The sequence below is a fragment of the Saccostrea echinata genome, unplaced genomic scaffold (genome assembly GCF_033153115.1).
Source record: "Saccostrea echinata isolate AGI-Se365-2 ecotype Australia unplaced genomic scaffold, CSIRO_AGI_Sech_v1 ptg000014l, whole genome shotgun sequence".
Classification (NCBI taxonomy): Eukaryota; Metazoa; Mollusca; class Bivalvia; order Ostreida; family Ostreidae; genus Saccostrea; species Saccostrea echinata.
The window spans coordinates 12,304,057-12,851,450 of NW_026889763.1; the positions used below are offsets into that span (position 1 = coordinate 12,304,057).

At 33.2% G+C, this 547,394-nt stretch overlaps 14 protein-coding genes, 5 long non-coding RNA genes and 3 pseudogenes across 22 annotated transcripts; 6 read left to right on the forward strand and 16 right to left on the reverse strand.

Annotated features, from left to right (window-relative positions):
* Positions 1-2,939: 2,939 nt before the first annotated feature.
* LOC133186500 (uncharacterized) lies at positions 2,940-3,907 on the forward strand (annotated as a pseudogene).
* Positions 3,908-5,386: 1,479 nt separating this feature from the next.
* LOC133186501 (uncharacterized) lies at positions 5,387-6,640 on the forward strand (annotated as a pseudogene).
* A 13,151-nt stretch (positions 6,641-19,791) lies between these two features.
* Positions 19,792-21,534, reverse strand: LOC133187227 (uncharacterized). The gene is made up of 2 exons (XM_061322584.1): positions 21,412-21,534; positions 19,792-21,312 (listed from the first exon to the last, which is right to left on the reverse strand). Exons 1-2 carry the CDS (start codon positions 21,497-21,499, stop codon positions 20,219-20,221), a joined length of 1,182 nt encoding a protein of 393 aa, XP_061178568.1. The 5' UTR covers positions 21,500-21,534; the 3' UTR covers positions 19,792-20,218.
* Positions 21,535-21,666: 132 nt separating this feature from the next.
* LOC133186757 (uncharacterized) lies at positions 21,667-37,586 on the reverse strand. Its single transcript, XM_061322054.1, has 4 exons — positions 37,417-37,586; positions 31,236-31,343; positions 30,595-30,616; positions 21,667-21,962 (listed from the first exon to the last, which is right to left on the reverse strand). The coding sequence occupies exons 1-4, from the start codon at positions 37,580-37,582 to the stop codon at positions 21,809-21,811; spliced, it is 450 nt and encodes a 149-aa protein (XP_061178038.1). The 5' UTR covers positions 37,583-37,586; the 3' UTR covers positions 21,667-21,808.
* An 11,896-nt stretch (positions 37,587-49,482) lies between these two features.
* On the reverse strand, positions 49,483-267,164 carry LOC133186759 (uncharacterized). 2 transcript variants are annotated; one of them, XM_061322057.1, is made up of 4 exons: positions 266,964-267,164; positions 261,539-261,646; positions 260,819-260,852; positions 49,483-49,565 (listed from the first exon to the last, which is right to left on the reverse strand). In XM_061322057.1, exons 1-4 carry the CDS (start codon positions 267,127-267,129, stop codon positions 49,562-49,564), a joined length of 312 nt encoding a protein of 103 aa, XP_061178041.1. In that variant the 5' UTR covers positions 267,130-267,164; the 3' UTR covers positions 49,483-49,561. The 2 variants fall into 2 exon arrangements, with proteins under 2 accessions (XP_061178041.1, XP_061178042.1); XM_061322058.1 differs by lacking the exon at positions 49,483-49,565 and adding an exon at positions 84,556-84,610.
* Positions 50,906-52,393, reverse strand: LOC133186937 (uncharacterized). Its single transcript, XM_061322322.1, has 3 exons — positions 52,306-52,393; positions 51,811-52,209; positions 50,906-51,780 (listed from the first exon to the last, which is right to left on the reverse strand). Exons 1-3 carry the CDS (start codon positions 52,391-52,393, stop codon positions 51,092-51,094), a joined length of 1,176 nt encoding a protein of 391 aa, XP_061178306.1. The 3' UTR covers positions 50,906-51,091.
* Positions 112,544-175,557, reverse strand: LOC133186761 (uncharacterized). The gene is made up of 3 exons (XR_009721089.1): positions 175,440-175,557; positions 175,006-175,053; positions 112,544-112,777 (listed from the first exon to the last, which is right to left on the reverse strand). It is a non-coding gene; the product is annotated as an uncharacterized LOC133186761 (long non-coding RNA).
* On the reverse strand, positions 124,029-126,770 carry LOC133187228 (uncharacterized; annotated as a pseudogene).
* LOC133186758 (proline-rich transmembrane protein 1-like) lies at positions 177,700-482,012 on the reverse strand. 2 transcript variants are annotated; one of them, XR_009721088.1, is made up of 5 exons: positions 481,945-482,012; positions 481,114-481,247; positions 477,493-477,615; positions 476,442-476,661; positions 177,700-177,712 (listed from the first exon to the last, which is right to left on the reverse strand). XR_009721088.1 is itself a non-coding variant. In XM_061322055.1 (4 exons), the coding sequence occupies exons 1-4, from the start codon at positions 481,961-481,963 to the stop codon at positions 476,497-476,499; spliced, it is 441 nt and encodes a 146-aa protein (XP_061178039.1). In that variant the 5' UTR covers positions 481,964-482,012; the 3' UTR covers positions 474,968-476,496. The 2 variants fall into 2 exon arrangements, 1 of the variants encoding a protein (XP_061178039.1); XM_061322055.1 differs by lacking the exon at positions 177,700-177,712 and having other exon boundaries at positions 474,968-476,661.
* Positions 272,286-280,041, reverse strand: LOC133187229 (uncharacterized). The gene is made up of 3 exons (XR_009721152.1): positions 279,986-280,041; positions 275,093-275,158; positions 272,286-273,020 (listed from the first exon to the last, which is right to left on the reverse strand). It is a non-coding gene; the product is annotated as an uncharacterized LOC133187229 (long non-coding RNA).
* On the reverse strand, positions 285,743-288,369 carry LOC133186502 (uncharacterized). Its single transcript, XM_061321736.1, has 4 exons — positions 288,219-288,369; positions 286,984-287,088; positions 286,645-286,687; positions 285,743-285,923 (listed from the first exon to the last, which is right to left on the reverse strand). The coding sequence occupies exons 1-4, from the start codon at positions 288,367-288,369 to the stop codon at positions 285,743-285,745; spliced, it is 480 nt and encodes a 159-aa protein (XP_061177720.1).
* Positions 290,768-293,068, reverse strand: LOC133187230 (uncharacterized). Its single transcript, XM_061322586.1, has 8 exons — positions 292,950-293,068; positions 292,492-292,642; positions 292,184-292,294; positions 292,006-292,084; positions 291,702-291,865; positions 291,459-291,536; positions 291,295-291,363; positions 290,768-291,200 (listed from the first exon to the last, which is right to left on the reverse strand). The coding sequence occupies exons 1-8, from the start codon at positions 292,962-292,964 to the stop codon at positions 290,824-290,826; spliced, it is 1,044 nt and encodes a 347-aa protein (XP_061178570.1). The 5' UTR covers positions 292,965-293,068; the 3' UTR covers positions 290,768-290,823.
* LOC133187231 (uncharacterized) lies at positions 321,192-326,893 on the reverse strand. The gene is made up of 3 exons (XR_009721153.1): positions 326,860-326,893; positions 322,330-322,419; positions 321,192-321,249 (listed from the first exon to the last, which is right to left on the reverse strand). It is a non-coding gene; the product is annotated as an uncharacterized LOC133187231 (long non-coding RNA).
* Positions 353,667-355,405, reverse strand: LOC133187232 (uncharacterized). The gene is made up of 3 exons (XM_061322587.1): positions 355,192-355,405; positions 354,741-354,851; positions 353,667-353,732 (listed from the first exon to the last, which is right to left on the reverse strand). The coding sequence occupies exons 1-3, from the start codon at positions 355,385-355,387 to the stop codon at positions 353,674-353,676; spliced, it is 366 nt and encodes a 121-aa protein (XP_061178571.1). The 5' UTR covers positions 355,388-355,405; the 3' UTR covers positions 353,667-353,673.
* Positions 402,396-409,830, reverse strand: LOC133186754 (uncharacterized). 2 transcript variants are annotated; one of them, XM_061322051.1, is made up of 11 exons: positions 409,736-409,830; positions 409,406-409,623; positions 408,874-408,978; positions 407,405-407,453; positions 407,097-407,308; positions 404,864-404,911; positions 404,319-404,369; positions 404,180-404,230; positions 404,048-404,095; positions 403,823-403,870; positions 402,396-403,406 (listed from the first exon to the last, which is right to left on the reverse strand). In XM_061322051.1, exons 2-11 carry the CDS (start codon positions 409,611-409,613, stop codon positions 402,997-402,999), a joined length of 1,230 nt encoding a protein of 409 aa, XP_061178035.1. In that variant the 5' UTR covers positions 409,614-409,623; positions 409,736-409,830; the 3' UTR covers positions 402,396-402,996. The 2 variants fall into 2 exon arrangements, with proteins under 2 accessions (XP_061178035.1, XP_061178036.1); XM_061322052.1 differs by lacking the exon at positions 404,180-404,230.
* On the forward strand, positions 443,131-449,228 carry LOC133186503 (uncharacterized). The gene is made up of 4 exons (XM_061321737.1): positions 443,131-443,182; positions 444,570-444,635; positions 448,197-448,262; positions 448,482-449,228. The coding sequence occupies exons 1-4, from the start codon at positions 443,131-443,133 to the stop codon at positions 448,862-448,864; spliced, it is 567 nt and encodes a 188-aa protein (XP_061177721.1). The 3' UTR covers positions 448,865-449,228.
* LOC133187233 (uncharacterized) lies at positions 450,472-451,906 on the forward strand. Its single transcript, XR_009721154.1, has 3 exons — positions 450,472-450,520; positions 450,631-450,678; positions 451,857-451,906. It is a non-coding gene; the product is annotated as an uncharacterized LOC133187233 (long non-coding RNA).
* A 13,580-nt stretch (positions 482,013-495,592) lies between the features above and the next one.
* LOC133187234 (uncharacterized) lies at positions 495,593-496,966 on the reverse strand. The gene is made up of 3 exons (XR_009721155.1): positions 496,883-496,966; positions 496,375-496,562; positions 495,593-495,727 (listed from the first exon to the last, which is right to left on the reverse strand). It is a non-coding gene; the product is annotated as an uncharacterized LOC133187234 (long non-coding RNA).
* Positions 496,967-497,024: 58 nt separating this feature from the next.
* LOC133186504 (A disintegrin and metalloproteinase with thrombospondin motifs 19-like) lies at positions 497,025-502,660 on the reverse strand. Its single transcript, XM_061321738.1, has 15 exons — positions 502,564-502,660; positions 502,342-502,432; positions 502,171-502,264; positions 501,408-501,479; positions 500,204-500,343; positions 500,071-500,108; positions 499,817-499,922; positions 499,520-499,681; positions 498,664-498,784; positions 498,468-498,584; positions 498,287-498,338; positions 497,975-498,121; positions 497,540-497,743; positions 497,139-497,387; positions 497,025-497,053 (listed from the first exon to the last, which is right to left on the reverse strand). Exons 1-15 carry the CDS (start codon positions 502,658-502,660, stop codon positions 497,025-497,027), a joined length of 1,719 nt encoding a protein of 572 aa, XP_061177722.1.
* A 10,307-nt stretch (positions 502,661-512,967) lies between these two features.
* Positions 512,968-519,182, reverse strand: LOC133186756 (uncharacterized). The gene is made up of 5 exons (XM_061322053.1): positions 519,051-519,182; positions 517,234-517,527; positions 516,870-517,001; positions 516,303-516,443; positions 512,968-515,313 (listed from the first exon to the last, which is right to left on the reverse strand). The coding sequence occupies exons 1-5, from the start codon at positions 519,106-519,108 to the stop codon at positions 514,229-514,231; spliced, it is 1,710 nt and encodes a 569-aa protein (XP_061178037.1). The 5' UTR covers positions 519,109-519,182; the 3' UTR covers positions 512,968-514,228.
* A 3,828-nt stretch (positions 519,183-523,010) lies between these two features.
* Positions 523,011-527,960, forward strand: LOC133186760 (uncharacterized). The gene is made up of 7 exons (XM_061322059.1): positions 523,011-523,244; positions 525,399-525,502; positions 525,938-526,011; positions 526,207-526,347; positions 526,462-526,576; positions 526,670-526,748; positions 527,134-527,960. The coding sequence occupies exons 2-7, from the start codon at positions 525,416-525,418 to the stop codon at positions 527,241-527,243; spliced, it is 606 nt and encodes a 201-aa protein (XP_061178043.1). The 5' UTR covers positions 523,011-523,244; positions 525,399-525,415; the 3' UTR covers positions 527,244-527,960.
* Positions 527,961-538,034: 10,074 nt separating this feature from the next.
* LOC133186762 (bifunctional arginine demethylase and lysyl-hydroxylase JMJD6-like) lies at positions 538,035-545,587 on the forward strand. Its single transcript, XM_061322060.1, has 9 exons — positions 538,035-538,177; positions 539,551-539,762; positions 540,004-540,156; positions 540,648-540,748; positions 541,061-541,156; positions 541,440-541,587; positions 543,088-543,276; positions 543,754-543,923; positions 544,375-545,587. The coding sequence occupies exons 1-9, from the start codon at positions 538,123-538,125 to the stop codon at positions 544,580-544,582; spliced, it is 1,332 nt and encodes a 443-aa protein (XP_061178044.1). The 5' UTR covers positions 538,035-538,122; the 3' UTR covers positions 544,583-545,587.
* The last annotated feature ends 1,807 nt before the right edge of the window (positions 545,588-547,394 follow it).

Consider the following 547,394-nt stretch of genomic DNA (forward strand, 5'->3'; position numbering starts at 1 on the left):
ATTTATTAGTATAAAATGTATAAGTAGCATAATTTTGTCTGTCTTACATGTACCTCAGGTGCCACGTTAATATTACGAAAACAACAGAACTATAAGCAAAAGCAAATGTCATTTCCTGTCGTTTCCGTCATAAACATTGAAGACTATGTTTTCAATATGGATTACTACCAACATCTGTATCATTAAAAAAAGAGAAATCTTCCGTTGTCCTCTGTCTTCAGTTCACTTTGCAAAAAGATCTATTACCAGAATTGAATTGGTATATGATATCCCATGTAAAAAAAATCTTCCAAGATTTATGGTTGGAAATGATTTTAATCGAACTTGTGTATTTTCTATCCTATCGCCAGGGCGCGGGGACAAAAACACACGGAACTCGTTGGATAAAAATCATTTCAAGCACAACACATAGCTATCACGTGTTACATATCGACCAGATGAATAAAGAAAGAAACATGCGATATATTAATAAATTAATTTTAATTGTATCGCAAATATTTGTTCAAAATTTGTGAAATTTCTTATTCTTGTTTTAGTTACACGTCGACATGCTACTGCAATATACTGTGAACCCCGGTCATTCAACTGGAATCATAATTTTATAAATATCATGAATTCTGTGGAAGATTACGCCAGGCGATGGGCCTGACATGAAAAAGAAGACATTGACACTTTTTCATAATGGATTAAATGTATCAGATGTATGTTAAGATGTCGCAGTAAGCGATTGAAATGCAATATGAAAACCATCTACCCTTTTGTGTTCAATAATTCAGAAGGGGAAAAAAAGAATTAGATAGACTACTGGTCCCACCTAACAAAGCAGATAACATTATTGTCTTTATTTATACGGCTCATTATCTTAATTGTATTTTAGAAAAATTGGGATTTCATTCTACAAGTGGCAATCCAACTTACACCCATAGCTCCCTTTCTAAGGAGGAAATTCTTTAAAATCATATGTCAGTTTTCAATTCTGTTTAATATTCCCAAACACCAAAATGATTTTGAATTACCATATTTATATTGGATTCCGAAACTTCATAGATACATAGCGGGTTCCAGTAAATGTTCTACCAAGCCTCTTTCTTTACTCATCACTAAAATATTAACAGCAGTGAAGGAGGAACTTTAGGAAAATTTGAAATCACAAAATTTTACCAAAATAAATAACATAAAAACTTACGACTTTTCAACTCTATATACAACCATTCCCCACGATAAATTAAAGTCCAGGCTTTTTGACATCATTGACAGCTGCTTTTTCAATAAAAATAGAACTCGTAAATTCACTTACCTTGTCATTAGTCATTTGCAAAATTATTTTGTTAAAAACATTCTGATTGTACACACAAGTACTCTGAAGTTGATATTAAAAAGATGCTTGAGTTTCTGATTGACAATATTTAAGTGCTTTTGGAGATCAGGTCTTCCAACAGTCTGTTGGAATTTCCAAGCGTACGAATTGCGCCCGTTGTTAGCAGACCTATTTTTCATTCATATGATACAGAATTTATTCAAAATCATATACATGAGACAAAGAAATCTACTGCTGTGGCCTTCAACTCGACATTTAGATATATCGACGACGTATTATCAATTAATAATAGCTATTTCCATTCATATGTCGACAGGATATATCCCAGTTAGCTTGAAATAAAAAATACCACAAAGTCTAACACATCTGTTTCATATTTGGATATTTTACTAGAAAAAGCAATAATGGTAATCTAACAACAAATCTTTATGATAAACGTAATGACTTCAACTTTTCAATCGTCAACTTCCCTTACTTATGCAGTAATAAACCCTTATCACCTGCATATGGAGTATATATCTCTCAGATGATTCGATACGCAAGAGCATGCTCTACCATGCTCTACGTATGAACAATTTCTAAAACGAGGCAAGTTATTCACAAACAAGTTAATGAAACGAGAATATCAAATGACGACTTTAAACGAGACTGTGGGAAGTTTTATGGTCGATACAATGACCTTGTCAGCAAATACAATTTATCATTAAGTCATATGCCGACGTTTCCATACTAATTGTTAGGCCATTATTTACACACTGAATTGTCGACAGATTGTCCCGTTATTTACCGATCATGACAAGGAGCACACAGCGGGTGTGACCTGTTGGCAGGGGATGCTCACTCCTCCATGGCACCTAATCGCACCTCTGTTTTTGGAGGTCCGTGTTTGCTCTGCTCCCGATTTGTATTGTTTTCATCGACTTTGAGGTTGAATACTGTTCGTTATCTCCATGTTTCATAAAGAGATACTTCTTCTTTAGTCTATTCTGATTTCGTGTTTTTTTTCCATGCAGCGACGTAATATTATATTATATTATATTATATTATATTATATTATATTATATTATATTATATATATATATATATATATTATATATATATATATATATATATATATATATATATATATATATATATATATATATATATATATATATATATTGAAATATTATTTTTAAATAATATGTTTTATGGCATCATTGTATCCTTCCATCTATTTTAATCACATAATCTATTTTTAGTATTCGGTTTTTATAGTTATTTTTAACCTGAGGGTTCATCTATATCTATTTTTAAAAATATTTGTTCTTGTACCTCATCAATAACCAATGAAATTGCAGGATTATGATCACGTGGAAGTCCCTTTTGTTTTTACCCTGGTGAAGGACGCTATTTTGTAAACAGCAAGATTGATTGTGTGAAAATTAAACTTTTGGCCTTGAACTTCAAACAAAGTAAGAAGTGATGTACGGGGAGGATTTGTCACAGTTTAAAGAGGTGTTATTGAAAGTAAGTGTTTATTATTCCCACTCATTCTGAGTTTGTATGTGGATTACTTTACCATCGGCGCCCGAGGTACGGACTTCAGAGAAACTGGTTTGACCCGGTTTAATTAGTGAACATGATGGATCCGACAGTGGTGGGCATTATTGGACATTCTTATGTAAAGCGCTTAGAACGATTTTTATTGCAAAACCCAGTGTATAAGAACTTGTCTTTGATTGATTGATTGATTGTATATTGTTTTACGTCCCATTCGAGAATTTTTCACTCATATAGAGACGTCACCATATACCGGTGAAGGGCTTCAAATTTTGACCTTTACTCGGCACTCAGGGCCATTGAGCAGTGAGGGATCTTTATCGTGCCAACGCCTGTCGTGACACGGGGCCTCGGTTTTTAAGGTCTCATCCGAAGGACCCGCAACTTTCACTTCTGAGTGCCGAGCGCATGGCGAAGGAACAGTTACTACCTATTTTTTATCGACTTAGGTCTGTCGCGGCCGAGATTCGAACTCACTACCTCCCGATCACGGAGCGAGCGCTCTACCGACTGAGCTACCGTGAACGGTAACTTGTCTTTGAATGAAGATCTGTACAAAGTTTATTTTCGAGGTCAGGGAGGTTTGACAGTCCGTGGTCTGTCCAACTCGCCGAAACTGTGCACCTTTACCTCAGTTCCTACTGTGTGTTTTTTGGATATCGGGGGAAATGATGCGACAACTCGTACAGCGCATGTTATTGCTCAGGACATTGTTTCATACGCAAACTATCTTGTGCATGGACTTAGTGTGGTAAACGTTTAATAGGTCAGCTTCTACGCCGCGACCCACGGAAATCCCCGGCGGGTTAGAACGTCGAAGCTTTAAAAATAAACACACACTTAGAACAGTTAACCTCTGGACTTCAGCATGTTCATTTTTGGAAACATAGAGGATTTTGGGCAGACTTGTCATACCTGGGGCACGATGGGGTCCACTTGCAGGTTGGAAGTGATGCAAATTCTCCGGCACCAATGGTTTAATACATGAGGAGCATCAGATATGCCCTGCATAATAGTATGCAGAAAATAAAGGCCAGTAGTTGTTGAATTGTTAAAATTTCTGTTGAAATTAAGTCAGGCTAACCTTACGTGCCTTTTTTTTTATATCTGATTGCAAACTTAAGTCTGTTTTAAGAACTTTCTAAGTTTAATCAATATTTACTTATAAAAATATCAAAGTTTACATGATTATCTGTGTACAATCCTGAGTAAGTTATAGACACAGAATTTCTAATTGCATGTATTCTGAGGCCTGTCTGTTTTCTGAGTAATTTTATTCAGACATGTGCAGAATTTCCAAGTGTATTCTGAGGCCTGTCTGTTTTCTAAGTAATTTTATTCAGACATGTGCAGAATTTCTAAGTATATTCTAATGCCTGTCTGTTTTCTGAGTAATTTTATTCAGACATGTGCAGAATTTCCAAGTGTATTCTGAGGCCTGTCTGTTTTCTAAGTAATTTTATTCAGACATGCGCAGAATTTCTAAGTATATTCTAATGCCTGTCTGTTTTCTAAGTAATTTTATTCAGACATGTGCAGAATACTAAGTGTATTCTGAGGCATGTCTGTTTTCTAAGTAATTTTATTCAGATATGTGCAGAATTTCTAAGTATATTCTAATGCCTGTCTGTTTTCTGAGTAATTTTATTCAGACATGTGCAGAATTTCCAAGTGTATTCTGAGGTCTGTCTGTTTTCTAAGTAATTTTATTCAGACATGTGCAAAATTTCTAAGTTTATTCTAATGCCTGTCTGTTTTCTGAGTAATTTTATTCAGACATGTGCAGAATACTAAGTGTATTCTGAGGCCTGTCTGTTTTCTAAGTAATTTTATTCAGACATGTGCAGAATTTCTAAGTATATTCTAATGCCTGTATGTTTTCTAAGTAATTTTATTCAGACATGTGCAGAATTTCTAAGTATATTCTGATGATTGTCTGTTTTCTAAGTAATTTTATTCAGACTTGCAGAATTTCTAAGATTTCTAAGTGTTTATTCTGTGCAAGCCTGTCTCTAAGGAATGTTGATCAGGCATGTACCGAGTTGGAAGTAAAAGTTGTTTCATAGTTAATAAAAATTCTGTTACAGTCTGCTTCTAAGAAATCTTGTCATGTTCAGAATTACTATGTACATGTACTCTAAATAAAATCCCATACATAAAGTAGACTTATGTTCAGGGCCATAACAGGTCATTTTCTAAGTGATTTGAATCTATCAAATTGTTGAGGGACAACATCAATCATGACAAATTAACTGTTGGCTCATGAATTCTAAGTAACTTTGATCTGTATAAGACCATGTACATTACTTCTAACTTATAGTATTGGAACCAAGAAGTTATATAAAGTACTATATTTTGTTGCAATTCTTTCACTAGGTTATGTATGTATTCAATGGAAAACCTCTAAAAGTGGGTTCAAATTAATATTAAATTACCCATGTGTAATTCATTTCAGAATAAATCATGCCTTAGTGACGGACAGACTCCACACCAAAAACAGCAACAAAAAGGAAGAAGTCATCTTTGATGGACAGTCCTAATCCTTATGCGGCAGCAGCAATCGACTATGACCTCTTAGCGACAGCTATCTTAAGGCAGTCTCAAAACTCTAGCAACACTGACAGTGCTTTGAACGTATGTGACAACAATAGTGCAAATGTCAATCATGATATTTCCAACTGGGATATATGTGAAAGTACTACTACAAGTGACATCGTGAACAGTACCGTAGTCAATTCTGAGGTTCCCATTCAAAACCCATCATCATGCAATGTGATTCCAAAGCCTGCAACCGCTACATCCTCATCAGAAATTCAACAAGTCAATACAGACTCATCTACAAACATCGCAAATTTAGTGAATGCTCTACTTCACCAAACCTCAGGTGAGCCAGCAACATCAAAAATTAAAAATGTTATTTCCATTTCTGATGGTATTCCTCTTGGTGCTGCAACACAACAACGAGTGAAAACCAAAATCTAGGCAGACCAGTTTATAGATTTAAGCATTTTGTTGCAGCAGCGAGAGGAACCAATATCCTTAAAGATTTCAATAGGGTCTGTAACAGTGCAACAGGGATCCTCAAACCCCAAATACCCACTGTCTATACAGCAGTGGACTAATGCCTTCTTAATATTTATGGCTATTTACATTGAGAAGTACCCAGAACAAGCTCCCCATCTTTTAAAATTCTGCTTTTTTATCAGGGAAATGAATAAGATGTTAGGGGATAAGGCATGGAGGGTATACGATGAGAACTTTCATATGTTTCGTATCGTCAGATTTACCATGGCAAAAACCTGTTGAAGAGTTAAGGGTCAAAGCTGCCTCATGCAATTTTCAATCCCAGCAGCCCTTTCGTACAAATACAGGCAGCAGACCTATCAAGTTCTGTTATGCCTTCAACAATGGTGAACCCTGTTCTTATAACCCCTGTCATTACATCCACAAGTGTCAATTATGTTCCATGTCACATTAGGGAGTCAATTGCAGAGTGCGGAAACAAAAACAAGGTACAAATACAACAACCAAATCCCCAGCTAACACCCACAGCCAACCAGCTACTATCTCCAGTCAACCCAAAAAGTTTAAGTAGATTTTAATCAATTATGACAGTGTGCTATCCTCATACCTGATTAATGGCTTCACCTATGGTTTTAAATTAGGCTGTACATCTGCTCCTCCACCATGTACCCCTCAAAACCATAAATCTACATTAGAACATCCGGAGATCATTAATAACTACATACAAACAGGTTTAAACAAGGGGCGTATTGCAGGTCCATTTTCATATAAACCATTTGATGACTGTTGTTTCTCCATTTGGTCTAGTCCCAAAAGGCAATACTGGAAAATGCAGGGTGTTTCATGACCTTTCTTTTCCGAAAAATCATTCAGTTAATTCAAACATACCTAAAGAAAATTCAGCAGTCCAGTATGATTCTATAGATGAGGTAGTTGCTCTGGTTAAAACATTTGGACGAGGTTGCTTAATGGCAAAGACAGACATTGAGGATGCTTTTCGCATTATCCCAATTCACCCATCTGATTATCATTTGCTAGGGTTTACTTGGGAAGGTCAGTTTTATTATGATAAGTGTCTGCCAATGGGTGCCAGCAGTAGTTGTCAAATTTTTGAGTCATTTATTAAAGCTTTGCAATGGGTCATGGTGAATGTGTTTCATGCTTCAGGTATGTCACACATTTTAGATGATTTTTTCTTTGTAGGACCCCCCAATTCAATTACTTGTTCAAATGATCTGGCTAGCTTTTTATTCCTTTGCAAGTCAATTGGGGTACCAATTAAAATGGAGAAAACCCAAGCACCTACAACCAATATTGTCATATATGGAATTCAGGTAGATTCAGAGAAAATGGAATGTCGTCTTCCAGTGGATAAAATCCAAAAAATCCACTTATTTAAGAGGTGCAAAAAGGTCACATTAAAAGACATGCAATCCATTATAGGTCTTTTAAATTTCGCATGCTCTGTGGTGGTGCCAGGCCGAACATTCCTTCGTCGAGTGATAAACTTGACACGTGGCTTAACTAATCCTAAATTTTACATTAGATTGATTTAGAAACATGGGCAATGTTCATTGACCATTATAATGGTAAATCAGTATTTTTGGACAATGCTTGGCTATCTTCAGACCATCTCAGTCTATACACAGATGCATCAGGTTCCCTAGGATTTGCAGCTGTTTTAGGGTCACAGTGGTTTGTCAGTAAATGGCCTTTAGGATTAGATGATTATCAAATTTGCATTAAGAAATTGTTTCCAATTGTTCTTGCGCTGGAAGTGTGGTCAGCTCATTTCCAAAACAAAAAAGGTGTTGTTCCTATCAGACAATATGGCTGTAGTAGAGGTTATCAACAAAAAGTCCTGTAGGGAGAAATCCTTGATGAAATTGTTACGCAGGCTTGTTTTAGTGTCACTACAGTGCAATATTCATTTCCGTGCAAAGCACATTCCGGGGAAGTTGAATGTTACAGCTGACAAATTATCCCGTTTTCAATTTCAGGAAGCTTTCCGGCAAGCACCATATTTAATACAATATCCAACAAAAACTCCAGAGGGCCTTCTTTACATTTAACATCTTCAGCAGAAAGACTACTGCAAGCTTCATTAGCCCCGGCAACAAGAAAAGCATATCAACATTCATGGAAGCTTTTCATTTCCTGGGCTGATTCCATATCCTTACCTGTAAAATCCATTACACTCTGCAATTTCATGGGTCATTTGGTTGATATCGGTTATTCACCAAGCTCAATAACATCACATATTTCAGCTTTGACTTACATTCATAACATTCTTAATATGCCAGATCCATCTCAGTGTTTTTTAGTGCAAAAGATGTTGAAAGGGTGTCACAAATTAGGTCCAACTGTAGATTCACGTTTGCCAATAACCGGAGAAATTCTGATCAAGATGGTTAATGCTTTGAGACACACACTCCCTGATCATGCCCAAATGCTATTGCTTAAGGCCTTGTTTTTAATCGCATTCCATGGATTTTTCAGGTTAGGTGAATTGGTCATAACATCAAAATCACGGGCAGAATATGTAATTCAAAGGTAAGATGTGCATTTTGAGGTAGTGAATAACAAATTAAAACATGTCCAATTGGTCCTACGTCATTTCAAAACCATTAGTTTAGGACAACCAAGGTTTATTACTTTAGAAACATCAAACAACATCCATTCTTGTCCAGTACACGCATTGTTTCAGTATCTTAAACATTACCGCCATTTGAGTGGACCTCTATTCCAATTTTTAGATGGTGGTCCTGTGTCATATTCTTTTGTTTCAAAAAAATTAAGTGAAGTTATCAAATTTATTGGTTTGGATCCAAAACAATGCAAGGGTCACAGCTTCAGAATTGGAGCTGCTACACATGCAGCAAAAGCGGGTTTTTCAGAAAATGCTATTTAGATGGAAGTCAGATGCTGTCAAGCGTTACATTCGTATAGGTTCATTTTCTGTTAAAAATGATTGACCTGATAGTTTCATCATGCTATCTTAACCTAGAATACTAGGTAGTTCAGATATCTGCTATAATACCTTTTTCACATGTAGTTGACTTAGTTTCAGTATATGCCTGCTTCCACCCTCAATCGAAAATAGGTCAGATTATGTCTGCTACCACCTTTAACCCACAGTATGCTACCACCCTTAACCCACAGTAGGTCAGATGATGTCTGCTACCACCCTCCAACCATGGTAGGTCAGATGATGTCTGCTACCACCCCCTTTTCATTTTTTTTGTAGTTCAGATTATGTCTGCTACCCCCTCCCCCCTTTTTTTGTATTTCAATTTTTATGTTTTTATCCACCAAAGTCCCTTGTAGTCAATGACCTTTATCCTTTGTTGATACTTACGCGATGTATGTTACCATTTATTTTGTATCTCTTTGTGTTGCTGGCCACCTGACAATTATGTTAATTGAAAAATAAATGCTGTATTTAAAATGTTCATGTATTGGCATATATATATATATATATATATATATATATATATATATATATATATATATATATATATATATATATATATATATATATATTTACATATATGATTTCTTGTAATACTTCGTTATGTTTTAACTGTCACCAGTTCCCTTCTCTGTCCCTTGGGTGGCGGAATCCAATTGTCATTGGATTTGTGGCGAAATTTTTGTATATTCCACATTAATTTTTACATTGTTTTGGTTTTTCATATCACAGGGAGATCCCCCTGCCATTGTTGTGGACTAGTTTGCATATATATGTTACCTGGTGATCTCCCATCTTATAAATGTACATTCATCAATGATAATATTGTCTTACTTAGTCATTAGGGAGAGCCTGTGTGATATTAGGTGCTCAATAAGTCTTTTTACGTTTATCTGGGATCTCCCTAGTAGTTAAGGTAGTTTATTTGTAATTAGTTCTTTATCTTCGTCATTAATAAATGACAATATTCATCAAAGCATGTCTTGTGGTGTAAAAAATTAACAAAGCTGCGGGACCAAGATGGAACTGGTTTCCACTTATTCTTTACTGTACAGGCATTTGTTTAGCATAAGATAAATGGAGGGCATATATATATATATATATATATATATATATATATATATATATATATATATATATATATATATATATATATATATATATATATATATATATATATATATATATATATATATTTGCGTTTTTAGGCCGTTATTTACACACTGAATTGTCGACGGATTTTTCCGTTATTTCCCGATCATGACAAGGAGCACATGGTGGGTGTGACCTGTCGGCAGGGGATGGTCACTCCTCCATGCATGGCACCTGATCCCACCTCTGATGTTTTGGAGGTCCATGTTTGCTCTGCTCCTATTTTGTATTGTTTAATGGACTTTTTAGCTTGAATACTGTTCGTTATCTCCATACTAGTATATTTCATACATGTAACTTGTTTTTGGATATGTAATTTAATTTACCTATTACTCTCTATTTTACATTACAAGAGAAACAAGCAGCATCCTGTTCACGACATATGTGTTTGTTGACTATTGAGCACTTATTAATATGTATGCAGGCGAACGAAGTGAGAGAGAATATAAATATATTTATGTGCGACCGTAATTAATGTGTGTTCTATATTAGGGTCACGTGTTTGTTTGTTTTTTTTTTTTTTTTGAAAAATAAAAAGCAAATCACGCGGCTGTGGTTCTTTGAGTAAATTAAGAGTAAAATTGTGAGGGGGAAAAACACGGCCGAAAATGATGGCACTCATATGGAGACTTCAATGGATGACTTGGGATTAGAATGAAAATATTTCAAATCAATTTTGCATTTAATAATATTTGCTTGATATAAATTACATGTACAAAAATGTTTATATATATAGAAAATAAAGAACTATCGAGCAGTATTCTGTTTACGACATAAGTAATTGTTGATTATTGAGCACTGAATTAATTTATATTCGGACGAATAAAGTGAGGGAAAATATAAAAAATATTTAAAACTGACAAATGATTTTGAAGAGTTTACCCTGTAAACGGGGAACCATGAGTATAAGTGATAACCATTTACCATCTCTAATAGAAACTGTACATTCATCCAAGTTTCGTACGAATTGATTGATTGATTGATTGTATGTTGTTTTACATCCCATTCGAGAATTTTTCACTCATATAGAGACGTCACCATATACGCTTCAAAATTTGACCTTTACTCGGAACTCAGGGCCATTGAGCAGTGAGAGATCCTTATCGTGCCAACGCATGCCGTGACACGGGGCTTCGGTTTTTAAGGTCTCATCCGAAAGACCCGAAACTTTCACTTCAAAGTGCCGATCACATGGCGAAGGAACAGTTGCTACCCATTATTTATCGACTTAGGTCAGTCGCGGCCGAGATTCGAACTCACGACCTCCCGATCACGGAGCGAGCGCTCTACCGACTGAGCTACCGTGAACGGTTTGTACGAATTGATAGTTTTATACCAAAACTGAAACTGAAGACTGCACACACACACACACACATATATATATATGGCTGCCGTGACGAGAAAAGGGCCCTTATATTTTGACGTCACAATGCGCAGAAAACGATGTCGAAGTGTCAAAGTTGTGATATTGTAAACACGGAAGTGAGATTTTTTCCGACTACGTTTTGTGTACACATGTAGAGAGAAAGAAAGAAAACTTTCAGGTGTTACAAAATATCAAATCAAATTAAATTTGAAGGAGATAATTTTAATAAATAACTTTTTTTTACTATTTAGAACATTTATTTATTCATCATCATGTTTCTGTGTAATTAATCCCAACGATACATTGAACACATTGTCAGGTATAGAGCGATTAATAGCGATATCTATATAGTATGCAAAACAACAGATTCATTTGTTTTCTGAGCAAGTTCTTATATATTTTCTTAAATATTCTTATATTTGACTTATACATTACTGTATTAATTAGCCTTAGTACTAAACGGTAGTTTGCATATAACATTTTTATTGAGAGAGAGAGAGAGAGAGAGAGAACACTCAATGTACTTAGACGCGTTGCTTAAAAGCGCTTTTTATTTTAGAAAAAAGTACCTTGTAAAAATGTAGTGACATACATGTATTTTGATTTTATTCCATAGTTCATCATATCGATAAGCACAGTTAGACATTAAGTGTGGCGTCGTTTTCCAAAAAAGGAGGGGTTATAAATGACAAGCAAAAGGTCTCCAAATTAAAAGGACATCCGTTCAAAGTTCAAGAGAATCAAAAAATAAAAAGAAAAGTCCGCTTTGTTTGAAGATATAGGTATTGTAATATGGGGGATTTTAACCTATTTCAACAATTGAAAATGTGTGTGTCGGTAGGGGGAGGGACTTTGAATAAATAATTCCGTACTTAAAATTAACAGGAAGAGAATATTTTCATAGAAAAAAATTAGGGGGGGGGGGCATTTTTCCTCTCTGCTTTAATTAAATTGGTTAATGGTTAAAGAAATATGTTGTTTGTTTGTCACTAGTAAAAATGTAGGTTTCGAAATCGCACAAATAAATATTACATGTGTATATAGCATAAAAACTAAAACTAAGATATTTTAAAAAGGTTTTTTCTATCTTGATCTACAGTATTGTCGTGTTCATTGCGTTACTTGTAAGAAAGCTAAAATCGAAAAATAGTGAACAGTGAAATGTCATGATCCCGGAAAGCAATAAACCAATTGCACAAAAGTTCTAATGAATTTTAAAAAAAGAAAAAAATGAAATGATAATGAAGATGTATAAAATATAGATTTGAAATAAAGGAGATGGGTGAACATGACGAGTGATAAGCCTATAGTGTTTCAATTATATCAAAATTTTCCCTGATATTTCGTCTAACATTAAAATATACTTTATCTAAAATCTCTACAATTTGCAAAAATCCCTCAAAGATTGAAATTATTTGCCTGTGAAATATTAGACACACACTAATGCGGGCAAAAAGAGTCATTTTCTCATACTATAACACTATTTTGCGATATGAGTGGGTCTTCGCTCCACCTTTTTGAAAGTTAATCCTCAAAGTTTGCATAAAAATATACATTTTTTGGTTACCAAAAATATGGAGCAAAGACCCACTATACCTTAAAAATATACTTTTATGACATAACATTCGCATCTTTACATGTACGAGAAATACTTGAAGTCCATTAAGTCAAGGGTCACATCACAAACATGATTTAAATGCCACTGTTCGTCAGAACTTGTGTAGTCTAGTGGTTAGCGTGCTAGTCTCGAAAGAAAATGATACTCAGGATTTTTATTGCTAGGGTTCGAACCCACAAATACCACATTAATTTTTTTTAATAAAAGAATAAATTTTGCTGAGAAAATTTTCCTCAGAAAAGTTTTGTTTATCACAATTTCATAAATTTCAATAATGAGAACTTTACTCTAAATATTAAATTCACAAACTGAACATGATATTTATATTTCTGAAGCTATAGGCTTTCTGCACGCTATGTTCGCCCATCTCCTTTGCATTTTGCTTAGGAGTTATATACAGTTGATGTGGATGTGGACCCCACCCCCACAGCATAACTATATGTTGAAGGAAGTAATAATGGCATTGATAGTAATGTTTCTCTTTTAAAATATGTACGAAACAAATGAAAAATTTGATTAGGTTGTCAAGAAATTATTTACTTCCGATAAATGACGATATGTCGAAATCTTTTGATAGAAAAAAGTATTGGTAACAAGTGGTCATGGGTGTCATTCAAAATGATATGAAAATTTTCAAACCATCAACCAAATTGATATCAATCGCGTGCTCAAAAAAGACAATCAAGAAATCTGCATTATGAGAAAGATGAAAAATAAGAGCACCAGTGATAATTTCAGCGGGAAAAAGAGATAGGTATTCATAAACATTTACAACTTTGTAGCTGCAAATGTGTTGCTCTCTGTTCTGCAAGAAGAAATTGAGTGGACGACCGGAGAGTTATGTACAGTGCCACCAATGGAAAAATAGAGTTTATTAATTATGCACAAAAAAGTGTACTGTTTCTTGATTTATGTCTCTGTATATTTAAAATGCCAGCTCAAAATATCACAAACTATGTATTGACTGACTTCCTTACATGCATTATAATTTTATTGCATGATCTTCTGAGAAATATTAGGATTTATTCAGCCAAGAAAAATCATATCCTCGAGGTCTTCGCCCGAGGGGAATACGAATTTTACTGCATTGCTGATATAATGTTCTCATTTCCCTCATGATCATGCATGCCTAGATCTAGAGGGGGGGGGGGGTCGGGGGAGGGGGCAGATCCCCCCTTGAATTTGCAGAGTTATTAAAATGTATATACTGAAAGAAATAAAATATGACTTTGATCCCCCCCCTTTAGAAAAAAGTGGATCCCACCATCGCCATCACGAAATAAGTGTTTTTCATGCTGGGAAATGGAATTTATACGTTTTTTTTGGGGGGGGGGGGGTTTGTTTGTTTATTTGTATTTTGCTTGTCAACAAATTTTCTGGGTTTTAATAGTTTAGGAAGGGAATTTAGTGTTTTGTTTTTGTTTTTTTTGTTTGTTTGTTTGTTTGTTTGTTTTTTTTTTTTTTTTTTTTTGCTTGTCAAGAGATTTTTGGGTTGGAAATTTTTTTTGAACTGGGTTGGACACCCCCCACCCTGGAAAAAAATTCCTGGATCCGCTTCTGCCATGCAATGAATTCTTAATTACACCAAAAAACCAAGGTTTTAAAAATAAACTCAAACTTTCAAATTCGGCACACAACTGTCAAATTCACTTATTTTTAATAAAAGCAATTCAATGTCTTCCATATTGTTCCCCCACCTTTTTTAAGTATCCATATTGGAAAGAAAATCGCTATTTTCGTCATTGTTTGGTAGATGTATCCATTGTTGCAACAACCACTATTGAAATAATGTTCACTATTGAAATAATTATTTCAATAGTGGTCGAGAGTGCATTTCAAAACCCAACACAGGTTGCAACCACTATTGAAATAACGTTCACTATTGAAATAATTATTTCAATAGTGGTTGAGAGTGCATTTCAAAATCAAACACAGGTTACAATGAAATAACGTTCACTATTGAAAAAATGACTTAAATAGAGGTTTTGAATGCATTTTAAAACCTAAACCAGGTTGCAACCACTATTAAAATAATGTTCACTATTGAAATAAAGATTTCAATAGTGATTGAAATCATTTTTTAATAGTTGCTGGCAATGATTTCAGTATAAAAACCAAATTGTAAGCCTATTTGAAATAACCCCAATATTGGGGAAAAATATAAGGATTAATTCTTCATTATGTTTTCCAACATAATAAATTAATTTATTGAGTTTAAAATATGATATGTAATTTTATGTTTTAATTTCTGTCTAGAAATACTATCAATACATGGATATCTGTGATTTAACTGATCTAGTAATTTTAAGTAATTTTGTTATATAAGGTTCATATTTGTTATTAATTGGGGAAAGTAAAAGATTATAAATACAGATAGTTGTACAAATTAGAATATCCACATTATAAAGAAGAAAAAAGACATATATTTGATATCAAATATGCGTACAAACTTTCTGATGAAAAAATGGTTATTTCTTATCAAAAGGATATAGAATAGAAGTAAATTCGCGCTTATATTCATGCGCTTGCCTACACTACTAATATGGATAGTAAATTAAACGTTTCTACTCGTCAATACATTAAAAGCAACTATTTGGGAAAGTAAGTATAAGTGTTATAACATCAGAGTTTGTTATTTCAATACTGATTACACGTATAAAACCGCTATAGAATTAATTATTTCAGTAGTGATCGTTATTTCAATAGTGATTGCAACTTGGTTTAGGTTTGGAAAAGCACTCTAAACCACTATTGAAATAATTATATCAGTAATGAAGGTTTTTTCATTAATGGTTGCAACCTGTGTTTGGTTTTGAAATGCTCTTTCAACCACTATTGAAATAATTATTTCAATAGTGAACGTTATTTCAATAGTGGTTACAAGCTGTATTTGGTTTTGAAATGCACTCTCAACCACTATTGAAATAATTATTTCAATAGTGGTCGTTATTTCAATAGTGGTTGCAACCCATTCTTTTATTGTCAATTTTGCTGCTCTTGGAATTCTTCGTTTCACAAACGTTTGAACGTAATGTTGAAAAAAATGCACGAGATTTTCAAAGTGGATGAATATGACGAACATAACGACGAAAGGGAGACTCTGTCACGTAACTGTCTGGACCAATCAGATAACGCGTTATATGGAACAGTTTAAATGAGGCATTATAAATTCGTTTTCTACATCTTCAACTAAAATATGTACGGATTTTTTTTTTTAAATGACGAGTAAAAAACACATACGAATCTTTCGGATTTTATTAGCTCAAACATGGCTCATGACTGGTGCTATAGTTCCTTGTCCGGCAGGTGAGAATTGTTCTCTAGCAATATGTTTGCACATTGCTAAATCATTTCGACATAAAGAACCATTTATTACAGACACAATCTCCGTAACTTTTTCTTTTTGAAATTACATTAGCGGCTCTTTTAAGCAAGGCCATTTTGTGTTTACGTTTGTAAATAGTGTCGAGAAGGGGGAAATGTTTAAAATTAAATTTAAACAATTAAAGATAGCAAAGGAGAGGGAAATCGAAAAAAAGATTAAAGAAAAAAATTGAAGTACAGAATCATTTATAATTGCTTTTGATAAATTGTGATTTACTTGTACAAAGAAATAAGTTGACAAAAAGTGTCAATTTTCATTTAGGGATAAACTTTAATTTTATAAGACAACCCTAATCCTTAGACTTGATTATGTGCCTCTTTTACCTTTTTCTTCTCAATAACCCAGGCAGGCGTAGAAACTTTTTTTAGCGTAATTAACCAGAGAATGCTCTTGGAAATGGAAAACATTTTTTTTTCAATATATGATTTTCTACGTACTACGGATTAAACTTAATTGAAACAATTTTACACAAGGTAACGTGTGTGAATATATATTTGTTCAAATCAAAATTCGTTGATGATACAGATAATACATGCATTAGGTTTTATTTGGGTTGGTTATCCCCTTTCCCCGGGATATCAGTGTAGTTTTCATTTTTCCCCTTAATGTACAAGTGCTTTATATATTCTTTTAAATGAGCTAGAATATCATATAAAAAATACCTTAAGTAAAATAATTGTACCGCACATGTATATATGTTCGAATGAGTATGATCCCTTTCTAGATCCTGTCTAGACCCCCCCCCCCCCCCCCTTACATTTTTCGGTATTACTGGATCTGCTTCTAGAATTCTACACACGTAAGAACAGACTTAAGTCAATTTCAGGTTATCAGGTTAAATATTGACAATATAAATGTAGCTGCTTGGAAGAAGAAATCATAATCATATTGTCTAGAGTTTATACGTGTTATTAAAGTTTATATTTGAATAACGCACGCGACGTCATTGCTGCATAAGGTCAATGCTGATTTGAAGCGCCGTACTAAAATGAGCATAAAACAGTGAAAAAATTAGATATTTTTAAAAGTAATGTATATTTGAATTCAGGAAGAGTTCGGCTATCAAAATTTACAAAAAAGTCATTTTGTGAAATTTTGACCTTAAGAGCATTTTTCTCATGACGACAGTCAAATATATATATATATATATATATATATATATATATATATATATATATATATATATATATATATATATATATATATATATATATATATATATATATATATATATATATATATATTATACTTCTGTTAAGGTAGTATGGGATACCTCCACGTTATGACGTATTTCCGTTTGAAGTATTGTTTTGATTTGCATGAGTGCTTATTATCGGGTCAAAATTTGTACTCACACCGTTGAAAAGAACACTCTGAAGCCTATTTCAATGCAAGTTCTCACAAGTCGGCATTTTAAGTAAAAACAGACAAAAAATCGCAAGTATATAAATTTACTTATAATTGTACAACGGACATTTAAAAAAGCAAACCCCTGTAAAAGGTAGTTTCAACATTGCTGCTTTTGAACACTTTTAAGCAAAAGCTGTATTTCAATTGTTTGAGTAACTGTACAGCACCTTGTGTGCGGTGAGGCATGGATAAGTGCGATTACTTCACATTGTGCTGAATTATCACCAATCAATTATCACGTTAACCACAGCTGGACTTTTTCGTTATTTAATTCAAGAAGTAACTGTTTGGTCACAAATCAGCTAGCTGTTGTATATAGTCCCAAAACGTTCAGATGAATGCAATTGCTCTGAACAAGACACGTCCTGGAAAGCGATTGTCCATGCATTTTTTTCAAAACCGCTCAAAGTTGAAAACTACAAAGTGCGATTTTTTTATGGTTGGGAAAAAATGCTCATCATTTCTAAAATAGCACCCAGGTTTTTTCAACCCTAGGAAAATAAAGAAGGATAACTCTTCCGCTCGGATCTTTTAATTCAAAAAATTTTAAATGCATTTTATATTTTCCATTTATACATATATTTTCAATTTGTTTATTTCACTTTGCTAACATATTAAGATACATTCTTATTGTAGACTTTCATGAAATGTTATCCGTCTGTTTTCAAGAAATAAAGTTTTCCCAGTTTTTTACGCTTATTTTTTGTTGAAAATTAAAAAAATACTAAGACATATTTCTTGTCATTTTTGTTTTTATATACACTTTATATTAGCAAACGCCTGCCTATAATATTAAGCTTATGAAAAAAGAATTATGCAAAAAAAAAAAAAATCATTTTTGTATTTTTCATTAAAATAATAAAAATATTATTAAAATTACACTTTAATATACTGAAAGGTGGGGGTATTTCAAATCCTTCTAATTTGGGTACATAAATATGTAGGAGAAGTTTCGTTTGGTATCCCATACCATAGTCTGAAAATTTCCACGCATAGCAACGGTATACCCCGGGGTATAGTTTTTGCTACCCGCCCCTCTGAAAATTTTCATGTAATTTTTGCCACCAATTTTGATTTCCTGTAATCAGTCTATAGACTAATTATGATGTCATCCTGACTTCAGTAGCATTGTGGCGTCAGAATTTCAGCTCATTCTAGCAGTGTTATCTTATTCCAGATACTTGTTCAAAACTTTTATAATTATTTTTTTTCATTTTTTCCCCCAATGGAACTGAAGTATCTGGTAAATCCAACCCTCATAAATTATGATACACATCAGTATAATAAAACACTTATCCACTGGCTGTGAGTGGGATAGCTCTTTCATCAAACCCTTGACAGGAACTATTCCCCTCGGGCTTGTCGCGGGTTTGATAAAAAAGCTATCCCACTCGCCAGTGGATAAGTGTATAATATATTTGATAGCCGAGGGTACTATCCGAAGAACAGTAATTGAACTCTTTGGGTCTTGTCCCTTAGTTATTAACTCAAAGGCGTGACGTACTTTTATAATGGGCGACGTGTCTGCCAGTGCCAATACCACACTATATTTTAAAAGAGTAAAAACATGATTAAGTACAAACAAAGTAGAAAAACCATGTCCTGAAAACGGTGAACACTTAGAAGTGTTCTAATACTTAGGGCATTAATTTTCTTGAATATGGGTCAATGAATATAAAACTCGAACTTGATCTGTAGGTCATTTATATACTTAGCGCACTATGTAAAAGCACAGCAAAATAAGTCCAAAAAGAGTGAAAAATTAGCAGCCTTCTTACCGGTAGTCTAAGGGCAATAACTTCTTGAAAATGGGTCAATCGAAATAAAACGTGATCTGTAAGTCAACAATATAAATACACATATAATGAGCTCAGCTCATTATCTACAACCACAGCAAATAATTGTATAATTAATGATATTACATAATAACAATAACATAATTAATGTAACTTTAAATACCTGATAGAATGTATGTTAAATTACAAGCATGACGTATTGGAAAACATCATAATAATCTACTTTCATAAAAAAATTGATTGGAATTTCATTAACACTGCAATATGTTTTTCCACATCGAAACGAAAAAAGCCGAAACCCATATGAATAAATACAAAAACAATAAGGATTGTCATAATAACACAGAAAGCCAAAGTCTATAGAAACTAGAGAGTATATTAATTTAAATATATTTAATTGCTATATAGGAATATGCCAATAGGTCAATAGACACGGAATAAAACTTGAAAGCGTAATAGTCTCTTTTTTACAGGAATTTTCATTCAATATTATACCTAAACAATAGATAACCTTGATTTACACTTGGATAGTGTTTACCAGCAAATAAAAAATCAATCCACACTCCAACTAGTATTCAAGACGTCCGACAGTATCATTCTTGCTATTTTGTTTTAACCCTTTTTTTCACCTTTTTGTTAAAGTGTATTTCCCATTTTTTTCTGATATTCAATCCATTGCTCGTCGCCAATTTCAAGAAATGGTTCCATTTCCGAGCCTTGTTTGGTACCGACCTCCAATAATTCTGTTACTATGAATGTTCTCTTCTTGTGTTTTATCCAGCCGTCCAGATCTTTCTGCGATGACAACCGAAGTAAAACTGAGAAATAAAGCTTTCCAAATGTTATGAGTGTTATTCTTTTAATAACTTCGTGTTGTAACACATAGACTGACGGCTCTTCTTTTACGACTAATTCCCAGGGTATGATTGACTTTAGACGTACACTGTCAGTGTTTAGACCACATAATCTGAATATTTCCCAAAGCTTGTCATTCGATTTGTCCATATCTATTTTCATATTATTTAAACTCATATATACTAGTACGAGAAATTTTTGTTTTTCTCTTGAAGTTTGACACATTTTTTCCAGGTATAAACTTAAATAACGCAGTGGTCTATTGAAGAATAAAACACCGCTTTTTGATTTCTGAAATTCGCTACATTTAGAAAACAAGGCGCAGGTTTCCGGGAATCCAAAACTATTAATTTTAAATCTTGTTACATTTTCTTCTACAATAGAGAATGGTTTATCTGGATTGTGAAACTGGAAAATGGTGTGAAAGATTTGAATCCTATCGCATTTTGATAAATTCTTCCAATTAAGATCAATACAGCGATATTCATTTTCATCAAAGTCACAATTCTCAACTTCATCTGCAATTGCTTCCCAAGCTTCTTCAGTTGAAGTAATAATCATAAATGTTTGATTTGTTTTCAGGATATTTTTGCATAAATAAATAATTTTTTCTACACGGTTATTTTTTTCTTCGTCAGAAATATCCTCTCTTGGTAATGGTTCCTCTACGATGATAGAATCCTGACAAGAACTCACATCAAACTTCAGTATGTCCTCTATTACAATTGGTCGCCTTCCAGTGAGGGACTTGTATACTTTTTTAGCCGTTGTCGATTTCCCGGAACCCCATTTTCCTATCAAACATAGAATTTTCCCACCATCTTTGAGAAAACTAATTGCCTCGTGGAAAGTAGAAGTTTTGAAGAACGGTGTCTCTAGACAAATATGTTATTATTATTATTATTATAAATGTTATTAAAGTACTTGGAAATTGTTTTGGCTTCATTGAATTGCAATTTAACTCAAAATTATACCTTTAATTAATAAAGGAATCTGTTCATCTTTTTCATTTGGGCTTTTCTCTAAAATGGAAATTCTTTTAGATAATTTCAAATTAAACATACTTAGACTGAATATAATTCTGTTATGCTCTTTGTTTTATGAATTACTTTAATAAAAGTTCTCTTCTATAAAAAACAAAATCGTCATACACGTATGATTGTAAAAAAAGAAATTTTCACTAATGAGGAAAACATTGCTCAAAGTCGGAAATATATCAATGAGCACGATTTACCACCAAAACAATTACATATCTATGGATATAACGTAAGAAGATTTTTTTAATTATCTTTTTTATGCATGCCTTCATATATTGAGACACTATATAACTTTTTATGATACTTTGCTTTCCTTTATCCATTTCAAATATTGTTATAAATTTATGATCAAACTTGTTCTACGTCTTCTCTTTCTGTAACAGATAAGAGCTACCACACTGAAAACAACAAGGAGGGCAATTACTCCAACAGCCACGCCTATAATATGCCACGGTAGAGATGAGGTTCCGCCATCATGAGCAGAAGAACTGCAAGGAGAGAAAAAACACAAACAACTGAACAACTTATTTATGTAAAATAAAGAATAAGGATACTCTAAGGAATAAGAATAAGGATACTCTAATTACTGGAAATTATTAAAAATCGAAAGACGTGAAATCTATTCCTTTTGATGAATTGAAATGTATTTTCCCTTCGTTTATTTTAAAAAAAGCTATGAATTACCCAACTTTTCAATTCAATATATCCACGTCGTTTTATTAATTAACAATACTTATTTCAATCGTATGTAAACTCGATATTTACAAGTGATGTCGAAGTATAAGAAACCACAGAGTCTGCAACATCTGCGTCATACTTGAATATTTTACTGATTACAGACATAAATGACTACTAAGAAACTAATCTATATGACAAACGGTATGACATCTGCTTTTCCATCCTCAACTTTCCCCCTTATATAGAAATATTCCAGAATTCAAATACAGTACCGACCGGACAAAAGCTAACACCAGAGCGAACCCAAAGCGCACCCCGGGTTCGCTTCCTGGGTTCGCTGCGGGTCCGCTTTCAGAAAATTTGGGACCGCTCTGGGTGCGCTTCGGGTTCGCTCTGCGTTCGCTCGGGGTCAGCTCTGGGTCCGCTAGAGCGAACCCGGCGTTCGCTTCCCGGGTTCGCTTTACGCACTCATGCGTGAAGCGGACCCCGCTCTAATCTTGCCGCCAGTAAGCCCCGCCCCTTGTATATTCCAAATACGGTAGTGAAATCGATCATTACTGTTCATATTGCGATCGAAACATAAACATGTAAGTGACAATATGGAGAATGTTGATAAATTTTCAAGCTAAGTATATCTCGAAAGAAAAAAGAAGAAAAGGTGTTAAATTTATTTTTAAATTTATTTGAGAGTATCTTAATAAAAAAAGCTTTCAAATTCATTTGTTTACTTTATTCATGCGTTTTAAAATAAGATTGAACTTCCATTTGTAATTGCAATTGTTAAATCGTAATTTAAATGTTTGAAAGACAAACAACTGAATTATGATCTTATCTATGAAATAGCTGAGACATACTGTACACGTAAAATGTTAAGATTTCATATTTAGCAGTTTATATTTAAGCTAGGTTGTGGTCCGTTACTTGTATATGTAGGTCGTGATAATCATTAAAAATTCTCATACAGTGTAACTTGAGTTTCGTTTTACAGATCATTTATAATTTACTCCCATGCATTAAATCATTGTTTTTTAAGGCGAGTTGAACGGAAGACTTATAAAAAAAAAACAACAACAACAACAATGATCAAAAAACCAAAACAAACAAAAACTAATAACTGGTCCACTGATAAGAATATATTAATTTTTTTAAGTTGTTTTCAAAAACATGTAAATGATCACTTGAATAGTTTGTGTTACTGGTTCATGATCCCCCCCCCCCCCCCACTACATACATGTACATACTGGAGCGGCATGTTAACAAACAAAATTCTTAATGTTTAAAAATAAATAAAAACAAGAAAGAAAACAAACAAAACAAGAATTCAATAACTGTAAACTCGCATGATGAAGTAGATGAAATTAAGATAATAACGCCCGATGTTTTTTTTTTTTTTTTTTTTTTTTTTTTTTTTTTATTTCGATGAGCCCCCACCCCTCTCCGTATTCGAATTGTTTTCTATGGGCCGGTTGTAGCGATTTTAATTTCAAATAATATACAGTGCTCTCTCTCTCTCACTCTCGTAAAACTATTTTACTGATTTTCAGCATTCAGGTGGCAGCAAATTATATGAACATGTACTCTTCATACAACGTACAAAAGAACAATGACGTTTCCAAATTCAAAAATCAAAAAAATATAAGAATAATAATTGAATTTCTCATTGATAACGTGCCCAGTCGAGGTACATGTAACTTAAGGGGCATCGAATGTAGGGGGAGTATATACTCAGGTATACCGTTACCATGGAGACAGTATACATCCAGCTAGCAAGTGTCAATTAAAAAACCCCACCGCAATTGCTCTTAGTACCCGCAATATCTTCGAAACAGGTGGATGATTACCGACACGTGATTACCTTGGCTTCACTTAAACTATAATTATTAAAGTGTTAAAATTAAAGGTACCTATGCAATGAAAAAATATCTGTACGTTTTCATATTAAAGTATCTTTGCAAATTCAATTTACTAATGTTGGAATTACGTGTACTTTTCATGCACAAGTACAAAACGTACCCATTTAGTATTTTTTTTTTATATCCATATAAAGTATTTCGAAATTTACATGTAGTACATGTAAGAGGTTCGTGAACATGTAAACCTGTACAATTATATATATCGAGGCGAAGGAAAGTGATAAGCATTTTTTTTTTGACTGACTTGCAAGTAGTTACAAAAATTCAAAAACATACAATGTAAGGTCTACATGTAGGATAATTAACAAAATATTCTTTCCCTATATACATGTATTTAAATGTATTTAAATTTTGGTAAAAGATTAATTAAAAAAGAATATCATAGTAGTTAAAAAAAATGAGATTTTTTTCTCCAATTTACGTATTGACAAATTTCACATTTATACTGTACAACGTACATTTATTTTTTTTTTCATGATCAATTATTAAGATCGATAATTTCGGTGTTGATCTGGATAAATTAAAACGTGCATGTAAATTGAAATAATAAATAAAAAATAATTAAATTAAAGCACGTACATGTTCTTTTACTGTATCTTGAGATAATAAAATTCTATAATTTATCGAAGACCTTTTTTTTTCTTTTTTTTTTTTTTAGTAACAACTGTTATAACCATTATTATCTTTTTTTTTCTATTATGAATAAAAGTACTTATTGTCTGATAAATTTACGCAATGTCTATTTATATATTAATGGATTTTAAAAATATAAAGAAAATAAATATGTAATTATACATGTAACATGCTACCTGGATGATAAAAATATATAATGTATTAATAGATTTTGAAAATAAAAAATAATGAAAATAAATGTGTAAATATTGCATGTTGTCTGGAGAATTAAAATATATCGATGTAAAATCATGTTTAAAAATCATATTAATAATATTTTTACACTGTACATTCACACGCTTTGCTTGTACAATGTTTAGATTACAAACTGGCATGTTGACTGGTCGATGCGCTGATGAATTAATCGCTAATCCTGATTGACATCTCTGTTACGCAACACCGAACGCGCGTTCGCTTTCTGGGACCGCTACTGAATTTGGGGTTCGCTTTCAGTGTTCGCTCTGGGTTCGCTGGGGGTTCGCTACGAGTGCGCTCCGGGTTCGCTCGGGGTCAGCACTAGCGGACCCCAAGCGAACCCAGAGAGCGAACCCGGGGTGCGCTCTGGGTTCGCTTTCTGTTAGGTTGTGTCTGGTCGGTACTGTACGATCAATTTTTAAACCGAGGCAGAATATTGACAAATATTGACATGGTGTTGTTGTGTTTTAAACTACTTCGTTTAAAGTCAGAATTGAATTACATAGCACTGTTATGACCTATCATCATGTCCTCAATTTCGACTGGTTTCCGTCCTGAAAGGGAACTATACATTTTTTTTAGTTATTGTCGAATTTCTCGAACCCCACTGTACCATCAAACATAAATTTTCCCACCATCCTTGAAAAAACTATATGCATTGTGGTAGGTAGACGTTTTATAGAACGGTGCCTCAAGACAAATATGTTATTGATAATATGTTATTGAAGTCTTCAGAAATTGTATGTTTGGATTTGTTGATCTGTACATATACTTTAAACTCAAAATTATACTTCCACACACAAGTAGGCCCTTTGCATTCATAAATGGAGTACTCAGTAGACAATTCAGTATGAAAATAATGGGCCAAAAATTTGTATTAAAATCACCAGTCAACAATTTACTTAGCGACAAGGTGTAGTTCCAGACAAGGTCGTTATTGTAATGTATGTTCTAAATTTAGTAAGAGTTATGGTTCTTGAAAATGAGCTCTCCTGAAAAAGAAGGTCAAAAGGTGTTGTTAACCCACAATGGAGTTATGAATACACTACATGGTGTCAGAAGCAGTTGATATCTCCCTTTTTCCATCGCCATCTGCAGAAATAAGTGTTGCAGTTGTACAGAGGAGGATTCAAGGATTGTGATGAATGCAATGAATCCAGCTGTCAAGCCGAAATTTAACTGGGAGCCACGTACAGGATCTCGTTGAGGAATGGCGCACGTTGAGCAAAAATAAGGAAGAGGAACATTGTAATTATCTGATGATTTGGATAGGAGACAAGGGGAGAGATATGTACTCAACGTGGAACCTATCAGAGGAAGATAGTAAGAAATTCTCAGTGATAAGGGAGAAATTTGAAAATCACGTGAAACCGAAGTTAAATCGTGTCAAGCTCCCCAGTAGGACACAGAAATAAGGAGAAAGGTTTGAAAAATTTCTGTCAGATCTCAGCCTATTAGGATCAGGAAGATATGATTCGAGACGCTATCGTGTTCGGTACCCAGGATCACAAGATACGTGAAAAAAGAGCGTTGTTGAAGGTTTAGACTTGACCGTGGAGAAAGCTATTAACTTAGCGCGTACATGTGAAATTTCTAAGCAGCAAATACAGTCTTTGGAAGACAAATCGGCACATTGAATCTCGAAAGGTAGAACACCCTCAAGCCGGAAGTCAGCACCGACTTAAAGCGAAAGTGAAATTAAAAAATCGATAGTGAAAGACTGTAAATATTGTGGCCAAACTCATGAGTTTAAACGATGTCCTGCATATGGTGAAACAAGTAGAAAATGTGGAAATCCAAACCACTTTGCAGTTAAGTGTCACACACAGGAAGAAAGCATGCTGGCGCTAGTTCAAAGGAAAAAAAACAATAGATCGAACAAAGACTATATATGCTGTAGAGACATCAGATGAAGAATTCTTTATTGGTTCAGTGAATATTAATGGTGAAAATCATGATGCAGAATGGTATGAAACAGTGAAGGTGAAGGACACTAATATTCACTTCCAACTTGACATCGGAGCAAAGTGTAATGTTTAGTCATCAGAAGATCTCAAGAAAACAGACAAAAAACCTGAAAGTTGCTCCAACCTTTTCATCACTGAAGTCATTCTATGGTCACTATATTTGTTGTGCTGGTACTGTTATACAACCCTGTGTATAGAATTATTGTATTTCTCTAGACTATTAAGTACTATTAAGTAAGATTCGCACTTTATTACTTAGCAAACCGTCGACTATATATCAACACAAATGAGACTTACAGAATATGCGTCTGATACAGAGTGTGGGTACACGTCACAACAGGTGCGCCATGTGCCACGTGATCGGAGGTAGCAAGGCAATCCGTGCCCGGTACCTCCAGGACCACTACAGAAGGATGCAATGCTGCAATATGTGAAATTCTACATTATTGTTTCCCATAGAGTATCGCTGTGCACTCTGTGCTGACATTTCTTTGAACTACAAATATCGGACGTCATAATGAAAAATGACGTCAAGCCACTGCGAACTTGATTTGTTATGACAGGGAGAGTGTCGTAAACTTTGCGCATTATTTTGAACTGCATGTAATATTTTAGAACCCTATTGTAAAAATTCACGTGTCTTAATTGTGTTTTAAATATTGTATAGCCGAATATTTCAAAGTTCTTTGCTCAGTTATCCTTGATTGAAATTCGGCTAGTTGAACATGCTTTTAAAAATATACTTTTGAAATGTACTGTTTTACACCCGTGGTTTTAGGTAAAATTTACAGTGTGAGGATAAAAGAGCCTGACGCAGGTGATTAATGAGGATTAATTTGAGATTTTTTGCGGAAATTTGTTAAAGGAGTTTGTTTTCTATCTGAATCTTGATTGGGAAAAATTTGTGATGGCTTTATTTTAATACAAATTACGATAGTGAGTTGAAAATACCCTCGAATGTGTCGGTAAGTTTAAACTTCTCATGAAATATTATGTACTCAAGTAATGCTTTCACTTTTCCCAAGCAAGTTTCGGGATCAGAAGGATAAGACAAATTTATTTATATAACAAAATGTTTATAATTATTGTGTTAATCGGCTGTGCCGAAGCGATTTATTTGAAAAACTTCAAAAAATTATAAATGACTGTCACATGATCAACAAAGTCATGTGATATCTTACCAACCACGTTTATATATATCCGAGAGAACCCTTAATTTAAATTGGCTGCTCTTAGGTGCATATCTTACAAATAAAAATCAGAACTAACCTCGAAATACTACATTTATGTTTTGAATGCATTTTAAAGCTAAGAGAAGCCTTAACATTGCTGTGGTGAATCCTGTTCTGGGAGCTGACACATGTTCCAAGCCAGGACTCATTCAGCGAATACACAGCATTGAGAGGAAAAACAGTACGGTACCACATGGCATTCCCCAGGATTATTAGGACTTATTCAGTGGACTTGGATGTTTACCAAGCACCACTAAGTCACGGTGGATGAAAACATTCAGCCAGTGATACATCCTCCACGCATGATTCCAATAGCCTTGAGTGATAAGATCAAGGAAGAGCTCGACAGAATGAAGCGTGAAGGAGTGATTGTGTAGCAACACGAGTCGACGAGATGGGTCAACTCAATGGTAACTGTTACGAAGCCGAATGAAAAAATCAGGATTTGCATTGATCCTCGTGACCTAAATCGAATTTTGGCAGACCAAACTAGATGATGAGAGTTCGAAACTCTGCACATTTAGTTCTCCGTTTAGACGTTATCGATTCATTGGAATGCCCTTTGGAATAATGTCCGCACCTGAAGTGTTTCAACGTGCGATATCCGAAATGATTCAGGATCTCGATGGAACAGAAGCAATTATTAATAATATCATTGTATGGGGAACCACAGAAGCTGAACATGGCAGTGAAGCTCAGCGTGGACAAGTGTGAGATCAGACCGCATGATTTCCTAATACGGAATTTCAGATATCATTATTAGTGATAATGGACCATAGTTCGGCAGTTATGAGTTCAAGGAGTTTGTGAAATCGTATTACATCACACATACCACGACCAATCCGCACCATGCTCAGAGTAATGGACAGACAGGGCGAATGGTTCAGACCATGAAACGTCTTTTCATTAAATCTCAAGATTCATACTTAGCTCTTTTGGAGTATTGGAACACCACCATTGATGGTATTAATATGTGTCCAGCCCAGCTATTTCTAGGACGCAGACTTAATTCTATCTTACCTACTGCAGTCCCTCTATTGAAATCGTGTGTAGATGACACATTGGTCAAGATGAAATTTCCACAGGAAAAACAGGAGGAGAACTTTTTAACAGATATGTAAAGAAGGAACTACTAAAAGCTCTCAAAGCAGGAGACCAAGTAATGATGCAGAGCCAATCAGGACAATGGACAAGCGGATTCGTTAAAGACTTGCACTTGTTCGTATGTCATCCAGAACAAAGGAAGATGCTACAGATGGAACCACAAGTTCCTGAGACCTGCCCGTGTCCGAAGTAACTCAGTCTCCAGAGATGATGTCCCTGCATATACCGATGCGACATTGCGTTGAAAGAACACTCAGAGAACCAATGATATATCAACAGCTTCAGATGTGCAGCCAAATACCGTCACAGAGACAGCTACATCTGATGTCGAACCACCAGCCGAAGACCCTGCGCATGTTACCCGTAGTGGCCGCTGTGTTAAACTTCCTGTGCGATGCCGAGAATGAACTTTACTGTTAATTGTATTGAAAACTGAACTGAACTTATATTTCATCAAAATTATTTGTGTTACAGTTGATAATGAATTTTATCTAAAACCTAATGTAAATGGAAAGTATCAAATTTTGTAAGGGGAAGGATGTAATGTATGTTCTAAATTTAGCAAGTGTTATTGTTCTTGAAAATGAGCTCTCCTGAAAAAAGGTCAAAATAAGTTGTTAACCCACAATGGAGTTATCAATACACAACAGCTGTGTCGGTCATCGAAATGTTGAAAATCGAGGTGTTGATACCACTATATAATAAAAATACTCTTATTTGTTCAATCTAATTAAAATTATATGTTGCGAATACACTAATTCTTCTCAAACATCAAACAACATCCCATTCGGGGTCACATCAAAGTGTCCTTTCGATAAGCCAATGAAATCGCCGTCGCCGAAATCTTGACTTGTATTTCGGATACATTTCTGTTTCTGCCAAACCTAAACGTCCAAGGAGTTTCGTACTAAACAAAACTATGCATGGCAAAGGCCGTGCTTTGTACTTTGTACGAATGTGACATGTTGGATATATTGTATAGTTTGTGCATTTTTGTTTGCTTGTTCTGGTACGTAAGAATGGCGGATGGGCGGAGTATACATTCAATTTATACCAAAATTAAATTAAATCAATATAAGAAGGATTTCTTAGCATCAGAGAGGTTAAGATGTACTCGTGGAACTATTTTTAGAATTGTATACAGAAGCTTGAATGGGCCAAAATGTTCATGTTTATTATATTTGAAAGACCATTAATGTCTTAAGTAAAACGTCTATTCATGAAAGATGTGTCAGCATCAGTCGTGGTTTTTTATTTTGAGGTCAAAGGGATGCATCGAATCAACGTATGAATGAAAATGAATATTATTAATTCTACACTAGTAAGTTTCCCCCACTGCATTTTTTCTGTCATACATACCTTCCCTGTAGACAAACTGGATCTGAAAATCAATCAAAAATGTTTTTAGTTATAGAGTGACAAAGAAAGGTTAGTTAAGGACAGATGCTACAAACAAAAGTAATTCAAATATCAATAAAATTGCATAGATTTATAAAGTGTATGGCGATAAGAAAGAAATTGAAACATCGTAGAAAGTCTGCAATCTCTTGATATTTTAGAGATTTAGTATATGCATCATTTACAACCAAAAGCGTCTAAAATATATATCAATTCATAATCTAATGTTTTGTTCCTAGCCTGTTTCCTTAAATCCTTCTTTCGTCTGCCATGAATAATATATGTTTGTCTAAAACAGTAGCTATGTACGTCTAAATAAGTTTATTTGATTTTAAGCTAATTAACAGTGTTTGTTCTATTTACTTATGAAATTGCTTGAGACAAGACCTCTTTGTCTGTACATATGAAATCTGTATCACAACCAAAAGATCTGGGAATAATCAAGGAATTTTCAAAAACAAAAGAATTCAATCAACCGTACATTGTACATCAGATTCTTTTCTGTGTAGAGATTTATGGTAACTAGTCCTTTTGTAGAGAGAAAGCAAAAATGTACATTCAAAAGTATGGACATGTAGATCAATATATGTGTCGATACTTACATTTATAAACCTCATTGGTTTTAAATGCTTCATCTGGACAGTCAGTTGAAATATGACAAGGAACTGTGTTCACATCATTGGTGTCTCTATTGTACTCGGGACAGAAATCTTGCAACGAAAAAAATCTCGAAGTTGTAGTGCATTATCTTTTCAGTGACTTTTTGCATTGATATAGTAAGAAGCTTTATCTTAAAGTCTAACTGCATAGAAATTTAAAAGAATAAAATATTTTTCCAGTAATCAAAATATGAATTATTTATTCATTGCGTCAGTATGGAGAGTGAGTGCAGTTTTCCGTCAAATCATATCAGGCAAACATTAACAGCAATGTGTTATGATAACCATGGTAACGTGCCCGAACGTTTGAGCACATTTATAGTTTGCAGCAATGAAGAAACGTGAAAGATACTGTTTCGAAAAAGGCAAGGAGGATTTTATTCACATGATAAAGATATTTGGGAAAAAAAATTGTTACATACCAAACCATGGGAAAAAAAGCATTTAAAAGCAACAATTTCTTCATTCATTTGTATTAGAAACACGTTTATTAAAAAAAAATAAAAGCAATTATGAGTTAAAATGTGAAAGAGTGATAAAAAAAAAAAAGATCCGTTTAACACATTTCGAGGATGGAATTTGAATTTTTTTGATTATCAAGGCAATAATACCGAAAAGTGATGATTAATGAGTATCTGTATATTTGTTTTGTATCTATCTTTTTCCAGAGCACATTTTCTATATAACAGGAAAAACGTTTTTATAGGCGATGGTTTGGGTAAACTTTTTGATAAAAAAAATGTTCAAAAATTATTCTAAATATCGTGTTGCTATGAAAATTTTATTTGAAAAAATATGTATAATTTTTTGTAAATCTAGTTTCCCTGGAAACATACCTTTGTCTATAAATTCCATTAATTTCTTTTTGAATTCTTGAAACTCTTTAAACTGATATCAATGAACAAATATTCTGACTTAGTTCTGGCCTCCATTTTATCTCTTACTGGATAGAAATAGCTATCATATATTGAGGTCCAATATTCTTCATCAAACTCGATTAACAAATATTATTCAAAACTACTTGCTTTTGGAATAAAAAGTATCATAATTTATAAAGAAGCAAGAAAGAACTACTATAAACCGCTGTTCTATTGTATCACTTAGTCACATTTTGGGTCTTTTGAGATTTCTCTACCAAAAAATTCCACTAAAAATGTAAATTCAAGCTACTTTACAAGAATCAGAAAGACCAACAGCTACATCATTTTATTTGGGTACATTAATTTTACAAAAACAATGTTTTTATGCTACAAATCACAATCGAAGTAACCATACATTTGTATTTTGGTTGTGGCTTTTGGGTCATCTAATCAGTATTAATAGGTGGCAGGGCTATCGATAAGCGTCATGTGCGCATTTTCTCTCTCTTTTTTAAAATAATTACTGTTATTTTATACAAACAAAATTTCCACACATTTTACAAATTAAATCATTCTAGTGATTCAAATGTAGTTTATATGTATTTTTATTGAAAACAAAATATACAAGTATTCGAATATGTGTCTGATATAAGTTTACAATACTATGCTTTGAGTACGACCAGTTTTTTAACCGAGGCAGGCTACTCACACATAAGTCGATATTTCAGGGATTTCAACAACTTCGTTTAAAATCGGCATTCCGTAAATTCTATGGTCGTTTATAATAACCTTATAAGCAAATATAACCTATCACTGGGTCTTTTTTTTTTTTGGTTGACTTGTTTCCTACCAATTGTTTGACCCTTGTTTTAATACTAAATCTGACTTAGGAATGTTCTATCTACTTGATCAATGCATAGGATTTACTGCGGGTGTGACCAGCCAACAGGGGATGCTTAATCCTCCTAGGCACCTGATCCCACATCTGGAATTTATGCCCTGATTACAGATTTATGTTATATAAAGTTTTTATAAGATCGATCACTGTACGTTATCTTCACCCTTTTTCATTATAGGGATACCAATACAAAATTTAAAGATTTCTCTAATAATTATTATGAAGATAAATTAATTACAGATTGATTAAAACTGATTTTTTGCTAAATTCTGCAGACTTACCAAACACTCTCTTAAATGTGAATGAGATCGAGTTCACTTGCTTGAATACATAAAAACTGCATGTACTTGAGGAAAACAGCGCAGCCTCGACTGATAATGGTTTTCTTGGTGTGAAAGTTTTCATTGTTATTCTCAACTACATCCAGTATTTCTCATATTATACTGAATGTTTTATACAAATATAATTGAAGGTAAACCGCGCGCGCATTGACTCAATATTCTTTTGGGATATCACCAGTGGTTGAAGGGGCATAGATACAAATTTGAAGTTAATATTATCTCAAATTTTTTTTATGATATCACGACTTATATGTTGCTTTATCATTTCACACGGTATTATAAAAAAAAACTGATTTTATCTGGAAATTATTGAAACTACGAATTTCGGGACACAATTGATTGGACGTGTTCAATTTGTTAAACACATCACTGAGCACGGACTGATAATTCTGGTGAGTTGGTTTTACTTTCTCACATTTCTACTCTGAACTTTCTTGATTTTATCTTTAATTTTTTCATTAATAAATTGTGTGTATCTTTGCTTTGTTACCATGAAAACCTCTATATTTATTTATTTTATGAATAATATTGTTATAATTACTGACGTAAAGTCAACTAATTTTATTGTTTGTCTACCGTTGGTCGTTTGGTAAATTATCTCCTATAGCTGGCGAATACTGCGCGTTTTTCATCTTATTGAATATATGCCAAATGTAGCCATGTATACCATTATTTTAGAGATATATTCCAATAATTTCCTTGCATCTAAATTGGAAGGAAGGTAAACTGTTTTTGTATGAGTTCAATTTTGTTTTCTTAGCCTTCAACTCAACATGTAGATATATCGACGAAGGATAATTAATTAAAAATAGATACTTGTACTTCCATTCATATGTCGATATCCCAGTGGACTTGAAACAAAAGACACAACAGAGTCTGCCAAATCTGTTTAATTTCAAATTAAAATAGTATTACGTCCCTTATGACCAAAATTTATACATTCTCTGTTTTTACTGTGGATATATCGCGGTAATTAACCAATTATTGACTCAAATGAAATCCCCTGAATTGAAAATCTAAGTTAATTAGATAGCGATCACGTGACTCTGTGACGTCAAAGGCGACAATGGCTGATCGGCTCTTCATTAATCTTACTAAAATATACGCGATACAACCTGAATTTTCTTCGTTGTGGACGACCAAATCACTTATTTTATCGATCTAAAATTGAATATTCAACGTTATATGTTAGAATTGTCAGCGAGAAAAAAAATGTTAAAAATCTGTTAACATTGTAAAAGTAGCAGCGACGATAGCGATGGAGACGCAGCGAAGACGAAGAAACTCGCCATAACAATGCAATTTGATTTGTCATCTTATCACATGTATTAACTTATTTGATTCACAAATTAAACATTATATAACTTTGTTATTCTTCGTTTTGTATATAATATCAATTTATGCAAGTCTTCATAGGTTTTTAAAGGAAAATAATTTCCCAATCACGAAACATTGCCGTAATTAGAGCTACAGGTTCTAAATGTTTTGAATAAAAAATTAAAATATTTTAAAACCCTTATACCTTTGAACTAATTAATGTTTCTATAGTAATTGAAAAGCATATGAGGAATTATTTTTTTTCAGCATTTTTCGTAATTTAGCTGCATTTGTTATTGATAACTCCATTAATAGTGTGCATATTACCGAATTGTCGCCTATGACGTCAGAGCAGTATTTTGCCGAAATCCGACTGAAATATGCATAATGCCGTATTTGGATTTTAACTCTCAATATCTCTTAAATATGCTTTCAACAACGTTTATTGTATTCATTATTTTAATAAATAAGTTTTAAGGTTTTATTGGGCCTCTTGAATAAAAAGAAAATTAATAAAACATATTTCGAACCCTTGTTTCTCTTTGACGACAGCTTTCTCTTTTATTCCACATTTTTTACGGCTATAAGAAAGTACATCCATGTTTCGGTTTCCATCACTCAAGGTTATCAAATCTTTTTTGTAAACATGTTTATTTTTAAATAGACCATTGGCACATTTAACGTGTGTTTTCACTTAGGCATTTGTAAAAAAAAAAAAAAAAAAAAAAAAAAAAAAAAAAAAAAAAAAAAAAAAAAAAAAAAAAAAACAAGGCACCCATCTGATAGAATTATAGTTAGATTTATTTTATTTGTCAGAACTCTATAAACTGTTTTGAAATGTTTCGTGTTTTAGCAAAATCTATCTACGGAAATTTGGCATTTTCAGATATCATGTTCCTCACGGCATCGATATTTTTGGTGCCCCTACAGATTTCGATCGACCAGTTTGACTGTCAATATTTTAATTGTACTTTTTTCTTTTAAATTTCCAACTCCGTCTGAAAACTATACAGCGTGAATGACTAGTCTTTCTACATATCAAAATCATATCTTCAGCTATTTATGTAATGAAGCACAGTTTTCATATACGCCCTCATTTTCATCTTCTTGGCAGAGATCATTAAACAGTTTTCAGCTCAGTGTAGTGACCATGCTTACTTTAAAAGTTTTAAATTCCTTTGCAACAACAATAGGAAAAAACATGGGGTTTTCTGTGATTAGAAGTTCTTAAATAGAACTTTTCAACTGTTAAAAAATAAAATTAAATGCTTCTACATTTATTATGATAAACTGTATGTTGCATTACTTATGGAATGACCCTCGTAACAACAAAACTTTATGACAAACGTGTTGACTTCAATTTTTCAATCGTCAACTTCCCTTACTTATGTGGCAATATACCCTCATCACCTGCATATGGGGTTTTGTCTCCCAGTTGATTCGATACACAAGAGGATGCTCTACGTATGAACAAATTGTAAAACGAGGCAAACAATTGACAAACAGTTGATGAAACATGGATACCAACAGTCTCGTTTAAAGTCAACATTTTATAGTCGATACAATTACAATCTATCATTAAGTCAAATGCTGAATGACATTTTTCATACTAATTGTTAGGCCAATATTTACACACTGAAATGTCTACGGATTTTTCCGGTTTTTTCCGATTATGACAAGGAGCACACGGCGGTTGGGACCAGTCGGCAGAGGATGCTCACTCTTTCATAGCACCTGATCCTACCTCTGATGTTTCTGAAGGTCCGTGTTTGCTCTGCTCCCGATTTGTATTGTTTTAATGGACTTTAAGCTTGAATACTGTTCGTTATCTCCATATTTCTTAAACACTTCTATCTAGTGTTTCTCCTATATGAGCTCTGCGAAGTCATTTTTGATGTAAATTCATTTCAAATCATATCTGAAAGGTAAGATCATTAAACAGCCAAAACTATACCAGAAAATTTATGAGGATGACTACATTAGCAAAACCTTTTCTTAATCAAATAATTATTCTTAATGGGTCAGAGATTAAAATTGAAAGGTGTGGATAAATCTAAATAATTATTTAGTATACATTTCTTTGGTTATGAAATATTCACTCTCAAAATTGATAAATGCAATGTTTAGAATCAAGTGCCCTTCTTTTAAAAAAACATTATATTATTGTTTTCAGGGTTCAGATTACAACATATACATTTCAGTGGGTCAAGATTAATAATGAATTTAAAAAGGATGCAATTTAAATAGCATATCCTTTCTCCATTTATCTTTTGAGACAATTTTTTGCTTGATAACAAGATTTTTTCCCCTACCTTTAAGGTGTGATCAAAGGTGACGTATTTTTAAGAATTATAATAGAACGAATGAGATAATTTAATGTTTAAGCTCTTTTGTTACTCATTCATAGAAAAAAATGCTTATGTTTTTTTGTGAGATTAATGAAAAAATAGAACGTAGATATAAACACTGCTTTTACGGAGGAGTTCTTAATGTATAGACCTCAACAGTTACATGTATCTCCCTCGTTATTATTCATATTTGTACATGAATTACTAGGTGTGTTTATTATCGGCTAATTTCTAAGACCCCTCATCTATTTAGGATAGTTAAAATCACTAATGCAACATTACTCACTCTCAAAATGGAAATAAAATTAGAAAGCAATGATACATGAAATGGTAAATGCACTTTCGCTTTTTACAATTTACCTTTTTCAACCCAGCCTGCAGGTCCTTTGGTACATGTTTCTCCCAACCTTCCGTTTTCGTCAGGTAAGCAATGATATACTTCATTTGGATTAGAACAATTAAAGTTCTTCCCACGAGTTTTCCATCCCCTAACATCCCTTGGACATGATTTAGTTACCAAAAACATGGTATCGGTTGTCTCAATTACTACTCAACCATTTGATATTCATCATTCACGGAAATTATCGTGTAGTCAATGAATGTCAATTTTACCTGAGTTAGATTATTTATAGCATACAGTGTTATCGATTATGCATGTTCAACATATAGTGTTTCTTAAGAAAAGACATTTTGGGTTATCATCGGCACCTGAATTTTTATCAACAAGTACCAAACAAATCAATCCCTATAATTAAAAATCCTATCCCTTCTAAATATAAAAACATAAGTTGTGCAACCACAGGACAACAAACCATCTTTAAGTATTCGCTGAAAGAGACGGCTTAAAGGCTGATTGAAAGAAACTTAAAGAAATTATTTTCTTCTTTAAGCCACCATTTAGTCATCTTTAAATGGACATAGACACAGGTTAGAAGTCAATATTTTCTAAAATTTTCTGTATAATATCATGATATATCTTGCTAAAGCATTTCACACGGAAATATAATAAAAAACTAATTTTATCTGGATGTTATTGAAACCACAAATTTCGGGACGCGTTTAATTTATTGAAACATCCTTGCACTTTCACAAAGTAAACTTTATCCTTAATACTTAAGAAAAGTAGAAATTTTGTTGTGTAATAATGAAAAAAAATTTAAAGATATAATCCAGAAAATTCAGAGTAGAAATGTGAGAAAGGAAAACCAACTCACCAGTATTGTTAGTCCATGCTCAGTGATGTATGCAGAGTTTAACAAATTGATCACACCCGGTGGAAGGTAAACTGTTTTGTTGATAGGGCACGAGCTCTGTTATTTGTAATGCATATTATTATTTCATTTAATAATTATTAATCTATTTAATAAAATTGTAACGGCAATAGGTAATAAAGGGAAGGGGACAGGGCGTTCAGAGAGGACCCTGAGTTCGTAAAACCCCGAGTTCCCAGGTATGCCGAACGGACTGATCACGTGACATATCCAGGGTATATATAAGGCCTCCGAGATTCAATTGAGTTAGTTACTGATACAGTTACTGACAGAGTTAGTCACGAATAGGGTCGCAGATAAGCAGCAGAAGGAGACGGCCAGCGTAAAGATATCGGTAAGTATGTTCGTAAGTCAAAATTGCCATGCGATTTGCTGAACAGTATTTTACCTGTGCAACTGTCTACGTGAGCGTTGCATGCAATCTTTATCTATTAACTAGAAGTAACCGGTCGCTTCTGATAGAAGTGACGTACCGGCGCTTTGGTTGCTTCTGTGTTCGCTTCAGGAAGTCGCTCCAGAGTTAGAAGCCCCATTGATTAGGAGGCATTCTGAATGTTTCGGGGCATACTCGTATAGGTATTGTAAACTTAGTATTGAATAAAACGCCAAGATATTGAACGCTAAAATTATCTACACTCTAAGTAGTTTTTAAAAAAAAAAAAAAAATTATAGACTTACTATTTATTAGCTATTTAAAAAAAAAAATCTTATTCAATGACCTTTTAATTACACTGTTTACAATGATAATCATAGACGAATAGCAAAGGGAATAATTTCTCTCGGAAGAAAACAAATTAATTGAGCCCTGTCTAGCACTAGAAGACTTGTTCAAGTGTTCCAGAATTTCAAAAATCCGGTTAAATTACCCTTCTTTATTACAACTTTGTATTCTTATGCCTCCTAGATATCAAGGAGAAAAAGATTTTCAAAGAAATAATTCATTTTTATACTGATTTTACACTTGACTTAACACTGCACCGCACTAACACCAGAACCCGTGACTCAGGGGCCATGAAATTCGCAATTTTAGATAAGGCGCCCTTGCTTATCATAACCATGCTTTTTTGTATGCTTGCTAAATACCCAGGAATAGAGGAGAAGATTTTCAAAGAATTGGATTACTTTTACTATTTTTAAAATCAATAGAACCCCGCCCTAACAACAGAACCCCTGACCCAGGGGCCATGAATTTCATAATTTTGGAAGACGCACCCTTGCTCATCACTACTTTGTACTTAGTATGATTGTAATTAGCACTGAGCTCTCTACCATAATTGTGAGATTCATGGCTCCAGGATCAGGGATTCTCGAGTTAGGACGGGGATCTAATGATCATATATTAGTGTATGTATGTATGTATGTATGTATGTATGTATGTATGTATGTATGTATGTATGTATGTATGTATGATATCTTTAAAAATCTTCTCTATCCTGCATTCAGATATTTGTAGATTTTGTTTAAATTCAAGCTTAATATCTTAATTAAGCACCTCTTTTGATTATATTTACTACTGTTGTGAAATTCAATAAAATTTAAAATATATAAAAGTATCGTATCTTTCATTTCCTCATCTAGTAAGGAATATTTCTGTTTGCCTTCTGTACAGCACGGTTCACTGCAGTCTATAATGATCCTTCTGTTCTTCAGATAGCTGAATGTGTTCATTGCATGGCTCAAGCAAATGTGTTTTCTCCCGTCTGACAAACTTTCGCTTTTTGAAAGCAGATTTTTGTCACCCGCTTTCATTGAAAGTGGGGGATATTAATTTTAGATCTGTCTGTCCGTCCGTCCGTCTGTCCATTCGACCGTCCGTTCATCTGTATTTCTGGTTGTCTGTAACACTTTCGTTTCCGGGCGATATCTCGAGAACCCTTTGAGCTTTCGCATTTTTGCATAGCAACTCCCTATGGCCTAAAGAAGAACCCTATTGATTTTGAGGTAAAAACGTCAAAGTTCAAGGTCGTAAATTCATACATTCTGTCTGTGTGTAACACTTTCGTTTCCGGGCGATATCTCAAGAAGCTTTTGAGGTTTTGAAATTTTACTCCATAACTCCCTATGGCCTCTCTCGCCCCTCTCAAAGTGTCCCGTCCCGTTTTTTTATTGTATTAAAAGTCGCTTGGCACTATTTTTAGCACAGGGGCACGTGGAGAGTTATTACATATAATGTAGTTGTCGGCAGACTTTATACATCTATTAGAACTGTTTAGTAAAGGCTAACTTAGACCCTATGTATTGTGTAAAAATTTGACAATATCGAACGTGAATATAAACATTATATGTGACCTAATGTTTGCATTTAATTTAAGGAATAATCAAGTTCCTCTTTGGTCTAGGGGTATGATTCTTGCTTAGCAAATGAGAGGCCCCGGGTTCAAATCTTTAAATTTTTTGTTTGGGGGAGAGGGGTTTACTAAATGATAGTATTCAACATATAAAATGAAAAAAGTTATTACATCTTTATTACAGTGTGATAAATATTCTCTATAAAAAGAATCTTCTATAACACATATTAAATAATTAGCAATCAAATCTTTTTATCCATATTGGCATTTTTTTATTTGCTTTTATGTACATGTATACATTAAATAATTATGCAAATCGAGGGGGGGTTCCGACCCTGCCCCCCCCCCCCAGCACTGCACATGCTCTTTTTTCCCTAAGCGCGGGGACACAAATTCTCTAAATTAGCTTGTTAAACTCTGACATAGATTTATGATGTTTTTGAAAATACTATGTGGGGACAAAGGTCATTCCACATTCTTAGAAAGGAACATAAACTTGTATCTTTCTGATTCAGTTCGCCTCCAACGTAAGCATAATTTTGAAGATGTCTTCTTTCGTTTGTCTGAAGGTAAAAGAAGAACTCTGGATATTCTGTGGTTTGTTTAACCAGGAAGAGCTACAATATTGTCTCTAGCATATAGACACAAAACGTTTTATGGCATTCTCTTTCTTTGTATGTCAAACTATGCGATGGAGGTTTACAAACTCTAGCATGAACACATAGAATCAAACCATTAACATCTAAATATTTGCTATCGCATACGTTTTCTTCTTCTCAATACCATGTAAAATGCAAAATGTTTTCCTATATTCACGCTTTGAAAAAGAATTCTTGTCTTTTTTCATCTTCTGTTTCTTTGCCTCTGTGTGTGAGTCTGGTCTTCTATAAGCAAATATGTTGAGACTTGAACACGATATCTAGTTCTTCTATCTAGACAATTGTCTGCACGATTCTCGATATGCTACACGATTTGCCATAAAATTCAGTACAGCCACATGTATCGTTTCAAAATTTAGCCAATTTAATATACTCAGAGTTATCTTCATTTGATGGGTCAACAATAGCTGCAATAATGTAGCCCTCTCATGTTTTTTTTTTTTTGGGGGGGGGGGGGGGGGCTACAATTCCTTATGATCTCCGTAATGGTGCAAGTGCGGGAGTGATTCACTGCCGCACATATTTCAGCTCAAATTATTAGTACGTGGGTATTTTATTAACATATCTTACCTGAACTCATAAAATGTAGTAATGCAAGACATAAATTGATCCAAAAATATACAGAACAATCCGTATATCGGTTATTTTTCGTGTATGTCAACATCACAATTTGAATTTATCCGCCATTTTTACTAACCTTGTTCGATTTTATTTTGGGACAACCAATGAGAAATCGGGATCTAGGGGAGCAGTTTAAATTTATCCCTCACATAGTTTTGGAGCTATTATAAAAATAAATTTTTGGACATCTTGACCTTTGGCAAAACCTTAATGTTTGTTATTCTTACATTTTGCATTTGAAATAATAATATCTTTTCCATCTCAAAGGAAAAATGAGTTTCTCTTTTAGCTAATGAATGTTTCTTTTATGCCAAGATGTACATGAATTTTAGTATACCAAGTTGGTTTTCAAAAATGTAGACTATTCAACTTTATTCTATTACCGCGTAAGTTTGTTTTTTTAAACAAATTGCATAGTGGTAAGCCAAACTCACTAAATCTTGTTTCAGCCTCACAAGTTTATTATTGTAAAGTATGATGTTTTTGACTATACTACTCAACATTATGCAATGTATTTAGAACTTATTGATTACATATTGTGTATGTATATATATATATATATATATATATATATATATATATATATATATATATATATATATATATATATATATATATATATATATATATATATATATATATATATATATATATATATATATATATATATATATATATATATATATATATATATCACCACATATACGAGCTTTTGTCTCGGATATGTGAGTTTATGGAAGTGACCCTATTATTTTGACCATTCCGGATAAATTAAGTCCATTTAGGTTCATTAATGTCATTCTGTCCGGATAATTGTAGTCCGTTGGGGTAAAGTCTAATATTAAGTATTTCAACTTCCTTTCTAGAAGATTCGAGAAATTGGTAAAGTCACGAAATTTGCAGGAGAAAATTTGCTTTTAATTTTATAATCAAAGGGCATCTACATATTACAAGTGCTTTGATTACAACTACAAAGGCAAGTGCACCAGGCTTCAATGCACATATACACATCGCTGTCTTAAGTGCAATGATATGCACCCTGCATTGCTCTGATTAAGTTCCCAAGCAGCATCTGCTCAGACTTCCCTTAACTTAAATCGTGCCTTTCGTGCAAATGGACCAGCTGGTCAGCAACCGCATTTCCAATCCCCATACCAGTTCTACGCCAAAAGGCAACCTGGGCTACAAGCAAGACCTTGGGGACCTGGGCGTTTCCCCTATAAGAACTAATGCAGTGATGGAATACTTGGATAAATACCCTGACGAGTCCGCGGCCATGTTTTTAAGGGAGGGTCTAATTAATGTGTTTAAGTTAGAATATTCAGGCCCACGTCTTCCTGTGTTTAGCAAGAACTTAGTATCTGCAGTGCAACATGCAGATGTTTTACAGGAAAAAATAGATAATGAAGTTAAGGAGGGGCGGGTAGCAGGCCCTTATCAAAGACAACCAATACACAATTTGCACGTATCCCCAGTAGGAGTTGTCCCTAAAGCTGATGGCGGTTGGCGAATGATAATGCATCTTTCATACCCACTGTCAATCAGTATAAATCATAATATTGATCCAGCTTACACTGCTGTTAAGTATACATCCTTCGACACAGTTATACAAACAATAAATAAACTGGGAAAGGGGACAGTCATTGCAAAATGTGATATTAAAAGTGCATTTCGGGTACTTAGGGTTTATCCAGGTGATTTCGAGTTACTGGGAATGTACGTAAATGGAAACTACTTTTTCGACAAATGATTACCCTTTGGATGTGCCATTTCATGTAAAATATTTGAAACATTTTCAACATTTTTAGAATGGGTGGTTAGAGATAAAACTGGCATGGACACAATTCACCATTATTTGGATGATTTTATTTTTATTGGTGGGGCACACAATAAAGATTGCAAAATCCTTATGCAAACTTTTCAGAAGGTTTGTGTTGAAATTGGAGTTCCCCTTAATCTAGAAAAAACAGTAGAACCTACATGTACTACTTCTTTAGTCTTCCTGGGCCCGCTTATTGACACAATCAAAATGCAAATTAGAATTCCCCAGAATAAAGTTAACGAACTTACTCAACTGCTGCAATTTTGGGTGGGCAAAGAAAAAATTAAATTGTCGGAACTACAAACTTTAGTGGGCAAGTTGAATTTTTTTAGTAAAGCAATACCTGGAAGTAGAGCATTTAATAGACGTTTCTCCAATGCGATGAGAGAACTAGACAAACCATATTTACACATTAGAATAACTAGTCCAATGCGTGAGGACTTGAGAACATGGCTTGAATTTGTAAAAAAATTTTAATGGGGTGGTGTATTTTCCAGATAGTCAATGGAGTACTTCAGATACACTTGAACTTTTCACAGATAGTGCAGGGTCAGCAGAGTTAGGCTGTGGGTGCTATTTTAAGGATGAATGGATCTATTTTCAATGGCCTGCAGATTGGGCTAATACAGCAATTTTAAGGGATATTACTTTTTTGGAGTTGATACCTATTGTGTTATCTGTGTGGGTATGGGGGAAAAGATTGCAAAATAAAAAAATCATTTTCTTCATAGGCAATATAGCCTTGGTTCACATTTTAAATAAACAATCATCGCAGTCTGAAAGAATTATGTCATTAGTTAGGCCACTAATGCTAGCATTGTTAAGATATAATATACAATTTAAAGCCAATCACATACCAGGTAAAAGTAATTGTATTGCTGATTCTATATCCCGCAAAAAGTGGGAGGTTTTCAGGCGCCTTGCACCAGCAGCGGACCCAGAGCCCGCAGACCATCCCGGAGCCATTCCAGATATTACTCTCTTAGTTGAAGTAGAGCGCTTGTTCAACGCATCTATGTCCTTAAATATTGCACTAGCATACACAGTTGGGATTCAAAACTTTGACCATTTTCGCGAGACACAAGGATGGTCGCTCACTTGGCCGCCACCAGATACGCACATTAATATGTTCATTGCCCAACTATCATTAAGGGGGTTACAAACATTCGACAGCCAAGTCATATATTACTGCAATTATCTTTTATTGTAAAAGTAAAGGCATTAATGACCCAACAAAGACCTTTGTGGTGAAAAAACTTTTACAGGGCATGAAAAGATCAAATCCGGGTGGGGATAGTCGTTTACCAATTACATTGGATATCTTGTTTGTCATAATACCTAAACTTCAGGTAATCTGTAGCAGCTCCTACGAAGCCGCTTTATATAAGGCAGCTTTCTTGCTTGCGTTTCATGCATGCATTCCTAAGAAAAGGTGAAATTGCCTTATCGAAGGGCAATACAGTTAAAACCATATTACAAGTGGAAGATGTTTCATTATTTGCCAGTAAATTGACAATTAATTAGTATCAAACATTCGAAAATAGATCAGATGGGTAAAGGGGTGACATTAAGCGTTCAGGCATCGCAAGGGGAAATGTGTCCAGTTAGAGCTATGCAAGGATACTTACTCGGGCGTCCAACTGTTACGGGCCCACTTTTCTGTCATTTTTCAGGAAAACCCATGAGTCGTTATCAATTTAGTTCAGTGTTAAGTAAAGCTTTAAATATTTCCATCATTGATAGTAGAAATTATAAATCACATTCGTTCCGCATTGGAGCGGCAACAACGCTTGCTCAACAAGGGGCATCAAGAGAAGTTATTCAAAATTCAGGGAGATGGCGATCTAATGCATATTGTTCATACGTTCGCTAATCATGTCAAATACTAACATGCATCTAGTTTTTAATTTAGGCTATTATAAAGTTTGGATCGTGGGATCATCCATTGTCAAGAGAGCTTTTTTAGCATCAAGATCAAGAACAGGGGGTCACAATCTTAATGTACCAAATACATGCATATGGTGGCAGGCCTATGGGGGTTTGATCTTGAGTCAGCTGATCCCTAAACTGAAGCTTCTGCAGAGATTAGAAGATGAACCCAATCTTGTTATTATTCACTGTGGGGCAAACAATCTTGGCCTATTAAAGTTGAAAGACTTGTTGCAACAGCTGAAAGAAACGCTATTAAAGGTATCAAAACTATTCCCAAATGCAAAAATAGTCTGGTCAGGTATGCTCCCCAGGTTTATATGGCGTTATTCTAACAATGTAAAAGCCATGGAAAATGCAAGGAAAATGCAAGAACTAGAATGAACAGGGAAGCTATTAGGGTGGTTACAGCACAGGGTGGGGCATACATTAAGCATGTACAGTTTGAGAGTAAGCATAGGAGTTTGTTTCATGACGATGGGGTTCATTTATCACAATTGGGGAACGACTTATTGTTGAACAATTATCAGGGAGCAATTGAGCATATTAGGTCTGGTCAGGGTAATGCATTCCCGGCTAAATGAGCGGGCCCTGGTCGTGGTGACCAATTGCGTTGGGGTACTGCCGCCGCCACTATGGTTCTTGGCACCCCATTTGTGGCGGTTGCAGTGCCATAACCTTTTGTGATAGGCTTAGGCCAGCACACAAATGGTTATGGCCCTTGCAAGTGGCGTATTCCGTCGCACCTCAACGCAATTGTAGGAGTGCAACACATTAAGCTCATTACATTTGATTATTTTGATATTGAAGTTTGAATTGTTGAGTTTGTACATTGAATTGAAATTGATTATTCAATATTGATTGCTAATTGACTATTGGGCATTTAATTATAATTTGACTTGGGCATTTAAGGGTAATTGACTATGAATTATTATTGTATTGGTGACGTCCATGCACTTGTGACCTACCCAGTGCAGGATCCGCCCAATTTGGGGCCGTCACATATTTTGTATTGATTGTTTATTGTTATTGAGGGGTAGCCCTGTGGTAACCCCTGAAATGAATCACCGCGGCCAGAAGCGCCACAATAAACAAGTATAATTATATATCTTGTTGTTTATAGGGAATCTGATATATATATATATATATATATATATATATATATATATATATATATATATATATATATATATATATATATATATATATATATATATAGAAAGCACAAGGAAATTCACTTTTATAAGGATACCCACTTCTGCCCCAACCCGGGGTTGAACTCTCGACCTACGGAATCTGTCTCCTAGCAGTACAAGAACAGTACGCTAGACCGCTCGGCCATCTAGGCAAGTTAAAAAACTTGCTTTCGATGCCGATGGAATTCTCGCGGCGCTGTCCTACACTACACGGTCAGAGTTGTTGTAAAATGTGCTGTATAAATAAAATTAATTCATTACAATGTGTATCGGTAACGATCCTCTAATAAAACTAATGTCCAAATAACTGTATCTCACTTCCATTCTCAATGACCGTGTAGTGTAGGATAGCGCCGCGAGAATTCCATCGGCATCGAAAGCAAGTTTTTTAACTTGCCTAAATGGCCGAGCGGTCTAGCGTGCTGTTCCTTTACTGCTAGGAGACAGATTCCGTAGGTAGAGAGTTCAACCCCGGGTTGGGGCGGAAGTGGGTATCCTTATAAAAGTGAATTTCCTTGTGCTTTCTATATTAATATTTCTTCACTTAGGGCAGTTATGTTAGTTTCAGAGTTGTTGTAAAATGTGCTGTATATATATATATATATATATATATATATATATATATATATATATATATATATATATATATATATATATATATATATATATATATATATATATATATATATATATATATATATATATATATATATATATGTATGTATATATATATATATATATATATATATATATATATATATATATATATATATATATATATATATATATATATATATATATATATATATATATATATATATATATATATATATATATATATATATATATATATATATATATATATATATATATATATATATATGTATATATATATATATATATATATATATATATATATATATATATATATATATATATATGTATGTATATATATATATATATATATATATATATATATATATATATATATATATATATATATATATATATATATATATATATATATATATATATATATATATATATATATATATATATATGTATGTATGTATATATATATATATATATATATATATATATATATATATATATATATATATATATATATATATATATATATATATATATATATATATATATATATATATATATATATATAAATTTTTTTTTTTTCAGTCTTAAACAGGTCAATTTGGACCAAAATATACAATAAGTTTTGTATCTAATCACACATAATTTGGCTAATTATAAAAGTTTGTGATTTGATATAATCAAATTCCCAATTTGTCCCCAAATGACACAAATTGCAGCAGCTTGAATCTATGTGACGTTAAGAAAGTCCAGTGATGCAGAGTAGGGGAAATATCATTGTGGTTTCATACGAAATTAATCAGTACAAAATTTAATCAAACTACATAATCAATGATGTTCAAGTAAAAAGTTTATACAAGTATTTTACCTATTAATAATTAAGATAGGCAGAGTCTTACCGTCTGATTACACTACTGCCTAGTAATTAAAAACAGATCTTGCATTCTACACATGACGCCCCTAGCCTGGTACAAGTGAGGAAGAGGAGTTGATGCATTGGTTTGATAATTAAACAAATATATAATTAAATATGAAATCATGCTCATTTGTGAAGTCTCATAAATACACTGAATAAAATTGTTAAGAACAAATGGGTATCTCAATTATTTGTTCAGAGTTTATAAAGGTGCACAGCAACAGAGACATAAAGAATATTACATATTCCGGATAAAACTCGAAAGCGCAAAGGCATACATGAAGATTATATGAAAACAAAAACGAAATAGTAATTGCTTATATCATGTATATTTTTAAATGTGTTGGGACCTGATTCTAAAGAGTGATTTTTTTTTATTTATTACAGTTTTGGACCAAGGTGGAAATTTCTCTTTTGCAATTATTGTCCTCAAAATTAGAACATCTTTTAAAATTGAACACAATAGTTCCTAGCATTTCAGGTTGAAGATGTAAATTTTTTTTAACATTTACCAATTTTTACGTCCAGAAACGTCTGGATGCATTTGTACAATTGTCATTTCTTTTACACCAAGCCTGACGATCATATCAGTCACATACCAGATAGTATTTAGTACTTCTGTTTTGATTTTTTCTATGTTTACGGTTACTTTTGTTACAGTGAATATTAGTTATATATATTAAGAAATTATTAAGATTACATTTTCTATGGGCTTCCATAACGTCACAAAGTTATAAATGATTCCTCAAATGGGAGGAAAAAATTGATTATCGGTTTTGATTTTTAATCTGTCACAGAATTGTATCCGTGTTGAATCCTGCATTGGAATATATCATACTGTGGTTTGACATAATCTAGATGTAAATTCATAATTTATGAGAAAATGTCACTTGACAATGTTAGAATAAGATACAAATCCATTTCTTTTTCAACAATCCTGAAAGGGTCAATAAAAATAATATTACAAACACGTGCTCATGCCTGTTGTTCATCATTGTAAAAATATTTTCACATTCATTAAATGGCATGTTTCTAAGTTCATAAAGCAGTGGCTAACAATAGTACTAAATATGTGCAAGTCCAAGGAGAATAAAAAAGTGTGGAAATAAAACAAAAGTGCATGATATTGCTGCGTTTTTCTTGTATCCGTTGTCAATACCACACTATACCGTAGATGCGTAGAACTGGTGATCAACTACAAAAAGTCCGGAAAATAGTGAATATAAGATTTAGAACATTAGCTTTCCTGGAAATAAGATTAAAATTGAATTATAAGTGATCAGTTTACAAAGAGAAAAAAAAACTCAAGTGTAAGTGGATGTATGAATGGGTGTGTTTGTAAAAAAAACCCATTGTATACAGTTTTGTAGACATTTATATGCACATGTATGTATGTATATCTGCAATGAACAATGTAAATAAGTATTTTTTTTTTTGTTTACAAGCACAGCAAAATAATTTCAAAGAAAAAGTTAATAAATACATGTAGTAATTTCTTTGACTGATGTTAATAACTCTCATGAAAATGCGTCAATCAAAATGACACGAACTCGACAAAAAGTCTTCAATGTAATACACATACTTAACTTCAGCTCATTTCTACAAGCAAAGCAAAAATCGATCCGGAAAACAGTAAATAAATAGAAATTATCTTAGTATAGGAGAAATAACTTTCTTAAAAAATGGCTCAATGAACATGAAAGCTAAACTTAATCTTTAAAATCGTCAATATAAATACTCGTGCTTCAAATCAGCTAATTATCTACAAGCACAGAAAAAAGTTCGAAAAGCAAAGATTGAGTGACAAAGTGACAAACGGAAAGGGGTCATACCATATGCCCCTGCCATTTAAAGCGAAGCAAACAAAATCTACGTTGTTGATGATGTTAGCATACTAATTTAGCAAAATTCCTTGACACCTCCCCCCCCCCCCCCCCCAATCTTATACGTTTCTTCGACGAAAGGCACTTATATGTTAATGATTTTTCATAAAATGAAACAGAAGGGTCTTCTTTTAAGCTACCATTTGTCTATCTTCTCTTTTCAATATGATTTTTAATTCATGTAGAAATTTTTACTTTGTAACCTAGATAATGAAAATGTACTTAATATCAGCAAAATGTGGGAAATCATTAGCTTGATGTCTACTTTTGTCTGTCTTTTTCCAATCATAAAAACCAATAATGTAAAATGATAATATAGAATGGCATAATATTATAATGCAATAATGAATAATAAAGCTTTGCATAATGTATTTATAAAAATTGTAATAAACTACTTTCATATTTTTAATGACAATGATTATGACAATTTAAAATTGCTTGGGATTTTACTAATACTGCAATATCTTTTTCCATTTTGAAATGAAACTGCAGAATCCAATCTGAATAAAAACAACTAACATATAGATTATCATACCAAAACACAAGCCAAAATCTATAGAAACTATAGATTACTTCTTCAATACATTTAATTGTAATATATAGAATGTGACAATAAGTAAATACATAGGGAAATAAACACATTAAAGCATAACATTATCTTTCTTACAAGGATATTTTATTCACTGCCTTACCTAAATTATGGATTGGTGTTTTCTGCGGATTAAATCTTGATAACCTTGTTTTACACTTGGATACTGATAACCAGCATATGAAGAATATATCCACACTCCAGCAATAATTAATGTTTAAGACGTCAGTATTATTTTTGCTATTTTATTTATTCACTGTTCTCACATTTTTCTTGAATTGTCTTCCCCATTTTTTCTTGATATTCAGTCCATTGCTCATCATTAATTTCAAGAAATGGTTCTATATCCGAGGCTTGTTTCCTACCGTCCTCCAGTAATTCTGTTACTATGAATGTTCTCTTCTTGTGTTTTATCCAGCCTTCCAGATCTTTCCGCGATGAAAACCGAAGTAAAACTGAGAAATAAAGCTTCCCAAATGTTATGAGTGTTATTCTTTTAATAACTTCGTGTTGTAACACGTAGACTGACGGCTCTTCTTTTACGACTAATTCCGAGGGTATAATTGACTTTAGACGTACACTGTCAGTGTTTAGACCACATAATCTGAATATTTCCCAAAGCTTGTCGTTCGATTTGTCCATATCTATTTTCATATTATTTAAACTCATATATACTAGTACGAGAAATTTTTGTTTTTCTCTTGAAGTGTGACACATTTTTTCCAGGTATAAACTTAAATAACGCAGTGGTCTATTAAAGAATAAAACACCACCTTTTGATTTCTGAAATTCGCTACATTTAGAAAACAATGCACATGTTTCCGGGAATCCCAAACTATTAATTTGAAATCTTGTTACATTTTCTTCTACTATAGAGAATGGTTTATCTGGATTATAAAACTGGAAAATGGTGTGAAAGATTTGACTCCTATCTCCATCTGATTAATTCCACCAATTAAGATTAATACAGCAATATTCATTATCATCAACGTCACATTTCTTGACTTCATCTGTAATTGTTTCCCAAGCTTCTTCAGTTGAAGTAATAATCATAAATGTATGATTTGTTTTCAGGATATGTTTGCATAAATAAATAATTTTTTCTACACGGTTATTTTCTTCCTCGTCAGAAATATCCTCTCTTGGTAATGGTTCCTCTACGATGATAGAATCCTGACAAGAACTCACATCAAACTTCAGTATGTCCTCTATTACAATTGGTTGCCTTCCAGTGAGGGACTTGTATACATTTTTAGCTGTTGTCGATTTCCCGGAACCCCATTTTCCTATCAAACATAGAATTTTCCCACCATCTTTGAGAAAACTATTTGCCTCGTGGAAAGTAGAAGTTTTGAAGAACGGTGTCTCTAGACAAATATGTTATTATTATTATTAAAAATGTTATTAAAGTACTTGGAAATTGTTTTGGCTTCATTGAATTGCAATTTAACTCAAAATTATACCTTTAATTAATAAAGGAATCTGTTCATCTTTTCCCTTTGGGCTTTTCTCTAAAATGGAAATTCTTTTAGATAATTTCAAATTAAACATACTTAGACTGAATATAATTCTGTTATGCTCTTTGTTTTTTTGAATTACTTTTATAAAAGTTCTCTTCTATAAGAAACAAAATCGTCATACACGTATGATTGTAAAAGAAAGAAATGAGGAAAGCATTGTTCAAAGTCGGAAATATATCAATTTGCACGATTTACCACCAAAACAATTACATATCTATGTATATAACTTAAGAAGATTTTTTTAAATTATCTTTTTTTTGGCATGCCTTCATATATTGAGACACTACGTGTATGTAATTGTTTATGATACCTTGCTTTCCTTTATCCATTTCAAATATTGTTATAAAGGACAAGGTATGGTAACGACCGAATCTCGCCCCCTAATTTGATGTAAAAATCAGAACAGAGTTAATACTGTGATAGTTTGTAGTTAAGAACTTAAAATGATGCTTGTTTTAAACCCAGCACTAATTTTGATTCAGAGTTTACATGGAGGTCACAAGAGGGTGTAGTAGTAAAACATTTTCCCGAGGTCACAAGAGGGTGTGGAAGTAGGACATTTTCCCAAATTTCCTCAATTCTGGTGGAATTTCGTATTTGAGATACTTTTCTCTTTGGAAAACATAGAGCACAAGCTTGCCTATCTGAGATTTTTATACATAAAATGCATTTGATACTAGTGTATGATATATATAATTTTGGTAGATAGGCAAGCTTGTACTCTATGTTTTCTGACACAAAATGTGTTGTAAAATCGATGAAAATTTGCATAAAAAAAAAGAAATTTCGGAAATTGACATACTTTCTGAGCTCTCTGTGACCTCTGTGTATCCCATAACTTAGAACCAATGCTCAATTTTTTTGGCAGGGGTGACAACAAGTTTTAATTTATAAACTGTTGCATCATTCTAAAAGACACCCCAAATCAGGGGCCAAAAAGGGGTCTTAACCTATCTTGTCCTTTATGATCAAACTTGTTCTTACGTCTTCTCTTTCTGTAACAGATAAGAGCTACCACACTGAAAACAACAAGGAGGGCAATTACTCCAATTGCCACGCCTGTAATATGTCACGGTAGAGATGAGGTACCGCCATCATCAGCAGAAGAACTTCAAGGAGAGAAAAAACACAAACAACTGAACAAATTCTTTACGTAAAATAAATTGAGGGGCAAAAATAAGGATATTCAAATTACTGGAAATTATTAAAAATCGAAAGACGTGAAATTCATTCTTTTTGAGGAATTGATATGTATTTTCCCTTCGTTTATTTAAAAAAAGCTATGAATTACCAATTTCATTTTGATACATAATTATATGTTTGTCACTTAAACCCATTCAACTTTTCAATTCAATGTATCCACGTCGTTTTATTAATTAACAATACTTATTTCAATCGTATGTAAACTCGATATTTACAAGTGAAGTCGAAGTATAAAAAACCACAGAGTCTGCAACATCAGCGTCATACTTGAATATTTTACTGATTACAGACATAAATGACTACTAAGAAACTAATCTGTATGACAAACGGTATGACATCTGCTTTTCCATCCTCAACTTTCCCCCTTATATAGAAATATTCCAGAATTACCTGCATATGGCTTTTATGTCTCCCAATTGATTCGATACTCAAAAGCATGTTTCAAATACGATCAATTTTTAAACAGAGGCAGGATATTGACAAATATTGACAAATAAGATGGTGTTTTTGTGTTTTAAACTACTCATTTAAAGTCAGAATTAAATAGCACTGTTATGACCTATCATCATGTCCTCAATTTCGATTGGTTTCCGTCCAGTAAGGGAAGTATACACTGTTTTAGCTATTGTCGAATTTCTCGAACCCCACTGTCCCATCAAACATAGAATTTTCCCACCATCCTTGAAAAAACTATATGCATTGTGGTAGGTAGAAGTTTTGTAGAACGGTGCCTCAAGACAAATATGTTATTGATAATATGTTATTGAAGTCTTTAGAAATTGTATGTTTGGATTTGTTGATCTGTACATATACTTTAAACTCAAAATTATACTTCCACACACAAGTAGGCCCTCTGCATTCATAAATGGAGTACTCCGTAGACAATTCAGTATGAAAATAATGGGCTAAAATTTGTATTAAAATCGGCAGTCAACAATATATTTAACAAGGTGTAGTTCCAGACAGGGTCGTTGTAATTTATGTTCTAAATTTAGTAAGAGTTATGGTTTTTGAAAATGAGCTCTCCTGAAAAAGAAAGTCAAAATTAGTTGTTAACCCACAATGGAGTTAAGAATACAATACATGGTGTCAGAAAGAGTTGAAATCTCCCTTTTTTCCATCGCCATCTGCAGAAATAAGTGTTGCAATTGTACAGAAGATGATTCAAGGATTGTGATGGATACAATGAATCCAGCTGTCACGCCGAAATTTAACTGGGAGGCCCATGATCTCGTTGAGGAATGGCGCATGTTTATACAACTCGTGGAATTCTGGAGAAAGGGCCCATTAAGCAAAAATAGGAAGAGGAACATTATAATTACCTGATGATATGGATGGGAGACAAGGGGGGAGATATGTACTCAACGTGGAACCTATCAGAGGAAGATAGTAAGAAATTCTCAGTGATAAGGGAGAAATTTGAAAACTACGTGAAACCGAAGTCAGATCGTGTTCATTCGAGATACAAGTTCCCCAGTAGGACACAGAAGGAAGGAGAAAGTTTGAAAAATTTCTGTCAGATCTCAGCCTATTAGGATCAGGAAGATTCGGGACGCTATCGTTTTCGGTACCCAGGATCACAAGATAGGTGAAAAAAGAGCATTGTTGAAGATTTAGACTTGACCTTGGAGAAAGCTATTAACTTTGCGCGTACATGAGACATTTCTAAGCAGCAAATACAATCTATGGAAGACAAATCGGTACATTGAATCTGGAGAGGTAGGACACCCCAAGCCGGAGGTCAGCACCGACTTAAAGCGAAAGTGAAATTAAGAAATCGATAGTGAAAGACTGTAAATATTGTGGCCAAACTCATGAGTTTAAACGACGTCCTGCATATGGTGAAACATGTAGAAAGTGTGGAAATCCAAACCACTTTGAAGTTAAATGTCACACACCGAAAAAAAAGCGTGCTTGTGCTAGTTCAAAGAAAAAAAACCCAATAGATTAAACACTATACATGCTGTAGAAACATCAGAAGAAGAATTCTTTATTGGTTTAGTGAATTTTAATGGTGAAAATCATGATGCAGAATGGTATGAAACAGTGAAGGTGAAGGACACTAATATTCAGTTCCAACTTGACACCGGAGCAAAGTGTAATGTTTTGTCATCAGCTGATCTCAAGAAAATAGGAAAAAAAAAACCCTGAAAGTTGCTCCAACCTTTTCACCACTGAAGTCATTCTATGGACACTATATTTGTTGTGCTGGTACTGTTATACTACCCTGTGTATAGAAATATTGTATTTCTCTAGACTTTACATATGCTACTGTGATGGCGGAAAACAGGGAAAATACTATAAAGTAAAATTAGCACTTTATTACTTAGCAAACCGTCGACTATATATCAACACAAATGAGACCTACAGAATATGCGTCTGATACAGAGTGTGGGTACACATCACAACAGGTGCGCGACGTACCACGTGATCGGAGGTAGCAAGGCAATCCATGCCCGGTACCTCCAAGACCACTACAGAAGGATGCAATGCTGCCATATGTGAAATTCTACATTATTGTTTCCTACAGAGTCTCGCTGTACACTCTGTGCTGTCACTTCTCTGAACTACAAATATAGGACGTCATAATGGAAAATGACGTCAAGCCACTGCGAACTTGATTTGTTATGACTCGGAGAGTGTCATAAACTTTGCACATTATTTTAAATTGCATGTAATATTTTAGAACCTTATTGTGAAATTCACGTGTCTTAATTGTATTTTAAATATTGTATATCCGAACATTTCAGTTCTTTACTCAGTTATCCTTGATTGAAATTCAGCTAGTTGAAAACGCTTTTAAAAATATACTTTTGAAATGTACTCTGTTTTGCACCCATAGTTCTAGCTGAAATTTACGATGTGTGGATAAAAGAGCCTAGCGCAGGTGATTAATGAAGATTAATTTGAGATCTTCTGCGGAAATTTGTTAAAGGAGTTTGTTCTCTATCTGAATCTTGCTTGGGAAAAATTTGGGATGGCTTTATTTTAATACAAATTACGATAGTGAGTGGAAAATACCCTCGAATGTGTCGGTAAGTTAAATTTCTCATGAAATATCCTGAACTCAAGTAATGCTTTCACTTTTCCCAAGCACGTTTCGGGAACACAAGGATATGACATGTTTATTTATATGACAAAATGTTTATAAAAATTGTGTTAATCGGCTGTGCCGAAGCGATTTATTTGAAAAACTTCAAAAAAATATAAATGACTGTCATGTGATCAACAAAGTCATGTGATATCTTACCAACCATGTTTATATATATCCGAGAAAACCCTCAATCTAATTTGGCTGTTCTTAGGTACATATCTTACAAATAAAAGTCAGAACTAACCTCGAAATGCTACATTTATGTTTTGAATGCATTTTAAAGCTTAGAGAAGCCTTAACATTGCTGCGATGAATCCTGTTCTGGGAGATGACACATGTTCCAAGCTAGGACTCATTCAGCGAATACACAGCATTGAGAGGAAAAACAGAGCGGTACCACATGGCATTCCCCAGGATTATCAGGACATATCCAGTGGACTTGGATGTTTACCAGGCACCTACGAAATCACGGTGGATGAAAACATTTAGCCAGTGATACATCCCCCAAGAATGATTCCAATAGCCTTGAGGGATAAGATCAAGGAAGAGCTCGACAGAATGGAGCGTGAAGGAGTGATTGTGAAGCAACACGAGTCGACGAGATGGGTCAACTCCATGGTAACTGTTACGGAGCCAAATGGAAAGATCAGGATTTGCATTGATCCTCGTGACCTAAATGGAAACTCTGCACATTTAGTTCTCCGTTTAGACGTTATCGATTCACTGGAATGCCCTTTGGAATCATGTACACACCTGAAGTGTTTCAACGTGCCATATCCGAAATGATTCAGGATCTCGATGGAACAAAAGCATTTATTGATGTGATCATTGTATGGGGAACCACAGAAGCTGAACATGACAGACATTTGAAAGCCTTACTGGATCGAGCAATACAGCATAACTTGAAGCTCAGCGTGGACAAGTGTGAGATCAGACGGCATGATTTCCAAATGGGGAATTCCAGATATCATTATTAGTGATAATGGACCATTGTTCGGCAGTTATGAGTTCAAGGAGTTTGTGAAAGCGTATTACATCACACATACCACGACCAGTCCGTACCATACTTAGAGTGATGGACAGACAGGGCGAATGGTTCAGACCATGAAAAGTCTTATCATTAAATCTCAAGATTCATGCTCTTTTGGAGTATTGGAACACCACGATTGATGGTATTGATATGTCTCCAGCCCAGCTATTTCTAGGACGCAGACTGAAGTCTTTCTTACCTACTGCAGTCTGTCTTTTGAAATCGTGTGTAGATGACACATTGGTCAAGATGAAATGTCGAAAGGAAAAGCAGGATTAGAACTTTTTAAGACATGTTAAGAAGGAACCACTTAAAGCTCTCAAAGCAGGAGACCAAGTAATGATGCAGAGCCAATCAGGACAATGGACAAGCTGATTCGTTAAAGACTTGCACTCTACGAAACGTTCGTATGTCACCCAGAGCAAAGGAAGATACTACAGATGTAACCACAATTTTAAGTTCCTGAGACCTACTTGTGTCCGAAGTAACTCAGTCTTCAGAGATGATGCCCCTGCATATACCGATGCGACATTGCGTTCAAAGACCACTCAGAGCACCAATGACATATCCACAGCTTCAGATGTGCAGCCAAATACCGTCATCGAGACAGCTACATCTGATGTCGAACCACCAGCCGAAAACCCTGCACATGTTACCAGTAGTGGCCGCTGTGTTAAACTTCCTGTGCGATGCCGAGAATGAAGTTTACTGTTAATCGTATTGAAAACTGAATTGAACTTATATTTCATCAAAATTATTTGTCTTACAGTTGATAATGAACTTTATCTAAAACCTAATGTAAATGGAAAGTATCAAATTTTGTAAGGGGAAAGACGTAATGTATGTTCTAAATTTAGTAAGAGTTATGGTTCTTGAAAATGAGCTCTCCTGAAAAAAAGGTCAAAATTAGTTGTTAACCCACAATGTAGTTATGAATACACTACAGCTGTGTCGGTCATAGAAATCCTGACAATCGAGGTATTGATACTATTGTATAATAAAAATACTCTTATTTGTCCAATCTAATTAAAATTATGTAAAGGAGAAAGGCCGAAAACTGTCCATTCTGTGAGAGAAAGAACTAATCGAGGGCCGTAGGCCTGAGATTAGTTCCTTCTCTCACAGAATGGACAGTTTGTGGCCTTTCTCCTACTTAAAACATGATTTCCTTTGTTCTAAAAATTAAATAAAAAATGTACAAAATGACACATACAATGACAAGTTCATTGTTTATGGAATGGACAGTCACAGGTAAGCTAGGGATGCAGAGCAATTTGTTGAATAGCCATTGTGTTTCCAGATGCAAATAACAAAAGAATTTTATCTTAAGAATGGACAGTTACAGGTGGATTTTGTGGGATACTAGTATTTATACAAGTATGCGATGCTTCAAAATCAGTTTACAGTTTGCGTTGTAAAGGCATACATGTTTTCCTGTGATGGAGAGAGTATATCTTTTAAACCAAAATATGCTCAACATTAGTGATATTTGGATCTGGAAACAGAAAAGTAAGAGTAAAAGAAATATTAGCCAAATTTTGAGCCAAAAATGAACTTCGACGACAGATACAGATGATCAAATTCAAATCAAACCTGGAAATGTTTTATTTTAATTCTATTTTTGAGGATATATTAACTGCCTCAGTGTAATGGTGAGATGCAAATTGTGTTCTGAGTGTTGGATTAGCCATGAGCCAATCTTCGACCTGAAATGTTTTTCAAATCAAATCTGAAAATGTTTCATTTTTATTCATTTTCTACCGAAATATTAACTGCAGCAGTGTAGTGTTCATGGTGCGAACTGTTTTCTGGGTGGAGAATTTAATATTAGACGCACTTCTATCTGAAAATGAATTCTCCTCGAGGGAATGATTTTTCCGAAATTTAAATCAAATGTGAAATTGTGTCATTTGAATTCAAGTTTTGTGAAAATTAAGTTTTGGGTATTGAAATAATGTGCATCATTCATGGATTTAAAAGAGTAAAATCGAGTGGATGCTGTGCAGACATTGTGTTCTGGATTAACTTTGATCCCCGCGTTCTTTTTGTTATTTACATGTAAATTAAAAAGTATTTAATGTATTTGTTTTTGTTTCCCTCTTGAACACATTCCAAATTTTACCTGTAACTCTCCATTCTGTTTGTTTTAACTGTCCATTCTTTTTGGGAAAAACTGTCCATTCTTCGAAGAATGGACAGTTTTCCAAAATGAATGGACACTTACAGTACAGGTAACTTAATGGATTGTTTGAGGAGTTAGCTCAACATTAAGCTATAGAATGGACAACACAAACAAATGGTTTACGTCACAATCATGTTTTAATTGTGTAAATGTTGCGAATACACTAATTCTTCTCAAACATCAAACAACATCCCATTCGGGGTCACATCAAAGCGTCCTTTCGATAAGCCAATGAAATCGCGTCGCCGAAATCTTGACTTGTATTTCGGATACATTTCTGTTTCTACCAGACCTAGACGTCCGAGGAGTTTCGTACTAAACAAAACTATGCATGGCAAAGGCCGTGCCTTGTACATTGTATGAATGTGACATGTTGGATATATTGTATAGTATGTGCTTTTTTGTTTGCTTGTTTAGGTAAGAATGGCGGATGGGCGGAGTATACATTCAATTTATACCAAAATTAACTTAAATCAATAAAAGACAGATTTCTTAACATCAGAGAGGTTAAGATGTGGTCGTGGAAATATTTTTAGAGTTCTATACAGAAGCTTGAATTGGCCAAAATGTTCATGTTTATTCATATTTGAAAGACCATTAATGTCTTTAGTAAAACATCCATTTATGAAAGATGAGTCAGCATCAGCCGTGGCTTTTATTTTTAAGTCAAAGGGATGTATCGAATCAACATATAGATGAAAATGAATATTAAATCTAAACTAGTATGTTTCCACCACTGCATTTTTTCTGTCATACATACCTTCCCTGTAGACAAACTGGATCTAAAAATCAATCAAAAAAGTTGTTAGTTATAGCATGACAAAGGAAGGTTAGTTAAGGACAGATGCTACAAACAAAAGTTTTCAAATATCAATAAAATTGCATAGATTTATAAAGGGTATGGCGATAAGATTATTATTATTATTATTATTATTATTATTAGAAATTGAAACATAGTATAGAAAATGTGCAATCTCTTGATATTTTAGAGATTTAATATATGCATCATTTACAACCAAAATCGTCTAAAATATGTATCAATTCATAATTTAATGTTTTGTTCCTAGCCCTTCTTTCGTCTGCCATGTATAATATATGTTTGTCTAAAACAGTAGTTAGGTACGTCTAAATAAGTTTATTTGATTTTAAGCTAATTAACAGGTTGGTTCTATTTAGTTATGAAATTGCTTGAGACAAGACCTCTTAGTCTGTACATATGAAATCTATCTGAATCACAACGAAAAGATCTGGAAATAATCAGGGAATTTTCAAAAACAAAAGAATTCAATCAATCGGAATTGTACAACCGTTTCTTTTCTGTGTAGAGATTATGGTAACTAGTCCTTTTGTAGACATCAAGCAAAAATGTACATTCAAAACTATGGACAGGTAGATCGATATAATATGTGTCGATACTTACATTTATAAACCTCATTAGTTTTGAATGCTTCATCTGGACAGTCAGTCGACATGTTACAGGGTACTGTGTTCACATTTTTGGTGTCTCTATTGTACTCAGGACAAAAATCTTGCAACGAAAAAAATCTCGAAGTTGTAGTGCATTATCTTTTCGGTTACCTTTTGCATTGATATAATAAGAAGATTTATCTTAAAGTCTGACTGCATAAAAATTTGCTAAAATTTGCTAAAACACTAAAATATTTCTCGAGTAATCAAAATATGATTTATTTATTCATTGCGTCAGTATGGAGAGTGACTGAAGTTTTCCGTCAAATCATGTCAGGCAAACATTGACAGCAATGTGTCATGGTAACCATGGTAACGTTCCCGAACGTTTGAACACGTTTATAGTTTGCAGCAATGCAGAAACGTGAAAGATACTGTTTCGAAAAAGGCAAGGAGGATTTTTATTCACATGATAAAGATTGGGAAAAAAATGTTACATATCAAACCGTGGGAAAAAAAGCATTTAAAAGCAACAATTTCTTCATTCATTTGTATTAAAAAAACGTTTTAAAAAATAAAAGCAATCATGAGTTAAAACGTGCCCGAGTGATAGAAAAAAGATCCTTGTAACATATTTCGAGGACGAAATTTGAATATTTTGATTATCAAGGCAATAATACCGAAAAGTGATGATTAATGAGTATCTGTATATTTCTTTTGTATCTAACTTTTTCCAGAGCACATTTCTATATAACAGAAAAAACGTTTTTATGGGCGATGGTGTGGCTAAAATTTTTAATAAAAAAATGTTCAAAAATCATTCTAAATGTAGTGTTGCTATGAAAATTTTATTTGAAAAAATATGTATAATTTTTTTAAAATCTAGTTTCCCTGGATACACACCCTTGTCTATAAATTCCATTAATTTCATTTTGAATTCTTGAAACTCTTTAAACTGATATCAATGAACAAATATTCTGACTTAGTTCTGGCCTCCATTTTATCTCTTACTGGATAGAAATAGCTATCATATATTGAGGTCCAATATTCTTCATCAAACTCGATTAACAAATATTTATTCAAAACTACATGCTTTTGGAATAAAAAGTATCATAGTTTATAAAGAAGCAAGAAAGAACTACTATAAACCGCTGTTCTATTGTATCACTTAGTCACATTTTGGGTCTTTTGAGATTCCTCTACCAAGAAATTCCTCTAAAAATGTAAATTCAAGCTACTTTACAAGAATCAGAAAGACCAACAGCTACATGATTATATAGGGTAGATTAATTTTACAAAAACAATGTTTTGATGCTACAAATCACAATCGAAGTAACCATACATTTGTATTTTGGATATGGCTTTTGGGCCTAATCAATATTTATAGGTGGCAGGGTTATCGATAAGCCTCATGTGCGCATTTTTTCTCTCTTTTTTAAAATAATTATTGTTATTTTATACAAACACAATTTCCACACATTTCTAGTGATTCAAATGTAGTTTATATGTATTTTTATTGAAAACAAAATATACAAATATTCGAATGTGTGTCTGATATTAGTTTACAATAATATGCGCTGAGTACGACCAGTTTTTTAACCGAGGCAGGCTACTCATACATAAGTTGATGTTTCAGGGATTTCAACAACCTCGTTTAAAGTCGACATTCCGTAAATTCTATGGTCGTTATAATAACCTTATAAGCAAATATAATCTATCACTGGGTCGTTTTTTTTTTTTTTTTTTGGTTGACTTGTTTCCTACCAATTGTTTGACCTTTGTTTTAATACTAAATTTGACTACGGAATGTCTATCTACTTGATCAATACATAGGATTTCCTGCGGTTGTGACCGGTCAACAGGGGATGCTTACTCCTCCTAGCACCTGATCCCAGCTCTGAAATTTCCAATGTTTATGCCCTGATCACAGATTTGTGTTATATAAAGTTTTTATAAGATCGATCACTGTACGTTATCTTCACCCTTTTTCATTATTATAGCAATTCCAATAAAAAATTTAAAGATTTCTCTAATAATTATTATGAAGATAAAATAATTACAGATTGATTACAACTGATTTTTTGCTAAATTCTGCAGACTTACCAAACACTCTCTTAAGTGTGAATAAGATCAAGTTCACTTGCTTGAATACATAAAAACTGCATGTACTTGAGGACAACAGCGCAGCCTCGACTGATAATGGTTTTCTTGGTGTGAAAGTTTTCATTGTTACCCTCAACTACATGCAGTATTTCTCATATTATACTGAATGTTTTATACAAATATAATTGAAGGTAAACCGCGCGCGCATTGACTCAATATTCTTTTGGGATATCAACGGTGGTTGAAGGGGCATAGACACAGATTTGAAGTTAATATTATCTCAAATTTTCTTTATGATATCATGACTTATATGTTGCTATATCATTTCACACGGAAATATAAAAAAAAAAACAACTTATTTTATCTGGAAATTATTGAAACTACGAATTTCGGGACGCAATTGATTGGACGTGTTCAATTTGTTAAACTCTGCACACATCACTGAACACAGGCTGATAATTCTGGTGAGTTGGTTTTACTTTCTCACATTTCTACAATGAATTTTCTTGATTTTATCTTTAATTTTTTAATTAATAAATTGTGTGTATCTTTGCTATGTTACCATGAAAACCTTTATATTTATTTTATGAATAATATTGTTATAATTACTGACGTAAAGTCAACTAATTTTATTGTTTGTCTACCGTTGGTCGTTTGGTAATTTATCTCCTGTAGCTGGCGAATACTGCGCGTTTTTCGTCTTCTTGAATATATGCCAAATGTAGCCATGTATACCATCATTTTAGAGATATATTCCTATAATTTCCTCGCATCTAAATTGGCAGGAAGGTAAACTGTTTTTGTATGAGTTCAATTTTGTTTTCTTAGCCTTCAACTCAGCATGTAGATATATTGACGAAGTATAATTAATTAAAAATAGATACTTGTACTTCCATTCAAATGTCGATATCCCAGTGGACTTGAAACAAAAGACTCAACAGAGTCTGCCAAATCTGTTTCATATTTGGATGTTTTACTGACTATAGACGATGAGGGCCTACTACATGTAACAACTAAATTGTCTGACAAACGTGATGACTTCAAGTTTTCCGTTGTCAACTTTCATTATCCCGTTATTACCTGCATACGGTGTTCACATCTCCAAGCTTATTCGATATTCAAGAACATGCTCCGATACGATCAATTTTTTGACCGAGGCAGGCTACTGACATATAAGTTGATGTCACAGAAATTTCAATTACCTTGTTTAAAGTCAGTGTTTCGTAAATTCTATGGTTGTTATAATGAACTTTTACCAATTATATTATATATCATTGGGTCGCATTTTGGTTGACGTGTTTCATACCTGGTACCGGTAGACCTTTATTTATAGTTTTTTTAAGATTGATAACTGTTCGTTATCTTCACATTTTTCATTATTGTTAAAGGACTTATAGCATGTTTCTAAATTATTTGAAATTAAAATAGCATTACGTCCCTTATGACCAAAATTTATATATTCTGTGTTTTTACTGTGGATATATCGCGGTAATTAACCAATTATTGACTCAAATGAAATCCCCTGAATTAAAAATCTAAGTTAATTAGATAGCGATCACGTCACCCTGTGACGTCAAAGGCGACCATGGCTGATCGGCTCTTCATTAATCTTACTAAAAATATACGCGATACAACCTGAATTTTCTGCGTTGTGGACGACCAAATCACTTATTTTATCGATCTAAAATTGAATATTCAACGTTATATGTTAGAATTGTCAGCGAGAAAAAAAATGTTAAAAATCTGTTAACATTGTAAAAGTAGCAGCGACGATAGCGAGGGAGACGCAGCGAAGACGAAGAAACTCGCCATAACAATGCAATTTGATTTGTCATCTTATCACATGTATTAACTTATTTGATTCACAAATTAAACATTATATAACTTTGTTATTCTTCGTTTTGTATATATTATCAATTTATGCAAGTCTTCATATGTTTTTAAAGGAAAATAATTTCCCAATCACGAAACATTGCCGTAATTAGAGCGACAGGTTCTAAATGTTTTGAATAAAAAATTAAAATATCTTAAAAGCCTTATACCTTTGAACTAATTAATGTTTCTATAGTAATTGAAAAGCATATGAGGAATTATTTTTTTCAGCATTTTTCGTAATTTAGCTGCATTTGTTATTGATAACTCCGTTAATAGTGTGCATATTACCGAATTGTCGCCTACATGTATGACGTCAGAGCAGTATTTCGCCTAAATCCGACTGAAATATGCATAATGCCGTATTTGGATTTTAACTCTCAATATCTCTTTAATATGCTTTCAACAACGTTTATTGTATTCATTATTTTAATAAATAAGGTTATACATAAAAAATTTCATAAAATTACGATTTTTGAAAGATCATGCGATAAGTCCTTTAAGACTTAATATAGATTTTAAAGGGGAAGTGACTACCAAGAGTTTGGAACTTGTGTCCAACTACTTAGACATTTTTTCAATAAAATTCCGCCAAAACAAAACAAGGATTCTAGCCAGATAGCATGACTACGTTTGCCAAACGTTGGCTAATGGTTGGTCCGTTGGCTGTTGGTGGTGCTGGGTATACAACGTTGGCCCAACACTGGGTCAATGTCAACATAACACTGTCTGGAGACGAGGTTAGTTGGGACTATAACGTTGGACCAATGTCACAAAGAAGTCGTTGAGAATACAACGCCGATTGTTGGCCTAACATCGGTATCAAAAATATCTATATTTTGATTCAGTTTGTTGAGTATACAACATTGGCCAAACATTGGTATGATATCAGAATTTCGTGTGAAAAGTCAGTTAATTTGGCCAAAGAAAAAGACAATGTTATATAAAATGATCAAAAGATGAACATACGGTTTTTTGGTGTACGTGTATATTTTAGAAATGGTTATGTTGTAGATGTATCAGTCTATTTTATTTGAAATATGTCTACTAATTATACATATACTTAATTAAATCTTTATGAGAACACATCTATATAATTAATTAATGTTCAATTATGCATAAATGAAAATTAAACTTGCGAATCAAAAGGATGAACTCATACACGCACACTAAAGACTTTATGTTGGATTTATGAGGCGTATCCTAAAATAAAAGGGAACTTTTTTGTGACAATGCAATTTTCACAGCGTGAGCTAGGCTAGCTAGTTTCTATGGTAATCGTGTCATTTTTACACTTTTAGCATTCTTATTTCCTAAGTTTGATATAGAAGATTCAAATGGTTCTGAGAAAAGGAAACATAAATTTTTATATATGTGTTTTAATGTGGATCTGTACAGAGAAATGTAAATAGAAATTAACTGTTTAAGCTAAATAAAGTCTTATCTTTTTCTAATAGTTTGCCTTAGTGTTACGTAACAAATAGATCAGTGAGCCTGAAATAAAACATACCACAGATTCTGACACATCTGTTTCATATTTGGATATTTTACTAGAAAAAGACATTAATGGTAACCTACGAAGGTCGTTCCATAAATAATGCAAAATGTCATCTAAAAATAGGTAAAGCATGTAAAGCAGATTCTTAATACTTTCCATCCCTAAAAGCATTCCCTGTTAATATTTTCACATGTCTAAAGTCTTTGTACACATGACCAGATAACCTCAGCATACTCATCTTTAGGGATGCCCTAAAGACACTGATGAATAGCAATTTCCATGATATACCTGAAATTGCAAAATATTCCTTTGATTACTTTCATATGTTTTTGGAAGAAAAAGATTTCACAATTGCTGATATCTAGCTAATATGGGGGATGCCCAAACTCTGTAAACTTTCCTTTCTTCAAAATTTGTTTTATTTCTCTATGCTTATTTGCAGCAGCGTTTTCAGGTGCAGAAAAATACTCCGGGGACCAGAATTTGGGCTTGCTTTGCAGGAAATCTGCTTAACTTTCCTGAGTGAAATTTTTACATAAAATTTACCACTGATAATCCTTCCTTTGGCGGTATTACATGTTTTATCGGACCTTTTGAATAAAAAGAAAAATAATAAAACATATTTCGAACCCTTGCTTCTCTTTGCAATAATAGGACGACAGCTTTCTCCTTTATTCCACATTTTATTCTTAATCCTCCTTTACGGCTATAAAAAAGTACATCCATGTTTCGTTATCCATCACTCAAGGTTATCAAATCTTCTTTTTTGTAAACATGTTTATTTTTAAATAGACCATTGGCACATTTAACGTTTGTTTTCTCTTAGGCATTTGTAAAGAAATAAGGCACCCATCTGATAGAATTATTGGTAGATTTATTTTATTTGTCAGAACTCTATAAACTGTTTTGACGCTGAAATGTTTCTTGTTTTAGTAATCTACGGAAAATTGGCATTTTCAGATATCATGTTGCTCACGGCATCGATATTTTTTGGTGCCCCTACAGATTTCGATCGACCAGTTTGACTGCAATCTTTAAATTGTACTTTTTTCTTTTAAATTTCCAAATCCTTCTGAAAACTATACAGCGTGAAAGACTAGTCTTTCTACATATCAAAATCATATCTTTAAAATGGTTTATTCAGCTATTTATGTAATGAAGCACAGTTTTCATATACGCCCTCATTTTCATCTTCTTGCTAGAGATCATTATTTAACAGTTTTCAGCTCAGTGTAGTGACCATGCTTACTTTAAAAGTTTTAAATTCCTTTGCAACAACAATAGGAAAAATCATGGGGTTTTCTGTGATTAGAAATTCTTAAATAGAACTTTTCAACTGTTAAAAAATAAAATTAAATACTTCTACATTTATTATGATAAACTGTATGTTGCATTACTTATGGAATGACCCTCGTAACAACAAAACTTTATGACAAACGTGATGACTTCAATTTTTCAATCGTCAACTTCCCTTACTTACTAGTATATGGCAATATACCTTCATCACCTGCATATGGGGTTTTTGTCTCCCAGTTGATTCGATACACAAAAGGATGTTCTACGTAAGAACAAATTGTAAAACGAGGCAAACAATTGACAAACAGTTGATGAAACGTGGATACCAACAGTCTCGTTTAAAGTTATCATTTTATAGTCGATACAAATACAATCTATCATTAAGTCAAATGCTGAATGACATTTTTCATACTAATTGTTAGGCCAATATTTACACACTGAAATGTCTACGGATTTTTCCGGGTTTTTTCCGGTTATGACAAGGAGTACACGGCGGTTTGGACCGGTCGGCAGAGGATGCTCACTCTTTCATAGCACCTGATCCTACCTCTGATGTTTCTGAAGGTCCGTTTTTGCTCTGCTCCCTATTTGTACTGTTTTAATGGACTTTAAGCTTGAATACTGTTCGTTATCTCCATATTTCTTAAACACTTCTATCTAGTGTTTCTCCTATATGAGCTCTGCGAAGTCATTTTTGATGTAAATTCATTTCAAATCATATCTGAAAGGTAAGATCATTAAACAGCCAAAACTATACCAGAAAATTTATGAGGATGACTACATTAGCAAAACCTTTTCTTAATCAAATAATTATTCTTAATGGGTCAGAGATTAAAATTGAAAGGTGTGGATAAATCTAAATAATTATTTAGTATGCATTTCTTTGGTTATGAAATGTTCACTCTCAAAATTGATAAATGCAATGTTTAGAATCAAGTGCCCTTCTTGTAAAAAAACATTATATTATTGTTTTCAGGGTTCAGATTACAACATATACATTTCAGTGGGTCAAGATTAATAATGAATTTAAAAAGGATGCAATTTAAATAGCATATCCTTTCTCCATTTATCTTTTGAGACAATTTTTTGCTTGATAACAAGATTTTTTCCCCTACCTTTAAGGTGTGATCAAAGGTGACGTATTTGTAAGAATTATATTAGAACGAATGAGATAATTTAATGTTTAAGCTCTTTTGTTACTCATTCATAGAAAAAAATGCTTATGTTTTTTTGTGAGATTAATGAAAAAATAGAACGTAGATATAAACACTGCTTTTACGGAGGAGTTCTTAATGTATAGACCTCAACAGTTACATGTATCTCCCTCGTTATTATTCATCTTTGTACATGAATTACTACGTGTGTTTATTATCGGCTAATTTCTAAGATCCCGCATCTATTTAGGATAGTTAAAATCACTAATGCTACCATTACTCACTCTCAAAATGGAAATAAAATTAGAAAGCAGTGAAACATGAACGGGTAAATGTACTTTCGCTTTTTACAATTTACCTTTTTCAACCCAGCCTGAAGGTCCTTTGGTACATATTTCTCCCAACCTTCCGTTTTCGTCAGGTAAGCAATGATATACTTCATTTGGATTAGAACAATTAAAGTTCTTCTCACGAGTTTTCCATCCCCTAACATCCCTTGGACATGATTTAGTTACCAAAAACATGGTATCGGTTGTCTCAATTACTACTCAGCCATTAGATATTCATCATTCACGGAAATTATCGTGTAGTTAATGAATATCAATTTTACCTGAGTTAGATTATTTATAGCATAAAGTGTTATCGATTGTGCATGTTCAACATATAGTGTTTCTTAAGAAAAGACATTTTAGGTTATCATCGGCACCTGAATTTTTATCAACAAGTACCAAACAAATCTATCCCTATAATAAAAAATCCTATTCCTTCTACATGTAAATATAAAAACATACCTGGTAAGGTGTGCAACCACAGGACAACAAACCATCTTTAAGTATTCGCTTAAAGACGGCTTAAAGGCGGGTTAAAAGAAACTTAAAGAAATTATTTTCTTTAAGCTGCAGCTTAAGGTGCTTTATATCTAAACTTCTTTAAGCCACCATTTAGTCATCTTTAAATGGACATAGACACAGATTAGAAGTCAATATTTTCTAAAATTTTCTGTATTATATCATAATATATCTTGCTAAAGCATTTCACAAGGAAATATAATAAAAAACTAATTTTATCTGGATGTTATTGAAACCACAAATTTCGGGAGGCGTTTAATTGATTGACACATCCTTGCACTTTCACAGAGTAAACTTTATCCTTAATACTTAAGAAAAGTAGAAATTTTGTTGTGTAATAATGAAAAAAATATTAAAGATATAATCCAGAAAATTCAGAGTAGAAATGTGAGAAAGCAAAACCAACTCACCAGTATTGTTAGTCCATGGAGAGTGATGTATGCAGAGTTTAACAAATTGAACACACCCGGTGGAACGTAAATTGTTTTGTTGATAGGGCACGAGCTCTGTTATTTGTAATGCATATTATTATTTCATTTAATAATTATTAATCTATTTAATAAAATTGTAACGGCAATAGGTAATAAAGGGAAGGGGACAGGGCGTTCCGAGAGGACCCGAGAGGAGTTCGTAAGACCCCATGTTCCCAGGTATGCCGAATGGGCTGATCACGTGACATATCCAGGATATATATAAGGCCTCCGAGATTCAATTGAGTTAGTTACTGATACAGTTACTGACAGAGTTAGTCACGAATAGGGTCGCAGATAAGCAGCAGAAGGAGACGGCCAGCGTAAAGATATCGGTAAGTCTGTTCGTAAGTCAAAATTGCTATGCGATTTGCTGAACAGTATTTTACCTGTGCAACTGTCTACGTGAGCGTTGCATGCAATCTTTATCTATTAACTAGAAGTAACCGGTCGCTTCTAATAGAAGTGACGTACCGGCGCTTTGGTTGCTTCTGTGGGCGCTTCGGGAAGTCGCTCCAGAGTTAGAAGCCCCATTGATTAGGAGGCAGTTGATTAAATTATTTTGTTTATTTGCGTGCTAGGGAAGCACCCGATATATGTAAATATTGTAAATAAGTTCCTATCAAACAATGAAATACCTCAGCAAGTTATCTGAGGGGGCCCTAGACCCAGAGGAAAATCATATACGTGTTAGGCAAACACGTTACAAGATGTATATTATATTTTATTTAATAAAGACATGTACTGTATTCTGAACTTATGTAGTTCCTCAAATGTATTCATACGTCTTGATCAGGTTTGACGTGTGTTGTGAAAATATGAGTATCTCAGATGTCCAATGCAATTGAAAGAGAAAATATACAATAAATGTAAATATTTTGTATTAAATTAAATTTGAAACAACGATACCTTATTTATAAATTAATTTTCAGAAGAACAGCCGATCAGATTAAAGTTCACATACGACAGATTTACACACAGTAAGAAGCAGGGTAAATAAACAGTAGCAGACTGGTTCGCTAATAGCCCTTTTTTAAATTAGCTATGTACCCTCGAGTCCCTGGTCAACTAACAATACTATACAAACAAGACGAGTGATATATTTCGGTGAACAATTATTTTTACAAAGGAAGTAGATAACAAATGAAAGAATACGATTAAAAGCAATGAGACAATTATTTTAATACCCATCATGATATAAAAAGAATTAAAGCTAAAGACGATGTGTTTAAAAAATATTTTATAAAACTGAAGTGTTACGAAAAAATTGTTATATAGCACACAAGAACCTTAAATATCCGCGGCATATTTATGAAACTATTATAATCTTAAAGATGGCTTAAAAGCAGGTTAAAGGAGTGTATACATTAAGCACCTATAAGTCAGGCTTAATGGTAGCTTAATATTGACGTGACTTAAAGACTGTCTAGAACTTTACTTTAAGCACCTTTAATCCACATTTAAGCCACCTCTAAGCTACCTTAAAGATTCCATTAAGGGGTTTGAGATGCCTTAATGGTAGCTTAATCTTTGTGTATAAATGACTTGAAGATAGTTTAAGGGTATTTAAAGGTGACTTAATCATTCATAAAGCACCTATATGTCAAGCTTAAAGGAGGTGTTTCATCTTATGAACATCATTTGACCCCCTCAATTAACCATATAAATCGGATATGCCTATCAGTTTGCATGTAGCTATTGGTTTAAATCAGCTGAGGTCACGATTATGGAAGTCGTACAGATATTACTTGGATATACAATCTTAAATGGTTAAAATTATAAATGAAAATAAATCAAATAAATTTAAAACATGCAAAATTCATTTTTGTTAGATTTTTTTTTTTTTTTTTTTTTTTTTTTTTTACGGTGATGTGGTATCTTTATTAGCATATAGGTTCGACAAGCAAGTAATAAGCCACATCTGTTGTAGGACTACTTCTTTATTACCCATGAATTTGCGTGACGTCAGCTGATGGATGTTGAGTCTTGGTGGAAGGATTAAAGTTGATAGGATAATAAATGCAGAAGAATTAAAAGGTTTGAAGGACGGTTAGTTAGAATTATCATATTTAAACCCACCGGTAGGCATATCCGATTCTATGCTTAATTGAAGCCCGAATCCAGGAAGGGGTCAATTGTGTATTTATAGAGAGGCGGTATGATTTTTTGATTCTAGGGCTTTATTCTTTACTTGTTCATGAAAAGAGACCTAAGGGCCTTAATGGTCACCTGAGTATTATACAACAATGATAAAGTGATAGATTGGGATCAACAAAATAATTACTTTATTAATCAGGTACAAATCTGAAAGTATATTTACTTACCTGTAGTTGCCCCTATTTGTCAATATCACCATACAGACTAAACAAAACAATAGTGCTTGAGCACTATTAGTTTTGTTTGTTTGTTGTTTGACGTCCCTCTCGAGAATTTTTCACTCATATGGAGACGCCTGCACCCCTTGCCGGTGGAGGGCTGCAAATTTAGACCTTTACTCGGCACTTAGGGCCATTGAGCAGTGAGGGATCATTTTCATGCCAGGCCCTACTGCGACACGGGACCTCGATTGATACGGTCTCATGCGTGGATTCGAACCCGCGACGTAAGGATCAGTTCCTTTCTCCGCGACTCCATAGCACTGCTCTTCGCGGGCGACGAGCACTATTAGTAAATTAACCCAACTCATTCCCTCTTAAATTGGCCTCTCTTGATTTATCTTTTATATAAAGTCTATCTGACCATTAAAGGCAATGGAAGTACTTTGTATTTCCTTTTTTAAAATCTTGTATTATAGGGTTATCAAACTTTTTAAATATTGGTGAATATTGGCACGAGTTGGCTGTTAAAATGGACGAGCTTGCGATTTTAAATTAAATAACTCAAAATTGATGAGAATTTTCACCTACAAATGACTTGCTCTTTTAAATTTTTATTGAGGCTAATAGGTACTAGATTATTAATAAAAAAAATTCAATTTTTTGTGAAAATGGACAATATTACCTAGATGTCACTACCCATCATATATATTGCTGTTGAGCGTTGGACCAAACATTTTTGATTTACAACGGTGCGTTCGAAATTGATGCTCGCATTCTGAATGTTTCGGGACATACTCGTGTATGCTCAGTGTTGAATAAAACGTCAAGATATTGAACGCTAAAAATATCTAGACTCTAAGTAGTTTTTTTTTTAAATTATAGACTATTTATAAGCTATTTAAAAAGATTTTCTTATTCAATTGACCTTTTAATTACACTGTTTACAATGATAAATCATCATAGATGAATAGCAAAGGGGAATAATTTCTCTCGGTAGAAAACAAATTAATTGAGCCCTGTATAGCACTAGAAGACTTGACCAAGTGTTTCAGAATTTCAAAAATCCGGTTAAATTACCCTCCTTTATTACAACTTTGTACTCTTATGCCTCCTAGATATCAGGGAGAAAAAGATTTTCAAAGAAATAATTCATTTTTACACTGATTTTACACTTAACACTGCACCGCACTAACACCAGAACCCGTGACTCAGGGGCCATGAAATTCACAATTTTAGATAAGACGCTCTTGCTTATCATAACCATGCTTTTTTGTATGCTTGCTAAATACCCAGGAATAACAGAGGAGAAGATTTTCAGAGAATTGGTTTACTTTTACTATTTTTGAAATCAATAGAACCCCGCCCTAACAACAAAACCCCTGACCCAGGGGCCATGAATTTCATAATTTTGGAAGACGCACCCTTGCTGATCACTTTTTTGTACTTAGGATGATTGTAATTAGCACTGAGCTCTCTACCATAATTGTGAGATTCATGGCTCCAGGGTCAGGGATTCTCGAGTTAGGACGGGGATCTAATGATCATATATTAGTGTAAGTATTTATGTATGTTTGTATGAATGTATGTGTGTATGTATGTATGTATGTATGTATGATATCTTTAAAAATCTTCTCTATCCTGCATTCAGATATTTGTAGATTTTGTTTAAATTCAAGCTTAATATCTTAATCAAGCATCTCTTTTGATTATATTTACTACTGTTGTTAAATTCAATAAAATTTAAAATATATAAAAGTACCGTATCTTTCATTTCCTCTTCTAGAAAGGAATATTTCCGTTTGCCTTCTGTACAGCACGGTACACTGCAGTCTATAATGATCCTTCAGAATCTGTTCTTCAGATAGATGTGTTGCAACCACTATTGAAATAACGCCCACTATTAAAATAATAATTTCAATAGTGGTTGACAGTGCATTTCAAAACCAAACAAGGTTGTAACCACTATTGAAATAACGACCACTATTGAAATAATTATTTCAATAGTGGTTGACAGTGCATTTCAAAACCAAACACAGGTTGAAACCACTATTGAAATAACGTTCACTATTGAAATAATTATTTCAATAATGGTTCAAAGTGCATTTCAAAACCAAACACAGGTTGCAATCACTAATGCAATAACATACACTATTGAAACAATAATTTCAGTAGAGGTTTTGAATGCAAAAATCATGCAAAAAATTGAAAAATCATTTCATTAGTGACCGTTTTTTCAATAGTAGTTGCATTGATACTACCGCTATCGAAATAATATCTACTATTGAAATGGTTTTTCAATAGTGGTTGCAACAATGCACCTACTATTGAATTAACGATCACTACTGAAATAATTATTTAAATAGTGGATATTATTTCAAAAGTGGTTTTATGCGTGTAACCACTATTGAAATAACAACCTCTAATGTTATAACACTTATACTTAGTTTTCCCAAATAGCTGATTTTATGTATTGAAGAGTAGAAACGTTGGATTTACTACCCATATTAGAAATGTATGCAAGCCCATGAATATACGCGAGAATTTACATCTATTCTATATCCTTTTGATTGAAAATAACCATTTTTTATCAGAAAGTTTGTACACATATGAGATATCACATAGATGTCTTCTTTCTTCTTTTTAATGTAGATATTCTAATTTTCAAAACTATCTGTATCTATCACCTTTAACTCTCCCTGATTAATAACAAAGATGAACCTCATGTAACAAAATTGCTTAAAATTAATAGATCAGTTAAACTGCAGATGTCCATGTATTAATAGTATTTCTAAACAGAAATTAAAACATAAAATTACAGATCATTTTTTAAACTCAATAAATCAATTTATTATGTTGGAAAACATATTGAAGAATTTATCCTTATATTTTCTTCCAATAGATTGGTTATTTCAATGAGTCTTGCAATGTGGTTTTCATATTGAAATCATTGTAAGCAACTATTGAAATAATTATTTTAATCACTATTGAAATCATTATTTCAATCACTATTGAAATCTTTATTTCAATAGTGAACATTATTTCAATAGTAGTTGCAACTTGGTTTAGGTTTTGAAATGCATTCGAAACCTATATTGAAATCATTGTTTCAATAGTGAATGTTATTTCATTAGTGGTTGCAACCTGTGTTTGGTTTTGAAATGTACTTTCAACCATTATTGAAATAATTATTTCAATAGTGAACGTTATTTCAATAGTGGTTACAACCTTGTTTGGTTTTGAAATGCACTGTCAACCACTATTGAAATAATTATTTCAATAGTGAACGTTATTTCAATAGTGGTTACAACCTTGTTTGGTTTTGAAATGCACTGTCAACCACTATTGAAATAATTATTTCAATAGTGGTCGTTATTTCAATAGTGGTTACAACCTTGTTTGGTTTTGAAATGCACTGTCAACCACTATTGAAATAATTATTTCAATAGTGGGCGTTATTTCAATAGTAGTTGCAACATAGCTGAATGTGTTCATTGCATGGCTCAAGCAAATGTGTTTTCTCCCGTCTGACAAACTTTCGCTTTTTGAAAGCAGATTTTTGTCACCCGCTTTCATTGAAAGTGGGGGATATAAATTTGGATCTGTCTGTCCGTCCGTCCGTCTGTCCATTCGACAGTCCGTTCATCTGTATTTCTGGTTGTCTGTAACACTTTCGTTTCCGGGCGATATCTCGAGAACCCTTTGAGCTTTCGCAATTTTGTATAGCAACTCCCTATGGCCTAAAGAAGAACCCTATTGATTCTGAGGTAAAAACGTCAAAGTTCAAGGTCGTAAATTCATACATTCTGTCTGTGTGTAACACTTTCGTTTCCGGGCGATATCTCAAGAAGCTTTTGAGGTTTTGCAATGAATTTTTACTCCATAACTCCCTATGGCCTCTCTCGCCCCTCTCAAAGTTCCCGCCCCGGTTTTTTTTTTATTGTATTAAAAGTCGCTTGGCACTACTTTTAGCATAGGGGCACATGGAGAGTTATTACATATAATATAGTTGTTGGCAGACTTTATGTACATCTATTAGAACTGTTAAGTAAAGGCTTAATTAGATACTATGTATTGTGTAAAATTTTGATAATATCGAACGTGAATATAAACATTATATGTGACCTAATGTTTGCATTTAATTTAAGGAATAATCAAGTTCCTCTTTGGTCTAGGGGTATGATTCTTGCTTAGCAAATGAGAGGTACCGGGTTCAAATCTTTAAATTTTTTGTTTAGGGGAGGGGGGTTTACTAAATGATAGTATTCAACATATTAAATGAAAAAGTTATGACGTCTGGCGTGTTCAAGCTTCTCATAAAATCTTTATTACAGTGTGATAAATATTCTATATAAAAAGAATCTTCTATAACACATATTAAAGAATAAGCACTCAAATCTTTTTATCCATATTGGCATTTTGTTATTTGCTTCAATATACATGTATACATTAAATAATTATGCAAATCCAGGGGGGTCCGACCCCCCCCCCCCCCACCCCAAGCACTGCACATGCTCTTTTTTACCTAAGCGCGGGGACACAAATTCTCTAAATTAGCTTGTTAAACTCTTACATAGATCTATGATGGTTTTGAAATTACTATGTGGGGACAAAGGTCATTCCATATTCTTAGAAAGGAACATAAACTTGTATCTTTCTGATTCAGTTCGCCTCCAATGTAAGCATAATTTTGAAGATGTCTTCTTTCGTTTGTCTGAAGGTAAAAGAAGAACTCTGGATTCTCTGTGGTTTGTTTAACTTCCAGGAAGAGCTACAACATTGTCTCTAGCATAGAGACACAAAACGTTTTATGGCATTCTCTTTCTTTGTATGTCAAACTATGCGATGGAGGTTTACAAACTCTAGCATGAACACATAGAATCAAAACATTAACATCTAAATATTTGCTATCGCTTACGTTTTCTTCTTCTCAATACCATGTAAAATGCAAAATGTTTTCCTATATTCACGCCTTGAAAAAGAATTCATTGTCTTTTTCATCTTGTGTTTCTTTGCCTCTGTGTGTGAGTCTGGTCTTCTATAAGCAAATATGTTGAGACTTGAACACGATATGCAGTTCTTCTATCTAGACAATTCTCTGCACGACTCTCGATATGCTACACGATTTGCCATAAAATTCAGTACAGCCACATGTATCGTTTCAAAATTTAGGCAATTTAATATACTCAGAGTTATCTTCATTTGATGGGTCAACAATAGCTGCAATAATGTAGCCCTCTCCTTTTTTTTTTTTTTTTTTTTTTTTTTTGGAGAGGGCTACAACTCCTTAGGGTCTCCGTAATGGTACAAGTGCGGGAGTGATTCACTACCACACAGATTTCGGCTCAAATTATCACTACGTGGGTATTTTATTAACATATCTTACCTGAACTCATAAAATGTAGTAATGCAAGACATGAATTGATCCAAAAATATACAGAACAATCCGTATATCGGTTATTTTTCGTGTATGTTAACATCACAACTTGAATTTATCCGCCATGTTTACTTGATCGATTTTATTTTGGGACAACCAATGAGAAATCGGGATCTAGGGGAGCGGTTTAAATTTATACCTCACATAGTTTTGGAGCTATTATAAAAATAAATTTTTGGACATCTTGACCTTTGGCAAAACCTTAATGTTTGTTATTCTTACATTTTGCATTTGAAATAATAATATCTTTTCCATCTCAAAGGAAAAATGAGTTTCTTTTTTAGCTAATGAATGTTTCTTTTATGCCAAGATGTACATGTATTTTAGTATACCAGATTGGTTTACAACTTTATTCTATTACCTCATAAGTTTCTTTTTTAATCAAATTGCATAGTGGTAAGCCAAACTCACTAAATCTTGTTTCAGCCTCACAAGTTTATTATTTTGTAAAGTAGGATGTTTTTTTACTATACTACTCAACATTATGCAATGTATTTAGAACTAATTGATTACACACATATATATATATATATATATATATATATATATATATATATATATATATATATATATATATATATATATATATATATATATATATATATATATATATATATATATATATATATAAAGCACTAAAAATGACCAACCACACGAACAATAATAATTGTCAAATTTTCGGGACAACCTGTCCCTTCCTCAGGACAAAGAAAAAAGTTAAGAAGTCATAAAAACAAAGGAAATAGAGAAGCAAAAACAACTAGCACTACTACTAAACTACCAAACACTAAATATTTACAATGTTACATGTTTAATTTGGAGTTTATAAACAGTTGTGAACAAAGAAATCCGGAGCGCTATGAATTGCGTCCGGTCTATCGGGTGTACTCTGGTGAAGTGTGATTTACATAATTGAACGAATTAATTATCGCTTTCGGTGCCAGACAAGGCTCCCGACAATTTGAGTAAGGAAGAGAGATCCGCCTTACAATCATTAAAGAATCGGGATGACATTGTAATCAAGAAAGCAGACAAAGGCTCTACAGTAGTAGTGCTTGATAAAGAGACATACATGGCGGAGGCCCATAGACAACTCTCAGACGAACGTTTCTATAAGAAACTGGACTCTGACCCCACTAAAGAATTCTCCACCGCCATCACCAAAACTCTTGACGAAATGTTTGAGAAAAACGAGATTGGTATCAACGTCTATGAGACACTCAATCCTATTGACTGTAGACCAGGACAATTTTATCTGCTTCCTAAGATACACAAAGAAGGTATGCCAGGTCGCCCTATAGTTAGCGCTATTGGACACCCCACGGAGAAAATTTCTGAATACATCGATTTACATCTCCGTCCACACGTAGAGAATTTGCCATCCTATCTCAAGGACACCACGGACTACATTAACAAGACGCCCTCTACTGGCCTTCCAGATCATACCCTTCTCGTGACTATGGACGTCACATCTTTGTACACAAATATTCCGCACGATGAGAGTATCGAAGCATGTAGAGAAGTCTGGGATAGTAGATCCATACAAATTCCTTCTACCGAGTCCCTTGCCAAGCTCCTTGAACATGTTCTCAAGTATAACAACTTCATGTTTAATGCAGAACATTGCCTGCAGGTTAATGGCACTGCTATGGGTACGAAAATGGCACCATCTTATGCCAATATTTTCATGGGCAGACTGGAACGCAACTTGCTACTTCAAGCACCATTTAGGCCCCTTAGCTGGTTGCGTTTCATTGAAGATATAGAGATGAAGTGGGTGGAATGTCGCGAGAGCCTCGAGGCATTCATTTCGTTTGCCAACACCTTTCATCAGTCTATCAAATTTACAGTAGACGTATCTAATTCGAAAAACATATTCCTAGATACGACATCTACCCTGACTGATTGTGAAATCGAGTTCAGTCTCCACACGAAACCCACAAATTCCCATCTGTATCTTATGCCAACTAGCTGTCATCCCCCACACACATTTAAGGGTGTGCCTAAGGGTCTAGCCACCAGAATTCGGCGCATCTGTTCATCCCCTGCCTTATATCAAGAACAAAGCGGTCTCCTTAAGTCCCACTTATGCAAGAGAGGCTACAATGCCCGCACCGTACAAACTGCTATTGATGAGATGGCGGGACATGACAGGCAAAACCTATTACGCTACAAGGAAAAAGACAATAGCGGCAGGGTCCCTCTGGTAACCACATACCATCCCGTCCTTAAGAACCTCAGCGGTATCCTTCAAAAGAATCTGCCAATTCTCCACTCAAATAAACGAATGGCAGAGGTCTTTAAGGAGCCCCCATTGGCTGCATACAGGCACCCGAAGAACCTGAAGGACATGGTAGTAAGAACCAGATTGGACAATCCATTACCTAATGGGGGCTTTAAAACTTGCTCTGACAGAAGATGTCTTCTCTGTAAGTACAGCTCTGACACAGACAGTTTTAACAGCCCCGTTACAGGCCGCAGCTACAAAATACTAGGGAATTTGTCCTGTCAAACAGACAACTGCATTTATTCATCAGCTGCAAAGTTTGCTCCAAACAGTATGTTGGTGAAACAGGAGATCTCCGCAGGAGAGTCAATAATCACCGTTCTACCATTAGGACCAAAAAACTCAATGAACCCGTTGGGGAACATTTCAACCTTGAAGGTCACAAATGGGAGGACATGACAGTAGTGGTTATTGACCATAATCCAAGATGGACAGACGCGCAGAGAAAAGGCAAGGAAAAGTTCTGGATGCACAGGCTGAAGTCATTCCGCCCTAATGGAATTAACAAACTTAATGACTTCACCAGTATGAACGTGAACTAGACCCAATCCCGAATTGTAACAAACAAGTTCATTCTCTCTATATAGTGTAAACTTTACCGTTAATTCGTATTAGTAATCCTGGAACAACCTACCCAAATATTTACAGCTCACATTTTTGTTTATTTCTTTTTTCCGATTTCCTGATTTACAATATATACAAATTCATATTTCAAAATTGTCCTTCCATATTATCTTTCTTTAATTTCTTTTTATCATGTAGAGTTACGCTATTTTGAGAGAATAAGACAATGTACGATTTACTGTTGGCCGTAATTAATTAGCGATAATTAATTCGTTCAATTATGTAAATCACACTTCACCAGAGTACACCCGATAGACCGGACGCAATTCATAGCGCTCCGGATTTCTTTGTTCACAACTGTTTATAAACTCCAAATTAAACATGTAACATTGTAAATATTTAGTGTTTGGTAGTTTAGTAGTAGTGCTAGTTGTTTTTGCTTCTCTATTTCCTTTGTTTTTATGACTTCTTAACTTTTTTCTTTGTCCTGAGGAAGGGACAGGTTGTCCCGAAAATTTGACAATTATTATTGTTCGTGTGGTTGGTCATTTTTAGTGCTTTATATAAATTTCCCTCCGTGACCTTGTATCTACTTAGTAGATCCGACTCTTAGGATATACAGTGTTGTTGGTTTTTAGTGCTTTATATATATATATATATATTTATATATATAAAATAAAAACACTTTAAACACTTTTTAAAATATTTCAACCGTGTTACCGGCCTTCGTCAGTCGTGTTTATTTAAATGCATAGCAACTAACGTTAAACAACGTATTATCGCGTTAGCGCTTCATGATAAATATGCTGGCGTGAAGCGTTGTAATTCATGTACCTCATGAATTTTCAAAAATTAAATTCATTTCTTATATTTACATTATTTTTCTGATTAGTTGCCACAATTCAACTGTCATTTTTAAAGCAAAACAGTTTGCACTATAGTTTTGACGTCAAGTATGGTATTATGACGTAACAATGGAGATATTCATGCTCATCCATGGTAGTTCATGAGAAAATGAACAATACTCTAACTTGCAAAGAATCTTAAGGAAACATATTTGGAAATATATATATATATATATATATATATATATATATATATATATATATATATATATATATATATATATATATATATATATATATATATATATATATTAAGAAATGAATTTAATTTTTGAAGATTCATGAGGACATGAACTACGACGCTTCACGCCGGCATACTTCCTGAAGCGCGTTAGCGCTTCATGATAAATATGCAGGCGTGAAGCGTTGTAGTTCATGTACCTCATGAATTTTCAAAAATTAAATTCATTTTTTATATTTACATTATCTATCTGATGAATTACCACAAATTACGCCATTTAACTGTCATTTTTTAAAGCAAAACAGTTTGCACTATAGTTTTGACGTCAAGTACGGTATTGTGACGTTACAATGAAGATATTCAGGCTCATCCATGGTAGTTCATGAGAAAATGAACAGTCTTCTAATTTGCAAAGAATCTCAAGGAACTTAAGGAAAAATATTTGGAAATGTAAATAATTATATATATATATATATATATATATATATATATATATATATATATATATATATATATATATATATATATATATATATATATATATATATATATATATATATGTATGTATATATGTATATATGTATATATATATATATATATTCAGTCTTAAACAGGTCAATTTGGACCAAAATATACAATAAGTTTTGTATTTAATCACACATAATTTGGCTAATTTTAAAAGTTTGTGATTTGATATAATCAATTTCCCAATTCATGTCCCCAAATGACACAAATTGCAGCAGCTTGAATCTATGTGACGTTAAGAAAGTCCGGTGATGCGGAGTAGGGGAAATATCATTGTGGTTTCATACGAAATTAATTAGTACAAAATTTAATTGAACTACATAATCAATGTTGCACAAGTAAAAAGTTTATACAAGTATTTTACCTATTTATAATTAAGATATGCAGATTCTTACCGTTTGATTACACTACTGCCTAGTAATTAAAAACAGATCTTGCATTCTACACATGACGTCCCTAGCCTGGTACAAGTGAGGAAGAGGAGTGGATGCATTGGTTTGATAATTAAACAAATATATACTTAGATATGAAATCATGCTCATTTGTGAAGTCTCATAAATACCCTGAATAAAATTGTTAAGAACAAATGGGTATCTCAATTAGTTTGTTCAGAGTTTATAAAGGTGCACAGAGACAGAGACATAAAGAATATTACATAAACTCAAAAGCGCAAAGGCATACATGAAGATTATATGAAAACAAATACAAAATAGTAATTGCTTATATCATGTATACTTTTAAATGTGTTGGGACCTGATTCTAAAGTGTGATTTTTTTTTATTTATTACAGTTTTGGACCAAGGTGGAAATTTCTCTTTTTTGCATTTTTTTTCTATTACAGTAATTCTTTTTTAGTTGAAAGATAAAAGATAAAAGACATTTTACGTCAGGAAAAATCTAAAATATACAAATACTGCATTTGATACTATTAAGATGTCTCGGTCGGGTTTTAAAGCACTGCATGCAAATTTGTGTAAGCATTAAATCATACCGTTAATATTTTCGCTGTGTCGACCTGAAGTGATGGTGTGACGGTACCTATTGTCGTTACTGTCTGTCTCCCTCCGTGCATGTGTGTATGTTTGTTTGTCCGCAAAATTAGAACATCTTTTAAAATTGAACACAATGGTTCCTAGCATTTCAGGTTGAAGATGTAAAATTCTTTTAACATTTACCAATTTTTACGTCCAGAAACGTCTGGATGCATTTGTACAATTGTCATTTCTTTTTACACCAAACCTGACGATCATATCAGTCACATACCAGATAGTATTTAGTACGACATAATTTTGTTTTGATTTTCTTGTATGTTTACGGTTAGTTTTGTTACAATGAATATTAGTGAATATTAGTTATATATATTAAGAAATTATTAAGATTACATTTTCTATGGGCTTCCATAACGTCACAAAGTTATAAATGTTTCCTCAAATGGGAGGAAAAAATTGATTATCGGTTTTGATTTTTAATCTGTCACAGAATTGTATCCGTGTTGAATCCTGCATTGGAATGTATCATACTGTGGTTTGACATAATCTAGATGTAAATTCATAATTTATGAGAAAATGTCACTTGACAATGTTAGAATAAGATACAAATCCATTTCTTTTTCAACAATCCTGAAAGGGTCAATAAAAATAATATTACAAACACGTGCTCATGCCTGTTGTTCATCATTGTAAAAATATTTTCACATTCATTAAATGGCATGTTTCTAAGTTCATAAAGCAGTGGCTAACAATAGTACTAAATATGTGCAAGTCCAAGGAGAATAAAAAAGTGTGGAAATAAAACAAAAGTGCATGATATTGCTGCGTTTTTCTTGTATCCGTTGTCAATACCACTCTATACTCTAGATGCGTAGAACTGGTGATCAACTACAAAAAGTCCGGAAAATAGTGAATATAAGATTTAGGACATTAGCTTTCCTGGAATAAAATTAAAATTGAATTATAAGTGATCAGTATACAAGGAGGAAACAAAAAAAACCTCAAGTGTGAGTGGATGTATGAATGGGTGTGTTTGTAAAAAAAATCATTGTATACAGTTTTGCAGACATTTATATGCACATGTATGTATGTATATCTGCAATGGACAATGTAAATAAATATTTTTTTTTGTTTACAAGCACAGCAAAATAATTTCAAAGAAAAAGTTAATGATTACATGTAGTAATTTCTTTGACAAATGTTAATAACTCTCATGAAAATGCGTCAATCAAAATGACACGAACTCGACAGAAAGTCTTCAATGTAATACACATACTTAACCTCAGCTCATTTCTACAAGCAAAGCAAAAATCGATCCGGAAAACAGTATATAATGGAAATTATCTTAGTATAGGAGAAATAACTTTCTTTAAAAATGGCCCAATGAACATAAAAGCCAAACTTAATCTTTAAAATCGTCAATATAAATACTCGTGCTTCAAATCAGCTAATTATCTACAAGCACAGAAAAAAGTTTGAAAAACAAAGATTGAGTAACAAAGTGACAAACGGAAAGGGGTCATACCATATGCCCCTGCCATTTAAAGCGAAGCAAACAAAATCTACGTTGTTGATGATGTTAGCGTACTAATTTAGCAAAATTCCTTGACACCTCCCCCCCCCCCCCCATATCTTATAAGTTACTTCGACGAAAGGCACTTATATGTTAATGATTTTTCATGAAATGAAACAGCAGGGTCTTCTTTACAGCTACCATTTGTCTATCTTCTCTTTTCAATATGATTTTAAATTCATGTAGAAATTTTTACTTTGTAACCTAGATAATGAAAATGTACTTACTATCAGCAAAATGTGGGAAATCATTAGCTTGATGTAGTATACTTTTGTCTTTTATGATCTTTTTCCAATCATAAAAACCAATAATGTAAAATGATAATATAGATTGGCATAATATTATAATGCAATAATGAATAATGAAGCTTTGCATAATGTATTTATAAAAATTGTCATAATCTACTTTCATATTTTTAATGACAATGATTATGACAATTTAAAATTGCTTGGGATTTTACTAATACTGCAATATCTTTTTCCATTTTGAAATGAAACTGCAGAATCCAATCTGAATAAAAACAATTAATATATAGATTATAATACCAAAACACAAGCCAAAATCTATAGAAACTATAGATTACTTCTTCAATACATTTAATTGTAATATATAGAATATGACGATAAGTAAATGCATAGGGAAATAAACACATTAAAGCATAACATTATCTTTCTTACAAGGCTTTTTTACTGACCGCCTTACTTAAATTATGGATTGTTGTTTTCTGCGGATTAAATCTTGATAACCTTGTTTTACACTTGGATACTGATAACCAGCAAATGAAGAATATATCCACACTCCAACAATAATTAATGTTTAAGACGCCAGTATGATTTTTGCTATTTTATTTATTCACTGTTCTCACATTTTTCTTGAATTGTCTTCCCCATTTTTTCTTGATATTCAGTCCATTGCTCATCATTAATTTCAAGAAATGGTTCTATATCTGAAGCTTGTTTCCTACCGTCCTCCAGTAATTCTGTTACTATGAATGTTCTCTTCTTGTGTTTTATCCAGCCTTCCAGATCTTTCCGCGATGAAAACCGAAGTAAAACTGAGAAATAAAGCTTTCCAAATGTTATGAGTGTTATTCTTTTAATAACTTCGTGTTGTAACACGTAGACTGACGGCTCTTCTTTTACGACTAATTCCCAGGGTATAATTGACTTTAGACGTACACTGTCAGTGTTTAGACCACATAATCTGAATATTTCCCAAAGCTTGTCGTTCGATTTGTCCATATCTATTTTCATATTATTTAAACTCATATATACTAGTACAAGAAATTTTTGTTTTTCTCTTGAAGTTTGCAACATTTTGTCCAGGTATAAACTTAAATAACGCAGTGGTCTATTAAAGAATAAAACACCGCTTTTTGATTTCTGAAATTCGCTACATTTAGAAAACAATGCACATGTTTCCGGGAATCCCAAACTATTAATTTGAAATCTTGTTACTTTTTCTTCTACAATAGAGAATGGTTTATCTGGATTGTAAAACTGGAAAATGGTGTGAAAGATTTGAATCCTATCTCCATGTGATAAATTCCTCCAATTAAGATCAATACAGCGATATTCATTATCATCAACGTCACAATTCTTGACTTCATCTGCAATCGTTCCCCAAGCTTCTTCAGTTGAAGTAATAATCATAAATGTTTGATTTGTTTTCAGGATATGTTTGCATAAATAAATAATTTTTTCTACACGGTTATTTTTTTCTTCGTCAGAAATATCCTCTCTTGGTAATGGTTCCTCTACGATGATAGAATCCTGACAAGAACTCACATCAAACTTCAGTATGTCCTCTATTACAATTGGTTGCCTTCCAGTGAGGGACTTGTATACTTTTTTAGCTGTTGACGATTTCCCGGAACCCCATTTTCCTATCAAACATAGAATTTTCCCACCATCTTTGAGAAAACTATTTGCCTCGTGAAAAGTAGAAGTTTTGAAGAACGGTGTCTCTAGACAAATATGTAATTATTATTATTAAAAATGTTATTAAAGTACTTGGAAATTGTTTTGGCTTCATTGAATTGCAATTTAACTCAAAATTATACCTTTAATTAATAAAGGAATCTGTTCATCTTTTCCATTTGGGCTTTTCTCTAAAATGGAAATTCTTTTAGATAATTTCAAATTAAATATACTTAGACTGAATATAATTCTGTTATGCTCTTTGTTTTATGAATTACTTTTATAAAAGTTCTCTTCCATAAGAAACAAATTCGTCATACACGTATGATTGTAAAAGAAAGAAATTTTTACTAATGAGGAAAGCATTGTTCAAAATCGGAAATATATCAAGTTGCACGTTTTACCACCAAAACAATTGCACATCTATGTATATAACGTAAGAAGATTTTTTTAAATTATCTTTTTTTTGGCATGCCTTCATATATTGAGACACTACGTGTATATAATTGTTTATGATACTTTGCTTTCCTTTATCCATTTCAAATATTGTTATAAAGGACAAGGTATGGTAACGACCGAATCTCGCCCCTTATTTGATGTAAAAATCAGAACAGAGTTAATACTGTGATAGTTTGTAGTTAAGAACTTAAAATGATGCTTGTTTTAAACCCAGCACTAATTTTGATTCAGAGTTTACATGGAGGTCACAAGAGGGTGTAGAAGTAAAACATTTTCCCGAGGTCACAAGAGGGTGTAGAAGTAGGACATTTTCTCAAATTCCCTCAATTCTGGTGGAATTTCGTATTTGAGATACTTTTCTCTTTGGAAAACATAGAGCACAAGCTTGCCTATCTGAGATTTTTATACATAAAATTCATCTGATACTAGTGTATGATATATATAATTTTGGTAGATAGGCAAGCTTGTGCTCTATGTTTTCTGACACAAAATGTGTTGTAAAATCGATGAAAATTTGCATAAAAATGAGAAAATTCGGAAATTGACATACTTTCTGAGCTCTCTGTGACCTTTGTGTATCCCATAACTTAGAACCAATGCTCATTTTTTGGCAGGGGTGACAACAAGTTTTAATTTATAAACTGTTGCATCATTCTAAAAGACACCCCAAATCAGGGGCCAAAAGGGGTTTTAACCTATCTTGTCCTTTATGATCAAACTTGTTCTTACGTCTTCTCTTTCTGTAACAGATAAGAGCTACCACACTGAAAACAACAAGGAGGGCAATTACTCCAATTACCACGCCTGTAATATGCCACGGTAGAGATGAGGTGCCGCCATCATGAGCAGAACTTCAAGAGAAAAAACACAAACAACTGAACATATTCTTTACGTAAAATAAATTGAGGGGCAAGAATAAGGATATTCAAATTACTGGAAATTATTAAAAATCGAAAGACGTGAAATTTATTCTTTTTGAGGAATTGATATGTATTTTCCCTTCGTTTATTTAAAAAAAAAGCTATGAATTACCAACTTCATTTTGATACATTATGCATGTTTGTCACTCAAACCCATTCAACTTTTCAATTCAATGTATCCACGTCGTTTTATTAATTAACAATATTTATTTCAATCATATGTAAACTCGATATTTGCAAGTGAAGTCGAAGTATAAGAAACCACAGAGTCTGCAACATCTGCATCATACTTGAATATTTTACTGATTACAGACATAAATGACTACTAAGAAACTAATCTATATGACAAACGGTATGACATCTGCTTTTCCATTCTCAACTTTCCCCCTTATATAGAAATATTCCAGAATTACCTGCATATGGTTTTTATGTCTCCCAACTGATTCGATACTCAAAAGCATGTTTCAAATACGATCAATTTTTAAACAGAGGGAGGATATTGACAAATATTGACAAATAAGATGGTGTTTTTGTGTTTTAAACTACTCATTTAAAGTCAGAATGAAATAGCACTGTTATGACCTATCATCATGTCCTCAATTTCGATTGGTTTCCGTCCAGTAAGGGAAGTATACACTGTTTTAGCTATTGTCGAATTTCTCGAACCCCACTGTCCCATCAAACATAGAATTTTCCCAACATCCTTGAAAAAACTATATGCATTGTGGTAGGTAGACGTTTTATAGAACGGTGCCTCAAGACAAATATGTTATTGATAATATGTTATTGAAGTCTTCAGAAATTGTATGTTTGGATTTGTTGATCTGTACATATACTTTAAACTCAAAATTATACTTCCACACACAAGTAGGCCCTTTGCATTCATAAATGGAGTACTCAGTAGACAATTCAGTATGAAAATAATGGGCCAAAAATTTGTATTAAAATCACCAGTCAACAATTTACTTAGCGACAAGGTGTAGTTCCAGACAAGGTCGTTATTGTAATGTATGTTCTAAATTTAGTAAGAGTTATGGTTCCTGAAAATGAGCTCTCCTGAAAAAGAAGGTCAAAATTAGTTGTTAACCCACAATGGAGTTATGAATACACTACATGGTGTCAGAAAGAGTTGATATCTCCCTTTTTTCCATCGCCATCTGCAGAAATAAGTGTTGCAGTTGCACAGAAGAGGATTCAAGGATTGTGTGGATACAATGAATCCAGCTGTCACGCCGAAATTTAACTGGGAGCCACGCACAGGATCTCGTTGAGGAATGGCGCACGTTTATACAACACGTGGAATTCTGGAGGAAGGGCCCATTGAGCAAAAATAAGGAAGAGGAACATTGTAATTACCTGATGATATGGATAGGAGACAAGGGGAGAGATATGTACTCAACGTGGAACCTATCAGAGGAAGATAGTAAGAAATTTTCAGTGATAAGGGAGAAATTTGAAAACCACGTGAAACCGAAGTCAGATCGTGTTCATTCGAGATACAAGCTCCCAAGTAGGACACAGAAGGAAGGAGAAAGGTTTGAAAAATTTCTGTTAGATCTCAGCCTATTAGGATCAGGAAGATATGATTCGAGACGCTATCGTGTTCGGTACCCAGGATCACAAGATACGTGAAAAAAGAGCGTTGTTGAAGGTTTAGACTTGACCGTGGAGAAAGCCATTAACTTAGCGCGTACATGTGAAATTTCTAAACAGCAAATACAGTCTATGGAAGACAAATCGGTACATTGAATCTCGAAAGGTAGGACACCCTCAAGCCAGAAGTCAGCACCGACTTAAAGCGAAAGTGAAATTAAAAAATCGATAGTGAAAGACTGTAAATATTGTGGCCAAACTCATGAGTTTAAACGATGTCCTGCATATGGTGAAACAAGTAAAAAATGTGGAAATCCAAACCACTTTGCAGTTAAGTGTCACACACAGGAAGAAAGTATGCTGGCGCTAGTTCAAAGAAAAAAAGAAACAATAGATCGAAAAAAGACTCTACATGCTGTAGAGACATCAGATGAAGAATTCTTTATTGGTTCAGTGAATTTTAATGGGGAAAATCATGATGCAGAATGGTATGAAACAGTGAAGGTGAAGGATACTAATATTCACTTCCAACTTGACACCGGAGCAAAGTGTAATGTTTTGTCATCAGCTGATCTCAAGAAAACAGACAAATACCATGAAAGTTGCTCCAACCTTTTCACAACTGAAGTCATTCTGTGGACACTATATTTGTTGTACTGGTACTGTTATACAACCCTGTGTATAGAAGTATTGTATTTCTCTAGACTATTAAGTACTATTAAGTAAGATTCGCACTTTATTACTTAGCAAACCGTCGACTATATATAAACACAAATGAGACTTACAGAATATGCGTCTGATACAGAGTGTGGGTACACGTCACAACAGGTGCGCCATGTACCACGTGATCTGATGTAGCAAGACAATCCATGCCCGGTACCTCCAGGACCACTACAGAAGGATGCAATGCTGCCATATGTGAAATTCTACGTTATTGTTTCCCATAGAGAATCGCTATGTGCTGACATTTCTCTGAACTACAAATATCGGGCGTCATAATGGAAAATGACGTCAAGCCACTGCGAACTTGATTTGTTTTGACAGGGAGAGTGTCGTAAACTTTGCGCATTATTTTAAACTGCATGTAATATTTTAGAACCCTATTGTAAAAATTCACGTGTCTTAATTGTATTTCAAATATTGTATATCCGAATATTTTAAAGTTCTTTGCTCAGTTATTCTTGATTGAAATTCGGCTAGTTGAAAATGCTTTTAAAAATATACTTTTGAAATGTACTCTGTTTTACACCCGTGGTTTTAGGTAAAATTTACGGTGTGAGGATAAAAGAGCCTGGCGCAGATGATTAATGAGGATTAATTTGAGATTTTTTGCGGAAATTTGTTAAAGGAGTTTGTTTTTTATCTGAATCTTGCTTGGGAAAAATTTGTGATGGCTTTGTTTTAATACAAATTACGATAGTGAGTTGAAAATACCCTCGAATGTGTCGGTAAGTTTAAACTTCTCATGAAATATTTTGTACTCAAGTAATGCTTTCACTTTTCCCAAGCACGATTCGGGATCAGAAGGATATGACAAATTTATTTATATAACAAAATGTTTACAATGTATAATAATTGTGTTAATCGGCTGTGCCGAAGCGATTTATTTGAAAAACTTCAAAAAATTATAAATGACTGTCACGTGATCAACATGTCATGTGATATCTTATCAACCACGTTTATATATATCTGAGAGAACCCTCAATCTAAATTGGCTGTTCTTAGGTACATATCTTACAAATAAAAATCAGAACTAACCTCGAAATGCTACATTTATGTTTTGAGTGCATTTTAAAGCTAAGAGAAACCTTAACATTGCTGCGGTGAATCCTGTTCTGGGAGATGACACATGTTCCAAGCTAGGACTCATTCAGCGAATACACAGCATTGAGAGGAAAAACAGAGCGGTACCACATGGCATTCCCCAGGATTATCAGGGCTTATTCAGTGGACTTGGATGTTTACCAAGCACCTACTAAATCACTGTGGATGAAAACATTCAGCCAGTGATACATCCTCCACGCATGATTCCAATAGCCTTGAGGAATAAGATCAAGGAAGAGCTCGACAGAATGGAGCGTGAAGGACTGATTGTGTAGCAACACGAGTCGACGAGATGGGTCAACTCCATGGTAACTGTTACGAAGCTGAACGAAAAAATCAGGACTTGCATTGATCCTCGTGACCTATATCGAATTTTGGCAGACCAAACTAGATGATGAGAGTTCGAAACTCTGCACATTTAGTTCTCCGTTTAGACGTTAGCGATTCACTGGAATGCCCTTTGGAATCAAGTCCGCACCTCAAGTGTGTTAACGTGCCATATCCGAAATGATTCAGGATCTCGATGGAACAGAAGCAATTATTGATAATATAATTGTATGGGGAACCACGGAAGCTGAACATGACAGTAGTTTGAAAGCCTTACTGGATCGAGCAAGACAGCATAACTTGAAGCTCAGCGTGGACAAGTGTGAGATCAGACGGCATGATTTCCTAATACGAAATTCCAGATATCATTATTAGTGATAATGGACCATAGTTCGGCAGTTATGAGTTCAAGGAGTTTGTGAAATCGTATTACATCACACATATCACGACCAATCCGTACCATGCTCAGAGTAATGGACAGACAGGGCGAATGGTTCAGACCACGAAACGTCTTATAATTAAATCTCAAGATTCATACTTAGCTCTTTTGGAGTATTGGAATACCACAATTGATAGTATTAATATGTGTCCAGCCCAGCTATTTCTAGGACGCAGACTTAAGTCTATCTTACCTACTGCAGTCTGTCTATTGAAATCGTGTGTAGATGACACATTGGTCAAAATGAAATGTCGACAGGAAAAACGGGAGGAGAACTTTTTATCAGATATGTTAAGAAGGAACTACTTAAAGCTCTCAAAGCAGGAGACCAAGTAATGATGCAGAGCCAATCAGGACAATGGACAAGCGGATTCGTTAAGGACTTGCACTTGTTCGTATGTCATCCAGAGCAAAGGAAGATGCTACAGATGGAACCACAAGTTCCTGAGACCTGCTCGTGTCCGAAGTAACTCAGTCTCCAGAGATGATGTCCCTGCATATACCGATGCGACATTGCGTTGAAAGACCACTCAGAGAACCAATGATATTTCAACAGCTTCAGATGTGCAGGAAAATGCCGTCACAGAGACAGCTACATCTGATGTCGAACCACCAACCGAAGACCCTGCACATGTTTCCCGTAGTGGCCGCTGTGTTAAACTTCCCGTATGATACCGAGAATGAACTTTACTGTTAATAGTATTGAAAACTGAACTGAACTTATATTTCATCAGAATTATTTGTGATACAGTTAATAATGAACTTTATCTAAAATCTAATGTAAATGGAAAGTATCAAATTTTGTAAGGGGAAGGATGTAATGTATGTTCTAAATTTAGTAAGAGTTATGGTTCTTGAAAATGAGCTCTCCTGAAAAAGGGTCAAAATTAGTTGTAAACCCACAATGGAGTTATGAATACACAACAGCTGTGTCGGTCATAGAAATGCTGAAAATCGACGTGTTGATACCACTGTATAATAAAAATACTCTTATTTGTTCAATCTAATTAAAATTATATGTTGCGAATACACTACTTCTTCTCAAATATCAAACAACATCCCATTCGGGGTCACATCAAAGTGTCCTTTCGATAAGCCAATGAAATCGCCGTCGCCGAAATCTTGACTTGTATTTCGGATACATTTCTGTTTCTGCCAAACCTAAACGTCCAAGGAGTTTCGTACTAACAAAACTATGCATGGCAAAGGCCGTGCTTTGTACTTTGTACGAATGTGACATGTTGGATATATTGTATAGTTTGTGCATTTTTGTTTGCTTGTTCGGGTAAGAATGGCGGAAGGGCGGAGTATACATTCAATTTATACCAAAATTAACTTAAATCAATATAAGACAGATTTCTAAGCATCAGAGAGGTTATGATGTAGTCGTGGAACTATTTTTAGAATTGTATACAGAAGCTTGAATGGGCCAAAATGTTCATGTTTATTATATTTGAAAGACCATGAATGTCTTTAGTAAAACATCCATTCATGAAAGATGTGTCAGCATCAGCCGTGGCTTTTATTTTGAGGTCAAAGGGGTGCATCGAATCAACGTATGAATGAAAATGAATATTATTAATTCTAAACTAGTATTTTTCCCCCACTGCATTTTTTCTGTCATACATACCTTCCCTGTAGACAAACTGGATCTGAAAATCAATCAAAAATGTTTTTAGTTATAGAATGACAAAGAAAGGTTAGTTAAGGACAGATGCTACAAACAAAAGTTTTCAAAAATCAATGAAATTGCATAGATTTTTACAGTGTATGGCGATAAGAAAGAAATTGAAACATCGTAGAAAGTCTGCAATCTCTTGATATTTTAGAGATTTAGTATATGCATCATTTACAACCAAAAACGTCTAAAATATATACCCATTCATAATCTAATGTTTGTTTCTAGCCTGTTTCCTTAAATCCTTCTTTCGTCTGCCATGAATAATATATGTTTGTCTAAAACAGTAGCTAGGTACGTCTAAATAAGTTTATTTGATTTTAAGCTAATTAACAGTGTTGGTTCTATTTACTTATGAAATTGTTTGAGACAAGACCTCTTTGTCTGTACATATGAAATCTGTATCACAACCAAAAGATCTTGGAATAATCAAGGAATTTTCAAAAACAAAAGAATTCAATCAACCGGAATTGTACAACAGATTCTTTTCTGTGTAGAGATTTATGGTATCTAGTCCTTTTGTAGACAGAAACAAAAATGTACATTCAAAAGTATGGACATGTAGATCAATATATGGGTCGATACTTACATTTATAAACCTCACTGGTTTTAAATGCTTCATCTGGAGAGTCGGTTGAAATATGACAAGGAACTGTGTTCACATCATTAGTGTCTCTATTGTACTCGGGACAGAAATCTTGCAACGAAAAAAATCTCGAAGTTGTAGTGCATTATCTTTTCAGTGACTTTTTGCATTGACATAAGAAGCTTTAACTCAAAGTCTAACTGCATAAAAATTTAAAACACTAAAATATTTCTCCAGTAATCAAAATATGAATTATTTATTCATTGCGTCAGTATGGAGAGTGAGTGAAGTTTTCCGTCAAATCATATCAGGCAAACATTAACAGCAACATGTCATGCTAACCATGGTAACGTGCCCGAACGTTTAAGCACGTTTTTTTAGTTTGCAGCAATGCAGAAACGTGAAAGATACTGTTTCGAAAAAGGCAAGGAGGATTTTTACTCACATGATAAAGATATTTGGGAAAAAAATTGTTACACTTTTAGCATTCTTATTTCCTAAGTTTAATGTAGAAGATTAAAATGGTTCTGGAAAAAAAGGAAACATAAATTTTGATATATGTGTTTTAATGTGGATCTGTACAGAGAAATATAAGTAGAAATTACCTGTTAAAGCTAAATAAAGTCTTATTTTTTTCTAATAGTTTGCCTTAGTGTTACGTGACATATAAATCAGTGAGCCTGAAATAAAACATACCACAGATTCTGACACATCTGTTTCATTTTTGGATATTTTACTAGAAAAAGACATTAATGGTAACCTACGAAGGTCGTTCAATAAATAATGCAAAATGTCATCTAAAAATAGGTAAAGCATGTAAAGCAGATTCTTAATACTTTCAATCCCTAAAAGCATTCCCTGTTAATATTATCACATGTCTAAAGTCTTTGTACACATGACCAGATAACCTCAGCATACTCATCTTTAGGGATGTCCTAAAGACACTGATGAATAGCAATTTCCATGATATACCTGAAATTGTAAAATATTCCTTTGATTACTTTCATATGTTTTTGGAAGAAAAAGATCTCACAATGGCTAATATCTAGCTAATATGGGGGATACCCAAGCTCTGTAAACTTTCCTTTCTTCAAAATTTATTTTATTTCTCTATGCTTATTTGCAACAGCGTTTTCAGGTGCAATAAAATACTCCGGGGACCAGAATTTGGGCTTGCTTTGCAGGAAATCTGCTTAACTTTCTTGAGTGAAATTTTTACATAAAAGTTACCATTGATAATCCTTCCTTTGGCGGTATTACATGTTTTATTAGACCTCTTGAATAAAAAGAAAATTAATAAAACATATTTCGAACCCTTGCTTCTCTTTGCAATAATAGGACGACAGCTTTCTCTTTTATTCCACATTTTATTCTTAATCCTCCTTTACGGCTATAAAAAAAGTACATCCATGTTTCGTTATCCATCACTCAAGGTTATCAAATCTTTTTTGTAAACATGTTTATTTTTAAATAGACCATCGGTACATTTAACGTGTGTTTTCTCTTAGGCATTTGTAAAGAAATAAGGCACCCATCTGATAGAATTATTGGTAGATTTATTTTATTTGTCAGAAATCTATAAACTGTTTTGACGATGAAATGTTTCGTGTTTTAGCAAAATCTATCTACGGAAATTTGGCATTTTCAGATATCACGGCATCGATATTTTTTGTGCCCCTACAGATTTCGATCGACCAGTTTGACTGCAGTCTTTAAATTGTACTTTTTTCTTTTAAATTTCCAAATCCTTCTGAAAACTATACAGTATGAAAGACTAATCTTTCTACATATCAAAATCATATCTTTAAAATGGTTTATTCAGCTATTTATGTAATGAAGCACAGTTTTCATATACGCCCTCATTTTAATCTTCTTGGTAGAGATCATTATTTAACAGTTTTCAGCTCAGTGTAGTGACCATGCTTACTTTAAAAGTTTTAAATTCCTTTGCAGCAACAATAGGAAAAAGCGTGGGGTTTTCTGTGATTAGAAGTTCTTAAATAAAACATTTCAACTGTTAAAAAATAAAATTAAATACTTCTACATTTGTTATGATAAACTGTATGTTGCATTACTTATGGAATGACCCTCGTAACAACAAAACTTTATGACAAACGTGATGACTTCAATTTTTCAATCGTCAACTTCGCTTACTTATGTGGCAATATACCCTTATCACCTGCATATGGGGTTTTTGTCCCCCAGTTGATTCGATACACAAGAGGATGCTCTACGTATGAACAAACTGTAAAACGAGGCAAACAATTGACAAACAGTTGATGAAACATGGATACCAACAGTCTCGTTTAATGTCATCATTTTATAGTCGATACAAATGCAATCTATCATTAAGTCAATGCTGAATGAATTTTTCATACTAATTGTTAGGCCAGTATTTACACACTGAATTGTCTACGGATTTTTCCGTTTTTTTCCGATTATGACAAGGAGCACACGGCGGTTGTGACCGGTCGGCAGAGGATGCTCACTCTTTCATAGCACCTGATCCTACCTCTGATGTTTCTGAAGGACCGTGTTTGCTCTGCTCTCGATTTGTATTATTCTAATGGACTTTAAGCTTGAATACTGTTCGTTATCTCCATATTTCTTAAACACTTCTATCTAGTGTTTCTCCTATATGAGCTCTGCGAAGTCATTTTTGATGTAAATTCATTTCAAATCATATATTAAAGGTTAGATCATTAAACACCCAAAACTATACCAGAAAATCTATGAAGATGACTACATTAGCAAAACATTTCCTTAATTAAATAATTATTCTTAATGGGTCAGAGATTAAAATTGAAAGTTGTGGATAAAGCTAAATAATTATTTAGTATGCATTCTTTGGTTATGAAATATTCACTCTCAAAATTGATAAATGCAATGTTTAGAATCAAGTGCCCTTCTTTTAAAAAAAACATTATATTATTGTTTCCAGGGTTCAGATTACAAATACATTTCAGTGGATCAAGATTAATAATGAATTTAAAAAGGATGCAATTTAATAGCCATTCTCTGTAACCACTTAAACTTTTGTGGCACGCATAGTCACAGATTTTTTTCAAATTTGGCTAGAATTTACCACCTCATAAACTACTCCAAAAAATATTGTTAGATCACATGAATGTTGAGTAGTTACCATAGAAACGGTGTCTAAAGTTGATTTTTTCTGAAAAAATGCAATTTTTGGGAATGTCAATCAATGAAATGCGGCTACTTCAATTCATGTTACTCACAGAAATAAAAAGTATGACATCTGAATTTAAAAGGCATTTAAAAACATTGTTGGTATTCAGTCTATAAATATAAGAAATCTATGATTAAAATAGCAGACATTCATTTAAAAATTGAATTATCTCCCTTTGATAATTGTGAGCTCTTTGGTGCGAGAGATAAAAAAATCATTGGACAAAACTGACTGGAAGTTGTTTACATTATCAACATGTATCCTGGATTTCAAGTAAAATCAAGTGGTTTTTTCTGTTCAATTAATGTGCATACAAATTTTAACTTCTTTGTTTATTTCATGCAAAAGAATAATTTTGATGAGTGAACAGTGGCGAAATGTAAAAGACCACATGGTACAGGAAATCAGCTCTGTGCACATTCATGATATTGAAGCCTAAGCCTCAAGGTCTTAGGAGTTTTAAAATGGAGATAAAAGATAAACTTGAGATATCAGAATTATATTGAATTGGTTGTAAGAAGAGGTACAATGTCTCAGTCAGAGTGGTATATTATAATGAATACAGCCTTGGAAAGTCAGTGCCTTTTTAAAACAAATGTGGGGGAAAAACCTGAATTATGATGTGAGAGAACTAGGCTATTGATTTTACCTAAATAATTAAAGTCAAGCTACATTTACATGTTTGTACAGAACTGGAAGTTGAAGTTTATATTGAATGATGTTCTGTCATTAAAGGAATGACCATTTGATGCGGGGGGGGGGGGTTACAGATTTTAGAAACTAAAGTCCGTTCTTGAAAATGTTGAAAATAAATAATCTGTCTTCAACTGGCAGGGAAATGAATAACCCATCTTTGATAAGTGTTACAACCTCCAACCCAAAGGCACTTGTTTCGGTAATAATTTTTTAACCCATATTATAAGTATTATTATTATACTATGGGTTAAAAAAATTATTCCGGAAACAAATTTTGGACATTTTCCCTTGGGGCGGGATGGATTGTTTATTTTATTTTCAGTGAAGCAAAAAAAAAACATAATCTGTCCTGGATCATATTGGAAATAAATAATCTGCCCTTCAATTCCATGAAAATAAATAATCTGACTCGGAAAAAATTTGCCCTCCCCCCTTCTGAATCAAATGGTCGTCCCTTAACCAATAGTCAACGCAGTCATATTATGCAGTTTTAAACAGAATTTATGTAATTCATAATTTACAATTTTTACACCCTCATTCTAAAATTAAAGAACGTAAAAGTATATTTTATCTCTATTCAAAGGCTACATGTAGAAAACAATCCACACCTAAAAACCCTGTATTAGTGAGGGATGTAACAGAAAACTCAATCTTTTTAATACTACTGTTTGCCTTTATCTGCATCTGATTCAGAAAAAAAGAGAGAAAAGTTATCTGTGTATATTTCAGATTAGAACTTTTTATTCAATGACTTTGAAAATATTTAGTACAAAGAAATTGATAATGTTCCTTATCCAAGTATTTTCTTTAAGGGAACGGTCTTTATCCCCCCCCCCCCACAAAAAAATTGTTAAGGTCAGTAATGAGAATGTTTTGTTTTGTAATTGATTCCTTTCGACCAGTGAAAATTATACTTTTGATTTTTTTTTTGGGGGGGGGGGGGGGGTGGGGGTGGGTGGGGGGTTGCATAGAAATACAAATTGTCTGAATCATATTTAAAGTTATCATTTTTATCAAGTTTATCATTTCTCTAGACTAAGAAAAATGTAGATTGAACCTTGTAGCAGTAAAATTAATAGTAAATCTGTGTAGCTGTATTTTACTGATAATGAAAACATAAATAAATTTCTGACAAGCCCCCCACCCCCACCCCACCCCTTTCTACCAAAAGAAAAAAATCATAAAATTAAACACAAAAAATCTATACTCGCGAATGGGGGCGGGTTGGGGTTAATCACTTATGATTGAACCGCTTTCTTTCATATTTATATATAACGCTTCTTAATGTTTCACAAGGGATCCGTGGTTTTCTTACAAATGACTCTTATCAATTTATGTGGGGTAAGTGCTTTTACATGGTTCCTGGAAGGGATAGAGTAAGTCCTGGTCATTGGTTACTTTATCATGTTCATTTTAAAAAATGAAAACCGTAGGAAGAAGGCAGGGACAGATTATTTTCAATATTTTCAAGGACTCAAGTTAAATGCTATACTAACAAGCTAATTCAGAGAAGCTGCGTCCCCTGATTAAGGAAAAAAGAGCATGTACGGATCTTGAGGGGTGGAGTCATAAGATGGTGCGGTTGGGGGGACGAGATACTTTAAGAGTTGCAGGCGGGACCAAAGGGAGTTATGATATAAAATTTCATTTGCAAAAGCTTAAAAGCATCTTGAGATATTGCACAGAAATGAAAATTTTACACACAAACAGAATGTATAAATTTTTGACCTTGACCTTTGACCTTTTGAACTCGAAATCAATAGTGGTCTTCTTTAGGCCATAGGGAGTTTCAGTGTAAAATTTCATTGCAAAAGCTCGAAGTTTTTGAGATATTGCGCGGAAATAAAGTGTTAAAACAGACAGAATTTATGAATTCATGACCTTTACCTTTGACCTTAAAATCAATGGGGGTCTTCCTTAGGCCACAGGGAGTTGTTATATAAACTTTCATTGCAAAGGCTCAAAGGCTTCACGAGACATTGTGCAGAAACGAAAGTGTTGCAGAAAGACAGACTGACAGAGGGATAGACGTCAGACAGACCTAAATAAATATCCCCCACTTTAAGTGAAAGCAGGGGACAAAATGGCCAATTTTATATACCATTGTGTCCTTGAACTTTGACCTTCTTTCTGTATTTACCAATTCATGTGATGCTAGTTACATGTATTGTCCACCAGAACTGTAATTTTGTTTATTCATAATTATGTTGTTTAAAACACAAGTATTAGTTATGGCATTGAAAAAATGTGCTTAGTTCCCTTACTTTTCCACCTAAATTGAGCCATTTTGACCTTGACCTTTGACCTTTTGTTATGAAAATCGATTTTTTTTCTTTGTTTTTGCTATTGTGTACTACATGTACAAATTTGGTTTTAATCCATTTTAAAATACTCAGGTATTTATATGGAAACTGATAGTAGATACCTATTGCCCTTGTCTGGAATTCGTAAAAAAGCATTAGTTTGTAACCATGGTAACATGAAAACAAGATATGAATACCAAGTGGTTCTTTGCAGTTTATATTACAACTATGTATGGACTTTCAAACCAATCTATTTATTTTTTCCAATATGTCCGCAAAAATTTATACCAGGCTTTTCAAAAGAGCCTAAAATCTACAATTTTTCCTTAGAAAAATCATACTTAAAAAGGGGGGATATTTTTTCTATGAGGTTAAGTTACTCAAATACTAGAAATTATCTAAAGAACTATAAAAATGGTGTATTTTGACAAAAAGATAAAGTCATGTAAATATCTTGTTGTATTAAAGACTTTTAATTAGTCAAAAATGGTCATTTTTCATCAAAATTTAGCATTTTTTAGGCCATGAAAAATGTATGTTGGTTGCCATGGTAACCATTGACCATAGCAACCATTTTATTATGAATTTTAGTTTCATACATCATTATAGGAATGTGTGCCAAGTTTCATAAAAATCTAAGACCTAGCGTGCCACACTCCCTATATAAGAGTTTAAATGCTTACAGAGAATGGCTATTAAATAGCATATCCTTTATTTATCTTTTGAGACAATTTTTTGCTTGATAACAAGATTTTTTCCCCTACCTTTAAGGTGTGATCAAAGGTGACGTATTTGTAAGAATTATATTAGAACGAATGAGATAATTTAATGTTTAAGCTCTTTTGTTACTCATTCATAGAAAAACTGCTTATGTTTTTCTGTGAGATTAATGAAAAAATAGAACATAGATATAAACACTGCTTTTACAGAGGGGTTCCTAATGTATAGATATCGACAGTTATCTCCCTCGTTATTATTCATATCTGTACATGAATTACTACGTGTGTTTATTATCGGCTAATTTTTAAGATCCCGCATCTATTTAGGATAATTAAATTAACTAATGCTACCATTACTGGCTCTCAAAATGGAAATAAAATTAGAAAGCAATGATACATGAAATGGTAAATGTACTTTCGCTTTTTACAATTTACCTTTTTCAACCCAGCCTGAAGGTCCTTTGGTACATATTTCTCCCAACCTTCCGTTTTCGTCAGGTAGGCAATGATATACTTCATTTGGATTGGAACAATTAAAGTTCTTCTCACGAGTTTTCCATCCCCTAACATCCCTTGGACATGATTTAGTTACCAAAAACATGGTATCAGTTGTCTCAATTACTACTCAGCCATTTTACCTGAGTTAGATTATTTATAGCATACAGTGTTATCGATTTTGCATGTTCAACATATAGTGGTTCTAAAGAAAAGACATTGGGTTATCCTCGGCACCTGAATTTTTATCAGCAAGTACCAAACAAATCTATCCCTATAATAAAAAATCCTATTCCTTCTAAATATAAAAACATAAGGTGTGCAACCACCGGACAACAAACCATCTTTAAGTATTCGCTTAAAGACGGCTTAAAGGCGGATTGAAAGAAACTTAAAGAAATAATTTTCTTTCAGCTGCAGCTTAAGGTGCTTCATATCTAAACTTCTTTAAGCCACCATTTAGTCATCTTTAAATGGACATAGACACAGATTAGAAGTCAATATTTTCTAAAATTTTCTGTATTATATCATAATATATCTTGCTAAAGCATTTCACACGGAAATATAATAAAAAACTAATTTTATCTGGATGTTATTGAAACCACAAATTTCGGGACGCGTTTAATTGATTGACACATCCTTGCACTTTCACAAAGTAAACTTTATCCTTAATACTTAAGAAAAGTAGAAATTTTGTTGTGTAATAATGAAAAAAAAATTAAAGATATAATCCAGAAAATTCAGCGTAGAAATGTGAGAAAGCAAAACCAACTCACCAGTATTGTTCGTCCATGCTCAGTGATGTATGCAGAGTTTAACAAATTGAACACACCCGGTGGAACGTAAACTGTTTTGTTGATAGGGCACGAGCTCTGTTATTTGTAATGCATATTATTATTTCATTTAATAATTATTAATTTATTTAATAAAATTGTAACGGCAATAGGTAATAAAGGGAAGGGGACAGGGCGTTCAGAGAGGACCCGAGAGGAGTTCGTAAGACCCCGAGTTCCAAGGTATGCCGAATAGGCTGATCACGTGACATATCCAGGGTATATATAAGGCCTCCGAGATTCAATTGAGTTAGTTACTGATACAGTTACTGACAGAGTTAGTCACGAATAGGGTCGCAGATAAGCAGCAGAAGGAGACGGCCAGCGTAAAGATATCGGTAAGTCTGTTCGTAAGTCAAAATTGCTATGCGATTTGTTGAACAGTATTTTACCTGTGCATCTGTCTACGTGAGCGTTGCATACAATCTTTATCTATTAACTAGAAGTAACCGGTCGCTTCTGATAGAAGTGACATACCGGCGCTTTGGTTGCTTCTGTGGGCGCTTCGGGAAGTCGCTCAAGAGTTAGAAGCCCCATTGATTAGGAGGCAGTTGATTAAATTATGTTGTTTATTTGCGTGCTAGGGAAGCACCCGATATATGTATATATTGTAAATAAGTTCCTATCAAACAATCAAATACCTCACCAATGCAGTTGAAAGGGAAAATATACAATAAATGTAAATATTTTGTATTAAATAAAATTTGAAACAACGATACGTTATTTATGAATTAATTTGTAGAAGAACAGCCGATCAGATTAAAGTTCACATACGACCAGATTTATACACAGTGGGAATCAGCCTGAGGGTAAAATAAACAATGTACAGTAGCAGACTGGTTCGCTAATAGCCCTTTTTTAAATAAGCTATGTACCCCCGAGTCCCTGGTCAACTAACAATACTATATATACAAGACGAGTGATATATTTCGGTGAACAATTATTTTTTACAAAGGAAGTAGATAACAAATGAAAGAATAAGATTGAAAGCAATGAGGCAATTATTTTAATACCCATCATGATATAAAAAGAATTAAAGCTAAAGACGATGTGTTTAAAACATATTTAATAAAACTGAAGTGTTAGGAAAAAATTGTTATATAGCACACAAGAACCTTAAATATCCGCGGCATAATTATGAAACTATTATAATCTTAAAGATGGCTTAAAAGCATGTTAAAGGAGTGTGTGCATTAAGCGCCTATAACTAAGTCAGGCTTAATGGTAGCTTAATAGTGACGTTACTTAAAGACTGTCTAGAATTTTACTTTAAGCACCTTTAATCCACCTTTAAGCCACCTCCAAGCTACCTTTAAGATTCCATTAAGGAGTTTGAGATGGCTTAATGGTAGCTTAATCTTTGTGTATAAATGACTTAAAGATAGTTTAAGGGTACTTAAAGGTGACTTAATCATTCATAAAGCACCTATATGTCAAGCTTAAAGGAGGTGTTTCATCTTATGAACATCATTTGACCCCCTCAATTAACCATATAAATCGGATATGCCTATCAGTTTGCATGTAGCTTTTGGTTTAAATCAGCTGAGGTAACGATTATGGAAGTCGTACAGATATTACTTGGATATACAATTTTAAATGGTTAAAATTATGAATGAAAATAAATCAATTAAATCTAAAACATGCAAAATTCATTTTTGTTAGACAGGGTTTTTTTTTTACGGTGATGTGGTATCTTTATTAGCATATAGGTTCGACAAGCAAGTAATAAGCCACATCTGTTGTAGGACTACTTCTTTATTACCCATGAATTTGCGTGACGTCAGCTGATGGATGTTGAGTCTTGGTGGAAGGATTAAAGTTGATAGCATAATAAATGCAGAAGAATTAAAAGGTTTGAAGGACGGTTTGTTAGAATTATCATATTTAAACCCACCGGTAGGCATATCCGATTTCTATGCTGAATTGAAGCCCGAATCCAGGAAGGGGTCAATTGTGTATTAATATAGAGGCGGTATGATTTTTTGATTCTAGGGCTTTATTTTTTACTTGTTCATGAAAAGAGACCTAAGGGCCTTAACGGTCACCTGAGTATTATACAACACTGATAAAGTGATAGATTGGGATCAACAAAATAATTACTCTGTTACTCAGGTTCAAATCTGAAAGTATATCTATTTACTTACCTGTAGTTGCCCCTATTTGTCAATATCACCATGCAGACTAAACAAAACAATAGTACTTGAGCACTATTAGTTTTGTTTGTTTGTTGTTTAAAGTCGCTCTCGAGAATTTTTCACTCATATGGAGTCGCCTGCACCCCTTGCCGGTGGAGGGCTGCAAATTTAGACCTTTACTCGGCACTTAGGGCCATTGAGCAGTGAGGGATCATTTTCATGCCAGGCCCTACTGCGACACGGGACCTCAATTTATACGGTCTCATCCGTGGATTCGAACCCGCGACGTAAAGATCAGTTCCTTTCTCCGCGACTCCATAGCACTGCTCTTCGCCGGCGACGAACACTATTAGTAAATTAACCCAACTCTTTCCCTCTTAAATTGGCCTCTCTTAATTTATCTTTTATTTAAAGTCTAGTCTATCTGACCATTAAAGGCAATGGAAGTACTTTGTATTTCCTTTTTTTTAATCTTGTATTATAGGGTTATTAAACTTTTTAAATATTGGTGAATATTGGTATGAGTTAAAATGGACGAGCTTGCGATTTTAAATTAAATAACTCAAAATTGATGAGAATTTTCACCTACAAATGACTTGCTCTTTTAGATTTTTATTGAGGCTAATAGGTACTAGATTATTAATTAAAAAAAAATTCCAATTTTTTGTGAAAATGGACAATATTACCTAGATGCCACTACCCATCATATATATTGCTGTTAAGCGTTGGACCAAACATTTTTGATTTACAACGGTGCGTTCGAAATTGATGCTCGCATTCTGAATGTTTCGGGGCATACTCGTATAGGTATTGTAAACTTAGTGTTGAATAAAACGCCAAGATATTCAACGCTAAAATTATCTACACTCTAAGTAGTTTTTTTTAAATTATAGACTATTTATTAGCTATTTAAAAAAAATTTCTTATTCAATTGACTTTTAATTACACTGTTTACAATGATAAATTATCATAAATGAATAGCAAAGGGGAATAATTTCTCTCGGTAGAAAACAAATTAATTGAGCCCTGTCTAGCACTAGAAGACTTGTTCAAGTGTTCCAGAATTTCAAAAATTCGGTTAAATTACCCTTGTTTATTACAACTTTGTATTCTTATGCCTCCTAGATACCAAGGAGAAAAAGATTTTCAAAGAAATAATTCATTTTTACACTGATTTTACACTTGACTTAACACTGCACCGCACTAACACCAGAACCCGTGACTCAGGGGCCATGGAATTCACAATTTTAGATAAGGCGCCATTGCTTATCATAACCGTGCTTTTTGTATGCTTGCTAAATACCCAGGAACAGAGGAGAAGATTTTCAAAGAATTGGTTTACTTTTACTATTTTTAAAATCAATAGAACCCCGCCCTAACAACAGAACCCCTGACCCAGGGGCCATAAATTTTTTAATTTTGGAAGACGCACCCTTGCTCATCACTACTTTGTACTTAGTATGATTGTAATTAGCACTGAGCTCTCTTCCATAATTGTGAGATTCATGGCTCCAGGGTCAGGGATTCTCGAGTTAGGACGGGGATCTAATGATCATATATTAGTGTATGTATGTATGTATGTATGTATGTATGTATGTATGTATGTATGTATGTATGTATGTATGTATGTATGTATGATATCTTTAAAAAAAATCTTCTCTATCCTGCATTCAGATATTTGTAGATCTTGTTTAAATTCAAGCTTAATATCTTAATTATACATCTCTTTTGATTATATTTACTACTGTTGTGAAATTCAATAAAATTTAAAATATATAAAAGTACCGTATCTTTCATTTCCTCATCTAGTAAGGAATATTTCCGTTTGCCTTCTGTACAGCACGGTGCACTGCAGTCTATAATGATCCTTCTGTTTTTCAGATAGTTGAATGTGTTCATTGCATGGCTCAAGCAAATGTGTTTTCTCCCGTCTGAAAAACTTTCGCTTTTTGAAAACAGATTTTTGTCACCCGCTTTCATTAAAAGTGGGGGATATTAATTTGGATCTGTCTGTCCGTCCGTCCGTCTGTCCATTCGACAGTCCGTTCGTCTGTATTTCTGGTTGTCTGTAACACTTCCGTTTCCGGGCCTAATGTTAGCATTTAATTTAAGGAATAATCAAGTTCCTCTTTGGCCCACCCCACTTTTTGGGAGAATAGTCTTGCTATAGTTTAAATATAAAAAATCATTTACTGATTGCTTGGTCCCTTAACATTTTGTTGCAATATGATTAAACTCGGGCAAGTCATTGCATTTAAAAAAAGTTTTACCTAAAAATTAGACAAAGTTTCCCCTCAAGTTTAGGCAGTTTATTTTTTTTCGGGGGGGGGGGGTGTTTCTTGTTTTTTTGTTTGCTTGTCAATTTTATGGAACCCCCCCCCCCCCTTTAAAAGCACGGGCCTGTCAAAGACATAATAATGGCCCTTCAAAAGGCATAATAAGGCATAATAACGCCTTTTTGAAAGGCGTATTAATGCCTTTTAGAAAGGCGTAATAACGCCTTTTGAAAAGGCGTAATAACGCCTTTTAAAAAGGCGTAATAACGCCTTTTGAAAAGGCGTAATAACGCCTTTTGAAAAGGCGTAATAACTTCTTTTTTCGCGTTATAACGCCTTTGAAAAGGCGTAATTACGCCTTTATTTGCGTTATTACGCCTTTTTCCGCGTTATAACGCCTTTTCAAAAGGCGTTATTACGCCTTTTTTCGCGTTATAACGCCTTTTCAAAAGGCGTTATAACGCCTTTTAATTTTTTTTTTTAACCGTATTTTGATCCTAATAGGCTTTCGTAGCATTTTTTCATTTTCTTCAATATACAGGTATACATTAAATAATTATGCAAATCCAGGGGGGTCCGACCCCCCCCCCCCCAGCACTGCACACGCTCTTTTTTCCCTAAGCGGGGGGACACAAATTCTCTAAATTAGCTTGTTAAACTCTGACATAGATCTATGATGGTTTTGAAATTACTATGTGGGGACAAAAGTCATTCAATATTCTTAGAAAGGAACATAAACTTGTATCTTTCTAATTCAGTTCGCCTCCAATGTAAGCATAATTTTGATGATGTCTTCTTTCGTTTGTTTGAAGGAAAAAGAAGAATTCTGGATTCTCTGTGGTTTGTTTAACTTCCAGGAAGAGCTTTTGTGTTTTTCATCTTGTGTTTCTTTGCCTCTGTGTGTGAGTCTGGTCTTCTATAAGCAAATATGTTGAGACTTGAACACTATATGTGGTTCTTCTATTTAGACAATTCTCTGCACGATTCTCGATATGCTACACGATTTGCCATAAAATTTCAGTACAGCCACATGTATCGTTTCAAAATTTAGGCAATTTAATATACTCAGAGATACCTTCATTTGATGGGTCAACAATAGCTGCAATAATGTAGCCCCCTCCTTTTTTTTTGGGGGGGGGGGGGGCTACAACTCCTTTGGATCTCCGTGATGGTGCAAGTGCGGGAGTTAAACTACATAATCAATGTTGCACAAGTAAAAAGTTTATATAAGTATTTTACCCATTAATAATTAAGATATACATGCAGAGTCTTACCGTTTGATTACACTACTGCCTAGTATTTAAAAACAGATCTTGCATTCTACACATGACGCCCCTAGTCTGGTACAAGTGAGGAAGAGGAGTGGATGCATTGGTTTGATAATTAAACAAATATATAATTAGATATGAAATCATGTTCATTTGTGAAGTGTCATAAATACACTAAACAAAATTAAGAACAAATGGATAGCTCAATATTAGTAAAAGTGCACAGCAACAGAGACGTAAAGAAAATTGCATAGTCCCGATAAAACTCAAAAGTACAAAGGCATACACGAAGACAATATGAAAACAAATACGAAATAGTAATTGCTTATATCATGTATATTTTCAAAATGTGTTGGGACCTGATTCTAAAATGTGACTTTTTTTATTTATTACGGTATTGGACCAAGGTAGAAATTTCTCAATTTTGCACGTATTGTCCGCAAAATTAGAACATCATTTAAAATTGAACACAATAGTTCCCTGTAGGTTGCGGGTTTCAGGTTCAAGATGTAAAATCCTTTTAACGTTTACCAATTTTTACGTCCAGAAACGTCTGGAAGCATTTGTCCAAGCCTGACGATCATATCAGTCACATACCATAGTATTTAGTACGACATAAATCTGTTTTGATTTTCTTGAATGTACATGTATACAGTTACTTTTGTAACAGTGAATATTAGTTATATATATTAAGAATTATTAAGATCACGTTTTCTATGGGTTTCCATAACGTCATAGAGTTATAAATGTTTCCTCAAATGGGAGGAAAACATTGATTATCGGCTTTAATTTTGATCTGTCACAAAATTGTATTCGGGTTAAATTCTTGAATCCTTCATTGGAATGGATCATACTATGGTTTGTCATGATCTAGATGTAAAGTCATAATTCAGGGAAAATGTCACTTAACAATGTTGGAATAAGATACAAATCCATTTCTTTTTAAATAATTCTGAAAGGGTCAATAAAAATAAAATTACAAACACGTGCACAAGCCTGTTGTTCATCATTGTAAAAATATTTTTACATTCATAAAATGGCTTGTTTCTAGGTTCATAAAGCAGGGACTAACAATAGTACTTAATATGTGAAAGTCCAAGGAGAATGAAAAAGGGTGGTAATGAAACAAAAGTACATGATATTGCGTTTGTTTTCTTGTATCCGTTGTCAATACCACACTATACTTAGATGTAGAATTAGCGATCAACTACAAAAAGTGTGGAAAACAGTGAATATTAGATTTAGGACATTAGCTTTCCTGAAAATAAAACTTAAAATTGATCTGTAAGTGATCAGTATACAAAGAGAAACCAAAATTAAGCTCAAGTGTGAGTGTATGTATGAAAACCAATGGGTGTGAACACTAGGTCACAGGTTCGTTAAAAAAACATTGTGCACAGTTTTGCAGACATTTATATGCACATGTATGTATACCTGCAATGGACATTGTAAATAAATAATTTGTTTTACAAGCACAGCAAAATACTTCCAAAAAAGTTAATAATTACACGTAGTAATTTTCTTCGACTAATGTGAATAACTTTCATGGAAATGCGTCAATCAAAATGACACTTGAACTCGACAGAAAGTCTTCAATGTAATACACATATCCAACATCAGCTCGTTTCTACAAGCAAAGCAAAAATCAATCCGAAAAACAGTAAATAATTAGAAATCATCTTGGTATAGGAGAAATAACTTTCCTAAAAATGTGTAAATGAACGGGAAAGCCAAACTTAATCTTTAAATCATCAATATAAATACTAATGCCAAAAATCAGCTAATTATCTACAAGTATCGAAAAAAAGACCGAACTAAGATGGAGTGACAAAGTGACAAACGGAAACATGCCCCAGTCATTTAAACTGGAAGCAAAGAAAATCTACATGCTGTTGATGATGTTAGCACTCTAATTTAGCACGATTTCTTGACAACAACAACCCCCCCCCCCCATCTTAAAAGTTTTTTCGACGAAAGGCGCTGATATATTAATGATTTTTCATGAAATGAAACAATAGGGTCTTCTTTTACACTATCATTTGTATATCATCTCTTTTTAATATGACTTTAAATTCATGAGAAATATGTACTTTGTAACCCAAATAATGAAATGTACTTAACATCAGCAAAATGTGGGAAATTATTAGCATGATGTAGTATACTTCTGTCTATCTTTCCCAATCATAAAAGCCAATCATGTATAATGATAATATAGAATGGCACAATGTTATAATGCAATAATGAAAAATGAAGCTTTGAATAATGTATTTAAAAAATTGTCATAATCGACTTTCATATATATTTGCTTGGGATTTTACTAATGCTGCAATATGTTTTTCCACTTTGAAATGAAAGAGCAGGATCCAACCTGAATAAAAACAACTAGCATATGGTTTTCATAGCAAAACACAAGCCAAAATCTATAGAAACTATAAATTATTTCTTAAATACATTTAATTGTAATATATAGAATATGAAAATAAGTAAATACATAGGGAATAAACACTTAAAAGCATAACATTTTCTTTGTTACAAGGATTTTTTATTTACTGCCTTACCTAAATTATGGATTGTTGTTTTCTGCGGATTAAATCTCGATAACTTTGTTTTACACTTGGATACTGTTTATCAGCAAATGAATAAAGAAAAAAATCTACACTCAAGCTATTATTAATGTTTAAGACGCCAGTATTATTTTTGCTATTTTATTGTATCACTTTTCTCACTTTTTTTTCAAATTGTCGTTCCCATTTTTTCCTGGTATTCCATCCATTGCTCATCATTAATTTCAAGAAATGGCTCTATATTCGAGGTTTGTTTGTTACAGTCCTCGAATTTTTCTTTGAATGTTCTCTTCTTGTGTTTTATCCAGCCTTCCAGATCTTTCTGCGATGAACACTTAAGTAAATCTGAGAAATAAAGCTTTCCAAATGTTATGAGTGTTATTCTTTTATTACCTTCGTGTTGTAACACATAGACTGACGGTTCTTCTTCCACGACGAATTCCCAGGGTACGATTGACTTAAGACGTACACTGTCAGTATTCAGACTATATGATCTGAATATTTCCCAAAGCTTGTCGTTCGATTTGTCCACATCAATTTTCATATCATTTAAACTCATATATACTAGTACGAGAAATTTTTGTTTTTCATTTGCAGTTTGACACATTTTTTTCCAGGTATGAACTTAAATGACGCAGTGGTCTATTAAAGAATAAAACACTGCTTTTTGTTTTCTAAAATTCGCTACATTTAGAAAACAATACATAGGTTTCCGGGATTCCAACATTATTAATTTGAAATCTTGTTACATTTTCTTCTACTATAGAGAATGGTTTATCTGGATTATAAAACTGGAAAATGGTGTGAAAGATTTGACTCCTATCTCCATCTGATAAATTCTTCCAATTAAGATCAATACAGCGATATACATTTTCATCAAAGTCACAGTTCTTTATTTCATTTGCAATTGTTTTCCAAGCTTCTTCAGTTGAAGTAATAATCATAAATGTTTGATTTGTTTTCAGTATATGTTTGCTTAACGAAATGATTTTTTCTACACGGTTATTTTTTTCTACGTCAGAAGTTTCCTCTCTTGGTAAAGGTTTTTCTACGATGACAGATTCCTGGCAAGTACTCACATCAAACTCCAATATGTCCTCTATTACAATGGGTTTCCTTCCAGTAAGGGACATATAAACTTTTGTTGCTGTTGTCGATTTCCCAGAACCCCATTGTCCTATCAAACACAGAATTTTCCCACCATCTTTGAGAAAACTATTTGCCTCGTGGAAGGTAGAAGTTTTGTAGAATGGTATATCTGGACAAATATGTTAGTGATAAAATGTTATTAAAGTATTTGGAAATTGTATGATTTGGCTTTATTGAATTGCATAATTATGAACTTTAAAATCAATAATCTACCTCTAGATAATAAAGGCATCTGTTCATATTTTCCATTTGTGGCTTTCTCTAAAATGGAAATCCCTTTTAATAATTTTAATCAAACATACTGAGATTAAATAAATTTATATTCTGCTCTTCGTTTTCTGGTTTACTCTTGAAACAAAAGCTTTCTTGTATGAGAAACATAATCATGTGATTATAAAAGAAAGAAATATATGCTTTTGAAGAAAACATTGCTCAAAGTCAGAAAAAATTAGTTTCCACGATTTACAAAAAATAAAATAAGAAAAAAAAAATGAAATAAAATTAGAAATTTATGGATATAGCGATACAAAACTGTTACAAAACTGATTGATAAGTTTTAGTGCATTCATATATTGAGAAGTTATATATTATTTATGATAGTTTGCTTTCCTTTATCCACTTCAACTGTCGTTTTAAGAAATTATATAACCAATCTTGTGCTCACGTGTTTGTCTCTTTCTGTAACACAGAAAAACTACCACTATAAGAGCAAGAAGGAGGAAAACTGTTCCCACTGCGACGCCTATAATATACCACAGTGGGGATGAGGAATCGCCTTCATGCACAGAACTTAAGGGGAAAAAAAAGAAAAACTGAGACCTTAATGACGTAAAATAATTAACTTCACGTTTATATATGCTGAGCGGCATATCTATCTATCTATCTATCTATGTATCTATCTATCTATCTATCTATCTATCTATCTATCTATCTATCTATCTATCTATATCTATCTATCTATCTATCTATCTATCTATCTATCTAATCTAATCTAATCTAATCTAATCTAATCTACCGTTCACGGTAGCTCAGTCGGTAGAGCGCTCGCTCCGTGATCGGGAGGTCGTGAGTTCGAATCTCGGCCGCGACTGAACTAAGTCGATAAAAATGGGTAGCAACTGTCTATCTATCTATCTATCATGATTTTTTCCGCAGTAAACTCAGTATCAATAATGCTCTATAATATTTCATATTACATCCAAACGAATTCGATGGCTCGATAATCAACGAAAGTTCACAAATAAGGAATTAACTAATCATGATTCAATGGATATTGTAGGAAGGTGGTAGATTAAACTTTCCTTGTTAAACAATCAAACATTTAAGACTTTGTTACTGAAATACGCAACTAACATGCGACTTCATGTGACGTCACACTTTAGATCTTCCAAATGTCTCGTGGGGTTGGAATAGGAGGATCTAGGTTAGCAGTGAATAGGTATGCTATCATATAATATACACAATTGCGCTCACCATAATGGTTGCAACGTCAACATATATAAAGAACCTTAGGACACAAAATTTCTTTCTTTTTGTGTGTGAATTAGTAGTAGTAGAAGTGGTAGTAAATTTTATTTATAGTCGGATAATATACATTTAACAAAAAAATGAGCTTGAAACCGACTGGTAGCATAGAAACATATTTAGCACATATAAAATGTACAAATACATGTAAGACAAAGCATACATGTACTTAAACTTACACGTACATATACTTAAAAACGGACGCACATATAAAACACAAGAATGAAACATAAGACACAAATAAACACAAATAAAAATAACAAATGAAAGACACAACAAAAGAAATCAGTAACACACACACACACACACACACACACACACACACACACACACACACAGATATATATATATATATATATATATATATATATATATATATATATATATATATATATATATATATATATATATATATATATATATATATATATATATATATATATATATATATATATATATATACAACGAATGTCATGCACACATGAAATAAAAGAGGGGGTTAAGCCAGCACTAATATAGTAAACTAGATGCTGTCATGAGACAGTAATACCCGCACTAAGGTGTTTGCCTCTAAATGCACACTCCTTCATATTGGGCTTACCAAGGAAAAAGTCAAAATAATTCTATAATTTACACAGTACATGTATGAATTCATCAATTCGAGCATAAAAATTAATGCTCAGATGACCATGTGACCTATGAGCATCTTATAGGTATTTCCTTTACTTAATTCATTACCAGTCTGAAATAACATATTAATTTAATTAACAATGTAAATTAGGTTTTGATAAAAGGGGGATATAAATTTTTGGCCCATAAATGGAACTTTATAAATTTGTTTTCTCAACAACAAATAATATTATTTTAGTACAAAGCGTTTTTGATGAATTTCTCAAAATGTGCAAACTTTTTTTTTAGTATTTGATTGGGCAAAAACCTCCTTGAAAAGCCATACCCAATCAATTTTGTCCCCCCCCCCCAACACACACACACACACACACACACACACAAATAACCTGCTTTTAGAAATAGGCCTAGATGTCAAAGTTATGTTACACATCGTTTGTTATGATAATTTAAAATTTGTTCTTGTACTGTACATGTATGTGAACACCTTTTTGAACTACATCACATTGGGCTTGCCTCACCCTACTAGTACTATTTTTTTCATTATCATTTTTATACATTACACATGGTGCAGTGCATGTGGTGTACACGTGATTACATGTATATCAGTAGAAATTAATTCATTTTGTGTTTTAATTGGATTATATTTCATGAGGTTGACAGGACCTATGACAGTCGGTAAGTACAAGTTTAAGTATAGATTGGGTTAAAATAACCGAAATGCAAATGGTTAGGTTAAAGCTTAAAAAGGATCAAAGATCATTGGATGCCACAATAGACGAATTTCACATTCTGAAGCGTTATCTCCCGTTGTCGACATTACATTCAATTACAGGCACAGATCCAGGAATTTTTTTCCAGGGGTAAAAAAACAAACAAACAAACAAAATAAAAACAATGATGGTGGGGTCCATGTTTTTAAAGGGGTAGGGCGTCCAAAGTCATTTTTTATTTGCTTCTGTAAATCAGTATATAGTCCTATATATAGTCCGGGGGGGGGGGGGGGGGTTCCAATCTCCCTAGCCACTCCCTGCATGTGTCCCTGAAATGACAAACGATCATGCAACTCCAAAATAGTAGAAAACTTTTCCATTTGAGTATACATAATTTTGTTTCTTGTATTATTATGTTATGTACATCTAATGGTTTAAGGTTGTTAACCCCTGGAGGTCATCCCCACTCTCTTAATGAACTGGAAATGTTCACAATATGACGACATCAAATTAAATAAAAGTGCATCAATGATAAGATTGCTTGACATTTCATTCATGAATTTGGGTCAACCCATGAACCCTCCTAGAATTAGGAATGAAAATCATTCAAAGAGATGGACCATTAAACTATTTGTATATATTCACATTTTTTTTATGTCAAAATAAAGTATTAGTTACATGAACAAACAGGGATCTGGGAAGGGGAAGGGGCGAGGGAAAGGGGTTATCTCTTTACGTCTTTATTGTTGAAAACTCCTAAAATAAATGTTAACCTCAAATCCGACTTGTACGTCTTCATTATTTTTAAGTGGTGACAGGTGTCTCCATATGAGTGAAAAATTCCCGAGAGGGACATTTAACAACAAACAAACATTAATGACTTAAAAAACACAATATACATGTACATGTTTATTTATTTAGTCAATGGATATACTTCTGGTCATATCTCTAGTTCTCCCTTGAATCAGAAATGAATGATATAAATATTTTAAGAATGATTAAGATTGATTGATTGATTATTGTTGTTTTACGCCGAGTCGGCAATATTTCAGCCATATTTCGGCGGTATTAATTAAATACTGTATGAACGGTTTTGAGAGTTTTTGGGGTTTCTCTGGCGGCCCCCAATGAGCCTATTCTTTTTCGAAAACCAGAGAAACGATCTTTAGCGTGAGAATGATTAAGAGTTGAATAGGTTGTGCATCTTAAAATTGACTAAGCTCTGTGGTTGAATTAGCTATACCAGTTTGACCCCCAGGGTGAAAATGAAAATTCCGAGACATTACTGCACATCTACATTACACCACCAACCATCTCCCAAAAGATGATTAGACTACTGTGTAAAATGTAAGAGGAGTTCAGGGAACCAGGGGCTTTTTGCATAAAAAACGTCATTTTTCGACCCCCATTTGACCCCCAGGGTGAAAATGAAAATTCCGAAACGTTACTGCACATCTACATGACACCACCAACCATTTCCCAAAAGATGATTAGGCTACTATGTAAAATGTAAGAGGAGTTTGAGAAAGAAGAGTGTGACAGACAGACGGACGGACGGACGTACAGACATGAGTAACAACAACATACCCGAACTTTCTTTAGAAAGTGCGGGTATAATAAAGTAAAATCATAAACTTAAAACCAGCAAACAGGAAGCAGCTAAATGTGAGACGTTTGGTATGAGACATAAAAGTCTGGAGTTTGCAAGAAGAGCATTTACAATTTAGTTCGCCACACCAAGTTGAAATGTGGTTTGAACATTGATTGTAAGAGGAAAATTTCATTACTTCATTTGGCAGAGAGTTCCAGAGCTTTGCTGCCTCATAGCTGAAGGACTTTATTCCATACCTTGTTGTTCTTGGTCTTGAGACCTCTGGAGTATTTGTATATCTAAAATTGTATGAATTATTTTTTTTAAAACAAATAGGTCTTGCAAAAATGACTGGACTTAAACCTTGGATAATTTTAAAAATTTCTAGAGGAATGACAAGCATTCTTCTAGTTTTCAGAGATGGTAGTTCAGATTTATGTAATAAACTTTCATATGAACTTTAATAATCATAATGTTCTTTCCTGAATTTTGTCAATTTTCCAAGTATTCTGCTCAGTACAGAAATGCCATATTAAATGACAATAACTGTAGTTCAACATTTTGAATGAGTGAGATATTGTAAGTTTTCCTAACTTATTTAAATGCTTTCCTAATCTTTAAGGAACATTCAATCGTGATGCCCGCGTGGCGTAGTGGTAAGAGCGGTCTAGAGTCGTGGAGTAAGGCGTTGACCCTTACACAAATCCCACTATGCTAGCATGAAAAAGATCCCTTACTGCTTAATAGCCCTGAGCGCTGAATATAGGTCAAAAATTGCAATTCTCCATCGGCAAGTGGTGGTGTCTCCATATGTGTGAAAAATTCTCGAGACGGACGTTGAACAACAAACAAACAACAATTAATTGCCTTGCTGCCTTTTCATACATGTTTGTAATAATTGTATCAAAAGATAAGCCGGAGTCAATAGTAATGCCTAGTATCTTAACCTCTTCATCACTGTGAATTTTGATTCCATCTAAATGTTTTTACTTTGTATTTTGTTTCCATTAGAAATTGTCTGAACTTTTTCAGGGTTAGTCTGCATGTTGTTTGAAGAAAACCATCTGATGAGAGATTTACTGTCATCTTTCAGAGTTGTTCTAAAGATATATCAGACTTTGTTAATGTGTTATCTTCTACTTGTAAAGTTTACATTTATCTTCAAAGAAAAACAAGTCGTTTAAAAGTATTTAAATATTAGGGGTATAAGAATAGATCCTTTTGGGACTCCTTTAATGATGTTTAGCATGTCACTAACATGATGCCCTAATTTAACACATTGTTCTCTTTGTGAGAGGTAGCTGTTTAGCATATCTTGTCCTGATGTACATAGGCCATACGCTTTTAGCTTCAAAAGAAGTAGTTCATGGGGAACGCAGCCAAAGACCTTGGGGAAGATCCATTAGAAGGGTTGCAGTGTACTAATTGTTATCCAAAGCATTTTCCAGTGTTCAATTAGGCTACTCTTAATAGAGTTGTCTGATATCCAAAACCTGACAGAGTCTGCTGAAAAATTATTCAAGATATTATTTAAAAAAGTTTGTTAACCGTGTTTCTATTGCTCTTTCAAAAATTTTTGACATTGTTATGTAATAACCCTTCTCTAAGCTATTATTCGTCTTGTGTACTGGAATCACTTGAACAATTTCTAGTTTATCAGAGAAGGTTGATGTTGCCAGGGACAGATTAATTATTTTGGTTAAAGTTTACTGATAACTGGATTAGCAATATGCAGAAGTTTTGGAGAAATTCCATCTATACCTGTAAATTTTTTCACATTAATTTTATTGATACTATTATCTACGAAATCTTTCTAAATGGGCGAGAAGAAAGTGCTCTGTTGTGTTATACCGAAGGTATTTACTTTAATTGCTTTAATGCTTGGGTGGTCCTCATCAACCTGCTCTTCTGGGTTCTAATATTTTTAGCTACATTTATTTTAAAAAATCATTAAAATCTGACTTTTTTCTCTCCGCTTATTTACAAGTTTATTATTTTCTGAAAGAGTTACATCATTCTGTATGAGACGTCCTATATTTGTTAAAAAAAGGCTCTACAGTTGGCCAGAAATCTTTTGATTTTGGTCCTCTAAGACATCTTTCAATGAAATACTCATTGCGCAGCACAGTTGAGGCTACAAAAAAGGAGGCGGACACTAATTCATACGGGAAATATCTACTATGACATCACAAAAAATATCGATTCTTCAGATTACCACAAAATGAGATGGTTTGCATTTTTGAACTGTCGGAGAGCTTTAAACTACATCAATACTTACTATTGTATGCAATCTTGTCGTTTTTTAAACCCAACACATCAAGACATGAACCATTCACCGATCGCAATGCACTTGTAACGTCACATCCTAAAATTTGACGCAGTTTGTATTCAGTGAGAAGCGGATCACAGTATATTTTATACAATGAAAAAATAATTTTGTAATGAAATAAAATATTTTTTGCAGAAATGTAAGCTGCCATTAACTTGCATGCTATGTCTATTTTATGATTTTATTCACATACTTTCCATAAATTCAATAGTCAAGTGATACTGTCGTGTATTTGTATGCAGGGTCTTAATAAATCAATCTATTGCAAGGGCATATCATCAATGGATCATATAAAGCTTTTACACATAAATTTTAGAAGTACTTGGTTACTTGAAAAATGTTGCGAACCCGATTAAATCTTGAAAATGAAATAATTATTTATGTATGTAATGCAGTTGACAAGGGAAATATCCATTAAAACGACCGCAGAATTTACGAAATACTGCTTTGAAATCCCCCTTAACATCAAACTTTACTCTGCTTCAATTTAAAAAAAAAATGTACTCTGCGCATGCTGTAGTATCGATTTAGTAGAGAGACATAAAAACCATTTACAGGTGACTACAGAATATTACTGCATAAATAAAAGAAGGTGATGAGCTGAAGTGTTGACTCGTTTTTCATACAATTTAGTTGTTATTTGGCCCTAATTGTCCATAGACATTAGAATATCCAATTATGAAACAGATGTAGCAGACTCTGTGACATCTTTTTATTTCGAGTTCACGGGGATATATCGAGTCTACGTGGGGATATATCGAGTCGACGTATAACTGGGAGCAACTATTGTTAATCGATATATTTAAATGTTGAGCCTGATCCTCTGAAGTTTTTCTTTTACAACAGTTACTGTAAATTCCTTATTTTACGCGAGTACTTTATATGGCCCTTAGAAGTCAAAAACAATAATTCGCGAGTAGATGTTTGATCTAGAGATTTAACATGCATTTCAGCACAATAAAATAAAGCCAATAATTTTATTTCGCGAGTTGAAATTACTCGACAATTAATTCCTCGCGTATATTTAGGAATCTACAGTAATACTTTTGTAAGGAGTAAAGATAGGGTCTTGGAAGAGCATTTTCTGGACCTGGTAATGTATATTGTAAGTATTTTTATGAAGTTAAGTAATCTAGTATAGGTAAGGTAAATCGAACTCACCCAAGTTCACTGGAATGTTAAAAGTATCGAAGACTTAAATGTGATTCTGAAGAATTACATCCTTAGAAAGTGAATTGTGAGTGTAAGTTGGATTCCAGATGTATAAATAAAACTAAGTTTACAAAAACGAGCCCTACAAGCAAAGACAATATTGTTACAAGCCTTGTCTGCTGGAACCATAACATACTGCTCATATAGTCTTTCTTATTCTTTTATCACATGTATTCTAAGATGTAACATACTCATGTACATATACTCTCTGATGTACTTTTTTCCCAAGTTCTAACAGTAAAAAAAAATTGAAACACTATATATTTCGCTAGTATTCACGATATGAATTATTAATTCATTGTCGTCATTATTGAGAGTGACTTACGTTAAAAGTATATGATATTGTAAACTCTTATCATTCATATGTCAACTCGATATATCCCCGTGAACTTAAAAAAGGCATCACAGAGTCTGCCGTATCTTTTTTTCATTTCTGGGTGATGTTTTATTGACTTTTGACGATAAGGGCCAACTAATAAGTAAATTGAACATGTATGACAAACGAGAGGACTTCAGCCTTTCCATCGTCAACTTTCTTTATTTATATAGGAATATTCCGCTATCACCTGCATATTGTGATTACATCTCCCAACTTATTCGATGCTCAAGAACATGCTCTGAATATGATCAATGGTTTAACCGATGCAGGCTTCTTACAGATAAATTGATGTTACATGGATTTCAACAACCTCGTTAAAAATCAGCATTTCGTTTATTCTATGGTTATTATAATGACCTTGTTAGCAAATATAACCTATCTTTGGGTCGTATTTTCGCTGACGTGTTTCATACCAATGCTAAGCCTTTGTTTTATGCCTAATTTTATTACGGAATGTTCCGTCTGCCGATCAATACATAGGGCAAGTGAGTCTGATCAAAAGGAGATGCTTTCTCTTCCTAGGCAAACCCCTCTGAGCCTTCCTCTTTTCTCATGTCGATAAAAATGGAAAATTCAATTCTAACCACTACATTGCATACTTCAGAAATTTATTATTTATTCAAATCTAGGGAATGCTTAATAAACTTAGAATGTTCTGCTAGATGGTATGCTGAACATTGGTTGGTGAAAATTTTTCGGTTCTTTGGTTGACTGCAAAAATCGGGTAGGTGAAATATGTGGAGATAACGAACAGTATTCGAGCTCAAAAGTCCATTAAACACTACAAAATAGGAGCAGAGCAATTAAACACGGACCTCTAAGATATTAGAGGTGGGAATATATGGAATATATTTGATATGAATATCTAGAATTGTTTTGTATGTGCTGGGTGAATGGCATGTTAACTGCATGTGATACTCCAAAGTTAAATATTTTTACTTTGTGATAGAACGTCGAATGTATATTTTTAGTAAATAACTGTCTAGTTTTTTTTTTTTTTTTTTTTTTTTTTTTTTTTTTTTTTTTTTTTTATGATGTGATCAAACAATTGGCTTGCGTGATAGTTTGCATAAACGCAGTAGCCTTAAATTTACATGATTCCGTAGTTCACGTGCATGATCCACGCCTCCTCCACTTCTCTCTAGCTCTCTATGTCTCCCACTCTAAACTGTTAAATTTTTCCAAAAAAGTATTTTCTGGGGAAAAAATGCTTTCACTTTTCTTTTAATATTTAGCTGCCAAAGTATTTCAATAAAATGAGCTCTGTGAGTTATATTCCAGGTCCAAATGCGGAATCATTTATTGAAATGCTTAATTTTTCTAGAAATCCTCTTCGCCTACAGATATGTCTTTTTAACAGACAATAGTTTCAGGATTACAATAAGAAATCATACCTTTAACACGGGTCTTTTTCTCACGTTCAAAACTCTCACTTTTTTTGTTTTGTTTTTTTTTACGTGGGCTTCAGTCCAAGAATGACAAGTGAAATGAGGTCCGAAAAAGGAACAAAAGAAATGTGAGAGGATGTCACTGTCATTTTCGGAAGATAATTTTGGTGGCACAATAACGTATATGAGTGAGGGCTAGACCATACTAGTATTTTTATTCAAAATTAGCAGGCAAAAAAGTAACCCCTCATTCTACGTGTTTGCAAGGCATGCAGAATTTAGGCTTCAAGGGAACCGATTTGGTAATTTATTGAATGAATTTCATTATTTCTTTAAACACTTGGTTTTACCTTTAAAACCATCTAGAGTTTGCCCTACATGAGCTCTACCAAATCATTTCTGATGTAAATGCATTTCTACTAATGTATACAAAATATCATTAACATCGCAATTTTTAGAAACAATTTATGTAAATGACTACATTAGCAAAATCTGTCTTTCTTATAAAATTAATATTTTTAATGGATCAAAGATTATATTTCTAAGTTTTAGATAAAGCTTCTATTTATTTTATGTGTATTTCTTTGGTTTGGAAATATTCACCCTCGAAATCGATAAGTAAAATTATTAGAATAGAGCGCCCTTCTTTTAAAATCATGTTATTATTGTTTTCAGGGTTCAGATTTCATTTCAGTGGGCCAGGATTAGTAAGGTAACGAATTAAGAATGATGCAATTTAAATGGCATACCCTTTCCCAATTTATCTTTTGCAGACAATCCTTTTGCTTGATTCAAGGAACTTTCCTTCTAAACCTTATAATGTGACCTTAAGTGACCTAATTGTAGGAATTATTTAACAATGAGTGAGATAAGGTCTATGTTCTTTATGGACTCCTCAATGGTAAAAGTGCCTATGTTTCTCTTTAAGATAAATAAAAGGAGAACGTAAACATACACACTGTTTTTATGGAAGAAATCCTAATGTACGGAGACCGTGACAGTTTTCTCCCTTGTTATTGTTCATATTTTTAATGAATCACTGAATGTGTGTGCATTTTTTTATGTCTTTCTAAAGTCCTGTACTAGGATATGATATTTAAAATCACCAAGACTATCATTATTCACTCTCAAAATTCCGATAGAAGTAAAACGCAATGACACATAAAATGTTAAATGTACTTTGCTTTTTACTGTTTACCTTTCTGAACCCAGCTTGCAAGTCCTTTGGTACATGTTTCCCCCAATCTTCCGTATTCGTCAGGTGGACAATGATAGACTTCATTTGGAAGAGAACAATTTAAGTCCCTCTCACGATTTTTCCATCCACTAATATCCTTTGGACATGGTTTAGTTTCCAAAAACATGGTATAGCTAATTCACCTAAAATTAGAAAATAAGAAATAAGTTTTAAAAATAACACCAAAAGGTATTGACCTACAAGACATGGTTAAAAATAAAACACATTTCATTGGCTCCTTTCTTGTGAATATATAACTTGCTATGAATACTAATAGCAGGAGCAGGACTAAAGCACCAAAGGGCAATAACTGTAACTTACTCCAAATCAAAAAAAGAAATGTAATGAAGGATAACTCTTACTGTCTGTATTTATAGTCTTTTTCAAAATGTTGAGTAACAGTGATCCAGTTTGGTGGTGTCTAAAATAAAATAGAATAAATATATCACCTTCTACATTCAAAAAAGGAAAAAAATATCCTGGAATGAAGAAATATGGTAAATGAAAGGCGTTAAATGAGATGTAAATGCTATAAAAAATTACCTTTTATAAATAGGTTTCCTTCTTGTATGTCAATATTAATCTCCCTCCCTGTTAACTCAAACTCACTGCCATTCTTCCTTTCTTTATCATCCCAGTACACAACCTAAAATATCATTTGAACAGTTATAATCCCATTCTTATCAGCTCTTTTGTTTATTAAACAAGTACACAATCTAAAATATCATTTATAAAACTATATTCCTGTTCTTATTAGCCATAAATAAGTGATGAAATATTTGAAATTAATTTGTATGGCCTATACAATTATAAATTTTATAACTGAAATACATGTATATATAAACATAAATTTCAATTGAACATTTAGGCAATACACCTTACACCAAAAACATTAATATAAACAATTAACATTTAAAAACATGCACAAGACATACATATACTACCATTAATAATTAGTGATTAATGCATCATGATGAAGAACAAAAAAATGACTGATACCTACTCAAATTGATGAATCAAATGATTAAATTATATATTTACTGAGGATGATTTTTTCTTAACAAAAAGTGTGTTACATTAAATAACACATTGGTCTGGATATGTGTTAAATCATTATTATACCTCATTATTAAATGTATAACATGCGATTGTTTTACCCAATAAAGTGATAAGCTAATATAAAGTATCTCACGCAATATCCACCAAAAACTCAAAATTCGCAAGGTACGTACAACATTGCATTTTTCTTGTTAATACATCGCTTTGACTTTTTGCACATAATTTGAAGAAAATGAAATCTTGTCACCTTTAACAACTTCCAGTAACTTCCGTTATATCCATTTTCACACTCCAAATAAATTATTCTAGATACAACCTTTTCTATCCTTGAAACTTTTTAAATTACTTCCATGATTCTTAAGCATGTTATTAATTATAATACCAAAACTATACTTTAATAAATGATGTCATATGCCACTATTGTCAGGTACCGCTAATAGATTTTTTCTTAAATTCTGAATTTTCTTTAAAATAACACTTTTCATTCTTAAGTCACCTAAATCACTCTGTATTTCTATCTGTTTTCGTCCGTTGTCTTGCATCTCGTCTGTGAACATTTGAATATCTTCAACTTCTTCTCTAGAACAGCAGAACCAATATCGACCAATTTTGGCATATAGCGTGTATGGGTAAGGGGGAACAAAATTGTGAATTTCATGGTCCCTGTCCCCCAGAAGCCTGGGACCAAAACCATCAAAATTAATGCAATTTTTAAAAAAATCTTCTTCTTTACGTTTGGACAATAAGCAGTCAAACTTTTGGCACGACTGTAATAATTACTGAGCCTTTTATCAAAAGTCATGGCCCCAGGGTCAGGGATTTTGTAGTAAGGGTGGAGCTGTAGGTACTCATCATATAATGAAAATGCATTATTTCTTTGAAAATCTTCTTCTCTGCCCTGAGTTGTATTTTACTCTTTCTTCTATGGATCCTTTACATTGTTGTATTGTTCTCAGGTGACCATTAAGGCCCTTGGGCCTCTTGTAAATTTATTTAGAGGATGTTTTACAAAATTTGTTATGATATTAAGTGCCATGCACAATTAATGCATTCTGTGAAACAGTGTAAAAATCCCATATTCAATTACTTTGTAAACTCCATTTTCAAAACTCCTTATTTGGCCCTCCCAATCTTGGTTTTCGCCACTCTCTATAGTCCAGGTATGCACAATTTCTTTACCTACTAAGTCATCAGTCATTCTTGCGCATTTCTTCTCAATTCTATTAATTTCAAAAGATTATCCAGTAATTTGTTATGATCAAAGACCTTTCCTTTTGAAGAAAACTGCTTCTGTTTTTTTTTTTTTAATTTTAAAAACTATTTTGTAAATGTTGATTTGCTTCTTTAATGTCTCTACTTTTTCCTTTTTTGTCTTCAGCTTCTCTATTTCTTCTCTAATCTTCCCTTCACTCTTCCAAAGCCCAACTTTCCTCATGTCCTCTATTGCTCTATCTAATTCACTTGATTTTTTTCTCCTTCTTTCATTCTAGCTTCTTTTTCTTCTAAAATCTTTGTTTGTTTTCTAAAAAGTTCTTCGTTTTTCTCTCTGTCTTTTAGCATAAAAGTTCTATTTTCTGAACGAGCGTGATCTATTATCTCTTGTTGTTCACTTATATCCTTCTTCTTCAACCACTCTTCTGTTCTGTTATTACAATTTAAAATGCTACTTTCGATGGTATTTAATGATGATGTGGAGGCTGCTTTTCATTTAAAATCTAACTCTCCCATGAGTCTTTCAAGGCAAATGTTATTCGTATCACATGATTTACACTCTTTTAATTCATTCCCACTGATGTTAAAATATTTCCCTCCACTTAAAAATTCACTAAATATTTTACTAGCTTTCCTTTTTAAGACATTACAAAGACGCTTTATAAAAACACATGTAAGATTGTCATTCAGTGAAGTTTTCAATAAAAATTCAAAAACCTCGTCATAAAAATATGAACCATAAAAAAGTGAAACTTCATTGTTCAAAGCTAAAATTGGATTTTCAATAAACAAATCTAAAACAAATAAAAGTCTCTGAAATACAGAACCCATATCTAAAATGTTTCCAACTTCTGTTGCTTTTAAAAAATAAGGTCCTGTGATAATTTTGCATAAAATGCCAAGTGATCTTAAAAGAGTTAAAAATTTTTGTTCTGCAAACATAATAAAATAAAACTCTGATTAAAAGTGTAAGAAGTTTTCAAAGAATAAAAATACTGTAATACAAGTTTGTGCATAAAAAAAGTACCTGCAGCATTATAAAACATAACATTGAAACGATTGCATCTAAAGTTTACAAAGGGAATATCTGAAACACTATGATTTTTCATATAAACTTGTATATCATTGGGATCACCTGTCCCATCTTTGAAAAATAATTTTGAAACAGATTTTAAAAGACACAAAGTAAAAGGCTCTTTCAATGAATGGGTATACCCAGGAAATCTTAAAGACAACTCTTGTTCAATATTAAAAATTTCTTCTATACATACATCTGAAAACTGCAGGAGGAGGTGAATAGAACATTTAAAAGAATGTACATTATGATCTATATCTTTACTTAAAATATCATTTACTTTTTGTTTGGTAGCACTTCTGTCGGTCAAAAACAAGAGACATTGTTTAAAATAGTATCACTGTCACCCTTTTTCTGTGATATATTTATTAAAACATCTTTTGTAATATCTACATAATTATGTCTCCCCCTTTCCATCACAGACCTCTCTTAAACCTGCAGACAAAACTTTGTCACCAGTACTAAACTGAATTCCATAATAATGCTTCCCTTTCTTCGTAGTTGCGTCTCCATGCATTGTGATATTTGCACTGTTCTTAAGTTCTTCATTTAAATGATTTCTAGAAACTACGCCCATTTCACTGGTTAAAATACCTGCCATACTCTTTGATGGTAGATTTTCTACATTAATATTATAAACATCTAAAACAGATTTAATAATTGGGGCAATATGTACTAAAGCTATATTCCTACTTCTAAAATTATAATATAAGTTTCTCAATTTGAAATTGTACGGTTTCCCTTTTGAATCAATATTTTTTTTATATGTACAACATCATCATCATCACAATTATTTTCTTTTTCTGACATTAAAAAAATCCATTTCTTTCTTCCAGTCTGCAATAACTGTTTTCATAGTATTGCGCTGTACACTTTTATCTTTTTTTTCAACACTTTCTTTTGTCGTCATTTTTTTCTAATTTTTTTTTCATTTTTTCTTGTTTTTTTTTTTAATTTTCTGTTTGTATTTCTAACGTTAAAAGCTCTTATTTTGTCTTTAAGAGCTGTATTCTCTCTCCGTAGGTGTTCAATCACAATATTCTGCTCCGATATAATTTTGAGTTTTTCCTTCAAAAGTTCATCTTCCTTCATTTCTCTCCGTTCCTTTGATGAATCCTCTTTTCGAATTTCCTTACTCTCCTCTTCCTCTCCACTTCCATTACTTATCAATGAGTTTTTGGTTTGTTGTAATTCAAAGATATTGCTTAAGTATGCATTTGTTTTGTCTTTGTTGCTGTATTTCTTGAGTTTATCTATTTCCTTTCTTATACGATTGACTTTGTATAAGAGACTTACTCTGTTCAATTTTGTATATTCAACTTTCAATTTGTCACACACTTCATGGTGTAAGCATTTCATAAAGTTTGGACGGTTTTTATGCTTTAAGTATATTTAATAAACACCTAAGTACGTGAGAACCATGATTACGTGCAAAAAAGTGAGTGTTAACTGAATTTTTACCATGAATGCTGTGCAAAAATGAAATTTAAAAAAATGAAGACACGCACAAAACAAAGACAATAAACTAAATATACAAGATGAGGACAATAAACTAAAAATAAAAGACAAAGACAGTGAACCAAAAAATATAAAAACAAAAAAATGAAATAAAAATATCACACATACATAAAAGCAGTTTATGCTTTTAAAAAAATAAGATATATTTACCTTTTATGGAAAAATTCAGTCACTGTGTCACTCGTAATTTCTCAAGTCCTAGAATACGACAAAAAAAATTATAATAACTTTTTAAAGAGAAAATCATTTTATCACTTGTAATACTGCTTTATACAGTGGACATTGCTCATACGATATCATTTTCATATCCACAGTTGTGACATCACAATGGTTTTAGCATGAATTTGATCAAGTCAAATATTAAGGATTTACATATATATAATATTATAATATAAAATATAACGCATAAAATAGCTATGTGTGAAACATGTGATAAAAACAAACTCCCATGTTTTTGGTTACATATGATTTTTTTTATCAAACTCATTGTGTGTTTTATCCCCGAGCCTTAAAAAATCATACCCAACCACAAGTCATGAGATATCCTATATGTCCAATTTGCCTTTTTACGTCTTTATATTAATATATGTTTTCCGAAGTCTATAAAGAAATGGACTATATAAAGGGCAGGTAATTTGATTCCCAGAAAATGGCTGTGTTGACCAATCTACCAACTTTCAAAATAATCGTGCAAAAATGTGCAATGTTACAGAAAACATTTTACATTTCAATAAAAATCAATAGTCTTTAAAAAATCATTATAAATGTCTAAATTCATGCTACTTCCTATGGATGCCAAGGAATCATAGAAAATACAAATGCAACGACCTTTCTTCTGCATATATTTTGTTGTTCTCAATTATTTAAAAACAATTAACAGGTTTTAAGAGCTTTCTAGCAAACCACAAACTATACGCCAACATAAAAACACCTTACGCACCACTGTCATCAACATCAAAGTCCGTCAAGTAATAATTACCTCGATTAATTTCTAGGATCCAATATCCATCGACAAACGCATGCAGATATGGCTACCAGGTGTCTTCCGGTTGTTACTATTTTAAGATTAAAATGGTGTTAACTGGAGAGCTACATGGTATCAGTTTGTTTCAATTTTACCAGTCGGTCATGTGATATTCATGGTTCACTGTGTAGTTACACCTGACAAAGATTATTTATAGTACACAATGCTATCGGTTGTGCATGTTGAAGAAATAGTGCCTAAGTTAAGACTGTTTGGATTATAATCGGCCCCTCAGTTTTTATCAATATGTAGCAAATACAAACAAACAAAAACAAACAAACAGACCCAAATAAACGTAGATAAAAATCCTATCCCCTCTTAACATAAATACATAAGAAGTGCAAGGTCCTTTTGAGCTTCAATTAACCATATAAATCGAATATGTCTGTCAGTTTGCATGTAACTATTGGTTGAAATCAGCTGAGGTCAAGACACTAGGGAAGTCGTACGGATATAACTTGAATATACAGTCCTAAACAGTTCAAGTTATGAATGAAAATAAATAAACCCTCTTTGGAACAACAACCCCTCCCCTTAGAAAACGTGGACCCCACCACCACGAAAAATGTTTTTTTTTTTTTTTTTTTTTACGTTTGGGAATGGACTTTTTTCCTGCATTGGATTTTTTTTATTTTGACTGGGGGTGCCCCCCCCCCTTGGAAAAAAAACCGTCCTGCATCCGCGCCCGCATTTCTATTAATTGATTTATTACGTTTTACAAATGATACTATGGATGTCTAATGCAAATATTAAACATTTTCATGTTACACAATGAAATATTTAAAACCTTTTCGTAACATTTCAAGAAAGATAGATTTTAACAAAACTATGCTAAATCATTTTGAAAAAAAAATATTTTAAAACGTTTTACTAAATATACAAAATCAGAAGATTGATACATTTTCAAAATGTTTTCGAAACTTTTTGATAATACTTATTGTTTTTCTTATTCTCATTTTTTAATGATATCTGGGATATTACTATTATGAATAGTATTTGAATTATTCATTTACCATTGAACAAATAACAATGAGCTATAAATTTTCTCCATATTTTTTCATCATTAGTTATTAAAAATAATTGCAATGAGAAATCATAAGACACACAGTCTATTCAATTTTCATTACTGATGGCTCTGGTTCTTCATACATGTTAACCTCCCTATGCACAGTATCAGTCGGGATATGTGTGCCTGATCCTAATTGTTGTAATAACTACAATGGACGGCAGCTGGAGATCACTTGAATTAAAATTATTATTACCGTTTATAATAAGATGAACTAAATTAAATTTCATCAACGTGAGAAATCTTTTCTATTATGACCAAGTTTCGGTAAAAAAAAAAAAATAAATAAAGAGGGTGTTGTAGTTCTTTTGTTATTTTACCTAAAGTTGTAGCTGTTTATAAGAAAATTTTAAGTAACAGAAAACGGTTTTCATTTTTTTTTTCAGATACAACGGTATATACAGCACAATGTAGGACAATATTTAAAAACTGCATATTGACTTCCAATTTGCCATTAAAGGAAGTGTTAATTAGTAACAGAGCAAAATAAGTAAGGTTTTTGTTTTTCAAATAGGGAATCCCCATTGATCTGAAAAATTGCCTCCTTGAAACAGAATGAATTTGATTTTCAAAAAGAGATTTTTTTGGAACATCACAAAAAATCGAATAAGAATTATTATCCATCTGAAATGCAAAATGTGCACATAAATAGCACATGATACTTCACTGTCGGAGCAGGTCTAGAGGTAAAGCATGTGGACAAATATTCTTTTACCTGAGAATGGTTTCGAATCCTGGAATTTCTGGTATATATATATATACATATTTTTTCTTATATAATGGAAGTACAATGTAACATCTCTCTTGAGAGAGAAGAGAGATCGAGTGAGAGAATGTCAAAGTGTTAATGGGTAATATTTTAAATGCATGCAGAATTAAATTGTATTTCTTGATACTGTGATCTAAAACTAATAAGACATATATTTAATGTTATTATGTAGTGGCGATGTCTTAAAAAATGAAGTACTATTATTTTTAAATAATTTAAATCTTTCATAGGCATTTCGTTTCATTAAGGTCTTCCGCTCCAACGGGAGACCTTTTACTGATTCTGATGGTTAAGATTATTCTTATTATTCTTTTTTTTTTTCCTAGACGCCAACTTTGAGACCTCATATCTTGCTCATTTCTCAACGGATTTTGCTCAAATTTGCAGGGTTTAAAGACGTTACAAAACTCTATCAGAATGCTGTCAAACATTTTAAAAACCCACTTCCGCTTTTGGGTTATCTCCCTTTAAATGAAAATTTAGGAGGCTTCATTTCCAGACAAAGGCTCAGAGACTACTGAAGCTAGAGTAGAAATTCTACCGAATTTAAATAATAGAAGCACTGAAGTTGTGCACATCGGTTTTTGTTTTTCAATTTCTGTATTCAAAATGGCCCTAGAGAGGGGTCAAAAATTAGAACGCCAAAAAGAGCGAAAATTTACACATATTTTCCTTTTTATCTTCTAAACTAAAAATATTTTGATAAAACATGTAGAATAAAAGTTGTGCACAATTTTAAGGCCTTTTATTTGAGACCACTAAAAAGGGTCTGGCCCCTAAAATTAGGGATCTGGGGCCCTTTAAAGTTTTTGCTTTATAACTCAAAAACGGTAAATATTTCGAAATAGCTGCCGTAATTAAAGTTGTTATTTAACATCTTATTGATCTCAAGAAAATGTTATTTTGTTTGAGTCTTGTGTTCTAAATGAGCTAGAAGCATAACACATGTACAGGTAAGTGTTTTCATTCAGCAAGTAAACAAGAGCTCTTCATGCGTGTAATTAAAATAAACTTACTATAAATAATAAACCTTGCTATATTAGATGCTAATATTCTTTAGAATCAGGTTTTTGAAGTATTTTGTGCTTTATTTCCAAATTATTTACTGACAACTTTCCCTTTTATTTCGTTTGTTTTCAAATTTGGATAAACCAGTCTACTAAACAGGGAAAAAGATAACCTTTTCTTCTTATCATATAAAAACAAACAATAAAGTTAGAAAATAAAACAAAACTTTAAACATAGACTATTCACAGTCATTAAGTACACGCCTTTTACATTCACCTCGTGTGTTTACAATTATGTAACCCCTCCCTCGATAGCGCGTGGCAAAGGAGGTCACCGAGGATCAATCGGCGTGTGAACCAGCGACCTAAGGTCATACACAAAACAAACCATAGAATGGCCATTCCAAATACATTTTAACTAAGTGATGAGTGGATAAATATGATGAATCTTTCAGATTATTTCATATCTTTGATTAAGTCGCTAGTATACATTTCAATTTATATTTTATTCGCTCAATTACAAGAAAGTTGCATATTTATTCTTATAAACATTGCATTGTTGAGATAATTGCGCTTTGTGGAAAATTACTTTAAAATCATTTCGAATCTTTCATATGATTCCGTCTTACTGTTTAATTATCACTCGCTCGTTTTAATCAGCTAGTCTTAACTGCCTTTCACTTATTCACGTCAAATTCAATGCATTTTGAATGCCGAAAAGACCACTTTGTTTGCGTATTAAAGAAACAGTTTATTTATCTCTCTTATGTTATTATTTAACGAGTTGCTATTTCTTTCATGAACATTAAACAGGATGTATATAATTAAAAACGATAATTGTATGTAGAGGTCACATTTTTAATTGTCAGGAAAATCGAAAATAAAATTAAGTACTTTTGAGTTTGTATTATTTTCTTCCTAACTTACAATATTAATGCATACAAAATACTAGGTCGGACGCATGTAACTTAATCGCCTCAATATTTCACTTGTATTTGAAAATTCTATCGAGCGTCGAATGAATTTTACCCGTTAAAAATTGTCCCCCCCCCCAAAAAAAAAAAACCCTTCCTATGCAGTTTTCTTTGGGAATCAGTTGGCTTAGATAGTCTACTCAGACATGTGTTGACAAAACTCACGCAATGAGAAGCCATACATTTCAAACTTGTGACCTCTTGGTCAGTGCATGTGAAGATTATGCATGGCAATTAGTGTCTGGAAAACGAAGTATGTTTTATAAGTGATTTGACAGGTTAAGATTTGTTCTCATTCCAAATTAAATACAAACACAAACCCTTTATTTTCTTTGTTATTTTATACCGTCAGTTATATCAGATAGATTGTTTTAAAAACGTGTTGTTTAGGAAGATTAATCTTATGCATTTGTTTTATTTCATCTAATAAATTGAATTTACCCATGACACAAATTATTGGTACATGCATGTAAGTACGCGTAAATGCGATTTAATTTGTTTATGCGGAAGAGCGCCCAAAATAAATACACTTCGAACTCTGGAATTTCCCTATTTTACTGTTTAAATCATAGGTCCACTCAGCTGACGAGTTGTTTTAATAACGGTAATAAATTATATTCAAGTCCTGACCAGCGATCGTTACGGTTGGTGACATTGCAATTAAACAGGTCGATACTAAGGTACTAAGATACTAATGGGTGTATATATTTTCACTTAATATGTTTTCATTGAGTGTTTTCGTAAGAAGGAAATTGCTGGAGGAAATCATGTTCTCCCTGATCACATCGATAGCGTGTAGAAACAGCGGTATATGAACACACGCTTTTGTGTACAAAGCAAACGTGTAAACCAAAAGGATGGGAAAAAAACGACGAAATAAAAACATTTCTCTATTAACTGAAATTATTGTCTTTAGACAGATAAAAATAAATGATTATCCGCCTGAGAACATGTGAAAATTATACCCAAATACAATGTAACGAAGGATTTTGGGTTTAATCCCGAGTACACAATTATGGCAATGATGTTTACATGTACATGCAGAATACCTCTTTTTTTATCCTTCGTCCATGTGTTCCTCCTTAACGGAAATATTATCACTAAATTATATTATACCGAACGAGGTTGAAAAATGCCGAACTTTATTTCTCAAGATTAACAGCAATTATCCGACTTTTCTCATATCGCTGTAAAAATGCCGTAAAAACTTAAACCGTCTGGTTTGACTTTGTCAACGCGTTTTAGATCGGGTTTGAGATTTTTATTAAATGTCTGGAGTATTTCGCTTATTCTGCAAGTCCGTATAATGAAAGAAAACACTGACAGATTTAGAGGAGGTTCAGGGGGCCTGCCCCCACTGGCGGATTTAAGTGGGGCTTGGGGGCGCACGCCCCCCCCCCCCCCACCCTAAAATTTTCAAAATATGACATGACTAATATTAATAATGCCATACTTTGGTTTTATAATTAATGGTCAATTAAAAAATGGTAATTTTATTTTATGACCAAGTATCGGTTTTCTTAAAAATCAAGTCTGAAAACCTCGCATTCCCTGGGCTATGAATATTATCTCATAATTATTCGAAGCGGAAAACGTCTCCCGATTTCGTTTGAAGGGTAGACAGCACTTGTCAATTTCCTATGATGATGCAAAGAAAAATACTGCAATATTTAAAAGCTGGTCGAAGGTAAATAACATTCGGCAAACCTCGGCTGATTCCGTCACCTTCATCCAGATGAGGTACGAATCGGCCGAGGTGTGCCGAGTGAGGTAAAATCAGAAGGTCTACGTTACAAACCTATCCACTGATTGATGTATTTATTTATCAAATGGTGTAACTATGCAATAATTTACTTACATAGATACAAGACTTTTTTTAACGTCAGGATATAGGTTAGGATGGTCACAGACGAGTGTAACTTCGACCACCTGGTTAATTTCGACTGTTCATAAATACCTTAAAATAATTTGTTTATAACCCATTATAGTGTACACACATCTATTTTATGCAGAAAGAAAATGCATTTTTCATATACAAATCAATGTTGATAATAATAGGCGAAATTTATTTCTTTACTGGAAAATTACATCCAAGAAGAAACTTTATCGCCCGAAAAATTACGGACGAGTATTTTTAAACCATTGCGGGGAATTATCAGTTTATCACCTCTAAAAATATCTTGTATATACAGAAAGACACAGTGGATATTCCTGGCGTGAAATTTATCAACTATGTTTAAATTTGCAAATTAAATTCATACCTTTTAAATTTATAGTATTTAGTTTTTACAAATAAAATGCAAATCAGCTGAACAGAAATCGGCCGAAGTTACCCTTTGCATGAATACGGCGTCAGCAGGTAACTCAGTTCGACCAATGAAAATGACGCAATGCTATTTGTTACCAGAAAAAAATCATGACCACCATCCGTATAAAAAAAGGATTAGGATAAGTATTATGTACAAGAATACTCCGTAGAAACTAGTTCTATAACCGTGAAAAAATCATCTGTTTTGTTTACATGCGGTTTAGATGCCTGCGCATATATACATGTATATTTGTAGCATGCCTTGACAAATCGGTAAATTAGTCTCTAGGCACCTGGTGCACTTAATGTCTTCAAATTAGGTACATTTTGAAAATTGCTTTTTTTTTTCTTTTTGTCAGCATTTTTTCACAATCTTTTATGTTTTACAACAGAATAATTTAAATTAATATATATGTATTTTTTTAAATTAGAGATGACTCGAATAATTTCATTTATATTTGCACATCGATCGAAAATACCCCGTGTGCAGTTGAAGTTACCCAACACACATATCTTGTAAATCGAACACATTTATTTTATATCATGACGAATAATACATATAACACAATGTAATCTGAACAATAAAAGGTATTCCGAAGGAAAAATAATCCAGTAAATGTTGAGCGTAATACATGTAATAGGCAGTGACATACTTGAACAAATCTAAATATAAAAAAATAATCGGTCGAAATTACACCACCCTACCCTACAGTGTATCTGTCATATATGTTTAATACTTATAAAAACAAACGTTGCAATATTTAATTTTTCAATATTCAGATATTCTTTGTGTATCATTGTGCTTCGTTTATTTCATACTGCTATAAAGGGAACTGCGCGTTACAGCGTGTTTGTTTATATTGTTTCGTTGGCTGCGGTGGAGATACATGTGTAGGTCAGTGAATGGAATAAAAAAAAAAAAACACTTTTTGGAATAACATTAGAGTTACATACAAATATCAGGTTGACCAGCATCCTTGCTGAAATAATAATGATTCAGAACGACTTCTAAGATACACGAAGTTCGGAGATTCACGAAGTTCGGAGATACACACAGTTTCTGCTTTCTCAAGAGTAAATCTGAAATAAAAAATTATCAAATGATTAATAAATTTATACATTATTCTTAAGCAGACGTGAAATTCCTACAAAGACTTTAGAGTATTGTAAGTTACAAACTTAATTCATATCTTATAGGCTTTTGTGTAAAGGAAGTAATCAATACAACTATTTTTGTGTCTGGTTTTACTGACTCTTAAAATTCACGAAAACCCAGGAGCTTCCGGGGGCTTCGCGCCCTGGGCCACCACCTGGACCCACTGGGGGCCTTAAGGCGGCCCCAAGACCCCCTGCCTGAACGAAGTTATCCACGCCCCCCCCCCATCACAAATCCTATATCCGCCCATGGCCCCCTTTTGTATCCAAAATATACACAAGATTTAATAAATCAATTTATAATGTGGCTTTGGGCCCCTACCCCGACACAAAACTGGTCGGGCCCCCTTTTCAAGATTCCTGTTTCCGCCACTGAAAAAGAATGTGTTGTTCTCTTGGATGTCGATATCTGAATTATGTTTTATTTAAACACCTAGTCTAATATATCATGGGCGCCAATAATAGGACGATTATTTGTTTTTTAAAATAAAGTGGTTCCTACAGATGTTAAAAAAAAACTTATAAACGGCTATATAATTATTTAATTCATCTACAACAAATGTTAGTTTAGTTCTTTGCTTTCATAATCTAACTTTTTAAAAATTAACACGAAATTCGTGCGATCGTATACAAATACTCAGAAGCAATCTTTCATATTTAATGAACGTATAGGTGAATAAATTTCCTCTCATCACTATACGTAAACCCCCATCCTCGAAATAAATAGAATGTTTTCCTTCGCAGTCGGTTGGTTTTACCAGGTACATGTCAGTACAAGTGAGGATGGAGCTTTATAGAAGCAGGTAATGAATTCCGAGAGAAAGGCACTGCCTATTTTATATACATGTACATTCTTAGGGACCTGGTTTTCTGAACCGATCTCACTGTTATTCAAAGACCTAGCTAGAAATTCTCTCTCTCTCTCTCTCTCTCTCTCTCTCTCTCTCTCTCTTTGAAATGCAGGCCCGTCGATTGTAAAAAAAAAATGACAAAATAATTTCAATTTTTAATAAGTATCTCATCTCCCAAGCCAAAGACCCAAGTAAGCTTTTGCTGTTCATAATTCTTCATCTTTGTTTGCTATCTTGGTGTATATAAGCATTATCGTCGTTGTTGTTCTAAAGCTACTCGTAAATTTTTCTCATTTTTATCTTATCAAGAACCACTGGACCATAACAAAGAAAATTAACACAGAATAATTTTGGTAAAGTTTTGTTCAAATGAAGGGTCACATCCTCTTTTAACGGATACATGTAGAAAAAATTAGATGGGGTCCAGGCGCAGATCAAGGAATTTTTTCCATGGGGGGGATCCCAATAAAAAAAGATATTTCAACCCAGAAATTTCTTGACGAGCCAAAAAAAAGAAACTCTTTTCCCAAACGTGAAAAACCTATTTCGTGTGTGTGTGTTTGTGTGTGTGTGTATGGGGGAGGGGGGGGGGGTCGTTGACTTTTAAAGCTTCATACCTAAGACTTTTCATACCATTTTAACACAGATCCGCGTTTTCGAGGAAGGGTCCGTGTTTTCTAAAGGGGGGGGGAGGGCATGGTCACTTTCACTTGTTAGCTCACCTGAGCTGAAAGCTCAAGTGAGCTTTTCTGATCACCCGTTGTCCGTCGTCCGTCCGTCCGTCTGTAAACTTTTCACATTTTCAACTTCTTCTCAAGAACCACTGGGCCAATTTTAACCAAACTTGGTCCGAAGTATCCTTGGGGGAAGGGGAGTTTAAATTTTTAAAATAAAGGACCAAGTCTCCTTAGAGGGGGAGATAATCAAGAAAAGACAAAAATAGGGTGGGGTCATTAAAAAATCTTCTTCTCAAGAACCACTGGGCCAGAAAAGCTGAAACTTACGTGGAAGCATCCTGGGATAGTGAAAATTCTAAATTGTTAAAGTCATGACCCCCGGGGGTAGGGCGGGGCCACAATAGGGAATCCAAGTTTAACATTGAAATATATAGGAAAAATCTTTAAAAATCTTCTTTTCAAGAACCACTGAGCCAGAAAAGCTGAACCTTATGTGGAAGCATCCTGGGGTAGTGTAGATTCTAAATTGTTCAAATCATGACCCCCGGGGGTAGGGCGAGGCCACAATAGGGAATCCAAGTTTAACATTGAAATATATAGGAAAAATCTTTAAAAATCTTCTTCTCAAGAACCACTGAGCCAGAAAAGCTGAAACTTACGTGGAAGCATCCTGGGGTAGTGTAGATTCTAAATTGTTCAAATCATGACCCCCGGGGGTAGGGCGAGGCCACAATAGGGAATACAAGTTTTACATTGAAATATATAGGAAAAATCTTTAAAAATCTTCTTTTCAAGAACCACTGAGCCAGAAAAGCTGAAACTTATGTGGAAGCATCCTGGGGTAGTGTAGATTCTAAATTGTTCAAATCATGACCCCCGGGAGTAGGGCGAGGCCACAATAGGGAATACAAGTTTTACATTGAAATATATAGGAAAATTTTTAAAAATCTTCTTCTCAAGAACCACTGAGCCAGAAAAGCTGAAACTGATGTGGAAGCATTCTGGGGTAGTGTAAATTCTAAATTGTTCAAATCATGACCCCCGGGGATAGGGCGAGGCCACAATAGTGATAGTTTGCCAAGGATATTATAACTTTGTTATGAAGAAACTGGAAGGTCATACTTGGTACAAAGATTACTAATGATCCGAAGGTGTGTCATGGTTTTGATCCAACATCATTCCAGCAAGTTCAAGGTCATTGGAAAAAAATAGCAAGTATCATACTTGATACAGAAATTGCTTATGACAAAATTAAAGGGTTTGACACGACTTTCATCCAAGGTCATTCCTGTAAGTTAAAGGTCACTGACAGAAAACTGTAAGATTACTGTATGTGTTATAAGTTTTGAAGCTCATACTTGGAACAAAGATTGCTTATGATCCACCGGTTTGAGATAACATAGTACTAGACTGGCAGAAGAAGTGGCAAAATTCGTGCCTGGATTATAAATTTATAAGGGGTGGGAGGAACACAGGAAACTTTTTCTCAGATTGCTTGAGATGGGTTTTCCTGACCTTGAACAAAGGTTTTTTCGGCAAGTTCAAGACGACTGGCAGATAAATATTTTTTTTTTCCACATGCTATAACTTTGTTATATAAAATCACTGGAAGCTTTTACTTGATACAGAGATTGCTTATGATCCAAGAATGTGTTTTGACCTTGTTCCAAGGTCTTTCTGGCAAGTTCAAGGTCACTGACAGAAAAGTGCAATATTCTTTTTCAGGTATATCTTTGTCATTGGGTATCACTGGAAGCTCATAATTTGTTCAAAGGTTGTTTTTGACCTTAACATAGGTCATTTAAGCAAGTTCAAGGTCACTGATATAATAAGTGTAAAATTCAAAAAGGTCTAGTCGCCCAAGTGGCGCAATGGTAAGAGTGTCTGCTCTAGAGTCGTGGATTAAGGAGTTGACCCTTACGTCGCAGGTTCGAATCCCACTGTGGGACGCACAGACTGATCCTTCGGATGAGACCGTACAAACTGAGGTCCCGTCTGACAGTAGGTGCTGGCACGAAAAAGATCCCTCACTGCTAAACGGCCATGTGTGCCGAGTATAGGTCAAAATTTGCAGATCTCCATCGGCAAATGGTGGCGTCTCCATATGATTGAAAAATTCTCGAAAGGGACGTTAAACAACATACAAACAAATAAACAAAAAGGTCTATACTTTTGTAATAGAACAAATTGCATGCATTTGCATTTCACTGAAAAGATGATAAATATATCATCCAGAGTGTGTAATGGCCTTGACTTAAATTCGAGGTCACTTAGAATATGATGTTTTGGATGAATAGTCTGAAAGAATACGTGACTGTAAATTTTTTTTATATCGGTGACATGAAGATGGTGTTTGCTCTTAACAAGCTGCAGAATGTGTCATGGCTTGACGCAAAGTTATTTGGACAAGTTCAAGTTCACTGACAGGGGAATTTTACTTTCCTTTACTGTCTTTCTACTGTTGAAACATTGAAAGTTGATGCCCCTTACAGGATTGTTTATAACCTTAAAATGTTGCATGACCTTGACTCAAGGTCGCTCTGTCCTGTCCGGAGCTCCGACGGAAGACCTATTCGTTGCATTGCAACGAGCTCGGCTCTAGTTATTGTTCTGTTAATTAGAGGCTCAGATTTGACTTGAAACAACTAAATTGAAATGACGCAATGGAACTTCTTGGATATTGCATCAACAGCGTGATTATTGGACACATTTTTACATATTGAAAAATATTAACGCACGCTGTCTACCGTACATCTTTCAAATTGATGTGCGAGGTGCACTTGCCATTAATTGTGCTTTTTATCGTTCTAACTTTTCTCTTGCAATATGACGACAGTGACCATAGATGTGAAAAAAAGTTGTTTGTTTGTATGTTGTTTAACGTCCCCCTCGAGAATTTTTCACTCACATGGAGACGCCACCACTTGCCCGTGGAGAGCTGCAAATTTTGACCTATACTCGGCACTCATGGCCATTGAGCAGTGAGGAATATTTTTCATGCCAGCACCTACTGCGACACGGGACCTCGGTTTATACGGTCTCATCCGAAGAACCGGTCTCCACGTTCTGCAGTGGGATTCGAACCCTCGACGTAAGGATCAACTCCTTACTCTGCGACTCTAGAGCAAACGCTCTAACCACTGCGCCACACGGGCGACTGAAAAAAAAGTTTACTTACAGGTCGCCAGTCTATGTTAGGAAAAAAAACTATGCATGAAATAAACGTAAAATGTGAAATGTTTTGTTATAACAAGCTGGACTTACCCGTCGTATAAATAAAGCCATCTACGTAGCATTATCTATATTTAGAGATAACTCCTCGTCCTTCTCGATTTAGGGAATAATCTCGAGTCTCTGCAACACCCTTTTTAGAAATACAGTTTTACTCATCTTCATCTGTTGTGAATAAAACATTTTTATGACAACTTAATAATCCTATAAATAAATTATAATGAGGATAAATAATAGGTGCAGTGTGTACTTAGAAAAAACATACTATATCGCCAAAATTATAATAAACTAATATAAGTTGAAAAATTGAACCGAAGTCTCGAACTGTCTTTACCCAAGTCACCAACCGTCTTGTCGCTAGTCCCGAAACGTCATATTAGTCAAGTTCCGAAAAGTCGGGGTCCCGAAACGTCGTGCACCCCTACTTCTTTTTAGTGACAGCTGATGGAGGTTGAGTTATGGTGAAAAAGGATTAAATTTGCACGGATTTAAGTTGATTGCATTATAAAAGCGGAAGAATTAAAAAAGTTGAAGGACATTTAGTGAGAATTATCATATTTAAACCCATAGCAACACACAAATCGGTACGTATATCCCATTTCTATGATTATTTGAAACCCGAATCGAGGAGATGGTGCAAAAAGTGCACTTTGTTCAGCCAACGAGAGTCAATATTCACCAATATAAATTCAGTAACTCCTTTATCATATAGCTAAAACATTTCCTATTGATATATATATATATATATATATATATATATATATATATATATATATATATATATATATATATATATATATAATTTAAAGCAAATAAGACAAAATTGATAATAATTAAGGTCTTCCGTCACAACGGAAGACCCTCTACTGATTCTGATGGTTAAGATTATTATTAGGGTCTTCCGAAGCTTCCTTTCGGAAGACCCTAGTGTTATTCTACTGTTTCTTATTATTTTTTTTTTTCCCCGCCGATTTTTGACAGGCGATTTCCCAGAGACCTTTCGTCGGATTCTTATGAAACATTCAGGATAGATACATTGCATTAAAGCCTAAAAATGATTTTTTCAATTTTTTGATATTTGCCTCTGTTTATGAGTTATTGCCCTTTAATTGATATTTGGGATGTCTTGTGTCCAGCAGAAATTTCAGAAACGACATACAATATTTACATGAAAGTGGGAGAATTTGTAGCTAACACATTGTAGATGCGCAGAACGTTAAAATTATTGGCTAATTTTTTAAGGTTCGGAAGCTGTGACGCCAAATTTTAAGATTTTTTTTTCCATGAAATTTTGCTGCTTTTTGTATAATAACTTTTAAACTGAGAATAATTTGGTAAGACATGTAGAACAAAAGCTGTGTGTAATTACAAGAGCTTTTAGATACGATCAAGAAAAAAGGGCTTGCCCCTATATTTAGGGGTCAGTACGTCATAAATGTCTTTTTTCAAATAGCTAAAAATGTTGACATTTCCTACAAAATTTTTAGTTTATACTATCTAGCATACTAAATCTTTTTATTTGCCATAAAAAGAAAAGACAATCATGCTTTCGCGGGTATGTTAAGGCTGCACTCAGATATCCTACTTGCCTATACAGTATGACGTCATAGTAAGCTGTATGACGTGAACTTTAGAAATAATGATTTCTTAATATCTGTATCTTAAGTTTAATTTCAGGTCCAAAAAGTAAATGGAATAATTCAAAAACATAATATAAACTAAATCTTATCGTTTTTGGGTGGTATAAAAAGCTTAGTATTTATCACGGGGGTAAAATACCAAACCCATGACGTCATAACTATTGATCAAAATATATGAAATGGGAGTTTTAAAGCACATACCGTGAATGTTCTGTGTGATTCATAAGGAATTAAAGATTAAGAATCAAGTACGCTGATTTATACTTATCATGTTTTCTTATTATGAACACAGGCAGTGTTTTAAAATCCCGATCAACCTTTCCTCTGTCGTTCCATAACAACAAAGATGCAAAAGTTCAACACTATGCCACAAACTTTGAAACATAAATTTTGTTTGTATCGAAAGCTTGTATTCTATAGTACTTGGAAAGTGCTGCTAGAATCGTGTGGTTAACATGAATTGATGACAATTCCTTGATCGTATGTTCAAATTGTGAAAATTTTGGTAAGGGTTCACGCGAAACTTTGGAATATTTTTTTCTGTGCCGGGAGAGTAGGATTCTAGCAGCACTTTTCATGACCTGGTGATGTTTTTACATAATTATTTTCAAAAAGAAGTAAATTATCTCCGGGGTAGTGTTGAACTTTTCACTTTTTCGTTAAGGCAATTTTTCTATTTATAGACGTCACGTGATGACGTCGTAGTGGAGTGCTTCTTTCAGCCTAAGACTCAATGACGTCTATACAATGGATAATAATAGTAAATGTTTTATCTATGGCTTTTCCAATTTATCGATATTACATTTTACGAAAAAAGTCTAAATTTGCTGAAAAATGATCTGGGTACTGCCTTAATGTACCTGCGTTATTTAAAGCTATTTTACGAAATGAATTTCATGTAATAAATTATAAGAACAAGCTGTCTACAAGCTAAAAATAGATCAACGCGTACATGCCTTGTCAGACCTAAATGTATACAATTATTACTATATGACGGCTTTCTATTATGCTGGTACTGAAATATGTAGCCTATATATTTGTCACTTTAAGCACCTATCTAGATTCTAATTCATATGTTAGTGTTACAATATCGCAAAATGTTTTGGTTCGATCTCACTGGATGTAAACATTCAACGGCATTATGGGTAGGGGACCAGTTACTATAGGCTTGGAGATGAAAATAATTAATTTTCCCATCAGTTATGCTTTTATGAAAAATGTAAGCATTATTTTTTATGAAAAACGACATGAAAAAAACATATTAAGGGGAATTTCGGTGATTTTAATAGGCATTTCTGTGTTTCTTAGGGGCATTTTGGTGATGACAGGGCATTTCGGTGATTCGTGTTACCCCCAGCATGGCGGCATGTGTCAACGAACCAAATATTCGCACTCTATGTTTGACATTGATTGCGTATGTAGACGTGCATTATTCAATCCGCTGCTAGGCTTATGTGCATATTAACATTTCTGATTACGTATATGGAGCATTAGTGTAAAGAAGGATTTATTCTGAGTTTTAATCTAAAGATCTTGTGTGCGATTGCGAGGAAATTCTGAAGGCGGAGTGTTTGTGTAACGAGTAAGAAGAGAGTTATCAGTGATCTGGTAGTGTCTATGTCATTCCTGTGAAGTACGAACGTTTCAAAAGAATTTAGGTAAGATTTTTTTTTACATAATTAAATTATTTGGAATTTACACAGATTGATAAATGCCAGTACGCACATGATATATACACTGATCAGCTGATGTTATCTATTTTATAGTACAGACTCAAACTGTAAACACTTTGATGACATTATCAAACTTTTACTACAATAGCTTGTCATGCTTATAAATACTTTATTAGATTTTATTTCTCAAAGAATTTGAAATAATTCATTTTAAGTTGTAAAAAGCAGATGGTACAGTTCAGCTGCAGTGATAAGATTAAGAATAAAATAGTGTATGTTAAATAGTATATCAAACTTTGTTTTCTTTGTGGAGTGTGGTTATGAAATTTATTTTGAGCACAATGCAACAGTATGTTGGCAGGCCCGTAGGAAGCAATTTCCTTTGAGGGGCACAACCATACATTTTTAGTTGAGGGGGCATGCACTATCAACTACCAAAATCCCTTGACAAGCAAAAAAAAAAAAAAGTCATCAGACGTTATTATTGAGGGGGCATAAGCATTTAGCAGCTATGTTTTCTATAGTATTCTATATATCGGCAAAATTATTGGGGGGGGGGCACGCCCCCCCCCGTGCCCCCTCCCCAGTTTCTATGGCCATGGTTGGGTAGTACATGGCAGACCCAAATGAAAAAAACAACAACAAAAAACTTGTATGTTTGTTAATGGATAGTTTTCATGGGCTGTGTAAATTTCACAGTCATGGCAGTGAATACTCTAAATATAGCTATAATCGATGATGTTGTAACTATTTGGCAGAGATTTAATAGTTTGAAATTCTGTGTGAAGTCAGTTATACCAGCTAGTAAACAGCGAATGACATAATCATGAATCAAGAATTTTTCACTCATATGGAGACTACCGATTGCTGGTGGAGAGCTGCAGGTTTTGTTCTATGCTTGGCACTTAGGGCCATTGAGCAGTGAAGAATCGTTTTCGTGCCAGCACCTACTGCAACACGGGACGTCGGTTTATACGGTCTCATCCAAAGGACATATGTCTCCACGTCCCACAGTGGCATTCAAACCCGTGACGCAAGGATCAACTCCTTACTCCGCGACTCAAGAGCAGACGCTCTTACCACTGTGCCAAGCAGTAATTAGTTGTCCAGATTTATTTTTAGTTGTTTGTTTTATTTAAATCTTCTGAGAAATTTTCAGTCGCGGTTTCACTCTTCCTAGCACCTATGCCAGCGCATACTGAAACACGAGACCTCGTTTCATATGGTTTTATTCATAGGATCTGTATCTTTGTCACTCAGTGGATTTGAACCCATATGAACTGAAAGTACAAAGGGTTATGTCCATTCGGACTAATTATAGCCACAGATTTTATTAGTCAGAATGAAAATGTATTAGCCTGAAACTAACGGACTAATGTAAGTGTCAAACCTTGCACATTAAGGATCAGCTCCTTATTTCACAACTCTAGAACAAAATGAGAAAATACTCTAACAACTTTGCCATGTTATTCTTGAAAACAGAAAGGCATAGATTCAACAATACAATAGCCAAAATACTTTAAATATTGCTGTATGTCAGAATTTGATATTCTGTAACACATGTAAAAAGTCATGCAGCTTAATCAAATTTCTCAGGTATTTTTCTTGATCAGTGTATATAAACAGTATAAAATTGGAAATGTTTTATTTGAAAGTTTGAAATAATTTTTTTTTAGTGATGGCAGTTGGATTAATTTTTGAAACTCAGGTTAGTCCGAAATTTTTCTCACCAAGTAACAGGTTAATCAGACAGGACTTGTTAGAAATTTTGTTATAATTTTTTTTTTTTCAGTTCATTTTCTTACATGTATAAAACAATTTGTAAACAATGATAATACTCAGAATTCTTTACTTTCACTAATAAATTAAGACTTTTTTATTATTAGTTATTTCCTATGTAGCTTGTAACAAGAGCTTTGATTGGTTACAAAGTCGGGTGTAAATTTCCGTACACCCGACTTAAGCCAGGGGTAAAAAATTTGACGTTACAATGCATAGTTTTTCTATGATAAAAAGCAAATAACATGACGTCACGATGCATTGTAGGACGTAGTATATCTTATCGATAGCTTGAAACACAGTTGATTGGACTTGTTTACAAAGAATCTATTTGGGTACATAGGAAATAAATTCTCTATCCAGGTCCAATCAAGGGTGTATGGGGATTTACCTAGGGTTTTATTCTAGACACCCTGAGGCAGAAGTATCCAGGTCCAATCAGGGGTGTACGGGGATTTACCCCAGGTTGTATTACATACACTCCTGCCTCGGCCTCAGGGTGTCTGGAATAAAACCCTTGATTGAACCTGGATAACTAATATTATCACCATTCAATCAAGGGTGTACGTGGATTTCCTCCTAGGTTTTATACCATACACCCGAAGGCCGTACACCCTGTACAACCTTGATTGGACCTGAATAAGAAATTATTTCATATGTAACGAATAAATTCTTTGTAAACCCAAGTCTTATCAATGGTGTTTCAAATTATCTATAAAATTTACTTCGGATTATGCTGCATTGTCATGATTGTGACTTCATGTTATTTGCTTTCTGTGCTAGAGAAACAATATGTTATGATGTCACAATATTTACCCGAGCTGGAGCCAGGTGTACAGAAATTTACATTTGGCTTGCTAACCAATCAGATAGGAATAATGAAAGAAATTGATTGTTTGCTGTTTTAAATCCCATCGAGAATTTTTCACTGATGTAGAGACATCACCACATACCATGAAGGGCTTCACAGGGCTTGACATTAATGCTTGTCCGCATGTCCGGTACCAGTGAAAAAAAATTACGGACAAGTGAATATTGCTGGGCACTTGTCCGATTGGACAAGTGCATTTTAATGTAAAGAAGTCTCTAAATAATAAAAAAGAACGACTGTTGAAAGTTAATCGGTAGTTTCAAGACGGAAGCCCTACATAAAAACGGACTTCGATTCACATTTGAACGGGATTGAAGTTCACTAATTGCATACTACTGAAAAGGCATGGAACTTACGAACTTAACAAAGTTTGGATTCTGTTTGATGTTGACAGGTTAACTATTTGTTGTTAGATAAAATTTTGTTTTATGTGTTTGTTGTATTTATCAATAACATCACGAATAAATCAAGCACATGTCATGTGTAATGGACTTTATTTTAGTTTTCAACAGTGTTTGAAATAACTGTGCGCCCGATCGCCCGAGACGCACACATTTTGCAGTGGGCGAACAAATTTGCATGTACTGACGCCCGGATGGACATGTTAAAATTTTCGACAATTAAAATTCATATATTTGATAAATCTTTTTCATATCAAGTAATAGTATCGGTAGCAAAGTTTAACAAGCCAATAGGAAGAATTCATCAGTCTATAGATTCTGGTTTGAAGTTATGGTGACCTGGTTCCAGTCACATTATCGTTAAAAAACAAATTTATAAAAGACAATTTTTTTTCTCGGGCAAGGAGATCTTTGGCAGGGCTGACAACTTTTACTAGCAGTCAATCCTGCATGCCTGTCTAATTTTACAGTGAGTTTCAAACACTGGTTTTCAAGTTGACAGTATTAAATCTTTATTGAAAAATTTTCGGACAATTAAAGTTGAAGTTAGGACAAGTAAATGTCTTGGTCACTTGTCCGAATAAACAAGTAGGGAAAAAAGTTAATGTCGAGCCCTGCTTCACATTTAGACCTGACTTGGCACTCAGGCCATTGAGCAGTGAGGGTTCTTTATCGTGCCAACATTTACTGTGATATGGCCCGGCCTCACTTCTCCTCATCTGAAAAACCTGTAACTTTTACTTCTAATACTGGACGTTTGATGAAGGAACATGCAGTCACTATCTATGTTTATTTCTTAGGTTTGATGCAGTGAACGAAAATCAAACCCGGTACTTCCCGATCACGAATTGAACGCCCAACCACTAATTAAGCTACCATGACAGGCAATGAAATAGATTAAATACCATGTAAACCATTGCTTAGTAGAAAATATTAGTTGTTGTCTTAAACTCATCAATTGAAACAGAAAATGTAGGTCAAATTCTTCATGATGGGGGTTAATTTGTAAACTTTTGATTAATAATTGGATTATAATAACTAAATAAATGGGACTTGTTTTGATAGTCGTATTTGAAAAATATATATGAAAATCATAACAAGTTACCATCTTTCTAACCAATTAGTCTATTAACCATTGCCATCATTAATAAATTTTACACATGTACTGCAAGATACATTATATGTGCATTTCTTTATGTGAAGTTACATTATATGTGCATTTCTTTATGTGAAATCATGAAAAAAAAATGTACATTCATCCTTTTATTTTATTTTTATTACATCCTCAAATGACTGCATGTAAAAACCAGTACTTTACAAATAATGCACAGAAAATGTGACAATATCATATTCAAAATGATGGTTTATTATTTATATGTTGCACAATATCGATTTCTTTTATTTTAACTTAAATAAGAAATTTCAAATTCATTTCAGATAAGTGTAACTGTCATCTGAAAACTGAATGTGAAATTTGATACCAAGCATGGCCATGATTTGCCAGAAGAACATCTGTTGGGAGAGGAAACAGAACATGCAGAATAAGCAGCATAGTAAAATTTAAACAGTCACACAAGGATAAAAGTCCATCTATCATTACCTATCATTAAGAACTTGTAATATGTGTAATTGTACAGTTTAATTTAGGGAGAGCTATTTTGGCATATACAGCTACAGTCAAACCTCATTATCATGAATTAAATGAGAACGAGAAAAACTTTGAGATATCCGAGGATTTGAGATATCCAGGGTAAAATTATTATAGAAGAAGGAGTTGGGCCCCCAAAATCACTTCGATATATCCATCGTATTCGAGATATTGGTGTTCAAGATACTGAAGTTCAACAGCTGTACTACAAGTGGAAACTTGCTTACATGTTTCAAATTATTCTAGGACACAGGGCATGTATATGTATAATGTGCAGCTTTCAAGTATAAGATTGAAGAGATGTTCAATCACATTTCAAAGACAACAAAGCACTAAATTTTACAAAACTATTAGAGCTGTTGTATACTGTTTTGCTCACCTGAGCTAAGTGCTCACTTGAACTTTTCTGATCGAAGGGTGCCCAGTACTGCCTTATGTCTTTGTAAACTTTTCAATTTTAGCTAACCTGAGCCAATAACTGAACAAAATTTACCCATTGTTGTCATCGTCGTAAACTTTAAAAATCACAATTTCACAATGAAATATATGGAGATAACGAACAGTATTCAAGCTCAAAAGTCCATTTATCAATACAAAATAGGAGCAGAGCAAACTCGGACCTCCAAACATCAAAGGTGGGATCAGGTGCCATGGAGGAGTGAGCATCCCCTGCCGACCGGTCACACCCGCCGTGTGCTCCTTGTCATGATCGGGAAATAACGGAAAAATCCGTCGACAATTCAGTGTGTAAATAAATTCAGTGTGTAAATAAAATTTCATTTTCTTCTCAGAACCACTGGGCCAATTTAAATGAAACTTGGCACAGTGCATTGTTGAGTGAAGGGGATTCAGATTTGTTCTAATGGAGGGCAACTCTTTCAAGGGGAGATAATTAAGAATTATTGAAAACCTAAAGGCATCCTTTAAAAATGTTCTTAAGAACCACTGGCCAGAAATGATACAACTTATACATGTGAAAGCTTTATTACATAGTGTAGATTCAAGTTTGTTTAAATCATTACCCCCAGAGTTAGGGTTGGGCCACGATGGCGGATCAAGTTTTTCATGGCAATATATAGGAAAAATCTTTAAATATCTTTTTCTCACAAATAGCAAATCCATGAATAAAAGCATACTCAGTCAGTGTAGATTCATGACCTCATGGGGTAGAACAGGGCCACAATAGAACATAAAAGTTTTACTGTAAGAAAGGCTTGTAGCGAACATGCTTATAATGAATTGACGCTTACAGTGAAGTGATTTTCATTCCCTGTGACTTTGAAATATACAATGTATTGTAAACCTACCAGATATAATATGCTTATATCGAAGCTAAATCGTCTATCCCTGACACTTCATTATAAGCAATGTCATGTTTTACTGTTTATGGATTTAACGAGCAGTATTCAGGCTCAAAAGTCCATTCAATACCTGGTATGTAGGAATTATCTTAAGAATTCTTCATCTAAGAAATAAGTGAGTCATTATTATAGTTATTTTGATATGAAAGCATCCTCAGGAAGTTTAGATTCAAGTTTGCTCAGATCATAGTCTTTGGGAATAGGTTGAGGCTACAATAGGGGATCAAAGTTTTATGAGATTATAGAAGAAGAAATCTTTTAAATTTTTTAGCTCACCTGAGCCGAAGGTTCAATTGAGCTTTTCTGATCACATTTTGTCTGGCGTCAGTCTGTCTGTAAACTTTTCACATTTTCGTCTACTTCTCAAGAACCACTGGACCAATTTCAACCAAACCTTCCACATAGTATCTTTGGTAAAGGGGATTCAAGTCTCTACAAATGAAGGGTCATGCCTTCTTTCAAGGGGAAATACTTACAAATTAGTAAATAATTAATAACATCTTTTAAAATCAAAAACCTTTGGGACAGGAAAGATGAAACTTTTGTGAAAACATACCCAGAGAGTGTGGATTTAAATTTCTTTAAATTAGGACCTATGGGGTAGCGTGGGACCACAATGGACTATGAAATTTTTACATAGGAATACATATTAAAAATCTGCTTCTCAAGAACAGCAAAGTCTTAATTGGTCATATCTATATTAAAGCATCCCCTTTACAACTTACTGAACTGTGACTCCAGATACACTTAATGTTCACGTCATAGAAATATGACGTTACCTTTTCCCCGCAAGCACTTTATAACGAGGTACAAGTTTCTCTAAAGTTCAAATCATGACCCCGGGGATAGGGTGGGGCCACAATGGACTTTCAAAGTTTTATATAGGAATCCATAGGAAAAATCATTAAAAAAATTCTTCTTAAGAACAGGAAAGCAATGATTGGTCATATCTATATGGAAGCATCTTCAGATAGTGTAGATTCAAATTTGTTTAAATCAGACCCAATGGGGTAGGTTGAGGCCATAATTGACAATCAAAGTTTTACATAGGAATACATATGAAAAATCTTACTAAATCTGTTTCAAACTTATAGCAAAATAATCTTTAGAAATCTTCGAAAACCATGATTAGTCACAGAAGTATGGACGCATCCTCAGTGTACATTCAAGTTTGTTTCAATCATGCCCAACCCCTCCTTAGGGGTAGGATGGAACCACTTTTGTATTTAAACTTTTCAATACGTATACTGATTGATCTCTGCTTTTTTCCTAGCCACAGTGCTCAGGTGGGTGATATGGTCCATGGGCATCTTGTTTATTCGATGAGTCCTGGGGTGTAGGTTGGGCCAAAATCAGAGATCGAAATTTTACATGGTGCAGAAAGGAAAAAAAATTCTACAGAACAACAGGGCCATGTTGATCATATTGATATTGGAGCATCTCAATGTCATATGCATTCAACTTTGATAGAATCATAGCTCTATTGGGGTAATATATATTGGTCCACAATGTGGTGTCAATTTTTTTTTATGAAATTAAAGAGGGTTTTAAAAAAGCTGATGAAGAATAGCAGGGGCAAAGGGACCCAGATGACATTGCTGATAGGCCTCTGGTTGAACTTCTTTTCAAGAACCACTGTGCCAAATTCAATCAAACTTGCCACAAAGCATCCATAGGTAAAAGGCCTTTAAGTGTGTTCAATTTAAGGACCAAGTCCTTTTTTCAAGAGGAGATAATAAAGAAATAATGTAAAATTAATGTGGTCATTTCATAATCTTGTTAAAAACTTCTGGCTCAGAAAAGAAGAAACTTGTGTGAAAGTTTCCTGACAAATTTTAAAATCAATGTTTGTTAAAATCATAGCCTCTAGGGGTAGGGTGGGGCCCCAAAAGGGGATCAAAGTTTCAGGTGAAGGTATTAGAAAGATGTTTAAAAATCTTCTTCTTAGGAACAGCAGGGCTTTGTTAATGGTATTGATATCAAGATAAACTGTATGTCTATGCTTTTTTAATCCAATGACCTTGAAGATTGACCTACCTTTCAAATAAATTTTAATACTGGTGGTAACTATATGGAATGAGAGAAGCTAGGGTGTTCTCATAAACTACATGTGAAAACTTTTTCACAAGGAACTATCATTTTTTGACTTCATGATGTTGAACAACAGTTTTTACCTACTTAAGAAACATTTTAATTTTGGCTATAATTTTTTCTCCAGAAGAGTAAGGGCTTTTATTTTTTTTTTTCACATGTGCATTATTTATTACCTTTTGGATTCTATTATGAAATTTGACTTCATGACCTTGATCTTGAAGTTTGATGCAGCAGAAACTTCAGTCTTGGTGAGAACTTTATTTAGCTCACCTGAGCTGAATGCTCAAGTGAGCTTTTCTGATCACCCATTGTCCGTCGTCCGTCCGTCTGTAAACTTTTCACAATTTCAACTTATTCTCAAGAACCAATGGGCCAATTGGTACAAAGCATTCTTGGGTGAAGGGGAGTTAAAATTGTTAAAATGAAGGGCCAAGCCCCCTTCAAAGGGAAGATAATCAAGAAGAGTCAAAAATTGGGTGGGGTCTTTAAAAAATCTTCAAATCTGGGGTAGTTTAGATTCTAAATTGTTCAAATCATGACCCCCAGGGGTAGAGCGGGGCCACAATAGGGAATCCAAGTTTTACAGTGAAATACTTAGTAACAATCTTTAAAAATCTTCTTAAGAACCACTGGGCCAGAAAAGCTGAAACTTATGTGGAAGCATCCTGGGGTAGTGTAGATTCTAAATTGTTCAAATCATGATCCCATGGGGTAGAGCGGAGCAACAATAGGGAATCCAAGTTTTACAAGTAACAATCTTTAAAAATCTTCTTCTCAAGAACCACTGAGCCAGAAAAGCTGAAACCTATGTGGAAGCATTCTGGGGTAGTGTAGATTCTAAATTGTTCAAATCATGACCCCCGGGGGTAGGGAGGGGCCACAATAGAGCATCCAAGTTTTACATTGAAATATGTAGAAAATATCTTAAAAAATCTTCTTCTCAAGAACCACTGGGCCAGAATAGCTGAAACTTATGTGGAAGCATCGTGGGGTAGTTCCTAGATTCCAGATTGATCAAATCGTGACCCCCGGGGACAGGGCGAGGCCAGAATAGGGAATCCAAGTTTTACATTGAAATATATAGGAAAAATCTTCTTCTCAAGAACCACTTGGCCAGAATAGCTGAAACTTATGTGGAAGCATCCTGGGGTAGTGTAGATTCTAAATTGATCAAATTGTGACCCCCGGGGTAGGGAGGGGCCACAATAGGGAATCCAAGTTTTACATTGAAATATATAGGAAAAATACTTCTCAAGAACCACTGGGCAAGAATAGCTGAAACTTATGTGGAAGCATCCTGGGGTAGTGAAGATTCTAAATTGATCAAATCATGACCCCGGGGGGTAGGGCGTGGCCAGAATAGGTATTACAGTGTAGGAAATCAAGTGAAGAACAGCAGGGCCAAAGTTACTCATGTTAGCGTTGTGGCCCATGGGCCTCTTGTTTTGTACAATAGAAAGACAAGACAGAACACATGGACAAGACAGGTAAAATATGCCATAGATAGTCTGAGGTTCACTTGTTCCTTCATGTTATACCGCACTGTATCTACTGCAAAAAACAAAAAAAAATGGATTCAGATATTTTAAATGAATTTTGATAACAAATTTACTTGAATATGTTTGTATTATGCATGTAAAAATTATTTAAACATGTTGCAAAATTTAAATATGTGTGTGTTTTTCTTTCCTTGTAAAACATTTTAATAAATGAACCCAAGATGTACAGTCAAACCTCGTTATCTCGACTTCAACAGAACTAAGATTAATTGAAGATATATGTTGATTCAAGATAAACAGGAAGGGCAAAAAGGACATGATAAGTGATTGGGACAACCAACTCAGTTTCACATATCCCTGGAACTGAGATATCAGTATTTGAAATAATGAAGTTCAACTGTATTTAAAATGCGAAGAAAGAGGTTATGTTAAAATATCCACAAGTAACAGTGTCTTGCTGATATTTTGGTTTTGCGAATTCACCTTTTTAATCTTTACTGATATTGATTTCCCCCCTTTGCTTAAACTAGAAATCATCTTTATAGGAGTATTCTACACTTGCTGATTGTCAAACATTGGAAATCATTCATCAGTAACACATTTGGATTACTTACAATCTAGTAAATATTTTTAAAAGCAATTTTTATGACACTGATTTAGCAAAGCACTGATGATGCCATAGTATGTCATTCATCATTTTACTAACATAATTGCTTCAAAGATGCTAGATTAATTTAGAAAGAAGTCTAGGAATTAAAAATCGGAATCCAAAGATTGAGATATGAGGAATTATTAGTGTTGTGTGTGCAATTTACAGAGAACTGTTGCAGAGACTACTGTTGGACTATGTAGGCTCAGGATCACTTCAGATTCAGAGTTCCAGAAAGGAGGTCGATATTTGGGTCAAAGTTCAAAGGAGAAAAGAATGTTAGAAAAGTTGACAATGTAAACAGAAACATTTGACCTTTAGAGGGAAATTAAATTAAAATTAAATCCTTTGTTTCATCAATTTACAAGCTAATCGCTAAGAAGGAAGACCCACTCGTTGCTTTGCAACGAGCTTTGCTCTAGTTCTTTTTTTTCTTCTCCTTTCTAGACGCCAACTTTGAGGCCTCATATCTCGCTCATTTCTCAACGGATTTTGCTCAAATTTGCAGGGTTTATAGACGTTACAAAACTCTATCAGAATGCTGTCAAACATGTCAAAAATCCACTTCCGCGTTTGGGTTATCTCCCTTTAAATGAAAATTTAGTAAGCTTCATTTCCAGACAAAGGCTCCAAGACTACAAAAGCTGGAGTAGAAATTCTACCGAATTTAAATAATAGAAGCATTGAAGTTGTGCACATCTGTTTTTGTTTTTTGATTTCTGTGTTCAAAATGGCGCTAGATAGGGGTCAAAAAATTAGAACGCCTAAAAGCTCGAAAATTTACACATATTTTCCTATGTATCTTTTAAACTAAAAATATTTTGTTAAAGGGTTTTTATCACGTATCTAAATTTCTTAAAAATGAAACGCTATTATATTCTTGAAACATATAATTATCGTTTAATTATGAAATAATGTTGAAAAAAGCCGTAATTAGACGATAAAACGCCCGTAATATAGGGTCCTCGGAGTAAAAATCTCCACTAATTAGATAGGGGTCACGTGGTACTGAAACGTCATAGGTGTCAATGGTCAATAGAACTGGTAAAGCTTATCGTAAGAAAAAATATATTGAATAGATTTTTTACGCTAAATAAATAGAAAACCCAATATGCCCGGTTGAAATTTTGACATCGACTATATTCCTTTGATTATGGACGGTCAATCTTTTATGTATGAACGTCTAGCAGAGAGAAATAATCAGAAAATATGCCGACAATTGGAGAGGTCACCGAAGACGAAGCCGTTGACAACTTGGGACTTCGACTAAATAGAACAAATTACTAGAGTTTAACTTCGTAAACATTTATAAATATGGGAATTTTAAATTCTCTTTTATTATTATTTTAATTAATTATATATAAATAAGTCCTGTATATCTTCTATCTGTTCTAGCAGTGAATATCATGTACTAGAAATGACACTTCTTCAACAATGGCGCCGTACGCCATTATTACGAAGTTCACAACATTCCTACTAGATTCTGTGCGACTTTTAAAAAATGCATGTTTGTCATTTATTATTTTTTTTAAGGTATCTTTCCTTAAAATATTTTATAGGACAGAAAAAATAATTCCTGATCGATCGGCATAAGCGACTTGCAGAAAAAGACCCCCCTTTCACAGTGTTTCATCTCTCGAACAGTCCAGGAAATGTGGGGAAAAAATTCTTCCTAAAACCTTTCTTGTGCAAATTTGTGCATCCTAACGCCATAAATTATACCTTACTAGCTGTCAATTATCCAATTATCACTTAATTATTTTCTAACAGGTTTAATAGACACAACAAATGAGCCCTTTTGTATACACAATAAGTACTTCGCTTGACCAGGATTGACACCTATGACGTCAGAGCAATGGCGCGAACATCGGCGATCAAAATATGCATAATGAGAAATTCAAACTTTGAATCGCTGAAACATCAAAAATATTAATTTTCTAGCAAAGATTTTTAAATATATGATTTTAATAGCTTGTAAAGTTTGTCATATCAAAAAATTTTGAAACGTGATAAAAACCCTTTAAGACATGTTGAATAAAAGCTGTGCACAATTTTAAGGTCTTTCATTTGGCACCACCAAAAAGGGGCTGGTCCCTTAAATTAGGGATCTAGGGTCCTTGAAAGTTATCGTTTTATAACTCAAAAACGGTAAATATTTCGATATAGCTGTCGCTAAAAAGTTGTTCTTTAACATATTATTGATCTCATGAACTTGTTATTTTGTTCGAGTCTTTTTTAATAAATGAGCTAGAAGCTTGACCCTTATACAGGTAACTAGTGAAGGTGAAATCTTTATGCGCATAACTGAAATAAACTTGCTATAAAAGATAAACCTATCCAAAATAAATACTAATATTACTTTAAAATAAGTTTTTACGTCTTCTGTGGTTTCATTCCAAATTATTGTGTCACACATTTTCAATACGTCTCGGGGTTTGTTTTTGTTTATAATTACGTAACCGGCCATCCCCCGATCACGCGTGACCTAGATCCAGTGATCAGTGGCCATACACTAAACTGGCATTGTCGTTCTAAATCTATTTTGCAAACTCAACTATGTACGGATAATTGTTTTTTTTTTAATCATATCGGATCTTTCAAATTATTTCATTTTATCTATGTTGGTCATGTTGGTGATATACTTATTAAATTATTGTGGCCGAAATTACAAGAGATCCACTGCGTGTGAACCAGCGACCTGCGTTCGTAAACAAAACTTACATCTTTTCGTCGTTTAATGTTGAAACATACACTATATTAAATTTTAAAAAAAAAGTTAGCAAAAAATAAATCAGTCTTTAACTGCATTTAACTGTGTTTCACATATACCCGGGTTTTGTGTTTGTTTACAATTATGTAACCTAATTATGTAGCCGAGGAAGCAGCTATTAGTGCTCATACACAAAACATTGTCGTTCTATATTCATCTTGCTGACACAATGATTTACGGAAAATTATTTTTTAAATCATACCGGATCATTCAATTAAATCATTTATTCTTATTTTAATTTGATTTAATTTAAATCCAAAACATTTTATTAAGGACGTTTAAAGATCCCCGATTTCATGAATCCTAATCTTTAAACTGCAGACATGTATTTAATAAACGATTTATTTCTCAATTATGCGTTATTATGTGTTTAATTTCGGAGATTCATTGCGTGTGGTTAATTCTGCAGATAATTCTAACTTGACACACAAGGTTTGTAGACAAAGAATTCAAAAGAGAAATATTTTGAAAACAGTAAGACGCATTGATTAACACTTTTACATTATTTTCTTTTTAAAATGGCTATCTTTATGATTACACCAACTCTGAATATGCTATGTGAAAAACTCTGTCGACTATAGTTTTGTAACTCCAGCATATGATAAGTACATGTGCTTTTATTAAACACCCAATTTTCCATTAACGCCCACAAAATCTACCTAGCTTAAGATCGATAATATACCGCCCGACAGTCATACAAAATAAAACAATAGTTGCTGATTTGATTGATAGGCCAGCAACCTGTGCTACCTGATACTGTAGTCTGAGTTTGCATGCTTTGAAAGCAATTACACGTATCTAGTCACGCTTTCATGTACCGCTTGAAAAGTCGCTTTGTATACACTCTGGTAAAAACTTATATATTTGTTGGTAATTATATTTCACAAAATAATTGAGAGAAGAGAATTAAACTTTGAGTTCATTATTTTTATTTTCACTGCTGTTTTGTACACTGTACTCGTACGCGATATGTCGTCCAAGATAACTGTACAGCTTTCCAAAGAAAAAAAAACTGCACTGTAAAAAATAAGTGTTTTAAAAATAAACACCAAATTGCCACAGATAATAAACACTTCAACACGTTTAAAATTTAAACACCTCGCGAAGTGTTTAAGAAATAAACACGTTAGAATGTTTAAATTCTAAACACATGAAGTTTAATATTTAAATACTTCCTTCTCATTCTGTTTAAATACTAAACACTTCAAAAACACAAAATGTTTAAAGATTAAACACTGAATAAACACAAAGAGTTTACTAAATAAACACCGTACGTGTTTAAAATTTAAACATTTCATGTTTTATTAATAAACACATTCAACCTAAACACTTAAACACTTAAACATGTTTATTCGATGCAACAGATAATAATCACTTAAACATGTTTATAAGTCAATTTCTAAACATTTCAACGTGTTTAATATACCAAATAAATGAACACTTCAACGTGTTTATTAGTTTTCAAATTTTTACTTGAAACAAACATAAAACAGTACAAAACACACAGTTCTTGATGATGAACATGTAAATAAAGGTTAATTAATAAATGATTTAATGTTGAATAGGGATTCAAACTTTATAAACAATTATAACATTAATCAACACATTTGCTAACACATAGATACATAATTCAATTCAAGTTGAAAAATAGAATTATCAAAACAGACTAGCATGAACATGTAAAACCTGCTAAAATCCAATAAAATTGGTGGCGGGAAGGAGGGAGTCTTTGAAATAGGAAAAAAAACCCATACATTATCGCTTAATAAAATGAAATATTTTTTAGGAGTAAAATTTTGAAACATTATTTAAGAAAGGGCCAGGTCGTCCTTTACATCTTTTTTTTTTAATAAAACAAACAAATTCATAAATACATATAATGCAAAAAGACTGAAAATGTTATTTGTTGTCTTGGTACGGGATATATATGTATTACACTAATAAATCCAGTTGTAAATGTTACAAGTTTACTTTCATTAATATTCAGAGTTTTAACCAAATGAAGTTTCCAGTTTTGACCTGTAAAGGACTAATTCATTAAATATTCTTGCAACTAGACAGGAGCTGCCGGGGTATCACTCACTAATTTTCATATAATATTCTAATATAACCAAGTTAAACAGTCTAACTCTTCTGGTTGTGTGCAAAATGCAGGTTCTTCTGCAACGGATGATGATCTCCAGTTTTCCATTCTACAAAATTGTATTCACCCTAAGTAGTTTTAGTTCCTTATTCTCATCAGAAATATCCTGAAAAATAGAAAGATGAAAAAATATTCACTATGCAAATTCAGAAAATTATCTGTAAAAGAATACATTGAGATCGAAAAAAAATTGTCATTCTTCACGCCAATTTTAATTATATAATACATCCTGAGAAACAAGTTTGGAATAAAAACCTGCAATACAAATCAATCATATAAGCGTACAAACTGTGTATACACTAAAAAATTTAAATGTTCATGTACCTGCAGGAGCAGCCCAACAGCAACAATTAAGGGGGGGGGGGGCTACCCAAGGCGTTTTCTATCATGTAAACAAGGCGCACCCCAAAAATGTAAAGTTTCCTTAAAGAATACATGTACTTGTGCGGGCTGGAGGTGAAAATTATTGTTGGTACATGCGCGATTATAGTATCATTGCATGTTGTTAACGTTTATGTGTTGTGTATGGTCAGCAAATAATCGTAACAATGCGTGATAGGGAACATAAAGTTTAGCAAGGGCGGGTAATTCGATTACATTTACTTACCAGGAATCAATGGTGTTTGTGTATGGGGGGGGGGGGGGGTTGACCCCTTTTCTAAAACTCACCTCTCAAAGTTAAGTATGATCTTCGTTTAAAATCCCTTTCCTTTATCAGGTAATGTATGCTTCTTAGGATTCGCAATAACAGATGAACGTCCCTGCAAATTAATTAGATATCACAAAGTTTTAAAAAGACTACAGTATTTTATCGTCTATACAGCATGGCCGCATTGCAGTCAGACTATAACTAACGATAGGAATCCTGCATTTCATAAATGAAAAGCATTATAGATCTCTAATGTATTTAACATTCTTTTTTATCAGATTTTATATAAAGAAATTTATAAATACCTCCTGTTTCCTTGTTAGATATGGTGTTTCTTGTCAGTATATATGCGTGATTCTGCATCTTCTGCGTTCAAATGGCATGTTATGACATAATCAACTGCGTCATTTTCTATCATAACGTTTTAAACACTGGTGTCTAATTTGCAAATTCTATATAAATACCATGCGTTTAATTTATAAATATATATGGTTAAGAAATGAACACTCATATTAAACACCGGTGATTAAAATATTGATACAATTATAAAAATCATCATAATATTTGTTTCTCTTTCCCCTTTAACAGTTTATAAAAATTTTGAATTTTTGGCACAAAATTACTATAAATTAATGTTAATTGTAATTGCTTTAAGTATGAGCTAAAGTCAACATATTGCCTGGCTATTCGTATTTTTTCTGTGTCGAAAAATATCTCCTATTATGTGCGGAATTACTTCATAAATTAAGACATTGTAGAAATGACAAATGCACATAGCAAATACTGAGAAGCAACACCTAATTTATTTTTTTGATTTGATGCATATGAACATTACGTGTTTAAGATGGATGATTAAACACCCTGCTTATTGAACACCAGTTTAAATAGTCGTGTTTATATGTTAAACGCTAATGTTTTGTGTTTAAACACACTATGTTTAATTGTAAAACACGACTGTTTAAAAATTAAACACAAGTTAAACATCATTTTTTACAGTGTGGCGGCTATTCGAGCCCCTTTTCGCCTTCAATGTCTACCTGTTTACAGAGAAGAGATCATAATATTCAGTAAAATATTTCATATTATATGTAATTTCATGGCCGTAGGAACCGGGGGGCACGGGGGGGCCGTGCCCCCCCAATAATTTTGCCGATATATAGATTACTATAGTAAACATAGATACTATAAGCATGTGCCCCCTCAATAAAGCCGCCTTTTTTTTTTTTTTTTTTTTTTTTTTTTTGCTTGTCAAGGAATATTTGGTAGTTGACGACCTTTTTTTTTTTGTTTTTTTTTTTTTTGCTTGTCAGAAAATTTTTGGTAGTGCCCCCTCAACTGTCAACTGAAAAATGTTTGGCTGTGCCCCCCCCAAACTGAAATTGCTTCCTACGGGCCTGAATTTGATTTGTATGTATAAGTATCTGAAAGGCTATATTGTGCTGAATTTTTCACAATACATGTTTTATGTAATACATATTTTTAGCATACGATAAAATATCGCCAACACTATAAGCTTAATTATTTCTAATGTCCAGAACTGTGTAACATAAAATCAATGCATTTAAGAAGTATGTTAACTTTTTATAATTTAATTCCACTTGCACGCGCGGTTCAAAAGAAAAAAAATGTACAAGGAGTACATATACATGGACTTGAATATAACGAACTTATTAGCACACATCTAATGATGAAAATGAAAATAATTGATAATACACTTTTACAACTTCATTTCAATGATAAGTTATTCTAAAACTTTACTTCAAATGTCAGAAAGGCCAGCACAGCCAAACCACTCTTAATTGTCTCTGTTTTAATTACATTGTCAATCACAATAACTCTTTTCTTTAGATCCCTTCATTTCTTATTTGTACATAGTTACATGAAATCCATGCACGGCGTTACACCTGTCAATCAAACTTGTAAACTTCTGGTGCCACGGAAGCATTTCCCCTGTGGGTAAAATATTCTTTAGGTCAATTCTAATTTTACGCTTTTATAGATACAGTGTAATATTTAGAAACAACGTTTTAATTAATGCTGAAGATGCATGCTGTGAATTTATCAAACCTGCAGTCCTAATTGACGTTCCGTTCTTACATGTATATTATAATTAATCAGAGAGTCCAGTATTTGTGACAATTTTGATTGAGATTTCACTTTCCCTCTAGGATAAAATGATTGATTAAATAGATTATGCATATGAGATGGATACCTGTACTACATATAAATGTATACTTTTTCACTTTGTAACAAGAATCTGTTATTGACAATTAAAAGTGAAGAGTTTAGGTAAAAGACTTTGACAAATGACAAGTTATTCCTTCTTAGTCACTATATAGCTTAAAGCTATATGGTCGTGCCCCCCCCCCCCCTGCAATTATGTTTTTATTTTTTATTTATTTTTTTTTGCTTAGATATAAAAAAAAAATTATTGTTTGTGCCCCGTCCCAGAAAAAAATGAAATTGCTTTCTACAGGCTTAAGTCAGAACATGATTTTCATAATGATAGTACCTTTTTCAAAATGTTTCTACCCCTAGGATTCGTAGTCGTGGTTTCGAATACCACCACGTCGCCCGCGTAGCGCAGTGGTTTGAGCGTTTGCTCTAGAGTCGCGGAGTAAGGAGTTAATCTTTACGTCGCGGGTTCGAGTCCCTCTGCGGGACATGGAGACCGGTCCTTTGCATGAGACCGTATAAACCGAGATCCCGTGTAGCAGTAGATGCTGGCACGAAAGAGATCCTCACTGCTCAATGGCCTTGAGTGTCGAGTATAGGTCTGAATTTGCAGCCCTCCAGCGGCAAGTGGTGGCGTTTCCATATGAGTGGAAAATCTCGACGGGGACGTTAACACACAAACAAATAATTTCACTACAGAACGTGGAGTATGGTCCTTCGGATGAGGCCGTATAAACCGAGGTCCCGTGTAGCAGTAGGTGCCGGCATGAAAAAAATCCCCCACTGCTCAATGAGTAGTGTCGAGCCTTGAGTGTCGAGTATAGGTCTGAATTTGCAGCCCTCCACTGGCAAAAGCTGGCAGCTCAAAGGACGTTAAACAACAAACAGACAATCAAACAAACATTTTTGTGTCGCCAGCAGAGTAGAGCAGCACTTATTTACCTGGCGTCTGTCTTGCTGTCCGTCCGTCTGTCACACCTTATATCTCGAGAAATGTAAGAGGTATTGATTTGATAATTTGCACATGTAGTTTGACACTATGGCTTTTGTATTTTTCCATGGCTTCCGACCTAGATATCCTTGAACTTGACCTTTGACCTACTTTTCAAAATAACCAATAATGCCGATATACAGCTTCTTTTTTATATTTATGACAAAGATAATTAAGCAGAGATTTTTGATGAATAAAATGGTTTTTAAACCTTTTTATAACGCTGACTATATATACATGTATGGTCTGCGTTATAAAACATGATGTGATAGGGTAACGTAATGCACCTTGTACACGTACTCAAAGACGCCGACGTTTTTCAATATCGAAATTGGACATAAAACATATTTACAATAAAATATGAAGCCAGCGAGTTAAAAGTAATAAATTACAACTATATGGAAACAAAATGAAAAAAAAAAATATGTGTAAACTTGTGAAGTTGGAAACACTCAGAATGGATATTGTTGGTATCACACAGACTGTGTCATGGTCTTGACTCAAGTTCAAGGTCATTAAGAACAAGATGCTTTTACTGGATGTGTGGTCTGAAAGAACATTTGTTAACTTGTCAAGTCGGTAACACAGATAGGTTTGCGTCATAACCAGAGTGTGTCATGGCTTGACGCAAGGTCATCTGGACAAGTTCAAGGTCACGAAATAGAAAGTGTACATTATTTTATTGTCTTTCTACTGGCGAAGCATTGCAAGTTGATAGTCCCTTAAAAGATTATTTATCATCTTAGAATATGGCATGACCTTGACTCAAAGTCACTGCTCCAACGGAAGACCTATTCGTTGCTCTGCAACGAGCTCGGCTCTAGTTTTTAGTACTGGTTATTAAATTAAAACTGTGCAATATCAGCGTTTATTATATAGTCTATAAATAGTCCCTATAGAATCTACAACAAACGCAAACAGTTCATAATACTACCAATTCACTGGATCTGATTCCATATCCACCGGATGGTCAGTGCGCATGCAGCGGCATTGTGACGTCACAATCAATATTTCATGATCAAACAACGTTACAATGGTTGCAACAGGCGGAGCCAACTGTATATCTGAGCAGGAAAATTGTTAGGCTAGTCTATTGCACGATAATTTTCCAAACATTTCGATGTCTTACACACAGCGAAAGGAAAACGCGGAAGTTATAAGTTGTAATTTGGACATTTTTGAAATTCTTTACGACAGAAGGTCGTTAATGAAAATGGAATCGTCATGCAGCCTTCAATGTCTTATTCATTCAAATCCTGACTATATGATAAAAAAAATGATAGACTCTTTTGGTGGAGAATATGGCTCGTTATTCACAGAAAAATATCAATATTGATATTTTCTTGTAAATAATAAACCACATTCACCACCGAAAGGGTCCATAATTGTATACTCTCCTGAATGTGTTTCATTATTACATATCAAAGGCGTCGGAAGCAAATTCAAAGTGAGCGGGGGGGGGGGGCAAAAAAAAACTTGGGGAGAGGGCTGAGGCCCAATTTTCAATGATTGTATTCTGATTATCTTTGCCCAAAAAAGTGGGGGGCGGGGGTGGGGTGGGGGCTAAGCCCCCTAGCCCCCCTCCCGGTTCCGACGCATATGCATATTCCAATAACCCTACATTAATTTATAATTTCAATTTTGTGTGAAAATAGACACATCTTAATTAGCTGATACCATCCACCATAAATATTGCTGTTGTTCATTTGACATTTCGACATTTTTTGTTAACGGGGCATTCGATATTGAATGATCTCTTACCACTTTGAACTCTGTTTGCATCCAAGATACCTAACAGAGAGGAAGATTTTCAAAGAAATAATGTATTTTCACCATAGATTCAACAAATCCTCGGACTAACTCTAGATCTACTGACTCAGGGACCATGAAATTCACAATGTTAGAAGAGACGCCCTTGCTAATCATGCACTACATGTATATGCTTGCTACGTTTCCAGGAACAGATAGAAAAAATTTCAAAGAATTAATATACTGTCACAATATAGTTAATAGAGCCCCACTCTGACAACAGAACCCCTAACCCAAGGGCCATCAAATTCACACTTTTGGTAGAGAAATACCTGCTCATCATATCTATGGACTTAGTTTGCTTGCTTAATACCGAAGAGAAGAAAAGAGAAGTGAAGATTTTGAAACAAACACACACATGTGCATCTTCACTGTATAATCAATAGAGCGAGCCCCCTAGCACCCGAACACCTGATCCTCGGGTTTCACAATTTTGAAGAGGTACCCTTGCTCATCATAACTATGTACTCGGTATGATTGTATTAAGCACTGAACCCTCTACCGAAATTGTGAAATTCATGGCCCAAGGGTCAGGGATTCTTATGTTAGGGCGGGGCTCTAATGATTGATTGATTGTATATTGTTTTACGTCCCATTCGAGAATTTTTCACTTATATAGAGAAGTCACCATATACCGGTGAAGGGCTTCAAATTTTGACCTTTACTTTGCACTCAGGGCCGTTGAGCAGTGAGGGATCTTTATCGTGCCAACGCCTGCCGTGACACTGGGCCTCGGTTTTTAAGGTCTCATCCGAAGGACACGCAATTTTCACTTCAGCGCATGGCGAAGGAACAGTTGCTACCCATTTTTTATCGACTTTAGGTCAGTCGCGGCCGAGATTCGATCTCACGACCTGGCGATCACGAAGGTGAACGGTCTGGGGCTCTTATGATCACATAATGACAATGAATGTTATCTTTAAAAATCTTCTATACTCCTGTATATTTAGCAGATATATTAAGTACTCCAAAGTAAGTAGTTGTAGAATTTTGTTTTTAAATTCATGCTTGATATCTAAATTGACCATTTCTTTTAATTATATTTGCTACTGGTGTGAAATTCAATAAAATAGGCATTATTTAAAATATATAAAAGTACCTTGTCTTTTCATTTCCGCATCTTGTAAGGAATATTTCCATTTGCTTTCTCTACAGCATGGTATATGGTCCCTCTATTTTTCAGCTAGCTGAACGTGTTCATTGTAATATTCAAGCAATCAGGTTTTCTCTTCCTCTGACAAACTTTCACTTTTTTAAGTCAGATATGCAAACTCTGACGCAGGTTTGTGATGATTTTGATACTATTACGTGGGGACAAAGGTCATTCCATATTCTTAGGAAGGAACATAAACTTAAAGCTTTGTAACCCAGTTCCTCTCCAACTTTAGCATTAATTTGGATGATGTCTTTCTTTGATTGTTTGAAGGCAAGAGAAGAATTATCGAGTGTCTTTGGTTTTAAACTTCCAGGAAGAGAATGGGCATTATAATTGATTCGATATGCAAGAGCATTCTCTGGGTACGATCATTTTTAAAGGCAGAGGGTAGGTTGACGTAAATGGATTTCAGCATCCCCGTTTAAAGTCAGATTTCTACCAGCGGTATATGACCTTGTCTATAAATGCAACCTAACGTTGAGTAGTATTTTGTCTGACATGTTTCATTTCATTTGTTAGGTTGTTGCTTTTATTCGCAATTCGACTCCGAAGTACCCATCCTAAGTGATCAATACCTGATCAAGGTTCACGGCGGGGGTGACCGAGCGACAAGAAATGCTTACTCCTCCTAGGCATTTGATCCTACATTTGGTGTTTCCAGTGGTCCATGTCTTGCCCTGTTAACGATTCGTTTTGTCTACTGTGTTTTTGAAATTCATTACTGTTCGTTATCCTCACCTTCTGCATTTGACAGAAATTTTTATCTGTAATTCTTGATACTATCGTATGCATCACAAAGGAAAAATCAGTTCCTTTCTAAGCTAATGAATGTATCCTTTATGTCATAGCGTTTTTTTTTTTTTGTTTTTTTTTTTTTTTTTTTTTTTTTTTTTGTTTTTTTTTTAATTTTATTTTATTTTATGCCATGTTCATTTATGTATTTATCATGTATATATTTAACACGTATTCGAGTTTAATTCGAATAAAACGTAAGTTACTCCGAATTGAATTTGAATCCTGTTCACACGGAGAATTTAATGCGAATAAGTTTAATTTGAATTTATTTACTGCGCATCAAATTACTTCGCATTAGCGCATAATTTGATATTTTACTAGAAAAAGCGAATCAAATACTCGTATTTAATGCGAATCAGTGTGAACAGGGCATTAGTATACCAAGCTGGTTTTCAAAAATGTGACGTATTTAACTTAATTCTTTCACTTCATAGTGTGTTCTTTTAACAAATAACATAGTGGTAAGTCAAACTAAATAAATTACAAGTTCATTATTGTAAATCATGATGTTTTGGCTAAGTTACTCAATATCATGAACTGTAGTTAGAACTTATTGATTTCATGTAATCTTTTTTATCGTCTTAAATAGGTCAATTTGAACAAAAATACTCATCAGCTTTTGTATATAATCACGCATAATTTGGCCAATTTTAAAAGTTTTTGATTTGAAATAATTTCTCTTGTCCCCAAATAACACAAATTGCACCAGCTTGAATCTATATATATATATACCTCTAACTTTCAGAAAAGGCTTTGATGCAGCCCTGACAGAAATGTACTATAATAGTTAACCATAGTTTACCGTAGTTAACTATGGTAAACTATAGTACGTATTTTGATACTTTGATCCATGGATCTTTACTTTATAACTTATTTCTTATGGACTTCAAAGCCTTAAAACTCTTATATTCAATAACAATAATGTAAAATATGGAAACAATACATGAATATAGAAGTAATATTTCCAATTAATATAAAAACAAATGTGCATGTAGGAATTGGAAAACTCAAAATATAGCAATCTGAAATCCATCTTGTAAAAATACTATGATTTACTATAGTTAAAACTTTGATTTACTATAGTGAAAACTTTTATCTTTTATAAACTATATTTAACCACAGTATTTTTTGTCAGGGAGAGTACGTGAAATCTCATTGTGGTTTCATAAAAATTAATCAGTACAAAATTCAATTAAACCATATACTGATGCACAAGTACAAAATTTCATACATGTATTTACCCATTTTAAAAAGTATACAGAGTTTTACCGTTTGATAACACAACTGCCTAGTATTTAAAAACAGATCTTGCATTCTATATATGACGCCCCTAACCTGGTACAATTGAAAAGGTGTTGATTCATAGGTTTCATATCAAACAAATGCTTAATTGGATATGAAATCATCGTCATTTATGAAATCTATTCGATAAACTTAACAAAAGATGTTAAGAAAATCGGATACAACAATTATTTGTTAAGACGTTATAAAGGTGCACCGGACAGAGATGTAAAGGAAATTGCTTATACGATAAGCAAATATCCGATAAACCTAAAAAGACTATGAATTTACGGAATATTAATTGCTTATATCACCAAACCTACCGATCATAACAGTCACACACCATTTAGATAGCATTTAGTACGGCACAAATCTATCTATTTTGATTTTTTTGTATATATTCAGTTACTTTTGTAACTGATGAATATTAGTTATATATATTAAGACATCATTAAAATCACATATCCGATGAGCTTACATTACGTTACCAACTCAAATGGTAGGAACAATATTGATTCTCGGCTTTGTTTTTAATATGTTAAGGAATAGATTGCCTCGTAATAAAAATTGTTCGTACATAACATGCTCTTGCGCATCGAATCAAATGTGAAACATAAACTCCATATGCAGGTGATTAGGATATTTTGCTACATAATGACGATAGAAAAGTTTAAGTCATTTCGAGTATCTTTGTCTACTTCCTTTTTGTTGTAAGATTACCATTAACGTGTTTTTCTAGTAAAATATGCAAATATGAAACAGATGTGTCATACAATGTTGAATCTTTCATTTCAAGCTCTCTGGGATATATTGAGTCGACATATAAATGGAAGTAACTATTATTAATTAAAAATACGTCGTCGATATATCTGTAAGTCAAATTGAAGGCCACAGCTACTGTCAAATGAGTTCCGTACGACTTTTCCGGATTTGGGGTATCCATAGACATTTAAAAATCTCCAATTGTTTGAAATCCATGCTAATTTAGGTGATATTTCATGTGATTTTAAATTAGAAATATCCACCAGTGTTTATCTAAAAAGGATTTGGTTATATATTCTGTATTAAAACGGCACTGAAAAAGGGCCAATTGTCAATTGCTAAGGTGCACTTGTCCTTGACGAGGTTTATTTTTTATTGAAAAAGCAGCTGCTTATGATGTCATAAAGGCTGGATTTTTATTTAACCTGGGGAATGGTTGTATAAAGTGTTGAAAAGTCGTACGTTTCGATGTTATTGATTTTGGTAAAATTTTGTGATTTCAAATATTTCACGTGACAATGTTGGATTTTTTTCCTTCAATTTCTATTAAATTGTTTTCGTATTTTTGAAAGGGTGAATAAAATATATTATTACAAACACATATCTGTTGTAAAACCGTCACGGTAGTTCAGTATGTAGAGCGCTCGCTCCGTGATCGGAAGGTCGTGAGTTCGAATCTCAGCTGTAATTGACCTAAGTCGATTAAAAATAGATAGCAAAATAGATCGCCAAGCGCTCGGCACTTTGAAGTGAAAACTCCGGGTTCTCGAATGAGACCTTGAAAGCGAGGCCCCGTGTCACGGCAGGCCTTGACAAGATTATCAATAGCCCTGAGTGCCGAGTAAAGGTCTAAATTTGAAGCCCTTCACCGGTATTTTGTGACGTCACTCTATGAGTGAAAAATTCTTGAATAAAGCAAAATACACTCATTCAACATACCTGTTGTTTAGCATTGGAAAATTATTTTTATATTCAATTAACAGCATGTTTTAAGTTTATAAAACGAGGTCCAACAATAGCACTAAATATGTGAAAGTCCAAGGAGATTGACAAAGGGTGGAAATAAAGCAAAAATACATGATAATTCTGCGTTTGTTTTCTTGTATAAGTTGTCAATACCGCACTTAACAGTAGATGAGTAGAATTGGTGATCAACTACAAACAAAGTAGAAAAACGATGTACAGAAAACGTTGAATATAAGATTTAGGGTATTAGCTTTCGTGGACATAAAATTCGGACTTGATCTGTAAGTGATCAATATACAGAGAGGAACCCAAAAAAGCTCACTGTTTACAAGCACGGCAAAAAAATCTTAATTTTAAGGACAAATTGCTAAATTTGCGTTTCCCTAAAATTCCATTTATACGGTAATATATTCTGTATTAAAACTACACTGAAAATGGGCCAATCCATTGTCTGTTGCTTAGGCGCACTTGTCCTTGAGGAATTTATTTTTATTGAGAAGCAGCTGCTTATGATATCAAAAAGTCTGGATTTTCATTTAACCGGGGGATAGTTGTATAAAGTTTTGAAAAGTCGTACGTTTCGATGGTATTGACTTTGGTTAAATTTTGTGATTTCGAATATTTCACCTGACAATATTGAATTTTTTTTTTCAATTTCCGTTCAGTTTTTTTCAATAATTTTGATAGAGTGAATAAAATATTTTAGTACAAACACATTTCTGTTGTAATACCGTCACGGTAGCTCAGTAGGTAGAGCGTTCGCTCCGTGATTGGAAGGTCGTGAGTTCGAATCTCGGCTGAGATTGGCCTATGTCGATTAAAAATAGCTAGCAAAATAGATCGCCAAGCGCTCGGCACGTTGAAGTGAAAGTTGCGAGTCCTCAAATGAAACTTTGAAAACCGAGGCCCCGTGTTACGGCAGGCCTTGGCACGATAAAGATCCCTCACCTCACTGCACAATGGCCCTGAGTGCCGAGTAAGGTTCTAAATTTGAAGCCCTTCACCGGTATATGGTAACGTCACCATATGAGTGAAAAATTCTCGAATGGAACGTAAAACAACATACCATCAATCAACATACCTGTTGTTTATCATTGTAAAATTATTTCTATATTCCATTAATGGCATGTTTTAAAGTTTATAAAGCAGGGACTAACAATAGTGCTAAATATGTGAAAGTCAAAGGAGAATGAAAAAAGGTGGAAATAAAACATGATACATGATATTGCTGTGTTTGTTTTCTTGTATAAGTTGTCAATACTACACAAAACTGTAGATGCGTAGAATTGGCCCTGAGGGCCGAGTAAAGGTCTCCTTTTCTGGTGGTAATAGTTAAAAACTGGTGGATATTTCTAATTTTAAATCACATTATTTACAAACACAGTAGAAAAAAGATGTTCGGAAAATGTTGAGAAAATGTTGGGAAAATGTATAAGAATAAGGGTATTACCTTTCGAGGATATAAAATTCGGGCTTAATCGGTTTTGATCTGTAAGTGATCAATATTCAGAGAGAAACCCAAAAAAGCTCACTGTTTACAAGCACGGCAAAAACAAAATATTAAACACAATAAAAAATTAGCAATTTTCTTAGTCTAATAGGAATATCTTTTATTAAAATGGCTCAATCGAAATGAAATTTGAACATAAAATGTAAGTTATCAATGTACTAGTAAATACAAATACATAAAATCAACTCATTTTCTACAGCAAGAATCAGTCGGGAAAACAGTCAATAATTAGAAATTGTCTATATCTAGGCGAAGTAACTTTTTCTATATATTGGACAATAGACATGAAAGTCAAACTTGATCTGTAAGTCTTCAATATAAACACTCATGCTAAAAATCAGCTCATTACCTTTAATCAGAGCAAAAAAAACCTGTAAACTATGACGGAATGACAAAATGACATACGGAAATGAGTAACATAATTTACCCCAACCATTTCAAGCGATAGCATAAAAATATGTAGCTTAAGATTCTAGCATACTAATTTAGCAAGGTTTCTTGACACCTAAAACATCTTAAAAGTTAATTCGACAGAAATAAGCCAATAAGCGTCGCTGCTCACCGCTGCGTCAATGTGATCATTGTTTATTATTTTACTAGGAGATTTTCAGTGCAAATTGTCATTACCCTCCATCAAAACTCATAACTACCTCCTCAACTTTCAATTGTTTTCACCTGCCTGATTTTCCTGTAAATTTATGTTATGTTTGTTAGGGGTCAGATTGCATAATTTTTTTATGACAATCCACCTTTTTTGTGGACAGGTAGGTTGTGTTTTGTAGTAAAATGAGAAGTTGATTTCCCTGTAATTTTATGTTAGGTTTGTTGGGGGTCAGATTGCATAATACATAATTGCATAATACTTTTTGAAGATATTCTTTGTTTGTCAAAGTTTTCTAGTTCTTTCTGACCCCCATTATTTATACAAGTTTTATATTCGTCATTCCTCATTTTTTGATTAAATGACATTTTTCAATTCAACACAGTGTTACTGGTTCTGCCTGTGGTAAATCAAAACAATGATGTATTTTAAAAAAAAAAAAATCAATATAATCTACATTCATATATAATTGCTTTGGATCTACTAACACTGCAATATGTTTTCCACTTCGAAATGAAACTGCGAGATCATATCTGAATAAAAACAACTACCATATGGATTATCATAGCAAACCACAAGCCAACATCGATAGGAACTAGAGAATATTGCGTAAATACATTTAATTGTAATATATAGAAAATGACAATAAATAAATGCGTAGGGAATAAACACTTCAAGGCATATCGTTTTCTTTGCGTCAAGGATTATTTATTCACTGTTTTACCTAAATTATAAATTGTTGTTTTCTGTGGATTAAATCCCCGTAACCTTGTTTTACACTTGGATATTGTTTACCAACAAGTGAAAAATCATTCTGCACTCCAACTATTATTAATATTTAAGATGTCAGTATAATTTTTGCTATATTATTTATTCACTTTTCTCACATTTTTCTTGAATTGTCTTTCCCATTCTACACTCCAACTATTATTAATATTTTAGACGTCAGTATTACTTTATTCTATTTTATTTATTCACTTTTCTCACATTTTTCTTGAACTGTCGTTCCCACTTTTTCCTGGTATTCAATCCATTGCTCATCATTTATTTCAAGAAAAGGTTCTATTTCGAATGCTTGTTTAGTACCCTCTTCCCATAATTCTTTGACTATGAATGTTCTCGTCTTGTGTTTTATCCAGCCTTCCAGATCTTTCCGTGATGAAAACCGAAGTAAATCAGAGAAATAAAACTTTCCAAATGTTATGAGTGTTATTCTTTGAATAATTTCGTGTTGTAGCACATAGACCGAGGGTTCGTCTTTCACGATGAATTCCCATGGTATAATTGACTTTAGATGTACACTGCCAGTATTTAGACCACATGATCTGAATATTTCCCAAAGCTTGTCGTTCGATTTGTCCATATCTATTTTCATTTCATTTAAACTCATATATACTAGTACGAGAAATTTCTCTTTTTCATTTGAAGTTTGACACATTTTTTCCAGACGTAAACTTAACTTCCGCAGTGGTCTATTAAAGAATACAACACCGCTATCTGCTTTTTGAAATTCACTACATTTAGAAAACAGTGTGCAGATTTCCGGGAATCCCAAATTATAAATGTTAACTCTGGAAACAATGCTTTCTACTTTAGAGAATGGTTTATCTGGATTGTAAAACTGGAAAATGGTGTGAAAGATTTGAATCCTATCTCCTTTTGATAAATTCTTCCAATTAAGATCAATACAGCGATATACATTTTCATCAACGTCACAATTCTTGACTTCATCTGCAATTGTTTCCCAAGCTTCCTCAGTTGAAGTGATAATCATAAATGTTTGATTTGCTTTCAGTATATGTTTGCATAATGAAATGATTTTTTCTACACGGATATTTCTTTCTACGTCAGAAATGTCCTCTATTGGTAATGGTTCCTCTACGATGACAGATTCCTGACAAGTACTCACATCAAACTTCAATATGTCTTCTATTACAATGGGTTTCCTTCCACTAAGGGACATATAAACTTTTGTAGCAGTTGTCGATTTCCCTGAACCCCATTGTCCTATCAAACATAGAATTTTTCCACCATCTTTGAGAAAACTATTGGCCTCGTGGAAGGTAGAAGTTTTGTAGAATGGAATATCTAGACAAATATGTTATTGATAAAATGTTATTGAAATATTTGGAAATTGTATGATTTGGCTTCATTGAATTGCATATGTACTTTAAAATCAATAATTTACCTCTAGATAATAAAGGAATCTGTTCATGGTTTCCATTTGTGGTTTTCTCTACAATGAAAATCCTTTTAATAATTTAAATCAAACATACTGAGATGAAATATATTTATGTTTTGCTCTTCGTTTTCTATTTATCTGTTGAAGCAAAAGCTTTCTTGTATGAAAAACATAATCATGTGATTGTAAAAAAAAGAAATATATACTTATGAGGAAAACATTGTTTAAAGTCAGAAAAAAATTAGGTTCCACGATTAACAAAAATTAAAAAAAAAGAAAAAAAATTAAAATTGAAAACTTATGAATATAACGTTACAAAACTGTTATATAAGTTTGTATGCATTCATATATTGAGAAATTAAATAATTATTCTGAAGTTTGCTTTCCTCTCTCAACTTCAACTGTCCTTTAAGAAATTATATAATCAATCTTGTGCTCACGTGTTCGTCTCTTTCTGTAACACAGAAGAGCTACCACTATGAGGGCAAGGAGGAAAACTGTTCCCAACGCAACGCCTATAATATGCCACGGTAGAGAAGAGGAATCGCCTTCATGCACAGAACTAAAGAAAAAAAAGAAAAATTGAGACCTTAATGATGTAAAATCATGCTTATATATATATATATATATATATATATATATATATATATATATATATATATATATATATATATGACTGCCGTCATGAGAAAAGGGCCCTTATCTTTTGACGTCACAATGCACACAAAGTCGCGGTAGTGTAAACACGGAAGTAGTTTCTGTCGACTACGTTTTGTGAACAAGAAATAAAAATGGATTTCCAGGTGTTACAAGAAAAACATTAAATCATATGAAATATGATGCGGAAAGTTTTAATAAATAATATAATTACACACTATTACATGCAGATTTTAATTATTCTGTTTAAGCATTTAACTTGATATCACATAATTAAGCTAAACGCAACATTGAACGCATTGTTAATTTCGACGATTTATGGCGATGTGTATATATGATGCGTGGCTAAAGATACGGTATATATGTTTTCTGAGCAATTTGCAAAAGTTTAAATTTGACTCATATTCAGTAGACTAAGTCTTAATATTAAATGGTATTCTACATACACGTATATTTTTTCAGAGAGAGAGAGAGAGAGAGATCAATGCACATATACATGAAAAAAAAATACCTTCGTGTAAAATGTACGAGGGCTGTTCGGAAATTATTGAGACGTTTACTTTTACTCCATAAAGGATAGAGATAAATTCATGAAAATTCGTCAACATTTTATAAAGAACAAATAAAATAAATGTGCAAAATTTCTAATTTATAGGATAATTAGACAAGTTCCGGTGAAATTATAAACATGCATATGTCTATCGACCTGGATCAGCATCGCTACGTCATTTTAACGTCGAGTCAGCCGGAGATGTTTTCGCATTTGTGAAACAATCGGGAAGCGTTTATATTTCTTTCTCTGTTATCACATATAAATTTCTAAAAATCAAATGTCTCTTTTCTTAAACGATTCTTTAAAAAAAAATAATAAAATGTGTACTCTTGCTACTCCAGTGTAAAATAAATAACATGACGTGTCATATACGGGTTGACTAGTGCATCGTGCAGTACCGATTTCTGCAACGTGGATCAACGTTATTTAGTCCGTAACAATTGATGGTCATCCGGAGCTTTTGTTTTTACTCTGGTTGAATTATTTGTAAGAAAAAAATATAAACCAATGAAAAAATCAAACCTTTAGACATGTTTTTTTTCTCATTGTTATTGTTTTAGCAGGTCGTTTAGTCTGGAAAAGAGTTAACGCTACACAAAATTTTATGCATGCTCGCTGCGCCGCCTTAACGTCAAAATCCATTTTGTTGTCGTTCTCAGATTTCTATGTCGCGCTTAAATTGATTTATGATCTCCGTATATCTGATCGAAATTCTAATGAACTTGCACAAAATGAAGTCAAAATAAAATTGGAAAATTATATACATAAATTGAATTATTTTCGCTCTTACTGTAGGTCCACCGGGAGTTTGAACGTTGGTGTTACATATTTTCAATAACTCATTTCGTGACTGCGCCGGGTACCCCTACCATTGATACATTAATATACCATTGAAAAGAAGAAATAAAATATTTGTAAAATATTTTCTGGTTTTATAAATTCTTAGTGTTTGTTAAACGTATATGCAAATATTCACTTAAAGACGTTCATTACAAAGAAGAGTATATACAATGTCTCAATAATTTCCAAACAGCCCTCGTATTTAGTCATTTTAATTTTGATTCCTAGTTAATCATATCAGATCAGACCACCTCAGGGAGAAGCGTCGATATATATCCAAATGTGTGTTTGAGGGAGAAGGGGGGGGGGGGTCAGAGATCATTGAAAAACAAAGAAAAAAAACTCCGAATGAAAAAGCATGAATCGGTAAAAGTTCAATCTAGAAAAGAGAACCTATCTCTTTTTTTCCTACTAAAACAACGAATGAGAGAGGGGGTGAAACGACCCTTATATATATATATATATAATTCTTTGCTAAATTAACAGCAAGAGAATACGTTAAAGGGAAAAACGGAAGAGGAGGATGCCACGGAAATTTTGCAAAAAATAAATTGTGATTAAAAAAAAAACATTTTGAAATGATCATATAAATACATTTTAAAAAAAGTAGTGTCTGATAAAAAATACTATCGTATGAATTTTCTTAAATTGTTCCGATAAAAGCTGACTTGAAATTAATTGCAAAATGTTTAAGAAATAAATGCAGCTAATGTGGATTTTTCCCGAAGTATAATGATCAATGTTGAAGAAAATAACAATTACATCGACGGTGATATTAGGATTAATAATATTTATGAAACTTAAGGAACAACAGATTAAACAATAGATTAGGCTGTCAAGAAATTACAAACTTCTGATAAATGTTGATGAGGCGACATCTTCTGAGAATAAATCACTGATAGAGGAATAAGTACTACTTAACAAGTGGTTATGGGTGTCTTATTAAAATGTTAAGAAAATGTTCAAAAATATCAACCACAAGTCGTAAGACAACAAAAACAATCAAGAAATCTTCATTTTGAGAAAGGTGAAAAGAAATTAACACTAGTGATGTTTCGAGCGGAAAAAAACCCCGGAGATTCAGGCAAAACTTTGATAACCACAAAATATGTTCACAAAAGCATTTTTTTTTTGGCTGACTGCTGAATTCATGTACATTTGTATGTAATAAATTAGTCACATTTCGTGTGGAAATCTAGGAGTCTCAGCTCTGATATCTCGATACCCAGGATATCTCAACAATTTTTTGAAAGTTCCGTTGATGTGGGGATACTGAAGGAAGAGGATTAAACAAGCACATACATCTTTCTGATTTTAAAGGAAAAAATTATTTGCTATTTCAGTGGTGTGGTTACAGGCAAAAATAAGAGCCATGTTCTTTAATTTCGAGATTTTTACAAATTGTTATTTTTTTTAAACAATAACTAGTGAGAAATGGTTTGTATAATTTATCTTTAGATTTCAAGACAAAATCAGATACTAAATCGCCTATGAAGGTCAAGTTAGAGTGGTAGAGTTACAAACATTCAATGGGATATTGCTAAACCGAATCGCCTCATATACAAAAAAGTATGAACATGTGTGTTGGACGTAATATTTAATTCTTGTTTAAGAATATAATTTTATGTACATTTCATCCGCACCGAAATATATGAAAGCTTAGGTGTCAGGTTAGCTGATACCACAGAGGAAGATGAACAGAGGACCTAAATTATGTTAAATACATATATTCAAGCATGACCGTAGCTACAGTTTCAAAAGTTTTTTTTTTTGGGGGGGGGGGGCTTCCTCCAAAAATCTGACAAGCAAAAAAAATACCTATACTGACTCAAGAGTGTGGTGGTTGGGGGGGACTTCTTAAAATAATCTGACAAGCAGAAAAAAGGAAAACCTTATCTATTGCTATACTCAGATAAAGTGGGGGCAGGCCCCCTCTGCCCCCCCCCCCCTTCATTCTACGGGCCTGTTAAGTCTCGCAAGATATTCGGTTTCAATTTTCAATAGATTTCATAAAAAATGTAATGCAACCGTATTTCATCTCGCTCAGAAAAGTCTGTATAGTATGAATATATATATATGAGCAGTACAAGCATCTCTTTGATCAAATTATACAATATATACGTAAATGATAATGTAAATGATAATAATTAACGGCCCTTTTAAGAAATGATGAACGATAATTTATGTGTTCAATTGATAAAGCAGTAGCGTCGAGGGCACAGCTGCCTCAAAATAAAACAAAAGTATAGAAACATTTATAACCGCTTTTGATTAAGTGTGATTTACTTAAAAAAGTAAGAAGTTGACAAAAAATTTAAACTTTAATGTACTGAATAAACGTTCCTAAAACAATCCTTGACATCATTATGTGCCTCTGTGAAAATATTTTTTTTTATATCGGGATCGATGTGCTCTTTTGTGAGGGGATGCCCAGCTTTAATTGCACGAGGTGCCCCTCTGGGAAATATATATAGATTTTTTTTTTATATTTTAATATTACAAGTGCTTTACATCTTTTATTACATCTTTTATAAAATGAGCAAGAGTATCAATTATAAAATGAATACACTGTGAGGAATTCAACAAGAATAAATTTTTCGACCATATAAAAAACCGTTCCTCGATCCTGTCTAGACCCCACCCCTCCCTTTACAAGACTACTAAATCTGCTCTAATATAGTATGAAAATAGTATGCGACTTCCCTCATGAATAATCACATACTACTTGCTTGGAAGAAAAAAAATTCTCAAGTTTATATGTGTCAAAACTATTAAGTTTATTTAAAAAATGTAGTTTTTAAAGAATGTTTGACGCATGCGACGTCATTATACGTTTTCAGTAAATAACGTCAAAGTTGTTTTGAAACGGCCTCACTAAAAGGCTCATAAAATACTGAAAACGTGAGATATTTGAAAAATTGATATATATTTGCATTCAGAAAGAGTCAGGCTATCAAAATTTACCAAAAGGTCAATTTGTGAAATTTTGACCCTAAGGGCCCTTTTCTGATGACGGCAGTCATATATATATATATACTACATTTTTTAAATAAACTTAATAGTTTTGACACATATAATGTACATTTATATATATATATATATATATATATATATATATATATATATATATATATATATATATATATATATATATATATACCGATTTTTATTTTTCCATAGTAAACTCAGTAATCATAATTCATATGACACCCAAAACGAATTCGCGCGATAATCAACGAAGAGGAAGAACTAGGTTAACAGTGAATAGGTAGGCTTTCTAATAATATACAAAATTGCGCTCGCCACAATGGTCGCACCGTCAACATATAAAGAACCTAAGGACACAAAATTTCTTTCTATTTTGTGTGGAATATATGAAGATAATGAACAGTATTAAAGGTCAAAAGTAGTAGTAGTAGTATTAGTAGTAGTAGTAAATTTTATTTCTAGTCGGATAATATACATTTAACAAAAAACCTGAGCTTGAAAGGCCTTTCACCAACTGGTAGCATAGAAACATATTTAGCACACATAAAATGTACATATACTCGTACATATAAGACAAAACGTACATGTACTTAAACTTCCACGTACATATACTTATAAACAGAAGCACATAGAAAACACAAGAAACATAAGATACTTATAAACACAAAAAGAACACAAATAAAAGACACAACATCAGAAAAAATAACACCCACCCACACCCATATATATATATATATATATATATATATATATATATATATATATATATATATATATATATATATATATATATATATATATATATATATATATATATATATATATATATATATATATATATATATAACGAAAGACATGCACGCATGAAATAAAAGAGGGGGGTTAAGACAGCACTAATATTGTAAATAAAGTAAAATCATAAACTTAAAAACAGCAAAAAGGAAGCAGCAAAAGTTAAGGCGTTTGGCATGAGACATAAAAGTCTGCAAGAACTGCATTTACAATTTTACAATTCAGTTCGCCATACCATTATAAATGAAATGTAGTTTGAACATCGATTGTAAGAGAAGAATTTCCTGACTTCATTTGGCGCAGAGTTCCAGAGCTTTGCTGCCTCTTACCTGAACGATTTTATTCCATGCCTTGTTGTTCTTGGTCTCGGGACCGCTGGAGTACTTGTATATCTAAAAGTGTATGAAGTATTTTTTTAAAGCAAATAGGTCTTGTTAAAAGACTGGACTTAAACCTTGGATAATTTTAAATGTTTCTAGAGCAATGAAACGCATTCTTCTAGTTTTAAGAGATGGTAGTTTAGATTTATGTATTAAACTTTGAGATTAACTTTTATAATCTTCATCGATAAATCTTAATGCTCTTTCCTGATATTTTGCAATTTTCCGAGTATTCTGCTCAGTACAGAAGTGTCATGTTAAAGGACAATAACTGACGTTTAATACATGTATTATGATTGAGTGAGATATTGTAAGTTTTCCTTACTTATTTAAATGCTTTGCTATTCGTTAAAGAACATTTAATTGCGTTGCCCGCGTGGTGCAGTGGTAAGAGCGTTTGCTCTAGAGTCGCGGAGTAAGGAGTTGATACTTACGTCGCAAGTTCGAATCCCACTGTGGGACGTGAATGAGACCGCATAAACCGAGGTCCCGTGTCGCATTGCGTGCTGGCACGAAAAGATCCCTCACTGCTCAATGGCCCTGAGTGATGAGTATAGGTAAAAATTTGCAGCTTACCACGAGCAAGTGGTGGCGTCTGAGTATGAGTGAACAATACTTGAGATGGACGTCAAACAACAAACAAACAAGAACAATTCATTTCCTTGCTACCTTTTTATACATATTGTAATATGTATATCAAAAGATAATCCAAAGTCACTAGTAATGCCTAGTAGCTTAATCTCATCATCACTGGGAATTTTGATTCCATCTAAATCAAACACTATGTTTCTACTTTGTGTTTTGTTTCCATTAGAAATTGCCTGAAATTTTTCAGGGTTAGTCCGCATGTTGTTTGAAGAAAACCATCTAATGAGAGATTTACTGTCATCTTCCAGAGCTGCTAAAACCTGTTCTAAAGATTTTTCAGACTTCAATAATGTGTTATCATCCGTATAATTGTAAAGTTTACATTCATCTCCAAAGAAGAACAAGTCGATTATAGATATTTAAATAGTAGGGGACTAAGAATAGATCCTTGCGGGACATCTTGAATGATGTTTAACATGTCACTAACATGATGCCCTAATTTAACACATTGTTTTCTTTGTGAGAGATAGCTGTTTAGCATATCATGTCCTGATTTAGATAGGCCATATGCTTTAAGCTTCAATGAAGTAGTTCATGGGGTGGGCAACCAAAGACCTTGGGAAGATCCATTAAAAGGACTGCAGTATCCTCATTGTTATTCAAAGCATTTTCCAGTCTTCAATTAATCTTAATAAAGTTGACTGACATCCAAACCCTGACTGAAAGTCTTCTAAAAATTTATTAAAGATATTATTTAAAAAAAATTAGTTAACTGTGTTTCTATTGCCCTTTCATATATAATAACCCTTCTTTAAGCTATTATTCGTCTTGTGTAATGGAGTCACCTGAGCAATTTCTAGTTTATCAGCGAAGGTTGATGTTGCAGGGATAGATTAATAATTTTCGTCTAAAGTTTAATGACAACTGGATTGGCAATATACAGAAGTTTTGCAGAAATTCCATCTATACCCGTAGCTTTTTTCACATTAATTTTCTACGAAATCTTTCTTTATGAGCAAGAAAGAAAGTGTGCTCTGTTGTGTTATATCGAAGGTATTTACTCTAATTGCTTTAATGCTTGGGTGGTCCTCATAAACCCTATCTTCTGGGTTTCCAATGTCTTTAACTACATTTAATTAAAAAATTCATTAAAAAATCTGACTTTTTTCTTTCTTATAATATACAAGTTTATTATTCTCTGAAAGAGTTACATCTTTCTGTATGAGACTTCCTATATTTGCTAAAATGCTTTGAAGTTGGCCAGAAATCTTTTGATTTAGGTCCTCCTGCACATCTTTCAATGAAATACTAATTGATAGACTAGTTCTTTATTTTAGGTACAAGGTTTTTTTTATGCCTATAATTCTCCCAGTTCTGGTTTGAACGTCTTGACTGATATTTATTTAATTTTTTTTCTTGTATAGCCTTACGAGGTTCTTTGTTCATATATGGTACTTGTTTTGTTAGGACTTTTCTTTCTTTACGGGATGCATGTTTGTTGGCTACATCTTAAACCAGTTTATTTACGAAAATTTTCATATGCTTTGATCACATCAGTACTTTCAGATAGTAAATATAAATTGTCTTGTAGTTCCATAGTGAAATGTTCAACATTGAATTATTTTTAAAACTTCTTTTCCTTGTTTTCCTTCTCGAATTTCAATATTTACTGAACAGAAATAAAATTGTGAGAGTCACTAATTCCAGTTCCAAAATTACACACTTTGCCACATTTATCATTTTCATTAGTTATTATCACATCTAACAGAGATGATTTCCCAATCTTAGTAAAACATGCTATTTTTTTTTTATTTTTATTTTTATTTTTTTTTTTTTTTGCATCATGAGTACATGTATAACATGTATCACAAAGTTGATATCATCTTCAACCATTTTAAATTATCTATGTTTTGCAAATCTAATTTTAATACGGCATACTAGGATATATTTGTTACTCCAAACCCTTCTTAAATTTCCAATAAGAGGTCCAATATTTGTTTTTACTGATTTTGCTCGGTTTTTAAGGTCTCATCTGAAGATCCCACAACTTTCACTTCAAAGTGCCGAGAGCATGGCGAAGGAACAGTTGCTACCCATTTTTTATCGACCTAGGTCAGTCGCGACCGAGATTCGAATTCACGACCTCCCGATCACGGAGCGAGCTCTCTACCGACTGAGATACCGTGAACGGTGAGTTTGACTATAATATGCATAACATAAACATAAATCTAAAAGATCTTTTAACCGACTCTTTTCTCCAAACACATCTAAACATACATAAGCACACATAAAACATACATATGCACCAAAAAAAATTAAATTAAACACTCACATGTATTTACTAAAAAGAATCGAATATTGGTGAAAAAAGACAGCACTATTTTAGGAAAAAGGAACTCAACATCTAAAAGATTCAACAAAAGAGGATTGTACATACATGTAGTTAAAAATGAGGCAAGAAAGTCTGTAGTCAGCAGAAGATGTATATACAATTTAATTTTCCACACAAGTTTGAAACAAAATTTGTAAATTGACTGTAAGAAGACAATTATCATATTTAATTTGTTTCAGAGAGTTTCAGAGCTTTACTGTATCATATCTGAACAATTTTATTTCAACTTTGTTGTTCCCCGGGCTCTGCAGAATTTGTGTATGAAAAAGTTCAAAATAACGAACAGTGATCGATCTAAAAAAAAAAATCTACAAACAACATAAATATGGAAATGGGGCATAAAACACGAACCCGGCCGGAAACTCTAGAAGTGAAATCAGATGCCTGCCTATGAGCAGTAAGCACCCATTGTCGACTGGTAACACCCCTTGAATCTTTTTTATTGAGTTCTAACAATTGGTATGAAACACATCAACCAAAATACAACCCAATGATTAGATTATATTTGCTAACAAGGTCATTATAATGACCATAGAATCCCTGTAGCATCAACTTTAAGTCTGCCTCAGTTTAAAAAAAAATTTATTGTACTCTGTGCATGCTGTGAGAGACGTAAACACCATTTACAGGTGACAACGGGAAGCTGACGAGCTGAAGAGTTGAAAGCTGAAGTAATCTCGTTTGTCATGCAATTTAGTTGTTAGTTGGCCCTATCGTCCAAAGTCTTTAAAGCATCCAATTATGAAACAGATGAAGCAGACTTTGTGGTATTTTTTATTTCGAGTTAACGGGGATATTTCGAGTCAACGTATAAATGGGAGTAACTATTGTTAATTGACATATTTAAGTGTTGAGCCTGATCCTCTGAAGTTTTTCTTTTACAGCAGTTACTGTAGATTCCTTATTTTACGCGAGTACTCTTTATCGCAAAATGGCCCTTAGACGTCAAATTGCGAGAACAATAATTCGCTAGTAGGTGTTTGATCTCGAGATTTTACATGCATTTCAACACAATAAAATAAACGAGTAATTTTATTTCGCGAGTGGTCCCTCTCTCGAAATTACTTGATAATTCCTCGCGTATATTTTGAAATCTACCGATCGAACTGACCCAAGTTCACTGGAATGTTAAAAGTATCGAAGACTTAAATGTGATTCTGAAGAATTACATCCTTAAATAGTGAATTGTGAGTATAAGTTGGATTTCCAGGCATAGAAATAAAAACAAAGTTTATAAAAACGAGCCCTACAAGCAAAAACAATATTGTTACAAGCCTTGTCTGCTGGAACCATAACATACTGTTCATGTAGTCCTTCTTATTCTTTTATCACATGTATTTTAAAATGTAACATACTGATGTACATATACTCTCCGATGTATTTTTTCCTGATAATTTTCCAGGAAATTCTTCATTTAAAGTCAGATGTTCTTAGACAAAAAATCATCATACTTTACCAGGAGTTTTCATCAGATTCCAAATAATGAAAATCCTTGTGTATTTTTTAGACGAAAATTAACAAAAATAAAGTTTTAGCTGGTATTTTCTTTATATAGTTGATTCAGAGGAGGTGTGCATCATTACCAGACATCAAAAAATTTTACAAAGGTCCATCAATTATTGGAACTCTTAAATTATGCACGGAATAAGGCATTGTGTATCTCCTTAAATCATTAAGGTCTTGCAGATTGCATTTGATTTTGTTGCTGATTAATTCAAGATTTTTTAGAGCAATTGTGTTGATTTTTTTCTTGTTTTTATTTTGGCTTGTTGAATAATCTTTCATTTGGGCATTCATAATTTTCATAGATAAATCTTAAATTGTGTTGATTTTTTCTTGTTTTTATTTTGGCTTGTTAAATAATGACCATTCCCCACGATAAATTAAAATCCAAGCTTTTTCAATAGAAATGGAACTCGTAAATTTACTTACCTTGTCATTGGTCATTTGCAAAATTCTTTTGTTAAAAAATATTCTGATTGTACACACAAGTACTCTGAAGTTGACATTAAAAAGATGCTTGAGTTTCTGATTGACAATATCTATGCCGTTTTTGGAGACCAGGTCTTCCAACAATCTATTGGAATTCCCATGGATACCAATTGCTCTCCGTTATTAGCACACCTTTTTTTGTATTCATATGAAGCAGAATTTGTCGAAAATCTTATACGTGAAAAGAAGAAAAACACTTGCTGTGGCCTTCAATTCGACATTTAGATAAATCGACGACGTATTTTCAATTAACAAAAGTTATTTCCATTCTTATGTCGCTACGGTATATCCCGGTGAGCTTGAGATAAAAGATATCACAGAGTCTGACACATTTGTTTTGTATTTGGATATTTTACTTGAAAAAGACGTTAATGGTAATCTAACAACCAAGCTTTATGATAAACGTGATGACATTAACTTTTCAATCGTCAACATCCCTTATTTATACAGCAATATAACTTCATCACCTGCATACGAGGTTTATATCTCTCAGTTGATTCGATACGCAATTTAGGAGCATGTTCTACGTATGTACAATTTTTAGAACGAGGTAAGTTATTGACAAATAAGTTTATGAAAAAAGAATATCAGCAGTCTCGTTTAAAGTCATCATTTCGTAAGTTCTACGGTCGATACAATGACCTTGTCAGCAAATACAATTTATCATTGAGTCAAATGCTGGCTGACGTTTTTCATACTTATTTTTAGGCAATTATTTACATACTGAATTAGCACACGGCGGGTGTGACCGGTCAGCAGGAGATGCTCACTCCTCCATGGCACCCGATTCCACCTCTGATGTTTTGGAGGTCCGTGTTTGCTCTGCAACTATTTTGAAATGTTTAATGGACTTTTGAGCTTGAATACTGTTTGTTATCTCCATATATTTCATTCATTTGGGCATTCATAATTTTCATAGATAAATCTCAAAGTTCATTTTTGAATTTTATAAATTTTGCGAGTATTTTGTTTGCCGGCGGACAATAGCCTTTGCTGCCTTTTTTTAAAGATGGTTTTGACAAAACATAAAACAAAGAATACTTTAGAAAATACATGTCTTTTAGTGATATATAAAGATAATGAGCAGTAACCACGCTTAAATGTCCAATAAACAATACAAATTCAGTGCAGAATAAACATGGTCTCCGAATCAGCAGAGGTGGGATCAGATGCCCTGTCGACCAGGCACACCCACTGTGGGCCCTTTGCCGTCAACAAGGAGTAATATGTAGACAATTCGGTATGAAAATAATAGCACATCAATTTGAATTAAACACGTCACTCATCATTCGACTTAACGGAGAGGCGAATTTCAAACAAGGTCCGAGGTATCCTGTCAAGGAAAGCGTTGGCACGATAAAGAACCCTCAATGCATGATGGCACCGAGTGCCGGGTAAATTTGAAGCTCTTCACTGACAGGTCTCTATATTAGTATAAAATTTTCCAATGCGACGTCAAACAACATACAATCAATCAATCTAATCAATCTAAACTAGTATGTTTTCCTCAATTACCATTTTCTGTCATACATACCTGCCCTGTAGACAAACTGGATCTGAAAAGTTACTAATCATAGAATGACAAAGAAAGTAAGCGAAGGACAGATGCTACAAAAGTTTTCAAAAAACCATTAAAATTGCATACAATTATAGGGGGATGAAAATAAGGAATACATTTAAACATCATAGAAAGTCCTCAATTTCTTAATATTTTAGATATTTGATATATTCGTCATTTTCTACTTAAAAGTCTAAAAATATATATCATAATTTATCGTTTTGCTTCTAGTCTGTTTCAATAGATTCTATTTTCATGTTTCTTTAAAACAATAACACTCTGAATAAGTTTATTTCATTTAGACCTAGTTTAGAGTGTTGTTTCTATTTACTTATTATCTGGAGACTGGACCTCGTAGTCTGTAAATATAAAAGCTTTATCACAACCGAAAGATCTGCCAATAGTCAGAGAATTTTCAAAGGTATATCTATTTACACAATCGGAATTGTACAACTGATATTTTTCTATGTAGAGATTCATGAGTAATAACTGGTCCAGAAAACAAAAAATGTACATTCAAAACTATGGAGATGTAGATCGATATAATATGTGTCGATACTTACATTTATAAACCTCATTCGATTTGAATGCTTCATCTGGACAGTCAGTCGACATATTACAGGGCACTGTGTTCACATTATTGGTGTCTCTATTGTACACTGGACAGAAATCTTGCAACGAAAAAAAAACTCGAAGTTAAAGTGCATTGTCTTTTCAGTTATTTTGTACATAGATATGATAAGAAGCTTTCTCCTTATGTCTAACAGTTTGCAAGTTTGAAAAACTATATATTTACCCAGTATTCACAATATGAATTGTTTATTCATTGTCGTCATTATAGAGAGTGACTAATAACGTTAAATGTTTTTGATACTGTTGACTCTTTTCATTTATATGTTGACTCGATATATTCCCGTGAACTCGAAAAAAAGGCATCACAGAATCTACCATATCTGTTTCATATCTGGATGTTTTATTGATTATTGACGATAAGGACCAACTAATAAGTAAATTGTACATGTATGGCAAACGAGAAACCTTCAGCTTTTCCATCGTCAACTTTCCTTATTTATGTAGTATTATTCCGCTATCACCCGTATATTGTGTTTACATCTCCCAACTTACTCAATACTCAAGAGCATGCTCTGATTATGATCAATGGTTTAACCGAGGCAGGCTTCTAACAGATGAATTGATGTTGCATGGATTTCAACAACCTCGTTTATAATCAGTTATTCGTTAGTTAAATGGCCATTAAAATGACCTTCTTAGCAAATTTAAGCTAACATTGGGTCTTATTTTGGCTGCCATGTTTCATTCCAATGTTAGGCCTTTGCTTTAATGCTTAATTTTACTACGGAATGTTCTGTCTACCTGATCAATACATTGGGCGAGTGAAAGTGGTCAACAGGAGATGCTTTCTCTTCCTAGGCAAACCCCTCTGAGCCTCCCTCTTTTCTCTTGTCGATAAAAATGGAAAATTCATGTCTACCAGAAATTAGTTAAACAATATTCAAATCTTGGGATTGCTTAGTATACTTGAATGTTTTGCTAGATCCTGTGCTGTGTAATGTACTTCTATCTATGTTTGTTGTACGACTTATCTAGTAATGGTACGACCTATCTAGTAACGGATATAGGGTTATCTTCCCCTGCCATCTCTGTATTTTACCCGCCATGTCTGAATGTCACAATCTGGAATAAACTCAGTTTAATACACCAACGGTGTCTGTTCATACCTTATATTACCAGAATAGTACATGGTGTCAGAAGAAACTCAAAATGACAACGCTTCCGTTCCATCAGCCTAGATTCGACTGGCAAGCAGGGGATCTGTACCAGGAATTTTGTCGGTTCAAGCAACACGTGGGTTTCATCTTCAAAGGGCCACTCGCGAAATCCGATGCCAAACATGAGGCAGGATGGATCGGCATGTGGATTGGACAAGAAGGTAGGGAAGTGTACAAAACTTTTGTGTTTGAAAATGATGATGAAGATGATCCAAAGAAAATTCTGGAGAAATTAGAAAACTACGTTCGCCCCAAGAAAAACAAGCGAATGGTAAGGTTCAGAGGCCGAAACTTTTGATAACTTTGTTAAGGATCTCAAAATCTTAGCTATGGACTGTGATTACGCGGATAATGATGATGTTTTGGTTGACTTGATCATTAGTGGCGTCAGACATAAGAAAGTGCAAGTGAGGTTGTTAGAACAAGGCCAGGATATCACACTTAAGAAAGTCATAGAAATTGGACAACAGTTTGAACTGTCACAAGCACAAGTCAAATTAATGAGAGGATTGGAAATGTTGAAAATAGACTCTCATTCACAAAAGAAACACCCCACCAAGACCAATGTGTCACGCAACAAAACTGTTAAAACTGGAAAACCAAAAGCCTCTAAACCAAGTGACAATCCAAATTGTTCAAGTTGCGGCCTGGAACACGAACGTGGAAAGTGCCCAGCAATAAGAACCATTTGCAGTTACTGTAAACAGCGAAACCACTGGAAGAAAGTGTGTCGTCGTCGGCTGAAACAGATCAAAGGCAGCACAGTACAGGGAGATACAGAGTCAGAGGAAGAAGAACTACTTACCATTAGTATGTGTACTTCCGTCAAGTCTGCTCAGGATGACAGATGGGATGTTCATCTCGGTGTCAAAGATCAGGAAGTTCGCTGCAGGATAGACACTGGAGCACGGACTAACATACTCACATCTGCTCAAATTAGAAACTTGGGAGCAGCAATTAAGCCCAGGGCAATTAATAAGCTGTGGAGATGAAAACTTATGGATACATCACGAAAGTGGACAGGCCAACCGAGTGGATCAGCTCAATGCAGAGACATATAATAGAGGGACCGCTGACTCATTTTCGCGCCAAATTATCTTCCTGTTTTCGCAGCGCCCCCACCGGGAGGCATAGAAAGACTTCCTGTCATAAGAGCTGCTGTGTTGTCTTCACAGCCTTTGGGGTAAATATTGCGAATTTATTCTATATTTTATTATATATAGCCTGTACATCAATTACTATTTACATAAGGTGATATCTTAGATGTATTTTTCCAGCTCTAACGATAATTTAAAAAAAAACGTAGAACTTTTAGATCATCAGATGTTTACATGCAAGTAATGGTCACATCGATACAATAATTTGAGTTAAAATTTTGTTCCTTTATATCATCATGATAATTGTAGACTCAGGCTCGTAAGAACCGGGGAGCAAGGGAAAAATAATTTTGCCAGTATACAGGCACGTAGTTAAATATCATTTTTTTAAGGGGGGGGGTGTATATCTGAAAATCTTGGACAAACAAAAAAAAAGTAAAATTGTCAGAACTCGAAAATCCTATTTCATGGAGAAGGGGGGCAGCTTTCAGTGGATATTTTCAACAGTAAAAGTTTGTTTAAAAGGGTATGTTTCGAAAAGGAGAAAGCCCCCCCTCCCCCCGATACTACATGTTACATGTAAGAATGTATACAAAGCCTAAACATTAGAAACTACAGTTACTTTAATGTGTCTCCTAAAAAGATATTAAATTAAAGTCAGACAAACTTTTTTTTTGGCTCAACCAAAATTTCTAAAATAGGTTGTGTCCCAAAAACTGAAATTCCTTCCCACTTATGGGTCCTGAGAGTTTTTCAACATAAGACCTGATGATAGTCATGGGATGTATTATTTTATCATAAATGTAGAATGGTTTTATGTTACTAGTCTGTCATGTGATTGAATGTTCGTATAGCCAAGAATGAATAATCAGCATGTTAATTTTTTACATCATGTAAACATGTACTCATTATTCAATTTTATGAAAATTGGTTCTTCATGTAATCTCCAGGTATGAATCACTTTCCTCAGCAAAAGATACAGCTTGCCAGCAGTGGAAATGCAGAATGCTTATTTTAATGTGGGACTTTATTCCCACCACCATAAATCTATTAAGTAAGAGGCAATTTTCTTTCTATTATGTCACAATGATTTAAAAAAAAATCAATCTAAAAAAATATATCACCCTGCTACATGTAACTGTTAACATCTAAATTTGCATAAGGATCGATGTCGAATGATGCCTTGATTTAAAGATAATTATGCTCTTTGTGAGGGGATGCTTCGCCTTGCAGTGCCCTTGTTTTAGGGGGAGAATTTTTTTTTAACTGCTTTTGTAGTGTGTGTGGGTTTTTTTTAAATATACATATTTATAATGGACAATTGCCCTAAACCCAGGTTTTACATGTATATCTCATGGAGCTATTAAATTCTTTTATTCATTGATTTTGCTTTTTCATATTTTCAGATATTATGGTACCTCTACTGATTGATTCTACAAGATCCTGAAGTTTCCTGTTGTCTTTCCAAAAGACCTTGACCTGCTTTATAAGGGTGTTTTAAGTGAGATGAATAAGGCGACAAATAGTACTAGTAGTTTCGTAAGCTGCAAAGCTTAAAATTGTACCATGCTGCTGCATCAAACATGGCCAAACTCAAAACGAGACTGAAACAAACATTGGCTTGTATCGCATTACTGTTGCGTGGCTTTCCAACAATACTGCAACTGAATTACTGATATCCTTAACTTTTAATGGCTTTCCAACAATACTGCAACTGAATTACTGATATCCTTAACTTTTAATGGTAAAATCTGAGCTATCTTTCACTCCAGGACATTTGTAAAGGTTTTTTTATGACTTCCGAGAATTTAATAATTGAATATTTTTCCACTCTTTGGACTGTAAATTCTGAGGAAAAGAAAAGCATGTATGTGATGTACTTTTCGAATTTCAATGTGATGCATATAAACTGGAATTTACTGCAAGGTCTAAATGTGTGACAATAAAACTAACTTTAAAGTCAACCAATACATATTTTTGTCTTTTCTGAACACCTACTTTTTTTTTTTTTTACATTCAGAGGATTTAAATTGTGTAAAGCTTTGTTACATATAAATAATATATTTGTAGTAAATACAGGGTTTTTAATTTGTATGGGCAAAACATTCTTTTGACTGTTTCAGCTTGCAGGGCTGATTTTATATACATGTAAATAAAGTATTTATTAAATTTTATTTTTGCTTAATAAATGTTAAGAATGCTTGAATTGATTAATATCAATGAATATACTGTAAATTTCAAATTATTTCATTTTAATTAGAATGTAGATCTAACAGAAGGTCAGTCTTCCTGCATATAAGTACCACATAATAAGTCTAAGGTGTGCAATGAATAGAGGGCTCCTAAAACCATTAGCATTACTTAAGTTGCATCAGACCGAGTGCACTGTGATGGGGTTTTCTTGATGAGCATCACTTTAGTTAATTTTTTTTCAATTGACTTTTTTTTGCAAAATGGCACTTGTAACAATGTTTTAAAAATGCAGTAAATTATAAAATGTGTGAGTTGCTTGATTATGGACCACAAGTCACAATCTATGCTTGGTTTCAGATGGTGTATTTTGTGTTTTTAGATATGTTATAATAAAAAATCAAAAGTAAAATAATATATTTTATATACGGCAATATGATATTTTTTAAAAAAAAGTTTAAATTAAGCCAATTTTTTTTTATTTTAATGAATATATACAGATATATTTATATAACGATATATGAAAAAAAAAAATACGGTAAATACACTAACCTAGCTAGCTGCATGAAATCTAGCACCTACATAACCACTTAATAAAATAATGCATGCCAGTGCAAAACCAACACTGCAAACAAATGGCCTCGTCAAAAAAGGTCTTCTTATCCTTCACTATAAAATACATGTTACAGTGTATTTCTTAGTGTAGAGGTTGTAAAGAAGACAAGCCATCATGAACAAATGCAACTCGAGTCGGGGTTAGAAGATCGATTCAATCTATTTACTGTAGATAAATTTGTTCTCAATTCTTTGTCGTCATGAAAACGAAAGTTACACATCCCCCTACGATTAATGCCACGAGAAAATTTTGCTTAAAATTTGAGTTGTAGCGATGTTTACTACCCATTCTATGATCAAACGCCATACTGTTTATAGTTTCTATGCCTCCCGGTGAGGGCGCTGCGAAAATCGGAACATTATTTTCCATTCGGAATTAAAGTACCCAACTTAAAGTGAAAAGTCTAGAAACGCCCCGAATGAGTCAGCGGTCCCTCTATTATATGTCTCTGCTCAATGGTAGTGAGTGTAAAGGGAGAAAAGATTTGCATCTGTATAGACCCAAGAGATTTGGATCGTGCCATAAAAAGGGAGCATCACCCTATGAAGACTATTGAAGATGTCATATCAGACATACCGAAAGCAAAGTTATTCTCGGTATTGGACGCCAAATCTGGATTTTTGCAGATTCAGCTCGACGGGAAGTCATCGTATTTGACAACATTTAACACACTGATAGAAGATATCGTTGGCTCCGCCTACCCTTCGGCATAAAATCTGCACCAGAAATCTATCAGAAGATCATGGACAACATGATATTGGGAATCAAAGGTGCATCTGCAATCATAAATGACATTCTTATTGCAGGTGAAACACTCGAGGATCACGACGCCATAGTTATGGAACGGGCAACAAACTACAATCTGAAATTGAATTTCGAAAAATGCAAAATTCGTAAATCTAGTGTGCCATACATGGGCCATATAGTGTCGGACCAGGGACTCAAACCAGACTCAGACAAAATCAAGGCTATACTAAACATGCCGGTTCCACATGACAAGGAAGGTGTACGCAGGTTCCTAGGACTTGTCCAGTACCTGTCTAAATTTATTCCAAACCTGAGTGATTTGGATGCTCCTCTTAGAATCCTTCTCAAGTCTGATGTGTAATTTCAATTGAAGCACGAACAGGATGAAAGTTTCCAGAGACTTAAAGACGTGTGTACTAAGCCACCAGTATTAGCTCTATTTGATGTGAACAAACCGGTTGAGATCGAATGCGATTCGAGCAAAGACGGACTTGGAGCGGTTTTGATGCAAGAAGGCCGCACATTAGCTTATGGTTCTAGAGCTCTTACAGACACAGAGAAACGCACAAATTGATAAAGAAATGCAAGCTATAGTATACAGTTGTCAAAAATTTTACAACTACATTTTCGGAAAGAAGGTCACAGTGTACAGTGATCATAAGCCCTTAGAGACTATATTCAACAAACCTTTACTGTCAGTTCCAATGAGGATCCAAAGGATGATGATAAAACTGCAGTGGTATGACATCACCGTCAAATACAGGAAGGGAATTACAATGTACATTTCAGACACTCTGTCAAGGACTTACCTAGCGGAAAGCGGTGAAGATTAGACTGAGAAAGCAGATATGATCTGTATGTTATCCATAACACGTGAAAAATACTCAGAAATCCAGAGATCAACAAGAAGTGACCTTGAAACTCTCATGAGCACCATTCAAACAGGATGGTCAGACACAAAGAATGAATCTCCATATGAAGTCAGACAGTACTTTGACCCAAGGGATCAGTTATCCGTTCTTGACAGCATTATGTACAAGGGCAGTCGAATAGTCATCCTACCCAGCTTGTGGAAAGAGATGCTTAACCTTATACAAAAGTCTCACTTTGTAATAGTCAAGTCAAAAAGTCGCGCCAGAGAGGTCATGTGTTGACCAGCGATGAATGCCGACAATGAACAGGCTGTAAATAATTGTTCGTCTTGTGCAGAGTATCAGAAACAGCAAAACAGAGAACCTCTTATGCCAACACGATCTTCCATACACTCATGTTGGAGCTGACGTATTTGAGTTCAGAGGCAAGAAATACCTGATTCTGGTGGACTACTATTCAAAATCCATTGACGCCATAGAACTCAGATCAGAGACAACTAAAGGAATAATAGAAGCCATGAAAACACTTTATGCATGCCATGGACTTCCAGGGAAACTTAGGTCTGACAATGGACCCCAATTCAGCTCAGTTAATTTCAAAAACTTCTGTACAGAGCTTCGAATTGTACATGAAAGAAGCAGCCTCATTTCTAAAGCTCTAATGGCGAGGCTGAAAGAGCAGTATAAACTATAAAAAGCCTATGGATAAAGTGTGATGATAAGAAGCTTGCTCTACTAGATTACAGAACAACTCCTCTAAAGAAAACAGACAAACCAAGATCTTATTTAGTGAAAAGCAAAGGGAGACTTTATCGCAGAAATCGTGTTCACCTCCACAAATCAATTGAAAATCCCCACGATGAAGTGGATGAACAGGACATGCCAATGGAAGATAGTGGTCCCAATGAGCCTACCATAGAAAATACTGCTACACCTCAAGTCAGCAACAAACCCTCCAATCACAAAAACGCACTCCAAACCAGATCTGGACAAATCGTTAAACCTACAGAGAAACTTGACTTGTGAAGTGCTTGTAAAAAATTCTGTTAGTGACTTTTGATATTGGTTGCATGTCTAGTCAGCAGTTTGCACTGTGCTTGGGGGCATAATAATCCCCGTGCAGCTGCCAGAACACAAGTTCTGTTATATTATTTAGTGTTATTGTTATTTTTGGTTATTTTGAGTGTTTGAAACAAAATCTACACTCTTGCCATGAACAGTTAAAAACTTTAAAAATTTTTACGTTCTGTATCTGTATGTTAAATTGACCAAAAACTGTGTTTAATTTTAGTGAGGGGGATGTAATGTACTTCTATCTATGTTTGTTGTACGACTTATCTAGTAATGGTACGACCTATCTAGTAACAGATATAGGGTTATCTGCCCCTGTCATCTCTGTATTTTACCCGCCATGTCTGAATGTCACAGTCTGGAATAAACTCAGTTTAATACACCCAACGGTGTCTTTTCATACCTTATATTATCATGATAGTACATGCTGAACATTAGTTGTTGAAAATTGTCCGGTTCTTTGGCTAACTTAAAAAATTCGGGTAGGTTTCATATGATTATATAGAATTATTTTTAAGTACAGGGTGAATGGCATGCTAAGTTTCTAACTGCATATCATACTCCAAAGTTAAATATTTTTACTTTGTGATAAAATGTCCAAGGTTTATTTTTAAGGGAAAAAACTGTACAGTATTTTTAATGACATGATCAAACAATTGCCTTGCATGATTATTCACATAAACATCGAAGGAATTTATACATGCAATTATCACACAAGTCAATTCCTTGATTATCATCATAAAACCAAACAAACTGACAGTTATTCCTTATATTTACAATATTCCGTAATTCAAGTGCACTATCCAAGCCCTGCCCACTTCATTCTAGCTCTCAATGTCTCCCACTCCCGCTCCTCGAGAATTTTTTTTTAACTACACCTTTCGATGAACCAAAAGCTTTATGAATAAACCAAGTGTTTTATCATTTGTGTGTTTGTTTGTGTGTTGTTTAACGTCCCTCTCCACTCGAAAATTTTTCACTCACATGGAGACGCCACCACTTGCCGGTGGAGAGCTATACTTGGCATTTACCCAACACCTAATTTGACACGGGACCTCAGCTTATACGGTCTCATCCGAAGGACCGGTCTCTACGTCCCACAGTTGGATTCGAACCTGCGACGTAAGGATCAACTCCTTACTCCGCGACTCTAGAGCAAACGCTCTAACCACTTTGTAGTTTCATGTTGGACAAAGAAATTTGAAACGTAAATATTTAAAGTATTTAGAACAGAGATAAGGTCGTGGAGCTTTCCTCATCTTTGGACTTTCTGTATGTAGAAACTGATGTTATAGATGTACTTTATCTTGCTTCATACTGATGATAATTTATTAGTTAAATTTTCCCCCAAAATAGTTTCTGGAAGAAATATGCTTAAACCTTTTATAAAAATATTTAGCTATCTCTGTGAGTTATATTCCATGCCCAAATGAGGAATCGTTTATTGAAAATGCTTTATTTTCTAGAAATCCTCTTTGCCCATAGATACGTCTTTTTAACAGACAGTAGTTTCAAGATTACAATAGGAAGTAAGACCTTTAACATGAGTCCTTTTCTCATTTTCTCATTTAACTTTTCCTTCTTTTTTGTTTTTTGTTTTTTTAAGTGGGCGTCAGTCCAAGAATGACACAAGTAAAATAAAGTACGAAAAAGGAACAAAAGAAATGTGAGAGGATGTCACTGTCATTTGCGGAAGATAATTTTGTGGGTACAATAACGTATATGAGTGAGGGCTAGACCATACTTGTATTTTTATACAAAATTAGCAGGCAAAAAAGCCACCCCTCGTTTTACGTGTTTGTTCGGCCTACAGAAGAACTGCGAACGATAGTATTGTTCTCCCGCCTACCTCCAAGTCAATTTTCAAAAGTAAAGACATTTGAATGATTTTCCATAATTATATAGACATTTATATGAATTTTCATAAAACATTGCTTCTTTGGGAAAACAAAGAGAGAGAGAGATAATTCTATAATTTTGGTAAAACTTATGTTTTTCACTATAGAAATCAACGGAAAACGGAAAATATTTTTAACACATCTCCTCCCCCCCCCCCCCCCCGTGAAACAAAAATTCCTTTTTACAGGTTATATGGACTGTCATTTTACAAATTCATATCAAAGCTTTTTGTTTTTCACGGGCGGGGGGGGGGGGGGTTATGTCTATAGACAAAAAAACTACAAAATGCTTATTTCTTCACCAATTTCAGGGAGGTTTAAAACTAAAAAAATGTATTTTATTAATAATATATGCTTAATTTTAAATGCATAAAACATAAGAAAAGATTTAAGGGACATTTATTCATTTATCCAAGAATATTTTGAAATGCGGTGATGCTTTAAAGCCCGATTTTGGAAAATATCGCCTACTCCCCTTATTCAAAGAGCTGGAATTAGGGGTAAGTAACTATTTAACACTGGTATTAAAATTATCAGTCAATTACCATTGATCTGTTCTTTGCATTCAGCAAGGGCCATATTGCCATTAGTATTGAATTAAATGGGTTTAAAATGTAGGCGGGAATCGAGAGTTAGCGTGCGTAGTTCTTAAGGCTTCAAGGGAACCGATATGGTAATTTATTGAATGAATTTCATTTTTTATTTAAACACTTGGTTTTACCTTTAAAGGCGCTTTGACAAAGATTTGAACTTCATATTTTTCAAAATTTTCTGTATAATATCACGACTTATATATTGCAATAGCATTTCACACGAAAATATAATTAAAAACTTATTTTATCTGGAAATTATTGGAACTACGAATTCCGGGACGCGTTTGATTAACACATCTTTGCACTTACACAAATTTTAACTGTATCCTTAATATTTAAGAAAAGAATTATCGAAGGGATTTTGTTATGTATTAATGAAAAATATTACATCTATAATCCAGAAAATTCAGAATAGAAATGTTCGAAAAAAAACCAAATCACCAGAATTGTCAGTCCGTGCTCTGTGATGTGTACAAAGTTAAAAAAATTGAACACACCCGTAAAACGTAAACTGTTTTTGAAAACAGGGCACGAGCTCTGTTATTGTTAATGTTTACGATTCACCGGGTGTGTTCAATTGTTAAACTCTGCACACACCACTGAGCACGGACTTACAATACTGTGAGTGGGTTTCGCTTTCGAATATTTCTACTCTGAAATTTCTGGGTTTATAGTTTAACTATTTTTCATTAATATACAACAAAATTGCCACTTTTCTTTTAGAGTATTAAGAATAAAATTAAAATATATGAAAGCGCAAGGATGTGTCAATCCAACGCGTCCATAAATTTGAAGTTTTAATAACTTCGAGATGAAATAAGATTTTTATTATATTTTAGTATGAAATGCTATAGCAACATATAAGTCATGAAATTATATAGAAAAATTGAGAAAACATTAACTTCAAATCTGTGTCCAAGCACCTTTAAACCATCTAGAGTTTGCCCTACATAAGCTCTACCAAATCATTTCTGACGTAAATGCAATTTCTACTAATGTATACAAAAAAATTATTAACATCGTAGGTTTTTAGAGACAATTTATGAAAATGACTATATTAGCAAAACATGTCTATTTTTATCAAATACATATTTTTAATGAATCAAAAATTAAATTTCTAAGTTTTAGATAAAGCTACTATATATCTAATGTTTATTTCTTTAGTTTGTATATATTCACCCCCGAAACCGATGAGTACATTTGTTAGAATAGAACGCCCTTCTTTTAAAATCTTGTTATTATTGTTTTCAGAGTTCAGGTTTCATTTCAGTGGGTCATGATTAGTAAGATAACGAATAAAGAATGATGCAATTTAAATGGCATACCCTTTCCCAATTTTTCTTTTGCAGACAATGTTTTTGCTTGATATCAAGGAACTTTCTTTCTAAAACTCATAATGTGACCCAAAGTGACCTAATTGTGGGAATTATTTTAGAAAGAGTGAGATTAGGTTTATGTTCTTTATGGACTCATCAATGGTAATAGTTCCTATGTTTCTCTATAAGATCAATAAAAAGAGAACGTTAACATAAACACCGTTTTTATGGAAGAAATCCTAATGTACAGAGACTGTGACAGTTTTCTCCCTTGTTATTGTTCATATTTTTTTAATAAATCACTGCATGTGTGTATTTTTGGATGTCTAATTTCTAAAGTTCTGTACTTAGGTATATGATATTTAAAATCACTAAGGCTATCATTATATACTCTCAAAATGCCGATAGAAGTAAAACGCAATGACACATGAAATCATAAATGTACTTTCGTTTTTTACAATTTACCTTTTTCAACCCAGCTTGCGAGCCCTTTGGTGCATGTTTCTCCCAATCTTCCGTATTCGTCAGGTAGACAATGATAGACTTCATTTGAAAGAGAACAATCAAATTCCTTCTCACGATTTTTCCATCCACTAATATTCTTTGGACATGATTTAGTTTCCACAAACATGGTATCAGTTGTCTCAGTTATACCATTCGTAACTACTCGGCCATTTGATATTCATCGATAACGGTGTAGTTATACCTGACGAAGATTATTTATAGTACACAATGTGTGCATGTTCAACAAATAGTGCGTAAGTTAAGACGGTTTGGATCATCATTGGCACCTGAGTTTCTATCAATATGTAGCAAAAAGGACCAAACATACAAACAGAAAAAAGTAGATTAAAATCCTACCCCCTCGAATATAAATACATAAGGAGTGCAACGTCAATTGACCCCTTCATATGTCTATCAGTTTGCATATGCATGTAAATATTGGTTTAAATCAGCTGAGATCAAGACACTAGGGAAGTCGTACAGATATTACTTGAGTATACAATCCTGAGCAGTTCACGTTATGAATGAAAATAAAGTAGTTCCGTGAACCAAGTTACAAGCCAACTCTGTTGTAGCACTACTTCTTTATTACCCATGAAATTTAGTGACATCAGCTTATGGGGGTTGTGTTACGGTGAAAAAGTTTAAATTTGCAGGGATTTAAGATGACAGCATTATAAAAGCAGAAGAATTAAAAGTTTTGAAGGACAGTGTGTGAGAATTTTCATGTTTAAGCCCAGAGCTACACATAAATCGGTAGGCATATCCGATTACTATGGTTATTTGAAGCCCGAATCGAAGAGTGGTCAAAATGGCGTTTAACACCATGCATGTGCATGTATATAAAGAGGAGGTATGCTTTTTGTTCTATGGTTTATTTTTTATTTATTACTTCTTTATGAAAAGAGAAGGAAGTACCCTAACGGTCACCTGAGTATTATACAATATTAATAAAATGATAGATGAAGCCATGTTGCACAAAAAGCAAGAGGAATAGGATGATCAGGGATCAAGAAAATAATTACTTAAGTACTCAGCTTCGAATTTCATAGTACTCCTGTACGAATTTTAAAAGTTGATAAATTTACTTGTCTGTACTTGCCCTATTTGTTAATATCACTAAACAAAACAATAGGCTTGAGCACTTTTAGGAAACCCAACTCTTTCCCTCTTACACTGGCCTCTCTTGCTCTTCGAAGAACATTAAATGTAAAAAGATGTGGTGTTTTTGTTTCATTTCTATTATTTACAAGTCTAACTGACCATTAAATTCTGTGAAAGTGCTTTTCGTATTATATTGAAAAAAAGTTACATATAGGGTTATCGGAAGCAAATTGAAAGGGGAGGGGGGGGGGGGTAAACCAATAAAAGAAAATAAAATTTCACAATTTTTGAAAAGGTGTCCTTGCTCATCATAACTATGTACTCGATATGATTGTATTAAACATTAAGCCCTCTACCGAAAATGTGAAATTAATGGTCCAAGGGTCCAAGAAAATTAATGGTCCAAGGGTCAGGGGTTTTGTGATCATATAATGACAATGCATGCTATCTTTAAAATCTTCTCTACCCCTGTATATTTAGCAGATAAACTAAGTACTCCAAAGTAAAAAATTAGATTTTTTCAAATTCATGCTTAATATCTTATTTGAGCATCTCTTTTAATTATATATGCTACTGGTGTGAAATTTAATAAAATAAGTATTATCTAAAATTTATGAAAGTACTGAGTCTTTTCATTTCCTCATCTAGTAAGAAATATTTCTGATTGATCTCTGTACAGCATGGTACACTGCAGTCTATAATGATCCCTCTGTTCTTCAGCTACCGGAATGTGTTCATTGTAATATTCAAGCAATCAGGTTTTCCCTTTCTCTGAAAAACTCTCACCTTTTTTAAAGTAAAATATGCAAACTCTGACGCATATTTGTGATGATTTTGATACTACTACGTGGGGACAAAGGTCATTCCATATTCTAAGGAAGGAACATAAACTTAAAGCTTTGTGTCTCAGTTCCTCTCCAACTTAAGCATTAATTTCGAAGATGTCTTTCTTTGATTTTTTGAAGACAAAAGAAGAACGATCGAGTCTCTTTGGTTTGTCAAACTTCCAGGAAGAGGATGAGCATTAAAATTGATTCGATATGCAAGAGCATTCTCTGAGTACGATCATTTTTAAAGGCAGAGGGTAAAATAAGTTGAAGTAAATGGATTTCAACATCCCCGTTTAAAGTCAGATTTCTACCACCGGTATATGACCTTGCTTATAAATACAACCTAAGGTTGAGTCGTATTTTGACTGACATGTTTCATTTGTTAGGTTATTGCTTTTATTCTTAATTCGACTACGAAGTACCCATACTACTTGATCAATACCTAAGGTTCACGGCGGGGGTGACCGGGCGACATGAAATGCATACTCCTCCTAGGCATTTGATCCTATTTCTGGTGTTTCCAGTGGTCCATGTCTTGCCCTGTTAACGATTTCTTTTGTCTACTGTGTTTTTGAGATTCATTATTGTTCGTTATCCTCACATTCTGCAATTGAAAGAAATTTTTATCTGTAATTCTTAATAATATCGCATCCATCACAAAGGAAAAATGAGTTCCTTTCTAAGCTAATGAATGTATTCTTTATGTCATAGCAGTTTTTTTTTTTTTTTTGTATTTTATTCTATGTTCATTTATGTATTTATTACGTATTTAACACGTATTCGAGTTTAATTCGAATAAAACGTAAGTTACTCCGAATTGAATTTGAATCCTGTTCACATGGAGAATTTAATGCGAATAAGTTTAATTCGAATTTATTTACTGCGCATCAAATTAATTCGCATTAGCGTATATTTTGATATTTTACTAGAAAAAGCGAATCAAATACTCGTATTTAATGCGAATCAGTGTGAACAAGGCATTAGTATACCAAGCTGGTTTTTCAAAAATCTGACATATTTAACTTTATTCTATCACTTCATAGTGTGTTCTTTTAACAAATAACATAGTGATAAGTCAAACTAAGTAAATTACAAGTTCATTATTGTAAATCATTATGTTTTGCCATGTTACTCAATATTATGCACTGTATTTAGAACTTATTGATTACATGTTATATTTTTTATCATCTTAAATAGGTCATTTCGAACAAAAATACTCATCAGCTTTTGTATATAATCACGCATAATTTGGCCAATTTTAAAAGTTTTTGATTTGAAATCATTTCTCTTGTCCCCAAATGACACAAATTGCACCAGCTTGAATCTATACCTCTAACTTTCAGAAAGGGCTTTGATGCAGCCCTGACAGAAATGTTCTATAGTTAACTATAGTTTACCATAGTTAACTATGGTAAACTATAGTACATATTTTATACTTTGACCCAGGGATCTTTACTTTAGAACTTATTTCTTATGGATTTCAGAGCCTTAAAACTCTTATATTCAATATCAATGATGTAAAATATGGAAACAATATGTGAATATACAAGTAATATTTCCAATTAACATAAGAAAAAAATGTGCCTGTAGGAATTGGAAAACTCAAAATATAGCAATCTGAAATCCATCTTGTAAAAATACTATGATTTACTATAGTAAAAACTTTGATTGACTATAGTGAAAATTTTTATCCTATATAAACTATATTTAACCACAGTTTTTTTTTTTTTTTTTTTTTTTTGCTTGGGAGAGTACGCGAAATCTCATTGTGGTTTCATCTAAATTAATCAGTACAAAATTCAATTAAACCATCAATTGATATACAAGTACAAAGTTTCATACATGTATTTTACCCATTTTAAAAAGTATACAGAGTCTTACCGTTTGATGACACAACTGCCTATATTTGAAAACAGATCTTCCATTCTACATATGAGTCCCTAGCCTGGTACAATTGAAAAGGTGTTCACTCATAGGTTTCATATCAAATAAGTGTTTAATTGGATATGAAATCATCGTCATTTATGAAATCTAATCGATAAACTTAACAAAAAATGTTAAGAAAATCTGATAAAACAATAATTTGTTAAGACGTTATAAAGGTGCACCGCGACAGAGATGTCGGCACAAATCTATTTATATTCATTTTTTGTTGTTGTATAAATACAGATACGTTTGTATCCGAGAATATTAATTATATATATTAAGAAATTATTAAGATCACATTTCCGATGATCTTACATACCGTCACCGACTCGAATGGGATGAAGAATATTGATTCTGGACTTTGCTTTTAATCTGTTAAAGAATTGGCAATCAGAAGTTAGAAGGTTATTCCCTATTCCCTATTGACTATTCGAATGGCGAACCGGATCCTGCTACCGGTTCCCTATTCAAATTACCGTAAATGTCCTAATAATTTTTTTTCCCAAAAAACTTGAATAACTCATTATAATACATGTTAAAGAAGCAAAGACATCACTTAAAATAGAAGAGTGAGGACCCCAAACCAATGTAGCTAGCCTTATCAAAATGATGACAATGGATAGAAAAGATAAACCTTGAAACAGGAGCTGGCTAACACCCTGGATCCCATATTTTGACCTTCATCTTTTTACAGGAGAGGGGTCTGGGAGGGACCCCTTGACTGTCAAAAGGAATTGAGTTTACAAGAGCGGTAACCCATTTAGCTAGCCCGGTCAAAATTGGAAAATTTCCGTATAATACAGTTATAAGAGTACATAGTTCTAGGGGTAGGCTAACACCCTGGATCCCATATTTAGACCTTCATTTTTTTTTTACAGGGGAAGGGTCTGGGAAGTTTCTTTGACTATCGAAGGAATTGAGTTTACAAGATCGGTGCCTTATTTTGCTCGCCCGGTCAAAATTGTTAAGAACACCCATTAAACTGTTATAAGAATATATAGTTCCAGGGGCTGGCTAACATCCTGGATCCCATATTTAGACCTTCATCTTTTTACAGTGGAGATATCTGAGCGGGACTCCTTGACTGTCAAAAAGAACTTAGTTTAAATGACCGGAAACCTATATAGCTAGCCCGTTTAAAATTAGGAAGAACGCGTATAATACTGTTATAGGAGTACATAGCTCTATGTTCTGGATTATTTTCACGATCCTTTATCGTGTACTTATCTTGTATCTTTGAAACATCACATTTACCGACAAGAAAGGTCACCTGATGTTGCATATCAAATGGAAATAAGAGGTTACCTTATGTGGTTTATCAATCCAGTGACAAAAGGACCCCCTAACGTTGTATATTAAGACGGAAACTTAGCCCCCCCCCCCCCCCCGTTATATAACACATTCTTTAAGCAAGAGGCCCATGGACCTTATAGGTCACCTGAGTATTATGTATCAACTTTCAAACAATTGAATTTTGTTCTGTTTTAAACCAGAGGCCATGAAATTCACAATTTTGAAAGATGTACCATTGCCCATCATAACTATGCACTTAGCATAATTAGTTTTATTACTTAATACCCAGAGGCAGAGTAGAGGAACAAAGAGAAAAATGCAATTCTATTATATAATCAGTCGTGCCCCACCCCAAAGGAACCCCTGACCCTGGGGCCACACATTTCACAATTTTGAAAAAGGCACCCTTGCTCATCATTAATTTTTGATTAATACCAAGGAGCAGATTTCAAAGCAATAATTCATTTTCAGTATAAAATCATTAACCAACCAACCCCGGGTACCTCTGACCCCTTGAAATTCACTATTCTGGAAGAAGCATCCTTGTTCATCATAACTATGTACTAAGATCATTGGCATACATCGACATAATACCCAGGAGGATAGTTGTTTCAAAGAATTAATTAATGCAATTTTCACTAAAAAAAAAAAAACAATAGAGCCCCACCCTAACACCAGAACCCCTGACCCAAGGGCAATGAAATTCACAATTTGAAAGAGACACTCTTCCTCATCATAACTATGTACATAGTTCATTTATTTAATACCCAGGACCAGAGTAGAGGATTTTCAAAGAATTAATGCATTTTCACTATGTAATCAATAGAGCCCCGCCCTTTCACCAGAATCCCCGACCCTGGGGCCATGAAAATCACAATTTTGGAAGAAGCATCCTTGCTTATCTTAACAAATCACTTAGTTTATTTTACTAAAACCCAGGAGTAGAGAAGAAGATTTTCAAAGAATAAATGCGTTTTCACTATGTAATCAACCAATACCCCTAACCCAGGGGTCACGGAATTCACAAATTTGGAAGAGTCACCTTTACTCATCATAAATATGCATTTGGTTTGTTTGCTTAATATCCAGGAGCAGAGGAGAAGATTTTAAAAGCATTTTCATTATACATTAATGTATATTCAACATAGCCCACCCTAGCACCAGACCTCCTAACCTGGGGCCATGAATTTCATTTAGGTAGAGGGCAAAATGCTTATTACAATCATGCTAACAGTTTGACTGCTTATCTTGTTATAACAGAATGTTAAAACCACTAACTGACATCTACTTTTCATCAAAATATCTGACAAGTCTACATGATATCTGATAAGTCTACATAATATTCTGACAAGTCGACATCATTATCTGACAGGTCGACATAATTTTCTGACAGGTCGGCTTGTCAGATGTTATGTCGACTTGTCAGATAATAATGTTGACTTGTCAATAATATATCGACTCGTCAGATCTTTACATTGACTTGTCAGATCTTTATGTTGACTTTTCAGTGACTTATGTTGACTTGTCAGAAAAATATGTTGTCAACTGATGGCCTAATCTGGGCATGGACACATTTTTTATGTTGATTTTTGAACTCGTGAATAAGTGACAAGGGCCTTAACGGTCACCTGAGTACAACAATTTAGAGATCCCATAAACTGATAAATGAAGCTTTCTTGCCCAATGGCAAGAAAAACAGTACGATTAAGATCAACGAAATAATTGGTCTAGTATCTTTTTATCTGTCCCCAATTTATCGCTATTACCATGCAGACTTTTAATAAAATGTCTATATTATTAACCTCTCACATTGGCCTCACTTGACCTTTGAAGAACATTTAAGAAGATAAGTTACTTTTGTTTCATTTTTAATCATCTATTATTCCCAAGTCTACCTGATTATTAAAACTATGAAAGTACTTTTTGTATTATACAATAAATGTTCTTGCATAATTCTCTTATTCTATTAACCTTTCAAATACATTATCTACAGTGATTAATTATCAAAAGTGAATGGCAAAGGGGAATAACTTCACTCAATAGAATACAAATTAATAGAGCCCTGGCCAGGACCAGAACACTTGACTAAATGGTCCAGATGTTCAAAATTCTGGTAAAAATTCCCTTGCTTATTAAAACTTTTACTCTGTTTGCTTCCAATATGCCCAGGAGCAGAGGAGATTTTCGAAGAAATAATGCATTTTCACTATTTAACACAGCCCTACCCTAACACCAGAAACCATGACCTTGGGTCATGAAAATTTACAAATTTGGAAGAGGTACCCTCATCATCATAACTATGCAATTAGTTGAAGATTTTCAAAGAATTCACACATTTTCACTATATAATCAAATAGAGCCCCCCCCCTTTCAGAGAAACAACAGAACCCCTGGGACCACAAGTTTTAAAAATTTTGTAAAAGCATCCTTGCTCATCATAACTATACACTTGTTTCTTTGCTTTATAACCAGGAGTAAAAAAGAATATTTTGAAAAAAATTATGAATTTTCACTGTATAATCAATAGCCCCCCCCCCCCTCCCTTCACCAGAACCCCTGACCCAGGGGCCATGAAATTCACAATTTTGGAAGAGGCAGCCATGGTTTTATTTCATACCCAGAAGCAGAGAAGATTTTCAAAGATTTAATGCATTTTCACAATATAATCAATAGAGCCCCACCCTAACACCAGAACTTCTGACCCAGGGGCCATAAAATTCACAATTTTGGATGAGGCAGTCTTGCTAAACATAACTATGTACTTAGTTAGTTTATCTAATACCCAGGAGCAGAGAAGAAGATTTTCAAAGAAATAATGCACTTTCACTATATGATCTATATAGCCCCACCCTAGCACCAGAACCCCTGACCCTGGGGCTATGAATTTCACAATTTAGTAGAGGGCTCAATGCCCATTACAATTATGCCAACAGTTTGACTGCTTGATGTCCAGGAGCAAAGAAGAAGCTATATGCAAAAATTGGTTGAAATTGGTTGAGTGGTTTCAGAGAAGAAGCTGAAAATGTTTAAATGTTAACGCACTACGCACGACGGACGATGGACGAGACGGACAAAAACGGATAGCAATAGGTCACCTGAGTGACTCAGGTGACCTAAAAATCTGACAAGTCGACATAATTATCTGACAAGACAACAATAACATCTGACAAGTCGACAATTGTACACCATTGTATGGTTACAATATTCCATTGTACACCATACAATGGAATACAGAATTACGAATCGGTTAACGTTGGACTCCCGACCGATTAATCGGTTAATCGTATCAAAAATTCTATTTTATCGTGTAGACTCTATTGATATAAACAAGAAGACTAAAAAGGTAACAATATATATTTTATTTCAATTTAAACTTTTCAATGTTAAACTGATTTCTGCTTTTCACTAATCAAATAACTCAGGTAAGCGATTTGGCCCACGGGCCTCTTGTTTGTCAATAAACTTCGGGCTCAACATGCTTGATGATTTGGAATTTGAATTTGTGAGATCCGCCACTCAAATCTTGAGAATCTTTAAACATCGGGTTCAGGAATAATGAGGACCTCTACCCCGGGGACTACAATTTTCACGTACAGTTAGATTCTAGCCACCAGATTACATTAGTCAATTAAAAAACGTGCAGAGAACGATTTCTGGGAAAAGATGAAGTTATTACAAAATGAAGTCAAGTAGATTTATGACCCCCATCCCCCAACACACACACGCAAAACTCTTATAAATCAACGCCTTCTTTACCTTTACAACCCATGACGTCTTTCGTTATTGATTATAGAATTAACACATCATCATAATATGTTCTGAAGTACATATAAGTAAGTAATAAGTATAATATGTCCTTATTCAAATTTTACACTATGCGTTGTCTATCTTATAAGTAAATCACCATACGCCCCTCATGCTACCCCATCCCATCCTCAAGACTTGGTAATTATGTGAATTATTATAGTAATGTTTTGAAATAGGCATTTTTGGAATGGAATTTTTGGTTAAAATTTTGAACAAAATGCACTGACTTCACTTACTGATAATGATTTTCTTTATCTGAAATGTAATGATTGATAAAAGTATTGAAATTAATCACTTGTTACACACTATTTGATTGAATGATACAGATAGATATTTGTTATAAATCTTTTTTAAGAAATGAAGATAATTTTTACAACGTAATTAATAAAACTGCACATGATGTGCTAAAGAAAGGCATTGCCGCTTAATATAAGTAGAAATAAACTGGAAAATAATTAGACTTGTTTATTTCTTTTGATTATATTTCACAACGATTTTGAGAGTATGACGTAAGAAAATTCTTCGAGGAAATGGCCCAGGGGTTGGACATCTGTGCATTTTTTCGAATATGATCATGTTAAATACCTGTCATCAAGTATACGAAAAAACGTGCGTTTATTAAGTTTTATGAGCTTTGTCGAGTTAAAATATTAGATATCAAAGGAACATCCTGTATTGAATAATACACAGTATTGAATAATACTCGTGTCGATATAAATAAAAAAATATTGGATATGATTTACTACGGTTCAAAAATATTTTGCCCCCCCCCATCCCCTTTTTTGAAATTACAGGATTTGCCTTAGATTTGGAAGCTTCACTTTAAATAACCCATACAACCCAAATTTTTAATTACATACATTTAATGGACATCAAATGGATAGGTCTTCAAGGCAATTCGGATTTTTTTCTTCTGAATTTATTTTAAAATAGAAAGTTGCAGGAATATTCAAAGAACTGCGAACTAAAATATTGTTCTGCCGCCTACCCTCAAGTCAATTTTAAGAAGTTAACATATGTGAATGATTTTTCATACTTACGTAAATATTTATATGAATTTTTACAAATCACAATTTATTTCGGCACGAAATAGAGAAAGAAGTCTATAATTTTAGTAAAACTTTTTTCACAATAGAAATCCATTGAAATTAAAAGGAAAATATTTTGAAAGGACATTTCCCCTTTCCCGTAAAACAAAAATACCAAATTCTTTGTTGTTTTACGGGGGGACATATGTTTATAGCAAATGTGTTCAGCTTATCACCAATTTCAAAAAAGTTTACATCTTAAAATGGTGTTTTATCAACCTTATATGTTTGATTTTACATGAGTTAAACATAACACACGGAAAGATTGAAAGGGCATTTATCCATATCCATGAGTATTTAAAAGCCCAGTGATGCTTTAGAGCCTCAATGGATATCATTGTTTATCCCCCCCCAAACCCTCTAAAAAGCCCTGTCATTAAGAGTGATAAACTATACGGCACTGTTATTAAATCTATTGATCAATTACTATCAAATATGTTTTTGAATTGAAAAAAAAATTTAAGGACATAATTGTCATTAATATTAATTTAAATGGGTGTAAAGTATAGGCGAAAATCGAGCGTTAGCGTGCGTAGTTCTTTCGGTTGAGACGGAGTCACAGGAGTTCATTCATTGACCACGCAGATAGTGCTACTCAGAAATGAAGTTTCTGTTTTCTATCATTGTCTTTGTTTGTGCAGTATTTCTTTAAATACATAGACGAAAGAAAATACGTCTGTAACAATTTACAGGTTGCATATTTATCGCAAATTCAAAATTCATGAAGCGCAAATAGAAGGACTGTTTATAATGCCCACATGTATATTGATTTCAGTCTTTTCGAACCCGATGTTTATTCAAAAACTAAAACAAAGAACTTATTACACGGGATTTTTCCAATTTTGACCAGGCTAGCTAAATAGGTTACCGCTCTTGTAAACTCAATTCCTTTTGACAGTCAAGGGGTCCCTCCCAGACCCCTCTCCTGTAAAAAGATGAAGGTCAAAATATGGGATCCAGGGTGTTAGCCAGCCCCTAGAACTATGTACTCTTATAACTGTATTATACGGGATTTTTCCGATTTTGACCGGGCTAACTAAATGGGTTACCGCTCTTGTAAACTCAATTCCTTTTGACAGTCAAGGGTTCCCTCCCAGTCCCCTCTCCTGTAAAAAGATGAAGGTCAAAATATGGGATCCAGCGTGTTAGGAGGTCCCTAGAACTATGTACTCTTATAACTGTATTATACGGGATTTTTCCAATTTTGACCGGGCTAGCTAAATGGGTTACCGCTCTTGTAAACTCAATTCCTTTTGACAGTCAAGGGTTCCCTCCCAGACCCCTCTCCTGTAAAAAGATGAAGGTCAAAATATGGAATCCAGGGTGTTATCCTGCTACTGTTTCAAGGTTTATCTTTTCTATCCATTGTCATCATTTTGGTCAGGCTAGCTACATTGGCTTGGGGTCCTCACTCTTCTTTCCTAAGTGATGTCTTTGATTTGCTTCTTTAACAAGTATTATAATGAGATATTCAAGTTTTTTTTTGGAAAAAACATTATTAGGACATTTACGGTAATTTGAATAGGGAACCGGTAGCAGCATCCGGTTCGCCATTCGAATAGTCAATAGGGAATAGGGAATAACCTTCTAACTTCTGATTGCCTAAAGAATTATATTTGGACTAAATTCCTCAATCCTCAATTGAAATGGATCATACTATGGTTTGTCATGATATTGATGAAATATGGAGATAACGAACAGCAATCAAGTCCATGGAAACAAATTCAAATTAGGAGTAGAGCAAACACGGACCTCTTAAAGCATCAGAGGTGGGATCACGTGCCATGGAGAAGTAGGCATCCATTGGACCGGTCACACCTGTTGTGTGCTCCTTGTCATTATCGAGCAAACGGGAAAATCCGTAGACAATTCAGTGTGTAAATTATCATGAAAAAAGTCAGTCAACATTCGACTAAATGATAAATTGTATTTTTTGACAAGGCCAACTTTGTTGTTAGGTTACCATTAACGTCTTTTTTCTAATGAAATGTCCAAATATGAAAGACATGTGTCACACTCTGTGTCATCTCTTATTTCAAGTTCTCTGGGATGTTTCGAGTCGATATATGAATGGAATTACTTTTGTTAATCAATACTACGTCATCGATATATCTAAATGTTTTCTTCTTCTCATATCGAAGTTTTTGAATAAATTCGTATTCACATGAATTCAAAAATACGTCTGCTTAAAAAAGGGGCTCAACTGGGACCCATGAGATCTAGAGTTACGATACATTGTTTGAAGACTTGATCTCCGAAAACTACAAAGATACTGTCAATCAGAAACTTATGCATCGTTTTAATATCAACTTTGGAGTACTTGTGTGTACAATCAGAGTTTTTTTTTTAGTAAAATTATTTTGTAAATGACCAATGAAAAGGTCAGTAGAGAACAAGTGCACTTACAGGCCCCGGTAAGGGGTGAAAAAAATGAAGATTCAAATTAAGCATAATTTTTCATCTCACATAATCAAGTGATATCTAAACTATGAAATTCAACAAATTTTAATTTATCGATGAAATTCATGTTTATACGAAGAGCAAAGCCATACAGTTTGGAATGGGTCTGTCGACATTCGTGATTTTCTAAGTAAATCGAGGACGGGCATTCATTTTAAAGCCTTTGTTTATTGTCAGCCTTACGTACGTTGTATAAACTTTTGTCAAAGACAAAAGACGCATTGTACATTAATAAAACGTGTGTGAAAGTAGGATTTCACAGGCTGGTACTTAAAATATTTCAAATGAAAAGTTCAATGTTTTTCCTATAGCAAGCGAGAGCTATTTACCTGTTTGACCTTTGTTGAACCCACCTGTGGAATAAATTATTTTAAATAGTCACATGAGGTATACCCGGGAAACATTCTTCAAAAGTGCTCACCGCAAAACTGTCATGTTTTATATTGTTCGCCAAAGCCGTAACGCTTTAGAAATGTTTGCATGTATTTGGTTTAATGAAAAACGGGAGTGTGCGAGTTTATTGTCGTTTAAAACGTCATCATACAAAAAATGTCAAACATGCCTAACATTAATGACAGACGATGGTACTGATTGAAAGCCACAATATCATAAATAATTGCAATAAATTACATGCATGACTATACATATACAAATCAAAATACAAAAATACAATATATATATTTATTACATTTTCAACAGTGAAATAGCATGATTTATTTATTGAATAAAAGTGATATTCTCTCACAGTGTGAAAGGATACCAAAATGACATTCTCTCACAGTGTGAAAGGAAATCAATATAATTAAAAATTAATTTCTGGCCTGTCATAAGATAGATATATTAACTAAGCAACTTGATAGAGCTAAAACTGCAAATTTCTTCCCAAATATGTTGCTAAAATCCATGCTATATAATGTTTTCAATCACATAACTGCAGCGCTAAGCTATGACGTCTCAACCGCTCAACTATGACGTCAAGCCTATGACAGTGTTAAGAAAAGACAGAGGCAAAGGGAAAATCAAAGAAAATGTAATAAACAGAAAATTCAATGTTTTGTAGATGAATATGGAATTTATTTCACTCGTGAGACAGGATTTTTTTGATTTTTTCACTCGTGCTTCGCACTCGTGAAAATATCAAAAAATCCTGTCCCACTCGTGAAATAAATTCCATATTCATCTACAAAACATTGAATATCCTCTTTTTATTATACCTCTGTGAATTTTTTCTATATAAAAATATGACGAATAAACCTGCTATTTTTTTAAACCGTGGAATAGTTTTTGTGCTATAAGCCCATGGTGAAATAGTCATCAAACTATTCACCGGCAGCATTCCGTTTCCCTCGCTTTTCATTTCGGAGCTCTTCTAATTTTATCCAGATTGTGATGTAACACAAGTAAAGTCGGCTTCGGTATAATAAAACACCTATTTACTGCGCCTCGGGAAATAGTTGCTGTCTTGGGGGACGATAAACTTGCTATTGTCCTCATAGCCAGTAAATAGGTGTATATTATATATATATATATATATATATATATATATATATATATATATATATATATATATATATATATATATATATATATATATATATATATATATATATATATATATATATATATATATATATATATATATATATATATATATATATAATCAACAATTATTTCAGATTTATTATTACTACGCTAATGAAAATGATTTGATAAACTTTTTGACTCATTGTTACTTAAATATTCAGTTCTACTGGTTTTAAATAACATCGATAACAAATAAATCAAACTACTAGTATGTTCTTAAATGGTAGTACAGTAAAACAGTTCACTTTACACAACTAAATACCCTTTTGTAATTTAAAACTGATAAAGAAAATAATATTAATATTTATTGTACTATTTCAAATGTAATCGTGCAAAATTCTTAGTTTGATCACTATGCTATAGACAACTATACAGCTTCATTTGAATTTTTTAAATAGATCAAATAACGCAAGACGTATCATTCGGCAAACGCGCTCGTCGATGATCCACCACCAGATTTTAAACTTCTCCTCCACCTGATTTAAATAGATGAAACTCAAATAGGTTCGGTACGACTTTTCCGGATTTGGGGTAACTACAGGCATTTATAAATCTCCAGTTGTTTAAAATCCCGCGGATTTAGGTGATGTTAAACGTGATTTTTAATTAGAAGTATCCAAGAGTGTTTAACTATTACCGACAGAGAAGGATTTGGTAATATATTCACGGCACTGAAAGATGACCCATTATCTATTGCTTAGGTAAATTCGTCTTTGATGATTCCTATTTTTATTGAAAAAGCAGCTGTTGATGATGTCAAAAAGCCTGGATTTTAATTTAACCTGGGGAATGGTTGTACAAAGAGTTGATAAGTCGTACGTTTCGATGTTATTGATTTTGGTATATGTTATTTTGTAATTTCAAATATTTCACTTACAACGTTGGAATAAATAAAAATCCGTTTTTTCCCCAAAAATTTCGAAAGGGTGAATAAAATATATTACTACAAACACATACCTGTTGTTCATCACTGTAAAATTATTTTTATGTTCAGGGACCAACAACAGTACTAAATATCTGAAAGTCCAAGGAGAATGACAAAAGGTGGAAATAAACAAAATACATGATATTGCTGCGTTTGGTTTCTTGTATAAGTTGTCAATACGACACTAAACTGTAGATGCGTAGAATTGGTGATCAACTACCAACACAGTAAAAAAAAAACGATGTCTGGAAAACGGTGAATATAAGATTCAGCGCATTAGCTTTCGTGGAAATAAAATTCGGACTTGATCTGTAAGTGATCAATATACAGAGAGGAACCCAAACAAGCTAATTGTTTACAAGCACAGCAAAAAAATCCTAAACACGGTGAAAAAAAGTAATTTTCTTAGTCTAATAGAAATACCTATCATTAAAATGGGTCAATCCAAATGAAATTTGAAAAAGTGTAAGTTATCAATATGAATACAAATAAAGAAGTGAAAAAAGAATTAGATAGATTACATGACCAGTACGTACTGGTCCCTACTGACAAAGCAGGTAACAACATTGTCTTTGTTTGTAAGGCTCATTATATTAAATGTATTTTAGAGGAACTTGGATTTAATTCTGCAAGTGGTAATCCAACTTATACTCATAGTTCCCTTTCTAAGGAAGAAATTCTTCAAAATCATATGTCAGTTTTGAATATTTTTAATATTCCAAACAACCAAAATGAATTCGAATTACTATATTTATATTGGATTCCGAAACGTCATAAAAATCCTTACAAACAAAGATACATAGCAGGTTCCAGTAAATGTTCAACCAAGCCTCTATCTTTACTCCTCACTAAGATATTAACAGTGGTGAAGGAGAAACTTCAAGAGTACTGTGCAACAATATATTCGAGAAGGGGTGTAAATCAGATGTGGTACTTAAAAATTCCAAGGAACTTTTGGAAAATTTGAAATCACAAGATTTTACCAAAATCAACAGCTTAAAAACTTACGACTTTTCAACTTTATACACAACAATTCCCCACAATAAATTAAAGTCCAGGCTTTTTGATATCATTGACAGCTGCTTTTTCAATAAAAATGGAACTCGTAAATATACTTACCTTGTCATTGGTCATTTGCAAAATTATTTTGTTAAAAAACATTCTGTTTGTACACACAAGTACTCTGAAGTTGACATTAAAAAGATGCTTGAGTTTCTGATTGACAATATCTATGTGGTTTTTGGAGACCAGGTCTTCCAACAATCTATTGGAATTTCTATGGGTACCAATTGCGCCCCGTTATTAGCAGAACTTTTTTTGTATTCATATGAAGCAGAATTTGTCCAAAATCTTGTACGTGAAAAGAAGAAAACACTTGCTGTGGCCTTCAACTCGACATTAAGATATATCGACGACGTATTGTCAATTAACAATGGCTATTTTCATTCTTATGTCGATACGATATATCCTGGTGAGCTTGAGATAAAAGATATCACAGAGTCTGACACATCTGTTTCATATTTGGATATTTTACTTGAAAAAGATGTTAATGGTAATCTAACAACCAAGCTTTATGATAAACGTGATGACTTTAACTTTTCAATCGTCAACTTCCCTTACTTATGCAGCAATATACCTTCATCACCTGCATACGGGGTATATATCTCTCAGTTGATTCGATACGCAAGAGCATGCTCTACGTATGTACAATTTCTAAAACGAGGCAAATTATTGACAAATAAGTTGATGAAACAAGAATATCAGCTGTCTCGTTTAAAGTCATCATTTTGTAAGTTCTATGGTCGATACAATGACCTTGTCAGCAAATACAATTTATCATTGAGTCAAATGCTGACTGACGTTTTTCATACTAATTGTTAGGCCATTATTTACACACTGAATTGTCGACGGATTTTTCCGTTATTTCCCGATCATGACAAGGAGCACACGGCGGGTGTGACCGGTCGGCAGGGGATGCTCACTCCTCCATGGCACCTGATCCCACCTCTGATGTTTGGAGGTCCGTGTTTGCTCTGCTCCTATTTTGTATTGTTTAATGGACTTTTGAGCTTGAATACTGTTCGTTATCTCCATATATTTCATACATAAAATCAGCTCATTTTCTACGCAAAAATCAGTCGGGAAAAGAGTAAATAATAAAAAATTATCTACCTCTAGACAAAGCAACTTTTTCTATATATGGGTCAATGGACATGAAAGACAAACTTGATCTGCAAGTCTTCAATATAAACACTTATGCTCAAAATCAGCTCATTATCTACAATCATAGCAAAAAGTCCAGTAAACTATGACGGAATAACAAAATGACAAACGGAAATGGATAACATATCGCAGGGGTAATAAGGAAGCATACAAAATATTCTACCTTGACTTAATCGGTGCTACATTATGACGTCATAGTAGGCGAGATGACGTCAATTTTAGAATACAAGTTTTCGTAATATTCGTATTTAGAGATGTAATTTAACTCTAGAAAATGAATAGAAACGTGTAAACATTAACAAAAATAAAATATTTTTATTTCGTTATGCTGTATCTGTCATTTAGATTAAAATCTACCACCGATGACGTCATATGTGTACTTCAAGTAACTTGGGAATTGATCATGTCGTGTAAAGAGAATTTGGCTAAGACGGCATGTACAAAGATACGTAAAATGGAGTTTAAAAGCAAATATCCTGAATATTTTGTGAAATTCATATGGAGTTCAGTTACTAAAACAGGTATGCTAATTTATTTTCATCGATTGTATTCTCTTCGAAGACAGTCAGCTATATACGTATCCCGGTCGGCCTTTCCTCTGTCATTTGTGACAAAAATAATGCAGCAGGACAACAATAAGCTGTATATTTCAAAACATAAGATTTGTACAGATGGAAAGTTTGCCTCCTAAAATACTTGGAAAGTGCTGCTAGAATCCCGAGTTAAGCATGGTTTTACGAAAAATCTCGGTTTATATGTATAAAATTCAAAACATCGGGTAAGGTTTCGTGCGAATGTGTGGAATTATTATTTTACTGACGGGACAGTGGGATTCTAGCAGCACTTTTTAGGCAAAATAGATGTTTTCCAACTATATTATTTACTCAAAGAAATTATTACACTTCGGGGTATTGTTGTTCTGTTAGCTTTTTTACTAAGGAAAATTTCGCTATTAATAGAAGTCACGTGATGCCGTGGTGGTGGTGCACGTCTTTGCGTTAGACACTCTTTTATCTTTATGCAATAGATAATAATAGTTTACATTTATCAGCAGTTTTGGTAAATTATCAAACTTAATTTTCTTTAAAAAGTCTAAATTTCCAGAGAATTGACTTATATGCTTCCTTAACATACCCGCGATTATGCCCCAACCATATATGTAGTTTAAGATTCTAGCATACTAATTTCGCAAGATTTCTTGACACCAAAAAAATCTTTTAAATTAATTCGACAGAAAGGCACATTCTTAATACGTGAAAGAGTTTTCATGACATGGATCACTGGGGTCTACGTCTAAGCTATCATTTGCATATCATCTCTTCTATATAAATATAATTTTAAATTTATGCTAAAATGAATGCTTTGTTCGATAGAAATGAAATGCACTCAACAAAATGCGGTAAATCAAAAACATAAGGTATTTAAAAAATTCAATACAATCTGCATTCATATATATTTGCTTTGGATTTACTAACACTGCAATATGTTTTTCCACTTCGAAATGAAACTGCGGGATCCTTTCTAAATAAAAACAACTACCATATGGATTATCTTAGCAAACCAGTGCTAACGTATATATGTCTTCTATCTTTATTTGTTTAAAGGATTATTTATTCATTGTTTTGCCTAAATTATAGATTTTTGTTGTGTGTGGATTAATATACAATTATGGACTCTTTCGGTGGTGAATATGGTTTGTTATTCACCAGAAAAATATCAATATTGATATTTTTCTGGTGAATAACAAACCATATTCACCACCGAAAGAGTCCATAATTGTTTAATTATATAGTCAGGATTTGAATGAATAAGACATTGAAGGCTGCATGACGACTCCATTTTCATTAACGAATTTCTGTCGTAGAAAAATAAAAAAAAATGTCCAGATTATAACTTCTAACTTCTGTGTTTTCCTTTTGCTGTGTGTAAGACATCGAAATGTTTGGAAAATAATCCTACGAGAAATTTGACTAAAAGTTTTCCTTCTCAGATATACAGCTGGCTCCGGTCGTTGCAACCATTGTTTTCAACGTAGTTTTAGGTATTGATTGTGACGTCACAATGCCGCTGCACGCGCACTGACCCTCCGGTTAATACGGCTTCAAATCCAATGAACTATTATTATGAACTGTTTGCGTTTGTATAGATTATATAGGGACTATTTATAGACTATATAATAAATCCTGATAACTATGTTTTACACTTAAATATTGTTTACCAGCAAATGAAAACTCCAATTATTATTAATATTTAAGACGTAAGTGTTATTTTTGCTATTTTATTTATTCACTTTCCTCACATTCAGTGTCGTTCCAATTTTTTCCTGGTACTCAATCCATTGCTCATCATTAATTTCAAGAACTGGATCAATATCCGAGGTTTCTTTGTTACAGTCCTCCCATATTTCTTTTAATATGAATGTTCCCTTCTTGTGTTTTATCCAGCCGTCCAGATCTTTCCGTGATGAAAACCGAAGTAAATCAGAGAAATAAAACTTTCCAAATGTTATGAGTGTTATTCTTTGAATAATTTCGTGTTGTAACACATAGACTGAGGATTTGTCTTTCACGACGAATTCTCATGGTATAATTGACTTTAGATGTACACTGCCAGTATTTAGACCACATGATCTGAATAAATCCCATAGCTTGTCGTTCGATTTGTCTATATCTATTTTCATTCCATTTAAACCCATATATACTAGTACAAGAAATTTTTCTTTTTCATTCGAAATTTGACACATTTTTTCAAGACGTAAAGTTAAACTCCACAGTGGTCTATTAAAGAATACAACTCCGCTATCTGCTTTTTGAAATTCGCTGCATTTAGAAAACAATGTGCAAATTTCCGGGAATCCAAAATTAAAAAGGTGAACTTTTGAAACAATGCCTTCTACTTTTAGAGAATGGTTTATCTGGAAAATGGTGTGAAAAATTTGACTCCTATCTCCATCTGATAAATTCTTCCAGTTAAGATCAATACAGCGGTATTCATTTTCATCAAAGTCACAGTTCTTTATTTCATTTGCAATTGTTTCCCAAGCTTCCTCAGTTGAAGTAATAATCATAAATGTTTGATATGTTTTCAGTATATGTTTGCTTAATGAAATGATTTTTTCTACACGGTTATTTTGTTCTTCGTCAGAAATATCCTCTCTTGGTAATGGTTCCTCTACGATGACAGATTCCTGACAAGTACTCACATCAAACTTCAATATGTCCTCTATAACAATGGGGTTCCTTCCAGTAAGGGACATATAAACTTTTGTAGCTGTTGTCGATTTCCCTGAACCGCATTGTCCTATCAAACATAGAATTTTCCCACCATCTTTGAGAAAACTATTGGCCTCGTGGAAGTAGAAGTTTTGTAGAATGGAATATCTGGACAAATATGTTACTGATATAATGCTATTGAAGTATTTGGAAACTGTATGATTTGGCTTCATTGAATTGTATATGTACTAGATAATAAAGGTATCTGTTCATATCTTCCATTTGTGGTTCTCTCTAAAATGAAAATCCCTTTTAATAATTTTAATCAAACATACTGAGATTAAATATATTTATGGCCTGCTCTTCGTTTTCTGGTTTACTCTTGAAACAAAAGCTTGTATGAGAAAAATAATCGTGTGATTGTAATAGAAAGAAATATATACTTATGAAGAAAACATTGTTCAAAGTCAGAAAAAAAATACTTCTACGATTTACAAAAAAGAAAAAAAGGAAAAAAAATTAAAATTGAAAACTTCTGGATATATCGTTAGAAAACAGTTGATAAGTTTTTATGCATTCATATATTGAGAAGTTATATAATTTTTATGATAGTTTGCTTTCCTCTATCCACTTCAACTGTCGAAATTATATAATCAATCTTGTGCTCACGTGTTCGTCTCTTTCTGTAATTAACACAGAAGAGCTACTACTATGAGGGCAAGGAGGAAAGCTGTTCCCACTGCAACGCCTATAATATTCCACGATAAAGAAGAGAAATCGCCGTCATGCACAGAACTAAAGAAAAAAAAAAGAAAAATGGAGACATTAATGATGTAAAATCAATAACTTCACGTTTATATATGCTTAGCGGCAAATACATACATATGAGGATTATAAAGCGTAAACTGACACAAACCAGGTTATACTCGAAAAATTTGGCCAAGAATTAGAGTCATTCCTTATAATTTTTAAAATCATTAAATAACTAAGGGTGTAAAATTTCCTTGCTTTCTATTAGTTCAAATTTGCCGCTCAATAATACAACCGCAGTAACGGAAGTAACGGAAGTGATGGGAAGCTAGGGTAAGTAAAAACTGATGCATAGGCCTAGCGGTAGTCTTGTTGTTTGCTTACATGTGGTAAGATCGAATTATTGTTAAGTTAAAGGTACATTTATCAAATCTGGAATTTTCCATGAATCCCGAGGACTGGAAATGAGAGGATTGTATGGATACAGATGATTCAGCTGGTTGTCAAGGGAGGGGGGGGTGTCCCCATACCATACCAGGTTATACAGAAATAATTTGTGTTCCTTTTTGGATATTAACCAATCAGAAGCTAGAATACAAACAAAATTTAATTATAACTTGATATTCGTAAAGAACTGAGTACGTTAAGACCGATTTACGGCCCTGTAAAATCGGCAAAAATTAAACGCACGATTACATTTTATCAATTGTATCAATTAACTGTTAAGGTTTCACTGTGTGTGAAATAGGAATCAATTTTTCTCAACTCACGTGCCCTTTCATTTACATAACGTTCAAAACCGATCTAATATTCCGGAATTCCCCTATTTTGGACGTTTTCCTCCTCTTCAAGTCTATATTTCGATATGGCCGCATCCGAGTACGTATGCGAAACTTTGCAGAAAGAACAAATATACTACGATTTCTAATATTATATAGATGTTATAATATTCTTCATATAAATATATATATATATATATATATATATATATATATATATATATATATATATATATATATATATATATATATATATAGATAGATAGATAGATAGATAGATAGATAGATAGATAGATAGATAGATAGATAGATAGATAGATAGATAGAGAGATAGAGAGAGAGAGAGAGAGAGAGAGAGAGAGAGAAATAACCTTACAAAAGTGCGGCCATATCCGTTTTTACAAAAAATTGAAGTTAAAAATGCTGTATTTTTGGATAGATGTCACTTTTTCTCCACAATAAAATCTCTATTTTTAAAGAAATTAATTGTTTAATTCTAAATCTGAAGGCTTTAAAATCTTTTTATTGTCTTTTAAATTCAATTCTGCATTTGAAAAAAATTAATTTAATACAATTTATGCAAATGAAAACCATATAAACCTTTCTCAGTGAAATTTATTATGGGACATTACATGTAAATTAATGACGCAATGCATTGAAAAAATGACGTCACAAATAGCAATCATGTTGAAAATATGTACTTGAAACAAATTCTTCAGTCTTCGCAACTATGATAATATTCAGTCAATATTTACAGCGTATAAAAGTAATTTAACAACATAAGTCGGGTTGGTTCAGACAATTTATTTACATTGAATCCTACATTTACCTCCAATTAAAACGCGCGTCTCCTTCATAGTGGACATTGACTTTATTTGACTTCAAGGACAGATTTTTTTAAACCTTTTTATTGAAAATCATCAGCTTTCTTAAGTATGTTTTATTCGTTTTCAATTTATATACATGTATGTCTAGGATTCATGAATATCAAAAGACAATAGCTAGTGATTGGGACGGGGAAAGGGGGGAGGTAGATGGGAAACTTAATTGGCGTATAGCAGTCACCATTTGAACATTTCTTTTCAAAACTTGTTATCCTTGTCACTGTATTGTTGCAGATTTTTATTTGACAAAATCAATGATGTCAGAAAGGATTCTAGTGTTTTATCGCATAATCAGGAAGTGTTTTATATAATGACTAAATACTTCTAAATCTGCCACTGCCGGCCTACATTTACTTATTGAAGGTCTGCAGCTGGGAATTGAAAAGTTCTTACATGTATTTACACTTATTAATTATATATACATTTATCATGCTGATCGGAATATTGAAATCAGTGTTTTCAAGTAAAATCAGGTTTGATTTATAATTCACAAGGGGTTTTAGATAATTATATTGACCAAGTTTATAAGGCTTAAAAAAAAAACGTACACAGTGGTGTATGCTTTCGGCATTTTCTTCGGAAATTTAAGTGAAACTTGATACAATCAACCTTTTTGTATTGTCTATAAATAAAGATTATCTGTTCCCAGTTCTGTACGAAATACAAACACGATCATGCATTACTCGTGGACAAGGCACCCCCTTTCTGCTCCATAATCGATTTTTTTCCAGAAATTATTTTCCTAATACATTTTTAAGGCATTCCAAGTCTTGAAATGGAAAAAAAAGATTACTCTATAGATATTATCTGTATAAAAAACGAATGTACATGTTAACGACATGGACACTATTGTTAATCTTGAAGTAAGCGAGTATTTTTAAAAGGATTTTATCCAGATTATCCATGAAATAATACATTAAGTATGTCATAGGAAATATGTTCAGTATTCCAATGGATGTTCATCAGGGCTGGAGGAGCGTCCTGCCCAATATCACCTCTGTGAAAACGGTGCACGGTGCACCTTATCTCTGAATTTTAAAGATTCAACGTCCATTTATGATGATAATCCGTTCCAGAAAAAAATATTAAAAGTATTCCATCGTTACAACAAGGACAAATGTACAGAATTGCGAAGGAAATGCCCGAGAGAGTTAATGTATCCAAAGGAAGTGATAAGATTATCATTGTCAATGAAATATATCAAATATCTTACCTACGGTTGTGTAACATTTAAACAAAAGGAGGAGTTCTAAAAAAAAATTCATGTCAGCAGTTTGTTAGGTGAATTTTTTAAGATTTTTTTTTTATCAGACACTAACATGAAAATGAAACATAATCAAGCTAGTGATATAATCCGGGAATGGCAAGGATAACTCTATAAAGATGCACTGTGACGTGTTTTGCGTATTGTTCCCACAGGTAACAAAATAACATCAGATTTCGACGGTATAATTTGATAACTGAACTAGAAATAAAATCTCTATGTAGCTTATGAAAAGGGACGTGAAAGTGAATTTTGATTCTTCTATGTGAGTGTTCTGTTATTCTGCATTTCGATTATTTGTATTTTGTCTCTATTTAAATAAAAGTGGGGGGGGGGGTTACTGATAATCAAGTTATACATGTACTGTAATGAGTACCAATAAAAAAATTATATCAAGAATTTGATTTAAAACTAAATACATCCCTTTCCAATTTCACTTGGCTCCCCCCACGACTGTGACCGTTAATTGACCTTTTACTGATCGATATCAATGCAAGTGTCTGCCGCTTCATGCAGCATTGCTTTGAAGACGACACTCGCAGATTTTCATAGCTGACGTGGATAAACTCTATATGTAAATCATACACATAATATTATATCCTTATTTTTATAACTTTTAGTTTTAGGTAATTATGCCCGTTAGAGTGTACTACAGGCTTCTGAATCCCTTCCCGAGAATTCGTGTGCATTTTCTGTCGCGAATTCACTACGCAGATTTAGGCATGTAATTTTCGATTTTGTTTATCAAATAATGAGTATGTACATGCAAAGTAGCGTGTTTGTCTCTAAAATTAGATTATTAGCATTGGCTATATAAAATATTTTGTTCATCGAAAAATGGATCTAAACAAATCGCACACCCCTTTTTTAAAAGCCTTCGGAGATTCACGGTTTTTATTTGAAGCAAAATTTTTCAAGGTCTGTAATTCAAGTTATGATAAGGCCATTCCAAGTTTTTTTTCTTCTATGTTCAGCGTACGTGGACGAATTGGTTTTTAGGTTATGAAATTAAAAACAAACACAAATAAAAATTGACAAATACAAAGCTTTGAAACGCAAACAGAAATTAAGTTAACTCAATTTAAAATAAAAAATACGAATCTCTGAAATGCATTTTACTCTTTTGGGATTGACATCTCTCTTATTTGAGTGGTGTATTAATTTTTTTTATTTCAATAAACTAATAGTTTAACTTAGTTTAATGGCGAGTAGAGGTCTCAAATGATAATAAGAAATTCTAGAACTGTTCTGAAAATGTTGTGTTTTTCCTTTTTTGGTTTGTGATAAGAAGATAGGTTTTTTAGGATGGACGCTAAACAAAGAAAATATTTCCATTTAAAACTTGGATTGCCTATTGTGGCCCCGCCCTACCCCGGGGGTCATGATTTGAACAATTTAGAATCTACACTACTCCAGAATGCTTCCATATTAATTTCAGCTTTTTTGCTCCAGTGGTTTTTGAGAACAAGATTTTTTAATGACCCACCCAAGTTTTGTCTTTTCTTGATTATCTCCCCTTTGAAGGGGGCCTGGCCCTTCATTTTTACAATTTAAACTCCCCTTCAACCAAGAATGCTTTGTACTAAGTTTGGTTAAATTGGTCCAGTGGTTCTTGAGAAGAAGTTGAAAATGTGAAAAGTTTACAGACAGACGGACGACGGACCATGGGTGATCAGAAAAGCTCACTTGAGCTTTCAGCTGAGGTGAGCTAAAAATGATTAATCTGATACGAGCACAATTTTAAAAGAAGTACTACCTTGTCTCGTCTGTATGGATGAATCAACCTTCATTACTTGTCTGATGGGATCGTTGTAATAAAATTATATTTTCCTTTAAATTAATATACTCCTTCCAGTTATCAAAGATACGTTACGATGAAGTAAAAGTCCAAAATCGTTTCCTGGAACATAAAGTAATTATTTTCCGGTTCAGAGAATTTACAGATTTCGTTTCACGTAATGTTAAAATCAGTAACGCAGAGATGACGTTATCACGTCAAAATTTGTAATTTCTTAAGGAAACTCCCCATTTTTCGAGACATCTGACGGAAAAACGGTTTGTGATAATTTAAAAAAAATAAAATGATTTTGAAAGGACACATCGTAGGCATGTTTGTAAAAAACTGAGATCAAATTTGGATACAGGGCCGCTCCGTTATACGTAACGTACCCAGTTCTTTGCCATGCTACTGATGTTATTCGTTGTTGCTTTGTTATTTGTTTACAAGAAATTAAAAGTTAATGCATTTATTTAAAAAAAACTTATTGTTGTACTTTTTTTTTTACACAGTATTGAATGAAATATATGGAGATAACAAACAGTATTCAAGCTCAAAAGTCCATTAAACATTACAAAATAGGTGCAGAGCAAACACGGACCTCCAAAACATCAGAGGTGGGATCAGGTGCCATGGAGGAGTGAGCATCCCCTGCCGACCGGTCACACCCGCCGTGTGCTCCTTGTCATGAAAGGAAAATAACGGAAAAATCTGTCGAAAATTCAGTGTGTAAATAATGGCCTAACAATTAGTATGAAAAACGTCAGTCAGCATTTGACTCAATGATAAATTGTATTTGCTGACAAGGTCATTGTATCGACCATAGAACTTACGAAATGATGACTTTAAACGAGACAGCTGATATTCTTGTTTCATCAACTTTTTTGTCAATAATTTACCTCGTTTTAGAAATTGTACATACGTAGAGCATGCTCTTGCGTATCGAATCAACTGAGAGATATAAACCCCGTATGCAGCTGATGCAGTTATAGTGCTGCATAAGTAAGGGAAGTCGGCGATTGAAAAGTTAAAGTCATCACGTTTCTCATAAAGCTTGGTTGTTAGATTACTATTAACGTCTTTTTCAAGTAAAATATCCAAATTTGAAACAGATGTGTCCGACTTTGTAGTATCTTTTATCACAAGCTCACCGGGATATATCGTGTCGACATAAGAATGGAAATAACCGTTCTTAATTGACAATACATCGTCGATATATCTTAATGTCGAGTTGAAGGCCACAGCAAGTGTTTTCTTCTTTTCACGTATAACATTTTGGACAAATTCTGCTTCATATGAATACAAAAAAGTTCTGCTGATAACGGGGCGCAATTAGTACCCATGGGAATTCCAATAGATTGTTGGAAGACCTGGTCTCCAAAAACCACATAGATATTGTCAATCAAAAACTCAAGCATCTTTTTAATGTCACCTTCAGAGTTCTTGTGTGTACAATCAGAATGTTTTTTAACAAAATAATTTTGCAAATGACCAATGACAAGGTAAGTAAATTTACGAGTTCCATTTTTTATTGAAAAAGCAGCTGTCAATGATATCAAATAGCCTGGATTTTAATTTATCGTGGGGAATGGTTGTTTATAAAGTTGAAAAGTCTAAGTTTTTAAGCTGTTGATTTTGGTAAAATCTTGTGATTTCAAATTTTCCAAAAGTTCCTTGGAATACATTGATCATAGAACGTGTATTAAGTAGCATATATTTTTCGAAGTTGTATACATAGCAAACAATGACAATTCGTGAGTACACCGCAGAGTCGGTAGTCACGTGAAATTCATATTCACTGATAGTACAGATAGTACAGATAGTGTCAACTAACGGACTTCTACAATGGAGTAAACAGTCGCCCGCGTGGCGCAGTGGTTAGAGCGTCTGCTCTAGAGTCGCGAGGTAAGGAGTTGATCCTTACGTCGCGGGTTCGAATCCAACTGTGGGACGTGGATTCCGGTCCTTTGGATGAGACCGTATAAACCGAGGTCCCGTGTCGCAGTAGGTGTTGGTACGAAAAAGACCCCTCACTGCTCAATGGCCGTAAGTGCCGAGCATAGGACAAAATTTGCAGCTCTCCACCGGCAAGTGGTGGCGTCTCAATATGAGTGAAAAATTCTCGAGAGGGACGTTAAACAACAAACAAACAAAACAAACAAACAATGGAGTAAACCCAAATTTTACTGTTGAAAAACATTTCTATGTAAGTGTGAGCATGGAATTAGTAGATAACGTTGTACATATTGTATTAAGTGTGTAAAATGCTTGGAAAAATGCATCATGTCTTTCCGAGAGCGCTTTGAAAAACTGGCCTCTTCAAAACGTACATCTATTATTTTTGTAGTAACCCATAATGCAACTCATTTAGCTGATTGGTCGGTTTGTCAGTCACGTTGGTGCCTCGTTTAGTATGTAAATTTATTCTGACGTCACAGAAAATAATTTCCTCGACCTGTTAAAGAATAAGCAATCGAATCTTTTTTATCGATATTGGCATTTTTATTTGCTTCAATATACATGTATACATTAAATAATTCTACAAATCCAGGGGGGGGGGGGGAGGAGTCCGACCCCCCAAAACTGCGCATGCTCTTCTTTTTTCCCTAAGCGGGGGACACAAATTCTCTGAATTAGTTTGTTACTTTGTGTTTTGTTTCAATTAGAAATTGCATAAAATTTTCCTGGGTTAGCCTGCATTTTGTTTGAAGAAAACCACCTAGAGATTTAATATCATCTTCCAGAGCAGCTAAAACCTGTTCTAAATATTTATCAGATTTGTTAATGCGTTATCATCTGCATAATTGTATAAATTACATTTATCTTCAAAGAGGAACAAGCGTTTATAAATATTTGAATAAGGGACCAAGAATAGATTCCTCGCGGGACGCTTTAGTAATGTTTATTGTGTCAACATTATGCCCTATTTTTGTCCGCCGCTTTCACTGAAAGTGGGGGATATTAATTTGGGTCTGTCTGTCCGTCCGTCCGTTCGTCTGTATTTCTGTCTGTCTGTAATACTTTCGTTTCCGCGCGATATCTCAAGAACCCTTTGAGCTTTCGCAATGACATTTTGCATAGCAACTCCCCATGGCCAAAAGAAGAACTCTATTTATTTTTAGGTCAAAAAGGTCAAGGTCTTAAATTCATAAATTCTGTCTCTTTAAACACTTTCGTTTCCGCGCGTTATCTAGCGAATTCTTTGAACTTTTGCAATGAAATTTTACATAGCAACTCCCTGTGGCCTAAAGAAGACCCCTATTGATTTTGAGGTCAAAAGGTCAAAGTTCAAGGTCGTAAATTCATAAATTCCGTCTGTATGTAACACGTTTCCGGGCGATATCTCAAGAAGCTTTTTAGCTTTTGCAATGAAATTTTATACCATAACTTCCTATGGCCTCTCTCGCCCCCCTCAAAGTGTCCCGCCCCGTTTTTTTTTTATTTATTGTATCAAAAAACGCTTGGCTCTATTTTTAGCACAGGGGGTACGTGGAGAGTTACGTATAATACAGGTTGTCGGCGAACTTTATATTCTAATTTCATCTATTAGAAATGTTAAGTAAAGGCTAAATTAGACAACATGTATTTTGTAAAATTTTGACAATATCGAACGTGAATATAAACATTAAATGTGACCTAATGTTTGCATTTAATATGCTGTATAATCAAGTGCCTCCGTGGTCTAGGGGTATGATGCTTGTTTAGCAAGTGAGAGGTACCGGGATCAAATCCCGGACTATCCTTTTTTTATGGTTTTTTTTTTTTTTTTTTTTTTTTTTTTTTTTTTTTTTTTGATTTACTAATTGATACGGAGAGACTTCCGGTTGGCCTCTTAGGAGTGAGCACGAGGAATTTTCGATGAATTAAAAACGACCATTTGTGCTTGTTGTAAGTGGCAAAATTTAACTGTTGAACTTTAGGCATAAAGCCATTGTATACATGTTAATACTTATAGTGTAAATAAGTTTGACTTTGAACCTATATTGCTTGTAAAAACAAAATAGCAATGCCAGCCACGTCAGGTGGTGGTCAAAGTGGCGGATCTAGTGAATTCACCATACAACGAAAGTACTGCCGAGAAAACACCCTAGTAGTAAATGTGCATGACAATTCCCGAGTAAAGCCAGATGAAATAATAAAATTTGTGCATGAACACTGTGGAATAGGGTCTTTGTATGCATGTGTTCCAAAGTCTGGGAATTTGTTTGAAATTACTTTAGACGGGAAAGCCCCCACTCAGTATTTACTAGAGGGGATCAGAGTAGGAGAAAAAGTTTATGAATGTGAAGAAGTTATTCAAAGTTCCCTAGTAGTCAGCTTCTTACATCTAGCTGCATATATAGAAGACGGGGAAATAGAATTGGCGCTACAATCAATGAATGTCGAGTTATTATCGCCGATTAAGAGAAGATATTATCCGGGAACAACCATTGCAGATGGTACACGTTACGCGAAGGTTAGATTACCAGAGAATATGTCATTATTCCCGTACACAATAAGATTCCGGAAAGAGTATTATAGATGTATACATAACAATCAGATCAAAGTGTGTTCGCTCTGTTATTCTAGCGAACATTTATTTAGAGCGTGTCCCAAATTTGTATGCTTCAAATGTAAAGGTCAGGGTCATTACGCAAGGGCTTGTAGATCCCATCTTAAGTGTGGTGAATGGGAAAACAGGTGTACCTGTAGACAACGCATGAGTGATCATGAGTCGGATTCCGGAGATGATGAATGGAGTTCTGATATCAAGGATCAGGAGGTGACTAACGAGGAAAGTAAAGGAGAGGCTAAAGAAGGGGAATTAGGTGAACATTCAATTTCAGGTGAAGAACACAAAAATACAGAAACAAAAACGGAAGCGGACAGTAATGAAGTTCAGCGTGAAGAGAGAGAAAAAGTGGATGGAAGTAATATTGACATGGATGAAGTCCCTGCTGACGAGAGTCAAACGGATGAAGAGGAAACGGGAGACAATTCAGAATCGGACACAGAAATCGTTATGAACACAGCCAATGGTAAAAAGAAAAGGAAAAAGAAAAATAAGAGGAAGAGTAAAGTAAAGAAAAATAAATAGCAATGGGGAAGTTATCTACTTTCTTTTTATTTCTAATGGTTGTGATCTCTTCGTGGAACTGCAATGGGTTACGAAATATAGATAAGATGAAAAATCTAGTTAATTTATTTGAAGAAAAAAGATTTGATATTATTGCATTGCAGGAAACCCACTGGGATGATGAATTAATAGAAAATTACAAACTCATATGGAATGGAAATATTATTTACAGTAATTTTATTACGTCGACTAGAGGTGTAATGTTTTTTATAAAGAATAACATTAACTCAAATATAGACTTTGTTCAAAGTTTTGATGGAAAATTTTTAGAAAGAAAATGATGAAAGTTTTGACATTATCAATCTATATGGACCAAATGATTCTAAAGAAAGAACCATGTTTTTTCAAAATATATTGAAGGTTATTCCTGAATCACAAAATCTTATCATTATGGGCGATTTTAATAACACGCTTAGTGAAGCTGATAGATGTGGAAAAACAAATCATAAATATGATCAGAGTTATAAAGCACTAATAGAAATAATTAATAAGTTTCATGTTATTGATATATGGAGAAAAAGAAACGAAAGAGAACTTGTATTTTTGTGGAAGCGTATTATTAAAGGGATCTTGTTCAAAGCAGAATTGACTATATTTTAGTCTCAAATGATTTACGTATTTTTGTTAAGAATATAATGTATTCAAATACATCTTTTAGCGATCATTCAATGATAGTTTTATACTTTAGAACTGATGTGTGTGAAAGAGGCCCAGGTGTATGGATTCATAATAATTCTTTATTGTCTGATAATACATACAAACAAAGAATAATTGAGATTATTGAACAGGAAAAGTGTTGTCAGTTATATAATAATTCAATATTAGAGTGGTGGGACAATCTTAAATATAAAATAAAGAAATTTTCACAATGTTTTAGGAAGATGAAAGTAAAGGAAAACAACAGAGAATTTTTTAGAATGTTATAGATATATATATTAAAATGTTAGCCTTCAGACTGAAGATTTTAGCAAAATATTTGTGCAGTGAAAAACAATTTCTATGAAAATTCACATGTAGATATTTTTTGTCAAAAGTATGTGGTTTGGGAGCCGGATTCGAATTATTTTTATTAAGATTTAATTAAAAAAGATCTTCAAATTCTCCTTCAGTGCCATAAGGAGATGATGGACGCATGGTATGCAATAGAAGATAGTATAGAGTACAAAAAAGATAATAATGATATTTATGATTATTGTTTATTTTGAAATCCACGAATTGTTGCAAATAATAAGATGTTGAAATGGGATCATTTTATCAGATCAGGTATTTTACATGTAAAAGACATTACGTATGAGGTTATACCTGGTTTTCTACCTGTTTCTTGTATTATAGAAATAATTCAAGAAGATAATCCTGATATAGATGTTAATATTATCAAAGAGACTTATATTAGTTTGAAATCAGTTATTCCAAATGAATGGAGAAAATATGTTTGTGAAACTGAATATACAAGAAATAATTTTATACCTAATTTTTGTATCAAATTCAAAGATCAAAATATTGTATTCAATTCCTGTACTGTACGAATATTTTATAGATTACTAACAGCAAAGCTTTTTTACATCCTGTTTCAGACCAATTTGGTGCAATAAATTTCAAACGATTGATCAAAATGCCTTAAAACAAAGATGGTTAGTTTTATGGGAACCATTTAAACCGCCAGACATTATTGAAATAGACTTTAAAGTCTTTCATAATATAATTTTTACGAATGAAAAGTTATTTAAAATTGGGAAGATTGATTCTAAAGTTTGCGCTCTTTGTAATTCTGGGACTGAAGACATATTCCACTTATTTTTAGAGTGTAAGCAACTCCAAGATTTTAAGAACAATTTTGTAATTTATCATCACGAAGCATTTTTGAAAGACTGTGAAAATAGTGTATACAATACCTTGAGTTTTGAAAATATTTTTCTAAATGGTTTCACAAAGAAAATCAAGCATGTTAATTTTTTCTTTCTGAATTTTTTCCTTTCAATGTGTAGAATTTCAATTTACAAAAGAAGACAAATATATATACAAAGTGGAAAACTTATTGATATTACAAGGTTGTGCAGATATATGTTGAGACATTATATTTCATATTATTTTTATCATTTTTGCATTAATGAAAACAGAAAAGAAATATTTTATAAAAAGTTTTTGAACAGAAATCATATTGTGAAAGAAACGAAAGGTATACTTTTATTTATTTTTTAAACAAACATATGTGATTATTCCTTTTTAACACTGTTGTAACCTGAATTATAATTGTTATACATGTATATTTCATGTATGTAAATGAAGTTGAATATAAATAAAAGAGAGAAAAAAAGATGCTTGTTTAGCAAGTGAGAGGTACCGGGATCAAATCCCGGACTATCCTTTTTTATGGTTTTTTTTTTTTTTTTTTTTTGATTTACTAATTGATACTATTCAACATGTGAAATGAAAAATTTATGACGTCTGGTGTGTACAAACTCATAAAATCATTATTTCAGTGTGATGAATATTCTATATATTAAAAGGAATCTTCTATGCACATATTAAAAAATAAGCAATCAAATCTTTATAACCATATTGGCATTTTTTTTATTAGCTTCAATATACAAGTATACATTTAATAATTCTACAAATCCAGGGGTGTGTGACCCCCCCCCCCCCCGCCTCCCCGAACTGCGCATGCTCTTCTTTTTTCCCTAAGCGGGGGACACAAATTCTCTGAATTAGTTTGTAACACATTGTTTTCTTTGTGAGAGGTAGCTGTTTAGCATATCTTGTGCTGATTTAGATAGGTCATTTGCTTTTAGCTTCAAAAGAAGTAGTTGACCGTCACGGTAGCTCAGTCGATAGGGCGCTCGCTCCGTGTTCGGTAGGTTGTGAGTTCGAATCTCGGCCACGACTGACCCAAGTCGATAAAGAATAGGTAGCAACTGTTTCTTCGCCATGCGCTCGGCACTTTGAAGTGAAAGTTGCGGGTCCTTCGGATGAGACCTTAAAAACCGAGGCCCCGTGTCACGGAAGGCGTTGGCACGATAAAGATCCCTCATTGCTCAATGGCCCTGAGTGCCGAGTAACGGTCAAATTTTGAAGCCCTTCATCGGTATATGGTGACGTCTCTATATGAGTGAAAAATTCGAATGGGACGTAAAACAACATACATCAATCAATCAAAAGAAGGAGTTTATGGGGGAAAATGGTTGCAGTGTATTCATTGTTATCCAACGCATTTTTCTGGTCTTCAATTACTCTTAATAGAGCTGACTGACATCCAAAACCTGATCGAAAATCTGTTAAAATTTATTAAAGATATTAATAAAAACGTTTAACTGTGTTTCTATTGCTCTTTCAAAATTGTTAGAAGGACTTTTATATACACTACTGGCTTTCAAAACCCCTGTCCGCATGATTTTCCCCTGTCTTTCTCTGTAACCTACAGCATTTCCACAGCTATCTACAGTATATCTACAGTATAGTACGGTATGCCTTCTGTATATACAGTAATTCTTAGTATGCCACTGTATATATCCCCAGCACGTGTGATATAAGGTTGTTTGTCTTAATAATAAAATTCCGAGTCATCCTGTCAAGAATAGCGTTGCCAGGATAAAGAACCCTTACTGCTAGATGGCCCCGGGTGCCGTATGAAGGTCTAAATTTGAAGCCTTCACTGGCAAATCTCTGTACGATTTAAAAAATTCTTCAATGCGACGTTAAACAACATACAATCAATCAATCTAATCAATTTAAACGAGTATGTTTTCCTCAAATTATCATTTTCTGGGATACATACCTGCCCTGTAGACAAACTGGATCTGAAAATCAATTACGTTGCTTATTATTGAATGACAAAGAAAGGTAAGTGAAGAACAGATGCTATAAACGTTTTCAAAAACCTGAAAATTGCATAGATTTATAAGGGGGATGGTAAAAAGGAATAAATTTAAACATCATAGAAATTCTACAATTTCTTAATATTAAAGATTTGATATATTCCTCATTTACAACATAAAAAATTCTAAAAATATATTTCATTCTTAGTTTATTGTTTTTTTTTTTTAGTCTGTTTCAATAAATTCGATTTTCATGTTTGTCTAAAACAGTAACAGTCTGAATAAGTTTATTTTATTTAAACTTAATTTAGAGTGTTGTTTCTATTTACTTATCGAATTTCTGGAGACAGGACCACGTAGTCTGTATATATAAAAGCTTTATCAAAAGATCAAAAAGACCAAAAGATCTGCCAATAGTCAGAAAATTTTCAAAGGTAGATCTATTTAAACAATTGGAATTGTACAACTGATATTTTTCTATGTAGAGATTCATGAGTAATTACTGGTCCAGAAAGCAAAAATGTACATTTAAAACTATGGACATGTAGATCGATATCATATGTGTTGATACTTACATTTATAAGCCTCATTCGATTTGAATGCTTCATCTGGACAGTCAGTCGACATATTACAGGGTACTGTGTTCACATTATTGGTGTCTCTATTGTACTCGGGACAGTAATCTTGCAACGAAAAAAAAGGCTCGAAGTTAAAGTGCATTATCTTTTCAGTTATTTTGTGCATTGATATGATAAGAAGCTTTCTCCTTATGTCTAAAAGTTTGAAAAACTATATAGTTACCCATTCACAATATGAATTATTTATTCATTGTCGTCATTATACAGAGTGACTTACGTTAAAAGTTTTTGATGCTGTAAACTCTTTTCATTCATATATATTCCCGTGATCTCGAAAAAAGGCACCACAGAACCTACCATATCTGTTTCATATCTGGATGTTTCTTTAATTGATTAATGACGATAAGGGCCCACTAATAAGTAAACTGTACATGTATGACAAACGAGATGCCTTCAGCTTCTACGTTGTGGTAGAACGTCCAAGGTTTATTTTTAAGGAAAAAATGTACAGTTTTTTTAAATGACGGGATCAAACAATTGCCTTGCGTGATTATTTGCATAAACATCAAAAGCATTTACACATGAAATTATCACGCAAGTCAGTTGCTTGATTATCATCATAAAACCAAACAAGCTGACAGTTTTCCGTATATATTTACATGATTACGTAATTCACGTGCACTATCCAAGCCCCGCCCACTTCTCTCTAGCTCTCTATGTCTCTCACTCCTCGCGAATTTTTTTAACTACACCTTTCGATGGACCAATAGCTTTATGAACAAATCAAGTGTTTTATCATTTGTTTGTTTGTGTATTGTTTAACGTCCCTCTCGAGAATTTTTCACCCAAATGGAGACGCCACCACTTGCCAGTGGACAGCTGCAAATTTTGACCTATACTTGGCACTCACTCAGAACCTATTGTGTCATGGGACCTCGGTTTATACGGTCTCATCCGAAGAACCGGTCTCCACGTCCCGCAGTGGGATTCGAATCTGCGACATAAAGATCAACTCCTTACTCTGTGACTGTAGTTTTATGTCGCACAACAAAATTTGAAAAGTAAATATTTAAGCATATTGATAACAAAGATAAAGTCGGTGTGGAGATCTCCTCATCTTGAGACTTTTTGTCTGTAGAAACGGATCTTTTACATGTACGTATAGTCGCCCGCGTGGCGCCGTGGTTAGAGCGTCTGCTCTAGAGTCGCGGGGTAAGGAGTTGATCCTTACGTTCCGTGTCGCAGTAGGTGCTGGCATGAAAAAGATCCCTCACTGCCCAATGGCCGTAAGTGCCGAGTATAGGACAAAATTTGCAGCTCTCCGCCGACAAGTGGTGGCGTCCCCATGTGAGTGAAAAATTCTCGAGAGGGACGTTAAACAACATACAAACAAACAAAAAAACATGTACGTATACTTTATCTTGCATCATACTGATGATAATTTATTAGTTAAATTTTCCCCCAAAATATAGTTTCTGGAAAAAATGTGATTAAACCTTTTATAAAAATATTAAGCTGCCAAAGTATTTCAAGTAAATGATCTCTGTGAGTTATATTCCAGGCCTAAACGCAGAATCATACATTGAAAATGCTTTATTTTTTAAAGACATTCTCTTTGCCCGCACATATGTCTTTTTAACAGACAGTAGTTTCAAGATTACAATAAGAAATGAGACCTTGAACATGAGTCTTTTTTTTCACGTTCAAAGCTGTCACTTTTCTTTCTTTTTTCATTTTTTAATTGGGCGTCAGTCCAAGAATGACAAGTAAAATAAAGTCTGAAAAAGAAACAAAAGAAGTATGAGATGATGTCTCTGTCATTTTCGGAAGATAATTTTGTGGGCACAATAACGTATATGAGTGAGGCTAGTCCAAACTAGTATTTTATACAAAATAAGCAAGCAAAAAAGCCATTTCTCGTTCTACGTGTTTGCTCGGCATACAGAATTTAGGCTTCAAGGGAGTCGATAAGGTAATTTATTGAATGAACTTAATTATTTTTTTTAAACACTTGGTTATACCTTTAAAACCATCTAGAGTTTGCCCTACATGAGCTCTACCAAATAATTTCTGACTTAAATGCATTTCTACTAATGTATACAAAAATATATTAACATTATAGGTTTTAAGAGACAATTTATGTAAATGACTACATTAGCAAAACATGCCTATTTTTATCAAATACATATCTTTTATGGATCAAAAATTAAATTTCTAAATTTTAGATAAAGCTACTATATATTTAATGTGTATTTCTTTGGTTTAGAAATATTCACCATCGAAACCGAGAAGTACAATTCTTAGAATAGAACGGCCGTCTTTTAAAATCATGTTATTATTGTTTTCAGGGTTGAGGTTTTATTTCGATGGGTCAGGATTAGTAAGTTAACGAATAAAGAATAATGCAATCTAAATGACATACCCTTTCCCAATTTATCTTTTGCAGACAATCTTTTTGCTTGATAGCAAGGAAATTTCTTTCTAAAACTTATAATGTGACCTAAAGTGACCTAACTGTGGGAATTATTTTAGAACGAGTGAGATTGGGTTTATGTTCTTTATGGACTCATCAATGGTAATAGTGCCTATGTGTCTCTATAAGATCAATAAAAAGAGAACGTTATCATAAACACCGTTTTTATGGAAGAAATCCTAATGTACAGAGACTGTGACAGTTTTCTCCCTTGTTATTGTTCATATTTTTGAATGAATCACTGCATGTGTGTATTTTTGGATGTCTAATTTCTAAAGTTCTGTACTTAGGTATGATATTTAAAATCACTAAGGCTATCATTATATACTCTCAAAATGCCGATAGAGGTAAAACGCAATGACACATAAAAATCATAAATGTACTTTCGTTTTTTACCTTTTTGAACCCAGCTTGCAAGCCCTTTGGTACATGTTTCTCCCAATCTTCCGTATTCGTCAGGTAGACAATGATAGACTTCATTTGAAAGAGAACAATTTAAGTCCTTCTCACGATTTTTCCATCCACTAATATCCTTTGGACATGATTTCGTTTCCACAAACATGGTATCAGTTGTCTCAATTTTACCATTCGTAACTACTCTTCATCGATCACGGTGTAGTTATACCTGACGTTGATTATTTATAGTACACAATTAATGTGTGCATGTTCAACAAATAGTGCGTAAGTTATTACGGTTTGGATCATCATCGGCACCTGAGTTTCTATCAATATGTAGCAAAATGGACCAAACATAATAACAGAAAAAATACCCCCTCGAATATAAATACATAAGGAGTGCAACGTCAATTGACCCCTTCATATGTCTATCAGTTTGCAATGCATGTAGCTATTGGTTTAAATCAGCTGAGATCAAGACACTAGGGAAGTCGTACAGATATTACTTCAGTATACAATCTTAAACAGTTCACGTTATGAATGAAAATAAAGTAGTTCCGTTAACTAAGTTACAAACCAACTCTGTTGTAGCACTACTTATTTATTACCCATGAAATTAAGTGACATTAGCTTATGGAGGTTGAGTTACGGTGAAAAAATTTAAATTTGCAGGGATTTAAGATGTCAGCATTATAAAAGCAGAAGAATTAAAAGTTTTGAAGGACAGTGTGTGAGAATTTTCATGTTTAAGCCCAGAGCTACACATAAATCGGTAAGCATATCCGATTACTATGGTTATTTGAAGCCCGAATCGAAGAGTGGTCAAAATGGCGTTTAACACCATGTGCATGTATATAAAGAGGAGTCATGCTTTTTGTTCTATAGCTTTATTTTTATTTATTACTTATTCATGAAAAGAGAAGGAATTACCCTAACGATCACCTGAGTATTATACAATACTAATAAAATGATAGATGAAGCCATGTTGCCCAAAAAGCAAGAGGAATAGAATGATCAGGGATCAACAAAATAATTACTTAAGTATTCAGCTACGTATTTCATAGTACTCCGCTACTAATTTTAAAGTTGATAAATTTACTTGTCTGTACTTGCCCCATTTGTTAATATCACTAAACAAAACAATAGGCTTGAGCATTATTGTTAAACCCAACTCTTTTCCTCTTACAGTGGCCTCTCTTGCTCTTCGAAGAACATTAAATGTAAAAAGATGTGGTGATTTTGTTTCATTTCTATTTATCTATTATTTACAAGTCTAATTGAACATTAAATTCTATGAAAGTGCTTTTCGTATTATATTGAAGAAGAAAAACTTACATATAGGGTTACTGACTTTATATTGGAATGAGTTGGCTGTACAAGTGCATGAGCTTGCAAGTACATTTGAACAGCCAACGAGTGCCAATATTCACCAATAGAAATTCAGTAACTCCTTTTTCATGTAGCTAAAACATTTCATACGAGGGGTGATCATTGTGACGTCACAATGTGAAAATGACGTCAATATGTAGGTGACTTGTTACAAAAAATGATTGACTCAGTCGTACTCAAGTAAAGAACGGCTGCAAAGTTTAACGTATATCTTGGAAATTCCTTTGCAGTAGCATATAATATTTTGTACAAGGTTTATGAAAACAAAAGACTTGCCAGAGGTTCAATCAATAATTGGATTGATTGTTTTAGCGAAGGAGGGGAGATGGTTAAAAATGTTGTTTGTTTTGTTTCCAAGTGAAAGCAAGCTGGGGAAGAGATGTGTTTTTACTAGATAATTTTATATGAAAGATCGCAAAGTTACAGTTAGAAAAATAGTTCAATATCTTAACAATAATATAATTATTAAATCCCTAAATATTGTTTACTTTAGACTTATCAGATATGATAAAAAGAAGACGCCCTTACTATATTCACATTGGATAAACGACGTTCTTAAGACAGAGATAGCGGGTTGTGATGGTCACCATGCTCTTTCCGGAAAATGGTATCCTTATCCAGCCATCCTATTTCCGAGATTTGGCCATTTCTGACGAATGGACTGTTTTTGTTATAAAAAATAACTTGCGTGGTAAGAAATATAAGACTCGGAAAAATTTTTCAGCTTCTGTGAACAGAACACGATGGACCATGTCACGTGACCGCCTGGATCATGTGATTCGCGCATGGGCAGAACGGTGGCAAATGTGCATTAAAATCGGAGAGGACTACTTTAAAAAAATAATGAACACTGAAACCTTATTTTATTTCTTTTATGGAAGTAATTCAATTAGTTCTCGAACTTTTTGATCACCCCTCGTATATATATATATATATATATATATATATATATATATATATATATATATATATATATATATATATATATATATATATATATATATATATATATTTATATATATATATATATATATATATATATATATATATATATATATATATATATATATATATATATATATATATATATATATATATATATATATATATATATATATATATATATATATATATATATATATATATATATATATATATATATATATATATATATATATATATATATATATTAAACAAATATAAAAAGAAAACACAAGAATCCTCCGTAAAGCTTTAGCGCTTTCATTAAAAATCTTCAGAAGCTTTACATTACAAAAATGTATACAACGGTAACATAGTAACAATGATTATGACGTTAAACTAAGCGGAACGTTTAATGTCTATATTGTGACGTCATAGATAAAATACTGCAATGATGATGAAAAAGTTCGGGAAAATCATAGGTAGTTTATAAGAGACTATTAAGTTTTGGCTTTAGAATACAAATAAAATGTTTTTCTTTTTCCCGTCTCTGGATATCACTGGCACATCTGAACTGGCACATATAAAAAGGGAAAATGTTAAATCGTTTTTTTCCACATGTTTCCAGGTGTGCACTTAACTGGATTTGTCTATATTCAGGTGTACTGATGTGTTGCTTATGTACACGTACACGGGCACGGAGACTGTTGCCAGTTTCACCAATATAATATTCTTTGCATCCAGGACATATGATGGCGTATATGACATCTTTCGTATCACATGACATGTTGGCATTAACTTTAAATTCACGCCCGTTAAAACTATAACTCGTCCCTTCTGTAATGTAGTCACATGTGCCGCAGCGAGGGTCCGTACACTTTGACACTGTATAATTATGGTCAGCAAATTGGGAGGAACAAAGTATTCTCTTAAGGTTTTTGGGCTGACGTTTACTGTTGATAAAACGACAGTTTTTGTATGTAGTTTTCGTTTGTTCATCCTCTCTAAGTAAGCTATATAAAGGGTATAGTTTCTCCGTCCTTCGCACGTCGTGTGTTTGAAAGTAATTGTGTTCTATCACACTCCTTGGCTTTCATAATACTATTATCTACCAGTTGCTCTGGGTATTTTTGGCTCAATAAATACAATTTTAATTCCTCCAAACGGATATCCCTCGTATTAATATTGCTCACAATGGTACAGATCCTTCTTGCGAGATTATATGGTATAGCCGTTTTAGTATGGTGGGGATGGCACGATCCGAAATGCAGATATTGGTGTGTATCTGTCGGCTTAAAGTATATATCCGTATTTAACCTGGTATTATCTTTTGATATAAGAACATCGAGAAATGGCATTTGCGTATCATCTGTTTCCATCGTGAATTTGATATCTGAGTTCATTTGGTTTAGTAGATCGTAAAACTCCGATAATTTGTCGACATCATCATCCCATAAGATAAAACAGTCGTCTAAAAATCTTTTCCATTTAGACTGTATATTATTTGCAGATTCTATTCCCCACAACGAACATAATTGTTCATGTAACTTATGTAACTTATGTTCTAAATAACCTAAGGTTAATGTTGCATAGGTAGGTGCGACTTTCGTCCCCATTGCAGTTCCCTAAGTTTGAAGGTAATGATGGTCAGAAAAAGCAAATGAATTGTTTTCTAGAACTAATTTAAGTGCTTCTAAAATAAAATTCTGTTGGAATCTGTCATTTAGTATATCGGGATAACTTTCCATCCAAAATTTTACAGCTTCCAATCCTAATTCTGTAGGAATATTAGTATATAAACTAAAGACATCAAAAGTGACAAGTTTTGTGTTACAGGTGATCTGAGTAGGTAAATGATTTATGAAATCCAGATCGTCTCTTACAAAGCTGGGTACTTTTTGACAATATGGTTTTAAAAGTATATCCAATAAGTGACTCAGTCTTTGTGTTGATGAGTTTGGTCCTCCTACAATGGGTCTGAAGCATAAATCACCTGGATCAAGACACGTAATACATACACTATTTTGATTTGCTATGGCGTCCTTAATAATTTTAGACTTGTGAACTTTAGGTAAACCATAGAATTGGCTCTCTCGGAATTCAAAGTTTGTCAGGTAGTCCTGTTCTTTATCTGTTAAACCTTCCGATAGTGGTCCATATACCAGCTTTTTTATTTTAGTAATTGTTTTCTTCTCATGACAATTGTGCAGTCTTTCATAAAAGTTGTTGTCTTGTAACATTTGTAAGATTTTATTTTTGTAAAAATCCTTATTCATTAACACAACTCCACCTCCTTTATCAGCCTCTTTAATAATGATAGTAGGGTCATCGCATAGGCTTTTAAGAGCTTTTTCCTCTTCCTTAGAAAGGTTGGGTTTGATATTTCTGGTTTTTTTTGGAAAATGAATATTTTCTAATGTGTCGCAAACGGCATCCAAAGTTCGATTTCTTCCTCGTTTTGGATTAAACTTAGATTTGTTTCTTACCAGGTCTATTTGTTCTGCTTCTTGAGACTCGGAATCAGATTCATTGGTATCACTTTCATGAAAATATTCATATAGCCTGAGTCGTCGAGTATAGGCTTTAATATCCGTTTTAAGCTCTTGATTATTTACATGAGGTGTAGGGGTGTATTTAAGACCCTTAGACAGTAATTTGATTTCGGAATCCGTCAGATGTCTGTCGGAAAGATTAAATACTTTTGGTTCTATTTTAATTACATTTCTGGGTGCATCCCTGGAATTGTTGTTGTTAACAATTGTGGTAATTGGTTCTTGTATCTTTGGCCTTGATTCATTTCGCCTCCTCCTAATAAATAATTGCGTACCCCTCTTCCAATATACGTAGTTCTTTCGTTTCTGTAAAAGTTTGGTGGACGCCTACTTCTAACGTATCCTCGGTAATTTTCATTTTGTCTGACAGATACACACCAATATCTGCATTTCGGATCGTGCCATCCCCACCATACTAAAACGGCTATACCATATAATCTCGCAAGAAGGATCTGTACCATTGTGAGCAATATTAATACGAGGGATATCCGTTTGGAGGAATTAAAATTGTATTTATTGAGCCAAAAATACCCAGAGCAACTGGTAGATAATAGTATTATGAAAGCCAAGGAGTGTGATAGAACACAATTACTTTCAAACACACGACGTGCGAAGGACGGAGAAACTATACCCTTTGTTCACACGTACAATCCGAGAAATAAAAACATCAATTCAATTGTTTATGAATTAAATAGCTTACTTAGAGAGGATGAACAAACGAAAACTACATACAAAAACTGTCGTTTTATCAACAGTAAACGTCAGCCCAAAAACCTTAAATACCATCGGATCTAAAATCGAGTTTAAAATGAAAACCTTCTTAGAATGTCTAAAAGACGTGAAGAGTATACTTATCAAAATAAATTTAATTGATCATTGAATGATCATTGAATGGATGTCCGATAGCATTAGTCTGTAATTAATGTTGTAAAGGGCTCAATTTCAGAATAAATGTGTAAATTACTTGATTATCTTGGGTTGTACATAATCCTGAGTTTTATATTTTATTATCGGGAAATTAGTTAATTACCTGGGAAATTTGACTACGAAAGTATTTGTTTATATTTTAAAAACATCGTATCAAAGATTATAGTCATATCTTTTATTGGGCTGATAATTGTAATTAATTAAACGCATTGAAATCTGAAAAGTATACGACTATTCTGCCTTTGGTAGGACGACAGGTTCCTCAGTTGGAGCTACTGTAAAAACACGTGTATCATTTGTTAAAATTATACTTTTCTACATTTAAATCAAATATTTATTTCAAACATGCTCTGACAAATATCAAATGGAATTCCTTATTGTACACCTACAAAAGCCTTCACACAATTTTGGTATTCAATGTATAAGGAAGGGATATTGAACAATTCTTAACCATTTTAAACTAGTTAAATATGCATTGCTAGATAACGATGAAAGTGAAATGAATCAAATTCACATGACTGATAACATATAAGAAGACGGCCATTTTGCACCTTAATGTTTTTGAAGAGTTATCTGCCCTTGATGAAAAGAAGAAAATCATAATTTTACCAAGATATCTGTGGTAAATAATTCATTTTATTTCATATTTTAATAAAGAGAGAGTTTTTGCACATTTTCACCAAGAAATGTGTATGAAATTCACATTACTTTTTGCAATATCTTAATAACACATGTGTTGCCCATAGACTTCAATGTAAAATTCAAGGTGCAATTAATTGGACAATAATCAAAATTTTGTAAATTCCTTTGATGGAGTATTTTATTTGATAACACCTTCAAAATGTTACCATGATTAAAAATATCGGACCATTCATTTATTTGGTATAAAATATGGTTGTTATACATTGAATACCTTAAAATTGACATCCCTGATATATATATATATATATATATATATATATATATATATATATATATATATATATATATATATATATATATATATATATATATATATATATATATATATATATATATATATATATATATATAATAGTCGACTATTCGACTATCAGTCGAATGGACCGACGATCGAATAATGAAACGACATTCGAATATTATCATAAATGCCTAGTCTATGTGTAAAATGTACATGTCCGTTCTATACGTACATGGAAAATCAACCGTTTTTTCTTGAGGGAAATTATCTTATCGACTGTTACATTACTGTAGTAAATATAAGTTCTTCACTACTGCCGCGTACTGCGGGATTTATTTATCAGTAACTGCCTGTGTTGTTTTTGTTATTAATTACCCACCAATTTACTAGGCTTTGTTTGTAAAATTATAAATTGGACTTGATCTTATACCATGTACCAATTATTTTTTGTTATTTTCAGATTGCTCAAGCGCAAGGAAGAACCATAACTGTGACATGTTAAGACACTTAGATAATTATCAAAACAATTCGCTTACATTTTAAACTGTATCAGGACATTTTGATAGCCAGAGCAAACAATAATCGAATAAGCAGTATCTAACTGTTTAATAATTTCACAGGCACTTGACGTGTGGATAGTGTGAGATTAACCCCTCCCCCAATTTATTTCATAATAATCTTTAAAAAATAACTCCTGGCAATTTTTTCTTTGCTTACTTACATAAAAACTGACTGCATGAACAAACCGATTTATGAATTCTATTGACGGGGAAATCATACATTTTGGAAAATTAGGCCTTGAAATTCAAATAATCATGCTATCCACGCGTTACGTTGCATAAATTTTGATGTTACTTTTTAAATAGATTTAAGTAAAAGGATTTCTGAATTATAAATAAATCATGTACCAGTGAAGTTTCAAATACAATTTTATTTTCAGGAAATGTTCGGAATATATTCGACTATCGTTCGAATAATGCAATCGAATAATCGACTTAGGAATAATCGACTAAGGAAAATAAATATTTTGACATCCCTAAAATATATATATATATATATATATATATATATATATATATATATATATATATATATATATATATATATATATATAGAATTATAGCCCTTTCATTGTGTTACGTCACAATTACAAAGAGGAGATGATGTATCTGTTTTTAGAAAGTCCGGGTCTATCCGAGTTTTTAAAGTTTATAATTAGAAAGTACAGGTCTATCCGCATTTATATACCTTGACACTTGATGCCAAACGAAGCAATGACAGTTGTGAAGTTAATGGTTCAAGGGTCCAAGAAAATTAATGGTCCAAGGGTCAGGGGTTTTGTGATCATATAATGACAATGCATGCTATCTTCAAAAAATCATCTCTACCCCTGTATATTTAGCAGATAAACTAAGTACTCCAAAGAAAAAGTAGATTTCTCAAATTCAAGCTTAATATCTTAATTTAGCATCTCTTTTAATTATATATGCTACTGGTGTGAAATTTGATAAAACAAGTATTATTTAAAATATATGAAAGTACCTTGTCTTTTCATTTCCTCATCTAGTAAGGAATATTTCCGTTCCGTTTGCTTTCTGTACAGCATGGTACACTGCAGTCTATAATGATCCCTCTGTTCTTTAGCAAGCGGAATGTGTTCATTGTAATATTCAAGCAAACAGGTTTTCTCTTCCTCTGACAAACTCTCACTTTTTAAAGTCAGATATGCAAACTCTGACGCAGATTTGTGATGATTTTGATACTACTACGTGGGGACAAAGGTCTTTCCATATTCTTAGGAAGGAACATAAACTTAAAGCTTTGTGAATCAGTTCCTCTCCAACTTAAGCATTAATTTCGAAGATGTCTTTCTTTGATTTTTTGAAGGCAAAAGAAGAACTATCGAGTCTCTTTGATTTGTAACTTCCAGGAAGAGGATGAGCGTTATAATTGATTCGATATGCAAGATCATTCTCTGGGTACGATCATTTTTTTATAGGCAGAGGGTAGGTTGACGTAAATGGATTTCAGCATCCCCGTTTAAAGTCAGATTTCTACCACCGGTATATGACCTTGTTTATAAATACAACCTAACGTTGAGTAGTATCTTGTCTGACATGTTTCATTTCATTTGGGTTATTGCTATTAATCTTAATTCGACTCCGAAGTACCCATCCTACCTGATCAATACCTAAGGTTCACGGCGGGGGTGACCGGGCGACATAAAATGCTTACTCCTCCTAGGCATTTGATCCTACTTTTCGTGTCTCAAGTGGTCCATGTCTTGCCCTGTTAACGATTCGTTCTGTCTACTGTGTTTTTGAGATTCAATATTGTTCGTTATCCTCACATTCTGCAATTGAAAGAAATTTTATCTGTAATTCTTGATAACATCGTTACCATAACAAAGGAAAAATGAGTTCCTTTCTAAGCTTATGAATGTATCCTTTATGTCATAGCGGGTTTTTTGTATTTTATGCCATGTTCATTTATGTATTTATTATGTATATATTTAACACGTATTCGAGTTTAATTCGAATGAAAAGTTACTCCGAATTGAATTTGAATCCTGTTCACACGGAGAATTTAATGCGAATAAGTTTAATTAGAATTTATTTACTCGCATCAAATTACTTCGCATTAGCGCATATTTTGATATTTTACTAGAAAAAGCCAATCAAATATCGTATTTAATGCGAATCAGTGTGAATAGGGCATTAGTATACCAAGCTGGTTTTCAAAAATGTGACATACTTAACTTTATTCTTTCACTTCATAGTGTGTTCTTTTTACACATAACATAGCGGTAAGTCAAACTAAGTAAATTTCGTACAAGTTCATTATTGTAAATCATGATGTTTTGGCTACTAGTATGTTACTCAGTATTATGCACTGTATTTAGAACTTATTGATTTCATGAAATTTTTTTTTATCGTCTTAAATAGGTCAATTCGAGCAAAAATACTCATCAGCTTTTGTATATAATCACGCATAATTTGGCCAATTTTAAAAGTTTTTGATTTGAAATCATTTCTCTTGTCCCCAAATGACACAAATTGCACCAACTTGAATCTATAATATACCTCTAACTTTCAGAAAAGGCTTTGATGCAGCCCTGGCAGAAATGTACTATAGTTAACTATGGTCAACTATAGTACATATTTTGATACTTTGATCCATGGATCTTTACTTTAGAACTTATTTCTTATGGATTTCAGAGCCTTAAAACTCTTATATTCAATATCAATGATGTAAAATATGGAAACAATATGTGAATATACAAGTAATATTTCCAATTAACATAAAAAAATGTGCATGTAGGAATTGGAAAACTCAAAATATAGCAATCTGAAATCCATCTTGTAAAAATACTATGATTTACTATAGTTAAAACTTTGATTTACTATAGTGAAAACTTTTATCTTTTATAAACTATATTTAACCACAGTATTTTTTGTCAGAGAGAGTACGTGAAATCTCATTGTGGTTTCATCTAAATTAATCAGTACAAAATTCAATTAAACCATATACTGATGCACAAGTACAAAGTTTCATACATGTATTTACCCATTTTAAAAAGTATACAGAGTTTTACCGTTTGATAACACAACTGCCTAGTATTTGAAAACAGATCTTGCATTCTATATATGACGCCCCTAACCTGGTACAATTGAAAAGGTGTTGATTCATAGGTTTCATATCAAACAAATGCTTAATTGGATATGAAATCATCGTCATTTATGAAATCTAATCGATAAACTTAACAAAAAATATTAAGAAAATCGGATACAACAATTATTTGTTAAGATGTTATAAAGGTGCACCGGACAGAGATGTAAAGAAAATTGCTTAAACGATAAGCAAATATCCGATAAACCTAAAAAGACTATGAATTTACGGAATATTAATTGCTTATATCACCCAATCTTCCGATCATATCAGTCACACACCATTTAGATAGCATTTAGTACGGCACAAATCTATCTATATTGATTTTTTTTGTATTTATTCAGTTACTTTTGTAACTGATGAATATTAGTTATATATATTAAGACATCATTAAAATCACATATCCGATGAGCTTACATTACGTTACCGACTCAAATGGGAGGAACAATATTGATTCTCGGCTTTGTTTTTAATATGTTAAGGAATAGATTGCCTCGTAATAAAAATTGTTCCTTCATAACATGCTCTTGCGCATCGAATCAACTGTGAAACATAAACTCCATCTGCAGGTGATAAGGATATATTGCTACATAATGACGATAGAAAAGTTTAAGTCATTTCGAGTATCTTTGTCTACTTCCTTTTTGTTGTAAGATTACCATTAACGTGTTTTTCTAGTAAAATATGCAAATATGAAACAGATGTGTCATACAATGTGGTATCTTTCATTTCAAGCTCTCTGGGATATATCGAGTCGACATATAAATGGAAGTAACTATCATTAATTAAAAATACGTCGTCGATATATCTGTATGTCAAATTGAAGGCCACAGCTACTGTCAAATAGGTTCGGTACGACTTTTCCGGATTTGGGGTATCCATAGGCATTTTAAAATCTCCAATTGTTTGAAATCAATGGGATTTAGGTGATGTTTCATGTGATTTTAAATTAGAAATATCCACCAGTGTTTAACTATTACCAACAGAAAAGGATTTGGTTATATATGCTGTATTAAAACGGCACTGAAAAAGGGCCCATTGTCTATTGCTAAGTGCACTTGTCCTTACGAGGTTTATTTTTATTGAAAAAGCAGCTGCTTATGATCTAAAAAAGCCTGGATTTTTATTTAACCTGGGGAATGGTTGTATAAAGTGTTGACAAGTCGTACGTTTCGATGTTATTGATTTTGGTAAAATTTTGTGATTTCAAATATTTCACGTGACAATGTTGGATTTTTTTTCTTTAATTTCTATTCAATTTTTTTGTAATTTTGAAAGGGTGAATAAAATATATTATTGCAAACACATTCAGTAGGTAGAGCGCTCGCTCCGTGATCGGAAGGTCGTGAGTTCAAATCTTAGCTGCAATTGACGTAAGTCGATTAAAAATAGACAGCAAAATAGATTGCCAAGCGCTCGGCACTTTGAAGTGAAAATTGCGGGTCCTCGAATGAGACCTTGAAAACCGAGGCCCCGTGTCACGACAGGCCTTGACAAGATTATCAATGGCCCTGAGTGCCGAGTAAAGGTCTAAATTTGAAGCCCTTCACCGGTATTTTGTGACGTCACTCTATGAGTGAAAATTCTTGAATAAAACAACATACATTCATTCAACATACCTGTTGTTTATCATTGGAAAATTATTTTTATATTCAATTAACAGCATGTTATAAGTTTATAAAGCAAGGACCAACAATAGTACTAAATATGTGAAAGTCCAAGGAGATTGACAAAGGGTGGAAATGAAGCAAAAATATATGATATTTCTGCGTTTGTTTTCTTGTATAAGTTGTCAATACCGCACTTAACTGTAGATGCGTAGAATTGGTAATCAACTACAAACAAAGTAGAAAAACGATGTCCGGAAAAACGTTGAATATAAGATTTCATGTATTAGATTTCGTGGACATATAATTCGGTTTTGATCTGTTAGTGATCAATATACAGAGAGGAACCCAAAAAAAGCTCACTGTTTACAAGCACAGCAAAAAAATCCTAAACACAGCGAAAAATAAGCAAAAAATATCTAAGTCTAATGGGAATGCCTTTCATGAAAATGGGTAAATCAAAATGAATTTTGAACATAAAAATGTAAGTTATCAATGTACATGTAAATACAAATACATAAAACCAGCTCATTTCTACAGCAAAATTCAGTCGGGAAAACAGTAAATAATTGGAATTTGTCTATCTCTACGCGACGTAGCTTTTTCTATATATTGGTCAATAGACATGAAAGTAAAACTTGATCTGTAAGTCTTCAATATAAACACTCATGCTAAAAATCAGCTCATTATCTACAATCAGACCAAAAAGTCCAGTAAACTATATATATATACTTTTTGGTCTGATTGTCAGCTAATTGTGCCACGTACGTGTAACATATGGTAGCACATACCATATGTTACACGTATGTGAAACATACGTAACACATACGTGTATTCCAACCGCACGTTACACGTACGTGGTGCAACGTATGGATAACGTGCTTGTGACAACATGCGTTTCACATAACGTACGTGAAACGTGCAGCTGGAATACACGTATGTGTTACGTACGTTTCATGTACGTGTAACATGGTATGTGCTACCACATGTTACACGTACGTTTATAAACGCATGGTTTACATGTGTATTGTCAACCACACGTTAAACGTACGTAAATGAACGCGTGGTTTACATATGTATCGTCAACCATACGTTACACATACGTTCATAAACGCATGGTTTATATGTGTATTATAAACCATACATTAAACATATTTCACACACATGGTTTACATCTATTATCAACCACATGTTACACATATTATGTATTATAAACCACACATTACATGTACTTTAATGACAAGTATGAGTATTATCAGGTACCTTACATGTCTGTTAATAAAAATTGTTTTACATGTGTGTGAAAAGCTAGCTGTGTTTGAGAAGGCTGTATATTTTCTATATTAATGGTACTTTTACATACATGTACAATAAATGTAGGTCAACTATAATTAGATTCAATCCTTTTTATTTTTTTTAATTTCAATTTCTTTTAATTAATTATTAACTATTATTTAATTTTAGTCAATAAGTGAAAAAAATCCCTAAAAGTTTTATTGTAGCTGGGACTATAATATTCTTAAATTGGTGACATTTTCAAATACAGGAACATTTTGTACAATAGTATTCAGACCAAATACTTTTATTTTACTCAAAGTGAATTTGGAGAACTAATCAAGATTATGTTTAACAATCAATAACCTGTAAATGTGTAATTCATGAAACAGAATATTGCGACCAACTTGGTCTAAGTTAATCCCTCTTAAAAACGGGACTCTAGATCATAAGTTGCATGAATTTTAATCATTATACTGTAATATCTGTTTTAAAGATTCAACTTTTTTTTCAAAAAATAATATCATATCATGATCTATGATTAAAACCCAATCACCTCTGAAAGCTCACAGGTGTGTGCGTTGTTGACTTGTTGTGCGTGTTTTGCGTCTTTAATGTTCCAATTTATTTCACATTGTTTACCTTACGTCCACTTGCATGTCTGACATGGAGTAATCAGTTCGCATTGGTGTATAGTTTACTCTTAGAGCAGTAAAACACAGTCTGCATACAACTACAAGTACACCAGTCTCGTAATGTGTATATTGGATATCGGTAGAGAAACATAAAATTCAACTTGATCATCGGTAAATATAATCTATTTTATGTGATTTTAATTGTACACTCTAGGATGGTGGCTGAAGCTCTGACATCTCCTTTGTAAACACCTAAATGCCAAATCCGGACTTCAAAAAAAGATTCTGAAAGTTTAACCAGCATTATGGTAATACTCTTTAAAAAGAAATAAGATTTTCTGATCCCATTGCTTTTAGAATTGCAATTACAATACATATATCATGTAATGATGTGCATTACATTTCAATCATTTCAATCTGTTATAAGATCTATTATATAGAATTTAATTGTCAGACATATGGTTATGTCTAAAATTTTACTGTTGTACATGTATTTAATATTTATATCTGTGATAAGCAATATTTGCACCTAAGCTGACTTACATGTAATCACGAAAAAATGTTTTAACTAATTAGCTAACCTGAGTCAGTCATGACCTATTGCTATCTGTTTTTAGCTCACCTGAGCTGAAAGCTCAAGTGAGCTTTTCTGATCACATTTTGTCGGTAGTCTGTCTGTCAAGCTGTCCGTCTGTCTGTAAACTTTTCACATTTTCGTTTTCTTCTCCAGAGCCACTGGCCTTATTTCAACCAAACTTGCCACAAACCATCCTTGGGTAAAGGGGATTCAAGTTTGTTCAAATAAAGGTTCACCTCTCATTAAAGGGGAGATAATAAAGAAATAGTGAAAATTTAGTGGGATGTTTTAAAAATCATCTTCTCAAGAACCATTGGGTCAAAAAAAGTTGAAATTTATAGGAAACCTTGTATGTCAAAGTGTAAATTCAAATTTGTTTACATCATGAGCCCCCGGGGTAGGTTGGGGCCACAATGGGGATCAAAGTTTTACATAGGAATATATAAGAAAAAAATCTTTAAGAATCTTCTTCTCAAGAACAGCAAAGCCTTGTTTCGTCATATTGATAAGGAAGCAGGTAGTGTAGATTCAAGTTTGTTCATATCATGACCCCCAGGGGTAGGGAGGGGCCACAATGGGGGATCAATATTTTACATAGGAATACATAGGAAAAACCTTTAAAATTCTTCTTCTCAAGAATAGCAAAGCCATGAATAGTCATTTTGAAATGGAAGCATCCTCAGGTTGTGTAGATTCAAGTTTGTTGAAATCATGATCCCCTTGGGATAGGGTTGGACAATAATGGGGGATCAAAGTTTTACATAAGAATATATAGGAAAAAATCTTCTCAAGAACAGAAAAGCCCTGATTAGTCATATTTATACGAAAGCATCATCAGGTAGTGTAGATTCAATTTTGTTCAAATTATGAACCCCGGGGGTAGGGAGGGGCCACAATTGGGGATCGAGTTTTTATCGCATGAATTAATAAAGCATCTGTGGTTGAATGGAAACAAAAATAGTGAATTTTATGGTCCCTGCCCCCCCCTTGGGCTTAAGGGATGGCTAAAACCAGCAAAATTAATGCAATTTCTTTAAACCTGGACATCAAGCAAACTTTAAGCATGATTGTAATGAGTATCGAGTCTTTTATAAAAATTATGAAATTCATGGCCCCAGGGTAATTTAAGTGATTCAGGTGTTAGGGCGGGGCTTCATTGATCATATAGTATTATTATGTATCGATTCATTGAAAATCTATATAATGCTCCTCCTGAGTTTAAAGCAAACAAACTAAGTTCATAACTATGACGAACAAGTTTTATTTTCTGAGTTCACTCGCAATACTTCAATTTTAAATTTGTCAAGTAGAGATCGAATTATAAGGTAGATACTTGAGGATTGTGAAAAGTCTAGTTTAAACGACCAAGGTTATTAATACTAAAAAAACTGTTGTTATTCGACTCTATATTTTAGTTCTATAGGGATTCAACCAGGAATTATATGTGGAAAATAATATTGGTCAAAAAATTGTGTTTTTCCTTATGCAAATTTAATTAATATTTTCTTTTTCGTTACAGATAAAAGAGAATTGCAGAAGAATAGATTGATGTTAAAAAAAATTCAACATTAAATTTGGCTTAGATTTGAATATGTCTTTTGTTGTGATTGCCTTAAGAGCAATAAGGATCAGGAAATTTGAGGTGAAGGATATCCAGATATGTACCTTCAAAATGTGGATCATTCAACAGATGAAAAGAAAATAAGCCTTTGAAGAAAATTATGTCAAATGCATGAATTGAATCATTTTTGTTTCACCATTGTTTACAGTATGTGACAAAAAATGTTCAATCTATGGTACTTATACATTTATCATATGAGCAGTTCATTTAACAAACACGTTAAACGCACATTGCACACATACGTTATTCATACGTGAACCGTATGAATAAAGTACGTGTGCAACGTGTGTGTAACGTATGGTAGTCAATACGTATGTTTACCGTACGTGTCACGCATGATATTTATACGTGTGAAAACGTACGTTTAACGTACGTGGTGCTTTCTTCATGTGATACGTACGTGAAGTCACATACGTATCACATACGTTTAACGTACGTGGCACATTTTGCTGTATATGACAAAAATGACAAAATGGCAGACGAAAATGAGTAACATGATATACCCAACCATTTCAAGCGGGAGCATGAAAAATCTATATGTAGTTAAAGATTCTAGCATACTAATTTAGCAAGATTTCTTGACATCTAAAACATCTTAAAAGTTAATTCGACATAAATATGCCAATCCGCGTCGCTGCTCACCATCATGTGATCATTGTTTATAATTTTACTGAAAGGAGAAGCGACGCACAATTTTTAACCCCATGACTACCTCCTCAATTTTCAATTGTTTCCACTTGCCTGGTCTTCATTCTTTTTAGATACATGTAACCTACCTTTTTGGTGGACAGGTAGGTTTTGTAGGTAACCGAGAAATTGATTTTCATATAATTTTATGTTATGTTTATTAGGCGTCAGATTGCATAATACTTATTGAAGATACCCTTTGTTTGTCAATGTTTTCTTGTCTTTTCAGACCCCCATTATTTGTACAAGTTTTATATTCGTCATTTTTTGATTAAATAACATTTTTTTCAATTCAACACTATGTTACTGGTTCTGCCTATCTAGTCAAAAAACAGGCTCTTCAACTCAGCAAGGTATTTATGCAATCAATGGAACATAAAGATATTTATTTAATATGTAAAAGAGTTTTCATGAAATGGATCATTGGGGTCTTCGTCTAAGCCATCATTTGCTTATTTCTTCTCTGTAAGTGTAATTTTAAATCTATGTTAAAATATATGCTAGAAATGAAATGTACTCAGCAAAATGTGGTAAATCAATAACAAGATGTATTTAAAAAATCAAATAATCTACATTCATATATAATTGTTTGGGATTTTACTAACACTGCAATATAATTTCCACTTCGAAATGAAACTGCAGGATCCTCTGAATAAAAACAACTGCCATATGGATTACAATAGCAAACTACAAGCCAACATCGATAGAAACTAGAGAATATTTCTTAAATACTTTTAATTGTTATATAAAGAAAATGACAATAGGTAAATGCATAGGGAATAAACACTTAAAAGCATAACATCTTCTTTGTGTCAAGGATTACTTATTCACTGTTTGACCTAAATTATAGATATATAACCTTGTTTTACACTTGGATATTGTTTACCAGCAAATAAAAAATTATACACCCCAACTTTTATTAATATTTAAGACGTCAGTATTATTTTTCTATTTTATTTAATATTCACTTTTCTCACTTTTTTCTTGAATTGTCTTTCCCATTTTTTCCTGGTATTCCATCCATTGCTCATCATTAATTTCAAGAAATGGCTCTATTTCCGAGGTTACTTTGGCACCGTCCTGCAATATTTCTTTGACTTTGAATGTTCTCTTCTTGTGTTTTATCCAGCCTTCCAGATCTTTCCGTGATGAAAACCGAAGTAAATCTGAGAAATATAACTTTCCAAATGTTATGAGTGTTATTCTTTGAATAATTTCGTGTTGTAACACATAGACTGACGGCTCTTCTTTCACGATAAAATCCCATGGTATAATTGACTTTAGTTGTACACTGCCGGTATTTAGACCACATGATATGAATATTTCCCATAGTTTGTGGTTTGACTTGTGTATATCTATTTTCATTTCATTCAAACTCATATATACTAGTAAAAGAAATTTTTCTTTTTCATTTGAAATTTGACACATTTTTCCAAGACGTAAACTTAACTTTCGCAGTGGTCTATTGAAGAATACAACATTATCTGCTTTCTGAAATTCGCTGCATTTAGAAAACAATGTGCAGATTTCCGGGAATCCAACATTAGAAATGTTAACTCTTGAAACAATGTGTTCTACTTTAGAGAATGGTTTATCTGGATTGTAATACTGGAAGATGGTGTGAAAGATTTGAATCCTATCTCCTTTTGATAAATTCTTCCAATTCAGATCAATACAGCGATATTCATTTTCATCAAAGTCACAGTTCTTTATTTCATTTGCAATTGTTTCCCAAGCTTCCTCAGTTGATGTAATAATCATAAATGTTTGATTTGTTTTCCGTATATGATTGCATAATGAAACGATTTTTTCTACAGAATTTTTTTTTTCTATGTCAGAAATATCCTCTCTGGGTAATGGTTCCTCTACGATGACAGATTCCTGACAAGTACTCACATCAAACTTCAATATGTCCTCTATTACAATTGGTTTCTTTCCAGTGAGGGAAATATAAACTTCTTTAGCTGTTGTCGATTTCCCCGAACCCCACTGTCCAATTAAACATAAAAATTTTCCACCATCTTTGAGAAAATTATTTGCCTCGTGGAAGGTAGAAGTTTTGTAAAACGGTATCTCTAGAAAAAATATTTTAAAGATAAAATGTTACTGAACTATTTGGAAACTGTATAATTTGACTTCATTACATTGCATATATTTTAAACACAAAATTTTACCTTTCTTTAATAAAGGAATCTGTTCATTTTCTCCATTTGTGGTTTTCTCTAGAACACAAATCCTTGTAGATAATTTCAATCAAAGATACTCAGATTAAATATAATTATGTTCCAATGTTATCTTCATTTTCCAATTTACTCTTCAAATAAAAGCTCTCTTGTATGAGAAAAATAATCATGTGATTTTAAACGAAAAAAAATTTTACTTATGAGGAAATCTTGATTGAAAGTCAGAAAAAAAGTATTAGCTTCCGCGATTTACAAACAGAACAATTGCAACTTTATGGATCTACTTTATGGATCAAAACTGTATGGTAACTTTTTGAATGCTTTCATATATTGAGGCATTATATAAATTTTATGATAGCTTGATTCTCTTTATCCATTTCAAATGTCGTTATAAGAAAGTATATAATCAAACATGTGCTTACGAGTTTTTCTCATTCTGTAATAGAGAAGAGCTACAACAGTGAGAACAACAAGGAGGACAGTAATTCCAACTGTCACGCCTATAATATGCCACGGTAGAGATGAGGTATCGCCAGCATACACAGACCTTGAATAGAGAGAAGGAAAAAAACACAACTGATTGAACAAACAAAGAATTGTGTCAAAATAATTAATTTCTCATTTAAATAAAATGAGCGGCAAAAATAAATACAGTTTAATTAAAATATAGTTTTCCAAAGAAGCGATTTAAGCAAGAGCATAGAGAAATAGATAACATTGTTTTTCTGATGGACACATACGTTTATTAAGGCGTGTTTTAAGTTTTGATTTCAATATTGCGAAGTATTTCTGCCATACTTGTTTATACTTTGTTGCTCAAAGAGAAAAATTCCATGATGCTGGCCAAGGGGAATAACAAAGGGGAAAATACTTCATAGGAAAAACACTGAATTTTTTTTTTAATCAAAAGACAAAATCTCTCTCTCTCTCTCTCCTTTTTTTGGATTAATTGAAATGTTTTTTCCTCAGTTCATTTTAAAAGAGGCTATATATAACGTACTAACTTCAATTATATACATTATAGATACATTGTATTTATAACTCAAACCTATTCAACATTTCGACATATCGATCACTTTTTATCGATAAATAATAATTTTGATTCATGAAATATATGGAGATAACGAACAGTATTCAAGCTCAAAAGCCGTTTAAACAATACAAAATAGGAGCAGAGAAAACACGGACCTCCAAACATCAGAGGTGGGATGGTGCCATGGTGGAGCGAGCGTCCCCTGCCGACCGGTCACACCCGCCGTGTGCTCCTTGTCATGATCGGGAAAAAACGGAAAAATCCGTCGACAATTCAGTGTGTGAATAATGGCCTCACAATTAGTATGAAAAACGTCAGTCAGCATTTGACTCAATGATAAATTGTATTTGCTGACAAGGTCATTATATCGAACATAGAACTTACAAAATGATGACTTTAAACGAGACAGCTGATATTCTTGTTTCATCAACTTGTTTGTCAAAAACTTACCTCGTTTTAGAAATTGTATATACGTAGAGCATGCTCTTGCGTATCGAATCAACTGAGAGATATATACCCCGTACGCAGGTGATGAAGGTATATTGCTGCATAAGTAAGGGAAGTTGCCGATTGAAAAGTTAAAGTCATCACGTTTATCATAAAGCTTGGTTGTTAGATTACCATTAACGTCTTTTTCAAGTAAAATATCCAAATATGAAACAGATGTGTCAGACTCTGTGGTATCTTTTATCTCAAGCTCACCATGATATATCGTGTCGACATAAGAATGGAAATAGCCATTGTTAATTGACAATACGTCGTCGATATATCTAAATGTCGAGTTGAAGGCCACAGCAAGTGTTTTCTTCTTTTCGCGTACAAAATTTTGGACAAATTCTGCTTCATATGAATACAAAAAAGGTCTGCTAATAACGGGGCGCAATTGGTACCCATGGGAATTCCAATAGATTGTTGGAAGACCTGGTCTCCAAAAAACACATAGATATTGTCAATCAGAAACTCAAGCATCATTTTAATGTCAACTTCAGAGTACTTGTGTGTACAATCAGAATGTTTTTTAACAAAACAATTTTGCAAATGACCAATGACAAGGTAAGTAAATTTACGAGTTCCATTTTTATTGAAAAAGCCGCTGTAAATGATATCAAAAAGCCTGGACTTTAATTTATCGTGGGGAATGGTTGTTTATAAAGTTGAAAAGTCGTAAGACATATGTCAACTCGATATATCCCGAAATTCGTTTAAAAAAACACAGTCTGTCACGTCTGCTTCTTCCTTGGATGTATTACCGATTATAGACGTAAATGCTCAACTAATAACTAACCATTTTGACAAACTGGATGACTTACATTTTCAATCGTCAACTTTCTTTTCTTTTCTTTTTTATACATGTAATATTCTTAGTCATAAGTAAATCACAATTTTATTTTTTCACTATATATTTTAGTGAAAAATGCCTTTGATAAAACTTAGTGTTATTCGTTGCTCCATTTTTCTGATTAAAATATATGTAAAGACGAAGAATATTTTTTCAGTTTCTCCAAATAATTTGACCTTAAAGCCTCTATGTAATTTAGTGCCAAATGCGAAATCCAAACTTTACGACTCAAATTCAAGGTTATAAATTCAGTCATGATATTTTTTAGTTCTCAATGATTAGAGTATTATTTAGCAGCGCATCTTTAAGCATCTTAGACAAGAAAATCTGAAAATTCTGCATAATTCAGTAAAAAAAATCATAAATGGGCTATAATCGACCTCACCATAACTGTTTATAAAAATTGCCATTTCAATGAAATTTATACAAGTAGTATTAAAATTCTGAATCACCTATGGCCATATACTGTATGTAGTAATATTCCATCATCGTCTGCATATGGTATTTAGGTATCCCATTGATTGGATACTCAAAAGAATTTTCTTAGTACGATCGGTTTTGGATCCGGAAACTGAGACAGAACAATGACAAATAAGTCAATGTTATAGGGTTTTCAAGTATCTTATCTAAAGACTGCATTTTGCAAATTGTTAGTTACTTTTGCCACCCAGAGTATAAGATTGATATTTAAATTGATGGTTTCCACATTTCCTTGTTATAAATAAGTGCATTTAGACAGCTTGACTTACTTGTCATAATACGTTTTATTTAAACAAACCGGATCTGAAAAAAAACAAAACAATATAAATACACATAAAAGCACACACACATAAAATTATATTTAAACATAAGGTAAGTAATTCCGCATTTTTTTTCTACAGTATGTAAACTTGATTAAGTCTGGTTAAGTATATTATAATAATATTGACATAAATACCTTAGTTAATTATTCCAAGTTGTTGAAAGTTACAATTAAAATGTGAAAGAAGTGAATCAATTTACAAGAAGCTTTACATTTAACACACTTAATGTCAAAACAAAACAAAAAAATTAGTAACAGAGGTTTTTCACAGTGTCGTATGTATTTTCCTCCAATGACCCCTTGCTATTACAGTATGGCCTTGATTACACGCCTGAATCATTATCGAAAATGTCTAGGGCATTGGTCAGCAACGTAAATTATTGAATATATGTTGTTCATGGTCCAAAATTATTGACTTCGACTTGTATATCATTGCCTATGAGACATTAAAGTGTGAGACGTGTGATCTGAAGTCATCAAAGCACGCATATAATTATAACAATGACAAAAACGAACTGAGCACTCGTTAGGTCACGTGACTTTCAATAGCTCTGAGTATCACAGGCAAAATAGCTCAGTTGCACAGACTATTGATTATCGCAAAATATTACATAAAGCTGCCAAAATGGGACACGCACCCCTTACTCCTATAACCATGAATACTTACATTGATAGACGTCGTTAGACTGAAAAGCTACATTGGGACACCCGTATGACCAGTCACAGGGGACGGTGTCTACTGTGTTGGCGTCATTGTTGTACTCTGGACAGTAACCTGTACAGGTAAAATTGATTTATTTGTATTTGATATTCAAAATTCACAAGGTAGACATACTGCTAAACGACACTCTTAACAATGTCAAAACATTATAAAATCGCAATATATTATCACCTACGTAAATAAATATTTTAGCAAACAGCTCTCTGCATTTGAAAGGTTTTTAAAGAATGAGTGCACTTTAGAGTGTCATTTGGAGCCTTTTCGGCCAACCCATTTTAAGCCTTAAATTAGACTATATTGCTAAATTAATCTATGATTATTGTGCATACATATGCTTTTGATATTTATACTTCGAATTTTTTATTAAACATATTGCTATAATTCCACACAACGTCATTGAAAAGAACATGTATAAGCCTTAAATTTCGGAAATTTGAACTGGACCACTTTCGAATTTAAGGTACCCGCAAATGGGCGGAGATATTTAAATCGCATGGAAGTGGAATGTAAACATTTGCACATTATTTCCAGATTGATTCTATAGTATGAATTTAAATGGGGGAGAGAAAGATTGTGTAGTTTCATGATTCACACAAATAATAAATGATTCATGGCCATACATATTGATCATTTTCATGATTCGTAACCATATGTTTGATGCCTAGCACCGAATTAGATCAATCTTAAGGTTTCGTATATGATAAAAAATGCCCCCTCTTTTTTCTTTAGCTTCATCATTTTTCGTTTTTATATGCTGAATGCTTTTCAATTCAAAGAATGAATGTATGTTTTAAGAAAGATTCACATGTACATGACTTCGATGTCACACTACATTTAATCGTAATTCATTGTACATATAGTACGTAGAGTAATACAAACGTGTAGTGAAACAAATTATACATGTATGTAGTACTCACGGTGATACATATTTTATTATATGCATGTATAGATAAATAACATTCGGAAATGAAATATAAAATTTTAACTTAAAATTTGAGTCGCTAGGTTAACATGAAAACTTCAAGAAATACAAACTATCTGTGCATAATTTAAATTAACATTTTATTGATGGAACAAGTATATTTCAGATTAAAAAAAATGGTCAACGAAAATTCTACAACGTTACTATATTGATAATCACTCGCTTATGTCTTCAATATCTCTTTCATTTCGGCAATCCAAATATTGTCAGGTATGATACTAGTGTTTAGGGATGCGTCTGTAGATGCCTGCAGACCATAATACAGAGGCGACACGAGCTAACACAGCTACATACTAATCGTGCACTTGATTTGCACTGGCAGTACCAGAATTTCCTTCAAAATACCAAACGAAAAACACAATTTAGTGAAAGAAGACAAGGTAAACTTTAAGACCCTAATAAAATTTTCGCAAAATTCTTCATTATTTTGAAGTTGTTCAGGCCGGTACAAACGGTGAGATTTGTAGTTACTGTATAATACAAGTATTATACGCTGTATTTGTATTATAATAATTTCCTGTACACACGTTTATACGTTTTATTTGATTGTTAATAGACTTAGGGATTTCTACGTGTTTCCCTCGCAATATTTCTCTCCCTCTCTCTCTCAATAATGGAAAACCACATTCTGTTAGCAGTATATGTTATCGTATTAAGCATTACAATAAAACTGAAAAAAAACATCGTAATGGAAACAGCGGCGGTACACTCGTATATGTACTTGGTGCACACAATGCATCGCTAGATGAGGTGCAAAGAGAAGACCCCAGTAGTTTAAAAACTTCTTAAGAATAGATAACGCTGCATTTGAGCAACTTTTACAATTACATGTAGTTACTCCTTTTGATCCTCTTCCCATAAAACAATGAGTTTTTCGATATTTTTACTGCTAAAGTCGACCATTATTTACCACGTGCTATTTTTTTTGTTATGATAAAAATAGGATGACCACAATGTGAGTACTTTTGATTGGTTTAAAAATGAAAGGTAAGTTAAGACTTGTATTAAGAAATAGAGCATTGCCCTATTCTTAATACAGTTTTATAAGATTCGAAAAATCTTAGGATTCACCGTATTAAAAGTCTATACATAGTCAGATTTTGTACTTAAATACACATCCATGTGTACAGCCCTGAAGTCTATTGATAGACACAATGAAAGCAAATCGAACCCCAGATAGCAAGACTACATCGGGCCAACGTTGGTTGATGGTTGGTAGGTTGGTATAGTGTTGGCGTTGGGCGGTAAATGTTGGCCCAACATTGGCCCAACGGATGATATGTTGGCGTGAAAGCTGGTCCATCGGTGTTGGGTATGTGATGTTGGGCCATTGTTGGTCCATTGTGGTAAATGTTGGCATGAAACATGACCATTATATGTTGGGCATTTGATGTTGGCCCAACGTAGGTCCAACCAAGTAGATGTTGGCTTAAAACAAATCCACTGTGTGTTGGGATGTAATGTTGGCCCAACATAGGGCCAACCAAGTAATGTTGACATGAAACACATGAAATGTGTGTTGGGCATGTAATGTTGGTCCAATGTTGGCCCAACGTAGTAAATTTTGATTATAATGAGGTATTGATATAGCTTTCAACGTTGGCCCAGCGTTGGTTCAACGGAGTGAATATTGGGATAAAATCAACTTTCATTAACAAACATGTTGGTGATCTGTTAATTACACATTAAATTTGTATCTTTTAGAACCAATTAAGCTTCTTTCAATAGAGACATCTCATCTTTCGTTAAAATATTATGAACAATGGATTATCTTAATAGCCCATTTATTAATAATTTACAGTGTATGTGTTAATAAAAATGAAAAATTATTCAAGAACCTAATTTATGAAAATAAGATTTTTAATACTAATTATTGTTTGTAATTTGTGTCCGAGACAATTGCAAATACATGTAGAAGTTTTAATTATTCTGCACAGTATACAATTTTGTAGATTCTATATTTAGCATCATGGAACTTAAAGTGCTGAATTTTAGAGCTCCAAATAATTAGGTCAGTGGTGAAATCCACTGGCTCAGCAGGTGACTGGCCGGTTCCTAGGAAACAGGCATCCTAATCAGCTCTGTTTCGTAAACTTGGAGTGGTCACACCTTATCACTTGCAACACTTGAACAAAGCATATACATGTGCGTGTCCGTTATCGCAAGACTGAGAAAATGGATTGTTTTAGCCCTTGAAATGTAAGTATATAGTCGTTTTAGGTGTGATTGTTAGAATTTTATCTCTGTGAAAGTTTTAACTTGAGCATAGTTTGTAAAATTGAACAAGTTATTCAAGAATTGCAATTTTCAAAATATGCATGTATATTTACTAGTAATCTCTTTAAGTTATAACTTATAAGTAGTAAGTGACATCATTTTTGAACGGATTAAACTGATATATTTTTCATATCATTTATAGCATCTGGTGGGGAGAAAACCCTTTGTGTTACCATTGATGTTTGGAATGTAATAGACAGTGAGTGATTTATCTCAATTATCAGTGTGAGAGACATGGATTTTACAAAGAAACAATAACATGAACAGGAAAAAAGGAGTGAATGGTTCAGAAGTAATATGGGCAGGAGAACATTCCAAAGTTTCACAAATTTGAACACTGGGACTCTTATTCTAGAGGAATATTATGTAGTGACTGAAGTGATATGGGATAGACTCAAGGAAACATTGAACTACCTTTGTTTCCCTCTGTTGATTTCATTCCATAGGAGTGACAAAAAAAATAGAACATTTGTTTGAGGAACAAGATAGTTAACCATGCAGGATTTATTCAATCAATTGTGTTTTACTTGTAATTATGGAAATAAAAAGGTTACGGGAATTCATATTGTTGAACTAAAATAATTCAATCGCCGATCATTTGCCAACATGTTTATAGAACGTAGGGCCAACGTTGGTCCAACATTCATTCTTAGCTTTAAAAAAAACATTGAACCAACATTGGGCCAACAGGAAGTTAAACGTTGGGCCATTGTTGGGCCAATGCCAGATAACCAACCATCGACTGTTGGCCCAACGTCGAGCCAACATGTTGGTTGAACGTAGGGCCGATGAGCAAGATGATGTTGGGCCAACGCATAAAACTGACAGAGGGCCAACGCAATTTTCACCGTTGGGCTTGCATTGGCCCAACGTAAGCTTGCTATCTGGGACAGTGGAACGTCACGTGAGTAAAGTGATTATAATATCAAACAAGTCAAAATAGGTTGACACTCGGTGACCTATTAATTTAGTAGCTAACCCGAGCGTAGTTTGGAGAATTTTTTTGAAAATTACATATGAGCCGCAAATTGTCCAACATTGCCCTTTGGATATGTATAAGTTTAAATCAAAATACACATTCTGTGCAAATGAGACGAATGGACAAGTTGCGGCTCGATGTAAACAATGTCGTTGAAAACTGGTATGCATATGAATAACAATAGACATGTGACAAAACTGCTAGACCCCTGTCGCAAAAACCACTGTCGCTCGGCATTATTTAATATTTTTATGTGATATAATATATCAAACCCTGCTCTTAAGATATTGTTAAATAATTCTGATTCAAAAAATTTATAAATTTCGGAAATTTATTATTGGCAAAGCACCGGGATCCAACTCTCATAGCTTAAGTGCAGTGATCCTTTAGATCGATTGAGAGTACTTTTTTGTGGATACTTTAAGTGACATAATGATGTTACACATATCGTATGGCATTCACTTCCTCACTATGATAGTTGTGAGATTTGTATTAAAAGGCAAAAAAAGCTAGATACATGTATTAGCAATTTAACAACGTCACGTGAACAAAATATGAAACAGTGAATCGATTTTTATACAGCTATTACTGTGATAATGACTCTCTGTCAGTCAAGCATAAAGATGTTGCAACATTTTCTGTTCAGAACAAATACGTCCATTGTAAACCTTATAAGTTAAATGGTATTCTCTATACAGTAATGTATAGACGTCAAACATGTCACGCACTGATAGATTATTTTAACACATTAAGATGTGTTACTTTTGACTGATGACAAAAGAAAAAGTGATTTAGAGCATTTCTGCGAGTTTCTGCGACTACATAAATTACATTGAACAAAAACAGAAAATCCAGATCTTCACTTAAAAAAAAAGTTTAAAAGAAGTAAATGTAGAGGCTATTAATAAGTGTCGGTCGGGAAGCGGAAACAAACATGTCTTTTTTTCTATGCCTAATTTATTGCCTGGTGAGTTTTCTCCCAAGATTTAATCGATTTGTTTATAATTTACCTGCGAATTTGATATACCTTAAAGGTCAAAGTTGTACATATATATCTCATATTACCAAAACAAGTTTTTACATGCTTTATAATAACTGAAACTATATATAGAAAATTATGCAATAAAGTATACCTTGTTGAACCCACACAGACTGTATACAAATCTCTCCGGACCTATTCCTCTCGTCAACAATACAGTGGTAGACATTTATGGTACTAGAACAATTAAACAGGCTCTTTTCTTTATTCCATCTGGTAACATTATCAAATGCGCATAAGGTGTCCCTTACTTTGAACATGACTGCCTATCTCACTTGTTTGAACATGGCGTAATGTAAAAAAAAACGATTACTAAAACGGATGATATATTATTCATGCAGGTTATTGGCCAATACATGTATAGTCGCTATCGATGATGATGAAACCTTCCTTGTCTGAGTCAGTTGAAAAAATCAGCACAAATATCAATTTCATCATTCTATTTCGAAATAACATTAAAAATGTCGATCCTGAAAATCTCTCACAAAAATTCAATAATAACAACCAATGAAAAACACAAATATTAAATTTCCTATAATATACGGGGTTATATCACTTACACACTCAAGCGCAGTTCCAAAGTTGGGGGGTTTTAAATACCGTCAAGGAAGTTTAAATAATTTATGTAAATCTTGCGCATGCGAATAAAAAATATTCTACCTGTATTCGTTTATTGCTGGCCATGGTTGGTCAATTTTTTCGCGCTTCCAATCCGCGCTGACTTTTTTCCTACCTGGGGTCTTTTCCTGTGTATCGAAAACATGTATATAGTCCTGCCTTAAGAAACTTTCCAATTTCCTTTCCTAATCCCGTTTTTATATTTTAGAAAATCAATGAATATTCGTTTTGAATGTTAGGCTTCAAATGCAGACTTGTTCTAAATGTGAAAGTTATCCAACCATAATAACTTGTACATAAAATCCTGTAAATCAGTATGTTAAGTTTGGTTAATAGATATACTTAATAAACTTTTCCCCCACAGGTTATACAGATAACAATATTGTGTACACTGAAATAATATTTAAACAGGACAGTAGTAAGCGGGATTTATGCACTTATGGGTTCATTTGTTTACATATAGACATACATATATACATGTATCAAAGTTATGAAAAATCTCTTTATAAAGCAGGCTACTTACAGACAAGTGGATGTTACAGCCTCGTTTAAAGTCAGCTTTTTGTAAATTTTATGGTCGTTATAATGACCTTGTTGGCAAATATAACCTGCAATGAAGCGCATTGAAGTGGCAAAAATTTCGGTTTGAATGGAACGTTTGAGCTTTCTTTGAAACGTTGATTGTCATATAATGACACGCCCATTTCTTAAGAAAGAAAAAAGGGGTCAAATTGTTCATTCAAATACCTATTCGGGTATTCCATAAATACAATAGCCAATCAAATGACGGTCAACATAAACACCGAGTAAACACGTGCTCGACCGATACATGTGTTGTGGTAACTCAAATAAACATGATAAATCCATGATTTTGTAGATATGCAATACGTGTTTTAAAGAAGCAGAGAATCTCTGATTCTCTCTCTTAACTTCATAAAATCTCAACTTCAGTGTAATTCATGTTGCTAGTCGCAGAGAGTGGGGATTCTTTAAGCATTACGACGAATATTTCTTTCTCGTTTCTAAGGAAATGGGCGTGTCATTATGTAACAATTGACCTTCGATAAGAAAGACCCACACTTTCCATTCCAACGAAACATTTTATCACTTCAATGCGCTTCATTGTATCATCGCGTCGTATTTTGGCTGACTTGTTTCATACCAATTGTTAGGCTTTTAACTTGTTTTTGTACTGCTAATATACGGAGAGTTCTGTCTACCTGATCAATACATAGAGCTCGCGGCGGGTGTGACCGGTGTCGCATAATATTTGGTCCGCCTCGTTTAAAGGTCCGGGGGACCTATTACGATAACATATAAGGTCCGCCTTTTATAAGAAAAGGTCCGGTCCGTATAAGAAAAGGTCCGCCGAAGTTTTAAGGTCCGGGTGGTGTAAAATGTTTTAATCTTGACTTAAACACATAAAATTAAAGAGAGTTTGTTTACATCATATGTAGAAAGAAGGATTTACCCTAGCTGTTGTGTTTATTTTTTTTTTTTTTTTTTTTTTTTTTTTTTTTTTTTTTGTACAATATATCTCTTAGGGCAGGAATTCCTACTACATGTTAGTGTGCTTTTAGCAATGCCATTTAGGACAATTATTTTTTTTTTTAAATGTCCCATTTATTGGGCTTGTGTTTGTTTTTCCCCAGCCGGACCTTATATGTTATCGCATTAGGTCCCCCCGGACCTTTAAACAAGGCGGACCAAATATTATGCGACAGGTGTCAGGGGATGCTTACTCCTAGGCACCTGATCCTACCTCTGGTATTTCCATGTTTCATACTCTTCACATATTTGTATTGTTTTTGGAGTTTTTGAGATCGATCACTGGTCGTTATCTTTACCTTTTACATACTACAATCCCAGTTTCCTGAATGTATCTTACTCTAATTATTTATTCAGTGGCCAATTATTTTTTTTATTATTATTATCATTTTTCTAACGTAATACGTTATATCAATTTATAAATGTTTTGTAAGGAATCTACCGAACGTATTTGTTTACTACCCATAAATAAAATGTGTATCTCATAAAAATCAATTCATTTTGTAAGATTGACCGAAAAATAAAATGTGTCATTTTCTTTCAACTGTATTGATCTCAAATCACAATATACAACATGGCATATGCACTTTGAAAAAGAAAAATGAAAAGAAGAAAAAACATATCAGCTAACATCTTTAATTTATTAATTAATCTTTTGTTTTTAATTTAAATTTTACAGGTTTAGTTATTAAATACAAGATTGGTTTATTGGGTTTTACAAAAACGGATGTGTCCTCACTGAATTGCACTTCATTTTTGTCCTTGAAGTCAAGACTTTGACCTTTGATATATAATTTTGCACCAGTCTTATCTTGATCATGAAATCACCAGCAACAACCAAATTAAGTTTAAATATATTTTAATCACAGACGCTATTCTACCATGTCATTGCGCAGCGATCTTTGACCTTATATAAATGGCCTTCAGTAGTTTTTGACAACTTTTTTTATCATGTCAATGATATACTGAAGCTTAATCTCATTGCATTCTAATGTCCAGGATTTGTGACTGGAAGATAATATACGTGACAAACAGGTAAAGGTACAAAAATGTAGACAAAACTTAAATGTCTCATCCGACTTAAAAAGACATGATAAAGAAACCCTGTAATCATTATAAAGTCATTTTATCGAGTTTTTTGCACAAATTTGAAATTCGGGTATAGAAAAATGTGTGCAAAACCTGAATTTATTTATCCAGCTAAGATGATTACTTAATTGCTATAGTCTATATATCATAGTTGAGAGTATTGGAAAAGTGAAGCTATATAAAGGGAAAGATTACGAATTAAAGTCATATTAACTTTATATCTAGATTAATAAAAGTATTCTTCATCATCAGATTTCCACAGCATCTAAATGACTTTGGATGGAGAAGATAAGTTTTTATTTTTTTATAAAAAAGCATTTATTCATTTATTTGCATTATTCCTTAACTGATCATGTATCATACTACAATGTATATTGTCGTATTCCAAAATGAAAACTTCATCACTTCTTTTTTTATTTTGTGAGCAAACCTTAAGAACATGTATCATAGTATTCATCATTTTTTCAGTTAATTCTTTGATGTGTTTGAAATTCTTTACATAGCATAATTTTTCATTTATTTATTCATTAGTGCATTCTTTTTCTCTTCTTTCTTTTTCTTATCAATACATTGGTAAAATACAGGTAAATTTAGGTAAAATGTTCATTAAAATTGTTCTAAAAACATAATTCATACCTATCGTTCTATACCTAATTATCACATGAGATTGAGTGCAAAACAGGAATGCTTGAAACATTCGAACACAATGACATATTTCAATAGCACAAAGACTGATTAATGAAAGTGTGAATATCAAATAAAATTCTACTACTTCTACTGTATTGTGCCTCAACTTAGTAGAATCGGCGAGTTGTAGATCGATCTTCAGGATGTATACTTTTTTCAGAATAATAATAAAATAATAATACTAGTAATTCCTCTAAATCGGCTGACATTAAATAATTTAATAATATGGGATAAGCAACCATACATGTATTTTTTAATACAGACAAAATGCAGTAAATATTCATCATGAGTTCTAAGTGCAGTGTATCTACATAAATATAATTCATCAAATAGTAAAGCAAAATGCTTTAGACCATGGTAACGTACTTTTCTACGCACTCGAAGGAAGCAATATTTTTTTCTTCGACTAGAAATTTTTCCCCTTCAGAAATAATTAAAGTAAATGTTTCAGAATCTTAAATCTGTAATTTTATACTTTCAAGAGTAGAGTTGAACTATAAAATTTGCGAGGACCATGCATTTTTTTTTCAATTTCAATGTATCTATAGAAATATAAAACCTTTTAAATTAAGGCAGAACCGATTTTACACTATGCCTGATAGTCACATGCGCCTTTAAGTAGGTCACATGCATAATATACTACCTTGAAATTATCACGAGTTTATTTGTCATTGTTCAATGTCTGTAATATAAGTACATAATTGCAATCTCGTTTTATATATATCCGACTGTCGAGTACTAGTTTTATCTATCAATATTTTAATCGATTAATCTACATCATATCCTGCTATTGATTGTGTTTCAACCAGCATATTTAAATGTCCTACTCATATCCTACATGTGTACTTTCGCTTCTTTTATTCCATTTCGTGACTACATATTGCTTGGAGTCAATGGACACATTCCAAACACATATATAACTTTGTTTTGAATAGCAGTATTATTTAAAATTAAAAAAAGACCCTTCATGCAGAGACATCGTCAGCTGGCACAGCTATAAAAATATACACGTAATAAAACATACACGAAACCCATTGATCAAACAATCAATGAATTAATCTTTCTGAAATCTAGGGAAATTCCGTTGATTAAAAGCCAGTTATAGATAAGGAAGATTGAATCTAAATTGACTGACATGAAAAGTAAATGAACCAGGGCCGGGTCTCACTAAACTTTCGTAAGATATGTCCAAGGTAGATCTTAAGATTATCTCAAGATGTGACTTATGATAATCATAAGATTTGTCACTGATGTTTCACAAACTGTCTTAAGTATAAGAAATCTTAAGACAAATTTCATGCTTCAACAGCTGTTCAAAGTCACAAGGAAATTTAAAAATTATGTTTGCACAAAGTTGTCTTTCTTTGACTAAAACTAAAACATAGTCTGAAATTTTTGAAATATGATATGGATAACAACATTTATGCAAACCATAAAATTCTATATAAAGCAATTGAAACGTAGAACTCAAGTAATTAAGGTATTTAAGAATGTATGTCTAAAACTGAAATTCATCTTGTTAAATGTTGCAGAACAAATAGAAGATTGTTTTATATTTGGATTATTGTAAACTGTATGGCACTTGAATCTAGGAAAACAAACGTATTAAAACATGTCAATTTACATAGTATTCCTCAAACTCAAAAGTCAACAGCATCGTCTTTGCTCTTTGTTTTATAAAAAAACTTCATCTGTCAAATTGTCAAAGTTCACCTAAAAGGTGTCCTAGATGTGTGGGAAAATATTCTTCATCTATCTTCTTGCTGTAGTCTACCATAAGATTGTTATTTAAACATCCGTGTTTTTCTGTAATATTACTTTGTTTATTACGGAATGTAAATCGTTTTAGCAATATGAATCAATTTAATATCGTTTCCAAGGCATCGCCATTTGTCTTCATCAATATCAAAAACCAAACAAAGTTTCGTTTGAGTTTGTAAATGATCATAAAGTTCATCGAAATCTTTTTTGATATGCTCCAGAGTCGAGAAATAACCAGAACGAAATATGACGACCTTCTTTTGTGACAATCCAGTTCTCCAACTCCCTTGTATGTCATTAATGTAGGCAAGATTTTCGTTGCTATACCGTTGACTAATTGTCTGGATTTTTGTTGCACTTTTGAATGACTTTGCATTGCTTACAATCACCCATACACGTGAGATACCAAAATCGATATCAGTGTAGTTCTCCCTCCCTTCGGTGTCATCTACAAAAAAGTTTGTTTTCTCTTTCTGTTTATATTGAAATGCGGGTAGATTCATCTTAAAATGGCATAAGTTTTGGCTTTCATACACTGCAATATCGCAAATTAACATATCACTGACTTCTTTGGTAATGCCTAAGACTTGATGTGTATAATAACTCATATCTCAAAATGAACAAGATGTGTTTGATAAACACTAATGTCATTAGGGTACCCATTTCTGTGGGAAGACTACGAAGATGTTTTATTAAATTACAAAATAAAAACAAATAAACTATCAAAGTTGATAGTCTACTGTAAATGTGGTTAGATGGAAAATTTCCCTTATACCTAGCAGAAACATGCGACATATGCCCTATGTTAAATATTAAAATGTAATACTATTGCAGGAATAGCAATGGAAATTTCTCTGTCAATCAAACTCCCTGTTTATTTTCAATAATTTGTTACCACAATGATATATGAACTATAAGCCACACTGAAGAGTGGCATACTCACAACAGGTGATTTAAGGCAGTGATGATTAAATGTTAACGAGGTTCGCTCCTGAGCTTTTGAGCAGATTTTTGTCTTAACCTATATTTCAAAAATTCTGCATAAAACTTTAGTTCTTACCATAAATTTGGATTCTACAATACCAATTAAAATATATTCAGTTAAAACTCCATTATTAAATTCCATACCGCAAGCATTAAGTGAGGAACTATATTTTGTAGCGGAAGGTTTTTTTAAGAAGAAAATGATCATTTTTTCTCTTTCGAAGTATTTAAAATATGTTAAGTTTGGATTCCTATTTTTCCATGCAGCCTGCCCAAAGATTTATTCTGTGCCGTGAATTGTTTTATGCTGGTCCTAAATTATATATCAAATAAACTATCATGAGTGCTATCATCATATTTGATAAATATAGCAATTATATTGTGAAAATCCAGAAAAAATAGCTCAAATTTAAGCTTAAAATTAGCACCATTTTAGTAATATCTACAAATTAACATCATAGACTTCTACTTTTAATTTTCTTTTCTGAATATATAAGATACTTTTAACCATTCTTCTTAAATTCAGTAAAATGTCATTACTTTCAAATGATTTTATTGCTTGTTAAACTTTCAATGAAAGAAGAAGAACATTTTTTGAGTGCAAAAAGGTCAAATAATTGAACATGCAAAGTAATCTGAAATTTTTTTGTTGTCACAAATTTTAATGTGTCCATTCAAGATGAAATAAGACTGTATTTTCCCATAATTTATTTGAATAAAAAAATATTGGAGGAAAAATTTTAAAAATTGATTAATGTGTAAGACGTATTTACAGTGCAAAAAGGTCAAATTAAATGCTCTGTCGCGCCAAAAGGAGCGCATTAATCCCCATTTCTTTGCTTTAATTGTTAATTAAGCTATATTTTTTTTAAATTCAAAAAATATATTTGATAAAAAATTCTTATTACTTTTGATAGAAGAATCCAACCTCCTTAACGACAATCTCTCAATTTACTACATTTCAATATACATTGAAAGCAACCAAGACCATCCAAAAAAGCTTAGAAAATAATTTGAATCGGAAGAACGTAAATTTTCTACATTTTGTGTCTTTGAAACTGAATTTTACAATATGTGGAATTTTTCCAGCAATGTGTACACTATCCAGAAACGTTCTCCCAATGTGTACACTACCTTAATAATTTCGTCTAATGTGTACACTATCTAAAAATCGTCATTAAAAATGTTCAAATTTGATTTATTTTATAATTTTACATCAGAAAAAATGGTTAAATTAAGAATTTAAATGAGATTTAAAAAAAAACTAATAATGCACTCATATATACCTTAAACTTAATATAAAGTATCTTACTTTAACCAGGAAGGTTAAAGTTTAAGACAGAAATGCAAAATGACAAGCATCTGAATGATTCAGAATAAATGATAGGAATAATCAATGTGCCTCTAATTTTCGATCACGAGGTATCAACAAAAATATAGTTGAAGATTTTTCTCAGCATTCAGAAAAGAGGTACTAAACATATGAAAAATCAAAAACATTGTGACTTATCGTTCAGTTTACTATTTTATACATACTAATGAGTTGTGTGCCCTCTCCGTCATTACGTCTCCCAACATTATCTTGTGTCCTTGCAGTCACTGCTGATAAAAAAGATAAAGTACGATAAACATATTTTTTTCAAACAAAACATTTTTATACCAAAGTTCGAAATGAAATATTTACCATCTATAAATTAAATCTAAATACTGTGGAATCATTTTAATTCGTGGGGGTCAATGTTCGTGGGCAAGCAAAATTGTACTTGTTCGTGGGGACGTAATTTCGTGGGTTACCCGTTTATAAGGTATATTCAGTAAATCAATGTGTTTACAAAATAAACGTTCGTGGGGATGTAAATTCGTTTTTTAGGGATGACCCACGAAATCCACGAACATTGGTCCCCCACGAACAATGATGATTCCACAGTAATAGAATAATATTATTTTTTTGAAAATTCTATGTAATATCAATCTTGTTTGAAATAAATCATTTCATCGCAAGAATCTGTTAAGTAAGGGATATAAGACGAAGATGTTCTAATATGTCAGATACGGGACTGGGACGTAGTGCGAAGCACCGAGTCTCAGTCCCTTATCTAACATAATAGACCATCTGAGTTTTGTATCTTACTTAAAACATTTTTCAATGCACTTTTGTACTGGCTATTGTCATACATGTAATATGATACTGATGACGCTGACAAAACCAGATGGAGGGGGCGCTTAGGGGTTTAAGACATTTTTTTCAGAGTGATGAATTTTTTTTTTAATTAAAAACCCTTACTGAACCCCATTCATATATTATTTTTCGTTGTGTCACTCTACGAATACGTTAAAAAGACCTGAGCAATTTCATGACATTAAGTGATTCTGAGAGTATTGTGATCGAGTGTAAACTTGTCCGCATTTTCTTTCACTGAATGTTAACATTCTTGAATGAACCACGTTATGTGCTTTTATTAGGATGTGTTTTCGGAAAATCATTAATTTAATATAAAGTGTTAACTCGACAGTATAATGTGCTTCAATACTGGTAGTTTCACAATCAGTGACCTGAGTGTAAATTCTTAAGGGATTTCTGGGATATCCCTACTTTGGAGGTTAATTTCTTTGCTTGAATTGGATTACGAGATGTTGATTTCCTTATAGCTTGAACTGGATTCTATTCAGCTTGAATTAGATTACGAGATGTTGATTTCTAAATTGCTTGAATTGGATTACGAGATGTTGATTTCTGAAAAAAATGCATATTTTTGTACATTTGTTGCAATATCATTCGTTGTGTAAAAGCTAGGTGACGTCAGCCTTTGTTTCACACAATCCAGTATGATATTTTGGAGTACAATATTAGATATAATACTGTACTCCTGAAAAAAATGTTGGACTGTGGCTAGTACATTATTTGAAATATGAGACTGTAGAAACAAAAGAATGAAGTCACAAAAATGTTTTAATTTTACTTAGTTAAACATTCGTTTCAGATTTGAAAAAGAGATATTTGATTTATTAGGATGAAGAAAGTTTTTTTTTTTTTTTTTTTTTAGGTGTACTTCATCTTAGGTTCGCTTTTTGTAAGATTTTTGTAGGATTTCCTCACATAATGCATATATCCTATTGTAAAGGTAACAATAACTAATGAAATGACATATATTTGATTGTTTTACAACTGCCATCATACAGATGGAATACGTTAGAAGTATGTAAATAATAGCATTTTGCACTATCTTCGTTATCGACTGATTAGCGTTATGATAAGATTGTCCAACTCGAAAAAAACTTTTATATGTATTTGTTTACTATATACACCTATTTGCGTGTTTCTTAAATTACCTGATAAGAAGCAGTGACAAGCAAGATGTGCTTAATATGACTACTTCTATGTTTACAGTATCCAGATTTGAAAACTGCATGGAATCAGTTGTAATGTAATTTTAAGTGTTGTCAACGAATACCCGATCAACCGTTTAATCGTCGAAAGATGAGAATATCGGTTAGTTAAACTCATACTCGGTTACTTGGATATATATAAACAAAAGAAGAAAAAATGTTATGTTTATAAATAGTCACATATGTCCCCAATTTCATTAACCGTTATCTGACTATAGACTTATCCACAGTTTCACAAAAACGGCCGATTTGTTTTGATTATAGTACGTGTCATATTTTATCTAATAGATAGTTTTGATTGCCAAGGGGTATACAAGTTGAGAATGATTATGAATAGTCATGGCAGTGATAACCAACAGTGATCTATCTCATAGGTCCAGTAACCAAAACGAATCGTGAACAGGGCAAAAACACGGACCAACCCTAGAACTAACAGAGGTGGGATCAGGTGCCTTGGAGGAGAATGCATCCCCTATCGACCTGTCACTACCGCCTGAATCTGTATGTATTGATTAGGTAGACATAGTATTCCGTAGTCAAATTTAGTATAAAAGCAATGACAACAAATTAAATAGTGTGATACAAGTGAAACAAAATACGACTCATCGGTAGGTTGTATTTACAAACAAGGTAATTATTACAAACACAGAATTTGCGAAAAGCTGACTTTTAACGAGGTTGCCGAAATTCAATTTCAACTTTTCAGTAGCTTCTCTCAGTTTAAAAATTGATAGAATTCAGAGCAAGTTCTTGTGTATCGAATTGGCTGGGAGACCTTAACATGATAAGCACGTGATGTTGGAATATTGCTACATAAAAATATGAAACAGATGTGACAGAATCTGTTTTGTCTTTTATTTCGAGTTCGAGTTAACTGGAATATATCGAGGTGACATATAAAAGGAAGTAACTACAGTTGAACTTCAGTATCTCGAACACTGATATCTCGAATACCATGGATATGTCGAAGTGATTTTGAAGATATTTTGAAGAATGAAGATATTTTGAAGAATCCTCAGATATCTTTAAGTTTTTTCTCGCTGCCATTCAAAATAACGAGGTTTGACTATACTTTTCATTCATAAAACGTCCTCAATATATCTAAATGTTGATTAACGACTATAGCAAGAGTTTCCTTCTTCTCGTGAATGTTTTCATTGAATTGTTTATCTAAAAAAATTGTCCCCCGCTCTGATGTGAATACACAAGATTACTTATGGACAGACACAGTGATAATCAGGAAGTTGACATCGAATTTGTACAAAAATGAACCCCAACATATGGCATGCCTAAACAAAGAGTGTAATAATTAAAAAAGGATCTGCGATGAGTAGTTGCTGAGATTACTGCGACCAAAATTTGTTATGTATGGTACGCACGGATAAACAGGAAGTTGACATCGGATTCGTATAAGAATGAATGCCATCATATGGCATGCCTTAACAAAGAGTGTGCTAAAATTTCAAGCATCTGCGATGAGTAGTTGCTGAGAAAACTGCGACCAAAATTTATGTATGGTACGGGCAAACGCACGGATAAACAGGAAGTTGACATCGGATTCGTACAAAAATAAATCCCACTATATGACATGCCTAAACAAAGAGTGTGCTAAAATTTCAAGCATCTGCGATGAGTAGTTGCTGAAAAATTGCGACGAAAAATTCGTTATGTATGGTACGGACAGACGCACAGATAAATAGGAAGTTGACATCGGATTCGTACAAAAATGTATCCCACCATATGACATGCCTAAACAAAAAGTGTGCTAAAATTTCAAGCATCTTTGATTAGTAGTTGCTGAGAAAACTGCGACCAAAATTTGTTACAGACAGGCACACAGACACACAGATAGATGAACAGACAGACAAGGGTAAAAAATTATACCCCCTCTCATTTGGAGAGGGGGTATAATGATTGTTAAACGAACAGACAGGGTCTGATACGTAAAAGGTGAAGATAACTAGGAGTAAGTATGCCCTGTCAACTGACGGATCACACCCTATAAGCCCAATGTATTGATCAGGTTGACGGAGTACTCCGTAGGCAGGTTTAAAAAAAAAGCGATGGCTTAACAAACTGTCTAAAACATGTCAGACAAAAAACAACCTATCGATAAACCGTAGAATTTACGAAAAGCTGACTGAACACGTGGTTGTTGAAATCTTTGTTACGTCAACTTATTTGTCAATAACTTGCCTTGGTTTAAAAATCTATCGTATTCAGAGCATGCGCTTGCGTATCCAATCAGTTTGGAGACATAAACACCATATACGTGATATTAGCATATTACTACAGAAAGAAGGGAAACTTCTTAAATGAAAAAAAAATGAAACATCTACACAAGTATAAAGGCACAAAAGCAATAAAAATAACAACCAACTGTTGAAAAAATGAAGGAAAACGAAAAGATATTGTCAATATCGACACTAATAAAAATCATAAATTGTGAAAATTGCATGCTGAAATTACTTGTTCAACAATCATAATTTGATATCAATCCAAAGTCGTCAACGATACAGAAAGTAAGGCAACCACCGTAAATGTACTACATTCTACCATACACAAAAGCATAAAGAAACTAGTACAAAAACATTAAATCTAGCGTTGATGTAGTAACTTCATATAGTTAAGATATAATTTGTTTTATTTTTGTTTAGGAAAATGTATTTTACCTCGTGCTCAGAAGATACAATTCAAAAAAGTAGAGTAAGATGATAACACACTATTTTGCAATACGATTTTCTATACTGTCAATCTGTATAGTTCTGTAATTAACGTATTGTGTAATTACAGTTAGAGAGTAAAAATAAAATCAGTTTAACTGAATTAATAACTGTTCATCTGTTCAACCAAAGGGGTTTTTTTTAATTGTGCTAAATGGGAACGAAAATACATTCAAATCTGCGTGGGTGTTGGCAAATATAAAGGTGGAAAAGAACATATTTAGTTTTGACATAAAGGACTGGTAGGAGTTTTAAAAGTTTAAATATTAAAAGAAATGAAAAGTTTGGTTAATATCTGATTAATAAAGTGTTAACTTACCATGTTGTTTCTCCCCGAAGTTTGATATTTTCTGATTTTCATCCTTATTTCCCGATAAGATTTCATCTTAAAATAGAAAAAATGAAATCATCTTGATACAGTATTTTATTAACAGTGGTGAAGGAGAAACTTCAAGAGTACTGTGCAACAATATATTCGAGAAGTGGTGTAAATCAGATGTGGATACTTAAAAATTCCAAGGAACTTTTGGAAAATTTGAAATCACAAGATTTTACCAAAATCAACAGCTTTAAAACTTACGACTTTTCAACTTTATACACAACCATTCCGCACGATAAATTAAAGTCCAGGCTTTTTGATATCATTGACAGCTGCTTTTTCAATAAAAATGGAACTCGTAAATATACTTACCTTGTCATTGGTCATTTGCAAAATTATTTTGTTAAAAAACATTCTGATTTTACACACAAGTACTCTGAAGTTGACATTAAAAAGATGCTTGAGTTTCTGATTGACAATATCTATGTGGTTTTTGGAGACCAGGTCTTCCAACAATCTATTGGAATTTCTATGGGTACCAATTGCGCCCCGTTATTAGCAGACCTTTTTTTGTATTCATATGAAGCAGAATTTGTCCAAAATCTTGTACGTGAAAAGAAGAAAACACTTGCTGTGGCCTTCAACTCGACATTTAGATATATCGACGACGTATTGTCAATTAACAATGGCTATTTCCATTCTTATGTGGATACGATATATCCTGGTGAACTTGAGATAAAAGATACCACAGAGTCTGACACATCTGTTTCATATTTGGATATTTTACTTGAAAAAGACGTTAATGGTAATCTAACAACCAAGCTTTATGATAAACGTGATGACTTTAACTTTTCAATCGGCAACTTCCCTTACTTATGCAGCAATTCATCACCTGCATACGGGGTATATATCTCTTAGTTGATTCGATACGCAAGAGCATGCTCTACGTATATACAATTTCTAAAACGAGGTAAATTATTGACGAATAAGTTGATGAAACAAGAATATCAACCGTCTCGTTTAAAGTCATCATTTCGTAAGTTCTATGGTCGATACAATGACCTTGTCGTCAGCAAATACAATTTATCATTGGGTCAAATGCTGACTGACGTTTTTCATACTAATTGTTAGGCCATTATTTACACACTGAATTGTCGACGGATTTTTCCGTTATTCCCCGATCATGACAAGGAGCACACGGCGGGTGTGACCGGTCGGCAGGGGATGCTCACTCCTCCATGGCACCTGATCCCACCTCTGATGTTTGGAGGTCCGTGTTTGCTCTGCTCCTATTTTGTATTGTATAATGGACTTTTGAGCTTGAATACTGTTCGTTATCTCCATATATTTCATTTAATAAGCTATATATATAGTCGTAGACAATATGACGATTTATAGGATAGCCGATATGGTCTGTCGGTGCACGAACAAAATCCGGAATAAATTAGGTATGTGACTTTTTCAATTGCATTTGTTTCTAATATGTAGAACATAAATTCAAAATCATATCAGGTAAACCAGAAAAAAATGTTAATAACTTGTCACATTTTTACACAAATGGCTTCAGAGACAGATGATTGATGTTGTAATGTTCATTGTTTTGTTGGAATTGAGCTTGCTGCAAATGACGTCGTCAAACGTGTTCGCGGCGCACGGGAATAAATTAAATTTGTTCTGAATGTTGGTTTTCCTCTTCAGAGACGGGAAACGATATAGAAGCGACATTTCACACTAGAATGTTAGTAGAGAGGCTGTTTATAAAATGGTATAAGAGATTCAAAAACAGTTATCCCCTCCACACCGAATATAACTAGGCTTATAAGGAGTACAGTTCTGTTTGTTAGATTCAGACGGTGAGAAAAGTTATTGGTCACGATCGACATCAAACTTTGTGTATTCTCTGCTTCTTACAATGTAAGACCACCTTTCGAGGACTGAAATTTGAATGACAAAAACTATGAACAGTGGTGAATGTTAATCATCCCTCGGTCAAGAGTGGTTTGCCAGTTTAAACACAAAAATGAAATGCTCAAGAGAGGCATGTTAAGCACATGGGCAGTACAAAATACTTAAACAAAATGATCATGACGTTTTAAGAGATGTAAATTACGCTTACTTTCGTGCGTCGACGTACACTTATATGCTTTCTTTTTTTGCAATATTTTCATATTAAATGTGTTCTTATCATGAAACTTGAAATTTGTTATCATTAAATGTTGCTTTTTACTATGACTAGAAAAGAACTTTAATTTAGCAAACAGAAATTAAATTGTTTATCCTGTATTCTAAGTCTCTAATAAAACTTGCTTCCATATTAATTATGCGTTTCTTTTTAAACAGTCCTAATTTTGTAATTTTCAATAAATGTAATCGCTATTAAAGTGGATTGATTGATTGATTGATTGTATGTTGTTTTACGTCCCATTCGAGAATTTTTCAGTCATATAGAGAAGGGCTCCAAAATTTGACCTTTACTCGGCACTCAGGACCATTGAGCAGTGAGGGATCTTTATCGTGCCAACGCCTGCCGTGACACGAGGCCTCAGTTTTTAAGGGCTCATCCGAAGGACCCGCAACTTTCACTTCAAAGTGCCGAGCGCATGGCGAAGGAACAGTTGCTACCCATTTTTTTTATCGACTTAGGTCAGTCGCGGCCGAGATTCGAACTCAAGACCTCCCGATCACGGAGCGAGCGCTCTACCGACTGAGCTACCGTGAACGGTTTATTTAAGTGGGAAAATTAGTGATTCATTTACTAGGTACTGTTAATGAATGAAATATATGGAGGTAAAGAACAGTATTCAAGCTCAAAAGTCCATTATACAATACAAAATAGGAGCAGAGCAAACACGGACCTCCAAACATCAGAGGTGGGATCAGGTGCCATGGAGGAGTGAGCATCCCCTGCCGACCGGTCACACCAGCCGTGTGCTCCTTGTCATGATCGGGAAATAACGGAAAAAATCCGTCGACAATTCAGTGTGTAAATAATGGCCTAACAATTAGTATGAAAAACGTCAGTCAGCATTTGACTCAATGATAAATTGTATTTGCTGACGACAAGGTCATTGTATCGACCATAGAACTTACGAAATGATGACTTTAAACGAGACAGCTGATATTCTTGTTTCATCAACTTGTTTGTCAATAATTTACCTCGTTTAAGAAATTGTTCATACGTAGAGCATGCTCTTGCGTATCGAATCAACTAAGAGATATATACCCCGTATGCAGGTGATGAAGGTATATTGCTGCATAAGTAAGGGAAGTTGACGATTGAAAAGTTAAAGTCATCACGTTCATCATAAAGCTTGGTTGTAAGACTACCATTAATATGGGTGTTTTAGTGAATTCACCAGTATCTTAAATAGATTGAATATACAGGAACTCGAAATCAAATAGAAGAAATTGATACACATGTACCTATATAACATTTTTCCTCCGGGGTAAATTGTTTTTACATGTAAAAGAGATATATATTACTGTTAATCATAATTGATTGCATGAAATATGGAGATAGGCCTTTAAAACAATACAAATCGGGAGCAGAGCAAACACGGACCTCTAAAAACATTAGTGGTGAGATCAGGTGCCATGGAGGAGTGAACATCCCCTGCCGACCGGTCACCCGCCTTGTGCTCCTTGACATGATCGGGAAATAACGGAAGAATTCGTCGACAATTCAGTGTGTAAATAATGGCCTCACAATTAGTACGAAAAAAGTCAGTCAGCATTTGACTTAATAATAGATTGTATTTGCTGACAAGGTCATTAAATTAACCATAGAACTTGTAAGATGATGACTTTAAACGAGACTGTTGATATTCTTGTTTCATCAACTATATGACACTGATACAAACAAGAAGGTAGGTAAACTTTAATGTTTAAATTCTTTTAAATTAAATGAATATAAATTTAATATTCACATCCATTTAAAAAGTTTTAAGATTTATCCCTTCAGTGTAATAGTTATTGGAAAAGTAATTTAATCTCGATTTACCTGTTTCATCGAGTGGCGTACCTTCCTCTGTTTTTTTATTGTTATCTGTAAAACGAATCAAAATATAAAGTGTAATATTTTTTTTTGAATTTGGTTGATATTTGATGACTTGTTAATGTTGTTTAGGATATTTGTTCCCTTGTCATTTTGCTAAATCTTTCATAAAACGTTGTAACATACCTCTCGTAATCTTCAGTTAACATAATTTTAAAGGTGGTAGAAAACATAAAATGTTTTAATTTCATGTTTAAATTCATTTTCATTGCAGGAATTTGTCTGAAGATCACAATATGGCAGGCAATAACTCATTTATTTCCACAAATTTTGAAACAATTTTTTTTTATAACTGTTGGGTAATTATTTTTAAAATAAAGAAAACTACACAAACTCAGTATTCGTATGCATAAAAATCATAAGAATTTTCTTTAGTATATACTGAAATTTCTCGTGTACATTTTAGCTAATGAAATGTTCTTGAGTATCGAACCAACTGAGAGATATAAACCCCGTATGCAGGTGATAAGGGTATGTTGCTACATATGTAAGGGAAGTTGACAATTGAAAATTTTTTGTCATCACGTTTGTCATAAAGCTTTGTTGTTACATGTAGGTTACCATTAACGTTCTTTTTCTAGTAAATATCCAAATATGAAACAGATTTGTCAGACTCTGTGGTATGTTTTATTTTAAACTCACTGGGATATATCGAGTCGACATATGAATGGAAATAACTATTGTAAATTAATATTTTTCGACGATATATCTAAATGTCGAGTTGAAGGCCACAGCAAGTTTTTCTTCTTCTCATGTATAAGATTTTGAATAAATTCTGCTTCATATGAATACAAAGTAGGAGTACAAATACGATGCTCAAAACTTCTAAGCAACATGCTTAGTAATTTTTAGCTAAGTATATCGTAATCTGTTTAGGTATTGCGTAACCATATCAATAAAGTCACTTCTACTTTAACTTTAATATAAATAAATGAATAATTTATACTCCAAAGAAGTTTTAACAAAGAAAATTTTAAGGTATTAAAAAGGTATTCATCAACCCTTTTAAAGAAACCGGGGGGGGGGGGGGGGGTTGACATACACTCTATACAGTACAACTTTCCTTTATTGTCATTTGTGATGCAATACTGTTAAGATATTAATTGAATATAATTTATGTACAGCGTCATTGCTCTCAGTACGACGACATCCCTTCCAAAAGGAGTAAAAGAGTGAATCAAGATTTCCAACACTCGATGAAATAATGCCTCCTCACATTCAAGATATACATGTAGGCCTAATTATATCGGGTACCCTTCAAGTGAATTACATAAAAACACATTGGTGAAATTAATACGTATGGATTATAATTCATTTTACATGTATTTACAAGTATTTATTTTTGTATTATTTTATTTTCATTCATTATTAAATCAATATTTTATGTGTGTGTGACTGGTCCTTTGTTGCATTATCTTAAGCAATATGCTTAAGAACTTAAAACAGGTAAAGTCCATGCTAAACTTGAAGTATATACTGAGCATATGCTTAAGAGTTAAGAAGTTTAATGCAACATGCTTAGCAATATTCTTAGTTAAATTTTTAATCTGCTGAGCAGGAAAAAAGTACTTTAGTTTATCCTTACGACCTCTAAGGTAAGAGGGAGGGGATTTTTTTCATTTAATTCGCAAAACACATGGCTGACAATGAATTTAGGTACCCTAATTTTTAAAATACTCTGCCTGTTAACGATGGGTATTATTTCAATTTGAAAAGATCTTCTTTTTAAAGTAGTTACCTTCATGTTTTCTCCTCTTTAACACAATACATATCACAGCTAAGATGATGGTTATTAGAAGTACTATGAATACGACAGCAGCAATAATTATAGTGAGAGTGGTGGAGCCTTGAAGGTCGGCTTCTGTAGTGGCCGTGGATTGAAAACTGAAAGCATGAAGAGTTTATTTTTGATGTGCATTTTTTTCCAAAAAAAATTAAGTACATAAACAAGCTTGACTTTGACCAGAAAAGGTGCGACTAAATTAAAAAAAAAAAAAAAAAAAAAAAAAAAAAAAAAACCACAACATTAATTGGTACAGCTGTACTTATTCATTTATGAAATATTGTTAGTTAAGTAATATCATTTTATAATAGTGGGGTGTTTAAAGTAGATTCAGATATTTAAGATTTTATTGAACAAAGAGACCTATCACGTCTCATATGTGAATACAATACATACATATAATACGATTTAGACATCACAGTGAAACAATAGATATTGTATAATGTATACGTAAGTGTTATCATGATATTTGTGAATTAAATTAATGTCTTAATCTATTTGCGAAAAGTTGTTTTCCAAGGTCACATATCGTATTCGGGCTGGTTAATATTTGAATCAATTTATAAACACTAGGATTGCAATAATTATGATTTTTTTGATACTCTTCTTCAAAGCTTTATATTTAAGGCATGTAGAAATAAAGAAAAGATATTACCATTAAATTATTTTAAATTATATTAAAGTTTAATATCACATATAGTATAAAAATCACATTTTCTACATTTATTGTATATTCTTCTGTTAAAAAGAAACGATCTCAAACTTGAATATCCAAACAGCACACGATTTTTTACAGTATGTCACAGTAAAATGCATGTATACCTGACCGTGCTTGTCATTCCAGTCCTATCGAGGCATAATGAAACTGAAATAGATAAAATAAAGAATTTAGATAATAAACTTTGATTTTTTAAAATTTGCATTGCAATTAGAACATCCTTATTAACACCTACACTGAAGATTTCAAAGAATAGATTTCTGAAAGGTAAAAATATTAGAAATATTCTTGTGAATTAGAGGGAAAAAAGTCTATCACATTCTTTTTATTTTTTGTATGCGAAAGGAAGGATGGATATTGACTATTTCGTATGTCATTAAGTAAACGTTGAACAGTTAAATGAAGAAGTCTTACAAATGTTTTAGTTTGGTATAAATTCTTACATTCATAGACTTTGTTGGACCAGAATGTCTTGTTTGGACAGCCATCAGATATACAAGCTGTAGCATCGATCCTTCCTGCCTTGGAATTGTACTCAGGGCACATATCTGTAAATAAATAAATACACGGTAGAGAAAATAAGCACCTCCTTCAATATACCGGATTAGGGACCCAGTCATTCAAGGTAAATTAGGTCCAGAATTAAGGTCCAAAAAACAAAATAATAAATACGAAACTTAAAAAAAAAATACAAATATAAATGTCTATAATTCAAAAGGAAAGGAATAATTCATTTCCATTATTTAACTTTTATTTTAAAATCATCTCAGTGATATTACAAATTAATCAAACACGGTACTGCATGAGTGTTTACTGTGCATTAAGTCACTTCCCGTGTATAGGGATTAGCAGAAAACACGACTGCAGGTAGACTGCTAGCCCTCGAAGCATTAACACCTGTACAATTTAGCCCCGTCATCACCTGAAATTTACCACGCGGTTAAAGTCTATCTTTTAATACTGAATAACAAGTAGAGGTAGGTAGTCGACTTTTTTTTTACAATTGTGGTATTGCGGGTTTTAAGCTATGATGAAAACTGTTTAGGGGGAAGAAGATATTTTGTTAATATTTGATTACAGATTGGTGAAATGTAAATATATGTGACCTTGAAATCCTCACTCTGATGATGTGTATAGCCTTTCAGGTAATCTTTTTTTTTTTAATGTCGTTTTAAAAACGTATGACCTAGATTTTCCACTGAGAATTTACAGCATCAGATACTGTTTCCGTTCTTTAAATTTTTATTATAAGTTTAAATTTTTAACATTTTTGTTCAGAAAGTACAACACATAGGCGTCGGAAGCAAATTGAAAGTGTTGTACATGCATAGGGAGGGGGGGGGTTAAACCAACAAAAATTGTTTGTGGGGCTAAGCGCTTATTTTAATGCTTATATTACGTCCATCTTTGCAAAAACTGTGGGGGAACTTATTCCCGGTTCCGACGCCTATGCAACAAGAGTTGACAAGTCTTAATATTCAGATTATAGTCAGAAATTTTTTTACTAGAGATGTTTCGATCACGTCTCATCTTTGAGTCTCTCAGCAAGGATACGATATGTGATTGTTAGTTTGCTCGGATCTCGTGAAGAATTCTGGTAATTTTCGTTTAATTTTTATAGATAAAGTTGTCTGTATATAAGCAGTAAATAGAGCTCTCCTACAGAAGAAGTGCTTACCTTTTTGAATCCAAACCCTGCTGAGGCACTGCTCTGTTGCGTGGTCATTTTCATTCAGAAGACAGTGATAGTAGTTAGGTACAACACACTGTAATCTTTGTGATGCCAGATTCCAACTTGTGACGTCAAGAGGGCAATTAAATACACCCATCTGTGGTGTATTTCATCCTACTTTCGGTTTTGATGTCGATCCTGATCCAACATGTTCCAATAACGGTAACTGCATGGAAATGGAGTTTAAATATTAAAAGTCTTTCACACTAATCTGTATGTTCCGAAATATAATGTCACCTTAAAAATACCAACATCAGGGCTAGATTAATAAAATTTTTATTTTACTTATTACTTATAACTTATTTAAGGTGGTTTTCTATAACAAAACTTTAAAGAAAATGTTATTTATTTTAGTTTCGATTTTCCTTTAAGCTTTAAGATTCTTAGGCTAGTCAAATATTATAAAACTTGAAATTAAAAATATCTATAATTGAAATGTTCATATTTTTATTTAAGTCAACAAAAAGTGAAAAAAAGAAAATAAAAGGACTCATTCATTTTCATTGAATACTTCCTTTGAATGTTAAAGTTAACATATTATAGCAGTCAATACAATTACACTTTATATACTATTCATTGTTTCATTTTAATTTATTTAATGAATAGAAGAAAAGCATGTTTAATTTCATAAGTATAATTTCTCTCAACATTCAGGACTAATGATCAGGGGTCCGTTTTACAGAAGAATTTACAATTAACGAGGTTCGCTCCTGAGCTTTTGAGCAGATTTTTATCTTAACCTATATTTCAAAAATTCTGCATAATGTTTTAATTCTTACAATAAATTTGGATTCTACAAGGCCAATTTAAGTATATTCAGCTACAACTTCACGATTAAATTTCATACCAAAAGCGTTAAGTTAGGAACTATATTTTGTGGCGGAAGGTTTTTTTTTAGAAGAAAATGATCATTTTTTTCTCTTTCCAAGTATTTAAAGTATGTTAAGTTTGGATTCCTATTTTTACATGCAGTCTGCACACAGAGTTATTTTGTGCAGTGAACTGTTTTATACTGGTTCTAAATTATCTATTAAGTAAACTGTCATGAATTCTAGAATCATATTTTATAAATATAGCAAATATATTGTGAAAATCAAGAAAAAAAAATAGCCCTAATTTAAGCTTAAAATTAGCACTTTTTTACAAATATCTAGAAATTAACATGACAGACCCACACTTTTTATTTTCTTTTCTGAAAATATAAGAAACTTTTAACCATTCTTCTTAAATTCAGTAAAATGTCATTACTTTCAAATGATTTTTTTGCTTGTTAAATTTTAAATGCCAGAAAAATGAAAATTTCTGAGTGCAGAAAGGTCAAATAATTGAACATGCGGAGTAATTTGAAAAAATTTTCGTTGTCACAAATTTTAATGTGTCTATTTAAAATGAAATAAGACTGTGTTTGTTCCCATAATTTATTTGAATAAAACTATTGGAGGAAAAACTTTAAAAATTGATTTATGTGTAAGACGTATTAACAGTGCAAAAAGGTCAAACTAAATACTCTGTAGCGCAAAAAGAAGCGCATTGACCCCCATTTTTGTTTTGATTTTTAATTAAGTTATGTGTATAAATTCTAAAAATATACTTGATAAAAAATTCTCATTACTTTTAATGGCAGGATCCAACCCCCTTAAGACCAAAAACCTAAGTTGATTGTAATATTTTGCAAAAGTATTGATTCTGTTTCAAAGTGCTAGGATAAAAATATCTTTATAAATTCATTTAAAAAGATTGAAACCATTTTCAAATGAATGTAAAATAGAGGATAATAAGCAGAATTAAATTTTTGTCGTAGTCGCAAGTTCCTTTGTAAAACGGGCCCCAGGTAATAAAAAAAAATTAAATAAGGACCTTTTGAATTCTCTTTAGGTTATTTCAGTTTCTTTAAATTTAAAGGAGCTGGTGCACAGTTTTGAAGCTCATATTTTCTAAAATTTTCTAAATAATATCATCACTTATATGTTGCTAGGTCATTATTCGAAGCATGTTAAGAAACTTTGCTTATCTGAACATTATTTAAACTATGATTTCGGGACGCGTTTGATTGACACATTTCCTTGCACTTTCACAAAGTAAACTTTATCCATAATACTTAAGAAAAGTAGAAATTTTGTTGTGGATTAATGAAAAATATGAAAAACTATAATCCAGAAATTTCAGAGTAGAAATGCAAGAAAGCAAAACCAACTCACCAGTACTGTTATTAAGTGCCCGGTGATGTGTGCAGACTAAGCAAATTGAACACACCCGGTAAAACTAAAATACTAACAATAACAGAGCTCGAACCCTGTTAACAAACACAGGTGCTTGACGTGATGTAATGAAGAATGTCATTGTCATTGAATTAAACGGAAGTTATTTTTGAATAATATTGTAAACAATGCAACTGTGTCCAGGCAACTTTATGCACCTCAAAAAATCATAAACAAAAGTATAAAATACAATAACATCTGGCAAACAAAGTTTATTTTAAACATGCAGTGATATGTAAATGCAAATTTCATTAGTTGGAAGATTTTCTCAATACTGATAAGTCTTCTTCACTTTAAACTTTGATAATATATCTCTCATTAAATAAAGGCGTTTTTTGTAAATGTTCTTTATGGTCAGTCCACACAGCTAACGGCATCTCCAAAACAAATTTAGACAAAGGTTGTTGTGTTGCTGCTGCGAATATTTTATCAAAGTCTTCACGGAGATCCTCTATCTGAGACACTAAATTTACGTCTGCAAATACACCCTGGAAAAAGTAGACTTTGGTCCACATATCTACTTTAAACTCGCTCATACTCTTCACGAACTGACATTTATCGTATCTATTTTCATATATCAGAGTTTCATATGATTCTGCTATCTTGTCTTCATCGTTCCCGACGTACACATATATATTACTGACTGGATCCATGGACTTGAGATTTAATTCTGAAATAAAAATTAAAAATGACCGTGTTATACTCCTAAAAGATCAAATAATTGTGGCGTTTCCAAAATACGTGTCATCACTATGTTAACATACTCAAGAAGGGCTGTTTTTCAACATCAGCTGAACGAGTCCGAAAAGTTGTACCGTTTCCGTTCACATGTTCTGTAAAACAAATGCTACATGTATAGTATCTTCATTTTCTAATTGCCATATCAATGGGAAAAAATCATGCTAAAAGTATGGTTTTGTGCACGCACCTGCATTAATGAAATCATCAAGTATACTTTCCTGCCTTAAAGTTTTTGTATATTCAATATGAACTTCATGCCTGCATCCTACAATCGAAGAAAAATGCAATGAAATCTGTTTTAAAAATAGCTGTACAAAACCAGTTATACTTAATCAGTAAAAATACGTTTGTAATTGCATGATGTTTTAAGCAAAATGATCTCCAATGTCCCTTAAAATCTATTCATGTGACAGTTCAATGTGGTGGTAACCTTTGTGTCTTGATCTCCTTCTCCGACATAGAACACATATAAACACCACCACAAGGATCAGAAAAACCAGGATACTTCCGCCGATAATGTACGGTAAGAGGGTATGCATGTCTAGGCCAGGGCTTGTTGTAGTCGTGTTACTGGATGAGGTTGAATTGGATGGCCTATCATGACAGAAGAGTACAGTTATCCATGACTTGGTGTTCTAGTTGATACTAGTAGTCAGACATATTTTGGAATATATATTATATATGGCGAAAATGTATGTCAATTTTAATGTAAAATTGATTCGTGTATAACTTACTCTTCAGTAACGGTGGTATTTGTAAATATAATGTAAGAGGAATTCTGTATTGACTGGGATTTCTGAAAGCACTTCGGATCTGTAACAAAACAAAAAAAAGAAAAGAATTCCTAATTGTTTGCACAGCTGCTTTCATTAAACTTGAAAACATGAATTAATGTAATTTAAATTATCTCACATAGATAGACGGCATTAGACCAGAATGTGTTTCTAGGACATTCTGTTGAATCCCCTAAACATTTGTCCACGTCTATTATATCAAGGTTTTCGTTGTATTCTGGACACATATCTGAAAGTAAATAATAATATTATTTTACAGTGAACAAGAGAAACTTGTCTCTTACATGTAGATTTATTTTTGAGTACCTCTTGTTATATTGCAATTTGAGATATATAAGATGTTTATAATCCCGAGGTGTATTTGGCATTCTTAATATACATTTACATTTCACATGTAAAATTCCTAATTGTTTTTTGATTACAAACCTGGCGGAATCCATGTTTTCTCAAGGCATTTTTCTACGTATCGCCCTGCTGTTGTCTTTAAGCAATGGTAAGTTCTGGGTGGAGTACAAGTAAAGACAGAAGAGGCTGAATTCCAATCATTCTGGTCCTGTGGACATGTGATGCCTTGGCCCTATGGGGAATAAAGAGCTTTTTATATAATACTTTATAAAAGAAAAGATGGATAGCAAAGTAAAAATCGAATTGTTGCAATATTGCTTCAATATGAGCAAAGGTAAACATGAATACACATGTACAGTCAGATAAATGTTAACTGTCAAGCACAGTGCAGGTGCACATGCACGTCGTTAGATAAGGTTGGTAGTGACTAATGGTTTATAACTCGATGAGAAACATTGAACAAAAACAACGGTGATACAGGTAGTAATGATAAAAATGTATCAAATATTGTTTCATAGGAGGAATACTAATATACATACCTTGACAGCCGCCATTTTTTTTTCTTAATCAATAATTCTGAATACTTTACAAAGAGGTTTAGATTTAAATGCCCTTCGTCATTCAAACCTTTTTCCTCTTGAATAGCTTTGACGACCTCATTTACCTTAAGATATCTAAATATAGATTGGGGATTTTTATGGCTGTGGACCTCTTAAATTTCTTCACTTCAGATTAGCGGTCATTTAAATCTATAGGATAAACAGGAGAAATAGTAAGGTTTTGATACTTTTACTTTTTCTACAAAGTATAATCTAATTACTTATTCATATATGTATGTGTAAATGTTGGATATTGTTACAGTATTTTGATTTTAATATCTTGTATAATAACGTTTTTCTACACAAAAAGTTATATTTCTGACTAGAAAAGGGTTTTCAAACATTATTTGCTCTAAAAAACAAAAACAAATAAAAACAAATCAGTAAAAATTAAGAATTCAAAAGTGAAAAATAAATTTTTTTTATCTTTCAATTAAAAAAAGGGCGTTATTCACAGAACTGGTTATTGAATATACATAATTGGTTAGGAAATATTTGCATTACTAATTGCTTTTGAAAAATTTTTAAACGAAAAGAAATGTAAACAATTTACATTTTGTAGTAATGTATTAAAAAAAGAGTAAGACCTCAAAATAAAAGAAAAGGAAATCTAACTCTAGTACAAAAACCAGTAAATTAATCATACAAAAAGGCCATTACAAATTTTGACAACTCTGACCATTTTCATAAAACAAAGAAAAGTTGTGGGACTTTTGGATAGCAAGGATTAAATCAACGTCGATTGATTATGCGGTAATCACTACTTCTGAATTTTTTTAAAATTTTATACACGAGGGTTGTCCATTAAGTTCTTGGACAATGACGCTTTTTGCCAAAGTGAATTGTCCTAGTTTAATACTTCTGTATACCAAAATATTTGTAATGAAAATTCAAGTCAGAATAGTTTGACTTTGGTTGTTTGAATTAAATTTAACATATTTGTAAAATGGTTGTCTTTAGAGGTCACAGATAATGCGCACAGCCCAGGGTTGAAAGCTTAAGCTTTGGCTTAAGCTTTGGAATAAAGTTTTTGGATTAAAATTATTATTTTCTTCATAAAACATGGCAAAATTTAGCAAAAATTAAATGTGTCTTAAATAAAACGGTTGCCTCATTTTCAGATATCTTTAGTTTCGCTTATTGGGCAAATTGTGAAAATATTTAGAAAAAAAAAGAATTATGTTTCAAAAACTAACAGAAAAAGCGACGTCGGTCATTCGAATGGAATAGCGTCCAATCATAAAATTATATTTTAATTGTGGTTGAAACGACGTCAGAGACTAGGTGAAACAACTATAAATTTTTGGAATATATTTAGTTCATTGATTTAATATTGAATTGGTACATGTGTATAAGATTTTTCAATGTTGTGTACAATTTGAGAGACTCTACAATAAGTAAGAACTATTGTTATTTGATGAAAATAGGATATATCTCTATTTATGACGTTGTTATAAACTTAATTAACGCAACGTCGGACTGGGCTGTGCTGCCCGTGTATATGAAGTGTTTATACTGATGACGTTCGTAAATTATCATAAATGGTTTTGAATTTAAAAAAAAAATACTGTTTTGTTGTTGTTGTTGTTTTTTTTTTTTTTTTTTTTTTGGTCTATTTTTAAATATTATAGCACACACTTAGCAGTGTGGCATGATAAAGAAAAAAAATGAGTGTGTCAACGAATATTTGATAGCAATTCAAAATTCGTATATTTTTTTTTTTACTTTAATTATCATGAAATTAGCTTTATCGAACTGGGCCGTACTGTTTGCATATACAAGCTATTTACACATAATTTTCGTAAAATAGTGGTTGTTGCTTTAAATTTATTCATTTACTAAATCATGCTCTATATTAAAATAATATATCGTACAAATCTGGCTGTGTGGTCGTTATTTAAAAAAAAAATACAGCATTTGTCTAGGAACTTTATGGACAAACCTCGTACTTCTGGAAAAAGGAGATTGTTCGTACAATTCATTTTTTAATTTTTTTTTAATTAAGTAAAATTATCACAGAATAATTAAAAAAAAAAAAGATTTGAAATTTAACACTTTATTTTAGAACTAAGAAAATTGACAAAGATGTAAATAAATTTGAATATGTCGATATAAATGCCATGACATACAGATGATACAATAATATACATGATGGAGCTCACAAAGGCTTTAACAGACCTATTTCCAATTGGGTCCTATTATTATAATTATTAGACTTAAAAATTACATGCTATAATTAAGGCAGGACACTGACAAAAATGCATAAAGCATTGAAAATATAGCATGTTATACAAATGCAGTATGTCATGTATTTGTAGCTAAAAGGCCTTAACAACTTTCTTTTTTTTGTTTTACATTCACCTCCTTGATCTATAATGGCAAAGCATTCCAAGCTTTAATAGAATTTAAGCACTTCTATATAACATATCATGTGGGAATATTAGCTTTGTTGTTCCCATTGATGATACATTTTCAGTATCCTTACTGGACAAAAGTAAACGTCATTACTTGATGAGATCCTCTATCCATTAATAATTTAATTTATATCATTTTAGTGAATGATGTTACTTTTTTTATTTAACAAGGTGAACTAATTATTATGAAACTTTCTCATTAATTTATGAAAAGACCATTTATGTTTCATTATACCATCACTGTTTACTACAAGGGTCTAGCGGAGAGATATACAACGGTCATAAACTTCCGTTTGAAATCGATTATAATGCAAGTGCTTGGTGATTAGGTGGAGGGGTCCAACCTCAATGATTAACACATCATGCATAAATTTCACTTACTATATTGGCGGTGTCAACTTAATACACAGTAAAGTAATTATATGTAGAATTTTCTATAAGTATCAACCTCTATGCATACAGTGGATTTCTTGAAACATTCAGAAAGGATAGGAAATTTATTAAACTTGATTTTTTTTTTATTTTGCTGTCGTCACTTCCGGTCACAAGTTACATCCGATTTTCTGTTTGTTTGTTTTTTTTAAAAACATTTTTTTTCCAGACGTTTTCTCAAAAACGGTTAGAAACATGATATTAAAAATGTCAGGGATGAAAGATCTCATCTAGTTCAGTTATATATATTGTGTGTATTTTATACAAGGCATTAACTTTATTCCTTTAAATATTGATTTTTGTCTCATAACTTCTCACTTTAAAGATTGCCTTAAATTTCTAGTTTTACGGGTTTCTTGAAAAAATGATATTTTAGTAAATCTTTCTCAAATCGTCTCCATTCGTCTGTTTGAGAAGAAAGAACGAAGTAACTCTTTGGAGTTTTTGTTGCTTGCTTGTGCATTTTTTGAAGTTTCTCTTTTAAATCCATCACGTCCTGGGCAGAATTAATATCATCCAACGAATGTCGGAATAAATACAAACTGATATCCTCTTCCGGGTCCCAGTTAAGGAGAGATCCAACGTATTGCGACTTCCCAAATCTTCCAGTGGCATCCAAAGACTTTATCCTCTGGTCATTTTTAGATGTGTCATCAGATATAAATATTATCACTCCGTTGTTTTCTAGTTTATCGGTATCTGTACAAGCAACGAGTTCATTGTTTCCAATAACTAGTTTTAAAGAAAAAACGAAAACATCATTCCATTTAGATAAAATCTTACATATCACTCAAGTCTTTATCTTGAAAAAATAAATTATCAGGAAATACAATTATTACATATAAGAATGACTTTTGGAAGGTGATTTAAGATAGTATATGTATATCAGCTGTAATTATTTCTTTAGCAGTGGCTCTTCCATCAATGAAATGTATTTAACTGCATCATAGATTTATAATAATTCTTGATTAAGTACGTTTAGATGATGTTTTTATTTTCTTGTGTTTTTCCTATAAACATGAACAAAACAATTGTAAATCACTGAGTACTATATGGAAACATTATCGTATCTGAATTTCCAATTGCAATGGAAAATCTTTTATATAAAGTGCTGGCTGTGCTAACATATTTTGAGCTCACAATTTTAACATCAATAATATTGAAAATAAGTGTTTATAAATTTGAATTTACCTTGCACTTGCTCATCTGTGTTATTTATCTTGTTTTCAGTTTCCATTTTGTGTTTATTACCGTATGTTTCTGTAGGAAAATGGGTTTAATCATATATTCCATTTTGTGTTTATTACCGTATGTTTCTGTAGGAAAATGGGTTTAATCATATATTCCATTTTGTGTTTATTACCGTATATTTCTGTAGGAAAATGGGTTTAATCGTATATTCCATTTTGTGTTTATTACCGTATGTTTCTGTAGGAAAATGGGTTTAATCGTATATTCCATTTTGTGTTTATTACCGTATGTTTCTGTAGGAAAATGGGTTTAATCGTATATTCCATTTTGTGTTTATTACCGTATGTTTCTGTAGGAAAATGGGTTTAATCATATATTCCATTTTGTGTTTATTACCGTATGTTTCTGTAGGAAAATGGGTTTAATCATATATCAATATAAAAATCATGATCATCCCTTTTTATCGGTACATAGATAAATTCAGAATGTTGCAATTGATTAAATCAAATGCCATTAAATGTCAAATATACATATATATGAATTGAGGTTGTCATTATTAGTGGAAATTATTATTATTAATAATTATTTCATTTTTATTTTTTTTTTAATTTATTTTACCTAACAAGCCATCAGTCTCATCTTTTTCCAGAGTTAGTCGTTTGTTTTTTGTGCATTCGTCTTCTGAAGTTGAATAGATGCGTTCCATTCCTGAAGACAAAATTGAAAATAAACCATAAATCTCTAATGATAATTGTACATATTTTTAATATGCATTTAAATTCCACTTACCCTTAACTTTTAACATTACAAATGTTCTCAGTCATTCTTAATTTCAAAAAGAAATATACGAATTCAAATTTTATTTCTTACCCCTTCATGCATAAAAGTATTAAGGGTTGTTAAAATGATCAATCGGCTTTGAAAACATTAGGTTTTTACCTATCAAGTTTTTGTTTTCTATTTCTTCTTTGATATCTCTTCTTACTTTGACATCTACAGTACGTTCTGGTTCTAAATCAAACAACAATAATAAAAAAGATACACTCAGTTACCTATTCAGATGCTCGAAAACCTCACTTTTTGTTGCAACATGTTTTGCCAGCTTCTGTCTCCTGTAGTCCAAGTCAAACAAAAATGTAGAATGGAATACAAATATTTTATTGCAGAAAAGTCAGTATTTTTATCATACTCTTATTATTAATGTATATTATATTAGTATTATTTTTTTGAATCTAAGTCTGAGAATATTTACTTTCGATATTACGATGAGTTATTTCTTAACAAACATGAACAATAAGTATCTAATCATTATATGTTTCACCTCTGTTCTGTCGACTTCTTCTCCTCAACCAGAAAACTAGAGCAAAAAGCATGAAAATAATGAGGATAATCAGTAGAGATGCGCAGACAACAATGACAATGATGGTCGTGTTGTCACTATCCTTCTCTCCACTATTTTCTTTGTATGTTATTACACTGTAACTGCTGCTCATCCTGTACAAGAATTAAATGTACAGAAATCAAGAATCAAGTTTGAGATAAAGATTTGGAAAAGTAAAATTCAATTAATTTCTGGGAATTGTCTATTGTGTCTGGTGCTATTTGTATGAAACTTATTTAAACTTACATAGTTGTTTGATAAGGTAGTGATGTAGCATTACAAAAACACCCTGCATCTGTAATACATTATTCCAGTTATGATATATATATATATATATATATATATATATATATATATATATATATATATATATATATATATATATATATATATATATATATATATATATATATATATATATATATATATATATATATATATATATATATATATATATATATATATATATATATATATATATATATATATATATTAGGGATGTCACATCGGTCAATATTTGATAATCGGTTACTCGGACGATTTTCCGATCGAGTACCCGGGTACTCGGAAAAAGCAGCATACATGAAAAGTTTGTTGATTTTATTGAGACCTGTTTACCCCATCGATGTTTTTTTCGTTTTTAATGCATGTACATAAACATCGAGCCCAACGAAAACGAATTTTTGGTACTTAATTTATGTATCAAACAAACACAAAAGACATGATCAATTATTACATCATCAATTACAAATGATTTACAGTTCTTTTTTTAGGAAAAGAATTTGATCAAAGGGAGAGAAGGACGCAACTTTGTAATGATTAGACTAGCGAAAGAGAATCATATCTTTGGGAATGGACGTTGTCGTGATCGCGAGTCGTACAAGTATATTATTTACATTTCCAAGTTTTCTCTTGATAACTCTGAAAGTTAATTATGTTTACAACTTCACCTGTTATGCATAAATTATCCCACATTTCCAACTGCCGTTGATGCTCTAGCAAACCCAACAAACTAGACAGCGATTCCTTAAATATATGTTTGTTTCACCTCGTATACGCTGATATTTCTATGTATGTCCGATTTCGCTACCGTATGCTAATTAATTAATCTAAGGATAATTAATAGATCATAATTAACAGATGTTCATTGAAAACAAATAATTTAAGCCATTCAAAAATTAGGGTCACAAGAGGTGAGAATACCTGTGTACGATGTCCGGTGATTGGTCACGGTAATTACTGTATACACATGTACACAGCCAAAGGCGATAACGGGTATTAACTGGTAAAGGTGACGCTAATTACTGTACAGACATGGACAATAAATATTTAAATAACATTTTTTGATGAGTTTTTAATAAAAATATGCACTTTGAAATATGAAAAAAAAAATATACGTTCGAGTAACCGAGTACCGATTTTAGTATTCGATACTCTGACGTTCGATCGATTAGCCGGTTAATCGGGTACTCGTTGACATCCCTAATATATATATATATATATATATATATATATATATATATATATATATATATATATATATATATATATATATATATATATATATATATATATATATATATATATATATATATATATATATCGGTTTAGACAACAAACATTTAAAACAACTGGATTAACTAAAAGGGACTTGAAGCTTACATCGCATCATGCAAGATTTAGGAATACACAACATCCGGATTAGATTAGTTTCACTGTATTTATACATGTATATATGCCTGCATAAATATTTGTTTTTAATTTGGAGAAAAGTTTTCTTAAAAAAATCATAAGTTCAAACAATTTATCAGAAACATTATACATATTTCACTTATTTCAATATCTAAATCACATCTCAGTATATATTCAATAAGTATGTTTTTGGTCGATAAATAATGGGATTTAGATAATTTGGTAACACTTTTTTACTATTGATTTACATCAATAACGTTTGAAAAATCAATAAGATAACAACAATTTTCTATAATTCTAGGTGTGAACCTGAAATTTGCCTATCAAAATACACATGTACACAGGCATACATGTATGGATACATACATATATATACTGCATTTGACCAGAAATTGCTGTGGGGCAGTCGTTGAGCTGTGAGATACAATTATACACATCTATTCGATTGGCTCTGGAATTGTATTCCGGACACATTCCTTGAAAATAGGACAAAATGATTAAAGGTATAATTTATAAAAATATTGAAAAATTATTAGATTCTTCTTTATTCAATTTAGGGTCAAATTAAGCTCTGATGTTAAATTTCAAAGAAATTGTATCTTTTTTTCTCTCTTTTCAGCTGATAATTAAAGTTTAAACACTAAGATATGGCCACCTTTGATAAATATATGCCTATAAAAATTGCTGTTTTTAAAATCGCAGAACAGCATTTGTTTTCAAATGTAATTTTTTTGCAAATACGTATATGATATTTTGACTAACCATCTTGAATCCAGACTCTTTGCAGGCAATGCTGTTGAAATTTTCCGTTATCGTCCCGTAGACAGTGGTAGTAGTTTGGTTCCCTGCACTGTAACGCTGCAGATGCCTTGTTCCAGTCATCAAATAACAGTGGACAATTCAGTATACCCTGCGTCACCATGTAATACCACACAGCCAATCGTATAGTGATGTCCATGTCTTCAATGCTAAGTATAACAGAAATTAAAAATAATTACTTTAAAATGTTCGAATTGAGAAGATAATCTATTACATGTTTCAGTCTTGAAAAACAATGATTACATACTGAATGTGTAACATGTACATACAGTATGTAATCATTATTTTTCAAGACTGTTACTTAAATTTTTGAGTAGCTATAATAATATAAATAATTATTTTCTTGAAGCATATTATTAAGATTTTTGTCCGTTTTTGATGTTGGTTTTCATTTCCAGAAAATTTTATACACTACATGTAAGGCTGTTGCATACAGTGTCGTCACACCAGAAAATGTTTATACAGATAAAAAAAAATTACAGATTCAATTTTATCATCAGTTTGTTTTCTTTACGTTTAAGATGCAGATTTTTTTTCCCGTTTGTTTGATTTAAGTCCCTTTCACTCATATTGAGACGCCATATTAATTATGATTAATCTCTATAACCTTGAAGTTAACATTTTACTTCCTGATGATCTGAAAATTTTCGTATTCCCTACCAAATTAATGTCTCAGTTCCGAATAAACCATGAAATATAAGCAACAAATTCGTTTTTGCATAAAATTAAGAAAGTAGGTTCACATGGGTGTTCGTTTTGTGAAACTGAGACTGAAACTATTATGCACATTTTTCGGGAATGTGAATTAATACAAGATTTATTGAACAGTTTTGATAGGTATTGCTTTAGAAAAATCATTTTAATGTTGTATATTCAAAGAAGGAATTCATACTTAGATCATTTGAAAAATTAGACAAAATTAAATATCTCATTGCCCTTCAAATTAAATATTTTATCTATAGTGTGAGATGTAGTGGTAAAAAAACTCTCCTTGAATGGACTGATATCCTCCATCAAATATATGTATGAAACAAATAAGTAAATTGCCTATAAGAACAATAATCAGGTAACTTTTGACGAAGCCTGGGGGCCCTGAAAGAATCTGCTTATGTAAAATTTCTCTCTCCTCTCTTTCTTTATATTTCTCTTTCTCTATCCTTTCTCTTCTCTCTCTATCTTTCTCCTTCTCTCTCTTAAAAAATTACAGAAAATGTATTGTAAAGTTATATACAAGAATATGTGAATAAAAAAACTGTTAAAAAATGTCTACTTCAAATTAAGCGCGGTTTCGAAAACTTTACGGTAAAAACATATGGAAAGGGTATACAGGATGTTCAATGTTTTGTATTTGAATATGGATTTATTTTCTAGTGGGACAGTATTTTTAAAAAAATATTTTCAGGAGTTGCACATCCTGCCTTACGAATGAGATAAATTCCATGTCTAACTTCAAAATATTGGATTTTCTGTTTCTACCATTTTTTTTATTTTCTATTTTGTTTCTATCGTTTCGTAACCCAGTGTCGTAGGATGTGACGTCATAATTGAGCGGTTGTGAGAAATCATAGCATATTGATAATTTTCTGCATGAATATTGACAACAATTATGCCGGGGGAACTTGGCGATTTTAGCGTGTGTCAGCGTAGTTTATTTACTCTTTCTATCTTAAACGAGTCACGGTAGTCTAGTGGTAAGAGCTCGCTTCGTGATCGGAAGGCCCGGGTTCGATTCTCCTTTGCCTCGGCGCGTCAAACCTAAGACGTAAATATAGGTAGTGACCGTTCTTTCGCCAAGCGCCCGGCACTAGATATGAAAGTCACGGGTCTTTCGGATGAGACCTTAAAAACCGTGGTCCCTTGTCACAGTAGGTGTTGGCACGATAAAGAACCCTTACTGCTCAATGACCCGGAGTGCTGAGTACAGGTCTAAATCTGAAGCCCTTCACCGACATTTTTTAAATACAAAAAGCAAATTAAAGAACGAAAAATTCTTTTTTTATTCAATGAGTATTTTTGCATGAGAAAAAAAGTGAACAATTTATAAATTTTGAAGAATTTATAAATTTTGCCTTTACTAAATGAAGCACAATCTGAAGTAAGTTATAAAAAAAACTAGCAGATAGAGAGAGGAAAGATATGAAGATAAATTCATTTGAAATGAGATAAGAAATTATTAGGTTAGAGAACAAAATAACCGAACAGAATGAGATAATAAGGAACTTGCGAATTAAAGCTGGATGTCAGATATCACTAAATCGAAACATTCTCCATGATCAGACTGTTAACTCTAGGCCATAGTGGCTGGAAAACGAGAGCATCAAGATGAGAATGGATATTTCAGAAATGCCAATGATAAATCTACAGGCCAAAGACAGATTGTCCGCCTGTAATACCAATATAACTGCAGAAAATAAGGAATCTCATTTTTTATGCCCTGGCAGAGCCTCGAGTAGGTCATCGATATGCAAGCCCTCGAGCCAAGAAATAACTGTGACAGATCTGGAAAAGTCGAGATTAATACACGAAAAAAAACCTCAGGCAGCAAAAGATTCCACTATTTCGAAGAAGTAAAGAAACTATTTCGAAGACAGAACAGATAACTTCACTCACTACAATGGGGACTCAAGAGCAAAGCAGAACCAAGGCCCAGGGATACACCAGGTACCATTCAAGGTGACAAAGGAACACATGGTAAAACCTGTGGAAACCATCCATTGTCACGAGACACAGAAACCTCATCAAATGGGACAAGATACATCAAGAATCGGTATACTACAGCAATGGCAACTCCCTTACAAGCGAAATCTGCCCAGACATTGGAACAATTTCAGCTAAAGGACCAACCACTACATACAAAGTCATCTCAAATGGAAAACCATACTCTCCCAACTCCATTACCGGCATGTCAAACATGTAGACCCGATACAGGCTGCACTGTGCCACCCAATAGTATTCAGGTCACCACGGAGGGGACCATACAAGTCTATAGATCAACATCAAGCAGCAAACAAAACGGGTCACCCAAATCTGACCCTCCTGGACACAGTTCAGGTGGGAAGACAATACCCAGCAAACATTTTGGCACATCATGTACAGCCACTAATGACCAAAGGTCGGATCCCAGTGACACCTCCAACACGAAGTATGGGAACCTTCCTTACCACCAGACATTAGTAATAGCAACCTTAAGTGTCCAAAATGTAAAGACAAATAAAATATGCATATGTGAAGAGATTAAGAAATGTAATATATTATGTGTGCAAGAACATTAGTTTTATATGTTTGAAGAATCCTTGCTTAATACAATTGTTGAAAAGCATTTCTACACGAGTAAATCTGTGGATATGAATGATCCGTTACCACCAACTGAAAGAAAGAGGGGTTATGGTGGAGTAGCAATATTCTGGAGGAAAAGGCTGGATAAAAATGTGCGGGCATTACCAGACGGGGTACAGGAATTGTATCAATAGTAGAGGAAAGTACACGGTGTTTCATAATTTATGTTACATTTTTAAGTCTAATTTTTTTCTTACTTATCACATTTCTATTACAAACTATATATCATTTTAAACCTCAAATCCTGCATATTGTTCCATGTGAAAAAGTCAAGGAAATCATGGTATTACAATGATTAATTGTGACATAAACGCCGATGTTATAATTTGAATATTTTTCGAAATGGACTTGTCAACATACTGCTGAATTGTAAAGCTGCGGCTTTAATACATGTCACCAATATTCATTCAGAAGTTGATGAAGGAAATGTTTCAAAAGAATGGAAGCTTTCTAGGATGCTTATCAGAAGGCTAGTAACAAGGTTAAAGGACAGTGATGGGAAATATGCGATAAATGACACGGTGCTCCTGAAAACCTAAAGACTTCAAGAACCGAATGTAATTGGTGAAGTGGAGACTCTTAGATAGTTAAGCAAACTCCTGAGAAAAGTGTCAGATGGATGTTTTCAGAAATTGATGCTGCCAATATCAGCATTTCCAGCATATATTGAACTTTGAAATTATATGAAGTTATCAGCGTACAGATTTTTAAAAATGCAATACCCCAAGGTAAGAGTTTGACCTCTGCATTCGCCAATTTCAATCTTTGGGACTTTTTCCGTAGGAGTTCTTTAGGAACAGGGTCTACAATCCTAGACCACAGATACTGAATGAGCTCATAAAGAAGCTCATATGGGGAGTGTCTAAGCAAAATGTGTGACAATGTCATATAAATTTCAAGAAGCAGCTTTCATTTGTAGTTGAAATAGTGGAGATCATTTAGAACATGTAATGTGGACTGTGAAATTCAACGTAACAAAAATGAGGTAATTCAAAAATTTAGTCCAGTGTTTAATATTTTAATTGGTAATTGTACATATTGAATCTTATTGATGCATGCATCAAATTCATAAAAACACTTCTCTGTATCTTTTTCCTGTGTTTGTTAATTTGAAGATTCAAAATGTAACATATATTATGAAACAGTAAGCCAAAACCTGTTGTCTTGGTCAATGTATATATACCATCAAGGAATAGCAATAGCGATGTTGATTTTAAGGAATGTTAGCGGAGCTGGCTGAGATCATCTATAAATACTACCAAATACATGATTTATACTCATGGGTGATATGAATGCATCGCTACACAGGGCAGAAGCAAATAAACAGGATAAACAATTTAGACATTTCCGTAAGCTGTACAATATCCAGTTTAGTAATGATTACCCCAAATAGCCTACCTTCTATAACCATAACGGGAAAGACTCAGCAACGCTAGACTACAAACTCTCAGTGGATAATCAAAATAGGTTAAGTGAAGTTAGAATAAGAAACTTATCAGACCATAAGCTAGTTTATGCTAAACTCCCCCTTGACACCAAAATAGATTGGGACATAGAAGATTGCCAAGGAAAAAGCAATAGAAACCAAATAATAATAACTGGGTAAAGTGTGATCTTGAAACTTACAAATTAGACCTAACAAAAAAAATGGAAAATATCAAACAAAACCTTCAATCATCTTTTGACATCACGGAAGCAACAAAAAGATATTAACTAGTAACATCATACAGGCAGAGAACAAGGTGTTTACACCAGTAAGGAAGAAAAAATGCTGTTAAGCCAAAGTTAGACGGTTAGTTGAAGTAGCTAAAGCAAATAAGGAATCAAAGATTGTCCATAAGAATTGAAAAGATGCAGACAAATCGCAAGACCAATATCACCCACTCTATCTAGCAAGAAAAAAAAATGCCAAACAAATCCGTAGAATACAATGACAAGAATCAGCCTTTGAAAGAGTAAAGTTATACAACGAAATAACAGAAGCAAGCATAAAGAAAACAAAAAGTTATTCTTTAAATTAGTAAACAAGCAGAGGAACAAGCTAATGGATAAAACTGGCCATATCATTGTGGAAGGGGAAACATACAATGAATATGATATTGTAATTATGGGATGGCAGATACATTTCGAGAATCTTGCTAGACCGAAAGAGTACAAAAATTTTAATGAAAATTTCAATAAAAGCAATAAAACATGACTTACTAATCGTTGAAAGTTTATGTAAAGCCAACTGGAGACCAGTTGAAAAGATAGAGGACAAAACCAAAAAAAATATTGTTAAGAGCCTAAAAAATAACAAGGCGGCAGATATATCAGGTATCACAGCGGAACATCTAAAATTGGGTATTGACCAGATACCCCAGTGCTTACTACCATTATAAATGCTACACTGAACATGGCAGATGTACCCACAATTTTGGAAACGGGGAATTTGACACCTGTCCAAAAAAAAGGAAGTTCAAGACAAAACCAGAAAACCACAGAGGAATAACATGAATACGAGATCATTTGGAGCCTATATTAGATCTATCATAAAATGCCCTACAGAGAGTTTACACAGGGAACCTCCCCATTGATGGCTTGACTAATAATTATGGAGGCTTTCTGCGAAGCAAAGGATAATAAAGAAAAAATAATCTTACAAACATTTGATGCAGAAAAGGTGTTCGACTTAGTATGGCATGAAAAATTGTTGAGCAAACTATATAAAATAGCATTGAAGGTGACCTCGGGAACTTAGTGAAATCTATACGCACTGATGCTTACACAACAGTAAAATGGAACGAATCCCTATCAGATAAAATAAAATTAGAGCAAGGCGTAAGACAGGGGGTGGGGTGGGGGGAGGGCAAATTTTCTACCTTAATGTAGAAAAGACTCAACGATGACCTCCTAAATTCACTGCAGGCATTACCTGAAGCAGTGAAGATCGGAACCCTTGATTTTACCTCACCAACAGATCAGCAGATGATATTGCTCTCTCAACTAAAAATCAAATAGCTGTGCAGCTCCTGACTAATGTGGATACAACTTCAAACAAAGACAGATTAAGTATAAACTCATCAAAATGTGAAATTCTGGTCAAAAAATGAGGTGAAACTCGGAAATGAGGAGATTAATCAAGTAACCTCCTTAAAACACGTAGGCATTGAAAAAAAAACAATACTCCAGATATAGGTCAAAGAATAGAAACTGCTCGACGAACTTGATATGCTTTACTAGGAAGTGGCATGCATGGAAAAATGGCTTATCCCCTATCATTACTGTAAATATGTGGACGTCATTTGTCATAGACTTCACCATGGCTTTGAATTGTTAAATATAAGGTTAAATATAAGGAAAATGGATCTCGTGAATCTCGTAACATATCAAAGGAAGGTGTTGAAGGAACTTCTAACTCTTCTTGATAGGACTGCATCAGTAGCCACTTTAGCATAGATTGGAGCAAAAACGATAGAGGCCCAAATTGATTCAAGAATTATAACTACTTTCCTTAATATTGCCGAAGATCCTTCGACATTAGACTTAGAGCATCAAATGGTTGTACGACAGTTAATAATAAAATCTGGAAGCAGTGCCAGCTGGTTTATTAGGACCAAAAGTACATTAGAAAAGTATCATCTGCCAAATCCTCTATATCTGTAATGAAATATATGAGGTACTGTAGAGGCCAATCAGTGGAAGCAGAAAGCAAAAAAAAAACAAAAAAAAGAACAAATGATTACTGGCGATTCAAAAATGAAACTAGGAAAAGTTTCCCTACAACATTTCAACCTTCAGACAGATTCGTGCAGACATTAATCTACTATGGCAGTCATGTGTACCTATTGCTTCCAGGAAAGCCATTGTAAAGGCCCAACTCACAACAAACACCTACCGGTTACAAGCCAACACTAGCAAGTTTAACCAGCATGAAGTGAATAAAGAGTGCATGTTGTGCAAGGAGAGCACAGAGGATGGGTTTATACTTTTTATTAAAATGTCCTATTCTACATGATACTAGACAGCCATATGTGAACAAATTAGCATCCTATCTCAGAGAGGAAATTGATAGTTTGAGGATTCAAATGTAACAGATGAAAGAATACTACTGCAAATCATTATTGACCCTTCCATATGACATTCTCACTGAACAACTCCAGAAACTCGAAAATCCAGGGATTTGTAGATAACCTGACCCCAACCATGGTATTCGCTCTACACTGCCACAGAGCAAGACAAATTAAAAACTGCTCACCCCCGTCTACAACCTCTAGATATTAAAAAAGAAACATTTTTTTTTAAGGTAGGACCATGTAAAGATTGAAAAATCAATCTTATAACTAATGCTGATATACAATGTGTAATTACTTTCCCTATTTTAAAAGTTGAATTTGTCTATCACTCCTAATTATATATATATATATATTATATCATTATTATACCATTTTCTCGGGTGCCCCCTCATACATAGGTACATAGGAGGGAGTTCCATTACTGAACTGAACTGATAGCGGCCAAGGGTAGTCCGATTGAACACTAATATATATATATATATATATATATATATATATATATATATATATATATATATATATATATATATATATATATATATATATATATATATATATATATATATACTGCCCCAAGTTATGTTATATGGTATAACATAGGTTAAAAAAAGCTTCATTCCTTATAATTAAATTTCAGTGTAGACAATAAGACAATTTTCCCTCCAAAAATGGCTTCAAATTGAGCATATTTTGAATGTAACGTCAAGCGGAGTAATACGTTTTTAACGTAACTCGTTGTGACGTAGGCAACTTATGTTATACGATATAAACTAAATCTTTTATCCAATCAAATGACGTGTTACAGATAAAATTAAATTGTATATATATATATATATATATATATATATATATATATATATATATATATATATATATATATATATATATATATATATATATGCTCTGTCACCACATCAATTGCTAGAATTTTGTTTTTTTAGTTGTTTGTTGTTTAACGTCCCTCTCGAGAATTTTTCACTCATATGGAGACGCCACCACTTGCCGGTGGAGGGCTGCAAATTTTGACCTATACTCGGCAGTCAGAGCCATTGAGGGATATTTTTCGTGCCAGCACCTATTGCGACACGGAACCTCGGTTTATACGGTCTATCCGAAGGACCGGTCTCCACGTCCCGCAGTTGATTCGTACCCGTGACGTTAGGATCAACTCCTTACGCCGCGACTCTAGAGCAAACGCTCTAACCACTGCGCCACGTGGGCGACCCTAGTGAACCATCTCTAGTCTCACAAATCATTTGTTTAATTCATTGTCTTGATTAAGGATATATACTCAAATACACGGACCCAAACACGTTACAATATAAACAGACAAACTTTTCGATGGTCTTAATTTGAAGCCCAGGAGGACTATTAGCAACGCTTATAGGGAAATTTTTTCTGCGGAAGAAGTAAAAGATTATATTAGGAAAACACATATTGTTTTGAACTGACAGTTTTAATATACGGAGATATATCTTTAGAACTGTGTGCACTTACATAAACATACCTATTTCAACGGTTCACTAGTCGTCCATCTCAAACTTTTTAGAACAATGAGCTACAGATCTGCAGCTACCTTATGGTAAACCTACGCATATACCGATTTTTAGTGACCATGGAATTCAACCAGGTTTATTTTTAAATGTCTACCACAGACAATGACTGAATAAATACATAAAGAACAGATCTAGATTGGATTTTGTGTTGGTAGATTGAATTTTAAGTCATTTAATTGTACTTCAAAAACTTTAATGGCGCCACCCATTGTTTTTTGTTAAGGTATATTTCAACTATTCAATCAGCACTAGTTTTTCCACATACAAGAGGGCATTTTCCACTCTTTATCGCAATTTATATAAAAATAGCATAAAATTACATATAATACCCCAGCAAAATTCAGTAAGAGACATACTTCTCTAGTAGATTCACACAGAATATCTTCAATTTATCCTTATTAGTCACTTGTGCAAGTCAAATATATACACGATTTAGAAATTCTAACTCTGTCCACGGACGTGTAAAGGGAAGCGTTTCACAGTCATTTTTTTATATATTGTTTTAATATATGTATATCGGACAAGTTAAAGGAATAACGATATTAAATTTCAAATGTTCAACATCATAACAGCACACTAAAGCTTAAAGAACAATCCAGACACTTGAATTAAACAACAACGCTAAAAAATCTTTTCATGTCATGTGAAAGGAATGTAAAAGTTATGACACTTTTCCCGTCATGTCAGCTGCTCAAGTATGCAGTGACTTGACGTCATATGCTATTATGACGTCATATCTAAGCAGTTCAGAGAAGTTACTAAAGTTGGAACAGTTTGTCCTAGCCGCGGGGCCATAATGGGGGATCGAAGTTTTACATAAGAATAAGAAAAAGCTTGAAAAATCTTCCTTTCAAGAACAGCAAAGCCATGTTTAGTCATATTGATATGGGAGCATTCTCAGGTAGTGTAGATTCAAGTTGGTTCAAATCATGACCCTCGGAGGTGTGGAGGGTTAAACACGAAATATATTTTTTTTTTAAGTTTTGTTTTAATTTATTCTCTATTGTTTATTATTTTTATTTATTTGTTTTAGTATAACAGTGCATGGTGTAAAAAAAATTACATACAAAACGTCAAATAAAAAGGTATTGGATAAATAGCACTACAGGCGTAAGCCAGACGCGAACTAATAAAAAATAAAATGAAATTGATAAATTAAAAAAAAAAAAAGGTGTATTTACTACTAACATACTTTTGCAGTCGTATTTCAGTACGTTCGACTTTGGAAAACAAAGACAACACTGTGTTTGTCACCTATTTATTCGTAGGGCATATTGTCACTCTTGTCACACTGTCAGCACCGTAATGGCGGCTGACGACAACGCCTCCGTGTGACAAAGAGCGATAACTCCGTAAAAAGGGATCAAAGTTTTACCTAAGAATATATTGGAAAAAACCTCTAAAATCTTCTCAAGAATAGCAAAGCCATGATTAGTCATTTTGAAATGGAAGCATCCTCAGGTAGTGTTAATTCAAGTTTGTTCAAATCATGTCACCCTGGGAATAGGGTGGGGCCACAATGGGGGAATAGAGTTTTACATAGGAATATGTAGGAAATAATCTTCTCAAGAACAGAAATGCCACAATAAGTCATTTTGAAATGGAAGCATCCTTAGGTAGTGTAGATTCAAGTTTGTTCAAATCATGAACCCAGGGGTAGGGAGGGGCCACAATTGGGGATCAAGTTTTTACAAAGGAATTTGTAGTGAATAATCTTTAAAAAAAATTTACTGCTCCCCACCACCCTGTAAACTGTTCAATACTGTTTTTTTAAAGGTTTTGTTTTGTTTTTGTTTTTATTTTTTGTTTTTGTTTTTTTCTTTTTTTGGCTTTTTCCTAGCCAATGTGCTCAGGTGAGCAATGTGGTCCATGGGCCTTTTGTTGTATCTGTGACAGTGATAGTGATTCGATTCCTTAGAGCTAATAACACTTTATACCATTACACTATCGAAACTGGACATTTCATAACGCCTACGGATATCATGCTTTGCCAAGGAATATATCTTATAAGTGTTGCATATTTTTCCTGCGTATGGTAAAAAATATTCATACTTTCATCATTTTCATTTGTTTTTTCAATGGTACTAATTGATGAACTATCAAAATTCGAATCATTTTGAACAAAGAAGTACATCTTTATAATTCTCTCTCTCTCTCTCTCTCTCTCTCTCTCTCTATATATATATATATATATATATATATATATGTGTGTGTGTGTGTGTGTGTGTATGTGTGTGTGTGTGTGTGTGTGTGTGTGTGTGAGGGTGTGTGTGTGTGTGTGTGTGTGTGAGGGTGTGTGTGTGTGTGTGAGGGGGTGTGTGTTGTGTGTGTGTGAGGGGGTGTGGGTGGGTGGGTGGGAAAGTGGGTGTGGGGTGTGTGTGTCTTCTTTACTACTGGTCACTACTTTAAGGAGTTAAATTGTCTGAATGAACATACTAAGCGTTATTAGTGTTCGAGGGATTTCCATAGCGTAAACATACTTTGCCGAAATAGTGCACGGCTTCTTTTTCTTAAGAAAATCTGACAGCGCCCACTCACAACCCCGATATTGTCAGTCCGACGCGCTGTCGAATACGCCACAGACGCCGTTATCTAATAGATTTTATTTAAATGTATAGACGTCTCCATATAAGTAAAAATTCTCGAGAGGGACGTTAAACAATACACAAACAAATATTTCAATGTATGTCATGTAGGTTCATATAATTGACACCTTAAGAAAAAATAAACAAATTTTTTTCTAAAACATTTTCATGTAACCTTTCTCCTCTTTACTCAACTTAAATTCTTTGAAACTATCTGTAGGTTATACTTAAACATTAATTGTGGCGTACATGTAGCACAATGTGACGTCATATTAAGGGTGTATTAACATGTTTGAGACCAAAACAAGAATCACCGTAAGTAGTGATGAAACAATGGGGAAAAAATATTCAAACAAATTTTATACTTATTATTATTACAGTTTGCACATCAATACACAAACTGAGTCAAGGAAATATTGAAAACGCTTGATTGTGTATAAAACTAAGTAAAGGAACTAAATAAAATTTATCAATGAAATTATACCTCTACACACGGAATTTTTTTTAAATTAATGTTTTCATAAAACAGTCAGCATAATAATAACAATAGGGTTGTGCTTTGCATGTTTTTGCCTAAATAGTAGTTAGGGTTTGGCACATAGTGCACTATACCTTTAGCTCGTGCACTATGTGTCAAACCCTGACTACTATTTAGGCATAGTACATGCATAGCACTCGCCTCCGGCTCGTGCACTATGTGTCAAACCATGACTGCTTTTTAGGCATAATACATGCAAAGCACAACACTTTTATATACTAGTAAATGAGCTCTATACCAAAATTGCGACATTCATGCCCCCGACTCGGTTGGGTTTCTGGTATAAGGGCGGGGCACTATTGATCATATAGTGTAAAAGCATAAATTCTAAATTCCTGAACAATCTTCTTTCCGTGTATAACTTGCAGACAAATTAATTGCTTGGTTATAATAAGCAGGAGCACCTCGTCCATAATTATGAAATTCGTTCGGTTCGGAAGTTAGGAAGTGGATTTTTTTTTTAATCATAAAGTAAAAGTTCATTTACTCTTTGAAAATCTTCTCCGTTTCTGGCCACTGAGCAGATAAACATGGTTATGATAAATATGATAAACAAGGGTGTCTCTAACTATACTGTGAAAGTCGTGGCCCCTGGGGCAGGAGTTCTGATGTTAGGACAGGGCTCTATTGATCAGATAATGAAAATATAACAGTTCTTTGAAAATTTTTCTTTTCCTGCACATCTAGCTGGCAAACATAGTTGTCATGAGCAAGGATGTTTTTACAGGATTTGTGAAACTCATATCATCTTGATCAGGAATTCTGGTGCTAAGGCAGAACTCTATTGATCATGTAGTAAAACTTTTATTCTACTCGAGAGATATTAATCTCCTTTGGTTATTCTTCTATGATTATTAATCACTGTAAATAATGTAAATAATAGGTATATGGAATGAAGGATTATTATACAAGCATTTTAATATATCACACGAAAAGTACGAAAAGTTTTGAATGGTCATGTAGACTTGTAATAAATAAATAAATAAACATTAAAACAATAGGACAGCATATTTGAATTTGTACCATAGATATACCTTACAAAGTAGGAAAGACTGATTGAAGGATTTGTACTGGGTTTATTCTGACTACCTCATTTAAAATTTCGTATTGAATACTATATTGTTCTTAAAAGATTGATATAAAGACAAATGGGAGTGTAATTAGCACAAGCATATACAGGCAAGAAAATAGATCTACTTTCAGAGTTGTTAAAGAGTATCAGACAATCTACACGTGTATATTGTTGATCATTGATCGACCTTTTTTCTTGTGTGTAGAGCAAAGTTTTTCCTCTTCCGTTTTTTTTATTTCTTATATAATTATTAAATAGCCATCCAGGTGACCTTAAAGGTCCTCAGGGTTTACGTTTTCAAATACAAATCATTTCATGTTCTATTAATAAACAAAACTATATCTACTTTTAAATGAAGGAAATATAAGAAAAACTATTTTTGACGTTTATTTATACAACTCTGAACCAAATATATATCAATATGTACAATATTGGTGCAAGACTTCCGTCAATATGAACAAAAATTTTTAAACACTTTATAAATCTTGTAAATACGACCATCAGCTACAAAAATATGAACAATGTCTAACAACACCTGAAAGGGAAAACGATTAGGCCTAAACGCTAATAATATTGAAAACAGCATTGGGCGAAGCAAGAGAATATGTACAAGTCATGCACAAAGCGAGTAAGGCCGAGTTTGGCCTGTCATCCGAAAAGGCATTTTAAACAGACAAACTTGTCGATGGTCTCAAATGCAAGTCCAGGAGAGCTATTAACAACGGTTGGGGAGAATGTTTTGTTGCAGAAGTAGAATAGGAAAATATTATGAAAACACAGTAAGTGCCATTATGAAATGAAAGAATAAATATACAGACAGAACTCCCGATCGGTGTGTGCACTTACTTGTGCGCAATAAATACATATATTTTTTTCAATGAGTGGATCTTTTGCTCACTGGTCATCCATCCCCTTCTTTCACACCATCGAGCTAAAGATCTGCAGCTTAATATCTATAAATCTAGATACTGATATTTTGACTGTGGAATTAAGCAGAGATCGAACTTTAAATGTTTGCCAAAGACACTTATTTGATAAATTAATATAATGAAGAACAGATTGGAATATGATCCTGCTAGTTAAGATTTTAGGTCATTTAATTGTACATAAAGGAATAGATCAGACCACTTAAAGATAAAAATTGCATGTGTTAATAGATATTTTTGATTAATTTTGAATAGATTGATTGATTTTTTGATTGTGTTAAGTCCTATTAGATAATTTGACTCGCATAGAGACGTCACCTGATTTAGGTTAAGTGCAACAAATTGTGACCTGTGCATGGAGCTTAAGGTCGTAGCAGTGAGTGATCTGCCTACCATGTCAAGGGATATCGGATTTTATGGTCTTGTCCGATAGATATATACTTTAACTTCTTGTTCCGGGCGCTTGGAGAAGGAAGAGTTACTACATAAACGTCTGAGCTTTGATGTGGCACCGGGAACGAGAATCGAAACCAGACCTCATTATTACGAGGCGGGCGCCCTGTCACTAGGCTACTGCGATAGGTTATTCTTAAATAGAAATAATATACATAATAAAATTCTTTGTATGCGACTTAGTACCATTTTCTATATAATTAATCCTAAATATTTTTTATAAAATTATAAAACCTAACAAAATGTCAACACCTCTGGCAAACATTATTTAATTTAGTAAATACTTAAGTAATATTTTTTAAAGAAATTGTGAACTTTCTGTTTAAAATTCTTAACAATGAGCAATAGAATTGGAAACCATGAAGTACACAAGTAATAGAGATCAGAATCAGGACTCTTATTGTAATGGGGTGGGCACTGAGCCGATAAATGTCTCGATCATGGATATAAATTGAATGGAGTGTTGTGTCATTTTCAACAACCAGAGTTAAAAGAGGAAATTTACTTTACACTCCGAGACCATGAATACCATATGATGATAAAATACTCTGTTTGCTGAGAAAAATACTTTTATTTTTCTTTATTCCACTCTCTTCTCTCTCACTATTCAATTTTAGTTCGACAATTTATTTTGCTGCCTAGGTAAATTAAATATATGCAGGGGAAAAATATATGACACAAAAGTTTAACTTAAAAAAATTATGACAATGAAAGAGGTGAAGATAACGAAAATGACACTAAGAAATTATTGTTTATCCCATCGTTACCTACAGTTCAATGGAGAACATGTTAAGAGACCTTAAAAACCGAGACCCCGTATCACTGTAATCGTTGGCACGATAAAGAACTCTCACTGCTATATGTCCCTGAGTTAAAAAAAAAAAAAAAAAAAAAGGCCTTCACCGGTATTTTGTGATGACTCTATATGATTGAAAAATTCTCGAATTCCCGAATGGGACGTAAAACAACATATAACCAATCAATCAAGAACGCCAATACGCATTTCTTCTAAAAATATATTTTTCTACAAAATGACCACTTCTCTATGTCCCTTAGATCTGAATATTTACTCCAAAAAGAAAGTGGAATGTCAAGAACAAATGTTGCATCATTGTTCATAATGGCTTGCAACACATCTATCAAGATTCCCTTTATTTCTTCTAATTCCTTTCCTGGATTGAAATGTATCCAGTCTTGAAAAACGTATATCTTTTCATTCTTGTTATGAGTCCACAATTCAAAATCATTTTCTTGTATAGTTTTTTCTTTAAGTTCAGCCATAGCCATCTCTTCGATCTTTCCTTTATCAGCTTTCCCACGAGAGATTATTAGTAAGATTTTCTTTGTAGATTTATTTCGAAGTTTGCTGACAAGATCTGGAAATAGATGTTTCAATACATAAAGGAAAATCTGGTGGATTTTTTTTTTTTTTCAAAACCCTTAAAAATGTCAACGTGCATGCATATTTCCGAATTATTTGTGTTTAATATCATTTTTGTCATTTTATATATCTTATATATTGCTGTCCATTTTCAATTAATAGTGTGCATGTGTACATGAACATTCAAATCCACTTGGTTGAAAACTATGAGACCATAACTTGAAATTTACTTTGTTTTTGCTCTTACATTTATTTATTTATTTATTTATTTATTTATTTTTGCAGAACCGTTAACTATATTTAAGATTTTAGAGTTAAAAGATTGCTATGTGTTAACTTTACCTATGTTGAAGTTGAACTATTTTTACAAAAATATAAGTAAATCAGAATAAAATCATTTAAGTCCTACTTTTTTTGTTTAATTAATTTATTTATTTATTTATTTATTTATTTATTTATTTATTTTTTGGACAACTTCCCTTGAAGTTAGTAAATGAAATTTGTTTATTTGTGTTATGCATGATTTATTCTTATCATACTTTAATGTCACAAACTTGCAAATCAGAATTATATTTTCGAAAACGGATAGCTCGGACTTTATATCGGTCGTCACATTTGACTGAAACATAAGTGAATTAATTCTTCTAGGAGAAAGTCATTACTCGGATCTGTTAACATTACATAAAGGTATATTGGATGCAAGATTTTGAATCCCAAATTATTTTTTTCATACTTTTATTTTTTGATAGGCATGTAGTCGAATATTTTCATGAAATGTGAAGATAAAGAACAGTGATAATTCTTAAAAGTTCATTTAAACAATACAACTTGTAACGACATCTGCATCATTATGCTGCTTATTTGCACAGTTGACTTAAATTCCTACAAGGAGATATTCAAACATATAAATTCTATTCATTCAAGTTTTAGTGACTTTATTTTTGTAATAATTACTTTTTATTCAGTTGTTTTAATTCCTTATTTATGTCAGAGAACTTTTTTTTTTCCTAATAGAGTAGGTATGATTTATATTATTATGTTATGACAAGTGTGGAAATGATACATACGAATACAGGTGCATTAGAAAAACATTTTATACTCATACAAGAAATAAGAATTGCACAAGTATAAACACAGCAATAAAAATTATATCGCGCAAGTTTTGGAGTTGACATAAGCTTAATAGTGCAATTTTTGCTTTTTTGATGTGCATTACGAAATTATTTCAACTTAATACATGCATGAGGGATCACGCTATGATTTTTGATAATTATTACACCTTCTGCAAAAGAATTTGCATGTAATTTTACAGAATGGAATAAAATTTATTGATAATTACTATAATGATAAGTAGTTTTTGCTCAATGCTATTTATTTAAATGTAGATAATTCAATAAAAACTCAAAGGAACTTTCAGAAAATTTTAAATCACAAAGTTTTACCAAAATCGAAAACATCAAAACGTACGACTTTTCAACACTTTATACAACAATTCCCCACGATAAATCAAAGACCAGGCTTTCTAACATCATACATAAGTGCTTTTCAATAAAAAAAAATGGAACTCGTGAACTTACAGGTCGTATCATTGGTCATCTGCAAACTTGTTTTGAAAAAAAAAAAAACGCACACACACACATTCCAATTCGACACACAAGTTCTCCAAAGTTGATGCATGTATTAAAAAGATGCTTGCGTTCTGATTAAACATCTCTATATAGTTTTTTAGACCAAGTCTTTTAACAGCATGTTGGAATTATCATGGCACTAGTCGCCCGCGTGGCGCAATGGTTAGAGCGTCTGCTCTAGAGTCGCGAAGTAAGGAGTTGATCCTTACGTCGCGGGTTCGAATCCCACTGTGGGACGTGGAGACCGGTCCTTCGGATGAGACCGTATAAACCGAGGTCCCGTGTCGCAGTAGGTGCTGGCACGAAAAAGACCCCTCACTGCTCAATGGCCGTAAGTGCCGAGCATAGGACAAAATTTGCAGCTCTCCACCGGCAAGTGGTGGCGTCTCCATATGAGTGAAAAATTCTCGAGAGGGACGTTAATCAACATACAAACCATGGCACTAACTGTTCCCCGTTATAAGCACATATTAGTTATAGAAAAGAAAAACTTAAAAAAGTATTTTTTTTTTTAAAGTTGACATAAAAATTAATAGATATAAAAGAAAATGCTTATTTTGTCATTTTTATCCTCTCCCGATTAAAACCAAACCATTCTCGATCAAACCCAAAATGTAAAAAAAAAAAAAAAAAAAATAACACATGTATTTTAGTTAGAGAAAAATTGACTCTGGGGGAAATTGTAAGTTATAACTATTTAGAGGAGTAAGATTCCCCCTTTGAAAATGAATCCTGTGTGGGCCAGTTTTTCGAGGGCCAGATTTTAGAGTAGAAAGCCTACTTCACAAGACTGGTTAAAACCATTATCACTAAATAGACGAAGTGATCAATATAGTTTTCATTGTATTTTGATCGTATTTCGTTTTTTTTTTTTTCTAAAATCATCTTTTTGTCCTTTAAGATCGGGAATAAAAAACACAGCTATTTGATGAAAAAAATTCTCAAATCACTACACATCGGAGATCCATACATATTGTATAGAAAATTGAAGATAATCAGAAAATACTTTTTATTATTCAACCTATTTTTGATCTGTTTGCGCAGCTGAATAATTTCTTATTATTTTTATGACCATGGAGTAGTTTGTAATTCACACAATAAAACGTCGAAGGATTTTCAATAAAACTATGATACCTTCTAGTCGTTCATCTACTTTCTTTAAATTGTCGCCATTTTCCAATGTCTTGTTTGCACCATGTGTTTCTGAATAAAAGTAAACATCATAGCATGAATCCCGGATATCGTATTTCAGAGCAAACGTTTAGATAATTTTGTTTGCATGAGATGTTTACGAATTGAACCTTATGAACGTGTAAAAACTGTCGTTCAAATCTTCCTTATTTCAATATTGCTTTAAAATTTAGAATAATAACCATTATGAGAGAATAATTACCTAATAAACCATCTGTCACATCTGTTTCACTTGTATTCATCATGGGTATGTTTTCTTCAACTTTTGAGTAAGAGAGCGTACGATTAGGTCCAAAATTAAATATCATAAAGTAAAACAGTGAAAACAACTGAAAAAAACAAAGGTGCTGTCAGGACAAAACAATAGGTCTCAGTAAGATATCGGACATTATTATCACAGTGCTGGTAAAAACCCGGTAATTCAAAGGTACAATTTCGCAGAAATTAAATCTTGAACGTGTACATGTGAATATTGTAAATTATAACTTGCAAACAAACAAAATGAGGTCATCTTTATACAAATGAATTTTTTTCAGGACAGCTAAAACATTTAGCCTGTTGATTAATGATAGATATGAGCACCAAATGTGAATTAAGGAGGGATTCTTCTCATATTTCTAGTATTCAAAAATTAATGAAATTTTCATAGATTCAAGAAGACATTATCATTAAGTGATGGTATCAACTCGATTAAATTTGACCGTTTTATTTTAAAAGCAAGGTCAGGTCAAGGCCATTATCTTTTTCCTTGACCCAAAGAATAAAAAAATTGCTGTTGCCAATCACGCGATGCCTACTATCAGATGATACTATACTAAATGGACATAAATAATTTGACTAAAATAGATATCGACTAATCCTAAATTCCTCTATTTTTCTTAGATTTTTAGGATATATTTGTCATTTTTATATGCTTCGTATATTTCATTTTTCTTATTTTCATATATGGTAAAGTAGTCTTATAAAGGTATAAATTGATATAAAAACAAAAAGTTTACCGTTTACTAAGAGAGAAAAAACACTTTTTACGGATTTTTTGCTCAAATCTGTACATAGATTGGAAGCTTTTAAAAGTTAACAAAATTGTAGTTTGTTTGGGAAATCATTTTGATTTGATATATTTTAAAGCTTCAGTCCATTCTTATTAATTTTACTCACATTTGAAATTTTATTTAAGTATTTGATTGTTTAAAAATTTTAACTAAATTCATTTTTCTATAGGAATTTTGAGAAGCAGAAAAGGAGATATTTTCATACGCCGCCATTCCGCCAAAAATATAGTCCCTGCTAGATTTTTAAACTCAGTTTACCATTTTTGTTTAAAGTTGTACAATTATGTTGAGCAAAGAAATATACGATCTTTTAAATCCCTTACATCTAAATATATAAGACATATAAGCAAATATACTTTGAGTATTTCATCTAGTTAGAAACCACACAAGATTCCCTCCTTAAAATGTATATCAAACACATGAATATAAATTGATGCTCAATCCACTGTGAAAGAAAAATTACCGAATAATTCATCATGAATAAATCTGGAGTATACTGCTTCTGTGTCTGTAGTACTTAGCTCTTCGTGGTTTGGTTCTGAAACAATAAGAGAAACACTGCACGCATATTGCTATATAACAACGTTTTAAAAGGAACACGGAACAATTTTTTTCAGTTTTAGAAAAAAACATTTTAATGTAAGTGTAAAATCAGCAAATTCTTATGTTAAAACGACATCCTATAAAAAGTTTTATTAGTCCCCTACCGGTGAAAGCGGAGGGGACTATAGGTTTCCTCTGAGTCTGTCCGTCCATCTGTCTGTCTGTCTGTCTGTCCCTCTGTCCCACTTGGTTTTCCGCATTTTTTTCCAAAACGCTTGCAGATATTGAGCTGATTTTTGGTATGCGAGTGTATCTTGATTAGTTCCAAGCCAAATTTTTATTTCGTTCCGCCTCATTGATTTTTGACGGAATTACGGCCTTTTCAATTTTTAGGGGTTTTCAGCAATTTTCTTCTAAACGCTTTCAGATATTGAGCTGATTTTTGGTATGTGACTTTACCTTCATTAGTTATAGATTAAGTTTACATTTCATTCCGCTTCATTGATTTTTGACGGAATTATGGAATTTTCAATTCTTCACGGGAACCAGATAACACTTGCCGGTAGGGGATTAGTATTGCTAATGCAATACTCTCAGAATGCTTGTTAAAATAGTGCAAGGCTCAAAGAGCTTTATAATATTAACTTAGAAGGTAAACAAATTCTCCAGTCAATTGGGGGACATTTTTAAACTTACTTCTACAGATAAACATTCCTAGAAATAGTAAAGCAAGCACGAACGATATATATTTGAACCTATCAGCTGAAAACAAGTTGCTGTTGTTCAGTCCTCTTGTCTTTTTCTTCAATATAGCGTAATATAGAAAAATATATGTGGAGGTTTGAGATGGTTAATATGGTTTAATGCTGACCAAAAATGTTAACATTGTCCAAGCTTATTTTCGATTTCGATTTTTTTTATTTTCCTCCCAATTACTTTTTCCTTTGAAGAAGACCTAACATTTAATGATTAGGGACGTCCATCCTTGATATGTCTTTAACTTACATGTAATTACCCAAGAAGCTTGAAATATAGATTATTATCACCTATGTCTTCGAAAACATTACGTTTTTACCTAACAGTTCATTAGTCTCTGTTTCCTCAATATGTTCGTTGTTTCTTGCTCGGTAATTTGTAAGACCAGACTCAGTGTAGAGGTTTGGCTCTGAAACCATGAAATAAGAAAGACATAGAGATTATAACCACTAATGAAATAAGTATATGTAGCAAAAATTATCTCAGATATAACATATCATAACAAGAGGCCCATGGGCCACATCGCTCACCTGAGCACATTGGCTAGGCAAAAGCACAATCAGTTCAGTATTGAAAAGACTGGGGGGGGGGGGGGCTTGATGAATTTTAAACTACCTGATGATGCTTCCATGTCAATATAACAAATGGCTTTGTTGTACTTGAGAAGATTTTTTTAAAAAAATTCCCACATATTCCTTTGTAAAAATTTGATCCCTCATTGTGGCTCCTCCCTATCCCAGGGGTCATCATTTGAACAAACTTGAATCTACACTACCTGAGGATGCTTCCATATCAATATGACTAAACATAGCTTTTCTGTTCTTGAGAAGAAATATTTTTTCTATATGTTCTTATGTAAAACTTTCCATCCCCCATTGGGCCCCATCCTACCCCTGGGGGTCATCATTTGAACAAAATTGAATCTACACTACCTGAGGATGCTTCCATATCAATATGACTAAACATAGCTTTTCTTTTCTTCAGAAGAAGATATTTTCCTTTATATTTCTATGTAAAACTTTGATCCTCCATTGTGGCTCCGCCCTACCCCCGGGGGTCATGGTTTGAACAAAGTTGAATCTACACTACCTGAGGATGCTTCCATATCAATATGACTAAACATAGCTTTTCTGTTCTTGAGAAGAAATATTTTTTCTATATGTTCTTAGGTAAAACTTTCCTTCCCCCATTGGGCCCCATCCTACCCCTGGGGGTCATCATTTGAACAAAATTGAATCTACACTACCTGAGGATGCTTCCATATCAAAATGACTAATCATGGTTTGCTGTTCTTCAGAAGAAGATATTTTCCTTTATATTTCTATGTAAAACTTTGATCCTCCATTGTGGCCCCTCCCTACCCCCGGGGGTCATGATTTGAACAAATTTGAATCTACACTACCTGAGGATGCTTCCATATAAATATGACTCATCATGGCTTTGCTGTTCTTGAGAAGAAGATTTTTAAAGATTTTTCCTATATATTTCTTTGTAAAACTTTGATCTTCCATTGCCGCCCCGCCCTACCCCTGGGGGTCATGATTTGAACAAACTTGAATCTACACTACCTGAGGATGCTTCCATATCAATATGACTAAACATAGCTTTTCTGTTCTTGAGAAGAAATATTTTTTCTATATGTTCTTATGTAAAACTTTCCATCCCCCATTGGGCCCCATCCTAGCCCTGGGGGTCATCATTTGAACAAAATTGAATCTACACTACCTGAGGATGCTTCCATATCAATATGACTAAACATAGCTTTTCTTTTCTTCAGAAGAAGATATTTTTCTTTATATTTCTATGTAAAACTTTGATCCTCCATTGTGGCTCCGCCCTACCCCCGGGGGTCATGGTTTGAACAAAGTTGAATCTACACTACCTGAGGATGCTTCCATATCAATATGACTAAACATAGCTTTTCTGTTCTTGAGAAGAAATATTTTTTCTATATGTTCTTAGGTAAAACTTTCCTTCCCCCATTGGGCCCCATCCTACCCCTGGGGGTCATCATTTGAACAAAATTGAATCTACACTACCTGAGGATGCTTCCATATCAAAATGACTAATCATGGTTTGCTGTTCTTCAGAAGAAGATATTTTCCTTTATATTTCTATGTAAAACTTTGATCCTCCATTGTGGCCCCTCCCTACCCCCGGGGGTCATGATTTGAACAAATTTGAATCTACACTACCTGAGGATGCTTCCATATAAATATGACTCATCATGGCTTTGCTGTTCTTGAGAAGAAGATTTTTAAAGATTTTTCCTATATATTTCTATTTAAAACTTTGATCGTCCATTGCAGCCCCGCCCTACCCCCGGGGGTCATGATTTGAACAAACTTGAATGTACACTACCTAAGGATGCTTCCACATGAGTTTCATCTTTCCTGGCCCTATGGTTCTTGAGAAGAAGATTTTTAAATGATGCCATTATTTTTTCAGTAATTCCTAATTATCTCCCCTTGAAAGAGGGCGTGACCCTTCATTTGAACAAACTTGAATCCCCTTTACCCAAGGATACTTTGTGGCAAGTTTGGTTGAAATTGGCCCAGTGGTTCTTGAGAAGAAGTCGAAAATGTGAAAAGTTTACAGACAGACAGACGGACAGACGGACAGACAGACGGACGCCGGACAAAATGTGATCAGAAAAGCTCACTTGAGCTTTCAGCTCAGGTGAGCTAAAAATCAGTTCAACAATCCGTAATTCTTGTTATATTATGTATTAATCAATCGTGTTATCTTCATATTCTCCCTTTTCACCTTATAACGTTAATAATTAAAAGTATAATCATATAAAATAGCATAAAATTGGTCATGAGGTTAACTCACTGTATAACGTTAATTGAGATGGAAAAAATATTTCTTGCCTATCGGAAGATTTTTTTTAATAAATATTCTAATGGGAAGTAATGCCAAATTAAATACAATAAAACAAGTACCGTATAGCGGGTTTCTTTAGTGGGTGTAAAATTTGGAGTGTTGCTTGCTCAGTATACCAATTATTTTGGCGGAACTTTTTGGCGGACACGTGACATTGCAGAAAAAGGAAGTTCATATTCCAGACTAGTTTTCAGTACATTTGTATGATTGAATACTGATTTATGCAAGAGTTTAAGTGAAAACAAAAGATATATACCAGTAAAATATTTAACAATTGATTGATCAAAGTTAGCATCTTTACTTTGCAGGGTTGTAAATTTAGCGATTAAAATTTAAGCGTACATGTACTACTACCAAATTGCTAAAATAAGCACCCCGCTGAAAATCCCGCTTTACGGTATTCCTTTTAAAGTAAGTAATCGGGAAGTGTATTATTGTGCCTACGTAAATGCATAGAATGTACAGAACAGGCAATTACTTTATAAACGGCTACAAATTTACGATTTAGATTTAATCGAAACCCAATGAACGAATAAACTCTTATTCTAAAAGGAAAGGGTGTACTTACGTTTAAATTATTAATGCATTTCTTGCCATATAACTGTATAATTGTTTACATCTTAAAATGAATGCATTTTTAAAAAAAAAAGCTCCTCAGTACTTCAGGTTATTTCCACACGCATACTTTTATGGGTTCAAAATGGAAAAATGCATAAATTTCCCCTAAATATTGTTTAAAATAATTAATTAGAACTAACCTTTCACCACCCTTTCAAAGATGTCAATAAAGATAGACAAAAATTTCTGCCACAATAAAAAATATCTCTCATTTTTGGTTAACAGCATCACCCAAATCACTAATGACATAATAATAATGATAAATGTTCCAATTATTGTAAATGTAAAAATATGTATAAATTATGGATATCAAGGAAACCATTTCACAACTAAAGTATAATAAAGAAAATGCATGACTGAAGACACATTGGAAAGAGTTATTACCTTTGCACATTTTTATTGAGAATAAAAATAATTAAATATAGTAAATATTATTCTTTAAATTCTTTTATTGAATAATATTTTTAATTACACCTATTTAAAATCATTTTTCCAAAAGATGCAGTTCTATTGTTCTATTGAAGTTAAAAAATGAACGATTTTGCAAGAACCTATAATATCCCACGAGAGTAGAATTACCATAACATGTTAAATTTATCGTAGATTTACATAAAGCTGTCAGTGCATAGTAAGCAAATTAGTCCATTGCGTCATGTTACATTTTCCGGACGCCTCACATGGAATCAGTTGTGATCGGCCGAAGCCACTTACAAAAACATACGTACATTTCGAACTTATCTGCAACAGATTTTGGTGGAAAAAAAGTTTTGCTGCTGCATGGTTTGTCTTTATTTGTTGTAAATTTAAATTTAATGTGGGATTATTTATAGACCTTTGAGCTTAAAGTGTTTATATTTAACGAGGTCATTTTTGATTCTGAAGATTTCTGTTAAGGACAGATGATACAAACTTTTTTTTTGGCAAAAAATATGAAAATAACAACAAAAGCCATATTTATATAAGTAAAATGAATAAGTTTAGCCACATGAATTTTAATTTTTGATTCAATAAAGTTTCACAAGGATGCCAACAGAAAAGTAGAATTTTGAAGATTATAGAGGGTTTAAGTTGTTTGTTTTTTTTTATTATTTAAGAAATTTGATAATTGCATCATTACAAACAAAAAATGTCCAAAATATATATCCATTCAGGCATTTATCTTATTTGCATCATCTGCCTTAAATTACATATTTATGAAAATGCTTTCAATCCCAGTTTGAAAGTATTTTTCATCCAAATTTCTTATTTCTTTACATAACAGATAACATATGATGATTGGAACGTCCCATCTTTGATGTCTTTAGTTTCTTTGGAGACAAATGACTTTGAAAACATTCTATTTTACCTAACATTTCATTAGTCTCTGTCTCCTCAATATGTTCTGTGTTTCCAGCTCGGTCATTTGTAAGACCAGAATCAGCGAGGAAGTTTGGCTCTAGACCCATGAAATAAAAGAGACATGATTATTCAAGAAATAAACAACGTTTTTTTTTTTTCAGTGAATATGGCCTTATGAATAGCAAGTGCTCTGCGGACATCTGATGCGCACTAGTATGTTCATTGAATCTGGTTATTACTTATATTTACATTCCGAGATGTTAAGAATGACAGAGGAAAGGCTCACTGTAATTTGTTACACGGCTGCTTGTTATAATTGAAAAAAATACAACTGATGGAAATAAATCAGCAGATTACTTTACCAATACATTTTAACTCTGTATGATCCACATATAATATTCAAAATATTTCTAAACACCAATTTGAAAAAAACAACTGTTTACATTTCTTATTATAATATTATTATTATTATTATATATATATATATATATATATATATATATATATATATATATATATATATATATATATATATATATATATATATATATATATATATATATATATATATATATTGAACAGCATTCTCCATGCGAGAGTTTGACACAGCCTGTGCATATGCTAATATTGCGTTTAAGGAGGTATAAGTGCTGTAAGCACTGAGCTCAAAAAAAATGATACCCTCGTCTCCCATATGTTTATAAAAGAAAAGTGCATGTTTTTCTCTGGTAGATCCAAAAAAGTGTTCTATCAAAAAAGTGTTCTATGTTGTGAAATTTGAAACCCGAAATATGTGTCAGATCAAAAAGTAAAATATGAGATTCACAATCTCCCTTTGTAAAGATTCTGTGAAAGCAACATTAAATTATATTAAGTGGTATAGGATTAGTTGCGGATAAGAAATGGGTCCCCTAAATATTTTTGAAAAATGTCAGTGTCTATATTTTGCTATTGGAAACCCGAAATATGTGTCCGATCAAAATGTAAAATAGCAGGTTCACAATGGCACTATAAAACAAAAATTTTGTGAAAATAGCATTAAACATTCAGTGGTATAAGAGGAGTTGCGGATAAGAGGATTGATGTGTACCACAAAACGTAACGGAAGGACGGACGTACAGCTAGACGGACGGACACCCCCATCACTACAGCCCCCCCCCCCCCGATTTTCAAGCGGTTGGTATAATAACAGAATATATGCAAATATAATTGCTTATGAAATATGAAAATATAGCTAAAATAATCGCAGGTACGATAAATCATAAAAATCAGTTAAACAATCTATAACTATTGTATTATTAAATGTTTATCAAGACTTAGTGTTTACTGCTCTTACTTTTTCTGAATTATTTGCATTAAAATTAAAAGTTATTACCCCTATTTGATCTTCTCCCCCTCTTCCACCATGTAAATACAGCAGATAATATAAAGATAAGTACAACAGCACATACAGCCACTAGAATGAAAACTGTTGTGTTGTCACTTTCATTATCTTTGCTTGTCTCCGTGTCTTTCTTTAGGATTTCAAATCCACTTGTGTCATAATAGGTAGAGGTACTGTAGATGTAAGAAAAATAACTTGGAAACGAAATTTTGTAAATTTAATTCAATAATTCATCTCATAGCCCGCCTTTTTCCCCAATATAAGCTTTTACTGTTATTTTGAAAATATATATTTAAATCCCAGTTGCCTCCTCCCATCCCCATTTTTGTCGCTTTATGTCAAATTCTCCCACGTTAACGTATTTTAAATATTTCTTGTTGAAAAAGTTGAAACCTACCCCCCCCCCCCCCACACAACTCAGCCCTTTCCACGAAATAGGATTTCCTTGTTTGTCAAAGATTCTTCAGGTCAATTGCCATAGTTGCCTCCATTTAAAATCGATGTTATGTGCCTGTTTTTTTTTTTCTTCAAAATCATTAAGCAGTTAAACTCACATTGCTGGTTGAGACGCTGTTGATGTAGCATCACTAGTACTAAAACATCCAGGATCTGTAGCATTAATTAATTTCAATAATTAAAATCGACAGTAAATGGTATGTATTATCGCATATTCATACATGCATCCATTTTCTAGTGAAAGAAAGTAACTTTTAATTAAATAATTTTACTAAACCGGATATGTAAGCAATTTTTCTTGTTGAAAGAATTTGATTACATGTATTTCAAGATAATGAGAAGATTAAGTTATAGTTACACTATAGATATTAATTGGTTAGCTGTAAATACACTCACAGTTTTTCATTCACGAGGGGCGGAGCCCCGAGTGAATAAAAACTGTGAGTGTATTTACAGCTAACCAATTAATATCTATTGTGTAAGTTACTTGTACCAGAGGACCAATGAGAGAAAAGCGAGTTGATAATTAGCACCGCCTACTACGAGGTGTCAAGCCACGGTCCGGAGTCTGTATAAATAGCTGTCTCCATCTGCAAGGATCATACTTTACTGCGGCACTGCTAGTACAAGTTGTTGATAAAAAAAATCGGTATTGGTACGTGTGAAGATATTGTACCTTTGAAATGTTGAAGACGCAGAAAACATGATTTTTGTCAGGTACAGGTATAGGGGTAGCGATTGTAGGCTTTTATGTTCAAGCCGTCAACTCTGAAAGAAAAGTTATCTTTCTAGATCGTTTTTTTTAAAGGGGGGATGGATATGGGAAACATCGGCATTGAACTTTTTCTTTATGGCAATCGGCGTACAGAAAAAAATGAAATGATTTGTGACATTTGAATGAAAGTTTGAAATGGTATTGGAAGTAAAAAAAAAATGCGGGGACTTCTGATGTGAAATTGCTGTATGTTTTTGGAGACGGGAAAGAAAATGACGAGAATTCGAGATATGACGTATCATTTACTGATTAAGGATACGCGGAGAAAACATACAGAACCATTTATAAAGCGGACACCGACAAGCTAAATAATGTTAGTATTTTTGAAATTTAAAATGTTGACTTAATTCATTCATCAGCCATTGCCTTGGTCTTGAAATTGACATCATTCATTCATTAGTCAAGGTCTTGACACAGTATGGCTTGATGCCAAAAGGTGGGCGTGACTTAAAAAAAACTGTGATTCTTCTGGCAAATACACCACAGCAACATGAAAGCAAAATCTAAATTTACCGCCAGTCCTATGGTACAATTATGATTATTGTTTTGGTTTTAAGGATACACACTGTGCACTCAATCAAATAAACCAGTAATTTACGTAAAGAACGTTTAATAAAATCTTCTTTTTCTAATTTTTTTTAAAGAATTACATAGAATTAGACTCTCTATTGGAATTCCTGGAAGCACATACAATAACTTCCGTATTACGGAAGCCCTGAAGGGACAAGTCGATTTCGCAAAAAAGTGAAAACTAATTTGAGATCTCGAATTACACAATCCGTTCCCACAGATTGTCAATTCGTTCCCTCGATTTATAATTCGAGATCTCGAATTACATAATTTGTACCCACGGATTACCTATTTGTTCTCTCGATTTATAATTCGAGATCTCGAATTAAATGATTCGTTTTCACAGATTACTAATTCGAGATCTCGAAATACACAATCTGTTCCCACAGAATACCAATTCGTTCTCTCAATTTGTAATTCGAGATCTCGAATTACACAATCCGTTCCAACTGATTTTCACTTTGGTCTACTGATTTAGACAATCCGTTTTCTCGGATTTCAATTACAATTTTGACTTTCACTCTCATTAAGCCAAGAACTCCTCATGTTTAAGTTATTAATTAAACAAATATTTGTCAAATAATATGCCCACGAAATGACTGGAGAAATTCAAATAATTCCTTATGGCAGGGTATTCCATGTAACTAAGTTCTTAATCAGTGATATACAATGTAATGTTGTTTTGATCTAGAGAGCGGCATGAGAACTTTGCTTATAAAAGAAATTGATACGTACATACGTATACGCATTTGACCAGAACGTTGCTGTTGGGCAGTTGTTCTGGTGAGATTTACAATCATATACATCTATTCTCTGGGCTTTGGAATTATATTCAGGACACATTCCTAAAAGTTTGAGAGAAAAAAGTCGAAAGAATAATTGACTGTCTTTCATGTTATTGAATATTTTATTACAGTGGAGGCGAATGCCATCCTGATTTTGATGAAAATGCACTGTTTGATATGTGATTTATTATCCAAAAGAGAGATTTAAAAAATTTAGGTTTAAAATAAAGTTTGAAATAACAAATGTTATATTTTACTTGCTCTTATCATTTCTGTCATATAAAAACAAAGGAAATTTCAAAAATGACGTTATTGTTCTTATAAATCGTGAAATACAGGATTTTCAATCTTTCTGCAATATTGACTTCTTTACAAGACATATTATTTATTGGCTAACCATTTTGAATCCAGACTCTTTCGAGACACTGTTGTGCAATGTTCCCACTTTCGTCTCTCAAACAGTGGTAGTACTTTGGTTTCTTGCATTGTAAGGCCATGGATGATGTGTTCCAGTCAGCTATGGTCATTGGACATTTCATTACAGCCTGAGTCACCATGTATTGCAACACTGCGAATCTTATGATAATGTCCATTTTCTCGGGATTATGTGAAACAGATAAAAAAAAAACCAACTAATTGCCTAAGTAAAAATATGAGTTCATTATATTCTAATCAAATCGCTGGATAAAGGTAGTATCAATGTTTTCTAATATTTCATGCATGCAACAAAGTACGGAAGCCGGTAGGTGCCAGGTAGAAAAATATTTTATCTGGCGGCCGCCAGAAACTTATCTGGCAGCCTGCAAATAATTTTCTGGCGGCCGCCAGATAAAAAGATCTGGCGGCCGAACTTATCTGACGGCCGCCATAAAATTATCTGGCGGCCGCCATAAAATTATTTGGCGGCCGCCAAAAAATTATATGGCGGACGCCAAATATATTTTTTCTCCCGGGCACCAACAGCTTCCGTAACAAAGTGCATATCTGATTCAGAACTAATGGGTACGTATTGTTTAAGGAAACCGGTATCAATCAAATTAGATTTGACTGATAAGTATAAGGTTGATTTCCTTTTTATGAAAATGATTATACAGATCTTCTCAAATTAGAAATGCATACATTTGTCAATTTCTCGGAAAGTTAAGGGTTGGAGGCCGCTTACGTTAATCTTAAAAATCTATATAATGTACCTTAGTAGGGCATATGTTAAATTAACGCCTTTGGTCTTAAAATAGTACAATTACAGGGCATTGTTGGCACTAAAGGTTGCAAGAAGCAACAATGAAAATCCGAATTTAACTGTTATTCGTTTTTATAACTTTCGAAGAGATACCTCATAATAAGAGCGTGAAACAATAGAAAACAGCTTATTCACAGATATAAACCTGTTCTGAATGTTATATAATTGTATTATTTGTCAGAAAAAAAGATCGTTTCCCGTAATAAAATATTTACGTTATTTAGACATTGTGCTTGTCATAGTCTACTTTCGTTTTAGTGTAGAAGGCGTTATAGAAATATGGAAATATCGAACGTAATCAAGCTCCACTGAAACATTAAAATTCGGGAGCAGACTACTATATTGATTTAATCATTATTTCGCTGACAGAGAATGTCCCGAAACTTACCTTTCATACACATGCATGTAACTGAAGAATAAAGCCAATTCCTTTAGTTCCCTTTTGTTTAGCTGAAAACATACTTTCGGGTGAAATGCTATCGCTTCGGATTCTTTGTCTCAACAATAAAAAAAATCGCTGAGTTTTAAATGCGCATCGAGTGCACCGTATTGATTTTAAATAAGCAATATTTAAAAGTACGATCAAGGTAACCCAACTCTTGCAGGCTCGGATCCAGGAATTGAAGTTAGGGGGCGCGCAAAAAGTAGGCAGGGGGTCTGGGGACCTGAATTGTAGTGATTTTGTAGGGTAAAAACGAGGTCTACCGAGTAGACATTTTTACATTTTCTCGACGAAACTATGATTTACGCTAACTTTGACAGTTTAGGAGGGGGGGGGGGCGCGTTGGGTGCCCCCCTCCCTTAAATCCGCCATTGTCTTGTCTAGTTAACGGTATATATTTATTGGAATTTTGAAATATTTGTTATACAAAACGAAGGAAGACAACGGAAATATTAAAAAAAAAGTAAGTTAACACATTTAATTCCCCCTTGCATTGGCCTCTCTTTGTCTTTAAAGATTATTCTTTGTACAAAGATAAGTATTTTATCCCATTTTCACAAATTTTACAATTTTTGAAGAGGCACCCTTGATTATCGAAACAATGCACCTAGTTTAACTTCTATATACACAGGGGAGAGAAGAAGATTTTTAAAGAATTTATGCACTTTCACTATACGATCAATAGAGCCCTGCCCTTATACAAGAACTTTTGACCCAGTGTCCAAGATGTTCATAATTAAGGAAGAGGAACCGTTCATCATAATTATGTACTTGGTACATCGGCTTAATGCCCAGGAGCAGAGGAGCAGATTTTCAAAGAATTAATGCATTTTCACTATACAATCAATAGAGCCCCGCCCTAACACCACAACCCCTAACCCAGGGGCCATGAAATTCACAATTTTGAAAGAGACGCCCTTCCTCATCAAAACTATACATTTAGTTTGTTTGCTTAATACCCAGGAGCATAGATGAAGATTTTTAAAGAAATAATGCATTTTCACTATATATATATATATATATATTCAAGCCCCGACCTAGCACCAGAACCCCTGACCCTGGGGCCTTGAAGTTTATGATTTTGGTAGAAAGCTCAATGCTTTTTACAATCATGCCAACAAGGACTACGCACGCTAACTCTCGATTCCCACCTACATTTTACACCCATTTAATTCAATACTAATGACACTTTGACCGTTAAATCTTTGTTGAATTCAAAGAACAGTTCAATGGTAATTGACTGATAATTTTAATGCCAGTGTTAAATAGGTCCGAGGGGGGCAGGGACCATGAAATTCAAAATATTTTTGTTCCCATATACCCATAGATGCTAAATATGCCAAAATTGGTTGAAATTGGTTGAGCAGTTTCAGAGAAGAAGCTGAAAATGTTAAAATGTTCACGCGCATCGCACGACGCACGACGACGGACAAAAACAGATAGCAATAAATCACCTGAGTTTACTCACGTGACCTAAAAAGATACCACCAGAAAAGCGAAAACATAAAAATAAAGGAAAATGGCGGATACTGCTTCAGTTCATTGAAAAGTGTTTTAAATTTATATATTTATCTTCGTTACTTTAATTTAAGCTTTATATTTTGAGAAGAACAACATATGTAATTCATTTTTAAACTATATGAAATAATCTGTGGGTATGTATTATCGTCAACATTAGAATTAAGTTATTAACAACAGAAAGACGCAAATGATATAAGACATAAGGAAATTATCAGTAAAGAAATTTTTAAGTTTTCGCTGCTCACAAGATATTTTGCTCTTTAACTGACCTAATTCCAAACAAAAATATTCAAAGCAAACACACTTTTGCTAAAAGAATTTGAAACAAATTTTAATCTTTTTTTGTTCAGAACTTCGTAGTTCATTTAAATTTGTACAGCAGCGATGATTTATAAATATGGGTGCATGTATGTAATACAGCTTTTTAAATAAACCGCAAAATTATTCATTTTCGTGAGAACAAATTTTCATGGTTTTAGGAAAAAAAAATATTGGTCTGAGGGGATTTGGTTTCATGGGTTCAGGAAAGACTTTATACTGCTAAATAGAATTTTAACATTTTGTGAGGACATGAATTCGTGGATCTCTTCATACCACGAAAACAATGAAAATTAACCCCCCACGAAAATTAGTGATTTTACAGTATTTTTAAGAATTCATTTCCAACATCAGCATACAAAATAATAAGAAAACACTTTATTGCATGGGTTCCTGTGCATTCTTACATGTAAGGCAATCCACAAAAAAGTAAGAACAAGTACGTATACGTAACAAGTCGTATTTTGACGAATTATAAAGACTATGAAGAATTTAACTCAAATCTTCCTGTCGTTTTTCCCTGTATTTTGGATGCATCAAACTCTTTTCGAACAAGCAAGGTCTGAATATATGTCAATCACAAGTACATAAAAACTGATGTACTGAGATGCATGTACATGTACATATATCCGAAACTGACAGGATTACAATTTTTAAACAGATTGTGAATAATTTAAGTTTCTCAACTCTATACAATCGCAGAGTGTGATAACTTTTACAGAACATAATGTTTTGTTTTTTTTTTAAATTTAAAAAAAAATTGGATTTTGTCTACATTTGTAATTTTAAAGCTTTTTTGAAAAAATCATATTCTAATAAATCGCTTTCATATCGACTCCACTCATTTACACTGACAGATAAAACGAAATAACACTTAGGTGTCAGTGTTATTTGTTTGTACATTTTTTCAAATTTCCCTGACAACATCCTCAAATCTGCTGCAGACTTGATGTAGCTGAAAGTATACGGAAATAAATATAAACTGATATCTTTATCCGGATCCCAGACACTCAGCGATCCAGAATATTGTGATTCTCCAAACCTTTCACTTAAATCTAGAGACTTCATCCTTAAGTCAATTTTAGATTTATCGTCAGATATGAAAATTATCGCGCCATTCTCTTCTAGTTTATCTGCATCTGTAGAGTGTTGATCATCATTTCTTATCATTTCATCTAGAATTAAAAGAAAATTTAAAATATGAAGATAACCAGTGATCGATCTCCAGAAATCCACAAACAATACAAATCTGTGAACAGGACATAAAACACGAATTCTTGGAAATTCCAATACGTTGGGTCAGGTGTCTAGGAGGGGTAAGCATCCCCCTGTTGACCGGTCACAATTACTTTATATCAGTCTAATTTATCTTAAAGGTTTAAATTACATACAGATTTATCATAATATCACAACAGCAAAATAAATTTCACAAAAATGCAGCTCGTATTGCTTTAACCGTTGTTTACTTTAGCATATGCTTTCATACTTTGATTTATAATGAAGCTTTACTATAGAACTTTCAATTGAAATTAAGAGTTTTACTGTGTCTTAAATTCTATTCCAATGATATATTTTTTTATGTAGTTTGTGAAAATACAAGTTACTTCTTTGTTTTAATTTCAAAAATTTGCATAAAAAAAATTGGGAAAAAATGAAATATAAGAATTTAAACTTAGGAGTAAAATACTTTAATTTACAGTAGTAAAAACTTTGATTCTCTATAGTACGACAGTTTTGAGAAACAACAATGGCAATAATTAAAGATGGATCGGTCATAAAAAAAGCTTTGAGAAAAAGACTCAAGAAGAAAGTAAGTCGGTTATGTTCTAAACTATTCTTAAAAAAAGATTTAAGAAATATGTCTTTAATGAATAGAGATAGTATTGTGAGCAATGGTCCTTAGGAATATAAAATTTCTTTTACCTAACAATACCTCCATTTGCTCCTCGTTCACATCACCTCTCGTGTTTTTTGCATATGTCAAACCAGTTTTTGTGTGGGCTGATTCTAAAGCAATAAAAAGAGGATTGCAGATAGACCTTGCATTTTTACGGAAGTGCCTCGTTTAATACAGACTTTGGATATATCTTAATCAGCTTGTTTATATATATATATATATATATATATATATATATATATATATATATATATATATATATATATATATATATATATATATATATATATTTTCTCTGTTTTACATTTTATTATATCTGTTTCAGGATTGATTTTGCTTTTACTATGTTATTCTCTTAATTTGAAACAATACTTATTATAAGGGTATTTCAAGACCTATTATGTCTGGCTTTTCTATTAACGTATCCATGGTAAATTAGAGGCTTTGAAAAAAAAGATCGTAATTTGCAATTTTATGTTATGAAACCATTATAATATATGCTACAGTGGGCAATATTTTCAAGTATTATTGAGTTACTGCTTACTTAGCTGGACAGCACAGAGGTGTAACAGAATTAATAATATTTTCGTTCAGAATGCATTCTTTTATTCATTTCATACTGGACGATCGGTATCTAATCAAAATATACTTAATATATAATTTAGTTGTAATATTTCATACATCATATTTTCATGAGATATAATGTTCACCTCTATTCTGTCTTCTTCTCTTTCTCCATAGGAATACAGCACACACTGTGAGGATAATCAATACAACTGTACACACAGTTACAATGATAATTGTCGTGTTGTCTATTCCCTTCTCTCCCCCAATGACCACGTCTGTTTTTACACTCCTTATTGAAAAAAAAAGAAATAAAAAATCAGGTTGAAAATGTTTGTTTTCAGTAAAATTCACATTTGTACTTGGTTTCTATATTGTACTTAGCTCACGTTGTTTTGGCAGTTGTCGTAGTAGCAGAAAGCAAACACCTAGGATCTGCAAAATAAGATAAAAACATATATATATATATATATATATATATATATATATATATATATATATATATATATATATATATATATATATATATATATATATATATATATATATATATATATATATAATGCTCACTGCATGGAGAGAAATACATCGGTCAAACCGGATCCAAATTTACCGCCCGCATGCCAGCAAATCAATAATCCTGGCATCAGAATCACTCCATGCAGTGGCATTTCGACATTTGCTCTCAAGGAAACTACTGTGTCTTTCTATTTTAAGCCGGTATGAGATTAGTAAAAGAGAACTTTTTTATAAATCTATTGTCACCAAAACTGAACTAACATTAATATATATTGTGTGTGTGTGTGTGTGTGTGTGTGTGTGTGTGTGTGTGTGTGTGTGTGTGAGGGTGTGTGTGTGTGTGTGTGATATTTAATGGAGGATAAAATTTGTATCATTTAAGATTTTGATAAATAATGTGAAGAAAATTCATTTACTTTTAATGACCTTAGTATACTAATCATTCCAAATTACCAAATCTGCTTGTGATTTTGTATTCAGAATAAGTGATAAATATACATACAAAGATATACTGCATTTGACCAGAAGGTTGCTGTGGGGCAGTCGTTCAGCCGTGAGTTACAAACATAGACATCTATTCGTTTAGCTCTGGAATTATATTCCGGACACATTCCTTAATAAAAGGACATGACAAATAGTACGTTTGTTATAAAAACGTTGAAGTTTGACAAACAGGTTCTTTGGTGTCAAAATAGTAAGAATCAAACCACTTTCTTCTGTTTATTGCGCTCATACGTAAGGCAAGTTACTTTATGTTTATGGTGAAAAAAAATTATGGTAACTTCAGGAAATTTTGGTTTTTACGAACCATAAACTAACATCTCTTTTTTCAATATCATTTTTGTCCATGACATTCAATTATATTAATATTGATATATTCACAAACCATCTTGAATCCATACATTCTGGAGGCACTTTTCTACAAGGTTTCCATTCTCATCCCGCAAACAGTGGTAGTAGTTTGGTTCTTTACACTGTATGGTCATAGAAGCCCTGTTCCAGTCAGCTATGGATAGTGAACATTTCAGTATAGCTTGAGTCACCATGCATTGCCATATCACAAGTCCGAAAATGACGTACATTTCATCGAGACTGGGAACGTTTATTTTTTACTACCTGTTAAAGAATACGATCATCATATGTCAAAAAGTATTTAAGAAACCATCATTTATAGACATAATTTCATGAAATTGTTTTAAGGTGGGTGTAGAATAAAAAAACGTATGTTGTAAATAACAACGTATCACAAAACTGTCACACTAGAATATAATTATGTAAATTTCTAAGTAACTGAAAAATATTACAGATATTTTAATCAACATTATATTTTCCACTATATTCATAATTAAGCTTATTGGATGTAAAGAAATTTAAAGGTTTGACTTTTTTCCCTCAAAGATATTTCAAACTGCTTAATTTAAATGAAATGTATGGAGATAACAAACAGCTCAAAAGTCCATTAAATAATAAAAATTTTAGAGCAGAGCAAACACGGACCTCTAAAACATCAGAGGTGGTCAGGTGGGATCGGGTGTCATGGAGGAGTGAGCATCCCCTGCCGACCGGTCACATCCAGTCGTGTGCTATTTGTCATGAAAGGGAAATAACAGGAAAATCTGTCGACAACTCGGTGTGTAAATAATGGCCTACTAATTAGTATGAAAAACGTCAGTCAGCATTTGACTTAATGATAAATTATATTTGCTGACAAGGTCATTGTATCGACCAAAGACCTTACGAAATTTAAAAGAGACTGCTAATATTCTTGTTTTATCAACTTGTTTGCCAATAACTTACCTCGTTTTAGAAATTGTTCATATGTAGAGCATGCTCTTGTAATAATATGTAATAATCTATCCAAGTTTTTCCACGTTCCATGGCTGTCAATGCCATAAAAACAAATGAATGTATAATTTTGACAGTTTGAAGTTTTACATTGACATTATTTCAAACTGTACGACAAAGACCTTTAAGATGTACAAATTTGTTATAATCCCCACTTGGACTGAAAGATTAGAATTTCAAAACATTAGGAATTTAGGTACCCGTACTTACTCTTCTTTCAACTCCAGTAATGTAGCACTGTAGTCAGATCGGATTAATATGCATGTATGATAATGATCTCAAAGCAAATATTGTAATTTTGGGGTTTATTTAAATTATCTTCGTGTTAATCATGAAATGATGATTTGATAATATTGTTATTGTTAATGGGACACTTTAAGGGAACAATAGTCTGAGACTTTATATTCGATACTTTATCTCTTAAAAATCGTTACTGATACTATCCGATTTGTTGTATGATTCTTTACTGTAGAGATGTAATAGCTTGCTTATCAAGAAAGAATGGAGATCAAGTCTTCATGTGAAGGTTATGGCAATTTTTTTTTTTTTAGAAATATCAAGTCAACAATTTTCCAACTGTGTATTAAGGGAAAAGGGTCAAAAAAGGGAAATTGTATAAGTTTTATGTATTGGTGGCATTTGTAATGGTACATTTTTCAAGAAACACTGGTAACACCGATAAGGTGTTTACTTTCTTTAAAAAAGACTTTTAGTATGTTTCCATCGAATTTTTTTTTCTCATATTTTTTTATCTGGTGGAGCGTATTACTTTTCCATTAATATTTGTATGCCGAGCTTAAGAACGTTGTGTTGGCGTAAATACTCGTTGCAATAATAAGGTCACGGTAGCTAAGTCGGTAGAGCGCTCTCTCCGTGATCGGAAGGTCGTGTGTTCGAATCACGGCCGCGACTGACCTAAGTCGATAAAAAATAGGTAGCAACTGTTCCTTAAATTCGCCAAGCGCTCAGCACTTTGAAGTGAAAGTTGCGGGTCCTTCGGATGAGACCTTAAAAACGGAGGCCCCGGTAGGCGTTGGCACGATAAAGAACCCTCACTGCAGTATGGCTCTGAGTCTTAATTTGAAGCCTTCACCGGTATATGGTGATGTCTCTATATAAGTGAAAAATTCTCGATCGACGTAAAACGACATAAAATCACTCAATCAACTGTTGCAATAATAACTGATATTTCCGGTCATGGTTAATACATTGTACTACACATTTTCTGTAAATTAGGAAATACTGGGAATTGCAAAGTTGTTTTCTTAATGTAAAACATGATTCATAAATTAAAAAAAAGTTAATAAACATAGTATGTATTAAACTTTAATCTACCTGTTCAGTGTGTCAGAACTATTTATTTTAGTCCTGTTTACCCCTATGCATTCTGTATATGTGTAATTGAAAAAAGTCAAATCTCCCTGGCTGTCTGTTAAACACACATGATTTTCTGATGAGAGTTTCTTTTCATCTTTGTTTTTAATCCAAGAACAAAACAAACTTGTTTCACTGCTTATATAAACGCTATAAATATACTTAAAGGTGTTGTTTAATTTTCGAGAGATTGGGAAGAGGTGAAAGGCCTCTTCATAAGTGTGACAATTAGACCATGCTCTTTACACCACTTAACGATTTGCTTAAATCCTTCTCAAGTTACATAAAATTAAAACCTAACTAGGATTTATGGACCCATCTACATGTTTACCTGTGGTAAGTACTGAAAGAAATTATAATGATTTATGAGTAATCTGTGCTGTATTTGTAAAAAGACATATTAATAGGAATATAGAAATTTATAAACTAGAGATAGTGATTAGATAGCTATTAAGGACAGATGATACAAACAAACTTTTGTCAACAAATTTGAAAATAACAACTTCAATCATGTTTAGGTAAGTAAAATGAACAAGTTTAACCGTATAGTTTTTAATTTTTCATTCAAAGTTTCACAAAAATGAGATTTGAAATGACAAATATTTATATAGATTATGAAGGATGGTTGCTGAAAGGTACAATTTAAAACATCATAGAAGGTTTACAAAATTCTTAATATTTTAGAAATTTATTATTTGCATCATTTACAACAGAAATAGGCCCAAAAATATATACCAATCCAGATATCCATTTTTTTTGTTTGTATCATCTGTCCTTATGGCGCACTCAGTCATTCTACGATAAATGGACCAATTCAGAGTAAAAAACATGAAAAAATAATTGTTTCAAATAGCAAAATGAACATCATAATTCTCTAAAGGACCTATCAGTGAACTTGAAAACAAAGAATTGTCCACAAATCTGGTATCGTTAACTTTTTACAACAGTTTAAAGATATCATTGATTTTAAGGTAATGTTACGAAAGTTAATGCTTGATCAAGCCTTATTATTTTTTTATAAAGCTGAATTTGACCAATTTTTCGTTTCTGATGTTCAGTAAAGAACGCTAAAGTATGATTCATGAAGTCTCGCATGAATCCGAATTTAAATTAAATTTTCGGGAAAAATATCGTTACGGAAGTTAATTCCCAGCAATAAAAGTTAAAATTCTCTTCAATAGTTAAAATCAAAGTTTGTTTTAGGATATTAAACAAAAGTATGAAGTATTTCGCTCCCAAAATAATCAAAAATTTTATACCTTAAATGCAAAAACTTTCCTGAATTACCGTTACGGAAGTTAAATTTTTAAGAGAGACAACTGTTTTTGTCCAATTCATTTTGCTATGTCGAAAATGTAATCGTGTAAAATAGCTGACTCGCAACTAGAATCGATGATATAAGGTTCCGTGGTCACTTTCAGATAAGTTTTAGTTCTTTTTGAAATCTGCATTCTATGCGTGAAATTTAAAACAAAATCGTTTCGGAAGTTAATCGATTTTAAGCGACATGCTTATAAATTCGCATGAAAGGAGATCTATGCATTTCTTTGCGAGAAGTGGTTTGATTTCTTTTTATATAGGATAAAAGACATTTTTATAACATTCATTGCACTCTATTCGGAACGATTTTACGGCTGAAAATTTCATCTTGAAATTTGTATATAAATGAAGCGACATTAAGATTTGCAGTGGAATATGTTTTTCAACATTACATTATGTTCATATCAAAACTTTAACTGCATATATATCGGTGAATATTTACAAAACCATGTGTGTATTTTAAGTCTTAGAGTTGAAATCGACCTTTAAATTTATAATTAAGATATTACAACGGTAAATTTGCAATCGACATGAAAAATTCTTAATTGGTCATGTTTTTGTAGAATGACTGACTACATTTGCATACCCCCACAGGCATGATTTGAATTATGAAACATGAAGTTTTACTTAATTTCCGAGTATTTCCAGGGAAATACCAGTAAATCCCTAGGATTTCCAATATTTCCCATTGAACCGGGGGAAATATGAGTATTTCTGTTTTTTGCCGACCCTGTAAACATAAAGCAAATTTACAGAATAACAAGGCGTTGCAATGTTGACAAAATTGTACGAATATAAAGAAATAGTGGTTTCAAGAGCATTTGAACCAGGATGAATAATGAAACTCTAAAAATATTGTAAGCAACAGTGATATCTTTTCTTTTCTTATTCATGACATCGGCGTTCAAAATAACTGAGCTAATACTTTGCACCAAAAAGGAATATGGTGTAACTCGAAGAACTGTCCGAGTTGTTCTACTTATATAATCTTCCTATAAGAGCCTTTCGAAAAATATCAAACTTTTTTTCTGAAGCAGACCTGAAAAATTATGGACCTAAAGATTATTAATTTGTTTTGATTCTGTGGATATCTGAATATCAACATTATCTATTGAATTACATGAAGTGACTGCTAATTACGTGGTTGTCATTGTCAAATTAGTTGATTTTCGTACTTACTTTATTATTTTACAACGGACAACGACATGACACTTTATCTCCCTTTATTTACATACAACAATCGTTGTAATTGTGCTATATCTAGGACATAATCAGAAAAAATATTCCAATTGATATAATAACAATCGAAGCAAATTAATCTAAATCTTACCTCGAGAGAATCAATCAGATTTTGCTTTGCTTAGTTCACGATGTCGAATAATATTGTCACGCAATTTGCTACAAACGTTTTTACTGGCAAATAAATTAAATACTTGGGTTTTAAATTCTGATAGCTTTGTTATCAAGCCTTCCGCTAAATAGAACATTTGTTTTGGGATAAAGGTCACGCCATATTGGAGTTCAGATTACCTGTAATTTTGTTTTCTTAATTTGCATTTTTGTGAAGAAGAGGGTGCAGCAGACGCTCTTCCGTAAGTTTTGCTTTCCAAAAAGTCTACAGGATCTATAATACAAGACATTTTTCAACACCCAATTATTTTACCGTACGGTTACCTGAGGAAAGGGAGTTGTCTTACGAGTACAGGTGACATTTACCTAAAGGACCCTAAACTCAAAATGCCAATAATCGGTATACACATCATATTACACAGGAATTCTGTCTTTGGTAAACAGTGTCAACATTACACACCTTTCTTGTGTAATTTTGAGTGAAACAAAACAATTTTAGTAAATACATGTATAAAATTTATCAAGTCAATATTTTCATGGATGTTTAAATTAAAAAAAAAATGCATAAAAATTTCTTAAACTACTAAACTATTATACCAATGATATATTTCATATGTCAGTGAAAGAAATAAATACAAGGCTTGTTCGGAAAGTTTGCGGATCACGTCAATCATCGTTTTACTACTTTCAAGAAATTCAAAATAACACACTATCATATGTAAAAAAAAAAAAAAAAAAAAAAAAAAAAGATATTTTACTGATGTGTGAAGTTTCATTCCATTCGATCTTATCAAAATCAAATTTACTTCATTTAAAAATCAACATGTTTGGTAACCCCGGAGCACACTTTGCTTACAATTGTTCCAGTATTATAATTTTGTTTGTTAAAGATTATTTCTTTTTCTGCTTTACTGTTCTTTCACAAGATCAGCAACTGCATGCGCAGCACCTTTTTCTTTCCAAGACCTTACTTAAAGTTTTGGTCAGATTTTACAGATAATCCGTTTCCTCACTGATCGTCCTCGTTTGATACAGAGTCTACCAGGCGGCCATCACACACACACGCACGACTAGCTTTTGACAAATCACATGCTTTCTACAGCATTTTTAGAGTTTATTATGGAATTTTCCAGAGAACAACACAAAAACAAACAGCAATCGATTTTTTAAGTTTAGAAACAACATAGATCTGTAATCAGGGTATAAAAATAAAGACCCCCAGAAATTGAAAAGGTGAATATTTTGGACGCCATTGTTAACCGTAGGTAAAAAATTGAGTCTTTAAGTAAAAAATATATGACAGAAGTCCGCGAACTTTCCGAACAACCCTCGTAATAATAGGTATATGTTTTGACAAATGGTTTCTTCCTCAAGAGGAGAGTAATTATCAGAAATTCTTAATTTTTCTTGCAAACACTGGTGCCTATGATGGCCATTTACGAACAAAGACCTTCGAGGATATTCGAACTATGATCGTGACTATTTTTTACAACTATGAAGAGTTGATTTTTTTAATTCATTTCTTGTAATATATATTTTTTATCAAATATAGAATTCACCAAAAATTATTAACGTTAAAAGAACAACCTTAAACTACAGTGGGTATTGTATATGTATAAACCAAAGATAATCTTAAAGTTTACTTTTTTGACATATATGTCTCCATAAAAGATGTGATAAAAAAATGTTTCATAATTTTCACACTGAATATATGCTATCAGTGTTTAACTATCTGCTCTCAATTGTTTTATTCTATTTTATTATTATTTTAAGTGGGGATCAAATCCCAATTGCGGTCCCTTCTCTGCCCCTCCATCTTCACTTTTTGGAGTTGACATGTATTAGAAAAACTTTGGTTAAAAAAACCATAAGAATGTACATATCATGTATCAAGGATTGTTATAATCAGCTTGTCTTATTGTCTTGAAGAGATAAAATGATGACAATACTCTCAATTACTCAACTGTACAATTATATTATGGGGTTTTATAAGTTAACACTTTTTTCAAATAAAGCAATACAATATAATCAAAGAAAACAGTAAATTATAGCTGTAGCATGGAAACTTAGACTATCTAATTGGCTTTTAAAAGCATTTATTACGAGAGGACAATCTAAGATCATAACCTCCGAAAATATCATTCGACAATAAATTCCTTTTAACTAAACATGTCTTCAAAATTATTAGAGTAAATTATAGTGTCTAAAAAATCAAATGTAAATGATGATTCGATTTGCCAGAATTTTAAAAGGTAAATTGAACTATTTTTGATCAGTCTTAACAGAGAAAGTTTACTTTCATAGTAAAGAGTAGTATGGAGGACAGTTATGTATTTTTAATGAGAAATGTATGGAGACAACGAACAGTATTCAAGCTCAAAAGTCCATTTAGCAATACATATTTTGGAGCATTGCAAACACAGACCTCTAAAACATCAGAGGTTGGATCAGGTGCCATGGAGGAGTGAGCATCCCCTGCCGACCGGTCTCACCCACCGTGTGCTCCTCGTCATGATCGGGTAATAACGGAAAAATCCGTCGACAAATCAGTGTGTAAATAATGGCCTACTAATTAGTATGAAAAACGTCAGTCAGCATTTGACTTAATGATAAATTGTATTTGCTGACAGGGTCATTGTATCGGCCATAGAACTTATGAAATGACGACTTTAAGCGAGACTGCTGATATTCTTGTTTCATCAACTTGTTTGTCAATAACTTACCTTGTTTGGAGATTGTTTATAAGTAGAACATGCCCTTGTGTATCAAATCAACTGAGAGATATAAACCAAATATGCAAGTGAAGAAAGTATATTGCTGCATACGTAAGGGAAGTTGACGATTGAAAAGTCATAACGTTTATCATAAAGTTTGGTAATACATTCATTAAATGACTATATAAATAAATTATGAAGAAAAAGAAAATTAATCAAGCTCGAAAGTTCATTGGACCTATACATATTATGAGCAGAGCAAACATGGTCCGCTAAAACATAAGATATGAAAAACAGGTGCCATGGAGGAGTAAGCATCCCCTGTCGATCGGTCACACCCGCCACATGTTCTTGGTCATGATCGGATTAATTGGAAAATCCGTAGACATTTCAGTGTGAAAATAGTGACTTAAAACAATTTGTGTGAAAAACAAGGTCATTGTATCGACCATAGAATTTGCGAAATGTTAACTTCAAACGAGACTGCTTACATCCTTGTATCATCAACTTGTTTTTCAATAACTTGCCTCGTTTAAGAAATTGTCCGTACCTAGAACATACTCTTGCATGTTATTGGTAAATTGAACTCATTTCCCCTTATTGAAAGAAATTCTTCGTCATTTTCCATTTTTAAAACATCCATTTTTAATAACAAACCAATGCCATCCACTTACTTTAGTTGTGGACTTCGGCTTATTACATACAAGGATTCGTCACAACTGTGAGTTTAATAGCGACATTTATCGATGTAATGTAATTTTGAATTCCATTTCCTCTTGTGAAAGATACTCATCATTTTTCTTCTCATGCAAAAAATATACAAAAGCCAAAAAAGACTTTTTTGACAAATTTCTGCGAAGACTTGATCCTTTGATTATTATTATGTTTTTCTGTGCTTATTCCTTTTAAACTGTGGCCCGTATGTCCAAATATGTTTTATATAATTCACATGCAGGGAAAGGTTTTAGAAGTTTTGCCCGATCCCAATTGTAAAAGTTGAAGATGACAATAAAATATGTTCAAGCCATGCTCTTGCGTATAGAATCAACTGGGAGGCATAAACTCCATATACGAGGGTTGTTCGAAAAGTTCGTGGACGATGTCAATCTTTGTTATACTACTTCCAAGAAATTCAAAATAAGCACAATATCATGTGTAAAAATATTTGTTTTGTTGATCTGTGAAATTTCATTCCATTCGATTTGATAGAAATTAATTTACTTCATTTTAAAATCAACATGTTTTGTAACCACGGCGCACACTTAAAAGCAATGTAACGTCAAAAACATAGCGTCAAGAGTTTCTTAAAAATTCTATCCCTATACATTCACACAGTATAGTCCAATACCCACGTATTAAAAACCTTTTTCAATCACTTGACATTTATTTCTCTAACAATTGTTCTCATTTTATAATTTCCTTTGTTAATGTTTAATTTCTTTTACCTCTAAACTGTGCTTTCACAAGATCAGCAACTCTGAAGCGCCTACGTCTTTCTATGACGTCCCAACTTTTAAAAGTTTTCGTTCAGATTTTTACAGTTAAACCGTTTCTTCACAGATCGCCCTCGTCCGGTACAGAATCTCTGTCACTCAAATACCGCCTCTACCATTTACACACACATCACTACTCGCTTGTGGCATATTATCTGATTCCTCCAACATTTTTAGCGTTTATTCAAGATTTTCCCCGAGTATAACACAAAACGGCATCTGCTGCTCCGTGACGTTCTACAACGTCATCGTTTTTGTCGTTTTCAATGAGGACTACCTATCTTCTCAAATTGATTTCTTTTAACCGAAGCAAAATATTAAGCCATAATTTGGAATACGAATCGCTGTAATAGTTCTTAATTTAACCGTCTAGGATTTTTTCGTTTTTGCTCCATTTTACAGAGAAGATGACTACAGACATTATTTAGTGTATTGTTTGTAAATTACTAACGTTTGACCTGCGCCGCGATCCGATTTTTGCAGTTTTTAATTATGGATAAGTTTTAAATAAATCATGATATTTTTGAAAAATTTAATACAAATCATTTAAATTTATTGTTAAAATATTTCTACCAAATTTGGATAACGTATGACGTTAAATAAAAAAGATATGACAGAAGTCCACGAACTTTCCGAACAACCCTCGTACAGGTGATAATAGGATATTGCTACATAAAAAAGGGAAATTGTTGATAGAAAAGTTGAAGACACCACGTTTTTTTATAATGTTTACTTGTTAATTTGCCATCAATTTCTTTCTCTAGTAAAATATCCAAATAGAAAACAGATGTGTCAGACTCTGTGCAGTCTTTTATTTTGATTTCAAATGGATATATCTAATCAACGTTTAGAAATGAATATTCCTAGTTTATAAATAAATATCCAAATTTTATCTAAACTTCTTTTAGCGTACCTTTGATTTACAAATGTTTACTTAATTTAACAATAATAACTGCTAAAATGTTTACATCAACACAGAGGTGCACAATTACTAGTATGTATATTTTCTAGAAAAATTTCTCAGAAAAAAACTTGAAATATACATCACAACAGATTGCAAATGTTGTACAAATAATATAATAGGTTAATATCTACTGATAAAAGAACCAAGGAACAGAAGCTGGACAACAAAAGCATGTTGCATTCCTTAAATATAACTGCTATATCTTTCAATTTTTAATACATTATCTTACAAAGTGGACAATTTCTCAGTATTTCCGCTAGGTTTTGGTCTTTTCCCCAAATCGATAAAGGAAACAAAATGATGAATTTCGATTCATTGTTAATGACAGTGTGTAAAACTTCAATAAGTGTTCTCTTCAATTCCTCAATGCTTATTTCTTGATCTGAAAGTACCCAGTCTCTAAAAACATACAATCCTTCTGACTTATTTTTCATCCATTTGTTAAATCCATTTGCAGCACTTGCATTTTCACCCAACATCCCGGCTGCCTCTGCTATTTTGGTTTCATCTACTGTTGCGTACGAGGGAATAAATATTATTCTTTTCTTCTTCTCTTTATTTTCTTTTATCTTCTCTACGAGATCTAAAAATAAATTAATGCTACCTTCAAACCAACTTTAAAAGTAACCAAAGAGTCATTCAAACTTTTGGCTCTATAGAGTAACCCTCCAAAAATCATCCCAGTTAATTATAACAGTAGAGAGACCTATTTTTCAACATTAAATCTAATTTTTTAATGCTTGCTAATGTTCACTAGTTACCACAATCATATGCTAATTATTTTACGTCAATGGTATTTGAAGTAGTATGGATTATATATAAAGCTACATGAAGTAGACATTTAATTTCAGTATTTTTATTTTGGTAATTAAAAACAGCATATTATTGATTCATTTCGTACTAATATGTCCTTAAAAATAGAGTTAAATTAATTTATCAAAATAACACTTATTCTGTTAGCCGCCGGGTTTACCAATCAAATCTGCAGCGCAAATGACAAAATTTACATCACAATATTGTCAACCTTGAAACGAGCTCAAAACACATTATAATACCGCATATTTCTAAATTTTATTTTGTAATAATAAATTACTGATCTTTCTACTTATAGTGTCAATTTCTCTTCATATCATGATTAAAGACATGGAATTAATTTCTGAAATTGCAACTGAAGGCTCGCTTCAGTTCAAACTTTTTTTCCCATTTCAACCTAAAATACTTTTGTTGTTTTAAAAGACTAATGTTGGAAATTTATAATGTTTTGGATGAAATTTAGAACAGAGGGTCATTGCACCTTAAAAGAACGATTAAGATTAGAACAAAATCAAAACAAACCATTTATCTGTACATCAAGGCTTGTAGAATCATCTTCAGTTTTCAGACTTGGGTTATTGCTATTGCCTAAAACAAACAGGTCAAGATCTTGCTAAACATACAGGTGGAAAGAACTTTTCTTATATAATTAGGAATTAAACATTTTTGCTATAGATAAAATATTATTGTTGAAAACTTATAATGAATAAATGAAATGTTACCTTATTTTATAAAATCATTACTGTTATCATAATGCATTATGCTTTTCTTGTAACTATCAGTGTTTAATATGCTTTGTTTTGAAATACAAACTTTTTGAAGGATACTATTGATTACTATAGTCACTTCTTGATAGCAATTACAAAAACTAAGGAAATAAAGATAATCTTCTAGATTTCATGTTGCTTCAATTCTCTTGATAGCTTTTTTAAAGTTTACTTTGCTAGCCTGTAGTTATTAAATATATTGAAATGCCTGATGGAAAAACATAATGGTGCATAGGTCCTCCAGTCTTCTCCGACACACATGCATGTATGCCCTCTGCATGCCATACACACAAAAAACAAAAGTCAAATTACCCTAATCTATGTCCATCAGAACCGACACAGAGCATTGCTTAAAGAATAATGGCACGCTTTCCTGACAGATAGAAAATCGATTGTTTTTATTTCTACACGCTGCCCTAAATATTTCCAAAAATGAATTATTTTATTGCATGTAAAACTGAGGATTATCGTTATTAGTAATCATTATAATGTTGACACTACAATGATATTTACGACACTTCAGTATGGATTTCTTATAGTATTTCATTTAAATACATGCACTTTATTATGATGGCATATAATTCACGGTAGGTTGAGAATCAAAGTGTACACGTCCACACAACAAAATATATCATTTACCCTTTTCCCTTACTTTTTAATCTTATCTAGATGTATCAAACATACATTTATCCTCTATATTTTAATGAATACAAGTTATGCTTGCTTGATTTCATTATTTTCATAAAATATTATTGATCCAGTATTATATGTACCTTTTAACATTTTCTCTTCCTCGGATGACTGGTTTTCTGTTTTTTCTCTTCCATTATTAATTCTTTCTCTTAACTCAGTTGATGCTGAAATTTAATGCAAATCAAGTTTCTTTCGCTTTGAACTAAAGGACCAGGCAATATATATCACCAGGATGGGACAGGTGAAAATAATAATAATAATAATAAACAAATGATCCCATACATTACAGAATGAAAAAAGTATTCTTCCAATTCTCATTTCGTCTCAAATTAATATCCATACATATTTTTTTTAAAAATCTCCCTTTAATTAATTAGCATAAGCCACTAGTTGATCATTAAGACAGTCAAATGATATTGGTGTGTTTTCTTAATTGACCATAACTTTTTTTTCAATTAGTTGTTAAACTTGTTATTGCTTTTCTTGTAATAGCATGTACTTTTTTTAATTTGAAATGACAGAGTTAGACAATTTCAAAATGCAAGAGGAGGGAGAAGAGAGTATTGTTCCCAAGACTAAATTATTGAAAAAAGGACGACGAGTAAGCATCCGCCATTAGCCTTATGTATTGATCAGATAAAGGGGTAGCCCGTAGGCAAAATTATTGCCGGTCTCTAATGTTATGCACCTAACCTATAATGGTGATAAATATTGAGTGTTCCCTAACATGGTATATCAAGAATATGTTGAAAATTACCTTTTCTGCGTCTCCTTCTATAAACTATATATCCTACACTGAGAACAAGTAATACACGGACGATTATGCAACAGATAATAATTATAATTGTAATGATTGGTAAGGCATTGGATGTCTTCTCAAAAGTTGATGTATCATTGGTAGAAGCACCGTCCTTTGTTGTTGTTATATTCGTTATCATTACAGGAAAGGTGAAGGCATTTATCTTATTTGCATCATCTGCCTTAAATTACATATTTATGAAAATGCTTTCAATCCCAGTTTGAAAGTATTTTTCATCCAAATTTCTTATTTCTTTACATAACAGATAACATATGATGATTGGAACGTCCCATCTTTGATGTCTTTAGTTTCTTTGGAGACAAATGACTTTGAAAACATTCTATTTTACCTAACATTTCATTAGTCTCTGTCTCCTCAATATGTTCTGTGTTTCCAGCTCGGTCATTTGTAAGACCAGAATCAGCGAGGAAGTTTGGATCTAGACCCATGAAATAAAAGAGACATGATTATTCAAGAAATAAACAACGTTTTTTTTTTTTTTCAGTGAATATGGCCTTATGAATAGCAATTGCTCTTCTGACATCTGATGCGCACTAGTATGTTCATGGAATCTGGTTATTACTTATATTTACATTCCGAGATGTTAAGAATGACAGAGGAAAGGCTCACTGTAATTTGTTACACGACAGCTTGTTATAATTGAAAAAAAATACAACTGATGGAAATAAATCAGCAGATTACTTTACCAATACATTTTAACTCTGTATGATCCACATATAATATTCAGAATATTTCTAAACACCAATTTGAAAAAAAACAACTGTTTACATTTCTTATATATATATATATATATATATATATATATATATATATATATATATATATATATATATATATATATATATATATATATATTGAACAGCATTCTCCATGCGAGAGTTTGACACAGCCTGTGCATATGCTAATATTGCGTTTAAGGAGGTATAAGTGCTGTAAGCACTGAGCTAAAAAAAATGATACCCCCCGTCTCCCATATGTTTATAAAAGCAAAGTGCATGTTTTTCTCTGGTAGATCCGAAAAAGTGTTCTATCAAAAAAGTGTTCTATGTTGTGAAATTTGAAACCCGAAATATGTGTCAGATCAAAAAGTAAAATATGAGGTTCACAATCTCCCTTTGTAAAGATTCTGTGAAAGCATCATTAAATTATATCAAGTGGTATAGGATTAGTTGCGGATAAGAAATGGGTCCCCTAAATATTTTTGAAAAATGTCAGTGTCTATATTTTGCTATTGGAAACCCGAAATATGTGTCCGATCAAAATGTAAAATAGCAGGTTCACAATGGCACTATAAAACAAAAATTTTGTGAAAATAGCATTAAACATTCAGTGGTATAAGAGGAGTTGCGGATAAGAGGATTGATGTGTACCACAAAACGTAACGGAAGGACGGACGTACAGCTAGACGGACGGACACCCCCATCACTACAACCCCCTCCCCCCCCCCCCCCGATTTTCAAGCGGTTGGTATAATAACAGAATATATGCAAATATAATTGCTTATGAAATATGAAAATATAGCTAAAATAATCGCAGGTACGATAAATCATAAAAATCAGTTAAACAATCTATAACTATTGTATTATTAATAATTGTATTACTGCTCTTACTTTTTCTGAATTATTTGCATTAAAATTAAAAGTTATTACCCCTATTTGATCTTCTCCCCCTCTTCCACCATATAAATACAGCAGATAATATAAAGATAAGTACAGCAGCACATACAGCCACTAGAATGAAAACTGTTGTGTTGTCACTTTCATTATCTTTGCTTGTCTCCGTGTCTTTCTTTAGGATTTCAAATCCACTTGTGTCATAATAGGTAGAGGTACTGTAGATGTAAGAAAAATAACTTGGAAACGAAATTTTGTAAATTTAATTCAATAATTCATCTCATAGCCCGCCTTTTTCTCCAATATAAGCTTTTACTGTTATTTTGAAAATATATATTTAAATCCCAGTTGCCTCCTCCCATCCCCATTTTTGTCGCTTTATGTCAAATTCTCCTATGTTAACGTATTTTAAATATTTCTTATTGAAAAAGTTGAAACCTACATCCCACCCCCCAACTCAGCTCTTTCCACGAAATAGGATTTCCTTGTTTGTCAAAGATTCTTCAGGTCAATTGCCATTGTTGCCTCCATTTAAAATCAATGTTACGTGCCTGTTTTTTTTCAAAATCATTAAGCAGTTAAACTCACATTGCTGGTTGAGACGCTGTTGATGTAGCATCACTAGTACTAAAACATCCAGGATCTGTAACATGAATTAATTTCAATAATTAAAATCGACAGTAAATGGTATGTATTATCGCATATTCATACATGTATCCATTTTCTAGTGAAAGAAAGTAACTTTTAATTAAATAATTTTACTAAACCGGATATGTAAGCAATTTTTCTTGTTGAAAGAATTTGATTACATGTATTTCAAGATAATGAGAAGATTAATTATGATTATTGTTTTGGTTTTAAGGATAAACACTGTGCACTCAATCAAATAAACCAGTAATTTACGTAAAGAGCGTTTAATAAAATCTTCTTTTTCTAATTTTTTTTTAAAGAATTACATGGAATTAGACTCTCTATTGGAATTCCTGGAAGCACATACAATAACTTCCGTATTACGAAAGCCCTGAAGGGACAAGTCGATTTCGCAAAAAAGTGAAAACTAATTTGAGATCTCGAATTACACAATCCGTTCCCACAGATTGTCAATTCGTTCCCTCGATTTATAATTCGAGATCTCGAATTACATAATTTGTACCCACGGATTACCTATTTGTTCTCTCGATTTATAATTCGAGATCTCGAATTAAATAATTCGTTTTCACAGATAACTAATTCGAGATCTTGATTGGTAATTCGAGATCTCGATTTGTAATTCGAGATCTCGAAATACACAATCCTTTCCCACAGAATACTAATTCGTTCTCTCAATTTGTAATTCGAGATCTCGAATTACACAATCCGTTCCCACTGATTTTCACTTTGGTCTACTGATTTAGACAATCCGTTTTCTCGGATTTCAATTACAATTTTGACTTTTACTCTCATTAAGCCAAGAACTCCTCATGTCTAAGTTATTAATTAAACGAATATTTGTCAAATAATATGCCCACGAAATGACTGGAGAAATTCAAATAATTCCTTATGGCAGGGTATTCCATGTAACTAAGTTCTTAATCACTGATATACAATGTAATGTTGTTTTGATCTAGAGAGCGGCATGAGAACTTTGCTTATAAAAGAAATTGATACGTACATACGTATACAGCATTTGACCAGAACGTTGCTGTTGGGCAGTTGTTCTGATGAGATTTACAATCATATACATCTATTCTCTGGGCTTTGGAATTATATTCAGGACACATTCCTAAAAGTTTAAGAGAAAAAAGTCGAAAGAATAATTGACTGTCTATCATGTTATTGAATATTTTATTACAGTGGAGGCGAATGCCATCCTGATTTTGATGAAAATGCACTGTTTGATTTGTGATTTGTTATCCAAAAGAGAGATTTAAAAATTTTAGGTTTAAAATAAAGTTTGAAATAACAAATGTTATATTTTACTTGCTCTTATCATTTCTGTCATACAAAAACAAAGGAAAACATTTCAAAAATGACGTTATTGTTCTTATAAATCGTGAAATACAGGATTTTCAATCTTTCTGCAATATTGACTTCTTTACAAGACATATTATTTATTGGCTAACCATTTTGAATCCAGACTCTTTCGAGACACTGTTGTGCAATGTTCCCACTTTCGTCTCTCAAACAGTGGTAGTAGTTTGGTTTCTTGCATTGTAAGGCCATGGATGATATGTTCCAGTCAGCTATGGTCATTGGACATTTCATTACAGCTTGAGTCACCATGTATTGCAACACTGCGAGTCTTATGATAATGTCCATTTTCTCGGGATTATGTGAAACAGATAAAAAAAACCCAACTAATTGCCTTTAGCCTTTTAAGTAAAAATATGAGTTCATTATATTCTAATCAAATCGCTGAATAAAGGTAGTATCAATGTTTTCTAATATTTCATGCATGCAACAAAGTACGGAAGCCGGTAGGTGCCAGGTAGAAAAATATTTTATCTGGCGGCCGCCAGAAACTTATCTGGCAGCCGGCAAATAATTTTCTGGCGGCCGCCAGATAAAAAAGATCTGGCGGCCGAACTTATCTGACGGCCGCCATAAAATTATTTGGCGGCCGCCAATTAACCTTCTGGCGGCCGCCAAAAATTTATATGGCGGCCGCCAAATATTTATCAGATAAAATATTTTTTCTCCCTGGCACCAACCGGCTTCCGTAACAAAGTGCATATCTGATTCAGAACTAATGGGTACGTATTGTTTAAGGAAACCGGTATCAATCAAATTAGATTTGACTGATAAGTATAAGGTTGATTTCCTTTTTATGAAAATGATTATACAGATCTTCTCAAATTAGAAATGCATACATTTGTCAATTTCTCGGAAAGTTAAGGGTTGGAGGCCGCTTACGTTAATCTTAAAAATCTATATAATGTACCTTAGTAGGGCATATGTTAAATTAACGCCTTTGGTCTTAAAATAGTACAATTACAGGGCATTGTTGGCACTAAAGGTTGCAAGAAGCAACAATAAAAATCCGAATTTAACTGTTATTCGTTTTTATAACTTTCGAAGAGATACCTCATAATAAGAGCGTGAAACAAAAGAAAACAGCTTATTCACAAATATAAACCTGTTTTGAATGTTATATAATTGTATTATTTGTCAGAAAAAAAGATCGTTTCCCGTAATAAAATATTTACGTTATGTAGACATTGTGCTTGTCAAAGTCTACTTTCGTTTTTGTGTAGAAGGCGTTATAGAAATATGGAAATATCGAACGTAATCAAGCTCCACTGAAACATTAAAATTCGGGAGCAGACTACTATATTGATTTAATCATTATTTCGCTGACAGAGAATGTCCCGAACTTACCTTTCATACACATGCATGTAACTGAAGAATAAAGCCAATTCCTTTAGTTCCCTTTTGTTTAGCTGAAAACATATTTTCGGGTGAAATGCTATCGCTTCGGATTCTTTGTCTCAACAATAAAAAAAAATCGCTGAGTTTTAAATGCGCATCGAGTGCACCGTATTGATTTTAAATAAGCAATATTTAAAAGTACGATCAAGGTAACCCAACTCTTGCAGGCTCGGATCCAGGAATTGAAGTTAGGGGGCGCGCAAAAAGAAGGCAGGGGGTCTGGGGACCTGAATTGTAGTGATTTTGTAGGGTAAAAACGAGGTCTACCGAGTAGACATTTTTACATTTTCTCGACGAAACTATGATTTTCGCTAACTTTGACAGTTTAGGGGGGGGCGCGTTGGGTGCCCCCCTCCCTTAAATCCGCCACTGTCTTGTCTAGTTAACGGTATATATTTATTGGAATTTTGAAATATCTAGTATACAAAACGAAGGAAGACAACGGAAATATTAAAAAAAAAAAGTTAGTTAACACATTTAATTCCCCCTTGCATTGGCCTCTCTTTGTCTTTAAAGATTATTCATTGTTCAAAGATAAGTATTTTATCCCATTTTCACAAATTTTACAATTTTTGAAGAGGCACCCTTGATTATCGAAACAATGCACCTAGTTTAACTTCTATATACACAGGGGAGAGAAGAAGATTTTTAAAGAATTTATGCACTTTCACTATACGATCAATAGAGCCCTGCCCTTATACAAGAACTTCTGACCCAGTGTCCAAGATGTTCATAATTAAGGAAGAGGAACCGTTCATCATAATTATGTACTTAGTACATCGGCTTAATGCCCAGGAGCAGAGGAGCAGATTTTCAAAGAATTAATGCATTTTCACTATACAATCAATAGAGCCCCGCCCTAACACCACAACCCCTAACCCACGGGCCATGAAATTCACAATTTTGAAAGAGACGCCCTTCCTCATCAAAACTATACATTTAGTTTGTTTGCTTAATACCCAGGAGCATAGATGAAGATTTTTAAAGAAATAATGCATTTTCACTATATATATATATATATATATATTCAAGCCCCGACCTAGCACCAGAACCCCTGACCCTGGGGCCATGAAGTTTATGATTTTGGTAGAAAGCTTAATGCTTATTACAATCATGCCAACAAGAACTACGCACGCTAACTCTCGATTCCCACCTACATTTTACACCCATTTAATTCAATACTAATGACACTTTGACCGTTAAATCTTTGTTGAATTCAAAGAACAGTTCAATGGTAATTGACTGATAATTTTAATGCCAGTGTTAAATAGGTCCAAGGGGGGCAGGGACCATGAAATTCAAAATATTTTTGTTCCCATATACCCATAGATGCTATATATGCCAAAATTGGTTGAAATTGGTTGAGCAGTTTCAGAGAAGAAGCTGAAAATGTTAAAATGTTCACGCGCATCGCACGACGCACGACGACGGACAAAAACAGATAGCAATAAATCACCTGAGTTTACTCACGTGTCCTAAAAAGATACCACCAGAAAAGCGAAAACATAAAAATAAAGGAAAATGGCGGATACTGCTTCAGTTCATTGAAAAGTGTTTTAAATTTATATATTTATCTTCGTTACTTTAATTTAAGCTTTATATTTTGAGAAGAACAACATATGTAATTCATTTTTAAACTATATGAAATAATCTGTGGGTATGTATTATCGTCAACATTAGAATTAAGTTATTAACAACAGAAAGACGCAAATGATATAAGACATAAGGAAATTATCAGTAAAGAAATTTTTAAGTTTTCGCTGCTCACAAGATGTTTTGCTCTTTAACTGACCTAATTCCAAACAAAAATATTCAAAGCAAACACACTTTTGCTAAAAGAATTTGAAACAAATTTTAATCTTTTTTTGTTCAGAACTTCGTAGTTCATTTAAATTTGTACAGCAGCGATGATTTATAAATATGGGTGCATGTATGCAATACAGCTTTTTAAATAAACCGCAAAATCATTCATTTTCGTGAGGACAAATTTTCATGGTTTTAGGAAAAAAAAAATATTGGTCCGAGGGGATTTGGTTTCATGGGTTCAGGAAAGACTTTATACTGCTAAATAGAATTTTAACATTTTGTGAGGACATGAATTCGTGGATCTCTCCATACCACGAAAACAATGAAAATTAACCCCCCACGAAAATTAGTGATTTTACAGTATTTTTAAGAATTCATTTCCAACATCAGCATACAAAATAATAAGAAAACACTTTATTGCATGGGTTCCTGTGCATTCTTACATGTAAGGCAATCCACAAAAAAGTAAGAACAAGTACGTATACGTAACAAGTCGTATTTTGACGAATTATAAAGACTATGAAGAATTTAACTCAAATTTTCTTGTCGTTTTTCCCTGTATTTTGGATGCATCAAACTCTTTTCGAACAAGCAAGGTCTGAATATATGTCAATCACAAGTACATAAAAACTGATGTACTGAGATGCATGTACATGTACATATATCCGAAACTGACAGGAATACAATTTTTAAACAGATTGTGAATAATTTAAGTTTCTCAACTCTATACAATCGCAGAGTGTGATAACTTTTACAGAACATAATGTTATATTTTTTTTTTAAATTTAAAAAAAAAAATAGGATTTTGTCTACATTTGTAATTTTAAAGCTTTTCTGAAAAAATCATATTCTAATAAATCGCTTTCATATCGTCTCCACTCATTTACACTGACAGATAAAACGAAATAACACTTAGGTGACAGTGTTATTTGTTTGTACATTTTTTCAAATTTCCCTGACAACATCCTCAAATCTGCTGCAGACTTGATGTAGCTGAAAGTATACGGAAATAAATATAAACTGATATCTTTATCCGGATCCCAGACACTCAGCGATCCAGAATATTGTGATTCTCCAAACCTTTCACTTGAATCTAGAGACTTCATCCTTAAGTCAATTTTAGGTTTATCGTCAGATATGAAAATTATCGCGCCATTCTCTTCTAGTTTATCTGCATCTGTAGAGTGTTGATCATCATTTCTTATCATTTCATCTAGAATTAAAAGAAAATTTAAAATATGAAGATAACCAGTGATCGATCTCCAGAAATCCACAAACAATACAAATCTGTGAACAGGACATAAAACACGAATTCTTGGAAATTCCAATACGTTGGGTCAGGTGCCTAGGAGGGGTAAGTATCCCCCTGGTGACCGGTCACAATTACTCTATATCAGTCTAATTTATCTTAAAGGTTTAAATTACATACAGATTTATCATAATATCACAACAGCAAAATAAATTTCACAAAAATGCAGCTCGTATTGCTTTAACCGTCGTTTACTTTAGTATATGCTTTCATACTTTGATTTATAATGAAGCTTTACTATAGAACTTTCAATTGAAATAAAGAGTTTTACTGTGTCTTAAATTCTATTCCAATGATATATTTTTTTATGTAGTTTGTGAAAATACAAGTTACTTCTTTGTTTTAATTTCGAAAATTTGCATTAAAAAAATTAGGAAAAAATGAAATATAAGAATTTAAACTTAGGAGTAAAATACTTTAATTTACAGTAGTAAAAACTTTGATTCTCTATAGTACGACAGTTTTGAGAAACAACAATGGCAATAATTAAAGATGGATCGGTCATAAAAAAGCTTTGAGAAAAAGACTCAAGAAGAAAGTAAGTCGGTTATGTTCTAAACTATTCTTAAAAAAAGGTTTAAGAAATATGTCTTTAATGAATAGAGATAGTATTGTGAGCAATGGTCCTGTTACGGTTCCCTATTTATTCCCACTACTATGGGAAACACTTCTGTGGAAATATACAGTACAAGTTAAACAATACTCCCTGTAACATATTGGACTATAAAACGACGAATAATATGTTTTATTAATTGTATGTTTATTTCATCATCAATTGTATATTTACCAAGTTCATCATTTGGGACGAGGTCGGTAATTAGCGTTACCCCGAAATTCCTCGACATCTTACATTCCCAAGTCACGCTTTAACTGTTTACGATTGCTTTTGTTTATGTTTACGAAGTTCGTCAGCACAAGTCCCAAATATACCAAACAGTATATTATCCGCGCCCTAAGGTGCGTGATTCCTTTCGTCGATCCGATCGGCATGGCAGCATATCAAAGCTTCTTTGCAATAACAAAGATGGCGGGTATTTTCACTTTGTTGTGACGTCACGACAATCGAGCCCGATGCCTATATAAGCCAGCGCAGATCGATCGACTGGTCAGTTTGTAAGTTGACTTTTACAGCTCACATCTCCAGAATATCTGGGAGTGAAAGTCAATGGATAACTCATATTGAAAAATAATTCATTTATGGGAGCTGATGAATTTTGAGATAATATTTTATTTTTACTTTTAATAATTATATTGAATTGTTCTGTGGGAGAAAATTATTGGGAGGTAAAATAACTCCCATAACTATCTATTGTATTGTGAAGGGACTCCCAGTATTTTGGGAATTACTTTTATACTTTCGTAAATTTATTTATAATTCCCTAAAACTTAATTCTCCCATTTGAGAATATTTTATTCCCGTTTCTAATTGGGAGAGAATAATATTTCTACGGGAGCAAGTAATAGGGATAACCATTCAAAGAGATTATGCAAATTGAAAACAACAAGCAATAATAAATTTTTATACACTTTAATCCCGACTTATAGTTCTTTTGTCCAATATACAGACTTGGGAGACCCACAAGTTGCATAAGGGAGAAAACCCCTGAACGGCAACAGTCCTTAGGAATATAAAATTTCTTTTACCTAACAATACCTCCATTTGCTCCTCGTTCACATCACCTCTCGTGTTTTTTGCATATGTCAAACCAGTTTCTGTGTGGGCTGATTCTAAAGCAATAAAAAGAGGATTGCAGATAGACCTTGCATTTTTACGGAAGTGCCTCGTTTAATACAGACTCTGGATATATCTTAATCAGCTTGTTTTTTTTTTTTTTTTTTTTTATATATATATATTTTCTCTGTTTTACATTTTATTATATCTGTTTCAGGATTGATTTTGCTTTTACTATGTTATTCTCTTAATTTGAAACAATACTTATTATAAGGGTATTTCAAGACCTATTATGTCTGGCTTTTCTATTAACGTATCCATGGTAAATTAGAGGCTTTGAAAAAAAAGATCGTAATTTGCAATTTTATGTTATGAAACTATGATAATATATGCTACAGTGGGCAATATTTTCAAGTATTATTGAGTTACTGCTTACTTAGCTGGACAGCACAGAGGTGTAATAGAATTAATAATATTTTCGTTCAGAATGCATTCTTTTATTCATTTCATACTGGACGATCGGTATCTAATCAAAATATACTTAATATATAATTTAGTTGTAATATTTCATACATCATATCTTCATGAGATATAATGTTCACCTCTATTCTGTCTTTTTCTCTTTCTCCATATGAATACAGCACACACTGTGAGGATAATCAATACAACTGTACACACAGTTACAATGATAATTGTCGTGTTGTCTATTCCCTTCTCTCCCCCAATGACCACGTCTGTTTTTACACTTCTTATTGAAAAAAAAAAGAAATAAAAAATCAGGTTGAAAATGTTTGTTTTCAGTAAAATTCACATTTGTACTTGGTTTCTATATTGTACTTAGCTCACGTTGTTTTGGCAGTTGTCGTAGTAGCAGAAAGCAAACACCTAGGATCTGCAAAATAAGATAAAAACATATATATATATATATATATATATATATATATATATATATATATATATATATATATATATATATATATATATATATATATATATATATATATATATATATATATATATATAATGCTCACTGCATGGAGAGAAATACATCGGTCAAACCGGATCCAAATTTACCGCCCGCATGCCAGCAAATCAATAATTCTGGCATCAGAATCACTCCATGCAGTGGCATTTCGACATTTGCTCTCAAGGAAACTACTGTGTCTTTCTATTTTAAGCCGGTATGAGATTAGTAAAAGAGAACTTTTTTATAAATCTATTGTCACCAAAACTGAACTAACATTAATATATATTGTGTGTGTGTGTGTGTGTGTGTAAGGGAGGGTGTGTGTGTGTGTGTGTGATATTTAATGGAGGATAAAATTTGTATCATTTAAGATTTTGATAAATAATGTGAAGAAAATTCATTTACTTTTAATGTCCTTAGTATACTAATCATTCCAAATTACCAAATCTGCTTGTGATTTTGTATTCAGAATAAGTGATAAATATACATACAAAGATATACTGCATTTGACCAGAAGGTTGCTGTGGGGCAGTCGTTCAGCCGTGAGTTACAGACATAGACATCTATTCGTTTAGCTCTGGAATTATATTCCGGACACATTCCTTAATAAAAGGACATGACAAATAGTACGTTTGTTATATAAACGTTGAAGTTTGACAAACAGGTTCTTTGGTGTCAAAATAGTAAGAATCAAACCACTTTCTTCTGTTTATTGCGCTCATACGTAAGGCAAGTTACTTTATCTTTATGGTGAAAAAAAATTATGGTAACTTCAGGAAATTTTGGTTTTTACGAACCATAAACTAACATCACTTTTTTCAATATCATTTTTGTCCATGACATTCAATTATATTAATATTGATATATTCACAAACCATCTTGAATCCATACTTTCTGGAGGCACTTTTCTACAAGGTTGCCATTCTCATCCCGCAAACAGTGGTAGTAGTTTAGTTCTTTACACTGTATGGTCATAGATGCCCTGTTCCAGTCAGCTATGGATAGTGGACATTTCAGTATAGCTTGAGTCACCATGCATTGCCATATCACAAGTCCGATAATGACGTACATTTCATCGAGACTGGGAACGTTTATTTTTTACTACCTGTTAAAGAATATGATCATCATATGTCAAAAGGTATTTAAGAAACCATCATTTATAGACATAATTTCATGAAATTGTTTTAAGGTGGGTGTAGAATAAAAAAACGTATGTTGTAAATAACAACGTATCACAAAACTGTCACACTAGAATATAATTATGTAAATTTCTAAGTAACTGAAAAATATTACAGATATTTTAATCAACATTATATTTTCCACTATATTCATAATTAAGCTTATTGGATGGAAAGAAATTTAAAGGTTTGACTTTTTTCCCTCAAAGATATTTCAAACTGCTTAATTTAAATGAAATGTATGGGGATAACGAACAGCTCAAAAGTCCATTAAATAATTAAAATTTTAGAGCAGAACAAACACGGACCTCTAAAACATCAGAGGTGGTCAGGTGGGATCAGGTGTCATGGAGGAGTGAGCATCCCCTGCCGACCGGTCACATCAGTCGTGTGCTATTTGTCATGAAAGGGAAATAACAGGAAAATCTGTCGACAACTCGGTGTGTAAATAATGGCCTACTAATTAGTATGAAAAACGTCAGTCAGCATTTGACTTAATGATAAATTATATTTGCTGACAAGGTCATTGTATCGACCAAAGACCTTACGAAATTTAAACGAGACTGCTGATATTCTTGTTTTATCAACTTGTTTGCCAATAACTTACCTCGTTTTAGAAATTGTTCATATGTAGAGCATGCTCTTGTAATAATATGTAATAATCTATCCAAGTTTTTCCACGTTCCATGGCTGTCAATGCCATAAAAACAAATGAATGTATAATTTTGACAGTTTGAAGTTTTACATTGACATTATTTCAAACTGTACGACAAAGACCTTTAAGATGTACAAATTTGTTATAAACCCCACATGGACTGAAAGATTAGAATTTCAAAACATTAGGAATTTAGGTATCCGTACTTACTCTTCTTTCAACTCGAGTAATATAGCACTGTAGTCAGTTCGGATTAATATGCATGTATGATAATGATCTCAAAGCAAATATTGTAATTTTGGGGTTTATTTAAATTATCTTTGTGTTAATCATGAAATGATGATTTGATAATATTGTTATTGTTAATGGGACACTTTAAGGGAACAATAGTCTGAGACTTTATATTCGATACTTTATCTCTTAAAAATCGTTACTGATACTATCCGATTTGTTGTATGATTCTTTACTGTAGAGATGTAATAGCTTGCTTATCAAGAAAGAATGGAGATCAAGTCTTCATGTGAAGGTTATGGCAATTTTTTTTTTTTTTTTTTTTTTTTTTAGAAATATCAAGTCAACAATTTTCCAACTGTGTATTAAGGGAAAAGGGTCAAAAAAGGGAAATTGTATAAGTTTTATGTATTGGTGGCATTTGTAATGGTACATTTTTCAAGAAACACTGGTAACACCGATAAGGTGTTTACTTTCTTTAAAAAAGACTTTTAGTATGTTTCCATCGAATTTTTTTTTCTCATATTTTTTTATCTGGTGGAGCGTATTACTTTTCCATTAATATTTGTATGCCGAGCTTAAGAACGTTGTGTTGGCGTAAATACTCGTTGCAATAATAAGGTCACGGTAGCTAAGTCGGTAGAGCGCTCTCTCCGTGATCGGAAGGTCGTGTGTTCGAATCACGGCCGCGACTGACCTAAGTCGATAAAAAATAGGTAGCAACTGTTCCTTAAATTCGCCAAGCGCTCAGCACTTTGAAGTGAAAGTTGCGGGTCCTTCGGATGAGACCTTAAAAACGGAGGCCCCGGTAGGCGTTGGCACGATAAAGAACCCTCACTGCAGTATGGCTCTGAGTCTTAATTTGAAGCCTTCACCGGTATATGGTGATGTCTCTATATAAGTGAAAAATTCTCGATCGACGTAAAACGACATAAAATCACTCAATCAACTGTTGCAATAATAACTGATATTTCCGGTCATGGTTAATACATTGTACTACACATTTTCTGTAAATTAGGAAATACTGGGAATTGCAAAGTTGTTTTCTTAATGTAAAACATGATTCATAAATTAAAAAAAAAAGTTAATAAACATAGTATGTATTAAACTTTAATCTACCTGTTCAGTGTGTCAGAACTATTTATTTTAGTCCTGTTTACCCCTATGCATTCTGTATATGTGTAATTGAAAAAAGTCAAGTCTCCCTGGCTGTCTGTTAAACACACATGATTTTCTGATGAGAGTTTCTTTTCATCTTTGTTATTAATCCAAGAACAAAACAAACTTGTTTCACTGCTTCTATAAACGCTATAAATATACTTAAAGGTGTTGTTTAATTTTCGAGAGATTGGGAAGAGGTGAAAGGCCTCTTCATAAGTGTGACAATTAGACCATACTCTTTACACCACTTAACGATTTGCTTAAATCCTTCTCAAGTTACATAAAATTAAAACCTAACTAGGATTTATGGACCCATCTACATGTTTACCTGTGGTAAGTACTGAAAGAAATTATAATGATTTATGAGTAATCTGTGCTGTATTTGTAAAAAGACATATTAATAGGAATATAGAAATTTATAAACTAGAGATAGTGATTAGATAGCTATTAAGGACAGATGATACAAACAAACTTTTGTCAACAAATTTGCAAATAACAACTTCAATCATGTTTATGTAAGTAAAATGAACAAGTTTAACCGTATAGTTTTTAATTTTTCATTCAAAGTTTCACAAAAATGAGATTTGAAATGACAAATATTTATATAGATTATGAAGAATGGTTGCTGAAAGGTACAATTTCAAACATCATAGAAGGTTTACAAAATTCTTAATATTTTAGAAATTTATTATTTGCATCATTTACAACAGAAATAGGCCCAAAAATATATACCAATCCAGACATCCATTTTTTTTTGTTTGTATCATCTGTCCTTATGCCGCACTCAGTCATTCTACGATAAATGGACCAATTCAGAGTAAAAAACATGAAAAAATAATTGTTTCAAATAGCAAAATGAACATCATAATTCTCTAAAGGACCTATCAGTGAACTTGAAAACAAAGAATTGTCCACAAATCTGGTATCGTTAACTTTTTACAACAGTTTAAAGATATCTTTGATTTTAAGGTAATGTTACGGAAGTTAATGCTTGATCAAGTCTTATTATTTTTTTATAAAGCTGAATTTGACCAATTTTTCGTTTCTGATGTTCAGTAAAGAACGCTAAAGTATGATTCATGAAGTCTCGCATGAATCCGAATTTAAATTAAATTTTCGGGAAAAATATCGTTACGGAAGTTAATCGTTACGGAAGTTAATTCCCAGCAATAAAAGTTAAAATTCTCTTCAATAGTTAAAATCAAAGTTTGTTTTAGGATATTAAACAAAAGTATGAAGTATTTCGCTCCCAAAATAATCAAAAATTTTACACCTTAAATGCAAAAACTTTCCTGAATTACCGTTACGGAAGTTAAATTTTTAAGAGAGACAACTGTTTTTGTCCAATTCATTTTGTTATGTCGAAAATGTAATCGTGTAAAATAGCTGACTCGCAACTAGAATCGATGATATAAGGTTCCGTGGTCACTTTCAGATAAGTTTTAGTTCTTTTTGAAATCTGCATTCTATGCGTGAAATTTAAAACAAAATCGTTTCGGAAGTTAATCGATTTTAAGCGACATGCTTATAAATTCGCATGAAAGGAGATCTATGCATTTCTTTGCGAGAAGTGGTTTGATTTCTTTTCATATAGGATAAAAGACATTTTTTAACATTCATTGCACTCTATTCGGAACGATTTTACGGCTGAAAATTTCATCTTGAAATTTGTATATAAATGAAGCGACATTAAGATTTGCAGTGGAATATGTTTTTCAACATTACATTATGTTCATATCAAAACTTTAACTGCATATATATCGGTGAATATTTACAAAACCATGTGTGTATTTTAAGTCTTAGAGTTGAAATCGACCTTTAAATTTATAATTAAGATATTACAACGGTAAATTTGCAATCGACATGAAAAATTCTTAATTGGTCATGTTTTTGTAGAATGACTGACTACATTTGCATACCCCCACAGGCATGATTTGAATTATGAAACATGAAGTTTTACTTAATTTCCGAGTATTTCCAGGGAAATACCAGTAAATCCCTAGGATTTCCAATATTTCCCATTGAACCGGGGGAAATATGAGTATTTCTGTTTTTTGCCGACCCTGTAAACATAAAGCAAATTTACAGAATAACAAGGCGTTGCAATGTTGACAAAATTGTACGAATATAAAGAAATAGTGGTTTCAAGAGCATTTGAACCAGGATGAATAATGAAACTCTAAAAATATTGTAAGCAACAGTGATATCTTTTCTTTTCTTATTCATGACATCGGCGTTCTAAATAACTGAGCTAATACTTTGCATCAAAAAGGAATATGGTGTAACTCGAATAACTGTCCGAGTTGTTCTACTTATATAATCTTCCTATAAGAGCCTTTCGAAAAATATCAAACTTTTTTTCTGAAGCAGACCTGAAAAATTATGGACCTAAAGATTATTAATTTGTTTTGATTCTGTGGATATCTGAATATCAACATCATCTATTGAATTATATGAAGTGACTGCTAATTATGTGGTTGTCATTGTCAAATTAGTTGATTTTCGTACTTACTTTATTATTTTACAACGGACAACGACATGACACTTTATCTCCCTTTATTTACATACAACAATCGTTGTAATTGTGCTATATCTAGGACATAATCAGAAAAAATATTCCAATTGATATAATAACAATCGAAGCAAATTAATCTAAATCTTACCTCGAGAGAATCAATCAGATTTTGCTTTGCTTAGTTCACGATGTCGAATAATATTGTCACGCAATTTGCTACAAACGTTTTTACTGGCAAATAAATTAAATACTTGGGTTTTAAATTCTGATAGCTTTGTTATCAAGCCTTCCGCTAAATAGAACATTTGTTTTGGGATAAAGGTCACGCCATATTGGAGTTCAGATTACCTGTAATTTTGTTTTCTTAATTGACATTTTTGTGAAGAAGAGGGTGCAGCAGACGCTCTTCCGTAAGTTTTGCTTTCAAAAAAGTCTACAGGATCTATAATACAAGACATTTTTCAACACCCAATTGTTTTACCGTACGGTTACCTGAGGAAAGGGAGTTGTCTTACGAGTACAGGTGACATTTACCTAAAGGACCCTAAACTCAAAATGCCAATAATCGGTATACACATCATATTACACAGGAATTCTGTCTTTGGTAAACAGTGTCAACATTACACACCTTTCTATTGTAATTTTGAGTGAAACAAAACAATTTTAGTATATACATGTATAAAATTTATCAAGTCAATATTTTCATGGATGTTTAAATTTAAAAAAAATGCATAAAAATTTCTTAAACTACTAAACTATTATACCAATGATATATTTCATATGTCAGTGAAAGAAATAAATACAAGGCTTGTTCGGAAAGTTTTACTACTTTCAAGAAATTCAAAATAACACACTATCATATGTAAAAAAAAAAAAAAAAAAAGATATTTTACTGATGTGTGAAGTTTCATTCCATTCGATCTTATAAAAATCAAATTTACTTCATTTTAAAATCAACATGTTTGGTAACCCCGGAGCACACTTTGCTAACAATTGTTCCAGTATTATAATTTTGTTTGTTAAAGATTATTTCTTTTTCTGCCTTACTGTTCTTTCACAAGATCAGCAACTGCATGCGCAGCACCTTTTTCTTTCCAAGACCTTACTTAAAGTTTTGGTCAGATTTTACAGATAATCCGTTTCCTCACTGATCGTCCTCGTTTGATACAGAGTCTACCAGGCGGCCATCACACACACACGCACGACTAGCTTTTGACAAATCACATGCTTTCTACAGCATTTTTAGAGTTTATTATGGAATTTTCCAGAGAACAACACAAAAACAAACAGCAATCGATTTTTTTAAGTTTACAAACAACATAGATCTGTAATCAGGGTATAAAAATAAAGACCCCCAGAAATTGAAAAGGTGAATATTTTGGACGCCATTGTTAACCGTAGGTAAAAAATTGAGTCTTTAAGTAAAAAATATATGACAGAAGTCCGCGAGCTTTCCGAACAACCCTCGTAATAATAGGTATATGTTTTGACAAACGGTTTCTTCCTCAAGAGGAGAGTAACCATCAGAAATTCTTAATTTTTCTTGCAAACACTGGTGCCTATGATGGCCATTTACGAACAAAGACTTTCGAGGATATTCGAACTACGATCGTGACTATTTTTTACAACTATGAAGAGTTGATTTTTTTTTTATTCATTTCTTGTAATATATTTTTTTATCAAATATAGAATTCACCAAAAATTATTAACGTTAAAAGAACAACCTTAAACTACAGTGGGTATTGTATATGTATAAACCAAAGATAATCTTAAAGTTTACTTTTTTGACATATATGTCTCCATAAAAGATGTGATAAAAAATGTTTCATAATTTTCACACTGAATATATGCTATCAGTGTTTAACTATCTGCTCTCAATTGTTTTATTCTATTTTATTATTATTTTAATTGGGGATCAAATCCCAATTGCGGTCCCTTCTCTGCCCCTCCATCTTCACTTTTTGGAGTTGACATGTATTAGAAAAACTTTGGTTAAAAAAACCCATAAGAATGTACATACCATGTATCAAGGATTGTTATAATCAGCTTGTCTTATTGTCTTGAAGAGATAAAATGATGACAATACTCTCAATTACTCAACTGTACAATTATATTATGGGGTTTTATAAGTTAACACTTTTTTTCAAATAAAGCAATACAATATAATCAAAGAAAACAGTAAATTATAGCTGTAACATGGAAACTTAGACTATCTAATTGGCTTTTAAAAGCATTTATTACGAGAGGACAATCTAAGATCATAACCTCCGAAAATATCATTCGACAATAAATTCTTTTTAACTAAACATGTCTTCAAAATTATTAGAGTAAATTATAGTGTCTAAAAAATCAAATGTAAATGATGATTCGATTTGCCAGAATTTTAAAAGGTAAATTGAACTATTTTAATCAGTCTTAACAGAGAAAGTTTACTTTCATAGTAAAGAGTAGTATGGAGGACAGTTATGTATTTTTAATGAGAAATGTATGGAGACAACGAACAGTATTCAAGCTCAAAAGTCCATTTAACAATACATATTTTGGAGCATTGCAAACACAGACCTCTAAAACATCAGAGGTTGGATCAGGTGCCATGGAGGAGTGAGCATCCCCTGCCGACCGGTCTCACCCACCGTGTGCTCCTCGTCATGATCGGGTAATAACGGAAAAATCCGTTGACAATTCAGTGTGTAAATAATGGCCTACTAATTAGTATGAAAAACGTCAGTCAGCATTTGACTTAATGATAAATTGTATTTGCTGACATTGTCATTGTATCGACCATAGAACTTATGAAATGACGACTTTAAGCGAGACTGCTGATATTTTTGTTTCATCAACTTGTTTGTCAATAACTTACCTTGTTTTAGAGATTGTTTATACGTAGAACATGTCCTTGCGTATCAAATCAACTGAGAGATATAAACCCAATATGCAAGTGAAGAAAGTATATTGCTGCATACGTAAGGGAAGTTGACGATTGAAAAGTCATAACGTTTATCATAAAGTTTGGTAATACATTCATTAAATGACTATATAAATAAAATATGAAGAAAAAGAAAATTAATCAAGCTCGAATGTTCATTGGACCTATACATATTATGAGCAGAGCAAACATGGTCCGCTAAAACAAAAGATATGAAAAACAGGTGCCATGGAGGAGTAAGCATCCCCTGTCGATCGGTCACACCCGCCACATGTTCTTGGTCATGATCGGATTAATTGGAAAATCCGTAGACATTTCAGTGTGAAAATAGTGGCTTAAAACAATTTGTGTGAAAAACAAGGTCATTGTATCGACCATAGAATTTGCGAAATGTTAACTTCAAACGAGACTGCTTACATCCTTGTATCATCAACTTGTTTTTCAATAACTTGCCTCGTTTAAGAAATTATCCGTACCTAGAACATACTCTTGCATGTTATTGGTAAATTGAACTCATTTCCCCTTATTGAAAGAAATTCTTCGTCATTTTCCATTTTTAAAACATCCATTTTTAATAACAAACCAATGCCATCCACTTACTTTAGTTGTGGACTTCGGCTTATTACATACAAGAATTCGTCACAACTGTGAGTTTAATAGCGACATTTATCGATCTAATGTAATTTTGAATTCCATTTCCTCTTGTGGAATTGTGAAAGATACTCATCATTTTTTCTTCTCATGCAAAAAATATACAAAAGCCAAAAAAGACTTTTTTGACAAATTTCTGCGAAGACTTGATCCTTTGATTATTATTATGTTTTTCTGTGCTTATTCCTTTTAAACTGTGGCCCGTATGTCCAAATATGTTTTATATAATTCACATGCAGGGAAAGGTTTTAGAAGTTTTGCCCGATCCCAATTGTAAAAGTTGAAGATGACAATAAAATATGTTCAAGCCATGCTCTTGCGTATAGAATCAACTGGGAGGCATAAACTCCATATACGAGGGTTGTTCGAAAAGTTCGTGGACGATGTCAATCTTTGTTATACTACTTCCAAGAAATTCAAAACAAGCACAATATCATGTGTAAAAATATTTGTTTTGTTGATCTGTGAAATTTCATTCCATTCGATTTGATAGAAATTAATTTACTTCATTTTAAAATCAACATGTTTTGTAACCACGGCGCACACTTAAAAGCAATGTAACGTCAAAAACATAGCGTCAAGAGTTTCTTAAAAATTCTATCCCTATACATTCACACAGTATAGTCCAATACCCACGTATTAAAAACCTTTTTCAATCACTTGACATTTATTTCTCTAACAATTGTTCTCATTTTATAATTTCCTTTGTTAATGTTTAATTTCTTTTACCGCTAAACTGTGCTTTCACAAGATCAGCAACTCTGAAGCGCCCACGTCTTTCTATGACGTCCCAACTTTTAAAAGTTTTCGTTCAGATTTTTACAGTTAAACCGTTTCTTCACAGATCGTCCTCGTCCGGTACAGAATCTCTGTCACTCAAATACCGCCTCTACCATTTACACACACATCACTACTCGCTTGTGGCATATTATCTGATTCCTCCAACATTTTTAGCGTTTATTCAAGATTTTCCGCGAGTATAACACAAAACGGCATCTGCTGCTCCGTGACGTTCTACAACGTCATCGTTTTTGTCGTTTTCAATGAGGACTACCTATCTTCTCAAATTGATTTCTTTTTACCGAAGCAAAATATTAAGCCATAATTTGGAATACGAATCGCTGTAACAGTTCTTAATTTAACCGTCTAGGATTTTTTCGTTTTTGCTCCATTTTACAGAGAAGATGACTACAGACATTATTTAGTGTATTGTTTGTAAATTACTAACGTTTGACCTGCGCCGCGATCCGATTTTTGCAGTTTTTAATTATGGATAAGTTTTAAATAAATCATGATATTTTTGAAAAATTTAATACAAATCATTTAAATTTATTGTTAAAATATTTCTACCAAATTTGGATAACGTATGACGTTAAATAAAAAAGATATGACAGAAGTCCACGAACTTTCCGAACAACCCTCGTACAGGTGATAATAGGATATTGCTACATAAAAAAGGGAAATTGTTGATAGAAAAGTTGAAGACACCACGTTTTTTTATAATGTTTACTTGTTAATTTGCCATCAATTTCTTTCTCTATTAAAATATCCAAATAGAAAACAGATGTGTCAGACTCTGTGCAGTCTTTTATTTTGATTTCAAAGGGATATATCTAATCAACGTTTAGAAATGAATATTCCTAGTTTATAAATAAATATCCAAATTTTATCTAAACTTCTTTTAGCGTACCTTTGATTTACAAATGTTTACTTTAGTTAACAATAATAACTGCTAAAATGTTTACATAAACACAGAGGTGCACAATTACTAGTATGTATATTTTCTAGAAAAATTTCTCAGAAAAAAACTTGAAATATACATCACAACAGATTGCAAATGTTGTACAAATAATATAATAGGTTAATATCTACTTATAAAAGAACCAAGGAACAGAAGTTGGACAACAAAAGCATGTTGCATTCCTTAAATATAACTGCTATATCTTTCAATTTTTAATACATTATCTTACAAAGTGGACAATTTCTCAGTATTTCCGCTAGGTTTTGGTCTTTTCCCCAAATCGATAAAGGAAACAAAATGATGAATTTCGATTCATTGTTAATGACAGTGTGTAAAACTTCAATAAGTGTTCTCTTCAATTCCTCAATGCTTATTTCTTGATCTGAAAGTACCCAGTCTCTAAAAACATACATTTCTTCTGACTTATTTTTCATCCATTTGTTAAATCCATTTGCAGCACTTGCATTTTCACCCAACATCCCGGCTGCCTCTGCTATTTTGGTTTCATCTACTGTTGCGTACGAGGGAATAAATATTATTCTTTTCTTCTTCTCTTTATTTTCTTTTATCTTCTCTACGAGATCTAAAAATAAATCAATGCTACCTTCAAACCAACTTTAAAAGTAACCAAAGAGTCATTCAAACTTTTGGCTCTATAGAGTAACCCTCCAAAAATCATCCCAGTTAATTATAACAGTAGAGAGACCTATTTTTCAACATTAAATCTAATTTTTTAATGCTTGCTAATGTTCACTAGTTACCACAATCATATGCTAATTATTTTACGTCAATGGTATTTGAAGTAGTATGGATTATTTATAAAGCTACATGAAGTAGACATTTAATTTCAGTATTTTTATTTTGGTAATTAAAAACAGCATATTATTGATTCATTTCGTACTAATATGTCCTTAAAAATAGAGGTAAATTAATTTATCAAAATAACACTTATTCTGTTAGCCGCCGGGTTTACCAATCAAATCTGCAGCGCAAATGACAAAATTTACATCACAATATTGTCAACCTTGAAACGAGCTCAAAACACATTATAATACCGCATATTTCTAAATTTTATTTTGTAATAATAAATTACTGATCTTTCTACTTATAGTGTCAATTTCTCTTCATATCATGATTAAAGACATGGAATTAATTTCTGAAATTGCAACTGAAGGCTCGCTTCAGTTCAAACTTTTTTTCCCATTTCAACCTAAAATACTTTTGTTGTTTTAAAAGACTAATGTTGGAAATTTATAATGTTTTGGATGAAATTTAGAACAGAGGGTCATTGCACCTTAAAAGAACGATTAAGATTAGAACAAAATCAAAACAAACCATTTATCTGTACATCAAGGCTTGTAGAATCATCTTCAGTTTTCAGACTTGGGTTATTGCTATTGCCTAAAACAAACAGGTCAAGATCTTGCTAAACATACAGGTGGAAAGAACTTTTCTTATATAATTAGGAATTAAACATTTTTGCTATAGATAAAATATTATTGTTGAAAACTTATAATGAATAAATGAAATGTTACCTTATTTTATAAAATCATTACTGTTATCATAATGCATTATGCTTTTCTTGTAACTATCAGTGTTTAATATGCTTTGTTTTGAAATACAAACTTTTTGAAGGATACTATTGATTACTATAGTCACTTCTTGATAGCAATTACAAAAACTAAGGAAATAAAGATAATCTTCTAGATTTCATGTTGCTTCAATTCTCTTGATAGCTTTTTTAAAGTTTACTTTGCTAGCCTGTAGTTATTAAATATATTGAAATGCCAGATGGAAAAACATAATGGTGCATAGGTCCTCCAGTCTTCTCCGACACACATGCATGTATGCCCTCTGCATGCCATACACACAAAAAACAAAAGTCAAATTACCCTAATCTATGTCCATCAGAACCGACACAGAGCATTGCTTAAAGAATAATGGCATGCTTTCCTGACAGATAGAAAATCGATTGTTTTTATTTCTACACGCTGCCCTAAATATTTCCAAAAATGAATTATTTTATTGCATGTAAAACTGAGGATTATCGTTATTAGTAATCATTATAATGTTGACACTACAATGATATTTACGACACTTCATTATGGATTTCTTATAGTATTTCATTTAAATACATGCACTTTATTATGATGGCATATAATTCACGGTAGGTTGAGAATCAAAGTGTACACGTCCACACAACAAAATATATCATTTACCCTTTTCCCTAACTTTTTAATCTTATCTAGATGTATCAAACATACATTTATCCTCTATATTTTAATGAATACAAGTTATGCTTGCTTGATTTCATTATTTTCATAAAATATTATTGATCCAGTATTATATGTACCTTTTAACATTTTCTCTTCCTCGGATGACTGGTTTTCTGTTTTTTCTCTTCCATTATTAATTCTTTCTCTTAACTCAGTTGATGCTGAAATTTAATGCAAATCAAGTTTCTTTCGCTTTGAACTAAAGGACCAGGCAATATATAACACCAGGATGGGACAGGTGAAAAAATAATAATAATAATAAACAAATGATCCCATACATTACAGAATGAAAAAAGTATTCTTCCAATTCTCATTTCGTCTCAAATTAATATCCATACATATTTTTTTAAAAAATCTCCCTTTAATTAATTAGCATAAGCCACTAGTTGATCATTAAGACAGTCAAATGATATTGGTGTGTTTTCTTAATTGACCATAACTTTTTTTCAATTAGTTGTTAAACTTGTTATTGCTTTTCTTGTAATATCATGTACTTTTTTTAATTTGAAATGACACAGTTAGACAATTTCAAAATGCAAGAGGAGGGAGAAGAGAGTATTGTTCCCAAGACTGAATTATTGAAAAAAGGACGACGAGTAAGCATCCGCCATTAGCCTTATGTATTGATCAGATAAAGGGGTAGCCCGTAGGCAAAATTATTGCCGGTCTCTAATGTTATGCACCTAACCTATAATGGTGATAAATATTGAGTGTTCCCTAACATGGTATATCAAGAATATGTTGAAAATTACCTTTTCTGCGTCTCCTTCTATAAACTATATATCCTACACTGAGAACAAGTAATACACCGACGATTATGCAACAGATAATAATTATAATTGTAATGATTGGTAAGGCATTGGATGTCTTCTCAAAAGTTGATGTATCATTGGTAGAAGCACCGTCCTTTGTTGTTGTTATATTCGTTATCATTACAGGAAAGGTGAAGGAGCTGTTGAAGAAAACAACATGGTTAAATTTTAGAGAGTAAGATCAGTTGATAATCATTGTTTTATAATTCTATCAATAGTAAACGTTTCAATTCTCACGTGGTAGATTTTTGAACTGGGGACAATACATTATGGAAACACCCAGGATCTAATAAATTAAGATAAAAACAAAAGTTTCTGAACCGTATATCTTTCAGATAGAACGCAATGAAAAAGACAAAGGTTCTTAATACATCTACATGTATATATATATTGTATATATTGATCAATATGGATTATAGTTAAATTTTATTAAAACTTACATTTTTTTAAATAATACAAAGACATGTACTGGTATTTATTTATGACAGTTTAACATTTTTAATATCAGATAAACTATTCAATAGTAAACATACATATGTATACGGCATTTGACCAGTAAGTTGTAGTCGGACAATTGTTTTGACTAGATTTGCACTGATAGACATCTATTTGTCGAGCTTTGACATTAAATTCTGGACACATTCCTAGAAAAAATCATGTAATCATCAATATCAAAACAAATTGAAATGTGTTACGTTTGAAAGTTCACAGCATATGTATGTCTTATATCTACTTATTAAAAAGGAGTATTTTAATACTGAAAAAGGTGAAGATAACGAATTGTGATCGTTCTTACAAAATCTACAAACAATACAAATATGTAAATAGGGCATAAAACACGGATCCCGGAAATTCAAGAGGTGTGACCAGGTGCCTAGGAGGAGTAAGCATTCCCTGTTGACCGGTCAAACCCACCGTTCGCCCTATGAGTTGATCGGGTAGACGGAACATTTCATAGTCAAATTTAGTATAAAAACAAAGGCCTAACAATTGGTATGAAATGAAACTTCAGCCAAATACGACCCAGTGATAGGTTATATTTGTTTACAAGATCATTATAACGACGATATAATCTAAAAATGCTGACTCTAAACTGGATTGTTGAAATCCCTGTAATACCAACTTATCTCTCAGTAGCCTGCATCGGTTTAAAAAATTGATCTTACTCAGAGAATGATCTTACGTATCTAGTAAGATGGGAGACATAAACACTGTATGTGATAGCGGAATATTTCTACTTAAATAACGAAAGTTGACGATGAAAAAGCTTAAGTCATCTCGTTTGTCTTACAGTTTATAGTCAGTAGTCAGTAAAACATCCAAATATGAAGCAGATGTGGCAGACTCTGTAGTGTCTTTGATTTCAAGTTCACGGGGAAACATCGAGCCGACATATGAATGGAAATAACTATTGTTAATTAATAAAACGTCGTCGATATATCTTAATGTTGAGTTGAAGACCCCAACAAGTGTTTTCTTTTCCTCTTGTAGACGTTTTTGAATAAATGCTGCTTCATAGAAATATAAAAAAGAAGTCGGCTGATAAAGGAGCACAGTTAGTTCTCATTGAAATTCTAACAGTTTGTTGGATGAACCTGGTCTCCGAAACTACATAAATGTTTTCAATGAGGAACTCCAGCATCTTTTTAATATCAACTCCAGAGTAATTTTGTGTAGAATCAGGATTTTTAAAAAAGTAATTTTGTTAATGACCAATCACAAGATATGAAAATTTCCGAGTTCTATTTTTATTCGAGAAGCAGTTTTTTAATGATATCAAAAGCCTAGGTTTTTTTATTTATTGTGGGGATTGTTTGTATAAAGTGTAGAAAATGAATACGTTTTGATGATATTGACCTCAGAAAAATTTGGTGATTTTAAATTTTCAAAAAATTTTGGAGTTTTTGAGAATCCACAATTGATTTACACCACTTCTAGAATAATCTGTAGCACTGTACATCTGAAGAGTCTCCTTTACAGCTGTTAATATTTTTGTAAGAAGTAACGATAGGGACTTGGTATAGTAATTTTTGGACCCGGCAATGTATCTTTCTTTGTAGAGATTTTTATGAAGTTTAGGAATCCAGTACAGTTAGGCTAGATCAAACTCACCTTGGTTAACAGGAATGTTATGATTATTAAACACTGACATATGATTTTGAGGAATTTCAATAAGTTGGATTTCCAAACATGGAATAAAATTCAAATTTTTTTGTAAAATATAATTATCATGATGAGCCTTACAAAAAGACAATATTGTTATAAGCCTTGTACGCTGGAACCATAACATATTGTTTATTGAAGTATGTCTTATTATTTTGTCTCCTATGATTTGGTGAAAACGGAGGGATAGATGGTTCGCATATATTGCCATTTAATTTCATATTTAGCCCAAAGTCTGGCATAATCTTCGACAGAATTCATTACGCAGTATGTTAAGGAAGCATTCAAATCATTTCTCGGGAAAGTTAGACTTATACTTTTTAAAGAAATCTTAGTTTAATAAATTATCAAAGCCGCCGATGAAGCGTAAACTATTATTAACAACAGTGTCTGAGGCCAAGAAGTGCACCGTCACGACGTCATCACGTGACTGCTATTAATAGAAAAATATTCCTTCGTAAAAAAAAGTAAACAGATAAACACTATCCCGGGTTTTAATAATTTCTTTGAGTAAATGATATAGCAGAAACACATCTCTTAAGCCTAAAAACTGCTGCTAGAATGCTACTGTCCGGTCGGGAAAATAATTATTCTACATCTTAAGATTTTTTCTCAAAATTTTAAACCTCATTGAAAGAACAAAGTGGTCAGGCGAATTGAAATGTTTATAAAGATGTTGATGGTCCACATTTTTTTTTATTTCAAACCTATGCCCAGACATTCTCTTATTGATTGAACTCTTTGTTTCCCAATATAAACCAGTCCGCATAGAGAACATTCAATTCCATAGACAACGGTGGAAGTTTTACAAGTCAAATTTTCACCAGTTTTAGTAGAAAAACTGTCCAGTAACCTTCCTGTATCCAAACTCTTTGTAAGCACTGTTGTGTGTTTTGGTCATTTTCATTTTTGAGACAATGATAGTAATTTGGTTCCCGACATTGTAGAGCCATTGATGCTTTAAGCCAGTCCTCTGTGGAACTTGGACATTCAATCACGCCTTGGGATGCCAGGCATTGCCAAAGAATTGAGGCAACTATTTTATAGATGTGTTGCATATTTTTCCTGTTTCTGCTGCAAAAATATTTTTATATATTTTCATATTTAATGCGTAATAAACCTTTGCTCTAAATTTTACCAAAAGAATTTTAAAAATACTAAAATTGACTTTCATCAACAACAAATAGCATTAAATTTAAATGGAAAATAATATGAAGTATGAAGCGCTGCTTGCTTTTTTTTCAGAAATCAAATATATTTCTAACCCTAATAATAAGAAAAATTGATACAGTGAATAGAAAGAGCAATAATTTAATATCACAATATAAAAATAAAAGCGTGAGGTATTTATGAAAAACATCCTGGTTGTTGCATTTAAAGTCAGAATATCAGATTGCTTTCTGCGCTAGTAAAAATGACTTATCCACCAGCAGGACCTATTTTTCCTTACATATTTTTAAAGGGAGAAAATATACTAATTATGAAAATCCCATATATGGTACATGATAAATTACTGTAGTTATAAATTGTGAATAAAGAGATAGAAATATCCAAATTAAACTTAAAAGTAATGGTTTAAAATAGATGGGTACAAATGCCTTAGAAAAAGTATTATTAGTAACTGCCATCAATATTGGCAAAAGAAATGTTTATATCATAAAAGAGTTTTAAAGAAGTGACTACGTAAAGATCCCCGTTACATGTAAACTTTGTTATGTCAAATAATCAGATTTTTAGGGATATTGGGGGGGGGGATCTCTCTTATCAGAGGGTCAATCCACTTGAATATTTGAAGCGTCAACTTTTTTTGAAAACACTTTTGAATCACCTGAGTCACTCTGGTGACCTATTGCAATCTGTTTTCGTCCGTCGTTCTGTGTCGTTCGTCGTGCACCTGTCGTTGGTCGTAAACTTTTGATCATTTTCATCGTCTTCTCCCAAACTAGAAAACCATTTTCAACAAATGTTTGTATAAAGTATGTATGTATAAAGGGGAGCAAAGGTTTTTTAAAACCAATTTTTGAAATTCTGGACCACTGGGTTAACTGGGTTTTTTTTCTGCTGAAGGGGGGGGGGGGATTCTACATATCTTGAAGGAAAATATGTACACCACTGGGAGAGGCAATTCCTAATTGCTATTCACTTTATATAAAATAATCACTGTAAATGATCAGGCAAAGGGTTCTCCATCATTTCAAATCTTGGCGCAAGACTTACATGAGGTGCTAAAATTTTACTCTAAGTCGCCAAATTGGCAACCATTTTAAATCGACTTGGTGTTCGTCAAATCACTGAACTATAAACATTTTCAATTTTTTTATAAAGAGCAGAATAGAAGTTTAAAAGCTAGCAATGGACATGTCTCTATATATTGACTGATGTCATTTTTTAAATTGGTGCCTAAGAAAAATTTACCTGGCGACTAAATTATTTTGATTAGGAGCCATTGGGCGCCTAAATTTTAGAAGTCACATAGAGGCCTGTATATATATGATTCTGGAAATAATCTCTATAGCCTTCTGGTGTTATCATGGTGGAAATATCTTGATTTCTTCGTACAAATTACGCTTAATATATCTCATCAATGCGGTTCCATAACCAAATCAATACCACCTAAAGACCATGTGACATGTTAAGAATTGATTATTTATCCATTTGCATTTACGTATAGAAGTAATACCATTAAACTCTACAAAGTTTTAACAATACTGCTAAGCCTGAGACATGCGCAATTCATTTGATTCATGTGATTCCTAACATTATTATTGTGCTAAACGTAAATTTACACACTGATTATGTATTCTATGCATCATTAAATGACTAGTTGATATACTTTTTCTTTCAAGACAAGACTCGTCTAACGATTATGATACATGTATAAGAACATTGTGATTTCCAATTGACCTAGACTTGAGCAAATAAACCAAATGTTGGAATTTCTTACCTTTAAAAACAAAATCATTCTTCCAGGATATCGGTGGACCAAACCTTTTTCCCGACTTTTAAAACATGTTTTCTTTTGATAATAATTCTACTACGAAATCAACACCGGCATTTATTGGTGGGTATTTAAACATTGTATGGAATACCGAATGTTTCAAAACTCCCACTGACGTAATGCTATTTATAATAAATGCAATGCTAATAATAATTTTAAAAAGTATATAAAAATATGATGAACGGTATTGTTTTCAAGGTATCACACCGGTAATTGTTTTCACTACATAATTCTATTTAGAATTTATAAAATCTTTAAAAATCAGGTATTTGAATTCATGAAAAAATATTTAGGTGGAAGTGTTAAACGTTACCCGTCACATTAGCTGACACCAAAAAGACAGGGTACTTACACGGCATTTTCTGATTTTTTTCATCAGCAAACAGAAATACCCTAAAAAATTGAAATCAATATAACTAACTATAGTAAACTATAATGATAACTTTGACACTCTGAATATTACTTTAGTGATAACTTGGAAATCTTAGATTTAAATGAAGATCATAGGCCGAAAATTGTTCGTTCTGTTAGAAGAAAGAACTGTTGGAGGGCCGATAGGCCTGACAATAGTTCCTATCTTCTCTCACAGAATGGACAGTTTGAGGCCTGCAACCTACTTAAAACATTTACAAGTTCTCATCTTTTGTATTAAGTAAGCATTGTCTACTGTTTCAGGTAAAGGTTGTTTACAATTAAAAGAATCTTACATTCACTGTAATTGTTAACTTAGTGAACAGTTTCAGATAAGTACTATTTTTAAATAACTGAATAAAGCATATTTAACACATGTACAAGGCATGATATTTGAACACCATTTTCTTGTGAATGTTGAAAGAATGTCTTCTTCCGAGGGAGAAAGCATATTTCTGATGCAAAACAAATTCAGATATGATGAGCAATCTAGTAAGAATAAAAATAATGATACAGATGTCATTTTCAAGTGATAATTTGGATTTGAGGCTAGGATTGTCAAGATAATGAACTTTGAACTCAAAGTAAACTTTTGGTCAAGGTTATTCATGGATGAACAAAAACAAAGGGAAAGTAGAAAGATTTCTATAATTAAATCAACAATATTTAGATGATTTAGAAGATGCTTATCGCAAAAAGGAGCAGAAATTTAAATGGGCAGTGACTATATTCTTAAACACCGAATAATACGCATTCTCTTCTTTTCATGCTTATGTTTTAATGCTTAAGGACATCACGATGTTTGTGATAAAGATATGAGCTTTTTCGTCGCTGAAGTCGGAAAAAAAATCGGGCAAAAACTATTGACTAATCACCCTTGCGAACCTACATTAGAAGAAACGATGTGCTCCTGCAGAAAGTTGGCAAAATTATTACAACAATAATGAGAAAGAAGAGGGAGCGATTGATTCTTGACAGCAAGGCATTAAAAAGGAGAAGTGATATCCCTGAATGAATGATTGCTGCTAGTTATTTTCAAATAGAATTCGGAGATATTTCATTCAAATGTAAGTTTTGCCATTCATTGTGAATTGAAATTTACATTTTATTATTTATTGGAACAATTACAAAGTTGCAGTTTTTTCTGTGACTTGGAATATATATTTCATTTCATTGTGAAACATGTTGCATTCATTGCTTTAAAAATATTTATTTTTGTCTTTGTTGTGTTTTTTTTTTATTTCAATAACTTACCTGTGGCCGTACAATAATTTATCAAATACTGTCTATTATTTTTAATACAGGAAAGATTTTTTAACTTATTTGGACAGTTACAGGTAACTTATTGGACTGCCTTAGGCCTTTCAAGAAATAGAAAATATTAAAAGAGAAAAAATTGGCGGGTGTGACTGGTCGGCAGGGGATGTCCACTCCTCCATGGCACCTGATCCCACCTCTGATGTTTGGAGGTCCGTGTTTGCTCTGCTCCAATTTTGTATTGTTTAATAGAATATTTTTCCGAAAAAATAATGAAACATGTTTTTGGATGATAAAAGGCCGCAGCTTTAATAATTGTTTCAATGACAAATGTCAGACAAGCATTTAACAACCATTGGGTGCCACACACCTAAATTGGTTACGGGCGTTATGGCACCTCGCTTTCTAGGGTAATCCATAGCAAGGCGTAACAATATGTATTAATCAACTCCTAGGGTACCCCTTAGCGAGTCAGCTGGGATATCAATGTAATTGCCTCCTAGGGGATTCCTTAGCGAGGCTGCTACCTGTTATACCGAACAAGTAAGCCCACTTTACAGAGTAGGGCAAAATAAAACCACCCGTTATACCGAACGGGGTACGAGGTTACTGTTATACCAAACAGATCCCTCACACAAGCTCCCAGTGCACTCCATAGCAAGCTTGTATTAGCTCCTAGGGTAGCCTTAGCGAGCAACCACATGCTCTAGCAAGCATGTAAAATAGATAATCAAACAAAAACAATTATATAATGATGACTAATGTCTCTGCTTGTCTGACATATCCGTAAAGCCGCGACAACAACATATCTTCAGTCTTCAGTCCCATTGCAAGTAGATCACAATCTTGTGCACATAAACATAAAAGAGGTCCATAGATAAACGTAACCTGAAAAATACAAATAAACAGCAGAAACAGCAGCAGCTCCAGCTAGTTCTAAACATATTTAAACTTACAATCTATCAACAACTAAGATTTATTTGTCTTAAGTGGGAGTGGTGGTTGTAAACAGTTATTACAAGTGCAGAACGCTGGAGTATCTATTGAGTAAGAGGAGGAATTCGCCACGTGCGACCCTCTTTTATACTCGCGGCAATCGGGGGAAAGTGTCAAAAGACCTACCCCCATGTGTTTTTCGGAAATCAATTAAATGCGTTTAATTTGCGATTGCATTAAACGACCTTAATGCACTTATGAGCTTAAGGAGGTTGGATCCTGCCATCAAAAGTAATGAGAATTTTTTACCAAGTATATTTTTAGAATTTATACACATAGCTTTATTAAAAATCAAAACAAAAAATGGGGGTCAATGCGCTTCTTTTGGCGCTACAGAGCATTTAGTTTGACCTTTTTGCACTGTAAATACGTCTTACACATAAATCAAATTTTAAAGTTTTTCCTTCAATATTTTTTGTTCAAATAAATTATGGTGAACAAACACAGTCTTATTTCATCTTAAATAGACACATTAAAATTTGTAACAACGAAGAAATTTTTGAATTACTCCGCATGTTCAATTATTTGACCTTTTTGCACTCAAACATTTTCATTTTTCTGGTATTAAAATTTAACAAGCAAAAAAAATCATTTGAAAGTAATGACATTTTACTGAATTTAAGAAGAATGATTAAAAGTATCGTATATATTCAGAAAAGAAAATTAAAAGTGGGGGTCTGTGATGTTAATTTTTAGATATTACTAAAATAGTGCTAATTTTAAGCTTAAATTAGGGCTATTTTTTTCTTCATTTCAACAATATATTTGCTATATTTATCAAATATGATGATAGAATTCATGACAGTTTTTTTAATAGATAATTTAGGACCAGTATAAAACAGTCCACTGCACAAAAGAACTATGTGTGCAGACTACATGTAAAAATAGGAATCCAAACTTAACATACTTTTAATTCTTCGAAAGAGAAAAAATGATCATTTTCTTCTAAAAAAACCTTCCGCCACAAAATATAGTTCCTCACTTAATGCTTTTGGTATGGAATTTAATCATGGAGTTTTAACTGAATATAGTTAAATTGGCATTGTAGAATCCAAATTTATTGTAAGAATTAAAACATTATGCAGAATTTTTGAAATATAGGTTAAGATAAGAAACTGCTCAAAAGCTCAGGAGCGAACCTCGTTAAATACTGTTCGTTATCTCCATATATTTCATACTTATATCCAAAATAAAATTCTCTTGTTTTAAATACAAGACATCAACAGATATCTTCTGTAAAATAAAAAAAAATAGAATACTGTATAAGAATGGTAATTAAGGTCTAGGGTCCCTCGGTTCTAAATTTTATTTTAAAAAATTAAAAAATATCCAACTTTGATTTTTATCAACAATAACAGCATTAGTATATCAAATTAAAAAAGGTTTAAGGTATGAAGCGAGGCTTACTTTTATGTCTAACCATTTTATGAAGAAAATCTGACACAGTAAATAGAAAGACACAAAAACATAAAATTATAAAATAGGTGGTACATGTATAAATGAAAATAATATTTAGTGTAATACATATCAAATTCATATCAGAAAGCATTATGAAGAAATGCTTTTTAAGTCAGGATATCACGTTGTTTATCTATTATTTTAAAAAAGAATGTGAACATCAGCACGAGTTATCTTTCTATATTTTTCTATTTTTAAAGAAAAAATAAACAAATAGTGAAATTACTCTTCATAGTACACTGTAAATTATACTACTTTTTAAGTTCTTATAAAAAAAAAAATTAGAAATTTTTGAATTTGTAACAGTAAAATAAAACTGGTTGGAAATGTTCAAGATAGAAAACTATAAATAACTAAAGTATATTAGTGAGAGAAAATACAAGACAAAATACAAGGTAATGTTGGAAACATTGAACCTTTCTGCTAAACGGTGTGATTGTCATGTAGGAATATTACAGTGAATCAAGTAAATGGCTAGAAACACCTGATACAACAAAAATGTATTTCAGTTCTTACATTTCTTGAACACATGATCAAAGACTTTTCACAAGAGTCAATCCATTAAGACGACCTATTTCTATCCTTTTTGTCCTTTATTAGATCTAGAGTTTTCTTACACTTTTTTCTTTAAATAAAGGATCAAGTCCCTTTCCAGAAGACAAGAAATAGTAAGAAAAGCATGAGTTCATTTTATAATTCTAATATAAAGAACAACTGATCAAGAAAAGGCAAACTAGTGTTACGGATAAGGTGTCGATTTAAGATTTATCGATTGTTGTGTCTAGGGTCAGCTTACCCCTGGTTACCCCTGTCCTACGATATACACATGTAGGTATTAAAGGGGGTATGGCTTTCGCTTTTTCATTGAAATGAAAAGGATGAAAATAGCGAAGAGTGATCAATCTAAAAAAAAAAGAAAGAAACAATACAAAATTCTGAACAGGGCGTAAAACATGGACCCATGGAATTTCCAGAGGTGGAATCAATTGCCTAGAAGGAGAAAGCATCCCCTGACGACCGATGACACCCACTGCAAGCCCTCTGTACTGAACAGGTAGACGGATCAAATAAGCCTTTTTAGTATAAAACTAACGGCCTTACAATTTGTATGAAATATGTCAGTCAAAATATGACCCAATGAGATATCTTTGCAAACAAGATCGTTATAACGACCATAATATTCGAAGTGTTGAATTGAAATCCTTTTTACATCGACTAATTTGTAAGTAACTTGCTTCGGTATAAAAATTAATCGTACTCAAGAGTATGCTCTTGCGTATCAAATCAGTTGGGAGACATATATACAATATGAAGATGATTGTGGAATATTACTACATAAACAAGAAAAGTTGATGATGGAAAAGGCTGAAACAAGAAAAACAATTTCAAAATAGTTTTTTTTTTAAACACAAGACTGCAATATTTAAAAGAATTTTTTTGTGATTTAGACCCAGACTTCTTGAATACATTGCCCTTAAGGCAGAATGTGTAAATTTAAAAAAAAAAAAGTATAATTTTGAAATTTAGGATAACAATTATATTCCCTCGGGAAAAAGGTTATAAATTGTCAGATTAAAATGCTTATATATTTTTTTATTTGTTTACATCATGAACATTTGAACCAACAAACGATAGCGATACTTAAACGCTCTTAAATTACAAAGAAGTAGAGAAAACAAAAGAACATGTAATGTGGTTAGAGATGTTTGCCTTGTTTCACTTATATACCTTGAGCAAGGACAATAAGCTTCTTGTTTTAGTCATAACTTAAGTCAATATTTCTATTGTTTATTCTTAAAAACAGAGAACACATCTAAGAATCTAAGTACATGTATCTAAATCACACGTAAAAATGATTATTTTTTGTGCTTGTTGTTTCACTTCAAATATAAACTATCTATTTTTAAAATAATGTGCACCTTTACCAAAGGTCATTATAGCTAATTTTGCTTTTTATGACGAAGTTCTCTCTACTTTTGAACTAGCTGCAGAGCTGTAGCGTTATTTGTTATAGTTTAGTCTTTGACCATAACGCTATAGAACCCCGTAATGTAAATATGGTGCAATTTACGGCACACGATTTTCTGCGCACGGTTGGGTAGAATTTCTACACTTTTCAGCATTGGTCAATAAACTACCTTTCACTCCCTGATTCTAGAAATATTCCTTAACCAACCTGTGTATTTTATCCACCTCCTAACGCTTTACAGACGTCTCTACAGACAAATAGAGTCACTTGTTTTGAATGTTCTGCCATCCGATGAAAAATTAAACAAGCGAATTTATTGGTTTGTAGCGACGACTATAAAGGATTAGGAGGTGGATAAAATATACAGGTTGGTTATAGAATATGTCTGTAGTGTTATGGTCAAAGACAAAACTATAAAACCATAACGCTACAGTTCTGCAGTTTATTTTGAAAGCAAGTTTAGATTTCCTTGAAAGTTTGAATTAAGGCGAAAAATGGTCATCGTTCCAATTAGTCTTTACATTATATGGAAACAGGAAAAAGTAGTACAAATTGTACAATGTACTTCCGATCAATGGTTGATTGGAAACATTGTATTTTTGTTCTTGTTCGTCTTTTTTCATACACAATTTAGCACAGAAAGTAAAAAACGGCTAAGTCATATACTTTAAAGTGAAATTAGGATCAGTTTTAATTTTTGTAAAGAATGTTCGGTGAGCAGTAAATATTGAGTGTGGTATTTCCAGAACAAATTGTTTTCCATTCTCCTTTGCATCATAACTTATATCTGACAGCAGTCTCTGGATATTTCGAAAGTCAGCCCATTGAGAGTCCGGTTGAAATAAATCCAAAAATACGAAAAGCTTTTCGTTTGCTTCTGCTTTCCATTTCCCAATAGTATTTTCGAATGCTGGGTTTGTATTAAAGACTTCCCTTATCATTTGAGCAATTTTCTCTTGGCTCACATCTCTAAATGTAATTATTAGCAATATTTTGCCTTTCGTTTTACTATATGTCATCTCCTCCAAGTCTGTCAAAGATCTCCTTGATCCCATGCGATCTAAATAGACAAAAACAAACAAAATTTAAAAAAAAAAACTAAGTACGCAGTAATATCTGACTTCAGAAATTTCAATTAATGGGGGGAGCAGTTCAAAGATGATTTTCTTTACAAGCCAAAAAAGGGAGAGTTGTCCAAACTCGAAAAATCCTATTTTCGTAAGTGTGTGTTGGGGGGGGGGGGAGGGGGCTTTGTAATCATTCTGCTTAAAACGTTTCACTCTCCAACATAAAATGCTATACTTGACTGTTGTGTATTCTTAAGTGGTACTTTCCCTCACTTTTTTTCAGTCATTTTGCATGAGAAAGTAAATGAAAGGCCTCTGTAGTAGTTCTGTAGAGTCAGGCACCTTTACAGTCATATATTAATATACTTTTCGTATACAGATTTCGCTCTTATGGGTGCTAGAGGTTGCCTCTTTCAGTCAAGTTTTGGAAGGCAAAAATGGGAGGGATTAATAATAAACATTATGAAATGCATTTTTAAGTATACTAGTATTATATAATTAGTACAGTAACTTACATTCTCCTTGACTTTCATTTCTTTCCATGTGACATAAATTTTTCCTGATATCGGGAAAGTTATCTTCTCCATGATGCAAAGAAGCTTTTTAAAAGAAAGAATGGATTAAATCATAGCTCGCTTTGAAAAAAATATTCACCCTTTGCCTTTGCCTTTTCCTGATATCGGGAAAGTTATCTTCTCCATGATGCAAAGAAGCTTTTTAAAAGAAAGAATGGATTAAATCATAGCTCGCTTTGAAAAAAATATTCACCCTTTGCCTTTGCAGCTTAATAAGAATTGGCTCTTATTTGTCAAAATTGAATAAACATGATAAAGTTGAATAAACGTCAAGTTGATTGGCAAACAACACCAGATTAAATAATGTATATAGATATAGACATAAGTACATATAACATGAAAAAAACTTGAACAAAACCTAAAAAACATTGATTGGCAAAGATCATCAGATTAAATGAGACGCGAAATTTCGAGTTTGGTGTTGTGAACCACGCCTCTCCAGAAGGACATGTCAGGGATAAATTCATTTTATTCATAGAAAAATGATATAACTATATGTTTTATTTTATAACAACAAAGTGTGGAGATCCAAAATCTCTTATCATATTCTGTAAAGTAGAAGTATTCCTATGCAAAGAAAACCTAATCATTTCTTTAAATTTTGATGATTTTTTAAATATACTTCCATGAAAAAGATTGTTTATTCCCGAACAAACAAGAAAATCTTTACTTCATTGCGGCATTCAAAGAAAACATATCAATAATATATATTTGCTTAATTATCAACTTGTACATTTTTTTTCAAAAGTATTAGTATGATCCTCATTCCTTTTCGATTATACTCAAAAAGAAAAATTTCATCTCGTCTAAATGTATTTTTGTTATTTATCATAGGATTTTAATCATCTGTTTAATTAAATAAAACCATCCTTGTGAGTGCATTTCAAACGATTCATTTAATTTAATCTGCTATGTTCTCCATGGGATATCACTCTTCAATAACTAGAGTGTTCGAAGGACCGCTCGTGTCGCCTTCTTTATAGCGTCATTAAAATGCAAATAAATTTTATAGTGATCAGCTGTTTATTTCTTTCTGGCATTATAGTTCAGGCATTTGCCTAAAAAATAGTAAGACTGTAATAGAATCAGACATATGAACTCAACACTCTCAAAGCTAAACTGAATAATGAAATTGCAATCATTGGAAATAACTATTCATCATTTTATTTTTTGTTTAATTCAACAATCCTCCAAAAGAGATTTCAGGCTGTCTTTATTAAGCAATTGTAGTCTATCTACAACTATTGATTTTAGTATACCCATCCTGATTTATTTTCATAATTTTTAAACTTCAGTTTGTGTGATAGTTGTATATCATACAGTTTCAAAGTGCAGTGTCATTAGCTCATAAACATGTGATATAAATCCTAATTATCAAGACTCTGCCTCTAAAAATCAACAAAAAAAAAGTAAGTTAAATTAACCCAGAGTATTTTTGCAAAGTAGATTAAACGTCATGGATATGTGATCCATAACGCTGGTATTTCTACATATTTTATGTAAAACTGCTAAAAAGCATAAACTTACCTCTAAAATGGCAAAAATATGCTATCGTCACTATGAACTTTTTTGAAAAGTACGTAAAGGTCAAGCTCAAGGGTCACAATGTCGGTTACCATGGTAATTTACAAAAGTCATGGCCATAGTGCCAAGCAATATATGTTGCAAAATATCAAATCCATACCTATTATAAGATGTGACAGACGGACGGACAGACAGAAAAACGCCGGGTAAAGTGATCCATAAGTAAGTAAAGGTCACGTGATTTGCAGACACAAGTGAGTCCTATTTCAAAGTAATCTCTTCCAAAAGTTCTTACAATTAGAATTAAAAAAATAAGTACAGATTCTTATTTATGTGAAAAACATAAAGACATTTATTATTGTTGATTTGGAACCTTTAATACATCAACGAAACATACAAATGTAATATTAAAACAGATTGAAATTCAAAAATAGATTTGACCTACATCAGTTAATTAAATATGCTTTAAAGCGAGAATTGTTCCATGATAAACATGATGAACAAACTCAGATCTTACCAATCAGATATTGTGTATGCCAAAGTACACCTACTTTCAGAAAAGGCATTTTTAATCCATCAAAATGGTATATATTCCTAACAAATTACTGAAACATATACAACTTCAATTCAAACATTTCAAATTGGCGAATTCTGTGTTGACTGCTGTACAATCTGGGTTTCATTGGCTGATTTGACTTGTTTACATTCAATTTGTTAAATGTTTCCTGCGAACTTGCTGCGAACAACAGATTGGCATGTATGTTTTTTTGCAATGTGCCTGCAAACAGGTCGAGTTCCTGCAAATTTGCTGCAAGCTTGCAGCAAATGCTGGAATGTTTGCCGCAAGATCGCAGCTAGCGGCAATCATTTGTGAACAAGAAAATTTTCTTCCTGCGAACTATTGTTTCCTGCAAACTAGCAGCAGACTTGCTGCAGGTCTGCAGCGAACATATCAGACTGGTAAGGGATATATGCATCTTGAAATTTTGATGATATATGGTAGGGTTGATGTAATACGCAAGAGCATGCTATACGTATGAACAATTTCTAAAACGAGGCAAGTTATTGACAAACAAGATGATGACACGAAGATATCAACAATCTCGTTTGAGGTCATCATTTTGCAAGTTTTACGGTCGAAACAATGACCTTATCAGCAAATACAACGTATCATGAAGTCAAACGCTGACTGACATTTTTCATACTAATTGTTAGGCCATTATTTATACACTTATTTATCTACGGATTTTTCCGTTTTTCCCGATCATGACAAGGAGCACACAGTGGGTGTGACCGGTCGGCAGGGAATGTTCACTCCTTCGAGGCACCTGATCCCATCTTTAATATTTTTGGAGGTCAGTATTTGCTCCGCTTCCGATTTGTATTCTTTAAATGGACTTTGAGCTTGAACAGTGTTCGTTATCTCCAAATTTTATCAGACTATTGGTCTTTTAAGTCTTGGAGTCTATTGAAAATTAAATTTCTTACATGCATATTTTCAAATGTGTTTTATTTCATTCGAAGTTTCCTCTTTTGATTGTGATGCTTCCAAGGTTGCAAGTATGTTGTTCATTTTGTACAGCTTTCGATGAATTTTATTTTTTGCATATAAATAATTAAAACCATAAGAACGTTGAACTTGTGCAATTTATAATGTATGGAGAATATTAATTATAACAGGTCTTTGCAACTTGTCCAAAGGACATCATTACTTTAAATCCCGTTTTCATTTTGTGGACTTCGTAATCATTCTGCTTAAAGTGTTTTCATGTTAACAACTTTTCATTCCACACTACAAGACACAGTTCTTGACTGTTGTATATTCTTTAGTGGTTTATTCCCTCAAATTTTAATTTATCAGTCATTTTGCGTGAGAAGGTAAATGAAAGGCCTCTAGATACAGAAACTTTCATCAATGATAAGTGCTGTAGTAGTCAGGCAACTTTAAAGTCATAAAATAATATACTGTTCGTATACAGATTTTACTCTTATTAACGCTAGAGGTTGCGCCTTTTAGTCAAGTTTTCGAAGGCAAAACGGGAAGGATTGATAATCAAGATTATGAAATGCATTTATGTTATTTAATTAGTACAGTAACTCACATTCTCCTCCAGCTTCATTTCTTTTCACGTGACATATTTTTTTCCTGATATCGGAAAAGTTGTCTTCTCCATGATCCAAAGAAACTTTTAGAAAGAAGGAATGGGTTAAACCACAGCTCACTTTGAAAATAGTATTTATCCATTGCCTTTGCAGCTTAATAAAAATTGGCTCTAGTGTGTCTTTACCCTTGTTTTAAGCATAATTCAGCCTAAACCCGAGATATAGACAAAAGTACATATATCATGAAAAAACTTGAACAAAACCTAAAAATTATTGATTGGCAAAGATCACCAGATTAAATGAGACACGACATTTCGAGTTTGGTGTTGTGAATCCTGCCTCTTCAGAAGGACATATTTACGATAGTTTCACTGTATTCATAGTATAATGATATAACTATGTTATATTTCATAATAACAGTGTGAAGATCCAAAATCTCTTATCATATTCTGTAAAGTAGAAGGCCTATGCAAAGAAAATTTAATCATTGAGGATTTTTTTTAAATATACTTCCATGTAAAAGAATGTTCATTCATGAACTAACAAGAAAATCTTTACTTCATTGCGGCAATTCAAAGAAAACAAATCAATAATGTATATTTGTTTAACTATCTTCTTATACGTTCTTTTTTCAAAAGTATTAGTATGATCCTCATTCCTTTTCGATCATACTCAAGAAGAAAAATTGCGTCTCGTCTAAATTTATTTTTTGTTGCTTATCATATGATTTTTATCTTGTTTAATTAAATAAAACCATCCTTCCGAATGCATTTCATAAGCTCCATTTAATTTAGTGTGCTATTTTCTCCACGGAATATCTCTCTTGAATAAAAAGTGGTTACGTATTTTGAGACCCATTTTAATAAAATCTCATCAAAACATTCTTCCAGCGACTTTATGCAATCTTGCATAAATAGTTTTATAACTGAGCGAGCATTACTGTTGTATTCCTAGAACATAATTGTTAAAAAACATTTCATTTAATAAAAAAACTACGTAAGTAGGTTAGTTCCTATTGCAACTCTTAAACATTGATTTCTATTCAAATAAAATTAAAATGTATTGTGATTTTCACATTTTGATGAATCAAGATGGAAAATACTTACCAAGTACTTCGGGTCGTTTCCTTTCTGTCGTGCTGCTTTCTGATGCTCTTGGGCTTTCAACATCTTTTAAATTTGTACTTGTATCCAAGAGTTTGTCTGAGTATTAATAATAGTGAATCAAAGTTTTTTGCTGCTTATTATCCACATAAAAAATTAGATGATATATGATAGGGTTATTCAGACTATTGGTTTTTTAACTCTTGGAGTCTATTGAAACTTGAATTTCGTATATGAATATTTTCAAATGTTTTATTAAATGACCTTTTTCTATTGTGTTGTTTTCCAAGTTGCCAGTCTGTTGTACAGCCTTTGATGAATAGCCTGCATATAATTAGAACCATAAGAATGTTCAACATGTGAAATTTACAATAATTTTAGTATTTGTATATTTTTATCGCAAATCATAAATTTAACTACAATAAAATGTATGGAAAATATTAATTATAACATGTCTTCACACCTTGTCTAAAGGACATAATACTTTAAATCCTGTTTTCTTTTTCTAATGAAACTTGGGATTCAGGAAACAAGGGCTTTAAATCTACCCTTACCTTTATTTTCTTTTCTGCGTTTTACAACAAAAATCAAAAAGACAATTCCGACGAGAATAAGAAGAACAACGACAGCAATAACGATGACGACATAAAGCGACGATTGAGATGATGAATTACTGACACCGTCAGGCCTGTCCTTCTGCTGGGCACTAGGTATTCAGTAAAAAGGAGAAAAAGGGAGAAAATACTTTTTTCCTTATTAACTTATCAATTTCAACATTTAGTTACTTAATTACTCTGTATATATATATATATATATATATATATATATATATATATATATATATATATATATATATATATATATATATATATATATATATATATATATATATATATATATATATATATATGATAACTAGTCTAGGCTTAGAAATTACACTTACTTTGGAGTGGACATAGCTTCATTTTCAAAACAGTCGAGATCTACAAAAATGTTGTTTTTTGGAAAGCATCATATTATAAAATTGAATATAAGTATACTATTTTAATTTACATTCAATCGTGTTGTAAATAGGTTACTTTCAATAGGTGTAAATATAAAATAAGTGCCTAATACATATGGAATCTTTTTTATATATCAAATGTGTGATGAAAAACAAAGATCCCTAATTTAAACTGTAATATTTACGTACATAAGTAGAGCGCGTTCGACCAGTAAGTAGATGGAGGACATTTTTTATTTGAAGGCACACACGTATAAACATCCATTCTACCAGCTTCACTGTTGAACATGGGACACATCCCTAGAAAAGACACCAGAAAGAAAATGAAAATTGTTATTCAAGACTTCGATGATGTGCCATTGACCGTCACAGATGTAAAGAAGCTTAACATATTATCTACAAACCCCCTTGGACCCAAACTCGCGGTAGGCATTCTTGGGTCAGTTGGTCTTTTTCATTCCTAAGACAGTGGTAATGATTGGGCGCCTGACAGTGTAGTGCACGAGATCTCTCATTCCAGTCGCCCGCATTGAGAGGACAGCTTTCCATAGCTTCAATCTTCATAATGTATCCCAAAACAATGGCTAATGTCATTAGCAGCATTGTGAATCTAATCAAATAACTAAACATAGGTAATCAAAGATCACGAAGCTCACCTCGACGAATGTTTTTATAAGTAAGGCAAATTTCACATCATATTTTTTTCTAGTTAGTGTACATCCTAAGATCAATATCAATGCAGTATAGGTTTAAATAGGACTTATAGTTACTTGGAAATAGGCCTCCTTAAAAATTTAACCTGTTTACTAATCAAGAAAATTTTGGTCAGTTCCAACATCCAAAGCAAATCTGGAAATAACAAGCCATGATATTATATTGTTTGTTTGTTTGTATTTTGTTTAACGTACCTCTCGAGAATTTTTCACTCATATGGAGACGCCACCATTTGCCGGTGGAGAGCTGCAAATTTTGTCCTATACTCGGCACTTACGGCCATTGAGCAGTGAGGGATCTTTTTCGTGCCAGCACCTACTGCGACACGGGACCTCGGTTTATACGGTCTCATCCGAAGGACCGGTCTCCACGTCCCACAATTGGATTCGAACCCGCGACGTAAGGATCAACTCCTTACTTCGCGCCATTATATCATATAGCTACTCCAAAAAAAATTACCGTGGTCACTCATCTGGAAAATGTAGGCCAGATTCAGAATCCAAAGCAAGTCTGGAAGTGTCCATCCCTAGATACATCATCCATGCTAATTCGGTTAAAATATGGCTAAAATTCACTCATGTAGAAAATCTAGGTCGGATCAAACATCCGAAGCAGGTCTGTTAGTGTCCATCCCTAGATGCATCATTCATGAAAGTATGGTCCATGTATGGGTTATAGTTAGCGGGAAACGGACCTACTCCAAAAAAACTTAACCTGGTCATTCATCTGGAAAATCTAGGTCAGATCCAGCATCCGAAGCAAGTGTGTTAGTGTCCATCCCTAGATGCATCATCCTTGCAAATTTAGTCCAGGTAGGGCTTATAATTACTTGGAAATGGACTTGCCCCAAAACCTTTAACCTGGTCACTCAACTGGAAAATGTAGGTCAGATCCAGCATCCGAAGCAAGTCCAGTAGTGTGCATCCTTAGATGTATCATCCATGCAAGTTTGGTCAACATACGACTTATAGTAACCTGGAAATGAGACCTGATCAAAAAACTTTTACCTGGTCACTCATCCAGAAAATGTAGGTCAGATCTAGCATCCGAAGCAAGTCCAGTAGTGTGCATCCTTAGATATTTGATACATGCAAGTTTAGTAAATATAGGTCTTTTAGTTACTTAGAAATGAGACCTGTTCCAAAAACTTTAACCTGGTCACTCATCCGGGAAATGTAGGTCAGATCCAGCATCCGAAGCAAGTCCAGTAGTGTGCATCCTTAGATGTATCATTCATGCAAGTTTGGTCATCATAGGCTTTTAGTTACTTGGGAATAAAATAAGTGGTCCAAAAACTTTAATCTGGTCACTCATCCGGAAAATGTAAGTCAGATCCAGCATCTGAAGCAAGTCCAGTAGTGTGCATCCTTGGATGTATCATCCATGCAAGTTTGGTCAATATAGGGCTTTTAGTTACTTGGAAATAAAACCTGCTCCTAAAATTTAACCTGCTCTAAGAACTTTAACCTGCTCCAAAAACATTAACCTGGTCGTTCTTAATATAGCGCACATAAGTACTTGCAATTGAAAAGAAAATTGCACCAAAAACTTTAACCTGAGACGCCGACGCCGAGGGTATAACATAGGCTCCTCCAACTACGTTGAGGTGAGCTTAAAATTAAATACTACATAATTATGTATTAATATACAATTAATTACCCCTTATGAGGTTAACATGGTGAAATAAGGACCCGAGACCTGGCCAACGAGGTGACCTGACCTGACCGAGGCTGCGTAGCGGCCGAAGTCAGGTCAGGTCAGCGAGTGGGCCAGGTCGAGGGTCCTTATTTCACCATGTTGAACTCACAAGGGGTAATCAATTGTTTTATTATATCGATATAAGTTAAGACAATTTTTGTAGGCTTGAATACTAGGTCTAATACGCAAGTGATTGTTATGTTACGAATTTCATCGGGATCGGGATTCGCCAGTGAATTTGTTTACTTTTCGCCTGCAAGTCTTGTAAGTTTTTGCACCGCCGATTTATTAAAACACTCTGTGATTGTCAGTAACATGCATTTTTATAAATTCACAAATACCATTTCCGAGTACAATGACAATCTGTTGCAGACTTTTACTGTACAAAAGAGCCAAGTCTGCATTCGTTGAATTTGACATTGTAACGAAAGTTTCAATGAAAACGATTAATTTTATGACGCATCTAAAGGACAATCGTATTCCGTATCATAAAAAGACTAATATTTTTATAACGGCATTTTTTGTAATGAACAGTCATTACTGTATGCATTAATTTTTAAATTTGAATGGAATTTAGATTAACAGGTCATTTTTAGCGGTCATTATTTATAATGACCGGGTCATTATACCCCACTTGCAATGATTCCTAGGTCATTATTGTTGTAAATGGTACTTTTTGGAGTCATTATTGAAATTAATAGCCTTCTAACAAGCCAATCAAATTTGAGTATTCTTAATATAGGTATAATAAACACTAATACACACTACACGTTCAACAACGAAATACACCATGAATACATTAAAAATATTCATGAAGTACAATATACCTGAGTTTCTAGAAGGAACCAGTGACAAATACAACCCTACTTTCGTTTCTCCAATTGTTAATCAATACCTGTTAAATAGTGCACATTGTTCAAAGGTTCTTTAAATCTTTTTATTGCTTCACCAATAGAACTCCATTCAGCTTATTTGAACTTCGGTATGCATAAAAAGGGCTTATCTTTTTACACTAAAATTCTAGTTGAGCCTAACACAACCTATAGACATGTTAGAAAGGACGTTTTGAATTTAAAAAGATGTGTGAAATATATTTTATATTTTAAAATACATGTATTTAAATTTTTGATATGAAAACAGTCAATTACTGATTGTAAGAAAATTCCATTCAAATCTTTTCTTACACGATGGCTGCAGGAAAATTCGGGAAAAACACTCTTTTTTCTTGGAACAAGAGGCCCTGGGGCCACATCGCTCACCTGCTCACTCTGGCTAGGAAAAAGCAGAAATCAGTTCAGTCTTGAAAAGTTTTGATATAAAATTGGTTCGGAAGGGGGGGGGGGCTGATTTGAATGAATTTGAATCTATGCTTCATAGGGATGCTTTTGAATTAATATGACAAATAATGACTTTGCTTTCTTAAGAAGACATTTTTTATTGATTAATCATTTGTATTCCTTAGAATAACTATGATTCCCTGTTATGGCCCCTCTATTCTCCTGGGGGGTCATGATTTGAACAAAATTTGAATCTACATTACCCTAGGATGCTTCCATTTTAATATGACTGATTATGGCTTTGCTGTTCTTGAGAAGAAGATTTTTAAAGATTTTTTCCTATGTATTCCTATGTAAAACTTTGATGGCCCATTGTGGTCCCACCCTACCCCAGGGGGTCATGATTTGAACAAACTTGAATCTACACTACCTGAGGATACTTCATATAAATATGACCAATCATGGCTTTGCTGTTCTTGAGAAGAAGATTTTTACAGATTTTTTCTATGTATTCCTATGTAAAACTCTGTCGCCCATTGTGGACTAACCCCACCCCTTGGGGGCTATGATTTGAACAAACTTGAATCTACACTACCTGAGGATACTTCCATATAAAAATGATCAATCATGACTGTGCTGTTCTTGAGAATAAGATTTTTGAAGATTTGTCCTATGTATTCCTATGGAAATCTTTGATCCCCCATTGTTGCCCCACCCTACCCCTGGGGGCATGATTGGAACAAACATGAACCTACACTACTTAAGGTAGGTCGCGGGTTTGCTTTTGTCATCAATTTTGGTACACAATTTCGACGATTCGAGCAGTTGTTTTGTGCACATTTGATTATGACGTCAGTTAGGTCACAAGGGCGACGTTGTGTTGTTTCCCGTAAAATTCTCTGAAAATAACTTCATCATTAGTCTACATGTACGAATCAAGTAGATTATTTCAAAGTGCATGCTACTGTACGTAAACCTCATACATGTATGAACCAAGATCGGGTATTATTAAATGACAGTCTGAATTCTGATGTGAGTATGTGTAATGTCTTAGAACAAACTAAATACGATAACAAATGAAAAGAATAATTTATAATGTAAGTGTTACTACAAACTGCTAAAAGTCAATCAAAATGAGTCAGCGTAAAAGTTATGATATGTAAAAAGAAAATTATCGTAATTTTTTTTAGCCAAAAACTTGAAGGGTTGTATGTGCGCACGTAATTTGCACCTCAAAGGGAAGTGTATATTACACCATGTTTGCCGGGGCGAAACTTTTTCAGGATGGAATCAATCCTCAACACTAAAAACGGATGAAATTTAATAACAGTACATGTATTTTCCTGTTATTTATTATTATTATTTCAATCATCATAATTATTATTTGTTTATTTTGTATTTGAATCTCGTGTAGTCACTATGTATATGCAGGCCAACAAATTGTGAAAGCATTTAAAAAATAAATTTTGACAAACACCGGGACTATCAGACCTATATGACACTGTAAAAAACTTACAAATTTCAAGTACATTTTTTCTATATAAGAAAAGCTCTCTGTGTAAAAGCTAAATGCAAGTGTTTTACATTTTGCGTATGGAGATTTGACTGAGAGAATTCGAATTTGAGAAATGTTTGATAGTTAGGACTATATACCAGCTTGTGATTAATCTAGAAAGAGCATTGCCGGTAAACCCCCCCCCCCCATTTTTCTCAGTATTGGGATGTTTTTTCGATCCTCGCCTTTTCGATTGAAGTGATCAAATTCATGTGTTAAGCCTGAAATCTTACTGAACATGAACATCCTAAAAATACACGAATTAATATTTTATCACTCGCCGTGTTGTCGCTGTATGTTAATTCTAATACACTAGAAATGTGTATAATAATATACCGTTCATTCTGATTTTGTGGGCAGAATATGAATTTCACAATACTAGTGTAAATAAGTTGCTGATCATCCTAACATGTTTCCACAGTAAGTGAAATGATGAATAAAATTACATTTTGCAACTATGTCACCTTTTAGATCTTGCATATTCCAAATGTAAAGATGTTTATAATCGTATATAAACGTGATTACGTTCAACACATGACGTTGTTGTCATAGATAACGCCATAAATGCAACATTTTGGCAATATAAAAGCAAACTTTGAAATTATTTAGCAAATACATAGGTAATCAGAGATTACAGAGCTCACCTCAACGAATGTTGTCTTTAAGTAAGGCAAAGTCCCACACTAAACCAATAATCTAGGAGTGTGCATCCCTAGATGCAACATTTATGCAATTTTGATCTGATAGGGCTTGCAGTTACTTGGGAATAGACTTATCTGAAAACTTAAAACTAGTCACTCATCCAGAAAATGTAAGTCAAATCCAGCATCCGAAGCAAGTTTTGAGATTGTTCGTCCCTTGATGCATCATCCATGCAAGTTTAGTTCAGATAGGCCTTATAGTTACTTGGAAATGAGATCTGCTCCAAAAACTTTAACCTGGTCACTCATCCATAAAATATAGATCAGATCCAGCATCCGAAGCAAGTCCAGTAGTGTGCATCCTTAGATGTATCATCCATGCAAGTTTGGTCAATATAGGGCTTATAGTTACTTGGAAATGAGACCTGCTCCAAAAACTTTAACCTGCTCCAAAAACTTTAACCTGCTCCAAAAACATTAACCTGGTCATTCTTTAGCTGAAATTGCAGCATCTGAAACCTTGACTGGTACAATAAAACACACTAGAAGCATCCTCCGTGCATCTCTGACTAATATAGGCTATAGAAGTACTTGAAAAGAAAGTGCTCCAAAAACCTTAACCTGGGACGCCGAAGCCGAGGGTATTACATAAGCTCCCCCAACTACGTTGAGGTGAGCTAAAAATCATATCCCTTCAGGAATTCCTTTTGCTTTCATTGGAGAGGTTGTCTAAGAAAACCCAATGAAAAAAAATTTAAAACAAAAGAAACAGATTTATAGGACAGACAAGCGAGAGAACCCAGCCACTCTGAACTCTGAAAAGGTCCACTACCAACTAAATTATACGGCATGCAACAAGTTCCAGCCCCTCTGAACTCTGGAAAAATTTAAAAAATTCAATAAAATTCATTTGTTTGCTTTTTTACTGCACAACAAGATATCTTGCATCTCACTTGCACGTTGATAAATGAATATTACATGAATCAATAGCATTTATTGACAAAAATCTGTGAGACATACTCGATTTTAATTACCCATAAACAATTTGAAGTGCTTAAAGAAATGGCTATCTCTGTATAAAAGGTGAAAATGTGATGCATTTTGAACTAAATTCAGATCAATTAACGACATACTACAACATTAAAGCAACAACGGTAAATTTGTTCCCCTTGTTCTTAGGGTAATTCCTGGCTCTGTCCTCCCCTTACCAAAACTCCACCCCAATCCCTCCCTCCCCAAATCTCCATCTAACTCCCATCAAGAAAACTATACACAAGGCCAGTGTTTGTGGAATTGAACACATCACAAAAAAAAACATGACAATAACTGAGGAAAAAATAAATCACTAAAGCTAAGGCAGTTGGAAATCATGCCATCTACTCTACATACATGTTTATCACAATAGTCTATGAACAGCATATCAATCATATTATTTTTTCAGTAAATTTTATATAAACATGTAATTATTTAACTAATGCCTGTTTTTCTTATTGAGGTACTAATATTTTTCAAAAGACACATAATATCTTACTAATTCTTTTTAAAAAAGTAAAATAAAAATGTAAAAGCCTTCATAGAGATTTTCAACTATTAAAATCAAACAAAATATAAAACCATATGAAGTACATAAAATTCCAGGCAGTGTTTGAGAGCATACATCATTTATACAAATCACTTATTAAAAGAAAAATTCCTTATGTAAATTGAGATTCCTATAGGTACTCTCCTACCTATTTGTATGTCTTTATTCTTTATATTATATAAGAAATTGTTACATGCATCAAAGTATGATTTAAAAATAAAAATCCTTATATCATCATCATCTATACAATGAAATATATGGAGATAACGAACAGTATTCAAGCTCAAAAGTTCATCAAACAATACAAAATAGGAGCAGAGCAAACACGGACCTCCAAACATCAGAGGTGGGATCAGGTGCCATGATCCATGATCATGATGCCATGCATATGGTAGGACTGAAATTGTCTCACTGCTCTATTGACGTATCAAATCACTGTAAAGAACTGCTTCTATCGATAGTTTCTCTTTCTCTTCCTTTATTTTTCTCATTGTTTGGGCATATATTACCAATATTCACGTTTAAAATAAATTTGATTTTTATTTTCATCAAGAAAAGGAGAAAGTTCATCTCTCTGTGCAGACCATACACTCCATGGCATTGTTATAACAAAGTTGATATCCACCTCATTCTTAGTAACAACATCACGTATCATCTCAAAGATTTCCTTTACCCTTACAGTTTGAAAGTCAAAGTTTTGTGGGAATAAAGAAACATTTTCCTTTTGTTTGTGATTCTGATAATAAGAAAGAGTCCAGCAATAATGATATTTTGGTCCAAACGTTTCCTTGGCTTTTGAGTCCATCTCCATCTTGTTGATTGGTTTATTTAACACTAACACCAGAACTCGCACAGAATTTTCATCTTTTGGAACGCTTGTCTGATCTTTTGGTTTCTGACTTTCAACAACATATACTGGAATGACATTTTTAAGTTTCAGTTCATCATTTTTAAAGGTAGGAAAATAAGGTCATAATTCATAATAATTCACAAAAATTACCTTGACATCCATCTTTTATGGATTCCTTGGATTTTGTGGAACTTTCATTACCTTAAAAAAGAGCAAGGATCATCAAATTACTCTGCTATTTTTATGTGGTATATGTTTATGAGTTGTAAAAACTCATGTTTAATTTGCTTTGATGATTACTTTATCATTTTCTTGTTCCTACAAACAAACCATTTTCACCTCTAGTTTCCCTGACTTTGCAGATAAAAAAAAAGTAGTATAAACAATAACCTATTGTTTTGTTGTGTGTTTATTTTGTTGTTGGGGGGAGTGGGGTATTGATGGATAGTTTCACTGACTGAGGACTTCCATTCAAACTTACCCAATAGTTCACTGGTATTATTGATTTCATTTTCATTTTTAACTTTTTCTACAATATGTATAAAAAAAGTCATTTATAATATTTTGAAAAAAAAATTACTTCATAAATCAGAGGGCAAAAATTATCTTCATTACCTCCTCTTGTAGGGGATTTAATTTAAATTTTATCTTTTAAGAAATTGTAACAAAAATCAACTGTTTTTTGTATAGTTGTATGTGAACTCACCAGACAGTTTGTTGTCTTCACTTCTTACATTTCCATCTGCATGTCCTTCTAGTAAAAAATACTTATTAATAGTTATTTATGCCATATAGAGTTAACACAACAAAAACATCAAAACTCGCATAGAATTTTCACGTTCTTGAACACTGGTCTGCTCTTTTGGTTTCCAATTTCCAACAACATAAACTGGAATGATAATTTTAATCTTCAGCTTATCACCTTTGCAGGTATGAAAATAAACATGTCATAATTCATAAAAATTCACAAAAATTACCTTGATATCCATCTTTTATGGATTCCTTGGATTTTGTGAAATTTTCATTACCTTAAAAAATAGCAAGGATCATCAAATTACTCTGTTATTTTTATGTGGTATATGTTTATGAGTTGTAAAAACTCATGTTTAATTTGCTTTGATGATTACTTTATCATTTCCTTGTTCCTACAAACAAAACATTATCACAGCCTTCGAAAATAAAAAAGTGGTATAAACAATAAACTATTGTTTTGTTGTGTGTTTATTTTGTTGTTGGGGGGAGGGGGTATTGATGGACAGTTTCAACGATTCTTGTCTTCCAGTCAAACTTATCTAATAGTTCACTGGCTTCATTGATTTCATTTTCAACTTCTTTTAATCATCAACTTCTTTTTCAAAAAAAAATCATTTCTAATATTTTGAAGAAAAATAATTACTTTATAACTCTGAGGGCAAAAATCATCTTCATTATTTCATCTTGTAGGGGGGTTATTTTAGATTTTATCTTTAAAGAAATTGTAACAAAAATCAACTTTTTTTTGTATAGGTGTTTGTGAACTCACCAGACAGTTTGTTGTCTTCACTTCTTACATTTCCATCTGCATGTCCTTCTAGGAAAAAATACTTATTAATAGTTATTTATGCCATACAGAGTTAACATTGTGTGTTATTCTAAACATAAGCTTAACAAGGAAAATCCTAGGTATATTTATGCCCCCCCCCTTTCGAAGAAGAGAGGGCATATCAATTTGCTGCTGTCTGTTGGTCGGTCGATTGGTCTGTCTGTCTGTCTGTCCACCAACAGTTTCTATTCATTTTCTTCTGATTATAAGAAACAGTCCAACAATAATCATAATTTGGTCCAAACGTTTTATCAGCCTTTGAGTCCATCTCCACCCGGTTAATTGGTTTATTTACCAATAACACCAGAACTCGCACAGAATTTTCACGTTCTTGAACACTGGTCTGCTTTTTTGGTTTCCAATTTCCGACAACATAAACTGGAATGACATTTTTAAGCTTCAGCTTATCACCTTTGAAGGTATGAAAATGAACATGTCATAATTCATAAAAATTCACAAAAATTACCTTGATATCTATCTTTCATGGATTCCTTGCATTCTGTGTAACTATCAATACCTTAAAAAATAGCAAGGATCATCAAATTACTCTGTTATTTTTATGTGGTATATGTTTATGAGTTGTAAAAACTCATGTTTTATTTTGTTTTGATGATTACTTTATCATTTCCTTGTTCCTACAAACAAAACATTATCACAGCCTTTGCAAATAAAAAAAAGTGCTACAAACAATAAACTATTGTTTTGTTGTGTTTATTTTGTTGTTGGGGGGAGGGAGTATTGATGGACAGTTTCAACGATTCTTGACTTCCAGTCAAACTTACCTAACAGTTCACTGGCTTCATTGATTTCATTTTCATTTTTAACTTCTTCTACAAAAAAAAGATCATTTCTAATATTTTGAGAAAAAAAATTACTTTATAAATCTGGGGACAAAAATCATCTTCATTATTCATCTTGCAGGGGATTTGATTTACATTTTATCTTTAAAGAAATTTTAACAAAAATCAACTGTTTTTGTATAGTTGTATGTGAACTCACCAGACAGTTTGTTGTCTTCACTTTTTACATTTCCATCTGAAAAAATACTTCATAAAAGTTATTTATGCCATACAGAATTAACATTATATGTTACTCTAACCATAAGCTTAACAAGGAAAATCCTAGGTATATTTATGCCCCCCTTCAAAGAAGAGAGGGTATATTGCTTTGCTGCTGTCTGTTGGTCGGTCGATCGGTCGGTCGGTCTGTCTGTCGGACCACCAACAGTTTCTGTTCATTTTCTTCACAGAGGTTGCACATACTGAAATGAAATTTGGTATACAGATTTATTATAAAAATATCTAAGTCAAGTTCTGTTTTGGGTACGCTCGAGCAATTTTTGACAGAGTTATGCCCCTTGGACTTTGAGAAATTCCAATTATTTGCAGCTTCTTTTCATTTTCTTTGCAGAGGTTGCACATACTGAAATGAAATTTGGTATACAGATTTATCATAAAAATATCTAGGTCAAGTTCTGTTTTGGGTACGATCGAGCAATTTTTGACAGAGTTATGCCCCATAAACTTAGAAAAATTCCAATTATTGGGGGGAGGGGGGGAGGGAAGGGATAAATGTTTCACAAACATCTCTTGTTTTTATTAAATACTTAGACATAAAAAAGTCAGATCACCAACACTTCATGAGATTGCAGCAGTATTTTCTTAGTGTTATATTAAATTGTAGCTGATAAAGCTTCAAACATGGAATCAAGAGAAAGCACCCAGAAATGTTCAGGTAAGTCTACAGGATAGCCCATACTGACTGAATTTAATTTTGTGATGTTTATGGACAAAATTAAGTGAACACAAGGTTTGTCAATTCTAATGCTTTGATAGAACTTAAGTAATTTTTGTTTTGTTCAAAACTTCAAATGACTGAATAGTAAGTTACTTTTCTACAAACCAAAAGTGAATATCATCATGAAGTTTAGATTTACTAAAGGAATAACTGTCTTTTTTTTTGGGGGGGGGGGGGGGTTATGATGTTTGAATCTTTATCAGCTACAATTTAATAGTAATAGTAAGAAATCAACATCATATACATGTATGTACATAAATTCAATTCAATTTCAATTCTTTAGTGGCACGTAAGCACATTTCAGTGGAATATTTTACAATTCATTTTTTTTTCTCCAAAAGATGCACAAAAAAGCAAACTTTATAATATCAATTACCATTGTCTCCTTTTTTGTATCTTCTTTTTAAATACATCAGGATTATGAGAGCTCCGACCATGCCCACACATATGACACCTACAATGATTCCTACAATGGTGGCTACAGGGAGAGATTTATCAGTAGCAGACTTGTCTCCTTTAAACGCCACTGAATCTGTCATAGTATCAAACATGGAAGTCTCTTCCAATACTGTTGTAGCTACTGTTGACCTGAAATGATGTTCATTGGTGAATTCTTTTTTTGAATCTTATTGTTTTGATGATAGTTAAAAATAATCAGAAACTTATAAAGAAATTTGCAGCTACCCTTGCTTTGTAGGTGAAATTGTTGATCCATTTTCAAAACAAATGGGGTCTGTAAGAGAAAGGGGAAACAGTATGAAACTTTCATTAATGTACATGTATATACTAGTAGGTCTTAAATTTGTCAAGAGTTTCTATTTAAAAAAAACCTTAAGCATTTTTCTTGAGCAACAAAATGTTTGATATAACCATCAAATTATAAATACATTAAATTGTAAGTATTTAAATCTCTAACTCATTTCTGTTTGATAATTAACTCGTGGTGACTCTGTGATATTTACAACTGAGTGTAATAAAAGCACTAAAGCTTTTCTGAGAATATTTTGGGTTTTCTTTATGTTTATTCAGCAATGTTCTATAATAATCATGCAAATGTATTATTTACTAATATTTAAAAGCTTAGTTTGTCAACATTTTCAAGCATCAAAAAGGTAATATCAATTGTTTGAAGGTAAGTGCAGATATAAAAGAGCAGAAGATAATATATCAAAATATTGAAAAACTAGAAAAAAAAACTTTTCAGCACAAGCAAAATGTAAATATTCAGTGCAAAAAATGTTGCAGGTCCACATCTGAGCTATAATGCTTAGTGATCAGAGAATTTTATTCAAAACTGATTGACAAAGTGAAAATTTTTTTTCTTCAAAATGCCAAAATTAAAAAAAAGATAGAAAAGCACAATATAAATTTCTGCTTTTGAATATAAATAAAGAGCTGGAAACAAGCAAAGATAATGTCTCAATCATTGCAAATGAATCGTTCTACTGAAAAGTGAAAAAGGTCCTATCAACTACTCTATGATAGATACATTTGTGTGAGCTCTTTTAATTTACTATTCTGTTTTCTTATTTTTAATTGAGTTAAATGAAATAAAAATTCCCTTTAAAGATTGAAGTTCTCTCTTCTGTAAAGAACACACAGAATATGGGAACACAGTTCTTAAATCGTATATATTCTAATGACTCCAAGCAATGTAAGTAATAGTTGTAATACCTATTTCCTTACATTTTTGTTATATCATCTGACAAAAAATTTTGATAAAAATTACAACAAAATATATGTACAATCTCAAATAATCTGTGATTGATGCAATTAACTTTAAAAAAAAAAAAAAAAAGAATGTCTGTTTGTCCTCTCCCGAAAGACTGTCTAAAAATGCCCTGACGTCCAAAAGATACTCATGTTTTATTTTTTCATTTCTAAGTTTTTTTTCACCCCATAAGTAACTAATACATCATATCTGCAAGTGCCTGTGAATAAAAAAATCCCCCACCTACCGACCCAATATTTTTATACTGAGTCGGGAGAGAGCAAGCAAACATATTTTTAAAGATGGTCTAATCTTTCCTTTTTTAAGTCATAATAATAACAAAGTAATAAAAATTAATTGCTTAATTTGTAATTAAAATATATTCGTAACAAAACATTTAATATTTAACATTTTAAATAACACATGCAAATAATGGTCTTACACATGAACACAGCATTGGACCAATACAGAGATGTGGGACAGTTGGTCACAGTACACTGGTACACATCGACTCTGGACACCCGAGAGTTGAATTCTGGACACATTTCTGAATATAACCAAACAAGTATAAAAATATATTTAACACTGTTAAAGAATTTATAAATTGACAAATATCCTTGTAAAACAAGTAATTCTTTAACTAAAGGGTATGAACTCTTATGGGCACAGAGCTTCAATTTTGAAAAGCTTACAATAGAGTGAGAAGGCAATCGTTTCATTTATCACAAAAGTTTTCACTTGAGCCAATGGCACAAATATCTTCACAACTTAACAAATATCTTAATATCTTAAATATCTTAAAACGTTAACTTTTAAAAAAAAAAAAAAAAAAAAAAAGTTACTTAATAGGCAAGTGACTCTCAATCTTTTCTTTACACGTTTTATATCTATACTTAGAGAGCTTAAAAATTTAAATGTGCACACTCGTTTAAGTTGAATCCGATAGTGAATGTAGATAATTATGAGACACATACGTGGCTGTATCCAGACTCGGGGTAGACATTGTTCTGTGTTTACTCCGGACTCGTCCCTCAGACAATGATAGTAATTAGGTTCCTGACACTGAAGTCCACGTGACGCCCTATCCCACTCACTCGCTGTAGTGGGGCACTTAAGGGATCTAACAACTCCATATGTTGTCACCAATAGTAGGGTACATAAAACTCCTGACCATTGAATCATGTCTATTGCACTGTATGAACAAGTTAATATAGTAAAAATATGTATGTAAAGCAGATAACGATAGTATTGCAATATCGATTTACACCAAATGCATATAATTATTTGATGATAGTGGATTCTACCTGAATATAAAAAGAGCTCTTCAACACAAGTCCTCACCAATAGAAGGAGGTATGATAGCTTTGGTCATTGTTAGTTGCTTGTCTTTTTTTCAGTAATTCCAACTATTCAGAAATCAAAATATTAAGCTAGACTAAAAATTAATTTGGACAAATGGCATCTTCCCATAAAAGTGTTATACTAAGCATCAATCTAATGCAAGTTGTAAAAACCTCAAGTTCATATCTGACATCACTTGGCAGTTACTATGAAGTACACTGATAATTATGTATAAAATTTGTATGCATTTCCAAACAATATACACATTTCTTTTTAGCAACTAATTGATTTAATTTGTACTCAAAATATCTATTACCCATGCGCATAGTTAATTTGATTTAGCTTTGCGTAGTAATCACACAGAATAAATGAGAAGTAATTTCATGCACATTCATTAATTTGTATTGCCTACTCACATGTAGCAAACTGAATTTGTAAGTTAGTGTTTGGGATCTTACATTTAATTTGAACTGAACTTTAATCTCTTCGTTTATAACTTTGATTGTAGTTGGCTCTGAAGAAAAGTCGATTAAGTGAAAAATTTACCCACGCATCTACAGACTATTCTTGAGGTATATGTACACTTTGACACTTTTTCAAAGAGAACTGAAGCTCGGTTAGAAGGAACGAGGGCGCTTTTGATTGACATTCGGCAGGAATCGGGGCGCACTTGAAAAGTGAAAACTTTATTGAACTGTAAAATTAAATTCAAACATTCTTTTGATGTATCATGTTCCTGTGAAATAGGGAAGGAAAACATTTTCCCAATAGTGTGTTTTGATTTCCCTAAAAATAACTTGAAACATGGCTAAATGCATCATTTTATACAAAATATTACATTTTTAAACACTTTTTTCTAAATATTTCCTATCTCTGGGTCATCTCTCCACGATTTCAAAAAGACATTTGTGTGCATTTGAATTCAAAGAAACGAACAAACATTTCTAAAATATGGAGAGAAGACCCAGAGACTATAAAAATGAACTTTTTCCAAAAAAAATACCAATGTGTAAATGCGTTGCTTCTTAGTCATTTTAAATTCCTGAGAGTTTGTGTAGCGATGATAGCTCAATAGTATGCGTTACCAGTCCAGCGCATTAACATGGAGCAATTTTTTTTTTCTTTTTTATACAAACAATCAAGTGAATTTTATTTACTGATTTATAAGTTTTAAAAGAGATAAATTCTGGTTCAGTTGCACGGGGAGCGAAAGCAATTTTTCAAACCTACTGAAACTTCATTTTGGATCTGATATAATTTTATTTTCCCTCTGATTGAAATGTCGCGAATTTGTTGGTTTAAACACGACACATGACTGTCGTCTATATTTCTATGTCCCGCAGGGGAAATCAGTATCTGACAATATGCCAGATGCGTTGCGTTTACATTTCGAAATTATAATATTAATCATTTATTATCAACACCATTTTTCATATCGTTTTCTTTTTTAAATTAAATCAGCGGCCCTTTTAAGAAATGACGTCAGATTTGTTGTGACTGCATCACAAGTGAAGGTAGCATCGAAAAAGAGAGGAAAAGTGTTTAAAGTACTGTAGAATCTAAATAGAAAAATAAATATTAAAAGTCAGTAAAGCTGTCTCAAAAATAGATCAAGATTACTTGATGGTAAAAGGTAAGATTGGTCATTTTGATGAGTTTGGCTGCGTGATATCCGTCGAAACGCGATATTGACGATAGTCTAGGTGTCGGGACACTGAAATTTTGAATAAAAATGTACTGTATTGAATACGAGGGTTGGGGCTCTCACTGAACTGATAGTATCGTCAACTGAAAAATGGTTATACACTTAAAAATGATACCAAGCTAAACATATATAATATAAGAGGGAAGATTTTTTTAATTTCATTTTGTCCATTAAATTTTACATAAGAAAGGGACAATTTTTAAAATTTGAATTGTTATTAGACAAAGTGTTTGTTAATGAAATTGCATATCTTTTAGAAAGAATTGGTAAAATAATATGATTGTGTCATCCAACGCCAATAAATATAATCATATATCAATTACAATACAATTATTTATAATTTTATAATGATATTAATTATAATTATAATTTATATAATAATCTAGATTCATTAATTAGATAAAAAATGGTTCTTGAATAAGGTTGACATTAGATGTACTCACGATATCATAATCAATATTAAGGTTGTTAAGCTTTTTTTTTTAATCTCGATTAAGCATTGAATAACACAATAGGAAGAGACAAGCTCCAGACAGCTCAATACTACATCTCCATTACATTATTCGTAGGAAATACAATTCCGGAGAATCGGCACTATATTAAGAAGAAAGGGGGGAGGGGGGAGCTACCACATCAGGTAAAAAAAATACGGCTGTGGATGTTGGTGCTAAGAAACAGGTCGAAATTGAATCCATTCCCATTTATATTGCTTGCAAGAAATATTTAATTGTGAACCCAATTTTACCCATTGAAATTGTTGTTTAGTGTTTAGGCATAGAAGGTATGCGTCTATGCTTTAATGGTACTAAAATTCAACTTACGTTTTACGTTATACGTTAAATATATATATGTAGGCCTATATTGCTCTATAAAATTTGTAACATGCAACTGTAATTATTGAAAAACTAGTTTGTTTTTTTTTTTGGTTTTTTTTTTTTTTTTTGGGGGGGGGGGGGGTATTTTGTTTTAGTTTTTGAGTTTTACAAGCAATTAAGCATTTCAAATAATAAACAGATTAAATGGTGGAAAGAGATGGGATCATAAATTAAACGTTTTCTTTCAGATAAATCATAGCTTTTTCAATTCAATCTTTTGTCAAGGACACAGAAAATTCAGAAAATTCAATAATTTGAAATAATATAATCATTTTCCCCCAAAGATGTATTTATTTTTGTTTGTTATCTGTATGAGTGACATTAAACAAACACTTCGTAATTAGGTAATGGTGAAATGTTTTACATTCTTATATTTTAGATAATGTGCGTTTCTTTGACCTGATTAATATTAATACAGAATCAAATAATGAAACCCTCTGAGGAATACTGTTATTATTTAACTTATCGTCAGATTTGAAAATCTTGTTAAAATAAAACGAAAATAATTTCCTTAAAAAAAAAATGTCTGTTTTTACCAATAACCGGATCAAAGACTCCACATCCCTTTTACCAATGTGCTTAAACTCATAAATGTTTATAAATAACAAAATTTGATGTATGCTATCTTAAATATATGTAATATTTTTTAGTTTTTTTTCGTTTCCAAGTATGGCCCATCAACATCAGGTAAATACTGTGCTGTAAAATTAGCCTTCTAAATGCATTCATTTCGAAGGAGGTCAACAAAACACAGCATTAAGTATGTAATTCTGTTTTTTTTTTTTAATGTATATACACTTTCTTGTTTTAAATGACAAATATAAATGTTAGTTTCAATTCACATTTTTTTTTTTACTTTTCCACAGGCCGATTGGGCACAATAAATTTAGAATGCGTGTATAATTAAATTATGATGCATTTGTCGATAAGAATGAGTGCTACAGTAGCTACAAATCCTTTAAAAACGTGTGACCCTTCTCATCCACCATACATGCACAGTACCTGAAAGTTACTTTCGCTTTCGTTAGTATAAAGGAATATCCCACTTACTAAATGAAGGTCAGGAATGACTGTGTATACACCAAACGTGTTAAATGTAAAGCCCGTTTTTCTATTATATTAACATACATGATAATTAACTACATAAATATGAAACGGAGTAAATCAATACAGCTTACTCTACAAGTACATTAGCCCCATCATCTGATCAATGATCAGCCCGAGACAACAACATCAGCAAAAAGACCCATGCGCTGTTATGATTTGAACGGCTGATAAAAGCTATATCATTCTTTTATACATTAGTTAGAATAAATATCATTTTAACGATTAGAACATTCTATCTATCTATACTTCTGCACCTTTAGGACAACATATATATATATATATATATATATATATATATATATATATATATATATATATATATATATGCATATTTTCCGAAATGTAAATCTGAAATCAGTATTAGATATAAAAATCACAATAAGATTCAGATAATATTATATACACACATATATATTTGACACCATATTCTTCAATGGTGCAAATATTTCAAATCTTACGTTAAGCACATTTACCTGTTTTCCCCTACCTGGGCATGATGAATTTTATGGAACACTTTACCTGCAAATAAGTTTGACTGCAAACTTTCATGAGATAAGTACCATATTCCATGTCGATGTAGTGAATACAAACAAGCACAATGGATAAAGCCGGGCTATATTAATTTAGGCTGTGTCTGTTGCTCAATCCCATTTCTTTTCTTTTTTAATAAAACGTATCTATTTTTCAAATAAGCAAAACAAATATTCCTGAATATGACTTCTGATATGGAAATTAAGCCTATGTATTCCATTATATGTTCATATTTTCATTAAGGAGGGATTCTTCACATATCTTCATATTTTAAAAATAATGAGTTGGTTTTTTTTTTTTTTTTTTTTTTTTTTTTTTTTCTCAGATTCAAGAAGACAATATCACTAAGTGATGATAAAATTTGAATTAAATTTAATTTAATTTAAATATAAATTTTATTTTAGATGCAAGGTCAGGTGAAGGTCATTATACTTTTCCTTGACATTAGGGATAAAAAAAAATCAATGTTGCCAAACATTTGATACCTATACTTCTGTTTCAAAAGATTAATTTTTTTCTTTTTGCATAAAAAGATCTATTATATAAGGTCTATCAGATAATACTACCAAATTAATATAAATAATATTGGCTTATCCAGATTTCCTCTATTTTTCTTAATTTTTAAGGAACATTAAATATTTAGATATACTTAGTATATTTAATTTTTTCTTATTTTCATATGGTGAAGAAGTCATATCAAGGTACAAAATGATACAAAAACAAAAAAGTTTAGTACGAGAGAAAACACACTTTTTTTCCTGATTTTTGCTCAAATCTCTCCTTATATTGGAAGTTTTCGAAAGCTAATAAGATTGTAGTTTGTTAAGAAATCAAATTTATTTTATATATATTTTGAAACTTTAGTCTATAGCTTATTAATTTTAGTCACTTCATAAACGTTTAAGTCTTAGACTGTTTTAAAAAAAATTAACTTAATTCAGTGTAAAACTTTTAAAAAAAATTTTAGTCATTGACAAAATTTGCAATAACAGTGTTCCATAGGATTCTCCATTTCTCCATTTAATTTCAGATACCAATCATTCGGTGTTATAAATGGTTGAGGCTATCTGGTACCGCTTGCAGGGATGGCTGGCATGAGTTATCTCTCCATAAGTGCGTACGAGTTATCTCGCATTACAACGGTGATAACCATGAATTTGTACCCTTATTAAAAAGTTCCACATCAATCGTTCTCTAGAAAGATTAATGTGTATTTAATATGTAAAACGTAATAATTAAGAGAGAGAGAGAGAAAAATTTATGTTTTCTAATTGCTGATCTTAAGATCTTGCGAACTTGCGGGTGGTAAGGGGGAAGGGGTGGGTCGTCACAATAATTTTAACATTAATGATTATAAAATCGTCACAATAATTTTAACATTAATGATAATAAAATGGAAACAAAGGTGTTTAACAGAGCTGTGACCCCCCCCCCCCCCAATATATGCATGACGAAGTTTATTTACTTAAATATTTAATTGTTGTATTTATCTATTTATTTACAATGTATTTAATTCATATATTTTGGCTTCTAAAGGAATTTCTCTTTGGTTTTGCCCCCAAACTTTTTAATTAATATTGCCTAGAGAGCACAACCCTGGATCAATGGAGAGCCGCGATTCCCAGACCAATAAATATCTAAACCCCCCCCCCCCCACACACACACACACCTCCCTACACACAGAGAGAGAGAGAGAAACCCGCCTGATGCAAGATATGCACTTTTATGAACGGGATGCATCTTGATATAAACAGCATTACAAAAAAACTTTTCATTCTAACTGCTCAATATTTTTCAGTGAATAATTCCTCATTTCATTTCCTTTTTTTAATGCTTTGGCACCATTAAACAGTATCGAATGCATATAAAAAAAACTAGAGACATTTAGACAAAAATATCGGTTTATTTCCTATCATTCGATATATTGGTGGTAAAGAGTGCTTGTGATTATACAGATTTAGCTCATGCTTCAACTATTATTAAAGTTTATCTAAATTTGGCACTCTAAGAAATGTGGCCAAACATGAGAGGATTGTTATAAGAAATTAGGACATAGCTGAGCAATCAACTCCTCATGCATTCTATTGAAATTAAAACAAAACACAAAACAGAAAAAAAGTATCGAGAACTGGATTATTTTGAGGGTAATTTTATTCTAAATATGCAAAAAACAAACACAAAAAAGGAGAAGACATTTACGCCACATGATACAAAAATAAAGCACTCTACCTCTAACAGGTACCAGATAATGATGCTATCTACCTCTAACAGGTACCAGATTACAGGACAACCTACCTCTAACAGGTACCTGATTTCAAAGCTACCTACCTCTAACAGGTACCTGATTTCAAAGCTACCTACCTCTAACAGGTACCAGAGTTCAAAGCTACCTACCTCTAACAGGTACCAGATTTCAAAGCTACCTACCTCTAACAGGTACGATATTTCAAAGCTACCTACCTCTAACAGGTACCAGATTTCAAAGCTACCTGCCTCAATTAGGTACCAGATTTCAAAGCTACCTACCTCTTACAGGTACCAGATTTCAAAGCTACCTACCTCTAACAGGTACCCGATTTCAAAGCTACCTACCTCTACCATGTACCAGATTTCAAAGCTACCTACCTCTACCATGTACCAGATTTCAAAGCTACCTACCTCTAACAGGTACCAGATTTCAAAGCTACCTACCTCTAACAGGTACCAGATTTCAAAGCTACCTGCCTCAATTAGGTACCAGAATTTAAAGCTACCTACCTCTAACAGGTACCAAATTACAGGACAACCTACCTCCAACAGGTGCCAGGTTTCTAAGCTACCTACCTCTAACAGGTACCAAATTACAGGACAACCTACCTGCAACAGGTACCAGATTTCTAAGTTACCTACCTCTAACAGGTACCAGATTTCAAAGCTACCTACCTCTAACAGGTACCAGATTTCAAGCTACTTACCTCTAACAGGTACCAGATTACAGGACAACCTACCTCTAACAGGTACCAGATTTTTAAGTTACCTACCTCTAACAGGTACCAGATTTCAAAGATACCTACCTCTAACAGGTACCAGATTTCAAAGCTACCTACCTCTAACAGGTACCAGATTTCAAAGCTACCTACCTTTAACAGGTACCAGATTATAATGTACATACTTCTATGCAGCACTTTATTATGAAGCTACCTGAAGTTATTTATCACATACAGGTACCAGATTATGAATCACCTACCTAAGGTTTATTAAATTGTGAATTACTCTTCCTGTAACAAGTTCCAGAGTTTTACTTACATGTTACTATGGCAAGAGCCATAATACAGAAATATTGAGATCACAGGAAAAATTCAATTTTTTGAAAAGATTGATCAAGATTATAGAGTGTAATTAAAATACATATCAGCGACAGATAAGGAAAACATTTGAATCTAGTACAGCAAGCAAAAATATGGTTTTCACAGTTATAATCCAGTTCCTTTACTTGTTGCTGTTATTTAAACGTTAAAGTCTCTAGTAAAACACAATTTTAATTGATTTTAATAATAATTAAACATAACAAAGCAATTTAATTGGATGATTTTTGGTATTACAATTTAGTTCCTGAATAATTTAATTTTTTCATACTTATTTCGTTCGCTATTATTCTGTTAATTAGTGGCCCAGATTTGACTTGAAACAACTAAATTGAAATGACTCAATGGAATTTCTTGGATATTGCATCAATAGCGTAATTATTGGACACATTTCTATATATTGAAAAATATTAACGCACGCTATCTACAGTACATATTTCAAAATGATATGCGAGGTGCACTTGCCATTAATTGTGCTTTTTATCGTTCTAACTTTTGTCGTGCAATATGGCGACAATGACCATAGATGTGAAAAAAAAGTTTACTAACAGGTCGCCAGTCTATGTTCGGAAAAACTATGGATGAAATAAACGTAAAAAATGAAATGTTTTGTTATAACAAGCTGTACATATCCGCCGTATAAATAGTCATCTATGTGGCCATGTCTATATTTAGAGATAACTCTTCATGCTCGTGGGTATTTAAGGAGGCTCTAAATACTGCTCACTGAAGAGTTCTAAATCTACGGTAGTGTTTTATGTAGTGAGAGTGATCTGCTCTTTGATGAGCAAAGGAATACGTGGAAATCTACAGTAAATGACACGAGGTAGATTATTGTATTCTTAACATTATATTAGACCAAGATAAAGTAATTAGAAACATTATTTGCATGTATTTTCCCAGTGTAAGTAGACAACAGTAATTTCTGTTCATTTGTCCTTTATTGTCTTTGAACATTTTTCTGGAGAAATATGACAGGTACCCTATGTTGAAAATAAACTAGATAAACTCAGTATATAAATCTTTATATAAATAATATTTCTCAAAGTCAAAAAAACTTTTTCTTTTGTGTTTAGAGCTTCCTTAAATGTCTTTCTCGATTTAGGGAATAATCGCGAGTTTCTGCAACACCCTCTTTCATTAAAATTCTCCAAGCCATCTGTGAGAATATTCTCTACTCCTTGGTATTTATAATACAAACTTAGTGCATAGTTATGATAAGCAAGGGTACCTCTTCCAAAATTGTGAAATATATGGTCTCCTGATCAGGGTTTCCGGTATTAAGGTTTGGGCTCTATTGATTATTTGGTGGCTCTGTTGATTATTTAGTGGCTCTATTGATTATACATGTATAGTGAACCTATAGTAAATCTCTTTCTCTGCTCCTGTGCATCTAGGGTCAAACAAAGTGCAAAGTTGTATTGAGTAACGGTGTTTTGTGAAGATTTGTGAAATTCTTGGCCATAGGGTCAAGCGTTATATAGTGCTAGACAGGGCTGTGACGGTCAGGGACGTAGCATCGTTTTTAAAAGTGGGGGGGGGGGGGAGGGAGCAGCCAAAGAAAAAAATTCAACCAACATGAAAAAGCTTGACAAGAAAAAAAAAAGGAAATTGACAAAACTCGAAAATCCTATTGCGGAGGGGGGGGGGGGGGTAAGGTTCTTTCAGTACCAAATTTTATTCATACACTACTATATTACTCTTAATTGACTTTACTACAACAAAAAGTGGGGGGAGGCAACCGGCCTTTATATGAACATTTCAATAGTAAAACGTTATGCTCGGAAAAAAGTGGGGGCCAGGCCCCCTCTGCCCCTTCCTGTTGCTACGTGCCTGGTGACGTCACAATGTCATATTGTCATTCTGTACATATTGTCGTCGGTAACAACATGTACCTACCCTCACTGGACATATTGTCGACAATCGGTACATACTGAGGCGACAATATGTACCGAGCCTTTTTTTCATCCTGCATAATAGACGACAAAATGTACAGTCGCGCATCGGCACATATTGTCGTCGGCGACAATATGTACTAGCTGTGTTCATTTGCACATTTTGTGGCCGATATATTGTGTTGAAGAATATTTACTAAGGTTTTGAAGAGAGAGAGAGAGAGAGAGAGAGATTAACACACACAAACACACACAGACATACAGACAGAAGGACAGACAAAGTGTACGCCAGTTAAATAAGTAAACAATTTAACTTGCAATACAGCAGGGAGAAAATGTTTTGTTCAGAAAAATTGTGTCCAGGATTGGTGTACACTATGTACATCACTATGATATGTCAAGATACTGTAATTCTTGAGATATTTGATATCTGATAAACAAGCCTATTCTTTTTTTTCTTGTAATATATACTTGGAAATTGAAATAAAGTTTTTGTTCAATAGTAATGTTTATCCGGAAATTATTTTTTGCTTAATTCTTATACATATACTGAAGTTATTGATGTTTGGGGTCGACAATTTTTATATATCAGTGAGACGAAAGTGATGAAAGTTCTTTTTTGACAGAAAGCGGGTATTGGAATGAAGTTTTAGAGAGAGAGAGAGAGAGAGAGATTCCTGCATAGTCCTTTTTGATGAATTTATATAATATCATGTTATTTGCACTCGTCACATTAGTACAAGTAGTTTGTGTCGCCGGCGACAATATGAACAGGACGACAATATGTACCTTGACAATCGCGCTGCATAAAATAGGATTTGACAGATATGCTTGTGTGATTTACACGGCAATTACATTAAAAAAGAAACTACAAAAACATTAAGCAACCCTAGCTGTGACGCGACAATATGTACGAGAAGGGAAAGCTCATTATGTCGACAAAAATACATATATATATATATATATATATATATATATATATATATATATATATATATATATATATATATATATATATATATATATATATATATATATATATATATATATATATATATATATATATATATATAAAAATATATATATATATATATATATATGTATAATTTTTTCAGCCGACAACGATATCTGTCGATTGACGACACTATGTGCAATGAGGATACGTGCATATTGTCACTGACGATATGTACAAAACGACTATATGAACTTTACAACCATGACATTTAATTTTTCATGTATTGTAGCAAGACTAAGGCTCATTATTTGTTTTATGTATGTGTAATTGTTGGCATAATATATAACATGAGAAAAGAGATGAAGCTATTAATCAAAAGCAGAAAGTTTCTTTTACCTGTTCGAGGTAGTAGTTTAATAATCTTATACCTAATAGAGATACGTTATTTATAATGTGTTTGTTTTGTTGTTTAACGTCCCTTTCGAGAATTTGTCACTCATATGGAGACGCCACCACCTTCCTGTGGAGAACTACAAATTTTGACCTATACTCGGCACTTAGGGCCATTGAGCTGTGAGGGATCTCTTTTGTGCCAGCACCTACTGCGACACGGGACCTCAGTTTATACGGTCTCATGATCTGAAGAGCCGGTCTCTACGTCCCACAGTGGGATTCGAACCCGCGACGTAAGGGTCAACTCCTTACTCCGCGACTCTAGGGCAGACGCTCTTACCACTGCGCCACGCAGGCGACTATTTATAATTAAGAACACGGTACCTAATTCAGGTTGGATAGCTTCAAAATCTGAAACTTGCTAGAGGTTGGCACCTTCATAATCTGATATATGTTACAGGAAGGTGGATTCATCATCTGGTACTCCTTACAGGTAGGTAGATTTATAATCTGGTACCTGTTAGAGGTAGGTAACTTTATAATCCGGTACCTCTAACAGGTAGGTAGCTTCATAATTTAGTGCCTGTTACAGGTAGGTACATGTAGCTTCATAATATGGTGCCTGTCAGAAGTAAGTTACTTCATATTTTGGAACCTCTGACAGGTAGGTAGCTTCATATTCTGGTACATCATGCAGATAGGAAATTTTATAATACTGTACCCCTTACAGTAAGGTAGTTTCATATTTTGGTACCTGTAAGAGGTAGGCAGCTTCTGAATGTGGTATTTCTTAGAAGTATTTAGATTCGTAATCTGGTACCTCTTACAGGTAGGAAACTTCATAATCTGGTACGTCATGCTGGTAGGTAGTTTTATAACCCGTTGCCTGTTAGAGGTGAGTAGCTTTGTAATCTGGTACCTCCTGGTACTTACTTAGTGAAGTAAGAAGCTTCGTAATCTGATCTTAGAGGTAGGTAGATTCATTATCTGGTACATAATAGAGATTAGTAGCCGTAGTAATAGAACAAGATAGTTTTGCAATCTGGTACCTGTTAGAGGTAGGTTGTCCTGTAATCTGGTACCTGTTAGAGGTAGGTAACTTAATTTGAAATCTGGTACCTGTTAGAGGTAGGTAGCTTTAAAATCTGGTACCTGTTGGAGGTTGGTGGTCCTGTAATCTGGTACCTGTTAGAGGCAGGAAGCTTTAAAATCTGGTACCTGTTAGAGGTAGGTAGGTTTAAAATCTGGTACCTGTTAGAGGTAGGTGGTCCTGTAATCTGGTACCTGTTAGAGGTAGGTAGCTTTGAAATCTGGTACCTGTTAGAGGTAGGTAGCTTTGAAATCTGGTACCTGTTAGAGGTAGGTAGCTTAGAAATCTGGTACCTGTTGAGGTAGGTGGTCCTGTAATCTGGTACCTGTTAGAGGTAGGTAGCTTTGAAATCTGGTTCCTGTTAGAGGTAGGTAACTTTGAAATCTGGTACCTGTTAGAGGTAGGTAGCTTTAAAATCTGGTACCTGTTGGAGGTTTGTGGTGCTGTAATCTGGTACCTGTTAGAGGTAGGAAGCTTTAAAATCTGGTACCTGTTAGAGGTAGGAAGCTATGAACTCTGGTACCTGTAAAAGGTAGGTAGCTTTGAAATCTGCGTGGTACCTGTTAGAGGTAGGTAGCTTTGAAATCTGGTACCTGTTAGAGGTAGGTAGCTTAGAAATCTGGTACCTGTTTGAGGTAGGTGGTCCTGTAATCTGGTACCTGTTAGAGGTAGGTAGCTTTGAAATCTGGTTCCTGTTAGAGGTAGGTAACTTTGAAATCTGGTACCTGTTAGAGGTAGGTAGCTTTGAAATCTGCGTGGTACCTGTTAGAGGTAGGTTGTCCTGTAATCTGGTACCTGTTAGAGGTAGGTTGTCCTGTAATCTGGTACCTGTTAGAGGTAGGAAGTATCATATCCCGATATCTATAATTATTTTACAGTTATAGGCTACGTAATGCAGTACCTGTTAGAGGTGGGCAGTTTCATTTTCTGGTTGTCGTAACATAAAGGGTACTTAAATCTAAGACCTTGCTTAAGAAGGACTGAAGAATGTACAGTGTCAAACAATACCGTAACTAAAAGCATGCTTAGATTTGACAATCTTAGCAAAACTTAGATAGAGTTGACTTTAGTATGTCTAAACTTTTATACACATATTTAGAACTATTAAATGTTGATTCTCGGCGTTAAAACATTCCCCTATTCATATTTTGCAGAAGAAAATAAATATCACTATTAAATACTGGTTTAAGAATTTTTAGTTTTTTCATCGGGAGTGGGGGGAGGGCATACATATAGATGCCGAATTATATTTTTGGGATAGTTTTGAAATACTAGTTGGACCTATGGTATAAACGCTATCATTATTAGTAAATTGTACATCATGGCATTGTTATGTTCACTGTGTAAATATGGGATGAAATATATTAAAGGAAAAAAAACAGAAAAATTTTCGGTGAATTAGAAGATGATGACTAGAAAGCTAACAAAGAATGTCTGAAATTTAGAATAAATGTAGAACACAGCAAGCACGGATTGAGTCAGGGGTTCACTACCGTCAGAGAGAGAGACAGACAGACAGACAGACAGACAGAGACAGTGAGATCTGTTAATAACTTGGAGACATTCAAAAACACTTCCTTTCGACCCTTGATTAGATTGTAAATAAGTATATAATAAAAGGTCTATGTAGAGTCTTTGCATACCGGCATTCGCTGATACATTGAGTGGGATTCAAAATTCCCTAATTTGTTTTACTTTAATTTATAAGAGTTTCAATTTCAAGAAGAAAGACGTTCGGTTATCGTGCCATATGTCTGCGAGAATGACAAAGCGAGTGAACATTGTCAAAAGAAAAGAATAACAACAAAAGGTAACTGAAAACATCGTAGTCTCGAGTGATAAACAAAAGGTATGTATTTACATAAATAAATAAATAAATAATAAAAATATGTGCATAAAATAATATACATATACATATAAAAAAATAACTAAATAATTTAAAAAATAAACTTCATCATACATTTTTTTTTTTTTTGGGGGGGGGGGGGGGCTCCGTGCACTATATGCTCCCAAATCAGTAATTAGAGGACTTTATTTGTCTCGCTCCCTTTCTTTTTCTTAATTATTACCTTTTACATATTAAATAAACATTAACCTTTCTAGAGAACGATTGATGTGGAACTTTTTAATAAGGGTACAAATTCATGGTTATCACCGTTGTAATGCGAGATAACTCGTACGCACTTATGGAGAGATAACTCCTGCCAGCCACCCTGCAAGCGGTACCAGATAGCCTCAACCGTTATAAATAACATAAATGAAACAGCATCTGCATGGATCATCCAAGTGTTTAACATAAGCATAAGGTCTGTACACTTATGAATTTTTATTCAATCTGGATCCCATTAAGATGTTCATACCTGTTTAACATTTAAATTATTAATTATTTTACATTTTGAAAATATTTTCAAATGTACTTGAGGTAAGAAGATTCAAGCGTGTTAAATTAATATAACAATGAAAGTGAAGTACAATAAAATGTTTATGTTATTACAGACACTCTTCAAACCAGAAAAAAAGATCAAAATACCGCTTTCATTCTTTCTTTAGTTTCCTCCTATTGGAGATTCAATGTAATATTTGATAATTTACTACTGAGTAAAACGAAAGTAGCTTTCAGGATTCTCCGCGGGTAATATGAGATAGCGCTCAATCACTTTTTAAGAAGAAGCAAATGCGGTGGTCATGCAGTCAGGTGCTACAGCAGGTGGCCAGATCCTCATAGCTTGTCAGAAGATCTGTAGTTCAGGGAGCCCTGGTTTGGTCCGTGGCATTTTATCAATGTTAAAATTGGTACCGTGCTATACCCTTAAATTAATCGGAGAAAAGTTGAGATATTTTCATCCTCGCAAGCCAAGGGTGACGATCTTCCCCTAGTCTCTTTTCACATAGAGGAGCAGATGGTCACCCTTGGCTAGTAAAGATGTATTAAAAGGCATGTGGTCCTTACTCTACATGTTGTATATAGAGATGATAGGAACTTCTTCATAAACATTACATGTAACTGATATTGTCGACGCATAATATGGTAATGGAGTATATACAAATACTTTATGAAATGAAAATACTATCACCTGCTTATGGTGATTATGTCTCCCAACTTATTCGATACTCAAGAGCTTGCTCTGAGTACCATCAATTTTTAAAGCAGGCTACTCACTGATAAGTTGATGTTGCGGGGATTTCAACAGCCAGATTTAAAGTCAGCATTTCGTAAACTTTATGGTCGTTATAATGACCTTTTAGCAAAAATAACCTATCATTGGGTCTTATTTTGGCCGACTTGTTTCATACCATTTGTTAGGCCTTTGTTTTTGTACTGAATTTACTACTGATAGTTCAGTCTACTTGATCAATACATGGCGGGTGTGACCGGTAAACAGGGGATGCTTACTCCTCCTAGGCACCTGATCCCACCTCTGGAATTTCCAGGTCTATGTTTCATGCCATCTTCACATAATTGTATTGTTTGTGGATTTTTTTGAGATCGGTCACTGTTCGTTATCTTTACCTTTTACATATATAAGAAGGTGTGCTACGCTCTGAATGAAAAATTGTTTTAAAAATTTTAAATGTATATTAGTTCAATGATGTCAATGTTTTCATACCCAAAATTTTCATAGCCATTAATCAAAATATGTACAACGTAATTAACCGACATTTGATTGGTAAGCTAAACTGTCCTATCATCCTTATAATCCCATACATGTACATGGTTTTTGGTGCTGGTTCACATAAATATTTTTTGGCCTTACAAAATGGATCTGAGTATGAAAACATTATTCTTGAATATTAAATTCTTTCACATTATCAATTGCAATATAGTAGAATCCTTTTAAATAGACCCTTAAAATGTTAAAATAGTTGACTTACTATATTTAAAATAAGTTTCGTTTGTGAACGCTCGATACAAAAGAATTCAACGTATTTTGAAGATCAACATCTTTTTCAGCCATTATAACAGTATCGTCTGATTTATACATTTTAACAGAATAAAAAGCTTAAGGTTCATCGATACTCTAATAAGGGAGATAACTCTAAATGACATAAAAGTCTATTATTCCTTTATTATCTTGTCAAGTTGAAGTGTCTTTTTTGTCCAATTTGCCCAAGGTATGCTATAATTGTTTGTATTTTACTTTTAAAAATACATAAAAAACACAAGAGTTAAAGAAACATTTTATGTGAGTGAGCAGACTGAGAGGGTTTATGAACCTTAAGACACACATATATTTTATATTCAATAACATCTGTTACACTTTTCAAAGCATCAGTATTTACGGAGTAAATCTTTCAGGTCGTTAAAAAAAAGGTAATAAATTTCATCTTCACGAAACACAATACATTACAGTTAATATAATCTATAATTGTTCAATTAAAGAGGTACGCACTTGATAGTACTGTATTGTCAGTTTCTCAAGAAGTACATTTCTTATATCTACTGAGATAAAGAGCTAAAATAGTAAAGAGAAATAAGAGTGACACATGCCTCGTTTCTTAGTAAAAAAAACAGTTAAACTTTACCTTTTTTCCACTTAGAAAAAACATTTGAAATATTGATTTGAACTACTGCTATTTAAGAAAAATATTATTAACATGATACCCTAATACTTTTCGTCAAAATGAATTCTCCAGATTGCTATTATAAGTATTGGTTAGAAAAAATCCTTGAAGTTTAAAATATAAATCGTGACTTTTTGCACTTGAAGATAAGTATACTTCTAAAATTTAGTGTAGGAGTAATGCCATTTTAAAAAAAAATGCACGAATGTCATGTTTTATTTTTACATGAAATATGAAGATAACAAACAGTAATCAGCTCGAAAGTCCATTTAAACAATATAAATCAAGAGATGATGTGGGACCAGGTGCCAAGGAGGAGTAAGCATCACCTGTCGACCGGTCACCCCGCCGTGTGCTCCTTGTCATGTTCGGATATGTGAAAACCATGTGTCTTTTCATAAAAAAAAAAGTTGGCTTAATTTCAAATTCAGTTACTAGTATTTAGATTTTAGTCTCCACGGATTGTCGGATGTTTGAAAACATAGTTGTGCCAAACTAGTTACTTAATTTAGGAGTTGTTTAAAAGGTACTGTAAGATTGAAATGAACAATTTCTATATGTAATGGTTTGGGCCGTGGATATCAGCTACCCAGGCCCAAACCATTACATTTGTTTGACATCCTTCCGCAAAAAAATAGTTTTCAAGAAAAACCTTTTAAATGCATTTGACCTTCTGTCTTTAATAAAATTATGGTATGTTGTACATATACAATATATTCAGAATATAAAGTTAAGAATTAAACGCACTTTTTGAAAAAGATATAAATCGTGGAATCAATGCTTAGATGCATTCTTCGAACACATTTTTAAGTAATTGACAATTTTCAACTTACCTCACTCTTACTTTTAATAAATTTATGCATATCTCTTCTTCAATTTGATCAATTCAAGGGTGTTTATATCTTCCCTTAAAAAAAAATTGCGACTTTTTTTTTAACAAAACACTAAAATATCATGTTCAGATGTGATTTATGTTTCACAATTCAAGTTTTGAATGTCCATGGTCAGAATTGCAACCCACATCTCAAAATATAATTAATGACCAATTATGTATTAATTCAACCAATATTTGACAAATAGAATACTTATAGTTTAACGTATGTGCTACTTGTGCTTCTTCCATGAATTATTTTGTTTGTTTGTTTTTGACGTCCCTCGTGAGAATTTTTCACTCATATGGAGACGCCACCACTCTCCGGTGAAGGGCTGCAAATTTATATCTATAATTGGCAATTGAACAGTAAGGGATCTTTTTCGTGCTAACATCTCCTGCGACACGGGACCTCGGTTTATACGGTCTCATCCAAAGAACCGGTCTCCGGAATGGAACCGGCAACGCTAGGATCAGCTCCTTACTCTGCGACTCTAAAGCAGAAGCTCTAACCACTGCACTATGCGGGCGACTTTACATGAATTAAAATGTAATATAAAATAATTTTTTTTCTTCTTCTATATATTCTTGAGTCAAAAAAAGTCTTTGAAAAACACACCTGGAATGTGTAAATATTTCAAATGAAGAAATGCGTCACAAAACTTGGATGGGTCATTGTTTTTTATGAATTTTAAAATATTTATTATTTAATATGTCAGAAGTCATGATCGAGTGCAACAAAATAAGATACTATTAATTTAGAATCACTTTGAAGTCTACTTTTTATGCCCCCGTAATCGAAGATTCGGGGGTATATAGTTTTTGCCCTGTCTGTCCGTCTGTCTGTTTGTCTGTTTATCTGTTTGTTTGTCCGCAAAAAATTTAGCATTGCCCATAACTTTTGATTGGTTGGAGCTATGGCTTTCATATTTCACATGTATATTTCTTGTGACAAGACCTTTCTCTGGGTACCACCATATTTGACTTTTTGACACTTTTGTCCTCTTGACCTTGGAGTTTGGTCCACTTTTGCAAAAAATTATCCAACTTTAACCTTGGCCATAACTTTTGAACAGCTGGTGCTAGGGCTCTCATACTATACGTGTGTTTTCATCGTGATAAGACCTTTCCAGGGGTGGAAATATTTTTGACATTTTGACCTTGACCTTAGAGTTTGACCATCTTTCAAAAAACTTGGCCATAATTTGAACAGTTAGTACTAGGACTTTCAAATTTCACATGTATATGTGTCAAGACATTCCTTCTGAGATACCAATAATTTTGACCTTTTGACCATAACATTGGAGTTTTAACTACTTTTGAAAAAACTTTTACTTCGCCATAACTTTTGAATAGTGAGTAAATGGGCATTTATATTTTGTATGCGTATTTCTTATGACAAGGTCCTCATCTACATACCATTAAGTTTGACCCCTTGACCTTGACCTTGGAGTTAGACCCACTTTTAAAAAATATTAACCTTGACCATAACCTTTGAATGGTTGGTGCTTGGGCTTTCATTTTTACCAGGTATATCCATTGACACAGGTCCCTTCTTTGAGTAACAACATTTTTGATCTCTTGACCTTGACACTTGGAGCTTTGAGAAACTCTAACCTTCGCCATAAGCTGCCATACGGGGACATCAGTGTTTCACAAACACATCTTGATTCAAATAAAAATCATATCAAACGCCAGGAGTGCAACAAAATTAGGTAAATTCGAATCACTTGAAAATCTTAGTATTTTTTAATTATGCAAATTATTATGAAAATTTTCATTGTTTATTAAAAAAAAAACCCAAACTTTATTATACTTAAGGAGGGGGCAGACTTTTATAAGCTGTATAGTGCATTGTCTTTAAAAAGAAAAAATTAGTGATAACTTTAATCATATATAATAATATTTGCAAATCACTGTTAAAAGAAGTATTTCTTAAATTTGGCTCAACAACTTTGACAATGGGATTCTATCATGTTTCAACTAACAACAATTTTCATTACTAAAATCATTATAGGTATAACTGACAAATACTTTTTTCCAAACCTCTATCTTACTTTTACTCAGTTTTGAGTATACAGTTCGCAAATATTTTGACTTTAATCAGGTAAAAATAAGCAGTATGCTTTGCAATCATTATCTACATTGATTCTTATTTTATTTGTTGTTGATTTTTTCTAATATAATATCTGTAATATAATTTATTGAAATTTACTATCTATCTATTAACCTATCTATCTATCTATCCATCTATCTACCTATCTATCTATCTATCTATCCATCTATCTATCAATCTATCTACCGATATTTATCTATCCATCCATCCATCCATCTATCCATCCATCCATCTATCTATCTATTTATCTCTCTCTCTCTCTCTCTCTCTCTCTCTCTCTCTCTCTCTCTCTCTCTCTCTCTCTCTCTCTCTCTCTATCTATCTATTTATCTCTCTCTCTTTCTATCTATCTATTTATCTCTCTCTCTATCTATCTATCTATCTATCTATCTATCTATCTATCTATCTATCTATCTATCAGAATCTCGCTTTAGTCGCACTAAATCTGGCCAGATCTAATGCAAAATCCTCAAATATTTTAATTTGCAGAATACGAAAAATAAAAGGTTTCGAACACATTGGTAGGGGTGAGTGTTATCTGCTGGCGATAATGTTTTTTTTTTTATCACTTATCTTTTGAAATAGACATGCTACGGTGGTCAGAACTCCTATGTAATCTGCTACTGGTGACAATATATGAAGGTGTAAAATCCATAAATTGCCCAAGTACATCGAGTGAGTGGGAAAGGGCTTCACATGGATTTCAGTGTCAAGATCATAACTACTACCACTGTCTAAGAGATGAAAATGGAGTCATCACAGAACAGTGTTTATCCCCCATATTAATACAGCCAAGTAAGTGCTTCTCACTTATTCTTATATTTATTTGTTGAAAATTACTTCTTTATCATGCCAAAATCTATTGACGCCGCTATGAAATTATGTACATATATACAACTAGAGAGAGAGAGAGAGCATTTACATGGTAAATTCCATGTTATATCAGTCCGAATGGACCTTTATCAGTCTGGGGGCTTTCGTATGTATAATAATATTTAATTTATTATATAAATACATATTTGATATATAAGTTCACATAAATTCATTTTAGAATATTTCGTGCATGGATATGCCATTTTTTTTCTTTAAAATCCAATAGAGCCTATTTTAAGCATTTCAAAACTAATGAAGTCCAACAAATTTTGTATAAATTAGAATAATATTACATTATCTTTTTAAAAAATCAAGTTCATTTGTTACAAAATTCATACAAATTACTTCCAGTTTGATATAGATTTTTGCACGTGGGTCTGACACGAGATATGGATTCTCAGACAGTTCCTTGATATTGGGTATAGTGACGTCATCCGTATGGACAGTCCGAAATCAGTGTATAAATGACCAGTCCGAAAACCGTTATCTTGTGATTGGTCATCAAGAAAATTACTCTGTTAAAAATTGCTCTGATTCGACACACAAGTACTTTGAAGTTGATATTAACAGGTTACTTGGATTTCTTATTGAGAACATCTATGTAGTCTTTGGTGACAAGGTTTTCCAACAAACTGTTGGAATTGTAATGAGCACTAATTGTGCTCTTTTTTAGCCGACTTCGAGCAGAATTCATCAAAAACCTTCTACATAACATTACAGAATACATTTGAAACTACTTAACATTCCTCAGATTCAGTACAAGCGTTTTGTCATTGACAAAGATGTACATGTACAAAATGATACAGGTATTACTGCTAAAGTCAATTAATTCTGCGTACATAATAGAGTTACTCTTACTTGTAATTTGACGGCTCATATCGGCCATCGTAATATATATATATATATATATATATATATATATATGTGTGTGTGTGTGTGTGTGTGTGTGTGTGTGTGTGTGTGTGTGAATATATATATATATATATATATATATATATTAGAAATAAAAGTCCCAAAAAATCACAAAATATTTACTGCAAGCGCTTTCGCCATGTTAGGCTCTTCAGGCAGTTATACAACTGTTAACTGCCTGAAGATCCTAACATGACGAAAGCGATTGTAGTAAATATTTTGTGATTTTTATTTCTAATACACCCAACAAAACTGTATATATATATATATATATATATATATATATATATATATATATATATATATATATATATATATATATATATATATATATATATATATATATATAATTGAGAAATCGCAGCACATGTATGATTTGTCGCAGAAAAGCAGGCTTTTTCGCGGAAAAGAATTAAGTGTCGAATCGCGGAAAAGTAAACCAGCGACCAAACCATTGAAAATTAATTAAAAAAGAGCCGATTGTATCTCTGAAAATTAATTATTTCTGAAAAGTAAATCACGTCTTACATCGAATTTAATCAGAGACTTGTAAAGACGTCTCTGTTTAAAAACAATTATTATATATTTGTTATATAATACAGTTTTTGCATCCCTGATTGAACACAGGCACGCGCCCTGTATTACACACCCTGTATCAGCACCCTTTATTTCACCCTTTATCACACCTTTCCGGAACATCTCTGTATTTTTCATTCGGAGTACCTCAGATCATTTTCTATTTGTTTATGAAGTTTATTTAAATTGTAATTTTACTTCAAGAGATATTTTATGTTATTCAAAATAATTATTTGTTTAATTTATAGTTATTTCATTTCTTATCGCTAAATGCATTGCCTTTGGAAAAAAAAATTAGAAACGAATATTCAACAAAAACATAACACATTCAATTATATAAAAAATTGGTAATTAATTTACAACCTTATATATGATTTATGATACTATTTTCAAATATATGATAAAAACAACAATACATGACAAAATAGATTCCTCAACCAATATGTCGACCAATATCAGCCATCTGGCCTTCGGCCCTCGGGCTGATATTGGAGTCTCGGGTTGATATGGGCTGTGATACAAATTTTGCCATGAATTATTCTCTGTTCTCTATTTATTTGTATCAATATTTTTATTTCTATAAAATATCTAAAATCCGATTAACAGACTTTTTATATATGGTGTTGAAACTGCATTTAAGGCTCCTTTTAAGGATTTTTTCTGAAAAATCAATCAAAATCATTACCATATTATGCAATACAGTCAATTTTGAACTTCTAATTGTTTAATAAATCAGAGAAGTGTCCAGAGTTTAACCAGAAAGTGTCCAAAATTGACGTGTTTGGATGTCCTGAGCCCGCCTGTCCAGCCTCTGTGTATCAGTCAAATGCTGTATTTATGTGTAAGACTTTTATCCTGTTAAATTGCTTTATTTACAAGAAATAATTAAGAAAAAATCTGAAAGAAAAATTGCTATTACACTTATTCATATAACATGAACACAAAACCTAGACAAAAAGTTGAAGTTTGTTTCTTTTTCTCGTAGTCTGTAAATAAACTATTTATTTTATTTTTCTATTTCAATTTAATTGATTCTTATTAAATGGACATTGCCACAGATTTGAACCTAAAATCCCTCAAAATTTTGAACCCATACTTACTGACAAATACTGGTGTGTAAGGTTATAAAGAATGCGTTGTCACTAAATATAACGTTTTCTTTAGTTAAGACTTTTTAATTGTCTTTTTAACATAAATTGAAAAATTCAAATTGTAAACTATATGAGTGTTACTATGCCCCTTTAAGAGAGTTTTCAGTTTAGCACATAATAAGGGCAACAAGAATGATAGAAAATATATTATAAGACTAAATATTCTGCATGTTATTTCTTTCTGGAAAGAGAGTAACGATGAGATTTCTTTCTTAAATTTTATTATCTTTTTCAAAACTTGTCTAGAAACAGTGGGGGTTTTTTTGCACCTTTTGATTAAATTTCTTTTAATTACAAAGGTCAGTCGGGTGACTTTTTGCTATCCTTTTCCATCGGTTATAATCGTTTGTTGTGCGGCTGTTGCGTGATATGCGTCAACACAAGCCTTTCTTTGAACATTATTAGCTTCTTCCCTGCAATGTTTTAAGTAATTTCAATCAATTTTTTTCATGCATATGCAACATTATTAATTAAGGACAACGAAAAAAAATATGAAATTTTATCATTCTACCGATGACCATTGTGAAATTCATGTAACTTGGGGGGGGGGGGGGAGGGAGGGTTCAGATCATTATTAAAGATAATTGATGACATCATGACAATAAGCTATGGGCTTTCTACAAAACTGTGAAATTTGTGTCCATAAGGTTCAGGCCCCAGATTGCGTTGGTGGGATCTTATATTTGAATTGTATTTTATTTTTAAATAAATTCCCCACCCACATACCTAGCGAAATCTTCTAACATTCGATTCTATGACTTAATATTATTTAGTAAATCTTTATTGTAATGAAAAGACTCTTATTTTCCTGACAAAAGCTTTCACAGTGTGCTAACCGTGTTTCTTTTGTGTAATATATATTATATATATTGTGACGCATAAAAGGAAAAGTAATCTTACTCTTTAATAGGCCACAAGGGACAGTATTGTTTATTTAAGCAAGGAAATGGCCTTTGGCATACACACTTAATAAAAGTTTTGAGGAATCCATTACATTAATAATATCTAATTTTTTCACAGACCCTATTTGTTTTGAAAACATATCAGCAGCCTCACCCACAAAATCAGTGTAAGTTCTGAATCTTTTCTTCCAAAATGTATATTTCTTTTTTATTGATAATTAGATAACTTTACCAATTTATCTAAAAAAAATGACATTTCAGATCAACAGTAACTACAACAACATTACATGAAATAAGCACGAACAAAACTACTTTGGGGTCAGTGGAGTATCATGGAGACGAGTCCTCGACTGATATTCTCTCTTTAGCCGCCATAGTTGGAATAACCATAGGTGTCATCTTGATATGTTTGCTCGGAGTCCTTATAATCTTGGTGTATAAAAGAAAACGTCAAAATACAGATACAGACAATGGTAAATTATTGTGTGAATGAGGGAGCGGTGTGCGTGTAATATATATATATATATATATATATATATATATATATATATATATATATATATATATATATATATATATATATATAGAAAGCACTACAAAACCCAACAACACTGTATATCCCATGTGTCGGATCTACTAAATAGATACAAGGTCAAGGATGGAAATTTATATAAAGCACTAAAAATGACCAACGACACGAACAATAGAAATTGTCAAATTTTCGGGACGCCCTGTCCCTTCCTCGGGACAAAGAAAAAAAAGGTTAAGAAGTCATACAAACAAAGGAAATAGAAAGACAAAAACGGCTAGCACTACTACTAAACTACCAAACACTATTTATTTACAATGTTACATGTTGAATTTGAATTTTATAATCAGTTGTAAAGAAATAAATCCGGACCGCTATGAAATACGTCCGGTCTCTCGGGTGTACTCTGGTGAAGTGCGATTTACATAATTGAACGAATTAATTATCGCTAATTAATTACGGCCAAGCAGTAAGTCGTACACTGTCTTATTCTCTCAAAATAGCTTAACTTTACATAATAAAAAGAAACCAAAGAAAGAAAATTTAGATGTATCATAAATGTAATTTGGAAATGTTTTAGGACTGTTTATCGGATAAAAGAAATAATAAACAAAAATGTAAGCAAAAAATCTATGAGTGGGTTGTTCTAGAAATGATAAAGCGAATTAACGGTAAAGTTAACACTATATAGAGAGAATAAACTTGTTTGTTACAATCAGGAATTGGGTCTAGTTCACGTTCATCCTGGTGAAGTCATTTAATTTGTTGATACCATTAAGGCGGAATGACTTCAGTCTGTGCATCCAGAACTTTTCCTCGCTTTTTTCTGAGCATCGGTCCAATTCGGATTATGGTCAATAACCACTACTGTCATGTCCTCCCATTTGTGACCTTCAAGGTTAAAATGTTCCCCAACGGGTTCATTGAGTTTTTTGGTCTTAATGGTCGTACGGTGATTATTGATTCTCCTGCGGATGTCTCCCGTTTCCCCAACGTACTGTTTGGAACAAACTTTACAACTGATGAGATATATGCAGTTTTCTGTTTGACAAAACAAATTCCCTAGATTTCTGTAGCTGCGGCCTGTAACGGGGCTTTTAAAGCTGTCTGTGTCAGAACTGTGCTTACAGAGAAGACATCTTCTGTCAGAGCAAGCTATAAAGCCTCCTTTAGGTAATGGATTGTCCAATCTGGTTCTAACTACCATGTCCTTTAAGTTCCTCGGGCGCCTGTAGGCAGCCAATGGAGGTTCCTTAAAGACCTCTGCCATTCTTTTGTTAGAGTGGAGAATTGGCAGGTTCTTTTTAAGAATATCGCTGAGGTTCTTAAGGACGGGATGGTATGTGGTTACCAGAGGGACCCTGCTGATATTTTCTTTCTCCTTGTAGAGTAAGAGGTTTTGTCTGTCGTGTCCTGCCATCTCATCAATAGCAGTTTGTACGCTGTGGGCTTTGTAGCCTCTATTGCATAAATGGGACTTTAAGAGACTGCTCTGTTCCTGATATAAGGCAGGGGATGAACAGATGCGACGAATTCTGGTAGCAAAACCCTAAGGCACACCCTTGAATGTGTGTAGGGGATGACAGCTAATCGGCATGAGATAAAGGTGGGAATCGGTGGGTTTCGTGTGGAGACTAAACTCGATTTCGCCATCAATCAAGGTAGATGTAGTATCTAAGAATATGTTTTTGGAATTAGATACGTCTACAGTAAATTTGATAGACTGATGGAAGGTGTTGGCAAACGAAATGAATGCTTCGAGGCTCTTGCGGCATTCCACCCACTTCATCTCTATATCGTCAATGAAACGCAACCAGCTAAGGGGCCTAAATGGTGCCAATGTGTTTTTTACATAATTTACTTGAAAGGTACACTATATAATAGACCTACATGTATATCTTGAATGTTAGGAGGCATTATTTCATCGAATATTGGAAACCTTGATTCACTCTTTTACTCCTTTTGGAAGAGATGACGTCGTACTGAGAGCAATGACGCTGTACATAAACTATATTCAATTAATAACTTAACAGTATTACTAAGCATGTTGCTTAGAAATTTTGAGCATCGTATTTGTATTCCTACTTTGTATTCATATGGATCAGAATTTTTTTCAAAATCTTACACGTGAGAAGAAGAAAACACTTGCCGTGGCCTTCAACTTGATATTTAGATATATCGTCAACGTATTATCAATTTACAATAGCTATTTCCATTCATATGTCTGATATATCCCAGTGAGTTTGAAATAAAAGATACCACAGAGTCTGACAAATCTGTTTCATATTTGGATATTTTACTAGAAAAAGAACGTTAATGGTAACCTTACAACAAAGCTTTATGACAAACGTGATGACTTTAACTTTTCAATCGTCAACTTTCCTTACATATGTACCAATATACCCTTATCACCTGCATACGGGGTTAATATCTCTCAGCTGATTCAATACCCAAGAACATGCTCTACGTACAAACAATTTCTAAAACGAAGAAAGTTATTGACAAACAAGTTGATTAAACAAGAATATCAACAGTCTCGTGTAAAGCCATCATTTCACAAGTGCTATGGTTGATACAATGATCTTCCAGCAAATACAGTCAACCATTTAGTCAAATGCTGACTGACGTTTTTCATACCAATTGTGAAGCCATTATTTACACATTGAATTGTCTAGGGATATTTCCGTTATTTCCCGATCATGACAAAGAGCACAGGGCGGGTGTGACCGGTCGGCAGGGGATGTTAACTCCTCCATGGCGCCTATTCCCACCTCTGCTCCTGATTTGTATTGAGCTTGAATACTTTTCGTTATCTCCATATATTTCATTAGCTAAAAATGTACACGAGAAATTTCAGTATATCTAAAAAAAATCTTAGGATTTTTATGCATATGAATACTGATCATGAGTCTGCGTAGTTTTATTTATTTTAAAAATAATTACCCAATAATTATAAAAGAAAATTGTTTCAAAGTTTGTGGAAATAAATGAGTTACTGCCTGTCATATTGTGATCTTCAGACAAATTCTTGCGAAAAAATGAATTTAAACATGAAATTAAAACATTTTATGTTTTAAAATTATGTCTACTGAAAATTATGAGAGGTATGTTACAGCGTTTTATGAAACATTTAGCAAAATGACAAGGAAACAAATGTCATGAACAACAATAACAAGTCATCAAATATCAACCCAATTCAAAAAAATATTACACTATATATCTCTATAATAATTCAATATTTTGATTCGTATTTCAGATAACAATCAAAAAACAGAGGAAGATATTCCACTCGATGATACAGGTAACTAGAGATTAAATTATTTTTCCAGTAACTATTACACTGAAGGGATCAATCTTAAAACTATATAAATGGAAATGAATATTAAATTTATATTCATTTAATTTTAAAGAACATTATAGTTTACCTATCTTCGTGTTTGTATCAGAGTCATATCGTTGATGAAAGAAGAATATCAACAGTCTCGTTTAAAGTCATCATCTCACAAGTTCTATGGTCCATACAATGACCTTGTCAGCAATTCAATCTATCATTAAGTCACTTGCTGACTGTCGTTTTTCATACTATTTATTAGATCATTATTTACACACTGAATTGTCAACGGATTTTTCCGTTATATCCCGATCATAACAAGGAGTACGCGGCGGGTGTGACCGGTCGGCAGGGAATGTTCACTCGTTCATGGCAACTGATCCCACCTATGATGTTTCTGGGGGTCTGTGTTTGCTCTGCTCCCGATATGTATTGTTTTAATGGACTTTTGAGCTTGTATACTGTTCGTTATCACCTTATTTCATGCAATCAATTATAAGTAGCAGTAATATATACCTCTTTTACATGTACAAACAATTTATCCCGGAGGATAAATGTTATATAGGTACATGTGCATTAATTTCTTCTATTTGATTTCGAATTCCTGTATATTCAAAGTATTTAAGATATTGGTGAATTCACTAAAACACCCATATTCTTTAACAGTACCTAGTGAATGAATCACTCATTTTTCCACTTTAATGGCGATTACACTAATTAAAAATTACAAAATTAGGATTGTTCAAAAAGAAACATATAATTAATATGAAAGCAAGTTTTATTAAAGATTAAGTAGACAGGATAAACAATTTAATTTCTCTTTGCTAAATTAAATTTCTTTTCTTGTCGTTGTAAAAAGCAACATTTAATGATAACAAATTTCAAGTTTCATAATAATGACAGATTTAATATGAAAATAGTGCAAAAATAGAGAAAGCATATATAAGTGTACGTCGGCGCACAAAAGCAAGCGTAATTTACATCTCTTATAACGTTATGATCATTTTTTTGAGTACATTGTACTACCCATATGCTTAACACGCGTCTCTTAAGCATCTCATTTTTTAAATCTTGCAAACCACTCTTGACCGAGGGATGATTAAAATTCACCACTGTTCATATTTTTTTGTCAAATTCAAATTTCAGTCCTCGAAAGGTGGCATTACATTGTAAGGAGCAAAGAATACACAAATTTGACGTCGATCGTGACCCATAGCGTTCTTCATTCGTCTGAATTTAACACACTCTCTCTACTTCTTATAGGAATACTATATTCGGTGAGGAGGTGAAAACTATTTTTGAATCTCTTATGCCATTTTATGAACAGCTTCTCTACTAAAGAAATTTTCTCCGTGGGGTGTCCAATAGCGCTAACTATAGGGCGACCTGGCATACCTTCTTTGTGTATCTTAGGAAGCAGATAAAATTGTCCTGGTCTACAGTCAATAGGATTGAGTGTCTCATAGACGTTGATACCAATCTCGTTTTTCTCAAACATTTCGTCAAGAGTTTTGGTGATGGCGGTGGAGAATTCTTTAGTAGGGTCAGAGTCCAGTTTCTTATAGAAACGTTCGTCTGAGAGTTGTCTATGGGCCTCCGCCATGTACGTCTCTTTATCAAGTACTACTACTGTAGAGCCTTTGTCTGCTTTCTTGATTACAATGTCATCCCGATTCTTTAATGATTGTAAGACGGATCTCTCTTCCTTACTCAAATTGTCGGGAGCCTTGTCTGGCATAGAAAGGAGTTTCTCTATGTCTGACTCAACGGCGTCAATATACGACTCAAGTGCTCCGCATTTGCCCGGTGCAGGTTCCCAGTCACTTTTTGGCCGATAGAGTTTGTGTTCCTCTAGGTCGTGCAATTGTGGCTGAGAAGAATCATATGAGTCAACTTCGGAGTCTTTTCTAGAAAAGTGCTCCTTCAACCGAAGTCTCCGAAAGAAAGCTCGGGTGTCCTCTCTGACTTGTTTTTCGTCGACCTCATGTGGCGTGGGACAGAAATTCAGCCCCTTGGAAAGAAGTGAGGTCTCCGATTCGGAGAGAGGAACACTAGATCTATTGAGCACTGGGCAGACGTCAGGAGTTTGTGAGGGTCCGTCCCTCGCGATTGTCGTTAAGCGCTTGAAGCGTCTCGAGCGGGTTTACGTGTTTTGTTTACTCGGACCTCTGATCGGTTGTTCCTGGTCTGTGGAACACAGTCTCGGAGAAATTTCTTTCTTTGAGTCTTGTTGAGTTCATTTGTTAGGGCCATATTATAGGTGTCAATAATATTGTGGGCTTCATCAAGATCAGCTTGGGACATGCTATCAGTGAGGGATAGCCTAAGGGTCTAGCCACCAGAATTCGGCGCATCTGTTCATCCCCTGCCTTATATCAAGAACATAGCGGTCTCCTTAAGTCCGACTTATGCAAGAGAGGCTACAATGCCCGCACCGTACAAACTGCTATTGATGAGATGGCGGGACATGACAGGCAAAACCTAATACGCTACAAGGAAAAAGACAATAGCGGCAGGGTCCCTCTGGTAACCACATACTATCCCGTCCTTAAGAACCTCAGCGGTATCCTTCAAAAGAATCTGCCAATTCTCCACTCAAATAAACGTATGGCAGAGGTCTTTAAGGAGCCCCCATTGGCTGCATACAGACGCCCGAGGAACCTAAAGGACATGGTAGTAAGAACCAGATTGGACAATCCATTACCTAACGGGGGCTTTAAAACTTGCTCTGACAGAAGATGTCTTCTCTGTAAGTACAGCTCTGACACAGACAGCTTTAAAAGCCCCGTTACAGGCCGCAGCTACAAAATACTAGGGAATTTGTCCTGTCAAACAGACAACTGCATTTATCTCATCGGTTGCAAAGTTTGCTCCAAACAGTATGTTGGTGAAACAGGAGATCTCCGCAGGAGAGTCAATAATCACCGTTCTACCATTAGGACCAAAAAAAATCAATGAACCCGTTGGGGAACATTTTAACCTTGAAGGTCACAAATGGGAGGACATGACAGTAGTGGTTATTGACCATAATCCAAGATGGACAGACACGCAGAGAAAAGGCAAGGAAAAGTTCTGGATGCACAGGCTGAAGTCATTCCGCCCTAATGGTATTAACAAACTTAATGACTTCACCAGGATGAACGTGAACTAGACCCAATCCCGGATTGTAACAAACAAGTTCATTCTCTCTATATAGTGTAAACTTTACCGTTAATTCGTATTAGCAATCCTGGAACAACCTACCCAAATATTAACAGCTTACATTTTTGTTTATTTCTTTTTTCCGATTTCCAAATTTATATTATATCCAAATTCATATTTCAAAATTGTCCTTCCTTATTATCTTTCTTTAATTTCTTTTTCTCATGTAGAGTTACGCTATTTTGAGAGAATAAGACAATGTACGATTTACTGTTGGTCGTAATTAATTAGCGATAATTAATTCGTTCAATTATGTAAATCACACTTCACCAGGGTACACCCGATAGACCGGACGCGATTCATAGCGCTCCGGATTTCTTTGTTCACAACTGTTTATAAACTCCAAATTAAACATGTAACATTGTAAATATTTAGTGTTTGGTAGTTTAGTAGTAGTGCTAGTTGTTTTTGCTTCTCTATTTCCTTTGTTTTTATGACTTCTTAACTTTTTTCTTTGTCCTGAGGAAGGGACAGGTCGTCCCGAAAATTTGACAATTATTATTGTTCGTGTCGTTGGTCATATTTAGTGCTTTATATAAATTTCCATCTGTGACATTGTATCTACTTAGTAGATCCGACACTTAGGATATACAGTGTTGTTGGTTTTTAGTGCTTTATATATATATATATATATATATATATATATATATATATATATATATATATATATATATATATATATATATATATATATATATATATATATATATATGTGAAAATTAAATATAACAAGGCAACAATGTTAGTAAAACGTAAGCGCTTTCATTATACTTCTTCAGACGTTTTACAATTCAAAACAATTCAAACATGTGACGTTATAACGCTACCTGATGATAACGTCAACAACAATACAATGACGTCACAATGCTTATAGAGGAAACAATTATAGAGTCTAAGTAAAATTACTTTGCTCATTAATAGCGTAATAAATAATAAAGTCATGAAACAGTCTATATTAAACTATTTAAGGACGGTTTAAAAATCTTGATGAAATGTTTTTCTTTTTCCCGTCTTTCTAAAAGATTTTCTGTTTTGAGTTTATAAAAGGGATAAACTGAGAATTGTCCCTGTCCACAAGTAGCAAGATGTTCACTGAGTTTTATTTTTCTGTACTCGGGTTGGTTGATATGTTGTCTATGTATGCGTATACGAGTGCGTAGTGTGGTCCCCGTTTCTCCTATGTATAATTGTCCGCATCCAGCGCATGTTATACAATAAATAACGTTTTTAGATGCACAGGTCATATCTGCATTGATAGTAAATTCTTTATTTCCGAGTGTAAAAGTACTTCCCTCTTTAATATACTGGCAGGTTCCACAACGTGAATCAGAGCATTTATTGACCACATACAAATTCCGTTGGTGAAATGTAGATTTACACAATATTCTTCGGAGGTTTTTAGGTTGTCTTTTACTGTTGATGAATTTATATTTTTCCAGTACTTTGGACATTTTCTCATCCGTCTGTAGAATGTTGTTGAGGTGACGCACTGTAGAGGTTATATTCCTGTTCTTTGGATTGTATGTAGTTACAAGCGGTAATATTGCAGAATCTGATGTGTCACTTTTTGAAGAATTAATAAGTTTATCTCTGTCGATTTCTATAGCCTTTCTGATTCCGTCCTCAATGATTCCAAGAGGATAGCATTGTTCAAGCAGATATTTTTTTAATTCATTCAGACGTTCATCTCTTTTTTTCTTGTCGCTAACAATAGTGCAGATTCTTCTTGCTAAATTGTAAGGGATTGAACGTTTCGTATGACTTGGATGACAGGAACTGAAATGGAGATATTGATGTGTGTCTGTCGGTTTGTAGTATATGTCTGTCGAAATATATTCTCCATGCTTTGCTATAAGGACGTCCAAAAACGGAATGCTTTGTAAACTTTCGTCCATTGTGAAGTTGATGTCAGGATCTAGATCGTTTATAATATTTAGGTAAACTGCTAGATTCGCATCGCTGTCATTCCAAATGATAAAACAATCGTCAAGGTATCTTTTCCAATTGTTCTTTATATTTTCTGAAGTCTGTTGGTCAAAGTACTGAGTAGTTTTTTCATACATCCTCTCCTCTAGATATCCTAGTGTAAGGGTGGCATAAGTAGGGGCCATCTTTGTACCCATTGCCGTTCCTTTCTTTTGTGCATAATGTTTGTCGTTAAAAGAGAAAGTATTATTTTCCAATACTATTTTACTAGCCTCTAAGATGAAGTCTTTGCTGAAACGCTCATTAATTTTTTGTGGATATTTATCAATCCAGTACTCGAGCGCCTTGACACCAAGAGAAGTAGTAATATTAGTGTACAAATTAGTAACATCCATTGTGACTAGCTTGGCATCATGACTAACTTTTTCAGGAAGATGTTTCAGGAAATCTAGATCATCCCGAACATAACTTTTTACTTCTAAACATAAAGGTTTCAGTAATATGTCCATAAGATGACTCAGCCTTTGTGTTGGAGCTTTTGGTCCACCCACGATAGGTCTAAATGTAAGATCCTCTGGATCGCTACATGTAATGTATGCAGAATTTTGTATTTTGATCGCTTCCTTAATTATTTTAGATTTGTGTATCTTAGGAAGTCCATAAAAGGCACTTTCTCTAAAATCAAAATTAGTCAAAAAGTCCTCTTCTTTGGCTGTTAAAAAGGAAGTTGTATTGTGGTTTTTTATTAAGTTTTTAATTTTTCGCATTGTCTTTTTATCACTGTTCTCTGATATTTCATCGTAAAACTCGCTGTTATTGAGCATTTGTAATATTTTTGTTTTGTAAAATTCTGCGTTCATAACTACTACTGCTCCACCCTTGTCTGCTTCTTTGATTACGATTGAACTGTCGTTTCTGCAATATTACCGCTTGTAACTACATACAATCCAAAGAACAGGAATATAACCTCTACAGTGCGTCACCTCAACAACATTCTACAGACGGATGAGAAAATGTCCAAAGTACTGGAAAAATATAAATTCATCAACAGTAAAAGACAACCTAAAAACCTCCGAAGAATATTGTGTAAATCTACATTTCACCAACGGAATTTGTATGTGGTCAATAAATGCTCTGATTCACGTTGTGGAACCTGCCAGTATATTAAAGAGGGAAGTACTTTTACACTCGGAAATAAAGAATTTACTATCAATGCAGATATGACCTGTGCATCTAAAAACGTTATTTATTGTATAACATGCGCTGGATGCGGACAATTATACATAGGAGAAACGGGGACCACACTACGCACTCGTATACGCATACATAGACAACATATCAACCAACCCGAGTACAGAAAAATAAAACTCAGTGAACATCTTGCTACTTGTGGACAGGGACAATTCTCAGTTTATCCCTTTTATAAACTCAAAACAGAAAATCTTTTAGAAAGACGGGAAAAAGAAAAACATTTCATCAAGATTTTTAAACCGTCCTTAAATAGTTTAATATAGACTGTTTCATGACTTTATTATTTATTACGCTATTAATGAGCAAAGTAATTTTACTTAGACTCTATAATTGTTTCCTCTATAAGCATTGTGACGTCATTGCATTGTTGTTGACGTTATCATCAGGTAGCGTTATAACGTCACATGTTTGAATTGTTTTGAATTGTAAAACGTCTGAAGAAGTATAATGAAAGCGCTTACGTTTTACTAACATTGTTGCCTTGTTATATTTAATTTTCATATTAATTACCGGACACTGTGATATTTCTTTTCATTTTTTGGATATATATATATATATATATATATATATATATATATATATATATATATATATATATATATATATATATATATATATATATATATATATATATATATATATATATATATATAGCTGATTAAATACTGTATCTAGATTATTTCAATTTTCCTATTATAAGATGTGGGAGGATCGGGAAATAAGGATGAAAATCAGAAAATATCAAACTTCGGGGAGAAACACCATGGTAAGTTAACACTTTATAAATTAGATATTAGTCAAACTATTCATTTCTTTTATTTTCTAAACTTTAAAAACTCCTACCGTTCCTTTATGTCAAAAATACGTTCTTTTCAACTTTTATTTTTGCCAAAACCATGCAGATTTGAATGCATTTTCGTTCCCATTAAGCAAAATTGAGAAACCCTTGTGGTTGAACAAATGAGCAGTTATTAATTCAGTTAAACTTATATTATATTTACTGTTTTACTGTAATTATACAATACGTTAATTACAGAGCTATACATATTGACAATGTAGAAAATCGTATTGCAAAATAGTGTGTTATCATCTTACTCTATTTATTGTATTGTATAATCTGAGCACGAGGTAAAATACTATTTGCTGAACAAATAAAAAAAAACAACGAATTATACCTAAACTATATGAAGTTACTTCATCAACCTAGATTAAATGTTTTTGTACTAGTTTCTTTATGTTTTTTTTTTTTTTTTTATGGTAGAATGCATTCCATTTAAGGTGATTGTCTTAGTGTCTGATCGTTGACGACTTTGGATTGATATCAAATTATGATTGTTGAACAAGTAATTTTAGCATTCAATTTTTACAATTCATGAGTTTTAAATAGTGTCGATATTGACAATATGGTTGTTATTTTTATTGCTTTTCTGTTTCTTTATACTTGTGTAGATGTTTCTTTTTTTTTCATTTAAGAAATTTCCCTTCCTTATGTAGTAATATTCTTATATTACGTATATGGTGTTTATGTCTCTAAACTGATTTGATACAGAAAAGGATGCTCTGAATACGATATATTTTTTAACCCAGACAAGCTACTGACAAATAAGTTGACGTAACAAAGATATCAACAACCCCATGTTCAGTCAGCTTTTCGTAAATTCTACGGTTTATTGATGGGTCGATTTTTGTCTGACATGTTTTAGACAGTTTCTTAGCCCATGGCTTTTTATAAATTTGCTTAGGACTACTCCGCCAACCTGATCAATACATTGGGCTCATAGGGTGTGACCGGTCAGTCGACAGGGCATGCTTACTCCTAGTTATCTTCACCTTTTACGTATCAGACATTGTTTGTTGATTTTCAGCAAATATTTAAAGAAACGGTCAGGAGACATCTGTGTCGAATAAAACCAACACTCCTTTAAAAAACAATTCTTTTTTTGAGATATACAGTTCAATGAAAACGTTCATAAAAAGAAGAAAACTCTTGATATAGCCATCAATCAAAATTTAGATATATCGAGGACGTTTTATTAATGAACAATATAGTCAAACCTCGTTATATGGTACTCGATGGCAGCGAGAAAAAACTTCAAGATATTCGAGGATTCGAGATATCCAGGATAAAATACTTAAGAAGTAAGCGTTTGGAACTTCAAAATCACTTTGACATTTGACATATCCATGATATAAGAGATATCAGTGTTCGAGATACCAAAGTTCAACTGTAGTTACTTCCACTTATATGTTAACTCGATATATTCCAGTGAACTCGAAGTCGAAATAAAAGACAATACAGATTCTGTCACATCTGTTTCATATTTTGATGTTTTATTGATAGAGGATAATGGCCAACTAATAAGTAAGCTGTATGACAAACGAAACGACCTCAGCTTTCCCATCGTCATCTTCCTTTTTTATGTAGCAATATTCTAACATCACGTGCTTATCATGTTAAGGTATCCCAGCCAATTCGATACGCAAGAACTTGCTCTGAATTCCATCAATTTTTAAACCGCGGGAACTACTAAAGTTGATATTAAAATCTCGGCAACCTCGTCTAAAGTCAGCTTTTCGCAAATTCTGTGATTGTAATAATTACTTTGTTTGTAAATACAGCCTACCGGTGGGTCGTATTTTGTTTCACTTGTTTTATACCATTTAATCTGTTATCATTGCTTTTATACTAAATTTGACTATGGAATACTACGTCTTCTTAATCAGTACATACAGATCAAGGCGGTAGTGACAGGTCGAAAGTGGATGCTTTTTTTCTCCTAGGAACCTGATCCCACCTCTGTTAGTTCTAGGGTTGGTCCGTGTTTTTGCCCTGTTCACGATTCGTTTTGTTTATTGGACCTATGAGATAGATCACTGTTCGTTATATCTATCTTTTACATTGAGAGCACTTTGCACTCATTATTACTGCCCTGGCTATTCATAATCATGGACTGAGATGTATATGCAGAGAAAATTCAACAACGCAAGACACGGTAACGTGCGGTCCAAGAAAAAAACTACTTGTATCAAATTGGTCAAGTTTAAGTAACCGGTTACTCGCTAACTTTTTCGATCGATTACCCGGTTACTAGTACTCAGTCTAAATTTGAAGCCCTTTCACCTCTCTATATGAGTGAAAATTCTCTAACTGGACGTAAAACAACATAAAATCAATCAATCAAAACCAGAAATGTTTCTTAATAAATTTGCTGTGGAATGTCCCGTAATAGTTGCCTGTTTTTACAACGTGTTCTATATTCCCTTTCAAATATTTTAACCTTGTTGATTTTAATTCTTTTAAAAATATTTTGGATTCTATAATTCTGATGGCTTTAGCGACATCTTGTTTAATCCTGTACTGCACAACTAGCGCAGTTTAATAAACGTAACTATAATTAACTCGGGTCTTCTAAACGGATCCTCCAAATGCCCTTTTCAACTTGTATACCCCTTTGCAATCAAAACTATCAATACGATAAAATATGAAAACAAACTATATTCAAAACAAATCGGCCGTATTTGTGAAACTGTGGATCAAGTCTAGTCAAATAACGTTAAATAAAATTGGGGACATATATATGTGACTTTTTATGAACATAACATTTTTTTCTACTTTTGTTTATATACATGTATATCCAAGTAACGGATTATGGGTTTAACTAACCGATATTCGCATCTTTCGACGCTTAACCGGTTGACCGGGCACTTGTTGACAACACTGACAATTTAAACTGGATACTGCAAACGTAGAAATGATCATATTTAACACTTACTGCTTTTCACTGCTTCTTATCAGGTAATTTAAGAAACCATGCATATCTATGTATAGAGTAAACAAATACATATAGAAGCTTTTCTCGAGTTGGACAACTTTATCATGACGCTAATCAGTTGATAACGAAGATTGTGCAAATTCTTAATGCCTTTATTTATATATTTCTACAGTATTCCATCTATATAAAGGCAGTTGTAAAACAATCAAATATATGTCATTTCGTTAATAATTGTTACCATTAAATAGGATTATGCATTATGTGAGAAAATTCTACAAAAAGTGAACTTAAAATCTTAATAAATCAAAATTTTTAATCTAAATATCTCTTTTTCAAATCTGAAACGAATATTTACTTAAATAAAATTAACAGATTCTTCGACGAAATGATTCATTTCAAACAAGATTGATATTACATAGAATTTTCACAAAATTAATATTCTCATTTTATTTAGCTTTAATTTAAAGATCGTAAATATTTCATTTCGAACTTTGGTATAAAAATGTTTTGTTTGGAAAAAAAATATGTTTATCGTACTTTATCTTTTTTATCAGCAGTGACTGCAAGGACACAATATAATGCTGGGAGACGTAATGACGGAGAGGGTGCACAACTCATTAGTATGTATAAAATAGTAAACCGAACGATAAGTCACAATGTTTTTGATTTTTCATATGTTTAGTGATTCTTTTCTGAATGCTTACCAAAGAAGTCAATGATGTGTTAATTTGTGATATTGCAGTGTATGAAAGCCAAAATTTATACCATTTTAAGATGAATCTATCCTCTTTTCAATATAAACAGAAAGAGAAAATTTTTGTATTTTTGTTTTATTGTAGATAATACCGAAGGGAGGGAGAACTACACTGATATCGATTTTGGTATCTCACGTGTATGGGTGATTGTAAGCAATGCAACGACATACAAAAGTGCAGCAAAAATCCAGACAATTAGTCAACGGTATAGCAACGAAAATCTTGTCTACATTAATGACATACAAGGGAGTTGGAGAACTGGAATGTCTCAAAAGGAGGTCATCATATTCCGCTCAGGTTATTTCTCGACTCTGGAACATATCAAAAAAGATTTCGATGAACTCTATGATCATTTACAAACTCACACGAAACTTTGTTTGGTTTTTGATATTTATGAAGACAAATGGCGACGTCTTGTAAACGACATTAAATTGATCCAACTTGCTAAAATGATTTACATTCCGTAATAAACAAAGTAATATTACAGAAAAACACAGATGTTTAAATAACAATGGTACACGGCTACAGCAAGAAGAGAGATGGAAGAATATTTTCCCACACATCTAGGAAAACTTTTTAGGTGATCTTTGAGGATTTGACAGATGCAGTTATTTTATAAAACAAAGAGCAAAGACGATGCTGTTGACTTTTGAGCTTGAGGAATGCCGTGTATATTGACATGTTTAATACGAGTGTTTTCCTAGATTCAAGTGACATGCAGTCTACAATAATCAAGACATAAAATAATCTTCAACTTGTTCTGAAACATTTTACAAGATGAATCTTAATTTTGGACATACATTATAAATACCTTAATCTTAACGACTTGAATACTACGTTTTAATTGCTTTATATAGAATTTTATGGTTTGAATAAATGTTGTGATCCATATCATATTTCAAAATTTCAGACTGTTTTAGTTTTGGTTATTCTTACTTCAAAATTCATATTTACGTACAAATCCGAAAATATGTGATTATAAGCAACAACACAAACAAAAGCAGACAATAAGTTAATGGAAAATCTTGCCAACATTAATGACGCACATAGATTTAGAACTTGGAAAACTGGATTGTCTCAAAAGGAGGTCATCATATTCCGCTCCTGGTTATTTGTCGACTCTGAAGCATATCAAAACAGATTTCGATGAACTTTATGAGCATTTACAAAATCAGAAGAACTTTTACAAAGTGTATGAAATTACTAAACGAAGATGGGAAACTCTGAGGAAAGATGTTAAATGTATTTAACTTGCTAACGAGATTCACTTTCTGAATAACCAAATTGCTGAGTAGCTATTCTTATAAGGATAAGCTCCCCCCCCCCCCCTCCCCGTTCCTACGGCCATGTTGTATATAGCTCCCTTCCGCATTATTTTTGACAAAACTGGCCTGAGAACCTTGAGTTATTAATTTTTTAGGACAAATATTACAATAAAAAAATTATTCAATAATAAGAAATCTCAGCATTCCCGCCCAGTGGAGAACACAGTGAGCATGCAGTTCTGTGACGTGCTAAACAAATCACTTTATGAGGTTATTATCTATTTATATGAGGGTATAAAGTTATTACCTTATAACTCTGCCTTATTTGTGGTTTTATCACAGGCAAAGACATTTGGAAATCAAAATATTAGTAGTTATTTCATTAAAATAGTGTTTTCCTCAAAATGAATTGATCATTTTCATAATGTATACATTTAAGAAATTGTATCAAAGATCATAACTCATATATGTATAGTTTGTATAAATATTTTGTATGAGTAATGTTTACATGTGGTTAAGATTTTAAATCAAATTACTGTCTTTTTTTCAATTACTTAAAAAAAATTCAATTGGATCCGTGTCTATATAATTATGTAAACTTGTAAAAAAAAAAAATCACCAACACTTCTTGAGAATACATCAGTATAAATCGACTGATGCATTCTCATGGTGTTGGTGATCTGCTTTATGTCTTTAAGCTTTTGATTAAAAAAATACACATGTGACCGTACCTTGTTAAACTTATGTTAAGAATGACATACAATGTTAACTCTGTATGGCAGAAATAACTAGTAATAAGTATTTTACTAGAAGGACAAGCAGTTGGAAATGTAAGAAGTGAAGACAACAAACGGTCAGGTGAGTCCACATACAACTTTACAAAAACAGTTGATTTTTTACACTTTCTTTAAAGATAAAATCTAAAATTTAAAAAAAAACTACAATGTTTTTGTTGTTTTTTTTTTTAGAAGAAGTTAAAAATGAAAATGAAATCAATGAGGCCAGTGAACTATTGGGTAAGTTTGAATGGAAGTCATGAATCAGCGACACTGTCCATCAATACAACCACCCCCCCCCCCACACACACACACACCAAAAAAACGCACAACGAAACAATAGTTTATTGTGTATACACTTTTTCTGCAGTCAGGGAAACTAGAGGTGATAATGTTTTGTTTGTAGAAACAAGAAAATAATATTTAAGTAATCATCAAAACAAATGAAACATGAGTTTTTACAACTCATAAACATAAATAATGGTATCTCCATATGTTGCGGTACTTATTAATCCACTATCGGTGAAACCGGAGGTTTTCTCTGCGTCTGTCCGTCTGTCTGTCTGTACGTCTAGCTGTCCCTCTGCCTGTCTGTCAGTCTGTCGCACTTGGTTTTCCGCGCTTTTTTTCCTAAACGCTTGCAGATATTGAGCTGATTTTTGGTATGTGAGTGCATTTTGATGAGTTACAGATCAAGTTTGCATTTCGTTCCGCTTCATTGATTTTTGATTGATTTTTTTGATTTTTGACGGAATTACGACCTTTTCAATTTTTAAGGGTTTTCCGCAATTTTTTTCTAAACGCTTGCAGATATTGAGTTGATTTTTTGGTAGGTGACTTTACCTTGATTAGTTTTAGATCAATGATTTTTGACGGAATTATGGCACTTTCGATTTTTAACGGGAACCAGATTACACTTGCCGGTAGCGGACTAGTATTGCTAATGCAATATTCTCAGAATGCTTGTTTCTTTTGCGTAAAAAAAAGTTATTCCAAATTTTTACTTTAACTATTCATAAACCTTACAATGAGCTTATTAACTTTTTAATGACAAATTATTTTCAAACATTGCTTCGTTTAATTCGTAGTCTATTTTTAAAATAGGAAATCTTATAACCTCCTAAAATGGAGAGTCTCATTCTATCATTGTATTGGAATACATTGAAGATTGGCGCTGTCATGAAGTGCAATTTTTTTTTAATTCAGCATTTGAATCTACATGAAATAAGAAATAATAACAGATTAAAGCTTTCGAAATATGAACTTCGTTATGGTTTTTACTAGGTTTATATATTCAATAGTCTGAGTGTGTACCCTAATTTTGGGAAATATCGCGATACAATAGAACCCGCGATATAATGAGAACGGAGTATACCACATAAAAATAAGAGTAATTTGATGATCCTTGCTCTTTTAAGGTAATGAAAGTTCAACAGAATGCAAGGAATCCATAAAAGAGTGATGCCAAGGTAGTTTTTGTGATTTTTATGCCCCCGATCAAAAGATCCCGGGGGTATATTGTTTTTGTCCTGTCTGTCTGTTTGTCTGTTTTTCCGTTTGTCTATTTGTCTGTCTGTCTGTTGTCAACTTTAACCTTGCTCATAACTTTTGATTGGTTGGAGCTATGACTTTCATATTTCACATGTGTATTCCATGTGACAAGGCCTTTCTTTGGGTACCATCATATTTGACCCTTGACCTTGACCTTGGGGTTTGACCCATATTTGCAAAATTTTATGAGACTTTAACCTTGGCCCTAACTTCTGAACAGTTGGTGCTTGGGTTTTCAAACTTCACATGTGTATTCCTTGTAACAAGACATTCCTTTGAATACCAACAACTTTGACCTTTTGACCTTGACCTAGAAGTTTGACCTACTTTTGAAAAACTTTAACCTTGGCCATAACTGTTGAATGGTTGATGCTAGGGCTTTCTTACTTCACATACGTAATCCTTGTGACATCACCTTCCTTTGGATACCAACCACTTTGACCCTTTGACCTTAACATAGGAGTTTGACCTACTTTTGAAAACTTTAACCTTGGCCATAACTTTTGAATGGTTGATGCTAGGGCATTCTTACTTCACAAATGTAATCCTTGTGATAAGACCTTCCTTTGGATACCAACAACTTTGACCTTGACCTTGATGACCTTGATGTTTTACTTACTTTTAAAAATCTTTAACCTTTGCTATAACTTTTGAACAGTTGCAGCTAGGGTTTTCAAATTTCAGAGGTATATTTTTGGAGACAAGACCTTTTCTTTGGGTACCAACTTTTTTTATCTTTTGGCCTGGATTTTAACTTGCATTTGAGAAACTTTCACCTTCGCCATAAGCTGCCATACGGGGGCATCAGTGTTTCACAAACACATCTTGTTTATTTTAGATTATGACATGTTTATTTTCATACCTTTAAAGGTGATAAACTGAAGATTAAAATTATCATTCCAGTGTATGTTATCGAAAATCAGAAACCAAAAGAGCAGACCGGTGTTCAAGAACATGAAAATTCTGTGCGAGTTCTGGTGTTAGTGTTAATAAAACCAATCAACAAGGTGGAAATGGACTCAAAAGCCAAGGAAACGTTTGGACCATATTGTAATTATTGTTGGACTCTTTCTTATTATCAGAATCGCAAACAAAGGGAAAGTGTTTCTTTATTCCCAAAAAACTTTGACTTTCAAACTGTAAGTGTAAAGAAACTTTTTGAGATGATACTTGATATTTTTACTAAGACTGAGGTGGATGTAAAGTTTGTTATAACGATGCCATGGAGTCTGTGGACAACACACAGAGCTGAACTTTCTCCTTTTCTGAATGAGGATAAAAATATTCGTTTTACATCTGAATATTGGTAATATACCCCCAAACAGTGACAAAAACATAATCATACATTGAATATAAAGAATAAAGATATTTTAATTACATTTAAACAAAACATTTTTCAAAAAACTGTTTTATATAATCTGTGCTCTCAAACACTGCCTGGTATTTTATATACTTCATTGAATTTGATATTCTTTTTTTATTATTATTTTAACAGCCGGAAATCTACTTGAAGGTTTTCAAATTTTTATTTTATTTTTTAAGAGAGAATTAGTGAGATATTTGCATGTATTTTATGAAAAATATTACTAGTACCTTAATAAATAATAGGCACCAGTTAGATAATTACATGTTTGTATAAAATTTGTTGAAAAAATTGTATGATATGAAATACGTAGACTACTTTATTTATTGTGGTATAAATGATTGTTTAAAGGTGATAGCATGTTTACCATTTCCTAACCTGGGAAACAGGCATACATACCTACAAGTCCTACATACATACATGGGGCGCGCTAAAGCACGATAATCTGATGTATATCAATTGTATTATGTATACACGAAACTGATATTCAAATCGAAATTCATATCTTCAGTTTTCATGAGAGTGCATGCCACTTTAAAAAGAATAAATCAATGGGGTTTTTTTACGAATTATAATTTTATAACTCATAACCATTTTGAACTGCAATGAATAGCTTCAAAAATGCTATATTTTATATACAAGGGAGAATGGTGCGGATTCTATTCGCATCATTCTCCCTCTTATATAAAATATATGAGGGGATACAATCTCTCTATATATCTCTTTTTCAAAACAATACTTTAGGCAACAAAATGTGCAAATGTTCGCAGCACATATTGTCCTCAACGACAACTTGTGCCCATATGTAAGGTACATTTTGCATATTTCAGCACATATTGTCGGCTGCTTCAGTATGTACTCATGGACGACAATTTGTGCAGTGAAGGTAGGTACATATTGTCACCGATAAGAATATACACAGAGCGTCCCAAATGCCAACAGCAGAAAAAAACACAGTGTTTGACCTTGAACATATAGCATATAGGTTATAGCAAAATTATTCTAAATATAAATACCATGGTTGAAATAGTAACACAATATATCAACCAGCAGCGGATCCAGGAATCGCAGTAGAAGGCAGAGGGTCTGGGGTCTGCATTGAAGCCCCCAGCGGGTCCAGGGTAAAGCCCTGGTGGAGGTTCGGGGCGAAGCCCCCGGAAACTGACGAATTCTAACAAATAAAAGGTGTTTTTCCCTTGATTTTAGGATAAAACAAACAAAACGTTAAAAAAAATCAAACGAGGGGGGGGGGGGGGCGGGGGCACAGGCGCTGGATCCGCCTTTGTATCAACACAGTTTGTGGTTATTTGATGAATACTGCCATCTTAATGAAAGACATGGAGAATCATTACTGCCAAATATGTATTTTTAATATTTTATCAATTATGCACCATTATTGACCCTTGTGTGATAGCTGTTTGCATCCATTTATAGATTGTATAGTAACCTAAATAAAAGTCATGCTGCTTTAAAATATCAATGATAGAAAATATTTGAAGTTTACTTACAAGAGTTAAATTTTTAACAGATATATATTTTTCAACATTGTAATACATTTTTAAATAACCTACTAGTCCATTTATATTAGGCATTTTCAACACTTTTAAGTGTATATTCAATTATGTTCAAATCATCATGACCGAAGGGGTAGGGCATGGCCACAGTGGGTGATTAAAGGTTTTCAAAGGAAAACATGTGAAAAAATCTTGTAAAATCTTTTTTTTCCAAGAACAACAAAGCCATGAGCAGTCATATTTATATGGAAGCATCCATAGGTCGTGTAGATTCAAATTTGTTCAAATCATGACCCCCGAGGGTAGGGTGGAGCAACGACGTCTAATCAATTTTTTACATAGGAAAAAATCTTCAAAAATCTTTAATTCTTCTCAAGAAAAGGAAAGCCATGTTCAGTCACTATTATATGGAAGCATCCACAGGTAGTGTCAAACCATGACCCCCAAGGCTAGGGTGGGGCTACAGTGGGTGATCAAAGTTTTATATAGGTATGAAATAATGTCATTAGAGCCCCCACCCTTATTTCAGAACCCCTGATTATTCGGGCTATGAATTTCACTATTTTTGTAAAGGGTTCAATGCTTATTACAGTCATGCCAACAGTCATGCTTAATGTTCAGAAGTAGAGAGAAAGATTTTTAAAGATAGCAGTTATTTTTATGACCCCCCCCCCCTCAGGCCCCAGGGGGCAGGGACCATGAAATTCACAAATTCTTTACCCCTTCACCCATTGACGTTGAAATTGGTTCAGTGGTTCAAGAGAAGAAGCTGAATTCATTCAAAAATTGAGTGACTCGGGTGACCAAAAACTCCAGTTATTGAGGTTAGACATGAAATATGAAGATAATGAACGGTACATGTATTCAAGCTCAAAGTCGGTTTAAACAATACAAATCGTTAGCAATGCAAACAGAGGTGGGGTCAGGTGTCATGGTGCATCTATAGTATCTTAATTTTTGTATAGTTATGTAAAACTTCTAAACAAGAGGCCCATGGCCCACAACGCTCACCTGAACAACTATGACCCTTCTTGTAATGTTCTTCATCAGTAGATTCTTTTTCCTATATATTCCTATATAAAACTAGTCAGTTATACGTGTACATATTGTTTTGACATTATTCAAGATCTTACTTTCTTATCTGTTTTCACATTACTGAAGATCCCAGTGTGTTCTACATGTAGGTATTGGCATAGTTGAATACTTAAATTTATTCTACGTCCCGACGTTATTGAAGGTGTTACTTAGTTACTTTTCATACTAATTGTTAGGCCATTATTTACAAACTGAATTGTCGGCGGATATTTCCGTTATTTCCCGATCATGACAAGGAGCACACGGCGGGTGTGACCGGTCGGCAGGGGATGCTCACTCCTGCATGGCACCTGATCCCACCTCTGATGTTTGGAGGTCCGTGTTTGCTCTGCTCCTATTTTGTATTGTTTAATGGACTTTTGAGCTTGCATACTGTTCGTTATCTCCATATATTTCATTAGTTAAACATGTTCGTCTCTACATTATTGAAGGTGTTGGTTTTTCTACCATACCCCCGGGAGTCATGATTTGAATAAATTTGAACCTACACAAGCTGAGGATGTTCCCATATAAATATGACTAATCACTGATTTCCTGTTCTTGAGAAGAAGATCTTTAAAGATTTTTCCTATTTCTTTGAAAACCTTCTTCTCTGCTCCTAGGTATTAGCAAAGTGCAAAGTTATGATAAGCAAGGATGCCTCTTCCGAAATTGTGAATTTCATGGCTCCTGGGCACAGGCACTTGTTTCTGTAATAAATTTTTGACCATAGTATAATAATAACACAAGGTATCCAACTCCGAATTACATGGAGTACCTCCCTCCCCCAGAATCGCACTCATTTACACTTTCAGGGGAAATGCACTGGCAAACTGTTTATACCCATGTCCTCTACGATAATTTATCTACAAAACCATATATGGCATGCTTGTCTTTATATTCTTTTATCTCCGTAAACAGCGTCAAAACGCTGCTCGCCGAGTGCAAAAGTCGAACTCAACCATGGAATGGTATGTGCTAATCACGGGCAGAGATTTTGATTGGCTAAAAATCTGTTTCTAAAATTACATCGGAAAAATATCGTAGTGTTTTTATGGAAAATGAGAGGTAAACAAATTTTATTTATTCACTGCAATATTTAAGCACTGGAATTGAATTTTTAAACCCACTCATTTTTTAATTTTGCTCTCTTCCCGGGATTAGCACATACCGTTTCATAGTTGAATTCGACTTTTCCACTCGGCAGAGTTTGACGCTGTTTACGGAGATAAAAGAAAATAAAGACAAGTATGCCATATTTGGTTGTGTAGATAAATTATTGTAGAAGACATAGGTATAAACAGTTTGCCAGTGCATGATGTCCTATGAAATTGTAAATGACTGCGATTCTGACGGAAGGGGTACTCCATGTAATATTCGGAGTTGGATACTTTGTGTTATAATTATACTATGGGTCAAAAATTTATTACAGACACAAGTGTCTGTGCTCCTGGGTCAAGGGTTCCGGTGTTGTGGTGGGATTCTATTAATTATTTAATGAAAATGCATTATTTCTTTGAAATCTTCTTATCTTCTCCTGGGTACTAAGCAGAAAATTAAGCACATGGTTATGATGAGCAAGGAAGCCTCTTCCAAAATTGTGAAATTTTATGCCCAAGTTAGGAGTTCGGGGGGGGGGGGGGGGGGCTCTTTTGATTATATAGTGAAAACACATTATTTCTTTGAAAATCTTCTTCTCTTCTCATGGATATTAAACAAACAAACAAAGTGCATAGTTATGATGAGCAAGGGTGCCTCTTCCAAAATTGTGAATTTCATGACCCCTGGTTCAGTGGTTTTGTTGATTATATAGTGGAGTGCATTACTAGTAATTCTTTCAAAATTACTAGTATGTCTTTCTCTTCTTCTGTTTATTTAGCAGATAATGCATGTTGGTGATAAGCAAGGGTGTTTCTTCAAAAATATGAATGTTATTATTCTGGGACCAGGGTTCTGGTGTTGGGGGGTGGGGGTCTAAATCTACTGATTATGAAATATATGGAGATAACGAACAGTATTCAAGCTCAAAAATCCATTAAACAATGCAAAATAGGAGCAGAGCAAACACGGACCTCCAAACATCAGAGGTGGGATCAGGTGCCATGGAGGAGTGAGCATCCCCTGCCGACCGGTCATACCCGCCGTGTGCTCCTTGTCATGATAGGGAAATAACGGAAAAATCCGTCGACAATTCAGTGTGTAAATAATGGCCTAACAATTAGCATGAAAAACGCCAGTTAGCATTTGACTCAATGATAAATTGTATTTGCTGACAAGGTCATTGTACCGACCATAGAACTTACGAAATGATGACTTTAAACGAGACAGCCGATATTCTTGTTTCAGCAACTTATTTGTCAATAATTTACCTCGTTTTAGAAATTGTACATACGTAGAGCATGCTCTTGCGTATCGAATCAACTGAGAGATATATACCGTATGGAGATGATGAAGGTATATTGCTGCAAAAGTAAGGGAGGTTGACGATTGAAAAGTTAAAGTCATCACGTTTATCATAAAGCTTGGTTGTTAGATTACCATTAACGTCTTTTTCAAGTAAAATATCCAAATATGAAACAGATGTGTCAGACTCTATGGTATCGTATTATATATTGAAAATGCATTCTTTCTTTGAAAATCTTTTTCTCTGCTCCTAGATTTCAAGCAAATAATCTAAAGGCATAGCTATGATGAGCAAGTGTGCCTCTTTCAAAATTGTGAATTTCAAGGCCCTTGATCAGGGATTCTGATATTGGGTGGAGCTTTTTTGATTCTGTATAGTGAAAATGCAATATTTCTTGAAAATCTCCTTCTCAGTTCTTGGGCATTTAGGGGACAAAAAGAGTACAAAAATGTATTAAGCAAGGGTATTCTTGCCAGATTTTTGAAATTCTGGACACCTTTATCAAGTGTTCTGCTGCTGGGCAAGACTCTATTTTGTGTTCTATTTAGGGACGTTTATTCCCCTTTGCTATTCACCTATGATGATTACTCAAGTGCTGTAAATAATGTAATGGAAAGGTCAATTAAATAACTTAAAGCATTTTTTACTAAAGGGCCTAATTGAATAAGAGAAATATACAAAAAAAAATTACAATCTAACACAAAAAGCACTTTCTTAGTTTTTAACAGGTTGGAGAGAATACTCGAAATCGGGTATTATCCGTGAAGTCGCGTATAGTCCCCGAAATCGGGGCATCGTTGTATCCGCGAAATCGGGTATAGGCGGTGTAATCACCTTATAAAACTTAAACAATGGGATGGCGCATTTTGCCGAGTCAACTTTCACCTAGAGACAAATGTTATCTAAAGGTATCACTAGCCAAATAACAATTTGGAAGTCTGAATTAATGCGCATATGACAACAAATACCCGTGGAGCTTAGTACATTTCATGATCTGCACTCAAACAAACGTTCGTTCTGCTTTTATATTTTATATAATGTTAAATGTATTTGCATCTTCTTCATGTTCATACCCAACACAACAGAACTGTTAAATATCAGAAGTCTGGAATTTATAATATTTCCACATCAATACGACAAACATGAACATTTTGTAAATAATTAATTTATACGGAAACACATTTCACACACAAAATAATCTGACATTTAAACAGGGGGTTTTCTATCGTATTTAATTATGCGTCATTAATTGCTTGAACATTCATCTTGTGCATAAAAATAATTCATTACAAAATGTATAAACTATTTATTGCTTAAAATGTTTCAAATTACGACAAAAACTAGTATAACGCGTATATTATTTAGTATTTTTTCGGAAGGGGGTGTGTGTTCTGAATCTATTTCATCAGTTGATTTTTTTGTCGTTGAATAGCATTCCTTACTATATCTTGTACCAGTACATAACTATGTTTTATAAACAGAGAATGACAATTAAAGCTAATTTCCAGAAGTTATAAAAGGCGGCATATTCTTTTTTTTTTTTAATTATTAAAATGTCCTTTGGATTCAACATGCCTCCAACGTTTTAGCAAATACAATAATGTTCTCAGCAACATAGCTTGTGAGAAAAAATAACTGTTGATCAATTAATTTCGCTGAGTCGGCAATATTTTGCCATTTTTCGGCGACTTCAGGGGACGAAAGTGAATATAGCTATAACGGTTGTTACTAGCTGCTTACATTAATTATTCCTTGTCTGGACTATCTCAGTCAAGCGAAAATTAACCTCGAATGTGTTATGCATGTGTCCAAGAGAAACATCCCTCCCCTTTCAAAATAATCAAATTAAATGTAAAATGTTATTGTAGAGTTTTGTGCTAAACATCATTGAATGGTATATATTCATTGCATGATAAAGAGAGAAGATCTAATCATCTAATAAAAATCATATTGATTCCCTATTTTGCCCTCTTGAGTGAATAGAATTCTTCATATCTCCAAAACATTCATGCAATAATTGTTTATATACCGAAACAATATGAGGTTAAAATAGAAACCTGTTATTTTCTACCACATTCAACAAGTTTTAAAAATAACTAAACTTCATGTTTATTTTTTAACACATTTTTCACCATAGATGAATAATAACAAAAAGTGATAACCATGAGTAATAATTTTCACAGATTACAGAAAAGACAGGGAATTATGAAGTTTTAGTTCCCTGTCACGTGACGTACTGTCTAGAATCAATCAGATAACGTATTTTAGCATATTATAATGAGGTTTAAAGCGATAAAACCTAAAATAAACTACAGAATCTGAAGGGAAAATCTACCCTGTCTATCCAATACTATAATAATAATAAAAGAAAGTGTCTCCAATCTGTATGGATGATTAATTAAAAACAATGCAGCCCAAGACTTAAGCTAAGACGCGATTGAACACTCCACTTCAGTTTGTTCATATGTATAAAAAGTAAAAACAGTATACATGTAATGTGTGAAAACTTTAATATATAATTCATATTTGAATATTAGCTCTATATTGAGAATGTATAATAAGCACATGAAAAGATGTGCGAATTGAATTTTTTTTATATGAACCAACCCCACCCCCACCCCCTCACCCCAGCTAAACGAAAATCCTTTTAACAAGACATCTCGTTCTCAATTTCCACAAACACACACAGGTAAAATAACGTCGCTTGCATCAATCAAAATGCAACCAAAACATTGGCGTGTTCTTTGAATGAAAATTTTCATGGTAAACTGACATTAAAATATTTTCTTTAAAAAATACACACCTCTTCCTTTCCCCGCGGGAATTGCAGGACTGTATACATACACCATAGGAGGAACTGATGATTTTACTAAAGATTCTTTACCTTTATCAATATACACTGTATTAATTTTTAAGATGTATTTAAGTTTACATGCATTTACACATGTAGATATTAAATTTATTTCATTTTATATCATTTTTCAACCTGCTTTCCCTTTGTTGTTTTTTTTTATGTTTGTTTGTTTGTTTGTTTTTATTAATTTTTTTTTTCAATTACTAAAAGGTCGGTATTCTATATCGATGAGAAATACATGTACTTACCAACTGAGGAATAATTTAAATTTAACGTGAAAGGGACGCCATACATTTTTAAGTAAAAAATAACATAACACAGCGTTAGTCGTTAAATTTCTTCAAAGTTTTACATTTTGTGAATAATGCACAGGTTAAGAAATTAAGCTTGGGGAATAATTTACAGGAAAATAAACACAGACGACATGTAGTTATTTGTTTTTAGAACTTGTACTGAAAAATAATGACGCCACCGTGCCTTCTTTGCTACCCCAGCAGTGTTTGTCGTGTGATTTTAAACTTGTCAGATTACCATTGAAATTGAGTTCAATAAAAATAAACTCCCAAGATACTGATGTACAAGTAACACTAACTGACATAATGCGCCGTTGCTTTATTTTTCTGTTTTTACAGAAAGTTGCACGGTATACCCGATTTCGCGGATTCAACGATACCCTGATATCGAGGACTATACGCGATTTCACGGATAATACCCGATTTCGAGAATTCTCTCCAACCTGTTTAATGGTCAGATAGATATATAAATAAAATTTTTTTTAAAAAAATGAGACAAAAATACCTTTTCTTTGAACATTAAATGTTCTTCAAGGTCCGAGAGAGGCCAATGTGAAAGAGAATGAAACGGGCTTACTAATAGTAATAAATAATAATAAATAAAACATTTGTAGAGAGCCCCATTTAATAAAAATTACTCTAAGGCGCTTAACAATAAGATTATAGTAAAATAAATGTACAAGATAGTAATTAAAGCTTTAAAAAGAAAATGAAAAATGCATAAAAATGGAGAAACATATAAGAAAAAGAAGAGATAAATAAAAATAGGAAAATCAGATATTTGCATTTGAGACATTTAAAAAAATAATTATAGGGGTTTAAAACTCAGGAAAAGCAGGCTTAAAAAAGTGTGTTTTTAGCAATTTTTTAAAAACGTCCACACTTTGTGCCAATTTTATGCGTGTTGGAAGTTCATTTCTCAAACTGGCGGCAGCCAAACTAAAAGTCCGTTCTCCAAAAGTCTTAGTTCGAACTTTTCGAACTACAAGTCTTATTGGTGTTTCCGATCTTAGTGATCAAGCTGGCTTATAAACTTCAACAAGTTCTTACAGATATGAAGGAGCACATCCAAACAGGGTGCAGTAGGTAAGCACCAGTATCTTAATTTGTGGTCGATACTGGACCGGAAGCCAGTGCAGCTCTGCAAGGACGTGCATGGTGTAGTGGAATGTTTGCTGCGTTGTGTTTTGTCCTGGTTAAGTTTCAACAGGTTCGTAGCCATCCGTGAACTAATATCTGCTATACATGCTTCTAATATTGAAAAATAGTTATTCCACCCTTCCATTGGTCTTATAACGAGGTAAATTTGCAAGTTATCTGCATAACAGTGGTAGTACGTTCTATGTTGTCGACAGATGGCCCCAATAGGTTTAGAAAACAAACAGTAGAGTTTTGGTCCAAGAACAGACCCTTGAGGGACGCCAAATGGAAGAACTCGCTCAGTGGATTTGAGAGAGTTAATTGACACAGATTGACGTCGATTTTCTAAGTAAGATAGAAGCCACTGCAAGGCTCCACCTGTTATTCCATAAGCTGCATTGAGCCTATCCAATAGGATACGATGGTCAATGACAGGGATGGGGTAATCGTAATCGAGTAATCGTAATCGATTGTAATGATTACTGTTTTTCAAGTAATCGACAGTAATCTGTAATCGAAGAGATTTTCGATTACTTGTAATCGTAATTTAATCGATTACAGCTAAAATTTTCAATGTAATTATAATTACTTTTATGATTACTTTCGATTATTTTATACATAAATGGATGTTGTTTTGGAGAATTAATTCCAGTCAATCACACATAAATATCAAATATAAACCACCTAGTGTAATGTTTGGATTTCCTAACTTTTCTTATCATAAGTTTAATAATGTTCTCAATAAAATTTGCATTATAGACCTACTGGTCTAGTATTAAATAGTTCAGAAGTGTATTTCATCAACCATTTATTAATAAAATATACCCCGGTACAGATTTTTCGTGTGCATTTTACATTTGACCCACTGTCCTCTTGCTGCATGTCCTTTTTCATATTTCAGATGTTGAAAAACTTTGTCTTGTAATAGAAAATTATAAATAGCAAAAACAGATTTAAGTGCTGTATTAAATATAAATAATTTTCTAAATAAACTACATAGTACTCAAAAAAAAAAGATGGAAATATTTATTCACATCTGAAAATGTTTAAACAACTTCAAACTTGTGTTTTAGTAACTTTAAAATTTGCAAAATCATTCTCATGTTTTCATTCAAAATTGTAAGGTTGCTTTTATATCAGTGAGGGGTTATAAGTGCCTGTAAGAGAGGGAGTAAGTGTCACTGTGTTTGCTTATCTTAATTGGCTAATTAATTGACTGAGACATATCCATGATTGCAGATAATGAGGTGTAAACTGTGAACTACTTTGTGTTTAACTATCATTCCATTGAAGACAAAAAATATTATTAAAAGAATTAATAGCTCTCAAAACACTTATTTCAATACAGAATGAAACTGTGTTACATGTATTAGTTAAATTACTTAAAGACACATTTAATTTACATGTTAATTACTAAGAGTTCATTCTAATTTACTTATATTTTTTTTTAAAAAAGACACGTACAGGAATGTTTAATGTGTATTGTCAACATACGGACAGCCCAAATACTTCTAATGAAGTAATTCACAATAAAATATTAAATAATTTTTTCAACAAGTCAATAAATATGGAGGTACAGATCTAAGGTTGAAAGGAATAATTAATTCCTTGGCATATTTTATTGTAGGAATCATGTCTCCACTTTCCATGGTAGAAAATCCCTCATTTGGGCATTTAGTGAGAATATTAGCCAGAATAAAACCTTAAAAGAATCTGCACTGAAACTGCAGGAATACATTCAAACTTCAGTGGATAACATCAACATTTACCATTTAAATATTGCTTTGATATTTGAAGGGATAAAAACTTGGAAGTAATCGATTATTAATCGATTACATCTTCCAAAGTAATCGATTACAGGACAAAAATGAGTGTAATCGATTAATAATCGATTACACAAAATTCCTCTTAGTAATCGATTATTAATCGATTACATTTTTCAGTAATCGTGCCCATCCCTGGTCAATGACATCAAATACAGCTGACAGGCCTAGGTCGAGGAGCACAAGGACAACAAATGACGCTAATAGTACTCAAGTACTGTTTTGTTTAGTCGAATGGTAATACATGTAGTTACAAATATGGGAAAGTCAGATAAGAAAATATAGCTATTTTAAGATTTGTTACTGAGTACTAGACTAATTATTTCGTTTTTCCTAGCAATCAATTTCTCTTGCTTTTGGGCAACAAAGCTTTATTTATCAGTTTATTTTTTCTTATTTTTATACTTCTATGGATCCTTTTCATGTTGCACTATGCTCAAGCCCAGGTGACAGTTATGCCCTTGGGCTTCTTGTTTTGTAATAACTCAACAATATATCGTGCAGTTAGATTTTTGAGAGTCTTTTTAAAGAAAAAAAAACTTTTTTAAAGAAATGAATATAAGTTTTGAGAATTCATGAGGACATGAACTACGAAGCTTCACACCGGCATATTTCAGAAATGCGTTGCTCACTCATAGCAGTTCATGAGAACAATTTTTTTTTCTAATTTTCAAAGAATCTTAAGGAAAAATACTTGGAAATGTAAATATAATAATACTCTGTATATCGCTTTATTTTTTTTTTCTGATTTTTTATCGCTGTTTTTACAGTGAATTTATTTCAAAATATCTAATCAAAACATTTAAAATGATTTTTTTTTTTTAAAATAAGAGAAGAAAATCGTTCTTCCAAAACGGAGCGAATAAGTTTGTTGAGGAAGCCATGGAAGTGTGCATCGTCGGATACCCACGGGTGATCTCGTCTTTAACTCACTCGTGGGAAAACTCTCCTAAATATCGTCGTATAATATTCTTATTTGTTGATTTGTTGAAAACCAATCAGAAAATTGGAACTCTTCAATTTTGAAAATACGCACATATTGATGACGTTTTCAGTCCAAATTTTTTTCGTAGATACTTCCGTCAAACAAAAAAAAAATATTACATTCATTTCTTAAATGAAAAACACTTTTAAGTTACTTGGAGATTTAATTGTCTTCTCTGTAATGCAGTTTATATCGTCTGTCAGCATTAATCAGTGACCATCTCATTTCAAGAAAGTTCATATCAGAAATCAATACTCCTCAGATGTCCAGATTTCAAAAGACATCAGCATGATATTCATTCACGAAGGAAAGGATTATTAATAGCTTACAGATTTTGTACATGTATATCTTTCTGAAATGTTGCATTCACTGAACTCCGAGGCATAAAATAAAGCTGTGAGTTATGTAATATCAATCTTCCTATTTTATTCCGCTCTCAACACTAAATGCAAAATTAAGTCTGGAATTTATGAAATCTCGATTACTTCATCATAAAAACGATAAAAACTCCGTCTTAATAATCTCAGTCAGATGAACCCGTTGTGTGCCGTATTTGAAGTATATTTTTCCTTCATGAAATATTTCTCCTTTCACCCTCCAGCCAGGTGGGGTTTTGTGTTGTCTTGGACGCCATTTAAAAATTCCCTCTCTTCTGAAAGTTCAAATAATATTTTCCATACGTAGAATGGGATGGATATCAGCAGCTCGGATATGTACAGCATTGGTTGCGGACAAAGCTCGAACATTTTTTTTTTTCAGAATTCTTGGTACACACGGTTTTGTATAGTTCCAAGGTATTTAATTGTTCCAAAGCTTGACGTTAAAATTTTAATTAATTACATCCATTGATAACTTTGAAAAATGTCCCCAGATAGGGACTTGTCCTCAGTGTTAAAATTTTGCAAAATGAAAAACAGATGTTTGATTTATGTACAGACTGTAAATAGGATATAGAAAGTGATACATCAGTTTCCTCTCACACGCTATAAATAGATTGATTGGTGAATTTTAAATAGGAAGGTTTGAACAGGACATAAAGGAAGAGCTAAACTACTTCAAGTGTTCCGTTCCTTATACATACGCTTCCTCCTCTTCTTCAATCAACAATAAACAATGGAATTCTGCGAACCATATTAAATTATTACACCACATTTCTATTTTGAATTGTATTTAGATGCGTAAAGTTGATCAAAACCATCCTTTTGAATTTCAGCAATATAAACAGTTCAACCAAAATATTATAACTTATATTACTTAAATATCATATAGGTATTCGGGACCATAATTATATTTTTAAAAAATCTATAACTTAGAATAAAGTGACGCAGGGAAGAACTCCTTATTCATGCGCGGATCCAGGAATTTTTTCCGGGGGGGGGGGGGGGGGGGGGAGGGGGGCTGACCCAAACCTATCCAACCCAAGAAAGAGCTGGGTACGTTAAGACCGATTTACAGCCCTGTAAAATCGGCAAAAATTAAACGCACGATTACATTCTATCAATTGTATCAATTAACTGTTAAGGTTTCCCTGTGTGCGAAATAGGAATAAATTTTTCTCAACTCACGTGCCCTTTCATTTATATAACATTCAAAACCGGTCTAATATTCCGGAATTCCCCTATTTTGGACGTTTTCCTCCTCTTCAAGTCTATATTTCGATATGGCCGCATCCGAGTATGTATGCGAAACTTTGCAGAAAGAACAAATACACTACGATTTTTAATGTTAAAGAGAAAAAATAACCTTACAAAAGTGCGGCCACATCCGTTTTTACAAAAAATTGAAGTAAAAATGCTGCATTTTTGGATAGACGTCACCTTTTCTCCACAATAAAATCTATATTTTTAAAGAAATTAATTGTTTATTTCTATATCTGAAGGCTTTATTATTTTTTTATTGTTTTTTAAATTCAATTCTGCATTTGAAAAAAAAATTAATTTAATACAATTATTTATGCAAAAGAAAACCATATGAACCTTTCTCAGTGAAATTTACTATGGGACATTACATGTAAATTAGTGACGCAATGCATTGAAAAAAAATGACGTCACAAAGAGCAATCATGTTGAAAATATGTACTTGAGACAATTTCTTCAGTCTTCACAACTATGATAAATATTCAATCAATATTTACAGTATGAAAAAGTGATTTAACGACATAAGTTGGGATGGTTCAGACAATCAATTTACATTTAATCCTACATGTACAATGTACCTCCAATTAAACTCTTTCATAGTGGACATTGACTTTATTTGACTTAAGAAAAGATTATTTTTAACATTTTTATTGAAAATCATCAGCTTTCTTAAGTATGTTTTATTCGTTTTCAATTTATATATGTCTGGGATTCATTAATGTCACAAGACAATAGCTTTTTTTTTTTGGGGGGGGGGGGGGGGAGGTAGATTGGAAGCTTGTCTTACATGTATAGTTGTCACCATTTGAACATTTCTTTTCAAAACTTGTTATCCTTGTCACTGTATTGTTGCAGATTTTTATTTGACAAAATGAATTATATCAGAAAGGATTCTAGTGTTTTATCGAATAATCAGGAAGTGTTTTATATATGACCAAATACTTTTAAATCTGCCACTGCCGACCTACATTTACTTATTGAAGGTCAGCAGCTGGGAATGGAAAAATTCTTACATGTAGTTACACTTATTAATTATATATACATTTATCATGCTGATCGGAATATTGACATCAGTGTTTTCAAGTAAAATTGGGTTTAATTTATAATTTACAAGGAATTTTAGATAATTATGTTGACCAAGTTTATATGGCTTAAAAAACGTATACAGTGGTGTACGCTTTCGGTATTTTCTATGAAAATTTAAGTGAAACATGATACAATCAACCTTTTATATTGTCTATAAATAAAGATTATCTGTTCTCATGCAGTTCTGTAAGAAATACAAACACGATCTTGCATTACTTGTGGACAAGACACCCCCTTTCCGCTCCGTAATCGATGGTTTAACTCGTTATTTTTTTTTTCATAAATTGTTTTCCTAATACATTTTAAGGCATTCCAAGTCTTGAAATGAAAAAAAGATTACTCTATAGATATTTATCTGTATAAAAAACGAATGTACATATTAACTACATGTACACTATTGTTAATCTTGAAGTAAGCGAGTATTTTTAAAAGGATTTCATCCAGATTATCCATAAAATAATAGTAATATATTTCATAAGAAATATGTTTAGTATTACAATAGATGTTCATCGCGGGGCTGAAGGAGCGTCCTGTCCAATATCACCTCTGTGAAAACGGCGGTGCACATTATCGCTAGATTTTAAAGATTCAACGTCCGTCTGTGATGATAATCCGTTCCAGAAAAAAAACAAATCAAAAGTATTTTATCGTATACTACAAGGACAAATGCACAAGGAAATGCCCCAGAGAGTTAATGTATCCAAAGGAAGTGATAAAATTATCATTGTCACCGAAATAATTATTATATCAAAAACATGTATCTTACCTACGGCTGTGTAACATGCAAACATAGGGAGGAGTTCTAAATAAAATCTTTATCTATTTTAATGCAGTTTTTGTCTTAGAAGATGACGTGATGTATAGTCTTGCAATTCATGTCAGCAGTTTGTTAGGTATATTTTTAAAGATTTTTTTTTATCAGACACTAACATGAAAAAGAAACATAATCAAGCTAGTGTTATAATCCGGGAATGGCAAGGATAACTCTATAAAGAAGTACTGTGACGTGTTTTGCGTATTGTTCCCACAAGTAACAAAATAACATAAGATTTCATATAATTTGATAACTGAACTAGAAATAAAATCTCTATATAGCTTATAAAAAGGGACGTGAAAGTGAATTTTGATTCTTCTATGTGAGTGTTCTGTTATTCTGCATTTCGATTATTTGTATTTTGTCTCTATGTAAAAAGAAGGGGGGGGGGGCTTACTGATAATCAAGTTATACATGTACTGTAATGAGTACCAATAAAAAAAATTATATCAAGAATTTGATTTAAAACTAAATACATCCCTTTTCAATTTCCTTTGGCTCCCCACTGGACTGTGACCGTTGATCGATCTTTTACTGATCGATATCAATGTAAGTGTCTGCCGTTTCATGCTGCATTGCTTTGAAGACGACAAGCGCATATTTTCATAGCTGACGCGGATAAACTCTATATGAAAATCATACACACAATATTATATCATTATTTTTATAACTTTTAGTTTTAGGAAATTATGCCCGTTAGAGTGTACTACAGGCTTCTGAATCCCTTCCCGAGAATTCGTGTGCATTTCCTGTCGAATTCACTACGCAGATTTAGGCATATAATTTTCAATTTTGTTAATCAAATAATGAGTATGTACATGCAAAGTACTGTGTTTGTCTCTAAAATTAAATTATTAGTATTGGCTATATAAAATATTTTGTTCTTCGAAAAATTGATCTAAACAAATCGCACACCCTTTTTTAAGCCTTCGGAGATTCACGGTTTTTATTTGAAGCAAAATTTTTCAAGGTCTGTAACGCAAGTTATGATAAGGCCATTCCAAGTTTTTTTTTTTTCTATGTGCAGTGTACGCGGACGAATTGGTTTTGAGGTTATGAAATTAAAAACAAACACAAATTAAAATTGATAAATACAAAGCTTTGAAACGCAAACACAAAGTTAACTCAAATTAAAGTCAACAAATACGAATCTCTGAAATGCATTTTACTCTTCTAGGATTGCCATCCCTCTTTTTAAGTGGTGTATTATTTTTTTTATTTCAATAAACTAGTAGTTTAACTACAAGTTTTATGGCGAGGAGAGGTCTCAAATGAGAATAAGAAATTCTAGAACTGTTCTGAAAATGCTGCGTTTTTCCCCTTTTGGTTCGTGTGTTTTCTCGGATAGGAAGATAAGTTAGAATGGACGCTAAACAAAGAAAAAACTTGGAATGACCTCATCAATCAGGACTCTTATAACCGGTCTCCTCTTGTGGTTTTAACATAGAAAGTGATTGTGTGTAAGTATATTGGGGATTGTTCCTGGTTAGGGTATTTTACATGAACCATGCAGTAAAGCGGATCCACTGGAATGAATAAATAACGATCTATAAAAGAAATCCTAACATCAGAGAAAAAATTTTTAACGCAGTTTAAGACACCTCGTAACCCCGTAATAGTAATTTATACGTTTATAAAAAAAAAATAAAAAAAAAAATACGAAATTAATAGCGCTGCTATTTGTTGGAATGGAAAAGGGGAGTGGTTTGATGGCTTTTTCATTGCCAAAAATCCAATTTTGACAACTTTATATGGGACGTTCCAATTTTCTTTCTAATACTGATTCATGTATCTTTAAAAATTTTAATGTAACTTCATAGACAATGCGGAAAATGATTGAAGAAATCGTTAGGACATTTTTACATAAAAAATGATAAATTTGATACGAGCACATTTTTAAAAGAAGTACTACTTTGTCTCGTCTGTATGGATGAATCAAGCTTCATTACTTGTCTGATGAAATCGTTTGTAATAAAATTATATTTTCCTTTAAATTATTATACTCCTTCCAGCTATCAAAGATACATTACGATGAATTGAAATAAAAGTTCAAAATTGTTTTCTGGAACATAAGGCAGGTTAAAGTAAATAGTTTCCGGTTCAGAGAATTTACAGATTTCTTTTAACGTAACGTTATAAATCAGTAACGCCGTGATGACGTTATCACGTCAAAATTTGTAATTTCTAAAGAAAACTCCCCATTTTTCGAGACCTCTGACGGAAAAACGGTTTGTGATAATTAAAAAAAATAAAACGATTTTGAAAGGACACATCGTAGGCATGTTTGTAAAAAAGTGAAATCAAATTTGGAGACAGGGCCGCTCTGTTATACTTAACGTACCCAGTTCTTCCTCGACTCAAAAAAAAAACCCGAACGTGAAAAAAATATTTAACAACAGGGGTCCACTTTTTCTAGGGGAGGGGGGATGGGTGTCAAAGTCATTTTTATTTTTTGTAGTTAATACACTACATGTATATAACTCTGCCGACTCCGGGGGGGGGGGGGGGGCATGCTTATATGTCAAATAGGATATCTATTTTATGTATGTAATTGATTCATAAGTGCAATATTCCAACTTGTTCATTTTTTATATCTGCATGTATTAATTTCAAATTTTAGTACATATATACATGTCAAAAGTCCGGGATAGTTACGTAAAACTGGAATTTAGATATGTCATGTAAATTTGTCATCTATGTGTGAAAATATTTTAATAATGTTTTATGTGATACCAGAATCAACTATTATAGTTGTCCTTGTTTGTTTATTACTCTACAATGGTACCTTATCTGTGGTGGACATAAGGTTCTCAAAGAGGTATAGCGCACTTAGTATACCAAATGACCTACAATATAGCGCATAAACATCCAAAATATTTTAATATTTTATGATATTATAATTCTTATCTATTAATCTTACTTTGTTGCAAATGCCAAAAAAGCATTCTTAGCAATCCGTACTCTTATACCTATATCCAACGTTGACAGTTTTACTATATTTTTAATGACAAACCTCCTATTAATAGCTGGATTTGTTTTAATCCAAAACTCAAGTGTTATATTTTAAGTCTTTACAGACATTTTAAAAACCATCGACAGTAATAGGAGACCATGATTAGTGCAGGAAATAAAATTAATATTACTGGAAATATATATTTGGTTTGTAGGAAATTAAATGTATTGATCGTATTTAGATTATTCAGTAAGGAAGTTTCCAAATTTTCTAAGCAGAGTAAAAAATAAGTTAAAAGTCTTCACGTTTGTTAAGTAGTCTTCATATTATGATATAAACTGGGGGGGGGGGGGGGGGGGGGAATGTCTACAATATTATTTTTACTAGTCAAATTGTAGATGACAATCGTAGATGTCTTTGAGTTTGCAAAAAAGCTCCCAACGAAACACTTCCCCCGAATCCCTATTGAGAGGGGGCAACCTTCTCATTGCCTACCCAGACTGTGCGCCTCAGGTTAAATCTGTGACTTCTCACTAACCTACACATTAGCAGATAACTCCGAGGTATAAATAAAGCCGTGGAGTTATATAACACCAATTTCATATACATATATGTTATTCTGTTCGCAACACTAGATAGAAAAGTCTGCAATTCACAAGACCCTGACTGCATCACATAAAAACCCTCTTATACTAAAAAATACTTTATGACACAAGCTATATCTAGAACATAGAAATTATCATGTTTTCATCCTCCAGCGATGTTATACCCTTGTCTTGGAGACCATTAAACTCGGTATCCTATATGAAAGTTTTTAAAAATTATATTTTCCAAACTTAGATTGGTTTGAATGTCAGCAGATCGGATATATAATGTAATGGTTACGGACAAAGCTCGAACATCTTTCGGATTTCTTAGTACACACAATTCTGTAGATCTAAGTTATGTACTTTGCTCCTATAAAGCTTGTCATTCATCCATTACTAAGAAAATGCCTCCAGGGAGATCTTATCCTCAATGTAAAAATTTTGAAAATGAAAAAGGGACCGGATCCATAAGAGACTGTAAATAGAATAAAGAAAGTGATACATCAGTTTCCTCTCACGAGCCATAAATAGTGATCGGTGAATGTGGGATAGAAAGGTTTAAACGACGAGATCAAAATGTCGAGATATCAAAGTTGAATTTCATTGCAAAAAAAATCAGTAGGATTTTAATGTATATCAATATACTGATACAACCGTCACAGTAGCTCAGTCGGTAGAGTGCTCGCTCTATGATCGGAAGGTCGGTTCAAACCCCGACCGCGACTGACCAAAATGGATAGCAATTATTCTTTCGCCAAGCACTTGGCAACTTGAAGTGAAAGTTGCGGGTCTTTCGGATGGGACCTTAAAAACCGTGTCACGGCAAGTATTAAGGCACGTTAAAAAACCCTTATTGCCCTGAGTGCCGAGTAACGATCTAAATTTGAAGCCCTTAACCGGTATTTGGTGACGTCTCTAAATAGGAGTGAAAAATTCTCGAATGGGACGTAAATCAGCATACAATCAATCAATCAATGTATTGATACGTCCTATTTTTAGCCATTCATTTGTTTTACGAAATGTTAAAAAAAGAGAAAACTTTTAATGGTAAATTGTGTCTTTGTTCACATCATACATGTTTATGCGCTGCATGTTTACTACACCGCTATGTTTGCAGTGACATTGGATTGATTCCAGTGGCGGATTTAAGGAGGCGCACCCTCCCCCCCCCCCCCCTAAAATTGTCAAAGTTACCGTAAAACATAGTTTCGTCGAGAATATGTAAAAAATATTCTACTCGGTAGACCTCATTTTTACCCTACAAAATCTCGAGAATCCAGGAGTTTCCGGGGGCTCCCCCCCCCCCCGAATCGCCAAGGCGGCCCCCAAACCCCTGCCTACTTTCTGCACCCCCCTAACTTCAATGCCTGGATTCTATCATTATGACAAAGGGTCCTGTATTACATGGAAAACAGAAATGTATGCCGAATAAAATTTCGACTATTCCAAGCTTAATTCGATCTATGATTAAAAGTAATGTCTTGGATGTAACGAGATTATTTTATATAATAGTGTTGCTATCAGTAAATTTATCCCCCAAGAGAGAAAATACAAAAAGTTATTAGACGGTCATGTTTGTCGTGATATTACAGGCTTTAAATTTCCTATCTAGCCCAATGACGAATCTGAACTCTGTTTAACAAACTACTAAACTTATGTGAAAATGATACGTGTATACTATACACGTCACGGATATATACGCAAGGATCAATTTAAGTTCAAGTGTTTAAAGTGTATTTATCGCTTACTTATCCACCCATTTCCTCTTGGTAACAGAATATAATCATTATTGTCTCCAGCAACAGGATATGAACATATTGGTTTTGGTACAGTTGTCTCTGTCAAACAGAATTTGAAATGTTTTCTGGACGATAACGTAAAACCCTTTTAAAATTTCAACACATTCAAACTTCAGCACTTTACATGACCTAAAGGTGCATCATGATCCTGGCTTTTGGTCACAAAAGTTATCACTGGGCTATAAGATAGTGTTGGGCCAATAAATCTCGAAATCTGAATTGTGATTGGTTCAAACCCTGGACAGCATGTTTTCGTCCCTTATCAAAATCTTTATTCTATCAGATCTTTGGAGTCAACAGCCATGAGATACTAGTAATTAATCATGTCCAGGCCCTAATATTGAAACTCTTCAAACATGTGAATATTATTACTTATCGTGAAGGCGTATTCCGTCTTTGATTCTTAATGTCTTAAAAGTCAAGGTCATGTCAAAATCATTCAGTGACAAACCAGGGTGTAATTGGGAAAAGCAGACATCAATTTTGTCCAAAAAAGTCACATTTAATGTTTTATTTGTATTTAATGGGAGCTACTACATCATAGTGTGACAGTCCTACAAGTGTTCCAAAATTGCCGCTCCGCTTAATATAGGTCAACTAACGAGTTGGACTGTCTTGACCATGACCTATACTGGCCCACCCTAACACAAAACATTTTTTTCTGGCTGTTTATTTTAACAACAACTACAACATTACACATGTACTTCAAAAAGAGCTTATATCTTGGTCAACTGTAAATTTTATAAAATGATTTAACAAATATAACATTTTTTTTCAACATAAGACATCATAGTTTTTAAAAGAAATAAAGATTACACATAATTATTGTTGAATCAAGTATTCAATATTCAGATTCACCATAAATGTGTGAACAGAGGAATGTGTAGTGTCAAAGGATTAGTCATCAGTATGCATGTTTAACAATAATATAGTAGATTAACACTGTATATATATAACAAAAAATTTGTAATATACAATGAAAATAAATACCTGACACTAAAATATGTCTTAATATAATCAATTTTGTTATTAATCTCAATGAATTTTCTTTGCCAAAAAAACACATCAACAATTTTTTTTACAGCATTTTGATAAAATATGTTCATTTATATCAATACTGAATTTTCACAAATAAGTCAATTATTCTAGTTTGTCATGAGTAAAACACCATAGAGTCATGGGGAAAATGTCTAGATACATACATGAACTGAGATTTAAAATAAATTTTAGGGAAAAAAAAAACATTGATATGCTTAAATTTAAAAATCTATTTCATTCCTTTTGGGTAATGCTGTAAATGCAAACAGTGGGGGAAAAATCTGCTATTTCATGAAATAAAATATCTGATGAAATTTTCTCTGGAATAGTATACATGTATAATCAATACTTATTACTCATTAGCAATCAGATATAGATGTACTATGAAACTTTAAGATCAAGATCCAATGAAATATGTCTTTGGTATTAAGTAACCCAACAAAATTTCTGCTTCTACAGTAATATACAATCTCTGATACTGTTTATTTCTTTGAATAGACAAGAGAAATAGTCATAAATACCAAATAAAATAGTAACAAATACAACCATACACGAATATCATAGTAAAATATGTACAATTATGACAGAGATTGCGTAAACCATCCAAAATCACTAACTGTTAATAACAATTTATAACAGAACAAACATAACTGTGAGGTTGATGTTAATTTTTTTTTAACAGTTTTATCATCAACTCAATTAATAAAATTGAAAGTGAATTGTTAATTTTATCTGATAATTTATATTCAAGATAAATCACAACTTTTTACTTTGTAACTGCATTATATAAAATACTGGCAAGACACTAGAAAATTTCATAGCACTGAACTAGAAATTTTCATTTGTTAAATACCCCCCAAACAAAAAATTTACACAAACTGAATAAAAAAGAAAATCATTAAAATATATGAATAATACTTCCCTGCAACTAGACTAGCAAAGCTGAATAAATATGCCCATATAAAATATTTAGATGACATAAAATATTTTGATTATTTTTTTTTTCTGTGTTACATTGAAATTAAAGTTTTTCTCAAAATGTCTAAAATCAGCTTAAGAATTTGAGTTTAAAATATTTATGGTGAAACCTTATTTATATGTATCACTATGCTGTCAATCTTGAAGCTGGGACAGGGAGCCAGTTTAAGAATAACTTCTGAGGACCAGCCCCACATAAACTCCCACAATAATGATGGCCACCAGGACAGAGGCTACTCCGGCCATTATGGAGATGTTGGACAGCTGACGAGCAGAGTTAGCATTAGACCGAGCAGACAGGATGTCTCCTCTAGCATATGCACTCCGCGACTGAAAAAAAAACGCCCAAATTGATGCATAACATCAAAAGAAAGTCAAAAAAAATTTTGAAAACGCTGAAATAATTATAACCCCAATTTTAACACCAATAATACCCTTTCTCTATTAACATGATTAAGCACTGTTTTCAGTAAGCTTTACTTAGGCATGACTATACAAGTCCTAATTACCAGGGGCCCATTTTACAAAAAAACTTACAACTAGGACCAAAATTTAATTCTGCTTATAACTTTTTAATTTATATTATATTAAAAATGGTTTCAATTTTTTTTAAAAGGAATGTAGTAAGATATTTTTACACTAGCAATTCTAAACAGAATCATTAACTTGGCAAAATTTTAAAATCAACTTCAGTTTTTAGTCTTAGTCGTAAATTCCTTTGTAAAACGGGCCCCAGGGGTGTAACAATATGGCTTAAGCAGAATATCATGATACACTGGGACTGTACCATGATATGTATCACTATACTTCACCTTAAATATTTTAAATATAATTTGTATGTCTCTGTTTTTAAAGGAGAAACTCAATTATAATGTGACTGGATAAAAGTTGCAAATTATTTCAAGTTCAAAAATACATTATGTAACATTTAATAAGCTCTGAACAGAATAAAACAGCTGGAGTAAATAATGATTAGAAAATCACTTTTATAAGGTCAAATCTAAAGAAATAAATTGCTTAAAAATGAAATGTTCTATATACCATGATACACAGGTATACATTTTTTTTTTTGGCCATACAGTGTAATTTTTGTGTATATCAAGGAATACTGATATATCTTTACATCCCAACTACATGTAATTGCATCAATGTGTCACGTACCTCACTGGCCTTCATAATAGCAAATATCCCAGTGGGCCAGAAACAACAGATTGTCACAAATATTGCCCTGTTCATGTAGTCCGGGGGTGGAGGTTCATTCATTGTCATTGGTCCTGGTGCCACCTACAAGTATATGTTACACAAACTCATCAAATTCTTGTGATATTTCATGTACTGGTGGATATATAAAACATTATAAAATCTATTTGTCCCAGGATTTAACCAAAAAAAAATAAATTTTTTATTCACACATAAGATTTCCAAAGTGAGAACACAAAAAAAATTAATAACCTTCCATGAACATGATCATGATGATGAAACAAGAAATGTTTGAGAAATATATACACCCCCTGTGTGGGCAATATGTAAAAGGGATCAACTTTAAATGTAGGATATCTGTTATGAAAGTGAAAACAATTGGTCAGGGATATTGGCATGGAATGGAAGACAGGTGTTCATGCTGGTTATCTTGCATTATCTTTGTTTACATTTTATAGCAGTTGACGTGTATTTGTGTTTGTATACTGCACTGACCTGTGCAGCAGTTGTAAGTTTTTTTTCTCTCCTGACGTGGAACAAGTAAACAGTTATTTTTGTCACTAACAAGTGTTTTACAATAGCTATGTAGCATACTTCTGTCTTCACATGTGACAAATGATTAAACTGAACAGTGACTAAGTGAACAGCTTATACAGAGGTCCTCATGCAGATATAACGACTGAATAAAAGAATATGGCAGATGAATTTCTTTTATATATATCTTGTTTAGCTTTAAGGAGAACCACTGTACCAGGATTGATGTCTGTCAAGCAAAGACATTGAGAGGTCAATATCTTGTTATGTCCAGTTTGATCCTTGACCTTGTGACCTCAAAACCAAAAGAGGTCATCAACTCTTCAGAGGTTCTTGTGTAGCAAAGGATTCTCAATTTATTGAAAGGACAACATCTTCCTAAGCCTAGTGTAGTTTGACCCTTGACCTAGGATCTAGTGATCTCAAAAACTCTAGGGGTCATCCACTCTTAATATGTACAGACATCTTACTAAAGCATAAGCTCTTTTGATCTTTGAGCAGTATAACTATGTATGAAGCAGAACGAGGATACCGTTAACGTGCTTTACTCAATACCCTTTGATATTTATTTATCATTTTTAAAAGGTGTGCCGTTATTTTTTTGATTAGCAACAGCAACAATCATTACAAAAACACTCACTAAAACATAGGTAATCAGAGATTACAGAGCTCACCTCAACGAATGTTGTCTTTAAGTAAGGCAAAGTCCCACACTAAACTAATAATCTTGGAGTGTGCATCCCTAGATGCAACATTTATGCAATTTTGGTCTGATAGGGCTTGCAGTTACTTGGGAATAGACTTATCTGAAAACTTAAAACTAGTCACTCATCCAGAAAATGTAAGTCAAATCCAGCATCCGAAGCAAGTTTGAGATTGTTCGTCCCTTGATCATCCATGCAAGTTTGGTTCAGATAGGCCTTATAGTTACTTGGAAATGATATCTGCTCCAAAAACTTTAACCTGGTTACTCATCTGGAAAATGTAGGTCAGATCCAGCACCTGAAGCAAGTCCAGTAGTGTGAATCCTTAGATGTATCATCCATGCAAGTTTGGTCAATATAGGGTTTATAGTTACTTGGAAATGACATCTGCTCCAAAAGCTTTAACCTGGTCACTCATCCAAAAAAGTGGAGGTCAGATCCAGCATCCAAAGCAAGTCCAGTAGTGTGCATCCTTAGATGTATCATACATGCAAGTTTGGTCAATATAGGGTTTATAGATACTTGGAAATGACATCTGCTCCAAAAACTTTAACCTGGTCACTCATCCAAAAATATAGGTCATAGCCAGCATCTGAAGCAAGTCCTGTAGTGTGCATCCTTAGATGTATCATCCATGCAAGTTTAGTCAATATAGGGCTTATAGTTACTTGGAAATGAGATCTACTCCAAAAACTTTAACCTAGTCACTCATCCAGAAAATGTAGGTCACATCCAGCATCTGAAGCAAGTCCAGTAGTGTGCATCCTTAGATGTATCATCCATGCAAGTTTGGACAATATAGGGCTTATAGTTACTTGGAAATGAGATCTACTCCAAAAACTTTAACCTAGTCACTCATTCGGAAAATGTAAGTCAGATCCAGCATCCGAAGCAAGTTCAGTAGTGTGCATCCTTAGATGTATCATCCATGCAAGTTTGGTCAATATAGGGCTTATAGTTATTTGGAAATGAGACCTGCTCCAAAAACTTTTACCTGCTCCAAAACTTTAACCTGCTCCAAAAACATTAACCTGGTCATTCTTTAGCTGAAATTGCAGCATCTGAAACCTTGACTGGTACAATGAAACACACTAGAAGCATCCTTCATGCATCTCTGGCTAATATAGGCCATAGAAAGTCTGAAATACTTGAAAAGAAAACTGCTCCAAAAACCTTAACCTGGGACACCAACACCGAGGGTATTACATAAGCTCCCCCAACTCCGTTGAGGTGAGCTAAAAAACTGTACAATCTGAAAGAGCAAAGAGACTTGTCTTTAATATCATGTGGTAAGATAATAAATAGTAATGGGCCTCCCATAGATCAATTTTATTGCAGTTAACAGTAAATCCTGCTGTTTACAAAAGATAATACAAAAATCAGGTCAATATGGATTTATTTGTTCCTTTTAGCAGCCCTGCATGTATACACATCCTATGATTTATACTTGTATTACAGTTTTTATGAATGGACTGTAAAATTTCAACTTGGGTGTATATCACAGAGTGGTTACTTAGAGCAGTAGCAATATTTGGCTTCATTCAAGATTGTAGCTGCTAGCATAGCTGCTAATTTGGACATCTTATTCTATGTTGTATTGAGTGCATTATATGAATTGATGCTTGTTTTGGCTAGGCTAGCATATTGTTCAAGATCATATTTTCTACATAGATCTACAAAGCACTGCTGTGATCTTGAACGCAGCCCTGTACGATTTTTTTTCCATTAATTAACACAAGATTACATGCCTTATCTGTCAGCCTCCAAAATCCCGTAAGTGACCTTTTAATTATATACAGTTGAGCTTAGGTATCTGGAACATTGAACATTGATATCATGAATGGATATGTCAAAGTGATTTGAAAGTCCAAAATGCTTATTCCTTAGGTATTTTACCCTGGATATCTCTTTTCCTCGGATATCTCGAAGTATTTTCATGGTCCCATCGAGTTCGAGATAACAAGGTTTGACTGTATATACATGTATGTATTCAGTTCGGTTCTCTTTTTGATCAGGATCGTTATTCAATTAGGTTAAAAACACACTTCACAGCATGATTTTAAATTTTAAAAACATGATTCTTGAAGACTAAGAGTGTAGAATAATCAGTAACAGACAATCTCTTCTTGTCAATTTGCATGTAAATTGATACTGTTTTTAGTGAAACAGAACATAAAAAAAACTTCAAATTTGTTTCCTTCAATCAAAATGTATTGTATTGAAAAGAACTATACTGTGACAGAATTATGTATGATAGTCATACATATTGTATCGTGAGGGAGGCATATCATGTCACTCCAATACTAGAACTATGCTGTTGGTGGTTGTGTAACTTGATACTTACAAGGACTGTGTTGGTGCTGGTGTATCCCCCAGGGGGAAACCCTGGGTGGTCTGCAACCTGCTGAGGGGGGTACTGGGGAGGGTATCCATACCCCTGGGGTGGCTGATACTGTGGGGGTGCTTCATTTCTATAATCTGAAACACACAAACAAAATATTCATATGATATTTTTCTTTTCATTTTCTAAGCTTATATGTTCATTTCCTCTCCTAATTGAAAGATAAAAAAAAAACTCCTGAATAATTTTAAAAACAAATTAAGACAACTGGAATAGTGAGGTATTTACCATGTTTACAGTATTAGCAATTTTTTGGGGAAAAAAGAGTAACATTTCAATTGGAACAGGGTCCTTTTATCAGACCTGGATGCAAGGGTTATTAAGCCCAATACAATAATGCAAGGCTATATTATAATAATTTTATATTTCATTTATTTATTTTTCATTAATTCACTGATTCATTCATAGAAAGTTGCATGATTTTACTTTTTAGAGAAAGAAAATGGAGTCTACTTGTCTTTTTGTTGGAATTACCTTAACTATTAAACATGAATAGTGCATGGAAACACCGAATCAAAATATGGACAATTTTCAGTTTATTTCAAGATGACGGACACCTCGCCCGTCCAATGATTTACACACAATAAATAATCTTCATTCTTGACAGCTAAAAATAACTTCGGTTAACAGGTATTCCCTAGTCCTTTCCTTCCGAGTCCAGAACATATTCCTACAAATTGTTTCTTTAAAAACAGTCACATTGTTAGATGAAATGTTTAAAACTAAATCTGTTTAAAAATTACGAGAAAAGCACAAAATAATAATTTAGTTTACCTTTCTTCTCGTCCGACATCTTGCGAAATTTTTTCTGAAGTAAGAATTAATAGTTAAAGGTATGACGTGCATATTTCCGGATTGCGCATAAATATATTAATCTGAAACAGAGATTTTAGGGAGAGGAGTCTGGAGTGAAAGAAGTCTGTAACAAGACGGTAGTTTATTCCTACTGGTGTGCACGTGTAACAGGCTTATGATTGTAACCGGTTCTTGTAGAAATTAAAAAATGACTGCAAGATGGTATATAGGGTTGGATTCTTAGTATTTATTCCGTGGAGATATATAGTTGATTTCAAGATGAATTAAATGTTTTAAATTAACCCTAAAATAACAATAACAACATATAAATACATAGACAACATATAAACAAGCACATTCACTTTACAACACAAAACGATCACAATTTAAACACATAAAACATTCATTTAAGCCATTACTTTACACTTTATATAAACGCATTCAAAGGGCGATAACTCTTTGAAACTCTTACTGAATTAATGATCTAAATTATATTTCTCTATACTGAAATATTTACAACTTTAAAAATATGAGTTTAACATACCAGTGTATGGAACTGAGTGATTTATCTCTTGATCAGGATGACTTTAAAGAATTATTACATGATGACCTAATGGATTAATAAATTATAAAATCATAATAATTCAAACCCAGATCTTAATCCAAAGATCTACATGAATTAGATTAAAACATATAACTTGCTCTTACTTTACAATATCGATCTTAACTTTAATAACTTTAGAACTTTCACTCTAGCACATTCATACTCATTAGCAAGTTTATATTAAAATACTTTATTTTCATTCATTATCTTTAATTTTAGTTTATGATCATTAGATGTGTTTATAAAAGGTTTACTTACAGTTTATGGGTGTTTAATATACTCCAAAATATCAAATATTAAATTTTAAGCAATCACAAATCTCTAGCTACACCCTTCTCAGACAGTATCTTTGAATGGGATAATAAAACAAAGGTTTCCCGCCTGAATGGACAACTTTGACCAAACAATACCAACTGACCAATAGAATGTAGGAAAACAGACAATACCCTTATTTATAAATGGACTAATTCTTATATCTACCTTAACCCATAGTCTTTGGGTTAAACCATTATATAAATAGGGATGTTTATGATTTAAACATATAAATAAATAATATATTAGTAATGCAGGCGCAGCGCTTGTATAGATGTATGGATGAATGAATGAATGAAATTCCTGAAATAAAATATATAGGATTAATTGAAATAAAATAAAACTAAGTACAACTACCACATGATGGTGAAATAAATTAAGTCCCTGTCAGCAGGGACTTATATACTAGGGATTACAATGGACTATTAGTGTATAGGTCCCTGCTGTCAGGTCAGGTTCGACATCTTCCTGATCATCAGAATATGCATGCAATGATTGAATGAAATCCAATTGAATGAATCGAATCGAATGCCTTGAAAAAAATAAAACAAATAAGAAATACATACAAAAAATGTAATCTGTATCAATACACACCTGATTACGATCTGCTGTTAAAATAAAGATACGATGCATAAGGGGAGGTAACTCTGTACATGAATTACACATTATCAATTATCAAATATTACGTTTTAATAAAAATAAAACATTCATACAACAAAACTGATCCATTAATCACTATAATGTCTACAAAGACTTTACTATTTCATGATTATCATAAAATACATGTATATAAAAACAATATCTATGGGATTGAGTCTCTCCCATTCATAACCGTGAACATGACACACAGTGATGAGTATATACTAGTACATGTATGTATATGTCCGGTGTATAAAACTATGAATTAGTTTACATAAGTAAACTTATCATCATTAAAATATTTACATATTTAATAAAAAAAAAAAACTGGCTGTATAAAAGTTCTTCTTTAAATGCTGTCTCTAAAATCAGATTCTTACTTTGCAAGTGCTATGGTATTAACTTTGGCAGAATTACAGACTTTAAAGTTAAAAATCATATAAGAATTAGTATATTAGTTGATATTAAAAAGATGCTTGAGTTTCTGATTGACAATATCGGTTTTTTGAGACCAGGCTTTCCAACAATCCATTGGAATTCCCCTGGGTACCAATCGCGCCCCGTTATGAGCAGACCTATTTTTGTATTCATATGAAGCAAAATTTGTTCAAAATCTTAAATATGAAAAGAAGAAATGCTGTGGCCTTCAACTCGACATTTAGATATATCGACGTTTGATTGATTGTATGTTGTTTTACGTCCCATTCGAGAATTTTTCACTCATATAGAGACGTCACCATATACCGGTGAAGGCCTTCAAATTTTGACCTTTACTCGGCACTCAGGGCCATTGAGCAGTGAGGGATCTTTATCGTTCCAAGGCCTGCGTGACACGGGTCCTCGGTTTTTAAGGTCTCATCCGAAGGACCCGCAACTTTCACTTCAAAGTGCCAAGCGCATGGAACAGTTGCTACCCATTTTTTATCGACTTATGTCTGTCGTGGCCGAGATTCAAACTCACGACCTCCCGATCACGGAGCGAGCGCTCTACCGACTGAGCTACCGTGAACGGTGATATATCGACGACGTATTGTCAATTAACAATGGTTATTTCCATTCTTATTCGATACGATATATCCCGGTGAGTTTGAAATAAAAGATACCATAGAGTCTGACACATCTGTTTCATATTTGGATATTTTACTAGAAAAAGACGTTAATGGTATCTAACAACCAAGCTTAATGATAAAAGTGATGACTTAAACTTTTCAATCGTCAACTTCCCTTACTTATGCAGCAATTTACCTTAATCACCTGCATACGGGGTTTATATCTCTCAATCGATTCGATTTGCTCTGCGTATGAACAATTTCTAAAACGAGGTAAGTTACTGACAAACAAGTTGATGAAACAAGAATATCACCAGTCTCGTTTTAAGTCGTCATTTCGTAAGTTCTATGGTCAATACAATGACCTTGTCAGCAAATACAATCTATCATTAAGTCAAATGCTGACTGACGTTTTTCATACTAATTGTTTGGCTATTATTTACACACTGAATTGTCGACGGATTTCCGTTATTTCCGGATCATGACAAGGAGCACACGGCGGGTGTGTCCGGTCGGCAGGGGATGCTCACTCCTCCATGGCACCTGATCCCACCTCTGATGTTTTAGAGGTTTGCTCTGCTCCAAAATTTGTATTGTTTAATGTACTTTTGAGCTTGAATACTGTTCGTTATCTCCATACGTTTTATATAAGATAGAAGAAATGTCTCTGTCAGTATGTCAAAAGTCAGAAACTATGACTATCTAAATTTGTAACCCTCTCTGGTCAAATACTGGACAAGGAATGTCCAGAACAAACGGTAAACTACTTAACCAATAAAATACAACTCTAGAAAATACAAACCAGTGAAAACAATGAACCCAGGGCAATAATGATTAGTTCCAGGTACTGCCTGTCCTACTTAAGTGATCATTAAAGATTATATAAATAGCAAAGTATTTACTTATAATTTAAAACATCTGAAATAAAGATTGATCAAATAGATTAATAAATCTAACAATAACACCTATAGACAACAACAGAACCAAACATAGAGAAAATCTATTTTCAGTGGCGGTTACTTATTCATTAAAGCGAGACCGTTGGAAAGGGGTGGGATAAGGTATCAGCATCTGCTTAAAAAAACGAAAATATCTTTATTTTTTGAAACAAACTAAAATCACCACTCATCTATTTAAAGTAATTCTGCAGATTTTGTTTATTTAGAATGCATTCAGTAGAACCCACAGAAATGTTACCCATTTATCGTGTTTATAAAAAAAACTTCCTCAGGGTAGCGGTACCCCTCTCAGACCCTTCCCCATATCCCCATTCTAGCAACCTGAAAGCACGAGATCGAGAATTATGTACTTTGAATTACAGTGTACCTTGCTTCCACAGGCTCTTGATTCTGTAATAAAAGTTTACCCCATAGTACGAGCTAGTATAATAATAACACAAGGTATCTAATTCCGAATTAAATGGCATCTAACTCCGAATTGCATGGTGTGCCCTTCTTCTTGGAATTGCAGTCATTTTCGCTTCCAGAGAAAACACGGTGGAGAATTAAGTGCCCCCTACCATTTTTTTTCTACAATAATTTATCTGCAAAACCGCGTCAAAACATTGCTCGCCGGGTGAAAAAATCATTCCACACCGCAATATGTTATCACTATCTACTAGTTCACAAATTATGCTGCTGCAGAATTCATAGATAAGAGATGTGCCAAAACAAAATGCATGGTTATCCAGACATATGGTCCATCATAGAACAGAGAAAAAGTTAAAGAAAAACCTCCTAGATGCCTAGCCATCAAGATGAAAGAAAGGGTAACCACCTTAGACAGAAAGATGAGTTATCGAATGAAAGATGAGCGCCGCTTTACTGAGCAACTTGCTGAAGAAGCACAGGTAGCCGCTGAACATACCTCTGTTAAAGTTTCTTCGTGTTAAATAGTTTCATGTCTTTCCGTTCAGCTTTCTTTCATCAAAAATGCTTTTTTCCCTTGTTTACGTCGTTCACTTCGTTGACATCGCAATGTTGGACGGTATCGAGTCGATATTGCTTCAATGTTGCATTCTTTTTTCTGGTTTACATCTTTCACATCGTCGACATCGCAATGTTGGACAGTATCGAGTCGACATCGTGTCAAGATCTAGATTGCCTTCTGTTTTCTTGTTTACATCGTCGGTACCTCAACGTTGGACTATGTAAACTTTAAGTCATTATCAAGAAAGCATTGCTTACATTGCGATGTTGACAAAATAGACATAGAAATTAAAATATTGTAGAAGCTCTACAATCGATATCATATCAACATTATCTATATATTGCGATGTCGACGTCGACATACAATCTAGAAATGATAACAATGTAGACGATGTAAACTCGATATCGCATCAACATTATCAACATTGCGATGTCGACAATGTCAACATAGTGAATGAAAACAATGTAGACGAAGTAATCACGATATCGTGTCATCATTGCGATGATGACAGTGTCAACAAAGAAATACTAACAATGTAGACGGTGTAAACACTACATAGCGTGTCAACACTGTCTACATGTACATTGCGGTGTCGCTTATATCGAATTGATAACTAAAAGTGAATTGGACATGAATGGGATCACGGTCCCAACCAAGACCTCCCTGTGAAAGTAGAAGACAGCAATTACAGAGGAAATGGCAAAACTGGAGAGGTAGAGAGAGCATTTTCAGAAGATTCTGAACAGTGCGACCAGATCCATCGATACTATCTGACACCGATGAGGCAGAGATAGACCCCGAGATAGAAACAGACCGCATCACGCTGATTGAATAATTGATTGTTTGTTGTTTTACGTCATGTTCGAGAATTTTTCACCAATATAGAGACGTCACCATAATACCGGTGAAGGGCTTCATGTTTAGACCTTTACTCAACACTCAGGGCCATTGAGCAGTGAGGGTTCTTTATCTTGCCAGCACCAGTGGTGACACGGGACCTCGGTATTTAACATCTCATCCGAAAGACCCGCGACTTTCTCTTCAAAGTGCCGAGTACATGACGAAGAAACAGTTGCGAACTATTTTCTATCGACCCCCCCCCCCCCCCCCCGATCATCAAACTGATTGAAGTGACAGGTGCAATCCATAAACTGAAGAATGTAAAGCCCCAAGAGAGGATGGTACATGTCCAGAGATACTGAAAGTAAAGAAAAGAAACACTCCTCATGTAACAGCGTAGTGGTATTCTCCACGGTATATGGGACAAAGACGATATTCAAGATGAGTGGAAGAAAGGAGTTATCACCAAGCAGCCCGAGAAATGTAATCTACTGGGGTGGAATTAAACTTCTCTCTCTCTCTCTCTCTCACACACACACACACACCAGCAAGGTCTTCAGCCGCATCATACTACAGCGTACTACAGCTGCCGTAGAAGACATACTAAGGCAGTCGCCGGCCGGATTCAGAAAGGGGAAATCCTTCGACCGCTTATTACATTCCTTGTTCGCCCATCTTCATTCTCATAGAATGACTGTATACGATACGAACCTGGGGCCTGTTTTACAAAAGAACTTACGACTAAGAACAAAAACTTTAGTTGATTGTCAAATTTTGCAGAATTAATGATTCTGTATAAAATTTCTACTGTAAAAATATCTTTCTACATTCCTTTTAAAAAGAATAAAACCATCTTTAATTTAATGTAAATCAGAAAGTTATAAGTGCAATAAAATTTGGTCTTAGTCGTAAGTCTTTTGTAAAACGGGCCCCAGATTCTGCGGGATGCCGTAGTGACATCTTATCTTCCAGACAGACTCGAAGTGGAAGCTGTCGAAAAGCAAAATTAAAAAAAATACAGCATTGGGTGTGCTGTTCCAATCGCATGACTGTTCCAGGATCTGCCTGCCTATAGCTTAAAATACATAAAATACACAAAATTACATTTAATTTGTAAACTAAGTTTTGATTATAGAAAGGTATAGAATTGTGACAAACAAAACTTTTCTGTGGGCAAATTCTCTTGGCAAAATTTATTCTATGGTAAAAAAAAAAAAAAAAAAAAAAAAAAAAAAAAAAAAAAAAAATGCCAATTTCTTAGGATTTGAATCCAAGCGATAAAAAAATCCTGATAACCATGCAGTTTCTTGTATTTGATACCGACACGCTAACCACTACACCACCACAACTCATACATGTAACAAATCTTGTTTGTGATATGACCCTTGAATAACTAGGCTTCATTTATATTATAACTCGGAAAGATACTGATATTGTCTCATAAAAGTGTATCTTTAAAGTAGTGCGAGTCATTACTCCATGTTTTGTACACACTAGATGAAATCCCGCGCAAGCGCGGGGAATTGAATTTATACCACAACCGACAGAAAAAAATCTAATAATACATATATTGTAGTTTCTACTGACAGCCTACAGGCTTATAGTAGGAAGAAATACTTCGTTCAAAATCCCGCATGAAGTAGAAGTACGTCTCCAACCCCCCCCCCCTTGTAAAACTTTTAAAATAACAATATCATTAATTGACGTTTATTGTGAAACCTGTTATACACTATGTTATGGATATTGTATATACTATGTAATGGATACTGTACTTCAGATGCTCTTATTTCATTTCCGTCAACAATAAAAGCAGTGAATATGCACATTTTACTGAGAAATAGATCTTTTTTTGTTTGGTAAAAATTCATAGGTACTCAAGGGTCTTGGTTTACAAATACATATGTACCTTATTGATATGTAAAAACTGCACCTTTCCTCTTTTTGTTTACATATCAATAAGGTACATACATATTTATAATCCAAGACCCAAGAACCTGTGTAAAAATTAGCTTTTATATAACGCCCTATGAATACACTGGCGGATTTTGTGTCCAAAATATACATAAAATTTAATAAATCAATTTTTTGGTGTGTCCGTGGGCACCTACCCCAACCCCAAACTGCCCCCCCCCCCTTTGAAGATTCCTGGATCCGCCACTGGAATAGGCCGAGTATTTGATACAAAAGACTGTATTAAAAAAAAATGTATTGATTAAAGCACAAAATTTTACAGCATAATTGTATTTGAATAATGCCTTATTCATTAATATTCTCTTTTCATGTAGGCAAGTTTATTATGTAGTACAAATTGTACTTCGGGTTCGTTGCCACGATGCTCCCAGTGAGGAATATAATTATACAAATTTTACCGATAAATTTATTAGGAAAACCTACTACATATAATTATGTAATAGTCTTTCGATATATAAATATATTCACAACTTACAGTGTTATCAATGATTTACCACTGTTTCAATGACCATTCACACAAAAGCTTTTTTTATGTTAAAGCAGATATAATCGCCTCGTTTTTCTTTTTAACATCGGGCTCGATGCTATATGATGTTCTAGAAGCTTCCGTCAATATTACGATCGGTGAATGACGAAAATAATTTGCAGATTTTCCTTTTTAATCTGTTATCACAACTTATTTCTTTTATATCATTTGAATCAAGTTTTGATTGAATAATTAAGTAATGACGTTTAATGAAATAAATAAACAATTGCTTGTTGTCAGTTTCATTAAAAATTGCCAGTAACTTAGATCCGCCAACCGGAAACGCCACCGTACTCACGTTTTTGCTATTTCATGGTAGTCTTGTCCCATGATCCCTTGCACTTCGTTATTGGGGTCATGTAACGGCTGTATCCATGTTTAATGGCGGCGCCCATGACGCATCTGAACGTGCGAAATTCGTAGCCTGTGAAAAAAATTGGAATACCATCGAATAAACAATTTTTCACGTAAACTGTTTGTACGTATTGATTTTTCCGGTTTCTGGCTGTCTTTTTCTGTGTGTAGTAGGACGTGACAAGCCTTTGTTACTTAAATTACTTAGAAATAAATATGTAAACAAGTTTTGCTCTACATTTCGTAACAGCTCAAACAAATATTTAGAGGCGTAGCTTAGTTTTTCTTTCACCATGTAAAGTTGAACTTTTGGATGCTTTTTAAATTTTCAGTGCCCAAATTTCCAAGACATTTCGATATAATATATTTTGAGGTTACACTACGTTCGAATTTTCTCCAACATGTTGTTGCTCGCGTGTATCGACATCTATCTGACAGATACAATGTACACACACACACTTACCATGCTTGCAGAAATACTCTGTGTGTGTAATGGAGGGGGGTGAGGTAGTATTATTAGCCTGGTTGTCTTTTTAGTTCTTTGGGACATTAACCAGTTGTTAACATTAACTAATTAATATGAGATAGAGATATGATCATGTTTGGCCTTTTTCTGACAAAAGAATTATACTTTGGACACTCTGGGGATCTTTTGAGTTCTTCTCAATACATGTTGCAGGCAGCAAGAAATGTTCAAGGCACTTTCATTGTTGTAGATGAAACCCATTGTGTTTTTGATCGCAAATTAATCACAAGTTGTGTTCATACTTTCATCAGCAAGAGAAAGCCTTTAGCAAGTAGGAGGACAGTGTTTTGAATGCCTGCAGATGTGTATAACCCATCCAACCACCCCCATTTTATTCATACATTTATGAGAGCTACACACTGTAAAATATATTGTCGCCCGCATGGCGCAGGGGTTAGAGCATTTGTTCTAGAGTCGTGAAGTAAGGAGTTGATCCTTACATCGTGGGTTCGCATCCTTCGGATGAGACTGTATAAACCGAAGTCCCGTGTAGCAGTAGGTGCTGGCACAAAAAGATCCCTCACTGCTCAATGGCCCTGCATGAGTGCCAAGTATAGGTCCAATATTTGCAGCCCTCCACCAGCAAGTGGTGGCATCTCCATATGAGTGAAAAATTCTCGAGAGGGATGTTAAACAACAACCAAACAAATACACTGTAAAATATAAACTCACATTTGTATGACTTTGGAGTGGAGTTGGAAAGGCTGCTCATTCCTTCTATTATTCTGAACACATATGATTTTTCCCTTGCCATTTCATGTTCAGCATCCAAAAGAGGTTCATTATTTTAGAACTGAACCTTCTATTTTATTTCCAAAATTCCAATTTAAAACAATTAAATTAAAGAAACAAAATGCCACAGCAAAAAATTTGCTTTATTTTGAACACTATTGTGACTTTTAAGATTTGTCTAATATATTTTAGCTAAATCAAGCAATGGTGAATAGCATATAGCCAGTCTTGGTTCTCCAATACTGTTCATTTTTGTAATTAGAAATAGGGGGTGGCCAAAGACCAGTAAAATGATTGAACACTGGTCCTAGCTGGCCCACTTTCTAATATGGAAGGTTTGAATGCAACTGCTTCTTTGCAATCCTTATATATTCATTTTTAAAATAAAAAAAAAAACATACAGATTTAATACTTCATTACAGCTTATAGACAAGTTATAGATAACGCTGCAACACCATTCTTCTTTCATGTGTCCTTACAGTAGTGACCAGTGATGACCTGGAGTAAATAGAAGGAATTCAGTATAAATACTTCTGATTTTAATGAATAAAATAAAATACATATGTTTTGAATCTCTTATCAAAACATATTACTTTTCATCCTGTAGATGATCTCAACATGATATCTTTATAATTCAGTGTCCATGTTGATGTTTACAACCCGATAATTTACAATTAACACTCTAAGCATTTTATCGCTAATAATGCTTTTAAAAAAAACTGAGAGAAATTAATAACATCTTCAAACCAAAAAAGAGAACAAGTGCCAAAGTGAAAATGCATGTAAAACTGAAACAAAAATAAAGCTCTAATATTATGTAAAAAACATGATGTGTTTGTGAAACACTATGCACCCGGCGGCAACAAAGTTCGAAAAAAGCTATTTTTAGCATATAGGTCACAGTCAAGGTCACAAGGTCATTGACCTTGGTGTCATTTAAAAGAGCTTAATTAGTGGAGTAAGCATACCCAATATGAAGTCTCTATCTCTCATGGTTCAAAAGTTATGGTGAAGGTTAAAGTTGACAACAGACAGACAGGACAAAAACAATATGCGCCCCCGATCTATCGATCCGGGTGCATAAAAAAAATTGAAATGCAAGGTAAAGTACATGTATTTTATAACAACACAAATGTATGTAATTTTCTCATATATTAAGGAATACTTTAACATATTTGCAAAAGGATATCAAAATAAAACAAACATAGTTGCACTGAAATTCATCATTTATAAGCACATACCAGTATAAAAATCTTTATCAAGATTCCAGTTACAGATGATCCACAGGGTTCATAAAGTTTTCGAGCAGAATCATTCCAAAATACATTGGCTCTAGTTTATGGCACTTCTTTGGCTTCAAGAATGAATATCTTCAGAAAGCATATTTTTCAGACTTTAATCCTATTTAATACAAAAAAAGTAATGTCATCTTTTATGTAGTATGACACTATGTATTCCATTTTATGCTATAGACAGGTATTTAATTTCAGAGTTTTAATTTATCTAAAAGTACAACAATAAGAGATAAAAAGAGTGCCTGAAAAATGTTTTATTAGGGGTTGCGGTGGATTTGGGGGAATAACGAAGTGCAAGGGATCATGGGACAAGACTAATTTCATGGCTGTTCATAGAAAATAAAAGTAGACTTTTGATTTAATGTACGATACTTACAATGCAAGTGAAATCTAAATATAGTTTACGGACATCATCTTGTATCTTGTGTATTCTTAGAGGAGTAAGTAAGAGCTCTGGTTCACCCGTTTCGGAGTTTATTTGCAAAATTTAATTATTAATTTATAAGTATAGATACTTTGAAGATAAACTTTTAGAAAATGGATCGAAGACCCACATATATAGAAAAAATTGTGTTAAGTAGTATGAAGACATGCATCATTTTTGCCCTCTTCCCTCTGTGGTGCGTGCATGCTTTTTCATTAGCGAATAGTTTTAACACTTATGAGATTGTTACAAATTGTGCAGATTTTACATAAAGTATACATTAATGTTAACTGAAATATTAAAGAAAATTATGTTATAATTGAGATTTAACTTTTTCTTATTTGTCGAACCATAGGCATTTTTCTCGGCTTGTTTGTCCATCTCCAAATTTGAGTGCCGAGTGATACAAAACAACCAGCTCACAAAGCCCTTTGCAGTGAACACCCGAGTGTAGCAAGGATGTATCCTGTTGTCTGTGCTATTCTCCCTGGCAACCGACTGAGTCATGAGGAAGGTCACACAAGTAGAAGACAGGGATTACAATGGACTATAACCTAAATCCTAGAGGACCTGGTACTGATGTTCTTAGCCTCCTATCTAACAGACACCAAGATATCCAGGAATTAAAAAACAGAATATTTTGAGCAGTACCACAGCTAGCATAATCGGATTGAAGGTCAACGTCAAAAAGACACAAGTCATCACTAACAACAGTAACCCAGTAATGATCATAATAATCAAGTAATTGCAAAATGACCTTTAACGTCCCTCCTCCCCAAGGAGACGTGGATCCCTCGTAACTTGGGAGACAAAGAGTCATATAAATGAAGTTTATGAAGTGGAAAAAACGGCTTTACACCCTCCCCCTTACTAAATAGGTTTTTCAGGCTTAGAGTTGTTTACTTTTTTTGTCCACAAAAATGGTAAGATTCTTTGAAAAATAGGGTGGACACCGTCCTACTCCCCCCCCCCCCCCCGGAAAAAATCCTGTATCCGAGCATGAAAGTCACCACAGTGGACGACTGGGACAGGGAAATGAACATCAGGATCAGCATGGCAAACCAAGCTTTTGTAATGTTGAAGCCCGAATGGAGATCCATAGGTCTTAACATCCACACCAAGATCAGGGTCTTCAACAGCAAAGCCCTTAGTGCCCTCTTGTATGGATCAGTGTTCTAGAAGACATCTTTGGCCATTGAAAAAAAAGAACTCGAAGTCTTCCAAACCAAATCCCTTTGACGCATTCTTAAGATCTTCTGGCCTAACACCATCTCTAACGAAGAGCTGCTGAATAGAAGTGTGATGCCAACAATATCGCAGACCATCGAAATAAGACGCAGGCTTGGTCACGTTCTACGCATGCCCCCTCCCCCCAGCTCGCTGCCCAGGGCCCATGGACACTCCAGGTAAAAAGAAACAGAGACCAACCAAAGGAGACCCGAAGATCAGAGATCTGACCATGGAGACAGCGCCTCAAGAATCTGCAGACCGAGCCAGATGGAGATCCCTTGCCGTTGCCTCAAGCACAAGACAGAAGATTGAGTGAGTGGGAATAAATAATCAATAAGAAATTATTATTGATCGGTGGAATAACCAATTATTTTTTTTTTAGAAACCATGCATGCTTGTTCATTGAGATATAAGCTATCCTTTGGATATTTATATGCGAATGGCGTTTTTTTTTTTTTACAGAGTATATCCTAAATTGTTTATAAGCATCTACGTTTTTGATATGCTAGTTGACGAAATAACAGGTTGACGAGATAATAAAACAAATGTATATAACTACACAAAGAGAAATTTCTACTACCCAACTGTTTAAAGAGAATATCCGGATATTAAGCATAACTGGCAGAGTTTTAGCCATATTATTACAAGTGAATTGGGGCATATTTGTCAGAGAGAAATGTTCCTAGTGTTGTGACACTTGGGTCCTCTCGCTGTAGATATTTGAATCCAACTTTTTTTCCCATACAAACAAAACCGGTTGATAAGCAGATACAAAGTATGTCTGTATAGATATGTACATAAAGATGACCCTAACATAGATTTAAAAAACTCCACATTTGCCTCCTTTTATTATTAGATTTACAATTATTCGATAATGTAAAATTTAATTATACATATACGTATTTATATTTCTTTATCAGCGTGACATAGTCTGATTGTTGAAGTTGGAGTGTATGCCAGATGAAAACTGACCACTTTTTTCTTATATATACTCATAAACTTTCTTATACAGAAAGAATTGAATGATGCCAACGTCGATAGTACCCTTTGAATCTCTAACTCAAATTATCTTTCAAGACTTGATTCAACAGAAATTTTAATTTTCCTAAATTAGAACCATCCAAATGAATAAATTAGGAATTATTGGAAAAACTTGAAGCGTTGAAAACTTGGAAGCATGAAATATTTTTCAAGTTGCATTATTAGCTTTTCGTATTTCTTCCTCAGAGCTTTCATTCTCTTTTCATTTTTCTTCCTCAAAGCTTTCATCCTCTTTTCATTTTTCTTTCTTTCTTTTTCCATTTTCTTCAATTTCTTCTTCCATTCCTTCTCTGAAAAAAAAACGAATAAACAAATTAAAAGGCAATATGTATTTAGTCGGAGTACAAACCCACAGATGAGCCACTTGTTGCTGTAATAAGTTTTCTAACCGATAGTATATTAAGAACACAGGATATCTAACTCAGAATGTACATGGAGTAAACCCCCCTCCTCAGAATCAGTCAATTACGCTTTCAGATGAAATGCACTGGCAAACTGTTTATTACCATTCTCTTCTACGATAATTTATGTACATAACTGTATATGGCATGCCTCTCTTTATTTTCTTTTATCTCCATAAACAGCATCAAAACTTTTCTCGCCGACTGGAAAATTCGACTCACACCACTCTATCAGTGAAGAGATCATATTTTGGCGGGTGTGACCGGTCAACAGGGGATGCTTACTCCTCCTAGGCACCTGATCCCGTATCTGAAATTTCCAGGGGTCCGTGTTTTATACCATCTTCACAGATTTGTATTGTTTATAAATTTTTTGAGATCGATCACTGTTCGTTATCTTCACCTTTTTATATCGCAGGGCAGTATCGCGAAACTACGTGTGGAAATAAAGTATTCTTGAATAATAGGCATGCCAAGTTATGGGGCATTAACAGACAGTTGATCGTAAAAAAAAACTTGTATAAGCAATCACGTACTTCTCTTTTTCTCGCTGCTATCACTATTGGAAGAATCACTCTCCTCACTACTACCAGAAGATGGCGCCATTGTCATCTGTGTTGATGAAGTGGTTGGTATTATTGTCGTTTGTGATGATATTGGCCATTGTGTTGATGGTGTAATGTCAGAAGAAGTTGGAAACACAGTGCTTCTAGACTGAGTGGTTCTTTTTGAAAAAAGAAACAGATACCAGTAAGAAAAAGTACTTAGGGATTTTCCAGAAAGGAAGATGTAAAATACACTACTGCAACAAAGCAGATTACAAGAAAACAGAAATTCACACACAATTTTCAATATAATCAGTAAACGTGTTTACCAGATCTATATTGATATTTAAATTATCGAACTTAATATGCGTTCGATCATTCTTAAAATATCATTTCCCACATTCTATTTAACAAAAGCTCGTAGAATGATGCAGAGACATAACAAAGCAACAAATTGTTGATGAGTTATACAAAATTATTCAGTCATGTGCTCTGATACCTAGAGGTAGTTGGCAGAAGCGTGGATATCGTTGATCTTCTGGAGGTGCTTCTAACTGTCGTGACCGATCCAGAAGGTCTAGTGGATGTAGTGGATGAAACGACATTCGTTGTTGGTGACCTCGGAGTACTTAGGGTTGATGTCAGTGATGTCTTGTAGGTTGATTCTGTTCTTTCAGTTTGAGAATTAGTTGTTGAAGTGAATTCTTTGGTAACAAAAGCAGTAGATGAGCTCACTTTGACACTGGATTCAGTACTGTCTGAATCAGTTGATGAACTTGATTCTGTTGTATCCGATTCAGTCCTCGTCGAGAGCGGCGCTAATGACGTTGACGCAGTCGCGGTAGATGGTGTCGGTAAAGCAGTGCTTATCAATGTGCTAGTCAAATCAGTCAGGGCTGTTGATTCTGTTGTTTGTGTTTCAGTCCTGGTAGAAAGCTGTGCAAGTGAAGTTGATTCAGTTGTTGTAGATGGTTTTGGAGTTGTAGTGCTTATGAGTGAAGTGCCTGTCATAATAAACGGAACACATCATTGTTCACTTTCACATAATTATTGTAATCATTATTCGTGAATTTTTGCGATCGATACATTATTCACTGAGAAATTAAGGGGATTTTGAAAAAGAGCTATTCATTTTGGGGCTGCAGTATTCCCTAACCATTTTCAGTTGACATCTTTTCATCAGATGTGACGTAGAAAACAGAATCCGATGACGTAGTTGATAATGGCGCGTCAGTCGAAGCAGAATATGGCGATTTACCGTTTTTGCAGGTCAGACAACAGAGGTTTTCTCGGGTGAAGTTGTTGTAAGTCGGGCACTTTGGGTACTGACATCTGTCTATCCGGTCACCGTACTCACAATCTTAAAAAGAACAATTAGCTTATACACAAAAGAATTAAGGAAATGACATTCGAAGCTCTAGCTAGTAATTGCGTATTTTTAACTATTTAATAAGAGTACATGACAATAATTTTCCATCTCTTTTACTAAGATTTCTACAAAGATCTATATTCAAAGCTACGTTGAGGTCTACGTCATGTGATTTTGAAGCCAATCACAGAGAAGTTTTCCATTTAATGTGCAGTTTCTTGCCTTCTATGTCCGTTTTAATTTCTTCACAAGTCTGACAACATGCAGCATTAAATGATGGCAGGTAGCAATCGAACGGCCGGCCATACACCCTATCAGAACATCCCACACCGTCAGGAAGCACTGGCTGGTCGCCAAAGGGACACTGGTCTTAAGGGAGGAATCGTATATGTTATATTTTGTACATCGAACGGGTATGCATCGAGTCAAAATTAGATAGATAGATTAGAGAGAGAGAGAGAGAGAACATGTGGGCCTGAAAATATTGCTCATGATCACACGTCTTCATTAACTAAAGTAAAAGTAATTATTTACCCTGAACGTTTTTGCCACTACTTGATACTTTGCATTCACCTTCTTGGCAAACCTAAATAAATACCAACAGTAATTACAGGCAATATGTAATATAAAATACGGCTTTTTATATGCATTAAAACCGAATTCTTTTTTTAAATTCTTTTTTAAAGTTACGGAGGTAAGAAAAGTGTAGGTATACTGAATAGTTCCCACACAGTGTTCCGTCCAGCGGGAGAATACGAGAACAAGTGGTGGACTTCGGAAGGAAGCAGGGCATCCCTCCACAGAGGACACGATAATCAGTACCGATCACGGCCTGTCAAATCAAAACACATAAAGTCACATCCTTTCATAACTGTTATATTTCTGTAATGAATTCGATCTGCTGTACTCACCCTGCATAAAAAAGAATCTGACCCAAAAGCTGTTTTACATTGATTATCGGCGTCAGGGGTCGGGAGAACTTTTGTCGGTATAACTTCATCACTCGGCGATCTCAGACAATGGCTCTCATCACTGCAAGGAACAGAATATGAAGATTTACCTGTCAATTGCTCCTAAGGAGGAATATGACGCAGAATTTATTTAATAGCTTCTACACGAAGAAGAAAGTCTCTTGCTGTGGAATTTAATTTGACATATAGATATATCGATGACGTTTTATCAATTTAACAATATTTATTTAGACATTGGTGGTAAACTTACAAATTAACTTTATGATACACTTGATGACTTCAGCATTTCTATTGTCAACACCCCTTACGTATAGCAATATACCATCATCACTTGCATAAGGAGTTTGTCTCCAAGGTGATTCAATACGCAAGAGCATATTCTATGTACAAACAATTTTTAAATCGAGACAGGTAATTGACCAATCAGTTTATGATGCAAGGATATCAACGTTCTCGTTTACAGTCAGCATTTCGCTTATTCTGTGGTCGATGCAATGACCATTTTTGCAAATACAATCTGTCGTTAGCTAACGTGTGTTGACTAACGTCTTTCATCAACTTGTTTGGCCATTATTTTCATGCAGGCTTATTGTGTACGGATTTTTCCGCTTACCTGAACATGACAAAGGGCACACGACTGGTCGTCAGGAAATGCTTACTCCTCCATAGCACCTGATCCCGCCTTTATTTTTAAAGATCCATGTTTGCTCTGCTCACAGTTTGTGCTTTACTTGATATTTGAGCATCATTATTGTTCGTTATCTTTCCATTTCATACATGTATACTTAATTATTACCTGTCTAACTTCTGAAGAAAATCTTTGATATAAGATTTTGAACATCTTGAAAATTTCCAAAGATTCGATATTTTCGGGCTGTTGAAAACAAACTTGGTGGACATGATATTTAGATTAGTAGATCGGCAGAAATTCCCATCCATGTCGAGTCTGGAACCAAGGCTGTACAAAGAAGCATTAAATTTTAGTTGCCAACTCTGAACTTATTTCAGTACAGTATTCCATTAAAACTTAACATAGCAGAAGTATAGTGTATAATTTTATTTTCTGTATTTTTTAAATTAAAGATATATTCACCTCCTCCCGAGTTCCTGGGCGGCGTAAATCGCTGTTCGTTCATCATAAAACTCCTCCACCACAGACATGGCCAGCTCTGTACACACGGAATCAGGGAAGGATAACCCTAGAGGAAAATTTTTAACAGAAACTTTGTAAAGTATACATGTAGTCGCTTCTAAGAGCAAGTATATTCAATAGGAAGAAGTTTAAAAATCGTTCGAAGAACATGATGAAAAGACTATTTTACAAAAGAAATATAAGAGTTGACTTGCCTTTCGAAGATGCTGATCCTCCATAAGTTAAATTGTATCTGAAAATGACATGCTCAAAAACTACAGTACAAGTGAATATAACAATTTGAATGTATTCTCATTAAAATTATTATAAAAAAAAACAAACTCAAACCCTGTGAACAGCAAAGCATGGTCGTGGTCTCGAAGTTCAGTGTTGTTTATCCAGTCTCTGAAAGCGTCCAAGACAGCGGGGGCAGGGATCAAAGACCGTGGGTCGGGAGTGAGAGACACGGGTGATGGAAAACTTATATTCTATGCGAGAAAGAAAATCAGTAAAATGAAAACATAAATTCTGGTAGCTTTGATATATCAACGAACAAAATTAAATAAATCTTTTCAAAATATAAACACTTTGCATGGAGCATTTCTATATCTCACGGTTGAAAATATACATAATGAAATGGAATTTGTTCTGTAATTAAGCACTATTGCCAAAACAGTCATGATTATTACAGCAAAAATTATCTTTCAACCACAGGTAGTGGTTGCACAGTCTACAAGAAAACGTTCCTTTGTATAGTTGTTTTAATTACTAACATATACATGTAGTATAAAAAAAACCTCTGAGACAACAGGTTAAACCCTATTTACACAGAGGTTGTGACTTTTTAGAGACTGTTGAGCGTTATAAAACTGTCAATATCTCTACCAGCCATCGCCATGATCTCTTAGGATCTTCTAGATATTTCCACAATCTCCATGGTCTTCTAAGTTAAAATAATCTCCCATCGATCGCAAAAGCAATCATTCTCTCAAAGAACGCAGCAAAGACCACAAAAAGGTCATCCAACGATCTCGTGTATTCCCCAATGATCTTTCAGAGGTCCTTCAAAGAACCAAAATAGTTTGAACGCCTATAATCCTTTCCACAGTTGTTTCTGTTGGACTTACAAAATTTGCACTTGATCTTTTGGCATTCTCCGTAGATCTCTCAATGATCTTGATTAGTTGCAAAGCAATCGCTGATTCGAAATATTTCCTTGTAGAAAAGCAATGAAACTATATCGGTCTCTGAGGGATTTTTCAGTGTGTGCACTCCTTGAGCGCCTAAATTGCTCGGCATTTCTCCACGAAATCTGGCAAACATCATCAATTTTTTTTTATCGCCAAACAGGCTCACTGCAATCTTCTTCAATCATATTTAGATAGAAATGGATTTCGAAGCCTTTTTTTAGGTTGGACGTTTCTTTTTTAAATTGCTCAAAGGTCTCTCAACGATCTCTATGAGTGTAAAGGGGCCCTTCATGGACCTAGATGATAGAAGATATATATAATCAACCACAAGTTCTGTCGTGTTACAATAAAACGCTGCTTACCTCAGCCAGAGTAATATCCACTAGATCCAAGTTGATTCCTATCTCCTGAGAAGTGATAAATCTTTTCTTTATCTGAAATAATGTCATAAAGATAAGTAATTATACATTTTCTCTCTCTAAGTACTGTCAGTATGATTCAAATATTTTAGTGGAGAACAACTAGTATATTATTTCATGAACATTTTTATGTGTGAAGTTGATTTCTACTTGTTAAATGCAAACATACATGTAGTGTACATTATAATGTACCCTGTTCGTCATTTTGCCCTTGCATATTTTATTTTCTCTATAATAAAATTCATATACTGCAAACTTTTATTCGACAAAATTAATACATGTATGTCAGAAAGGACCTCTATATCGGTATGTGATAAATTTTGCACAATATATATATAACTTTCTTTTAGCTTTTTCGATTTATAGTTATAGTTGAATTAATATTTTTAATGAAGACTGGATGAAAACGAATTATTCAGAGCTGTTGACAAGAATTTGATATTTAAGTTTTAAGCTACATTGTATAGTACATGTACATTACACACGAAAATAATTAATATTCCTTATCAATTTGGCAGGTTACAAATCAAATAATAAGTCAAATTATTTCAGAATGTAATTTTTCATAAAGATCTAGCTATAGAGAGAACCCCCGGGTTCAGTTGGTGAAAGATTCCAAGTACACTTTTGCAAAATGTACCAGTATATAAAAAACATTATATTTGTAATTTGAAATGTACGTACGTTAAGGTGAAGTTTATCTTACCCCGTTGAAAACACGATAGTAATGAAGTTTCGTTTCATTGTAGGCTTCCTCTTTGATTCTTTCGGGTGTTCCTGCTCGGCTTTGAGACTTAAACCTAAAAAAAAAAATTCCAGATAAAAAATCGGTCCTTCTCAGTCCAGACTTTCAAAATATAAAGGAGAAAGACCTTACCAATCCACCACGCCTGGATCCACCACGATAAGGAGATCCAATGTGTAATTGTAAAGAGGATATTGTCTTTTCTGGCGGGAATATCTGGTGGCTAAAATCAAAAAAGAATTCTTGGCATACTGAAAATTTCCTTGTAAAGGTATTCCGAAATATGTTTGTAAAGTTCCATCATTTTCATGGAATGAAACGTCTTAAACAATCAAACAAACTCACATAACTGACCGTTTCCTGTTTCAGTAGTTTTCTCGTTTTCGGAATAAAAGATGATGTATATGAAATATACAGTACACGGCACAAGAATCATACAAGGTATCTTCATTTTAGTTTTCCACTTTGAACGTTCTCTCTGCGTGATTTTGTACTAAACTTTTTTTTTTACATTCGAGAAAATTTGATCCATTTTCTTGTCTTTAACATCAATTATGTTTTCTTTGACAGAATTGACAACCTAAACAAGACGCAAAAAGATTAAACAAAAGTTAAACTGGCTGAACGTTAAGGGTATTAGAGGATCAGTGACAAGAAAAGATGTCAGACAAAATCTGAACTGTCTAATGGTCAGAGTCAACAAAATGATTTACCATTATCAAATTACCAAAAAAGAACAGGTGAATCTTATTTGTTGCACATTCACGGTTTCAAATTATATTGTATGGGATATGAGAGAGATAACAAGTAAAAAGATTTGCTACAATTTCCCCCGGTCCATGACCTGATGAAACATTTACAATTCAACTTTCCAGTTCTTCCTTCCTATCTTTATCAAATAGGCAAACCAGTTCGATTTTACAATGATCATTAGTTATACATGTAGATTGTTCATTATTTCTGAAAAAGAAAAATTGCTCGCATGAATCATCAATTCATTTGCTGAATTCAACTGATAAGCGGAATATTGAATCGTTGCTCTCTTCAATTGATTTTTGCGAGCATCAATTTTAATGTACACAATTATTGATTTATTGCTCTCTTTCATTGATTAAATGCCATCATTGACTTTATTAATGCGTGTAACAAATCTTTTAGAGAGAGAGAGAGAGCAACTATTTTATTAATGTCCTCTATTCAACAAAATTAACCCAGAATTCAAATAACGATCTCTTCAATTAAATTGTAGGTCTCCTCAAAGAATTAATGAGTGCACTTATTCTTCAAACGAAATCGTTATTTAAAAAATAAAATTTCTCAATTGAATAAGAGAGATCAACAATCATTTAAACCAGGTCTAAATTAATTTTTACGAACAATTATACACCACATTATTGTCATCATCAATTCCTGAATTGATACGCATCAAATGGATTAATGCGCCATCAGTGATGTGGGAAAAAATCGCATTAATGTAAAAAATAATATAACAAATATAGCCCTTTGATGAGGTCGATCCATAGATATATCGACTTCTCAGAAAAGCATATCGACTGAGCACGAAGTGCAAGGTATATATGCTTTTCTGAGAAGCCGATATATCTATGGATCGACCTCATCAAAGGGCTATATTTGTTATATTATTTTTTTACAGAGATTGACAAAATTCAATTTGAAAATAATGGGAACAAGCCACAAGTTTTCTCTCTTGCTTTTTTTTTTTTTTTTTTACACTTGGAGACTAGAGATCAAAATAAATTAAGCTGTTTAATGTAATTGTGTTTTCTTTATACTGGTAGAGTGATTTAGGGAATTTACTAATTTAGAAGTCTACCTTTGTTTTATTATGTTTTTTATGGATTTTTGAAAAAACATATCTCATATGTTTTAATATAAAGTAGATCCTTATTTAAGACACTGTTACGTCTTACCAATTATTACAGAACATCACAATTATAAATAGGAGTTGAAGTATAATTTTTATTTCAGAAACATCAAGTCATACACTGTATTAGCTATTTTAAACACTTTAATGAAAACTCATCAAAGACAAACTGCCAAATTTTTAAATTTATGCTTTTCATAAGACAAAAATATTTATACCAATCAAATTAATGTCATGCGCGCTATATTTATTGAAAATGGAAATATTGTACATATATAAAGTGACATATAGGTTCAATGGGCCGGGTGTAATATATATACGTTTATATTATATCTATTTGTTGTTTGAAAAACCATACACATGTCACTATAATAAAATATTTACTTACTTATTGTAAAATCAGAACTTGTTGTTTTACAGAAAATTATTTCTATTTTGAGAAACATCAAGTCGATATGCATTTCAGAATCTTTAAATAGTAACACGTCTATATGCTGTTATATACTTGATCATGTGGTCAAGTTTGAGCCAATCAGAGAGCTTGGAATAAATAAGAAAAATAATATTTTCAAATAATCAAATATATCTTTAATATTTGACTTTATTTGGCATTCCATACATGTACATGTATAGTTCCCTATAATAGTGTAAGGAACAAGAGGCCCATGGGCCTTGAATCGCTCTTCTGATTAACTGTACAACCTATCACTTCTATTTGAAGCCTCAAAGTATCCTGAATATTTACATAAACCCTTGAAATTCCAATTCACACTCTGAGAACCCAAGATGATTCTAAGCCAATTAGTACCTGAGAGTTGCTCATGGTGAGCTACTTATCACTTGTCATTCTCTGAGGACCCATCAACTAAGTTTGATGATTCTAAGCCAATTAATACCTAAAATATTTTTTAAAATTATAATCATAAAATTTTATAAGTAGGTCAAAGTGACCTACTTTTCAATTGTTTTACTCCAAGGACCCAAGATGCATCAACTGACAAAGTTTGATGATTCTAAGCCAATTAGTACCTGTAATATTTAATTAAAGCCATAAATTTTCAAAAGTAGGTCACCGTGACCTACTTTTCAGTTGCTGTACTCCGAGGACCAAAGATACATCGACTGACAAAGTTTGATGATTCTAGCCAATAAGTACCCGAAATATTTAATTACAGCCATAAAATTTCAAAAGTAGGTCACCGTGACCTACTTTTCAGTTGTTGTACTCCGAGGACCCAAGATGCATCAACTGACAAAGTTTAATGATTCTAAGCCAATAAGTACCCGAAATATTTGATTAAAGCCATAAATTTTCAAAAGTAGGTCAAAGTGACCTACTTTTCAGTTGTTGTACTCCGAGGACCCATGACGCATAAACTGACAAAGTTTTATGATTCTAAGCCATTTAGTACCCGAAATATTTTATTAAAGCCATAAATTTTCAAAAGTAGGTCACCGTGACCTACTTTTCAGTTGCTGTACTCCGAGGACCAAAGATACATCGACTGACAAAGTTTGATGATTCTAGCCAATAAGTACCCAAAATATTTAATTACAGCCATAAATTTTCAAAAGTAGGTCACAGTGACCTACTTTTCAGTCAACCTACTCCGAGGAACAAAGATGCATCAACTGACAAATTTTGACGATTCTAAGCCAAATAATTCCTGAAAATATTAAATACAGCCATAAAAAAATTTCAAAAGTAGGTCACCGTGACCTACTTTTCAGTTGTTGTACTCCGAGGACCCAAGATGCATTAACTGACAAAGTTTTATGATTCTAAGCCAATTAGTACCCGAAATATTTTATTAAAGCCATAAATTTTCCGAAAGAAGGTCACGGTGACCTACTTTTTAGTCGACCTACTCCGAAGACCCATGACGCATCAACTGACAAAGCTTGATGATTCTAAGCCAATTAGTACCCGAAATATTTAATTAAAGCCATAAATTTTCAAAAGTAGGTCACAGTGACCTACTTTTTAGTCGATCTACTCTGAAGACCCAAGATGCATCAACTGACAAAGTTTGATGATTCTAAGCCAATTAGTACCCGAAATATTTAATTAAAGCCATAAATTTTCAAAAGTAGGTCACTGTGACCTACTTTTTAGTCGACCTTCCCCGAAGACCCAAGATGCATCAACTGACAAAGTTTGATGATTCTAAGCCAATTAGTACCTGAAATATTTAATTATAGTCATATAAATTGAAAAGTAGGTCACGGTGACCTACTTTTTAGTTGACCATTTTTGAGGACCCAAGATGCATCAACTTACAAAGTTTTATGATCATAGGACTTAAAATGTCCAAATTATGCCTCTAAAATGCTTTGAAATCGAATGCCTGCAAAGTTCAAAAAGTAGGTCACTGTGACCTACTTTTTAATAATTATGTTTTTTGGCCCCAAGATGCATCATCTTACAAGATTTAATGATTCAAAGCCTCCCCGTATTCGAATTAATGACCTTAATTGTTACAAAAAAGATTAGCCATTAAATTCAAAAAGTAGGTCAAGGTGACCTACTTTTTAGTTGACGTACTTTGAGGACCCAAGATGCATCAACTGACAAAGTTTGATGATCATAGGCCTTAAATTGTTCAAAATATGCCTCTAAATCATTTTGAAAAAGAATGGCCGCAAAATTTAACAAGAGGCCCATGGGCCTTGAATCGCTCTTCTGATAAACTGTACAACCTATCACTTCTATTTGAAGCCTCGAAGTATCCTGTATATTTACATGAACCCTTGAAATTCCAATTCACACTCTGAGAACCCAAGATGATTCTAAGCCAATTAGTACCTGAGAGTTGCTCATGGTGACCTACTTATCACTTGTCATTCTCTGAGGACCCATCAACTAAGTTTGATGATTCTAAGCCAATTAATACCTAAAGTATTTTTTAAAATTATAATCATAAAATTTTATAAGTAAGTCAAAGTGACCTACATTTCAATTGTTTTACTCCAAGGACCCAAGATGCATCAACTGACAAAGTTTGATGATTCTAAGCCAATTAGTACCTGTAATATTTAATTAAAGCCATAAATTTTCAAAAGTAGGTCACCGTGACCTACTTTTCAGTTGCTGTACTCCGAGGACCAAAGATACATCGACTGACAAAGTTTGATGATTCTAAGCCAAATAATTCCTGAAAATATTAAATACAGCCATAAAACTTCAAAAGTAGGTCACCGTGACCTACTTTTCAGTTGTTGTACTCCGAGGACCCAAGACGCATCAACTGACAAAGTTTAATGATTCTAAGCCAATTAGTACCTGAAATATTTGATTTAAGCCATAAATTTTCAAAAGTAGGTCACCGTGACCTACTTTTCAATTGTTGTACTCCGAGGACCCATGACGCATAAACTGACAAAGTTTTATGATTTTAAGCCAATTAGTACCCGAAATAATTTATTAAAGCCATAAATTTTCCGAAAGTAGGTCACAGTGACCTACTTTTTAGTCGACCTACTCCAAAGACCCATGACGCATCAACTAACAAAGTTTGATGATTCTAAGCCAATTAGTACCCGAAATATTTAATTAAAGCCATAAATTTTCAAAAGTAGGTCACGGTGACCTACTTTTTAGTCGATCTACTCTGAAGACCCAAGATGCATCAACTGACAAAGTTTGATGATTCTAAGCCAATTAGTACCTGAAATATTTAATTATAGTCATATAAATTGAAAAGTAGGTCACGGTGACCTACTTTTCAGTTGACCTTTTTTGAAGACCCAAGATGCATCAACTTACAAAGTTTTATGATCATAGGACTTAAAATGTCCAAATTATGCCTCTAAAACGCTTTGAAATCGCATGCCTGCAAAGTTCAAAAATTAGGTCACTGTGACCTACTTTTTCATAAATATGTTTTATTGCCCCAAGATGCATCATCTTACAAGATTTAATGATTCTAAGCCTCCCCGTATTCGAATTGATGACCTTAATTGTTTTAAAAATGATTAGCCATAAAATTCAAAAAGTAGGTCAAGGTGACCTACTTTTTAGTCGACGTACTTTGAGGACCCAAGATGCATCAACTGACAAAGTTTGATGATCATAGGCCTTAAATTGTTCAAAATATACCTCTAAATCATTTTGAAAAAGAATGGCCGCAAAATTTAAAAAGTAGGTCACCGTGACCTACTTTTGAGTCAACATGATATGAGGTCCTTAGATGTACCAACTGACAAGATTTGATGATCCTAGTCCTTATAGTAAGCAAAATATCAACATTTTAATAAAATGTAATTTTTGGTCAACTTTGAAGTGACCTTGAGACCACGCCCTTTGCCCCAGGGTAAATCCCCAGGCAAATTTTAATCTACAACATATCCTCATCCTTTTGTGTAAGTTTGGTGATAATCTGCCCAGTGGTTCTTGAGAAGAAGATTTTTTAGCAACCAGTACTTTTGTTTCTATTTTCCTAATTATCTCCCCTTGTTAAAGGGTCACAACCCCAGTTTTAGTATAAAAGGGAGCCCTTGGGCCAAGGATACCCTGTGACAAATTTGAGAATAATTGGCCAAGGGGTTCTTGAGTTATGGCCCATATTCTAAAAAGTTTACGCACACCGCACACCGCACAAGTGGCCATAGCATTAGCTCTTTGAGCCTTTGGCTCAGAAGAGCTAAAAAGTAGGTCACCGTGACCTACTTTTGAGTCAACATGATATGATGTCCTTAGATGCACCAACTGACAAGATTTGATGATCCTAGTCCTTATAGTAAGCAAAATATCAACATTTTAATAAAATGTAATTTTTGGTCAACTTTGAAGTGACCTTGAGATCACGCCCTTTGCCCCAGGGTAAATCCCCGTGCAAATTTTAATCTACAACATATCCTCATCCTTTTGTGTAAGTTTGGTGATAATCTGCCCAGTGGTTCTTGAGAAGAAGATTTTTTAGCAACCAGTACTTTTGTTTCTATTTTCCTAATTATCTCCCCTTGTTAAAGGGTCACAACCCCAGTTTTAGTATAAAAGGGAGCCCTTGGGCCAAGGATACCCTGTGACAAATTTGACAATAATTGGCCAAGGGGTTCTTGAGTTATGGCCCATATTTTAAAAAGTTTACGCACACCGCACAAATGGCCATAGCATTAGCTCTTTGAGCCTTTGGCTCAGAAGAGCTAAAAATTACACCATTTTATAATATTAACAGAGACACTTAATGTTATTTTTTGAAGATCTATGAAATAAATAATGTTTTATGTTGGAAATAAAGACTTTCCTGATAAATTCAACTAGACTTTGACCCGTGCGTGCACGGGTTGACATTGTTATGAATGCATCCATCTGCATATCGGACATTTACAAAATAGATACATCGACACATTCATATTGTAAGGTATTTTTGAAATAAACAATGAATGTGAATATAATTCTGTTTTGTTTTTGTTTTTTTGTTTTGTTTTTGTTTTGTTTTTTTAAATTGTTGCGTAACGGCATAGCGCAGAATGGGTTTGACCACCAGTTAGCTATAAATCAAGTCTTGAGTTCGAATCATGCCGGAGCTTACATAAATTTCACCTTTCCAAACAAATTTAATAAAAGAAATTATGGATGTTCATTGAAAATATGACAACAGCAAAGAGTTGAGCACACTGCTGATACATATCAAGCAAAGTATTGAAAATGAAGAAATGTGCTAAGCTGGTATTTTTACACAATCAGTTATTAAACTAAAGGTACCAATTTTAACACTGCAGGTCTCAACTTGTTCAAAATATGACCTCAAAAATAAAAGAGTTAAGCATACATATACTTTATATATACACAGATAATTGACAGGTATATAATCTGTAAAAGATCTGTTTTGATAAAAATTAATGTAATATCCTTGAATTAGTACATAGAAAAAGTAATAAAAGTAGAAGCTTAATTGAGAAAGAATAAAAACAAATTGGTAATCTTCAAGTACCAATGATGTTTAAAATATATCAAACAAAAGACAGCACTCTTCCGATTTGTCGGTATTAAAGGCCAAAAATTCGAGTCTATTATTTTAATATAGTAGTATAGATATATTAAGCTTTACATTAAGACTGTAGTAACTTTTGTTTGATGTTTTGCTCCCAAACTGTAAAACTTTTATCAGTTATTTTATGATTCTTTGCTTTCTATTTAGAAAAATTATGGGGGATGGAGAATTTTTAAATCTAATTTTTTAGACTGAATATGGAGCCTGAACCCCCTCACCACACACTAACTGCTGGATCCATCCTCAACATACCTATTGATTTGGCCAGAAAAAAAAGAAAATCAACTTCATTCAATATAAATTTCTTCTCTTTGCTCATAAAATGCAGATGAATAAACACTCCAAAGGTGAGTTTGTACCTATGTACTTTCGGAGTCTTACAGTTTGAACATCAATATTATTATCTCATTTTTTCCAGGGAAATCTTAATTATATGTAGGTCACATTGAGTAAATACATAAAAATAACAATCAACCCTTTGAAACATGGTCTCAGAAATTTATTACTAGTAATTAAGATTTTTTTCATGTCAACACCTTTACTGAACATATTTTCATATCTTCAAGTATCTTGTATTAATGCAAACAAAAGTCAAATATTAGAGACATGATCTGAAATTAAAAAAAACATATGGATAAAACTGACAATGTATGAAAAAACAGATGAAGAAAATTAAGAGAGCTTTCCCTCATTTGTCTAACTTTCAAAAACAAATGCATAAGTACCTAGTAATATACATGTATGGGGTATACACTAGTACATGGTAATATACTGGGTATACATGTAGTGCCAGGTAATATACATGGTATACATGCATTATCCCATAATAAACTGGTATATATGTAGTACCTGGTACATGTAATAAATGGGGTATCATGTAGTATTCAGTAATATACGGGTATACATGTAGAGCCCCGTAATATACCAGATACACATGCAGTACCTGGTAATATACCGGGTATACATATAATACCCAGTAATATACCAGATAAACATGAAGTATGCGGTAATATATGGGGTATACATGTAGTACCCTGTAATATACTGGGTATACATGTAATACCCTGTAATATACTGTGTATACATGTAGTACCCAGTAATATACCAGGTATACATGTAGTACCCTGTAATATACCAGGTATACATGTAGTACCCTGTAATATACTGGGTATACATGTAGTACCCTGAAATATTCTGGGTATACATGTAGTACCCTGTAATATACCAGGTATACATGTAGTATACTGAACTTGAAAACAATCTATGACATGATGTTGTTATGATGTATTATGTACAATGATATTGGCATCACCATTCACACAATTCATCAATGGCATCACAGCAAGAGATTCACAACAAAAATACTTGTAAACAAATCAAAATCATGTAAAACAAACAGATCTTCATTAAAATTGATCATGTGACCAGCAATAAAAAAAATCCATTGATGTTTCAATAATTAAAACTAGATTTTTTTTAACAAAGCATGAAACAATGCTATTAAATCACTAACATATTTTGGAATACATTGAGGTAGACATCAATGCCATTTAAAAATCAGATCAAAATCAAGAATAAAAGTTAGTACTAAAATAAGTTCATAATCAAATCAGAATGAATTTATAAAGATTTTTTAGATTTAAAAAAACTGTATATGTTTAAAGCTTTATATCTTTAAAATTAAATTTGATTTATTAAATCTAATTGTACACAGGTAAGAATTTACACTTAATATTCCCTTTGCAATTCAGGATAATTAAGGTTGGTTCATATAATGCTTACTGGTAGTTAAAATGAAGAGCAGATGTTCAACATCTGTAAAGAACACTCATAATGCCACATAATTACACATACATCAAGAAATACTGCTACACTTTGCATCTGACTGCTCTATCAATTGCATTGATGTAAACATTTGAATTTGTAATTCAAATGTGATGTCAAAGCAATAGTTTACAAGGCATTTATGAAATAAATAGAAGAAATTATTTTACTGAATCCAGTGCATGATTTAATAATGCACACTTGCTTTGTCAACTCTTGGCTAAATTTGCCCAAGTTTTTTTTTTTAATAAAATTCAAATCCTTTCACAAATAAAAAGAAAGAGGTCAGCTGTTAAAAATAAAGAAGTATTAATAAAACACTATACACAATAAAAAGAAATGTTCACTAATAATTGCTTGTCAACATTATTTTCGGTAAATTTATGCATGCCATTGTTGAAAATTTTATATGATTTCCTGAAATATGTCACATGCACAACAATACATTTTGGCACTAAAAAATACTGGCTAGACTTAACAACTGCTGGAAATAGGAAAAAAAAAACAACAATTGTATTATATCATATACAAACAACAATATATACCTGGCACACATTTACCTCTTTTCAATCCTACATTCTTTGACAGCAATGACCAAAACATTACAATTGTTAATTTGCAATGTACATGTAGGCTATATTTCAGTATGCACATGAAGTATATTGTACATTTCAGTATGTACATAAACATTGATATTTCTGTTTCTAAAGTGAACATCACAGTATGTACATGTACTTTGTGTATTTCAGCAAATTATGTAAAAATGCAAATTGTGTGTGAATTAAACTGCACATGTGCATCTCCTAACAATTACATTAATAATACCATAAAAGTCATTGTTACCACAGTACCAAAGGTCACCATAACTGAGACAACTGATGTTGGTACAGCCTTTTTATTAAAGCCGAATCTGCAGTTTAAAGCAATTTCTATATCACTAAATAAAGATTTTATTAACTTACATGTAGTGAAAAGTATATGGCATTTTCTTCTTTTTTTAACTAGTGATAGAATAACCATTTCAATATTTCAAAATATTTTACTTCTTTTCAATTAAAATTCTTATTTTCACTTTTAGCCCACTTTAAATTTAATACATTTTTTACCTCATTTAACATTTCAGACATGAAGTATTTTAAGGAGACACATTAATTATCTATTAATAGACCACTGAACATTAAAATGCAGAGTTGGAATACTTGCTTCCATCTGTTGGCTGTGAGATGTTGCAGTTAGTGTTTATGGGTTACTCCCTCTGCTGTGAGATGTTGCAGTTATTGTGACAGTGGGATACTCCCTACGATATGAGATGTTGCAGTTATTGTCAGTGGGTTATTCCCTACGTTGTGAGATGTTGCAGTTATTGTCATTGAGTTATTGTCAGTGGGTTACTCCCTCTGTTGTGAGGTGTTGCTGTTATTGTCAGTGGGTTACTCCCTCTGTTGTGAGATGTTGCTGTTATTGTCAGTGCGTTACTCCCTCTGCTCTGAGATGTTGCTGTTATTTGTCTGTGGGTTGTTTCTTCTCTTTATTGTGATGATTTTGTAATTTTTGTATCTGGGTTGTCCCCTCTCTCCTTTCTTTGTTTTGATGATGTTATAGTTATTGTCAAAAGTTGCTCTCTCTGTTTGTTGCAATGATGTTGCAGTTATTGTAGGTTGATTGCTTCTCTTTTTTGCAGTTATGGTGGTGGGTTGCTCCCTCTGTGTGTTGTGATAATGTTGCAAATTTTGCTGGTGGGGTGCTTCATTGTTTGGCAGTTATATGTGGAAGGTTGCTTCCTCTGTTTGTTGTGATTATGTTGCAATTTTTGTTGCTAGGTTGCTCCTTCTGTTTATTGTGATGATGGGTTTATTGTTGGTGGTTGCTCCTTCTGTTTGTTGTGATGATGTTGGGTTTATTGTTGGTGGGTTGCTCCTTCTGTTTGTTGTGATGATGTTGGGTTTATTGTTGGTGGGTTGCTCCCTCTCTTTGTTGTGATGATGGGTTTATTGTTGGTTGGTTGCTCTTTCTGTTTGTTGTGATGGTGCTGGGTTTATTGTTGGTGGGTTGCTCTTTCTGTTGGTTGAGATGTTGGGTTTACTGTTGCTGGATTGCTCCTTCTGTTTGTTTTGATGATGTTGGGTTTACTGTTGCTGGGTTGCTCCTTCTGTTTGCTGTGATGATGTTGGGTTTATTGTTGGTGGGTTGCTCCTTCTGTTTGCTGTGATGATGTTGGATTTACTGTTGGTGGGTTGCTCCTTCTGTTTTCTGAGATGATGTTGAGTTTATTGTTGGTGCATTGCTCCTTCTGTTTGCTGTGATGATGTTGGGTTTATTGTTGGTGGGTTGCCCCTTCTGTTTGCTGTGATGTTGGGTCTACTGTTGGTGGGTTGCTCTCTCTCAGTACTATCTCTCCTCCTTCCACTTGTATCAGGGCAGGAGCAGACTCTGGAGGAACCAGGACCATATCATTCCTGTTATCCTCCTGCCTCAGATTTTCATTGGACTGGCCTTCCTCAAATGTTCCATTTATTGGGTCACTGTTTAGATTTTGACTGGTCAATACAATAGCACCATCCTGGACACCCAACTGACATACCCTAACACAAGATGAACAGTCCGTGTGAGGAGTTTGTGACTGACTGGATTCTTGATTTTCCATGGAAGCATTTGAATCTCTTAACACAATTTCTCCATTCTGTACAGAGAGAGACTGGCATCGACAGGACAGGGCTGTCCTCTGTCCATCACCAGCCTCAGGGTCATCATTAGTTGTCTGTACTGACACACTGCAGGTGTTAGATGTAACTCTTGTCTGCTGATCACTACACAAATTATTCACAGGTCTAGCTTGTTGTACACAAAGTTCTGATTCTGATAAAATGGAAGAATCACGAGACAAAGATGGCAAGCAAGTGGCACATGCACTGGCTATGGAAGAGTCATGGATAATGTAATTATTGAAATTTATGACTTCCCTGGGAGGGTTTCTATCAATTGTACTGTATGTGGGAGGGGGAGATCCTCTATTAATATTCATCTCCCTCTCAACATCAGAATAAGATGGCGGCACTCCAATAGGCGAGAAGTCACTCCTAGGAATATATTGTACCCCATTATTCACATTTACAATGATGTTTCCATATGTGGCTGATGAAGATAAGAAAGGGTCCATTTCTATTGAATTCTGATTATTGTCCTGCTGTGATCGACTATTCACCGTCATATGATATCGTCGGAGTGCCCTCTCTGTGCTTCGGAGTGAACTCTTCATCCTGAATCTAAAGACAATGATAACGATTACTGAAATCAACAAAACGGTGCCGACAGTACAACCAATCACTGCGTACACAGTCGTCTTGAGCCATGACATCTGGGTTTCATCACTGGGCTGGTTTGTGGTGGCATTAATCACTTCTGCAATAAAATGCATCAATTTATTATACATGTACTTAGTATTCATTTATTCATATCCTATATAAACTTGAAAGAATCTGTAAAATCACCAAATTTTTATTAAAAGCTCTTTTATTTCAAAGAATATTTCTTTATTTTAGCATATTGTAAACACACTTATTTCAGCATTTTTTGCACAGATAAACTGATTTTACCTATTCAGTTTACACAACAATTTATATTTCTTTATACTTATTTATATCAAAGGCTTGTATACACTTTTTGGTACTAAAATACCCTCAACTTGAAAACCCAATCATGGTGAAAACCCTCTTTTGATAATCTGTGATGAGAGCAGTCACTTGTTTTGGGGAACTGATTATCTGTCATGTGATTAGTAACCTGTTTTGGAGAATTGATAATCTGTCTTGTGATTAGTAACCTGTTTTGGAGAATTGATAATCTGTCATGTGATTAGTAACCTGTTTTGGAGAATTGATAATCTGTCATGTGATTAGTAACCTGTTTTGGAGAATTGATAATCTGTCTTGTGATTAGTTACCTGTTTTGGGGAACTGATAATCTGTCATGTGATTAGTAACCTGTTTTGGAGAATTGATAATCTGTCATGTGATTAGTTACCTGTTTTGTGGAACCGAAAATCTGTCATGTGATTAGTTACCTGTTTTGGGGAACTGATAATCTATCATGTGATCAGTTACCTGTTTTGGGGAACTGATAATCTGTCATGTGATTAGTTACCTGTTTTGGGGAACTGATAATCTGTCATGTGATTAGTTACCTGTTTTGGGGAATCAAAAATCTGTCATGTGATTAGTTATCTGTTTTGGGGAACTGATTATCTGTCATGTGATTAGTTACCTATTTTGGGGAATTGATAATTTATTACATGATTAGTTACCTGTTTGATTAGTTACTTGTGTGATTAGTTACCTGTGTGATAAGTTACTTGTTTGGGGTAACTGATAATCTGTCATGTGATTAGTTACCTGTTTTGGGGAACTGATAATCTGTGATGAGACAATATTCATCTGACCAATCCCCACAGTGATTGATATGTAGACTGTCACAGACCAATGTCTTATTAATACATTGCTGGTTCTGACAAATAAACATGTCCAGGCATTTAGCTAAAAAAAGAAGAAGAAAAGAATAGACTTATATAAAGTCTCAAGTTTTTCTATATAAATTGGATATACTTGTACATAGAAAAGAAGTGGGTAGATATAGACTTTGCCTGTTTCCCAATACATGTATTATTGAATTTATTCTTTACAAATAATTAAACATGTTATCTCATTCCTTGGTATTCAAGGCAATGGTAACTACAAACCTCATTATTTCAACGTCAATGGGACCAAGATTATACATCATAATATCTGAGATAAAGAGGGTAAAAAACAAAGAAAAAGTGATTGGGAATGCCAACTTACTTTGACATATCCCTGGTATTTCAGATTTTGATGTTAGAGGTAATGAAGTTCAACTGTATTTTCAGCATTTGAATTAGCTAAACTCACATTTTTCAAATAACTGCATTTCAAATTTAAACCTACCATACTGACAGTTCCTTTCATCTGATCCATCTATACAGTCTTCCTGTTTGTTGCAGCGTTTTTCCATAGATATACAGTTTTTACTGGTCTCACACAGAAACTCTTTACTATGACACCGAGCACCTGTGGCCACTGAAAAACGGCACCATGAAGAGCATTATCATGTCATTTCAAGATGTAAGGTTATTGCAAAATAAAGATTAGGAAATCTCCAAGAATAATTATCTTTAATAATACAGGGCACATCTTATCCATGACATGGATGTTGAAATATCAACATTCATAATTAAGTCCAAAAAAAATCATTTTTATAAATCTTCATGAGTGTAAATAGTTTTTAACAAACTCTATATTAATTACTAACACTTTGAGATAACTCGGATGGATAGGCCTTTCTTTGTCTGTACTGTGGAGCTGTTGTAGAAACATTGGTAGATGCCAGCATCTTTTCCTGTGATATTCCTGATGACCAGTGTTCTTGTGAAGTTATCTGTCCATTGTTGATGGATCTCCTCTTCAGACTTCCACACACCCCTCCAGTACAGGGCTTTAGGTGGACCCTCTGTGCTGCCAATGCTACACCTGACCTCTAGGTTCTGGCCCTCCTCCACCTCAATACTCTGGCTGGGGTAGATGATTGGGTAGCTCTGGGTCAACACTGTTAATTTATTTCAATGATCATGAGCACAATCAATTTCTTTTTAAATAGCTAAAAATTATTTCACATTTTTATGAATAAACAATAAAATAACTCAATTAAATTGGTTTTTTTTGTTTGTTTGTTTTTTTTTTTGGTTTGTTTTTTTGTTTTTTTTTTGTTTTTGTTTTTTCACTGATGCCTCTGATAAAACTGCAGCTCTACTGGTTGTTCTCATAATTTGTGGTGTTTAGACAGACTGTTGAAATTCAATTTACCTTCACATATGTTTTTCTGGTCTTCTTACCAGTAGAATACAGTAAAACTTGGTTATAAACAAGTCACAGGGAGTTTGAATTTAGCTTCCTTATACCGGTGTCATATAATCCGGTAATCAAGATCATTTACATCCATATAAATAACCAGGTCCAGCACAATCTCTTGATTAAGCTGAATAGCTTGAATTAACTATATATCTGATCAAGTTATTCAGAAGGCTATTTATACACATTTTTTCACAAAAAATGTTTTTTTGTATGAAATAGAAAAAGTCACAAGTATTTGACTATTCATATATATGTACTATGGACTAGCAAAAAAGCAACCTAGATCAAAGATAGTTCTAACATTGCAGCTTTTGAACACTTTTAAGCAAAAGATGCATTTCCATTGTTTGGATAACTGTACACCACCTTGTGTGTGTTAAGTGATAAGTATATTTCTTCACATAATGTGGTGAATTACAATGTACATGTATTACTAATCAATTATCTTGTTGACCAGAATTGACCTCCTTTATAATTTCAAACAAGAAATAACTGTGAGGTCACAAATCAACTTGCTTTATATGACCCCAAAACTTTTAGAACTTTGAGTACAAAATCTCTCAAAGAGACACAATTTGATGAGTGATTTTACATGCATTAATCATTTTCAGAAGAGTTCCAAATTGAATACTATCACTGCCTCAAGGTGCGACCTTTTTGTACATGCTGAAAAAAATAACACATTTAAAAAAAGTATTCTAAAAATAGCTAAATCAAGCCATTCTGAATAGCTTAATAAAGCTATATAGCTAATTCAAGCTATATAGCTAAATCAAGGGATCAAGAGATTGTGCTAAATCTGCTAACAGTGTAAAGTCTTCCATGGGAGACAAAGAAGATTCCTTATAACCATGATTTCCTTAGAAGTCGAAAGCGAGTTCTTTATAATCAAATTTACTGTATTGCATTGTCAAAAAACATGCCAAGGGTAACATTCGATAAATTTCGTTTTTGTCTTTTAAATTTAATAGATTTACTCTTGTTTAGGCAAGTGTAAACAAAATAAAAGCAGACAAATGTTGCATATAAACTATTTTTAAAGTGACCTAGTTAGAGCAGTTATAGACAGATTGTGATCAGAAGACTAACTGCAAAAATGGGATATAATAGCCAATTTGGGTTTATATTATTCCTAATAATTTGCGTGCAGGGTTTCGATCATCTCTGTAGCACAACTATATAGCAGACTAGTACAAGTCTATGCAGTGTCGTATTTACCACGGTGTACATGTGTCCAAAGTACAAACAAAAGCAGAACATTTGCGTATGCTATCATATCTTGCTTTTCTTTCTAAATCTTCTCTTGTTAATATAGTCCCGGAGTTTAATCATGACCATGTCGATGGTAATACTAAACCAATACACAATCCAGCCAAAGAACGGAAGTTGTAACAATGCGACCTCTAGCGGGACATGAGACAGGACAGGGTAAAAGTAGGATTCGGCATCACTTTGTTTTCCTGGATACTCGATAACGTCTAAAGACAGACAACACTGCATCTTACATAAAAAAATGTAGGTATTAATTTTAATTTCCTGGTAAATTTAATTTCCTGGCAATGAGAAAATCATGATTATTCCACTGATGTCGAGGCACCGTGTAATTCATGGACTGAAGGCATGGAGTGGAGTTTTGGAGTGGAGTTTGGAGTCAAATTTTGGAGTCTGATTTTTTTTTAAATTTGATTTTTGCTATTTAGAACAAAATTCTTCAGGTGACAACTCTGTAGTCTTATTATATTCCCATGTTGCTTTAAACCACCAGCTATTGCAATTAACATTTAACATAAATCCTGTTACTAAAATTAGGTTACGAGTATCTTGTTGAATCACCTTAAAATCTGCTCAAAAACAGACAAATAATGTTTCTTGCTACTTTTTTAGATGGTGTCATTCATGCCTATTTGATACTCCGTAATCCATTTTAGGGTATTTTTCTGCTTCTTAGGCCTGAAAATTTCCCCATCCAGTGTATATTAGTAATGCAACATGAAAATTTGTATTAGTGTATGAAGTTTGAAGCGAATATTTGAATAGTTTCTTTAAAATTGAAATTGAAATCTAAAAAAAAATGGATAAAGATGATAAATTCTCACCAAATTATGCATAAGTGCATAAGCTTACATAAATTATCTTAATTTTTTTTAAACTAATCAAAATGCAAATTAAAGAAAAGTGAGGTCAAGGTCACAGGAAAGCCTAAGGTTAAAAGATTTCATGCAGTTGAATAACCCTCACTAATAAGTATCAGCATAAGTTTGATAAACATATCTTGAATGGTTTATTTAAAACTGAGGTAAACACTGATTTAAGAAAAGTGAGGTCAATGTGAAAAAATGTTGATGCAGTTGATAGCTCTCATCAGTATGTATTAGCATATGAAGTTTGATGAAAATATCTTGAATTCTTTATTTAAAATTGAGCTGAACATTATTTATAAGAAAAGTGAGGTCAAGGTCAAAAGAAAGGTCAAGGTAAAAAAAATGTTAACATCAGTACGTATCAACGTATGAAGTTTGATTACACTATCTTGAATGGTTTCTTTAAAACTGAGCTAAACACTAATTTAAGAAAGGTCAAAGAAAAGGTCAAAGTCAAAAAATGTTTACACAATTGAAAAGCTCTCACCAACATATGAAGTTTTATAAAAAAAATATCTTGAAAAATATCTTTGAAACTGAGCTTTGAACTGAGCTACATGTAAAACTTGACGGAAGGAAAGAAGGACAGAAGACAGACATGTCAAACTCTATATGCCCCGGTCATATTCAAGGCGGGGCATAAAAAATATTATGAGGTAGACAAGTGGTATGCCTTTTTAAATGTTTATTTGAATGATTAAAAAATATCAATTTTGACGATTTTCATAATATTCATTAATCAAATTTCTTAGTAATATCATTTAGAGCTTTTTTTCACAGCCAGATTTATACTTATGAAAGACATGGTATCAGTCATATTCGAAAGCTTATGTTCTAGGATTTGAGATAATAACAAATATTCAATTAAGATATTGATTGTTAGAACGTTAATTTTTATTTAGACAGATTAATCTTGAAGTTAAATCTATTTCATCGAAAATGAACTACTCATAATAATTGTACTTTAATGAATAGCATACTGATGTGAATAAATGGGTCTGTTATAATTGCCTAACACTGCCTGCATGCTGTTGTATAAATAACTCTTGACAGATTATGTGGGACATACAGTGGCTGCATCAGATTCCCGCAAATTCTTTCAGATAAGGTCGTGGGTATTAATTTCACTCTCATTGTCAAAAAGTGTCTTACCTAAAACAGTGACAGTTTATTCTATGTTTTAATCAAATTTAACTGTTACATAAATAATGATCACCATAGCTTTCAACACATAATTGGAAGGTGATAAAACCCTTTGAACTAAATTTTAGCTTTCTGTCCTATCTTTGTTATGTCTGTTAAAACTTTTAAAGGTTTTTGACCACACAGCTGAACAATGTAAGTTAATATATTGTTACAAGGTACATTGTTTGTAGAATAAGATTGATGATTTTTCTCTCTATATAATCTACTGTAGATTTGAAACCATCAATTTTGTATCTTAAAATGTGAATTTAAAAAAAAAAGATTATCAATAATTCACATACATTTACTTGAATAATTAAATAATACATGTATTATGATACTGTAATATGAATACAATACATTGGTGACTCACAATTTTTATCAATTTAGAAGTTAATGGGAAGTTAATGGGAAGGAATGCACTGTGATGCTAGTTAAGGGATGATAATATCTATATAAACTCCTAAAGAATGCAATGATTTTAATGCATGTATGCTGTTCAAGTTAATTCAACACTAGATCACATACTCCAAAATTAAATGGTCATCGTTCACTTTTATCAGCATCTCTTGAACTGGGTGTGAGGATTCCGGCTTTTCTGTATGAGCCAGTGTAGTCTTACATAGCTTTCACTATCAATTAGAAAACTGACAATTTATTCAATGTTTAATAAAGATAAACTGGAGTAAAACAATTAACACATTGCTTTCACTTGAAGTGTGATATGACCCATAATTGATTTGTTGTTTTTGAGGGTGAGGGAGTGACAACCCAAGAAAAAGGGAGAGAGATTAGTTTGGTAATTGCTATGTCGCCGAAGTAAGGGAGTGAGTGAACCTTTTATATAATAGTGGTATAAAGTGTGAAACTTATTTTAAAACTGATTATAATTTCTTTTCTTTTTTTTAATTTAACATGGAAGGTAATGAATAGGTGACTGTATATACTGAAAAAAAAGTGTTCTTATAAATTGCTCTAAACACTGAACCTAATAGCTCTTGACAGGTTTGTTAACACGTCGAATTAAACTATATTAAAACAATCAGTAAGACCGACTATATCTGTTGATTAATTATATTCAACAGTTGCCAGACATTTTTAAAGAACAGGGGTTATCTTGTCAGTATCATGTCTGTTTATTCAATACTGATGTAATTTTTAAAGTTACAAATACTTACTTAAGTTTCAGAAACTTACAATTTTTAATTAAGTCATAATACATGAATTGTCAATCTGATTAGTTACAAGACAAGAAACAGCATACAAATGTACAAAAAAGAATACTTTCATACTAATGCAATTTCTTGAACATCTTTTTCCATCCATGTTTTAAAAAAAAATCTTAGACTCCAAAATCTGACTCCAAACTCCACTCAATAACTCCATTCCATGCCTCCAGTCCATGAATTACACGGTGCCCTGATGTCGAGGTGATTTTATGGTGTTGGGAACACTTTGTATCCAAACATTATGTGATGTTTTGGTATACCCTCAGATCATGGAATAAATATCAAATGAATGTTATTTATGTCTCTGATAACATCTTAACTTTTTTTTTTTAAAAAAGGTAATTTGTTCATCTTGGTTGTTGTTTTTATTGGAGATCTATAAATAGACATGACTTCCAACACACTATAAATACTTAGTGGTATACCCATTATTTAAGTGAAAGTAGAGTACATGTATTGACGAAGAAGATAGAGAGGTGAGTTTTCAATTATAGTTATTTACGACGTAAAAACGAGATTTGATGCTTCAAGTCCAAATTCTATTTAACGTTATGCTATTTAGTACTAATAGTACAGGAATGGCTGAACCGGGAATCGAACCCGAGACCCCTGCATCACTAGTCAGGTGTTTTACCGACTGACCTACCCAGGCCGATATCCACGGCCAAAACCATTACATTCCTCCCTCCTTAAATTGTCTTCGCCCTCGAAGACACAATCCAAGTTATTAGTAGCCACTGGCAAGACTTTCACCTGCAAGTCCAGGGGTGGTCAACGGCACCAAATCTGTAACAGGAAAGGAGAAAATGTTTGGCTGGACCGGAAATCAAACCCGGGACCCCTGCATCACGAGTCAGGTGCTTTTCCGACTGAGCTACCCGGGCCGATATCCACAGCCCAAACCATTATACTTACTAGGATTTCCATTTTGAACGGATGTAAAATGTAATACACTGCAAGACACCCCTGGTCAAATTAAACAGGATGCAAAGTATTTGTTGAATGTTATTGTCGTATTTTTTTAATCACGAAATTACACTCCTTACAACAGAATGAGCCAATCTCGAGTAAAAAAAATATTTAAAAAAAAATTTAGAAGGTCATTTGACCAAATCAGTAACTTAAAAAATATATATGTGTTAAAATAGTGTAGAATTAAAGCAGTCCAAACAAATAAGTTGTACTTAATATTGCACCTTTATAAAAGCACTGTTTTTTGCAAATTTTGAGTTTCGATTTATTGATGAGTCGTAAATTGATGTAAGATACTGTAATAAGAAGGATTAATGTAAAATTGATCACAATAAGAAATTTCTAAAAAAAAAAAAAAAATTACTCTGAGAAAACTTTTTAAAGAGATTTTAGTCAATATTCCACAAGAGGTCCATAAGCCTTCCTATCATCAGCATCTACTACCAATAAATCTAGAACTGACTATTAAACAGCTACTTCATAGAAGTTAAAGAAAGTTGAATATTAAAATGAACTTGATATTGGATATAGTTTGACTGGTTGAATTTTAGGAGGATTTTTTTTTTTCGGTTTTTTTACGTCTTATTTTGGATCGATATAAGGTTGTACGTGTTCGATGATTTTTTAGTAAATAACAAGTATCTAGTAGTCAATCTTTATAGGTTTCAAATTTATATTAATTTAACTTCTAAATATCACTTGGTTAAGATATGTAAATATAAACGAGAATATATATTGTATATATTTTTTTAGCATTGCTATGTGTCACAAATCACATGAGGCATGCATATCATATTTTGAAATGGTAGTGTTCATTTTTCATTTTGTAAGTATAAAACTCGTGTAATTCATAACATTAAAACTCATACGATGCAAAGCAAAAAATAAAAAAAAAAATCAATTTTGAAGAAACGACACTACACATTATGATGTGATTTGAAAATGCTGGAAGCAGAACTGCATAAGAAGACTGCGTAATCTGGAGTTTATGCACTACATACAGGCAGACAAAGATCTGGCTCCAGTTTCAGTCTGCAAAGCATGACCAATCGTGTATAAAATGATATATTTATAAAGTGAGAGCAGTCATGGTTAAAAGAAAATTCTGTCTGCTCTCGAAAATAAAGTTCAGCCACTAAAGCGGATTTTTATGTTTTGAGTCGTAATACCGCGTATAGAAAAAATACATGTAGATTTTTTTTTTTAAATAGAAAGCACACATTCGTACAAGAAATTCCCAGCTTGTTTTTGGTATTTACTGTCATAACTTCTTAAGTGAAAAAAATATTATAGCTTAGCCCTTCCAATTCAATTCTCAATTCTTATTCTCTCTAAATATGATCACTAGTATAAATACGCAAACACAAATTGAAGTCAAGTTGGGGAGGGGGAGCAGTCAAGTATAAACCATTAAAAAGTGATCATACAAACATGCAGTTATAGAGGATTCAAGAAGGAGAGAGACAGTTTTGAAAACTCTCACAGTACATTTCGACAACGTTTTTTGTATTTCGCGCATAGCTATCTACATCGTCTGTCTTAGTTCATTAAGCTTGAAAATGTTAGGATTTTTACAATATCTATTTTGGAGAAATAATTTTTTTTTCTGTCGCTTGAGAAGTACTTACATTCCATAACCTAATGAAATTCATCACCAATACCTTCACCTGCAATTACAAACGGTGCATGTTCTAAAATTTCTGTAAATATCCCATTTACCTGTTTCAATTGGAAGACGATGATTCATGTTCGTAGCTTTGTAAGTGTACTTCTTAAATCTTAAGGTAAATTCAGCTCATAATTTTTGAGACCAAAGTTCGTTTTGAAAATTCTATAATTAATACATTTAGATGAGCTATCGACAATACTTCTCCATTCTTGTACAAATTGGTTTCTTCAATATGTAAGACAGTCCACAAGAATTTAGGATATCTTGTATACATTTTATTCATGGATGTATAAAAGATCCAGCCACATAACACCTATCTATAGTTTCTTGTAGTTTCTCATAGTCTCTATGTACAAACATTCCTTTGCAGGGTATTCCTATAGGATTATGGAAATAACCAAAGAGGACGTCAAATTACCCGACATCTCTAAAGGAAAACTAGCCTTTGTTCTGTATAATGTGTTTACGGAGGAAGTGAGTTTTTCATTGACACGAATAAATATAAAAATTATTATGTCTAATTTTGCTCTATAAATTAAAAACTTGATGCCCATATAATTCACAAAAAATGTCAACAGAATGTTTGAGAAATATCGGTTAATCAAATTTTAGATCTAGAATTTACGCTGTAAAATCTTAAGTGGGAAAATATACACATGGAAGTGCTCGGTTTGTGTGTTTCTGCAAAAAAGCTATCATGTTTGGATTTCAAACATTGAATAAGATTGAATGTTTAAGTTGAAAGAAACACCTTGTCATCGATACCCCCCTCCCCAACTTTGAAAAAAAAAGATGCTACGTAAATTCATTTTTCGATCGATAAACTAACTAAACAATTTATCAAATCTTTCTTTCTCGAATAATTCATAGTACTCAAGTTACACTTTTGAATTTTGTTTGCTTTTATAGGAGTGTAACAAATACATAAAAGATTCGGAGAAGAGAGGATATGAGCTGGCTTTAGTCAATGTCGGCGGAGGAAGGTAGGCGTTATTTACATGTAGTTATAGTTATAGTCAATCTTTCTCGTTGGTTCATCTTTCTTATATTGATTGTTAGGTTTTTACCTTTCCACATTTTAAAATGCGTCTAGAAACTTTTGCTGTGTGAGGACATGACATAATCTCTCTCTTTTTTTTTTTTTTTTTTTGTTTGTTTTCTCCTACCAATACCAATAGACAAGTTCAGGCTACAGATGTGAGAAATAGTTCTAGAAATATCTGGGACTCAAAAGAGGAAGCAGATAAAATTCTGGGTAGAATCAGGAAGTATCTACCTGATAAATGGAAAGAAAGAAAACTTGTAGAACTGAATGAAAGGTTTGTATACATGTATTTGTACATTCATTTTAAAAAGTAAAAATAAAATTTTAGACTCTTCGCAATAATTCATAAATCAGCATTTTAAAACTTAAAATTTTTTATTGTCATAAGGTTACGATTTTTGCGGTATGACCCCGGTGAATATTTTAAACCTCACTTTGACGGCCCCTACATCAGAGACAATGGAGACAAAAGCTACGTCACCGTCCAAATCTATCTCAACGAGGTGGGTAAAAATAAACGACAATGATGATGGATTAATTTACTATAACAATTTCTCTTTTCTCACTTTTCTTTTCTGTTTACAAAAAATCACCAGGGATTTGAAGGAGGCAGTACAACCTTTTTAGACAGTTATGCAGGGGGAGATTGCGGAGTAGAGGTGGTACCCAAAACAGGTAAAATATACATGTATATTGCAAATTAGAAAAAAATGTTCAACTTTCATATTAATCTTTCATGCAATGGAAGGATTGATAAAATTCTAACAAAGAAATATCTAACAAAGAAATACATGTATATCACTGTACTAAATACACTGCTGTACATGTTCTCTCATACAACCTAAATTCTTCAACAAAAAAAATCCTAAATAGAGAATAAGCCTTGATTTTATAAGTAGTGTTTTTTTTTAAATTCATTTTTTAACTTTTGGATCGATAATACTATATAACAAGCAAAATACAAATGATGTCTAGTGTGTGGAACTACAATTATCTAGTCAAATATTTTATTATGAATAAACATTCTAAAGCTAATAATAGCATCTCTCTACCTTTATAGGATCAGTTTTGATTTTCCAACATGACATCCTTCACGAAGGCTCGGAATTAATTAAGGGCCGGAAGTACGCCATTAGGACTGACGTCATGTTCGAAGCCTTGCAGTTCTAGACTGGGACAGGATAAGTCTGCCCTGCTACAGTGGGTGAATCCATCGGCTTCAGAAGTGTTGTGCAATATTTTCTGTAGAATATGTTTTGGTATTTCCATAACACATAACTGGATACCATACTAAAACTTAAAGTGTACATGTATATGTAATTAAGGAACATTTATACATACTGTGGAACATTTTAATTCAGGGTCAATGTTCGTGGGCAAGCAAAATTTAATTGGTTCATGGTAACTCGTAGATACAAAAGATTCAGTGAATAGAAATGTTGAGAAAATAATTGTTCGTGGGGATATATATTCATGGGTTAAGATATCCACGAACATAGATCCCCAACGAACAATAATTCCACAGTACACTTGTATTGTTGTTTTAAAATAAAAATAACCGTCATTCAATACTACTGTATATTTGTGCTTAGATTTCATGTTACTTAACTTTTTACGTGAACATTATTGCAGAGAGACATATATGCTATATATAGCTACATATATAATGTAAAGTTGTTAAAAGTGTTGCACTTTTCTTGTTCTGTGTTGTATGTAACTTGTGCAAAAGATTTCAACTTTTCATATCATAAGATGGTCAACAAAAGATTTTTTTATTGTTTAAAAGTGTAACTTAAATTGCTTTCATACATGTATTTTCTTTTTTAAGCCATTTGTCTTTCAAATACAGTTCATGAATTCAGTAATTGATTAATAGCAAGCCTTTTTCATCCATAATTTTTTTTTTTTTAAAATGTCATGAAAGTTTGCTGTTGAATTTTATCTGAATTTTATTTCTTTCAGAAATGTTCTTGGGTAATTCTGTTCTATTAAAACCAGAAGTAAAATACAGAATGTACTATTTTATTATTGTGTAATGCGGGCGAATTCGAAGATATGGGGAGACACGCCCCCTCATTACCCCCTTTGGGATTTTTTTTATCTAATGGCATAAAACATCTATGAAAGTTTGAGACAGGAGTATGATTTCTCCCCTTTCCCTCTTTTAAAGCCCCCCCCCTTCACTTTCGCTGTTACGGACCTGTTCAGTTGTATTAGATCACAATAGGTCTCAGCAGTACAGAGAAGGCATTTGCGCACCTGAAAAATCAGACTTCAAATTATCGAAGTAGTATTGTTGAAGTAGAGCGCGTGTGCATTTTTAAATCACAAAAATGGTAGATTTGTCGATTTATAAAAAAAAAATGTTCTCTCCCCAATTGCAAGGAAAATGTATTTTAATTATTAGCACAAATGTAGTTGTTTGTCATCCTTTTTATCATTTTAAATGTTTGGTATACGGCCTTGTTACACCTTGATCTTGTATGTAAAACATTTAGATATTCACAACGCCTTCTTTGTGGTAAAGAAAAACTTCCTGGTTTCAAATAACATATACCGTGTGAATTCGGTGTCTAAATGAATCAATTAAGATATGGGATTTCCCGTCTTGTTCCCTGTGTTTTCTGTGCCATAACTATAGATATACATGCTACGCTTTAAAAAGTAAGGGATTTTATTTTCATATACTGACTGTCTTGTTTTCAGGACAATTACGTTTTCAGGACTTTGTTGAGTTTCATTAATTTTCCCGCATTTGATAGATCTTTCTCAATCTAAAGTAAAGTAAAACTGAAAGTTTTTCTATGTAGAAAAGAAATAATAGTAAATCAGAAAATCCTCTTTTAATATAAAAGACCTCGAGTACATGTAATTAAAAGCCTTAATTGCATTTGTTTTCCCCGTTTAGCAACAGTAATTTCTGTTCAGTGTTCATCAGTTCTTTCTGTCTTTGAGCATTTTTCAGGAGGATGAATGACCAGTACCCTATGCCAAAAATGAAATGGATTAACTCCATATTTTCACTTGATAATGTGACATCTAAAAGTTAAAAAAAAAAAAAATTAGGGATGTCAACGAATATTCGAGTACTCGACTATCGTTCGATCATACCGACTATCAACTAAAATTTCTTTAGTCGATTCGTTAAAAATGTGTTACATAAAAGTAATTTAAAATTCAAGGTAATAAACGTGGATTTGACCATTTCATTTACAAATCAATGTTCTCGTAAGTAAAACTCAGGGTATGGTTTAACTGTTCAAAGGAAATTATTTGTATGTCGATTTATGCCTCCAAACCTACAGTTTGAGATACTTAAAAAGATGCCAGGATGGAAAAACAGTTAAAAGTACGTTATCAAGGTTATGTAAAACTGAACTTGTATTCTGCAGTGGAACATCAAATATGATGTATTATATGCCGAATCCATCAAACATATACACAGTCTTCAAGTGAAAATTTCCTAGTAATATAAGTTCTCCACAAAAATGCCAAAAAAGCAGAGCCGTAAAGAAAAATGTTGTTATCACGAACATGATTATCAAGGATTGTTTACCACTGATTGTTGTAATAGAGAGGACGTTCAAGAATTTTTTGGTTTTGTAGATTCAAATTATTATAAAGTTTCAACCTGCAATACCATAATATCTGACGTAATGCAACTATTCATAAAGAATAATTAAACAGCTGTTACAAAATTGTAAGTACGTGTAAATTGGGTGACAGTTATGAGCGTAATTAAATGCTGTTTCTTTCTGATATTAATATCATGCGGTGTATTGTTTGTTTAGACAAAATCTCAAAATTAAAATTTATCACAAGCTCTCTCTGTTTTTATAAGAGGCACACTTTAATTGTTTACCAGTCAAAGGACACTGGCACGACACGTAGAAATGGCTTCAATTAACGGGTACATGTACAATCGTTATGAAAAGAGAGGACAAATGCGAGCGTTTGATATCCTGCATTTAGATAAAATATGCAGTAAATTAATATTATATTAATTTTTGAAATCAAATGCATTGGATCATGTAGATGTACAGTATTTATTGTACTCCGAAAATGTTTACGTTTTAGAAATCCGTTGTATAATGGTGATAGCGTAGGTTAAATATTGTACAACTAGTCTCTAAAAGACAAATATAGTGAAAATGACATAAAAATTAATTTAAATTTCAACGAATATTCGACTATCGTTCGACTAAAGCCTCCGACTATTCGACTAAGCTGTCCGAATAAAATTGACATCCCTAAAAGAATTAATCTTGACAGTAAACTCAAGCATTGTTGACCTGTAAGCTAAAATCTGACAGTTAACTTTAATATTGTTGACATGAAACAGTAAACTCTAGTAATGTCATCCTCACAACGTCAGGGGTCCTGAGTCAACTCGTTGCCGTGGGAAAACGGCAACGAGTTGACTCAGGACCCCTGACGTTGTGAGGATGTAGTAATGTTGACCTGCAGGCTAAAATCTGACTACAGTAAACTTTAGTATTGTTGATCTTTGAGGCGGTCATACGGGTTCGATCGCTGGTGGCCAGATAGCTCAATTCGTAGAACACCTGACAAGAGATTCAGGGGGGCCATGCTGGTTCGAATCCCGTTCTGGTCCGTCGCATTTTTCTCCTCTCCTGTTACACCTGCAAGCTGAATTCCGACTAAAGTAAACTCTGGTAATATTGTTTGCAAGCTAAAATCTGACTACAGTAAACTCTAGTTTTGTTGACCTGCAAGCTAAAATCTGACCAGAGTAAATTCTAGTATTGTTGACCTGCAAGCTAATATCTGATTACCGTAAATTCTAGTTATATTGATCTGCAAGCTAAGATCTGACTACAGTAAACTCCAGTAATGTTGACCTGCAAGATTAAATCTGACAAGAAACTCTAGTTATATTGACCTACAAGCTTAATTATTGCTAAAATATCATCTATTCATGTTGACCTACCTGCATAATCTGCCTACAGTACAGTATTATAATCATGCTAGCTTACAAATGGCATGCTATAATCTGACTACAATACAATCTACTTACGTTGAACAACATGCACAATCTAACTACAGTGAAATATTACAGTTAAATTAGCCATCCTGGCTTATATATGGCATGCTTAAATCTGACTATAGTAATCTCTTGTTGTTTTACCTGAACTCTACAATCTGTCACCAATACATCCTAGTTATGTTGACCTACACACTACAATTAAACTACAGTGCATCCTAGTTATGTTGACCTACACACTACAATCTAACCACAGTAAATCCTAGTTATGTTGACCTACACACTACAGTCCAACTACAGTACATCCTAGTTATGCTGTCTTACACACTACAATATGACTACAGTGCATCCTAGTTATGTTGATCTACACACTACAATCTGACTACAGTACATCCTAGTTATGTTGATCTACACACTACAATCTGACTACAGTACATCCTAGTTATGTTGAATTGCACACTACAATATGACTACAGTACATCCTAATTATGTTGATCTACAGACTACAATCCGACTACAGTACATCCTAGTTATGTTGACCTACACACTACAATCTGACTACAGTACTTCCTAGTTATGTTGACCTACACACTATAATCTGACTACAGTACTTCCTAGTTATGTTGACTTACACACAACAGTCTGACTACAGTACATCCTAGTTATATTTACATCCACTGAATATTATTTCCTTTATTTCTTATAAAAACCATTGCCGTTAATCAGTCCATTAACAACACTAAGCAAGCCACCTGCATAGATTTCTTAAGCAACGGCTGTTCCATCAATTATGCATACAATGACATACACATCCATAATACAATATCTAACATATTTAATTTACTTTGAACGTTTTTTTTTATAAAGATATAAATATAAACAATAAAATGTCTTTCTTTGGTTGTTAGTACGGGAATTAACGTCGCAGGTATTGCAGAAAAAATTCACATAACCCGCTGACGCTGGTTATGTATTTTTTCTGCAACAGCTGCGACGTTAATTCCCGTACTAACAACCAAAGAAAGCATTTTATTGTTTAAATGTTGTCCTACACACTTCAATCTGACTATAGTACTTCTTAGTTATGTTGACCTATACACTTCAATCCAACTACAGTACTTCTTAGTTATGTTGACCTATACACTTCAATCCGACTACAGTACTTCTAGTTATGCTGACCTATACACTTCAATCCGACTACAGTACTTCCTAGTTATGTTGACTTATACACTTCAATCCGACTACAGTACTTCCTAGTTTTGTTGACCTATACATTTCAATCCGACTACAGTACTTCTTAGTTATGTTGACCTATACACTTCAATCCGACTACAGTACTTCCTAGTTATGTTGACCTATACATTTCAGTCTGACTACAGTACTTCCTAGTTATGTTGACCTATACATTTCAATCCGACTACAGTACTTCTTAGTTATGTTGACCTATACACTTCAATCCGACTACAGTACTTCCTAGTTATGTTGACCTATACATTTCAATCCGACTACAGTACTTCTTAGTTATGTTGACCTATACATTTCAATCCGACTACAGTACTTCCTAGTTATGTTGACCTATACACTTCAATCCGACTACAGTACATCTTAGTTATGTTGACCTATACACTTCAATCTGACTACAGTACTTCCTAGTTATGTTGACCTATACACTTCAATCCGACTACAGTACTTCCTAGTTATGCTGACCTATACATTTCAATCCGACTACAGTACTTCTTAGTTATGTTGACCTATACACTTCAATCCGACTACAGTACTTCCTAGTTATGCTGACCTATATGTTTCAATCCGACTACAGTACTTCTTAGTTATGTTGAGCTATACACTACAATCTGACTACAGTACTTCTTAGTTATGTTGACCTATACACTACAATCTGACTACAGTACTTCTTAGTTATGTTGACCTATACACTTCAATCTGACTACAGTACTTCCTAGTTATGTTGACCTATACACTTCAATCCGACTACAGTACTTCCTAGTTATGTTGACCTATACATTTCAATCCGACTACAGTACTTCTTAGTTATGCTGACCTATACACTTCAATCCAACTACAGTACTTCCTAGTTATGCTGACCTATACATTTCAATCCGACTACAGTACTTCTTAGTTATGTTGACCTATACACTACAATCTGACTACAGTACTTCTTAGTTATATTGACCTATACACTACAATCTGACTACAGTACTTCTTAGATATGTTGACCTATACACTTCAATCTGACTACAGTACTTCCTAGTTATGTTGACCTATACACTTCAATCCGACTACAGTACTTCCTAGTTATGTTGACCTATACATTTCAATCCGACTACAGTACTTCTTAGTTATGTTGACCTATACACTTCAATCTGACTACAGTACTTCTTAGTTATGTTGACCTATACACTTCAATCCGACTACAGTACTTCCTAGTTATGTTGACCTATACACTTCAGTCCGACTACAGTATACTCACACTCTTGTATTTTTTAAAAAAGACTTTAAAGATGATAATAATGGATACTGTCTTTATGAATAAATATACCATGTTTAGTTACACAAGGCCTAGTGATATATTTCAAAATGTGTGTATGCAAATCTTACATGAGCATCACAGATTACAACCTCAGGAAGTCTTCTTTCAAAATAGATTTTGCTTGGTTATTTTATTCTAATTAGTTTACTAGAGTACTATATTTTGTTTGACTTGACATTGTTTTCGAAACAAACTTCATGGATGAAGTTAATTCTAAGGTACAACTAAAGCTTATACTTTTCTTATGTACGTCTAAAATAATGACGAAAAATTAAAAAAAAAATCTAACTTCGATCAAATGAATTTCAATAAAATGTGAAGATAACGAACGGTAATCTCAAAAGCCCAGTGAAACAATACAAATTATGAGCAGAGCGAACCCAGACCTCTGAAAACTTCAGAGATGGGATAAGGAACCATGAAGGAGAAGGCATTCCCTATCGACTGGTCACACCTGCCGTGTGCCCTTTGTCATAACCTTGTAAACAGAGAAATCCACTGTCAATTCATTATGATAATGATGGCCGAAGAATTTCTACCTAAACTTGTTTGTCAGTAGTCTGCCTCGTTTTAGAAATTTATTCCTACAAAGAACATGCCCTTGCGAATCAACTCCACTGGGAGACAAATCCCATATACAGGTGATAAAGGGCATATTGCTACATAGATAAGGATCGAAGTTGACTATCCCTTTCTAAAATCTGCGTGGATACTTAAGATGGAGTACATGCTATGTGAGTAAATGTATCCTACGAAAGCCTATTAGGATCAACGGTAAAAAAAAAATTAAAAGGCGTTATAACGCGGAAAAAGGCGTAATAACGCAAATAAAGGCGTTATTACGCCTTTCCAAAGGCGTTATTTCGCCTTTCTAAAAGGCGTTATTACGCCTTTTCAAAAGGCGTTAATACGCCTTTTAAAAAGACGTTATTACGCCTTTCCAAAAGGCGTTATTACGCTTTTCTAAAAGGCGTTATTACGCCTTTTCAAAAGGCGTTATTACGCCTTTTCAAAAGGCGTTATTACGCCTTTTCAAAAGGCGTTATTACGCCTTTCTATAAGGAATTAATACGCCTTTCCAAAAGGCGTTATTATGCCTTTAGAAGAGCCATTATTATGTCTTTGACAGGCCCATGATTTTGAAGAGGGGGCAGCCTCCCATAAAATTGACAAGCAAAAAAAAAAAAACAAGAAACACCCCCCCCCCCAAAAAAATAAACTGCCTAGAGGGGAATCTTTTTCTAACTTTTCGGTAAAACTTTTTTTAAATGCAATTACTTGTCCGAGTTTAACCATACTGCACCAAAATGTTAAGGGACCAAGCAAGCAATAAATGATTTTTTATATTTATTTAAACTATAGCAAGACTATTCTCCCAGAAAGGTTGGGGGAATCCCCCCCCCCCCTCGCATTCGTACTACCTGCCTGTTTGTTTGAAAAGGAGTTATATCCAAAAATGGAAAGGCGTTATTCTAAAATAATGAATATATGAAAGATTGAACCAAAGCCACCTTTATTTATGCAATATTTAGATTATAGTTTTAATATTATATAATTTAATTTTGTTTGTATTCTAGCCTCTCATTGGTTAATATCCAAAAAGGAACACAAATTATTTCTGTATAACCTGGTTTGGTACGGGGACACACCCCCCTGACAACCAGCTGAATCATCTGTATCCATACTATCCTCTCATTTCCAGTCCTTGGGATTCATGGAAAATTCCAGATTTAATAAATGTACCTTTAATTTCAAACAATAATTCGATCTTACCACATGTAACCAAACAACATGGCTGCTAGGCCTATGTATCAGTTTTTACCTCCCCTCGATTCCCATCACTTCCGTTACTTCCGTTACTATGGTTGTATTATTGAGCGGCAAATTTGAACTAATAAAAAGTAACGAAATTTTACACCCATAGTTATTTAATGATTTTAAAATTAAATTATAAGGAATGACTCTAATTCTTGGCCAAATTATTCGAGTATAACCTGGTTTGGGTCAGTTTACGCTGTTTTATAATCCGCTTCGCGGATTATAAAGCGTAAACTGACCCAAACCAGGTTATACTCGAATAATTTGGCCAAGAATTAGAGTCATTCCTAAAATAGTTTTAATATTATATATAAATTATATTATAAATTATAGTATTTTCTATATTCCTGCACATCTCGAAGACAGCTGTTTGCATGCGTATTAAGAGAAGTCAACACTCTACTTTTGAAAATCCAGGATATAGGCAGAGCCAGCTTTGTGCTTTACTAGCCATATATTAAAAATTCATGTCAAATTTGAAATATTTTTCTCTCCTCTTGGAAAAAAACAGGCAAACTATTTGCATAGGTATAATGAGCAATTAACTTCAACCAAATTTCGGAAATCCATGCACCTTGGTAGAGGTGTCTGGCATCAGAGAAGGACTAAGTTTGTTTAACACTGAAAATATTTTACACATTTAAAAATCTTTTCTCCTGGAAATCTAATTATAATCAGCCCCCAGGGTGGGCTAAGTAAGTCATGTAATGAAAAATAAGAGGCGTAATAACGCCTTTTGAAAAGGCTTAATAACGCCTTTCCACGCCTTTTGGAAAGGCGTAATTACGCCTTTTTTCGCGTTATAACGCCTTTTGGAAAGGCGTTATTGGCGTTATTACGCCTTTATTTGCGTTATATCGCCTTTTTCGCGTTATAACGCCTTTTGAAAAGGCGTTATAACGCCTTTAAATTTTTTTTTTTACCGTAGTTTGATCCTAATAGGCTTTCGTAGTATTCAGAGAGATTCGTGGTAGGAGTCATTGAGTCTCACGAGGCAACAAATTTGGAATTCCGGTCGTGGCTGGAATGAATTTCATGGGAGGGAAAATTTCGTGTAAATTTGATCCCATTCCCCATAGCAACATGGAATGCTAAAAGTATGTAGTAATCTTGTAAATTCATGTGGAATTTCCAAATTTCGGCAACCCTTCGCACAAGTTCTTTAAGGTGTTAGATACATTCCTTAGGCAAGATATTTTGTAAAATATGGGGGTATGCATGAACTTGGTAAGTGGCCATGCCCGACCCCACCCCATCTATACCACTGACTGTGTGCGGTAGTTTTGGAATAATAATTTACAGAAATAATTAAAGTACAAATTCCAGGAGATATAGTATATACATACACTCTATGATGTAAGCCACGTCACATTTGTGGGAGATAGAGTAGTATCCATAGGACGAGGGACGTTTCGAACTAGTATATATTATATATACCTTAGGTCCCTAATAGAACCAGACTAGTTAGAATAATCTAACTGTGTCTCGGGACAGGCCCTCACCACAACCGGGTCCGTAGGACATTTATCATTTTAACGATATAGAACATTCTATCTAGTTGTCCTCTAACGGTCGACTATATTGTATATGCCTCCCTCCGACGTTTGTCAATCCTGTCTATATCAATTAGTAACAAAAATGATGTTGTCTACACTATTAAAAGGAGAAAGGATATACTAATTATGTACCTGATAAGATGCGTTGCAACTATTTGTCACAGTCAAATTTTTACCATGATCAATGATGTCGTTCCCTGTATTACTAATTTACTATAGTTTGGTGTGAATGAAATAAATTGCTGCAAACGTTTCGTTACAATGTATGATATCTATCAGTTTTGTATATTGAATCAAACTTAGTGGATATATTTTCGCAAAATTTGATTATTAATGTCTCTTAGTGTAATTAATTCTAACCCCCCCCCCCTTTTTTTTAAGAATTATGGATGTTTCGGGACCGCGATGTTTCGGGACCCCGACGTTTCGGGACCTGACAACACGTTTCGGGACTTGGGTTAACACGTTTCGGGACTTGGGCTAACACGTTTCGGGACTTCTAAATATTTTGTAAAGGAAATGAAATAAAACTTGTTTACTTGTGTTTTTATGCTTATACATGTATAATTTCTCATGTACAATTTACTGACATGTTTTTAAAAGATATATTCGACGGTAGCTGGAGATCACTTGAATATTTTAAAATATCTATCATCAACCTGAGAAGATTAAATTTTGGACCCCCCCCCCCCCTTCGTCTGTTATGAAAAAAAAACCCATCAAAGTATATCTTTATGACAATTTTTATCACATATTTACATAAAAATTAAAATTCGGATTTAGCTTGAAATATTACGTACTATGTGTAATTAGAATAATATGCTATATCACCATAATAAAATAATTTGTTTAGATCCAGAAAAAAATTAACTCAAGTCCCGAATCGTCTGTACCCAAGTACCGAACCGTCTTGTTGCTAGTCCCGAAACGTCGTGGTCCCGAAACATCGTGCACCCTTTTTTTAATATCCCCATTTTGTCCGGAATTTCTTCGGTATCGGTTTAAAGTTTATGCTTGCAATCACTTCCTATAACATTTTGAGAAAGGGAATTTGGAGGACTTTAACTCTGTTTATTTGTAATTTCTCGGTAATGAAAGGCTACTGATTTAAATTTTACTTGTATGGACAACAGGGCAAGAAAAAGAATTAGAGAAGCGCAATCCAAAGCCAGACCAGGTACATTTTTCACTCAAAATGTTATGATTTTAGGTCTCATCTGACTAGAGTATGCTTAGAGTTTTTCTTCTAACCTTTTAAATCAGTGCAGTGATCGATGTTGCTATTAGTAAGCACTGTGTTTATTTGCTTTAGAATTTATTATAGAAATATTTAATACGATAGCACGGATTTAAAGTTCAGATACCCCTCAGACCTGACCAGATAAGTGCATAATAAACAGGTCTGGTACAATCACTAGATTTAGCTACGTAGCTTGAATTACCTACATAACTTTATTTACCTACCCGAAGTAGCTTTATTTAGCTACTAAATCAAACTCATTTCTTAAATTAGCATTTTTCCAGAGAGTGCAGAAAATTGCACTTTGATGCAGTGATAATTTTCAACTTTGAACTCATCTGAAAACATTTCATGAAAAAATCACTCTTGGAGATGTGCCTTTTTCTGCGCAATTGCAATCAAAGTTCTAAAAGTTTTGGAGCTATAAATAACAGTTAATTTGTGACCTTACAGTTACTTCTTGAGTGAAATAACAAAGAAAACCAGTTTTGGTTAACATGGGCACCATGTGAAGTAATCATACTTATCCAAGCCTCATCGCACACAAGGTGGTGTACAGTTACTCAAACAATGGAAATACATATTTTCCTTAAAAGTGTTCAAACGCAGCAATGTTAAAACTATCTCTGCTTTAGATTGCTTTTTAAATAATACCTAGAATAAATATTAGTAGACATTTACTTGCGACTTTTTGTCTTTTTAAAATAAAAAGCAAAATTGTGAAAAGTTACCTTGAAATAGCTAAATAAAGCTACCTGAGGTAGGTAAATAAAGCTACGGTAGGTTATTTTAGCTATGTAGCTAAATGTACTGGACGTGATAAAGCAACTCAGCAAATGCTTGTTTATTATAAGAAATAAGTATGATTTTTATTAGTATGATTAAGCTACTTTGAATATCTAAATAAAGCTGTGTTATAATGTAGGCAATATTTTAGCTACATAGTTAAAACAAATGATTGTACCAGACCTGTTGAGGTGGCGGAATAAAAACATTTATTTCATGGAATAAAAGTGTTGTGTTTATCTGTTTGTATGCTCCAGAAATCTCAAAAAAGTTTTCTTTGTAAAATGGGCTTTAGACCTTATCTTGATGTTAAGTCATTTTAATTTTCAATGAACATGTGTGTCTTGGACCATGTGGACCATAATTTTTTTTTTTATATGACTCTGTGTATGTCTATATATGTAAAGTTTCAATCATGATTCATCTACGTGTAATGAGATTTCATGTGGTTTTACAATTTGACTTTTTATCCTTATGATTTGAAATAGTACTGAGACTTATCAATGTGGATATAAAAATTTCAGAGCTTGACAGAATACCAGATGGATGGTGTCAGTTTCAGTATGCCAATACATTTGATTTGAGTCATGCCACAGTACATGACAATGTGGAGAGAGTTGATGCAAGGTTCACATCAAAGGAGGAGTTTGTGGAAAAGTATGAACGACCTTATAAACCAGTGGTTGTAACAAATGCTCAGATAGAATGGGGAGCGGTCAAAAAATGGACAGAGAGGGTAACATGATAAGCTTAAGAAATAGTTTTTAATATTTCAAAGTTAATTATAGTTACATGTTATAACTAGTTATTCTTGAATTTTACATCTTCATTTAAAATCTTTTTATAAAAATATAGCCTAAAACATGTTAAACAAAGAAGACCCCTTTTTAGACATTCAAATATGACATTTATGTTTTTAAATTACCAATTTTTTTGCCCATATCAAGGAATGTCTAATTTTTTATTCCTTTGTGCAGAGGCTGTCAAAGAAGTATCGTAACCAACGGTTTAAATGTGGGGAGGACGATGAAGGGTATTCTGTGAAGCTAAAGATGAAGTACTTTGTGGAATACATGGATGAAAACACAGATGACAGCCCACTTTATATATTTGACAGTAGTTATGGAGAGGTATAGTTTAGGTGGGACACAAGTAGTGTACTACCTAGCATGTTTGTTGACATATTACATGTACTATTGAGGACTTAATTTTTGTGACACCTTATTTTCACGAGATTGTCATTTTTCACAAATTTTGATCATTGCTAATACAATGAGATTGAAATACACGAGATTGAAATTTTCATGAGCAGATAGTCTCTCATCATTACGTGAAAATAAAAGGAAAAAAACTTGTGATTTACAGTAACTTGCCATTTTCATATCATTTACAATTGTAACTAAATTAACATTTGTTAACAGGTTAAGATGAGAGATTTGTTTTCCATTTTCAAATGATTTGATTAAATTATGGCAGAAACATGATTTGTAGTCTTGTACGGCACTTTGTTTACATCACATGTACGTGATAGCCATTTTTTTTTTTTTCAAAAAATGACAGTTTTGAGGTCTGGAAATTGTACTACTTTCTTAGATGCTAAATTTTGCTGTTTTCTTTTAAGCATCACAAGCGTAAGAAACTCCTAGAGGATTATGCAGTACCAGACTATTTCCAAGATGATCTCTTCCAATACGCAGGGGAAAGACGACGTCCTCCTTATCGGTAAATTGTTATTTAAAAGAAAGTAAGAGTACTCTCTAAAAGTTTAAAATTTTTTAAAAGTTTCTATGACCGTTGTACTTAATAAACAGGCAAACCTTAGTTCCTCACACTCAGATAACCTGAAGGAATTCAAGGGTTTGAGAAACAAAAGTTGAAACTAAAATTTTTTATGTAGTTCAGTAGAGGCCCATCACTTTAACATATCTAATGTATCTGAGATTTCAGGTTCAAGAAACCAAAGCTGTAAGGTTTATTGGTTTTAAATTATGTACCTGTACATTTTATGTTTTTGACATGTGATTTGAATTTTAGCTGGTTTGTGATGGGACCTGCCCGATCCGGGACAGGAATTCACATTGACCCTTTGGGAACAAGTGCCTGGAATGCCCTGGTGTCTGGACATAAAAGGTAGCATTATCGTCCAAGGACAGAGTATCTTATTTCCATATTCAATGGGGGATTGGATGGCACAAGTGTTCTTTAATAAAAATCATATTGCATGTACTTCTATACATGTACTTAAAATTAAAAAAAAAAGAAAATTATTGCTTAATTTTATTTTTTTTTTCAAATTCAGATGATCAAAAAATTATATTTAATGTCTAAATTACATGTATTAAAAATAGTGCATGTCCTCTAATTTATTAGGTTTTGATTTTAGACTAACTTTATCATGTTTATATGCCTGTAGGTGGTGCTTACTGCCTACCAACACCCCAAAGGAACTGGTGAAGCCCCGCCCAGGGGAAGGAGGGAAACAGAGAGATGAGGCTATAACGTGGTTTAAGTATGTTTACCCCAGAATTAAGGACCCTTCCTGGCCCAAGGAGTATGCCCCAGTAAGTTCTTAAGAGAACTTTTATTAATTTTTTTTCTCTGCTTTTAAATTTCCTGTGTGTTGAACAAATCCTTTCACAGAGTAAAATATATTTCTTAAACTCATATGTAAAGTGGGAGGGGTATAAATTATTTCCTTAATATTTTTCAGTTATATGCATTTATTTTTATGAATGTTGAAAAAAAATGTGAAAAATCCATTAATTAACAATTAAAATACTAGTCAATTAAAAAAGATGATAAAATCAGCAGTAAATAAAATAAAATGATTTATAATAATTAATTTCCTTTATTTATCCAGGAGTACAAAATAAGCATACAGCTAGTTTCATTATGGTTCAGTATTAAAACATACACGGTAAACACATACCAACATTTTAAAGATAAGTGTCTAAGTATAAATGCACAATAATAAAAAAAAAAAAAAATCAAGCATGAGGCATAATACATGTAGTCGCATAACTGATTTCAACAATTTGGCACACTAAATGGATGAAAAATTTTCAAACATTTTTTTATTTAAAAGAGCAAGGTTCACTTTTGGTCTATTTTGACCCTGTGAATTTATGAAAAATCAGAATCGCTCCATTTTATTTGACAATACAACAAATATCACTTTGACCCTTGGTGACTTCGTATTCATTAAAATGATGTAATTTTCTTGCCAATTGATGCATTTTGACATCAAAAATTGCTTTATTATTCCATTATCCTGAAAATTCCTTCGAAAATGATCAATATTTCAAGTTCTTTTACAATATTTTATATCAAACACAACCTCTGATCCAAAATCTACAACTATATAATGATAGAACTGTTCTGAAGATTATAAAACATGTTTTATATTTTGGATCTAGGGGTGTGATGCTCTTATTTTAATTCTTTGCAGAGGATACTCAAATATACCTGTTTTCTTTAAAACTCAAGAACATTGCTATTTCACAAAGCATGTTTTCCAGTACCTGGACTCTCAGAGGAAACTGTTATAGGAAATTAAAATACTAAGTTTCTACTTGATATTGATGTTTGGAATGGAACATAAGGCCAATAATTAAAAATGATTTGTTTGAAGCCCTACCTGATCATTTATTTTATTTTATTTATTTTTTTTTTTTTGTATAGAAGTACAGATTGACCATATCATTTTTGAAGTTAATATTTTATCATTTCTCTAAAAAGCATAGAATGGAACATTTTTAAAGCAATAAATATTTGAATCTGTCTAGCTATCCTATGGATAATGAAAACATTGATAAACTTTTAGTCTGTGATTTTTATTCCGATTATCATTGTGTAAGATAATTTAAAAAAAAAAAAACTATACCTACCTATCTACCCACCTTGCAAAATGTGGGTCAGAGTACATCAAACAATTTTTTTTTACTGATGGTCAAGGGTTTTAGTCATTTAATGGGTACATGTATATGGACAGGGCCATTTTATCCATTAAGTGAACCTAGCTCTTTCAATACTAATGATATTTTTTATGTATGTTTCGGTAGCTGGAGATTCTTCAGCGGCCAGGGGAGACCGTGTTTGTTCCTGGAGGGTGGTGGCATGTTGTGCTGAATCTAGACAGTACAATAGCTGTCACCCAGAACTTTTCTAGTGTTGTGAACTTTCCAATAGTGTGGCATAAAACCGTTCGAGGGAGACCGAAGCTGTCCAAAAAGTGGTACAAAGTTCTCAAGGTCAGTAAAGATTTGTCAAGGTCAGTAAAGTTTCAATACTGGCTTAATGGAAATATTTAATGGACTATGAATTCGTATTCTTTATTCTTTACATACTTATATTATGGACATCTTTTATGAATTGTGATTAAAGCTAAAACTGAATCATAACATCTCAGTAAACAGTGGAAAATTCTTGCTGGTTTATAATTCTATACATCATATTTGATTTGATTGTAAAGTATTTAAAATACTTTGAGTGATATTGTTTGCAAGTACTATAGACCAACAATTACATGTACTTACAGCAGATTTAATTCACAAATTACTGATTACTGGAAAATAAATTTGCAACTTTTATTATTCATGATTCATCTTCCTGACTTTAACCTCTCAAAGAGAGTGCAAATATTTTTTCAACAAATATGGACAATATTTAGTTTACAGCATTTTATAAGCGGTAAATTTTCATTTGTCATGTTTTGTAATGATTGACAGAAAGAGCGTCCAGAAGTTGCTGCCATTGCTGATAAAGTAGATCTGAACAAACCGACTGGATTTAACTCGGACAGTTCAAGTTCTGGTTCATCAAGTTCCAGCTCCAGTGAGTGCAGCACCTGTGAGAGTTCAGACTCGGAGGAAGAAAAGCAGAAATCAAAAACTAAAAGGTCAGAGGAAGATCACTGCATTAGTAAATCTATTCACCAAAGAGAGATAGCTGCATCAGTAAATCTATTCAGCTTATATAATTGTCACTTTTATGTGTAATGAAAATGGCGGGTAAGGGGGGACAATGGAATTAACTGATCATTTGGGACAAAAAAAAAATTAGTTGAATTTAAAATTTGCATGTTCTAAATAATGCATGTAACAATTTTCAATATCAGTAATCTTTTTAAAAGATATAATTTTTTCCCCCCATTTTTTCCATTAGTATCACAAGAGCTTGTTCCAGTGATTCTATTATTAGAGTAATATATTTGAGGAATTTTTATCTCAAGCTAACCATTTATTGTTAAAGTGTAAACATGATTTCACTTTAATATATCCTTGGTATTAGGCATGAAGATCTACAAAATACTGAAGCTCAATTGTGTATTACTGTAATTTTTACTTCAGACGGAGAACTAGCAAACAGAGATCAATGACTCCCAATGGCAGCCATCGCAGACGGTCTTCGTCTTCCTCCGGTGAAGAGGGCCAGAAAACAAGTAAAAAGACATTGTTGACCCCTAACGGCAGCCAACGTAGACGATCATCGTCTTCCTCGAGTGATGAGGGACATAGTCATCGCAGCATTTCCAGTACTCCAAAAAACTGTAGATGATGATAGCTGACTTAGGCACTCATAGCAGCAGAAATTTTTTACTGAAACCATGATACACCAAACCAAACCTTTAACTGAGTAATATCGAAGTGATTTACATTAGTAGTGTATTAATGTTTCTGTATTGAGATGCATTCTGTATTAAGATTACTGAGAAATTTTGATAAGAGTTGGCTAGAAAACGCTTCCCCTTTATGATTAGAGAACTGCTTTATGACTGAAAGACAAGAATATTTCTTCCTTACATGGATTAATTGTAGGTGACGTGGAAAATTTTCCGTGTCTGCTGTAATTTGTAAAACCCAAGCCAGAGTTAGTGTTCATTCTTCTTTTCAATCAGAATTTAGCTGTACATATACTTCGTGTTTAATCATCAAATTTCCATTCACTGTACATTCATGATAATTGAAAGTTTATACACATCATTTTGATCATGTTATTTCTTTGGAATTCTATTCAGAGAAGCTCTTGTTTAGGTCTTTGGTGTATATTTGTTTTGCATATTTTCTTTTATAAGTGATAATTGTAGATTTGTAATCAAAATACAAAATGTCATTGTTTTCTCAATTTGAAAAATCGAAATGGGCGGTCGCTTATTCCCCAGGTTGTTATTTTTTTTTTTTTAAACAGGAGTACATGTACTACAAAAAAAGTTAATGATCAGGCTATCCAGAGGTATTAAGTCCTCTTTGTATTGCTTAGCTTGATTCAAGGAGGGGAATCTCTCGAGATAATTTTCAAGAGTTATCTTTCTTTTTCCATTGTCCGCGAAGAGGGGGTGAGCATGTGAAGAGGGGGTGAGCATGTGAACTATGTAGTGTATTTCACTGGTCATATATTAACTGAATTCAAGAAAGAGCATATTTGTATAACATGATATCAGTATTGATTATTGACCTGAGATATAAATTGATGAAATGACTAAAAATGAAGTCGGGCTTTATTTGGAAGAAATGGATCGTGTACAAATTTATTTTCCCTTGAATTAAAAAGATTTTTACCGTTGCCTCATCTTATTGTGTTTTTGATCAGATTTAATGAATTGAGAGAGTGTTATATAATTTTTGTATAATTTGGTGTAAGGCTTTCTGTGTTCTATTCCCTATGTGATTATAAAGCCCCACACAATTCAACTTGTACAATCTGTATTGAAATGGATTGTGACCTTTATGTTATGAATGTATAGAATTTGACCTGGGACCTATAGATATCTAAAGTTACAAAGATCAAAGCCTTTTACCATTATGTTCAAGTAAAATCTCGATTACCTTTAGTCCTTAACCAAGGTTTTCTTTTTAAGAAAGTTATTGGGTGTTTTTCCTTGTTCTTTGTGAGGAACTAAGTATTATAAAGGCCTGCCAAATTATAAAGACACTGACTTCAAAAGATATATTTACATTACTTGAAAATTGATACTGAGATTTTAACAGGTATTTCTTTTGAACTATATTGAGAAATACCCCTCACTTGGCAATTGCTTTTTGTCAATTCTTAACTGTTTAGAATTAAAAAGAATTGACTCAAAGCACTTACTGCACCAAAGACTTTTTTAATCTTTTATCGCACAAATTGTCAATGGTTTACACACAGCTTTAAATATGTCCAAGTTCAGTCATTTTTTTTTAATCTTGAGGAAAATGCTTATTTTCATGGTGTAAGAGAATTTTCAAAATTGAAAAAGGTCAAGAATAAGTAATACTTATGAAGGCATTAGGAAATTGAATAAAAATTATAAAAGTTTTTAATATTTTTTTCAATCTTCCTAATTTGATCTTACTAGGCCATCGTAAATAATGACGAAGGAAGGATAAAATACTGAAGGAGAAAAAGAAAAAGGATTGTCTCAAGTCTTTCTACGTAACGCCTTTTCTGACGAGAGGCGGATGTTAGTAATGCCCTCGTAGTGTCCTCTATAAAAGTTTAGAGTTTTTCAATTTAATTGTCATATACAAAATTTAAACTGAATATTCTATATTTTTATAGAGGACAGTAACTATACTGCCAAATATTGCACGAAGAGAGGCTTATTTGTGAAGTACACTTGAAATTCGAATAAAAGATATTTGTTATGAAGTGTTAATTAACGTGTTATCAATATACAAAGTGGATGCTTAAAGTCCTTGACGAATTAAAACGTTTAAACTTACCGATAAGATTGATTTATTGTCGGGCTCTTTGAATTTTTAAAATGGGAACATTTGCCAATGCATGCAGTATTGTCAAGATCAGCAGTTTTATAACTAGACACTTTTCCAGATCAGCTGTCTTTTTCACACCGCGAACTGAGTAAAAGAACTGTAAGACATTAAAGCCAAAATCCCCAGATATTCGCATTTGGCTAGATAATAATGTCGAATTGAATTTTTTATCGTGTTACTTCAAATGCAGTTGCATGTATATGGATTTTTTTTTTTATTTGGAGCTGAGAGTCGGAATATGAACCGACATTATCGATAATATTTTTTTAAGTCAAACTTTGGTGATACAGTATATGCAATAAAAATTGGTTTATGCGAATAACGCATTTGATGAAGCTAAAATTCAACCGTGATTTTACCATGTTTACCGGTAAAGGAGTCCTGATTTTACCGGTAAAGGAGTCTTTGACAAATGAGGATTTGGTTTTACATGGGTTTTTTTTAGGATCCAACATATATAAGATAAGATATAAATGTGAATATTTTAGGGAACAATTAAAATACAGTTTTAAGCAGGTGAAGAATATATATAGACACTAAATTCCATGTAAAATTGCACCTTTGAACAAAATCTACAGTACTAAAACATATTTGCATTTCCTAAGCTTCGGCTT

What these genes read in the sequence shown, in the direction of transcription:
- LOC133186757 (XM_061322054.1), bottom strand. Translation starts at nt 37,582, where the DNA reads ATGTTTTTGGTAACTAAATCATGTCCAAGGGATGTTAGGGGATGGAAA. An exon ending in TGCAGGCTGGGTTGAAAAAG is followed by an intron (nt 31,344 to 37,416) that starts GTAAATTGTAAA and finishes TTTCGTTGCAAG; the next exon opens with ATTTCTGTCCCGAGTACAAT. An exon ending in AACCAATGAGGTTTATAAAT is followed by an intron (nt 30,617 to 31,235) that starts GTAAGTATCGAC and finishes ATTGATTTTCAG; the next exon opens with ATCCAGTTTGTCTACAGGGA.
- LOC133186758 (XM_061322055.1), bottom strand. An exon ending in CCAGCACCAACACAGTCCTT is followed by an intron (nt 477,616 to 481,113) that starts GTAAGTATCAAG and finishes ATATACTTGTAG; the next exon opens with GTGGCACCAGGACCAATGAC. An exon ending in CTATTATGAAGGCCAGTGAG is followed by an intron (nt 476,662 to 477,492) that starts GTACGTGACACA and finishes TTTTTTTTTCAG; the next exon opens with TCGCGGAGTGCATATGCTAG.
- LOC133186759 (XM_061322057.1), bottom strand. Translation starts at nt 267,129, where the DNA reads ATGTTCAAAGTAAGGGACACCTTATGCGCATTTGATAATGTTACCAGA. An exon ending in GTCTGTGTGGGTTCAACAAG is followed by an intron (nt 261,647 to 266,963) that starts GTATACTTTATT and finishes TTACCTGTACAG; the next exon opens with GTTACTGTCCAGAGTACAAC. An exon ending in GTCTAACGACGTCTATCAAT is followed by an intron (nt 260,853 to 261,538) that starts GTAAGTATTCAT and finishes GTTTTTTTTCAG; the next exon opens with ATCCGGTTTGTTTAAATAAA.
- LOC133186762 (XM_061322060.1), top strand. Translation starts at nt 538,123, where the DNA reads ATGGACAACAGGGCAAGAAAAAGAATTAGAGAAGCGCAATCCAAAGCC. An exon ending in TTGACAGTAGTTATGGAGAG is followed by an intron (nt 540,157 to 540,647) that starts GTATAGTTTAGG and finishes TTTTCTTTTAAG; the next exon opens with CATCACAAGCGTAAGAAACT. An exon ending in AGTGGTACAAAGTTCTCAAG is followed by an intron (nt 543,277 to 543,753) that starts GTCAGTAAAGAT and finishes AATGATTGACAG; the next exon opens with AAAGAGCGTCCAGAAGTTGC.
- LOC133187232 (XM_061322587.1), bottom strand. Translation starts at nt 355,387, where the DNA reads ATGGACATTATCATAAGACTCGCAGTGTTGCAATACATGGTGACTCAA. An exon ending in AAGAGTCTGGATTCAAAATG is followed by an intron (nt 354,852 to 355,191) that starts GTTAGCCAATAA and finishes TTAAACTTTTAG; the next exon opens with GAATGTGTCCTGAATATAAT. An exon ending in GTCAAATGCTGTATACGTAT is followed by an intron (nt 353,733 to 354,740) that starts GTACGTATCAAT and finishes TTCATGTTACAG; the next exon opens with ATCCTGGATGTTTTAGTACT.
- LOC133186503 (XM_061321737.1), top strand. Translation starts at nt 443,131, where the DNA reads ATGACTCAGCCTTTGTGTTGGAGCTTTTGGTCCACCCACGATAGGTCT. An exon ending in CACCCACGATAGGTCTAAAT is followed by an intron (nt 443,183 to 444,569) that starts GTAAGATCCTCT and finishes TCCTATTATAAG; the next exon opens with ATGTGGGAGGATCGGGAAAT. An exon ending in CTTCGGGGAGAAACACCATG is followed by an intron (nt 444,636 to 448,196) that starts GTAAGTTAACAC and finishes CTTTTTTATCAG; the next exon opens with CAGTGACTGCAAGGACACAA.
- LOC133186754 (XM_061322051.1), bottom strand. Translation starts at nt 409,613, where the DNA reads ATGATTCAATGGTCAGGAGTTTTATGTACCCTACTATTGGTGACAACA. An exon ending in TGAAGACAACAAACTGTCTG is followed by an intron (nt 404,370 to 404,863) that starts GTGAGTTCACAA and finishes CTATTTTTTAAG; the next exon opens with GTAATGAAAATTTCACAAAA. An exon ending in TAATACCAGTGAACTATTGG is followed by an intron (nt 403,407 to 403,822) that starts GTAAGTTTGAAT and finishes ATGTCATTCCAG; the next exon opens with TATATGTTGTTGAAAGTCAG.
- LOC133187230 (XM_061322586.1), bottom strand. An exon ending in TGATGATTTCATTAATGCAG is followed by an intron (nt 291,364 to 291,458) that starts GTGCGTGCACAA and finishes TTTGTTTTACAG; the next exon opens with AACATGTGAACGGAAACGGT. An exon ending in TGAAAAACAGCCCTTCTTGA is followed by an intron (nt 291,201 to 291,294) that starts GTATGTTAACAT and finishes TTTTTATTTCAG; the next exon opens with AATTAAATCTCAAGTCCATG.
- LOC133186504 (XM_061321738.1), bottom strand. Translation starts at nt 502,660, where the DNA reads ATGAAGATACCTTGTATGATTCTTGTGCCGTGTACTGTATATTTCATA. An exon ending in ACTATCGTGTTTTCAACGGG is followed by an intron (nt 501,480 to 502,170) that starts GTAAGATAAACT and finishes ACATTATTTCAG; the next exon opens with ATAAAGAAAAGATTTATCAC. An exon ending in AATTAAAACGGACATAGAAG is followed by an intron (nt 497,744 to 497,974) that starts GCAAGAAACTGC and finishes GTTCTTTTTAAG; the next exon opens with ATTGTGAGTACGGTGACCGG.
- LOC133186502 (XM_061321736.1), bottom strand. Translation starts at nt 288,369, where the DNA reads ATGGGTGTATTTAATTGCCCTCTTGACGTCACAAGTTGGAATCTGGCA. An exon ending in CAGGGTTTGGATTCAAAAAG is followed by an intron (nt 287,089 to 288,218) that starts GTAAGCACTTCT and finishes ATTTATTTACAG; the next exon opens with ATATGTGCCCTGAGTACAAT. An exon ending in GTCCAACAAAGTCTATGAAT is followed by an intron (nt 286,688 to 286,983) that starts GTAAGAATTTAT and finishes TATCTATTTCAG; the next exon opens with TTTCATTATGCCTCGATAGG.
- LOC133186937 (XM_061322322.1), bottom strand. Translation starts at nt 52,393, where the DNA reads ATGTTTAATTTGAAATTATCTAAAAGAATTTCCATTTTAGAGAAAAGC. An exon ending in GATTCCTTTATTAATTAAAG is followed by an intron (nt 52,210 to 52,305) that starts GTATAATTTTGA and finishes ATATTTGTCTAG; the next exon opens with AGACACCGTTCTTCAAAACT. An exon ending in TGATGATAATGAATATTGCT is followed by an intron (nt 51,781 to 51,810) that starts GTATTAATCTTA and finishes GGAATTAATCAG; the next exon opens with ATGGAGATAGGAGTCAAATC.
- LOC133187227 (XM_061322584.1), bottom strand. Translation starts at nt 21,499, where the DNA reads ATGTTTAATTTGAAATTATCTAAAAGAATTTCCATTTTAGAGAAAAGC. An exon ending in GATTCCTTTATTAATTAAAG is followed by an intron (nt 21,313 to 21,411) that starts GTATAATTTTGA and finishes ATATTTGTCTAG; the next exon opens with AGACACCGTTCTTCAAAACT.
- LOC133186756 (XM_061322053.1), bottom strand. Translation starts at nt 519,108, where the DNA reads ATGATAGCATACGCAAATGTTCTGCTTTTGTTTGTACTTTGGACACAT. An exon ending in TTGGACACATGTACACCGTG is followed by an intron (nt 517,528 to 519,050) that starts GTAAATACGACA and finishes ATAAATTAACAG; the next exon opens with TGTTGACCCAGAGCTACCCA. An exon ending in TTATCAGTTCCCCAAAACAG is followed by an intron (nt 515,314 to 516,302) that starts GTAACTAATCAC and finishes ATTTTATTGCAG; the next exon opens with AAGTGATTAATGCCACCACA.
- LOC133186760 (XM_061322059.1), top strand. Translation starts at nt 525,416, where the DNA reads ATGGAAATAACCAAAGAGGACGTCAAATTACCCGACATCTCTAAAGGA. An exon ending in TCCAAATCTATCTCAACGAG is followed by an intron (nt 526,577 to 526,669) that starts GTGGGTAAAAAT and finishes AAAAATCACCAG; the next exon opens with GGATTTGAAGGAGGCAGTAC. An exon ending in AGAGGTGGTACCCAAAACAG is followed by an intron (nt 526,749 to 527,133) that starts GTAAAATATACA and finishes CTACCTTTATAG; the next exon opens with GATCAGTTTTGATTTTCCAA.